We start from the raw sequence: 562,660 nt of genomic DNA on the forward strand, positions 1-562,660 counted from the left end.
TCCCCCCACATTGGCATTTCCTTAGGGATTAGCATCTTTCCTTAGGCTAGGAACTGATTTCTGTGCTTGCCTTTGACCACCCAGCTCACCTGTGACCACCCAGCTCGAGACAACAGACCTGCCTGTGTCCACCGAGACAGCAGACTTACCTGCTGTGTCCACCAATCGCTGTGCCCACAGAGCAGTCTCACGACTATTGTAAAAGGACATTTCAATCCTATGTGAAACATCCTCTTTGGGGGTATATAAACACTCTGTGCACCCCACTTCTTTGGTGCCCTGCCTTCCTTCGGGAAGAAAGGCCCCAGGCCATGGTCCTCACATTTTAGCTCAGAATAAACTCACCCAAATTCTCATTTATAAATTGGTTATGGATTATTTTCGTTGACAACATGCAGCCGAAACACAAGAAGGAATGAGAAATCAATATTCCTACACAAAGGAGGAATGAGTCCGATTGAGAAGAGCTTTGTGTAAAATGCATTTATTTTCAAAAGTTCCCTTGATAGAAACAGAATATGTTACAAACACAAAATGTAAGAGCAGAGGGCCTCACCTGCAACCACAGCCCGTAACACAGCCAGCTGGTACAGGGACGTGACCTGGGGGCCGGGGTCTCCTCCAGACCCACTCGAGGCAGGTCTGAGTGTTCACGGGCTAGTCTGTGTCTCACATTCCTCACGACGCGGCAGAGAGTGGGCCATCTGGAAATTCATGAGACCAGATGCATCCCGACAGTCGAGGGGGCATTGGGGTGTCCGTGGCTTCTGCAATTTCTATCTGCAAGTTAACGTTACACACAAACACACACAGGTGGGCAGGAGGAAATACACCTTTCTGTCCTCAGACTCTCCCTGGGGCTGCCTTCAGGCTAGTCCAGGCCCAAGGCCCAGGTGGCCTTTTTGGCGTTCAGAAAGTTCTTCTTCTTCTTCCTGGGAGCAAAGTGCAGTGAGATCTCCGGCTCCTTGGGGTTTCTGAATATAAAGATCTTTTCGCCTGTGTCCAGTAGGTCAATGGTGTCCGTGCCGACGATAGGCACTGGGGCCAGTTCACCGACAGACTCCAGTGACAGGTGTGGCCAGCTTCCTTTTCCAGAGAACGTCATCCTCTCCCTGAGAGGGGGACACGTCTTCTTTAATATGCTGAAGAGAGAACGGAAGATCAGATTCGACCTGTCTGAGAACTGACCCTCCTGAGCGTCCTGACAGAGTTCTCCGGAAGAACCCCCTTTGGGTCCCTAGGTCCCCGATCAGGTATCATTTTAGAAAACGGTTTTGTGCTTTGATCACCAGGCTGTCCCTGAAATTAGCTGAGGCCTGTGGCAGGGACATGCTGCAGACAACTCTCACTCACTTGTGACTATTAAGTTTTCAGGAGTTCTGTGAACCTGTTGTCAACACACTTTTGGCTTGAAATGAGCCACGCTGGAGCATTCACACCACGGAAACCGGCAAGGGCTACAAACCAATGCTCCCGTCCCTCTCCCCACCAGCCAATTGGGAAACAGTTACCAGGACACCATTGCCTGTGGGCCTCACACTAAAAGACGCTGATGGAACCTGATAACAAAGCAACTGCTAGAAGGTGGGCAAATTGTGTTTGAAATAGAACAGAGTGCCACACTTCGGGAATGTCCTATAAAGGGACTGCTGGAATCCCGTCCATGAGTGGTCCAGCCCCTGAATCTGGGTTGCTCTTGATAATGCTGTGACTCCCTTTGGGAGCCCTATACAACATGAGAGCCACAGGGTTCTCTCTGCCCAAGCAACACAGGACGAGGCCACATCATGGACCACAGGCCATGGTCCACCTACTGGAAGTCCCTGGCAGGCTCGTTGGCCCTTCCTGAACAGATGTGGCAGATGAGGTGCCACTGCCATCACCATAACTCCTGTCCTTGCGGCTAGTACGAATCTCAGCAAGGACTCAAAGGCAGCTTTTTCTGGTTCACGCACCTCTTCTCTTTGTACCATCCATCCACAGTGCCTCTAGGCAGAGCCAGGGCTAGTCCAGAAACCCAGGACGGCGGGACCAGAGCTCCTGATCTCTGCTCTCCCCGCGTCTATTAACGCAGCCTAGGACGCCTTCGCTCTCCCATCCTCATCTTGAGCAACTGGCTTCTGTTCCTTAGCGGAGCACTCTACGTTTATACAGCTTGGATTTCCTTTCCTTGGTTTGGGCTCAGTATCCTGACCTAAGTTCTCTGGGACTAAATTCTGACATCCAGCCTATTACCAGCGGCTCCCAGATGGTTATCATGGACAGTTCAACAAGGTTGGTCTCAGCACCTTCCCCTCGGCTCTGAGAAACCACGGACGGGGTGGGACTCGGGTTCGACTCTTCCCTTGGACGTGCACTGTGTCCAGAGCACACTTCGGATATCACATTTCAACCTGTTACCAATCTACCCACTGTTACTCTTTCTCCAAATCTTCTCCAGTGGGCAACACTGGAGACACTGGTCACTGTTTGTAGCAATCTGAAACCACTCTGCCCCTAACGTTCCTCTGTGCTGCAGGTGCGCAGTGACCACAGCTAAGGGACAAAGGATCTTGATAGAGTGAACAAGCCCTGGCCTGGAAGTCAAGGGAAATAAGGGGTGAGTTAGATGGTCCCAAATCCCATGGCTACCAGAGACCAGCTGCAGGCTGGGGGCTTCTTCCTTGGACCTCCCCAAGCTCCAATTTTATCGTTCCTACTTTCTGGAAGGCTGGAGGCTCAGGGCAACAGATGGGAAAGGGTTTGTAAACTAGAAAGTCCAAATGGCCATCAGGAATTATTCTCCTCCCAAGGACACCCCATTTAAAAACAGCCACTAGTTAAAATAAACACCGTAATTAAAATGCTGATAAATGATAGGAGAACATTCTCCCACTGATAGCTAGAGGCTTATCTTCAGCTCCGAACTAAGCCCCCATGGGATAAAGACTGTGGTCTCTGGGGAAGGAATGTTGGTACGTTTGCAGTAGCCCCGCCCTTCTGGGTCCCCTCCGCCTCCCCATCCCTCTCACAGGCGCTTGGCTGACCTCCTCCCCAGCCCACCTGAGTGAACGTCCATCGTTACCTCTCCTTCCTTGCGTGAGCCCACAGCATCTTCTCCAGTCCTCTGCTTGTCAGTTCTCCTTGCAGTTTGCTTTCTAAGGCTTGCCACCAGCCCTGGTGTTTCCTAAAAGCAAGAAGGGAGTGTCTTCTATTTTCAAAAAGAATAGAATCTTTAAGTGATCCATGCCTAACAAGCTCCACCCCCAATATGACCTTTGGCTGACACCAGAAACTCGGAGAGTTTTCACCATTCATTCATTCACTCATTCAACATACACTGATCAAGCACCTTCTCTGGCCTGCTTGAGACACACTTTCTGCCCTCAAGGGGTCCCCAATCCAGGGGTCACAGACAGGTAGCAGGTGACGTCAGGCAGACAGAGGAAGGCGGCCTGGGTGTGGGACACTTGAGCTGCATCTTGGCATGGAGCGCATGGGCATTTGTGAAGCAATGGGCTCCGTGCCTCCGCTTCTGTGTCGTCCATCCCCCTCTGGAGTGCACGCTCCATACGAGAGGACCCTGTCTCTGTTACTCTGCCACAGCCACTCGTGCCTGAGACAGCGGATGGACCAGGAGCTCAGTAAGTGTTTTATAAACATATGAATGAGAAAGTTGAAAAGGCACAGTGGAGGGTGGGCAAGGAGCCCCAACGCCATGTGCCATGTGCGGGAGCATGATTCTCCACTGGAGGAGAAGGGACATTGCAGAGTGCTGCACAGGAGAGCGAGAGGAGGGAGACGTTTGTAGGCCTTGGCCTCAAGCCAAGTCAGTAAAGGACAGTGTGGGATGCAGAATCCTGTCTGTGCCCGGCTCTGGCCAAACTCACACTCTGCCTCGGCTGGTTCACACTGCCCTCCTGGTGGTGGAGATGGACCCTCTTCCAGCTGGACCAGGCTTTCCCTCCCAGGAGTCTAACTCTGGGCAGAGAAGGTCATCTTCTGAGGGCAGCATCCTGGAGAGAAGCCCCTCATACTCTCCTGGTCCTGCCGGTCCCAGGACCAGGTGTTCAGCTCTTCCTGGATTCTAATAGGTCTCTCGTACACCCTTTCTTGCTTAGATTAGTCAGTCAGGTTCTGTTGCTTGAAACCCAAGACCCTGAACTGATGATGTGACCAGGCACCGAGCACTCAGGACACAAGAGTAGTGACTGCCCTGCCCTCGGAGACTATGGTGAGTGGCCCAGGACTCAAGAATCATCCAGTCCACTTGGCCATGAGGCCAGGCAAGGAAAAAGGCACGCTCACACTCCACACTCATGGTGACAGCCACCCTGGGTGCTCCTGGCTTGTCCCTCATCAGCCTGCCCATGCTCGCTCACCAGCCTCCCAAATTAAACTGGACAAAGGGGCAGCCCTGTACATGAGGTCCTTGTGGTGGCGCTCAGGCAGAGGTGGCTCCCCGGGACAATGCAGGTTCCTCCTCCAGGGTCACCTCCAATACCTACCAACTGCATATACTTCACTGCTCAGCCCCGCCTTGACCAAGCTCACACGCAGCCCTCTGATCATGCCCACAGCAGCCTTGACCACACCCAGCCCTCTGACCATGCCCACAGCAGCCCTGACCACACCCAGCCCTCTGACCATGCCCACAGCAGCCCTGACCACACCCAGCCCTCTGACCATGCCCACAGCAGCCCTGACCACACCCACACCCAACCCTCTGACCATGCCCACAGCAGCCCTGACCTCACCCACACCCAGCCCTCTGCCCATGCTCACAGTAGCCCCTGACCCCACCCACACTCAGGCTTTTGACCACGCCCATACCCCCTGTCCTCTGATCACATCTAGCCCTCTCACCACACCCAGTTCCCTGACCCCGCCCCACACCGAGCCCCCCTAGCCACACCCACACCCAGCCTCTGACCACGCCCACACCCGGCCCCTGACCACGTCCCCACACAGCCCAAGACTGTGCTGGGCCCCACTTCCTAGCCCCCATGGACTCCCACCCCACCCCGCAGCTGTGTTCCCACATTCCTGCCATTCCTCGCCCTGCAGCCTTTCTCTCAGCCCTCAGCAGTGCTTCTTACCTTTTTGAGTCAGGGACCCCGTCACGACTCTGATAAGATACTGCCCCTTTTCTCAGGAAAAATAAAGTACATGCACGCCTCTCGGGACATCGCGCCATTTTGGCAGGCTCCTGGGCTCCCGGATGCCCACCCCACCCTCGTGGTCCAGGTGGTGGACACTAGCTTCAACACGTCAGGTCTGCTCGTGGCTTTCCTTGTCACCTAGACCTCCACAAACGCTGTTTTCAGACGGCACCACTGGCTGCTCCCCAGACCCACCTCACTCCACCCCGCTTCCTGCCCCTCCTTATAAATGGCCGTTACTGAACACAGCCACACCTGGAGCTGGATCCTAAAGGAAAGCATCTACACAGCATTAGCCACAATAGAGCAAAAAAATGAACCCAAACTAAATGTCCAGCAGTAGGGTCACAGCTACATGCACTATGCTATACACCCCAGGGGAATATTAGGCAGCTGTTAAAAATAATATCTTTGGAGGTGTTTCAGTAACTGTGAAAAGTATGAAGTTTAAATTGTTAATAAAAATAGCAGAAATATAGTCTAAATAGTGTGAGAATTATTGTATACAAAGACATTTACACCTGGACAAGAGCTGAAAGGTCATCAGCAAGCTGGCTTCTGCTCTAAGGTTCTGAAAAACCCCAGGTTGTACACGCTGGGGTTACCACACACACACAGATACTCACGACTATCCATCACACACAAATGTTCACACATGCACAATACACGCACTCATAAAACCAGGCAGAGAAACACATTCCGGAGGAGGAATTGTAACAAGATGCTAACAGCCGTGTTCCCCAGCTGGTAGAGTCATAGATGTTTCCTTTTCTTCTTTTTCCTTTTATGTATTTTTTACACTTTCTTTAATGTGTGTATATGGTATATTTACAGCCCGGGGAAACTTACTCTCTTAAGATTCTACTTGAAAACTAAATTGGTGACAAAAGGAGAAAGCGTGAACAAAATACTTGGGCCCGCCATGACTGAAAAAGGGACTTTTGGCCACTCTCTGGCTGCTGTTCGCTCCCTGAGCAGTGACGTTCCCACTGGGGAAGGCATGTGCACATGCGCCTGGGGGGGGTCCTTCTTCCCTCCTCCCCCGTCCTCATGCTGGGCCCTCACTCCCTGTGTCCCAGGGCAGCCGGACACGACGCTCACCGCCTCCTGCCCAGGTCCGCCTGCTCCCCGCCACCATCACTCTCCGCCGCGTGGTCGTGATGCTTCTGGCTGACGGAATCCAGCATGGCCAGCAGCTCGGGCTGTGAGGCTGCGGGCAGAGCCACGCTCAGGAGCCGGCGCAGGGTGGCCCCGGGCACCATCGTCAGCTTTGCCAGGTAGGACGCCAGTCTCAGCTCCTGGAGGACGGAAGGCCGGGAGCTCAGACCCTCACGGCTCTAATCTTGACAACAGCAAGTTTTACCGGATGACAGTCTTAGGACTTTTTGTCTCAGAGAGATAAATATTTTAGTAGCTTGGGCTTGAAAACATGTTCTCAGATTCACAGAGCTGTCAAAAAAAATCTACCTGGTCAGCAGCCTCGGCTCCCTGTGACATTTCCAAAGCCTTCATGCATCCCTTCCAACCATCTCAACTCACACCGCTAAAGCCCGGCCTGCGCAGCGCCAATTAGTCATCTTTCTCCTCCTCGCGCTCCCTGAGGCGAGATGGCATGGGGGGAAGAGCACAGGCTCTGGAAACAGCTGAAATGTCCCTAAACCAGTGGGGGGAAGAGCACGGGCTCTGGAAACAGCTGAAATGTCCCTAAACCAGTGGGGGGAAGAGCACGGGCTCTGGAAACAGCTGAAATGTCCCTAAACCAGTGGATGGGTAAAGAAACTGTGCCATGGCCGCACCACAGATTACCACCCTGCAATAAAGAGAAAGCTCTGGATGGATCTCGAGGGCGTTACACTCCGTGAAAAAAGCCCGTCTCCACAGGTCTCATCCTGTGTGATTCCATGTGTAAACATTCCAGAAGTGATGCAATTGAGAGGTGGAGGACAGAGCGGTGGTTACCAGGGCCTCGGAAGCGGGGAGGAGTGGGTATAACTATACCCGGGGGCACCGGGCAGATCTCTGCCGTGACTGACTAGTTCTGTAACTTGATTGTGGTGTCGGTTACATGAAACTACGTGTGATAAAATGACACAGGACTACACACACTTTACATCAAGGACAATTTCCCGCTTGGATACTGGGCTAGAGTTTTGTAAGATGCCACCATGGGGGGAAAGTGAGTGAGACGTGGGGTGGGGCACTGGAATTCTCAGTACTAGCTTTGCAACTTCCTGTGAATCTAAAAGTATTTCAAGATAAAAGGTTAAAAAAAAGAGAGAGAGAGGATGGGCCCTGCTCCCAGCCCCACCGCCCAGAGCTGTGTGTCCCTGGGCGATGTCCTCACCTCTCTTTGCGCCTCAGCTTCCTTGTCTGTAAAATGGGGAAACGATAACACCTCTGTCAAAGGGTTTTGTGAGGACAGAATAAAAGTGTTCCGTGCTGGGAAGACACAAACAACAGCTACTTCTCTCAGCAACGGGGTGGGCGTGCTTGGACACTCGCACAGTCAGAGACCTTCCCTGATTTTACACAGCAAAGCTGAGAGAGAAAAGCATTTCATACGGCAAAGGCAGGACAGCTGGACGCTGAAAGGCCACCAGCTCAGGGCTGCCAGCTGCCACGTCCCTTCCTGTGGGGACAAAGCTCATTAAGCGGGCACAAAGAACCAGGGGAGAGGGATGGAGGAGCAGAGAGAGACCATCTGTGCCCCAGGAGCGCAGCCCTGACCTTCTGGGGACACTCAGGGTATCAGTCCATTTCCTTTATACTCAAATTAGTTAGAAATGAACTTCTGTTACTGTCACCTAAAAAGAATTCTGACTTTACAAAACGTCTCAGGGCAGTGCTGACACATGGTGGACACTCGACCAGCGCCAGCCACTGCGGTCGTTACAGTATTCGTACGAGTTTCCTAACGCAGCCATGACAAATCGCCCCAAGCTTAGTGGCTTCAAACAACACACATTTATTCTCCTGCATTCTGGAGGAGAGAAGTCTGAAGTCTGGAGGCAGTGTCACGGGCTACAGTCAAGGTCTCGCAGGGCTGGGTCCTTCTGGAGGCCCCAGGGGAGCTGTTTTCTTGCCTCTTCCAGCTTCTAGAGGCGCCTGTGTTCTTCAGCTTATGGTCCCTCCTCCATCTTCACAGCACATCCTCCAAACTCTGATTCTGTCTCACCAAATGGCCTTCTCTTCTGACTGTGTTTCTTCTGGCCTCTCTCATATAAGGACCAGTGTGAGGACATTTAGGAGCCACTGGGAGAATCCAGGATAATCTCCTCATCTCAGGATCCTTAACCACATCTGGAAAGTCCCTTTTGCCATATAAGGTCATATTCCTAGGTTCTGGGAATTATAAGGTAGACCTGTCTGGTGGCCATTATGGCATATTGCTAGTACATTTATTCATTCAACTAACACTACGATGGAGTCCTACGGTACTTGACCCTGTTCCAGGCACTGGAGACAGAGCAGTGAGTAACACAGACACAGGCTCCACCTTCAGGAGGTTCAGAGTCAGGGGAGAGAGATGAAGGTAAGCCTACAAACAGATAAACACTGTATAGGGGAGTGGTAAGTAAGTGCCAGGAGGGAAACTGAGGCAGGAGAGAAAGACAGAAGGTGACGAGTGGTCAGGGAAGACTCCTCTGAGGAGACCTGAATGAAGTGAAGAAATGAGCCATGGGCACATGGAAGGGAGGAGCATTCCAGAAGGCAAGGGGAAAGACCCTGAGTGGGGATGACCTCGGCATGAATGACAGAGACAAGGGAGGCCAGCATGGCTGGCAGGGAGCATGTGAGAGGAGAGTGGCGGGAGATGAGTGGGAAGGGCGGCAGGCGGTCAGCTCACATGGGGCCTTGTCACCGTGTGAGGACGCTGGCTTGTCTTCACAGTGAGACAGAACGACGTCACTGCAGGAATTTAAGCAGGGGAGTGGCATGAACTGATTTTCATTTTAAAAGATCACTTTGGGTGACACATGGAAGTTGGACCATCTGCAGTGAAAGAGGAAGCAGGGAGAGCATCTCAGGCGGGAGATGGTGGCCGTGTGATCCCGAGGTCGAGGGGCGTGAACCCAAGGTCGAGGGGAGGTGGGGAGGAGGGATCAGACCTGGGAGACACCGACGGTAGAGCCAACGCATTTCACTGGAAGAGAGGAACAAAGGATGACTCCACCATCTTTCACTTGAGCTGCTGGGTGGATGGAGGCGGAGCAAGTTTGGGAGAAGGGAACCTCAGTCACGTGCGGTTCTGTTTGGACAGGTTAAGGCACGTGTTTCATAGAGGCACTAATGGAGAGTCAAGTCTCACGTTCAGGGCAGAGGTCCAGAGGTAGGGTTAGGAGGTAGTCAGCATGTAGATGACATCAGTAAGGAAGTAAACGTAGAGAGAGAGCAGATAAGGTCCAAGGACCAAGCCCTCAGGCATCCAGCGTCTGAAGGGCACGATGCAGAGCAGCATCCAACAGGGGGGCTTGACCACAGGCAGCCAGGGGGGCAGGAGAGAACCTGGCGTCCGGGGTGTTGGAAGCCAAGGAAGGAAGGTATTCAAGAAGAGGGCTGTGGGCCAAGTGCCACAGAGAGGTCAAGAAAGACAAAGACAGGGACTTGACCACTGGATTTGGAAACAAGGGGTCACTTATGACCTTGGTCAACGCTTTTAGTGAAGTGATGGGAAAGGTGTTACTCTAAATACCAGACCTCCTTGCTTAGCACCCTTCCATGACCTGACACTCCTCTCCCAGCAGCCTCCCCCTGCGTCACCCTGAACGACCTGTTCTTCCCTGAAGGACCCGGCTGTCCTGGGCCACCGTGCCCTTCCACATGTGCTTCCTTCTGCCCGGAATACGCTTTTCCCCAAACCGCTCTCTGTCTGGCTCTCTTCCACTCATTCCTCTGGTCTCGACACAAGTGTTGGCTTTTCTGGAAGCCTTCCCTGACCCCACATTCTGGGACGGGTGCCTCTCCTCTGAGCTCTCACTGGTTTTAACATGACTGTCCAGTTTCTTGTGTGTCTCTCCAACTAGGTTTTAGGATAGGGTTTCATATCTGTTGAGTAAGCAAGGGCTAAACCTTGACTTCACAAGCACCCCGCAGATCACTTCTTCCTGAGGCAGGGGACTAACTCTCCATAGCCGGGATCCCCACTGGGGAATGCAAGGACAAACCAGCTCATTGCCATGGCCCTTCCGGCTCTGAGAAGTCCTGATCAATAACTCTCAAGATAAGTCAGTTAGCTGGGTCAAGACTTCTTGAAGGTGGTAACACAAAAAGCATCTGTGTGGATCACATTGCTTTGAAGATCTGGAGCCACTTCTAGAGACTGACGTGGACCACCAAGTGACACAGGGACCAACTGTCCACGCAGAGGAGGGCGGCAGAAAGACCACACTTGCCGGCAGGCGCTCCCTGTCCCTCTTTCCTGCTCTGCCTCACCACCATCGGACTTGGCATGGATTTCTGCTGTTTGTGAATCTCTTGGCATATTTCATCCTGGTCTTTATTTTTAAGAGATACTGCTTGTTTTAAGGAATTCAAGCAATGCAGTAAAGCACAAAGATTAATGTTAAAATAATTATTCCCAAGTGCCATCATCCAGAAATCATTATAGCAACGTTAGGCAAACTACATTCCAGGAATTTTTCTAGGCATATATGTAGATGGATGCTTAAATGGATGGATGGATGGATGGAAGGGTGGACAGACAGATGGGTGGGTGGACAGATGGACAGACAGGAGGATGGATGGATGGATGGGTACATGGATGGACAGATGGGTGGATGGATGGGTAGACGGATGGATAGGTGGATGGTCATAAGTATAAAAATGGGGTCATAATGCACATAAAATACTATCTGGCTCATGTATTTATCTTATTGCTCGCCTGCTCTCCCCACTAGACCATCAGCTCCTGAGGGCATGGACTTTATCTGTTTTGTTTACTGCTGAAATCCCAGTGCCTAGGACAGTGCCTGCCGCTCACTGGGAGCACAGTAAATATTTATTCATGAACGAAGCCTCTCCAGAGGGTGTCAGGGTCTTCGGAGTGAAGGTGACTCTAAGTCATACCTCATATGGTTGAGAAAGAAAGAATTCCACCTGTTGTCCCCAGGTGGCTGCAGTCATGCTGGAGCCTCGAGAGAGTAAAGGAGACGAGTTCAGTGAGGACGACAAAGGGGGTCCCAGCCTCTCCCCACAGCACAGGGCAAGTCCTTGCCTCGTGGAGTTAGTACCATTCATTTCTAAATGAGCACCCCCTCCCATTTTATCCATGAAGCAATGAGGAAATATCTTGCTTCGAAGGGAATCGTGCAGTAGCATGAAATGGAACGAGTAGAGCATTTAAAGGCAGTAAACCCTGATTTAAAGCCGAGCTCCACCACCACCTGGCTGTGGGACCTTGGCTAAGTCCTATCACCTCCCTGACCCTCAGTTTCTTCATCTGTCAGATGATAACTGTGTCCATGCCTGTCCCCCACCCTGGGCTGATTCAGCTGCCATTGGTACTGTCAGCATCACAGAAGGGCTGATGGATCTGGAGCAGCGCCTGAGGGAGGCTCTTCCCACATCGGGCCCCCAGAGCAGTGGTGAGCACTAACGGGGAGGGTGTGCGACGGGTGTCTGGGCACAGAGCAGGCATTTGGGGGTGTTATCTTGATATGGTTATAAACACCCAAAAAAGGAAGAGTTGGCAAAGTTGCATAAATATGAAGACATGGGTGCTGCCGTGGAAACTACCCTCGTGCAGATTTTACAAGTCAAACCATGTCCCTAAGGCAGTGTCATCAGCAGGAAATAAAACAGGGGAGAGAGGGAGGGAGAGGAGAAACAGCAGGAACAGGAGGAGGAAGAACCAGAAAGAAGAGGAGGAGGTGGAGCAGGGAGAGGGAGGGAGAGAGGACTGGGCTTCCTCAGTTCTTCTCTCGCCTGGTACAAAAAAGAAACAGGTAAAATACGGGACTCCTCTAGACAGGGGGTGATGGTTAATTTCATGTGTCAACTTCTCTGGGCCATGGCGCCAAGATATTTGGTCCAACATTATTCTGGATATTTCTGGGGAGGTGTTTTTGGATGAGATTAACTTTTAAACTGGTGGATTCCAAGGAAAGCAGATGGCCCTTCACAGTGTGGGTGGGCCTCATCCAATCAGGTGAAGACCCACTAGCACAGAAGACTGACCCCCTCTGAGCGAGAGGGAATTCTGCCAGCAGACAGCCTTCGGACTTGCGCCGCACCCTCATCTCCTCCCTGGGTCTCCAGGCTGCCGTCCTGCCAGCCTAAGTGGACTTGCCAGTCTCCATCATCGCATTTCCTTCAAGTAAATCTCTCTCTATATATACACAGGATTTTTGGTTCTGTTTCTCTGGAGAACCCTCACTAAGACACAGGGGCTGGAAAGAAAGGAGTGCAGTGGAGTAGATGCTGTTGGGGGGACTCCACAAGGCACGGGGTTGGGGGGAGCAGAGAAAAACAGCTGCCCTGACGGGTCCCTGTGCCCAGGGCTTCTAGTCTAGCAGGATTTTCCTCTTCACAGGGCCAGTTCTTTAGCAGAATTCACAATTTAAAAGAGCCAAGAAACTAGAAATGAACTGGATGAAGTTCCACACGTGACACCTCGGTCTTCTGTCAAGTCTCTTAGTAAAGAAGGAAAAAGGGCAAGCGTGGGAGATGCTCAGTTACCACAGAGACCCAGGCCAGAGGCATCACCTGCCTGCAGGGGACCGAGCAGAAAGAGGGTGACCTGTGAGGCCACCACCCCGGGCTGAACCTTGAGCACCGGAAGCAGTGGCGAGCGCTGACGCAGGCACGCCACAGCTCTGGGCCTTGGCTCCTCTGTTTGCAAAATGGAGAAGATATTCCCCGTTTCCCAGCTTTCTGCAAGGATTAAATGAATAACAGATATAAGCACCAAGGACAATATTCAGGGCGCAGCAGGTGTTCTGGCACCTTCAGCTCCCTCCTCCAACCCCAGTTTGGAGTTCAGGCGATTCTGCGAGAGGTGTGGGGCAGGAAGAAGGTGGGCTCTCCGTCCTAGCTCCGCCTAGCTCCTCCGTGTGACCTTGGGCAAGAATTTCACCTCTCCAGGACCCGTCTGTAAGGGAGAGGACGACAGAACCTGCCCGACAGGGAGGTGAGCGGCAAGTACTTGGCCTGGGTCCTGTCGCAGAGTAGGTGCTCTCTCGCTGTAAACATCTAGAAAGCCCAGGTCAGCTCTCATGTCAAAGAGGAAGGAACGTGTCAGATTCACCACGGATGCTGACACTGCCCGTGCTAACTTTGGCTTCTTGTTTGGTGTGGTTGGCAGAATAATGACCCTCCAAGATGTCTATGCCCAGTCCTGGAACCTGTGAACATGGTACCTTACACGGCAAAGGGACTTTGCAGATGTGATTAAGGTTAAGGGTCTTGAGCTGAGACTACCCTAGATTGTCCGGGAGGTCCAACCTCATCATCATATGGATCCTTGAAAGAGAACCTTTCCCGTGTGGGAGGTGAGAGAGACGTGAGACAATGGAAGAAGCATCTGAGAGATGCAATTTGCTGGCTTTGAAGATGAAGGAAATGAGTCACGAGCCAAGGAATGCAAGTGCCTCTGAAGCTGGGAACAACCCTCGGCTGACAGCCACCAAGGAAACGGGGACCCCCATCCTACAGCAGACGGCAATGACCCGAGTCCTGCCAGTCACTTGAATGAGAGGAAACAGATTCCCCCTGGAGCCTCCGGAAGGACGGTAAGCCAGCTGCCACTTGGATCCCCATCTGGTGGAACCGCGTAGCGCTCCTGGCCTGCAGAACTGTAAGATTATAAACCTGTGCTCTGTTAAGCCACGAAGTCTGGGGTAACTCGTTACAGCAGCCACAGGAAACTGGTTCACCTGGGAAGCTGCGTGTGCCTGTGGACAGCTACGGCCGATTCTGCTGGCTGGACACCCCAAAGTGTCCCGCCTTCTCCTTGCTGACTCTTCTTCGAGGCTGAGGGGGAAGGATTGGCCGCACAGCCTCCTTGACGCTGGGGGCACACAGGCCAGTTCTCAGGACTTGAGGGGACTCTGCTGCAGGGGTTGGGGGCATTTGCTTTCTCGGAAAGACAGGCAGTCGGGGCGATTGTGTTCTCCCACCTTTTCTTTCTTGGCCTTGAACACAGGCCAGAAGAAAGGGTGGAAGGAATCACAGAGTGTGACCCTGCCACCTCTGAACTCCTGAGCCAAGGTCAGCGACACCCACCTCCACATGGTGGTGACCGGCATCAGCCACTGTCACAAATCATGTTTCCTGGGACTTACAGCATCCAGGAGGCCCATCTCGGGATGCAAATAAAACACAACTAGTGGCAGGTGTAGGTGAGTGAGGCTGCGCACGGCTACATGTACACAGCCTCGGGGCTCTGTCTCGGGGAGGGAGGTGAGAGCGGCAACTCTGGCCAAGAACAAGAGAGACTGCCCAGTTCAACACAGCATGCTGACACAGGGGGTGCAATCTCATTGGCCTCCTAGTGTGGCCCAGATTTCAGGACCAACTTTGTTCCTGGTGGAACCTACTCTGTGTATATTAAACTGATTGAGAAGAGGAAGAATGGGTGCCTGTCGAATCACAGAAAAGAAACTGGCCAGGGCAATAATGATTATTGTCGCTCTGCTGCCGTCCTCTAATCAGATGTCCTCTATGTGCTGGCCCCATGCCCGGGGTTTTCACAAACTGACTCAGCAGGTCCCGAGGTTCACAGCATCATCCTCGTCCCACATGTGAAGAAACGTGGGCTCTGAGGAAAAGGTACCATGATGTGCTGGCAAGGGATGGACCCAGAACATGGCTGACGCATCCTCACCTGGCTGTACAGGGTCACAAAGGTGTCGGTCTCCATGTTCTCCAGCAAATCTTCAAGCACAACGCTGTTCTCTTGCTCTTCTCTCCAACTAGAGTGAAAATAAATCTACATGAATCCAGTTTTGTTATAAAGTGATCCCATGAGAAGATCATCTAGTTATTTAAATAACAAAGAATCACAAGTCTAATTTACATTATTATTATTTTTTAATCCATTGAAGAGATGGCCAGAAGAGGCTTACCTCTTCTTGCCTAGATTACTTTGCAATAATGTATTGGGGAGGACCTACCATTCACAATAATGTATCTGGGAGGTCCCACCATTTGCAATAATGTATCGGGGAGTGCCCACCATTTGCAATAATGTATCCGGGAGGGCCCACTCAGGACGAAGGGCTCTGCAAAGCGAGAAGTGTCACGGGAGCCGGATGCAGACTTTGCTGTGGTTTTGCAGGGCGATCTGTGATCCTACCTTGAAAACTGTATTAGTTGTCATGGCTCAAGAAGCCCAAGGTCTGGGGTCCTCATCTGCCATGTGTCCTTGTGTGGAAACAGACCCAGAATCACTTTCCAAGGATGGTCCTGGCTCTGACCACAGGGGCTGAGTGGCCTTTGTATGAGGGTCTCCATCAGGCTTCCTGACTTTCACAGGAGGCCGTCTGCCTAGCTGATTCCTTAGCTGGTTAAAGTTGGCATTATGGATTATCCACCCCGCATGCTTTCTGGGTAATACAGCCCAAACTCATATCAAAATCTTGCTCATCAGCGATTTCCTCCAGGAAGCATGGAGCACAGTAGAGTAACACATACCCTAAAATCCTGGTCTAAGTCAAGTTACCATCTCTGAGCATTTTCCTCTGATCACACAGATTCAGCTCCTCATACAGTTATTTCGATGAGACAGAATTGCACTTTGTCGTGCTTACGCAGGAAAGCATAATCAAATAATCAAAATCACCTGTAATCTCACCGCCCAGAAATCACGTCTATCGCAGTCTGGTCTATTTCCTTCCAATTAATCTGCGCGTGTGTGTTCTCAAAAATGGAGTCATACCCTGTATATAGTTTACACTCTCTCCTTTCCACATTAACATTATATTCATTGTGGGAAATTATGAAGTTGTTGTAAATTATGTTTTCCAAGAGTTCTGAATGTTCTTAATGAGTTCTGAATGCTACGGGCAAAGGCTAATTGCCTGATGTGAATTGAAGAAGAACGCAAAGAACAACAGAAAAAGCAGACTGGGGTTCGGTCTGTTTGATGACTTTACAAAAGCGGGATACAAAATACCGCGTGCACGGTGAGACCTGAGCACGCCCTGCATTCACCGAACGGTGCCAAAGGGATTCCTGGTTTGGATTCCCAGAATCCCACTGGGATTATGTGAGATGCTGCCACGGGGGAGAAGCTGGGTGAAGGGCACATGGAACCTCTGCACCATTTTTGCAACTTCTTGTGAGTCCATAACTATTTCAAAATAAAAAGTGTGAAAATGTTATGTTCAGTAAAACCTCAATGGTAAAGAACAAAATGAAGTATGGAAAGAAGTCAGGGAAGAAGAGCCAGGCTGCAAAGTTAGCAGCTGGGGCCTGAGGCTGGGAGGACACTGCAGACAGCAGCGTGGGAGCCCAGGTGGGTCGCGTGCGGCTGAGTTCGAGAGGCCAGCACCCCCGGACCTGCAGGGGACTGACCCAGACAGCACCATCGGGCCCTCGGCTCACCTCTGCTCGTGCTGCTCCAGCAGCTTCTGGCTCCTGCTCAGGGCTCGCCGCAGGACCGCCGAGACCTGCCTCTCGGAATCCGCCTCCTCGGGCTCGTGCAGGAGCCCAGGCCCAGCGCCTGCCTGCTGCTGCTGACTCGCCAGGGCCTGCTGCAGCTGGGCTGCCTCCTGGAGTGCCAGCTCATCTTCCAGCTTCCTCTCCAGCTCCTGGAGCTCCTGCACGCAGAGAGGGCAGGTGGTCTAGGCAGGCAGGGCCATGGGATGAAATCCGGCCTGCTCTTGCCTGCCTCCCCCATCAGCCGCGCCAAACTGTGATGAGACTGCACCTGGATTTCTCACACCCCAGTGCTTTTGCACACGCTGCTACCCTCCACCTCAACAGCCTTCCCGTTTGCCTGGCCAATTCTGAGTCTTCTTTCAAGCCCTGGCTTAAGAAGAATCTCCTTGGTGAAGAGCTCTCTGTGTCCCTGGGGAGACTAGACTCCCTCTCCCATTGAGCTCACAAAACACCCCTTGTATACACCTCTTATGGACTGAATTATGTCCCCCCAAAAGTCACGTGTGGAAGCCCTAACCCACCATGGGATGGTTTTTGGAGGTGGGGCCTTTGGGAGGTAATTAGGTTTAGATGAGGGCACGAGGGTGGGGCCACCAGGATAGGATTAGTGTCCTCATAAGAAGAGGGAGAGAGCTCGCTCTCTCTCTCTCTCTCTCTGCCATGTGAGGACACAGTGAGAAGGCGGCATCTGCAAGCCGGGAACAGGGTCCTCACCAGAAAGAGAATCTGCTGATGCCTTGATCTTGGACGTCCAGCCTCCAGAACTGTGAGAAATAAATGTCTGTTGTCTAAGCCCCTGGTCTATAGTATTTCGTTATAGGACCCAGAGCAGAGCGAGACAATGCCCCATTTTTGCAGTCGCCTGAAATCTCTGTTGTGTGCCTTTGTGGTAGGGTGTGAGCCCCTTGAGGGCAGGGCTAGGTCTCCACCTCCCTGTCCGTCTACAGCACTTAGCACTGTGCTCACGGCCGGCACCTGTCCCTGACGCAGGGGGGGCACCAGCATGCACCACGAGGACGAAGCCCACAGCCGGCACTGATGGTACTCACAGCAGCGCGTGCTTACAACACAGCGTGTTTAATCTCACTGAGTCCTTACAACAACCCTATGCAACACACACTCTTATTCTCCTGTTTGACAGATGAGGACACTGAGGCAGAGAGAGTTCAAGTAATTTGTCAGGTTATGCCACCCTTAAGTGACAGAGCCAGAATGTGAGGCCAGCCGGCTCCAGGATGTGTGTCCTTAACCACCAGGCAATACTGCCTCTTATTGGCCAAACAGAAGAAATCTGCATCCTTAGGCCACCAGAATCGGATAATCTAGAACAAGAGATTGTCTGCCATCTGCTTAGGAAGGTAAGGGGGGTTAGGCAGCAGGGTCCCCAGCCTTGAAGACTGCAGACATATTGAACCCGTTATTCACCACGATGGCCAGTGCTCTGGGTGGGGGTGGAGGGTGAGGGTGGGGCTTAAACCTAAAGGGCCTCAGATGGGCTTCATGACGGGATGGTGGTCCTTGATCCTCCTAAGATATGTACAAAATGGTCTGCCTTTCTGCAGAGGAGCCAAAGTTTTCACCAACTTCTCAAAAGGGTCTCAAAGCCCCTCAAAGGCTTGGAAACAGCACTCAGGAATCAAAACAGAAGAGAAAACGGCCAGAGAGGTAAACCGAGGTCACAGGGTGGACAGTGCTTGCGTTTTGCCCCCAGGGCCACGAAGGCCTTTGAAGGCTTCCGCCGAGCAGGCGCTTCTAACAGGCTGAGATGTGTAATTGTGACCTTCCCTCAGGCCACAGCATCCCAGTGGGCACACAACGGAACTCGGCGCTTCCAACAGCCCTAATGCATTTCCAACAGCGTGAACTGTCAGCACGCCAGGAGCCTGGTCACGGGCCACACTTCCACTGATGCCCGCCCCAGCCCACGCAGGGGAAGGACAGCCCGGACCCGCACCTGCCAGTGTTCCCCAGACGAGGCAGAGCACAGAGAGCTGGCGCGTCGCACTTTCATTTTCCAAGGAGCAGGTGAGCCCAGGGTAGGAATAGAAAATAAGGTAGAAATGCACCCTTCAGGCTGTGAGGGGCTGATGGGAAGTCCTCCCAGAGGTCAGTTCTGTCAGTCAGTCCTAACCCCTGCCTCACCCCTACATCCGCCTGCACTTAGCACTAGCAGCCAAGACTTGGTTCTAGAATTTTCTCCCTCAATGCCTGCTCTCTCACTAGAGTCTAAATGCTGAAGGCAGGGGCCTGGGGACTGTGGGTGGCTGTTCTCTGCTCTCCCCAGCAGGGAGCACAGCGCCTGGCACGTGGAAGAAGTTACAGTAAGCAGCAGCAGCATCTTATCCATAAGATGAGAAGGGCAGCTGACATTGACTGAATGCCCACACCGTGCCAATTGGATTCAGGGTATCTTTACATGAATTAATTGATTTAATCATCACAAAACAGCACAAGGTGGGAATTTGTTATTATCCCATTACATAGGTAAGGTAGCAGAGGCACAGAGAGTGTCTGTAAATCTCCTGAAGTCACAGAGCTGGGCAAGAGCCACAGCGAGGAGAGATGTCAGGTTTCTCTGACCCTGGGCCCCCTCTCTCGGCTCTGTTGTCTCTAGTGAGCACTCGTGTTGAATGAGTGGATACATGGATAGACGATGATGACAGATAGACAGATAGATAGATAGACAGACAGACAGGTAGTTCCAGGCCTTTTGCTGGGCACGAGGGATTCAGGGTTGAATGAGAATGACCCTTAGACTCTGGGAACTCACAGTCCAGTGTGGGAGACAGATGTGCAAACACAGTTAGAGGGAGAGGCAACAACCAACATTTGCTAATGCAGAGATTCGGGCTGGAGGGTTATTCGAGCACAAAGCTGGGAGAGACCAACTCGGCCTGAGGGAATCAGGGATGGCTTCACAGAAGAGGTGAGGTTTGCTTGTCTTAGAATCTGGATAGGAGTTTGCAGGGGGTGCGGCAGAAGCATTCTAGGCAGACACCCTGAAAGGAACGGAGGCCTGTAGATGCCTCAAGTGTTCACGGAGCAGCAAGAGGGACCAGGGGGCTAAAATGCAGCGTCCAAGGGAGGGAGTGGTAGAGGTGAGATTTTAAGATCTGGAGCTGGGGGATGGGGCTGTCAATGATCATTTTTACTTTTTGGAAAGATCCCTCTGGCTGCGGTGTGGAGGAGACCGGAGAAGGAAAAGGGAGAGGCAGGTGGGGACTGACGTGAGGGCAGAGCTGAGCTTGGCAGGCAGGGGGTGCGGGCTCTGCTGCCCGCCTGTGGGGCCTTGGGGAAACGACCTCACCTTCCGAAGCCTCAACTCCTCATCTGCAGAATGGGTAGAAAAATCTCCTGGGGTGGACGGAGGGTTAAACATTTAACACGATACCTTGGACTTACTGGGAGCTCAGTGAATGTAAGCGACTATTCGTGCCATTTTTATTTTTCAGGTCTAGATTCGTCAGAGCAGTGAAGATGGGCGGCAAAAGCCAGAAGTGAGAAAATTCAGGCAGAAGGGAAGACTGGGTGACTCGCTTCATGTGGGCAACAAGCCAGAGGGAAGAACAAAGATAGCCGGTTCAGGCTTGGGGAGCGGGGTGCACAGAAATGTAAACCGAAATGCCAGTACAGCGGGTACGGTGAGCTCAGGGTCACTGGTTGTAAGTCCATCCTACTCAAATTTGCCCCTCATTGCCGCCTCGCCCCTGATTCAGTCATGCACTGCATCCGTTCCACTTTCACGAAATGAGTCTGAATCTTTCATCAGATGAGCCGCGCTTGATATAGTTTTCTCAGGAGTCATTTCTTCCAAAGCATTTCATTTCATGCTTTTTTTAATTCTCCCGAAGGTTTACAACTTAAAAGCCCGTTCCCAATGGGAAAGTGGTTTTTACAGAACGATCAAACAGCAGAATGAAAGTCTAATATCTGGAGCAAAACCACAGGTATGTCTCCCTCCAAATGCAGATGGAGAAAAAAAGTGCATCTAGCCCTCGCCGTCGCACCAATCTGATCCCACGGCATCATCTGACTTCCTCTCAGTCGCTTCTGGTTCAGGACACACATTAACTTCTATTCTAAAGACACTAGAGAATAAGGAAGCTTTGACATTGCTCAAAAGGGCTTTCAGATAAAATGGAAAATGTAAGCGTTGTGCTAGCTGATTAGTAATAGAAATCAGGGTGGTCTTGAGTGAAAAGGGCCATCGGGTGTGTCAGCGCTGAGGTGAGGCTATTTCTCAGGGCGCTTACGACGGGCAGATGAATTGTGAACTGAAAGCCAGAGGCTCCAGTGTCTCACTTTGTCCCTAACTCGATACATGACCTTGGACCTGCCCTTCTCTGAAGGCCTCAGCAGCCCCCTCACCCGTAATCCAGGACAGTGCCCACCTCCATGCCAGTCACCTCGCGGAGCGATAGGTGCTGTGGGTTCTGGGCAAAGCCTTTGTAGAGGTTTCCTCCTATAGATTTGCTAAGAAGTTTTATCTTGAATGGGTGTTGAATTCAATAAAATCCTTGTTCTGTATATACTGAAATGATCATATGACTTTTTTCTTTTTTCCTTTAATCTGTTAAATTTTGTAAATGGAGGTTTTAATGTTAAATAAACCTTATATTCCTGAGAAAAACTCAACCTGGCCATGTTGTACTAAATTTATTTTATAGATGGCTGGGTTATGAATTGCACATCTACCGTTCACGGTAAGAACGAACTGTGATTGTCCTTTCTCATATGATTCATGCCCAGTTTTGGTGTCAAGGTTATCTGAGCTTCATAAAATGAGGAATATTGCCTGTTTTTCTAACATCAGGAACAATGTGTATATGAGACTGGAAAAATTTGTACGTTACAGTGTGGTGGAGCTCACCTATAAAACTATCGGCATTAGTTGTTTCTTCGCGTGTGGCAGATTTTGTAACTGCTGAATCAATTTCTTTCACGGTAATAGGACTAAACTAGACTTGTTTTCTACTTGAGCCAATTCTGGCCATCTATATTTTTTCTAAAAAACTCTCCATTTCATTTCAATTTTCAGATTCATCTACATAAAGTTATTTATTGAATTCTCTAATATTTAAAAACTCTCTTGCATCTACAGTTATCTTGCTTTTTATATTTTGGATATTACTTCTCCTTTATCTCTTTTTTTAATGGCCAGTCTTGCTAGAGATTTGTATATTTTATTAACTCTTTTCAAAAAATTCAACATTTCACTTTTGATTCTCTCTACGGTAGTTTTGTTTTTAACTTTATTTATGCTGTCTTCTTCCTTTGACTTTCTGCAGGTTCATTGGTTGTTGGTTCCCCTAATTTTTTATATGATTAATTGTGAGCCTTTCTTCTTTTCTAATATAAGTTGAGGGCATAAATTTCCCTCTAAAACCTGCTTTAGCTGAATCCTGCAAATTTTGATATGTCATATTTATTTTTCTGTTCTATGTACTTATAAATTTCCATTATGATTTCTTTGACCCATGAATTATTCAGAAGTATGTTTTTAAACTTCCAAAGTATGGACTTTTGGTAATAATCTTTTTAAAAACTGATTTGAATTTAATTGTCCCTTTTCAAACAGTCAGTCAAAATTAGTTTTTAACTGTTCCAATGTGTGCTGAAGAAGAATAAATATTTGTCCACACTTGGCTGTGAGATTCTGTAGATGTGTGTGAAAAACAGGTTGTTAAACGTGTTATTCAGTTCATCTATATCTTTCCTTGCGTTTCATTTGATCAACCACAGAAACAGATGTGCTGAAATTTCCCACTACAATGATAGATTTGTCAGTTTCTCCTTGTTGTTCTTTTTTCTTTTTGCTTTTTTTGAGTATTACAATATAGTCATGCACCGCATAATGAAGTTTCCACCAACGGTAGGCTGCCTAGATGACAGGGGTCCCATAAGATTAGTACCACACAGCCTAGGTGTGTAGTAGGCACTGCCATCTAGTTTTCGTGTAAGTACACGCTGTGATGTTTGTACAATGACAAAATCGCTTAAGGATGCCTTTTTCAGAACGTGTCCCTGTCACTAAGTGACATATGATTATATATGTCATAGAATCACTTTGCTCTCTGAGTGAATGAAATTTTTAAATCATTTTGTTATCTTTAACTTCTTTAACAATTTCCTAAGTCATTATTTTACATTCTATACTGATAATTCAGACTATCTAAAGTCTTTGGGGATTCTAATCCATCGTTTTTTGTTTCTCTTGTATATAGGTCATCTTGTCTTGCTTCTTTATGTGTTCAGTGACTTTTTAAACTTTGAGAACTCATCTTCGGCTGAACTTAATCTGCGGGAATCCTAAAGTGCCTGGATTGAGAATATGTTTCCCTGGAAAGGATTTGTCTTTGCTTCAGTCATACACCAGGGCAGTCAACCAACCTCAACCTTTTTTTTTTTTTTTTTTGAGGAAGATTAGCCCTAAGCTAACATCTGCCGCCAATCCTCCTCTTTTTGCTGAGGAAGACTGGCCCTGAGCTAACATCCATGCTCGTCTTCCTCTACTTTATATGTGGGATGCCTACCACAGCATGGCTTGCCAAGCGGTGCCATGTCTGCACCCAGGATCTGAACTGGTGATCCCCAAGCCCCTGAAGCAGAATGTGTGAACTTAACCGATGCGTCACCGGGCCAGCCCCCAACCTCAACCATTTTAATTTAACTTGTCACCTTGGAGGTTTCCTGATTCCTCCCTCACACCAGTGGAAGCCTTTGGTTACAGATTGGCAGGGGAGACTCCCCCACCCCCACCCCGCCTCGAGCAGGGCTGCAGCACAGCTTTCCCTGGTGGCTCCTGTGGGCAGCAGGTGGCTTTCTCCTCTGACCCCTCCCTGGGTGTTCTGCCTCCTCAGGACATCCCACAGCCCAATCTCCTATTTCCTCCAAATTTATCTCCAAATCCCCAGCCCCTGGGCCTGCTGTCCTCTCCTCTGTGAGCTCAGCTTCCTCTGCATCTCCTTGGCTCTTGGGGAGTTTCCATATTCTCTCCTGAGCTCACAAAGCATTAAAAAAATACTTATTTTTATTTACCCAGCATCGGGGTGTTTTGAGCTGGAATACCAACAACGCTTCCACTTCCTTTCTATCCCTAAAAACAGTTCTCACAGTGCAGGGCGCATAATGTTTGTGGAAAAATAGTTTCGGACTCTTCAGAGTCCAATGTTATTTATTACTTTCTAAAAGAAATGATGGCAACCCCCATTGGCAAGATCAACTGGGACAGTCATGGACATGACGGAGTGGATAAAAGTCTGAACAGACTGATTTCTGGCTCCTGTCATCTGTCAGCCACTGGACTTCACAAAGATACTGACCTGCCACCTGCCTGATTCTCAATGTCTTCACCTGAGAATCGAGCATGATAATAGGACCTACTCCACAGCATGGCTCAATAATTAATTGATATAATGTACAACAAAGAGCAAAACTGGAAAGCAGCATAAAATGGCGACTTATTAATCATGCTTAAACGATTAATAATAATCATGCTTAAACGATCATCTTAAGACACATGATTAAGTAAAGAATTATTAATGCCTAAATGAGTGTATGTCCAGGCAAAGCTTGCCAGTGCTTGCCTGCCACATACGTGGCACCCAAGAAATGTGAGTTTCCTTTCCTCACTATAAGTAATGTATGAAATACTAAAATCCACACATAAAGGACCTAAAAGCAGTCCTCAAAACGGTTACTTCCATAGCTTTTGTTTATGAATATGCCTCTTGAACTTAAAAAAAAATGCAGCATGGAGGAATAATGGTAAATACTAGAATTATAAAAATAAAAAATAATCTGTTATGTCATTGCATCCAAAGTACCATTAAGTGAAAGCTACACTGTTATCTTTCATAGCGCTATGAAAGAAACAACACTGCTGTCGACTATAAGAGGCATCCCGGTTGCAGAGATGTTAAAAATGTTAGAATTCACAAGGTTTGCTTCCTAGAGGCAACGAAATAGGGCAGCCTTGGGTTGGAGGGTGCAGTGTGCTCCCGTGTACGGTACCTCACTGAAGCCTACGGCACAGACAGGACAGTGAAATGGAGGCACGGAGGCGGCACCAGAAAGAACCAATGGCTGTCGATGCCTGCTCATCCTCCTCCCTTCCCCAGGCCTGCACTCACCGGGCTGTGCGACTCCAGGATCTGTGCACAGGCTGCCTTTGTCAGGGTCTCCGACGCACTCAGCTCCTCCAGAAGCAGGTCCTGGATGCTCAGGAGGGCGGTGTATGCCCACAGGGTCTTGGCCATCCTGGCCGCCTTCTGGAACTGCAGGGAGACGAGGGACTCTGCAAAGCGACCCTCCTGGGCCTCCAGCTGCTGCACTCTCTCCCGCAGCAATTCTCCTCGGACCTGGGGAGGGGCCGAGCCAGAGACCAGAGAGCTGTGAGTGGAGGGCGGGTCAGAGAGAGAGAGCAGGCAGCCTACACAAGGCAGCCAGTCATTAATTCGGGACTCTGGGGCGCATCTCAAATATTTACAAGGAAGCAGTGCTGGAACCTGCAGTGCACAATTTAAGACCACAAGGGCGTCTCTGCTTTTAAAGACTCTCCGGGGCTTTCGGAGTCCAGCTGCTCATTCCGCATGTACCCCTCCGGAAGGTAAATTGAACTGTGTTGCTGTCCAGCACAAAATCCTTGAAAGGCTCCCCAACCTAGAGGACGAGAGTTCCAACCTCCTCACAGGCCCTGAGGCCCTTCCCCACCTGCTCCCAGCTAAGGTCTGTTCTTCTTTCTGCAGCCCCCCACAGACCTGGACCTCCACCGTTCCTGATCGCTCACAGCCCCACACACCACGCCCTTTGTGTCTACCATCCGAGCTCCTCGCTGTGACTGGCATGCCCTGCAGCCTCGTCCTCCTGAAATCTCCCACTCGTCCGCTGGGTCTCTGGTTCCCAACTCCCCGCCTTGAAGCATCCTCGCTCTGCACCTGTTGTCACGCTCTTCTCTGTGTTTCTTTCATTCCATGCCCTTCTCCCATGCTGGCACTCACCACATCGTCCACCCCACAAGGACAGAGCTCGTCTGGGAGCGGGCCCAGCACCCAGGGGCTCAGCGGATTCTAGACAACTGAATCCACTCACTCCACTCATTCGCTCCACTAAGCAGTTCATTGTGGCATCTCTCTATATTTTTTCTCCACTACCACTACCTCTCATACTTGCTCTAGAAAAACTGCTACAGTGAACAACGCAGTCTAATGCTTCTCAGACCTCACCGCCTGAGCCCCTAAAGGCAGCTCCCTGTAAATGTGCACCCCTCTCCCCTGCACAGGGAGCCAAAGTACAAAGCAAAAAGTAGCCTGCACAAGCATAATACCCCCTTGAAGTACTTCATTTTACCTGTAAAAGCCCATGGAATTTGATTCACAATAGCCCAAAGGAAAAGCAACCCCAGTGTCCACCAACAGAGGAATGGATGTATCCACACAATGGGATATTATTCAGCTTTAAAAAGGAAAGAAATTCTGATGCACACTACCGCACGGATGACACTATGCTAAGTGAAATGAGCCAGTCACAAGAGGCCAAATCCTGGCTGATTCCACTTATATGAGGGACCTCGCATAATCAAATTCAGAGATGGAAAAACAGAAAGGTGGGGGCCAGGGGCTGGGAGGGGCAAAGGGGGAGTTTCTGTTTAATGGGCACAGAGTTTCAGTTTGGGGAGATGAAAAAGTTCTGGAGATGGATGGTGGGGATGGTTGCACAACTATGTGAATGTGCTTAATGCCACTGAACTGGACATGTAAAAATGGTTAAAATGGTAAATTCCATGCTACATACACTTTACCACAATATAAAAATTTGAAAAAGTTTGTGGAATTTTGTTTTCTGACATGTAACCTATTTTTTTTTTTTTTAGGAAGGTTAGCCCTTGAGCTAACATCCGCTGCCAATCCTCCTTTTTGCTGAGGAAGACCGGCCCTGAGCTAACATCCGTGCCCATCTTCATCTCCTTTATATGTAGGACGCCTGCCACAGCATGGCTTGACAAGAGGTGCCATGTCCGCACCCGGGATCCGAACCTGCGAAGCCCAGGCCACTGAAGCAGAACATGCAAACTTAACCGCTGCACCACCGGGCTGGCCCCTATGTAACCTATTTCTAATATTCATATGTTTATATTCAGAAGTGTTGAAGTAGTCGGCATAAGGAAAAGTCTTTACTTGAAGGTTGGCAGAGCTCATGGCCCGGGCTCCTCCCACGGCTGCACAACCTTCCTGTGCCTGTCCCCGTGTCCCTCAGGGAATGCAAGTCCTGGTTTGAAAAGCTCAGATTTCATCTCAATGATCTGTCCTTCAGGAAAACCTCTGATGTAGGGAAAAGGAAAAAGTGCCCCAAAGAAGCAAATAGCCCACTTGCGGTAGCTGTTGGCTGGGGAACAAAATTCTGGCTGGAGGACCTGCAAAAGCTTCTTGGGAAGGTGGTACCTAAAATAGGCCTCGCAGGGTGAGGAAGGACAATAAATGGAACGTGGTTCTGCAAAGACGTACGCTGCCGGGGCAGGCATCTGTGACTCACAGGGAAGCCCACAGACGTCAGGGGCCAGAGGCAACCATGCACAGCACCGTAGTAAAGAAACACAGTTCCTCTGGGAGAAGGCGGTTCATGTCCACGCTCGAAAGGGAACAAGACGTCCTGTTCTCAAAAGGCTGCTAGTGCACCCCAATCTTTCCCCAGGCACCCGCCCACGGACTGGTTTCCATGGAAACTGCAGATCCTGGGCCTGGGCCTCCCGGATGGGCCTTCTGTAAGGGCCAGCAGCTGGACTCAGCTTGCATAGACACGGCTCATACAGGCGGTCCAACGTCCTCGCAAGGCTGGACATGCCCTGTGAGAATGGGACCCCAAGAGCTGTGTCTGATTACTTCTACGTGGGAAGGCTCGGAAGCTGTCTCTACAGTTCTTTACAGATCTGTCTTCCCGCAAACTCCCTTTCCCAGGGTCACTTTTTCACAGTAAGTTCACAAATGGAAAATATATTTACACCTTTGTTTATTAAGACAAAAAAATTTAGTGAGCATCAAATATGTATAAGTATCAAATATAGTATGAAGGAATGTGTGATGCACCTAGAGGATGGGGAGGGGAGAGAAGAGGCAGAGATGACTCAGACACCGATGTAACCTGAACGGGCTCATAACCGAGGAGGGAGGAGGCGCAGGTGGAGGCCCGCGCTCCGGAGCCAGACGCCCCGGGGTGGGATCCACCCTGCAGCTTACTAGCTGCTGAGCTGGGGCAAGTCCACTAAGCCTTCGAGGCCCACATTTCCTCATCTGTAAAATGGCAAGAATAACACCTCCCAACACATAGGATAAAACAAAAAGCTTTACTGAGGTACAATTACTGTGCAATAACCTGCACATATTTAAAGTCTATAATTTGCTAAGTGTCTAAGTGTTGACATGTTTACACACCCATGCAACCAAAGACCGAAATTGGGATGGTGAATGCGATCAGGATAGCAAGCTCACCCATCACCCCTCAAAGTCTCTCACGTCCTGTGTATCCCACCCTCACACCCTCCAGCCACAGCTGACCTGCTGTCTGCCACTATAGATTAGTTTGCATTTTCTAGATTTTTATGTAAATGGAATCACACAGTAAGTACTGTTTCTGTCTGGCTGTTTTCACTCAGCATAACCATTTTAAGGCGCATCCTCTCCTACCATCGCCTTCTGAGGTGAGTATTTCTGATGTCTCCATTTCATCCCCTCTGCGGTCCATTAGCTAATACTCTGTGTTGTCATCTTAGAGGTGGTTTAGGGCGTACATTACACATCTTGCACTTCTCACAGTCTTCCTTCGAGTGATATTATCCTGCATCATGTGGAATATAAGAACCTTACAGCAGCCTTCCATTCGTCCCTTCCTGGTCTTTGGGCTATTTTTGTCATACATTTTAATTATACACGTATAAACCTCGCATTAGTTAATTATTTCTGTTGAAACAGTCATTTAAAAAAGATTTTGTATTGAGGTGAAATTCATACAACATAAAATTAATTATTTTAAAGTCAACAGCTAGGGCCGGCCCTGAGGCCAAGTGGTTAAGTTCACGCGCTCTGCTTCGGCAGCCCAGGGTTTCGCCGGTTTGGATCCTGGGTGCAGACATGGCACTGCTCGTCAGGCCATGTTGAGGCAGCATCCCACATGCCACAGCTAGAAGGACCCACAACTAAAAAACTATATACAACTATGTACTGGGGGGATTTTGGGAGAAAAAGCAATTAAAAACAAAAAAAGAAGATTGGCAACTGTTGTTAGCTGAGGTGCCAATCTTTATGAAGAAAAAAAAAAGTCAACAGCTGAGTGGCATTCAGTACATCCACGGTGTTGTGTAGCCATCACCTCTATCTAGTTCCAAAATATTTTCATCAGCCTAAAAGAAAACCCCATAAGCATTATGGGCTTACCCCCGTCTCCCCTCCCCCAGCCCCTGGCAACCACCGATCTTCTTTCTGTTTCTACTCTTTTAGCTGTTCTGGACATTTCACATAAACGGAATCATAGAATGTGTGAGCTGTTGTGTCTGGCTTCTCACAATGTTTTTGAGGTTTGTCCCCATTGTAACATGCATTAGAATATCATTCATTTTCACAGCTGAATAATATTCTATTGTCCGTACAATTACTTTCTAAAGAGATTTAAAAATAAGAGGAGAATCTTAGATATTTATCCATGTAGTTGCCATTTCCAGTGCTCATTTCTTTGTGGGGTTCCAGATTTCCATCTGGGATGGAATTCCTGCCCAAAGGACTTCTTAAACCTATCTTATAGTGTGAGTCTCCTGGTGGTGAAATCGTTCAGCCTCTGTATGTCTGAAAAAGTCTCTTTCATCTTCATGCTTGAAAGATATTTTGTCTAGTTGTAGAATTCTGCGTGACGGTTTTCCCCCCAACGCATTAAGGACGTTGCTCCATTGTCTTCTCGCTTACAGTGTTTGCAATAAGAAATCTTCTAGAAGCTGCTCCTTTGTAGGCAATAGATCTTTTTCCTCCGGTTGCTGTTAAGATTTTCTCTTTATCACTGGTTTGGACCAATGTGACTATGGTGCAGTTGTCTCCACATTTCCTACATCTGGGATTCGTTGAGCTTCTTGAATCTGTGGGTTGATAGCTTTCATCAAATCTGGGAAATTTTCAGCCATTATTTCTTCTCCCGTTTTTCCGTTCTCCTCTATATCTCTCCTCAACTTCAGCAGATCCAATCCCCCACATCCTAGGCGACCTGAAGCTGTCCCACACCTCACGGATGCTGTTCATTTCTTCCCTCTGTTTTCATGTTAGATCATTTATATTACTGTGTCTTCAAGTTACCTCATCTTTTTCCTGCAATCTTTATTCTGCTGTTAATCCTATGCAATATACATCATATATCATACATATGTGTGTGTGAAAACTACGGAGTTTTCTTCTCTAGAAATTTGATTTGGGTCTTTTGATATCTTCCATAGCTCTGTTTAACTTGTTTTCAACATATGACACACAGTTAGAATGACAGTTTGAATGCTATTCTCTGCTGGTCCCAATGTCTGTGTCAGTTCTGGGTTGGTTCCCAGTCCCGGCTTTTCTCTTCCTTAGGAGCCACATTTTCCTGCTTTGTTGCACGCTTGGTAACTTTTAATTAGATGAGGGACATCGTGAACTTTCCCTTGTTGGCCCTGGATATTTTCGTATTTCTATATGGAATACAAAATTCTTACGCTCTGTCCTGGGATGCAGGCAAGTTACTTGGAATCAGTTTGATCTTTCCTGGTCTGGTTTTTAAGGTTTTTTAGGTAGGACCAGAGCAGAGTTTAGCTAACGGCTAATAACTCTCACTAAGGAGGCAAGATCTTTGGGAGGAGTATATCCATCACCTCACGAGTGACGAGGTTTCCTAGCCCGGCTGGAGGGAACCCTCACTGTCCCCGCCCTGTGGGGGCACTGGGCTCTCTTCTCTCTGCACCTTTGGGGCCGTTCTTTTGCTGGCTTGGAGTACTTTCCTCAAACGTGTGGGCCGAGCAGTTCTCAGCTGAATACTCACGGGGTTCCAGTGGGTATCTCGGGAGTTCTCTCTCCTTCCTAGTCTAGCTGCCCTGCTTCCCTGAATCCTTAGCTTTGTCTCCTCCACTCGAGGAGTCTGCCAGGGTGGGCCTGGGCCTCCCCCCACGCACAGCCTGCGAACCCTTCAGGGTAGTAGCATTGTAGGGCTCAACTCTCTGGTTTCCCATGTCTCAGAGATCACTTTTGACTGTTGTCCAGTGTCTTGAAAACCATTATTTCATAAACTTTGTTCAATTTTTTCTTTCGTTTTAGGTGAGGGGTAATTCAACTCTTTTTTTTTTTAAAGAGCTGACGAGTTTTTTTTTTTTAAAGATTTTATTTTTTTCCTTTTTCTCCCCAAAGCCCCCCCAGTACATAGTTGTATATTCTTCGTTGTGGGTCCTTCTAGTTGTGGCATGTGGGATGCTGCCTCAGCGTGGTTTGATGTCCGTGCCCAGGATTCGAACCAACGAAACACTGGGCCACCTGCAGCAGAGTGCGCGAACTTAACCACTCGGCCACGGGGCCAGCCCCTAATTCAACCCTTTTTACTCTGTCTTGTCCAGAAGCAGAAATCTCTCATATTTTGATTATTAAATAATCTGCTGCTTTTAATTGCCTAGAACAGTGCCTGACACACTGGAGTGTTTAATAAACGTTAGCTGTTGTTGTCATGGTTGGTAGTAATCTTATTATTGCAGGTATAATATGGTTGGTGCCATAAGGAAGGTCCACATATAGTGCTACGGGGGAGCTTAGAGGATGGAGGAGGTAGAGGGGTCAGGGGAGGTGGTGAAGACATTGGCATTTGAACTGGATGTTGGAAGATCCAGGCATTCAGAAACAAAGAGCAGCACAATCAAAGGCACTGAGGCAGGAGTGTATGGGGTCCCCATGGGGTGAGGAAGAAGGTGAATTAGACCAAAGTTGAAAGGAAAAGTGGAAGATGAAGCCATAGAGGCTGGACAGAAACCACATTACAGAGGTCCTGACTGCCAGAGAGAAGAGGGAAGACCTTCTCCTGAGGCAAAGGAAGGGGAAAACAGGAGGCAATGAGGAAAAACACGAGGGCCGGGCAGGTGAGCAAGAAATGGATGAGAGGTCCCCTTATTGCACACCTGCCATGAGCTCAGATCTTCCTGTTCCCTCCACGTGCTCTCAATCTTCCCCACTGGTGGATGGGTGGTGGCCCAAGCATCCTGTAAGGCCTGGTCCCCTGCAGAGATGCAGGGCAGATGAGCTGTCCATGAGGATATCTCAAGTTTTACTGATGCAAATTCATAACTAAAATGTGGGGCAAACGTAAAGCCTTTTGTATGTGCTGTAAGAACAATGTGGACAGTGAGATCAAGAAAAGAAAGATTCTCCAAAATCCTTTTTTCTTCTTCGGAAAGCTTGTTAATTCCAGCACCATAAGAATGTGCCTCCAGAGAGGGTTTCATCCTGGTCTGAAAGCACTCCTGGGGAAAGGAGACAGATTTGCATTTCTATGAAGAATTAATGGCAGGCTTCATTAAATACTCAAGCTCTCTAAAGTAATAAAAATTCATTTGCAAAACAATATGCTGCTAACTACTCTTATTTTAAACGGGAAGTTCAAACATCTTCCTTCCTTCCTTCCCTGACAGCACACGGATTTCAAAGGAGCAGATTCTTCTATACTGTGATATCCTTTAAACACAAAATGAAATCACCCCTGTCAATCAGCAGGGAATTACTGGGATTCTAAGGAGTTGAAGGCGTCACACCCCTCCTCCTTATCCAGGTTTGGAAACAAATGCAACTAGATGCAGGGGTGAGCCACACAGACGCCAAACATCAGCTTTAATATTGATGGAAACCAGATGGGAGAATGTGGCTCAGACGTGTGTCCAAATGAACACACACGCCCCCAAACAGCAGGCCTGCCCCCCAAGCTCATCACATCGTGGAAAGAGAATGGGAACTTGCTACGGGAGGGAGCTGGGCTGAGCAAGCCCAGTCCCTTCTTTAATTCCACCAATCACAGAACAGCCTCCCTGGAGAAAAGTGGACAAGGATGGAGAGAGGCCAGGATGTCACTAGCAAAGTCCCCCTGCATGGAAGGAATGGGGTCAGAGAGGGGTCACAACAAGACTCTCTCATCCAAATGCTGGGAGAAGACCGATAACACACCATTTAAACATGAGTGTGCACTTGTATCCTAGTGGCTGGTCCTCGCACAAAGCAGGTCAGTCTAACACACGCTTTGCTGGGTACATTCAAAATGCCCAGAGGGACTAAGAAGATGGAAAGTGTTTAAGACTTTCTCCTCATCTCGCATCAGGAGGGGAGTGGACTCAGTAAAGATGTTTTGGGTTAATATTTGTTAAATGAAATACCACCTTGCTAAATAAACCTCATCAGTGCTTAGATTTAGAGATGGAAAAATTGATTCCTATGCCTGGAAAGACAAGGCCAGCCACCCCGTCATCTAGATAACCAAAGTGCAAAAATCTCAAACAAACTAAGGGGACTGCCTTACACCAGCCAGCATAGTTTTGTTTGTTTTGTTTATGGTTGATCTGTTATCGCTTACATACAAGCTTACCACTTAACTAGCTGTGTGACCTGGACAAGTTGCTTAACTTCTCTGAGTCTCAGTTTTGTCCGTGAAAATAACACAATAAAACAATAGGAGACAATGCCTAGTACCATCTCTGGTACCTAATGAGCACCTAATAAATGGTAGCTGCCATTATTATCACAACTATTATTACTTCTATTATCATCATTATAATTAGTTAAATAGAGTCTCCTTTAGGTTGCAGGAAGAAGATAAAAATAATAATTTGTAATATTGGGGATTTTCTTTCCTCCTTTAAAAAAGTTTCTTCATTTCTAATTATAAAATACATGCACGATGTGGAAAAATATTAACAATGGATATTCCTGGTGAAAGACAGTAGATTTATAACAAGCATCTATTGTTCTCTTTAAGGCAGAAGGGAAAGATGGGGAAAATAAGAGAGGAAATACTAGCCACAAATTTTAAAAGCTGGAGAGATGACTGCGTGGTAAAGGACTCCCCAGATCCCAAAAGATTAAGCCAGCAATGGTGTAGGCAAAGAAGCACACGATTTAAACCGTAAAGTCCCCCCAAATCTCAGAAAACGCCGGCCCCAGACAGACCTAGAAGTTGGAGGTCAAAGTTGAAGGTAAACAGGAGGAAAGGTTGAGCATCTCACTTAGAAACAAGTCCCCAGAACTCCCCCCACCCGGTTCTGCCCAGCAGACGCTGCTCCTCCCTCAGCCCAGCAGGTCCCTGGAGACGTGTTCTCCGGAAGAGTCCGTGAACTTGGACAAACTGAGCCCACCGAAGCTGGGGGCTCCACACACAAAACAGAGAGCTCAGGAGAAACTTTACACACTGACTACTGAAGTCTCACCACTCTTCCCACGTTCGGCTCCTGAAACGTCGGCAGCCAGGCCTTTCCCATGTGGCCAGGAGACTGGTCTTCTCTGGGGACTCTGATCAGCCTTCAGGGGAGACCTAAAGATACCGACATGGGGTTCCCCAAGGGAATGGTCCAGCTCAGTCACACTGGAGTGAAGGTCACAATCTACAGGCACCATCTTTGGCTCAGAGCCTCCAAGGAGCTTGCAGGTACTCCACTCTTAAATATGAGCAGTCCACCAACGGTGACCACACACCTGGGAAAGCCTCTCAAGAACAGAGGTAACTGTCAAGATGCAGGAATTTGTTTTTTTTTTTTTTTTTTAAAGATTTTATTTTATTTTTTTTTCCTTTTTCTCCCCAAAGCCCCCCGGTACATAGCTGTATATTCTTCGTTGTGGATCCTTCTAGTTGTGGCATGTGGGACGCTGCCTCAGCGTGGTTTGATGAGCAGTGCCATGTCCGCACCCAGGATTCGAACCAACGAAACACTGGGCCGCCTGCAGCGGAGCGCGCGAACTTAACCACTCGGCCACGGGGCCAGCCCCCCAGGAATTTGTTTTAAAAGAACTTTAAAAAATATAACTGTTCTCAGAGAGATACAAAAAGTTATAGAAGCCTTAAAACAACAAAAGAATGTTATTTCTCTAGAAGAGACCGTTCGGAGAGGAAAAACACCTCTTGAAGAATTAGAAATTAAAACCTTGAACAGAAGACTCAAGGAAAGGTTTGGAAGATAAAACTTAGGATATCCCCCAGCAAGTAAAGTAAAAGAACCAAGAAAAAGAAAATAGTGAAAGAGAAAAAGCAGAAGAGGTCCAACATCTGAATAATTAGAGATCTAGAAAGACAGACCAGAGAAAAGAAGGGGAGATAACCATCAAAATCATTCAAGAAAATTTCCCAGAATTCCAAGATTTGTCAAACAATGTGTCAAGCATGCGGGCAGAACAGAAATATTTTCCGTCTTGAAAAATTTCAAAATATTAAACTTTTCCCATGCTCTTTCCTAGGAAACAAACATGGGAAGAGTTTCATTAAAATAAGGGACACATGGGGCCAGCCCCATGGCTGAGTGGTTAAGTTCGCACGCTCTGCTTCAGGTGGCCCAGGGTTTCGTCAGTTCAAGTCCTGAGCGCGGACATGGCACCGCTCATCAAGGCACGCTGAGGCGGCGTCCCACATACCACAACCAGAAGGACCCACAACTAAGAATATACAACTATGTACCTGGGGGCTTTGGGGAGAAAAAGCAAAAAAATAAAATCTTAAAAAAATAAATAAATAAGGGACACATTAGGAAAGAGAGGAGAGAAGGAAATTCAGAGCATGACCCCAAGATGGCAGGTGTGCATAAGGAATAAAGGGCAGCGTCGAGACTGGAGAACACCAGAGTCACAGAGACAGACGTCCTCAAGAAGATGGAATTAATGAGACACGTCTTGTGTGATGGGCCCAATAGGCTATTTAGTCAACTGTCAAGAAGTGGACTGAATTAGTGATGAGCACATAGGAAAGCAACCAAAAAACAAAAACCAAAGGACAATATTAACTCCAGGAAAAACAAAAAGTGATACAGGAAAGAAAAATGAATCTCAGTTTTTATGTGGCTCAGACATGAATAACAGTTAAGTAACCACAGTAAAAGAAATCTTAAATATGGATCTAACTATACCGGGGGTGGGGGAGGACAGGACGGGCTCATGTGTGTTGCAGGTTGAAAGAAGAAAGATGGTTAAATCCTTTCTCCCATAAACAAAAGTGAACAGATAATGCCTATGAGCAGAGAAAATGAGAAATAGCAAGACAAGCATGTTACTTAGAGATATGGAGGTAAAAACCAAAAGATTAAGCTAAAAAATTAAAAGTCGTTACGCCTGAAGATTTGAAAATGTGTGGGGATGTGGTTGCAGGGGGCTGTTCTTTTCTGAGCGCAAACCTTGTAGAATTATCTGACTCTTTCAAAGAATATATACATAAATTCAATAAAAATGAAAAGCAGGGGCTGGCCCAGTGGCGCGGCAGCCCGGGGTTCGCTGGTTCAGATCCCAGGTGTGGACATGGCAGCGCTTGGCAAGCCATGCTGTGGTAGGTGTCCCACATATAAAGTAGAGGAAGATCAGCACGGATGTTAGCTCAGGGCCAGGCTTCCTCAGCAAAAAGCGGAGGATTGCAGTAGTTAGCTCAGTGCTAATCTTCCTCAAAAAAAAAAAAAAAAAGAAAGAAAAGTAAATTTTTAAATGGACATGTAGAAAAAATTTACTACATTCAAACCCTCCAAAGATAACCATGGTAACTCTTCCATATGAGACGGGGGAAGTAGAATAGATTAGAAAGGGAAGCTGCATTCTGATTGTGAGGTCTTGAAGGCCATGCCCAAGAGTCTGGGTTCTGTTTGGGGGCAGTGGGAAGCAATGAAAAGTCCCCCGGAGCGGTGCTTCAGGGAGATAAGTGTGACACAGTCTGCCTCAAGGGGTAACATGGCGGCAAGAGTTGACATGCAGAGGAAGATGTGGAGGCCTTCCCAGGCTTTGTGGATGGACGGATTTTCCCTCCCCTTCCTAAAATGCATTCCCTTTCAATGCGCCTTCTTTTCTAAGCTTTATAAGGACCTGTGCCATCAGTGTTCTCTCTTGTCAGGCCCTCTAAAAATGAGCATGTTATTCTCATGCTTAAACCCTAGTCCCTTCTGAAATGACAGGAGAGTGAGGAGCTGTTCCTGACAGAAGCGCCAGCCACCTCTGCATAATTGCCGAAGCAGCTGCAGAAACACAATACACGGTCGATGGCAGTGCAGGAGTTCCGCTCCTGAGTGAAAGGATGGCTAACGAAGTGTGCATGCATGGCACATTATGAAACCTGGCAACAGTGAACGAATAACAGATGGGTGAGAGGACAGGTAGGAGACAAGACACCGAAATGAAGGGCAACATCATTAAAATAATACCAGAAATAACGGGTGAGCAGGAAATATGGTCATGTCTTTTTCATTTATATTTAAATATTCCTAAAGAATATTTATGAGAAATTTATATATACTCTGTGCAAAAACAGCAGGAGAACACACCAAAGATTAGGTGAAATGTTCCCTTCATTTCTGGATCCATCAAACATCTGTGAATAGAACACAAGGAGGGGCATCGGGAGACCTGTGCTTTAGGCTCTGCTCTGCCACCTACCAGCTCTGTGACTTTGGACAAGCCGCTCAAGCTTTCTGAGTCTCAGCGTTCTCATCTGTGAACTGCACAGTAAGAGCTGTTCCACCTGCCTCCCTACAGAGGTGGGTAGGATACATGCAGAGGTTCCAAGAGTGCTTGAGACATCAAACACTGAAAAGAACCTAAATGTTCATTAATTGAGGGGTGGTTAAATCATGTAACGTTCACACACATCATGAAATACTACGCTGCCATAAAAAGCGATGAGGAAACTCTTACGTATCAATATGGAAAATCTTCAAGTTTCAGTATCAAGTAAAAGCAAAGATGATAGGTAGATAGATAGACAGATAGACAGAGGTAGGTAAACTGGTATAGATGATGGCACATGGAGGGATGGATGGATAGATTGATATGGGTAGGTAAATCATATTGATAGAAATAGGTAGACCACTGATAGCTAGATAGAGGTAGGTAAGATAGATGGATGGATAGATAGATAGATGATAGATGTAGACAGATAGATCTATTACTAATAGTTGGAGAGTAAAAATGAGCTACACAATTTGTGCTGTGTACCCACTCTGCTTTACGGATTGGCCTAGGCATCGAGGCAGGAGAAAAAAAGACACATTCTCTGTTCTGGTCAATCATTCAACAAGTAAGACCTTGGCCAGGGGCCATTTTAAGGGCAGCCTTCTCATCTTTCAGCTCCAATAAACTGCCCCAAGGTGGTGATAGCCTCCCGGAGGTCAAGGAAGGCACCCAAATGTCCCTTCACCAATGGGGCACTCACTTCCAAGAAGCCCTCTTTGGTTGCCCTCCTGGAGAGGGCAGAGGGACTGACATGACTGACCGTTGCATAGGGTGACTTTGACCATCTACCAAGCCCACACTGGAACCTTATTCTTGCTGAGGTGGCTGGCCCCAGGGCCCTTCAGTTCACAGCGATCAATCACTTCTCCACAGGGCCTGGGACTGCCACCTTAGCTCCCATCTCAAGCTTACAAGCAGAAGGAAAAGAACAGGTCAGACCAAGACCAGGCCTGCATCCTCTGGGGCCAACGAGCACAGAGGTCAGGAGAGAAGTTCTCAATACAGAACTAGAAATGAATGTACCCCCCCAAATATTCTCTACGAGGTGCCCAAATCTTGTCAATTCTGCCTCAGCAGGCCTGAGCTCCTCAGGGCAGCCCTCCAGGCCTCTCATGGCCTAGCTCCTCCCTGCCTCCTGGAGCTCCCTTCTCCATCCCTAACAACAGACTCAGCCTGTTAGAGGACAAACGAAATATCTTTCAAAATGGACCTAGCATAAAGCCACAGGGTAAGCCTCAATAAAATCCCAAAGAATCATCATCACATACACTTTGTTCTCTAACAAAAATATAATAAAACTAGACACCAATAACAAAACAATAGGGTTTTTTTTCCCCCCAAAGAAAAGGATAGGTTAGAATTAAAAATCAACAACAAAAGGGTAGGTTAAAAATTTCCACTTCTGGCCATGACGGAGTAACAAGGAGCAGATCTGCTCTCTCACCAGATTTACTCTCCCACAACTAGAAAACCAGGAAAGTATACGATGCAACAGTTTTCAGACACTGGACAAAAGGCAGCGCAGGACTGGGATTCCTGAGAGACAGGAGAGAGACAAGGTGGGCCCCACGGCTGCCCCAGCTTATGGCTGGGATGCAGTTCCCAGGATGCAATGTTGTGGGGTGGGGTGGGGGGCGCATGGGGAGCTGGCAGCCTCACTAGGTTAAGAAAACAAAATCAGAGTTTGGGAGGCCACCGTGTCTAGAATTTGTGGGGTAGAGTCCCAGAGAGATGGGAGCTGCACAAACAGAGAGAGAGAGAGCTCCTGAGATCTGCCTGGGTGTCCTCAAGTCTTTGGCTGAGTACTGTGCATGCTTGAAAAAAATAGCTATGTGAGGCCAGGGAAAGAACCACCAGAAAAGAACAGGCAGAGCCGTTGCTGGAGCTCACACGGAGCTGGGAAGAGTTAGCATTCCCACTAGCTAGAGTGGAAAGGCCCCATAGCACACGAGGCCCCAGGCCCCAGGCCCCAGAAGGGTAAGCCTCAGCCGTGGGGATGAATTAGCCCTCCACTAAAGGCAGCTCTTGATCTAACCTAACAAAGCTTAAAAGCAAGTCTTGAAAGGATAAAACTAATCCCAAATAACTTTACATGCTGGAACCCCAACACTATTAAAGAAAACACAACCAGTACCCAAGATGTAACATTCACAATGCCAAGCATCTGATAAAAAATTACAATACATGCAAAGAAGCAGGAAAATATGATCCACAACCCAGAGAAGAACCAATCAGTAACAAGGAGAGAGATGATGGAGCAAGCAGACAAGGACACTGAAACAGTGATGAGAAAAAGGAATGAGGAATAAGGATTCCTGGGGCACGGAGTGATTAAGTAACTTGCTCAAGGTCACGCAGCTAGAAAGTGGCTGAACTAGGACTTGGACCCAGCAGTCTGGCTCTAGAGACAGAACAAGGGAGTCTAGAAAGACTTATAAAAATTAGTAACATTTCTTTACACCAATATCAAATACGTAAAAAATAGAATTTAAGATAGGTTATCATTCACGACTGCAGTCAAATCTAACATGTATGTGGGAACCACCACAAAGAATACACAAGACCTTATGTGTAAGGTGACCATGTGACTTACCACCTGAGATGAGAGTGACAGGGAGAGCCAGTGGGAAGGGACATGGGGCCAAAGGGGAGACTGGGACTGTCCCAAGCAAATCAAGATATACGGTCACCCTACGTATGGAAACAACTGTAGATTCTATTACACATCCTAAAAGAAGATCCAAATAAAATAAGAAACAGTCCATCTTTTTGGAGGGGAAGACAATTCTCAAATTAACCTGTAAGTTTAATGCAATCACAACAGAAACTTACTTAGGGCCTTGATTCACTTATTCTAAAATGTATACGCTCTCCAAAGTCTTCCAGGGTTAAAACTGTGCATCTGTGAGTTTGCAATGAGCCCGTCAGAAGGACTGGGCGTCCCTGGCTGAGAATCCCATTTCTGGTCACAGGTGCACGCCAGCCTCTCAGGACAGCTGCCTGTGACCAGAGCTGACAGTTCACCCCATTAATCCATCAGCTGTGCAGAAACGTGGGCAGGCAGGAAGCTCACTTTTGTCTCTGTCTGTCTGGCTGTCTCTCTTTTCCTCCCTGAATCCCTCATACCACCCTTTCTGAATTAGTCACACAACCATTCACTCAGGTGGAGCGTGGATGACTCCGCTGGATTTTCCATCTGAAAGTGGGATGTGAGCTTCGAAAGGGCTGATGTGCACACTGGCTGCTCCTCCGAAGCTCAGACGATCTCAAGAGCAGACACCTAGAACAGTGCTGCACAAAACGCTCCCTCCAGGAGGAAGCGGAAGGAGAAGAGGGAAAGGAAGGGTGAGAGGCCAAGAAGAAGACAGAAGTGGAAGAAAGGGAGGGGACGTGGGGAAGAAGACCAGAGAGTCACCTTGGGAGGCCGGAGCCGTCTGATTGTCACAGCTGGCTGTCATCACAATGCTGTGACAGAAAGGGCACAGGGAAGGAGGCAGACACGCCTTGTTTGACCCCCAGCTCTACCGCTCACTGACAGCGTGACCTTGGGCAATTCTCCCAACGTCTCCGGATGGAAGAGTCCAGAAGAGTATCAGCCTGGAGGTGAGGGTTGGGGGGACACCTGACATGGGTCCTGGTAAAGAAAGGGGGCACTGAGCAGGTGCTTCCAGCAGGCTCTGCAGCCCCAGCTGTGCAGCCCAAGTCCCTGTGGGTCACCACACTGTCAACCAGGCTGGGGCTCTGCAGTGGGTCTCTGGGCAGTGGTCAGCAAAGCCCAGCCCACCTCGACAGCTGCAGGAGTTTTGAGGGACTTCCCCATCCTGACACAGGATCACACAGCTCTCAGCGGCTAGACGCACACTGAGGGCTGTCACTTCTCTCTGCAATTACCCTGTGAATGAAATATCGGAACAACCGCCGCTCCGACGCTGAGAGATGCGATCGATCAATTCCGGGAGGAACATCAAAGCCGTTAACTCGGGAGTGCCTATTCTATTGGCACTTGCCACCACGAAACAGCCAATTTTGAAGACGGCCTGTCATGAAAAGGTCACAGCTGACAAATGCCTCTCATCTGCCTTTCTCCAGGTTACAGCGCACAGGGAGCTGCTCCACTGTTGGAAAAAAGTAGCATTGTGGCCCGCTCTAAAGTTAAAAAGCGCCTTCCTGCCCATTTGCTCCTCACAAAGACCCTGTGACTAGTGGCTCATGATTGTCATAATCTTCATTTTACATATGTGGGAGCCAAGGCGTGTTTGTCCCACATGGCACACCTGTGGGAAATAAGCACGTTTCGTGGGAACACTCTCCCGTCAATTGCGCTCAGGGCATTCGGTCCAGAGGCAGCGCAGCGATGAAGAACAGACAGAGCTTTAGGTTCAAGTGCTGTGTCTGCCCCGCTGTGCTGCATGGACCTGGGTGAACTCGCTAACCTCTCTGAGACTCAGTTTTCCCACCTGCAAAGTAGGGATATTGATCGTTCCAACTTCTTAGAGAGGCTGGGAGGGTTAAAGCACATAATGGAGTGAATGAGAGACAGGCTAACGTGGTGGCAAAAAGATGGGGTCTGAAGCCAGAGGCTGGGATGCGGCCCAGGAGTTACGGCACCTCTCTGTGCCTCAGATTCCTCACTTCCAGTACAGGGATCATGGTGGCTCCTTTTATGGGATTCGTGATGTCATTAAAGGAATGAACACATGTGGAGAACTTAGCTCCCAAGTCACATCAGTTCTTATTAATATCTACACAGTACAGCTGATACATGTAATATACTGTATGTGCCTATTGTAAATGTGTGATATATATGGACATATAAAGCATTGAGCAGGGTCAGCCAGGTGGCACAGTGGTTAAGTTCGCACGTTCCACTTTGGCGGCCCAGGGTTCACTGGTTTGGATCCCGGGTGCGGACATGGCAATACTTGGCAAGCCATGCTGTGGTAGGTGTCCCATATATAAAGTAGAGGAAGATGGGCACGGATGCTAGCTCAGGGCCAGTCTTCCTCGGCAAAAAAAAGAGGAGGATTGGCAGCATATGTTAGCTCACAGCTAATCTTCCTCAAAAAAAAAGAAGGAAAGAAAGAAAGTGTCCAGCAAGGGGCCCAGAATGCCATACACACTCAAAGGCAAAAAATAAATAAATGCTATTATACTTTAAGAGGTGAGGTAAATTCTTAAATCAGTGTGTAAGACAAAAATGAAATATTAATCACCCTCGAAAAAACCAGTCTTCCCCCAGAGCTGGGGCAGATGGCTGTGTCTTCCGCCCATGTGAAGGGTCTGGCTTCTGCTGAGGACAAACGTATGCCTCAGATGGAAATGAGAGAGGTGAGCAAAGGGCAGGTGGGCTCAGAGTCTCACTCAGGGAACCATGGAGTCCTCTCACCCGGTCACTCACCCTGTCTCTCTCCTCCATCAGCGGGGCAGGTGAGACAGCCCGTCCTCTCACCCGGTCACTCACCCTGTCTCTCTCCTCCATCAGCGGGGCAGGTGAGACTCAGCCCACCTTCTCAGCCTGACCTCTGAGACCTTGCCCCCATGGTCTGCTCTCCCGTGCCCTCAGGAGGTCCCACACTCCAGCAGTGCAGCGCTTCACAGGGCGGCAGATTCTCTGGGCCTCCTCAGACCTGGCACTGTGTCCTCCAGCATGGCTCAGGCCAAAGCCAACCCCCACTTTTCCTTCTCGGACAGCCTCCACCTTCAGGCTGACAGAGGGTCGCAAACCAGCACGGATTGGAGGACACACCCCACCCGACCCTCCTGCTGTATTTCCTCCCCGTGGGGGAGCTCGGTTAGCACAGCTCCTGCTTTGCCACCCCTCTCCCCTTCTCCTCCCCGGGCCACTGGGAGCACACAGGGCAGGCTGGCCCAGCTCTGCTCGGGGAGCCCACTTTGCTCTGCTCCTCTGGGCAGGCTGCTCCGGGGCCCTTGGACGCCTGCAACTGGGTGACTGGGTCTATTTCTGGGGTCGTTTAGGGAGCCCATTTGGCTCTCACACTAATTTCTATCTTCTGAATTAGCCTTTAACAATAAGAAAGATGATATTTTCGCCTCTTCCCACCTTATTCCTTGTCTTATTTCTCAAGTTTATATGGAACATGAGTGGGACTAGGGGGGCCACTTCTCGGGTCCCTTAAGACACCAACAACCTGGACCCAGCTGGCAGGAGCCCGGCCCTCGCCCAGGCCAGATTCTATTGCTCTTTGCGAGAGTAAGCATTTGTGTTCTGAGAAATACACTTACGTTAAAAAAATAAAGTAAAATAAAAACCAGGCAAAAGACATGGACAGAAGGTAGAAACAAAACAGCCGCTCCGAAAGAGGGCTTGACACATCCATTCTCCAAACACACTCCTCCCGGGAACCTCTGCTGAGGGCTGGGGGACAGCAGGCACCGGGCAGGGATGACACGGTGTCAACTCTCCAATGTCACCTCCTCAAAGACCTGACCTGACTGTCCTCCTACAGGCAACCCCACCGCCCCCTCGTCCCCAGCCTGTCACTATCATGTTGTCTTATTCATTTCCTTAATGGCACTGATCATGGCCTATAATTTTAAGTGTTTTTATCCATCTCCAACTGGAATGTGGCCTGGTGAGAGCAGGGACCACGATGGCCTCAGTCACGGCTGCGGCCCCAGAGTGTGATACAATAAGAGGGGATACCTGAGGACAGAGGCAGCACGTTAGGACAGCTAAGAACAAAGCTCCTTCATCCAGATAAAGAAAGACGGAAAGTGGGGGCCGGCCCAGTGGCGCAGTGGTTAAGTTCACACTCTTCACTCTGGCAGCCTGGGGTTCGCAGGTTCAGATCCCAGGCGCAGACCTAGCACCGCCTGTCAGCCACGCTGTGGCGGCGTCCCACTTAAGGTAGAGGAAGACTGGCACAGACGTTAACTAAGGGCCAATCTTCCTCATCAAAAAAAAAAAGAGAAAGGTGGAAAGTAATTCCAGGAAGAGGGAAGAACACAGATGAACACCATGTGGTCATGCATGTGCATGTACGGGAAATGTAAACTACAACTAAAGAGTGATGAGAACGGGGCTGGAGAGGGAGGCCAGGCTGCTTGTGGGAGCCAGGAGGAGGGGGTGCAAGACAAAAAGGGAGACAGAAGTGAAGCAGCAGGTGCAAACGCCTCAGCCCAGAGCAGGCACCCACGGGCGGCGGGGGAGCAGCAGAGGTGAGGGCTGAAGGAGGAACCAGAGACCTCCAGGTGGAGAAGGGGAGGAGAGGGTTCAAGACAGAAGGAGCGGGTGGAAAGGCCTGGGGGACAGGAGTGAGTCCCACCCGTAGGACCACAGTCTAAACCCACAGCTTGGTGGAGATGGACAGCAACAGCCCCCAAGGGCTCCGTGCACCTTGCAAAGCGGGCGGCCGTCAGCCCAGCCGTGTGCAGTGAGATGCAGACGGGGCAGGAGCACTGACCTTCTCAGCCAGGTCTTCAGGGGCCTGCTCGTCAAACAGCTGGATTTTATCTTCAAGGCACTTCTTCAAAAGCTCTATCTTGCTCTTGCTTTTGGAGCGCGGCTTTCTCGCCTTGGACTGTTGCTGGATGGGGCGAGAGGAGACACCTGCAGGTAAGTGCCCAGCAGCAGGTTCCTGCAGCCCACGAGTCCCAGCGCGAGAGCAGCGTCTGCAGCCCACGGACAGCACAGCTGCCCTAGGCTGAGAGGGGAGGGAGACGGAGGCCTTTCTGGAAGGAGCTCAGTCCACGGGGTTCGGTCTTCACGTACTTGGGGGGCTCCTCCCCACAAAGGGAGCAGAGGGACTCTCATGGGCAGAGCCAGACAGACCGCAGAGCCACCCCGGGCGCACCCCTCTCCCGCCGTGGGACCTCAACGGGCCAGCCTCCGAGTAGGGAGCAGGACCAGAGAGGCACTCCCTCCCCCCCCCCCGCCCCACCTTGGGAAGCTCACCGAACAGTGGAGAAAATCACAGTAAACAGCAACTAACACAGACACCCTCAGAGGGCCAGCCAGCGCCATGAAAGGCAAGGGACCTAAGGAGAGCTCCAGGGATCATCTGACGCCGGGTGGATGGGAAACATGCAGAGGGGGCGGCCGCTGAGGCCGGTGGTCTGCGTCTGCTCAAGGGCGCACTGTGCCCACAGAGATTAACGTGGTCGGAGCCCCAGAATAACAGCGTCCACACTCCACAGATGGGAGGAAGCCATGCTGCGGCTGAGACCCACATGACAAGATGGGGTCAAGCCTGTGAAAATCTGAAGCAGTGGGTTCCACACCCCGAGGAGGAACAAGCTGGGGCTGGAATGGAAGCAGCAAGGGAGAGAGTGGTTGAAGATGAGGCCACGCGTGCTCAGTAAATTGTTACTCAATTGATGAATGAATGAGTGTAGCAGACGCCACAGTCTCTGAGCCTCTGTTCGTACATCTGTACATCTGGGGACAGTAATATCTACTTCATAGGATTATTGCAAGAACATAACATAAACATAACAATATAACCACAAAAACACAGCAACATAACACAATACAGCGCACCATAACACAACATGACGAAACACAACAGAATATAACAAGAATACAACAACATGACATGTCATAACATAGCAAACATAACACAACACAGCATAGCACAATGGAGCGCGACACAACACAGCACAGCACCCCTAAGAGGCTCGGTGCGATATGCAGCAGGTGGTCCCTCCCCGATCAGGGCCGGTCCCCTCGCTTCCCCAGCTCGCCTGCTCACCCTTTCTCCTCCCTCTCACTACACCCCTTGAGGCCCCACGGTCTCCCAGAGCCTGATCTGGACCTGGACTCGGGCCTGCCGACGAGACTCTGAGCTCCCACACAATCCCTTAGGCTGGCCATGATGACAGTACAGGAGAGGACCCCGTGTCCTCCGTGCCTGCCCCAGCCTGCCCAGAGGAAGCAAGCACATACACAGTGATTCACTGAGCCCAAACGCCCCCAGCTGACAGAGGCGGAGACCGAAGTCAGAAGAGCTGAATCAGGGGGCTAAAGCCACGTCATGGGAACCCTGAGAACCACCCCTCAAGTTTCCTGACTCCCGAGCCTAATCTCGGTGAACATCCAGGCTGGGCTCAGCTAATTTCACGAGCTAACTAGTTTTCATCTCCCGATCTAACAGGGATAACACCAAAATTAGGAAATTGTGGCTCAGCGTCCCTTAGGAACAGAGCCAGGCTGGCAGGCAAGACCCTGAAGCCCAGAGCACAGATGGGGGGCTGGGAGGGGATAGAGCTAAGAGGGGCAGGGCAGGGCTGGGGGTGGGGGCACAGGCCCATCTGGTGCATCTCTTCCCAGCCCTGCACACAGAGATGTCCAGGTGGTAGCTTGAAATTGGCCTTGGAAGGAGTATTTCCACCCGGGAAATGGGCAAATGCTACAAATCAGGGTTTCCCTACTCCCACCTCCCCTCCCCTACCTCCCCCAACCCCCACCGAGGGTCAGTCTACCAGCACACGTCTGGTCAGGAACCAGGCCACGTGGGGCCTTGAGACTATGGTAGGACGTGTATCCTGGCAGAGAGAGCCACAGAAAGGCTTGAAGAAGAGGGTGGCAAACAGACTTGCACATCTCTTAGACTTTACCAGGTCCTTTGAAGCTCATTTGTAAAAGGTCTGAGAGCCCCGGGATGTATACACGGCAGATACATCAGCCATTAGATACTGTCCCTGTTCAGGGTCCTGGATCAAACAGAGGTCAACGGGGGGAAAGTGAGGGGTTACCTAGTGGTGAGAAGACAGGGTGGGGGAGGCCCAAGGGAATGGTACCATCCAGAGCACCAGCTAATTCTTTTCTATATTATGACTACCTAATTCCCACAAGAATCTTTGTTATGCCCATTTTACAGATGGAAAAATAAAGAATTAAAAAACACAAAAATCTACTTAAAGTGAGAGCTCCCCAAGCTGCTCGCCTGCAGGACAACTGGCCCGCATTCCCACGCTGGCCAGAGAGGGCCTGGATCCCACCCCTCAGTCTGGTGATGGAGCTGCTCTCCCTGATGGCAGTGTAGCCACGGGGCAGGGGCTAGGCAGGCTGAATCAGTCTCTTTTCTCGGCCCCAGCTCTCAGGAAACAGCCAGCATCTGCATCGGCATCTGCATCTGCATCTGGGCACTTTCTCCAGATGGCGCTGGGGAGGGATCCAGGCTCCGCCCAGACAGACACCAGCCCCTCCCGACCTTGCTGTTCTCTGGGAGGCAGGAGCATGTTGAGCGAGCACCCTTCTCGCCCGGGGCAGAGGCATCTGTCCCTCTGAGGCAGCGTGGAGGGCCATTTCCATTTCAAAACCGGGTACCTGGGACAACTTTAAAGTCAGAAACTTACTTCCTCCAGCAGCAGCCCTCGGGTCAGCTCAGATGCAGGGGAAACACACCTCACTCCAGTTGTATGGAAATATTTTTATTCGTTGTTTCAAAGCCTTTAAAATTTTTTTTGATAATTTGTCCCTTACTCTCTAGCTATCACCATTTCATATATCCTGCATTCTTCTAACAGAAATAGAAAAAAATCTTCAATTTTTTTCAATGTAAAAGCTTCCAAATCGTTTCTGTCTGCTGTTTTTCACTCAGAAAAGATACGTCTGATTTTTTTTTCTCCTGAAGGAAAAGCAGTGGGTTTGAAGTTGGAAAACACCGGTTTCGAGCCCAGAGCCCCTACCCCCTGCCTGCCTCCGTCAATCTACTTTCCCTCTGCTGGTCGGTTTTCTCATCTGTAAAATGGGCACGTGACGCCCACCCCTTGGCACTGCTGTGAGCTCAGGTGAGACCATGTGCGTGTGAGTGATTTTAATGTGTTCTCAGTCTCAACAGATGATCCCCTCGAGGGAACGCCCAACATTCTGCACACATCTGGTGGGTGGGTGGTTCAGTCCACAAAATGTATTGCTTTCCTCCTGTGCACCAGACACTCTTGCGGTGCTGGGTACGGAGTGGGGAATGGGTCAGGGAGCTCGTGTGTAGTGGGGACACGGATGATGAACAAGTCAAGAAACAGGACGTTCCGGATAGGCATCAGTCCCATGAAGACATGAAGCACAGCCATGGGACGGAGAATGCCTGGGGAGAGGGGTCTCTGGATGGGCGCTCCAGGAGGCCCTCTGTGCAAGCGACATTTGAGTGGAGACAGGAACAGACCACAGCAGCTGGCCCTGTGGTGTTAGGGGGGAAGTGTGTTCTTGGCCTCAAAGGCCTTGGCTCAGGGCAGGCTCCCCAGAGGCAGAGCTGGAGACAGAGCTTGGGGTGCCCATGGTTTCCTGAGAGAGGGTTCTTCAGAAGCATCCCATAGTGGGGAGGGAACCAGGGCAGGGAGGGGAAAGAGGCCACATGAGGCGGGGGTCTCGGGTGAGGTCTGGCCCTGACTGGTCCATGGGGGCTCTGGAGCAAGCATTGCACCAAGAGCTGTGTACCCTTGAGCCACATCACAGGTGCTCACAAAGGCAGCTGTCAATCACCACCCCACGAGGCCCAGTGGGAGAGACCCCCTTTTCCTGACCCACGTGAGCTGAGGTGAGCATTCTCCTCATGCCACTTACAGAAGGGGCAGACCTTTTATGCCCTGAGAAGGTCATGGGCTGTGGCTGAGGGAGCAGGAGGGAGGGTAACAGGTGGTTCCCATTCACCAGGGGCAACGGCCGGGGGAGGGGTCCAGCTATGAACTGTGAGCGGCCAACACTCACGGCCACTGGTGAGCAGTGCAAGGCCCCAGACGCCAGTGGTGTCCACTACAGACCTTAAGGTGAGGACAAGCTTAGCGGTTCCAGGAATAGCCAGGTGGTTCCAACCTCCTGGCTGGAGAGGAGAGGACGGGGGAGAGTGAGATAGGATGAGCCCAGGCTGGGCGGTGGGGCCAGATCGCACAGGATCAGCATCTGGGAGACGCCCCACCCCTGCAACCAGGCCCCCGCGATGTCCATCCTACCTGCAGCTCGGGGGCAGCCAGGGCCTGGTCCAGTTTCAGGAACTCTGCCTCTCGCCAAGCAGTCTGGAGCCGCTGCAGCAGAACCCGGGCCCGGATTTTGGGGAGGGCCAAGCTCCTGTCCATCTGCGCGAAGCAGCCGTGCACCTCCTGCCTCATCCTCAGCAGCTCCTCCTCGGACAGCGAGAAGGCCGAGGAGCTGAGCTTCCTGGCCAAGCAATTACAAGGAGACGTCGTCATCGGGAGAAACCACTGGGGTTGTGCTGGGGAGGGAAAGCTGGAAACTCAAAGCTCAAAATCTACGAGTTCAATGAATGTCAGGGGAAAAAAAATCATCTCCTTAATCATGCACTCATTCCCCAAGTATTTCTTGAGCCCCTAAGGTGTGTTGTGTCGCATTTAACATCATACTGGAGCTGAGAATTAGGGTTGAACGAGATGAGATGTGAGGGTGTCTGTGAGGAGCATCTCCAGTGGTCATGACCTTGAAGATAACCTGGTCTCACTTTAGAAACAGACCTGAAAACAAAGACTGTCCATTGAGCCTGGTGAGCAGCACGCTGTGAGCAGGAACCCGTGGCCCAGAGGAGAGATGGCCAACTCAGCTCAAGAGGGTCAAAGAATGGGGGTCCCTTGTGCTGGGTCTTAAAGGATGATGATCACTTAGAGAAAACCTGTTCCATGCTGGAAACCATGCTGAGTGACCTACTGTTAAGGGTTGACTTGTGTCCCCGAGAAAAGACATGTTTAAGTCCTAACCCCCAGTGTCTGTGACTATGACCTTATTTGGAAATAGGGTCTTTGCAAATGGAATTAAGAAGCAAGCTGAGGTCATGTTGGAGTAGGGTAGGCCCTTAACCCAGTATGGCTGGTGTCCCCATAAGAGGAGAAGAAAGGCAGACACACAGGGAGAAGACGGCCATGTGACAAGAGGCAGAGAGGGAGAGATGCAGCTATGAGCCAACAAGTGCCACAGGCTGCTGGCAACACCGGCAGCTAAGAGAGAGCCGGGGAACAGACTCTCTCTTCGAAACTTCAGAGAGAGCAGGGCCCTGCCGACAGACACCTGATCTAGACTTCCGGCCTCCAGGACAGAGAGAGAGGACATTTCTGTTGTTTTAAGCCCCAGTTCGCGGTACTTTGTTACGGCAGCCCCAGGGAAACAAATACATTTACCTACGTCATCGCTAATCCTTCTGACAACTCCGTCCTCAATTTACAGATGAGGAAATTGAGGAACAGCCCCTCTTCCTCTCTGGCAAAGCCCACAGCCCACTCTGCAAAGGAGAGCGGCCAAAAGCTCACTTCCTGCCCCCGAGACCCAGTTCTGGTCCATGGGATGTAAGGGGAAGTCTGCTGGGGACTTCTGGACAGAATTTCCTCCCTGACCTGGGACAGAGCAACAGAAGGAGAAGTCTTTTCTCCTCCTTTCTGCTTTGGGAAATGCGTGGTGTTCATTTATTCATTCAACAAATATTCTCTCTGGTTATTCTGGCAATGTTTGATCAGCGCTGGTTGCACAAAATATACTTTGTGGATGCTTTACATTCAGAAATATCTGCAGGATACTACTGTGGGAGGCTGGGGCCAGGCCTACCACACCCAGATCTCAATGTGGGAGCGTGGGACTGCGGCTCAGCTGGAAAGTTGTCTCATGGAAATAGAATAGGATCCTCAGGGCTGGTGTGGGCCCCCAGCCAAAAAGAGTCTGAAGGCCCGAAACCCACATTGCTGACACTCCTGTCTTGGGTTCTGTGCTCCATGGGGCCCACGGGTTTTTTTAAAGGACCTCAGGAAACTTCAGCTGCTCCTCATGGAGAATCTTTGCCCCCTGTGTCTGCTGGTTATGCGGAATCCAAAGGGAAAGCAACTAAGATGAATCTGAGTCATTATTCCTACCCACCTTCAAACCAGATCGGCCCTGGGCGGTCTCGTCCTAATCCTCCTACTACACAGGCACCAAGACAATACAAAAATACAGGAGACAGGCTCACTGCCCTGCAGAAATTTAAAATCCAGGCAGGAGTTTAGGAAGTAAGTCTCAAAGACACGCTTTCCTTGGCAAAAATGTGCATCCTTATTAATTTCTACTTTATCTGACAAGGTTTACAGCCACTCCATCTTGCTGGAAATCAGGAAGCTTATAAAAATGTGTTTCAAAACTGTTGTGCACAGCCATTTCTACATAATGCCTCAGAAATAAAGCCGGCAAGCTCTTAGAAGCTTAAATAAGCGAACTATATAAGCAGACTCACATTGTGTGCATTTTGAGTTGACCCTCGTTAACCCTTAGAAAAATCATAGAGAGCTTTCTGATAGCAAAGTGAGAGTCCTCTTTGCCTGCTGAGTGACTGAATCGGCAGCAGCTTCAGTAACTCTCCCTGCAACACGGACCCAAATAACGCTGGAGAAAATGGCCATCCGGTGATCAGAAGGTCAAGTCTAATTCACATGCTTTGAATAGTCCAGAGCAGGCTGGAACGTGTAAAGGGACTGTGGTGGAAAGTAGATTGAGCTGAACAATTACCGCTGAGAGCGATTCCTGGGAATAAAGAGTGGCGGCTAAGGAACTGATTTTTATGGGCCTGGAGAAGACAGCACCTTGTTTGTTCAAGACAACAAACTCTAACAGAGACTCGGAAATAAACGAGGACAGAACCATAAAAAAAAGGGGAGAAAGAGCCGAGAGGTCACTTAATCTACACCAAGACAACATCATTCTCTGCAAACACCTGGGACCTCTTCTCCCTGGTAGGAAGGTTAGTCCCTGGGGACGAGCACTGTCTAGGAGGAGGCAGAAAATCACTGAGGCCAGGAAGATCCTGTCCTGTGGGAGCTAAGTGCTGCCAAGGATGGAGGGGCTTTGCAGAAAGACGCTCTGCCGTGCGATGTCCCTCGGAGGGGTCAGGAAGAGCGCAGGCCTCGGTGCAGACGGGGAGGACACGATGCTGAGCAAGCAGAGCAGACCGGATCAGCAGAGAGGGAGGGGGACAGACGGACTGAGCAGCTGTACGGACAAGGACTCATTCCCTTCCCTCTCCCCCAGCCCTGACCCACCACATCCCCGCCACAGTCCTGTCCGTGCAACCATTCTAATAACAGAGCCATGGAGTCAGAATTTAAATAGAGCCTAAGATTTAAACTGCGGAGTGTCTATTCCGAGAGAAGAATACTATGAGGGCTCTGGTTCTGTTTGTTTATTTGCTTGAATGGGGTTTTCAAGGTTGGTTGGTTTGTTTAAAGGAAAAGCAACTTTCAGGACTACTGATTGATGAGTCTGTTGGTTAAAGAGAAAAGAGGCTCCATGTTACTGCCAAATGGGCACAATTATGTCCTTACATGTCAACAGTTACTGAGTTTGTCTAAATAAGCAGACTGTGCAGATGGCGGTCATTGTTTATCTCCGTTGTGCTGTTATTGTTGGTTTTTTTCATTTTGTTCCTTCACCCCAGTCAGACCGGTCTCCCCACTTCACACCCAGATAAGGACCAGGACATCCTTAGTCTCAGCCCGACCCCGCCCCCCTCAGCAAACACCAGTGGCAGTGCCTGTTCATCTCTGGCTCCCAGTACCAGGTCCGTGGCTGGCACACAAAACGTACCTCCTTCAGAGCCTGGCAAAGCTGTGGATTCTCCCTGGTGTATCCCAATATGGTTAGCTGCTCATGCCTCGTTTACTACGATCATCTATTTATGTGTCTGCTTCCCCTGAGAATCCACATCCTTCCAGCACCGGAATGACGGTGGTAACGATAGCAGCGACCACTCGACAGCCACTTATTGTGGACCAAGGGTTGGCATAAAAGATTTAAATATACTAGCTCAGGCAATCCCTCACTGATGCCATGGAGCTGGTATTTTCTAGACATGGCTGATAACCTAAACTAGAGCCACTTCCTTAGCCCTTGTTGGCTCAGCGTCTGTTTAGAGGGGTTACTCTCCAACAGCGTTGGGCATAGGAACACTCCTCACAGCCCCAGGGAGGGAACTGCCATTGGTCTAAGGCAGGAACTGGCGAACGACAGCCCAAGGACCAAATCTGGCCCACTGCCTGCTTTTGTTAATAAAGTTTTATTGGAACACAGTCACATTCACTAGTTTATGGATTGCCTTTGGCTGTTTTCATTCTACAAAGGCAGAACTGAGTAGATACAACAGAAATCACGTAGCCTTCAGAGCCTAAAACATTTACTGTCTGGCACTTTATAGAAAAATTGTGCTGCCCTCTGGTCTAAGACGTTCATGGCCATTTCTGTCTCCTTGCTGGCGAACGGTCATGGATAGGCTTATGACGTAGTCCTGCCCAGCGGGATCGAAAGGGTCAATGCCTCAGATGTTAAAAAAAGATGGTGACTGCGACATCTAGAGCTGCAGCAGCTATCCTGAAACCATGAGGGGATGAGCCCAAAGACCAAGGCAGCACACCGAGGACAGTGGAGCAGAAAGATGATGAGAGCTGAGCCCTTGATGGTATCATTGAGCTGCTGAACCAAAACTGGAAACAGCGACCTCCTGAATCCTTCTTATAAAATATTTTCTTCACCTTTTAAACAGCCTGGTAGATCACGTGCTGCAGAAAGTACCCTAAATGATTCAGTGTTGTCATTCCCATTTTACAGGCAACAAAGATGAGGCTCACAGAGGTTAAGTAACTTGCCTCCACTCACACAGCTGGCGGCGGTGCTCGGATTTAAACCCAGGTTTTCAGGTCTACACTGCCTCCATCTCCTTCTTCTCTAGAGCTACAGATTGGCCATGTTTGGGGCTCCTCCAGTTCGCCATCTGGTGTGCCAGCCCCAAACAGCGGCCGAAAGCTTTGTTGGTTTCTACCATGCCACTAAAGGCCCCCTTTTGGGGCCAGGACAAACCTCAGTCCGCACCGAGATCTGGCCAGCGTTGCAGGGAAGTAAAGGGCTGTCGAACGTCGCCCCTCTGGAATTTCACTTCCACCCGTGCTCGTTGCCTCCACAGCTCTCCTTGTCTTTACAAACACTAGTTGTGCAATTTATTTATTATTTTCTAGTTATTGCAGCAGGAATGTTGGTTGGCTGTGACCTACACATCCTATTCAGAAGTCATTACATGGTTCTCAAACTCATAATCAAGATAAATAGCCCAAACAATGACTCAGTGAATGAAGGCGCCGTGTGAAGAGAAGGTGCACATGGTATACGGCCCAAACTGAGGCTCAGTATACGTGCTGCCTTGACATCTGGTGAAACTGGGAGGGGCTTGAATGGCCTCACTGCAAGCTGGCCTCCCCACTCTGCTCCTGGGGACAAGGCGCCCTCCTCAAACAACACTTCTTATCGCGAGGACAAGGCACAGGCCCTGTTTACCCCTGAGCGGTGGGCTGCAGTTCGCTGCCAGCCTGTGCGATGATTCAAACAAGCCAACCACACCCTCCCATGGGAACCAGGGGGCGCCTCACCCTCTTGGTACCACAAAGCCTGCCTCCCACAGCCCCTGGGTGTTCACTCTGCAACCCCCGAGAGGCCCTGGGAGGTATGCAGTCTCCCTCTCCCCACGGCTGTGAGTGCAGGTGACTCATAAACTGCTGTCGACCTCACTGTCCAGCGTTGGGCATCGTGGGTTCAGCCACCCCCCATACCCACAGGTGGCATCGCTCCCTCCAGGTGGGCGGAGAGGAGGTGATTAAACACACGCGCAGACTCACAGAAAGATGAAGCGCTCCCAGTGTCTCAGCTCCACCTGCTCGTCCGTCGAGGCCTCCGGAGCGTCGTCCTTCAGTCTCTGCCTCACGCTCTGGACGCCCTCCTGGCCCCTGTCCCGCTCCTCCGCCTCGAGCTGCTCGGCCCGGGCCGCCATGTCCTTGCCGTGCTCCTCCAGGATCTGCTGCAGGAAGAGCCAGGGCACGCTGCGCTTCAGCAGCTCCTGGGTCATCACCGAGTTCTGCAGGCGCCGCAGCTCCTCGGCGGCTCTCTCGGACAGGGAGAGGGTCAGGGCCCTGAGGTCGTCCAGGGCCGCCTGGTCCAGGTGCTCCTGCAGCTCCTCCAGGGCGGCACTGTGCTCCGCCATCAGGCTCCTCCACTGGCCCAGGTACTGGCCCAGGTCCTCGGCAGCTCGGAAGGCTTCCCCGACGGACAGCTGCTCCTTGCGCTGCTCCTTGTGCTGGCGGGAATTTCAGGAGGCAAATTAAATGGGGACAGGGCTCGGTGGGGACAGCCCTTTGGGAAAACATTTGGGAAATTTGTTGCAGGAGGCACAGAACGTCGACAGCCTTTCCCCAACAACCTCACATTTAGAAAACTGTCCTTAAGGAAATAACCCAAAATATAGTGAAAACTTCACTGGTTTGACATTTATGGAACACGTATTTATTGAGTAGCAAAGCCCAAGAGGCAGACCAACTGGGTTCAATCCTAGCTCCTCCACTGACAAGCTGAGTGACCTAAAGTGAGTGTCTTACCCTCTCTGTGCTCAATTTCCCAATCTGTAACATGGGGATAATAACAGAATCCACCTCTCAGAGGAGTTGTGAGGACTCGATGAGTTGCTTAATACACGTGCAGCTCTTAGACAAGTGCCTGGTGTAGAGTTTGCATCAGTAAATGTCTGCTATTATTATTATCATGTCCCAGGCACATAGTATGGCTAATTGTGATATTATAAGGAAAAAAACTCCCAAGATCCATGAGAGGCAATTTAAAGGAGGAGGTCAGGGAAGGCCCTTTAAGGAAGGAGATCCAAGTGGGACCTGAGAGATGAGGCCATATCTTAATCAGGTTAAGATATGGAGAAAGAAGATTCCTGGGGGAAAGAACAGCAGGCTCAAAGGCCCTGGGGTAGGAAAAAAGCTGACGTGCATAAAGAGGTCCATCAGGTTCATCATTTAGAATATACACCTGCAGACAGACAGTTCTATTTTGTGAGGACATGGGGTGTCTATTTTGTTCATGGGTCCCGGTGACCAGAGAATGCTAATTCCTTCATTCTACAAATACTCTGTGCCCTCAGCGCTGGGGATACGACACAAACCTTTGTGGAGCGACATCCTAACTCTGTGCCACTTACAAGATTTACCAAAAGCAGCTGCGAGAGATACTATGCACGGAAGTCTGCTGGCATCTCTGCAGTTCATCCATCCTTCTGGATCCTAACCTTGAATCGGGCCAGACCATCAGAGAGATGTGGTCTTGGGCCCCATTGTTTTGATCCTTTAGCCAATGGAGATGGAAGAGGTGAGGCTCAAGAATGGGCTGGAGTTCAGCGGTCAAGGTGAGAACCACGGCTTTATGTTGGGCCCAAAACTTGATGACAAGAAGCAGTTTCCATGGATCGGGTTACGGTTAGTAACCTGCCTCCTTTCCCCTCCCTGCCGAATGGTACCTGACAGCCACCTGGGTGTCATCCGGTACGTCCCATGCATCCTCTGAATCTGTCCTCACCCCCAGCCCAGGGCACTGGCTAGGCCTCGTCAGCTGTCACCTGGCCAAGCACTAGAACCTTCCATGGTCTGTACCCCAGGCTCCTCCAACTCTATCCGACAGGCTGCTCACGTGAGCTTCCTAAATCCCAATTGTGTCCTGATTGTGTCCTCTCCTCCTGAAAACACTTCAACAAAACCCCACTGTCCTGGGATGAAGATAAACCCCTCCGCCTGGTACACCATGCCCTCGTTCCCGGGCACGCCGCCTCCAGCCCTGGCCCTCACCCCACCGCACACTCCCCTCCTCACGTTCTCAGAGTTCCCAGCACAGCAGGGCACCGCTTCACCCTAGAACAAGACGCCTCCGCACCCCCTGCAGGGTCCTTCCCAGCCTTGGACGTATCAGAGGTGCATTTGTCACTCAGGGCTCAGTTTACGCCGGGCCTGGTTGCTAAAGCCCTCCCCGGCAGAAAGAGTAACTTCCTCTCTGCGCTACAAGAGCACATGGCATATGGGCCAAGTGAGCGCATTATGATGCATTTATGTGTTGACGTGTTGGTCTCTCCTCTCTCAAGGCGGACAAACAGCTGAGCAGCTGAGAGTCAAGGATAAGGCTTAGGCCCTAAGTCAGCCAGGCCTGGGGTCAATCCCACGCCTGCCACGTACCAGATATTTGACCTTGATCCCATTACTTACTGCTGAGATCTCAATGTTTGCATCCCCCCAACGTTCATGTGTTGAAATCTAAAGCTTGATGTGATGATATTCGGAGGGGGGGCCTTTGGGAGGTGCTTGGGTCATGAGGGTGGAGCTCCCATGAATGGGATTAGAGCCCTTGTAAAAGAGACCACACAGCTCCCTCGACCCTTCCACCATGTGACCACACTCAGGGAGTCGGCAGTCTGCAACCCAGAACAGGGCCCTCCTCACTGGAACCCCCCATGCTGGCACCCTGATCTCGCACTTCCAGCCTCCAGAGCTGTGAGAAATGAATTTTTGCTGTTTACAAGCCCCCCAGCCTGTGGTATTTTGTTGTAGTAGTAAACAGACTAAGACAGTTAAGCTCTCTATGCCTCAGTGTCTTCACTAAAAACAAAAAAGGAGAAGACAGTGGTACCTACCTCATAGGGTTAATATGAGGATTAAATAAGATGTCTTATGTAACACATTTAGCACAGTGCCAAGAGAACACTCAATAAATGTTACAGCACCTCTCACCATCATTCTGCACTCAAACCAGCACTCCTGTTTCCTTGCCAGGCAGACATTACTAATCTACCGTGACCCTCCACTTTGCTGAGGCTGGATAGGACCTGTAGAACATCCCAAAAATCACTACCAATCAAGTGCAGATGACACATCGTGACACCTGCCCAGTCGCTCTTTGGATCCCAGCTCTCGGACGGCGATGCCTGGCATGGTACCTGGCACTCAGTGGGTGTTCCCAAATGGTTATGTGAAGAATAAATAGCATAGTTCCTTAAATACCTTTTGCAGCATCTCTCGTCTTCTCTTAATTATTAATTTCTGGTGGAGCTTTCTCTTTTCCCGCTTTAAGTCATTGTCCAACTTCTGTTTTATGGAAAAGACTTCTGTCTGAGCCCGCTCCAACAGCACTTCCATCTGGTGTTCCTCCAGGTACCCTGCTCTGGGAGGAAAACCAGGGAGTTAGTACCGCCCTCTGCAAACTCGCCGCCAGCTGGATGGTGTTGCGGCTGAGCGGTTATCTTCAAAGTAGTTTGGTGGGAATAGAAGAAGCTTTGCCCTGAAGAGGGAGCAGGGGCTGGGAAGCTCAGCCGTCACTAAGGCACAGGAGGGGTCGGGACAGCGTCGTCAGAGATGGGCAGAGAACGGTCAACATTTGGAGAGAAGTCGCCCGTCAGGGAGGAGACTAGGCAGGAGTTCTGGGGGCAGGGAACGCACCCAGGGCCCAGGTGGGACAGACAGACTCCTCCAAGAGGAGATGGTGGTGCAGGAATTCCTGGTGACAGGGACGGCAAACGCAAAGCCCAAGAGGCAGAAGTAGGGAATCCTCCATGTGAGGGTTGATTCTATGCATCATTTTGACCGGCCACAGGGCAGGTGCCCAGATTAAACGTTGTCACTAGGTGTGTCTGCGAGGGTGTTTCTGGACGACAGTAGCTTTTGAATCGGTGGCCTCAGTAAAGCAGATGGCCCTCTCCAACGTCGGAGAGGCATTAAGGGCCCGAATAGAACAAAAGGCAAAGGATGGAGGACCTCCCTCCTTTGTTTCTGCCTCCTTGCTGAGCTGGGACACCTCCTCTCATCTTCTGCCCTCGGACTGGGAGTTACGGCATCGGCTCCCCTGGGTCTCAGGCCTTAGGACTCAGACAGAATTACACCACGGGCTTCCCTGGGTCTCCAGCCTGCAGACAGCAGATCGTGGGACTTCTCTGGCTCCATAATTACCTGACCTCCTTCCTCATCGCTATCCAATGGGCTCTGTTTTTCTGGAGATCCTGACTGACACATTCTGTTACCTCCACTACTACCGTTACCGAAACCGAAGTGGGTTCCCTCCTGGCGAGTTAAATCCAACTCTCCACCGGAAGTAGCTGTCTCACAGAGTAACGTGTATCTGCAGCAAACAGGAGGCCATGTGGAATCGTTTCCAAAGTCACAGGGTCCAGGAACAAAGGGACGCAGGGACCTTTTATGTCGGATGAGGAGTGAATATTCAAAAGGGAGAGGAGGGTATTTGCTTGCGCAGGCTCAGTGGGAAACCGTGCTTCCCTGTTCACTGCAGGTCACAGTAAGAAGGCCTAATAAGGCCCTCCTGGAGAGGTCTTAGCATTAAAAGTAAGGCAGGAGTGACAGGCGTGGCTCTCTCGTGGTGGGGCTTGGTCTGGTTCAGGGTGGTTGGTGACTGCACCTCCTTAACATGACAAAAGGAAAATACCAATTTGGAAAAACATTTAAATGCTTGCAAACCCACCCTTGAGTTCCTCGGGGCAACCAGTCCGTGAGGGTACCACAACTCTGCCCAGTCTGTCTGCATCCCGGGGCTGGGCCCCCTGCTTAGCACAGGGCAGATTCTCAAGGCAAGCTTCTTGAAGGAATGAATAGATGAATGAATGAATGGGAGATACACGTTTCAGAAATATAAGTCTGGGCCAGACTTTTAACATAGAATTTAAAAATCAGAGGTAAACCACACTTTCCCGGTCAGTGCCGCCGACAGTACAACCAGCCGTCAGGTACTTCAGTTCAAGGCAAGGAACTGCTTCTTCCACTTGGGTGAAAGTTAACTCGGATGCCAAGACAATTGTGGTGACAGATTCATTAGCATCTTTGGGTAGAAAGTGTTCACATAATTTGCACCTTACAGAATCCTCATTAAATAGAGCAAGATTGCTGCAAAGATCTAATAAAATTACCCGGGTAGTACAGCCAATTCATAAAACCAAGGATCAGGGTAAGAAAGTCAACTTTGTCATATCCCTATTCATTCCAGAGCTTTTCCAAACCTAAAAGGAATGGATTTCATTGTTTACAATTAAGTGCCTCAACGGCCGTAACCACAGGACCAGGAAGAGAATTTGCCACCCCAAAATACGTCTCTTTGGCATAAGGGTTATTTTGAGGTGATGATTATTAAGAAACAGCAGACACAGGAAAAGCTCTGAAAACCTAGTAAAGTTACCCATTTGTAAGGGAAATTTACATTTATAAGAGAAGTCTCCATTTGTGAGGGTGTCTCGCTCTCCGTGCCAGGACGGGGAGCATGACCCTCAATCTCCAGAAACTCTTATCAATGGAGAAGGCAATGACCTAAATGTGCGTGGCAACTTTACCCTTGTTTACTGTGCCTCTCCTGGTGAGCTCCCAGAACTGACGCCACTTAACAACAGAATGGTAGAGCTGTTTTTGAGCCAGCCAGGAGCATGAACAGAAGAGAAAACTTTGACCTGCCAATCCAAACTCATGCTGCCAGCACTCCCGCATACCAGCCGGCCCTCCCTCATTCCTTAAGCTTTACCCTCAACCTTGGACAGGGGTGACAGATTTGAGAGGCTGGCCTCTTGTCTCCTTGCTGGTCAACCTCCCAATAAAGCCTTTCTTTGCTCAAAAGCCAGTGTGCCGTGGTGCCTGCTTCCGTGCACAGCAGGTGGCGAGCCCTCTCTCCGTAACAAGGCTAGCTGAGGAGGGATGAGGTAGACGGGCGAGAGGCTGTGCTGATGAGAACCCGCCTCACCACCATTCACCTGACCGCATGGTACCCCTGGTGCTACTGTGAAAAACCATTCAGGGCAAGCATCAATGTATTTGTACTTCATTCCAAGGTGTATGGGAGAGCCAGCAGCGTGCTAGAGCTCAGAGAAGTGGGCTCTCCCATCACGCAGTTAACGAAAGCCTCCACCATCGATTTCTCAGTGGAATGTTGAGCATCTGCTTTAAAACAACCCAGGGTGGGGATGGATAGCGACATCAAGCCTGGCCATGAGTTGGTACCTAGTGAAGTTGGATGACGGGCACGTGGGGATGCATGGTATGACTGTCTCCACTATCGTGTATGTTTTTAAAAGTCTATAATGCAAAGGATTCTTACAACTAGAGAATTACAAGGAAGGAGCAGCCAGCCACACGGTGCATGAACAGGAGCTGACGGCCTTGCACGAAGGATGCGGGGCGAGGTGGGTCGTTCACGCCATTTGGGTTTTCGGGTCTCACCTCTCGTGCTTCTGGATGAGCAGGCTCAGCTGGGCGGCAGCGGCGCTCAAGAGCCCCTGCACACGCGTCTCTGACGACTGCATGTTCTGGACCAGGCACTCCCTGTGGCCGAATCTTTTACTCAGATGATACCTCTTACTAGCCTGGAAAAAGTCCATTAACTCTTCTACGTTCTCCTGTTTAAAAAACAAATTGAGAAAATATGCCCAATTAAAACTGAGAGAAGATGCCTAGACGTTTAAAATATTACTTTTCCTTTCCGAAGAAAATAAACAAGAATAGAAGGACTTGGATTAACACCTTAACCCTCCCTCCCTTTCACAGAGGCTTATAGGAAAATCACAGACTAACAAGACGTCAGGGCTGTGAAAAGTGCCTTCGAGACCCAGATGGTGAAGATTTAGAACAGCCTCCCCGCCCCGAGAAACGGAACGTGAATTTCCCCCCGTCGGTCCTGCGTCCTTCACCCATGCGCACAGTCACCCCCACGGAGTTCCCCAAACACGGCGCCACAACAGGTGCTAAGTTCTGGGGTAAACGACCCCCAGAGCTCGCACACTCACGGAGGAGACGAGACGAGCACGGTCACAAAGAGCGGCAAGAAGTTTGTCTCAATCTACAAAACGAACAAAACCCAAACAAACACAAGGGTAATAAGAACCTAGCTTAAAACTGAGGGTCTTCTCGGGACCTGGCACTGGGCCCAGAGCGTTTCTTGCTTTATCTAACTTAATCTAGGGAGAGAGTACTATTATCCCCATTGCACAGATGGGGAAACTGAGTCCACGTTGTACAGCTGGTAAACGGCTGACCAGGGACCTGACCTCAGCAGTGTAATTCCAGGGTCGGTGCTTTAGTTTCATAACAAGCTGCCTCCAAAATCCGGAGGTAACTGGTGGCATAGAAGTTAAATCAGCAGTAATCAGACCAGCAGTGATTAAAACATTAGCCTCAGTGGTATTATCCCACTGACCAGCTCTGCTGTCTGTCTTCCATCTTGGAAATATTGTCCACGCAATGGGTTACCAAAAAGATCAACAGTTTGTTCAACAAGCTACCTTTGACGCCATGGACAGTGTCCCCTCCACACAAAATCTATAACATCTCTGGCTCCGGATGCCTGAGAATTCGCACTGTCCAGACAGTGGAAGCTGAATGGCCCCTCAGATGTACCTAAATGCCAGTGCCCCCCCTACAAAGCGCTGGCAGCAGAATCAACATGACAGGGACGCTGCAGCCACGTTCCTCTTCTCCACGGAACTGGGTCCATGGGAGCCGCTGACCTGAGCCCACCATGTAAGGAACTCACAGGTGGCATTCTCAAATACCGTATTAGCCCGGGTCAGAGAAGCCGGGGCACTACAATCCCCCAAGACTTACTTCTTGGGTCCCAGTATGACTAACACTAACATTCTTTCTGACTTGAGTGTCCTTGTGTTGAGAGTCAGCCATACCCACCACGAGGAGTAAAACAACAAAGTCTGTTAATATCTGAGCGGCCATGGGGTCTGAACACCTTACTAAGAATACGATAGAATTCTTACTTTATTTACTCACTGGAGTTTTAGTGGGAAAAACCCAGATCCAGATGGCCAGGCTGGCTTGTTCTTTTCTCATCCGGGAGCTGTCTGAGAGCCGCCCCTCCTCCCTCCTATGAGCCAGCGGTGATCACTTGCTCTTCTCCCGGCCCAGCCCTGCTCTGCAGCCCTCACTCACCCGGCCTGTGCCAGGACCAGAGTCTGGGGCGTCACTGCACACCAGTGATGTCACTGTGTGTGTGTGTGTGCATGTGAAGTGCCTCAGGCTGGCCTCCTAAGGCCTTCCACAGCAACGCTGACAGTCTCAGATAAGCTAGTTTCACTCTCGTCTAGGAATTTATTCGGTCTGGATTAGCAACATTCACACTCAAGCTTATGTGCCAAAATACACACCAATTCACCCAGGCATATCTAGACAAAGATCATAAACCCTACACACACACACACACGTATATGCACAGATACATTTATAGTATTTTAAATGCCATACATAGTACACATATATTGTGCCAAGCACTGGCTTTCCATGAATCCGCTCTTTAAATCTTCATCATGCCCCCGTGAAGGTGGGCACTCTACTCCCCACTTTGCACAGGTGAGGAAACTGAGGCTCAGAGGAGATAGGCAATTTGCTTAAATTCACACAGCCGATGGGCTGTGGGACTGGAATTCACATTCAGGCCAGCCCAAGCCCAAGGCCTATGCTTGAAGCCACCACGGGCCCTGCTTCCTGGAAACTCACCCACATACTAAGAGGTAGAAGGAAAAGAAGGTTAGTTCATTGGTGCACAGCACAAAGAAGAGGCAGGACTTAACTGCTGGGGAGGAGAAATTTACTAAAGCAGTTCAGGAAAATGACTCTTCCCTCACCAAGCCGGATATGAGGCATTACCTGTATGTTAGAGTAATCCTGCAGCAGCATTTTAGCCGCCTCTGGCTTCAGTTCCCCTTTGAAAATAGCACTTTTTATCTGGGTAAAGAAGATACTGTGCAGTTCGTTTCTCTGAAAAATAGCCAGCTGCCTGTGCGCCTTTGCCACGTCCTCCTCCTGCTGCAGGGCGAGAGACCGCCGCAGCTGCTCCTGCTCCAGGCCGTGCAGGGCCCTCAGGAGGTCGCTGCACTCGACAGCCGACTGTGGGGACAAGAGGCAGCACGTGAGAGATGGACCCCTGAACACACGCATGCACAGGCACACGCATGCAATATGCAAGTGCACACACATGCACACAGCAACACACATTGCACACGTGCACATAAACACATATACACACACACGCTGCATACATATACACAGAGCAACACAGAGCATACACACATGTACACACACACACACACACACAATGTTCCAAGCTGACAATGATGGGGCTGCTAAACTCTGGGAAATGCTGTTGCAACCTACCCTCCCCTGTTATCTTAATGTTTTCCTGAACAATCCCAAAGCAGAAAATTCACAGGGGTAGAAATTTGCAAATCAAACTGCCTGAAACAGCCTGCAAAGTGGAAACGACAGCGGACTGTGCGGTTGGGTTCTCAAGCTTATCTCCACCATCTTTCATTCTTAACTTAGTTTGAGAGAAAAATACCAGCAATCAGGCCCAAGTTGAGATCATTTGGGTAAAAAAAAGGCAAAGAGGAGTTAAGAAACGGCTCCTTGAATGCCTTCCCTTTTTGTGGTCCAGCGGGAGGGAAGGAAGGGAGGACACTCATCCTGACACATTTGCACTCATCTCAAAGGACTCACGCCCCAAGAGAGGGGTGTTATTAATTCCACGTGGAGAGGCACAGTTCTAAGCCGGCCCCCAAAATTCCAAACCCCTGGTGGAGACGTCACGTAAATCCTCTCCCCTTGAGCATGGACATAAACTTTGAATATGATGGGACAGCCATCCTGTGATCAGGTTATTAGATGGCACAGGTGAAGGGGCCTCCAGGTAATTAAGGTCCCTAATCAGTTGACTCTGAGTTAATCAGAAGGGAGATTATCCTGGGTGCACCCAACCTAATGAGGTGAGAGTCAGGGACATGTGGATGGAAGAGTGGTGGGTGGATGGGTGGACGGATGGATGGATGGATGGGTGAATGGATGGTTGAATGGGTGGTGGGTGGATGGGTGAATGGTGGGTGGATAAACAGATGGATAAGTAGATTAAGGGATGTGTAGAGGGACAGATGTAAGGGTGGTGGGTGGGTAGACAGATGAATAGATGGATGAATGGCTGGGTAGATGGGTGGTTGGATGGATGGATAAATGATAAATCTTCAAGAGGAAGGAGAGAGGCGAGTGAAAGCCTTCCTTTCAAAGCTGCCTTACCCTCTCGCTAACACGTTTCAGCAACTCTTCTGCTTCCTCCATTGCCGCCATCTCCCTCTGGTACTGGTTTTCTGTCTTCTTTCTTGTTTCCAGGTCGCACTCAGCTGTCAACGCCACCATCTTCCGATCGTACTCCTCTTGTATTTCCTTTTCCAGCAACAGAAACTGCTTTTTGAAAACAGCGGCCATCCTCCTCTCTGCCTGAGGCGAGAGGTGGCCGCTGCTGGTCAGATTTTTCAGCAGAAGGGCAATGATATCTTTGCTGATCTGGGTTCGACAAGCCTCCAGGTCCGAGTCTGCCCGGTTCAGGGTCGCAATCTCCAACCTGGGGAACACGAAGGTCGAGAGAATTCCATTACACAAAATCGCAACAGAAACCAAAGGTCCCTCAAAGCTCGGAGGTCTTAAATTTTTTGTAGGTGAGGTCTTTCTTTTTTCCTTTTCCCTCCTTCTCTTCCTTTTCTCTCTCCCTTCTGCTCCATCCAGTATTGAAGGCCAGTGACTAAATTAGCATATTCTTATTTAGTAAATTTGCTGGGTGCCATGCTGGAAATTACAAGGAATATAACTAATATAAGACATGGTCTTTGTCAACAAGCAACAAGTCAACAGCAACAAGGAGACCACGGGAAAAATGATAAAATAGTTAAAATATTTGGAGAATTTTAAAATAAAGTTTATTTTACTTTTTTTTCCAATTAAAAATTAATGTATGGATATGAAAACTAAATGTAATATAGTACCCTGGATGGGATCCTGGAACAGAAAAACGACATTAGATAAAAACTACGGAAATCTGAATAAAGTATGGACTTTAGCTAACAATAATATATCAATACTGGTTCACTAATTGTAACAAATATACCATAGTAATATAAGATGTTAATAATAGGGGAAACTGGGTACCGGGTATGTGGGAACTCTCTGTACTATCTTCCCAATGTTTCTGTAAATCTAAAACTGCTCTAAAAATAAAGTCTACTTGAGAAATACATATGAGATGCTTCACAGGGTCACAGGTTCTGCAACTCAGTTGTGACAGTTGTGGCAGAAATACATACTTATGGTAGAATGTACTCTTACTATGAGTGAGCTTTATGGTATGTTAATTATATGTCTATAAAGCTATAAAAAGGTACATAGGAAAATATTAATTTATGTTCATGATAGAAAATCTGGAAAATAAAGACAGAAAAAGATTTCATTCACCGTGGGTCCATCACTCAAGTAGAACCACCGAAGGCATTTTGCTGTATTTGCTTCCAGTTTTTTTCCCTATGCATATTTTTTCCACACAAACGCAATTTTGTCGTTTTTTGTCAATTAACATTGTAATAGGCATCTTCCAGTCGTGTTTAAAAACTAAAAGTTTTCCTATAATGGTCGCAAAATATTTCATCCTGTGATGTATCAGGATTCAATTAACCATTTTTCTAGGGTTGCACATTTGGGTTACTTGAAAAATTCAAAATGGAAAAGAACCCCCAAGTAAATATCTTCATAAAGAGTTTCTGATATTCAAAATGTCGTCTCTAGTCCGATACCCACAAAGGGAATCACTGGGTCAAAAAGCAACACATTTAACCTCCTAGAACATCCTGCCGCACCGCTTCCCAGAAAAGTCCCCCAGCAATGCAGCAGGATCCTTATTTCATCCCTCCCCCTACAGAGCTTGAAAATCTTTATAGTTTGATAGGAGAAAAATGGCATCTGATTGCAAAAATATAAGGGTCTTAAGAAAACTTTATTATGGAAATTTTCAAGCATTCACAAGTAGATCAAATAGTATGACTCCCAATGTAATCATTACCCAACTTCAAAAATTGTCAATATTTACCAACCTTGTTGTATTTACTCTTTTCAATGTTTGAGCATTTTAAAGCAAATGCCAGATTTTTTTCATTTTACCTGTAAATTCCTCAGTATGCATTGTTAACTGTCATGAATATATATAAATATACATACACACACTCATGTGCATATATATATCTATATATGTGTATATGTGTGCATATCTACGTCAATTTTACCTAACCTTGATGTCATCATCGTATTGAATAACATATTATCCTATCATATTTAAAATGTTAACGATTCCAATAGTTAATATCAGTCATTATTCAAACTACCTCAAGCGTCCCAAAATGATTTTTACAGTTGAAAGTTTCATTCCAGAACAAAACAATATCCCATGATGTTGGTTAAGTCCACTTTATAATATTCTGCCCTCCCATTTTTCCTTCCATGCCATCGATTTGTTGGGGAAACGAGGCAATTCATCCTGCAGAACGTCTGGATTTGGCTGATTGCTTCCAAGGGGATCTTTGTTCCTCCATCCTCGTATTTTTTGTGAACTGCTAGTTAGATCTAAGGTCTTGATTAGATTCAATTTGCCTTCCAAAAGGCTCCATATGTGGTACCGTGTGCTTCCTATAGGATCACAGCGTGGGGAAACGCTAAGATGGATGGACAGGTTCAAGTGGTGCCAGCATGATCCCTGCATTATAAATTTCCTGTCGACCTAAGGGTTTTAGCATCCATTCCTAACTGTGCCCTAGATCCAAGATTTCATTAGGGGTTGAAAAAAATGCACATTTTCTATCACTTTTTCTCCATTTTTTAAGCTAGGACTCTTCACAAAGGAGAACTTTCTCTCCTCAATAATTCAGTTACTCTGCCCTAAGGCACACAGACAGGAAGGACGTTTGATTCTTTGCTAATTAAAGAGTTGGTGTCAGTAGCCACCTCCAATGGTGACAAATGAGTTTGGGTCTGTTTATTCGTTTGTTTGTTTTGTTTTAGGACGGGGGCAAAAGGTTATAAAACTCTTTCCCGACTCCCCGAGAATCTGAGCTTTGGCTAAGCTTTACCTGGAAACCTCAAAAGGGGAAGAACACCAACTATGTTACGAGGCCGCACGGCTCAGGGTAAAAATGCGCCTCACGGGTAAATTACATCTGGACAGAAGGACCTGTGAATGAACCACAAATACCCAACAGGGAAGCCATCCTTTGAACTTCCCTGAGTGAGTGATTCTTGGAACTGGGTGTGTCCCTGGGGGAACCCTGGAGGCTATGCCTGAGACTCGTTATAAGAGTCAGTGGCACCTGTGGAGTGTGACGCTTGTAAGCCAGGAAGGCTCCCACACCTGCCTGATGTGGACTGCATCTCCTTGCCCCAGTGCTGTGTCACCTGGGGAGAAAATACCTCTGGGACAGCTGTGTAAGTTGCAGTGTGACCTGATGCAAGGACACCCACAGAAGAATGCCTAGCGCTGTCCTCATGGGGAAGTGTGTTCTGACCCTCCAGCCTTTTGCGTAGACGGGGTCAAGTGTGGCCTAAGGGAGTCTTACAAGTCCAAGTGTTTAGCTGAACCTAGGATGACCCCCAGCCTCCGACAGCATCCCTGTGAAACTCCAGATCTTTATATATTGGGTAGGTTTCAATCAACTGCAGCCTTATTCTTTCTAAGGTTCAAATTTTACGATCTCAGATCAAAATACCTCCTCTGTCCTTTAGACACAATCAAATTAGTCTGGTTTTAAACAACAGCTCACTCATTGCATTCTTTCGTCATCTCGACAAGTACTTACTGAGCATGTGCAGAGAGTGCGGTGCAGGTTACAAGGCAAGAAAGAAGCAGAGGAGATGCCTCTAGGCAATGTGCACAGTTAAATACCCAATGAACCAAACAACTTCCACAGGCTCAGAAAAAAAATTCCTTCTCTACTGAGACAGACAAAACAGATTTCACACCTTTAATAAAGCTTTTTGTGGTAGGCAAAATAATGCCGTCCCCAATGATGTCTATGTGCTAATCCCCAAAGCCTGTGAATATGTTAGGTTACAGGCAAAGGAGAAATAAAGTCGCAGAGGGAATTAAGGCTGCTAATGAGCTGAGCTTACGTAGAGAGATTAGGAACAAGGGTCTTTAAAAGTGAAAGAGGGAGGCAGAAGAGGAGCGGGAATCAGAGGGAAATGAGATGAAGGAAGCAGGAGTGAGGGATCGTCAACTCTCAAGATGCAGGAAGGGCCACGAGCCAGGGACTGTTGGTAGCTGCAAGAAGCCTGAAAATGCCAGGATATGGATTTTCCCCTAGAGCTGACATCTTGACTTTTCCTAGGGAGGCCCATGTTGGGTGACCTCTAGGTCTGTAAGATAATACATTTCTGTTGTTTTAAGCCACGAAGTTTGTGGTAATTTGTTATAACTGGATAGGGAACTCATACACCCTACCTGACCACTTCACGCATCCATCATTCATTCGCTAATTCACTTATTAACTTACACAAGCAAATGCGGCTGCCTGTGTAGGTAAATTGTAGGTGCTTTCCTGGGTCTGAAATGAATAAGAGGACATCTCTGTAGGTCTTTGCTGTCAAGCCACTTACCAGCTGAGGGACCTCGGTAAAAGACTGGGCTTCCCCATGGCATAACGGGGATCACCCTCGTAGGCTGTTGGTCAGGGTTAAAGAGTAAGAAATATAAAATGCACGGCATAGAGTCTGGTATTTGGTTGGTTCTAAATAATCACAGTTTCTTATTTCTTTGCTTTTTTCTCCCCCAGGAGTCTGGCTGCAGGATAGAGTCAGCGCTCACAGCTCACCTTTTCTGACTGGGAACACAATCTCAAAGGCGCTTTCTGTCCTAACAGTGTCATGTTAATCACCACGGATGAACTGCCAGAAGTGGCAACAACAAAAACTGGCAGCGTGTTCCAAAGTCACAAAAGAAAGAAAAATGTCCCTTTGAACCAATTATGCAGTTAATGAAGCTGACGCTCATGTGTTAATGTCCCCAGTGGCCAGGCGAAGAACAAAATAAATATTAAGATTGCATCATTTACATAAGGATTGACCCACTGGTGAGATTCTCGTCACCTCCTATGGCATTTTTATTTACTTAGATAACAATGAAGTACACGTGTTTTTCCACTCCCCAGAAAACTCCCTGATGCATCCAGCAGACAGAGGCATTCTGAGTCCCACATGCTGGGCCGGGATTCCTAAACCTCCTTACTGCTTCAATGAATTGGCAAAGTCAGCAGGATTCGAACACTGCTTTCCTAGGCAACGTTCATTTTTTCAGGTCACAAAAACGTCATCTTGTCACTACACTTTGAAGATGAATGTGTTAGCTCAGGCCAGTTTTACAGTACACGCAAACTGTATGAGTAGTAACTTTCCCATAAATGAGTGACTTTGCTCAGAAGTTTAGAACGATGTCCAGCACACAGGAAGCACCTAGTGAACATAAGCCATTAAAATGACTAACAGGCTTGCCCACCGCAACATCTTTCTAAAAGCTGCACAGCTTAAATTATCTTAGAACTGATTACTACTTTGATTAGCTACTGATGACAAAAAAGAGAGAGAGGATGCCATCTGTGTCTTTTTCCTTATTTATTTCATATAAAAATTAATCAAATCCTCACCAAATGGCAAACAAGGTGTCAGAAGAAAATTAGGATAGAATTTGATACACGAGGCAGTCAATGTTCTCCCGAATGTGAAAGGACTCATTAATATGGAGGATAATAAATTCAGAAGGAAAACGAAATGGCCGTGGCCATTTTTTCCAATATCAATCTAGCGTCTTCAGAGTAGCCGGTGTAAGCATAACAGACCCACAGAAAGCGATTCAGTATTAGTGAAACTGAAATTTTCCTCGGAGGAGCCAATTTCCATGGACACATAATAGTGCAGCGAGATCCATGCCGGGGCCCTAAATCATATTTATATACTGTCAATTTGAGGGACCGGGGAACGGAAATTTAGAGGGAAATACCTCCTGAGTGTCCTCACTCTCCAGATTGTAACGGGAGTTTAAATCAGAGTGAATGTGAGTGAAATATCAATAGAAGTTGTGATAAACCATACGTTTTTAGTTTGCTATAAACTCAAACAGATTGTAAGCTACAAGGGGTCAGAAGTCTGCATCTTTCCTCTTGGATGTTTTTCCTCTTAAAGATCTCTTTGTTCACAAGTCGGATGGGGCCCCCTCCTGGCCCTGAACTACTGCTTGGCAGGAGTACAGATGCAGACAGAGGCTCCTTAACTCCTTCCCTCCTGAGGTTTCCATATCACTCCCCACTCCCCACCCCACCCACTGGCCAGAGCCCAGGACAACAGTCAGCTCTGGAACAGACCAAAAAGAGAAGTGAGGGCTCCTCTCCCCACTTCAAACCCTCCCTCAACTTTCTTCCCAGCTCCCTCTTAGGCACACGCTAATGACCTTTCCCAGAAGGTGGCATTTCCTTACGTTGGAGACCTTGGGCTTGCAGTCACACCTACTTAGTTGTTTCTCAATCTCAGCTTCACACCTTAAGAACTGGGTGACTCAGACAAGATATTTAACATCTCCCCTAGTTTCCCTGTTGGTTAATGAGATTATCATCACTCGCTATGTCAAATAAAGGTCATTGAGAGGATTAATAGCAGTGTCTCTTATGTCCAGGCTTTGCTTTAATACCTTTATGTATATCAAGACATTTAATCCTCATAACAATCTCATAAAGGTAGAGATTAACCCCTTTTGTACAGGAGGAGAAACTGAGGCACAGAAAAATTAAACTACCTTGTTGAAAGTCGCATAGCTAAAGGGGCAGAGCTGGGATTTAAAGTCATGACATGTGGCTCCAGAGTCCTTGCTCTACCCTCTGTTCTACTGCCTCGCAATGACAGGCACAAAGCACTTAGCCAGTGCCTGGCACAAAACAGGTGCCAGAAAATGTTACTGCACATTGTCGTTGCTGTGTTGTGTCTGCCATGGTCTTCCTTGATAGCATTCTTCATGGCAAAGAAAAGAAGATGCAAAGGAAACATAAACATATAGATAGATGGATATATAGGTAGATGGGTGGATGGATGGATGGGTGGATGGGTGGGTGGATGGATGGGTGGGTGGATGGATGGATGGGTGGGTGGGTGGGCGGGCGGATGGACGGATGGATGGGTGGACGGGTGGATGGATGGATGGATGTATGCGTGGGTGGATGGAGGGGTGGGGAGGTGGGTGGATGGATGGGTGGATGGATGGGTGGATGGGTGGGTGGATGGGTGGATGGATAGATAGACGGATGCATAGATAGATGGACGGACAGATGTATGGATGGATGGATGGGTGGACAAATGGATTATAGATAGACAGATAAATTATTTTTGAAATTCTTCTTGGGAAAGACAGACTTTGCTGTATGTGAAGATTAGATGAGTGTCATATGAAAGAGACTATACAATGGAGCATTTACACACAGGTTTAGAAATGACATAAACCTTAGATGTCAGCTAAGTTATCTTTCCAACTAATACTGAGATTTCCTCAATATTTCCCCTACCACAGAGTCCCCACGCTTTTGCTTTGCACATGCATGGTGATGGGGAGCTAAGTGCTTCTCCACGCAGGCTGTTCCACTATGGGGAGTGCAGAAGGTTAGAAAGGTCTTCTTCATAATTGGCTAAAATCCACCTCCCTAGAATTTACATCATTGCCCCGGATTCCACCATCTCCTTCACAGCACCTTAGAGATATCCGGCAACTGTGATCCTGTGCACACGACACATCTGCAGTCCAGGCTCCCTCCAGTCTTGGGCAGATGACAGGGAGCCTTGCAGGCCGTGGTGAGGATTGGGCTTTAGGGCATCCAGCAACAAGCGCCCCAGTGAGGATCACTGAAAAGACTCCCCGGCTGGTGTTTGGAGAATGGACGGAGGCTCAGGGATGGACGCGAGCTTAGCGCAGGAGGCTAGTGAAGACACGGCGATGGCTGGGAGCCCAGGGCTGGCCGTAAGATGGAAAGAACCGGGAGAGCTCTCGGAGGGCAAGGTGAGAGGCCCCGAGGAGACGATGTGTCAGGATGACACCACAGCTCACCGGGCGGTTTGCGCTGTTTTCTCACAGAGAACTATAAATGTGGATTTCTGGCTAAAAATAAAGGAGGGCCTTTTAAGGAATACAAGCTGCCCAACACCAAGATGGGCAACTGCATTTGTTTCCTGGAGCTGCTGTAACAACGTTTCTCAAACCGGGTGGTTCAAGACAACTATAGTGTATTGTGTCACAGATCTAGAAGCCAGAAATCCAAAAATCAAGGTGCTGATAGAGTTGGTTCCTTCTGAGGACCATGAGGGAGAATCCATTCCATGCCTCTCCCCCGGCTTCTGGGGTTGTGGGCAATCCTCGGCGTTCCTTGGCTGGTAGAAGCATCACCCTGATCTCCGCCTTTATCTTCACGTCACGTTCTCCCCTGTGTCTCTGTGTCCTAATTTCTCACTTCTCATAAGGACTCCAGTCGTATTGTTTAAGGCCCACTCAAACGACCTCATCTTAGCTTGATTACATATGCAAAGATGCTATTTCCAAATAGGGTCACATTCGCTGGTACTGGGGGTTGGGACGTCAACATATCTTTTGGGGGGACACAATTCAACCCAAAACAGCAACCTCCCATGGATGGAAGTCCCTCACTGTCAACGAGATACCCAAGTTGGGTTGGCCATCTTAGGCATACTAGAGAGAATATTTCTGCTCCGGCCAACAATTTAGACCATTTGACCTCTAAGATCCTTTGTAGGATCAATACTCTAAGATTCTGTTTTCCCAGGGAAGTGGAAGTCACTATACACTTAAGATCAGCTATCAACTGACCAGCAATTTGTGGAAATGGTTTTCATCCCGCATTTGTCCTTTCCCCGAGTTAACAAGGATGTACTATTACATAACCAAAAAAAGTTTATTTTTCCACTCATTGATGCATACAAATAAAATGTGCCCTTCATGGCTTGTTTACCCTTCACCACACATTCCGACATCTCATGACAGCCACCTCCAAGGTGTGTCATCCTGGAACCCTGAGGGAATGTCTGTCCCCTCATGGGGCCAGCACTACCCTTTCTGGGGGTGAAGACCTTCTTCTGGGCTTTTCACTGTCTCTCTCGCTCAGAGTTAAAGATTTCTCACTTTTGTCCTTCTCGCTTTATGTGCACTGGACACAACCACAGTAATAATCCCATTCTTGTTCACTCATTCGCCACATTTACCGAGCACTCAGGGTCACTTTTCTATTTGTCAGGACTGGTGCTGGTTACAGGGCAGACGCTGTGCTAAGGACGGGTGGTGGAGCTTCATGGTGCCCAGCACGGTGGGTAACCACATATTTGTCCATGTGGTTCTCTGAGGAATGCCTGTCTCTCCCTCTAGACTATGAGCTCCAGGAGGCCAAGACCCTGCCTCTTGGGCTCACAGTTGCATTTCCAGCCCCTTGGCCCCGACTGTGGACTGAACAAGTACATGACATGCTTGGGCAGAGCAAAGAACAAGGAGCCAGGAGTCACCGAGTAACTGCGTCCATTTCTGCAAAATCCATGAAGCTGCACCTGGAAAGAAACCATGAGGTTCAACGGGCAGAACAGAGCCACGAACTAAAATGACTGGAAACAGGTGAATCTCTTCCTATGAGCCAGGCACCCCGTGCTCAGTCCGGGCACATGTGAGCTCACGAAGCCCTCACCTCCCGTGCAGTGGGCGCCATCACCATCCCGGTGTTCACACGAGGACACTGAGGCCCAAGGAGGTTACAGACTGGGCTCAAGGTCATCAAATGATTGAGTGTTGGAGCCAGGAGTCAGGGACTCACACTGCAACCCACGCGCTTCAGCGCCAAGTCCAGGCCACGCCCTCCGCTTACCAGACGAGGAAACACAACGAGCTCTTCAACACGCAAGAAGACGCCCAACCTCACACATTAGCAGAAAAGAGCAGAATTAAAGCTCCAGGGAGGGGCCGTGGTTTCCTAGCAGACTGACCCAGATAGAAACATCAGCAGACCCTCCTATTAGGGTATGTGACAGAGAAACTCATATGCTGCGGGTGGGAAATCCGTCTGGCCTCCACGGTGGGAAATCCAACAACATCTATTTTTTTAAAAAATACATATTAACGCAGCCATTCCCTTTAAAGAATGCATGCTACTGATAACCTTGCACACGTGCATAAAGATGTCTGTGCCTGGCTGTGCACTGCAGCACTGACCGAGGGGGAACCGATCAGAAACAACTACATAGCCCTCACTGGGGGCTGGTTAACAACCCTCTGATCACTGGGGCCATGGAGCATGGTGCTTAAGGCGTGGGCTCCGGGCACTCATTCTCTCACGTGCCTTGTTACTTTGGGCAAGTGACCTAAATTCTCTGTTCTTTAGTTTCATCATCTGTGAACAGCACTTAGCTCAGAGGCTGCTTTGAGGAGTAAATAGGTTAATTAATGTACATAAAACAATCAGATCGGGGTCTCATTCATATGAAATTCTCAAAAAATTCAGTAATCATTACTGTTATTGGGATAGTATGCAACTACTTAAAAAACCAAAGTAGGGGCCAGCCCCGTGGCCGAGTGGTTAAAGTTCCACAGGCTCGGATCCTGGGCACAGACCTACTCCACTCACCAGCCATGCTGTGGAGGCACCCCACATACAAAATAGAGGAAGAATGGCACAGATGTTAGCTTAGGGCTAATCTTCCTCAAGTAAAAAAAAAAAAAAAAAAGAGGAAGATTGGCAATGGATGTTAACTCAGGGAAAATCTTCCCCACCAAAAAAAAAAAGCAAGGTAGTTCTGTAGGTATGGATACTGAACAATTTCCAAGATTGTTACAGAGTGGGTAAAAGGGGAGCAGAGCAGTGTGCAAAGCACGCTATTATTTTGCGTTTTAATAAAGGAGTACACGTGTGAATGTGCACAGAGCCACAGACAATCTCCGGAGGATACAGGACATGGGGCATGTGCCTTTGGGAATCGACTGGAGTGCAGGGATGAGAAACAGCTGATGATTCTCCCAGCTTGTGCTGTCTCATTGGGCTATATTTATTTGTGTGTGAGTTGTTTTCCCCTGTAGACGGTGGGCATCCTGGGGGTCCTTGCTTTTCTTGGCTCCCTCTCCAGCACCTCGCCTAGCAGACACTAGGGGCTCAGCAGGAGCTCAGTAAACACTTGCTGAAAGAAGGTGTCTGTTAAACACAGAACTCCTCCAAGAAACCCTCACCTTGCTGGGAAGATGACAGTGAGGGTTGCCATGGAAACAAGGCAGGCGTCACCGCTGCTCTGCTCTGCAGCAGTCCCCGTTACGTCCCCCATAAAAATCCTGCTCTGGCTTGTCAGGCACCAGCGGGAGCCCACCATCTTGCAGGAACCCCAGCAGCAAGGCACAGGTGTGAGGACAGACCTGCCTTCCACCTGAGCTGGATGCTGTACCCAGAATGCCTGTGTCCGCCGCCTGGTGCTCTAGGTGAACTCCGACTCCACCCTTCCAGACACCCAGGAACGGCCTAGACAGCAGTTATCTGTATGGGGTATTGGGGTGAGGGGGGAACTGAGGGTCTAGGAGCACCCTCTTTCAGAGACTAAGGCCTCTTCCCCACCCCCTCCCCTGGGTCCAGCCTCCTGAAGTCTCTTCGGCGGCCTCTGCACCTCCCTGCTGAGCACTGTGGGGGAGAGGCCTCACCCAGGCAGGCTGGGACCGCCAGCCTCAGATGCGCTCTCCACCTGCCTGGGAATTCTTTGGGCTTTCTCTAGGGAGCCACTTCCCCACTCTGGCAGGACGAGTCCATCCTTTCCTACAGCCCTACTCTCCTCTCCCCGATGTCCTCACCTTGTGCTTCATTGAGAAGCTGCAGACAGGTGTGTGCCATGTTCGCTCCTCCCCCGGCCACACCTGTGTGCACCTAAGTATATTCTGGGCCCTCCTTCCCAGTGTGACGGGTGACGGCCCCTCTCCAGTGCTTCCATCTCCTCCCACCTTCTCTTTTCTGCACTGTCCCTCTCCTCTGGCTCCATCAGTCTCCCCTTCTCTCAAGGGGACCGTCCCCCTCAGAACGCTAAGGTGCTCGGGCATCACTCACAAACATTCCCTCTCATGGCCCCATGTTCTCCGGAAGCTGCTGCTCCATTTCTCTGCTCCCCTTCACAGCAAAGCACCTTGAAAGGCTTGCCCATATGTATTGTCACCATTCAACAGTCACCCTGCTCTGGCTTTCTGCCCCTGCCTCTCCCCCAAACCTGCTCTGCTCATCAATGATATCCAGTAGCGAAAGACAAGACACCTCTTTGTCCTCACTCGATTGAACTGGAGGCAAGATTAGACACGGCTGGTCAGCCCCTTCCTGGGGGACACCCTTTCTCTTGGCTTTTCCGACCTCCTCATTCTCCTGAGTTCCTCTTACCTTTCTAACTTCTAAATGCTGGAATCCTTCGGGTGTTGTCCTGGTTCCCTTCCCTCTCTGTCCTCTCTCCATAGGTTCCTTCATCAATCCGCATCTTCATTTAACCATCTCCAGCCCAGAACCCTCATCTGAGAACAGACCTACACATTGACTGCCGACTCGACATCTCCATCCGGGTGTCTCCAGGGCATCTTTAAGCTGTCATGTCCAAAAATAACTCTCGATCTTTTCCTCCAAACTCAATCCTCCCGTCTTCCCTCATCTTAGGAAATAGCACTGCATCCACCCAGTGGCTCAGCCTGAAACTTAGGCATCGCCCTTGACGGCTCTTTGCCCTCAAACTCCACTCCCGATCCATCAGCTGGTCCTGATGATTATTCCCCATTCATTCCCGATTCCACTAGTACTTATGGAGCCTGTAGGATGGACGTCAGACAGACCTACATCCTGGAGGGTCCTCCTGGGAAACTGGCCTTTGCTCTGTCCTGAGTGAGGGGCAATTGCGCAGCCCTACTGGATGATGGGAGGCAGTGGAACGGCTCTGTGCCTACAGCTGAGAGGGCTTCTGGCTCCCGGCAGAATGCCACTCTGCAAAGTTGTCCCAGCTGCAGCTGGACGTCCCCAGGGGAACCCTGGGCAATCTGTGAGGCCACATCATATCTGGAACAGGCTGTGCTGTCTTCTGGTTTGAGTAAGGTCGCATCTTTCTGTAACCTTTGCTATCAGATTAACTGCATAGCCTCTAATTTTATCTGCTGGCCACTCTGCATCAAGAACATCACCCCATAGCACCTACTGTGTGCCAGGCACTGTTTGAGGCATGAGGGAGAGATCAGTGAACGGGACAGAAAGTCCCGGCCCTCGTGAACTTACTGCCTAGACGGGGAAGACAGAGGACAACATTACAAAACAGACAGACAGACAAATAAGGTGGCTCCCGACTCCCTGTGTGATATGAAACAAATCAGAGTTTTGGGGTAAAGAATGGCAGCGGTGGTGCTCCAGGTGAGGCCTCGCGCTGGCTGCGTGTGACCCTCCAGTCCACCTGCCCCGTGCTCCTGCCAGCCTGGCCTCGTCCTCTTTTTGACAGTCGATGCCTTGTCCCCTGAGTTCTGCACACGCTGCCCCCCATGGAGGGCTCGTCACTTAGGTCTGAGGTTAACAGGCCCTCCTTAGACGGCCCCCCCGAGCCCCTAAAGCGGGTGGGCCCCCCCACTATTCCTTCACAGAGCGCCTCATTCCTGCACAGCCACCGGGCGGAATTGTGCAGTTATCGGTGTCGGCATTTGCATGTTGCAGGTGGAAGTTCCACGACGACAAAAGCCTAGATGGAGAATTTGCCAGCATCCAGCCAGGGACTGGTGCGGACCGGACCCTCAGCAGGGGTCTGCCGAAATAACCAGTCAACTAATTAATTTTTAAAAATTATTGCACACATGCATGAACAAACAAGCCCATATGAGAATGAATAAACGAAGAACCTGGGCGAGTGGCTTAATGTCCCTGGGCTTCCGGGTTTCAGAGATGAGGCACAGAATCACTTCTCTCCAGAGCCTTTGTGAGGAATGAAAAGGACGGTGGTGGTAAAAATGTAACATACAGCTGGCACCTAAAACCAACTCAATACACGTATTTGAAAGCCTCAATTCAGCAAATACTCATTGAACACCCACTTCGAACGAAACGTAATTCTGAGACAGTTTAGAAGGCGATGTTGGCAGCACGAAAAGACAGCGATAAGCTTTCCTCGAATAACAGGAAGTAAACACAGGCCTGAGCTTTCTTTTCTTCCTTTTTCTTTGCCTCACTGGAAAAACCCAAGCTCAATCTTTTTAAAAGCTGTTCTGTCAAAAGAACAGTGGATTTGAAAGCATTCAGGCCTCGGCCCAAAGCCATTATCACTGTGTGACCTTAGGCAAAACCAATAAACCTTTCTGAAGTCAGCTTCCTTGTCCAAAAAGTGAGAGTTGCTGTGAGAAATAAACAAGGTCATGGTTGTGAGGCTCTCCACGGTGGTCAGGACCAGAGCAAAGCCGGAGCTAAAACACCATGGGCACTCCAGGCTTCTAGAAGCTTCTGGGACCAGCCTGTCCTGCCCAGTTCCTCCTTCCCCCCATCCCAGCATGCCTGCAGCTGACCCACCTTCATTATGAGAACAGGCAAGGAGCCTGATAGAAATCAAAGGAAATCTTCCTTCCTTGAATCCTCTCTGCAGCCTATGAATAAATCAGGTAAGAGATAAACAACCAAGCAAACCAAGAAATGCTCTTCGTCAAAAATAAATCAGCAAGATAGAGCAGAGTTATCACTCCGAGGGTTCTGAGAAATGAGGTGGCAATCAAGTCACCTAATGGCGTATTTAGAATCCCAGCTAAACCTCATGTAAGAATCACAAATGGGATAAATGATTTGCTAGAGAAAAAGGCTATTTTTAGTGTGGAGACTATCACAGATTGCCAAGCATACAGGTCCCTCACACTCTGACTGACATTTTCTTTCCGGGAGCGCCTAAGCCTGACTCTAAGTCAAGATGGAAAGATTAAAAGTAATTGACAATGCTATGATTAAAAAAAAGAAAATCCAGGTCCCTAAAATGAGCGTCCAACCACGGTGCCTGAAACAGAAATGGCATCCCATAAATATTGAATGTTGGGACGTGGAGGGAGGGTGGAAAGCTGGGAGAGGGGAGGGCAGGAATAAATTTACCTCTCAAGCCAAACCTCTCAGCTCATGCTTAATAATCAACGTTAAACACTCCTCAGGCAAAATAAGATCGGCTCCCAAGGAGAAATAGATATAAAATCCAGAGCCACCAGGTGATTTACAAGAATGAAAGCTTGGGAAATCTCAACATCCCTATTGCATTTAAGCACCAGGGCCAGCAAACTGCAACGGCTACTAACAATGCCATATGACGTAGGGATAAAGGGAGACTGGGTTTCTTATACTCCATCAGTTTTTGAAACAAAAACAAAAACAGGAGGATCGATCGATACTTTCCTATTTGAAAGTACTAATCACTCTGGTCAGCAGGTTACAGAGCGCTATCTACATACAAATTAAATACCTGGGTGCTGAGCATACAAACCAAATCATTGCACTCTACTTTTCATGTTCATGTTTTGGAAGAAAATGAACTTTTAGCTAGGAAACACTGCGATAATCACCCGCTCAGACCACTTCACATAAAAAGAGACATTTATGAATCTCTACCGGTAACTACCCCCTTCCTGCCCACTGCTCACCCACTCCTTCCTCTTGGACGGTGGCAAATTTTAATTTGTCATCCTTGGCATTCTGATCAGGGAATGAAGTTAAAATGAAGGATCACATCCGAAAGGCTGCACAAAGCCCAACCAGCCAAGCCGTGCAACCTGGCACCCAGAAATGGATTATAAGGCCGACTCCCAGCGGGTGAAAGGCCAGCCCTGCGCTCACGGAGCTGAAGGCCTCACGCTGCAGGCAGGCGCTCGGCTGGAAGGGGCACCCTTTCAAGCAGGACGAAGGCCTCTCTCCCCATAGAACACCCACTCAGCTCACAAAGAGCAACGAGCAGGCCACTGGAGGTCTTCTCTGAGGCCAGTGCGCAGTCACTGGAAGGAGGAAGAGGTCCTCTGTCCCTCGTTCCATCTTGGGTCCATCTCTATCCACCACCCGACCCCATTTCCAGCTTTCAGGGAGACGGGATCACACAGCCGCTCCATTGTGCTTTCAGGCTCTCCCATTTTCAGCTGCTGTCTGCAACGTTCCAGAGAAAGACTCAAGGAAGTGCCGATGATCTTGAACGCTTCTCGTAGTTATCTGCTAATCTCCCTTTAAATCAGACCCCGGTCCTGGAGCAACGCCGTAGGAGGACTCTTTACCACCACGTCTCCCTCACGTCATTAAACTTTACAGTATCCCAAGGTGGGAGCTTATGGTGTTCCCAGCCGAGAGATGAGGACACTGAGGCTCAGAGAATATGTGTAAAATGTGTCCAAGACTGAATTAAAAACTGAGAAAGCTCAAGTCTTGTCCTGTCACTTAGCAGATGTATGACTAGGGATAAACCTCTTTACCCAGCTGAGCACCAGATTCTTCAGCTATCAAGTGCTGAAGATAAGATGCCCCACCAAGGAGCATTGGCATGGGGACCAAACTAAACAGGGTGTGTGAAAGAGACTGCACACTTCTAAATGCTGCACAAATACGAGGTATTACACAAAATATATGGTATTATAGCTTATCAGCATCGTGATGACTCCAAATCCACAGAAATTACTCCCCAGTGGGCAGTGAGCAAATGAAGCTGTGCATCTCGAATCTAGAATCAGAAAAAGTGTGCTGAAAATGGAATCTAGTTTGAGGGGTTCTCACACGGCCTCCGTACTAACAATCATCAGTATATAAGAAAGCAAGGAAATTAAAAATAAAAATCTGATATAACCATGTAAGAACTCAATCTGCTTAGATGGTGTATTTGGCACAAATGGATCTTCCAAAGACCTTTGCCCCAGACCCAGCATCAAACTGCTCTTGTGAAGGTGGACCCCTCTCGTTTCTCCTCTCTCTGGACATTTCTGCAGCCTCTGGATCTACTGAGCAGCTGGAACAGTCGGATGCTCCCTCCTCTCCTACTTAAAAACACAAGCTAACAAAAAAACCCAGAACCCTGTGGAGTCATCCCAGATTTCTCCCGCCCCTTCAATGTCCAAACCACGCCCTGCTGCGCATACATACGCAGTCACCTAACGATCATTACCAAGTTCTGTAGGCTCTTCCTGAATAACCGCCCCCAGCCTGCTGGTCCTGCCTGGGTCTCACACCAACACCTCCTACAACAGTCTCCCACGCTTTCTCCTCTAAGTCGTTCTCCATTTGCCTCAAGTAGCCTTTTAAAACACAAATCTGCCCATATTAAAAACCATTCCCAGGGTCTCCAGTGCCCGCTGTGGAGCCTGACATCCAGAAGCCTCGGTGACTCAGCCCCTCCTCCCCAGCCTAGGCCTTTGCTTAAGTAACGTAACCAAGGCCACTTGGTGGCACAGCCCACATTTGAACTCGGATCTAAACCCAGGGACCACGGCCTTGACCGACGCTCTCAGCAGCCCTACTCTCCATGCTGTTGTGAGCCTTGTCTGTTTCCATGTCTCCCTCCCGCACGGCGGCCTCTGATGCCAGGGACTGTGTCTGATTCATCCCCTACAGTGTGGTTTACGCTGAGATTCCTTCAGGAGTCTGTTCCCACTGAGGATGCTCTAGGTGATTTGGACAAGTTGTCCCACTGAAAACAATTAGAAAATCGGGGCAGAAAGAAAATCAGTTTGAAGATTATCTGAGAGCTAACGAGGCAGTGAATAAATAAGAGGTCAAGATCCAGCAGAACAAGGAAGCTCCGAGAGGGCAATCCCACGTTGGAGGCCACCCTGTTCCTAAAGGCATCTGCTGATCCGAGAAGGGGGCCCAGACGCTGACAAGCTCTGCAGGATTTTCAACAGACCTGTAGAACCGGGGAGGTGGAAACTCGAGGCCAGAGACTCCGAGGAGGGGTTACCCTGGAAACATCCTGTGGCCTTTCCGTTCATACAAATGCCTTACGAGTAAAGGGACACAGGTTTCCCCCGCTATCTGAAAGTTCACTTTACACCACTTCACTTTTTCAGACCTACGTTAGTGCCTGCTTTCAGTAACCAAGAGAAATCCGAAGAGGATTTTTGCTTTTACAAAAAAAGGTGGAGAGTGAAAATAGTGCTTAGCGTGTGTTTTGCAGCCAGCCATTATAGAGACTATGCCCCAAGCACACTGTCCTATTTCAAGCCTTCCACAGCAGCCACGACAGATGACAGACCTTGACCTTCGACGTGGAGACAGGCAGACATGGAAGAAGGTGTAGACATCAGAGACCCGCCTGCCCGGATGGATTCAGACATGATGAGATGTTAACAGAGGACTCCTCCTCTCTCCTACAGCCCCGTCTCCTGTACCTCCCACCGCCCCAACCTCTGACGACTCAGCCTAACACATCACCACCACCACCACCTCTCAGCCTCCCAGGGAGCCCACCGCCTTCCCGACCCTGGGAAGTGAAACTACACCGTACAGACATCATTTCTACTTTACAGAGGCTGTGTATTTATCATTCATATCACATTATTTCTGGTTTTACTACATGTTAGTGTTATTTTAGGTTCTATGTGTTATTTGGTATGATTTGGTTATTTTCTGGGTCTGGGAAGGCTCAAAAAATTTTCCCATATAAATGAATGGCAATTGTTTCTTTGTCTTATGCCATTTCAGCTTACAAAAGGTTTCAAGGAAATGCCCTACTATCAGATAGTGAGGGAGATCCATACCAGGAGCAGACGAGCCCTTGAAGGAAACGAAGCCCCACTCTGAGTGATCTCAGTCTCTGAGTGAATGGAGGGCATCCATAATCACACCTCCAGCTGCCTGGAAGGAGACACCATCATCCTAGTCCTCAAACTGTCCTCCCAATTTTCTACACTATGTCTGGCACACAATCAAAACTACCTGGGCAGACGAGGAGCCAAGAAAATACGATCACAAACCAAGAGGAACAACACACAACAAGTACAAAATGGGGCAAAGATAACGGAGTTTTGAGAGAGAGACTTTAAAATAATTATGCTTAAGTTGTCTGAGGAAATAAGAGATAATTGAGAATTTTGGCAGACAAGTGGAAACTGAAAAAAGGAAACATACAAAGAAGTCAGCTGTAAATATTTGCTGAAAGGAAAGAGGGAAAGGCCAAGTTGATGAGCTTTCCAGAGTGATGGGCAACTAGCAGACAGTGGACCACATGCCCCACCAGGAGACACTGTGGGCCATGCAGCTTCCTGATTAAGAGCATGGACCCTGGAGCCAGACTGCCTGGCTTTGACACCTGGCCCACCTACTAGTGTGTGCCCCGGGGCCAGCTCCTCACCTCTCTCAGGTCCTCATCAGCGAGATGGTGAAAACAGCAATACCTGCCTCACAGGCTTGTTAAAGCTTTTTGAACCATCTGGCTCTATGTTCTATTATACATAGGAGGGACATTATCGGTATTTATTAAACAAATAAAAAGAACTGTATTCAGTTCAGCAAATGAACATGGCCTGGTCTGGCCTCTCTCTCCAGCTGCCGCGGCCTCTATTTCACTATACGCAATACCCCATCCACTCGTCAACCACACCGAGCTATTTACGCTTCACCAGACGTACTTCGCTCATTTCCTACCCTCACATCCACCCTTTCTTCTCTCTGCCTGAAAAGCCTTTCCTCCCTTAATCCACTTGGAAAGCTTCTACCCACACTTCAAGAATTAGCTAAAAGATCAGGTCCCCCGGAAAGCATCTCCATGACCCTCCGAGAGGTAATTACATCCCTTCTGGGCTCGGCGAGCCCTGATCCTCATTTCAGCATGGCACACATCAAACTCCTATGGTCACTTCTGGTTACGTGCTGGTCTTCCCCACTAGATCAGACTGCCTCACAGCACCAACTGTGTCTTATTCATCTCTTTTCCCAAATACCAAGCATAGTGTTCAGTGCACAGCAGTTGTTTGATTATGACAACTGACAAAGAAATGACTGACTGAATGAATAAGTGAATGAAATATACTCAATGTTTGTTCTCAGGCCGCTGCAGTTACAACATTCACTCCATCTGCGGAAGTATAAAGGAACTTAGAATTCTTACTCCTCTAAGGCTTGAAGCATGCTCCCGGGGTCCTCTGAAGACAGAATGTCTACCATTTGGTCATTTAGAGCAAGATCCTCATTCACGCCATCAGCTGAGATGAACTGGGAGTGTTCCAACCTGCTCTCGTGATGCTGAACCTTCAGGAGAATTTCAGAAACAACAATGAGTGGGCCTTCTTGTGAATGCCACGTGCTGGAAAAGTCACGAAGGAAGGCAGGGGTCTGTAGTCAGAAAACCTGGCTGGCTCCACTACCTATGAGCAGGGTAAACTCAGGTAAGACACTGCACTTCCCTGAGCCTCCATTTTCTTATCAAAGAAATGAGATCATAATTCTCACAGCCCTGCACAGGGCTGTTGTGTGGATAAAATGAAGCAATGGATGGAAAGGCCTTTATAACCTATAAAGACATAATAAAAATATTTCACCATCATTTCCACCATCATCATCATCACCATCACCACCATCATCACCATCACCATCATCATCATCATCACCACCAACATCACCATCATAACCATCATCATCATCACCATCACCACCATCATCATCATCACACCAACATCACCATCATAACCATTGTCATCACCATCATCACCATCACCATCATCATTATCCCATATCACCATCATCACCATATAGAGGAAAATCATAGTTGGCAGATGGACCTTAACATCATGGATCTGGCTGGTTTCTAATCAGAATATAGAATTATAAGATAGAAGTGACAGCAGACATAATTAAGTCCAAGCCTCTGACTGGATAGATGATATATCTGTTTTGTCCCTAATATCATTAATTCTGCAGAAATGGAAATGCGTGCTAACACCTAAGAACTCCTATAGCACTAAAGTTAAGAATTCCTGTCCTGTGCCTTGTGTGTGTTATATCAGGAAACCAGCACAATTATATGTGTTGTTGCCCCCACTTTACACATAAGGCATCTGCAGCTCAGAGAGGTGAAAGAACATCATTCAAGTTCACGCAGCTCATAAAGAGCCAGGTTGGCGTCTGATCCCCGGAAGATCTAACCCAAAGGCTGTCTTCCGTCTTAGCGTACAATATCTCATTAGTCACCACCACAGTGGAAAAATAAAGAAAAACGTGAAAAAAGTTCTTTCTGTGATGCAAGAAAAAAAAAATACTGCAAAGTGTCTTCAGATCTTAAATCAAATTCACAATTTGCTGTCCTCTCGCAGTTGTAACAATCAGCCTTTCATCTCCAGGACACGAATCCCGCTCCTTCATCACAGCAGCGGGGGCAGTTCTGCTCTGTGATTGATAACAGCCTTGGGAGAGGAAGCAGGATGTCTGATTAGATGGCCATCTTTCTTCTCCTCACTGCTGCCTGCCAAGGAGACTGTGGGCTGACCTCACTTTGAGATGATAATCCTCTGCTCTAGGGAGTAGACACAAAATGAACCAGGGGACAGCACTTCCAGTCTCCAGAGACAGGGGCCCCCAAGCTCGGCCGCTTGAAGCAAGTCGTTTAACAGACATATGCTCCTGGCAAGTAGTTGTGCGTCTCGGTGACACTGAGACACAGCGGTTCCAGGTTTCTACGGCCCTGCAGGAACAACCTGCCAAGGACGGTGACTCCCAGCTGCGCCTTCCAGTAGCGGTTTCACAGAGCTCATCCTGCCCTATGGACTGCCGCCCTGCTGTCCTTCCTCGGCCTGTCCATCCACTGACCGGCCGAAGGCTCGTTCACTCCTTCATGCATTTACTGAGTACCTTCTGGGCAATGAGGGGTGCAGCAGACACCACCCCTTCTCTGCCCATGTCCCCTCGCGTCGCCACCTCGGTCAGTCCCACTAGACCAAGATCCACCAGCTAACACCTACACTTCTTTCCCTGGAGCCCATGACAGGGAAATACCGTCACCCTTTGTCCTGGCCCCCTGGCCCCTTGCCCTGGATCAACGACCAATGGGATTTGGTGGGTAAATATCCCCAGGTGGGATGACTGAGGCTAGCTCTACACTCTCCCCAGAGTCCCTGAGCGGGAGGAAGCTCCAGGTGCCTCAGCGGTACCTTGACTGGCTGCCTTCCCTTCCTGCCTCACTTCTGCCCCCCTCATGCCCTGGGATCACTTCCCATATAAACTACTTGCATTTGGATCCTGGTCTCTGGATGTGCTTCTGTGGGAATCCAGACCAAGGGAGGAAAACAGAGATTGCGGAGTTCACAGACGGGCCTAACAGAGTAGGATAAGTGTTGGACGGGGTCTACAGAAGCCAGAGTGGGAACTGAGAGAGGGCCCCTATCCCAGCCAGCAAGTGGCCAGTGTGACTTCCAGGGAGAGACAAGGCCTGAGCCGAATCTTAAAGGACAGGTCAGAACTGTGCTCTTGGAGAGCAGAGAGAGGACTGAGGCAGCGTCCGGTGTGAGTGTGGACAGCTCAGCACTCTCAGGGAATGCCACATCCCTGGGAAGAGTGGGATGCTGAGGTGTGAAGAGGAAAGAGGCAGGAGAGGTGGGCACAGGCCGGACCAAAGGGCTTTACAAGCCATGCATAGGAGTCTGCACATCCCCCTGAGCATAAAGTGAGTCTCCAAAGACTTTTCAGCAGGAGTGTCGACAGGACCTGAATTAGGGTGTGACATGAATACAAAGCTGACCACACAGACGGGAGCCCAGTTATGCAGCCAGACTGCAGGGGTTCCCGACTCTGGCCATTTGTTAGAGGCATCCAGGGAGCTTTTAAAAAACGACTAATGATGGGGACATGTGTGGGACCACCCAGTGAGTCTCTGCAGGTGTGCCTGGACGCGAGCATCCCTCCATAGCTCCCCAGTGGATTCTGACACTGATCCAGGGTTGAGACCCATCAAACTGGAGGATAAACCTCAACCTCGCCACCCAAACTGCCCTCCGGGAAGAAGATGCGCAGAGACTCACCTGACGTCTGCTGAGCCTGCTTCCCCTCAAACACTCACACCGAACCAGGAAGAAAAGCGCCACCCAGGTCAGCACGAGGGAGCCAATGAAGGCGGTGAAGAACCCGGCCGCATGCAGACCGTGGTCTGGTAGAACCTACGTGGATAAGAGAGAGAGGGATTTGTCCACGGTCACACTTCCCATCTTTCAAGTCAACACAGAGTTGTAGCAGAACAAGCATGGAGTTAGGGAGACCACCTGGGTTTGGACCCAGCTCTGCCACCTACTGGCTGGTTGCCTGAGACCATCACTGGACCTCTCTGAGCCCAAGTTTCCCAAAGTGTGGCTTCTACACAGCGCATTCATAAGTGTTAAATGAGACAAGCACTTTAAGGAGCTGAGTGTGGTGGCCTGCACATAGTAGGACCATCCAGCCCCAAGCCTGGCAATCACAGGCACTCAAGAATGTTAAATTCCCCAAATCCAATACATAATGACCCTAAGACAGCACTAGGGATCACAAAAGATCCTAAGCAGGGGCAGCATTTCACAGAGGCCAGAGGAAGATCCCGGAGTGGCCACCCCTCGGCGCTGTCTGCTCTCCCTGCCTGGGAACTCACCCCACTGGAGGCACAGCTCCTCTGGACTTCAGGATCCCGCTGAAGGATGCACACGGTGCGGGGCATCACACAGCAGAGCAGGCCGGCTGCTAGGCAATCGAATGACCCGACTGGTGGGCCTTAGCACTCGTGTGGGCTTAACACGCCCAGTCTACTTCTCTCTCCCGCAAGCCCTCCTCCCAGCTCCAGCCAGTGACATCCCAGGACTAATGGGAATCCCCTGATAGGCCAGGAGCGGCTGGCACCCACTAACAACTGTGAGAAGCAGTAAGTTCTAGACATTCTGCATTCCGTCCTTCCCTCCACCATTTCTTCAGGATCTGAAGAGTGACGCCGACAGCAGCAGCACTGACATCTTACGAGCCCTGAGAATGGGCCAGGCTTCGGGCCAAGGCTGTGCTCTTGCACTCGCACGGGCATCCAAGCCACCCGGAGGGCTGTGGAAACGGGTCACTGGGCCCCACCCTCGGAGCTTCTGGTTCACAAGACCCGGGACGGGGCCTGAGAAGCGGCATTTCTAACAAGTCCCGGGGGCAAGGGGGACGCTGCTATGTTGCCTGTCCCACAGCCACAGTTTGAGAACCCCTGGGCTAAGGGTTTCACAAGGATTAACTCTTTGAATTCTGCCAAAGACTCTGAGCAAAATAAAGAGCTCTGGACGCGGAATCCTATAGGCCTGGACTGACATGCTGGCCCTGTGAAAACAGCCGTGCTTCCTTGGGCAAGCGACTGGACCTCTGGGAACCTCAGTTCTCTCATCTGTAAAGTGGGGATAAAATACCTCACAGCACGAAGACTAAATAACATACGGATACAGAGGAGCTTGGAGCAAAGCGTGGCCCATCTATTTAATCGGCCCACATTTACTGAGCAGCTACTATGTACCAGGCTAGAAGCTAGACCCTAAGCAGACAGGAATTCTTTCTCTCCTCATGTGGCTACACTCTTCGTGTGGGCGCTGACTGGGTCTGACCCAGAGGAGGGTCTGTCACAGCACAGTGGGTGAGGCCCATCTGGACTCAGAGCACCTGGGTGTGGCCCCCGTCTCTGCCACTTATTGGCCATGTGGCATTGGGCAAATCACGTCATGTCTCTTTGCCTCTGCTCCTTGCCTTGTAAAACAGAGACAGGAGCCCTCCAAGGGTGGTACCGAGGACTGAACAAGAAACACGAATGAAGTTGGTAAAGGAGCGCCCAGCCCCAACGCTCGCTCACTAAACACGAGAGGTTCCTGGCCCGCTTCCTCGGAGGGCCGCGTAAACCAGGGCGACCGCTTTGGTGCATAATGGAGATGCCATGTGGTGGTCGCTAACCGGTCATTTTATCAGAAGGTGACCTCAGAAACAAGCCTGGACCGCGAGAGCCCCAGATTTTGTTACTACTGCCATCCGTTGAAGTGCTTTCACCAAAATGTCTATACTCAAAGATGAAAGGAAAGAAACACTTGTGTCCAAAACAAGAGGCTTTGAAATATTCAATCCTTTAAGTCAGTGCTTTCACACCTACGATTCCCTCCTCAGGAAATAACTCAGAAATATGCATAAAGGTTTATATACAAGGTTGGTTTGATCCAGAAATACGTACAAAGATTTATTTATATATAACGCCGTTTTACAGAGCATTATATAAAATGACACAAATGTGTGTGTATCCTAAATGCTCCACGATATAGAAAATGTCAAATATTTTAAGCTTCTATAAATCATTCTCTCCATATAATGGTCAATCGTGCAGCCATTTTATTAGTTTTAAAAAGCAGAGTGATGCATGCATGCAAGGGAAAAAAAGTTCTTAACAGAAACCCAGGGTTTAAAAACAGGCAAATTTCCTGTTACCTTCCCCTACCCACTTGTAATCTCGTCTCCCAGAGGCAACGATCTCAGATACTGGTTTAGTTTGTATAATCTAATTAACTAGAATGGTTATTTAAATACTCTAAAAATTATGCATCTATCTTTATCCCCTGATTTGTCAATATTACACATTTTTTACTGAATTCCTGCTATGACAGATGTGGATTTAGGTCATAAATTTTTACCCTACAAATCTGAAGGATTTGTTACCTACCAATATCCCCCTACACACACTTCCTCCCAATTTTAATGGTTATATTTAGTTTTTCAATTAGCTATCTTTCTAACTTTAAACTAAAAAAATTAAACCTCATTTTTTGTGGCACTAAATTTAGAGAATATTTCATGTTTTCTTACCAAGAAAGATGGCAAAATTAGTGCCCATATTTACCTCTACCTTCTCTTCTCCACTTATGCCTTCCAGAACGTTCTACGTTTATAACATATACATTTTGTCCTGCAACCACAATTAAGTCTGAGGCTGTTCGTAGGTTAATTCTAAAAACTAAAACTAAAAGATTTTAAAAGCTAATATCATTATTATGATTAGGCAAATATTATTCACTGTCAAATAAAGTAAAGGAATATAACCTATGTTACTATTCCTGCTCCTCAAAGCAGTATATTTCTAATGCAGTCCCTTTCCTAATATTTTATCAATTATTCAAAATCACGCCTCAACTTTAGTTTGCTTCAATTTGGACCAACACTTGCCTGTGTAACTTTTTGTTTTTCCTGGGGTTTCTCATTGCCTTTCTTTTTTCTTCCTGGTATATACCCATTTCCTTAATAACAGCTGTGAGAAAGAGTCAATTTTTTTTTCCCTAAAGTCATCACTTCTGGAGTTCTTTGACACTCTCATCTCATCTCGAGAGGTTACTTTCTAGGCTTGATAGACTGCTGTCATTTGAAGTTCTCACTTTACTCCTTTCTGTATTGTTACAACATTATTGATTAAAGCAAAACTGTATTTCTTGGACCCCATTTCTTCCTTTTTTCTCGTATATTTTTTCAGTTTGATGGAGTATGCTCCATATTCATTTGTTCTCAAGTAAATTTGTTTAGAAAAGATTTTTATTTCTCACGTCTTCAAACGTTGTCACTTTGCCCTCACGTGATCGATAACTTGACCGGGTCTATCATTCAACGTCCAACATCATTCTCCCTCAGAACACTGGAGGTACCACTCCACTGTCGTCAGGCGTAGTGTGCCCGATGACCTCTTTGAAGGGTCTCTTTTTGCTTTCTAGGACCTTTACATTTTCCAGTGGAGTTTTGAATTTTAATCATTTAAAAGAAGATTTTGAGCGATTTTTTAAAAATTGTGGTAAAACATACAGAACATAAAATTTACCATTTTAAACATTTTTAAGTATACAGCTCAGTTGTGTTAAGCACAACCACAATGTTGTGCAAACATCGCCACCATCCATTTCCAGAACTTTTCCATCTTGCAAAACTGAAACTCTGTCCCCATTAAACATCAACTCCCCCTTCCATCCTCCCCCAGCCCCTGGCGCCCACCATTCCACTGTCCGTCTCTATGAATTTGATTACCCTTAGGGACGTCATATTAGTAGAATCATACAGTATTTGTCTTTTTGTGACTGGCTTAGTTCACCTAGCACAATACCCTCAAGGATCATCTATGTTGTAGCATGTGTCTGAATTTCCTTTCTTTTCAAGGCTGAATAATATTCCATTGTACGGATGGAGCACATTTTGTTTATCCACTTATCCATCAATGGACACTTGAGTTGCTCCCACCTTTTGGCCATTGTAAAAATGTTGCTATAAACATGGGTAGACTGATATTTTTTTGAGACCCTGATTTCAATTCTTTGGGGTCTATACCCCAAAAGGGGAACTACTGGATCATATGGTAATTTTATGTTTAATTTTTTGAGGAACAGCCATACCGTTTTCCATAATGGCTGCACCATTTCCATTCCCATCAACAGTGCACAAGGGTTCCAATTCTTCCACATCCTTGCCAACACCCATTATTACATTTTTTTGATAGTAGTCATCCTAATAGGTGTGAGGTGGTATCTCATTGTGGTTTTGATTTGCATTTCCCTAATGATAGTGACGTTGAGCATCTTTTCATGTGTTTACTGGCCATTTGTACATCTTATTTGGAGAAATGTCTGTTCAAGGCCTTTGCCGATTTTTAATTTGACTGTTTAGTTGTTTATTGTTGTTGAGCTGTAGGATGTTATGGACCAAATGTCTGTGTCCTTCCCTAAATCCATCTGTTGAAATCCTAACCCCTACTGCGATGGTATTGGGAGGTGAGGCCTGTGGGAGGTAATTGGTGCTCTTGCAAAGAGATGAAGGGATCAGAGCTCTTCCCGTTCTCCGCCATGAGGATACAATGAGAACACGGCCATCTACAAACCAGGAAGTGGGTCCTCATTGGACACCAGATCTGCTGGCACTTTGCTCTTGGAGTTCCCAGACTAAAGAACTGTGAAAAATATACGTTTGTTGTTTAAACCACCCAGTCCATGGTAATTTGTTACAGCAGCCCAAACTAAGACATAGGATTTCTTTATATGGCATAGATATTAACCTTTTATGAGATGAGCGACTTACAAATATTTCCTCCCATGCCACGTGTTGCCCTTTCACTCTGTTGATTGTGTCCTTTAATGCACAGAAATTTTTAATTTTGATGTAGTCCAATTTATCTATTTTTTTCTTTCATTGCCTGTGGTTTTGGTGTCATATCCAAGAAATCACTGCCAAATTCAATGCCATGAAGCTTTCTCCCAGGTTTTCTTGTAAGAGTTTTATAGTTTTAGGTCTTACATTTAAGTCTGATCTTTTATGAGTTAATTTTTGTATATGGCATAAGGTAAGAGTCTAATTTTATTCTTTTGCAAGTGGATTTCCAGTTTCTCCAACATCATTTGTTGAAATGACTGTCCTTTCCCCATTGAATGGTCTTGGCACTCTTATTGAAAATCATTTGACTATACAGCCACGCGCTGCATAAGGATGTTTCGGTCCATGACATACCACATGTACGGCAATGGTCCCATAAGACTAGTACCATACAGCCTAGGTGTGTAGTAGGCTACACCATCTAGGTTTGTGCAAGTACACTCTGTGATGTTTGCACAACGACAAAATCCCCTAATGACGCATTTATCAGAACATATCCCCGTCATTAAGCAACGCATGACTGTACATCTGAAGGTTTTATTTCCAGGCTCTCTGTTCTGTTCCGCTGGTCTATATGTCTGTCTTATGCCAGTACTACAGTTTTGATGACTGTAGCTTCATAGAAAGTTTGGAAATCAAGAAGTGTGGGGCTTCCAACTTTTTGTTCTTTTTCAAGGTTATTTTGGCTATTTGGGTTCCCTTGAGGTTCTGTATGAATGTTAAGATGTGCTTTTCTATTTTTACAAAAAATGCCATTGGGACTTTCACAGAGAACACACTGACTCTGCAGACCATAATAATATGAAGCCTTCCGGTCCGCGCACACGGCACGCCTTCCCAGGTACTTGTGTCTTTAATTTCTCTCAGCAGCACTTTGTAGTTCTCAGTCGACAAGGCTTTCGCCTTTTGGTTAAGTTTATTCCGAAGTATTTTATTCTCTTGGATACTGCAGTAAATGAAATTGTTTTCTTAATTTTCTTTTTTTTTCTTAATTTTATTTTTGGATTATTCCTTGTTAGTATACAGAAATGCAACTGACTTCTGTGTGTAGAAATTTTAATAATATAAAATAATGCTTATATCTTAAAGTAATGTTTTTAAAGAAGATCTAAAACTGTATACACAGTAAAATCTCATTTTGGTTAAAATGAAAATAATATATATGCACACATCTACATATGTAACCTATAAAGAAAATCCCCCGGGATTATGTTAAGTGTGATTACTTGATGAGGTTTTTTCTTTATGTGTCTGTGTTTTCTAAGATCTCTACAATGGACATGTATTATTTATAAAATCAGGAGACAAAAAAATGATAACACTAAACATTTTTTTAAAGGCAAGTTAAAGTTAAAGGAGATGCACCATTCCTGTCCGCCTTCAAGGAAGGACCTGGCACCCCACCTGCCATGGGCAGTGCGGTCAGCAGCAAGCCTCCAGCTTCAGTCTAGATCAGCTGCAGATGGCCACCTTGCCCGAGGTCACAGCCTTCCCAGGACAGCCTACACGTGGTGAGAGAGCATGGCAGGGGCATAACGGCCAGTTATTGCAACCGACAAGGGACCCGCAGACAAGCAACACTTGCTGCAGAGCTCCCTGCCAGGCGTGGCCTTCTCAGCCTGCATCACTGCTCAGCTTCTGCCTCTGCCCGATCCTGCTTCTGCCTCCTCCCCTTCACAGGTGATCGCGATCGTGGGGGAGAGGGACCCACAGCCACCCCCAGGTGTGATGATGCACTAGGAGGACCCACAAGGCTCAGCAAAGAGTCATCCTCACAGCTGTGGTTTCTTGCAGCAAAAGGACACAGGGCAGAATCAGCAGAGGGTCAGGCACGTGGGGCGAAGTCCAGAGGAACCAGGCGTGAGCTTCTAGAGTCTTCTCCCAGAGAAGCCGCATGGGACACGCTCCACTCCTCCAGCAAGCGTGACAACGCCTGTGAAATGCTGCCCACCAGCACAGTTCATTAGAGACTCGGGGCCCAGGGTTTCCATTCAGGGCTGGTCACTTAGTCACCCTGTGTACCAAAATTTCAAACTTCCAGAAGGAGGGCAGGCGTTCAACATAAAATATATATGAGTTCGGGGAACGGTGGGAATCCCCTTGAAATCCAAATTCCCAGACGCCAGCCAGGGGCTAACCTCGCCAGCCCGTCCTTCTGAGGACAGCTGTCTCAGGCCGGGTATGTGAACTCTCTTCTGGATGCTGGTAAACATCTTATACTCCAAACTGAGTCTCAGTGTCTGCTTCCAGAGCAGCCAACCCATGACAACAAGTTTAATTCACAATGGCTGCGGATCAGAGGACCATGGGATGGGGTATTCAGGAGCTGGAAAACAACCAACCTATTCCTCATTCCTGTGGTCACAATGCAGGTGTGGTCAGGGCTGAATTTTTCTGACAGGCCAACAAGCCCAACTTGACCTCTCGGACAGCCAAAGCCAAGTTAGGTGAGAGACAGGAGCTTTGGCCCAGGCGTTGACTGAAGCCTGAATCAAAACATGATGCCACATCTGACTCGCCTTTGATGAATCAGCCTCTATGAGGCTACTACGAGAGACGGTCAAAGAACCAATGCTGTTTCCAGACTCGAACTTCCTCCTGATACCAAATCTTACATTTTGATTAGCATCAAAATGAAATGCAAGCTCTCCACGTGTGCTGGAAACAGCTCTCTATGCCCTGATTTGTGTACCTACCGGATAAGAAAAAAAAAATCCATAAACTGAATAAATATGAATAGCATTGCACAGATGTTACATTAAAATATTGATGGAAAGGAGACAAAAAATCTGTGTCTAAAGGGAACAAAAGAGTGAGAAATCAGCGATCTGTTTTCTGGGTTGCTCTTTCACAGAAAGCAAACACTTTTCTCACAGCTTTAGGAAGAAGAACGGGGAGGTAAAGAGAATTAATGATATTTGATTATCGACAACATGCCAGCACCCAGGCTAGATGGCTGTAGTGGGCTGCTGACCTCCAAAACATATGCTGAAGTCCCAACCCTCAGTCCCTGTGAATGTGACCACATTTAGGAATAAGGTCTTTGCAGACGTAATCAAGTTAAGATGAGGTCATACTGGATTGCGGGGGGAGGGTGTCCTAAATCCAACGGCTGTGTCTTTATAAGGACAGGGAGATGTGGCGACAGACCCACACAGAGAAGGCCATGTGACCATGGAGGCAGAGTGCAGTGACACAGCTGCCACCGAGGAAGGACTTCCAGGAGCCACCAGAAGCTGGAATAGGCAAGGAGGATTCTTCCTCTTGCCTTCAAAGGGAGCACCGCCCTGCCGACACCTTGATTTCAGACTTGCAGCCTCCAGAACTGGGAGAGAATAAATTTCTGCTTTTCTAAGCTCCCCAATTTGTGATAATTTGTTCTGACAGCTCCTGGAACCTATAAAGTGTGTTGTACGCTTTATATCATTCAATCTTCAGCAATCCTGTGGGGGACGTATTATTCCTGCTCTACCGACAGATAAATGGAGACGCAAAGCTATTAGAAAATGAATCAAAGTCCATAGCTGAAAAATAACAGAGCGGGCTCTGCTTGACTCCAAAGTCTGCCTTCTCCCCACTAGGTCACACTACCTACTGTCCAGGCGGCTATGTGGTTTTCTCAAACCATTTTTAGTCCCAGCCCAGTAGAAGTTACTTGCCTGACTGATGAGAATCAGAAACACAGACTGGGACAGAATTACGCGCAGGCAGGGTCACTGTACCGTAAAGGACGGGAACAGAACTAACTCATTCTCTCAATCTTTCTCCATCTCTCTTTCCTATTTCATGAAGCAGAACTGGTCAGCTGGGTCAGACTACCTTGCATCTCTTCCTCTTCCCACCTCCGCCTTCTCTGAATCTCCACCTTGAGATTTTGCCCTCCTTTGGCCAGTCGCACGGCGAAGAGAATATGAAGAGTAGAGGCAGCGTGACAAGTCAGGGGAGCAGGCCTAGTCTAGCTTAATTTAGCAACACAGCTGCAGGAATTAAGGCCTGAATCTAGGAAGTAGGGCAAAGCCAGGGCCAGATCTGCAGATCTGATCATCTTTCTCCTCTTCTCTCTCACAATTCCTACTTTCTGATGCTTAGTGATAAACACATCTAGGTAAAGACTGCCTCCTGGGGACAGGCCCACTCATAATTCTCACTTTCTTCTTTTTAATCTTCTTCATTTATAGATGTTACTAAATTAAGCCAGGTCCTACCCCCCTGAGCAGCCCATAACACCTCATCTCTTCAACTCTCCTCCTTCATGAAGATGACTAAAGAAGAGTAAGATCTCAAGACGTAGCTTTATGGGAAGGAGGAGGCTCCACATAATCACCACCACCTTTATCACCATCACCACGATCGTCACCATCATCATCATCACCATCATCACCCTTACCACCATCATCATCACTGTCACCATCATCATCCTATCACATCACCTTCATCATCAACGTCATCATCATCCTTACCATCACATCACCATCATCATCATCACCATCATGAGCATCATCATCATCATCTTCTTCAACAACCTCACCATCACCAATGCCTCTATCATCACCAATGCCACCATTTCCATCATTGCCACCACCACCACCATCAACCATCATCATCACTATCCCCATCACTGTAGCTAACATGTATGGAGCAGACACTAAGTGCCAGAGATGGTTCCAAGGGCTTTACGTGCATTAATCCATTTACTTCCCACAATGTTATTATAAAGTGGGCACTATTTTAGTCTATATTTCATAAATCATAATGCCAAAGTACAAATAAGTTAAATAAATGGCTCAAAGTCATGGAGGTAGTCAAGAGTGGACCCGGGATCCAAACCCAGTGGTCTGGGCTAGTAGCCTTCACACCACAGCTGTGTCTCTAGGGCTCAGGCTGCAGCCTGGCCTTTCACCGGGAGCCCAGCACTGGGTCATCAGGGACTCATGCCACTGTGAACATTCTCTGAGTGTTCAGCTCACCTTTTGGGGTGAGTGACTAGCAGGGCAGGATTTTAGAATGCCTGAGTCTCTGACCAAAAGCCTTCACAATCCTTTCAAAATTATACTCAAGCACCAACATCTTAATTGAACTATTACCACAGGCCAGGCCATACTCTCTTTTTAGTCTTTCAAATAACCCTTTAAACTCAAGAATTTTTGCATCCAATTCAATGCACAGAAACCAAGCATTGTGATGATTCTGTTTGCCTGAAACTCTCAATTTCAGTGGCTACATCTCACTGGGCTGCCAGGTTTGACTTCGTTTGGATGCAGTGGTACACTTTCCTGGCATCTAGTTAATTTGCTGATTTGGCCAGCCCCAGTGCTGCATGCTGGAAGGACTCAGAGGTAACAGCCCCAGGCCCTGCTCCAAGGAGCTCACAATCCCACAGAGGAATGGCAAGGACAGGCAAGGAGGCCGGGTGACATCATGGGACTGAGGCCAAGCTGGAGACACCTGGAGGACTAGGGGTGGGAGGAGGGCAGCCCCTAACCTGGCTCAAAGGACAAGGAAGGCTTTCCATGAGGTGACCAGAGGAGAGGAGGAGGACCAGCCAGGCAGAGGGAGCAGCATGAGCAGGACCTGCAGGTGGCAAGAGATGCAGCCCAGGTCCCAAAGGGCCTTCAGGAGCAGGTCAGGGATTTGCAACATCATCCTAAGGGCTTAGGGGGGGATCACTGCAGGGTTTTCAGCCTGGAGTAACAAGGTCAGATCGGTATTTTAGAAAGATAAAACTGAATGCTGTGTAACTGCAGCTTGAAGGATAAACCTAGATGCCACGGCCAAAGGAGAAATGATAAGGATACGAAACAAGGCTGCAGGAAGCAGTAGAACATGCTAGAAAGACCATGGACTTTGGCCCTCACTGGGGCTTCAGCTCTCAGCTCTACCCCAACCACATGGTGGGACCCTGGGCCTCCCTCTCTCTGAGATGCAGTTTCCCCAACTGTAAAATGAGGATAAAAACAGTGCTTCTGGTTCCTTGATAAGTTAAACATAGAGTCACCATACAACCCAGCAATTCCACTTCTAGCTATTTACCAAAAAGATCTGAAAACAGGAGTCCAAATAAAAACCTGTGCCCAGACATTCACAGCAGCACTATTCACAACAGCCGAAAGATGGAAAAAGCCCAAATGTCCAGCAGCTACTGAACAGAGAAACAAAATGTGATGTGTTGATGTGATGGAATATTATTCAGCCATAAAAAAGAATGAAGTACTGACACACGCTACAAGATGGATGGACCTTGAAAACATTACACTAAATCAAAGAAGCCAGATGCTAAAGGCCACATAGGGTATGATTCCATTATATGAAATGTCCAGAAAAGGCAAATTTACAGAAATGGAAGGCAGATGAGTGGTTGCCAGGGGCTGGGGGCGAGGAGGAATGGAGAGTAACTGCTCAATGGATACAGCTTCCTTTTGGGGTGATGAAAATGTTCTAGAACTAGATAGTGGTGATGGTTGCACAACACTGTGAATATACTTAATGTCAATAACAGTAAATTTTATGTTATGTGTACTTTACCACCCGCAAAAAATAGGGCCTTGCACACAGGGTGATAGCATGTGGAAATCAGTCAGTAAATCTGAGCTGCTGTTCCTGCTTCTGTGGTCGGGCTGGAGCGAAGGACACAGATTAGACGGTATTGAGGAGACACAGTCAACAGCATGTAGGGACCGAGTCACAGAATGGATGTGTAGGATGCCAGAGACAAGAGAGCCAAGAATGTCCCTGAATACCTTGCTCGGGAGGCTGGGTGCTGGTGGAACCCATCACCCCACTGACAAGCACAGAAATAAAAGCTTAGAGCACCAGAGATCAGCCGCGAGTTAGCCATACTTTTGAGATTTCCCCCAAAAATCTAGCAGTGAAATTCCACTGATAAGCATTGCAAGTACAGATCTCAAAGAGCCTATTTACCTTAAACTTCATTAACCAAGAATAAAGAAAAAGAAGTGGCACAGTGATGCCAGCTTCCTCATCCCCAGAGCACCCTCACTAACTTTCCTTCTTGTCTCTGGAAAAGAATCATCTCTTATTACCACCCTTTAATCACATCGTAGCTGATAGCAGATTTCTTTGATGAGTTCTGTCACTGCATTTATGAAGAGCCGCGCTAGACAAAAAGGCCTTTCAAAGGGAAAGCTTGAAATGCTTAAAACCCAACAGCGAGTTACAGAGCACAAGGAAGAACTGTTTGTACAGTTTGACTTCAATTACGTGATAAATATATTCAGACTTGTGGAAGGCAAGAAGCTAACACATTAGCCATGGTTCTCTCTGGTGGGGGCATTAGGAGGTAACGTTATTTTATTCTTCTAACTTTCTGTGTGTGTGTGTGTGCGTGTAGCATAAAGGGGGTATTTTCCCAAAATGTCCACAATGGACACTTATTAATGGACATATATTAAATCCCACCCACTCATCCCCCCCAAAACAGAAAAATTTAAAAGAAAAGGGGAGATTATACAGGATGATTTTCCTGGAAGAGATTGTTAGGAGCAATTTACTTGAAATCCTTCACTTTGAGCTCAGATTCAAGGAGCAGAGGGGGTCAGTGACTTGCTGACTCTTGTCCCACAGCCCTTGAGGGGCAGCTCCAAGAGCGAAGATTCTTGTCTTCCAAGCTGACAATTCTGGCAAGAGCGAGAGCTTGCAGGCAATCACAGGTAGAGGTGATCACACTTACTATCAGAGCTTTGCTAATTTACCCATCTAGTGAATAAGGCTGGGTTAGAGAACCAACCGCTCAGCATGATTCCCTTCCTCAAAATTGCCATCAAACTTCAGGACCTTGGCCAGTTCCTGGAGCCCCGACCGGAGGTTGTTCTCAAAAGAGGAAATGAAACTAGATTATCTATAAAGTGTCTTCCAGGGCAAAAATTCTACTCTGATGTCAACAAAAACAGATAAAGTGCCAACCGGGGGAATAATCTCAATGTCATAGAGTGACTTGGTTTATCAGATGTCCCAGTGTCATGGGATCCCAGCAAAGAATGCCACCAGCATGCCTGGGGTAGGTGAGAAAATCAGAGAAGTGGAGAAGGTGGACAGGGTCCCGCAGGACGTTTATGAGCTGCCCCAAAGGACAGGTAGGAAAAGAAGACCATGAGCAAAACACACAGACCCAGTGGCCCCTGAAGACAGCAGAGGCCAACTCTCCCAACAGATCCTGAATATCAAACTGAGGGACTTTGGCTGAACTCAGCAGACAATGGGAGCCCCTCTAGAATAGAAAGTGAGCAGGTTTGTGTTTTCTGAAGATCAACTACAATAAGGACGGGGCTGGAGGGGAGCAAGATTTGGCAGGGAGGAGGCTGGGATCCAAACAAGGGGTGATCCAAATCAGATGAGGACAATGGCAGTGGGCTAGCACAAGACATGACACAGAGAAGGCAGACGTGATAATGTGAGTGCACAGCTCCAGTTCTCTGAGTTCAACTCAAAGCCACATGATTTGCCAACAGACTTACATGCTCCCTCCACTGTGCTCAAGGACTATCTAGTGAGGCATTCTTTTTTCTTATTAATTAATAAGTGCTCTTTACATATTGAAGACATTAATCCTTTTTTATGTCTGTTACAAATATTTTCCCAAGTTGACACTTACCTTCTCTAATGCTGTTTCTAAACGTCAAGTTTTCCACTATTTGTGTATCTAAATCCATGGTTTTCCTACATGGTTTTCTTCATATTACATAATGTTAAACTCTATTTACTTTCTACAAATTGTTTTATCCATTTAGATTTCAATCTGATGAGGGAATTCATCTTTATTTTTCTTCTAAAAGATCCAGCCAGTTGCCTCCAAATTTATGAATGATATATTGCCTTCCTCTTGACTTGAAATAGCATTTTATTATATATACATATGTGTAGATAGCCCAATTTGTTCCCTTGGTCTGACTTTTTTTGCAGGACCTGCATACTGCATTAATGTAGCTGTATAATTTTGTAATAGCTGCTAGACCAAATCTTCCAACATTACTCTTCATTTTTAAAACGTTCTCATGTAGTTTCACAAGTGCATATTTTCAGGTGAAATTCTGATTGGGTCACATCCTCCCCTCCAAATTCCACTAGATTTATTATTGGAACGGCACTCTAAATGAATCTGGGGCGCACAACAATTGGTTTAAACGTCTCTCTCCTGATTAGACCCGAGACCGTTGTTCTGCCAGTGCCCGGCACTGCGTCCGGCCCTTTCATGGGCACATGTGATCAACACAAGAAGCTGGAGTGAAGTCTGGCACGATCGGAACACCTGCACTCAATGTCCAGCATCGTGTGGTGTGATTTTCTTCCTCTGAAAGAGACTCTACTCGTCCAGGAGCCAGAACAGGTAAGAAGGCTTCTTGAGGCGAAACGGGAAGCAATTTCTCGTCCTGAGCTGACATGCCACTTTCACCCTCAGGAAAGGAACAGGAAATGAAGGAGACGATGGGGTCTCTTCCAAGTGTTGCCGAATCCCAGCTCTCACAATGCGTTACTTAACATCCTTACTGTGTATTTTTTAACCGCCTGATGAAAATGTCAGGGAGCCTCCATCCTCAGTGCCTGGCTCCTCCTGTCACGCTTCCTAGTGTACTGACGTTATCTTCGCAGGTGCCCAGGCCAGCCCCGCTAGAACACACACCGTAATAGGCAAGGGCCTAGCCCCATCCCTGTGTGTATCTCAATGGTGCCAGGCACCATGCTCGCACCCAGACCTGCATTCATGTCCAACCAACAGTCAAGCTGGCTTATCCTTGACGTGAGATCTTCAGCTGCATACTTTAGGTTACCTCTCTTCCATCTTTAACTAAATCCTTCCTTTAAGGTCCAACTGAATTCTTACCTCCTCCAAGAAACCTGCCCTCCCCCGAGCCCACCCAGCTCCCTCTCTCTTGTCAGTACCCACAGCACATACAATCTATATTTCCCATCACAACCTCACAAATTCAGTCATAGCTGTTGGGCATTGCTTGGTCTGTTTTTTTTTTCTCATTTAATGACTCAGTGTGGGTGAGGGACAGTGGGTGGCAGGCGATCTGAGTCTCCAGGCTGTCTCAGGCTCCAGTACCCCCTAGAATCTTACATGGGCCTGACTCACACCCTTATAGCCCCTGTGTGGCCTCCGTGGGCATTGGAGCTTGAGACCCTGATATGCAACATTCATTCGCGATTATCACAGAGCAGGTGGCAGAGCGGTATTGTTTGCGTGTGCACATAATGCTAACACTGATGCCAGCAGCTGAGACATTCACGGAGCACTCACAGAACGCCAGGCCCTGTGCCCAGGGCTTCAGACACACCGATCCATCAACTTTGACGACCACCCTATGCAGCGGGTACTATTATCATTCTCGCTTTACAGCCAGGAATCTTGGGCCCAGGGAGGTAAGTAACATGCCCAAGGTGACAATATAATCAGTGAAGGCACAGGGACTCAAAGCCCAGCCTTCAGGTCTGAGAGCCTGCTGTCCCCACAACACTGTGGGCCACCACACACATATATATGCCTTCACTCCCCACTAAAGGGTGACCTCCTTGCATGTGGTCCACAGTCCAGGGTCACCTGGCCCAGGGGCCGGAAGCGCTGAAATCCGGCCCACTGCTCTAGCGCCAAGCCTGCACCCACGGGTCTGCAGCCCAGAGGGGCCACCTACTCCTGCTTCTCCTGAAGGCAAAGCGTGGGCTGAAGGCAGCCCAAGGCCTGGGTGTGGCTCATCCCCATCCACAGGAGGGGGCCTGGGGCACAGAGCAAGGGCTCACAAATGTGGACTCCATGAACACTCTCTGACTTTTATGGCAATCACAGGCGACCAGACACCCCCTCCACTGAGGGGCAATCACCGCCACTGATGACAATCAGCTCAATCTCGGGACATTTACCCAAGTGCCCCCAACAGTGTAAGGCACAGTGGGGGACCAAGGATGAATCAGACAGGGCCCCACCTGCCAGGAGCTCACAGACCGGCCGGGAGAAGTTTGTGCCTGTGTGCCCCACTCTGCCACAAACGGTCAGCTGGCTATAGCCAGACTCAGGGTTTGTTTCCATCTCTCTGTGCGGGACTCTGGCTTGCGAGGGTGCACTGTGGCCCACCGCCCAACAGCAGGCTCCGGAGCCCCAGCGCCTGGGCTCAAATCCTGGTCCTCACACCTACCCGCTGTGCAGAGAAGCACTCACACGGCAGACCCGAGACTGCTGTCTCTGCGAGGCCTGCTCACACAGCTGGGCCTTGGCTGGTGTCTGGGAACGTGGGTTTGGGAGGGTCCCCGCCATTCCCTGACTGCTGTGCAAACGATGTGGTTTACGCTGAGCACCTACTCTCCCTCTGGGAGTCCGGAGTTTGGGACATGCCAGGCAGAGGGTGCCCAGGTGACTGACCTGATAAAAACCACGACACTGACTGGGTCTCTAACGAGCTTCCCTGGTGGACGACACTTCACATGCGTCATCGTAACTAGATGCCAGAGGAGCTAAGCATGTCCCAGGCGACTCCACTGGAGAGGACGCCGGAAGCTCGTGCCTGGCTCCTCTGGACTTCGCCCCACACGCCTTTCCCTTTTCAGATTCTGCTTTCTCTGTAGTACGTAAGCGGTGAGTATGACCACACGTGGAGTCCTAGGAGTCCTCCCAGTGAATCACCTAACCCGGGGTGGCCTTGGGAACCCTGACACACTGGCCACGTCACTTTGGGCAAATTACTTGACCTAGGTGTGCCTCGGTTTCCCCATCTATGAAATGGGGGTGATTTAAAAATAGAATCTATCTCCCAGGGCTGTGGCAAAGACCACACGATTCAGCATATGTAAATTGCTTAGAATGCCTGGCACTTAGTAGGTGCTTAAGAAATACGAAGCGTGGTTACCATGGTGGGTAAACACTTGACGAAGACATGAATGAGCGAATGCGCGAGCTGTGAGTAAACAAGCAATGAAGGACAATGGAAACGCCATTCATGGCGAGCAGCAGAGCAGGGAGACCCGCCCACGGACTGCAGTGCTCTGGGAGGATCTGGAAAGACAAAACAGGACCACCAGCTGACCCTAGTGGGTGGCGGGTACGAGTGCGGCTGAACAGAAGCACAGATGGATGGGTGGGGCCTCAGTCTGTCCAGGCAGTGACTGATCTGTCTTGCCCAGATGGAGGTATCACCCGGGAAACTAGCCAGCCAGCCTCGGGCCACCCTGGGGGGTCCCACACTGCACGGAGCCCCCAGCCTCAGCATGTGTTGGGCTGCCAAGGCCAGTGGTGGGCCTCTCTCTCTGGCTCTGAGGACAGCAAGAGACCACACGCCACAGGCATAAATGACACACTGGGGCCTAGGTGAGTGTTCAGGTCAAATGGTTTCTCTTACCTTTATCTTTTCTTCTGCTATTATGGTGAAAAGGGCTTTTAGCTGTGTTCTGTTCTAGAAAAAGAGAAGAAAAATGCTTTCGTCAATAGTCTGCAGGTTTTGGAGTCTGACACACGGGGTAACATCTGGGGTATTTCCCACCCGCCGTGTCTGGAGCTAAGGTGGCCCTTGACTGTTGGGGGTCAGGGCTTTGGGATCTTAAAGTCCCTCCAGGGGAAAGGTCTGGGGAACTGCGAGGCCTCCTTCTCTCCCGGAGGCTTGTGTGAAATCTAAACACCAGCTTCTCCAATTGCCGAGAAAGCACTGGCAGTGCGCCCTTGCGGTGAAACGCTTGAGGCTGGGGTCAGGCAGGGCTGGCATTGACGGCTGCCGGCCACAGGACCTAGAGCAGCCCGCTCGCCCTCCAGCATCCGGCTCCTTCAGGAAAGGTGGAGAGAACCTCGGGGCCCCGATGGGCCTGCTGAGCTCACCCCGCATTCTAACACACCGGACCCCACAGCCCCAGCCCCTGTGGGTCTACTCCTAATGCCTCTCAAACGCCTCCACTCAGAAGACGTAGGAAAGGGGAGAATGGAGGGGGGCAGTTCTGATGGCTATCCATCCTGCTATGCGGGATCTGAGAAGAGCACCATGAGAACACGCTTCTTCTGGGGTGGAGGCAGAATGTCTCACAGCGGAAGGGCAGGACAGGGTGGTGGTGGGAGCCTGCCCGGCCCACACCTGGCTCCATCACTCACCAGCAGTCTGACCTTGGGCAAGCTATGGACCCCTCTGTGCCTCAGTTTCCTCATCACACAATGGGAATTATATTCAACTCGGAGGGTTGCTGTGAGGGTTAAATTAGTATAGAATCCAGAGAGGGCCTGGCGCACAGGGAGCGCTACGGAAGTCCTCCTGCTGCTGGTTGCCGTGGTGATGGGAGCAGCAGCGGTGGTATCCTTGTATGTAACCTGGAGCCTGAAGTGCAGCGGGCCAGGCAGCCTGGTGTAATTCTACCACGGACACACCTGAGGCATCTTCCCTGACCTGAGCTATGGTCCCCCCAAGGCAGACACCCCTGAGCCTCGCTCCACAGCTGTTGCAGCAGCAGCACCGGACCATCCCAAACCCAAACCCACGGACGGCCAGCAGGGCAACCTAACGGAGGCTTTGAAAGGAAGCTAAAATGCTACAAGTCCTCTTTCTAGGAAGGACATGGAAACATGTTCAAATATGAGTCTTTAGAGAAGGGACAACTTTGAAGCAATCATTGGTGCTCTCAGTTCCTGCAGTGTCTCTGCTCTGGAAGATTCTTGGTGCTCTGTGAGTTTCAGGGTCCCCTGAACCGGACGCGCAGGGCTGCGTTCAGAGGCCCACCATCCATTACATTTTTCGCACTCTTCTCTCCCTCTGGGTCCCTCCTCCCGGTGTTTTCTGACACCCAAGGTGTAAGCAGAGAGGAGCTGAGCGTGCCCCAGAGCTTGTCCATCGCTTTGCAAAACAGAAATCCTCCCCCTGCCTTCACTACATAAACTTCAAGGCTTGAGAAACATGTGTTAGATCACAGCATGAAGCCGGAAAACATGGACCAACTGGGACATGGCGATGGTTCTATAAGGCGAGCGTGACGTTCATATAATATACTGTAAGGAAGTCGGGATGAATGTTCTAGTTTTCCCCTCTTGATGCCCCTTCATCTAACTCTATATGAATTTGGGGTGTCCGTACATTTGAGAAAGCAGTTTCCAGACCCAAACACAAGGCATTTCTGACAGTACCTACCTCTTGCTATGATGATGAATAAGTGGTAACTATTTTTCTTGCCTCCTCCTCTGCTTCCATACAATTCTAAAGTGTGGGAACTAGAAGAGACTTGAGAGGCATCTTCCCACTCCTCGCCTTTTTCAGGCAGGAAGCTGAAGCCCAGAGAAGCTGTGCTGCCTCTGAAACCACAGCCAGGGCAGGGGGCCCGGGCAGGGGGCCCGGGCAGGGGGCCCGGGCTGGGAAGTTCCCAACACCAACCCCACACTAACCTGAAGGATTTCATCCTGCTGAGTACCTGCAGTTTTAAAGAATTCCTTCCTTTACCCACTTGTGACGTAAGACTTCCCACGACTGACCAGCAGAGCAAACCAGGGCTCTCACATGGAGCTGACCTAAGTCCACTCGGGCTTCGGGTCTGAGCACTTCCAGCCTCCAATCCACCTGACCTTCTTCACATCATGTAAAGAAGCAGTCAACTGAAAGGACTGAGAAGTCCAACTGGGTGAAATGACACAGGAGCCCTCTGCCAACTTCCGGCACTTATTCACTTAACAAACGCTGGCCTTCTACGAATCGTTTCCGTGGCAGGGTCGAGGTAGGGGTGGCGCTGTGGTCTAACAGAGCAGGCAGGAGCCTAGAAGGCAGGCCAATGAAGCTTGGACTCCAGAATCTTCAGGTGGGCAGCTGGGCTGTCCACTCTCTGTCCACGGCAGCCCAGAGAGCCCTTGAAGGCTGGGAAGGCAAAGGAAACCGCAGGCCATTTGCATATGTACATCATCTCATGGATCCCCACAAGGGAAACACTGATAGAATGATCTCCTTTTTGTAGATGAGAAAACCTGAGGCTCTGAGAAGCTAAAAAAATCGAATAAAACTTGCCCAAGATTCATTGGTTTATTGATTTGTTCGTCCATTTATTCAAAAAATGTTTTCTGAGTCCCTAGTACGTGCAGGGCCTTGTTTCTGGCACTGGGAACACAGGTGGGAAAAGGACCCATGACAGACATCCCTGGTCTCACGGAGCTGGCATTCTAGTGGGCGGTGTGGAGGTTACTTGGGGGACGACATCAGTAGGACAACCAGACGAGGCACCACGCAGAGTAAGACAGGACCATCAGGATGTGACAGCTCAGGAGGCGGCCGTGCAGCGAGTGCGGGAGCCCCCACATCCCACGCCTCGCACTCCCCACCAGCCGCCCCAGGCACTTGGGGAGGCCTCGCAGATGCCCTGGCCCGAGGTCCTGACGCTCCTGCAGAAGCAGGCAGAGGCTTTGGTTTCACTGGGTTTCTGAGTTTCTCACTGTTGGTTTCTCACTATTGCCTTATCTAAAATAGGATTTTAACTTTCTAGTTTGCTGTCCCTTGACATTGGGATGGCATTTCTTCTGGGCTATTTTCTCTCTATTTTTCATCCTTTTTTTTTTTTCTGCTTTATCTCCCCAAATCCCCCCAGTACACAGCTGTATATCTTAGTTGCAGGCCCCTCTAGTTGTGGCATGTGGGACGCCGCCTCAACGTGGCCTGACGAGCAGTGTCAATGTCTGCACCCTGGATCTGAACGTGCAAAACCCTGGGCCACCGCAGCAGAGCAGGCAAACTTAACCACTCTGCAAAGGGGCTGGCCTCTATTTTCTATCCTTCTTTGTCCTCTGTTCTTGACTTTGTACTTAATTATTTTCTGAGACATTTGTCTTTTCCGACAGTTTTACACAGTTTTCTCGTATCTGGTCTTTACCTTTTGGGAATCTTTTTTTTTTTTTTAAGGATTGTCACCTGAGCTAACAACTGTTGCCAATCTTCTTTTTTTTTCCTTCTTCTTCTCCCCAAATCCCCCTGGTACATAGTTGTATATTTCAGTTGTGGGTCCTTCTAGTTGTGGCATGTGGCATGCGGCATGCTGCCTCAGCGTGGCCTGACGAGCGGTGCCACATCTGCACCCAGGATCCAAACCAGCGAAACCCTGGGCTGCCAAAGCAGAGCACGCAAACTTAACCACTCGGCCACGGGGCTGGCCCCAGGAATCTTTATTTTATCTAGGGTTTTTTTCTTATTGCAGCAGCAATGCCGCACACAGGCCCTTCAGTCTAGGGGTTCAAGGAGCCGGCAGCTGAGGGCCTTATTTTGATCCTGCCATTGACCTGGGCAGTCACGCTCCACATCTGTTAAAAGGAACTTTCTCCAGAGGCTGAAGTCAGAACAAAATGACCAAAGAACCAAGAGCGTGAGCTGCTTGAGGACAAGGATGGAAACTCCTCCTCCTGTTTCCCCAGGGTGTCCCCAGCACCTGGCGCATGCCATGCAACCCCCGCATTCACTGCACACGTGCATCAACAAAAAGGTGAAAGAAGAACAAAGATGCTGACAGTGACGATGTGATGCACTAAGTCACGTTCCCCCAAAACCCATGTCGCAGCCCTGACCCCAGCACCGCAGATGTGACTATATTTGGAGATGGGGTCTTGCCAGAGGTGATGAAGCTAAGATGAGGTCAGCAGGGTGGGCTCTAATCCACCCTGGCGGATGTCCTTATAGGAAGAGGAGATGAGGACACAGACAGGCACAGATGAAGACAAAGCGAGAAGATAGCTGTCCACAAGCCAAGGGGAGAGGCCTCAGAAGGCACCAACCCTGCCCACCCCTCGGTCTCGGACTTCCAGCCTCCAGAACTGTGAGAAAATAAATTTCTGTTGTTTTTAAGCCATCAGTCTCTGGTGCTCTGTCACGGCGGCTCTGGCAGCTGAACACAAATGGTGACCACTGGCTGAGTGCTTATTACACACAAAACACAGTGATGAGAGATTAATACCCACTGATCACTCACCTTTATAATAAGCCTGTGTCAGGCTCACAGGGGTCAAGTAATTACTCAAGGTCACAATGAACTGCTATGGGAGCCAGGTTCATGGCATAGAGTGTGAGTCCAGGGCCTGGGCACTTATCCAGAATTCGATATCATGGAAGGAAGGAAGGAGGAGGAAAGGCAGAAAGGAAGGAGGAAGGAAGACAGGAAGGAACCAATGGGTATTGTGTCTTAAGTTTCAGTGTTTCTAAAACAACAGTGACAAGACAGAAATCAGAGTAACAAGAAAATACCGGTGATGAACTCTGGAAGGTGAGCCGGGCAGGAAGCATCAGGATTTCTCCACTCCCAACGTCTCTGGCCTCGAGCGAGGCTTTGTAGTTGACCGAGAAGGAGTCTCCGACTGCTCAGAGAGAAGGCAAGTGTGAGTCAAAAGAGGGGCCCCTGGCACACCCCAGACACAGCCACACATTCGCTTTCAGGGTTCAAAAGGAGGCTGCCATCACAGCTGACACTGGCAGCAAGGGGACCTTTGGGCTTCCACGTACTTATTAGCAGGGAGCATAAGCCGGGCGTGCTTGTTCTTGGGCTCCCTCTCTTTTCACTTGGGAGGGGCTGTGAGTAGGTGCAAGGAGCTTATCTGGGCGCCCCTGCCCGCAGCCAGCACTGCCCGGGGCTGGGTGGGTCAGTCCTCCCAGTGCGGAACGTGTTCAGCTCACAAACTCAGGAAATCCAGAACCTGTTAGTTTCGTTTGAAATCCAGGAAGGGATCTATTTTTACCCCACAATCCTGTCCACACAGCTCAGGAGAAGAGTCTTCGTGGGACTTCTGGCCCTTGGCGGACAGAATGACCATGGCTGCTGCTTTGACACCTCTGACCCCTTTGCCACCCTTGACAGCAAGCAGTACGGGGAGGCAGTGCCAGACCAGGGCCCGGAAGGGGACCACAAAGGTCACTTCGGGCTCACGTAGGGTCCCCTCCAACCTCATGGTCTCTAGTTGGCTCTCTACTGCTTAATGACAAAAATTAACTCTTTGTATTTAAGGAGGAAGTTTCCCTGCAGACGGGGTTTCTGGCTCGAAGCTCTCCTTAGTACGGAGTCAGGAGTGAAAGCACCTGCTCTCAGGAGGAGGCAGCTCTCCTGCTGGGAGGGGCCATACTCAGCCGAACTCAAGGGGAACGGACAGGACCCCGAGACCCTGCCGGGAAAGGGGGGGAACCAAACAAGACAGCAGGGCTCCAGTTTTGCAGGAGGCGGCCAGTTCTCAGCCGCCATTCTCTGGAGGTGCTGAGTGCACGGGGGCTCCTCCATCTGATGTCGGGCGTGGACCGCGCCCACTTTAACTGCCCACAGTGGATTCCTCCCACCGGGCTGATGTTGTCAGGTGGCTCCAGGTACCTGGCAGAGACCGGAGACACTTTGTAAACTAAAACCAAAGGAACATCTCTGTCGCTCCTCTCGGTGGCAGACGCTCTGAGCCTCAGCCACGGCCTGGGGAAATGCTCCGAGCTGGGTTTGGGGACACGGTCCAGCCTGTTCAGGGGCTGAGACTGGCTTGTCTGAACTGGTTGCATTACTGAGATGGTGAAATTTTTCTTTTTTTAAATAGCTTGGAGATAAAATTTACATACCACTCAATTCACCTGTTTTAAGTGTGCAATTCAAGGAATTTTAGTACATTTACTGAGTTGTGCAACCATCACTAAAATCTGATTTTAAGAACATTTCCTTCACCTTGAAAAGAAGCCTCGTGCCCAATAACAGTCACTCCCCACTGCCACGCCCAGGCCCCTGGCAACCACTAATCTACTTTTTTTAGGATTCATTTGCCTTTTTTGGGCATCTCAAAGAAATGGAATCATACAATATGTGCTCTTGGTGTCTAGTTTCTTTCACTGAGCATACTTTTTTGAGGTTCATCTACGTTCGAGCATGCGTCAGCTTTTTCTGGCGAGTGATATTCCACGTGTGGATCTTTTGTTTATATGACATTCTCACGAGTCCCCTGAACTCTGTGGAGAAAGTCGGGCATGTGAGAAACTGGGCATTCAACTGACTCAGCTTCTGAGACAAAGGGGCTGCGTCCTGTCAGCTGCTGAAGGGACCCCAGCTCCTTCCAGACAACCAGCCACGACCCTCTGGGGCAGGTTGGGCAGAATGAAATATTGGAAAGATGTTTGGTGGTATTTCATTTAAGAATTTTAGATTTTGCACCTCAAACTTACAAGGGTAAATTTTTCATCTTAGATTGTAATTCGTTTTGGACTTGAATATATTTGGATTTCAATTTGTAGGGGGTTCCTTCCTGTGATTTTCGTTTCTCCCTGAGAATCCACAAAAGGAAGGTGTTGGCAGGTCACAGTTGGAGAATCTGTATGCGACTGAATTCAGGGTCAGCGCCCTGCAAACCCTGATTTGCCTCGTGAATAGCATGGCTGGACGTGACTTGAACGCGTGTCAGAATTAGAATTCCAGCCTTGGGTACAGAGCATCCTTTGGGTTTATTTCAATAATGTAAGATCCGAGTCATCCCCAAAGCCTTCACAGGGCAGAAAGAGAAATCTCTCCTACCCACCAGGAGTCACAGAAGGACACACGCAGGGGCAGTGGATGGGTGGTGTGGGGAGCAGGGCTGTCCCGAGTCCTGACCTTGGCTGATCTCCTTCCCCAGGGAGCCAGCCACCCCTCGGTGATTTCAGATTAATGAGAGGCCCACTGGGTTCAGAGAACAAGATGACAGAGACCGTCGGGGGGGAAGCACAAACTCCCACCCCTGATGCTCCGGTCCACGAGCACGGCACCCCACCTGACACAGGGCTGGCCTCTCCCCGCGCCTTTCTCACCCGGCGGCGCACCTCATCTGATTGGTAAGCTGGGTGTGCACCCCCTTCAGCCATTTTACTCCTGAGAGTGGGCTGCGGGCAGAAAGTAAGACTGCACAGCTCCTGTAGGACAGGGGTACCGGCTCTGCATGGCCAGTGGGTGACAAAGCCCACCCAACACTGCCAGTCAGCCAGCAGGCCCGTCTGATCTCACCTAAGCTCGTCCTCCAACTTTGCCTTCATCTGTAACACAGATTAGAGTTCAGCCCTAAGACGCTAGGATGTGCTTCATTTCTCAATTTGTATTGAGACATCAAAAAGAAATGTGAAGAAAACAGGAGAAAGGAGTGCTGAGCCTACAGAATCACTAAGATTTTTGTTTTAAAAATCCTCAACATTTTCATTTTACTTTTATATAATGATAAAAGCTAGGATCACAGAGATAAGGTGATAAAGATAATGATAATTAAACAATAACCCTGGTGAAGGTCGTTATAATCAGACCTTCCCGGGTACAGTGACGTCACCACCCTCCAGTGTCTGCCCATGCGTCAGCCCAGTGGATCCCAAATGGCACCCTGAGACAGATGGAGAATCCACTGTTTCTCAACAGATGGAAGAGGAAACTGAGACGGAGAAGTGGAGTGGCTTGCCCAGCCAGTTAATAATAGGAAACCACTTGACCCTCTCAGGCTTCTTATCTTTTCTCTAAATGAGTGTCTCTGATAAAAGAAAAGTACAAATAATAATGATGATAATGATGACGTTAGAGTGTCAATGGCCTGGGATCTGTTGGTCGTTGATTTTATGGTTATATACTTATTCTTTGGAAAAAGGTTTCCTGCCCCCTAAGTTGAAAATCTATGTTATATCCCTTAACATAGCGTGGTGTTCACAGAGAAACACAGTTTGGATGCTGCCCTCAGGGCATGTGGAGACTCCGAGGCAGAGGAAAGGCAGGGGCATATGCAACAACTGCTATATTATGGCAACAAGAACAAAATCAGTTGCCAGGGGCTGGGGAGAGGGGAAACGGAGAGTTGCTGCTTCATGGGCATAGAGTTCTAATGCTGCAAGATGAGAACGTTCTAGAGACCTGCTCACAAGAAGGTGCATACAGTTAACAATACTGTACTGTACACTGACAAGTTTAAGAGGGGAGATCTTATGTTTTTTATGATACACATGGAAAGAATAAAAATATCCCAACAAAATAGCAGCCAACATGCGGAGCACTTTTCGTGGCTGCCTTGTAACCCTTTTCGAGAACTCTTACAGCTTCTGAAGTAGGTGTTCCCATCGTCCTCAGCTCCCCGATGAAGAGCTGAGGCCCAGAGATATGCAGTGTGAGGTGCTGGAGCAGAATCCGATGAGTTCACGTGTGGAAGTGCTTAGAAAGGCAGGCAGCTCCTCCAAGCAGGCGAAGTGCTGGAGGGGCAGGTGAGTGAGGCGCAGAGAAGGAGAGGAGAGTCTTCCAGATGGACACAAGGGCGGGAGGAGTTGTTGAGGGGTGGGAGAAAAGTGCCAAGCCTGGTCTGGCAGGAGCACAGACTATGAAAGGCTGTTGGAGAAATGAGAGAGGCCAGCCGTGCTGGACCGAAGGCTGGGGAGGGTGATGGAAGGGAACCAGGCAGAGGCCCAGGTCAGGTGACCTCATTCAATCTCTGCAACAATTCTAGGAGGCTCTGTTAGACACACGGGACATCTGAAGCTCAGAGATTAGGAGTCCAACCTAGACCCATTTGAATGGAGTCTGGTCTCTGCTCACTGCCCCATGCTCTGCTATCTAAATACTAGCTCAAGAACTGGGGGACTTATTTTTACATCACTGAAGGAAGGCACTGAAGATCACTTAGCTGGGAGGTGTCCTAACAGTTTTTATGGCATTGCTTAACCCAGAGCCAGCAAAGAGGTCACCACTTACAGGCCAACTCCACTGACAGCTTCTGTCACTAGCATGGTGTTGAGGATTCTGAGGCCTCGTCTAGGCCCAGGGGAAAAGAGTGGCCTGACTGACGGGCCACATGGGTGTGGAAGTGGAGCGGCCAGCAAGTTCTAGGCATGTGAGACGCCTAACAGCATGAGGGTTAGGGGGTGGGTGGGATGGGGAAGCCACACTGCCTGAGTTTGAATCTGCGCCTCGACTGTGGCCCCACGGCCTCGGGAAGGTCCTCATCCTCTTAGTCTCTTCATCTGTAAGTGAGATGCCTACCACAAGAAAAGAAGTCCACCTCCTAGGAGAACAGACGGCTCAGAAACCCTGGTAACAACAGTCCCAGGATTGGTTCAAACCTGCTTAATTAGCCAGTGACCACTCGCCTCAGGAAACACACCTCCACAAGCCAACCAGCGATGGCAGCGCACTCTGAAACCCAGCCAGCCAGAAGCAGAGGCCCCCAGTGAACACGCCGGCACATCTCCTGAGCACGCGTCCAGGGCTGATGTCAAGCCACCCCACCTCCATCCAGCATGCCCAAGACCAGCTCTGCATCGGACTGAGTGATGGCAATTTTGGTCATCTGGCGACGGATATACTGGGATTCACTATCTTTGCATCAATTTAATAAAAATTGAACACAAATATTTTAAAAACTCTTTCCCCAAATCCTACCTCTCTCTAACTTAAGGACAAATCCAGCTTCTGGTTGCAGATATCGAGCGGTGGTCTCCTGCTCTGACACCCCGAGAGTAGCATCTGTTGTGAGGATTAACTGAGTGACCTGTTTAAGAACAAGCCTGCTGCACGTTACCCGCTCTAGAAGGATCTGTAGTGTTTTCATCGTTTTCCATCCATGGCTGAGCGCACTCTGCTATTACCTTGCAGAAACTTCCTTCTGAAAGCCTGGAATCCTTCCGAGGTCTTGTTTCCAGTCGACCCGCTAACGGTGAGGCCAGTGATGTTGTCCAGCAGGAGCAGATCGGAGAGGTTGGCCGCCCCGGGCGTCTTGGTGTTGTTCACGAGCAGACGCACCTGAGCCGTCTGCAGCGCGCTCTGCCCAGACACCTACAACAGGAGACGAGAGGAGGGTGGATTTGCTGACAAGTCTAACTTCCTAAAATGATGCCCCAGCTCGACTTGCACGTGTGCATGAGGTCTTCAGGCAGAGGGAAGCTATTACAGTCTCGCAAAGGTTCTGAGAACTTATCAGGTCTGATTTCAAAGGCCCCAGGAGAGTTTTGACTCATGCTTGCCAAGCTGCTGCCTGGTGACAGTATCAAAGTAACTGGGACTCTGAAATGCGGTGAAATCACTCCTGCAGAGAAACTTAGAAAAAAAAACCAGACAAGCACAGAACCACAGCCAGGTTGGGGAGACTGTGACAACTGGCGTCACCAAGAAAAGCAAACAACAGCTTTTTCTCCCTATATTATTTTGAAGATTGAGCCCAGCCCCAGAGGCCTGTGCAGGGCATCTGACTGCCATCTGATCTCCAGGCTGGACCTGAGCTGGTCTCCTGCCTCCTGCCTGTCTGCCCTTCCAGGTTCTGCCCGGCCACGTGTTGGAAGGGCGTGGCTGTTGGAAGCCATCCTGGGGCCCCAGAAGCTTGGCTCCCCCCATGGCCTCTGCAACCTTGCCCTGCCCCCTCTCTCTAAGCCTGTCTCCCAGCATGCCTGCCCCTTCCTCACCCCTGCTCTGCTGAGACTGACAGAGCAGCTGAGAAAAGAGATGGAAACGATGCACGTCCCGAGAGCTGTGAGCTCTGGAACATAAGGAGAGGAAAAAGCAAGGTGCAGAATTTGTGTACAGTATACGGCCCCCTATGTAAAAGGGGAGAGGGAGGTGTACATATGTATGCATGTACACACACACACACACGCAACTGTGCACACAGGGCAGAAGACATCTCTAGGAAGACATGACAAAATGGTATCACTGACTGCACCCAGGAAGGGGAACAAGACGGTGAGGGCCTGGGATCAATGAGGGGTGTGCAGCCAAGGGTTAACTCCGCAGGCTTAGGCTGCCCAAACCTGCGCGCTCCAAAGGAAGGACTGGCCCTTGACCAGCTCCTGGGGGATTAACCTCTAAAGCACTTGGCATATCGTGTCTGATCAGAGTGACTTTATATTCCTGCGGCCTTGGGCCACACCAGGTGGTCTGTGCTGCCAATGCGACTCATGGTGGGGGCCCTGGGCCACATTGTGCCAGTGTGACCTCTGTAGGGGCTGGAGTCTGAGTAACTGAGAGCACTCCAGGCCTACACGATCAACTGGAAATAAAATCCCTGGACCCAAGGCTCGGGGAGCATCCCTGTCTGACAGCACTCATCCGTGATCTCACATACCATTGGGGGGAAGTTAAACACCCTCCGCACTACTCCCCCAGGAGAGGAGAGGGCAGCGCAGCGGGAAGCTCGCGCCTGGTCTCTCTGGAGCTCCATCCTTAGCGCCTTTTGCTTTGTTGACTTTCATCTGTACCCTTTTGCTGTAATGAATTGTAACAGTTGAGTAGAACAGCTTTTCAGAGTTCTGTGAGCCCTTCTGGAGAATCATTGAGCTGGAGGGTGGTCGTGGAGACCCCCACACAAGGGTAACACCAAAAGCCATCTCTGGGATCGGTAAGGGTCGAAGACCTAAAAGACCTTCAATAACTTTTTAAACTGTCAAGCACCATATCCATGTTAAAATCGGAAAGAAAGCACGTCATACTTTCTTTCTCATTCTAAATGATCAAGGTGGATTTTCACTAACAATCACTTAATTTTTACCAAAACTTCTTAGTCCTGGTGCTGGCAATAAAGATCCCCTGTGGGTCACTTCATCACCCATGTGTCAAAAAATGGGTAGATAAAGCTGGTAGACTCGCCAGTTCTTAAATACATAGCTCTACTAACAAATGATCTGGGCAGAACCCAATTATCTTCTCCTCAAGCATAAGCCACGATAAGCACTCACCACCGCACATTTCTGAAAAACGACTCCATTCTCAAAAGTGCCTTGAATATCTCTTGAAATGTCTCCATACTACAACAAAATACAGAAATCATTAGAAAATGCAAAATATTTCATGCTGCACAGATTTAATAAAAGTACAGGATGAACTTTTAAAACAGGTTTAGAGAGATCACTTCCGTAGTATAGTAATGGCTTAGGTGACCTTGAAGGCTTTTTTGAAAAGAGTAGCAAAGGAGTGGAACTTGAAACCTATGAGGAAAGAGGAATGTGGACGTGGGGTGACGCTGGAGCTGTTTCCCCGTGTGGGGGTGCATGGGAATGACACCCATTGCCACAGGGACTCGGCAAACCAGGGCTGACACTTCAGCACAAGGAAGGCGAGTGGAGCTACAGGAAGATGCTTTAATGGCCGCTCCCCACCCCGTGCATCTCCCGATGTGGGCCGAGCGGTCCACAGCCACGCGCAGCCGGGACTGAGTGCACGTGGATCGCAGCGTGCTGAGGGCAGCCTCCCGGGAGCCGGATGCACATCGTCATGGGGAATCCACCCAGGTTGGCCTCCTCCAGCCCTGCAAAGCCTCCTCTGGAAAGATCCCAGCGGAAGCCAGCGCCACTGCCCTGGAAACCCCAGGCCTCGGTCCCTCTCATAATCACAACTGACACCAGTTCGTTTCTGTCCTTGCCACAGGCCCCCTGACCTCAGGGCCCGGCCCCCGCGGTACGGACACATCCTTTATGGCACTCCGAGTCACGGCCACAGCAGCTCTCGGTGATATCAATAACCATAACAATGGCTATTATTTCCCAAGTGCTGGCAGACCCATCACTTTCATACATGAATTCTATTTCTCCCACTTTACAGATGAGGAAACTGAGGCTCGTGAAGATGAACTCACTTGCCCAAGGTTGCACAGGCAGCAAGCCCGGACTCTCCCCTGCCTGGGTGACTCCATAGCCTACGATTCCTGCACAACACACATCCCTCTCCAGAGCGTGACCCTCTCATCATACAGACGGACAAAGGAGCAGAGAGGGCAAGCGATGTTCCTGAGAACAACACGCTGATAACAGGCAGCAGCGTTAGCCCCCCCCAGCCCTCGGACTCTGGTTGCGCTCTCTGTCAGCCACCCTGCCCTCACGGCTCTTTGACACTCCAGGATCCTAACGAGTCTTCAAGAGCCCTCTATCCTTCTGGTCCTTATACAGCATCCCAAAAACGACAATCGAATAAATACAGCTTGTTGAGCAAACACACACAGGAGGGGCGACTGAGGATGGATGCGTTGCCGTGGGAGGTGACAAGTCACCTGCTACTAGAGAGGATTGGAAAGAAGAATGAGGACCACTGTAGTGGGCTGAATTGCAGTTCCCAAAAAAGAGATGTCTACATCCTGACCTCTAGAACCAGGGAATGCGGCCTTATTTGGGAAAGGGGTCTTTGCAGATGTAATTAAGCTAATTACATCTTAGATGTAACCAAGCAGATGTAATTAGGCCATGATACCAGGTATTTAGTCAAACTCATCAGATGTCACTGCAAAGGTATTTTTTAGATGAGATTAACACTTAAATCAGTAGACTCTGAGTAAAACAGATGACCCTCCATAATGTGGGTGGGCCTTGTCCAATCAGGTGAGGCCTTAACAAAAAAGAGTGACTCCCGAGGAGGAGGGAGTTCTGTAGCCGATGCCTTTCCAACTGGAGCTGCAACATCAGCTCTTTGCTGGGTCTCCAGCGTGCCTTGCTGATTTTGGACTTGCCAGCTCCCACAATCACACAAGCCAATGCCATAAAATAAATCATGTGTGTCTGTCTCTATATATAACACACACATCTTATTGGTTCTGTCTCTCTGGAGAATCCTAATACAGAGATTGGAGTGATGCGGCCACAAGCCAAGGAATGTCACCAGAAGCTGGAAGAGAGAAGGCAGGATTCTCCCCCACAGCCTTCGGAGGGAGCATGGCTCTGCCAACACCTAGATTTTGGACTTCTAGCCTCCAGAACTGTGAGAGAATAAATTTCATTGTTTCGAGACACCAAGGTTGTGGTAATTTGTTACAGTAGCTCTAGGAATCTAACACAACCACTTAGCAGGAGGCCAAGAAGGGGCTCCTGGCTCACCGGCCGAGCTCAGTGGTTCTCACGCCATTTTAAGTCATGAAACCTCAGGTGAAAGACAGTCCCAGTGGAGGCAACACATAAAACAGAACATTAAACCACAGCAGGAGCACGAAGCAGCAGTTCAGAGAAGGTCTCCACAGCCTGGCTCTGCCACTCCCACCTTTCTTGACCTCTCTAATCCTCAATTTCCTGTAAAATGGGAATACAATGAGGACGTGTTTAAGAAACTCGTAATGAGGCTCCAGTGAGATTATGCACGGAAAGTGCGAAAGCCAGTGCCGGGCACGCGGTGAATATTTGTTAACCGCTCTCGGCAACGATCGGCAGCGGCATCTCTATAGCAGCCGGAAGTGAATGCGGATACTTAAAGCAGAAGGTGCAGCCCCGCTTTAGAACCCGCACACGAGGCAGCCGACGCGCACATTCACACACCACATCCGTCTAAACACGATACACGGTACAGAAGAAACAGCTCTTTGGGGAGATGAATGGATGTGCTCCCCACTGATAATAGTATGTAAAGAGAAGGAGCCTTTTTTGAAGAACAAAAACCTCTGATATGTCATACACAGTTGGCTCGAAATTGGGTTCTTTCCACCTTCTGATATTTCTGCAAGAGTGCTGAACGAGTTACTCACCAGGTGGTGTGTTAGAGGGGACTCTCTCTTAAACAAGGTCCTCTTGGGCCACGAGAGTAGAGAAGCAAATACGGACTGAGCCCACGGCCCACGAGAGGCTGCAGAAGTCGGGAGGGGGTTAAAGACTTCAACTGTCCTGTTGACGTTCATTCCAAACGGTGCTGCCACTGCAAAACAGCATCGCACGTGCATTCATTATACAACACAGAAAGGCAGCCAGGCGAGCGGGAAACGCTGCAGGCAGACCATGTGGTATGTGGAAGGCACCTGCTGGAAAGCATCTGCTGAATAAGTGAATGAACAAATGAATGACTTACCATCTCTTTGGCAGGAAAATGAGACATGCTCATTGAGGGGGCTATGGAGCTTAAGAAGAGTGTTTCTCACAGTGTGCACTCCTCGTCGTCTTCCGTGCTAAAATATACGTTCCTGGGCCCCAACTCAGACCAACCGACTCAGAACCACTAGACAAGGGAAGTGCACTGGGTGATTCTTACACTCGTGGCATCAGACAGCCCTGAGTTTGAATCCTGGCTCTGTCACTCACCAGCTGTGTCCTTGGGCAAGTCATCTAACCTCTCTGTGCCTCAGTTTCCCTAACTCTACAATGGAGAGAAGAGTACACCTTACCTCACCGGGTCCTTCTGATGACCTGTCTCCCGCAGAGTGAGCCATCAATGAGTGCCACTCTCACGACTACAAGGAGGACCAGCCCAGCGCCGGACACGGGGCCCACTGAGCCATCCACCAGGGAGCAACTCCCTCTAGAATTCGCTGCATGTCGAGGTATCCTGAAAATTCATGAGCACCGTGTGTAACACAGAAATGTCACTTAAAAGATACCGGCTGGGGTGTCAAGAGTCATCCTGAGTGGGTGCTGCTCTGCAGCTGATCGGCTGCGTGACCCGGGAAAGGTCAGCTGAGTTCTCTGAGCCTCAGTTTCCCTCACTTGGGAATGTGGTTGAAATATCAATCAGACAGGATTGCCTCAAGAGCAGATTAAATGGCCTGCTGCATGTGGAAGCGTTTACGAGTAATAAACGCTTAAAGCTGGAAATCTACATTTCTGAAATGACCTGGATTGCGGAGTTGTGCCTTTTTCGACATTTATCTTCTATCCAAGTATGAGGTGTATTTTGACTAAGAACGAATTTGTTTTCCAGTCTTTCTTACACAGTGGACATTAGGTGGACTAATGGCCCCCAGGTCCTCATTCCCGGAACCTGTGAATACGTGATCTTGTCTGGTACAGGAACTTTGCAGCTGTGATTAAACTAAGGGCCCTGCGATGGGGAAATAACCTGCATCATTCAAGTGGGCCCTAAATGTGATCCCAGGTGTCCTTATAAGAGGGGGGCAGAAGCATGTGAAGACAGAAGAGAAGAGAGCAATGCGACCACTGAGGCAAGATGCTACACTGCTGGCAAGGTCTTTAGAAGTGCTTTTGGAAACCTTTTACAGAATTTCTAAATATATGTAGGAAGAAATATAAATTTGAAAAAAAATGTGGACCTGGATCCTAGATAAAATCAGTATCTTTTTTCCTGGACCAGGATCTGTGGCGGATTCAGTCGGTGAAGTTGGAGTGGGGATGACGGTTAGCATCAGCATCGGAACCGACAGCCCTCGCCATGGAAACAAGCAGGCGCTCTCCCCGGCCAGCTGCCCACCCAGAATGGCTGAGGAAGGCACGGGTGTGCAGTGGGATGGGACGCCCATCTCTGGACCCTGCTAAGGGACCCAGCCTCAGCTAAGGGACAAATGCTTTCTCAGCAGACTTGCTGGACACAAAATCTTGCCCACACTGGGTGCTCTCTCTGATGCCCGTTTACGCCCCCAGCTCCTCTTGGCCCTCAGAAGGCCCGGTCTCAGGCTCTGATGAAGGCTTGACCAAGGGCAGGTGCTACTGGTGCTGACAGCACAGAAGTAATTCGAGCTACAAGGTGATGATCACCACCCACCATGTCATCGCTCAGTGGCCTCCCCACTGTCGCCACGAGCACCTGGGTCATCTGTACCGTCTGTGATGTTCTTTGGATGCACCCTCACTCTCCACCTCTGGGCTGCACATGCCTGGAGGCCTCTCCCTCCAACCCCTTTTCCTGCCACCTGCCACCCCTCAGGACTCTGCTGAGCAGCACCTCCTCCAGGAAGCCCATCCGGCAGCCGCTCCCAGTGGCCTTCCTCCTCCGTCGCCTCTCTTACTGCAATCACAGCAGCCCTCGTATACGGTGCTCCCTCTGACCCACAAGCTTGCTTAACCAGCAAAGGAAAGGGCTCTATGACCGGTGACATCACCTCCACCTACTTCACTCAAACGAAAACAGTGGATTTTGTAAAAGGTAAAGACTGCAGAGAGTAACAAAAGACTTAAGAAACACTTTTAACTCCCCAGGGAAACGAAATATGTTTGTTCCTGCTATAAAACAGGATCCTTGGGGGAGATGTACTCATGATCTGTGCTGAGAGGACTCTGGATGAAAAGATGTCCATCTGCCCAGAAGCCTTCCCTTCAGGGAGCCCCTCCTCCAGTCGGGAAGAATCCTGCTCAGTCTGTACAAAGAAGTGGGGCCCACCTGGGTCCCTGCCCATCCTGGTCCCCAGGAGCCAGAATCAGGCATGGAACCCAGAAGACTCCTTCCTCAGACCCCACAGACAGGGTCGGGGACAGGCATGGACGGGACCCAAGCTGAGCCCATCAGTCTTCCCAGGAACTCTGGCTGAGCGTCCAGAAAGTCTTTCCTGGCCTGCGAGTGCCAGCTGTCAGGCTCCTGAATGCCCGGACTGCCAGCGGCCGTCTTTCCCACCATGTGGAAAGGATGTGCCTGAGAACGACGCTCACCAGAGAGCAGGGGCCAGACGGAAAGAGAAAGTCGGAGCCCTGAGAACATGATGCTCCTGGATCCGGGAGTGCCCGGGGCCTGGGTGTCTCAGTCACAAGGGCCAACAAATTCCTTAGGTTAGTTCCAGTTCAATTTCTGTCACCCGGTGTGGTAGGTGGACTAATGGCCCCCAGGTCCTCATTCCCGGAACCTGTGAATACGTGATCTTGCCTGGTACAGGAACTTTGCAGCTGTGATTAAACTAAGGGCCCTGCGATGGGGAAATAACCTGCATCATTCAAGTGGGCCCTAAATGTGATCCCAGGTGTCCTTATAAGAGCGGGGCAGAAGCATGTGAAGACAGAAGAGAAGAGAGCAATGCGACCACTGAGGCAAGATGCTACACTGCTGGCTTTGACGATGGAGCAAGAGGCGATACCCTACGGGAAGCAGCTTTAGATCCTGGGAGAGAAGGAAACGCATTCTTCCCAGAGCCTCGCAGGGCACACGGCCTGCCGACACCTGGACTTCAGACCAGTTTAGCTGATTTTGGGCTTCTGCCCTCTAAAACTGTAAGAGAACAAATCTGTATTGTTTTAAACCACTAAATTTGTGATAATTTGTTAAAGCAGCCACAGGAAACTCATAGGCTTGGCTAATCTGCACATTCTGGGTTTCACCAATCAGAGCCCTTCAGGGGACAATCACAATAGTCCCACTTTCCCTGAAACTCTGATCTGTGCCCCAGAGCTCCAGGCAGCTGCCGCAGGAGGAGGCACACGGCCCTGGCGCGTCAGGTCAGGGCATCACCTATGTGCCCAAGGTGGGCAGATCAGCAGGGTGGGAGGGAGGTGGAGGCGGGAGGGCCACGGCTTTAGGGTCGCATTCTCTTTCATGGTCAAAACAATAAAAAAATCAACCAGAAGAAAAACTGACCTGAAGTGTGAAAGTGAGAGCTTTCCACCTCGGGCTGAATCACATGGGGCAAGTCCTGAAAAATTCAAAGGGCACAAAGTCATTAACAGCAGAACATAGTCACACCTGCCTTTCTGGGAGCTGTCTAGGGAGGCAGCCCTGTGTGGTCCAAAGTCCATACAGTCAGACAGACCTGGGTTCAAAGCCCAGCTCTGCTTTTCATTAATCCCGTGACGCCGAGTGAGCCTGGAGCCTCTGAATTCCCAAGATCCCGCGAGTTTTCACGGAGTGGCATACAAAACACCAGACTGGGAGCCTGGAGAACCGGATTCTGGCTGGAACCATTTACTTGCTGTGTGTCCTTAGCCAAATCTGTCAGCCTCTCTGAGCCTCAGATCCCTCCTCTGAAAAGTATGGACCTCACAGCATCTCCCCAGCTTGCTTCACCTCGTTCAGGGATGAAAACTTGTCCAAGCGGGGCCCAGCCAACCTTCTCCTTCACCTTTGTGACACACTGAGCCCTGGAAAGGCCCAGACCCCTCCACTATAAAATAATAATATAATAAGCCCTGGAAATGGGCCAGGCTCAGTGCTGCACACTCCAAGTGAATTATAATCAGTCCTCATAATTACCCAGTGAAGTGTCTTCCTTATTTAAAATCCCCAGACTCGGGGTAACACAATAGCTCACTCCAGGTCGCACAGGTGGTAAGGGGTGCAGACTAGCTTTGAACCCAGGTAGCCTGGCTCTGGACATGCCGGCATCTACACAATGGAAGGAGAAAGGATGTGCACAGGCAGCGAAGACCAGGAGAGCCGAGCGAGACACTCAGGCCCTGCTTCGGGTCCAGTTCTGACGGCAGGTTCCCGCCACTGGAGTGTAGACAGCTCCTGAGTTGGCGGGACACCATGGAAAGCATGAGATCCGGTGGGAGAGAAAGGGAACTGCTGTGGCTACTGTCTTTGTCCCTGTGGAAAGCTTTCCCCAGGTCAGAGTAAGCTTGTCCCCTTGCCACAGAGCAGCCGTGTCTTCAGGCCCAGCCACGTCCCCCGGGCCCCGAACACTCCCAGCCAAGGCAGCTCTATTGGGATGATGTAAGCCAGCTTTCCCAGCTGCATGCAGGAGGCCCAGCCACAATGCTGGAACATGAGGACCACTGGTGGAGGGATGCAGATGGGGCAACGGGCAACGCAGGGACTGCTGAGGACACAGGCGGCAGGTGAGAGAACAAGCCAGATCCAGCCAGCCTCGCACCAACCCACCCCAGAATTCTCAGCTCTTCTTGCCCTCCCCTGTCACCTAGCAACATTCAGATGCTCCGGTGAAATCCCCTTGTACTTTTTGTGTGTGTGCTCCCCGTGATTTCTGATAAAGGCGCCTGCCCAGGGGTCCTCGAGCTCTCCCACTCCCCACACGCCTGGTTGAGCCCGATCCCTGGGCCCTCGTCCCACGGCCCCTGTGTGGCGTGCCTCCTCTTGGGCCTGTGAGTATGATCAATCTCTCTCACTTTCACACATCTGTCCACAGTGTTATTCCGTGTTGACACCTGACCGATCATCAAAAAATCCCAATTTAAGCAACACAATTACTCCTTACAACACAGAGGGGCACAGGACGGGAAGCAGGGTCACAGGGAGATGTCCGTACACTCATGTGCAGGGCAGCACTATTCACAACCGCCAACAGGCAGAAGGAACCCTCGTGTCCAATGATGGACGAACACATGAACTAAATGTGGTCCATCCATGCAACGGAATAGTATTCAGCCTGAAAAAGGAAGGAAATCCTGTCACATGCTCCAACACGGATGAACCTGGAGGACACTGTGCTAAATGAGATAAGCCAGTCACAAAAGGACAAATGCCGCATGATCCCACTTACAGGAAATCCCTACAGGGGTCAAATTCATAGAGACAGAAAGCGGAATGGTGGTCCCAGAGGCTAGGGGAGGGGAGAATGGGGAGTTAGTGTTTCATGGGGACAGAGAATCAGTTCTGCAAGATTAAAAGTCCTGGAGACGGATGGTGGTGACGGTTGCTCATCAATGTGAATGTACCTAACGCCACTGACCTGGACACTTGAAAATGGTTAAGATGGTAAGTTTCATCATATGCATTTTATCACCATTACAAAATGAATACATAAATCAATAAATAAGGCAGGTTTATGTTCACCTGGAAAGAATGTTAAGATATATTAAGTGAAATCACTAGGTCACAAAATTATGAATATGGAAATTTTTATAATATTTAACATATTATTACATATTTAAGAATTATGTTCATATGTTTATTTTAAATATATTTATATTTATTTATATACAGTCACTTTTATTTGTACATATATTTATATATGTATGTTTACATATTTAATAATTTGAAAGTATATGTAGAATTTAGTAATATATTTAATACTATTTATATATTTAATATATAATCATATATTAACAATACAGTATATCATAGGCACATATTATCTTTAACAGCCTAGAAAGGGATGCGCTAAAGTGTCAGGCTCGGGGACCTGGGGAAGGAGGGGCGTGAGGGCGGGCAGCAGAGGAGGTCTCCTTTCCCACGCCATCTGTACTGTTTTATTTCTCATAACGAGCAGCTTATGACCAAGTGTCATCGCAACAACAGCAACATCAATGATAACACAGACTCAGCAACGGGAGCCATGCCACGACGCTGCTTTGCAGGCCTGCTCCTTCGGGGTCTTCCAGGCCCCTCACAGCAACAGGAACACTGTCCCGAGGCCTCCTCGGGTGTGTGTGTGTGTGGCCAGGACAACCACCTGTCCATAAAGTGCCTTCCAGAGGTGGGAAGAGGCACCCAGTCCTCAAGAGAGGACGTCCACATGTCAGATACCATTGAGACATTCCGATATGGCTGGAATAAGTCTTTACTGCCCCCTGGCAGAAGAAAACCCTCCTGACAAAAACAACTGTCCAGGCTGTGCCTAGTGACGTCCTTCTAACAGACGTGCAGAAAGGGAAAAGGGGTAATTTCACAGGGGAGAAACCCGGCCAACTCTACTCCAGCCCAGAGATCAAGCTCAATACCAATAGCAATAGATCGTGTTGGCAGTATGCACCCAGACAAATCCCAGTAGAGGGGACCCTACAGAATACCTGCCCAGTCCACCTCAAACTGGCAGGGTCATCAAAAACAAGGCTAGTCTGAGGAACTGGCCCAGCCCGGAGGAGCCTCAGGAGGCACAAAAACTACACATAAGATGGTGTCCTGCACAGGAACCTGGACAGAAAAGGGACATTAGGTGAAAAGACTAAGGAAGTCTAATAAACAATGGACTTTAATAATAATATATCAATATCAGTCCAATAACTATAATAAATGTACCATTCTAATGTAAGATGTTAATAATATGGGAAACTGTGTGTGTGGGGGGGGATATATATAAATTTTCTGTACTATGTGCTCAATTTTCTAAGATCTAAAACTGTCCTAAAAATAAAGGCTAACTAAAACAATATAAATTATATTTGTGAGGTCTCTGAGGTGCACATGGCACCACGGTGCACCCAACTCCCACACAACCCTGCCCCCTGGAACTTTCCACACATTCTTTCCACCAGCGTTTGCCACATGGCAGGTGCTGTGCTAAGCACTGGCCCCCGACCTCACCACGGGACAAAGCTCTCTTCACCAACAGGTGTTTCCAGTTGGGAGGAAGGGGCAAGCTCCCAGGGAGCCAAAAGACCAAGAAGCCCTCCCGCAGCCCCGGGGGCCAGGGAATCTTGGCCGTGGCTCCCAGAGGTCTTGCTGGATTCTGAGCATCAGCAGCCTGGGGGGTGCTTCTCTGCAGGCTCCATGGCCACTCTGGGCAGCCTGCTCTCACAGAGACCTAGCCCAGGCACCAGCCAATACCATCTTTCCATGCCCAGCCTTCCCCTCCCTGGTTATCCCTCTCTCCAAGATGACACAGCTCCTGACAAGGTCACCACAACCTCTACAAGGCCCGGTTAAATGACCAGTTCTCCATCCTCACTGCACACCACTTATCAGCACCATTCAATATGTGCATGTATCAGTAGCCTACGGCGGCTGGAACAAACAACCACAAACTTAGCGGTTTAAAACAACACACGTTTATTCCGGTACAGTTCCAGGGACCAGAAGCCTGACATGAGTCTCATGGGCTAAAATCAAGGTGTCGTCAGGGCTGTGTTCTTTTCTGGAGGCTCTAAAGGAGCCTCTTCCTGTGTCTAGAGGCAGCCCACATTCCTTAGCTCACGGTCCCTCCTCCACCTTCAAAGCCAGCAACAGCAGGTTGAGTCCTTTTCATACTGCATCACTCTCACCTATTTCCAATGTCACATCTCTTTCCGACTCTCTCTGCCTGCCTCCCTCTTCCATTTTTAAGGACCCTTGTGATTACGTTGGGACCACTGGATAACCCAGGATGACCTTCCTTTTTAAGGTCAGCTGATGAGCAACCTGAATTCCACCTGCAATGTTAATTCCCCTTTGCCAGGTAACCTAACACATTCACAGGATCCCAGCATAAGGACGTGGACATCTTTGGGTGGCCATTGTGCTGCCTTCTGCGAATACTCTCCCTGAAATGCTCTCCTCCCTTGACCTTGGGGTCACAGCCCTGCTTCCCTTCGAGTCACACCAGCCACACTTTCTCATCTCCTTTGCTGGATCCTCTCCTCTTCCTGGCCACTCCCGGCCTTGCTCCAGGGCTCTTGCTAAGGCCTCACTCTTCCCAATCCATATTTACTCCCCAGGGAGCTCAGCCAGGCCCTCTGGTCTTAAAAGCACTGACTACGCCCCAGTATAAATCTCCAGCTCAGATTTCTCCCCCCAGATCCAGACTCCCCATGCAACACTCTACTGGACATCTCTACCTGGATGCCTCACGGGCACGTCAAACTCAACAAGACCAAATCAGAAGTCTTCATTTCCGCCCCCCCCCCGCCCGGCTTCTGCGTATGAGCTAAGGATATCTGTATTCTCCTACTGGCTCAGCCCAAGGCCTGGCTTTCATCCTTGACTCCTCTCTCTCTCTCAACGCACATCCAATCCCAGTGAATCCCACTGGCTCCCACTGCTCTACTTTCGATGTACATCCCAAATCCCACAACTTCTCAGCAGCCCAGCACTAACCACTCCGGTCCAGTGCGCCTCCATCACCCGCCTGGTCTCCCACCTGCCTCGGCTCTTGGTCTTCTTGCTTCCACCTCTGTCTTCTGTCCTCTATTCTCACACCTGCCACAGGGATGCTTTAAAAGGATGAGTCACAGTGTGTCACCTTCCTGCTCGAGTCCTCACCACCGGCCTCGGGGTCTTTCCTGATCTGGCCCCTCCTCACCCTCTGGCCTCACCTCCTCCGTCTCCTCCGCTCCCTCCACCCTCTGCTCCAGCCACACCTGGCTTCCTTGCTGGTCCTGGACCACATCAGGCCCACGCCACCTCTGGCCTCTGGCCTCACTATTATCTCCCTCTGGGAAGCTCTTCTCCCCACCCCACGTGCCCCAGCCCCTCCCTCATTCCGTTCAGGGCTCTGCTCAACTGCCACCTCCTCAGAGCACCCTCCCTGCTGCCCTGTCTAGACGGCGCTCACCCCCATCTCTCTCAGTCCACGTTGCCCACCGTGTTTCTCTCCACAGCCTGAACACCAACCGAGACACTGCAGATTAACACAGTTCTTTAGTGTCTTTCTCGTGCCTTGAGAATGCAGGTTTCTTAAGAGCAGAGGCTGTCTTGTTCTCCTGTACCCCAAGCACCCAGAACAGAGCCTGGCACTGGAGGACCCTCCGTAAACACTGGTAATGAGAGGCCGGCTCAGAAGCCTCCTCTCCACACACCCCTTCACTGCTTCTCTGCTTCCAACAGAACGTCCTGTGATGACGGGAATCTTCTAGGGTCTGGGCTGTCACTCGCACATGGGGCCACTGAGCAGTTGAAAGGCTTAAGTTTAAACAGCCACAGGTAGCTAGGGCTGCTGTATTGGACAGAGCAGTGGAAGGGGGTGCAAGCAGGGGAGGGAAGTGGCCAAGGTACACCACACACAGATCACCTAGAGCCCTGGGGAAACTGAAGGGACAGAGCACAAATTAGCGGGGTGGGGAGACCCAGGGGAAACAGTTCAAAGGCCAGAGGCAAAGGGATGGGGCCTGAACCCAGGGGGTGCAGCGGGCATGCGGGAGAGGCAGACGGGAGCTGATTAGGAGGGAAAGGCAGTAGGACTGGAGACCAGCTTTCGGGGGAGGGGAGAGGGAAGTCTAGGGTGATGTGCCCGGCCCGGGCTCTGTGCCTTTCCTAGTTTGGGACCACAGAGGGACGGGCAGGGTGAAGTGGGAAAAGCCTAACTTTATCAGCCAGGAGAGTGCAGTCAGGTAAAACTCCCGGCCAGTGGTCCCCACTGTTCTTTTAACAACCGCTACACTCGCGGGGAGCGGGCGCCTAGGAAAGATGCTCTACGTGCATGAACTCGTCTGACTCTCACACCGATTCTGGGTGGACGGTGCACGCCCCCCGTTTTACAGACCAGTAAACGGAGGCACGCGAAGTGAAGCGCCTTACCCCAGGTCACGAGGCTCTTAGGCTGCAGACCAGGATTCGACCCGGGCCGCTGGCAAAGCCCAAGCCCGCAGCCACCACAAGGCTGTCTCCACCCCTCCTGGGAGTCGTCGGGCCATAAGCGGGATACACTAAGACATGATGCATCCTACTCAAATCCTGCCCTCCCTTGCTGAGAACTTCCCCAGCTCCAAGGGGCCTCCCCGCCGCCAGCGCAGCCCAAGCCAAGCCGCCAGAGACTGTGGGGCGGCCCTCCTCACCTGCGCTGTCCGCTCGTGGGGATCCGGGGGAGGCTGCGCGCCGAGGGGGCGCCGGAGGGGACTTGGGCCCGCAGGGAGCCGGCCTCGGCCCCCAGAACCAGTGAGCAGCGCCAGGGCAGCGGCCAGGAGGCCCCCGGCAAGCACCCACGTGGCGCGCCCCAGGGGGCCCGCCAGACCCATCGCCCGCTCGGGACTGGCGACCCCAAAGTCGCGAGCGCCGCGGAGTCGCCGGAGCTTCCGGACCCCAGACCCGCCCCACCGAGCATGCTCAGTGCGAGCCTCCGCGGAAAGTTTTCTGGAACCGACTCCGGCTTCTGGGGCTGGGCGGGCTGGAGGCGGCCTAGGACAGGCGTGGGAGGGAGGGAGGGAGCAAGGCTGGCGGGGCCGCGCCGGCGGCCGAACTTGGGTTTGCTCGCGCCCCGCCCGGGGTCTCGGCAGTACCCAAATCAGATCGGGTCATTCCCATACTCCCAAAGATGTCGGGGACTCCAAGTGCCCTCCATGAATGACCCTCCACGAGAGAGTCCGTCCGTTCTCTCTCAGCTCAGACCCCCTCCTCCAGGGAGCCTTCGTTGACACACACACGCGGCTGAATCCATATTCTGCCCCAGCCCCACCAGCCCCCTATTACAGAACTGAGAAGCGTTTGGAGAGGCGGGGCGTGTCCTGGAGAGCCCAGAAGGGACACAACAGCACAGAGAAGGGCTGGGAGGGAGACTGGCAGCTCAGGCCTGGAGGAAAAGGCCACTCTCATTTCCAGCTGGGTTCAGTTCAGCCCAGTTGGGCTCCCGCTGCCTGAGTCCTTGCTGTGGCTTGGCCTCTGGACCTACCCAGGTGTCCCCCACACTCCTGGGGGACAGGTAGGCAGGCCAGCCACGGTTCCACGTCTCTGGGAAACCAGCAAGAGGGGAGTTGGTGTCTGGAGCCAGGAGGCAGCCGCTGAGCAGACTCTCTGAGCTCTCCACGCAGGGCAGGGCTGTGCCTTGGCAGGGAGGCAGGAGAAGAAGGAGGCAGAGACAGGGAGAGGGCCTGGCGGGGCAGTTTCTCTGCTTCCTCACCACCATCCACCACTCAGTGACAGCTCGCACCTGTTCTCTGGGGAGAGGGGCCTCACCTGCCAGCCTTCCTGTGGGGCAGCCTGTCATGCTGTCTGCAGCCTCAGGGGAAGCCTGGCACTTGGCAGCCCCTTTTGCCCCCATCCCTCCAAGGACAGGCCTTCCCTGACTTGACGTGGACAAGGCAATGGGGTTTGAAAACCTGAGAGTTTATTAGCCAAGCGTCCTGTACAGGGTACCCAGCCCTTGAGGGTGCCCAGCAACAGGCAGGTGTGAGACAAGACCAAAGGTAAATGCTAGCATATTGCTGGAGCATCAATGCCATTCGAGGGTGAGTAATTTAAAGGATGATCTTAATATTCAAACAACTTTATAATAAAGTAAAATACAAACAACACTACATTTTTAAAACTAAAGCCTGAGAATCCAAAGGAATAGGCAGCATAAAGCAAGAACTTCAGGTCATGGCCCGTAGGGTTCCCGGGAGCCTTGGAGATGCTTCTGAGGAGCCACTTTTAGAAGCTCCGCATAGCAGAGAGTGCGAGCCCTGAAGCCAGGCAGACATAGGTGCTAATACATCTGTCCCATTTCCCAGTTGCAAGACTTGGATGAGCCAGTCCTCCTCTCTAGGTGTCACTTTCTCCATCCATAAAAAGTGAATCTGGATAATAGTTCCCGTCTTCCCACTGGGAAGGGTTGATGAGGAAATGAGGGAAGAAACTAGAAACTTGAGCTGTACGTCCAGGTTAAAAACATGAAAACCCTTCTTTTCTGAAGCAGATCCTCATGGTACTCCTGCCCCTGCCGTCATAGGGAATTAAGCTCCAAAGGGTAGGAGTATGTGTGTGTGCATGCGGGTGTGCGTGTGCCCCCAGCACCCAGGACAAGAGCTGGCGTCTAGTAGCTGTGCAGTAGACATTTGCTTAAGGAAAGAACAGATGCTGAACCCATCTGCTTGCTTATCTCCCACACGGCTGGGCCATCCTCAGTGCCTGGACCTTGTCTGCTTCCTTGCTGGCCTGGTGCTGGTGGAAATAGCAGGTCTCTGTAAATGCGGAGTGAATGAGTGACCATGCAGGGTCTCCTTCCTACCGGGGCCAGATGTAAAAATCTCTCTACACGTTGTCTCAGAGGAAAGCATTGACCATTCATAGAAGAAAGTAGGATTCAAACAGGAGTCTCGGGCGACTTGTTCGCAGCGGTGCAGGACTGTGCGGCCCAAGAGCGGCCAATAGGCAGAGGTTAGGAGCAAGCCTGGAGCTGGACCTGCACTGCGTCGCTTACCTGCCCTGACTGCTCTGGTCAGGAGGGTGGGCCCAAGATAGTACCCATCTCAGAGGGGTGTTGAGAAGGTTACTGAGATCATCAGGCTAAATGATTAGCACATCGTAAGCGCTCAATAAACTTATCGGAGCCACACCCTCCTCCGTGGCTGGGGTCCCCCTTTTTTCCCTGGAAGTCAAGAGGCTTGGCCTAAACCAAGACTCTGAAAGGTCCTGCTGGCTGAGCAAACTCCCGCTCGCCTCTCGCCGGGCATGCTCAGTGCAAAGGCAGGGCGGGGAGGGGGTGGCTCAAAGTTTTGGGCGGACGATCCAGGCTCCTCCCTCGGGCTGGGCCGCTCCGGGAACCGGGAGAGGAGCAGGAGGGAGGAGACTGTCCAGGCCCTAGGACTCGGCGGAGCGCGCCGCCTCCCTGGCCGGCCCGAGCTCTGAGTCGGGCGTTGCCGCCCTGGCGGGGTCGGGGCGGCGGGCGACGGGCCGGGGCCCAGCGCGGCGGCGGGCGGGATGCGGCCGGCCCGCCGCCTGAGCCCGCGATGGCCCGCGGCGCGGCGGCCTGCGGGAGCGACGCGCGGCTGCGGCTGGGCCGGGACGCGGTGCGGCCGGCGCCCGCGCTGCTGGCCCCCGCCGTGCTGCTGGGTGCCGCGCTCGGCCTCGGTCTCGGCCTCTGGCTCGGCCGCCGCGCCGCCCGCGCGCGCCCGCGGCACCAGGTGGGTCGGCCGGGCGCGCAGCCGGGCGGGGCGTGGGGCGCACGGCGCGGTCCTCCTCGGCCCCGGGTGCGGGCTTCGCGCCTGCGCTCGGCGGCCACTTGAGCGTGATCACGGGCTTTGCGCGCAAGCGGTCCTGCCCGGGGCGCCCCCTCTGCTCCGGGACGGGGCTGGAGTCAGACATTTCAGAGGGAGGCGGCAGAGTGACAGAAGGGCACTGGCCTGGAGTGCCCAGAAGTGCCCGCTCCATCCGACTCCTCGGTGTGACCGTGGGCAGCCGCTAAAGCCCTCTGGGCCTCAGTTTCCTCATCTGTAGCACCGAGGGTTTGGACCTGAGGCTGGCAGAGGGGCCCTGCTCAGCGTGGTGGACAGGAGGAGCGGGATTCTGGCCCCTGGGCGTCCATTCCTGCTTCCTTGCTGTGTGGGTCACCTAGCTCGGCTCTCTGGAGTCCCAGCTGCCCCCTGGTATGCGTTCATTCATTCATCCCTACACTGTTTGCTGAGCACCTTCTGCTGCCAGCCATGGGCCAAGGGGCTCTGACTCCACATCAATGAGCAGGATAGACCCTGCACTTGCCCCTGGGGGTTCGCAGCCTCCAGAAGGAGAGGGACAGATTACGGGTAAACATTGGATTGTAACACAGCCGCACGAGTTCTGTGATGGGGAAATGATAATGCCAGCCTTTAGTGAATGCTGACTGTGTGCCCGCAGTAACCTGAATTATCTTGTCAAATCCCCAAAACAGCTTTGTGAGTTTGTGCCTTTAATGTCCCCATTTTGCAGAAGGGGAAACTGGGGCACAGAGAGGTTAAGTAATTTCCCGAAATGACAGCCATGTGTCTAACCCCACGGCCACTGTATTGTACGTGGATGGAGGTGGTCCCCGATGGGGGTTAGTGGATGCGTCCTGTGGCAGGTGTTATGGGGTGGGATGTTGTGTGGGGATATGCAGCAGGCGTTTGATCGGTGGTGGTGTGGTCGCTGTTTTACATCTTGCAGCTTTGACCTCCTTGAGGGATAAAGTCTGGTAGGATCTGAGATTAGGCGACGTGGTCTTGTCCTCCCATTCCTGGCCCATTTGGAAAGTCCAGCAGGTGTGAGCACGGGCTTTTTCACACTGCAGGCGACTTCTGGGGAGTGTTGTGCTGCAAAGGGGTGAGAAAGGCTGAAACTAAAATAGTGCAAGATGCTTGTAGGTAAGTCTGAGGTTGTGACATCCCGCTGGTGATGGGGAGGCACCGAGGGACACTGGCGTTTCGTGTGAAGAGGGAAGTAGTCTGGCAGAGCCTTGGCTGGGTGCTGGGCCCCGTGCCAAGCGTTCGCCAGCGTTTGGTTCTCTGTCCTCACTCCAGGCCTCTGTGTGGAGAATTGTCCTTACCCCTACTTTCCAGGAGAGGAAATCGAGGCTCTGCCTGGTTGTTCTTTGTCCCAGGTCGCAGGATGAGTAAACGGTGGGGCTGGATTTCCACCCCCGGCTGTCTAAACCCCTAAGTCAGAGTTTTAATCATCTGCTACCTGGTGAGGTGGCAGTTTAGTATCTGTCATAGTCTGTTCGGGCTGCTGTAACAGAAAGACCATAAACTGAGTGGGTTATAAACAGCAAGCATTTATTCCTTACAATTCTGGAAGCTGGAAGTCCAAGATCAGGGTGCCAACATGGCTGGGTTCTGGGGAGGGCCCTCTTCCAGATTGCAGACTGCGGACTTCTCACTCTGTCCTCAGAGAGTGGAAGGGTTGAGGGGTCTTTCTGGGACCTGTTTTGTAAGAGCACTGACCCCATTCATGAGGGCTCCACCCTCATGATCTAATAGCCCCACCTCCAGATACCATCGCCTTGGAGGTTAGGATTTCAACGTATGAATTGCGGGTGAGGGGGACAGGGACATTCAGACCAGAGCAGTAGCCCATACTGCAGCGGACTGAGCTGAGACTCGCAGGGCTTAACCGAGCTGCCTGGGCTTGCACAGCCGGTCAGTAACGCTGCACTGTCAGTTGAGGGTGGTGGTGGCTCAGACCAGGGCTGTAGCCCTCAAGGGCTGACGGGACTGCCTGTCCGTTTGGAGTAAACCTTGGCAACAACCTCCTTTCTGAGTGGACTCGTTTCCTCCGTCTCCTCCCTCTTGTCTCTTCTTTCTAAAATGCACATCTGACAATGTGACTCTGCTTAAAAACCTCCGGTGACTCCTGGATGCCTACAAAAGCTGATGTCTAGTTTCCAGCATGGTGCATAGAGTGGCTTACCTTCCCCGGGTGGCCAGCCTAACACACAGGTGCCCGTGCACCCACTGCATCCTGCTCTCCACCCCCCAGAATCTCCTTGATCCCCAGATGCCTCTGCATTTCTGTACATCTCTTCTCTGCCAGCAGGGACCTTTCTCTGCCCCTTGTCCCGCTCATCCTTCTGGACCCAGAGAGAAGACCACATAGGGAAGCTAGACTAGGCACTTCCTCCCCGATGCGTCCTGGGCACTCTGTCCTCTGGTCCAAGAGGAGCTCATCATTTTATCATGTACCACCTTCCCTTTGTTGTTTGCATTTAAGTTTCATTTCATCATAAAACTTTTTATTTGCTTCCAAGTTATACATGCATACCATTTAAGGTGCTGGTTTACAAGCAGCAACACCCCACCCATTTCTCACTTCTCAGAAGCCACTTGCCCAAATCTTCCAGCCGGTTGTTTTGGTAATTTTCTCCCCATTTGTAAATAACTTGCTTTCGTGGCTGCTTCTGTGTTTTCAGCTTTAGGCAGCAGCCATTGACTTCCCATCTGGCGGGGAGAGTGAGTTAGTCTCTTCTCTCCCCTCCTTCAAATATACGCCCACCCCAGCCACCACCAGCACCACTCTTCCTGTGTGTTTACAGGGTGATTTTGGTTAAATCAATATTCACTCTTTCCTTTATTATGCTTCTGTAGACATTTTTCACTGTAAGTCAGGGGCCAGCTATGATTATGATGACTTTCCTTTTTTGCACGTTTTATTTTCCCTGAAATTAGTAGTCACCCAGTTTTTTCCATTTGCTTAGAGTCTGTGTACTTACCATTTCTCTAACACTATACTCTCCCTATTTATGTCCATTTCCTCTCAAGACATTTGAATACATTAGGTATTTGACCAATTTAATCTTCTAGAAAAACCTCCCTCCCAGAAAGCTTCTGTCTCACTCCAACCTGAGCTGATTGCTCTCTAGAGCACTGTGCTCTCAGTGTGGCCTGTGGACCCGCAGCATCAGCCTCCCCTGGGAGCTGTTAGAAATGCCTATTCTTGGGGCCAGCCAGGTGGCGCAGCGGTTAAGTTTGTATGTTCTGCTTCGGCGGCCTGGGGTTCGCCAGTTTGGATTCCTGGGTGAGGACCTACACACTACTCGTCAAGCCATCTGTGGCAGGCGTCCCACATATAAAGTAGGGGAAGATGGGCATGGATGTTAGCTAGGGCCAATCTTCCTCAGCAAAAAAGAGAAGAATTGACAGCAGACCTTAGCTCAATAGCTAATCTTTCTCAAAAAACAAACAAGTAAATAATAGAAATGCCAATTCTTGGGCCCCAGCCCCACTCTTTGATGAAAATCTCTGGGGGTTGAACCCAGCAAGCTGTGTTTAACAAGCCCTCCAGTGATTTATTCTTAAAGTTGGAAAAGCAGCTGCTCTAGTCTTTTGCTGTCACAGTGGGACCTCTCGGGCCCAGCACCTGGGCCTTCCTCACTTCTCTCCTGGGTTGGCCCCCGTTTCAGGAGTCCCCTGCATTGTCTTTCTTGGCTAAATTCCTCATTTGAGTGGAGCACATCCTCTAGTAGCTTTCTGAGAAAAGGATGGATGGAACTTTCTTTGAGAACTTCTATGTCTGAAAATATCCGTGTTCTTCTATCTTTATTCTTAATTTAGTTAGAGTAGTTAGGTTACAGAATTCCAAGTTGGAAATAATTTTCCCCCAGAATTTTGAAGGCATTTTTTTCTGTTGTCTTCCAGCTTCCATTGTTGCTGTTGAAAAATTGAATTCTATTGTGACCCTTGGTACTTCGCACGGAAGCTCCTCTTCTTTTGTTCCTCTCTAGAGTCCTAAGGATCTTTTCTTTGCTCCCGTGTGTGAAATGCACCAGGATAGGTCTTGGTGGTAGTCGACTGCCCTCCATCGTGCTGTGCATTTGGAAGGCCTTTTCAATCCAGAAACTCATTGTCTTGATTTCTTTTTGATTCTTTTCCTTTTATAGGTTCTGTTGCTTCTTTCAAGAAGACCCGTCATTTTGTGGTTGAATTGGGCTTCTAATGATCTTCCTTCTCTCCTGTTCTCCATCTTTGTCTTTTTACACTGTTTTCTGGGAGACTTTTCTCAACTTTATACTTGCATTGAGTTGTTCGCAGTTTTAATTGTCAAGAGTTGTTTTTTGTCTTCAGAATGTTCTATGTTGGGGCTGGCCCCGTGGCCGAGGGGTTAAGATCACACGCTCTGCTTTGGCGGCCCAGGGTTTCACCGGTTCGAATCCTGGGTGCGGACATGGCACCACTCCTCAGGCAGCGTCCCACATGGCACAACTAGAAGGACTCACAACTAAAAATATACAACTATGTACTGGGGGATTTGGGAAGAAAAAGCGAAAAAAAAAAAGGAAGAAGATTGGCAACAGTTGTTAGCTCAGGTGCCAATCTTTAAAAAAAGAATGTTCTATGTTTATCCGATGCTGTTCTTATTTTGTGAGTGCAATATCTCCTCCTATCTCTCTGAGGATGTTACAATTGTTTATTTATTTGTTTGTGTTTTCTCCCCCCCCCCCGCCCCCGCTCAGAGTCTGTTTCCTCCTTTTACTGGTTTTGGGGTTTTCTTTCCTATGAGAGTCTGTCCTCAAGTGGCTGCTGACCCTTGGCCTCCTGGTCATTTGTAACTGCAGAGCAAATTACCTGATGCTCCCTGATGAGGTTTTTGTCCTGGAGTTCTTCCTATAGGATGATCTGTCTGGGTCCTTCCCTGTGGAACCCTTGTACTGGTCACTATGACTGCTCAAGAGACAACCCCCAAATCTCTGGCTTCATCGTCTGCCCCCCTCTACCCCACCCCAGGCTGCTCCTGCCACGTAGGCTTCCCTGGATATGCTGAGCATGCTCCTGCCTCAGGGCCTTTGCACTTGCTGTGCCCTCTCCCTGGAATGCTCGTCCCTGAGATATCTGAATGGCTTGCTCTCTCAGGTCCTTCAAGTTTTTTCTCAAATGCCACCTTGCCCAGGAGGCCTTCCACTCCATCGCTCTCCATTCCCCATCCTCCGTTATTTCCTCTATAACACTCATCACCTCTGACATACTGCACGTTTGCTTCTTTGTTTGTTTACATCTCTCTCCTGTCACTGGAAGGTAAATTCTACGAAGGTGGGGGCTTTGTTAATTTTGTTCATTACTCTGGTCCCAGTGACAAGAATAAGGCCTGAAGCTTTGTAGATGCTCCGTAACAGTTGCAGACTGAGTGACAAACTGCGATCTTTCTTCGGTTCAAAGATTAGATCCAAGAGCAGCCGGTGATCAAAGAGGACTGGAGGGGGGTCTCTGGCATCGCAGGATTTTAAATACAGTCAGTCGTTATGTTCTGTAAAGTCACCTCAAACACACAATTAGCAAACACTGACTCGCTGCTCCTGGGGGAACGCTCGGCCGGGTTTCTGCAGGGCTCTGGTCACGGCGTGTTCATTAACTGATCGACACCTGACCTTGTGTTCTGTGTGTTTCTGCTTAAAGACACGGTAGTTAATATGTATTGTTAATTTGTTGGCGCCATAACTCAGGCCTGCAGGAAGCTTATCTGATGCACGTGTTTTCTCCGTGAGGCGCATCACTGCCTTCTTGTGCCTGGGGACACTAGAGAGCTCTCAGCCATTTCAAACAGTGAAATCACAAACAAAAAAGCACAAAAATGCAGGGTGGGAGCGGAAAAGGCGCTCAGTAGAATGGGAAAAGGCTGCTTGTTTGCAGTAGGAGAGCTGAAACAGAAGGCGGAGCCTCGCCCAGTTCTATCCCGGTGGGAAACTGCACGTCAGGCAGTTTGAGCGTTTCACCGTTCTGCCCACGTCCAGGAGTGACCACAAAAGCACCACGAGCATTGATTTCGGGGCTACAAATCAACTAATTCTGGGGCTTCTCAGGAGGGTGGCGCCTGCACAGTCTTGAAGGGTGTGTGGCCGACCCCAGGCGGGAGTGGGGGGCAGGGCACTGCACGCTCAGGGCCAGGCAGGGGCCCCGAGATTGCACACGGGACTGCTGGCAGGGAGGTGATGGCCAGAGTCACAGGGCACTAGGCTGCCGTCTCAGTGTGTTCCCTCCCTTCTTTGAACTTTAGAAAGACGACGCTCAAAGTCTGCTCAGGAACTTGGAGTCTAACGTCCAGACCCCCTTGGAAACCGGCTCCCCGCCCAGGAGGAGGAAGAGAGACGCACAGACCTCAAAGGACGAGGAGGCTGTGGACGTAAGCTGTGTGTTTGGGTGGGTTTGCTGAGGTGACGTTGGGTGTCGTCTGTCCCGCCTAGCAGCACAAATGTCAGACAGATCCCGTGTCCCAGTGGGCTTCTTTTTCTGAGGTATGATTTAGGCACAATAAAATGCACAGATTTTGAGTTTACAGTTTGGTGAGTTTTGACAAGTGTATACACCCCTGTAACAGAGACCCCACTCAAGAACGTTCTGTCACCCCAAAAGCTCTCTAGTGCCCCTTTCTAGTTAATCCCACCCCCCCACCCCTTCTAGAGGTCGCCTCTGTTGTGCTTTCCATCTCCATGATTGGTTTTGCTGTTCTAGAACTTTCTATCAGTGGAATCCCATGCTTTCTTGTGCCTGCATTCCCTCGGCGTAATGCATTTGAGATTTATCCTTGAGGTAGCACGTAGCAATGATCCATCCTTTTGACTTGCTCAGTCCCTCCTGCAAACTTGCCACCGTATGGGTTGTTTCCAGTGTCTGGCTTCTCTGAATAAAGCTTCTGTGAATGTTTGCATATAGGTTTGCTTGTTTATTTGTTTTCATTTCATTTTATTTTAAGTAAATATTAAGTAGATAGCTAGGAGCAGGAGTTCTGAGCCTGATGGAGATGTTAAAAGATGGAATCTCCCTCTTCCTCCCTGGCCCCCACTCCGTCCAGCCTGAGCTCCTGGATGGAGGGGCGTTTCTCCCACAGGTGGGATATTTCTAGTCAATTCCTGGTCCTCAGAAAGTACCGCAGACTCCAGTCATTCAGCCTCAATTGCCCAAAGGTAAATATAGGTATTTAGGTAGGTAAGCAGAAAGAGAGAGAGATCCTGGGAAAAGGGGAGAGACTGAAGGAAGTTTCTTTCTAGCCCCTGCTGAGGGCCAGACGTTTTCACACAGGTGGTTTTCAAGTGATGTGAACCCACAGCGGGGTTATCTCGTGCAATTCTCTCAGCAGCCCCTTGAGGTGGACCTTACTCAGATCCCATTTCCCCAGCGAGGAGTGTCCCATCCCACCTCTTCCAGATGTGTCTCCCGGAGGCTCAGGGAGATGGTTCCTCCCCCGAGTCCCAGAGGAGCTTTGGGTCTGTGTGGCCCCTGCCTGGGGAGGGCCGCTTCCCCCACACCCTGCTGCCCCGACACTCACGGTCATGGTCAGCCGCCTCCGCCCACCAGTGTTTTAAAACAAATTTCACCCAAAAGTTTGAAATCACTGGGGTGAAGCTTCTAGTTAAGCTGAAAAGTCAGTTTTCGAGGGTCCCCCCCTGTGGGCACTTCCTGAGGCTTCTGGAGACAGCTTCCCTCGCCCACCCCGGCAGGACCCTGTGGAAGGGTTCGCTGCCCTCCCAGGCTGACCCGGGCCTGGAGCTGGGGAGAGAGCTCCCGGATGATCCAGGAGCAGGGCTCGCTACAGTGAATCGGCATTTGCCGATGTGGCTGTGTGTCTCTAGCTTGTGCTCCCCGCCTCTCTGTTTCTAGGTGCTTGTGTCTCCGTGTGTGTGTGTATCAGTGCGTCTCCCTGTATGTCCGTCTCTCGTTTTTGTGTCTCTCCGCGTGCGTCTCTGTGGGCCTCTCTGTGAATCTGTGTGACAGTGTGGGTGTGCCTAGGGGTGTGTGGAGTCTCTCTGTCTGTTTCTCTCTCTTTTCCTCATCTCTCTCTCTCTATCCCTCTGTCCCCCTCCCTCCGTGTTATTAAAACCCTGCTCACAGAAATGAAAACATATGTCCGTGCAAAAACTTGTGCACAGATGTTCCTAGCAGCACTATTCACAATAGCCAAAAGGTGGAAACACCCCAAACATCCATCAGCTGACGGACAACTAGACAAAATGTGGTCCATCCATACAGTGAAGTACTATTCAGCCGTAAAAAGGAATGAAGCCCTGACACACGCAGCAACATGGATGAACCTGGAAAATATTGTGCCAGCTGAAAGGAGCCAGTCACAAAGGTCCAGAATCCCAGAACCCAGTCTCAGCTCTGCCACCTGTTTGCTGTGTGATGTTGGGCAAGAAGCATAACATGTCTGAACTTCGGGTCTCTCAGCTTTACAGTGACAGTAACGATGCTGGGCCCCCGGGGTCACCATGTGTTAACTCTGTGAACATTCCTGCTCAGCTGATGTGTGCAGCGGAGCCTAGCCCTTCGACCTCCCCAGAAGGCCAACTCGTTTTTTCTACCTAGTAATGTTTTACCTGTTAACTATTTGGCTATGCCTACCCAATGCCCATTTTCGAGCTAATAATTGCCAAGGGCTAAGTTAAAGATCTGCCCGTTCCGGTGAATGGGCGTGCCGCAACGCCCTGCCATCTGCAGCCTGAGCTGGTCAGGCAATGGGCAGGGCTGATTTCAACAGGGCAGGGTGAGCTGTAACTCCGACAACCTCGAAGGCACAGAAAACCAAGGCATTTGTCTCTTGTGCCACTCCTTGCGTGAACTCTGTTTTGATAAATAGCTCATGTCAGCCAAAAACAAACGGAAGATTCCAGCAGGCTTTGAGGTGTGCTGTTCCGCAGCCTTGGAGCTCTCCGTCCCATCCTTCTGCTTTGGAGGAGGGCGGGGCGGTGTCTCCTTTATGGACGCATTTGTGTGTTTGCTGAAAGAACACCTCTGTGTCGGTGAGTGAAATGGCTTTTCTTTTCCTACAATTACACTTTAACTAATTTTCTGAATCATTGCATTGCTTCAGCTGAAGAAGTTTTATATTGTAAATTTTCACTACAACCAATTTTCTGAATAATTGTATTGCTACGGTTGGGGAGATTATCAGAATTTGGAGGACGTATGAACTTAAGAAGAAGAGCTGTAGGGGCCGGCCCAGTGGCGCAGCAGTTAAGTTCACACTTCCCGCTTCGGCAGCCCGGGGTTCACTGGTTCGGATCCCGGGTGTGGACCTATGCACAGATTGTCAAGCCGTGCTGTGGCAGGCGGCCCACATATAAAGTAGAGGAAGATGGGCACCAATGTTAGCTCAGGACCAGTCTTCCTCAGCAAAAAGAGGAGGATTGGCAGCAGATGTTAGCTCAGGGCTAATCTTCCTCAAAAAAAAAAAAGAAGAATAGCTCTAAAAAACTAAAAACGATGGATCCTGTTCAGGTAGCAGAAGCCTGTTCAGGTAGCAGAAGCCTGTTCACTCCTTGATTCCCTTTGCCAAGTGCTTCTAGCTCGCTCCTCCCCCAACAAACGCCGTGACCGTCATCGGGTCTGCCCCTGTGGGGAGTGCAGTCTGCAGGTGGGTGGGATGGAAAAGCCACCGCGTCCAGAGGTTCCCCCGTGGCTGGAGGAAAGCTGTTGCTGGGATTGTGTTGTTAATGCACGTGCCCAGACTCTGCTGCCAAACATCTCAGGCGGACCACAGCACCTACGTCCTTCCTTCTTATAATTACGTTTTTCACATTAAGCACAATTTTGTTTTGTGTCTCCTCTTTTGAAGGTGAGCCCCTGGAAGGCAGCGGCTGTGCCTTCACGCCTTTCACTCTCTTCTTTCTTCTCACTCTGTAAGAGGTTTAAGGATGCACAGTGCCCTTTCTGCTTTAGCATCTCTCCTTGAGCAGGTATGCCTCCATCCGGACATCAGCCAAGGCCCGCTTCACAGGCACACGGCCAGTGCAGTCACACAGGCCCTGGGCGCAGTCGAGCCCCAACCCTGGTTTCTGGACTCTGCTGTCTTGAAATTCTTAACCATTTTTTAACAAGACCCCCCCCCCCACCCCCACCTTCATTCGGCACTGGGCCCACAAATTATATAACCAGTTCTGAAGTCAGCCGTCCTAGTCTGACTGCCACTCCTTGCTCTTGTACCAACACAGCTTCCAGCAGAGAGTGGGACAGGATGCTGGGGGCTGGGGGCTGGGGGCAGGCCGTGCTCTGCTCCCTCGGATCAAAGGACAGCCAGGAAGGGTTTAAGCCAGGCAGTGATAGGGGCTGCATGTTTAGAAGCTCACTTCGTTACCCTGTGGAGAATGGCTTGGAAGGTGTGGACCTCTGAGCCTCGCTCTGCTTCTCCATAAAATGGGGTGATCATAGTAGCACCAGCCTCCCCACACTGACGGTCATGTGATAATTAAATGAGCCAATGTGCATTAAGTGCCTGGCACACAGGTGGGGAGCCCGCTAGGAGGCTGGCACACCCTTTAGGGTCACTGTGGTGGCGGCTTGGGCCTGGGCTGTGGATGTGAGAGACATTTAGGAGGTGAAGTTGATGAGATTTTGGTTGATTGGACGTGGTGGGTTGGGGTGTGGGAGTGACAAAGCGCCTCAGGGTCTGACTTGTGTCCCCGGGGCTTAGTGAAGCCATGCCCAGGGCTGTCTCCTGAACCCCTACTTCCCTTTAATTTCGTGGCTCACACTCTTGTTCTTATTGGTATCATGTTGAAGGAGACTGAAGGGTGTCAGCTAAAGAGGAGGGACTCTGGAGCCAGGGAATCTGAATTCAAATCCCAGTTCTGGCGTTTATTAGCAGCTTAACCTCTCTGTGTCATCTTTCCCATCTAGGGCATTGAGACAGCAACCTCTGTGGCAGGGTCCTTGGAAACTTCAGGAGGTAGCATGTGTTGGGAGTCTTCCCCCAGTCTTGTCATCTGTTTTTTCAAATCATAAGCCATAGATAGAAATGATAAGAACCCGGGCCCTCGCCCTCCCTCCCTGCTCAGAAGGGCATCACGGTGAAACCTCCTTGGAGACCTATGTGGGCCACCTTGCCAGCTTAGTCAGGTGCTGTCTCAACAGCCCACATTATAAAGAAGTGCTCAGTCCTTCTGTATTCCCCGTGACAAGATGTCCTATGCTCGTTCTTCAAGATTTGGCTGAAAAGCGTTGAAATAGATGCGGATGCAGTTTTTGCCTGTCCGCCCGTTCCTGACTGTTGAGCAGAGATTGCACATGGTCCGGAGTGCCAGCGCCTGACTTGTCTGCAGGCCGGCCTTCATCCACCGGCTGGTTGTTTCCAAAGCGTCTATTCAGCACTGACTTCACCACGTGCCGAAGGGCGACCCTACCAGGAAAGAGACACAGGGAGGATGTGGGGGTGGAGAGCAGGGATGAATAAGTCTGTCCAGCTACGGTCATGGCGGGCTTCCCGGAGGAGGTGGCTCCTGAGCAGGGTTTGCAGCAGCTCCTTACACCACTGCTTACAGCTGCCCACTGCTTTGCTCCTTTCTGTTCCAGCTGCTCTGCTGGGTGCTTCATCTGTGCCGTCCTGGGGGCGGATGTGCGTCTGTGACTGTCTGGGAAGACTGAGGCTCAGAGAGGTTACAAACTGGCCCAACCACTTCTTTTTGTTTAAGGGTCTGACCCAAAGTCCTGTGTGACTGTTGCCACGTGTAAGTGTTTATACCCCTGAGGATGCTAAAATTATTCTGTGTTTTCTTTTTCCACTAAGAGGTGTTCATGATTTTTAGGAAAACTCTTGTTAATTACTGTTATGTTATTTAAATCCTTATTTCTTCCAAAGCTAAAGACTTGGAATTAGTGAAGAATGTGCTGTTCTCTTCTGATACATCTATCCATCCATCTCTCCACCCATCTGTACCTCCATCCATCCCCATCCGTCCATCCATCTATCCATTATCCATCCATCCATCCATCAGCCATCTGTCCATCCATCCATCCATCCATCCACCTATCCTCCTACTTATGCATCTATCTGTCCATTCATCTGTCTATGCATTCATCCACCCATGTGTCCATCTGTCCATCAATCTGTTCATTCATCTGTCTGTCCACTCACCAACCATCTACCCATTCATCCATCCATCCACCCATCCCTCTAGCAAGTGAACACTTACTTGGATCTAAATGTGTCCGTTATGGTCCCTTCCCGAGGCCACTGTCAGAAATGCGGTGTGGCATTTTAGAAACTCTTGGTGGTTTATCCTTCATTTTATGGAACGTGCCATTTGTTCTCTTTCCTTCCCAGGAATGTGGGCCGTCTTTCAACAGCAACATCACGGCATTTGCACTGAAGGCGAAAGTCGTCTACCCCATCAATCAGAAGTTCCGGGTGAGGGTCCTGAGCTCCGTCTTAGAAATGCGGTTGTGCAGTAATGGACTAGAGATGAGGGCAGAAATAGCGGGATTCAGTGTGGGGGTTTGGTCCTAGCTGAGGGTTTTATGGCAGCTCATTGTAGTAGGGGTAACTTCGAGGCTTTGTAACTGAGCAGAACTTTAGGGTTAATCCGTGTTGTGACAGCTGTGCCGGGGATGGGGTATGTGCGAGCTGCAACAGCGTGAGGAATTCCTGTGGTCTGTGGTGTCCCATGGTGTCCCAGAGACACCAGGTGATGGCACCTTGGGGCAGCTTCCGCCCTGCTCTTTTAACACTAATGCAAATACTGACACCGGCACAGTTACTAACGCTGATCCTCACTCTCAGGCCCCAGGACCAATGCCAGCAGCTGACACTTTCTCAACACTTACGTGGGGCTGGCGTTAGGCTAAGCATTTCTGGTGCATTAGGTGTTGCAGCCTGCAGTATTCCTGTAAGATAAATCACACAGTCGTGCGTCACTTACAGACCAGGGATGGGCTCTGAGAGATGCAGCATTAGGTGATTTTGTCCTTGTGTGAACATCAGAGTGCACTTACGCAGACCTAGATGGCACAGCCCACTGCACACTGAGGCTGCAGTGCTAATCTATGGACCACCATTGGCTGTGCCGTCCGTCGCTGGCCGAAATGTCGTTATACGGCACGTGACTGTATTGTTATCTCCACTGTACACGTGAGGAAACTGAGGCCTGGAGAGGCTAAGGACCTGTCCCCGGTCACACTGCAGGAAGTGGCAGGGCCAGAGTCAGACCCGCTCACCTGGCTGCAGGCCTCCCACCGGAAGCCAGGTGTTCACACCTGTGGCCAAGAGTTTTGCAGAGAGCAGCATATTCATGTGCTTCCCAGAGCCCTCGGCCTGTGAGATGCTCTGTGAGGAAAAGAGTTCCCTGGGCAAGTCAGTCAGGGAGCACGCTCCTGCTCTCCTGGCAGCAGAGAGGCTGGGCCCCGGGGGTCACACAGACTCGGTCCTAACTCCCGTCTCTGCCCTGTACTCTTGGCCCTGTCCTGGTTTCCCAGGGCCTCAGTTTCTTCATCCATGAAATGGGGGTCACAGGCCCTCCTGCCTCACCCAGTTGTTTTGAGGGATCCATGGGGTAACAATACATGTTCGACTTATTAAATTATTACTTGCTTTTGAAGACAGCCAGAGCATATTGAAGGCTCTGAGAATTCCTGCACCAAAGAAACGATTCCGCCCTATTTAACACAGACTTTCCCAAATTAGTTTTTCTGTGGAATCCTTATGGTGCGCAGTAACTGGTGATAGTTCGTGGAGCTGTTCCCCAGAACACACATGGGGAACCCCTCCTCCACTTAGCTGCCCGGTGGGTGGATGAAGGGGCAAAACTCCCAGACCAGGGGCATTTATTCATCATTTACCGCCACTGCTGGGCAAGCTCTGTGGCGGGCACTGCAGATTATCTGCACCCTGGAGGCCCTCCCAGTGTAGGCGGAGATTGCAGGACAGTGCGTGGTAACAGGCAAGACAGAAATGACCAAGGGCCCCTGGAACCCGGCGTGGGCTGAGCCCGGGTGCCGAGGAAGGAAGACTCCAGGGTCTGTGTCTGGAGGGAGGGCTGCTCCAGCCAGCAGATGGTGAGTCAGAGGTGTTTCAGGCAGCGGGACCAGAGTCCAGAAAGGCCCAGGAGTGTGGAGGACCAGGCGGGTTTGGCACTGGCAGCCGGCTCAGTGCTGCTTGGCCACACACATCCCGGGGCAGGGGGAGATGAGGCTGGACAGAGGTGGTGGCTGACCTTTGCTGAGCCCTCCAGCTGTGCCAGGCACTAGGCTGTGACCTCGTGTGGTCATGGCAGTGCATGGGGCTTGAGTTCCTTGATAAGGAGCTGTGAGCCTGTCCTAGGGCAGTGAGGAGCCACCTCGAAGGCCTTGGGGCAGGAGGGTTGAGAAGAGCTATGTGGTCAGCAGGTTAGTGGATGGAGCAGGCCGGGGGTCTAGACAGCAACGAGAGGTGGGGCAGGGCAGGCAGGCTGCCGTGGAGGAGGCCAGAGCTGGCAGCCGAGTGCGGGGTGCAGGTAGGCCAGTGGGGAACAGATCCAGGCTGATAGCTGAGGCGTAGGAGCCTGTGCGGAGCAGCTGGCCTCCTGGGGACAAGGGAGGGGACAAGAGCTGTGACGCGGGTCCCTGGGCATAGGTGTCACCATGACCATGTCCGCTCACAGCCCTCCCCACTCTGCCGCGGCCAGACCTTCCTGGAGCTGCCGTCGCGTATCGCTGGTGGAATGGCTGAAATAAAGTCGTGACACGTGGACTAAGTGTGCTTTCTCTCCCGCCGCCCCAGCCTCTGGCCGACGGCTCCTCCAACCCGTCTCTGCACGAAAACTTAAAGCAGGCTGTTTTGCCAAACCAGCCGGTGGAGGCCGCCCCTTCCAGCAGCCTGGGGAGCCTGAGCCAGGCCGAGAAGGATGACTGCAGCTCCTCATCCAGCATCCACTCGGCCACCAGCGACGACAGGTTCCTCAGCCGCACCTTCCTCCGGACAAACAGCTTCCCCGAGGCGCTGACCTGTGAGAGGTGAGGAGGGGGCTGGATGGCGGATGCAGACCAATGGGCCGTTCATTATCAGAAGAGAAAACAGAGGCCCAGAGAGGTTAAGTGACTCAGCCACAGACACACAGCATCCCAGTGTCACGGCTGGAGCCCCATATCCCTCTGTCACGTACTGTGTGATTAGGGCCAGAGTGGGCTTACGGAGTCAGGCTTGAGCCCTGGGGAGAGACCTCAGGGGTGCCCTGTTTAATCATCGACGTGCCCTGTGCATTGCACAGCAGGAGCTCACACTGATTGAGTGCCTTCTGTGTACTGGGCAGAGGGCTAAGCCCTTTGCAGGGATTAATTATCACATGAGCACGAGGACCAGGTCTGTCTTGTTCAGTACGGTGTCCATGCCTATTGCTCTGTGGAAGCCTGGGACAGGCTCAGTGATGAGTCGATATTAATCAATCAATGAATTAATTCCTCCTAACAACACTATGTGGTAGGGGCTGTTATTATTCCCATTTTACGAAGGATATTGAGACACAGAGAGGCTGATGACTTGCCCAAAGTCACACAGCAGGTGAGTGACGGAGCTGGGTTTGACCTCACCACCTTATCTCCAAAGCCCTCACTCTAAATCACCCAACTGTGCAGCCCAGAGCAGGGCCTGGCACACAGTGGGTGCTCAAGAGACTCGGGCAGCAGGTTCCTGCATTGGTCCTCAGGCCTCTCTCTGCTCTGCAGGTCGGTGAGTCCGAGGGCCCCTGGGTGAGATGACCCAGGCACGGGCTTGGCTCAGGGCTGTAGGAGGAGTGGCCCAGAACCCTGAGCTTGGTGTGGACCCTGGGGGTGGCCTAGGAAAGGGGGACGTGGTTGGACAGGAGCCTTCTTGGCTCGGCCCGGCTGCCTCGGAAGGGCTGTGTGTGAGCTTCCGGACTGGTGGCCTCGTGACAGTGTGGGTGGGACTATAGTCCTTTAAAATGCATCTTCCTTGGTGGGAGAAAAGGTCATAGGCCTTTATTTACACCCTGCCACCTATCTGCCCTGTGACCATGTGGCTGTCGAGTTCCTGACTCAGTTTCCTCATCTGTAAAATGGGCGGGAGAATGTCTCCGTGGTGGCACTGAGGAAAGGTGACAGTCACACTAGAAATGAAAATGTCTGGGGAGGAAGTGTCATTTTCCTCTCACCTTTTGTCTGCTCCTGTGTTTTGTCCTTGATGTCCCAGCAACCGTTCCCTTCCGGTCACGAGTGGGTTTCAAATAGCTCCTTTGAGTCCTCTTCTAAATCTTAGGGGGTCGTTAGGAATCTCTGCGGGTGCAGAATCTAGAATCCGGAGCCAGGACGCACGGCAGCTTGTACTGAGCAGGGGTGTGGCTATACGCTGTCACTCTCCCCACTTCGAGTCCTCTAAAAATCCCTGCTGTTTCTCCCTCGATTTTCAGTGTAGACCTCGACTTGTGCGTCTACAGCCTGCACTTGAGAGAGCTGCTGCGCGTGGACGCGGCGCTGAGGCAGGAGAAGCACATGGTAGGTGGCGAGGCGAGCTTTCCTCTCGTTCCTGGGAGGGGACTGGGAGACGAGGCTCCCTGTGCACTGAGTCCTGGAGACCCTCAGGGACCGGGTCTCGGCCACCTTGGAGCCGCCACAAATGGAAGGGAGGGCGGCATTGGGCATCCGACCACAAAATGGAGAAGCAATTCGTGGCTGCTGACGGGGCACGGGCTTCACTGTAACCAGAGCTGTGGGGTTGAGCAGAAAAAGGAGGGCCTGCTGGCAAGGCATGCCTCCTGAGGGAGAAGATGCAGAGGTTTCAAAGAGAGCAGTGTTCTTAAAGGAAGATGATAGGGAGAGTGATACAGTCATGCCTCACTTGACGACGGGGACACTGTCTGAGAAACGCGTCATTAGGCAATTTTGTCGTTGTGCGAACATCATAGAGTGTGACTTAGACAAACCTAGACGGTGTAGCCCACTACACACCTGGGCTATGTGGTACTAATCTTATGGGACCACGGTCATATGTGCGGTCCGTCGTTGACTGAAATGTTATGTGGCACATGGCTGTATTTATGAGCACTAACTTTCTGGAGCGCTGACTGTGTGCTAGGCCCTGGGGGTGTTACACAGTGGTTCCCTTTAAACCTCACAGCCTGGAGAGGTGGGCGCCATTATTATCTCCACCTTACAGGTGAGGAAACTGAGGCAGAGAGAGGAGGACTCACCCAAAGTCATAAGGATCTAAGTTGGAGCCGAGATGGGACATAGTAGCTTTTTGTTTTGTTTCGTTTTGCTGAGGAAGATTTGCCCTGAGCTAACTTCCTTTATTTTGTATTGGGTTGCCGCCACAGCATGGCCACCAATAAGTGGTGTAGGTCTGTGCCTGGGAACTGAACCCAGGCCACTGAAGTGGAGCACGCCAAACTTAACCACTAGGCCACGAGGCTGGCCCCCATTTTGTACCTTTTTCTAGGCATGTGTTCTCTGAGTCATGAAGGAGAAGTCAGAGCCTTCGGTGTCAGGCAAACAGAACTAGTCTCCCCCAGATGCATGTGGTCTCTGAGTGAGCAATCTGCACTGGACGGGAGCTACAGGAAGTCACAGAGATGAGGCCCACTGTAGCCACGGAGCCCCTCTGGGGTTAGCCTGGCGTCAAGGGCACAGGGTTAAAGAGAGGAGCTGTTTCTCCCTGATGCACGTTCTCTGAATTATTGAAGGAGGCGTAAGAGCTGCAGTGAGGAGGGAGGAGAGAGGCTGTTGGAAAGAGAAAGGGAGAGTAGAGATGGAGAGAGTGACAGAGAGGTGGAAGCAGGGACACAGACAGATGCGCCCATGAGGCGCTTCCTTATAAACTCGAGAAAGACAAGAATGTTGTTGAGGATACAGCAAAAAGAAATGTGGGCCCTGAGTGAGCAGGGTGGGCCTTGTCGCCAGGAGCTGATGTTTGCAGCCATAAGTCATACTAGGATTCCAGAAATAGAGCCTGTTCTGCAGCCTCCCACCCCCACCACCCCTGCAAAGGCCCATGGACGTGAGTCACTGCCCACCTGCCACTGCAGCCTGCTTTCATGTGGCCACACCTGGGCCGCTTAGGGGCAGGTAGCCCTGGTGGTTTCCACAAAGGCTCTGTGCTGGCTGGAGGGTCGATTGTTTCTGTGCTCGGAGCCCCATCCTGCTTACGAGTGACATGGTCCTGGCTGGCCTCGTCCCTGGAGCGGCCAGTGAATGCCCACAGGGGAGCAGCCCACTGTCTGGAGAGAGCATTGGCCGTCGCCATCTGCCCGTCTGCTCTGTGGGCAGCCTCCCCTCCCTGCCGGGGGCAGCCCTGGAACTAGGGGATTCCTCCTGGTGCTGGAACAGTCTCTGTCTCAATGTGGCAGTGGATACATGAGTCTATAGATGGGGTAAGATTGCACAGAACCCCACACATACGCACAAGTGAGTGCGTGTAAACATGGGCGAAAACCAAGTTACATCTGTAGTTAACTGTAGTGGACCGCGTACTTAAAGGAAAATACAAAACTATGTCTTTTAGGAAAAAAAAACATAGGAGAAAATCTTTGGGTTCTCGACCCAGCCAAAGAGTTCTTAGAATTAACACCAAAAGTGTGACTCATGAAAGGGAAAACTAATAACTTGAACCTCATCAAAATTAAAAACTTGTGCTCTGCAAAAGACCCTGTTAAGAGGATGAAAAGAATGAGAGAAAACATTTGCAAGCCGCATGTCAAGAGAGGACTTGTACGTAGAATATACAGGTACCTCTGAAACCTCCGTAGACGTAAGCGAACAATCCAATGAGAAAATGGGAAAAAGACACGAACAGATATTTCACCAAAAAGGATATACAGTTGGCAAGTAAACACACACAAAGCACATGAGAAGCCCTTCACTGTCATTGAGCCATTAGGGGAATGCAAATTAAATCCACAATGAGATATGACCGCACATCTATCAGAATGGCTAAAATAAAAAATAGTGACAACACCAAATGGCTGATGAGGAGGTGAAGAAACTGGATCACTCAGACGTTGCTGGTGGGAATGTAAAATGCCGCACTGGAGAACAGTTTCTCATGAAACTAAACGTGCAATTACCAGGAGACCAGCAATTGCAACGTCCAATTACCAGGAGACCAGCAATTGCACTCTTGTGTCTTTATCCCAGAGAAACACCTTCACAAAAAACACTGTACGTGATGTTCCTAGCAGCTTTGTCATAGCCCCAAACTGGGAATACCCAGGTGTCCTACACTCAGTGATTGCTTAAACTTATTGTGGACACAGCGCCCTTGGACTTCACTGGGTGTCCCCACGGATGAGAGGACCCTTCTTGGGTTAGGGGACGTCTCCATCCTTCGAGACAGGAGGTGGAGTGGATGACTTTACACATCCCGGTTCCAGACAACTGTCCCTCTGGTTCTTTCCACAACAGAGCAGCCCGCTTTGCCTTTTGTATTTTCTTGACTCAAATGGAAATGGGGACATGGGGGGCTGGTAAGGAGTAGGCATCTAATGAATATTTGTTGAATAAATGAAGGCAGAAGAAATGAAGCATTTTTCTTTAAAAGCTTCATGAAAATGTAATCTGTTGTAGGCCCTTGTCATGATTTATAATCTGAGTTCTTTTCCTATGGCAAAAAGTATGTGTGTGTGTGTGTGTGTGTGTGTGTGAAAAGAGAGGAGAGGAAGAGGAGGAAGAGAGGGAGAATGGAGGGAGATGCTATCATTTAAACCTTTCTCTTCATTATATTTCCTTTTCTGGCAATAGATGTTTATTCAGATTTTTAAAATGTGCCTCCTTGACCTTTTTCCTAAAAAGAAGTCTGATGATGAGTTATACCAGAAGATTCTTTCAAAACAAGAAAACGTAAGTCTTCAACCTATATTTCAAGATAATTTAAAAATAGTTCATGACGATATATAAATCGTAATATGAAACTCTTTTCGCTTTCATGTATAAAAATAGTTTATTACAATATGCACTTTTTAACACAATATAATTATGTATAAAAGTATGTGAACAAATATAAAAATGGGAATGTATATTATTAAAATTTGATAAAGTATTGGGAGCAGAAAAAAAGAGAAGAATGTTGGTCATATCCGCTACTCAAAGAATTTTGGCTCATACCCTTTAATGTCATCTTCTGCACAAGTTTGGGGTATTTTTAAAAATGTAATTTGTTTATTGGTTGTAACTGTTTCTGCTAGTTTACATTCTTCTCTTCTCAGCCTTTTATGCAGAGTTTATATTGTTACTGTGCAGCAAAACAAGTCAGGGCTTGGCATCAGACTGGTGGAGGTTGATATCCCAGTTCTATCTTTCACAAACTCTCAGAATCCTAGATTCTTCCTTTGTGCAATAGGATAGTAATTCCTGTCCTGTGGAATTTCAGAAGGGATAAGAGAAATGTGTATGAAGCACCTAGCAAAGGAACAGTTAGACCCTGTGTACATGACAGCTGTCAACATCCTTGTTACCATGGCTGCCACAACAACCATCTTCATCTTCATCATCATCAGTATCATTGCCATCATTATCATTTTATTATCACAGCCATCACCACCACTACTGCCATCATCATCTTCTTCATTGTCATTGTTGTTGCCATCATCTTTATCATCATCATCAGTCATAATCATTCTTATTACTGCCCTCACCACCATTATCATTATGTTCATCATCATCCTCATTATCACCACCATCACCATCATCTTCCTCCATCATCGTCATTGTTGTCATCATTCTCAGGACCACCATCACCACTGTTATCTTCATGATAGTCATCATCGTCATCGTTATTACCACCACCATGACTTCTGGGGGATTGGGAGGGAAGGTTTCTTCCCTGCTCCTCTGGATTCTGTGGAGGAGGATTAATCAGTACACCCCAGAGAGGAGGCGGTACGTCATCATCTTCATCATTGTCATCATCCTCAGTGCCACCACCGCCATGTTTGTCATCATTAGGAAGTGCACATGGTGCTTTTCACGTATTATTTTGTTTAGTCTTCACCACAGCCCTGTGAGTAGCCATTATTATTTTTGTTTGCAGCTGAGGACACAGGTCGCTGAGTTTCAATGACTCTCCAACAATGAAAACAATGATAATGGTGGTGATACTAATAATATACTAGTAACAATGAAACAGCATCCTATGGGAAAAATAAGAGCTCTGCAGTCTGCAGACCCGGGATCAACTCCCACCTCCGCCACCTACTGAGCGTCTTAATTATAATAGTGGCTCCTGTTTACTGAGAGGTAGTCTGGCCAAGTGCTTTAAATGGGTACTTTCATTTAATGCTCAAAACTTCTAGAAGAGGACGAGAAGTGCTCTGAAATGGCAGCTGCTCTTTGGGGAGACGCAGCCTGATGCCTGCAGTTGGAAGAGTGGGTACCTGGAGTCAGTGGGGCTGAGGGACCAGGCTAAGCTGCAGTGCTCACTTCCTGCTTTTGAATCCGCCAATCAAATGCATATCACTTCCTCCCTGGGGCGCAGTAAGGAATCCTTCCCCCGGAAACCAGAAGAGTGGGGAAGAAACGTTCCCTCCCAACGTCCCAGATGTCATGACATTTTCCAGGACTTCATGAGGATTGAAAGATACTATGTCATTGTTTTTTAATTATGGTCTATTTGAGGAGGCAGGGAGGGATATAGAAAATAATCCAATATTCTTGGGGATCTATGTTTCATGAGAAAAATAGTTTTTTATCATCAAATTTTAAGTAGGATAATGTCCAGAGAATTTAATTACAGCTAAGAAATATTTCATGATAATGTCATAAAAAATAAAAGCATTTCTTTTTCTAGAATTTGAGATACATTCCAGTTTTTTTCTTTGCCTCTTTTCTTTCTTTTGTTTTTTTCAGGACTTGGAGGAATTAGAAAAGGGACTTCAGGTCAAACTGTCAAACACAGAAATGTTGGGTGCTGCTGATTCTGAATACACCACCCTGGCAGACGTGGAGAAGAAGGAGAGAGAGTACTCTGAGCAGCTGATAGATAATGTACGTGCTGGGTTTTCTTCCCTCTATAAAAACCTTGGTTTCGGGCACAGTTGAGTTGGTGAGATTAAAGAGATGGCACCTAGAAGCATGTTTAATACTCGAATTCCCTGTCGTGTCCTGCCCCGGAGCCAGGGATCCAGTTTCTGAAGTTAAGCCATAGAGAAGATATAATTAAGGGGCCAAGATTTACAGAGGGAGTCTTTTTAAATTTTTTTAATGAATTCCTCTTGTTTAAATTTTAGATTAGATCTTTTATCATTCAAAGCAAAGATTGCTCTAAGCCTCTGTCATTATCGCTCTGTGGGTTGGAGCAGATGCTTGCTGCTAACTTCTCAAACTCGAAACATCACTCATAAAAGCATGTTTTAAATTCCAGAGAGGAAGGCTTCCTTCAAACAGGTCTTTTTCACTTTGGGGTTCCACTACCCCCTGTTCATATGTTATGTATTACACAAACATTTCCTGGGCACCCAGGCATTGTACTGGAACACTGGGGATTCAGAATGAACTTAGACCCGCCCTGCTGGAGAGATGCTCAGTCCAACCTCGTTAGGGGACCGACAGGTGAGCAGGTGAGGACTTGCTGAGTTATAAGTGTTGTGACAGATGAAAACATGGGGAGGCTGGGGCACAGTGGAGAGAGAAAGTCATTTTCCCACAGGGTTAGGAAAGTCTTCGTAGAAGAAAGGACCATCAAGAGACTTTGGAAGAAGTGTGGATGGATGCTGGCCGGTGGGCAGGAGAAGCAGGCAGAGCAAGACAAAGCCAGAGATCTGGTCTGAGGGCTTGCATCTCATGCCAAGGAGGTGGGGGTCCCTGAAAGTCTGCAGCAGAGGGTGGCCTGGTCCCATTTTTGTTTTAGAAGGATGCTCTCAGCCACTGTGTGGAGGATAGCTAAGAGCTTTTGAGTTAGTTCAGTAGGAATTTCGTGAAGGCAGTTGCAGTAGAGATGGAGAAGTAAGAAAAAGTGGGAGAGCTGAGAGGGTGGTTTGTAATGAGGTGGGGTGGGGAACGGGTGTAGAGGCTCAGTTCGACAGAAATAAGGACCCCAGAATGAGAAGCAGGTTGGGAGGGGAGATGGTGAGTTCTGGCTTGACATCTTGAGGAGATGCCTGAGGATGGAGAGTCTCCACTAAGCTGAGGTAGGAGGACATGGAGAGCGAGGGTGCCCGTGGAACATCTTGTCCATGTCTGCATGTTTCAGGCAGAGGATTCATAATTCTCATAAGATTCTCTAAAGTCTTGGCAAACTCCCCAAATGGAGAAGCACTGGTGTGGGAGTGTGTGTGGAAGGGGTAAAGAAAGGAGCCTTGATGGCATGAACTGCCAACTAGAGGCAGATGAAGGGTTTGCTGAGCTGCAGTGAGGCCCCAGAGATGAGAGACCCAACTCTGGAAGAGGTTCTGGTTCACAGAGGTGTGCGCTTTCTGCTGGCTGTGCTCGGCCCCTGGGAGGTGGCTGGTTGGATTGACTGAGGGTTTCAGGTTGACATTTCTCGCCACCTTTCATCTAGGAGTGGGCTAACAAGATCATCGTGGGCTTCTGGTGCTGCTGACCCTGACCCCTCCCTTGCCCTGTCCAGCAAGAAGTGTTCATTTCAGCATCTGAGAGGCAGAGCCAGGATGGAAAAAATCAGCCAGGATCGTTAAATGGACCAAATTTGGACCAAATCTGCCTCCGCCTCTCCTTAGCTCTGTGACCATTGACAAGCAACCTGACTTTCTGAGCCTATTCCTTGTCCTCCCAATATATATTTTATCTAGAAATAAAATTTGTGAAGCACAGAGCCTGGCGTATAACTTGCATACCACAAAGGAAAGATGCTAGGACTCCTGGTGTCGTTGTTCTCGCAGTGACGCAAATTAAGCCTCTGACTTTCTAAGCTGCTTGGTGATTCCCAGCTCTGCTTCTGAGGAGGTGGGGGAAAAGGGAAAAAGATTTTAAAGCAAAATGTTTTTATGGTCAGCATCATCTCTGCCACATCGCTCCTTTGTGCTTTTAGGATAATAACTCGTATGTAAATGGCTATTCATGCTTTTATTTTCAGGACATGTTTAATCTCTTTTAAACATCTGGAAACTTCCAGGAGCACACTGTTGAATTTCACGCACCTGCCCAGGCAGCAATTGTAGCCTGTTTAAGAGTCTTTAAGCTGTTTAAGCTGGGCGATCTCACTGTGCGGTCACTCCTTATCAGCAGCGCTAGTGTTTGCTGAAAAGCCGCCTTGAAACTGACTGGCACCTGCAAAGGAGCAAGGAGGAACCTCTGCAGAGCGCGATTGTTGCCGAGATAAACTTGCCCCGGATTATAGACTTGTTTAGACTCTCAGTCTGTGACAGGAATGAATTGTAATTCCCATGCACAAAGCATCCAGCTTTATTGCTTTCTTAAATAAGTTTTCTCCCCCCGTCTCTTGCTTCTCATTGTCATTTCACAGATGGAAGCTTTCTGGAAACAGATGGAAAAGATCCAGCCCTTTCTTGTGGACCAATTTAAGTGTTCCAGCTCCAAAGCCCAACAGCTCGTGATGACTCTGACGGAAAGAATGACAGCCACCGAAGGGCGGCTGCGCGAGTCCCAGGATTTGCAGGCTCTGGTAAGGCTGGGGGCGGGGGAACGTGAAGATGTTCAAACTAGGGATGTGGAATCCAGGAGATGGAGTCCAACACCTTCCTGTTGTAGATGGGGGCAAAGACCGCAGAGAAAAGCAGTGAATCCGTCCATCTGTCCATCCGTCCATGGCTTCCATGAGTGGAGGTGCTGGCCAGCTCCGTGTCACTGCAGCATAGAGCGCTGGTTCTCAATCCTGGCTGCACCTTGCAATTTTCTGGGGAGACTTAAGAAGTGCTGATGCTTGGTCCCTCATGGGTCCCCACCCCAGAGATTCTGCCTTACTCAATTTGGGGTTTTTAGAGCTCCGGGTGACCAGTCATAGTTGACGCCCACTGCTGTGGACAGAGCGTCAGTGTGCTCTCCTCATTGCTCCATGAATCACCTGGGGAGCTTTCAAAAATGTCCTTTGCTGGGCTCCACGCCCAGAGATCCGATCTGATTGATCCGAGGTGGAGGCCCTGGCGTCGCTGGTTTTAAAACTCCCCAATGATTCTGATGTATAGCTGGAGCTGCAAACCACTGGTATAGAGGAATCTGCAAGTCTCACTTTGGATCTCTGCTCAGCCCCTTGAAGCTGTGTGATCTTGAACTGGTTATGTAACCTCTCTGAGCTTCAATTACTCTGTTTATAAAAGAGTGGTCATAGGAGTTGCTGCAGATGGGGCCCAGGGAAATGCTTGGTGACTCATAATGCCCTAGTCACCATGGGGTTCTCTGTAGCCTTGTCCATGGCGTTTTGTTCTCATCCTGCTGTGTGCAAGGCCCAGGGCGCTACGCACCCATTTCCCCTTCCTCCGAACTTGGGGACCCATGAGTTACGTTTCAGACCCGTGCACCCACCCAGGTTACACCTGGTTGGAAACCTCCAGCAGCCACCGTGCCCTCAGCTCAGAGACTCAGCTTCTCGGACCCCCAGAGCAGGCCCGACAGGCCCGGAACGGGTTCCCGCCACTTGTCCACAAACCAGTCTGCTCCAAAATGTGGTCCTCTCACCAGCAGCATCAGCTTCACCCGAGACCTGGTTAGATACATGCCCCCTTCCGAATCAGGGTCTGCATCTTAACAGATACCCCAGGTGCCCGCAGCTGTCCGAGAACTTCAGGTGCTTTTCTCATCATGTGCGCCTCTACTCTGCTTTTCCTCCCGGGCAACTGCTGGAAGACAGACACAGCAGAGATTTTATTCACGAGGAGCAGAGGAGCCGGCTAAGCGACTTGCCTAGGATCCTGGGTCCCTCTTGTCTATTGGCATCGCTGAGCCTGGGCCCCAAGCTTCCTGGTTTGCCATCCAAGCCCCTTTGAATTAGATTTTAATTTGATAAGGCTGCTGACATTAATGCTCATCAAAGGAGGAATTTTTTCCTTTTATTCCTTTTTTTCCCTTTTGATTTAATTATTTTCTGTAAGCAGGATATTGATGCAGAAAAAAAAAAATGTATCCTTAGCTGACTCTGGCTGCAGTATTAACCAGTAACTTCCAAATAGGGAGAGGGAGAGAATTATCCAGGTTATCAGTATGCCCTTTCTTTAGCCTTTTGCAGGCTCCAGTAATGCTAGAGGGGAGCATTTAATGAGCGCCTACTGTGTGCCCCATTCTGTTATAGAAGCGGTATTGCAGACTTGAGCTAGAAACCTGAGCTCCTACCACAGTCCTGCCTCTTGTTAGCTGTGTGACCTTGGGCAGGTTACCCAACCTCTCTGGGACTTGGTTTCATCATCTGTAAAATGGGGATCAGAATTGCACCTGCTCTGAGAGCATGAGAGAGTGGACAGTACATCAGGCCGTTAGGACAGAGCCTGGCACTCGGAAAGTGCTCAGTATGTGTTAGTGCTGGACTCCTGCAGGCCACATGTCAGCAGGCAAAGTGGACATAAGCCGATCATGGGACTGATGCGTGGGAAGGGCTATAGTCTATGTACAGAAGAGGACAGGTGAGCTCTGCCTGCATCCTGTGTACCAAAAAAACTCCAGAAGAATTTCAGTTCTCAGGCCGGCATCTGACCCTCTTGGCCGGGGCAGTTGGACCTGGGACACTCACATGGCATCGCTGAATATCAGAGCTGGAAAAGCCTAGAAAGGGCCCTAGAGGTCCTCAGAATCAGCCTCTTGGGACATTGGAGAAAAAGCGGATGCGAAGAGCCATGCAGGGACTTGCTGTGGACGGTGGTGAGAACAGCTCGCATCCGTGACCGCTTGCTGTTTTCTGGCCACTATTTTAAATGCTTTACGTCTTTTAACTTACAGAATCCTCACGGCAGCTCTGTAAGGTGGGGGTCAGGTAAGGACGCCGTGCCGAGGTCGTGCAGCTCTAAGCAGGAGTGGAGTTTGAGCCCGTTGCTTTTGAGGGCCTGCCTCACTCTCAGAGCAGCCGTGGCCCCTTGCCTCCCATCTGACGCCCCTCTGCTCGTGCTCACCTCTCTCCACTCCTGTCCTTCCTGGAAGATAAATCCAGAGGCTGTGCTGTCACTCCCGAGCCGGGAGGGCCTCACCATGCTACATCCGAGGTGGCAGCGGGGGGGCAGTGGGCGCCCTTCTCCCCCGCCGCCCTGCTCAGCCCCTCCTGGGCAGAGCCTTCCAGGCCCACACGCGGCCCCAGCGCCTATCCTCCTGCGCCCTCCAGTGGTCATGGGCCCGACTGCTGTCAGGTTTGCTTCACTGAAAGAGAGGAAGCTTCAAGGCCACTGGCCCTCGGGCTAGTTATGTGTCCTTCTGGAACACACCTCAGTGTCCATAATTGGGGGGTCATTATCCTTCCTCATTCACACTATCTTAGGACACAGAGCAGTACAGCTCAGCAGACCGTGAGGCCCAGGGCTGGGCAGTGGGCGCCTCAGGCTCGGCCCCTGTCTTCAAGGGCTCTCTGTCCAGCCTGGAACTGTCCCTTGGGATTAGCTCCTTGAAGACAAGCACAGGGGCGTGGAGCGTAGAGGAGAGCTGGTGGGGTTGGGGAAGATCAGGGAAGGCGCCACACAGCCCGTAAGGATGAGTAGGACCTGGCCAGGCAGGGCGGTGAGAGGATGAGTTAGAGACAGTATTCCAGGTGGGGGGTCCCATGTGTGCAAAGGCCCGGAGAAGCTGAGAGCCAGGCGTGCTAGGCAGCCAGGAGCAGGGAGGTGTGTGGGACAAGGCTGGAGACTAAGCCAGGCCTGGTCCTGCAGGGCCTTGCGCATCAAGCCTAGGAGTTTGGTTTGAGGGCAGTGACTGGCAGGTTTGGGCCAGGGGACAACAGAGCCACGTCTGCAGCTCAGAAAGGCCCCATCTGCCGTGGGAGGGCAGAGCACAGGTGGACAGGTGGGAGGCTGGGAGAGCAGATGGGGAGCTGACCAAGGCAGGACTGCAGGCCTGAGGGCTGAGACGGCGGCTGAGGCCAGCTCAGGCCTCTGCTGTGGCAGGTGGCTGGTGGAGTCGTCCCTGGGTGGGAGAGGCATCCTTCCTCTGGGACTCAGGGTTGCAGCTTTAACATGACCAGTGTGGACGCAGCAGCGCCCTGCTCTGTCCGTCGTCCTCGCTGTCCTTCAGCAGTGTTCCTTGATGAGCATCTGCTCCCTGAGACGGGAGGACGAGCGATGCAGACACCCAGGATCCGCCTCTGCCTCTGGTCGACGTTTGCTGTGTCTTTCCCCACAGTCTGTCCTAAGTAATGATAGCATGATAGCCTGGCGCAGTGGGGCGGGGCCTGTCCTAAAGTCTGACCCTGGTGGTCACTGTTAAAGTCACTCCTACCTTAAAATCTCTTAAATCCCCAGCAAGCAGGTCTCGGAGGCTCAAAAGCCGAGAGCTCCTGGAACCTTTCCTGTTTCTCCTTGGTTTCTCTTCCAGGGCTGTGGAGGCCAGAGGCCCGGTTAGACTGGGGAAGGATGACTACAGGAAAGGAGGGTTTTCCTCTTGGATCCTATGCACATGTTGCATTCCTCCCAGAAAAGCAACCCTCTGTGGAGCACTCAGTATACACTAAGCGCTTTACGTACATTGTCCAGTGTCAGCCTCACCACTTTCCCGTGAGGGACGATGTTGTCCCCATCTGAGGAGCAGACACAGGAGGCTCAGAAGGGGAGCGGCTTCGTCCGTGCCCTGCTCACAGGGAGGGGGTGATGCCAGGACGGAGCCCTGTGCTCTAACAGAGCCTTGTGGCCGAGCGCTGACCCAGGATGCCCCAGCCTATTGTCCGGCGTTTTTTGTCTTCTTAGGACGCCCTGGAGAGAACAATGGAGCGGGCACACATGGCAAAAACGATTGAGTTCCTGAAGCTGCAAATCCAGGAGGAGACCAAATGCCGACTGGCCGCCATCTCACGTGGCCTGGAGCTGCTGACCGTCGAGGGGAAGCTGTCCGGGCGGCAGAAGGAGGAGCTGCTGACCCAGCAGCACAAGGCCTTCTGGGGGGAGGCGGAGCGCTTCGGCAGGGGTGAGCCGAGAAGGGCCACGGTGCCCTGGGTCCTTCTGGGGTCCCCTGTTCTGCAGGGCAGGGGGCTGGGATCGGGGTCAGCGCTTGCACGTCAGGAGACATGGAGCAGTGCCTGTGTGACTAGCACAGGTGGCTGTCCCAGTTCTGCCCTTGGGGACCCGGTCACTTCTCTGAGCCTCCTTGTCTTTTCATCCGGCAGAGCTAGTAAGGGCTATCTCCGAGGGTTGGGGATGGCCTGCTCCGTTTAGTCATCAGGGATTCAGGCTAGGGAGACCCCAGTGTCCTGTAGCAGAACCACCTAGAACAGGCAGAAGGCAAAGGGGGGTGGAAGTGATGCAGGCCACTCACTTGCAGCCCTGTGTGAGTCACGGCCCTGCTCAGCTGCAGCATGGCCTTGGATGGGCAGAGGGAACCCGACGTGGCAGTTTCTCACACATTCTCCTGCTTCTGGGGCCCACCCTGGGAGATGGGCAAGTCAGGGCTCAAGACACCAAGGGCATCTGATTCTTAGTCCGGGTCATACCGTTAGTGGGACCCGCAAGAAGGAACCCAGGTCTTGTCCCTGTGGCGTGGGTTCCACCACCACCATCCGCTCCCACCCCACGGGAGAACTCATCAGTGTGCTCCAGAGCTGCGTGTGCGCCTGGGGCCTGCGTGGAAGCAGAGCTGGGGCCTCGCTGGGTCTCAGTCAGGACGTCTGAAGGGCATGGAATCGGGGTGCCTAACAAGTTCCCTGGCAGGTTCTGACGCCCAGACAGGTCTGGACACTGTAGGACCAGGACTCTGCAGGTGTCCCTAGCCGCCATGACAAGATAGCACAGACCGGGGGCTTAGACAACAGACAGTTATTTTTCACAGTTCTGGTGGCTTCGTGTCCAAGACCACGGTGCCAGCCGACTGGGTTCCTGGTGAGGGCCCCCTTCCTGGCTCGCCGATAGCCGCCTTCTCACCGAGTCCTCACAGGGCAGATAGCCAGCCTTCTGGCATCTCTTCCTCTTATCAGGCAGCAGCCCTATGGGATTAGGGCCCCACCCTTATGACCTCATTTAACCTTAATGACCTCCTGCTAGGCCCCATCTCCAAAGGCTGTTGCATGGGGTCAGCGCTTCAGTATATGAATCTGGGGAGATGCAATTCAGTCCACAGCACCAGGTTTCCACTGAGGCCAATACCCTGGTCCTCCGCAGACACTCACCCTCTGCCGTGTCTGCCCCACTGCCCTTTGGAGATGGGGTCAGTGGGCAGGCCCTCAGTACTGGGACCTCAGGACTCCAACCATGCCCTTCCACTCAGCGTCATGGTGTCTGTGGCCACGTGGAAGGCTGCTGTTGGCTGGACCTCTGGACACATAGAATCTGAGCCTCTGGCCTTGGGGGTCATCGCCCACAGTGGCCTGGGCTTTACCTGCCGCAAGAGGCCCTGACAGCAGAGAGTGGCAGCCCTTCTGCCCCCAGCTCACCATCACCAGCACAGGGGCCCTTGCCCTTGGGCCCTTCCTCCTTCCTGCAGCTCGGGGCCCCTCCTCCTGGCCTGCTGATGTGAGAACTCGTCCTCGAGGTTTCCTCGTCTCCACACCGTCTCCCAGCAGACTCAGGCTCTTCTGTCCTTGTGTCCCGCCCGGCCGTCCCTGCGCCACCTGCACCTCCCTCACACCCTGTTCCCCAGGAAAGCGCTGCTTGTGTTTCTCCTGGTCAGGCTGGCAAGCACTCTGCACAGCAGCTAAATAAAACCACTTGTGGTGTCCTGAGCCCAGGGCCTGAGGGGGTCCCTCCGAGTAACGGGGGCCTTGGGCTTTGAGGGGCCAGAGGCCCTTAACGCTGGCCTTTTAGAAGCACATATGCCTGAATGATGAAACTAAAGAAACCGGAATTTGCCGGAGTTTCTAACCCTCTTGGTGCTGGTGGAAGAAGCCAGGGAAGGTTTAGGCAGGAGCGTAACCTGCGGTGTCCTGCGGCTTCTGTCAATCTCAGAGTTTGTCCAGCGAGGCAAAGACCGGGTCAAGGCGTCGCTGGATCACCAGGCAGAGGAGTCGGCAAAGCTCGCACTGGCCCAAGAGGAGGAACGGAGGAGCTTCCTGGCCGAGGCACAGCCGACCGCCGACCCGGAGGAGTTCCTCCAGGTGACCCTGCTCCCGGCTCCCCCCACATCAGTGGGCACAGCCGTCCGGGAGGTTGGGTGGGATGTGGCTCTGCCCCCGTTAGCCGGAGGCTTTGATGCTGTCAGACACGAGGTCAGCTCCCTGCCTTCCAGGTCAGCCCAGTGACCTTACTCCAGTCCCTTCAGCCCTGGGTCTCTAGCTTCCTTGTCTGTAAGGGAGTGACGAGAGCAGCACCACCATCCCTGAGCTGCTGGAAAGACGAGTGGGAGAGGTTGTGGGGAGCTTTGCACAGCACCGCAGGGGCTCTACAGATGGCAGCCAGCATGCAACGGCACCAAGGGGGTGTGGTGTGGACCAGAGGGGACAGGCGTCCCAGGGTGTAAGGCAGGCTCACACACACAAACATGGGGCCCCTCGCTGGGTCCAGTGGCAAGTCCCGGGGAAGGGACGACCCTGCAGGTGGGCTGAGTGGGCAGGACCAGGGAGGTGGCCAAGCTAGAAAAAGCCCTGGCTTGACTGGGAAGGGGACAAGGAAACCCACAAGAGGACAGGAAGCAGGATGTCACCCTCCCTGACGGAGAAGAAGTGAGCTGGTGCCAGCACAGGCTGGAACGCCCAGGGCCTGTGGCTCTCAGGGAGAACAGGACTCTGCCTTTGTCCTCAGTGTTTCCCGGCTAACGGGTGGCGGGACTGGGGCAGGGCTGCTTGTCCGTGGCCATCCTGCATGGGGGTCAAGCACTCGGGCCCTGGGGTCAGCCGGACCTGGGTTTGAATGCTGACTCTGCTGCTAACTAGCTGAGTGACCTTGGGCGCATTGCTAACCCCCCCCCCCCCGCCCTCAGCTTCCTCATCTGCACAATGGGAATAATAGCACCTGCCTCACGGGGTTGTTGGGACTCACGAGACCGAGTAAGCGGCAGCCACAGCCTGACTGTTTCCGTGGGTCCTTCTGCCCTGTGTTAGCATCTGGTGCAGCTCGGCTCGGCTCTGCTGAGGGGATAGAGGGACAGTATCTGGGTCCAGGCCCAGCCTAGAGCACAGGCAGGGGGCCTTCCCTTGGAGGCCAGTGTGGTGGCAGCAGCAGCACCCCAGTGAGAAGCCAGGGAAGGGGACCCCTGAAAACAGAGGAGAGGCGTTTAGGTCCCTGGCCCAGCTGACCCTCCCCACTCGGGGAGCCTCCTTCCTGGGCCCATGCGGGGGCTTCTGGGGTGCGTCGTAAAGGGAGGGGGCTGTTTCTGTCTTTGAGAAGATCCATGTGAAATCAGAGGAAGATGGGATTATCCAGCTCTTTGTCACTCGGAGAGTTCTGGGCCCTTCTCCCTGCCATCTCCTCGCTCAGTGCGAGTCCTGTGTGTGGAGAAGGCAACCCGGTCGGTTCTGCTTCCCAGGACCTCCGCACAGGTCAGGCATGTGCTGGTGTTCAGGAGACATGGCATGAAGGAAGGAAGGGCTGAACACATGCATGCGTGAATGAATGAATGAACAAATAGATGAGTGAATGAATGAATGAATGAACAAATGGAAGAACACAGACTTCCACACCACACGCAGCCCTGCCTTCTTCCCTCTCAGCTCACCTCCCGCCCCAGGCCCCCCGCCAAGGCCAGCGGATTCCTACTGCCCTGTCACTCCTGCTGCTCTCCTTGAGCCTGGGCTGTGCGGGCTTTCCGTCTTCCCCCCAGGGAACCCCTGCTTGTCATTGAAGCTCAGCTTATATGGGGAGTTTTCCCCTGCACCGCTCCCTAAGTGGAGTCCGTCCCTCTGTGGTTGGACCCCGCTGTGACTGTGTCTGCGGCATCTGATGCACACCTGTGTCTCCCCACCACTCAGCTGGGCTCCTCAGGACAGGGCCAGCCACGTGGTCAGCAGGGCCAGGCTGCTCACTGACCACTCTGATCTCTTATCTCCTGTGTGCCTCAGCCCTGCTGGGTGTGTCTCCCCGGCCTGGGTGTTGGTCCCCAGCAGCTGAAAGCAGAGAATGATGTCTGGGTGGCTTGTGTCCAGGAGAAAGCAGTGACAAGGTGACCTGGTGGCACCTCCTTATACTGGGTTGGACAAAAGCACAGACTGTGGTTTTCCTGGAGATCAGGAAAACAGGATCCTGGCCTCAGCTGCTATTTGCAAGCCACAAAAGCCATATGACATCCCCATGCCCCACTTTCCTGTGTATAATCAGGGGTAAGCATCCTCTGAATCTGAGAGGCAGGGGTCAGTTGGGGAGGTTTTTATGCAAAAGAAAAAAATCTGCATTTTTCTACTGGATTCAGCTCCTGTTTTGCTCACAGGCTTTCCACACCCTCCTAGAGAGGCAGAGGCTGACACAGAGTGACCTGGAGGAAGAGGAGAACGTCAGAGCCACTGACACCGTGGCTGCGCTCTGTGAGGTATGTGGTCTCAAGGGGGGAATGGCAAACAACTCTCAGGATCTGTGTGCGTGTGAGAACTTCACATCCTCCTGGGCTGGGGACCCCAAAGAGCCAGGTTCGTGTCCAACCCTGGCACTCTTTGGCTGGGTGACCCAGGCAAGCCATGTGCCCTTAAGGGTCCCTGCCAGTGTCGGATGCCAGGGTCAATCTGAGGCACCTTCCATTTCTGAGGTGCTTGGGACTCTCACCTCGAAGTGTTTCTAGAGGCAAAGGTTGTTGGAAGTCAGTCCACCCAGAATGGAAAGTAGCCTGGCGTTTACAGATGTCATCAGTGTAGAGCAGCGACGAGGCAGGAGTGATGGACTTGAAGCGGGAGCCCTGGGTTCGAGCACCGGCACCGCCTCTGTCTCCCTGGGCAACTTATGGCACTCTGGAAGGGGGTGAAGCCTGGAGGGCTGGCTTTCAGGGAACAGGAGGGAGCATCTGAGCCCCCACAGTGACGGGGCTCTGGGTCTGATGATAGCCTGGACAGACAGAGCCCTCAGGCAGCACCCAGAGCTGTTGGAAAGGCAGAAAGGCAGACATCTGGTTATGAAGGAACGTGACGAGTGCCACCAGCGGGGCACTTGGTGGTGGCACCAGTGGAGAGCATCTCCTCTGCACTTAGATGCCTCCGTCTGCATGCTGGCTCTTCCCGCCCCCCTCCCCCCCCAACTCTGTGGCCTCCAGAACTTACTGGGCCTCTCTGGTTGTCGGTGTCCCCATCTGTGCAGTGGGAACAGTGGTCCCTCTTTCATGCTGTTGTGAGCACTGAGTGCACATGAGGCCCTTAGACAGCACCTGGCACCGCGACATCCCAGTCCGCGTTGGCTCCCGTTGTAACATCCCTGCTTACGGGTGCAGAGAGGAGGGATGAGGGACGCTCAGGGGTGAAGGTTGGGTCAGGGGTGGCTGTCTGCAGGATGTGCTGCCTGGCCAAGCTTTGAAGGAGGAGACGGGCCCCGTGGACAGGGAGTCAGGGGACATCCCAGGCAGAGAGAAACACGTGCGAAGGCAGGAAGGGCTGATCCTCCTCCTGATGCGGCTGTCCTGGGTGAGTAGTGTCTGCATTGGTCAGCCCAGGCTGCGTGACAAAGTGCCCCAGGCTCGGGGCTTAGACAGCGGGATGTTACTCTCTCACAGGCCTGGAGGCTGGAGGTCCGAGATCAAGGTGTTGGCAGGAGTGGGTTCCGGTGAAGCCCCTCTTCCTGGCTTGTAGACGGCCGCTTTCTCACTGCATCCTCAAGTGGCCTCTCTTCTTTGTGCACGCAGAGAGAGGGAGCGAGAGAGTGAGAGAGCGAGAGGGAGACTGAGCACACGTGAGCAAGAGCCACGGTGCCTCTTCCTCTTGTTAGAAGGTCACCAGTCCTGTGGGGTTAGGACCTCACCCTGTGACCTCACTTACCCTTGATTATCTCCTTAAAGGCTCTGTCTCCAAATACCGTCACACTAGGGATTAGGACCAGCGTGTGAACTTGGGGCAGGCACAATTCAGTGCATAACAGTGTTCCCCACAATTTCATGTCCACCTGGAACCTCCGAATGGGACCTTATTTGGAAGTATGTCTTGCAGATGTAATTAGCTGAGATGAGGTCATACTGGGTTAGGTGGGCCCTGAATCTAGTGACTGGTGTCCTTATGTGAAGGCCACGTGAAGACACCCACAGGGAAGGAGGCCATGAGACAGTGGAGGCTGAGGTTGGAGTGACACAGCCATAAACCAAGGAACACCTGGGGCCACGAGGAGCTGGAGGAGGCGGAGCCCCAGAGCCCTCAGGGGGAGTGTGGCTGAGCCCTGGATTCTGACTTCTGGCCTGCACGACTGTGAGAGAATAAGCCCCCAGTTTGTGGTGCTGGGTTATGCAGCCCCAGGACACCAACATGGGAGGCAGGCTTTGTTCAGCCAGGCGCTGTCTTAAGCACTTTCTGAGTATTCGATCATTTCATCCTCACGAGAATCCTTGAGGCAGAAACTGCATTTTCCTTCCTTCACAGATGAGAAGCTAGGAAGGGTTTTCTTGAGAAATGTGCAGGGTGGGATTGAACTTGTCAAAGCTCGGGACCCCACAGGGAGGAAATGAATACCCTTGTGCCCTGAGGAGTCAGGACTCAATCCCTGGGCCGGGAGTGAGGAAGCCAGTTCCAGCCCCACTCTGGGTGCTGACATGCTGTGTGACCTCAAGTTGGTTACATAATCTCTCTGTGCTGCCCAACCATCCTGCTCAAGTTCTGCAGCCAACAAGCGGTGAAGACAGGATTTAAAATAAATCTTTCTAACCTCATTGCTGGTGCTCTCACCATGGACCATGCCGCTCGACGTGGGCTGGGTGGGACAGCAGTGAAGACAGCTCTGGGGCCAGACAGGCGGGGTGCCAATCCCAGCCACGCCCTGTTCCAGTTGTGTTTCCATCAGGCTGACACTCCTCCCTTGAGCTGGGATTGAAATGTAAGATCTTGTTCAATTAAGCCCCACTTTCATCCTCCAAAACCAAAGCTAGAACACGCGTCAATTATGGCTGCAGGAGTGGACGAGCCATAGCCATATGTGTGTAAGAGCCTGGCCAGTCTCAGCGGAGGCGGGAAATGCATCAGTTTCCATAAGGTTTGTGGATGGGCTGCAGTGGCACAGCCTCGCCCCTCCAGCAGTGTCCTCAGGATGTTATGCAGTTGGTTTTACCGTGCCTGCGGCTGGTTGCTGGGCCCTTTAACGGTTGGACCAAGAGAGTGAAGACACCCTTTCTTCTAACGTCGGGAGAGGCCGTCAGGAGTGGGTGAGGCGCGGTGCCTGCTGGGGTCTCCATCTTGGGAGGAGGTGCCTGGAAATGTTTGTTAGACGGTGTCGGGGCAAGAGGAGGCTGTGCGCATGATTCCGTCGTCCGCAAGGTGTCTTGGAAGGAAGGAGCCGGAGGCCTGTGCCAGCCTGTCTCCCAGAATCATTCAGAGATGTTTCCTTAGATTCGTGTCAAACCCTCGGGTTCCAGATAACTTTGGTTCATTTTACATTCCTTGATTGTGGAAATCATTGCCTTTGATTATTGGAAGCTGCTTTGACCTGATGTTTCTAGAAGGAGAGGTTGCAACCCTCTGGCACAGCAGAAGAAAGCTGGTTGGGATGTTGGTGGTGGCATCCCGGCTGGGTGACCTCAGGCAAGAGCCTGGACTTCTCTGAGCTCCTCTCCTTGTCCATGAAATGGAGACAGAGCCCTGTTGACCATCAAGGCAGTGCCGCGTGCAGGGCAGTGTGTCCGGGCCTGGGCCCAGCACGTGGTAGGCGCTCGGTGACTGCCTCCCCGCCTGCCCCACCCATGGGCATGCTGAGCAGGTGGCCTTGAGCCGGGGCTGAGGGTCTGGCTCTGGATCCCGGGCCCAGGGGGCATCTGGCTTCCTCACTGACCAGCTGTACGCTTGGGAGGGTCAGTTCGTTCATTCTTTCATTCAACAAATATTACTGAGCTTCATGCAACCACAGTCTCAGCACGGGGGCCTCGGCAGTAAACAAACAGATGAAGGGCTTGTTTCTGTGAAGCTCGAGAGGCGGCAGCGTGCTTGTGTTCCACCAGCATAAGGAGGCCGGTGTGGCAGCAGTGAGGGAGCAGGATATGGGCCAGGCTCAGAGAGGCTCCTCTTGCGAGGCCTCACGGACCGTCTGACAATGTTGCATTGACTTCACAGTGAGACGGGAAGTCACTGGTGCGCTTGGAGGGGAAGTGACTTGCTGTAAGTTTTCCAAGGATCCTTCTGGTTTCTGTGCAGAGAATAGACTGTAGGGGGCAAGGCTGGAAGGAAGCAGGGAGACCTGGGGGAGGCATTGCCATGGTCCAGGCCAGAGAGGGTGGGGGTCTGGGCTGGGATGGTGCCAATGGTTGTGGTGAGAAAGCGTGGGATTCGGGTCTATTTTGATGGAGAACGTCTCAGTCTTCTCTGTAAAAGTGGGGGTAATAAGCTTTCTTCATGTGGCTATTATTGTGGTTGAATAAGTTCGCACGTCCAAAGCATATAGGAGTACGTCAGGCACACAGTGAGCACTCAGAGTATGTCACCCAGGTCATCGTTACCATCTCTCACTGTCTGAGAGGGTTTATACACAGAACGTGCTCAGGAGACAACTCGCCTTGCAGTCTGGCTGGCTCTTTCCCAGACCTCGCTGCACCGAGGCATGATTTCCTGCTTTCTCTGGGCGTGACACTGATCATGATATTGTAGGCACCGCGGCTGTGAGATAAATTTGATGACCACCTAAGGGTTCTCAGGCCATGGAGAAAACTGCATTTTTCTGAATTCCTGCCGTCTCTTGGCCTTTAAACAAACAGTAAATCCTCAGTTTGATGGATGCAGATGCCACTAAATTACACGTCTTGGCTCCTCATGAAGAGATTCGTGAAACGAGCCCGGAGTCATCATGATGGGGACAGGCTCCGAGCAGGGTTTGCCACCATCCTAGTCCAGGTGTCGTGCCGACCGGCTTGCTTATTAGGATTTCGTCTCTGACTGTCCGAGCCGTGCTGCCCCTCTTGAAAGGCTCCCGGGAGAGTTTGGTGAAATACAGCCTGCCAAGCTTGAGCCTCGCGGCTTCAGGGTCTCACAGGAAGTTACGGCTGAGGAAAAGAAGGAGAAAAAATGAATCTCTGTCCTCGAAGGACACAGAAATAATAATAGGCACTGGGGCCGGCCCGGTGGCACAGCAGTTAAGTTTGCATGTTCCACTTCAGAGGCCTAGGCTTCGCCAGTTTGGATCTCAGGCGTGGACCTACACACCACTTATTGAGCCATGCTGTGGCAGGCGTCCCACGTATAAAGTAGAGGAAGGTGGACGTGGATGTTAGCTCAGGACCAATCTTCCTCAGCAAAAAAAGAGGAGGATTGGCAGCAGATGTTAGCTCAGGGCTAATCCTCCTCAAAATAATAATAATAATAATAATAGGCACTTATGAAGTGTTTGGGAGTAGTCCCCAAGACCCACTCACTTCTGGTACCAGCCATAAGTTCAGGTCCCCAGGACCACCCTCAGTTTCTTTAATTCTCCAGAAGGACTCACACTGAAGGCTGTGGTACTCATGGCTATGGTTTATTACAGCGAAGGGTACGGATTAAGGCCCCAAGGGAAGAGGCACATGGCACAGAGTCTAGAGTCCAAACACAAAGCTTCCAGTCGTCCTCTCCCGGTGGAGTCGTGGACGGCGAGGACTTCTGGTCACAGTGTGACATTACACACCGAGTCTTGCCAACCAGGGAAGCTCCCCCGAGCCCTGGTGTCCACAGTTTTATCCGGGCTCAGTCATGTAGACGTGGTTGAGACCAGCGTGGCTGACCTTAACCCCCGGGCTCTCTGGAGGTGGAGTTGATGCCACGCAGCCCGAGGCCCATTCATTCTCCTTGACTGTCCCATATGGCCCAAGGCTCCTGGTAAACAAAGACCCTTTTATCAGGCAGGACATTCCAAGAGCGTGAAGGTCACTTCCCCGGAACCAAGGGCAAAGGCCAGGCCTCTCTCTCTGCCGGGTCCATTCTTTACTGCACAGCCCTGAAATGTTAAGTGTTTAGGTCAAGGTCACGCCACTGTGGCGCCCAGGATTCTGGCCTAGGGCTCCTGACATTCTAGTAGGGAGTAGGGCTTTGGTGAACAAGAGAGGGGAGGAGGAGCGTGCGCTCCTGTCGGGTTGTGGCTGTGTTCCGCAGGAGCCAGCCCAGGGGATGATGCGTTACAGGCCGTCAGTCAAGATCGATGGAGAAATGGATGAGTGATTCAGTGACTCAGTGAATGTATCAATTAATCAGATGGAATATCAGTGTTTTGAAGATGGTGTGTTAGTGTCCTGTGGCTGCTGTAGCAAATTACCACACACTTAGTGGCTTAAACAACACAAGATTGTTACCTTACAGCTCTGGAGTCAGAGGGCCAGAAAGGGCGTCCCTGGCTACAATCAAGATGCCTGCAGGGCCGCGTTCCTTCTGGAGTCCTGGGGGAGAGTCGGTTTCCGTGACTTCTCCAGCCTCCAGAGGTGCCACGTTCCCCGGCTCGTGTCCCTTCCTCCATCTTCACAGTCAGTAGTTGCCCCGTTCCTGCCTCTGCCTCCGTCGTCCGTGTCCCCTCGCTCTGACCTCCTGCCTCCCTCTCTCCTTTATGAGGACCCCGTGGTTACACGGGGCTCATCCAGAGAGCCCAGGATCACCTCCCGCTCAGAAGCCTCAGCTTCCTCGCATCTCTGAGATCTCTTTGACCACGTGAGGTGGCATCTTCAGAGGTCCCAGGGGTTAGGACGTGGACTTCTCCGAAAGTCGTTACTTAGCCTGCCGCAGATGGGAAACAGTAAATTTCCAAAGAGTGGAAGAAATTAGTTTTTGGAGAAATACCAAAACAATGATTTTCTGAGCAGGAATCTATTTGAAGTAGATCTTGAAGAGGAAATAATAGAAGTGTAGACACCATGTGGCTGCATGTCTCTGGAAAGCAGATTTCCATGGGTGCTGTCGAGGGTGAGTCAGTTCCCCTGGTCCTTTATCAAGGTTAAAGGGTGAGAAAGCATCACTCAGGATGCAGAGCCTGAGAAAATAGATGGGCACACTCGTGTCTCCCTTCTCATAAGGGAGCTAAGGGAACATGGCTTTTCGTTTTGACGTAACAAAGTTCCTGGAGTAATTAACTTATGTTTTCTTTATCTGCAGAAGTAAAACTTGCAGTGCCCTCATGGTACCACATGCTAGCTCGTTACACTCCTCCCTCGTGTTAGTAATTTTCCCAACCAGCTCGCCTCCCTGCAAGGAGGTACAAAGGAGAGAAGAATCACTCAGGAATCAGACCAGGTTCTCAGCCCTTTGCAGCTGTGTACCAGCTGTGTGGCCTGGTCCATATCACTTAACCTCTCTGATCTAGGGATTCTTAGCTGCCTTCTTAGTGGGTTAACCATATGAAAGAACCCACTTAACACCCAAAAATGCTACCCGTAGCTCTCAAAATGAAGTCCAACATCCTTAACCTGGCCCACAATGACCACGCAGCCTGGTCCATGAAGCTCCCACATGTCCTGACCCACAAGACCCATCTGACTTGTCTGAAAGGTCCACCCAGTCTGGCCCATGAAATCAACCCAACCTCCCCCATGAGACACGCCCCCCCCCGGCCTAGCCCACAAGGCCCACAGGACCTGGTTCCTTACCACCTGTCTGGAGCCATGTCCCTTTCCCTCTGCCTTCTGGATAACCACAGCCATGCCTCAGTTCCCCACATGTGCCCTGCTCTCTTCCACCACAGTTCCTTTGCATTTGCTCTTCTGCTGCCTGGAACACTGGTCCCTCCATTCCCTCAGATTTGCTCGCTCTCCTTCTTATCCCAGCTTACATGTCACTTCTTCAGGGAGCCCTTCTCTACCTCCTCTCCAGACCAATCAGATGCCCTGCTGTGCCCCTGGGGCCTCCCCCCCCCCCACCATCACACTTGTCATGGCATATTGTGAAGGCCTGTGCAATACCCCTCTCCCCTGCTGGGCTGTGCACTCCCTGAGGCCAGGGCCCATGTCCACCTCATCCACTGCAGTATCCCTGGTGCAGAGGCCTGCCCACAGCAGGTGCCGAAGAGGCATTTGCAGAATGAACCTATGGATGCGGTGAGGATGAAACACACTCACAGCAGAGCTTTCGCCTTTAGGACCCCCTCTGTCTAGTGTTGTGCCCCAAATGGTGGCCACAGTAATGCTGTGCCACAAGACACCTCAAAGCCCAATGGCTGAAATGACAGGGTTATTCTCCTGGTCTGGGCATCGGCCCGTGGACGGCTGATCTCGGCTGGGCTTGGTTAACACACCTTGGTCATGCGCCGCCTGTCTCTCATTTCCTCCTGAGACCAGTGGGCTAGCCTGGGAATGTCCTTCCCATAGCAGTGGCAGAGGTCTAGCTCCACACCAGCACACTTCACTTCCACTTCATTCCATTGGCCAACACAAGTCACAGGACTGAGCCCAAAGTGAAGGGGCAGGGAGGTACTCCCCACCCCCTGGAGGAAGGCATTGCAAAGTTACGTGCATACGGGGAGAAAGGATTGGAGCCACCGTGTCGATCTGCACACGTCTCCTGTGTCCTGTCTTCACGGCAGAGGTGTCATTTTCCTCCTCTGCTGGGTGAAGGCCCTGAGAGTAAGTGAGTTGCTCTGTGGTCACGCTGCTGGTGGATGGCCCAGTGCTCCAAGGACCCAGACTCCTGACCCTTGGTCCAACCTACTTTCTGTTTTTTAGAGACCAGACCTCACATGTGCTCTCCAGATCATTCTGTCACAGGATCCTGTGCACAGCTTACTCTAAAGTAGTTAAATGTGTGTCTTTGAAATGATCAGGGTGTGGTCCTTATGGGGAAACATTTCTGGTTCCTGTGATGAACAAAAAAATGCAAAGGGAGCCAGGCTGTGTCCAGGGGATCCTGCAAGGACCCATTTTATCAACTCAGTCACTACCCAGTTTCATTAGTGCATCTTCGGACCTAGTCACGTCCTTGCCTTGTTTGAGCCCCTTGGCTGATCCACACTGCTGGGCCTCAACTCCTCATGTGTCATTTGAGCTCCCCCACACTGTGTGGGGCTGACCCCCTACTAGTCCTCTGCTTCCCCTGCATCCTATGCTCAGCCCACTGCTCCACCTGGCTTTCTCCAAAGGACACCTGCTCCGGGGAACCAAGCCCTCCCTCCCTCCCACTCGCTCTATAAGCAAACCAAAACGCAAACAGCTTCTCCCCAAAATGCTGTGTTCCTAGAATGGAAATAGGTATGTATTGAGAGACTTTTCTCAACGATAACAGCTGGTGTTTATGACGTGCTCGCTGTGTGCTGTGTCTGGTCGTGAGAATCCACCCTCACGGCAGGTGTTGTCTTTACAGTACACGTTCCTCTCTCCCTGAGGACAGATAGGAAAGCCGAGACACCCTTGTAAAGGTTCCAGAATGTGTGCACTTTCCCTGCCGCAAGTCACTTCTCTGCAAGAAATCTGGGAGGCCGCCGGTCATTCGATCAGGCTGCGGGGGGGGGTGGGGGGGGAACTGAGTGTAGGAGCACAGTCAGTGGAATGTTGCCTCAACATGGGCTCTGGTGCTTCTGCTTGAGGGGCATACAGGGCTGAGGCCTGGGGCCGGCCTCGCCCACCACCAGGGTCCCCCTGCTGTCCCGACCCTTCACTCACATTGAGAGAGCAATAACACAGATTAATTCTGGTTCTATTTCAGGCACAGGATAAATCAATATCTCCAAAATGGGATGTGTCAGCACTGAGTGGAAAGCGATGTGTTCTGTGGCCTGTCAGAGCACGTGACAAAGAGTGCAGAAGTGACCCTTTCGAGGGAGCAGACAGGGTCCAGCACATTTTTATTAGAAAGAGCCTAGGCTAATGGACCGTGCAGCTATTACAAAGTTAACCTTTCTTGGATTTGCAAACAGTGTGTTTTTGTGGTTGGACAATCGCGAATGAAAAAGAAACGCTGTCTTTCCGTGTCCCCAGCCACTCTGTGGAATGACAGATTCCAACGGAGGAGAATCAATTTTAAAAACCTGTCTCCTGGCAGAAAATTGAGATTTCCAGAGGCTGGAAGGAAAAGTAAATCACTCCCGTATTATTAAACCATTTTTTATTGTGAAATGTAACACACATGGATAAATGGATAACATAAAACTTTCAGATTAATAACTGATTCTTCAAAATGTGTCTCTGTAATCCTCAGCAGGATCAGGACAGAGCATGCCCAGATCCCAGAAGCCCCCTCACACCTTCTCCCACTTCCACCACCCTCCTCCCTCACAGGAGGCATCTCCTGGCTTATCTGGAAATGAGGTCCTTGCGTTTACGTACGTGGGATCATGTCGCGTGTGCTCTTGCATCAGCTTTCTTTTGGTCAACTTGTGAGACTCATCTGTGTCGCTGTGTGTGGCAGTGGCTCGTTCTCCCTCATTGGTCTGTAGCTTTCCATTGTATAAAGACACCACATTTATCCGTTCTCCTGTTGACGGACATTTGTGTGGCTTCTTGTTTTAGACTATTACACATTCTGCTGACATGAACTTTCCTGTAGATGCTGTTTGATACGCGTGTGCACACGTTTCTCTTGGTTGTACACCAAGGAGTGGAATCGTTGGGTTAAGAGTGTGTGTAGTTTCAGTCCCTATCTCTATAGTTATTGATATAGCCACCAAATTGGTTAGCATTTCAAATTTATGGATCAATTTGGTGAGGATTAACTAACGTCTTTACAGTATCAGATCTTCCAATACAGAAACAGGATACGTCTCTACGTTTATTGAGGTCTTATTTAATTTTTCGTAGTATTGTTTTATAGTTTCTACCCTCGGGTATAATGTTTGCTATATTTTTTTTTCAGATTAAGGAAGTTTCCTTCCATTTCTATTTTGCTAAGAGTGTTTCTTATACATGGAAATTAAATTTTGTAAAATGCTTTTTTCTTCATCTATCCAGGTAATCATCATGATGTTTTTCTGCGCTGTTCTGTTAATGTGGCAAATTGCCTTGACTTGGGTAATCCCCTTAAGTGAATACAAATTTAGAACCTTGACTTCTTTCTGGTGAGTTAAACCTTTTAGCATTATGAAGGGAAGCCCTTTATCTCTAGTCATGTTTTCTTTCTTAAAGAGTCTCTTATCTGCTATTATTGTAGCCAAAGGTGACCCTGTGTTTACTAGGTGCTGGTTACATCCTCATTCATTCATTCATTCATTCATTCGTTGTTTGAAAACACATTTACCTGAGGGCATGCTGGCTGAGATCATGGGTGCTGGAGCCTGACTGGCCAGGGCCCCATATGTAAACTCATGCAGTTTATTTAACCTCTCTTTTACGTGCACAGATGAAGCCTCAGTTTCCTCATCAGTAAATTTCTTTCATCAGTTTTAGGAAATTTCTCAGCCACTGTTGTATCAAATATTGCTTCTGCCTAGACTCTCCCTTCTCTCTTTCAGGGACTCCAATTAAACAGATTGGATCTCCTCATTGTATTTTTTATGCCTTTATCCTCTCCTCCATGTTGTCCATCCGTCAGTCCCTCCTAACTTTGTTCTGGATTTTCTTCTGATCCATCTTCCAGCACACTAATTCTCTCTTCAGCTGCCTCTAAACTGCACTTAAACCTGTTCATTGAGTTCATAATATTGGGCAGTATTTTTCAATTCCAGAAGTTCTAGTTGATTCTTTTTGAACTAAGTGGTGTTACTTTTTATAGTTTCCAGCTCTTTGCTTTAAGGTTTCAGAGGGGCTTTTAATTTCATGGCTAGAGTAAACATCAGTACTTTAAAGTCCGTGTCGTGTGATTTCATGCTATGGACTACCTGTGGGTTTGTTTTTGATGTCTGTGGTTTGTGTAGATCTTAGGTCATGTTATCTTGTCTCTTCATGTGACTGTTGAGTTTTTACTGTATGCGTTCTTCCAAATTTGTACATTTATTTGTAGAAATACTTTCAGGCATGCAGTAATGTTCTCCTCCAAAGAGGATTTTCCTTTGCTTCTGCCATCGACTGGGCCTCTAATGATGCAGGATCACCTTAATCCAAGGTCAGGACTTGACATGTCCTGGGCCACCCACATGTGTCAACTCCAGGTTGCATTCTGTTTAAACCAATCTGAGCTGGTTTCCTTCGGTTTCACTCATGTTTTGCTAGTGCAGCTTTTCGGGTTCCAACCTAAGCATGGAGTGATTTATCAGGCCCCACCCCATGGTGGGCCATGAATTCCACGTTCTGTCGCTTTGACTGCTGGAGGCTGTCAGAAGTCCATCCAGCTGTGCAGCCATCTCTGGATTGACCTACACCCTCTGGGCAAACACAGCCCCAAAGCTAGGACACCTCTCTGATTGTCTTCTCCCAGACCTTGGCCCATACACTCTTCACCACCTTGTTAGCTCTTTAGGATTTTTATGATGATTTAATAAGCATTTTGTCCAACTTTTTTTTCATTCTTCCTCAGTGGGAGGATTGGTCCAAATTACGTGATCAGCCATTACCAATTGGATCTCTAAATCTTTTAAAAGGATGTGGGTCCTTTATGCACCTGTCATGACCACTTAATTCTGAACAAAGTCCAGCTTGGCTGTGAGCTTCTTAACGTGTGACGTTCACTGGGTTTAGTTAACACTGATTTGAGTTAAATTTAACTTACATTCATTGAGCACGCCAAGTGTGACCTAGGTACACCATACTAGGTGCTGAGAATATGTGCATTTTTCTTTCAAAGCACCAATTACCCTTGCAGCGTACTGGTTAAAAGCATGAGTCCATTAGTCCAACGGTCAGGACTCACCCTCTGCAAACCATGTCCAGTCACTTACCTTCTCTGGGTGTCAGTTTCCTCATCTGTAAAATGATGGTGATTATAATAGAACGTTTCCTTGGACTGTTACAAAGGTTGAGTGAGATTATATAAGAAAAGTGTTTATGATACTTTCTGGCACATGGTAAGAATTCATAATTATTAACAATCATAATACTATTACCGAATATGATTTGCCGGGTACCCTGCTAGGCCCTGAAGATGCTAAGGTAGTAGGATAAGACCTTGTTCTTAAGAAACCTCACGGTGTAGTCCATGAGGACAGTCAAACAGCCAGTGACCACAAAGGGTGGCAAGTGCTGGGAGGGGCGCAGCAAAGGAGGGCCCCCAAGACCACCCCCAGGTGAGATGACTCCCTAGGAGCACTCGCTGGACTCAGTGGGCCGTCCTCCCCGTGGCTAAGGTTCATCACAGAGAAAGGATGCGAAGCAGAATCCGCAAAGGGACAAGGCACAGGGGGTGAAATCTGGAGGAAACCAGGCTTCCAGAGTCCTCTCCCAGGGGAGTCGCCCAGGACATGCTTAATTCCTCCCCTGCAAAGAGTTGTGACAACTCGTGTGAAGTGCTGTCCATCAGGGAAGCTCTCCCAGGGTTAAGAGTCCAGGGTTTTTATTGGGGGTCAGTCACACGGGCACCCTCTGCCTGGCATGTACCAAGATCCCAGACTGGCAGCAGGAAAGCAGGTGTTCAGTGTAAACTGCATTGCACCTAATTGGACCCTGTGGCCAGGTGGCCTTCCTGGAAGAGGAGACCTTGAATTGAGTGTTGGAGTTTGTGTGGGGGCTCCTGGGTAGAGAAGGGGGCCTGGGCATTCTGCATCACATCAGTGCACGTTGCATTCAGGGACTGCAGTCTGGTGCCTGGTCTGGGAAGATGGGAGACGCGGGTGCAGATCTGAGGATGACGCAGCCTCTGCTCTTGGAGAGCTGTGGTCCAGGAGGGATGACAGATAAACTGTAGTTTCGATGCCCTGATGGGGCCGACCAGAGAGCTGTGGGAGCCCAGGGTGGAAATGCCCGTGTGAGTGTGAGCAGCCCAGGGAAGGCTTCCCAGAGAAGGGATTGTTTGGCAGGAGTTTTGCAGGGTGAAGAGGAGTCCGTTTCAGGTGTGAACGTGCCTGGAGGTGGAACGAAGGGGAGTGGCTTGAAAAGGCATCTGCATAATGAAGTGTGCAACCAGATGCCATTTATGTGAATTGACACACACACCAAAGGCCACGTTTATGGACATAGTGAGTAGTGAAAGTATAGAAATCTAAACTCGAGAAAGAGATGCTGAATTCATGGGGATGGCTGTCTCTGAGGAGGCTGGAGGGAAGGGAAAAGATTTGCAGGGAGAACATAAAGGATTCCAAGTTAACCTGTAAGGTTTACTTTTTTTAATCTGAAAAAAAAAATGATCTGAGCGGTGGATTCACAGGTGCTTAATATACTATCATCTATGGTTTTTCATTTTTCACAATTCAAAGAAATACATCTTTAGAAGAAGACTGGAGTTGGGGAGGTGGAAGGAAGGAAAGAGAATGGTGAGAAACGAGGCAGGACCTCCGGGAAGCCCTGCTTGTAGCTGATTGTGACGGGAAGAGAGACCTTCCAAGTGATGTGAGCCCGAATTGTGATAAGATCTGTGGTTTATGCAGATAACTCGCCTAAGTGTGGAGGGTAGAGGGAAGCAGAGACCACCGATGGGTTGTGAAAATAATCTAGATGATGATTTAGAGGTGCCAGAAATTGGGTCAGGAGGGCGGGTCCGGGTGAGAGGGCTAGAGGGCATCGGGTATTTCCCAGGACTCCGTGTGTGTGTGTGATTTGAGAGTTCCCTGGATCTCCTCTGTCTTGCGGGAAGCCCAGGCCTGGCCAGGGTGAGAACATGACTTGTGACTCTGTCGTGTGGCTCTTGGCCTCAGGAGCTGTACCGCAGCACCATGGAAACGTTCCAGAAGTTCATGGACGTCCTGTTCCTTCAGACGCTCCCAGCCACGACCGGCCTCTCCCGGGTGGAGTGTGACTACTTGAGGCAGGAGGTCCAGGAAAATGCCGCCCAGCAGCTGGGCAAGTCGGATCGCTTCCGGAAACAGCAGTGGAAACTCTTCCAAGATCTCCTGGAGCAAGAAAAGCAGGTGCGGGGGTTTCATAAGATGGGGTCTCGAGTCTGCCTTTTTGAAACTTGTGAAGAAGAATGAGCGATTTTGTTCCTTGAGCCTCCCCGAGTGCCTATGCTAGGCGCTCTTCCAGGATTCCCGTTGCTGAACTTCCGCACCAGTGCTCCAGGGCGGGTGGGAGGAGAGAGCAGAGTCCTCCTCTCCCAGGGCGGGAAGGCAGGAGGTAGTGCCTTCAGCCGATAGTCAAGACCAGCGAAGCCTGTCCTTTAGAAGGATGGAAATAAACCACGGAAGGCGATTCTCGGGGAATAGAGTCAGTTGGGAGGGGTGGCGCACACAGACTCCTGCTTTTCAGTGAAAGTCTATTTCATTATTAAAACCATGTGTATACACGGTAGATAGAACAATGGCCCCCAGAGATGTCCACATCCTAATGCCCAGCACCTGTGAAGATGCCGCCTAACGTGGCACGAGGGTCTTTGCAGGTGTGGTTAGATTAAGGCTCTCGAGAGGTGGAGATGACTCTGGATTATCCGGCTGGGTCCAACGTAATCACAAATGTCCTTAGAAGAAGGCAGGAGGAGGGTCAGGGTCAGAAAAGGAGATCTGATGACATAGCAGAAGCCGGAGTGATGTGTCCATGAGCCCAGGGATGCAGGAAGCCTCTAGAAGCTGGGAAAGGCGAGGAACAGACTCCCCCCAGAACCTCTAGAAAGGAGCCTGGCCCCCTGACAGCTCGACTATAGCCTGGTGAGACCATGTGGGACTTCTGCCTCCAGGAGTGTGGGAGAACAGGTTTGTGTTGTTTAAACAGCAGCCCTAGGGAACTATTATACATTAATTTTGTTTTTTAAGAAATAGAAGCTGTTAAATGAAGGAGGGATTTCCGAATGTGACAGACACTAAAATGCCGCATTTCCTTTCTCTCTTGCTTTCCTGCACGCTGGAGGCTGTAAAACTAACGTGTTGAGTATCCCGGGATCTGGCAGAGGTCAGTGGCACAGCTCTGGCCCATGAGAGAGGGGATGGGTCCTGCAAAGAGCTTCCCTCTCCTGAAGCAAAGGCCACGCGTTGCTGGGAGAAATCCCCTCCAGTGTTCCATTATTCCTGCCCAGAACACACACAGGAGGCCTTGGAGGCGCCGCAGCCTCAGAGGCAGAGTAACTTAGAGGCAGGATGCAGGAGAACGGAGGCTGATGTGCTCAGGATGGGGGCGCAGAGAGGTGGACTGCTCCCATCGCTGGTGGCACTGTTGAGCCACTGTCCTAGTCCTGGTGTGCCCACCACCAGGTGCTTGTTATCAGAAGCACTCCTTTTTCTTTATGTTGCGCGTTCAATTAGGTACAAAAGAGCACCCGACTGATGCATCAAAGGGAAGTGTTCCAAAGGAACTAGTAATCATAGCTGTGCAAAGCGCCAAGTAAATAAAGGAAAGCATTGTGCAAACACACGGCCATTCACAGCTGTGGGCGGACACAGGCCTAGCTTCCTGCCCGTCCTGAGTTATTAGATGTCCTTCTAATTAGTTTCTGTCAGCTGCATCGCGTTGTCCTTGAAGCTTGTCATCGGTAACGTGTCTGGCTCCTTTACTTGGCTGTAAGTTCCTGGGGGACAGCAGCCCTGCTTTCCATGTTTACATTCCCTTCCTCAAAGCCCAGTGGCTGCGATATGGCAAATGCTTGGGAAAACTTCGCTGCGTTTCCTGCCACAATAATGCAGCTTTGGAAATTATCACAGGATCACCTCGATCCCTATTCTTCCAAGGGATCTAACAGAAGCTGAATTCAAATCCTAGGCCCCAGACCACTTACTCGGCCGTCTCTGGGGAGGAAGTGGGACCCTGGGCCTCAGTGGTTTGGAAAGCTCCCCTGGGTGAGTCTAATGCGCCTCTGGTGTCGGCTCCCGAAATGAGGGTGGGGCCTTTCAGAGACAGCTGTGGTTTGCAGACAGGCCGCTAACCTTGGAAGCGGAACGCCTGCGTTTGAGCCAGAGCAAGCCCTCAGACGGCGTGACTTTAGCCAGTTAGTGACCTTCCACAGCTCCGATTTTACACAACTTGCTAAATGTCTCAAAACCCCAGCTTCTGTGTGAAGAAATAGGGATCAAAATACCCAACAGAGTTGCTGTGAGATCATACAAGTTAAGACCTTTGCACAGTGTCCAATCGTTGGATAATACTGACCTTGGAAAAGTCCAGAATTTCATTTCTGATAAATTATTAGATAAATACCCACGATTCATCTAAAGCTCTCTGGTTATGAGTCTTAAGTTATTTTAGGCAAATATCAGACTGTGCATAGCTGGCTTTTATCTTTGATTTATTTATTTTGTGAGTCTGTGCACGCATGTGAATTTTCCTTGGCAGAATAGTTAATGACCTCATCAACTGATTAAATAATTATGACCCAAGACCGTTTTCTCAAGGTGTATATGTCATAATTAATTTACTGGTTGATTGTTTAATTGCCTTGAGTTACTCCAAGATATTTAGAGATCCATGTGCCCTCCTACTTTCCATATTTCCCCGTTGGTGATAAAAATGGGACATGAACTTTCTGTGGTTCAGGTGAATATTTGTCACGAGAAGAGAAACCCTAAGAAAACTATTCATGGACAATCAGACACGCACCCAGGCTAAGAAGTGCATTTCCATGTTTTCTACGCAAAGGGCCTTGTTACTTTCATCTCCTGTTACTCAGGGAAGTTGTGAAAGATTATGGGATCTGTCACTCGCACAGTTGGGACAGGTGGCAGCGTGGGGCTTCTGAGAGTGTGATCCATTCTAATGCAGGTCTGGGCTTCTCCCCAGTGCACTTGTGTTAGACACAAAGATACCTAACGTCTCCCCAAAGATGTCCCCGTCCTGATCCCCTAAGCCTGTGACTATGTTACCTTGCATGGCAAAAGGGACTTTGCAAATGTGACTCAGTTAAGGATCTAGAGATGGGGAGATTATTCTGTTTTATCCAGGTGGGCCAATGTAATTAGAGGGTCCTCCTAAGTGAAAGAGATTCAGGAGTCAGTGTCAGAGTGATACAGTGTGAGAAAGACTCAGCCGGCCGTTGCTGGCTTTGAAGCTGGAGGAGGAGCCATGAGCCAAGGAATGCAGGTGACCTCTAGAAGCTGGACAAGGCCAGGAAAGGGATTTTGCCTTAGAGCTTCCAGAAGGAGTGCAGGCTTGCTGGCACCTTGATTTTAGCCCTTTGACTTCCGTTTTGGACTTCTGACCCGCAGAACTGTAAGCTTCTAAGTTTGTGTTGTTTCAAGCCACCTCTACTCCTAGCACCTTGGTCAAAGCCACCACACCTGTTGTCTGGACCACGGCGGCAGCCGGCCCCCTGGCCTCCCGGAGCCGCCCTGGCCCCTTGTGGTCTCTTCTCAACCCCAGCCAGACATACTTTTAAAACACACTATATGCCACTCATTTTTAAGATGCAAATTTTAAAAACATTTTAACATCCCTGAAATTGAGATGCATTTTAATTTAGTTGGCAGTGGTTTTCCCTCATAGCGATGCCTAAAATAATTGTGCATCTTATGATCACTAGCGCATTAGACGTGATAAAAGACACTGCGTCACATCGTGTCACGTCTCTGCTCAAAACCCCCAGTGACTCCTCATTTCACACGGCGTGGAAGCCAGAGTCCTCCCCATGCCCTACAAGGCCCTGCGTGTCAGGACCTGTCCACTCTCTGACCTCTCCCCCAGCTGGCTCCGCTCCAGCCTCCGTGGGCTCCTTGCCTTGCTCTCGCTCACTGGGCACGCTCCAGCCTCACTCGTCCTGCTCAGGTCTTCGCTCCCACGTCACCTTCACAAGGAGGCCTGACCTACGCTTCTCACAAGAGGGGTCAGAGACTGACTTTAACGAGAAGTTCTGGGTAACACAATGTAGTTTAGTGAGATTGAGTGTAAGTGTTAGGAGTCACAAGGCCGGGGAAACTGAGCTCTGGGCTGCCCACTTACACCCGGGCCTCGGCGTTTCATCCAGATTCCGCATGCAGTGTGCGCCGTCGCCAGACTGCTGGGGACAGATGAGGAAAAGTGAAGGACTCCCCCAAACCATCAAGTCCTCGGTTGTCACGCGGGCTGGCTGAGCCAGGTGCGTGTTCTCCTGGTGAGACGAGACAGTCAGGGAGGAGCCAGAAAAGGTGTGAGCTGTGGAGACAGACCTAGATTTGGGTCCCTGCTCAGCTTTATTTGTTATTTATTAGTTGTGTGGCCTTGGACCTCACAGCATTCTCACAGATAAAGCCACATTGAAGGTAAGCTAAATTCGAAATTATGAAACATAAGGAACAAGCCACTGTGAGTGAGAGCAAGCACATCCAGCAAGTACTGAGTTTAGACCACAGCAAGCACCAGAAATCTAGATGGACTGTTAGAAAGCACTTATAAAGGAAGTATGTTTAAAACAACGAAAAGCGTAACAGAAGGAATTAATAGCCATAAAAACAAGACACGATGAAAAACAATGACAGATGAAAAACCGTATACTTTTATGATTGAAAATTATAGTCATGGAAACAGAAATTTAATGGACGAGTTAAACAGCAGATTAAATATGGCTGAAGAAACAGTGTGAACTAGAAGATAAATGTGAGAAAGTGGTCCAGGATCCAGCGCGAGAGCTAAAGAGAGGAAAAAATGAAGAGGTTAAGAGACATGCAGAACAGAATGAGAAGTCCCATGGGAACTTTCTTACAGTCTTATAGGAGTTCTAGAAGAAAGCAATGGAGAGAGTGAAGGAGAGGCAATGCACAAAGCGACTGTGGGTACAAGATCTTCAGAATTGGTGACAGACATGAGTCCTAAGGTAAAGGAAATGTTGATTCTCTTTAGGTTCCAGGGGGTCAGGAATGTGTGTTAAAAATTTAAAACCACGGAAAGAATAGAAATAGAATATGTACCTCTCAAAGCTGTAGAGGAGAAGAAAGGGAAAAAAAGAAATAAAAAAACAATATTGACCACAGGAGCATTGATGGTTCACACAATGAGGAGTTTGGAAAACAGGCTAGAACCACAGTGGTAGAGGGCGCTATCAGGCAGGTGGGGAGAAGGTCGGAATCGTGTTTCTCCTTCTGTCCCGGAGGGAAGAAGAATTAAGTTTATACTTACGAGGTAAGTATGCAACTTAGAAATGAAGAGCTACCACTTGAAAAAGAAAAGAATCGTCCCTCACACCCAGGAGCCAGCCTGGGCGTTCTCCTGTTGAGCCAGGACACAGAGCGTCAACATCGGCAAGGCCACTCTGTGACCACGAAGGACAGACACAAAAGTGAGGCCACCGTGCCTGAACACGGATAACACACGGACACTGTCTCGTGAATCTGATCAACGTGTATACGAGCCAAATGGAGACGTTTATAAAATGTTATTATTGAAGACATAGAGTAAGACTTGAGAGAAATGCCGTGTTCTTGCATGGGAAATCCAAATTTGGAAAAAAGGTTATTCTCTCCAAATTAATCAGTTTGATTCAATCAAATTACAAGAAAATCCAAAAAAGCTATTTTCCCAAACTTGATAAACCGATCCTGAAATGCATAGGAAAGGAAGAGCAACCAGGAATAGCTGAGCCGGTTTCCGACCAGCGGATGTGGGAGGGCCAGCCTGGCCCTTGTGGAGTCAACAAATGACAGCCGTCAAAGCGGACTGGGGTTGGTGAGACATGAACACAGACCCTCAGCACGGAAGAGGGAGCCTGGAGAGACGTGCGTTTATATGGGGACAGGGTGGCATGGCAGGCCAGTCAGAAAAGCATCAACTATCTAATAAAAGCGTGCTCGGGCAATTAGTACTTATTTGTCCAGAGAAAATTAGGCCCCTTCCTCATGCCACAGAAAATGAAAGTGAAATGCTTTAAGATGGAAATGTAAGTGGAAAAACTTTTAAATCTTTAGAAGGAAATGTAAGAGAAAATTTAATGAAATTAGGGGAGAAAAGGATTTTTTTAAACGAGAAACGAGGCACGTTCCAATCGAGTGGTAATGGATCAAATGAACCTGAGCTGACCCTCGTCCCTCTGTCCTGGGTTTTAGGTGTGGATGGAGGAGCACGCTCTGTCCGCTGTGCTGCAGACACACCTGCGGGACGACCACCAGACCATCCTCCACCAAGTCCTGGGCCGACTTGGTGGCCTCAGTGAAGAGTGAGTACAGTTTTCCGAAGGGTCGGGGCCTTGTGTCCTGTGTGATGCTCCACACCAACCTCAGTGTCCTCATCTGTAAATTGGACACATTAACTGCCCCCTGCCTCTTACAGTATGGTGTTGTTTTTTTTTAAGGTATGCTTTTTTCTTTCTTTTTTTTTTGGTGAGGAAGATTGGCTCTGAGCTAACCTCTGTTGCCAATCTTCCTCTTTTTGTTTTTTCCTCCACAAAGCCCCAGTACGTAGTTGTACACCCCTCTAGTTCTGTGTGGGATGCTGCCTCAGCATGGCTTGGTGAGCAGTGCGTAGGTCCTCACCCACAATCTGAACTGGCGAACCCTGGGCCACCGAAGCAGAGTGCATGAACTTAATCACTACACCACTGGGCCGGCCCCTACAGTGTGGTTTTGAGACCAACCAAATTGTCAATATAAACGTGGAGTAGGGTGATAGCAGAGTGCATGGATAAAGGCTTGGAGTCAGAATTGATCTGGGCAAATGACTTAACGTTTCTTAGCCTCCATTTCCTCATCCATAAAATGCGGCCAGTTCTACATCATAGCGTTGGCTGTCATAGGAACTTTTTTAACGCCTTTTTTGAGGTATAATTTACATACATTATTTTAAGTGTACAACTCAATGATTTTTAGCAGATTTACAGAGTTCTGCCCTTGTCACCACGATCCAAATTTAGAACATTTCCATCACGCCCCAAACACCCCTTGTGCCCATTTTCCGTCCCTCCTCATTTATTAATAAATTTTTATGTTCTTTTTTAATATTTTTGCTATAAGTATCGTATGGTTTTTTTCCAACTTGCTGAAAAATATTTCCTTTTGCTTATTTCATATGAGAAAAGTTGTTTCGATAGAACTATGTTTGTGGTTGCTCAGCCGTTTCCAGGAAACTAATTTGCATATACGTCAAGAAGCAGGTGGTGCAGGGGGAGCCCCGGGAGAAGGAGATGGGAGCGTAAGCAGGCCAGAGCAGGGCAGACCTGTGAGCTGTGCTGAGGACAATAGTGAGCCATTGCAGGGTTTGTTAGCCTGAAAACCTGCTTCATTTAATTGCACTAATATTTAGTCCATTTATGTTTAACGTAAACCCTAATGCTGATATATTCTGGTTTTAAATCTGTCATCTCACTATTTGTTTTGTGTTTACCCCACCTGCTCTACGTTCCTCTTTTCTCTCCTGTCTTGCCTTCTTTTGGATTAAGTGTCTTTTTCTTATTCCATTTTCTCTCTCTTTTGGCTTGTTAGTTATATATTCTGTTGCTATACTTTTACTGGTTCATAGGTTTTGAATTACATCCTTGACTTGTCAAAATCTAATATACGGTAGTATATTTCCTCTTCCTGGACAGTGCGAACACCTTGCATGCCTCAGCTCCGTTTATTCCTCCCTCAGATTGTGCTTTTCTCATTGTATAGCTTACTTCTCTCTCTATTTTCAACCCTGTGAGACAGTACTGTTTTATGTAGTCAGTATTCATGAAGATTTACTCACACGTGTACCCTTTCTGTGGCTCTTGAGTCCTTCCTGCACCTTTAGGCTTCCATCTGGGATGATTTTCCATCGCCTGAGGTTTTCTTCATTTCAGATCAGGTTGGGACAAATTCTCTTAGGTTTTGTCTGTCTGAAAATGTCTGTCTCATCTTCATTTTTAGGGAATATTTTCATTGGCTGTGGAATCCTAGTTTGGTCGTTACTTTTAAAGATAGTCTGTCATCTTCTGATTTCAGTTGTTTCTGCCCTCTTTTGTTCTTTGGGTTGTATCCGTTTATTACAAGATTCCTCATCACATGTGTGGTTTTTGTGTGTATATTTTGTCTGTTTGTTTTATAAATCTGTTGTTCTTGAATCTGTGATTTGCTATCTTCCATCAGTTTTTAGAAATTCTCAGCCATTATTTTTTTAAAGATTCCTCCTGCCTGTTCTTTCCCTATTCTTTCTGGGGCCCCATTACACATTTATTAGGACTCTTTGCCTAATCCCATGTGTCTCTTACATGCTGTTTTGTATTTTTCATTCTTTTGTTCTCTGTGGTTTGGTCTAGATACTTATTTGGAGCTATCTTCAGTTCACGCCCTCCTCAGCTGTGTCTTGTCAGCTGTACCTGCATCTACTTGGTTCTTCATGTCAGCTACTGTCTTCAGTTCTAGAATTTCCATTTGATTCTTTTCATGGTTTTCAGTTACCTGCTGAAATTCTTCATCTTATCATTTATTTTCTTAAAGCTATTCATAACTATTTTAGAGTTCATGCCTGGTTATTCTACTGTCTTGTGGGTATGTTTCTATTGTCTGTTTTTTCTCTTTATTTTTTGTCAATTCCTGTCTGTTTGCAAGTCTGGTTATTGTTATTGAATGCTGGACTCTGTGATTGCAGGTCATAGAGATGATTTAAGACCTTGAATGATGTGATCTTCCCCAGAGAGGAGTTATCTTACTTCTGGCAGGCACTTCACATGGAGGCAGCCCAGCTGCTCCGTGTGTGAATTTAGCTAATCAAAAATGAGGCCTTTGTGAAGGAGGGTTGCTTACTCAGGACGAGGGCCCCCAGCTGACAGCCTGGGTGCTTCCCAGGCCTCTCCTCCCTGTGGGCTGACTGCCAACACTCTGCTCAGCTTTTCAGCCTGCAGCAAATCCCTCAACTTATATGAGCAAATGCTGGGCCTCTCTCGTAGACAGACGGTTTTTCACTCGAGTCACTGAGATAAGAACTCAAAAATAGCTCCCAATGTCAGTTTTGGATGTGTTAAGTTTGAGAGTTATGTAAGAAATTCAAGTGGCTATGTACCAAAGGCAGCTGCATGTGTGCATCTGAAACTCGAGGCAGGATATGATGAAGCTAAAAAAGATTAATAAAGAACAGATGGCTGGGGCCAGCCCGGTGGCCTAGTGGTTAAGTTCAGTGCGCTCCACTTCAGCAGCCTGGATTTGGTTCCCGGGCACGGACCTACACCACTCGTCTGTCAGTGGCCATGCTGTGGTGGTGCCCCACGTACAAAAAGAGGAAGATTGGCAGCAGACGTTAGCTTGGGGCAAATTTTCCTCAGCAAAATAAAAGAACACATGGCTGAATACAACCGTGGTGAGCACCCATGTCTAAGAGGACAGGTAGCAGAGGATGGGAAAATTTCAGCCTACCTCCTCTGGAAAGGTTCCCTGTGGGGTGTGACTGTCTGGAGTGTTTCTTGGTAGCTCAGAGTATTAGTCAGGGTTCTCCAGAGAAACAGAACCAACAGGATGTGTGTGTGTCTCTATATAAATAGAGAGAGAGACTGAGAGGTCCCGAGATCTGTAGCTGGCAGGCTGGAGACCCAGGAGAGGCCTTGTGTAGTTCCAGCCCGAAGTCTGAAGGCCTGAGAACCAAGAGCCAGTGGTGTAAGCTCCAGGCCAAAAGCCAGCAGGCTTGAGACCCAGGAAGAACCAGTGTTTCAGTCTGAGTCTAAAGGCAGGAAAAGAAGTGATGTCCCAGCTCAAGGCAGTCAGGCAGAAGGAGTTCTCTCTTACTCGCGGGAAGGCCTTACTCTCATCTCTTGAGGCCGTCAACTGATTGGATGAGGCCCACCCACATTAGGAAGGATGCTCTGCTTTACTCAGCCCACAGATTTAAATGTTGATCTCATCCGGAAACACCAGGAAGAATGTTTGTCAGATGTTCAGGTGCCCCGTGGTCCCATCAAGGTAACACAGAAAATTAACCGTCACACTCAGTGAAGCCCAAAGCGTTGACTCCCAGCCTCCCCCCCTCTCTCCCCAAAGGTCCACGCGGTGCATCCTGCAGGGGCACGAGCTGCTCCTGCGCTCGGCCCTCCGGAGGCTGGCTCTCCGTGGCAGTGCGGTCGCCGCCCTGACGCGGATGAGGCTGGCCGGGAAGAAGAGCCTTCTGCAGGAGCTGCATGAGCAGCACGCCCTGGAGCGGGGCTCCTCCCAGTGTCTGGACGAGCACCAGTGGCAGCTGCTCCGGGCCCTGGTGAGATCCGCACGTCGGCCCCGGCCCGGCCCAGATGGGCAGTGCCGCCTTCCCGGGTTCCAGGCTCGGCCCTGTTTGCCAAAACCCAAATCCCGCCACCCCTGGGTTGGGGTTGGGTGGGGACCACGGCGGGCACCACTGTGCCAGAAGTTCTCGTGTGCACTGTCCTGAGAATGACACTAGAAATGCGTATGAAATCAGCGTTCAGAGAGGGACAGCCGGCGTGTGGGGTGAGGAGGAAGGGGCTCCGAAGTCGGTTTTAAGGTATTGACAGTTGAAAGACAGAATTTGTAAATGGCAGACCTGGGGTTGAAATGCAAGCAGGCTGACTCCGGGTCTCCCCTGGCCGCTGAGCGACAGGGGCAGCTGATGTGTTTTGACCCATTAGTGAGGGACGAGCTCACAGTCTCTTTCGCTCTGCCCAGGAGAGCTCGGCGGGAAGCAGGCAGGACTTCCTGCCCCATCTCTGACCCCCTCACCTCCTCCCCCCACTCTTACTCCTACAAGGAAAGCCAAACCCCAGGGCCCCAAATGCCCTGCCTTGGCTTCATGATGTCCCAGACTACTGTCAGACTCAGATCTGGCTTTGAAACCCAGCTCTGCTGTGTGACTTTTACAAAGTTACTTAACATCTCTGAGCCTGTGTGTCCTCATCATTCCTAGTGTTCAGGCATCATGTTGTCCTGGCAGAATGAGGAAGTCCTTGTGTATGTGAGAGGCCACAGATGGCACTGGGCACACAGTCAGTGCTCAATAAGTGCTTGGGGGAGTCTGCAGCACATGCACAGGCTCATCCATCGTGTGTTGGTTTTTGCAAGCCCAGAGGCCACCACTTTCTGCCCCTTCTGCATCCCTTCCCCAGCCTTCCTGGGGCCCTGGGCAGGGCTGACCACATCCTGGGCCTGGGCCTGGGCCTGGGCCTGGGCAGAGCTTCTGTGCATGGCAGCAGCGTGTGCTCTGTCCTCTCCAGGAGGCGCGCGTCCAGGAGGAGGCCGGCAGGCTGGAGGAGGAGGCACAGCTCACGCGGCTGCAGCTCCAGCAGCAGCTCCTGGCCGAGGCCCGGGAGGCCGGGCAGCTCCTGCAGCAGCACACGGAGCGGGCCCTTGGGCAGGCGCTGCTGGGGTATGCACGGAACGCGGCCACCAGGAGCCGGGCCAGGGCCAGGGACGACTTCAAGGTGCGTGCCACCCCGTCCCGGGGACCCGAGGGCAGGGGGGATGGGGTAGGGGGGTGGGCAGGGGCGGAGGGCGGGGTTGCATAGAGCAGCAGCCTGGGGCACCTTTTCTGGGAGTTTCTCTCCCTGCACAGATTCCCGGGCCTCTCCAAGCCTCCTGGGCAGCGGCAGGTGCAGGATTCGAACCCACAGCCCTCGCCCAGAGAGGAGGGGCCCTTCCCTGCACCTGGCCACTCTGCAGGGACGCGAGGCTCTGTGGAGTTGACCCTGTTGGCTGAGCCGAGCAGCTGGACTCAGTCTGACCTGAGCAGGTGGCGGTTTCCTCCTGCTGTTCACAGCGGGGATGAACCAAGGGCATAAAGATCACGACCATTAGCTGCCATCCAAGTCTGCGTGAGCACTTTGGCCACCTCACCCCGCCTGGTTCTCCCATGGTCCTGGCACCGTGGGGATAATCTTCCTTCTCATCATTCAGGCGGGAAACCAAGGCTCACGGCCTGTCTGACGCCCCAGCTTCGGCAAGCAGCAGAGCTGGGACTGGAGCCCATCTTGCCCACGTGGTTGGTGCTCGCTCTGTGGCCTCAGCTGCCCTCCTCGAACCAAAAGGGAAGACGAGACCCCTGCCTGTTGCAGACCACTGCAGAGGGGGTATCTGGGGCACCACACGGCAGAGGGGCTGCCGACCAAGAGCAGACGCCGGCTGCACGGAGGTGCCGGGCACCGACGCCTTCCATGGTTAATTCCGCTTAGAGAAAGCCATTCTATGCTCCGCGGAGCAGAGGGACGGCACCCACGCGTCTGCGACAGCCCGCCTCGCTTCAGATGTCTCACGTCTGCAGCACGGCATCTAGACGTCATGGCCGCGCCCGGCCTGTGATTCAGGGAAGGTCGCCTCTTTCCCTTTAAATTCTGACTCTTATCTGAACACTGCTTGTTGCATGAAAATGGAGTGATGTATACACACGGAGTGTTGTGTCCCCAGCTTCCCCGGGGACTCCGAGTCAGGAGTAGACAGTGTGTGCGCCCACATGCCTCCAGGAGAGAAGATGCGCTCAGTTTCTGGAACAATGTTCTTTTCTTTGACCTCGGTTCACAGGGCTGCCTGGCCGCAGGCCCTGTGGCAGGTCGGGGTAGAGCGGGAACCGGGGCAGCGTTTCTGCCTTCCTGGGACTCACGATCTGACGGAGCAGAGGGCATGCGGAGAGGGGGCCGCACCGATCCCTGGGCGGTTCTGCTGACAGAGCAGAGACAGGCAGAGCCTGGAGGGGCCTCGGGAGAGGGTTGAGAAGTTGGAGACCCTCCAGCAAGGGTTTGCTGCTGGGACTGGGACACCAGCTGGAGAAACTGAGGCGGAGGAGAGAAGAGGGGCCAGCATGGAGGCCCTGGAGAGGGAGGGTGGGCGGGACGCGAGGGGAGTGGACACCGCTGCCCTGGGGCCGGAGGACAGGAGGTGCAGGTGGGTTTGCTGACTTGAGGGGGACAAGGGGGACTTCCTGTCTCCTGGCTCCATGTTCTAAATGAAATTCAAAGCAGGCCGCCGGCCGTCAGTGGCAGCTCCTGACAGGAAGCACACAGCCAGAGCCCGGAGTCCTCGGAAGGGTGGTGTCGAGCCCCTGTGTGGATGCAGAAGTCGGGCAGAGGGAGAGAGAAGCGGCCGCAGCATGGGCGGCCCGGGGGCTTGGGCGTTCCAAGAGTGCTCTGCCCGCCCCGGGCTGCACACCTTCCTCCCCTCCACAGCCTCTGTCCACACCTGCAAAATCGGGGACGTTTCTCCGACGGTGCCGTGGGGATAAGTGACTAGCACAGCCCTCAGAACATAGCCAACCGCTCAACAGTTGTCTCTCAGTAATAAACGGGTGTTTCTTCCTCCCCAAAGCCTTGAGTCTGACTTCTGCCCATCATCATATGAAGTAAAGGATGGTGACTTTGCCAGTACACAACCAACACGTCCCTGAGGATGGGGCGCCTCAGCATTTCCTCTCTCTTCTGCTTTGGGGCTGAAGGTGTATCCTTGAAGAACGCATAACTGCACTTAACAGAAAGCCATACTAAAATGACTCAAATAAATAGAAGTTACCGATCCCACGTGACAAGAAATGTGAAGATAGGTGGTTCCAGGCTGGCACAGAGGCTCTGCGATGTCACCAAGGGCTAGGCCCTTTCTTTTTGAGCCACCATTCTTGGTGTTAGTTTGTTGCCTCATAGTCTCAAAGTGGCCACCACCTCTCCAGACATCAGGTCTGCATTCCAGGCAGGAAGAAGGAAACAGCAAAGTCTTTCACCAGCACCAAAGTTTTGCCATAATGTTCGAAAAGGGAAGCGTCCCCCTCCCAGCAGACTTTCCCTAATATTGCATCTCACTGGCCAGAGCTGGGTCACACAGCCAGCCCTAGGCCATCCCTGACCAAGGAAAATGAGGCGATCGAGACGGGTTTAAACCAACCACACGCTCTCTGCTTGCTCCTTGCCCAGTCGAGGTTGGGAGTGGGTGGACGATGAGAACCAGAGCAGGAGCGGGTGGGGACCGCAGGGGCCTCTCCTCTGAGTCTTCTCCCCGCCCACAGAGAACGCTGATGGAGGCGGCCGAGGAGAGCGTCTACGTGACCAGCGCTGGCGTCGGCCGGCTCGTGCGGGCATATGACCAGCATATCGGGAGGGTCGTGCAGGACCACGAGGAGAGAAGACTGCAGCAGCTGAAGACCCTGCAGGGTACGGCCCCTCCCCAGGAGCCCTGGGCCACACGCCCAAGGTGCTCCTGATTTGGGCCAGAAGGGGATGTCAGGTTGTTCAAACTTTATTTTTGGGAATTTAATGTTCTTAATGTTGTATGTGTTTATTTATCCCCTGCTTTGTCCCGAAAAGACTTTCTACGGGGCCCTTGGAGAACCATGTGCACGCAGTACGATGGGCCTTTTTGAGTAGAGGGCTCAGCATAGGACGAGGACCCTGAAGGCGTGAGGGTGCCGTCAGCATCTGGGACACAGGCCCTCAGATCCCCACTTAGTGCAACACGGTGTTGCCTCTCGGCTTCCTGGTGGCCAAAGAGATGGAAACTTCCCCAATTAAAGCTGCTATAGTGACCAGGGCCCAGAACAGGCCAGAGGCCCACACACATTGCTGGACCCGGAGAATTTCCCCCCGGGCTCTCGTAAGAGGCTGCCCAGGTGATGGGAGGGACGGTGTCCCAAGGCCAGCGATAACATTGCGTCACAGCAGACGAAAGCCAGGGTCTTGAAGGCCTCTGCTGGTCGCGGCCTCCCTCGGTCGGGGCGTCAGGACAGGGTGGGATCCACGTTCTCTGACAGACACTGCCTGGATTGTCCGGGATGGGAGTTGGGATCGATCCCTGGACGAGCGGATGGTCAGCAGGGCTGGGCGCGGTCCTCCGGGAATGTCCGTGCCCTCAGTGAGCTTGGGGCTGCCTCTCTGCCCCTCGTCCTGGGGACTGAGGCCCAGGGCTGGGCTCACCCTCACACCCGCTCAGCTCTGATTACCTGCTTCCCCGACACCTCACCTCTGACGTGAAGATTTCCCAGTAAATGCGTTGAAACGACGTGACTTGATCGACCGCGTGGACTCCTTTTACTGCAGTAGGTCAACTCTGGTTTATTGAGGAGTCACAGCAGGCAAGTCCCGCCCCTGGGGCTCAGCCACGTCACGTCTCTCTGTCAGTGCTAGGAAGCGAGGTCCAGCAAGGTCAGTGGCCTGTCGGATATCTCACAGCTAGTTAAGTGTAGCAGCTAGTGAGTATAGCAGCTAGATAAGTGTAACCAGGTAAGCCTGCGTGTGTTCTGATCTGCAGTCCAGTGCCCCTCAGAGTTCAGAGGCCCATCTTCCTCGCTCCTTGGAAGCACCCATTTCTGCACCCACATCTGGCTGACTGCACACCCACAGCTCTGCATGTCCGATCGGTTTTCCTTTCTGGTGTGGACCTTTAGCTACTTGTGGTGACCTCTTCGTGTCACATCTTTCTCAGGCACCTCCCCTCTCTCCCGATATTCGGGGGCTGAGCAGTTGGAGGGAGAGCCCGGGCTGTGATGGAATTTGTGGCTTTCGCACGCACACGAGCCCTTCCCAGGGTGGACGGCGGGGTCTGTGTAAGTGGGGCACTCTGAGAGCAGTGTGTCCTGCCGACCTTCGTGCCCCGGCACCCGCTGCACACCTGGCACCCAGTCGGTCCTTCAGACATGCACCCTGATCTTGTGTGTTACCTGGTCTAGGTGACAGGATGGAAAACTACAGGCTGCGCAAAAAGCAAGAACTCGGAGACCCTTCGTCGGGGGGCGAGATGGCAGGTGGAGCCCCTGAAACGTGCCAGGCTGTCCACCAGAGGTGAGGTCCCTGCTCCTGTCTGTGGTCCCCACATCGCGGCCCTGCACGGCTCTGTTGCTCTCTCAGCTCCTGACACTGCGTGCATTGGCTGCCTCCCCACCGGCCTGGATGCCCACGCGCCTCTGTCGGGCTCACTGCTCCCCCCGGGGCCTGAGAATAGTGCCTGACACAGGGAACGGGCAGTCGTGGTGTGGCAGTGGCTTCGTCTCCGGTTCTGAGTAGTGTTCACAGCCTCGCACGGCCCCTTCCCTCCCATCTGTCCTTTGGGTGCCCCCAGAAGCAGACGGGGAGGGGACCCCAGGAGGCACAGTGAGGGAATGGAGAAGAGAGGCACCGTGACGATGACCGGCCATGTGGTGGCCCTCAGCTCTGCAGGCCAGAGGGCCGGGCAGGCGCCGCAGGTTTCTCTGGGTCTCACATGGCGGAAATTGAGGTGTCAGTGGCCGGGCTCTTATTGGAGGCTCTGCGAAGCGTCTTTCCAGGCTTGCACAGGCTGTCGGCAGAATCCAGTTCCCTGTAGAACTGAGGTCCCGTTTGGGTTTCCTCGTGACTGTCAGCCGGGGACGGTCCCGACGCCCACGTGGCCCCTGCATCTCAGAACCAGCAAGGGAGCCTCAAGTCCCCCTCATCTTGGAATCTCTCCTGCCTTCCTCTTGGGCCGCATCTCTCTGACTCCAGCTGGAGGAACTTCTCTGCTTTAAGGGCTCTGGTGACTGAGACCCACTCAGATAACCCAGGAAAATCTCGGAATCTTAAAGTTGATAACGCCAGTCAGGCCTGCAGAGTCCCGACTGCCATGTAACATACGTCTTCACTGGGTCCAGGGATGAGGGCCTATGCAGGGCCCTGTGTGGCCACCACAATGGGAGAAAAGCCAGTCAGGCCTGTGATAATAAGGGGTTTCCACAGCAACACAGGCCCTGTCCCACTCTGGACCTTCTGAGTGACTGTGTCAAACTCAACTTCCAGTTATGCCAGCAAGGGGCACGGATGATAGGCGACTTGTCCACCAACCCCTGCGCCACGTTGGTTAAGAGTCTGTCCTGGAGGCATTAACTGGCCGGCCGGCCGCTGAGCTGGTGGAACACGCCCGTGACCAGAGGCAGCCCTGAGACAAGACAGTGCTTGTAACACCAGTGGCGTGTGTGGACCCTGTGCAGACAGCCTCCAGACAGGCTGAGGAGATGGGGGCGCAGCACCCACACGCCCCTGTGAGTGCCTACTGTTTGCCAGACCTGGGGCTGGTCATTGGGGACAGTCCCTGCCACCCAGGAGCTCACAGCCTGGAGGGAGAGACAGGCAGACGAGTGAAGAGACAGCAATAAATGGGCACAGCTGCTATGATCTGGGGCGGGGCTCTGCAGGATCCCAGGGAGGGCCCCTTGTCTCGGCAGAGGCAGCCCCCAGCTGGAAGCCCCTGCGGGACAAGCAGGGCCTGCAGGACAGGGAGAGCGGGCTCTGCGCTCTGCTGCAGCACAGATTCCAGCCCCTTACCTCGCTGCTCGTTTAGGACCCGGAAGCACAGTGTCCCCGACAGCCCCACCCTGCAAATCCTCCAACGGGCCGTTAACAGCAGTAGCAAATGCCCTGCCGTTGAGACGCAAGGCCCGGACTTGCCCTGCCTGTCACACATCCGTCCAGCTGCGGTCCTGCAGTGCTCAGCCTCGGGGAGTGTCCGTCTCACCTGGCTTTCCTGCCGAACCTGCAGATCCTGGCCCCACAGAGGAGACTCAGACTCAGGAGCTCTGAGCAGGGGGCCCAGGAATCTGAATCTTTGACACACTCCGCCCCTCCAGGAACTCTGATGGGTGTGGTCCAGTGGCTTCACTTTGACCCCAGTGACCCGAGAGGAGGGGCCTCGGCCGCCACCTGGTCCGCCCCTGCCAGGTTACTGGAAGAGGAAAGCAAAGCCTGGGGATGCAGGGCATCACCTCTCCTGGCTGCCACTCAGAGGCTCATACATGGCCGTCGACGCCCTTCCCTCCCTGCCCGTCTCTTTGAATTCATAGGTGCGGTTTTTGTTGAAAGTCAGCCAGAACTCCTGGGGACACAGCAGTGTAGTGACAACAGATATTGATTTTAAAAGCGATCCGTGAAGAAGCCCATGAAGCAACTCAGTCAGATGGCAGATTTCAAATTGCGTCTCTGTCGAGGGGTGAGAGGGCGAGAGAGCCGACCTCAGGGATCCTGGGCCGTGCCGTGGGGAGCGGCCCCTTCCGTCAGCCACACACGGGCTGGGTCCCTTCACCCGCGGATCTTCAGGCTCCCCGTCTGTAAGATGGGGCTGTAGGAGCACTTGCCTCACAGGTGGGTTATCGTGCAGCATGCGCACTCCGAGGCCGGTGTGTGGCCAGGGCGCCGACGCCCATCATTACCGTCCGTGTTGTCACTCCCGAGCCCTCTGCACTGTGCACAGGGCAGTTCGAAATTGAAACGGTTCTGGAATCAGAACTCTCATAATGGACATTTTAAATACCTGTTTCTGTAGTCACATTTGAGTCCAACTGTAAGGCTTCTGTGAGCTTATGCACCCGTCTGGGTGACTCAGGCCTCCAGCCAAGCCACTCCCTCCTTCCAGAAAGGGCAGAGGATCAGCGGTCCTGAAGGGGCCCCTGCTCTGGAGCCGGGGTACCAGGCGGCTGTCCCAGCAAAGCCTCTGTCCTCTGCGGGCAGGACTGTGCAGAGCGTGGCTCCTCTCTCGGCTGCTCCCTTGTCTCGGGTCCTCGTCGCTCCCCTCCTGTCTTCCAGCTGCGACCTCTGACCCTCCCATCTTGTTCTGCTCTCTGCGCTGCAGCCAGGGCATCACGTCATACGCAGAGCAGCCTGTGTCTCAGTCCCACATGGACCCTTTCGGGGCCCTCCCAGGCCTTGCAGGATGAAACCCCACCCCTGACCCCAGGATACAGGCCCTTCCCTTACAGTCCGGTCACTTCTCAAGTCTCACCTCCCAGCATTCCCCAGAGCTGGGCCCACGGGGGAGCCAGACTAGCTGACCTGATGGCAGTCGAGAGTGAGCAGACTGCTGATAGAGCGGGGCTGAGGCTCAGGCTGCTCACGGCGGGGGGCGACGTTGATTCTGTCGTGGGCTGAATAGGGGCCCCCAAAAAATGCATCCACATCCCCATCCCTGGAACCTTTGCATGTGGCCTCACGTGGGAAAAGGGTCTTTGCAGGTGTCATCAAGGTCAAGATCTTGAGGTGAGGAGGGCGTCCTGGATGGTCCTAGTGGCCCTAAATCCAGTGGCAGGTGAGGCACGGGGAGACTTGACCCCGCACAGAGAAGGTGGTGACCACAGAGGCAGAGATGGGAGTGAGGCGGCCACAAGCCAGGGAACGCCGGCAGCCGCCGGAAGCTGGAAGAGAGGGATGGGTTTGCCTCTTGAACCTCTGGAGGGAGCCCGGCCCCGCTGACACCTTGACTGAAGGCTTCTGGCCTCCAGAACAGCGAGAGAATAGATTTCTGCTGCTTTAAGCTCCCCAGTTTGTGGTCATTGTTAGAGCAGCCCCAGGACGCTGACACGGCCTCCTCGAGGGTGTGGGAGAGCAAACACCGCAGAGCGCTGACCTCAGCCGATCAGTCATTTGTTTGACATCTGTCCCTCCAGCTCAGACTGGATCTCCACGAGGCAGGGATTGCGAGTCTGTTGTTCACCTTGTATCTTCAAAACCCAACACAGCACGTGGCAGGCGAGGGGAACTTGAATGAATGAGTAGATGGGTGGGTGGATGGATGATGGATGATGGGGTCTTGTAGGATGAATAGGAGTTTTCCAAGTAAAGACAAAGAAGAGAGGAAAGGTATTACTGGCAGAAGAAAGAGCATGAATCAAGAGCAAGGTAGAATTTTGTGCCTTCAGGTGCACTCCATGGACAGGTACCTGTTGATGGTAAAAGTGGCTTCTGCCTTCAGGTCTAGAAAATCTGCCCCTTTCAGAAAATCAGTCATAAAAGATTGAAAAGTAGAAGGCAGAGAGCAATTATGGCAACAGGGCGGCTGGGACTGAAGGTGCCTGTTTGCTGAGGGCCGGAGGAAGCTCAGCCGAGGCAGGGAGGGCATTCAAAGCAGGAGGGGGGGTCTCTGCTCCTGAAAGGGAGGGGGCACTCTCTCCCAGTCAGGGACCCCAATCTGCCCCGGTCTGTCCTCTGCCTCTCGGAGTCCCGGGGCTGCTGTGTTCAGATTCCTCAGACGCAGCATCCTGGGAAGGAGCTTTCTCTCCTACGAGGAGGGGCTCGGGCCGTTCTGAGAGTTTAAGTCAGGAGGGACCTTCCAGAGACTGTCCCCTAACCCGGGTTAAGATTGTTTTCTCATATGAAGATGCCACTTGCTGCCCAACTGCTTTGCCGCTATGGGTCCTCAGGGACGCCCCCACCTCTCTGAGCCTCTCCTGCCCTGACTTTTCTGCTCTCTGTCCTGCTCATGTCACCAAGGCACTCTAGGGATCAAGTGAAAAATGTGCGTTCGGGATTCCGGAAACCTCCAAGTGTCAATCAAATGGTGTCCATTTTATGATGTCAGCCTGCCGGGGGCGGGGGACCGAGGTCGTCCGCAGCCTGTGTGTGGCCACAGGACATCGTGCCCAGGATGGCATCCTTCTCCATGGCTCGAGGGGTTACAGGATGGACCCCCGGCTGTCGGTGACCAGTTCCCAGGACTCAGCAGGCCCTTGGGAAGGGTCTGTGCTCGGTCTCTGATTAACCTGCCGGCTAGGGCAGTGTCAACGGCCTTCATTCTTTCTGCCAGGATATTGGTGCAGCAGAAAAAGTTCCTGGCCCAGTTCACCGTGCACCAGCGGATCCGCCTGGATGCTCAGAAGCAGAAAGCGAGAGTCATGGACCATCTGGAAGCCCAGCTGGAGTCCCAGCTACAGGTACGAGTTTCGGAAATGGGTCTTCGCAAAGCGGGCAGTGGCTTCAGGAGGAGTGGAAATAACCAAAGATCACAGGTCAGCAGTGGGCCTGCTCGGGCCTCTCGGCCCCCGCTGGCCTCGCTGGCTGATGACATGACACATCAGCCTGGCCGCTGGGCTGTGGGCCCTGAGGCCGGCGGGGCTGGGTGGATCCCCCGGTGTCCGCAGTGCCCTGCTCCAGGCCGGTCCCTGAGCTGTGATCAGCTCGTGTCCATGGAGCCACAGGAGAAACCAGCATCTCCTGTGCGTGATCCGCCACCATGTGGGCTCCTCAGTGTCCCTTCCCCGTGTCAGGGCGAACGTCAGTGTCATTTAAGCAGCATTGCAGTGACTGAGGTTGGCGCTTTATATAGAACGTACTGGAAGCTCAGCTCTCACGCTATAACGTGGGTATTTCATCACAGAACAATTCATCCGTGTGAGATTATAAGGTGTGGCTGTAAAGCGAAGCGGCTGCCTTAAAAAATATCAGATGACGGACGGGGAAACGGAGGCTCATGAGGTCGAGTCACTGCCCAGGGCGCTCAGGCAGTCAGTCGTGGACTCCAGGTCTGTCTGGTTCAGCTGTCGTGTGGACAGTTGAGCACGCAGACCCTGGAGTCGGGCAGACGCGGGTCAAGTCCTGCTCCCGCCGTGGCCGCCTCTGTTGCCCCACTGAGCGCCGCTCACCGCGTGTTCTCACTGTAACGTGGGATCCACTTGGGCCAGGGTGAGTGAGCCGGGACACTTGCCCATCCGGCAGGAGCCGGTGACGGGCTCCCTCCCTCGGCGTGCCTCTGCCCTGCTCCTGGCTGCACTGGGACGCCTCCTGGGGGCTTCTCCTCTGCCACGGGGCCGCAGCTGTCAGCTGCCCTCGCCCTCGAGTCGAGCGTATCGGCCCACCTGCTGGAGGGGACGTCCAGCTGATCATCTCTCCATGTTCAGGAGGCCGAGCAGAGCTTCATCTCTGAGCTGGCGGCCTTGGCCCGGGTGCCCCTCGCTGAAAGCAGACCGTTCGTCAATAAGCGTGGGCTGGCAGGTGAGTTGGAGGCTGATGCGCTGGGCTGGGAACCTGGGCTCTAGTCCACAGGCACCACTAAGCTGCTGTGCAGCCTGAGGTACCCTCCTCAGCTTCTCTGGGCTTCTGTGTCCTTGTGTGGAAGTGAGCAGGCTCGGTTAGGATGGGCCTGGGCCCCCTTGCTCTCCAGCATTCAGTGATTCCCATTCCTGGGTCTGCTGATCACCAGCTGTGTTTCGTCTCTGACTCTATTTCGCCGTCAGTAAAGTGGGGGATAATTAACAGCTGCGCACTGCCCCCAGCCCCGCGCCAGCGGCAACTTCGGTGACGTCACAGGGGTAGCACCTGCTCACAGGACTGTGCCGAGAGGTGTGTAAGGACACGCAGGGCTGTTGAGATAAAGCTGCGGTGGGTGCCGCCTTCTCTCTGTTCAGAGTCTTGCCTTCAGCTGGGCGCCCTGGAAGCGCCGCAGCCACCAGACAGCCCTGAGTTCAAGTCCCACCTCTGCCGCTTTCCAGCCATGGGGGCTTGGGGAGGCCCTCCCCCTAGGCCTGTTTCCTTCCACGTTGAATGGGTGTCATAGCCCCGAGGTCCCGAGTGCCCACGGAGGCACCAAACAACGTCAGGCTGGGTTTGGGGGAGGCCGAGGGAAGCTTCACCTCCCTGACATCACAGAGCCCGTGTCTGGCTGTCTTCTGCAGAGAAGCCTGTAAGGACCAAAAGGAAGAAGCCACCGCCCCGGGACAGAGGGGACCCTGGGGGACCCACTGATGACGACCCTGCCTCCGGGGGCCACCCCTCAGGCTCGCTCAGGTACCGCGGGTCCCGGCTCATTGCCTGTGGACACGTATTGACCCCCAACGTCTGGGCGGGAGGAGCAGGACCTTTCTCGGGGGTCCCCTGAGGGCCCGAGAAATGATGGACGACAGGGGAAGTGTTGGTGTTACTGTTACTGCTGTTATCAGGGACCAGTTGGGCCAGATCGGCCCTGACCTCCCTCCATGTCCCATCAGCCTCACCCGGGCCCCCCGCTGGCCACAGACACTTTGGGGTTTGCCTCAGGGTGGATCTGCACTGGGCCCGCAATCCTCTGAGCACCCGGGACACTCAGATGGCCTCCCACCAAACAGAGGAATACAGGAGTTTTGCTTGTTTCTTAATGACCCAGGTCAAAATGAGAATTGTCTCACTTGCCTGTCGCTGCCCTGCCTCTGATCAGATTGGGTGAGATACTGCATCCCGACATGTGGACTCCAGGTTCTGACCGGCTGCCTTTCTTCCATGTTTTACGCAGCAAAAGGCTGAGCCAGCAAGAAAGCGAAGTCGGTGACGGTGACAACTCCAAGAAGATGCTCAAGAAAAGGAGCCATCTGTAGCTGAAGGGCCTTGGGCCAGAGGTGGGGGAGCCGGTCTGAACGCCCCCTCCCCGCAGAGTAAGAGATGGAGGAGGCACCAGCCACCTGGGGGATGGGGGGGGGGTCCCCTCTGCCTCACAGGCTTGGGGTCAGGGGGATGCAGGATGGATGGAGAAGTGCCAGGAGTGCCAAGCATGGCACACCCCGCCACCCGAGAAAATCGGAAACCCCAGTGGGTTTCATCTTTGTGAGTTGTAGCTCCTTTGGCTTTGAGACGTGGCTCCATTCCTCCAGGACTCTTCCTTCCTGGCTCTTGATACCCCCACTTCCTCAGCGGGAGGTGGTCTCCTGGCAGCCTTGGGGCTCCTCTGCTCTCCAGCCTCTCAGAAAAGATCTGCTTGGTAGTGAAGGGTCTCCAGACACTGCTGGTGTTTTCTGGGCCCAAGACCTTTTTTCTGCCATTTGTGTCACCCCGCCCTCTCTCTCTCTCCCATGCACCGTGGCCTTTGGCTGCCATAGTATTCTCGTCAGGACCCTTCCCTGCCTTTGGCTTGGCCAGCGGCTAAGGCCTGGTCACTATGGGCGGTCTGAGTCTCCCGGCCCCGTGATCCTGACACAGGCCACCCTGGGGCCTGAGGACCCACAGCTGCACCATGAGACCTACAGTGGTGTCTTCTGTTCGAGTCACTTATAGTGCTTGGAAGGAGGCCCCGCGCAGGCCTCGGAGTCCACCAGGAGGGGATGAGCTCTTCTGCCAGGCAGCAGCCCAGCCCCAAGGAGAAATGTCCCTGGGGTCACTGCTTCTCCCAATGGATGTTGAGAACGTCCAGAAGCTTCCAGACCAGCGGCACATAAACGACTGCCAGGAGAGGCCTTTCCCACTGGGAAAGAATTGCCCTTTTCATCTAAATAAGGGGTTCTCAACCTCGGCACTATGGACACTGGGTGAGATCATCCTTTTCGGGGGGGGGCACCGTCCTGTGCACTGAAGGCTGTTTAGCAGCATCCCTGGCCTCCACCCACCAGATGCTGGAGTGCTCCCTGGTTGTGACACCAAAAATGTCCCCTGGGGCCATCACCCACTGACCCAAGTCAAAGTGTGCTGGCCTCCAGCAAGTCCAGGACAGAGAACTCAGTGTTTCCATGAATTCCCACAACACAGTGGGCTCTAGGCTCTGGGAGCCACGTCTTGGGGACTTTCTGGACCATTTGTGCCCTGAATTTTTACTTCATAAAACCTAAATTAGCCTCTCTTAGGAAAGAGTGGCTCCTTAACAGAAGTAATCTGTAATAGTTACATCTTTTGATAAAGATGCTTAACTCTCAGAGCATCTTCAATTCCTGACTGGCCAACAGCAGGATTTCCAGCGTTGGCCAACGGCTCCCTCTGGTGGCGAAATGAAACATTTCCTTCATCCTTGTAACAAGGCCGTGGCTTCCTGTGGCTTCCTGCCCGCACTGTGTTCAGAGCCTGGTTTGCATAGAAATCGCTTTGTCACGTGGCCCTCTGCACAGAAGGGTGCTGGAGACAGATGTGGGGAATTCTACGTTGGGAATGTCTGATCTGTGACGTGAGTATGGTTAACGCAGATGCCTGGGCGGCACCAGGATGTCTGGAAGGTGGCAGGTGTCCAGCCTCGGTCTCACTGGCTGCGTCAGCCTTCGCCAGTCTTGCGTGGATAATCGCTTTGCTCCTTAAAGGTAACTTCCTTAGCCCACGGGACCATGTCCCATGTTACAGGCCGCGGGACCCCTTCCCACACTCGCCGCCCAATGACTGTGCTTGGCAGTTTGGGGTATGTGATTCTCAACAAAGACAGCTGTCTGTTTCTGTTTTCATCACATCACAATTTGACTCTTCTGACTACAAGTGGGAGTTGAGAGGTGACTTTCCTAATGGAACTGCCTCCCTGATCAAGATAAATCGTGGACAGCTGGAAGCCGTGGGACGCAGTGGCCGGCGCGGGCTCCGGACGCCTGGACGCGGATGAGGGCGTTCAGGCCTGGTGCTGAGCCGCATGAACACAGCCCACCCAGAGCCGGGGAGAGGAGGACCAGGGAGACGCACCTCCACCGCCCTCCCTCCACTTGGGTTACGGTCCCCAGCTCTTGTTATGGGCTGTGGTTGTTATGGTGATGCAGGAGGTGGAACTGTAAGGATCCTGAGTGATGCTGTAACACGGAGTTTAGTGAATTAGTTCTTTTACTCAAACTTACCCTCTGATCTGAGCTTGAGCTGCTAGGATGTAGCCATTAGGGTTAATCAGGTCCACAGACTCTCCCAGGAGTCCTTCAGCCAGCCTGAGTCTCTCGTCCTTAGTACTTCTGGTGCCGATCTTGCTGCTGCTGCCCCCCCTCTTGCCTCCTGCCCTGCCTCATCCTCCTCTAATCTGTCCACACTTTCTAAGACACAAACCTGACTGATACTCTTCAGTGGTATTCCCTTGCTCTTAGGAGAAAAAGCAAAATCTTTAACACGGACCACGGGGTCCTCTGAGGTCTGGTATCAGCCACCCCCCTTCAGCCCAGCGGCTGCCCTCACCCTTACCCAGCACCCAGCTTCTCTGTCTCCTGCCATGGCTTCCTACGTGCCACACCCCTGCCTACCCCGGGGCCTTCGCACATGACATTCATTCTGCCTGCAACACCCCTGCCTCCTCCCATCTTCTTTGCCTCCTTAGCTCCCAGCTGTTGTTCACATCTCAACAGCAGGGCTCACGTCTTCGAGAGCCTTCCCTGTTCCCCTTCCCCAGACAAGACCAGACTCTCCTCTTATGCTCTTAGCACCTTATATTTTGCTGCTGGGGTGGGGAGAGGGTTAAATAACATTCCTTTATTCCCCGTTTGGAACCAGTTGAGATACAGGCAAAGCCGTCAGCCAGCCAGAGACCTGCATATCAGCTTTGTGACTGATGAAGCCACAGAGAAGGGCTCTGTGGCCACAAGGGCTTGCTCGGGTCTTCCCCCTAAAGTAAACTCACCCACCCCGCCACACGGAGTGTTCCAAGCCTCCACTGTGGGCGCGCCCCTGAGACGCTGCACGGGAGGAGGGGCGGGAGGCCCAGATGGGGGTGGGGGCTTGTACACTGGGGAGGGGAGCCTCACAAAAAGCAAATAAAATTACAAAAGGTATTTAGAGTCAGAGAGGAGATCAGAACAAATGATATATTTTAAAAACCAGATGAATTCCACAAAATCACAAATCCAAAAATAAAATAATTGTTTAAGTCAATGAATTGCCTAACCCACCCCTGTAATACTTTGTTCAAATGTTATTGCACACGTCTGACGGCTGGGAGAGTCTGCTCGGACTAGCTTCTGGCTCTGCACGCTTACTTCAGCACTCGCTCTCCCCGACGCCGTGCACTTCTGGTGCTGGGCGCCATGGGACACGTCTGTGTCGTCACCTCCGGCCAGCGCACTGTGTCACGATGCAGGTGTGTTAGCGCAGTGTGGCCATTTGTGCCCGGGCTGGCTACACACACGAACATCCCCACTGAACCCAGCTCAGCCTGCCCTAATCCAGATCCAGAAATGCCCTCGGCCCCCCAGGGTCACCTGATATGCGGGGACATGAGAGTGAGCGGAAAGAGTGAGCTTAACCGATGCAGTTAAATACCAGACTGCAGTAAACTGTTCAGAAAAGCACGGCCGTGGACACGTTGCTAAGAGCCCCCCACCGGCCTGGGGCCTGGGGACGAGTCTGTGCACATGAGGGGCCCGAAGCTTGCACGTCATTAACTTCACGGTAAATCCTTGTTCAGGGACGTGTTCCTGAGGCCAGTCGTCTCCGTGGAGAGAAGAAAGGACACCCCGTAGCTGCTCAGCTCCTCCCCGGACTGAGCAGTTGGGTGCCTCTCCTCCCCTGGGGAAGAGTGAGTTATAGTCACCGTCATCACTACTGACAGCTGATCGAGACAAGCGGCTGGCCCTGAGGTTTCCTCCTCCTTAGAAGGTACATCTGCTGATGGCACCGGAGGGAAGGAATGTGAAGCTGAGGAGTTCGGCGCTTCCAGCCCAAGGCGGTCTGACCTACATAACCCACAAGAGGAGGGAGGGGGCGCGCCCAGGAGGTGCCGGGCAGGCGGGAGTGGACCTGCGATTTCAACCTATTTCACAGGAGCCCGTGGCCGGCTGAGGTCCTCTCATCCATGTCTCGGGCTGGGGACCTTACACTGGCTCCCTGCTCCGGCCTTGGCCTCCCCAGCTGTCTACGGGGAGTGAGCGCCTCCATCCTTATTATGAGGAGCGCCAACCACCTGCACCCACCCAACCGGCCACCGCTTAAATAGAAACTCCTCAGTCAAGCCAGTGGGCCATTTATGTTCTTTATTTTCTCACAAGCTTTGAATTCAGAAATAAGAGCCACAATAAGTCAGTTGTTAAGTAAAAATGGGGGTGATTACAAAGAAAAACTTTGTACAAAACTTTAAAAATCTGACTGCCCCATCAGCCACCTCGGAGGGACCAGGACTCGGGCAGCCCGGGGGCGACCGTCGCCCCACCATCATCAGCCTTGAATGGGGCTGGGAGACCCCTTTCTGAGTGTGAACCTGGCTCGGCCAGAAGCCCGGAGTGGCCGGAAGGACGCACACAGACCAGAAAGATGGCATGGCAAGTTACAAGTGCCACAGAGACCAGGGTTTCTGACACAGGACGTGGATCATGTCTCTGCGAGCAGTGGAAGGGCCCCCCGCCTCTGAGAATTCACAGAAGGTCTCAGTGGGGTGGGATGGGGCAGGCTTCTTTCTAGCGTAGACTTGGGATGGAGGCAACGAGTAAACATCTTTGTGGTAAGAGTTCTGGAATTGCCCCTGAGGGCTTGAGGTCTTGGCATCATGTCTACGTCGGTCCTCGGCGATGTTCCGTCAGACGCACTCACAGACTTGCATACAGAATTTAGTAACATGCATCGCCTATCCTAGAACAGCTACAAGGGTGCAAAGGAGCCACTCGGAGAGCCATGGGGCCGCGAGTCGGCAGTGGAAGGGACAGCACAAGACGACGCTAGAACCTGTGCTCACTAAGTAGGGAGTGAAGACACCATGCTGTGAGATGCAATCAGCATGAACACACAACTGTGGGGCAAGGAGCGCCAAGCAAACACACCACACTAGTACCACTTCTTCCTAAACAAAAAAGGAAAGAACATCATTCAGTTTTCCCCCCATCAGTACCAAATAAAACTGCGGGTTTCAACAACACTGACAGGGAAAGGAATGGACAGTATTCCCAGAATCCTTCACTCTAGCTCATCCACGCGGCCGCCTTCAGCCGAGGCTGGTGATGTTGGAGCGGCCGCCAGGGGGTGCCACGATGCGGTGGCCGGTGCGCCTGGGATTGTTGTCATCTATCTGGGCACCTGGAAGAGACAGAGACAGTCACTTCCGACGCCAGCTCCACACGCTGCTCCTGAGGGCGGGGTGCTCCCCCGGGATCCCCCGCTGGGCGCTCGTCCTGACATGCCCTCCGTCCTCTCCAGCCTGGGCACTCAGGCCAGGCTCACCTCTGGGAGGCTCCCCATCCTCCGTGGGCTTCACCGCTCTCTCCTCCTTGCCCCCTCAGGCCCTGGGGTCACCCTCTTACGGTCCTGACCACCCGGCCCTCTTTCTCCTCTGGCTTCCCCAGTAGAAGTTCACGTTCTTGAGACAGGTGGGCAAGCACTTATTGAGTGTCTACTGTGTGCAGCCACAGACTTGGTGCTTTAACACATGTTGTTGTGTTTAGAGCACACGATACTGCGACAGAGGCGGTTTTACTCCCAGTTTACAGATGAGGAATCTGAGGCTCAGGTTACGCTCCTCGGGGGTCACACCTGGAGGGCCGGGAAGCCAGGATTCCAGCACCAAGAGGTTTGTCTCCAGAGCCCACACTCCTGCCGCACAGTCGGAACAAGACTCAGCACGGTGCCCGGTGCTCCAGAGTCCTTTCTGTATGCTGTGCATGGAGCGCATGCATGTGCACCCGTGTGTGTGCATGCGCGTGTTCCTGTGTGTGAACCACTCAGAGCTGAAGTCACTCACCTCATTTGCAATGAACAGATCTGCATGGGGGAGGGGGAGCACTTTTTGCTGTAAGTCTGCATTTTGTTTCAATCTGTAAAGCCATCCATTCTAATCTCATGCATTCTCTTGCAGTTAAATAAAGACTTAAAATACCAGGCCCAGTGCCCGGCGCTCAGTAAACGTGTATTGAACGCCTCAATAGTGAATGATGGATAATGCGGAAAGGAGGGCTGAGTGGGGCAGGAGCTAGAATCCAATCGGGAGACCTGGGTTCCAGTACAGATGGGGCCTGGGCTTTGGATAATGTCCTTCCTCAGCCTCACTTCCTTTTCCATAAACTAAGAGGGGACTCGAGGAGGCCCTGCCACCTCTGACATCATAGGATCTGCGGAACCACGACAAGTGTGGTTTAGACGCCGACCCTGACTGCCTCTCGTTTCATTAGTAGACAATGTGTCTTCCTGGTAATTCAGGGATCTCCTAAAGACCCAGACATCAGAAACCAGGCCAAGCGCTTAACACCTTCTCCTCTCATAATCGCCTGCACCCTGCTGGTCACAAGTCAGGGACTTTGAAGATACCGCTGGACAGGTGGCCCTCGTTCAGTAAGTCATGCCGCGTGTCTCTGATACAACATCACGCAGATATAAACGGACATCTGACCATGGAAAGTATCCAGGGTGTCGGGAGCACATGGAGTCACCCGTCACCTGCTGTGAGGCTGGCCCGGGGCAGCGCTGTGGGCCTCCGAGTGAGCCGTGGACCGAACTGGGAGAGCAGGGGTGGTTGTGGGCCCTGCCAGCAGACTTTCTGTTTCATCGTTTTTCTTGTCCTAAAGGGAGGGACTTCTCTCCACGTTTAATTGCATTGCATAACTTGAGAACAGAGATCCAGTTGCAAACTCCCTGAGCAGTGGGGCCCACCCCCCCGACAGCTTTTCCTGCATCGCCCCGACTCCCTGTCCTGCTGACTGAGCACCAGACATGACCCCCAAGTTGTGTGTAGGGTCCATTTTGTGCAAAAATATGAATTATCTTGAAACTCTGGAATCACACTCGGTGTGCAAGGAGCTCCTGCATGAAAGGCTCATGGCGCGCGAGATGGACTGTATGGGGGACCCCAATTCAGGTCACTGAGACAAACAGTCTCGGGATGGATGGTAGTTTCTGTCACCCCCACAATTTAACGGGCACTTCATCTTCTCTCCCGCTCGGCCCCTCCCATTCTCTCCTGCTAACCACATCACCTCTTCTGTTTAAATGTCCTTCACTCCTGCTAGAACAGGAGTCAGCAAACTGGGGCTCTTTGAGAAAACTTGGCCCACCAACTGTCTTTGTATAGTCCAAGAGCTAAGAATAATCTTCACACTTAAATGGCTGCATTTTAAATAGGTATTCATTATAATATCCTAGATTTTGCCTCTTGGCTCACTAAGCCTAGAATATTTACTATCTGCCCCTTTAAGAAAAAGTCTGCTGGACTCCAGGAGAGCCTGAGGGTGCCAGCGTGCTATCCATCACCGTGTTCCTAGACCTGGCACAGCATGGGACACATGCTGAAGCCGCAAGTCCAAATTCCACTTCCATGTTGCCAACGCGTGCACATCTGCCCTCGTGTGGTGATTGGATGAAATTGCAGACACGTGGCCCTGGGGCCTTCGGAAAGGCTGGGGGACCGCGTCAACTTTCGATTTTGTGCACACACATTTCTTGAGCACCAAACCCTGCTATTCTGACAGTGAATTTCTTGGGGCTTAATTCCCTCTTTAAAGAAATAGGAATGATACAACTCTATCATTGTGGGTTGTTGTGAAGGGGAAATAGTGTCATGGCTTATGACAGTATGTGACAAACTGCAACAGAGGCTGAAGACGGGCCCAGAGCTGGTGCCCAGCCAACAGTGGCTATGCCAGTCACCTCCACAGCTGGCCTCATGGGTGAGAGTATAGAAATGTCCCCACATGTGCTTAAGGACGAGCACAGGGCCAGTTTGCATGCAGCCTCTTCATAACCACAGACCTCCTTTGCTTTCTGACTCCCCCAGCCCACTCTGCCCTGCCAGGGAGAAGTGACGGGGCCCATACCCCCCTTGCTTCCTTATCACATGCCTGAGGCTGTGGGTCCGTGTCCGCAGGAGTTCTGGCCTCTGGGAACCGCTGTGGGTGTGGGAAGCCTGGGCCTTGGTGGTTCCTTACCTGATAAACTGAAGTTGGACTGGTGGAGGTTCCTGATGGGTGGAGGCTGGTGTTTGTTAGGCGAGGACTTGGCGGAAGGAGCAGGAGTTGCATATTTGGGTGTAGCTGGCACCTCGTACACAGGGCCGTCATACATGCCCCTGGGAACTCCTTGCAACCCAGAAACCTAAACAGGGGGGTGGGGTGGGAGAGAGAGATTGATCAACAAAAAGCAGGTGTGTCTTTCCGTACAGACGGGCCAGAGCCCTGCAGAGGGACAGTGACCTGAGGGCCTCAGGGATAAAGACACACACATGCACACACGTGGATGCATACACACCGCATACATACAACAAATCACCCACATATGTGCGTATGCATGGGCACATAGAATTCACAATGCATGTACTCATACACTCACGTGCACACAGGCACACACAGGCACACCACAATGCACTCACCCCACATGCATGCGTGCACACATACACATATCACACATCCATATACAATCCAGCACACGTGTGCACACACATATAAAGACACACTCAGAGCTTCATGCAGGACTCCAAAGCAATTTCCAAGAGGAAAACACTGTCCCTGAGACTCCCCACAGTCCCCCTCAAAGGCCACTGAATCAGAGACCCACTGCATCAAAAGGTCCGTCCTCATCTACGTTCTTGCAGAAGTTGACCCGAGACAAGGATTTGAGAGTAGGTAGTTTGTTTGGGAGGTGATTCCAGAAAGGGGGAGGGAGAGAGAAAAGGAGAAAACCCACCACAGAAGGGGATGTGGGCCACCTCTGAGGGCAGCTGGCTCAGGGAAACAGTGAGCAGGGAGCGAACCTCGGCACCGACCCTCGAGAGGGCAGGGCTGTGGATCCAGCCTTGGTCCCCACAGGTTGAGGGCTGCCCTAGGGACAGAGAGAGCCCTGAGGCAGAGAAGCTGAAAGCCAGGGGCTTGAGGTGGGAGGCTGTGAGCCTGCTGGAAACTGCCTGCTGCAGAACAGGTGAGCTCAGAGATGGACAGGTGAGCCCGGAGATGGACAGGTGAGCCCAGAGATGGACAGATGAGCTTGGAGATGGACAGGTGAGCTCGGAGATGGACAGGTGAGCCCGGAGATGGACAGGTGAGCCCGGAGATGGACAGGTGAGCTCGGAGATGGACAGGTGAGCTCGGAGATGGACAGGCGAGCCCGGAGATGGACAGGTGAGCTCGGAGATGGACAGGTGAGCTTGGAGATGGACAGGTGAGCCCGGAGATGGACAGGCGAGCCCGGAGATGGACAGGTGAGCTCGGAGATGGACAGGTGAGCTCGGAGATGGACAGGTGAGCCCGGAGATGGACAGGTGAGCTCAGAGACGGACAGGTGAGCTCAGAGATGGCCAAGGAGTGTGGGCGTCTGCCCCAGGCCCTGGGAGGACAGCATGTGTCCAGGGACGTGTGCAGTTTCCACTGTGAGTCAGTGACAGTGCCCTAACCACAGCCTTGGGCTCCCTCCTCTGCAGCAGGGGGTCCCATTTTTAGCACCAAATCAAGGTCCCCACACATCATGGTGACAGCCCTCCCTCAGTCCCCAGGGGCCCTGCTCCCCTGACTGCCTGGGTCTGGCTGGCTTTTTGTCCCACTCCTCTCAGTACCTGCTTCCTGCACCTCTGGGGTTCCCCTTGGAGCACCTCAGTTCTAACCCCATCCTGTCTCCCCACCTCCTAGTGCCCTTCCATGACCTCCTCTGAGCTCAGCTCAGGCAGAGACAGGTTCTCTCCCTCACTTGGCCTGGCTCCTGGCCTCTGCCCCGAGGGATGCGGGGAGGGAGCACCTTGTGCTGGGGGATCCAGGCTTCTCACTGCTGCAAATGATGGCCTGGCACTGGGGTCAGGCCCCGCTGCTTACAGACCCGACTGTTAACCACAGGGCTCAGGGTCAAACCGCCCTGGAGGGAATGAAGCCAGCCAAGGAGCGTTTCTGTCCCCTCGGTGGGTGTCCCAGCCAGGAATTTACGAGTCCATTTTCTCTCAGCAGCCTGCTGTGGTCACTCAGCCACCTTGGCTATCCCTAGCCATGTCTTGCCTCTGCCTTGCCTATTCTGCATGTCTGTCCTGTCCCCATCTGACGCATAACATCTGTGCAACTTGGTATCTTTGACCTGGGGTGCTACATCTTATGGGAGATGGAAAGGGACCACAGACAGACACAGAGCATCGTAATGTGGGCCTGGGAGTCTGGGAATGCCAGGAGGTCTCTGGACTTTTCCATCGGAATTGGTGGGACCATACACAGGTGGGCACGTGTGCATGCACACACGTTCATATATACATATATGCATGCACACACACACGCATGCACACACACGCAAGCCGGCCTTTCTGGCAAACATCAGCCATTTAGTGTGGAAAGTAGGTTGTCGTGGTGACGGGAGGGACTCGCTTAGGGAAGACGATGGACCACAGTGGGAGTTTATCGAGAGCGTGAGGAAGCCTCCTCCTCTGAGCTGGACTGGAGACGGGACTGAGCCTGCTCCACGCCCTCTGATCGGACCTCGAGTCCGTGCTAAGACTCTTCAAGGTGAAGAGGAAGGAAAGGCATGGCACGGAAAGGGAGGGCGGGGAAGGAGAAAAGGGGGCAGATCTGAAGGGCGTCTACATGCAGTTCTGCCATCCTCGAGCTTGTTTATCTTTACCCAAAGGGCAATGCCTAAGGGTTCCAGAGCTTTCCCAGCCTTGTGATGCTGGCCAGTCCACTGCTTCGAGCACCAGGGATCCGATCTGCAGGAGGGTCACGACACCTCAAAGAGGAGGTGATGAAGAACCCAGATGATGCAGGACGCACACCCCGAAGCAGCTCGGTCAGCGTTACTCTCGCCACCCCTCCCATCCTCACGTGTGCACACCTCTCTACAGTTTACAAAGCCCAGGACCTCCATGGTCCAGCCTGGATCTCACTCCAGCCTGAGACGCAGGCAGGGCCGCGTCCCTCCTCCTTGGACACATGAGGACCGGGAGGGTCACGTGCCTATGACATCTGTTAACTGCCCACAACAACCCCTGGCCCACGCACCTTGCTCCTGATCCTGACGCGCTGGTAGAGGTACTCCGGGAAGGGCTTCCGCGGGATGAAGCGGCCCATGCCCTTGTTGACGTTGATGTTGCCATCCTCAAAGACGATCTTGCCCTGGCTGATGACCACCAGCGGGGAGCCGTGGCACTCCATGCCTTCGAAGATGTTGTACTCCACAGCCTGCATGGCAGGACCACAGCTGTACCTTGCTAGGCTTTCTGCACGAGCCACATCATTCCTAACCGCGACCCTGCTTACCGTCATTTCACAGGCCTTTTCCAAGGTGTTTCTCTCTGAAGGCACCTTGTTCAGGACTGTGTGATATTCCATTTTATGCTCTTTCATTTGCAGGTCCAACCCCCTGCTGTCAGGCATTTAGGTCAAGGGGGTTTTATGTCATCAAACCAATATTGTCTGAGGTGTCATGAATGTGAAGGGGGCCCTGGAGTCAGGCAACATGGCTGCTCAGACTATAATGGACATTTTTGTGTTTTAAAAAAAATATTTTTAGTCTAGTTTTCTGAAATTTAGTTACTGGGTCAGAGGTTATGAGCTTTTTAAGGCACTCATGCAGACTAACAAATTATCTCCAAAGGCATCAGACCAACAGACACTCCACGGGCAACAGGAAGAGAAACCCTTCCTGACTTTGTGTCTATGACGTCCCCTCCAGTGCCGGCTAAGGCCATTTTTATTGTTCATTCCCTTTTTTTGCTAATTTGAAAGACAAAACATGTCCTTAAAAATAAGCATTCCTTTTGTTTCTCCTAAAGTAAATATAACCAACACTAGCCAACTGCTTTTTACTTTTTATTTTTAAGCTAGGTCTTGTATATGGTAAAAAAAAAAAATAAACAGAACAAAAGATGTTTGATTTTTTAAAAAGTAGGTCTCTCGTCTGCCTCAGAGAGAAAACTGCCTGGAGCAGATTCTTCTGTGGCCCAGAGACTTCCTGTGCGTGAATAATCATCACACACACTACGAGCCCCGACACGGGCAGTTTGCACCGTAACGTCTCTCCTTACCGTGGCGGTGGCTCCAGCTCAGCACACGCACGTGGTTCAAAGCGCTTTTAACATTCTTTAAACCGCCGTCGTGATTCCGTTACAGGGTCTACTGCCACTCATTTATCCAGTTCCCAGGGACAAACAATTGGTCATTTCCCTGCTTTCGCTAAAAATCATCCTGAAACACACTTGTGTATGTCCACGCCGTGATGTGTGGACGTCTTTCTGGATGTGGAGTTTGGGGCCAAAGAGTAAATGGATTTTAACTTTGAGAGATGTGGCCCCCCCAAAAGGAGGCACCAGTCTCCAGTCCCAAGAAAACCCTAGGAGCTCGCCTGCTGCCCACAGTCTGACACACCAGCGTCCTGTTAAAGCCCCGCGCTCCGTCACTGGCACAGGTGAAAAATGGCATCTTACCGCTGTGATTTATATTTGGTTCGTATAAGTGAGATTGGGTCTGTTTTTGTTTTGTTTTTTGTTTTTGAGGAAGATTAGCCCTGAGCTAACATCTGCCAATCCTCCTCTTTTTGCTGAGGAAGACTGGCCCTGAGCTAACATCCATCCCCATCTTCCTCTACTTCATATGTGGGACGCCTGCCACAGCATAGCTTGCCAAGTGGTGCCATGTCCACACCCGGGATCTGAACCAGTGAACCCCGGGCTGCCGAAGTGGAGCTTCCAAACTTAACCACTGCTCCACAGGGACGGCCCCTGGGTTTGTTTTTAAATGAATATAAACCATCTGTATATTTCTTCTTGGTAACTGTTTGCATTTTTGCACACTGTTCTATTTATTTAGTTCTTGGTATCTTTCTTAGCGTTCTCCAAGGATACAGTCAACGTTAAGGAATTTATCCCTGCGTTTGCCCTATGTGTTGTAAACACTTGCTCTGTCTGTCCTGTGCCTTTTGATCTCATCTAAGGTAATAATTAGTATTAATTTTTGCCATCCAGAGGAGTTTTTTTGTTTAATTCGTATGTAGTCAATGGTCAAACAGACTAATTTTCTAAGTTTTGTGTCTAGCTTAGAAATGTCTTCTGCTCTTCAAAATTATCATTTTTAAAAGTGAGTTTTACTCTAGTCCTTTCATAACTTCATTTTATTTCAATTTCCAATTCCTTTTGAATTTGGTTTGTGGTAAAGAGTGTGGCAGAGGTCTCGCCCCACGAGCGGGTGTCCTCGCACAGTTGCTTGGGTGGCTCTCTTTGTCCACCTGATTGTAACCGTCTCCTTTATCATAAACCAAACCCTCTGACGTGGGCGTCTCTTCCCTGCTCTCCACTCCCCGCACCCAGGCCAGACTGTCTCACCCCCTGCAGCTTCACAGTATGTCTAATAACCGGGATGGTTAGCGCTCCCTCCCTAGTTTTCTCTTTTTTCCCAAATATTCTCACACTTACCACATGGGAACTCTGCTTTTCTAGTTAAAGAAAACAATTCCGTTGAATTTTATGATGAAATTACGTCAACTTTATAGATTCAATTAGGAAGAATTGATAGGCTCACCCTATTGAATCTTTTTAGTGTAAAACACTTTGCATTTGTTTTTGCATTTGTTTTTGTTGCTGTTAGAAACAGGATTTTGATTCCCATTGTTTTTCAAAGTGCTTTTTATTATTTCGTATAAAAGTTATGCCTCTTTATATTGGTTTGTAGTCAGTCAATGGATTCTCTTGTTGATTTTGATGGTTTAGGAGTGTCGTCGGGGGTCAGGGGAACCATCAGACCTTCCACCAACAGCTGCTAACACGGCACTGGGCTCTGAGTCTGCAGCGGCCTCCCAGGACCAGGCAGACAGGCTGCTCTCAGCTTTAACGTGTCCTAAACTAATTCCTTGAGTCACCCTGAAGTGACCCTGCCAGGTAGTAATTTATAATTCTGCTGGAGCCCAAAGGGGTGAATGCTGAAACACGGAGCAAGAAGCCAGTCACTTCCCTACAGTCGGAACTGGCCAGCCCCACACAGACAGCCCAGGGGGTGTGTCTCTCTTCTTGGTGGAAGGACACGACGCGCGGTATTCCTCAAGTGGGGAATTCTTACGAGGCTCGGGTTGTATTACCCACAGATGTCACATTCTGTGTTTCACAACTACACAGAGTTTTAAAAGTTAATTGTTTCATTTCTTAAAGGTAATAGATGAACAAGGTAAAAATTCAAACAGTGCAAAAGACCGTGATAAAACAACCATTGTCATATCATCTCTCCCATCCGTGAGCCTGGTTCCCTAGTCTCCCTCCCCGGAAGCAACGAGTGCTCCTTGTCTCTTTCACATCCTATAAAGGATGGCCTGACAGCGATGGGTGGATAAACACAGTGTATGTTTCCATCAGGAATGGACAGATGTGGTCGTCCGTGCAATGGAATATGGTCCAGCCACGACAAGCGCTGAACTGCTGACACACCCCAGAGCGTGGATGAGCCTCAAAATCATGATGCTCGGTGAAAGAAGCCAGACACAGAGGGCCACGTGCTGGGTGATCCCGTGTGTGTGCTGTGTCCAGGATAAACAAATCCGGAGAGAAAGAAAGGAGGTTTGGGATGGACGGGGCTGGGGAAGGAGGGGTGCGGCTGACTGCTAGCGGGTTTTGGGCTTCTTTCTGGGGAACGAAGATGTTCTGAAACTAGTAGTGGTGATTGTACACCCTTCTGAATATACTAAAAACCACCGCACTGGACATTTTAAAATGGTGAACTGTATGGTATGTGAATTATATGTCAATATAAGGAGTTAAACCAGGTATGCTATAGATACACAAACACGTATGTATATGTTTAGCACTTAGCGGCAAGTATGTTCCCACTAAGACAGGAAAGGAAAAAAGTTGTGCTCTTTCCCCAGAAAAAGAGATTTAAAGTTTTGATCACTGATCAATATATAAGAAATGATCTCTTTTTAAGTGTTAAAGAAAAGTAATTTTTTTTTGAGGAAGATTAACCCTGAGCTAACATCTGCCACCAATCCTCCTCTTTTTGCTGAGGAAGACTGGCCCTGAGCTAACATTCATGCCCATCTTCCTCCATTTTATATGTGAGATGCCTGCCACAGCATGGCTTGCCAAGCAGTGCCATGTCCAGACCCGGGATCTGAGCTGGAGAACCCCGGGCCGCCGAAGCGGAACGTGCGCACTTAACCACTGCGCCACCAGGCCAGCCTGAAAAGTAATGTCTTTAAAACTTAAATAAAACCACCCTTAATACGGCATTTTTTCAATCCCTGCTCTGAGAAATGTTAGTCTCCTGCACTGTGTGAATGGCATCACTTGGACAGGGGAAATGGAACAGATGAAAATCCTTTGGCCAGACTGTCTCGCGGCGTCCTGAATTGTCCTCTTGTGGCTATGAAAAGAACTCAATTCTGGCTCAGCGGGAGGATGCTGCTTCAAGTTTAAGCAACCTGAAACAATCACCTCCCACATGGGTCACCTCAGGCACAGGACTTATTATTATGGGTTGAATTATGTCCCCAAAAAAGACATGTTAATGTCTTAACCCCCAGCACTCCAGAATGTGACCTTATTTGGAGTTAGGGTCATTGCAGATGTAACTAGTCAAGATGAGGTCACACTGGAGTAGGGTGAACCCTGAATCTGATGACTGGTGCCCTTGTAAGAAGAGGAGAGGACACAGGGAGAAGGCCAGACGTTGGGCGACGCATCGACAAGCCCAGGAACATCAAGGAGGGCCGGTGACGCCAGAAGCTCGGAGAGAGGCAAGGAACGATTCTCCTCGAGGCTTCGGGGGAGTGTGGCCCTGCCAACACCTTGATCTCAGACTGCCGGCCTCCAGAACCGTGAGAAAATAAATTTCGGTTGTTCTAAGCCCCCAGTTTGTGGTCCTTTGTTATGCAGCCGCAGGGCACTAACACACTTCTCTCTCTGTTCTTATTTATTAATAACAATATACCTAATGTAGAAGGTTACTGTGAGCATTAAGTGAGATGACACATGGAAAATGCTAAGCATAAAGTATACAAAACGCTATTTAGCTGGACTATGAAAATAATTGGACTCCCCACTCCTGAGCACAGAACCCGCACATGACCTGATCGTGCACTGAAATCATAAGAGACGGCCATCTGCGCGTGCCCGCTCAGCCTCCTTGCCCTGCCCCTCTCCCTTTCGGGTCCTCGGCCTGAGGCCCTTTAATAGCTGGTCCAGGCTGCACCCTCCTCTCTGGACTGTGCTCACCTTGTGAGCCAAGGGCCAGCCCGAAGCCGCACGGCGGTGGTGGCGCCCTCCCTCCCACCTGCAAGACCTTCTCAAACGTTCTCTCACCAGGACACCTTCCCCGACACCACAAGGGAGCGAGTGCCTCTCCTGCGTTCCCAGACTCGACACTGTGTGCACACACATGACCGCATTCGTGGTAGTTAAGATGGAATCGTGTGCCTGCTGGGCGGTCAGTGTGGAGAATGGCACGCACCTTTCTCCAGAGGGGTCAACCTCAGGCCTGTTTCCTCCTGACCCTGTTCCCAGGGATGGGGGCAAGGGAAGCCAACGTGTCACTAGGGACTGGTTATTGTAAGCATGACCCCTGGGTGGTGAGCAGGACAAGACCCCTGCGTGCGCATGCCATGCCTCTTGTTGCCAAGCAGGGACCTGCGGGCCACACTCATGAGCTGCTACGAGGGGTTCTTATTACTTTCTTATGAGACTTCCTTGTGCTCGGGGTCCTGTCCCCACACGTGTGGTCTCGCCCCTAGTGACCCCTGGGCAGGCTGGGAAATGGCACCCGTGGGGCTGGGAGGACTCCCACCACAGGGCGATGCTGTGTGCACACGCTCTGCCTTCCAGCCCATCTCCTGTAACAGCCTTTAGTGAGCCAGGGACCAGGCTGTGGCCTCTTGTGTCTGTGAGCGTGGACGTTAACCTGGGCCCAAGATCACTGCTGGTCATGTGGAGCGGGTTTGAAGCCAGCCCTTAAGGAGGGAGAGATGGCTTATGTTTCTGCTTCCTTAGGTTTCCTGGATGAGTGAAGAAGTCCAGGGCATGTGAAACACAGAGCGTGGAGATAACCCAACCACAGGCCTGGGGCTGCAGCATGGGAGGGCGGGCACCCGGGGGTGTGCTAAACACAGCGAACTCAAGGTCCAACCCTTTCCTCTGCCGGCTGCAAGCAGTGGACCACAACACGGTAGGAGGTTCCTGACATGTCAGATCAAACCCCTTGCTGCCTCATAACTAAATGGGAGAGAGAGTCTTGGACCTAATACCTGCCGTCTCTGAGCCAGAGAATGCAAGCATCTGTGGGCAGGCGCTACTGAGAGGAGAGAGACACTCACTCAAGAGCATAATGGCAGCTTAGCTGAGGCGGCCCAAACCCCATCTCTCCAACCAGAGGAGAAATCTGAACGACTGAGTCATCCAGGTATCAGATCACATCCTGGCTGGAAATGTCCTAAATCATTTTTAACCAGAGGCTTCTAAAATTATTGCAAAGCAAGAATCGCTCCCCTAAACCAGGAGTGTCACAGATAAACCAGGACTCACCGACTTGTGACTCTTCGCTGTTATGGTTTTCACCTTGTCGGGGTCCCAGATGACCACGTCGGCGTCCGAGCCCACGGCAATCCGCCCTTTTCTGGGGTAGAGGTTGAAGATCTTGGCTGCGTTGGTGCTGGTGACAGCGACAAACTGGTTCTCATCCATTTTGCCGGTAGCCTGAAGGCAAGATCCGCTGATGAGAAGAGCATCCCAGAATAGGGCCAGAGGGCTGACGGGCACCAATCTAAACTGCCACTGGAGTCCTTGCAAGGAGTCTGGAATTTTCTCCTCTCCCAGCTGAAGACAGGCCGTCCTGAAAGAGCACCGGGAGCCTGGCCTCGTCGGAACAGAAACTGAATTAACTGCTCAGAGGTGTGCTGAGCTTTCCACAGCCGCCACTGTGGCCTCTCGTCGGTTTCACTGGGCCCACGTTTAATAGGAAATAAAAACCTTTGGTTTCAAGTCAGTGATCAGAGTGGGACCTGGGGCTTCCCTATGCAACAGGATCCTCTGTACCCCCTTCAACCCCCAACCCAAAACACACACACACCACACACACATGCTCACACTCACACAGACACACACACGTATACACACACACACATGCTCACACACACACGGTTTACAAAGTCATCTTTATAGGAACTGCAATGCAGTTAAAAACAAGACATTTTTTTCATCCTTAAAGAGTAAAGGACAGCTGTCACATTTGCAAACGCGGAGGCCGCCACAGAACTTGTGCGACTCTCTTAAGAGTCACACCTGTCCTCGTGTGCCCCCCTGGTGCGTTCTGCTCCTGTCTTGAAGTAAGAAATGAAGGAGGTTTAATTACCAGCAGTGCATAATACACTGGCTTTTGATAGGCCAGGTGGGGTGCTTCTAGAATGTTCTTGTGGGGAGAGACGGGGTGCCCCTTACCACTGCCTTGTCCCAGACGACGGTCATCCGCTCCTCGATCCCGTTCACGCCCTCAGGGATCAGGGTGAAGTTATCCTTGCCGACTGCCTTCTGGGCAGTGCTGTAGGGACAGTGGCCACTGCCCGTGACCTGCAGGTCTCCACTGGCAGGACGAAAACAAGGTGGGGTACAGACCTGAGCTCATATTGAACGGCAAACCCCAACTTCAGACACCCAATGCAGACTGTGAACCCAAATCCCTGGAGAGATTCCGGGGAGAGGATTTGGGGGCACATCATGGGCGTCAGTGAGTGACGTCAGAAGGCCCTTTGGCCTTTGGTGTCTTGTTAAAAACTAGAAAGAGCCCTGGGCATCAGAGAAGGTTCTGTGTCAGTGCGAGCTCAGCGTGGTCTGGGTGAGGCTCCCCAGATGGACTCCTCTTCCTCACCTGGAAGCCCGGGGACCGACCGGAAGAGGGGCCAGGCTCCCCTGCCCTCAGATGCTCAGATCCCTGGATAGCGAGCTCTGCTCTTTACCTCCTGGAACACCCACGTGCCCCAGGATGCTGTGGGCAGGGCCTCTCTGTGCTGAGAAACGAGCTGGGAGAGCAGAAGCTGCTGGAGGCCAACGGGGTGACTCTACTCCGTGCATCTCCTGGAATATCCCTGAGCAGCCTCACTCTGATGAGATCTGGCTTTGCAAATGTAACTGCCTGCTGTTAAAGCCTGGCTCTGCCACCTCCTGTCTGGGCAAGTCGATCCTCTTTCCTTCATGTGTAAAACGGAGGAGAATGGACCCTTCCATCCAGGATCATCAGGAGGACCAAATGAGCTACTTCCGGGACTCACCCAGCACAGCAGGCAGCAAAAATGCTAACTCCCTTCCTCTCTCTCCTCCATCCTCTGCCTCTTCTCTTTACAATTGAGTGCATTGTGAATTTTACCTCAACGTTTGAAAAAAGAAGAAAAAGAATTGAGTGCAGCCCATAAATGAATGGATGGATGGATGGCTAAATGAATGAATGAATGAATATATAAATAAGTGAGTAAAATGCACAGCTCCAGCGCATGCCCACGTGTCTCACAATCAGGCGTTCATGCTGGAAGGGCGCTCACATCCCCGGCCTCGTGCTTCTGCAAGTTCACCGAGTTCACCAAGGCTGTTGGTGTGAGACTTGGCTGGTGTCTGTGTGCTGTGCTTACATGACAAAATGCTATTCATTTGTTGTAGCAAAGTGACACAACTTCCCTGGGTTTGCTTTTTCGTCCCTCTGGCTTTGGAGAGAAGACACCCCATGGCTCTATGACAAGCCCTGGACTGGGCGTCTGAGCCCGTGAATGAGGGGAGTGCTCTGCTGTGCTCATCCGTGCAGGAGAGCCAGCCTCCAATCGGAGCCCCAGGGCACATTAGCAATCATCCAGTTGTACGGAAATGTATTTAGCTGGGATATTCACTCATCTAGCCAACAAGGGTGTGCTGCAGACTTCCTGCCTGGCATGATTTTAGGCCATGGGGATGCATCTATGAACGGAAAGAGACAACATTCCTGCGTTCATGAGCTGACATTTGAGTGAGGGATGGGGAGTCAGGGACACACAGCATGTCATGGGAAGGAGTGTGGGGACTGAAATCCAGCGAGGGGGGGCGAGGAGCGCTGGGGAAGACTGCGGCCGCCATTTCAAAGAGAGTGTGCAGGAATCTCTCATTGAGAAGGAATCTCCCAGCAAAGGTCTGGAGGCGGCAAAGGAGCAAACACATGATGTCCAAGAAAAGAGAGTGTGAGGCAGGGGCATGCAGCAGAGCAGAGCCCAGGGCCCCTTAGCGAACCCCAAATTCCAGGCCTTTCACCTACGCCGTCCCATAACCGGCTCTGTGGTAGGTACTATATTCTCCACATTGTGCCAATGAGTAAACTGAGGCAGAGACATTACAGGTTATGTGACACAGCCAATTCGTGGTTGAGGCGGGATTTGAATCCTGGTCTCTTATTCCTGATCCTGGGCGATTCCCAACACACCACATGGCACGGCACACGGGAGGTGGTCCAGAAATGTGAATGGAACAGTGACTGAACAGACAGACCCTCAGGTCCCCGAAGGCCTGTTGTAAACGGTCTGCAGCTTTGTCCTCCCAGAGCCCCCAGCCCACGGCCTCGTCCACAAGTGCGTCTACACCAGCCCGGTTTCCTGCCCTCAGCCCTCAGCCCCAAAGGCCCCGCCCTCCGGCTCTCACCAGGCCAGCAGGGAGGTCAAGTGGTCCGGCGTGGTGGGGTCTGGGCTCAGCGGAGGGGAGGTCACGAAGGCCGCAGCCTTGGCCCAGTTCTTGCTCCAGTAGTGGGTGCCGTCGGTCCCCAGGCTGGCAGCGATGGGCTCACCAAAAACAAGCGGCCCTTGGGGGCAGACACAAACATGCATGGTTAAGAGCAAATGGTCTCCCGTGAGAGATGCTGACACACAAAAGTACAGGATCTCAGAGGCTGGAGAATGGGACTGGCCAAAGGCGACAAGTCATCTATCCTTCTCCCAGGCTTCACCACACATACCCCGGAGACCCCTGGCCACGGGGTACAGTTAGGCGTCGATTAATGATGGGGACACATCCTGAGAAATGTGTCATTAAGCAATTTCATCGTTGTTGAGCATCATAGTGTACTTACACAAACTTGCACAAACCTAGATGGCATAGCCTACTGCACACGTGGGCTCAGTGGCACTGATCTCATGGGACCACTGTTGTCTACACGGCCTGTCATTGACCCAAATGTCGTTATGAGGCATGCAACCGCACTCAGCCCCCAGCTGACCTGCTCGCCAGGCTTTGGATTCTTACTGCTTTTAGTATTTGGATATAAACATTATGCCCTTTTATGTGTAAACTGAGGCACAGAGACATGATCTGTGTCTTAGTTTGGGTTCTACCAGAAGCAGAACTTCAAATAAGGAATCGAGTTCAAGTGTTACACGTGGGAGGTGATTCCAGGACACACTGGCTGGGGTTTGAGGAAGTGACACAAGGGAGAGAAAGAAGCCAAGAAAAGGTGAGTTGTCACCGAGTCTCAGCCATGGGCACCTGCAGGTCAGTGCCGCTGGGACCTCTGGGAGACTGTGGGGCCGCAGAGCTGTCCCACCCCTTGGCGAGGGAGCCGCTGATCTGTGCATCCACCGACCCACTGCTTCCCGAGCCATCACTTTCCAGAAATCCCAGCTTGCTCTCCAGGGAGGGGGCCAGACATGCTGCTGCCAGAAGGAAAGCCCACGGGCAGAGTCTCCAGGAAGACTCTTCCCAGGCAGGGACACATGCCAGGGGGATATGGGCTGACAGCACTGCAGCCTTTCCCTGAGGCCGCCCTGCTGGGCAGCCCCAGAAAGAGGGCGGGCGGGACCCCAGAGCTGACACAGCCCCGCCTCCGTCGCTAACTTGATGTGAAAACCCCAGGAGAGAACTTGAAAATGCATGTTCTCATCTGACCCCACAAGGTGAGGTCTTACCCTAACTACAAATGAGGAAACTGAGGCTCAGACACAACTTACCCAAGGTCGCACAGCGGGCACATGGCACCCCAGGAGTCAAACCTAAAACCACCCGGACATTTTGTGTTCTGCCCGCCATCCCATCTCCCTTCTCAAAATGTGCTGGGGGTCCCTGGGGCTCAGGCTGCCAGCAACTGGCCGATGTCTCTGTGCTGGGCGGGGGCCCCATCAGTGAACTTGAACCTGGTAGACACCTTCTTCCTCAGGACCCAGCTGCCCTGCAGGAGACTGGGCACTGGGCTGCGTACCTTTCTTCCTGGCCAGGGTGATGATGTCAGCTGCACTCTTGCTCATCACCTTGGTGATGTACACGGGGCAGTTGATCCGGCCCGCGATGGTGATGGCCCGGAACACGGCCTCGGCCTCCAGCTGGGGACACGGCAAATATACAGGTCACAGGAGGGAGGGGCGGGGGCACCACCCACCCTGAGTTCCCCGGGCTCTCCCTGAATCAGCGTCCTTTAATTTTCCTTAATTAAATGTGGTCAGAGGGAAATCTACTGCATCAAAAGAGGAAAACATGGTAGATTTAAAAAACGAAGAAAAAGTTAAGTCAAAGTGTCTTTGGCTAGAGGGTTGGAAGGCAGAATTATGTTGTTATGCTCTCCTGGAAGCATTCTGCACAGCCTGGTGGAAGATCCCTTCCCTCGAGGAGACAGACTAGGCAGAACTAGGCATCAACAGGCACCAGCACTGTCCCAATATTTATAAAACGCCTGACGTCCGTGAACGCCCGTGTCCCACAGGTATCCTCCATTCGTTCATTCCATAACCACGTGAAAATGCCTGCTGTCTGGTTTGCTCTCTGCCCCTCCAACCAGTGCTTCTTGAACAAAAGGACCGGCTATGTTTTGTATTGTTTTCTTTTTCATTTCCAGGCTAGCGATGCCCCAAAGGTGGTCCTCCTGCTGGTGACTGGCACACAGCCCGAGCTGCAGGCCACACGCTCCGCGAGTCCCACTCTGCTCTCCAGGTGAACCCCCTGCTCACACGCCTGGGCGCAGCAGCAATGTCCACGTGCTACAGAGGTTTGGGAACATGGTCTCCAGGTCTGTCCCGGCCTCAGCAGGGAGCAGGGACGCAGCTTGTGGGCCGTGGAGCTCACATGTGGAGCACTGGGCTAAGTCAAGGGCCCCCCGGGGTAAGGAGCTTAGCTACTCATGTGCTGTGTCCTGAGTCCAGCACAGGGCCAGGCCCAGAGCGGAGGTCTGGGGAGACTGTTGGTTTGATGAAGACATCAGAAAAGAGCCTCAACTCAGAGAATGGCTTCTAGGGCACCCATCTCTTTCAAGCCCAGTCTGCTTGCCTTCCTCTGCACCCCTCTCACACACTCACACACACACACTCAAACCCTACCACTCCGGGGGTAATTTGTCCACTCTCAAGTCTTAGAACACAGTGGGCAGCATGCAGGGAACAGCTGTTCTGACGGCATGAGGCCTGGGACATGTGCCTCCACTTTCCTATCATCCAACAGGAAAGTCCTGGGTAAGGATCCTCATCCAGAGTGGACACTGAGGTGTCTGCGGGGCCTTGGTGTGAAGGTCCTGGGCCCTGGCAGAAGCAGAGTCTCTGCTCGGCTCCTCCGATTGACCTGTAGCCCCCAGGGCTCCCGAGTCAGAGGGCAGACCCCAGGGAGAGCCACATGTGCTGGGATGCTGGTGTAGGGGCTGGGATGGAGACAGGGGAACAGCTGGGCCGTCCAGCTGGAACAGCGTCGGGTGAGCTCTCGGCGACATCCACCTCACTCTGGGGAAGGTCCTTTACCTCCTCAGGTCTGCTCAGAGCGTGGCCCTCGGGACCCGTGATGCCCATCTCTAAGATCCGCTTTTGTTCCTACGAGACAAGAACAATGACTGCAGAATGTCAGAGCTGGAGGAGGCCCATCTTCCCACGCCCTGGTTAGCCAGAGGGAGCAGCTGGGGCCGGGAGGGGGAGTGGTTTGCACGGGGTCTGCCTCGGGCTGGGGGTGACCCGGTGCTTCTCTGCTCCCTCCGCTCCGCCTGTCCGCCTCCCCCTTTGCAACCCGGATATCTACATCCACAGCTGCTCTCTATTCAATCCCCGGGACCAGAGAGAGGAAGCAGGGTGATGAGAAATGAGCCTCAAAGACCAGCCACCGCCCTCCAGCCTCCAGGTCTCTGCTGTAGGGCTCTCCTTCGGGGAGAAAAGGGGAGTTTGGGTATTGCATGGATGTGGAAATCAAAGAGCCCCAAACTGGGAGTCCAGCTCCAGAACTGACCATCTTGTGACTCTGGCCAAGCTGGCCAAGCTCTTGGAGCCTCAGTCTTCTCTTCTCTACAATGGGAACAACAGCGCCTGCATCCCAGAGTTACTATCCTGAATCAACGGGGTAGCGTATGTAAAACACTTGCACAATACCTGGTGGATAGTAAAAGTCATTCACTGGCAGCCAGCTCTCATGACCTCTCCTGGGGTTCCCTCTTGCTGGTGCCTGTCTTTCTAGCAGGAAACCTCCACCGCAAGCTCACCACGTAACCTGGAAATGGTCCCCTGAGCTAACGGCCCAGATTCAAATCCATTTGCTCTGAGGTTTTCTCTCCCTAAGAACACTTTAATATCCCAAAAATATTTTTTTGCGTGGCCCAGATGTCAGCTGTGCTGCTGCTAATTTTAACTTCTGCAGTTTCTATATCATTGTTCTCGGACACGTCCCTACCGTGCACCCCGGGCCCTACCAACGAAAAACCTCACCATCTCCACTGTGCATCTCTGGTTATTAAGCCTGAGTTTATTATAGGAACATAAACTGGAAACAGTTTCAAAGTCTAACAGCTGGGGCGGATTTATGTAAACAATGGAATAATTCCAGCTATTAAAGACAGTGTTTACAAGGCACTTTTCTAAACTGTTTATAAGAAGATTTTATGATATGGAGAGATCCCTATGCAAGATTGTTTAAATGTCAGAGGCTATTTCTGTTGGAAGGAAGGCAGGAAGGGAGGATGGAAGATGACACAATGGGAGGAAAACACAGATCACAAAAAGAATAGAGTGGAGTTTCTAGTTAAAGATCATGGGCTGAGCGCACACATTATTTTCGCTCTGTTCTGAAATTCCACTAAAGTGACAGAAAAGATACACAAGAACCAAGAGAATACAGAGAAGACAACAGGTGAAAAATTCTGGAAGCTGGAAAGCAGCTGTACAACAGGTAACAGATTTACTGGAGTGAGAAAGCCAAATCTTGAGTTGGCAGTGAAGAAAGCTAAGAAGACCCCGATGAAAGCTTAAGAACTGAGGGCTCCAAACTTCTCTCTCCCGCACGGGTGGTGGGAATAGGAGGTGGTACATTCTGGAAGACCGTTCAGCAGCAGCTGCTAAAGCTGAACGCACACATGCCCACCACCAGTAATTCCACTGTTCAGCACAGGCTGACAGAAATGCAAACATACGGTTAACGAAAGACTGAACAAGAATGTTCACAGAAGCTTTATACATAACAGCCCCAAATTTGAAACAATCCAAAATACCCATCAATTGGAGAATAAACTGTGACATACTCGGCAGTGGAATTCTATACTGCAATGAAAAAGAAAAAACTATCGCTTCACGTAACAATAGGGACGAACCTCACAGACCTAGTACTGAACAAAACAAGACAGACACATACATACTGTATGGTTTATGAAGTTCAAAACCAGGAAAAATTAAGATATGTGCAGTAGACAACTTCTAAGAGGCCCCAATGAGCCCTCCTCCTGGTTTTCCTGTCCTTGTGTCATCCCCACCCCTTGCACGTGGGCTGGACCTAGCACCCTGCTCCTAATGAGCAGAACACGACAAAAGAGATGGGGTGTCACTTCTGAGATTAGGTCACAAAAAGACTCTGGCTTCCATCTTGCTCACCCTCTCACTCTTTCATCTGTTCTCTTGGAAGGAAGTCAGCTGCCCTCTTGGAGCTGCCCACATGGCAAGGAAGCAATGGGGCCTCTGGCCAACAGCCAGCAAAGAACAGAGGCCATTAGTCTGATAGCTTGCAAGAAACTGAATTCTGAAAACAACCACCTGGGTGAGGCTGGCAGTGAGTCCTGCCCCCACCCAGCCTTGAGATGCATCCTGCCTGACACCTTCACTGCAGCCTGTGAGAGACCGTGGGCCAGGGGACCCAGCTAAGCCACACCTGGACTCCTGACCCATGGGACCACGAGACAGTAAACATTTATTGTTTTAAGATGCTAAGTTGTGCGGTAATTTGTTATGCAGCCACAGATAACCAATACAGATTATGGTACCCAGAAGTCGGGTGTTACCATACCAATTATTGAAAACATGGGGCTGGTTTTGGAACCAGGCAGTGAGGAGAGGCTGGAAGAATTTCACGGAGCATGTTGGAGGAAGCCTAAACTAGCCTTGGATGGACAGTTAGCAGAAATACGGATTTTGAAGGCTCAAAAAGAAATGGGGGGCATGCCATTGGAAGCTGGAGCCTGCTATGTAGTAGCAGGAAGCTCGGCAACACTGCCACCTATGGTTATGTGGCCAGCAGGATGCAGCCCCAGTGAACTGGGGGATGCAGCTGAGGAGACTTTCCAGCAAACTCTTGAAGGTTCTGCCTCGTTTCTTCTTACTGCTTATAGTAAAATGTGAGAGGGGAGGGATAATTGAGGGAAGGAACGTGAAACAAAAAGGAACCAGGACGTGACAGTTTTGAAAATTCTCAGCCTCTCCAAAGAGTAAAACATAGTAAAAAGTAAGAAGTGGCTCTGAGCAAACCTCAAATCCAGGCCATTGCCAGAGGAACTGTAGTCTAGTGATAAAATGAAGGGTGTGACACCCAACCTTTCGTCAAGAACTCGGAAAGACAGAGTGGTGCCTCCAAGCATCATTCAGTCCCCCCAAAAAAGGCCCTTAAAGAGACTGAAGGTGTCCCCATAGATGCTCTCAAGCAAGGGCTCAAGGGCTCGTCCCTCAGCTCTCGGGCAGGGTGCAGGAGGGCTTACCTGGAAGAAATCTGTGAGGGTCTTTCATCTAATGGAGTGAACCCCAATGAGAGTCACAGGAGGCCCCCAAAGGTTTTGGGAGAATTACCTTAGCAAAACACTGGACTGAATGGGACAAAGACATACAAAACGGAAGGAGGCATTTGGGCCCCCCAAATTCTACTGGGCAGGCTGAGAAAACTACTCAGCTGCAAGCACGTGCTACCTTTCATGAAAGAGGATGGATGACTCGGAGGATGGAACCAAGAGCCCAGAAAGTGGAGCCAAGAGCCATGGAGAATTATTCTTAGGCATCAAGACCTAATCACAGAACTGTCAACATTTGTCCGAATGGGATTCAGAACTGCTGTGGACGAATGGATCCGGTGCCTGCCATTCTCCCTTTCTGAATAGGAACGCCCACACCACCACTGTGCTGTCTGTTGAGTGTGCAGAGGGCAGATGACTTGCCTCATTAACTTCACAGGCATACAGACTGTAGGGACCACATGCGAGGAGCCTCGCCCACGCCTAGACCTGACTGAGGTGATTCCAGACTTTCCCGCTGCAATGAGATGAGAACTTGGAGGACCCTGGAAGGGGACGAATGTGTTCTGCATATGAGAGGGACGCCAATCATTGGGGCCCAGAGGACAGACTGGCAGACAACCTCTGACATGGCTCCCAGGGATCCTCACTTCCTGGCAGGCACACCCTTGTCCAACCCCTTCTTTCCAGCAGTGGGCTGGACGTAGGGACTTGCTCCCAGTGAACCGAAGCTTGCTGCGTGATGGAACTGAAGCACTGTCGGTTTGGTTTTTTCTCTGAATTTGAAAGACTATCAATTTTACAAAAGAACTGTTAAGGACACAAATAATAGGAAGTAAAGCCAATAGCTGAACCTTAGCAGTGAAGCTTCAGATCTCATGCACTTAACCATCATGCACTTAACCATCACGTGCAATTCCACTGGGATGTGGAACTAGATGGAACTGCATTAACATCCCAGCTCTGCTGCCCCATGTAACATGAGCAAGTTACTAACAGCTGAGCCTCAGTTTCCCGATCTATAAAATGGGGATAATTAATCCCCATCGTGGAGTAGTCATGAACATCAACAAACAAAGTCCTTAGCGTCATGCCTGGTGTCAGATCTTTCATTGGACGCATCCAGATCTTCTCCCACATGCCCGATCTTGGTTTGTAGCATCATGATCAACCCGTGCCTCCACACCAGAGATGCGGCAGCCGTTCTTGACTTTCTCCTCTTCTTCCCCGCCCCGATCCATCGCTGAGTCCTGTGGACTGTGGTCCTTCCTATCATACTCTCGCCTCTTCCACCTCCTCTTTCTAGCTCCTCTCTTCATTTCCTATGAGAATCGCTGGAGTGATACCTAGCAGGTCACCCTGACTATTCTTTTCCTATAAAATTCTCCACCCTACAGCCAGAACGATCAAAATGGGTTCATGTCTCACTCCATCCAAAACTTTTGCGTGGCTACAACCTATTATGTGTCAGACATTGAACCTCACAGACATGCTATCGTTTAATCCTCACAACAACACAGCAGGGTAGGTGTTTCTGGAAGAAGAACGATGGCCTTCGCAGGATCGAGTTCCTTGCCCAAGGTCACAGGGCTGGGAGATGGAGGAGGCTGGGCTGGAGGAGGCTGAGATGGAGGAGGCTGGGCTGGAGGAGGCTGAGATGGAGGAGGCTGAGATGGAGGAGGCTGGGCTGGAGCGCCTGCCCCGAGCTGTGCTCTGTCCATTATCCCCACTCCCTAGTCCCGTAAGACGATGAGCGGCACCAGCTTCCATGTGCATGGCCTCTGGTATCCCCCAGTTTGCAAAGCATTTTCATTCAGACCCTTATTTATCCCTCAGGCAAACCCTTTGAGGTTCACAGGTGGTTATGTTATCCTCATCATTCAGGTGAAAAAACAGATTCAAGAGGCAATGTGGCCCGCCAAAGGCCACACTCCAGATGGTGTGGGCACAACTCACACCTAGGGTGTCCGATATGCCATCCAGTTCTTGGCTTGACCCTTCGTTGCCTGGTCCCCTCACTAATCAACACCTCCTTTTCTTATCCCTCACAAGGAGAAGCAGACTGAGCTGGAAGGGTGGACAGTCGCACCACTCACCTGAGCGATCAAATCTCCATTTTCTGCATGGACCAAGATCACCGCTCCCAGCCCCTTAAGGAAGGTGAAGGCTTCATATAGCTAAGGAGAGACCAGCGGGGATTGGGAGAGAGGCAAACATCAGAGCGCGAGCGTCTGCGAAGACTGCTCTTCTGCTCACACACAGTCACCCACCCGCCGGCTGCTGCACATGCAGCACAACCGCCCGGTCCACACCAACGGAACGCACTGCTCAGCGAGTGAGCCTGGAGAAGGACCTTGCCTTGACCAGGACACCCTTCGGAGCGAAACCAGGAGGCTGGGGCCGGGGCAGAAGGATCCAAGTCCCGCCCCGGCACGATTATACCCTCCATCCCAGCACCTGCTCGCGCCTTCTGCTCTCTTCTTGGCCTTGCTCCAGCGGAGCACCTGTAGGTGTTGACGGTGACAACTGGTGCGGAGAAGCCATTTTAAGTTTTACTGAAATTGTGTAACTAAACCTGCGAAGCCTGTATGCGCCACCCACACATCTCGGGAGATGTGTACATCTTTACAAAAATTTTAACCAGCGTCCTGTTATAGATCCCGCTATATAACTCTAACGCTCAGATAATATACACCCTGCCAACCGTCACCTTACCGAGCCACCTTGCCCGCTGCCCAAAGTCCTCTTCCCACCAGGGAGGGATCTGCAATCAGACATTTGCTCCTGGTAAGGACCCAAGCCACTGTGTCCCTTCTCCAGGGGCTCCCGAGTCTTAACAATGTGCTTCATGTGTGCAAGATGACAGCCTGTGATGTGTGCTTTCAGATGCAGACGGCAGGTGGGGAGCCACCTGGAGGCGTGAAGCACTGTTGAGGACCGACCCCTGAAGTGGGCTCAAGTCCACCCAGAGCCCGGGCTTCGGAGGAGCAGAGGTTGAGATGAAATCGACAAGCGTCTCCATTGTGCTAGAAACCCAGGCTACCTTCCCCATGAAACTGAACCACCGTTCAGCTCTCTGAAAGCCTTTCGAGGACTGCACCAAAGGCTGCCAGGGCATCTTGGGGTGAGTCATTTTCTGGAACCCCAAGTGTTTATTTTGAAAGACAAGACATGGAATACTCCTCCTGGTGCACATCAAACCCATGGGAACAGGAGCAACAGCACAGCAACACCCACACGGCACCCACTGCGTGCCCGGCCCTGTCCGAGAGCTTGACTTGTGTTAAGTCATTTAATCCACCAACCACCTCTATAAGGCAGGTGCTATGATGAAGCTCAAGCACAGAGAGGTTGGGAAAGCTGCCCCAGGCTGCAGAGCAAGGCCAGGGCCTGCAGGCCAAGCAGTCTGGCTCTAGCATCCAGGCCCTTCGTCACCATGCTGTGCCACCTTCACAACAAGAGGGGGCAGGGCAATGATAACAAAACAAACCCAGGACTCCCAGTGGGGTAAGAAAGCCAGGTGCCCGGTAAGGAGTAACCCCTACACCTGCACCGCCCAGAGAGCAGCATCTTCCCTGGCTCATTTCATCCACATAACAACTGTTTGAGGTTGGCAGGCCAGAGACGATTACATCCTCTAGACGAGAAATCTGAGAAAAAAGGTGACCTAGGAGTGGCTTGAGGGACAGCCAGGGCTCTCCTCCAGGGTCAGAGCTAATGAAACCATCCCCGACCTTGCTTGAGCCCCAGGACCACCTGCGGAGCTCCAGGAAGTCCAGATTCCTGAGCCCCGCCCCCGAGTTTCTGTGAGGGGATCTGAGAGGCCGTATTTTTAGTGAGTTCTTTAGGGGATGCTAAGGATGCATCGGGTTTGGGAATCACCATGCAAGGAATCACCAGCTCCATCCCACTCTAGAAGCCAGAAAGGCAGGCAGGCCCAGAGAGCGGCGATGGCCAACACAGGTCACCCTGCAATTTAGTGTCAGAACCAGGAGTCGAATCCAGAGCTTTCCACTGCCCGTTCTGACATCTCCCTGGCCCTGGGCCGCCTGGCCTGGCAAGGCTGGCTGATTCCTCCCCGGAGAGGAGAGGAGGTATGCTGGAGAACCTACCTGGCTGTCCGACATTTGGTAGAGGTCCTTATAGGCCATGTAGACTTGGAAGGAGTTGACGCCTGATCAAGATAGGAAAGAACAGAAAAGTGTGTTTAAGAAAAAAGGAACGTGTCTTTCCAGTCAATAGATGATCACAGTACAGAGCAGTAACCATGAGGATGGAAGGGCGCCCTTGGAATTCACAGCAGGAACCTCACCCAGCCTGGGGGCCTGGAGGAGGGGCAGAGGAGGCTTCCAGGGAAGGTCACAGTAAGCTGAATCTGAAGGAGGGGGAGGAGGAGGCGGGGCAGGGGGAGGGGACTACCCGGGCTGAGGGAGGGGTGTGCAGGAGCATGGACAGTAAGGAGGATGAAAGGACATCAGCTGTGCAGGAACTGGAAAGTGTCCTGGCGCTGAAGCAAAGGGCTCATGTGCTTTTTATTAATCCTCTGTAGTTTTTTTTTATTAATGGTAAAGCACACGCAACAAACTTCACCATCATGACCATTTTACAGCATACAATCCAGCGGCATTTAGTGCATTCACAATGTTGTGCAGTCATCACCATGATCGAGTAGAGCATGTACTTTGAAAGCAAGGGAGTGACGTGATCAGACTTTTTTGTCTGAGAGAGACTATTCCGGAAGCAGTGTGGAGGATGGGTGTGCAGAAGAGCGCGGAGAAATGGCAACAGGTAGGAGGATGCTGGAGGCAAAAGGGACAGGTGTGCTGAGGCTCTGAGCCAGGGCGGGGGCTGCAGGGATGGAGGGGGGGCGGGGATTCCAAAAGGCTGAAAGGACAGGACTTCAGGTACTTAACGTGCAGGGGTGGCAGGCCAGCAGGGAGCGGGCAGGTGCGGGGGTGGGGGCTGCTCCCAGTTCACCTTCAAACAGCTAGAGGACGGGCACCACACAGGGCACGTTATTCCGTCCCGCATACCTGGAGCATGTGTTACGCAATCAACGTTTGTTGACGGAATCAGGAAACGTTTGGGTAAGAAAAAGAATTTAAGGCAAAAGTATTCAGTGGGGTTGAGACTTCTTTTATACGAAGCAATAGTGAAAACAAACCAAAAGCCTTTTCTTGTGCAGCAAACTTTGGCAACAAAGAGCTGTCCTCTTAAAAGATCAAGGAAAATTAAAAAATATTCAGAGATTAATGTAAAGCTATCAGTCTCTCACTAATCACGTGTACTTATATAAAAATAACAGGACAATTAATTGACATTGTATTCCTTATAAAGGTAAACCTTTTTTTAAAATATAAAAACAAAAACTCAGTATGCAGGTGGAAGAAGTATCAATGGGTGAGGATAAGAGCACAGTGAGAGGTGAGGGCACAGCCTTCAATGCCTCATTACTTTTGAAAGGTGAGAACAGACAACCAAGAAGGCTTCCGTGATGAGAAATTTTAAAAGAGGTAAGTGGAACTTCACCAGAAATGCGAAGGAAACAGTACAGATAAAAGCAGAAATAATGGTTTAGGAAACAGATGGTAGAAATTAATAACCCCTAGAACTGGTTCTGGGGGGGGATAGATAGGGGTTAAAGTTATCTCAGATTAGAAGCTATCACAAAAAAATCGTGAGTGATTTGACTTGCAAATGGAAACCTTCTGTAAGTCAATTCTTAAAAACTCAAAATAAATAGCAAACAATCAACATGGTAAACATATCTGCAACAAATTTAGCAGAAGTTTAAAAAAAACTCTTATTTAAAAAACCCGACAGTGGTTCCTTTTCGGGGAGGAGGGGCTGTGGCTGCTCGGGGCCCGGGTAATGTCTGGTGGGCAGCTGGCAAAGTCCTATTTCATGCCTGAGTGGAGTAAGCTCATAAATAATTCATAAAGCCACATTTTTGATTTGTGTGGTTTTTCTGTATCTGTTTTATTTTATGTCTAAAAAGATTAAAATAAAAGCGAAGAAGAAAAAAAACCAAAGGCAAACAGTATTTGGAGACAATTTAAGAAAAACAAATGGCTAACTAAAATATGTTGCCCACTGCTAGTGAATGCGCATCAAAATGAGTCTCTTTTACATAGCAAGTGACAGTGAAAATTGGCACAACCAATTTGCACCTGCTTAGAAAAACACTTAAGCAACACATATCAAGAGCTATAAATGTTCCCGTATCTTTGGGCTGATAATGCTACTTCTAGCAGCAGAGCCTTGGGAAATACAGTAGGCCCTCATACTCACAAAACCTCCCAAATCCACATATGCATCACCACGGTTTTTCTCCAAGGAGGTTTCATGGAACACCCGTTCCGGAGGAGCGCATGGAACACCCGTTCTGGAGGAGCGCATGGAACACCTGTTCTGAAGGAGCGCATGGAACACCCGTTCTGGAGGAGCGCATGGAACACCTGTTCTGAAGGAGCGCATGGAACACCTGTTCTGAAGGAGCGCATGGAACACCTGTTCTGAAGGAGCGCATGGAACACCCGTTCTGGAGGAGCGCATGGAACACCTGTTCTGAAGGAGCGCATGGAACACCCGTTCTGGAGGAGCGCATGGAACACCCGTTCTGGAGGAGCGCATGGAACACCTGTTCTGAAGGAGCGCATGGAACACCTGTTCTGAAGGAGCGCATGGAACACCCGTTCTGAAGGAGCGCATGGAACACCTGTTCTGAAGGAGCGCATGGAACACCCGTTCTGGAGGAGCGCATGGAACACCTGTTCTGAAGGAGCGCATGGAACACCCGTTCTGGAGGAGCGCATGGAACACCTGTTCTGAAGGAGCGCATGGAACACCTGTTCTGAAGGAGCGCATGGAACACCTGTTCTGAAGGAGCGCATGGAACACCTGCTCTGAAGGAGCGCATGGAACACCTGTTCTGAAGGAGCGCATGGAACACCTGTTCTGAAGGATCGCATGGAACACCTACTGGGTTGTCAACTCCTTCCTAATAGCCTCCAGCTCTCAGAACTTTCTCACATTCTCTAGCAACTACCCTCTTCCCTATGTACCAGGTAACCTTGGAAGCAGCCATGTTCACACCTGGGGCCCCAGATCATAGATGGCCAGTCCAGGGCTGGGCACCTGGCTGACGCCAGGCAGAGCCAGGAGGAGGGAGTGAGTCCAACTGACACCAAAGGACAACTGGCTGGTCTCTGAAACAGATGTCCACCAGACAAAGCGTGGGCTGTTGCATCCCACCGTAGGGACTATGGCAGTCGAGAATGCGGGTCAGGGTGAGAGGGGAGAAGCGGGCTGGCTCAAAGAGAAAACTTAGGTGAACATGAGGAAGATGCCTGGCATGGGATCCTTGGCCTCATCTCTGAGGCAAATCTGCTTCTTTTAGCTTCAGCCGAGCCCTGGAGGGATTCTGTTTTTCGCAATCAAACCCAAGGATGTTGATCTCTATATCAACAGGAGTGCTGAGAGGATGAAGAGAAACTGGATTCATCAACAATAAACAGGTTTCTTTACTGCACGGGCTTCTCACAGGCTTTCACATGATAATGTGCATTAAGGATATTCACGAAGAGAATAAACAGGGAGCATTTCCCAAACTTACTAGACCCCAGAAACCCTTTTTCATGGAATATTTATTTTCTCACGCATCATATATTTACTGAGTACTTACTATGTGCAAGGATCATTCTAGAAGCTAGAGATACAGCTGTGAACAAGGTAGGAAGGAGCCCTGTCTACATCCTGGTGGGAATATTCAATAAGCAAACAAGTAAGATCATTTCACGTACAGATAGGAGCCAGGAAGACATTAAACAGGCTGCTAAGTTTTTTTTTTTTTTTTTTTTTTTTAAAGATTTTATTTTTCCTTTTTCTCCCCAAAGCCCCCCGGTACATAGTTATATATTCTTCGTTGTGGGTCCTTCTAGTTGTGGCATGTGGGGTGCTGCCTCAGCGTGGTTTGATGAGCAGTGCCATGTCCGCGCCCAGGATTCGAACCAACGAAACACTGGGCCGCCTGCAGCGGAGCGCGCGAACTTAACCACTTGGCCACGGGGCCAGCCCCAGGCTGCTAAGTTTTTTAAAGTTTCACAAAATTTCTGCAGCAACTCCCATCAAGAGATAGCCTCTTTCCCCACTCGTTGAAGGGGGGCTGGTCTTGAGACTTGCTCTGACTGACAGAACGACGCAGAAGTGACATGTACAAGCTCCACGCCTCGGCCTATAGTGCTGGCAGGTTCTCTCTCACCCTCTCGGAACCACCATGGGGAGAAGCTCACCACAGCCTGCTGGAGAACAGATCATGGAAAGAGCCATCCTGGCTGTCCCAGCCATTCCAGCTGAGGCCCAAGGCACGAACGAGCCAGGGCGTGAGCAGCAGAAGCGCCCAGCTGAGCCCACACCCAAGTGCCTCTCCCCAGAGCTGTGAGCAAATAAACAACTGCTGGTTTTTCTCAGTGGTGGTCAAATACACATCACGTAAAATCTACCATCTTAACCATTTTTAAGTGTACAGGTCAGTGGCGTTAAGTACTTTCACATTGCTGTGCAACCGTCACCACCATCCGTCTCCGGAAGTTCATCATCTTGCAAAACCGAAACTCTGTCCCCATTAAACACTAATTCATTCCCCACTCCTGAGCCCCTGGCAGCTACCGTTCTACTGTCTCTACAGGAATCTAACTACTCCAGGACCTCACATGAGCGGTGGCATACAGTATTTGTCCTGTGTGACCGGCTTATTTCCCTCAGCATGATGTCCTCAAGGTTCACCCGTGTTGTAGCACGTGTCACAGTCTCCTTCCTTTTTAAAGCCGAATACTCTTCCCTTGTACAGATATACCACATTTTGTATGTCCACTCACCCGTCAGTGAACATTTGGGCTGTTTCCACCTTGTGGCTGTTGTGACTAATGCTGCTGTGAACGTGGTCCACACATATCTCTTCAAGTCCACACCCAGAAGAGGAACTGCTGGGTCATATGGTAGCTCTATTCTTAATTGTTTGAGGACCTCTATTCTGTTTTCCTTAGCAGCTGCACCATTTTACATTCCCACCAGCAATGCACAAGGGTTCTGATTTCTCCACATCCCAGCCAACACATTATTTTCTGGGTTTTTGATAGCAGCCATCATAATGGGTGTGAGGTTATATCTCATTGTAGTTTTAACAGTTGCTGTTTTAAGCCACTAGGTTTTGGAATGGTCTGTTATAAAGCAAAGACTCAATGATGCAGAAATTAGTGCCTGCAGGTCTGGCGCTGCAGTAGCCCAACCCTAAAACCTGTGGCACTGGCTTTGGGACAGGGTGTTACAGGCTCTTAACAGTCCTGATATCAGTTCCCCCACATTGAACCCAGCGTATATGGGGTTAAAACTAAAACCCACCACCCCCTTTCCTGCTTCTCTAGCTCCACTCATATGTAAATACCTGTTTCTTTAAACTTGGACTCCTTGAGCTTTACAACTAAATGGGAGTTACAAATTGTTAAAAGCCCAAGTGGCCTGGTGTTGGAGGCACACTAAAGGTTAGCTAATCACGTGTCCTTGAAGTTTGCCAGGAAAGCCGCTGTCTCAAGAATATCAAGGAGCGGAGGCTTCCCAGACCTCAACTCCTCGACTCCCGGTGCTCGAACCCGCCTCAAACAAGACGAGAAGACAACGGCGAAAGACGCCCACCGGCCATCCTCCTATCTCACCCTCCCCTTGCAGCGGAGACCTTGCTGCAAGCAGCCTCTCAACGCCAAACGCAGGCTGGTGGGAAAGCACAGAGCTGCACAAGCTGCATGTTCCCGCCTCCCCTACCCAAACCCCAAACAAAAATCCCCACCCATTCCTCATCGAGGAGCTGGCAATTTTTGAGGCATGAGCCCTTGCTTTGCTCCCTGTGCCTGGCATAGTTAAAACCTTTCCTCTTCCACTCAAGACTCTGTTCTCATTATTTGGATTGGCATTGGGTTCAGAGACCGAACTTTCGGTTACAAGGGTAGGGGGTGGAGGCGGGAAGATCTGGGGAAAAGTGTCAGCAAAGGCTGGGAAAACACCCCATGAACCGCTAGTGGAGAGCAGAAAACGGGTGCCTCACATGAGGTAGCAGAAAACAACGGGAAAAACTGCCACCTGTGCTAACTTGGAGGAGAATGCACCTAGAGAATTTGTGGATCCAGTGAGGGTGATTTTCACGAAGAATGTTGCATGTCCATGGGCATCTTCAAGTGACAGATGAAATGAAAGAGGAACTGAGAGGGAGATGAAGGAAGTATTCCGTTTGCAAGCAGAGTATAGTGGGCACATAGGGACTGCTTCTCAGCTCTACTCCTGCCAGTTCACAAACAATTCTCAAGGTGAAAAATGGCCTTGGGGTGAAGATTAAGTCCACGGTATATATGGGAGTCTTTGATAAGACCTCAGGAAAAGGTGGTGCCCAGTAAACTTCCTAAGCTAGACAAAAGGGCTTCTAAGGATCTTAAAGGCACTGTCATGCAGCAAACTGAAAATCACCTAAAGTAGAGAGAAGTTTGTCTCAAAAAAGATTTGCCCAGTGGAGGGAACTGTAATCTGACACATTGGAAACCCATAATATTTTTCAGAAAATTGTACCATCTTTGACTAAAAGAGACTGAGATGGTTCAAAATGAAATGGGGCCTCTGGACCACCAACTTTCTATGGGTAGGAAAAAGGCTGAGAAAGCTACTCAGCTGCCACATGGTCCATTTTCATGGAAAAGGAACTACGTCTCTGAGGGTCAGGCTAAGAGTCCAGAGGGTGAAGCTTCAGCTATGCAAAACAATGGCCTACGGCGGGGGACAGCAAACTTTTCTGTAAAGGGCTAGACAATAAATGTTTTAGGCTTTGTGGGCCGCATACAGTCTCTGCCACATATTCTTTGTTTTTGTTGTTGTTGTTGTTGTTTGTTTGTTTTGTTTTGTTTTTAAAAACCTTTAAGAATGTAAAAGGGGGCCCAGCCTTGTGGCAGAGTGGTTAAGTTCATGTGCTCCACTTTGGCAGCCCGGGGTTTCATGGGTTCAAATCCTGGCTCTGGACATGGCACTGCTCATCGGGCCATGCAGAGGTGGCATCCCACAGAGCACAACCAGAAGTACCTACAACTAGAATATACAACTATCTACTGGGGGGCTTTGGGGAGAAGAAGAAGAAAAGATAAATAAAAAAGAAGATTGGCAACAGATGTTAGCTCAGGTGCCAATCTTTAAAAAAAAAAAAGAATGTAAAAGATATTATTCTTTTTTTCTTTTTCTTTTTTTTGGGGGGGCGGGGGTGAGGAAGATTGGCCCTGAGCCAACATCTCTGTCAATCTTCCTCTGTTTTGTATGTGGGGCGCCGCCACAACATGGCTTGATAAACAGTGTGTAGGTCCATGCCTGGGATCCGAACCCATGAACCCTGGGCTGCCAAAGCAGAGTGTGCGAACCTAACCACAAACCACCAGGCCAGCCCCTAAAAGACATTCTTAGTTCATGGGCCAGACATGGGCCGCAGGCCAGATCTGGGCCACACATTGAGCCTACCAGCACCTGAACTCAGGCACTACTCTCAAGGAGAACTGGGCCCTGATGAAGGAACTTTCCATATCGCTGGAGTCACTGGGCCTGGCAACGTGTCCAGCTGGGTTCCAGAATTTCTATGGATTTGTGACTATGTGCCACTCATTTTTCTCTTCTCAACTAGGAGTATTTATTGTGGTTACCCCGTCCCTATCCCGCCTTTGTATGTTGGGTGCATGGGGTGGGGAGGCACAAAATTTACCTCTTGAGTTCACAAGTCTTTGGATCAAGAGCAGCCACACCCAAGGAGCCTCAGCTGCATCCTACGTAGATGCTCATAATGACATACTGGGCTTTGAGCCTGATGCCATCACTGGACGGAAATTTTGCAACTGCTGGGTGGAAGTAAGAATGTTTTGTATGTAGAAGGACTATAAATAATTGTGGCCAGAAGGAGATACTATGGTAGATTAAAACGGCCACACATCCTTCGAGGTTCCTCCTGTCGGAGGTGGAGTCTTTTTGTCATCCCTTAAATCTGGGCTGGTCTTGTGACGCGATTTGACCAATAGGATGCAAGTGAAATGATTCTGTGTGAGTTCTAAGCTTGATCCTCAATAGGACTTTCAGCTTCTGTGCTCACCTGTTGGAACCCTACACCGCGTGAAGAGGCCCCAGAGAGCCCATCGGAGGATGAGAGACCACACGTGGATGCACCTCAGCTGAGGCCCGAACGACTGGGTGAGCCCAGGAAGGATCAGCAGAGGAGCTTCTCGGCTGAGCCCAGCTACAACTGCCACCAACAGAATCACAAGCTACTAAGTGATTGCTGCCCCGAGTTTGGAGGGGTCTGTAACACAGCAAAGGCTAGCTGGTCACAGGGTAATGTGATAGAAGACAAAGGAGGGTCCTGAAGAAGGATCCAGAAGCTTCACTCCAAAAAGAGGAATAATGCCATTGCCTGTGCATCGCTGGTCTGAGAAAACAACCAAGTAACACAGGCCAGCGCGTGGCCCACGGTGAGCACACGGCTGATGCGCGTTCCTCTCCTCTTCACTCAGCTTGTTTTTCCCCTCTTTTCAATGCTTTCTAAATTAAAGTCTCTATTTTGAGACTGAAATGCTGCTGACATCCAACAAACCAATCATTACCGTTAATAGTGTTTGGGGCCTCTGGCTTAGCAATCACAGGCAGGACGCCCCTCTCAGTGGTTTATGATAAATTCCATCCAGGGGAAGACTTTCTCCCCGCTCCAAGTCTGCACAGAACCCTGACACCATCCTACTCTAGAATAACTTCCTCGTGTATTTTGAGGTTTCTGAAATAAGCCAGGATTGCTTGGCTTAAGGATGGAGTCAAGGGCTGAATGCTGGCTCTCGTAAGGTGCAGCCCGAGCTGGTCCCTGAGAGAGTCCAGTGCACCTGCTCCTCAGGCGGCCAGGACGCAGTGCAAAGGGCACCCGACAAGGAGGCCAGGGGCTGGGCGGCAGCTTCGAGGAGTTGCCAGCTGTGCCCTCACCATGGCTCCCAGCAAAGGGAGCACCCAAGGAGATAAATCCCACCCGAGGCCCAGCCGTCGTCCCGCCTGCGCCCTGATAGAGGACGTGTTCTCCCCATTGTCCGCCCTGAGAGGGCGCCTCTGTGCAGTTCCCACGAAGACACTGACAGCGCTGGCAGCAGCTGTGTCCAGCTGACTCCAGGTCCCAGTCGCTGTGACAGTGGGAAGTTATTACATCTCTCTGGATTTCAGTTTCCCCATTTCTAAAAAAAATGGGATTAAACTGAAGGGGCTCTAAATTTACTTCCCATCCTAAAAATTTCCTGCACTTGATTTTACCGTATAATCAAGATGACCATCGAGATTCCTGAGCAGGACCTTCTGACTTAGAGAGAGCCGGGCTAAAATGCTCCAGGAAAAGAAGCCAGGCATGCTCCGCCCTTTCCCCTCCCTTCCTCTGTCCCTCTCTCTCCCTTCCTTCCCTAACTTATTCATTCACTCAATAAACATTTACTGAGTGCTTATTCTATGCCAGGGATGTGCTGAGTTCTTGGGATACAGAAGTTATAAGAGCATCTTTCAGGACACAGCCACCTCACCAGTATCTGCTGCATCTCTCCTGTGTGCAGGCACCGGTCACATGATAGTAAGACAGGTCCCTGCCCTCCAGGAGCTCACATCTGGGCTGGGTGAGGGGACATCAACAAATAGGCAGGCAAAGACAACCTATTATTGTCAACCCTATGGTGGGGATGTCTGGGAGCCATTGCGTGGGCACTGAATCTGGACACAGGAGATCAGGGCAGGCTTCAGAGAGGAAGGTGTAGCTCAGCCATGAATGGAAGAATAAGAAAAGGCAGGAAGAATGTTCCAGAAGGGAAACAGCATTCACACAGTCCTGAGAAGAAGAGTCAGCCTGAAGCATGTGGCTGAAGCTGGGTGCCAGGGCCTGGGGCACCAGGTGGGTCTGGAGAGGTGGGCAGGGGTCCTGGGGAAAAGGCCCTTGAAAGCCACAGGGGCACCTTGGAACTCGTCCTGGGGATAATGTGGAGCTGCTGCAGCCCTCACACAGGCTGCTTTCTTAAAATCCCACACCTGTGGCTGTGGGGAGAAGGTACCGGAGGGGGGTCAGAGACAAGTGACGAGGCTGAGGAGGGATCATGATGGGACATAATGAGCCTCACATCAGAGAAGGGACTGTGGCAGAGACCCCTGGATAGATCTGGGCTATTGCAGAGGCAAAGCTGGGGATCCAGGTGATGGACGGGGAGGGCAGAGTAAGGGAAGGAGGCATCAAGAATGATCCTTAATACGGTTCCCCAGATTTCTGCTTGAACGAATGGCTGGACAAGGGTGCCCGTCACTGAGACGGGGGCACTGGAGTGAGGGCAGAGTTCACAGGGAAAGGTGAGTTCTGGGGGGACCCGGAAGGTTGAGCCACCTGTGGGCATCTAGGAAGCCATGTCCTACCTGGGCCTGGGCTGGGGTCACAGGCAGATGGAAGCCGGGGGAGGGGAGCTGGGATGGAGCCTGAGGTCTCCACCGTCCTCAGGGAGGAAGAGGGAAACCAGGAGGCGCTGGCGGGGCTTGTAAGCTAGGATCCCACGGTGTTTTGACGGGGGCCTGCGGGTGCACAGAGGAGGGGCGGGGGCTTCAGCCAATGCTTCCCTGAGACAGCGACGCCTGACTTGAGGAGAAGAAGGACTTACTGAGCTCGGGAGCCCCGATAACAATATGCTCTAGAACCCGTCCACCCAATATGAGACACAGGACTGGCCAACAGGAAGGAAAGGGCAGGAACAATGGCCTGGATGGGGCTGCCTCTGCGGAGGACTCAGCATCTCTTACCTTGTTTCCCCTCCAGACCCTGCAGGCTGCCTGTACTTAACCCTCCCAGACCCAGAAGAGAGCCCCCTCGCCGGCCCAGCCATCCAAGAGCAGGGGGTTCAGAGCCTGGGGCCTCCTGCTGGGAACGTGAGGTGGAACCTGTGACCTGTCCTTGCAGAACATCATGCATACTATAGTTCTCTTAATGAGAACATTGTGCATAAGTGAGCGCATACACACATACACAAACAGGATAGGTATATACACATATGTACACACACATTCAAAGTTTTTGCATATTCATATACAAAGAGAAAAATGCCTGGAAAGACAACCACCAAATTATCACTTTTTAATTTATATATTTGCATATTGTTTTAATAAACACGTACTAATTCTGAACTTAAGTCAATAAAAAGCATTTTATAATGCTGGTCAGACACTTAAAACCCATGAGTGTCCCTAAAAATGTCACCACATCTTTTCCTTGAAGGTTCTAGTCAAAGGAAAAAAGCAGCTCTGCCCTCTTCCAGGACAATGCAATGAAAACGACCCACAAAGCCCCCTCCCTACAGAGCTGTGGCACTCTCTCAGGACTCTGTAATCCTGGTATTGTGCCTGGACCCCTCTCCAGTCCCCACGCACCGTTCCACTGTTAACACTGATGTGGGGAAGCCCCTGGAGAAGGAGGAAAATTGCTCAGGGTCTAACACTGGTGAGGAAGGCAAGACGCAAAACTGTAAATTCCCGTGGATCGTGATTCTGCACAAAAGAAGAGCGTGGTCACAAGAACTGCAATGGAGGGATCGTGCCTTCCTGACACAGAGAGCTCAGATACACAAACACCAAAATGGTAAGTGGGCAAAGAATACAATCGGGCACTCACATAAGGAAAAACCCGCAAAATGTTTAATGTAATTAGTGATTAAAGAACTGGACAGCACAATGGCAGACTGACTTTCACCGATCAAGTCAGCAAGGGTTTCACAGAAGCAACAGCACCCAGCGGTGCAAAATGCAGGGACCGAGAGACACGGGGCTGTGGGCGTGCAAGTGGCGCATCTTCTGGGAAAGCAATTTGGGGGTAAGTGTCCTGATTTTGGAAAATGTTAAAACCTTGACCTCGTAATTCCACCTCTGGAAACCTAAAGAAATAATTAAAAATGCAAACAAATGTTTATTTATGGAGATGTTCACCATAACAAATGTATAGTAAGGCACACCCAAGTGCCCAATAAAAAGAAAAGAGTGAACCATCCCCTCGTGTACGAGGGGCCATCAAAAAGTTACCAATGAGGAGTAATGGTTATTCATAAAATGTTAAGTGAAAAAAAGAAGGATTCCCAATAACAGCTGGCGAATAACTATATAAGGAGAAAATCGTCTAAACAGACAGGGAACGGAAAGCAATAACCCTTAACATTAATGGTAAGTGGCAATTGGGGGTAGGACCAGAAGAAAAACATTTTTTTTCTTCTCTCAATTTTCTGACTTTTTGTATTGTGGCGATGACATTTTTATAATGAGAAGACACAGCGTATATATTCTAAAAATGGGAAGCACCCCCCTGCTCCCCTTGAAGCACCCCGTTCACTTGAGGCTGCCTCCTCAGACAGCCTCCAGAAGCGGTCCGTTCTGGCCTGACCGCCCACTGCCTGGGGCACTCTGTTCTCTTGTGCTTTGTTTCCGTGTGTCTTCAGCTCAGTTCAGCTCCCTTGGATGTAATGCACACTGTGACGTGTCTACACTGTGCAGGGATGCCTGGTGTCACCCAGAGGGGAGCCAGGGTGGGATATAGAGAGGTATAGACACAATCCCCTCCCTCCTAGAGCTCAGGGTTTAAGAGAAGAGCCGGACAGACACCCAGTGTCCCATAATCCAAGAACAACGGAAAAAGTGCCAGCAACAGCCCCGAGGAACCTGCTGTGGATATTTGAGGAAAGAAGCAATTCTGATGGGGGAAACTGCAGAAGGCGACAGCTGAGCTGGGTAGCATGGGGACAGGCAGAGCAGAAAGAAGGGCATTCCTGGTGAGGGGAAGAGCAGGAGCAAAGGCCCAGCAGTGTAGCCGGCTTTAGGGGATGGCGTCGGGGAGAACAAGTACCCAGATGAGTTTATGGTAGAGAAAGAAAAGTGAGGCTAGAGCAGCGAAGGCCTTTGTGCCAGGCTAGGCAAATCGGGCTTTCTTCTGTGAAGAGGGGGCCTGCAGGAGAAGAGGACAGACTCCTTAAAGAGGGCGGCCTGTTTTCCCACGGTTCAACCAGGAGTGCACAGCTCATGGTTTGGCGCACAGCAGATGCAGATAAAGGGATTTTTAATCCCACACAACGGGATCCATCAAAGAACCAGGGATTCCAGAAGTGTGCCCCATTCCAGGGCTTCGACTGACCTTTGTCCTGCACCAGCACCTCCAGCTCCTCCCGAACGCCATCGTACCAGCTTGTGATGTCCACATGGAGGGAGTAGTCACAGCAGGATTTGGTGTCAGCTGCTTCATGCCATTTCTCGAAGGAGGTCAGCAGGCTGGACCCAGGTTCAGGGACAACATGGTCAACTGGGACAGAAGAATATGCATCATGTTCCAACATGCTTACGAAACGAGCTCTTCCAATGGCAGCCTCTTCACCGCCATCATCATCATCACCACCAACATCATCATCATCACCATCATCACTACCATCATCGCCATCACTACCAGCCCATCACCATTATCACCATCATCAGCAGCAGCAGCACCACTTCCATCACCCAGATCCTCATCCTCATCATCACCAGCCTTTTCATCATCACTTCCACGATCATCATTGTCAATATTGCCATCATTGTCACCAAGACTACCGTAACCATCAGCAGTGACATCGTCACCACCATCATCACCACCATTGTTATTACCTTCATCTTCGTCATCATCACCATCATCACAACTGTTTATCAATGCTTACTATGCATCAGACACTGCCTCAAAGGCTTTATGTAAATTATTTCATTAGAGCCTGACAACTGTCCTGTGAGGCGAATATTAATATCCCCACTTTACAGATGAAGAAACTGAGGCTTAAAGAGGGTAAGGAACTTGTCCAAAGTCACACACCTAGTGAGCGGTAGGGAGAAGGTTCCAGAATCCTCTTGGCGGCAGCCTGAACTCCTTCCTACCACTCCACACTGCTCCTGACGGCACAGAATGCCAAGGTGCAAAGGACCTTAGAGACTCACAGAACGTTAACTTCATCATCCCTTTTGCAAATAAAATCTAAATGTAAAGCAGATGGAAGGGGAGACGCCTCTCTTTGAAGCCTCACCTGGTCTTGAGTGTCCCTCTAGCTACTGTGCTGACTCTCTAACATCCGCCCTTCCCAGCCAGGCGTCTGTAGAGAGTCTGCTCCCCTCCTCCCACTCACTCCTCCTCCCATCTAAACCATCAGCCTTTGCTAATTCGATCTTCACATCTCAGGGTCTAATGGAAACACTCAGTCCTCACTGCATGGGACCTCTCCGGCCACGCTGAACCCCTCCCTCCATCTTTAAACTTGCTCCTCCCTGGTGTCCATGACAACACAGCTTTCTGGCTTGTTGTCCTACTTCTGTGGCCATTTTTCTCAGTCTCCTTGAAGACTCTTCCTCCTCTGTTTGGCCATTAAGTGATCAAGCTCCTTATGGCTTGGTCCTGGAAATTTTCTTTCCTTGCAGCTGCTCATTAAAACGGCCCACCCGCTCTTAGCTGTCTGACCTCAGCTGCTTCCCTGACCCTGCCACCAGGAAGACTCAACAGCTCCTCAAAACCAAAAGGTCCCAAACTTCATGCAGCATCGCCCCCTCCACCGCCCACCTGCACACCTGGTCCCTCCCGCCCAGGCCCCAGCCACGAAGGCTGTCACCTTACAGTTCCACAAGCCAGAGGCCAAGGGTCACTCTCGGTACTTCCTTTCCATCATGGACCATCACCAACACTGTTGATTTCCCTCCTACATGTGTCTGGAGCTGTCCCCTTCTGTCCACCTCCAGGGCCACACCCCTGGTCCAAGCCACGCTCATCTCTCAGCCAAACTACTGCAATCACCTCCCACCGGCCCAGCCACATCCAAGCTAGACCACTCTATTCTGGCCACTTTAAAACTCAAAACAGATCACATTGTTCCTTGCTTAAAATCCCTCAGTGACTGCCCATCACCCATACGAAAAAGACCAACGTTCTTACCCTGGCCGTCAAAGCCCACTGCCATCCTCTCTTTCCAGTCTTATCTCACACAATTCTGTCCCTCCACCTCTGCACCCCCGCCTCATGCGCCTTCTTTCAGTCTCTTAAATGTGAGATGTGGCCTCCCACCACAGGGCCTTTGCATATGCCATTCCCATTTTCTGGAGCTCTGCTCCCCTCCACCCTCTTCATCCAATTAACTGCTCCCCATCCTTTGAATCCCCGCACAAATGCTGCTTCTTCAGGGAAGCTTCCCTGAGCCCCTTGTCCCGCAGCCCAAAGCACCGTGCACCTCTCTTCTGTAGCACTAGTCACAGCTTACAGCCATATGTGTGGGTGATCACCGACTCCCCACGAGACTGCGAGCCCCTGGAGAAAAAGCACCATGTCCACCTTGCTCATTCTCTCCCCGACCACCTAGCCCCATGCCTGGAGCAGAGTGACCCTCGTTCAATGTCTCTTGAAGGAAGACACGGGGTGGGGACTCAGAAATCCCTGCTCCCCACCCCCTTACTCTGGTCCTCCTGTGCTTTCATGGGTTCCTGGTGTTCCATGCAACACACTTTGGGAACGACCCTTTTAGAGATGGGGAGGATGAGGCCCACAGCAGGAGGTGGCTTCCCCAGGGGTCTCCAGCTGGTGATGGGGAAAGACAAAGGGGGGCCCAGGGTTCCCGGCTGCTGGTCCAGGGCTCTGTCCTCTCCTCCACACAGGCCACCTGTGCCTGGAACTGCCATCCCCTCTCAGAACCGTCCAAGCTCATGTTTCTGAAGCACTCACCACACACCATGCACTGCCCTGAGGAGCCTCACGCACGTCTCCTGACAGTCCTCAGGGGTGACATGAAGCCGAGGCTCAGAGAGGCTAAACACTGCCCGCAGGTGCACAGCTGCTGAATGGCAGCACCCAGGTTCAATCCCTGGCAGCTGGGATCCAAGTCTAAGTCGATCCTGGCCCAAAGCTGGGCCCCTCCCCTTCCCAACCAGGAGACACAGGGCTGCTTCTTGGAAAAGGGGCCAGGATGGTGCTTGCCTCACGGCCCGGGCCAGACCCTCCCGGCTCAAGGGGGTGGGGCAGCTCTGACACACCAGCTCCACCCAGGGTGGCCGGCTCCAGCCACAGTGTACTTCCACAGGGCCTTCTACGAAGCGGGGAGAGGGGCAGGGCTGGGGCCAGCTCAGGGACGAGCCCCCGGGAGGCAGAGAATCTGACAGCTGAAAGAACATTTAAAATTAACTGTTGCCTACTTAATTAAAAATCACTTCTTAAAATGGGATCCAAGCAAAAGCAGCTATTAAGAAAAACACAACCACCAGGCTGCCCAGGGCAGTGGAGGAAGAGCCCAAGGTCCCAGATAGACCCCTGTGGTAGACAGCATCATCTGTCCAGAGTTCTTCCTTCCCTCCCTGCCTTCACCATGGTTCACAGCAGGCAGAGTGCAATCCCAGGGACTTTGGGCTTGGCCACGTGACTTGCTTTGGCCAACAGAACGAGGGTGGAAGTCAGTGTGTCAGTGAAGCCACGAGGAATGGTGAGCTCCTGCCAGACCCCCCTTGCCCTTCACCATCCAGCAGAAGACAAGTGTGGTTGAGTTGGTCATTGGACCCACAATGGGAGATCCATGGTGCTCCCTCTGAACCACCCCCCAACAGCTGAAGCAGAGCCACCCCAGTCCCGCCCCTACCCCTGCAGACCCCTGAATAAGAAAAACACGTGTTTTTGAAGTCTGGGGATTGTTTGTTACACAGTGTTATGGCAGCAACATCGACTCATACAATTTCCCAGCTGTGTAGCCTTGAGGAGGTTGCTTCACCTCTCTGAGCCTCTACTTCCTCATCTGTCATAATAACACCTGTGTCACTGGTTCCAAAACTTTAGCCATCTGCACACCGTGTTCAGGAATTTTTGTTTTATTTCCCTATAATCCATAGCATTCTTTACTGAATACTTTTCTAAAATCAATTCACAGTTTCTAAAACTCTGAATGCTGACTTCAATATCACCCTAAGCAGTACTGTCCATGATGTGCTAGTTATCTTATTTCAATATGCAGTAAAGTAATTTTAAAAGTTTAATGTCTACATTGCCCATGAAATCATCTTGGGGACCAGCAGTGGCACCCAGAACATGCTCTGTGAGACGCTCAGCTTTAGGGGAGGGTTGTAGTGAGAATTACGTTAGACAGTACCCTGAGCAAAGTGCCTGGAGTACACTGAGCACTTGGGTGTTGCTGCTGATGCTGGTGATGAAGAAGAGAAGTCCCAGGCCACGTCCCTAAGGCAGGGGTCCAACTCACTGATCATTGTGGTCCCGCCGGCCAGCGCCGCCCTGGTCCCCTGGAAGAAGTCATCAGCGGCGGTCATGCCCTGGGAGGGCTTCTGCAGGTACGTGTTGACATCAATGCCTCCAGGAAGAACCATCCGCCCATTGGCCTCGATGGTCTTCACTCCCCCGGGAACGATTAAGTTCTCTCCTATTTGTCTGGAGACAAACGACAGAGACGGCCTTTGGTTCTTAAAAGAGAAACAAAATGGCAGTCAACTGTGCAGCTTCAGTTCCACTAGATAAACGTTTCTGAGCCAGGACCTATGCAGGGCACTGGTGGACAGAGGTCATTCAGGCAGGTTGCCTGCCCTCGGGCTCACGGCCTAACGAGGAGGAGGGCATATAGGCAGACGGTTACTGTCCAGCACAGCAGAGGGGTGGGGAGTTGGGGGGGGGGGGCGCTTCACCAGCCTGCTTATCTGGGAAGGCTTCCAGGGGGAGGCAGCACAGCTCAATCCAACAGAGGTGAGAGCAGCATCTCCATCAAGGGTCCTCTGAACAGCCTGTCACTCCAGAGCACTTCACACACTTCAGGCAGCACTTCTGCCTCAGGGATGCGGAGGAGAGCGGCCGCAGCAAGACGGCGAAAGCCCCCTGAGCTCGGCAAGCTCTCAGAGACAGTGCTGGGGGCTGACTGGTGACCCTCCCAACATCCACATGCAGAGGCCCTAGCCCTCAGCACCTCAGAATGTGACAGTACTTTATAGAGCAATTAAGTTAAAATAGGCTGTTAGTGTGGGCCCTAATTCAGTCTGACTGGTGTCCTTATAAGAGGAGAGGAGGACCCACAGAGAGACACCAGGGATGTGCACACAGAGGGAGGATCACATGAGGACACAGGGAGAGGACCGCCGTCTACACACAGAGAGAGGCCTCGGGAGAAACCAACCCTGCCGACACCCTGATCTTGGTCGTCCAGCCTCCCGCACCGAGAGAAATGAATTTCTGTTGTGTAAGGCTCCCGGCCTGTGGACTCGGCTGTGGCGGCCCGAGCAGCGCTGATCAGCCCGGCACCCTGGATGCTCATTTCGGCCACTCGTGGGCACTGGCCTCAGAAAGCTGCTTCACTCTCAGCGTCCACATGACAAAGCTGCTAACCCCGTAAGACCTGCTGCAAGGGACACACTGGAGACAGCAGAGCTTGTCTGAATGTGCTGATCCTTGCTTCTGTTCCCCAACACGAAGGTGCCTGCAAACTTCCTCCAGAAAGAGGGGAAATTCCACCAGTGGGGAAGAGGGAGAAGAGCCTAAGAAGCTCAAAGCCTTGCCCCCTGTGGTGACGGCCGTGTGTCATCTGCTGGAACCGAGTCAGCAGACACAACGAGGCATGGGTTGAGGCTCAGCCAGAACCAGGACACACTCAACAGGCGCCAAGGCCAAGCCCTGCTGAGACCACTGGATCCGACCACGAGCGGATTTTTATACATTAAAAATCCAGTTGTTCTGAACTCCTAGAATTAGGCAGCAAAATTAGTTTTCTTAAGTCACATAAAAACACCAATTACGATGACATAGGAAAACGTTGCTTCAGCGACCACACGGTCAGGCCCCAAACAGAATGCGCACCTGGTGGCAGAGCAGAAGCTCCCTGCGCTGCGGCACTCGCAGGCCGGGCTGGTCCAGGCAAGTCACACGGGGGCACAGAGGCCATGGGGCTCTCTCTGGGGCTCTTGCACAGAACTGGGGTGTGCTACACTGTCCGTCCTAAAACCGGAAGCAAGTCTAGCAGACACACACAGTGCCAGGGACAAGGCGAGGGGCCAGGAAATGTCAGCACTGTGGCCACTTCCACTCCACCCACAGCTGTGGCCTCTGCTTCCAACGCCAGTCCCCCCCTCCACAATGTCCGCCTTCCTTTACAGAATCTGGCCTTGCCCAGGCCTCCACCATTCTCCAGACACCCGGCCGTGGGCCGGGAGCTGGAGCGAAGGGCAGGGGACACCCACAAGCCTCGTAACGGTTGACCGCTGGGCTCCGACTCTTCTAAGCCCTTCACAGAGGATCACACTTAATGCTCACAGCTAGCTTTTCAAGAAGCCGGGGAAACATTCAACATGTTTACCGCTGGCAAAGGCACAGGCCATAGACACTGGGCACAGCCCCCACGTGGGTATCGGGGTTCACGGCCCAGTCTGATTCGAGTCTGTGACTCAGTCACTGTGCCTGGGTGCCAACAAGCACTATGGTTCAGGGCCCCTTCTCAGCAGGCATGACGGTCGCCTCTCTTTACAAACCTTCCCTAATCTCCTGCCAACAACCATGGGAGGGAGGAAGTTTTCACATTTTGCAAAGGAGGAAGACGGAACTCAGAGAGGTGCAGTGACCTGTCCAAGGCCACCTAGCGAGTCAGTGGTGGGTCTGGATTCAATCCCAGTTTACCCAAGTCTAACGTTAGGGCTCTGCCCATCAGGCTCTCCTGCCTACCTGCTTGCCCCGTGGACGGCAGCAGATTATCCCCAAACTGGGCTTAAACTAAATGGAACCCCCAGTGACTTAGGAGGAAGACCCCCTGAATGGCTCTCAATGGCCGTGTGCACGGAAGGGCAGGAGAGAGGAAGGAAGTGAGGTGAATTAGACAGATCCTCCTATCCCCCCGACCCCCCACCCTCGCCACGACTCAGAAAGTCCTATAGACCAGCATTAATTCACCAACACTTAAAGGGAACCCTCGCTTGGACTGGATGGGACACTCAATGAGTAGTAATAGATTCCACACAAACACAGCCGAACAGCTTTCAGGGAAGCTTGGCGAATGGCCACACGATGGAAGGATTCTGGGGTTCAGTCAGAGTGAAGGGAGACCACCGAGCCCCTCCTGCAGGTGGTGCTGGGGTCCCCACAGGCCGTCCCCCTGACCCTCAGCCCTCCCACACCGACTTCTCAGCCAGCGGGGACTCGAGCTCCAGACGACCATCCGAGGACCCGGTCACTCGCTCTGCCTAACAAGGCGGGCAAAGGAACGCCCATGCTGGGAAAGCTTTTAGCGCCAAGGTTAAAACGGGGCTTCCCACTAAGAGGAGCTGGTGATTATTGAATTTATGGAAACTGCGTGTTTCCTGAACAACCTGGTTTGCCAAAGTCCCAAGACTCGAGGCATTCATGTATACAGCAAGCACGTAATAAATGCAGCTCAAATGGTGAGCACTGACTTCATCTGTATACATCCTGGATTGCAAAGCTTCTAAGGGGCTAAGCTCAGACCACATGTGGCCGGCGGGAATGGCGGTCCCGTGACAGACTTCTCAGTGTCACTTCCCCCTTCAGGCCGCAGGACCCCAGAGCACCCCCCCCCACAAACGGCGAGCTCACCGTTTGAGCTGTCTGTTCATCGAAGCAGGGGTGGACTCCGAAACCTCACTTTCTGACACTTCTCACCACGCTCCCCCACCACCTCAGCTACCTTCATCCCCTTTCTGGTTCCAGGTAACGGTGGCCGACACCAAGGTCCCACCATCTGATGTGACAGGGCTCATTTGTTAACCTTTGGCTTAATCAGTGCTCCCGGGACCTACGTTTTACCCAGCTCTGTGCTGGGCCCCAGGCGGGGTGGGGGGAAGGCAATTAGGTGAGGGCCCCGCCAGGGGCGAGTTCAGCATGTGGAGAGCGGGCTGGAGCGCACAGAGGGCTGCGGCCGGCTCTGGGACCAGGGAGGCTGCCCGCAGGAGGAGGCACAGGAGCTGGCTCCCAGGACAAACCGGAGGTGGGGGTGGTGGGGGCACGATGAGAATGGGGGCAGGCGCATGCCAGGCAGAGGATTGTGGGTGCAGGGCTCCCAGGAGAGAGTGGCCTGGCAAGTTCTGCGAGTGTCAAGTTTGAACGCCAAGCTCTCAGTGTGGCTGGGAAAAGGGAGCGAGGGGAGGGGAGGGAATGACTGGGGGAGAGGAGGCCTGCGCTGGGCTTGAAATGGTCCGAGCCTGGGACCAGAGCTGGGAGGTGGGCAGAGGGAAGCTGGACGGCTCGATGCCGCCCTGAGCACCGGCTCTTCACAGGGCACTTTGCACATCTTTGAATGCTCATGACCACCCACAGCCTCCTCCTCCTCCCTTTCTCCTCCCCCTCCTCCCCCGCCCTCCTCCCCCTCCTCCCCCTCCTCATCATCCTCAAGGCACACACAGGCCCCGCAAAGGTCCCGACAACAGGCCCCATTCCTGTTGGACCTGCACCTTGCTCACACTTCCCCGCTTCCCTTCGGGTGCCAGCCGCCCGGGCTGCATCCTGAGACAGTCCCCGAGAGTCTCGTCTTCCAGACTCCAGGGGAAGAGGCTGAGCAGCGAGCGAAGCCAGGGCACCCATCACATGGAAGAAAGAGAACTGAACCCCCCATTACTAGCCGGGAAACGTGGAGGCCGCAGGAAAGCCGCAGTCTGGTGTCACAGACTGAATTGTGTCCTCCCAAATTCATGCTGAAGCCCTAAGCCCCCACGTGGCTGCATTTGGAGACGGGGCCTTTAAGGAGGTGACTGAGGTTCAGTGAGGTCATAAGGGTGGGGCTCTGATCCTTAATCCTTATAAGTGAAGGCAGAGGCACCAGGAGTGCCCGTGCAGAGGGCAGGCCACGGGAAGGCGCAGCGAGAAGAGGGCCTCGCGAGCCGAGAGAGGCCTCAGGAGAAGCCGAGGCAGCCAGCACCTCGGTCCAGGACTCGCAGCCTCCAGGACCGTGAGAAATCCATTTCTGCTGTTTCACTGGCCCAGTGTGGGGTACTCCATTATGGCGGCCGGAGCAGGCTAGTACCCCCGGGATGTCACAGCTGGACTGAAGAGGGAGCCGATAGGGAGAAAGAACGAGCAAACTTCCATCCCAGCACACATCTTCTCTTTAAGGGAAAGGCTCTGTTTGGAGACCAAACATTTCTCCTTTCTCTCCGGGCTCCCTCAACCCAATTCCAGAAATCCTGGGCAAATAGAAGAGCGAGCTGTGAATTCAGCGGGATGTACTAGGTTGGAATCTGGGCCTTGCCCCTAATGCATTCTGTAATGGGGGCCAGCCACTTACGCTCACTGGCCCGCCACTCCCCCAAGCACAGAGCAGGGGCCAGGGTGTGTTCCACAGCCTCTGTTTGTGCCTGAACGGAGATGCCTGCGTGAGCTGCAGCAGAGAGCCAGGCACGGGGTGGGGGCTCTCAGGAAACGCGAGTCCCTTCTCCCCCCGTAGTTTGCCCACCGCCCCCATCTCTCCATCCCTGACATTGACAGGGACACAGCACATTCACTCTGGGGCAGAAAGCCAGCCTCCATCCCCGCTGAGGGCCAGGCGGCGGCCCAGAGAGACCGGCTTCTTAAACGGCATGTTTGGTGAACGCACTTTATGAGTCCGTCTTCCAGGTAGACATCGGCATAGAAGGACTGGTCATCGTTGATGATTCGCCCACCTTTGATGAGGAGTCGATCACTCTGAAAAGCCAAGCAAAGTAGTAACCGTCACTGGGGAAAAGCCAGGGAATGCTTCTCTTTTTAATTTTTAACCCAAAATTTCCCAAATACTTTCAAAAGTAAAGAAATGACGTTAAAAACTGCCTCGTATCCATCACCCAGATTCAAAAGCATCAACACATTGCCACTCGTGTTTCACCCATTTCCTCCTCCTCAAACATTTTTGCTTTGTTTTTTGCTGAGGTATTTTAAAACGAATCCCAAATATTGTATTATTTCACCTATAAATACTTCAGTACATATCTCTGTTGAGGAGTTTTTAAATAAACATAACTAATAATCCATTATACCAACAAACCCAGCTAACATTAATTCTTTCACATCAGCTAACAATCAGACCACGTTCAATTTTACTTGATTGTCTCAAAAGTGTCCTTTTATAGGAGCTGGTTTGAATCAGGACCCACCCCCCCCCCCAAGTCCCCTCACGGCCTCTGGCTCACAGCCATCCACAGTCTGTTCAAATCTGTACCAGCCCCTCCCCCTTTCCAATACCATTCATTTGTTAAAGAAACTGGGTCATTTGAAGAACAGGAATTTCTTAAGGCGTTGTTATTAAATGTAATAAAACTCAATTTAGAGACATTTTAAAAGATAGTGAAAAGACTAAAAAAAAGCTACACCCCCAGAACAACTTCCAGTTGACACTTTGATATTTTTTCTCTATCTTCTTCTCTATAGTTGTGACCCTCGTGCCCACGTCCATTCACCCATCTGCGCACCCATCAGACACTGGGTGATTGCCTTGGCTCCGAGCCCAGGGCCGGGCCCAGAGCAGCCAGGAGGAACCAGGGATGGAGCTGGAAGGTGCTCTCATGGAGCTGAGGTGGGGAGAGACAGGGTTAACAAACGTGGAGTGTGTGGGATTACAGGGGGAGAAGCGCAGGGCGCCCAGCAAGGGAGCAAAGTAAAGGGGCTTCCAGCCTTACTGGGGGTCAGGCAAGGCGAGCTCAGACCTAGAAAACAAGTCAAGATAAGCTGGACTAAACAAACAGTGGAGAAGAAGTCCAGGTAGGGGGAATGTTCCATCTCTGGGCAGAGAGAACTGGTGGCACAAGGCCCAGAGGCAGCAAAGAATCTGGCAAATTACAGGAGCCCAAAGGAACACACACTCGTGCCCTTTACGCACGTACCAGAAGCGCGTCCCAAGTTATCACATGTTCTACATAACCATAATTTTTAAATGGCTACAAAATGTTCCATCTTATGGATACATTGAACAAATTGTTTAATCATTCCCCCACTGTTGGACATCTAAGTTATTTCCACTGTTTCACAATGACACATACTGTTGCAATAAGCATCTTTGTGCACAAAGCTTCTCCCTTCCCTTGGATTATTTGTTAGGCTAAATTCTCAGAAGCTCAACAACTGGGTCCAACAGCATAAACCTTGTTTGTGGCCCTTGATTAATATGACCAGATTGCTTTCCAGAGGTGTTGCCCCAGTTTGCCATGCGTGATCACCAAGCACCTTTGGTCATCATTAATAGTTGTTAACTTGCATTTCTTGGAGCCTGAGAATGTTTTTTCATGTGCTTATCTGCTACTTGTATTATCTCCCAGCTGGAGGTGTGCTGATGGATACAACACAGCCTCTGCCCTTACGCCCCACCCCTTGAGGAGAGGGAAAGACAGTAAACAGGCAATAACAAGTCAGGGTGGCCACTTCTGAGGGACTGTCATGCATGGGTTCCCCTGAAAGCAGGGCCTGAGACAAGGATGTGGAGGCAGGCAGTGTATCGGGAGGTGACTCCAGGAACTGGGGAGAGGAGAGAGGAAGGGAGGCGGCATAGAAATCCAATCCAGGGTGCACCCTGATCTGCCTAACACTGTGGGCAGGTGGGGCCTGATCCCACCAGGACCCTCTGAGGAGCTGCACACAAAGTCCCCTGGAGTGGTCCCAATGGTCCCACGTATCGACCATGAGAAGAAGGGTTTACCCCAAACCAAGGAACCAGGGAAGGCTTGTGGAGCAGACGCAGAGCATGCAGCCTGCTCCTCAGAACCCTCTGTGGGTTCGTGCATCAGTATCGTATTCCCTCAGAGCAAAAACCAAGGTCAGCGAAACCCCCTCAATCAGGAATCTCACTCTCCAGGCAAAGCTCAGGCTCGCGCTTGCTCCAGGTCTCTGCTCGATGTCCCTGAGAGCCCTGCCCTTGGCTGCCCTGTTTGGAACACCACACACCGTTGCCCCGCCAGCAGACCCCACACTCCTTTCCCACTTTATGTTTACATAGTACTTATCATAGTGCATATGACAGACTATGTATTCATACGTTTGTCTACAATGTAACTCATCCCACTGACAGCTGTGATGTGTTAATCCGCTGGCTGCGTCAGGCACAACTCGCAGGGGACCAATCGCACCCACGTTGACATGGATGGGTGGTGCCACCTAGAGTTGTGCCCTGCAGTTGTCCTTAGAGACTCTTAGCTCCACGGGGGCAGAGATTTCATCTGTTTTCTTCACTGCTGCATCTCTGATACCCAGGACACGACCTGGCTGGCAGGCTGGATAGACAGATAGATGAATGGATGGATGAATGGATGTCTGAACTGATTCTTGAAGGATGAATGGGTGAAGATGGAAGGAAAAGGCATCACAGCCATGAGCCAAGGAGCTATGAGCCACGAGCCAAGGAAGAGAAAGATGAGCCAGCACGTCCTGTTCCCGAGCAGGAGGGTCTCTGGAGCTTCAAGCTTAGTCACTCCCAGGCCCAACAACCTGCCTCTCATCCCTAAGATAGAAGCCAGCCACAATTGGAGCATCCCCATGGAGGGGACTCACCAGGCCCTCAGGAGGATATTCCAGAACCAAGGGAAAGAGGAAGCGTGGGCTCTGCACGTCCAGAAGCAGAGACAAGCTGGTGCGCAGGTTTCTCCCTGGCACCAGAAAGCAGGGAAACGTGAGTCCTCAGCAGCTGGTGTGTGGCTTCCGGAACACGGCCTCCGCGAGGCAGCCGTCTGCCTTGTCACATTTAATGGTGGGCTTTTCAGGCTCAGCCTGAAAGGTGGTGTTTAACATGCTGTGCGCCAGGAGAGCAGCCACGCCCTGCTCTGCTCTTCCTAGAATCAGAGGGCGGAGCTTGTATTCAAATCCACGTGCTCCCCGACCACCAGCAGGTACTGTGTGCAGCTGCTGCAAGGAAGCCAGGCTTGCTGTGCTCCGGGGTCAGTACTGTCCTTAAAAAATGGGCCTACAATGAGGCAAGAGCTGATGCGACTTCCTCATTTCCTTCTTTAAAATTAGTGGTGCTTTTGCCTTTTAACTGGGATTTTCAAAACCACGTTTTTGGAACTCTAGCTCAGACGGGCTTTCGCAGACTTTGTCCCAAAAGGGGACACCCAGGTGTAGTCTCGAAAATTTAGGTTAAACAGAAGCAAAGATTGTCTTTGTGACAGGCACTCCCAGATCCTTCGCTCTGCTGTGTAATGTGAATATTCAAAAGGGGAATCTGAGTTCATATCTTTCCGAAAGTTAGGTCCTTTCGTTTTGTGGGAAATCTGACAAGGACACTTTTCCTCAGCAGACAGCTTAGCAAACGTGCTTTACGAGAGTGATGCTCTCCGTGCCTGCTCGCGCTGAATGGTTCTTACGGAAGGCTGGGTCTAATCGGACCTCAAGGGGACACGGGGCTTGGAGACGGGGTGATCTCTCTGATCACACAAGTAACAAGGGCAGAGGTTAGACCCAAGGTTTCCTAACTTCCTGCCCAGCATTTGCTCCATCAAACACACTTCTGTCACGTTTTTAAACATTTTCACACTCTGGAATCCATGACACCCTGTAATCAGATGAATTTACAAAGAGCCTCAGGTCTGAGATCCAAGGACCTCGCTCTCCAGGGCTCCCTTGTTTCGTGCAGGAAACATGACTGTGAAATTCCACAGATGCATACGCCAAAAAGAGTGAATTTTATTGTACATAATTTTTTCGAATTTATAAAGTCACAGATTTAAAAGAAAAATAATACCATCCCTGTCCACTGTCTCGCACAGGATTACTGTGAGAAGCAAACAGATGGCAGATATGAACAATGACAGAGTCTGGATAAAAATCACCATTTAAATATGTTGAAGAAAATAAAATATCCAACTAAAAATTTAACAGCCAGCGACTGCCAGTTCATTCCGCGGTGACAACAGTGACCTAAACAGACCTATGCTCAGTGTGGCTCGTATCCCTGGGTCCAGATTGTGTAAGAACAGAATGTCCAGAGTTGGAGAGATGCAGCTCCCAATCCTGCCCACTTATTAGCCACGTGACTTACCCGCTCCTAGCCTCAGTTTCCTCATCCAGAGAATGGGGATAATTGTCCCCGCCTCACAGGGCTGTTGGGAGAACCCCATGGGGTGTGTGCAGAGTGCTTAGCACAGGCCTGGCATGTGTAAATACTCAGGATAGTTACCCATTGTTCACTCTTTGCCATTTTCTGTAGCAGGAACTACACTCAATAAATATTTGTTTAAGGAAGGAGTGTGTGCAGCCAAAAGAAGTAGTTATTGCCCTGAAGGAGTTCTCATCACCAGGCCTTGCACCCCAGGTAGGAAGGGCTGGGACAGACGGAAGTGCAGAGGGCGGCAGAAATACACAGGAGGCCTCCACTCTAGCCCGTCCAGGGGAATGATGGTTATTCTGAGCTTGAAGAATGAGTAGGAATTAGCCACCCGGCAAAGGAGAAAAGAGATTGCAGAGAAGGGAGTGGTGGACGGAGAAAGGCTCAGAGGTCAGAAGGAGCCTGGCATGCCTGGGACCTGCGAGGGGTTTCCTCCGGCTGAAGTATGACCTTAGAGTGGGAACCCGGAGAGCGTGCAGGTGCCAGCTCACGGGGACTCCGCCGCCATGCGTAGATGGAAGTCTCAGCTCCATCATGATGGTGACGGAAGGATTTCCATCAGGGAAGAATCAAATACACAAAAGTTTCTGAAGTAAGACAGCACGCACACACTGGGCAGAAGCGGAAGAAGGGCAACGATCATCTTTCTATTGTCCTCAAAGCTGGGATTTCTCAATAAGAACAAGTGAGATGCAAGTTTGCAAAATGGGTCAAGGACCTTGAAACTCTTCATGACTTTTGACCTAGAAATTTAGTGCTGGGAATTTGTCCTCAGGAAAATATCCCAATTAGGTCAGAGAATTATATGCAAAGATGTGATCCAGAATTAATTACGGTTATATAACCACTCCACTAATGGGGTATTATTCACAGACTAAAATATTTCCCAGGAATTTTGAAGGATAAACAAAAACGCTAGACAATAAAACATTAGGTAAAAAAAGCAAAATACCAAACTCTCTATATGGTAGCAATCCGGGGGGGAGTAGATCTTTCTGGGACTAACTGACTCCCCTCAGCGGAGACTTTGGGGTGCCTCCTCCCATCCCCACGGCCCCTTGCACACCCCTCTCCCACAACACTCATCACGTGTCATGGTCATTGTTCATGTGTCCATCTCCTGCTCGGCTGGACACTCCTTCAGGGCCAAGAGAGCCCAGCGAGATGCTGCGATTCATCTTGATACCCCGGGACCAGCCAGGGGCCTCACACAGCATTTAGCAAATGTTTGTCGAGCAGGAGGACAGGGGGTGACAGACAGAAGGCAAGGAGAGAGGGAAGAAGAAGAAAGAAGGTCTGAAATGAGAGAAGGGGTGAGAGGGAGAGAAAAGAAGAGTGAGATGAAAGAATGATAAAGAGAGAGGGAAAAGTAGAAGAAAGAGGAATAAAGAAAAGGAGGAAGGAAGGGAGGGGAGAAACAAAGAGAAAGAAGAGTAGACTGACAGATCAGAAACCCCTCCTTCCTGCTTTTAAAATCCCCTGAAAGCCTAAGGCTGCTGCCTGGGAATAGAAGCTTGCTCAGTGCAAAGCCTGAACAATACAGAGGATGCTGAAAGGCCAGCCTCTTCGTGAGGGTCCCACCTAAATCTTTGTGTTGGCAGTAATCCTGTCTCTGCGACAAACAATCCTGTGAGTCCGAGGCAAAGCCCAGGGAAAGGCAGGGCTTCTTCTCCAGACCTGCTCTTATCTTTATGTCCCATCCAGGCCCCCCTAGGGAGAGAGGTCTGGTGTTGGCAGGATGCCTTTGTTCTCTGTACAAGCGTTAAGTACCTCGCTGAGTGGCGCTTACAAAAATTAGCCTTTAAAGCTTCAGGCGTTCTGACCCATACACAGCAAAATAAACAACAGTCAGCCTCAACCAGGAGAGGAGGTCTAGATCACAGCGGATTTTTTTGCAGGATTGTCTATCCCTGAGTGAAGCATCAGCACCCCTGGTTCTGTTCGCCCTCCTGCAGGGTGGGAATGAAATCTGTCAGCTCCACCCTAAAGTCAGAGGGACAGACGATGCACTAAGGTCTGGGGAGCCTCGGGAGAAAAGAGAGGTGCTGTTCTCATCAAACCTACACCTACCCCCAAATCACTAGGTTAGCCATCTGGAAAACGGCAGAGAACCAAAGCTGTGATTACAGAGACAGGGAAAGACAGTGGCTGTGTCATCAGGAGGGGACATTTGAACTGGGCTCTGAAATCTGAGAAGTTCATGAAGCCGAACATGGAGGAGAAGGGGAACATTCCAGCAAAACAAACAGTATGTACACAGACACAGTGTTCTGAAAGTTCCAGGTTCCACAGAGCAGAAGGTGTGTGCTATCCGTGGTCCTGAAATGCCATGGGGCACTGGGACGGCGAGGTTTCTTCAAATCCTGGGACGCTGAAGACCTCTCCCTCCTACCTCACACAGCACTGTGGTTCCTCACGGCTTCCCTTTCTCAGGTCGCCAGCGTATTTGTAATCGTTGCATTCCCGCAGAACAAAAACAATCATGGCTTGTGTTTCACGATGTATGTAGTTGCTTTCAAGTACTCTTAACTTTTAGGACCACCCATTCAATACTTTAATTCTCCCACCCCCAGGAAGTTAGGGGGAGGGCACCCGACCCCCACGTCCCCTCTCCTATAATGCTTCACTAATGCAGAGACTGGAATCTGGGGTTTATGAATAGGTGAGTATAAAAAAGGGTCTCAGAGGTATGGCCTTCGCTGAGAAGCCACACCCAGCTCCACTCAGTAGGGCTGCTGGGTGCACGCAGATTCTGATGAGGCTGCCTGATTCCTCAGTGGGAAGGAGCTCAGAGTAACTAAATTACCAGTCACTCCTGGAAAGAGGAAGACTCTATTCCTCTCCAAAGGGCAAGCATGGAAATGAGTCTCAACAATATCAGGGCAGCCCCATTTTGGTAGAAATGTGCCCGCCCAAGAACTCAAGGCAGGCGGAACTTCTTTCTCTTAAGACAAAAGAAATGTCAAGATGAGTTTTGAAAGTTATTAGTCCTTCAAACTCTACAAGCCACTAATGTTGAGGTTCACACTTGCAACTCAAACCTTCCATAGGACAGGTAGGCACACCTCACTCATAACATGGCACCAGAGCCTAGATGATCCTCAAAATCCACTGGGATTGCCTGAAAAAAATTCCAACCCAGGTTCTTTTGTCAAGATTTTCATTTACCAGATGTAGCTCACAGGCCTGGGATTTATGTTATTAACAAACGCCCCAGATAATCTTGCCATAGACCCTCTGTGGTGGATTGTGTTGTTTGTTTCAGAATTCTTCCGGCGCTCCCACCCTCGTCATGCTCCATGGTGGGTGCAGTGCTCTCTCTGCCCCACGGGCTGTGGGAATGCCCACATGACTTGCTTTGACCAACAGAATGAGACTGGATGTGAGTGCACCAGTCTGAGCACAAGCTTCAAGAGGCAGGTGGGTTCCAGCTCAATCTCTTGAGGGTCCACCCTCCGCCATGAAAACCAATGACCCAAGGGATGGCACCTTCTTCAGTCTGAGTCCCAGAATGAGATGACAGGAGGGGCATACCTGGCCCAAAGAGAAGCTTCAAGATGAATCTAGCTGCGCTCTGCTATGCCTACTCAGCACCCACAGACCTGGAAGCAATAAATACTTGTTGTTGTAAGCCACAGCATCACGGTGCTGTTTGTTATGCGGTTTTATTGCATCAAAGCAAATTGATACACAATTGAGGTGGGAGCCACAGCCACAGGGACTGCTGGCAGAGAGATCTTCTAGCTCAAATACTTCATAACGACTCAGCTCCTACCTTTAATAACCCGGGCTCCCTGCCTCCCCGGCTCTCCTCACAGATCTCCCACCCAGCCTCCTTGCAGCAGCAAGGGCTGCCATACAGCGCAGCCGCACACTCAAATTTATTCACTGAAGACCAGCCCATCTGCCTTTGATTTTGCCTTGGGGGACAGCCTGTCAGCCGGTGGCCCTTTGCCACACTTTCCAGGAAAGCTGCCCCACAAGTGGCAACAGGCCTGAGACCGAATCTAATTAACATACATTTGTTCTCCACTCGCACAGGTAGGGGACACAGTGGCATTTTCCTCCTTCAAGAATCAGAAAGACAGGCAGTCCCCAAGGACTGCAGGCCTCTTCTACAAGCTCAGACTCGTTTCCATGACAACTGCAGCTTTAACAGCGAGACCTCGGGCCACAATGGTACCAGGTAGACATTCAGGAAGTACTCCCTGATGGAGTGAATAGCTGGTTTTAAAATAGCATACCTCTATCCTGACCCCAGGAGTGGGCGGGGCCTTCAGGCTGCCTGGAGGAGGAGCGATATTTGCATCTACATCTCCACCCATTCAGTGTTTCCTTGTCTGCGATTTTTACCTTATATAAAGCACTCTCAACAGAAATCCTTTTCCTCTAGGAAAGTCACATTCCTGAGCACATACTAAGTGTCAGTTCTGCATTACGTGGATTTTCATTTTTAACTCTTAAGCCACTTTAAGAATGGGTATGATTTCTACAAATGAGGAAACTCAGAGAAGTGAAATAATTTACTCAAGGTCACACAGCCAGGAGATGGCGGCACCAGATTTGAAGCTAGTCCCACAGGTACCTACAAAGTGACAGCGCACTGCCTCTCGGTGGTTATCCCAGTGTTCTCGGCACTGTACCTGCTTAACATGTCTGAGCCTCATGCCCTTCCTCTGCAAAATGGGGAGAAGCAAGAATAGACCGTATATATCCATTCAGCCATTTGTCAGGCACCTTCCCAATGCCATCACCTCACCCGCCCTCCTGCTAGGACTCTTGTGACTGTGCTCAAAAGGGAGGAGGGAATGTTAATGGGCTCTGAAATTTGCAAAGGCTCTCCCATGGTAAGATATTAAATACAGAGACCTATTCACCTAATGAACGTTGGCAACACCCCCTGCAGGCCAGGTGTTTTCACAGTGACTTGACAGTGTGACCTGCTGGTTAAGGACATGGGTGCAGAGGCAGACGGCCTGAGTTCTAACCTGGCCTCAGGCTCACTAACCGGGTGCCTCAGGCAAGTTCCGCTCTCTGTGCTTCAGTTTCCCATCTGTAATGCAGTGGGCTGCAGTGAAAGTTAAATGAATTAAACACGCGGACAGCATCACGACAGTGCCTGATTTTGGAAAGTCCTTGCAACCTGGAGAGCTAGATCTCATTCAGCTCCACCTTCAGCTTCCCTCTAACCTCTCACACCGGACACCCAACTCTTCCCTAGATCCTGCAGCGTCTGCTCCAGAAACCTTCGCCTACCCTGCTCACTTCCACCTCCCACTGCACCTGCCCTAGCCTCTCCTTAAAACCCGTCACCAGCTTGTCCTCATGCGTAGGACAAAGTATGCCCTCTAGGCTCTTCCAGGCCTGACCCCTCCCCTCTCCCAGCCTTGTGCCACCATATTTGTCTACTCACACCACGCTCTGGCTCCCTAAACTGCATTGCACACTGCTGCGCCTTCCTGCTGCCTGGATTTCCTGCCACACCTGCTCTGCCCACTGATTTCCAAGGCACCCCGTCAGGCACAGTGTCCTGGCTCCAGAAACATGCGGTCACCCCTGTACCCACAGCATGAGGCTCGCACCTCTGATTAGCATTGTCTCACGACTTCATGACGCTTCATCTTCCACCTCATTTTAATATATCTATTTCTCCCAGGAGACTATTAGATCTTCACACCAGAAACCACAGCTTATTCCCACACAGTGTCTTGGCTGGGTGACCTGTGGCAAGATACTTAACCTCTGTGTGCCTCAGTTTCCTCATCTGTCAGTGGAACTAATCGAAGTACCTACTTCACAGGATTACTTAGGATAATACGTAAAAGCACTCCATACACTGAACACTGGCCTACAAATTCCAATGTTTGATGCCAAATGTTCAGTGTTCATGCATTTGAGGAAGCAGGAAAAAGTGCCCATTGCTTTTATCAGCTTCTCAAAGGAGGCTAGGACCCCAGAAAGTTTTTAAACCAGTTTAAAAGATGCCCAATAACTAAAGTTTTATTTTGGATCCATTTTGCTCTGAACATCCAGAAATAAAGCATACCAAAAAAGAAAAATGAAGGAAAGGAAAGGAAAGACAAATCCAAACATTGTACCTAGAAATTGTGCTAGATGAGGAATAAAGAACTGGGGCTGTTTGGGAAAAGGAGTGTTAGGCAACTGAGAACTACCTTCCAGAGCCTCTGGGACTATCCACGTGGAAGAAGAAAGAACCTGTGAAAGTTCTGAGTGCAAAAGTAGAGCAAGAGGCAGAATCTGACCCACAGACAGAAGGGCTTTCCAACAACGGAGCTGTCCGAGAGTAAAGCAGGCTGCTGTGTAAAGTGGTGATCTCTCTGTCACTGGAGGTATCCAAGGAGAGGGTTTGGAATTCTTACACTAGAGGGGAGATGGGGGGGGTGGGGAAGAAGCAATGGACACTATTTCCCGCCTCCATGTGGAAAATTGTACATAACTTAAAAGGTTCCTTTTGACTTTGAGGTTGTATAAATCAAATATTTGCTGAGACTTTATCAGGGCTCAGGCCCTCAGGGTCTCTGAATAGGGTGGATATAAAGTACCTGGCAGTATCTCTGGGGACGGGTTCAAAATCTCAACCAGACACCTGTTTGCTCAATGCAAATCTGCGTCAAATCCATGAGTCTTCCTGTGGAATTGACCCCAAGTCATTAGTCAGTCAAGGCCTTGGGGAGATGTGTAATTTTATGATCTGATGTAAATATGGAGGATTCCTCTTGTAAAACCTTGCTTTTCACTGCGAAATGCAGTGGCCCACTAATAAACCAGATCTGCCCTCTCCCCACTGCCGTAGTACCATTTTGGAGGTCCTTTTTTTTTTTAGCTCCAAAAACCCTTCATGCCACCCTCACCTTCTAGATGGTAACTACCTATATGCTAAATCCATGGATAGGACATTTGCTAAGGAACGTCAAGCGTAGGAGTGGCCAAACCCTCACTCAACAATGAAGCACAGTCTGCAATCTGGGCTTCCTTCATCCACTCCTACAGCATGGAGTCCCCACTATGAGTCATCAGTGCACAAGAGTGCTCCTGAGGAGATGCCAAGGAGAATCAAACATGGCCCCAGTGCTCCAAGGGTTCACAGTCAAGTGGACAAACAATGTTACCGAGGCAGCAGTGCTCACAATTCCCAGCCGCAGGGGAGGGATTCTCCATGAGGAGTGGGCATAGCTTATACAAGTGCAAAGGGCCAGAGAGGGTGAGCCTGGTCAGGGAGAATGTCCCAGGTGCCTGGGGCACAGGCCCAAGGAAGGAGGGGGGAGCTGCAACCTCATATGTCCACAGCCTCACTTCCCCCCTTTTACCTGCTTGCTCTTGTTTTCTAGACCAGCCTCTCTATGAAGCGTCCTAGATCCCACTCCATTTCACAAACCACCAACACCAATTCAGAGCTGTCTTTTCTTACTCAAAGTTATGATTTGGTCTGTGCATCTCTAAGACAATAAATCTCAACCTTTCTGTGTTCAGAACATGCTGGCAAATAGTATAAAAATTTGCAGCATTCTTGAAGGGATTAAAAAACCTAAAACAACACAAAATAAGTCAGCAATCATGACCGTGCCATCCCTACTAGAGTGTGACTATGTCTGTATCACGGGGCCTTTAACCGGCTCCTTAATTGCACTTGCTTAGTTTTCAGCACCATGGCGCTGTCCACTGCCCTGACTTGTTCTCTTATATGCTCAAGAGGCAAAGGCTTTTGATGTTACTTTCCATGGCAGGAGCTTCCTTTTACTCACAAAAAATGAGATTCTATTTAACACTGCTCTGTTGGTGAGTGCTCAGAGCTCCACCTGAGAGATGTTATTAGAACAGTTTGTAGATTTGGTTGTAGCAACCATAAACGTTAAATACCAATCAAAATTTAGCAGCACACCTGCACAGGATTTTTTTCAGTACACCGCTGTGCTCACAGCACATGGGCTGAGAACCACTGGGTGCTGGAACATCTTGCATTTTCTATCTTCTACCAGTGCCTCTTGTACATGGGTTCCTAATCTTTATTTCTGGCCCTTGCCTCTCATCCTCATTCCAATCTGTGCTTCTAATTGCTCAGTGAGACACTCCAACTTGGTGCTCATTCCCAACTCCAATTCAACCTAAGAACCAATGCAGGCATTTTCTTTCAAACTCACCCCCTATACTTCCTGACCACCTCATTATCAGCTCCAACAGGTGTTTCTTAGTATTTCTCACGTGCCAGAACTTGCACATTTAATCCTCCTCTCCCAGGAAGACTAACATTTGGCTTCTGCCCACTGATTTAGGCCTTGATCATGTGACTTGCCTTGGCCAATGGACTATGAGCAGACATGAAATGTGCCATAGCTAAGCAGAAGTTCTTAAAGGCATCTCAGTTGCTACCAGTCTCTTGTGCTTCCATCCTCTGCTCCTCCAGCCTAGGTGTCAAGGTGAGGAGATACAAGGAGCAGAACCACTGTTCACCAGCAGCCAGGAGCAAAGCTACAGCCAATCCAAGGCCCTCATGTAGCATAAGCAAGAACAAAATGTATGTCATTGACAACTATTAAGACTTTGGGATTGTTTGTTTGCTATGGAACAAAGATGACCAACACGCCATCCCACAGGAAGGATAATAGCAGCTAACCCTGGAGCATATACTCTGTGCAGGCGCTATTCTAAGCATGTTACACACATTCAGTCACTTAATTCTTGGTAAAAAACCTTATAGAGTATTATTATTGTTACACCATTTTACAAATGACAAAACTGCTACATAGAAAGAATAAGTGACTTGCCCAAATTACACAGCTAGTAAGTGGAACAGCTAGGATTCAAACCCAGAGTCTGGCTTCAGGATCCACATTCTTACACGCTGCCTTTATCATCCCATCCTCCCAGCTCAAGAACTTCCAATGAGTTCCTACTATGCACAGAATAAAGTCAGAGTGTCCAATAACTTGGTTCTGAATTACCTCATCCAACTCTGTAAAGAAAAGGAAACTGAGGCCCAGGGAGAGGAACTGACTTGCCCAAGATCAAATATCCCATTTGCATTTGAGTCAGGTTTAGAGCCCATGTGTTATTTCCATCACCTTGGATGCACTCTGCCCGACTTCCAAAGCCTGGTAGAATGCCCCCTACCATGCCCCACCCCACCCCCTCCAATTTATTTCAAGTTCCTCACCCTCTGATTTTAAACTCCTCACTCTCTTCTGACCATATTCATGCCCAGTCCAGGTCCTGTCCATGCTATTCCACTTGCCTGGCATGCTCTTCCCTTGTCCCCACCTATCAAATCCTTCATCATCTAGCTCGTGCCATCCCCCAAGCCCCAAGAGGCCACCCCCTATTGCTTCTGCCAATGCTGAGTCCTCCCTTCTCTGAGCTCCTCCAACACCTGTGCCCTATCCCACAGTTCACCCTTTCATCACTTTTAAGTTGCTCCATGTGTGTGCACTTTGCCACTTAGATGGTAAGCCTGTTAAGGTCAGGATCATGAAATATGTATTTTTAACTGCCCATCACACCTTGCACAGTTCAAGGAACGGAACAGATATGCGATTAACACTCACTGATTACCTGCCATTCTGAATTTTCATCTCCTCAGAGAGCCTGAACCGTGGAGATGGGAACCATCGTCTGTTAGCCACTCCCTATGTGCCAGGCACGTTCACCTATGTCACGTCACATGTTTCCATGTGTGCAGTCTTGGCCAAGGTCATTACAAGAAACAGCCATTCAGGGCTAAGCTGGCAGAGTTATGTTATGGAAGATGTCACAAGCAAGTATCACTTTTATCCCCTCTTAAACACTTTGTAGGAATTTAGTTTAACCAAAATAATTTTCCCCCTAAGAATATGCTCCACTTCTCCCTCTCTGATCATGAACTAGACCTAACTGAGGGTGTCTGCTTCTTCGCCCTGGATGACAGGAGCTCCGGATCAGCATCAGAGGTCCAGTCACCTGCCTCCAGGGGTCCGGATCCTGCAGGTTTGTTCCCTGCTCTTCCCGGATCCTCAGTCCTGGTACTCTCCTCCCATCTGATTTCACTATGTGCCTGACAAATCACTGTAGACATCTCAAATCCTTTGTGTAAAAAGGCAGGGAAGTAAACTGAATGTCTATAGATGGGCAAATGTCCCCCTCGGGATGAAGCTTACCAGGCCTCACACGCTTTTTGCATATTCGTACCTTAGAGAAACTAATTCAGTCTGATGTGATTTTTTATTTAATGACCTCTTTCTTCCCTGCTCACCTTTACTGTTTGATCTAATACAGACACTCTTGTGTCCCCCACAATTGAATAGGAGCCCCCTTCGGTGGTTCTGCTGGGAGCCAAGAGCTTCCCAGGGCCATGAAGCCACATGCCTTGGTTTGCTCAGAGCCACCCCCGGGATGTTCAACTCAACCGCCATAGCCCGCACCATAACAGCTTTGGCTAAGTTAATCCCCAGCTGTGCCATTAAGTTTTTAAAAAGCCACGCATGAAAGACAGCTTTATAAATATTTTAAACAATCCTTAGGGCTGAAGCCAAGTGTTTCTCCTTTTTCCCTCTTCTCTACCAGGCTACTCTATTATTTCAGAAGAAGGGTGAGGTGGAGAAAAGAGGAAAAGACACAGGTTCATCATCAACCTGAGTAGAATGTTCTCAGAATTCAGCTGTCCCCTGTCTTTGTCCACACTGCGCCTGCCTGGGACACCCTTTCTCCTCTGCTGGGGTAGTACTCTCTCACACTCTGATCTCTGAATTCACTGGCAAAGCTGGGACCCTATCCTCACCATTCAGATGAGGAAGCCGAGGCTCACAGGGGCACAGAGTGACCCAACATCAAGCAGGTGGGGCCCCGGGGATGCAGCTGAGAGCTGTATTTTGGTCCTTTGTCAAGCCCCCAGTTCCCTCCAGAGGCCACACACACCGTGGCCGCCAAAAACGTCCTAATCGTCTTCAGCATTTGCTCTAACTGCAGGGAGAAACCGCCCTTGGAAGCAGAGGTTGGGTTCCCACAATGCTTCCTTCCGTTTCTCCAGCACGGCATACTCTGTTGCGTCTGGAGCCCCCTCCATCCCCTCCCAGGACAAGGTGGGTGTCCCTGCTCTGCTCTCCTCTAGCCTTCTGTGCTTCCTCTTATCACACCCCCCAGGCTTCGTTGCAATTTCAGGCCAAAATGTCAGTCCTTGCTAAACTCTGGGAGGGCGAGGGTCAGCCCATCTCCTTCCCACTTTCCCTAGCACCCAGCGCCTGCCCGGCACAGACCAGGTGCTTATTATTATTACTAACTTACCAGATGAGTGCTATGGAACAGTTAAGGGTGCAGCGTTTGGAAAGCCACAATGCCCTCCCATTCATGTAAAGGCATTCTGCTTCCCGTCACAACATCTACGTGATCAGCAAGAGGCCCTCAGGAAGCTGAGGGTCCTACAAGGAGCTCCATCCAAGTCCGTCCTCTCTGGTTCGTTGTTTCTCCTCTAAACCACAAATCTTGCTGGCCAGCATGGGCTACGTGGACCAAATGAAACACAAGTGCTTCATCCAGGGCCTCTTTCCCAGGAGCTAAGCATGATTGTCGGTGTCCCTCCCGCCCCCCCCCCCCCATGCAGTTGATGCTGTTGGAACCACTCCATCTGATTCTCTTTTACACACGGATTGACTTGGTGCTTCGCACAAAGGACTAAAGCAGCAGGATCAGATAGCAGTTCTGAAGCCCTCACTAGGCATCTAACACACAGTGAGTGCTTTACCAGGGTCCTCTTGGACGCTCGAGGGTCCTCTGAAGCAGCCAATGTTAGGCCCACATTGCATATCAGCACGGAGGCTCAGAGAAGAGGCAGAGCAGAGACATACACCCAGATCCGTCTGGTGCAAAAGCCTGGGCAGTGCATTCCCACTCCAGAGGGCCACAGCCAGGGGGCAGGGCGTCTGCTGCGGCTGTGCAGACGAGAACCGTACAACTCGGGGGCACCATTCCCACAGACCTGCCTCAAAGACCATCTTGCTAAACCTCCTTCTGGAAACTAGAGTTCTGAGAGGGGCACAGACCCGCCGGGCGCCACAGTCACAAAGGGCCCAAGGCTCCCGAATCATCAGTCACTGCATCACCCCACCCCATCACCTGCCTCAGTTCCCCTGGGGAGCAGGGTTAGAGTCCCAGTGCAGGGACCTGCTCATACAAATATCCTGGTACTTTCCTCCCACACTGCCTAACTTGGGACAACCACATTCCTTCCATTGATTCCTAGCCAACTGCAGACTGGCCACTTACCCCTGCGGCTCAGAGGGCAGGGATTAGAGATGGGTAGAGGGTGGGCCCGACCTTTGGGAGTCACTCCTCTGGATGGCAACTCAGCCAAGGTCTGTGCACAAGACCTCAAGCTGGGCCCAGGAGGGGTTTTCTAGGGAAGGGAAGACTCAGCCCAGAGTTGGGCAGGATGCAGGGCTGTTCTGGGGAGGCAGGGGGCCCCGTTCCCTCCCAATCTTCCTCTCACCTGCACCCCCAGCCAGTGCTCCAGCCTCTGGGAGCTTTATGTGGACACTGCCTCCCTCAAAGGATTTATTGAGCAGATTCAATAAAACACCGTGTGCATTACCTGGGCAGGTGAGAGGGAAGTGTTGGCTCCCTCTGCCTACCCAAGGCTGCCCTCCTGCAGGTGCCCTGAGGCGGTCCCTGAGCCTGGATTCTGGGTAAATGAGGATGCTGGGTCTCCTGTCCTCAGACCTCAGGCAACACCCTGGAGGATTCCATCAAGTCCAGAATCTCGCCCCCTAGCACCTGGCTGCTCCATCGCCATCTTCCACCACCCAAGAACCAAGGGCTTCCCGAGCACCTGTGGTCCACATCCCTCAAGAATGATTTGGGTGCACTCTGGCGCCAGGCAAGGAATGAGGTGGAGGCCAGGTCTCCGAAAGGATAGACCCCCAGCTCCCACCGCAAGACAAAGCGTAAAGACCTGGGATCCTTTGTTTCCGGCCACACCCAGGGACACAGCGGAATGCTCAGCCCCCACTACCGTCCCCACCCCCCGGTGTTAACCCTTCCCGGGCCACAGCCGCCAGCGCTGCCCCATCAGGTTATTTTTAGCTGCGGTGAGGAATGGGAGGGGCGCCTCCATCATGGCGCTGTCTCTAGGTCCAGACTTCCACCCCATCAGTACGGGCGGGGAGTTGGGGCAGTGGTCGATCTTTCTCCTTCCTCTGGCCAGGAAGGAACTCGACCGCGAGGTGCAAGAGCTGGACAGTGCGGAGGCCGCGCGCGGGAGGCTCCGCTCCAGGGCCGGAGGGAGGGAGTTCGGACCCCGCGCCCCTCCCTCTTTTGTTCAGCTCCGCATCCTGCCTGTCCACGCCATCCTCTGGCACATCCCGCGGCGGGGAGGGGGCTGCAAGCCCGAGGGGAGAGGGACCCGAGGCTCCAGCCCCGCCCAGCCGAGCGGGGCTCTCCCTCCCCCTCCGCATTGTCCCCAGAGGCTGGGGGGAGGGGGCTGCAAAGCCGAGACCGGCCCCGCCCCACCCGCCGCGACGCAGGAAGCCTCGGGGGACGCCCCTGCCGTCCCCCCCACGGATCCCGACCCTGGTGGCGACTCCCCTCCGCCCCCTCCGCAAAGAGCAGAGGGGCTGGGGCCCGGCCTACCGTGATGTGCGGAATGCTTTTCTTGCCCTGGTAGGACATGGCCCCTCTGGCGCCCTCCGCCCGGCCGGTGGACCTGTGGGGCTGTCTTTCGCTCTGTCCGGCGCTCGCTCGGTCCCGCTCTCCGCGGGCGCGGCGACAAAGGCCCGGGAGGGTGAAGAGAGGGACGGAGGCTCGCCGCCCGCGCTGCCCACACGCTCGCTGCCCCGGCTGCTCGGCCCGCCCGCCGCCGCCGCTCCGGCTGCCAGCACCGCCCGGCTCGGAGGAGGGCGGGAGGAGGAGGGAGAGGCGAGGGCGGGAGGAGGGGGCTGCAGACAGACAGCTCCTCCCGGCGGCGCGGAGCAGAGCCGGATTCGCCCCTCTCGGCTCGAACCAGGAAGCGCTTCCCTTCCGATCCCCCCACTCCGCCCCCCGCCCCCCCAGCCGCCCAGCCCCGCCGACCCCCGCCCTGCGCACACGCCCTCAGCTGGGCCCCGGCCTCGCTCTCGCGCTTGGGAGGGGCTGGTCCTCAGGGTTCTTTTAGAAGCCAGAGACGGTGTTCGGATGCGCAGGCAGAGCCCGCGGGCAGCGCCACAGGTGTGCGGCCCCGCGTCTGCGGGCCTCCCCCAACATCTGCCTGGGGAGGGGGGATGTGGGCCGGGTGCCGGGGATCCGCCCAAGCTGCTGAGTGTTCAAGGCCCTCCAAGATCAGGCTCAGCGATCGCCCCCCTCCGGCCTCTCGTTCCACAGCCTCCGTTTGTCCATCTGCCGCGCCATTTCCTGAATAGACCAACCCCCGTTCCATCTCCAGCTCCAAGCTTTTATTCAAGCTATACCCTCTCCCTGAATATCCTACCCCAGACAAAAGTTTACCCATTCTCCCAGGCTCATCTCCAATGGGTTCTCGATAAAGCCTTTCCCTGCCACCCTCCCCACCTCCATCATTCAGCCAGCCTCCCTGAGGGCTCAGCAGGACCTTCCCTGCCAGGCCGAGCAGCTGCAGTAGGGCCTGGAGAGGCAAAGCCCTAATGAATGGCTGCCCCGCTCTACCCCCTGAGCAGCTCTCTCATCACACAGCGGTCTAGCATTGGGCCACCAGGTCACCACCAGAGTCTTGCCTAACAGACAGTGATTGCTTGGAGGGTCAGACCATTGGCACCAAGGTTGCCGTAGCCCCCGGGACAGAGGGGGACTGGAGGACAGGGGGAGGAATAGGACATCCTGACTCCCAGTGGAGAGCGCACACCAGCTGGGGCACCCATGACCCAGATGTTGCCCTGTGGAGAAGAGGGCAGCAGGCCAGGACACAGCCTTTTTTCCTCATGATAGGAGAGGAAAGAGGGAAGAGGGAGAAAGGGGGGGGGGAGCCCCAGCAAGCCCCCACGACACTGGACAGGTGCCCCAAATCTCCAGGCAGAATAAGATGCCAACCTTTCCTGCCCCTCACTTTCTGCCTGCAAAATCCAAACCCACAGCCTCTGTAAAAAGACCTATTTTTTTTACTTTCAAGATGCCCCCCCGGGGGAGGGTATGCTAGGTGTGGTAAAGCCCTCCCATCATGCAGGTTGGGGCCTGAAGCCCTTACCTCCACCTCCACCTGGAGCCAGTCCCCCAGTCCAGGACAGGAGACCAGAGATGCCTGAGCCTTAAAATGTAAGCGAAGTTGTAGGTCCACAAAGAAGCAGCTTAGTATTCCAGGAACACTAGGCCATAATCTTCCCATTTTACAAGTGGGAAATTGAGGCTTACAGAGGGAAACCATATCCAGGTGCAAAGCATATTAGCTGCAGCAGGGCACTATCTGGAAGCCAGGTTCCTACAGCCTTGTCTAGAGCTCATTCCCCTACACTCATTCGGCCTCGGCTCTGAGCGGGGGTCCTAAATCTTTGTTGATGACTGGAAATTGCTGGTGGGGACACTCTCCTCCCCATGACTCCTACATTTCCTTCCTCAGCGTTGTGAAATCGTATGTTCTACGCACCAGGGCGTCCCCAGGGGTCAGTCTGGACAGGGAAGCTCCCGGACTGGGGACAAGACCACGTGCTACCGGGGGAGGGGCACCAGTCCGCGACTGGCCAAACAGACCGCTGCTCCCAAGCAGACCTCCCGGGTACAAAGCGCCGCAGTCGCTCAGCCCTGGGCCGTGGCAAATGCTGCGCCTGCGCCGCAGAAACCCCTCCTCCCTCCCCAGGAAAGAGCTTTATGGGCGGGGGAAGGGCCCCGGCCCCGGCTGCAGAGCGCAGCAGCAGCGAGGCCCGCCCCAGAACTCGAGCCCCGTGGCCGCTCGGTCTGCAGACACTAAAACGCTTCCCACCCCCCCCCCCCGCCCCCCAAGGGAGACCGCGAGCCCTTCGGGGCGCCGAAGCGCCGCCTTTTGTCCAGTCCCCGAGATGCGATGGAGAAAGGGGCGAGAGGGCCAGAGGGGGAGAAGAAGGAGGGGTGGGCGAGGTGAGGCGACTAGCATCCCCAGTGCCAAGGCGCGGCTGCGGAGCCGGCCCAGGCAGAGCCCGGGACTAACACTGGCGATGGTGACATTGACCGCAGCGCCATTGGGGACACGCTTCCAGACAGCTCCCGGCCTTGCACAAAGCGCTTTCGCCTCCCTGCTACTCCAGCACGCCTTGAGGGAGGCTGGGAGAAGAATGCCCACCATTTCACAGATGGAGAAGCTGAGGCTCAAGACGGCCAAGTGCCTTGGCTGAAAACCAGGGTTCCCCGCTACTGACCCCGGCTTTTCTGTCCGCAGCCCTGAAGTCTCCCGCTCGGGCTCGGAAGCCTGGATCCCAAGCGAGGTCGGCCATCAGGGAAGGAGGTGGGCAGAGGGAGACAAGGAAGGGGTAGGAAAAGGAGACGGGACGCTCTCGGTATCTCCTTCGCCCCCGCCCCCACCGCACACACCCTCCTCGCGGGGCGCCGGATTCAGGACCATGGAGAGTTCCTGAGTTATGGGGACAGAAAGCCTCTGGCGAGGGGATGGGGACAGGAAGAGACCCACTGCTGCGTTAGCAGCCACAGGCCGACCCAGCCCCCACTCCTCCAGGAAGCCCTTTTGGGTCTCTGTCGGGATCAAGCTCTGCCTCCTCGCGGCTCACTTTATGCGTCTCATATCACTTAAGGGGAAAAGGATTAATAAAAATGATGATAATAAAACTCAACAACGAACATTTATTGAATGCTCACTACCTACCGGCATGAACGGATTTAATTCTCACAAGGAATCGGTCGCCCACTTTGGCCCGGGGTGGGGACACGGGGTGCTGAGCCGGGATCCCAGTGCCTACCGGGGATCTGGGACCGCAGCAGCGCTCAGACACCAAGGTCTGGGCTAAGCAGACAGCCAGCAGGCCCTAGGGGGATCCCGCTTCTGTTTTCCAGGCACCTGGCCCTGACCCGCCCACACATTCCAAAGCTGTGCCTTCTATCCATCCGTCCTCCCCCACTGCCTTGGTGACTTCCAGTTCAAGGGAGAAGAGCCGTAGGGCCCAAGGCCTGTCGTTCCCTCTCCCTGATGCTCCCCGACTTTTAGGGGGAAAAAAATCTCCAAGTCTTGGAAGCTGGAGACCCTGGTTCAAATCCCCACTCTACCTCCAACTTGCTCTGTGAAGTGAGCACGCTGGCGTCGTGCCGTGGACTCAGGAGCGTCCCCCAAAGAGGTCGGTGGTGGGGGGAGCGGTTTCCTGTTCTAACTGCCCAAGGATCTAAATAAATCTTCAACCAAATCCTTCCCCGGAAAGCATAGAGGGAGCACTCAGGGAAAGCTCCTCTCAGCTCTAAGCTGTGTGACCACAGGCGTTTCACTGAACCTCTCCAAGCTCCCGGTACACAGTGGGTGCTCTATAATTGCTAATTCGTGAGTGAATAGATGAATGGACGAATGCAGAATGGAGCTCCCCTCCTTTTCATAAAGCAGAGAATGGGGATCCCTGGATTCAATTCACCCCAGAGATCCCTTCACGTTTTAAGGGGCCATGTGGCGGCTTTAGCCAACTTACTTCCCTTCTCAGAACCTCGCTCTCCCTTACTGCAGAAAAGCAGCGAGGACCCATAGGAGTCTCAAAGACTATGCTGGCCGACCCTGACCGAGTCGCACAACCTCTCCGAACCTCTTGTATGATGGGATGGGGGAGGGGCCTTTCGTAGCTCTCCCAAGTCTGGTGGCAGCGGCCTCAGCACTCAGGCCAGGATACTGCCCTCGGGCTGCCCCATGCCCAGCGGCCCCGAGTGCCCCGCCCCCCGTCCGGTCCGCGCGCGTACCTGGCCATTGTCCCGGCCGAGTGGCAGGTCGCGGGGCGCGGGGCAGCGGATGCGCAGTGCGGGCGGCCGCTCATCGCGCTCCCCTGGAGAGCTGACAGCGGAGCCCGAGGGCTCGCTCACGTCGCTGGCAGTGTCCTCGCTGCCGCCGGGCCCCGGCAGGCCGACCGCGTCGAGCCGGCCAGCACTGCGCGGCGTGCGCGCCGAGCCGCGGCGGCCCACGCTGTACGCGTCGAAGTCGATGGTCTTGTTCTCGTAGGCGCCCTCCACCGCGGCGAACATGCCGCCGTACTTCTGGCGCGGGGTCTGCGCCGCGCTGCCCGGCCGCGCCAGGTACACGGGCAGGTCGTCCTCCGTGTTCCACGCGCGCCGCCGGTCCGCCATCCCGGTCCAAGGCCGGCCGCCCGCACGCGCTCCCGCCCGCCCGTGGCCCTAGCCACCGCCGTGCGCCGCGCTCCGCGCTCGGTGCGGGCCCGCGGCGGCCCAGGCGCTACTGCGGCCCGGGGAGGGGCGGGGCGGGGCGCGAGGCGGGGCCGGGGCGGGCCGGGGCGGGGCCTCCGGGCGGCCGTCGGCCGAGCGCAGCGGCCAGCTACAAAGGACCGGGAGGCGGGGACCTCCGCGGGGGCGGGGAGGGACGATGACGTGTCGGAGCCGCAGCGCCGAGGGCGGGCAGCTGAACCGCAGTGCCCTCGCCGCACCCCCGCTCCCCGCCCCCAGGCCCCGCGCAGGGCGCGAGGAGAGGAGGGGTGGGAGCCTAGTGCATGCACACACTTGCTCACACACACACGCTCCAGAGGCACACACAGGTTGGTATTAGCACACCAGACAATTACGCCGTACAAACACGTGAGAGACGCACAAACATGCTGGCACACACACGAGAGTCGATTACACACACGCTTCCGAGACACACAGGCTCATTTATGCATACCATAGATAATTTTGCGCACACAACACACTGCTCGTACATACTATAAATCAACTACACACACATACACCAGAAATTCTCGTAGTCACTCAACACCGCGCGTACACAGCATCACGCCGAGATTAACTGCACAAGCGGAGAGACACTCGTACATTGGACGCAGCTTTCATTCACTCCACGCTATTACATCGGGTGCCCGCTGGTGCCCAGCACGTCGTCGGTGCTGGGGACAGCGCCGTGAACAAAATGAAGCAAGTCCTGCCCTCGGGGCGCCGACATTCTGAGAAGGGAGGAGACAAACCGCATAATGTACCAGGCGGTGCTAAGCGCCAGGAAGAACATACAGCGCGGCAAGAGGGACACGCTGGGACCACGTTCACGCGGACAGACATGCACGCGAATCAGTGACTCACACAAGTACAGGATGCTCATTCCTGCGACACCCACACAACAAAGAGATTTTCACACGCTCAAACCAAGGGCGAACTCACGAGGCGACTCCACACAGGTGCGCTCATAAACCCCGACAGGACGCCCACACGAGAATTCACACTAGACGCACGGAAAGTCGGAGTCTTAAATAGAAAACCTCCAGAGTAAGACACACAAAGAGACAGGTCAGCACACACACACACATGCACACACGCTCCTGTCAGTAACCCAAAGAGACAAACGTTCCCCATTCAGGGATCACCTCCTACGACCCCGGGTACAGCCTACCCTGGCTGACCCAGGAGCTCGCAGCCTGGCAGTCCCTGCTTCCTCTGACTAGGGCCAGGTGGAGGGTGTGGGATCGTGGGGGAGTGGGGGTCGCTCTGCTGGGGCTCCTCTCTATTCCTCTTCAAGGCCAGGCTCCATACCCTCCCTGAGACACCGTCCCTCATTTCTCCAAGATTGTTGTCAGGCAGAGGGTCCTAAGAGCCTCCGGGGACCTGGCGGTCCCATCTGCTCTTTCTGGACGGGCAGAATCGCCAGCTGCGGACTCGCTCGGCGGGCGAGTCCCGACAGGCAGCATCGGGCTGGGTGGGGTCCTCAGTGAGGAGCCTCGGCGCCTGGCGCCGCGCCCCCCGCCCCTCCCTGTTCTGGGAGCTGTCCCTTCAGCACCCGGCATGGTCGGTCTGGGGAATCCCGGACAGACAGCTGGATTCACATTCTGGTTCGTGTGACTGCTGGGACCCATGGATTGAGGACTCCGGGGACATCGGCTCCATGGCCTCAGCTGACACCTCCCCGCATTTGCTATCTTTCAACCCTGGAACAAGCTGGTGTGTGTAGTAACTCGGTATCATTACCTCCCCACAGGGCGGATGAGGAAACAGGAGGGGAGAAGAAAGCAGCTGCCTGGTACCTCAGATTTCAGGGCTGCTCAGCCAGGCCTGGAGCTCAGTGGGCACTTAGCAAGTCCCCTTTCTGTGCTGGAGAGAGAAAACAGTGCTGGGAACACAGAGATGAATATTTATAAAGTCCCTGCCTTCAAGAAGCATATATTATAGTAGGGGAGAGAGAGCTGGCCATAAATAAGAACAGAGACTATCATCCCCATCCTCCAACCACTCTCTTCTACCCACTCCATCCCCCATCCTGGCCTCCTCCCTCTTTTTGTCCCTGGGCACCCTGCACAGATTTCTGTCACAGACACTCCTCTTGAAGGCTGCAGGACTCTAGGCTGCATTGCAAGTATTTTAAGTGAAAACTTCTATCTGTCCTTTGAAATACTATTCCAAGCACATTCCAGGCAAGGAAATTTCATGTTGAATGCCACATAGAAACTGCTTCTAAAGCTCCACAAATATTCGTAGTGACTAAACCCAGAGAAATATCAGAGAACCCAAGAATTTGAGTTAGACCAATTTGAGGTCTATCCTCACACTCTATGCCTGAATCTGCTCGCAACACCTTGAAGCGACAGTCTTTTGAGCTTTGCTTGAATTCTACTGGGGATGGAGATCTCACTATTCTCCAAGAAAACCCTTTCCCTTGTAAGAGAGGGCTGGGCAGTTGGCAAGCTTAGCAGGGAGTGACACAGGAAGGAGGAGGGAAAGGGTTGTCTTTATGAAGATGCAAGAAAGGATAATAACAGTCCCCACTTTTAGAGAGTTTCCTACATGACAAGGACCATTGCAGGCACCTTACACACTGTAAGTCTTTTAAGCCTCACAGCAACCTTTGAAGTAGGTACCATTTGAGCCTCATTGTACAGATAAGCAAACCAAGGCTCAGAGAGAGAAGTAACTTGCCTAGGGTCACAGCTGGTAAATGATACCACTTAGGATTTAAACACAGTAGCCTGATCCCAGAGTCTGCATCTTAACCAGTACCCTTTACCCTCTCCCAAGAAGCCTGGCAGAAGAGGTCCCTTTGGGAGAGGGGAGATAAAGGAGTGGACCTCGTGTAGTCAGAAGAGCCTAAATTTTGAGTCAGAATTCTCTCCTCCCTGCTACCTTGGGCAACTAATCATTCAACACGCATCCAACACACATCTTGGGCACCCACTATGCCACAGATTTTATATTACTCCTCATTGCTCCTCTCTTCTCCAAGAGAGCAGGGGGATCTGAGTTTTATCAAGCATGTACCATATGTAAGGGTCTTTGCACACATTGTTCATTTCCACACGTAACGTTCTGTTTTTAGCAGCCCGATGTGGCAGACAGTGCCACCTACATTTTCAGGCTGGAGTGCTGAGGATGACAAACCTCAAACTCACTGCTCAAGCCAACCACCAGGAAGTGACCACACGGGGATCCGGTTCAGGTTTGTGTGAGCCCTTTCTACCATCTCCTTGTCTCAAGGCCAGTAACCCAAGTGTGGCAGAGAAAGGGACAGGGAATGAACCAGGGGTACACGCTGGGAAATGCCTGCAGGGAGCCAAGGGGAGCAGCCTCTGGCAGAGGCCCACGGAGGGCAGCCCAGAAAACCTGAGCAAACCACACTGGGTCATGATGATGTCTGTGACCTTCCGCAGCCTGTCCTCCGTCTGCTCTCGGTCCTCCGGGGAAGGAGTGCTCATAAGTGAATTAAACCATGACATTTGGTGAAGGACAAGCCAGGAGCTCATCCTGTCAGACTGTGAGGGCTTCCTGGGTGCTGGCAGAGGACAGAGAGGGCCATGCTGGATGGCAGCAGCGAGCGGACAAGAGGCCCACTTAGCTCGCTGTACACTCTCCATCGGGGCCTTCTTTTGGGAAAACAACAACCACAAAAAGATTTTTTAAAAAATCACTTGTAAAAAGAATGTGTTCCAAAAATGAGGGACAGGGAATTGTGGTTTATTGTTGGGTGTATAATACTCTTAGCAAATCTGCGAGGCAAGTAATGGATTACTGCACTCATTTTAGATTTAAGAAAAGAGGTTCAGAGAAGTTAAGCGAGTTGCCTAAAGTTATGCAGCCAGTAAATGGCAGAGATACAGTTCAAATTCAGGCCTGTGTGATTCTAAAATGCCTGCTTTTATCTGCTGCCTCCAAATCAGTCCATAGGGGACTGCAGCAGGCAGAATAATGCCCCTTTCCCAAAGGTGTCCACCCGCTACTCCCCAGGCCCTGTGTGTATGTCGCCTTACATGGCAAAAGGGAACTTGCAGCCGTGATCAAGTTAAGGATCTTGAGAATGGGAGATGAGCCTGGATTCTCCAGGTGGGCCCAACGGAATCATAAGGACTCTTATGAGTGAAAGGGGGATGAGGAAGGTCAGCGTCAGCGAAGGAGATGTGGCCACAGAAGGTGGAGTCAGAGTCAGAGCGAGATTTGAAAATGCTGCGCTGCTGGCTCTGAAGATGAAGGAAGAGAGCATGAGCCAAAGAGTGCAGGCAGCTTCTAGAAGATGAAAAAAGCAAGGCAGCCGGTTCTCCCCTGGAGCATCCAGAAGGAATGCAGCTCTGCCAATACCTCCATTTTAGCTCAGCGAGACCCGTTTCAGCCTTCTAATCTCCAGAACTGTAAGATAATAAATATGTGCTGTTTTAAACCCCTAGGTTCATGGTAATTTGTTCCAGCAACAAGAGCAAACTAATACAGGTATATAATGGGTGATGACGGAAATCACTTCGGTATGTATGCAAAGTGGATTTGACTTCTGAGAAGATCATTTATTCTCCACTGAAAATCAGGAGTCTTGGCTTCATTGCCTTTTTGTGTCGTGTCAGGGTCTACAACACTTTGTAGCCATCAATACGTTAAACATTCAAAAGGGAAAAAAACTTTAATTGTGTAAAAGCATACATTTTAATGTACAAAATTACACAAATTATACATTTAACTAACATAGAAAAATACATCTTGGTAACAAGAGAAAATGCCAGCCTATTTTACACAAGATTGAGCAATCATCACTAATCTTGAAAACCCAGAAGGGAGTGTCAGCCCGATTCATGACTGGCCAGGAATCCCACGAGCATCTCCAAGGACTGATGGCTCTGTTCATTTCTCGGCTTCAGGAGCTGGGGACAGCCCCTGCTCCATGACACAAGGGAGGGTCCTGCTGAAGAGCATCCAAAAGGAAGGGGGGTCTGCTCGTGTTGCCAGACCACTCCCACGCGAACCAATGCTTCTGCCTGGGGGGGAGGGGCAGAAGACTTGGACTGCCAGAATTCGGACCCTGGTGTTTATTAGTAGAGACATATAATACAAGAGTCCTTTTAGATTCATGCAAGGTGCGGAGCTTTGTGCATTCGGGAACCAGTGGGAAAGTACACAGTTTCCAAACTGAGGTTTGTGCTTCACAGCTTTTGTGTGATGTCTGCCCAGGTTTCAACCGGGAAGAGTAAGGAGAACAGGGAGATTCTGCCCAGATGAAGTCACAAGCCTTGTCCATTGCCTCTACCGTGACACCCAAGTCCCTTCCCAGTGTCGCCATCAAAAGCTGGTTGTGCAAACGTGAACTTTGGGAGATCATCTTTGTCACCCAACTCAGCTTGGTGGTACATGCCCCACCATTGCATTGAAATGCATCTCGGCATTTTTAAAGGGGTGAGGGAAGGCTCCCAACATCCACAGAGCCCTACTATGTGCTGGGTACTTTAGAAAACATGTGCTATCTCATTAACGCTCACACCTTCCCTGACGTTCCCATGGAGGACATTGAGACTGAGAGAGGTAAGTGTGTTTTCCAAGTTTGCACAGCCAGGCGGTGGCAGAGTCATAGTTTGGACCCAGTGCATCTGGCCCATAAGTCATTCTCCAATCTCTGTTAGGGGTGGAACTCGTCCTTGTCCCAGTGAAAAGTCTAATAGTGAATAGTTATAACATGGCTGCATAGATATTCATTGTCTCCATCACTTTCAATGTCACATTTACAAACATCATAATATATTACTTCACTTGAAAACGAAAATATTGATACAGAGTTGATATCAAGTTTCCAGCCATTTTTAACAGTTCCGTTCATTTTTCTTTCTCTTCCCTTGTTCTACCATCATATAAAGTTACCATCAGCCCACCTTTTGGCATAGCCTGATGAATTTTTTCAAAGACAGAAAAAAAACCCGGTTTTGGAGCAAACCTTATTTTGATGGTATCAGTTCTTCCATTAGTCTTTCCGTGACTCCAACACATTTATGCCAAGGATGCAGAAGTCTGATTTGGGTGGAAGCTGTGCTGCTGAAACCAGAGTGGGACTTAGGGAGGATCAAACGGGATAAAGAAAACCCAATCCTTTCTTCCTAAGCCTATTGACTTCTTAAAAGCAATTTTAGGTTCAAGGCATGCACTTTTTCAAGAAATTCTCACAAAACAGGAAAGAGGACTAAGTATGTTAACAAACCCCAGGGGTTTCTCGTTCTCTGCCTCTTTAAGGCACCAGAGAGTTTCCACAGAATTTCTTTCAAAGCAGGCAGGAACACAGTTGGCCATTGGTGCAAATGCCGAATAGAATCTGCTTCCATTTGTTTACACCACTGGTAAGTTTATGTACCATAGTGGACTCAGAATATCTATTTCTGAAAGACTTTAGGATGCAAACAACTGAACCCATGAGACCCCTTTGTGCGCCTGGGGCATCATGCAATTGTGTGGTCTGAACTTTCACGTCATTGTGCCTTGGTCAGCCACCAAGAGCTCAGGGTTCAGGGTCTGCCACGGTGGAACTGAGTGCACAGCATGTCATGTGTTTTGTTGTCACACAGACCCTTAGCTGCTTAAAAGGACCTCGAAAGGGGACATTACAAAGCTGACTCATGGTCAAAAATTTTCCAAAGATGAGAAGTTTCCTCCTGTCAACTCTGAGTAAGCATTTCTTTCTCAGCAAGGAGCAAAAATAAATATGAGTCTAACATGGAAGAAACCCACAGAGGCACCTTGGAATGTAGTGGACACTGGGGATGGGAGAGCTGAAAGAGTCTGTGAGATGACAGTCTGAGGGGTGTCCCCCTCGCTGCGCAGAGAATCACCGCGGAGCTTTTTAAAGATCTGTGCCTGGGCCCCCCCGCCGAAGATAACCTGATTTAAGTGGCCTAGAGAGGGGCTGGGCGTCAGATTTCTAAGAGCTCTGCAGGGGAGACCAGCATGCAAGCAGAATGAAGAATCCTCACTCTGGACCGCAGCCTTCATCTCCAGCGAATGCCCAGAGAGGGGACACAGCAGAGCTCACGCTGCCCCCTCCTCCCCGGCTCCCAGCCAGGAGCCCTTTCTGCTACAAGGCACTGTCTGAATAGAGGAAAGAAGGTTGAATACCTAAAACATGTCAGAAACGTCTAGCACCCTATTCTCAAAAGTTGACTGAGTTCTCAAAAAGTTCCACTTTCCAGTCCTAGAGTCTCATCCCGGAATTAAACAAGAGCTGTGACTCTCGTCAAAGCAGCTCACCAGCCTGGAGGTAAAAAGCCCCCTCGAGTTTCTAAAGTTTATTCGACAACTTGCTGAGTAACACAAGCAGAAGGGGAGGAACTCATCTTGAGAGGATTTGGGCTCCCAGTCCTCTGCAGTGATGGGCAACGAAGCTCACACGGTAATCTCTCATCGCAAAGCGGTTCATGAACTTCTGATGGGATTTGTGGCTTGATTTTCACACTGGGAAGCTGGGGTGGGGAAGGCGTGGAGGGGTGGGTTTAAGCCACAGATACCTCAGCCTAGAGAGAAGTAGGTGAGTCTCCATGATATCTTGGGATTCAGGGCTTCTCCAGGGAGAAACGGGGATGGACTCTACACAAAAGGAAAGAATTCCTTCATCTAGTACACGTTGCTAAGTGATGCCATATGGATTGTAACCCATTAGAAAATTAATTGCATCAGGCACGGATCTAGAATTCCAAATCAGAACAGCCCGCATCACGGCATGGCTGGAGAACCTTCCGTGAAAGGCTTCAGAGCCAGATTCAGTTCCATCTGCAATCAAGGGGCTGTGTGACTGTGGGTGTGTCACTTAACCTCTCTGGGCTTCAGTTTCCTCACCTGTGATGGGGAAAGGCAGGGGTGTTTCTACCAGATAAAGTTTCCAGCTCTAACAATGGATGCTTCCGGATCTGTTATCTTAGTTGCTGCACCGTTGGTCTGCTTGGAAGAAGGACAGGCATGACCACTCTGAGCACATGGGTGGTGGTGCTGCCCACCTTGGTGAGCGCAGCCATCGCCCCACGCTGTCGCTGTGTGTCTCCACTGCCACCACACCTCTGGTGAACCTATTTTAAGAAGACTGCCGACAGTTCATGGAGAAACGTTGCCATGCCAACTCGCGGGCTGTTGCTAATCATAATCTATGAATGCGCAGTATAGCCATCTGACAAGCAGTCCTTTTCTTCTTTAGCTTGGGGACCTTCTCTGAATTGTCCTTAGGAAGGCCACCTTGTTCATCATGGCACACAGTAGGCGCATGATAGATATGCACTGAATTAATGATATGAGTAAAACGTATGCACAACACTGAATTCTGCAAAGCGTTTTCCCATCTGGTTCATCCATTAATGTACACAGTATGTGCCGAGGCAGGTATTTTTATTGCCCCACTTGCCAGGTGAGTAAACCGAGGAGGAGAAGTGACTCTCCCATGATCTTGGAGCTAAGAAGTTGCAGAGCCCGGACTCCACCCCAGCGACTCTGCTTTAAGCCCTAGTCTCTTTCTCCCATGCCAGGGGGTCTCCCTCTCTCTTGCACATGAAGTCAAATCCTGTATATTTATGCAGAACTTACGAGTTTTCAAAGTGCTTTCTCCATTCACCTTCCCGTTTTATTCAAAGCCTAAAGGGAAGGAGGCAGGGCTCTGCCAGGGGTACATAGCTGGCCTCCCAGGTCTCCTGGGTGCAGTGGAAGGACTGCTCACCCGGGGATGCCCTGCTGGCTCTGAAGTGGCTCAGAGGCCTCCCTCGGGGACTCTGGAAAGGACAGAGGGAACGGAAGTACACAAACAGGCAGAAAGACCAGTGATGGGTGATGCTCGGGGCCCCAAGAATGTGGGATCCCTGGACATTCCAGTGGGAAGCTGGAAAACACCTTTCCCTCTTCTTCTGCTTTTTTGGAAACATTTGGAGAATAAGCCATCATTTTAAGCTCGGAGGCAGACTTCTGCTTGGGAAGGGAGGGACGGGAGCTAAACTCTACTGAGATCTACTGCACGCCAGGCGCCTTAGGTCTCTCGTCCCCTGTGTGCTGGGAGGACAGTGATAATGCCCCATCCAACAGTGGGGGGTCTGCAGAGCAGAGAGAGGCAGCTGACCTGCCCAGGGGCCCATCAGGAAATAGGTGGAGGGTGGACTTTGTAATCAGGCTGATGGACTCTGCCTGGCTGTCCCTGTGACATCACGTCTTGCTGGGTTGTGCTCTGCTGCCAATGGGATCAGGAGCCCTGAGGACACTCTCACTTGCAACAAAGTAACATGTGGAAGTACCCACTGTGCGCCAAGCCCTTGGCTGGATGCTTTGCCTTCCTTGTCTCCGTTAATCCTCAGAGGCGTCCCGTAGAGGGGGCACAGCCCCTTTTCCCATTTTGCAGACAAGGAAACCATCTCCACACTCTAAGTTGCCTAACTTAGCCCGCGCTGTTAACAACGCCCCCCTGAATCCCAACTCTGTGTTCCAGTTGCCGTGCATCCTCTTCCGTCATCACAATAATTGTGTGAAGCTCCGGAGCAGGTACCGTCTCTCCCATTTTCCTCCGAGAGAGGAAGCTTAGGCTCAGGAAGGTTAAGGTCTTTGGGGCAGGCAAGCAGCAGAGCTGGAACCAGAAGCCAGTCCTTCCCACGTGACACAGGTCCCATCGCGGTCCGCCCGTGAGACCTCGGGCCCAGGTCGCTGCATGTCTCTGGGCCTCTGTGCTTTCACTCATACCTGAGGGTGTTGGGCATACCGGGAAGGGTAGGTGGTGAGCAGAGGAGGAGACCTGAGGAGGGAGTAGGGGCCTGAGGCCCAGCAGGCTGGGGGTGCCTGTCGGTCAAGGAGTGGGTTGGCCTCATTCAGTCTGACTGTGGCCATGAAGACAGGCTTCGTGTTGTCAGATCCACTGCTTTTCCAAGAAAAGCCAGAAATCCAGATTCTTATGAGAAATCTCTTGGCTTTTAAATGTCATTTGCTAACTCCAATATTAACAAATACAATGTAGGTATTTGTAGCTTTATGTTGATAGCAGCCTTATCCACAACAGCCAAAGAGGGAGCAACCCAGATGTCCATCAACAGGAGGATGGATAAACAAAATGTGGTCCATCCACACAGTGGAATATTATCCAGCCTTAGAAAGGAAGGACATTCTGACACAGGCTACCACACGGATGGAACCTGGGGACATTACACTCAGTGAAATAAGTCAATCACGACAGGACAAATACTGGATGATTCCACTTACATAAGAAGCTTAGAGTTGCCAAATTCAAAGAGAAAGAAAGTAGAATGGTGGGTGCCAGGAGCTGGGTGGAGGGGGGATGGGCAGTGTCTAATGGGGACAGAGTTTCAGTGTGGCATGATGGAAAAGTTCTGGAGATGGATGGTGGTGATGGTTGCACAAAAATGTGAGTGTATTTAAAGCCACTGAATTGGGCATTTAAAAATGGTTAACAGGGTAAATTTTGCTATGTGTATTCTACAACAATTTTTTTAAAAAATTAGGCCAAACCAGTCATGTTTGTGGGCCAGATCTGGCCCAGGGGTTGTCCATATGCCCACTGTAGACTAGGAACTCTCTGAGGTCAGGCCCATGGGTTGGAGACATGCTGGCCTCTCACCCCTCCCTGAGCCCAGCCAGGGTCCGCTGAGGTCCGAGACACCAGGGCAGACCCCACCCGCCAAGGTGCCCGCCTGCCATGACCTCTGCCTCCCAGCAGCAAGGGCAGGAAAGAACTCGGCTCTCTGGGTCACACTACGCCGTAGCCTGCTCTTCGTTCTGCCCCTCCGGGACACGCTTAGATTTCAAATGTCCCTGTTAGCCCCCTGGCCGCCCAACCAAGATGGCCTCATGGTCCTCCAACTTACAGGGAAGTGTCTTCAGAGGGAACGAACTGCCTTTGTCTGAGCACAGCGGCTGGGCTACCGTCCTCTTTAACTGCCGGGCAAAACAAGCCGAAATGGAGCTGCAGCACTTTGGGCACTTTGGGGTGCTGTGATTGGTTATTTGGGGGGCAATTCGTCATCACTGTTGCCTGAAGTGATGTATGTTTAGAAAAGAAGAGCTCTCCACTTACTCCAGAAGCAAGGAAGCTGGGTTTGAGGCCTTCCCAGCTGGCCAGAGCCTGGAACCCAGCAGGAACCCAGTGGGAACCCAGCAAATGCTTGCTGCCAGCAGGAAAGTCTCCTCTCTGATGGAGGACACAAGGCAGGGAAGGACACATTCATCAGGTGTCAGAGCTGGGAAGGATACCGGAGGGCATGTGGTTGTACCCATTTTACAGGTGAGTGACTGAAGACCAGAGAGGCCAAGGGACATCCTCAAAGTCACCAGCAAGTTATAGGCAGAGCTGGGTCTCCAGGTTCCCTAATGGAGTCCTTTCCGCCTAGACTATGTCTGCTTGACTCCTAGGGGTCCCAGTCTCATTTGAGAATCTGATGAAATCCGTGACCTCTCTCCCTAGGAAAGTGCTCATATGCATACAATTTTTCACACAGATTAGCTCTGCAGGAGCTGTAATATCAAGATGGCTAATAAGATATTTTTTAAACCATTATCCTGCCATGCTTCCCACATACTCCATCTTGGTGGCAGCTAAGTAGAACTGCGAGTGTAATGAGTACCTATGGCAGAGTGTGCTCCTGAGCAGCCATCAGTAACGGGAACGAGAAGATGGAATCACATTTTACAGACAACAATGATCCCTGACTTGTGGCAGGCATCTCACAGCGTGCAGGGCACTTTTACAGCCATTAGCTTATTTGGCTGTCGGAACAAAACCGTCAGCTAGGCGTTTGGACCCTCAAACAGATGAAGAAGTGGAAGTTCGAAGACGGTAAGTAATTTGTGGAAGGTGACACGGCTTAGGAATGGCAGAGCCAGCCAGGACTTTGGGACTCCAGATCTCAGGCTCCTTCCACCACCTCGTGCCAATACATACCAGCTTCTGACAGTTCAACAGCCATCTCTGTGGTCCCAGGTTGACATTATACAGAGTAGTGACATTCCCATGAATGCCGTGAAATAGGAAGATAGTCGTTTGCCTTGTAACTCAGCTCCCTGGGAGGGATCGCAAATCAGGAGGACGCCTCTGCTCTGCTGGTCTGTTGGGAGGGATGTAAATATTTTCCAGCTTGATGTGCTTGCCTCTGTGTTGTCTTCTCTCCTGCAACAACAAAATCAGGGAGATGAGGTCTTAAAGGGAACATCCCAACCAGCGAGGCATCTACACAAAGCCACCAGAATGCACAAGTCTTTAGGATGCTGAGAGGTCCACTTTCACCTGTAAATGTGGTGGGCTTAAGTCATGATATCTGTATACAATTCGTCAGCTGCTCTCTCTAGAAAAGAATCTTAGCTTGGAATTAATAGGCAATGCCCTCTTTTTTGGGGGTGTTTTTGAACCTTGAAATAAATGAAAATTTCATGTGAAGAAGCATTGGTGTATATTTGAGCAGAGAGGGTTTCTAACTTTCATGGGGCTCTTAAAGGGGTCAGTGGCCGAAAGAACAACTGATCCAAAGGGAGAGAGGCATTGAGATTCTCAGGGCTGTCTTTATTCATCCAGTCAACAAAAAGTTATTGGGCACCTGCTATATGTCAGGCTCGGCGCTGGGCACTGAGGTTACAGTGCTTGCCGTCAAGAGGTTACGGTGTGATTGAGGAGATGGAGAGTAGTCTGGGAATCACAAAATAAATGCTATGTCTCAGATATAACTGTGAAGAGGGAAGGCAGAGTGAGACATGTGCAGAGAGCGAGGAAGTAACAGCCAAGGTGGGGGATGGCAGGAGTGAGTGAGGGGAGGGGCTTACCACGCAGAAGACTGAGGCAGCATGTGCAAAGGTCCTGCAGAGAGAGGGAGGGAGCACAAGCAGCCAGTGTGGAGAGAGCAGGGAAGTGAGGGGCAGCGGGGGGGAGATGAGGCTGGGAGGGTTGGCAGTGTGGCAGATGCTGGGACGGAGGGAAGTTGGGAGGTTCCAGTGCAGTGCTGGGACATGAAAAGGACTCAATTAATGAACGACAAAAGAAAGGAAGGAAAGGAAGGAGGTGGAGGAGGAAGGCTGCCTGCACATGGTGATAGCTGAGTGGAGTCTTGGGGATGAACAGGAGTCTTCTGGGCAGAGGAAATGGCTTGAACAGAAGCCAAGAAGTGTGAGAGAACAGGGCTGGGGGCGCTTAGCAAGGTGGATCAATTTGCCAAGAGCAGCCTTCACGGGTGCTTCCAGATCAGTAAGTGTATTTGGGCAATCTGACAGTTTACAGAAGGGGACCCCAGAAACGTTAAAACCCTATCAGAGAGCAGCATCCTCTGCAGTTCCACTGTTGCCCCCACAACCGATTTCACTGAGCTAGGTTTTGGAGTAATGCTGAGAGTCTCCAGACATGGATAACAATGGCTCACACCCAGCTCACAGCCACGTCCATGATAAGGATGTTGGTGAGGACACCATTGCACCACCCTGTGCATCTCCAGTCTTGGATTAAATAAAGTCAGATCTTACTTGCTTGGGTTATTTGTTTGTGTAGGTGTTTTTTAAGTCTTCTTTTCAAGATGTGTTTATACATATCTTGTAAATTGCTTTCAATCCTTTTATTTGAAGGAAATAAGACAAAAATAAGTCTAATTCTAATCCTCAAAGATATAGGACGGCTAGTACCCAAACTTCAATATACATAAAAATCATGAGGAGAGCTGAATAAGAATTCAGATTCCTAGGCTCAGTCTCAGATTTATGGAATCGGAATCCAGGAGGTGAATCTCAGAAATCTTTGTTTTCAATGAGTTCCATGCTCATGTGTCAAGCTGGGAGATTCTTATGCATTAAGCTCATGTGTTAAGCACTGGCATCTGGGTACCACTGTGTTGGATGACACTCCAGTCTGAGGACAAAGCAGGCAAATAAAGCCACTGTCATTGTAAGCAGGAGAGTGACACCAAACACAAGAAATCATCATCTCTTGCCTACATCATGCATGACGTTGGCGCCCAAATCCTTGCATTGATCTTGCATCCATCAAGAAATTAATGTAACAACTCTTTCAGGAATAATGAACTCCATAGGGTCACCTCCCTAGCCCATATGGGTTACTCATAGATGATAATTCCTAATAAAGTTACATTTTTAAAAATTATAACAACACAAAGGTACTTGACTCCTGAGAGATGGTCAGCAGATACAATAAATAGGAGAAATCACTATGAGGGGATTACACGTAACAGGGATTCTAAAAAGGACTTTAAGTATGCTTACAACATTCACATATATACTCTATAGATGAAAAATAGAGTAACTGATACGAGACCTCATTGGGCAGGTTAAACAGTAGACTAGACACAGATGAAGAAAGACTTAGTGAACTGGAAGACAGATCTGAAGAAGTCATCCAGGATTCAGCACAGAGAGATTAAAGAGGTGAAGGGTCAGGGGGAGGTTACTCCAGATTGAGTGGTTAGAAATGGCCTTTCTGAGGAGGTATATTTGAGCTAAGACCCAAATGACAAGGAAGGTCCAGCTGTGGAAAGAAATGGGAGTCAAGTGTCCTAGGCAGAAGCGGCAGACATGCAAGAGGCTTGAGGTGGGAACAAGGTTGGCAGGAGCAGGTTGGCATGTCTGAAGAACAGAATGCAGACCACTGTGGATCTGCCATGTGAGAAGCCCCCATGGGGACGAGGAGAGTGTGATCCTCTGTGGAGTCGATGAGTGGACCTCAGTTGAGAAAGTGGTGGTCAGCAGGAGGCATGCGTCAGCTGAGGGTAAAGAAGAACTTCCCAACAATGAGAGCTAGCCATTCACTCATTTACTCACTCACTCATTCATTCATCTGTTCCTTCATTCAACTCATTTGCTTGTTATCAGGTACCTGCTATATGCAGGCACTGTGTTCGAGGTGATGGGGAATGCTGAGATGAAGAAAGCAGGGGCATTCTGTCCTCAAGGGCCTCACAGCTGCATGAGCGAAACTGACAGGGAAACTGTAATGCCAGGCGGAATGAAATGCCAACTTCAAAGATATAACAGTGGCTGTGGAGAGGTAGAGAAAGGAGCTGTGCAGGGGACCCAACTGAGGCATCACCATGACTTCCTGCAGGAAGCAGGGAGCTGACTGCTCTGCAGGTGTGGGGATATCAGGGGGATCCTGCACTTGGAGGAACTTTTAACCAGTGGACCCTGAGGTCCCTTCCGACTCTGTGACTCGAGATTCTGTAAAAGCATGGCAGGCATGCACATGGCCCGCAGGGCTGGAAAAGACTGGGCTGCAGCTTCACTTCAGAGTCCATGGGGGAAACAAATGCATGAGCAGATAACAATGACGGAGATCCCAGGCAGGGAGAAAACCGCATGATGGGGAGGGGGAAACCCTTGGGTATCAGAAAACGAGGGCAAAAATGGGGACACTAGTCCCTGCCCTACTTACTTCCAGACCTTTGTGAAGACAAGAGCTTCTCAATGAGAAAATATGCTCTGAGAGGAAGGCCCAGCACAGACGTGACTGTCCTTGACACCGATCACTTAACTCCCAAGGTCATGCAGCCTTCTGTGGGGATGTACTGAGGAGAAGGGAAGGTCATACTTGGGGACCTCTTTGTCACTGCCCTTTCTCTCACTCTCATCTGTAAACCAAAGCGGTGTTGACGTGAGCTACTTCACAGATTAAAAACTCCTGGAAAGTAGAGAACTGGTCTTCTCTGTTCCTCTTCCTCCTCTCTGCTCTGCACTGCCATTCTCCCAGCCCAGACAACCACCATCTCTGATCAGCTCCCTAACCAGGCTCCCTGATCCAGGGCGGCCCCACGCCAATCCACTCTCCACACAGCAGCCAGAATTACTAAGAAGCAGATTACATCACCCTCTCGCTTCCACTCCCTGTCTTTCTCTGCTCTTAGGACAAAGCCAAGCTCCTTAGCGAGACTTCTAGAACCTGTAAAGTCCAGCCCTGCCCACCTCTCCTATCTCATCTCTTGAGATTCAAACCCTTCCACTTCACGCAGCAGCCACGTGACCTCCTGGCACACTGAGCACAACTGCCTCGGGCACCGGGGGCAGTGTTAGGTGTTTGGGGCTGGAAAGAACGAGCGAGCGCTTGATGGCAGTGCTCCTGGCGCGGAGGGGCATGGCCAGTGGTTCTCTTCAGCTTCATTCTCTTCTTGGTGTTTGGGGAATAGGAGCTTCCAGTCCACCAGCACTTCGTCAGGAGCAGTTCCTGGGCCAGAATTAGTTTCCCTTTTCATGTGTCTCACATCTGAATGTGAAGTCCAGCTTGGTCCATTAGGCAGGTGCTCGGCTCCCCGTGGCACGCTGGACACGGGGCTGAGTGCTCTGGATTTGCACAAATGCAACGTTCGTGTTCGCAGGAGCTTGCAGGACAGGCCAGAAGGACCAGCAACCTCCACGGGGCAATTAGGACCATGAAGAGGGAAGTCTGGGGAGATGGGGTGAGGGGGGTTATGTGGGAGCACCTGCCCAGGGGACCCAGTGCTCCAGGTGGGAGGACCAGCAGGGGGAAAGCCTGATAATCCAAGAGTTACAAGGACAGTAACCCTGGACCACACCTACTGTGTGTCAGCCTCTGCCCGGAGTCCTTGACAGGTATTGCCACTCTGAATTTTCACAACTCTTCATGATCCATGTTTCTCGTTTTCCCCATTTAGGGAGGAGGACATTGAGGCTTAGAAATTTCCCCAAGTTCTCACAGCCGGTAAGTGGTGGAGCCGGGATTTTAAACAACATGTGTGAGACGCCAGGGCCCACAGAGAACGCGTGTGAAACAGCCCAAGCAGACGAGAAACTGCTGCTGAGCAGGGTGGACGCTGACCAGGACAGAAAACCTGGATCAACTTAATGCGATCCCCGTCGAAGGCAACCCAGTTCCAACAAGTTTCCTCGGGGAACAGTCAGCACTTCCTTGTAGGTAAATGGAATCAAACTCAAAATTATGATTTTTTTTCCAAACAAGAGCCTTTAAAATTTAAGAATCTACTCAATCTGCTCCATCTGGCCACTGATTTTTGTATTTTAAAGGATGTCTGTTTGTGATCCACGTTATGCTATAAACAGGTTTGGTGTGAATCACGGTGTTTTAATTAGAATGCTAGTTATTCCCGAGAAGTCATCTAAAATAAGTCCTTGCATAATTAGTTGAGGAGAAGGAGACAGACCTCCAGAGAAAACTGACCCCACAGAAATCACCCAGCTTGATGATGGTTGAGCTTGGACTAGCTTCCCAGTTCTCCAACCAAAGCCTTCTCTACTTCACCCGCTTCCAGCACTCATCCAGAACTTTCTACATGCCCAGTGCTGGTCAAGAAGCTGTTTTGGTCTCGGGGGAAAGAAGACGAGGTCCCTGCCTTCAAGCTGCTCACATTTTGTTTTTTGGTGCCTCCCTATGGAACTTGAAGGTGGTACCTTGTCGCCATTTCTCTAACACGTTTCATCAGAGCTGATGTTTCTTTCCCCTCTACGCCTTCTGAATTTGTGAGGCTTCCTGGCCCTTCTTGAAGCCACAACGATGCCCCTGCTCAAGCACCTGGGATGGGTTTTGCTCAAACTCTTCTTGGATATGTCTTCTCACGGGGAGCTTACCATCTGTGCCAGGGACGCCTCTTCCATGCGACAGCTCTGACTGCTGGGAAATTCCAATGTGTGTGTTTTTCCAACACCACCAAGCAGTTCTCTGATTCTCAGCAGACACTGACTGGGTGTCCTACGATTCAACTCAATTCTGACACCGTCTACCTGGAGACAGCATCAGATCCCACAGGTTAAGAGCTCAGTCCCACAAGACGCTGCCCTCCACATCAGATGCCAACTGCAAGTCCAGGTTGTTACCTGTGCTTCTGACCAACAGGCTGTAAATTGGAGGTTCCCATGATCTCTTCCTCAGGTGCAATTAATTTGCTAGAGCGACTCACAGAACCCAGAGAAGTATTTATTTGCATTTACCAGTTTATTATAAAGGGCATCAAAGGATACAGGTGAAGAGGTACATAGAGCGAGGTCCAGAAGGGTCCCAAGTGCAGGAGCTTCTGTCCCCAAGGAGTTGGGGGACCACCACCATCCAGGCATGCGGATGAGTTCTGGTTCACCAACCTGGAAGCTCTCTGAACCCCGTCTTTTGGGTTCTTATAGAGCCTTCATTTAACAGGCATGATTGATTAAATCATTGGCCATTGGCCATTGAACTGAATCTCCAGCCCCTCTCCCCTCCCCGGACCTCTGGGGCAGGACTCAAAGCTCTGACTCTCCCATCGCATGCTGGTTCCTCTGGGGACCAGCTCTCACCTGTGGGCAGCTTACCTTTGGGCTTTCCAAGTCATCTCATTAACATAACAAAAGACATCTTTATAATCTCAACAGTTAGGAAATTCCAAGGGTTTTATTTTAGGAGCTCTGTGCCAGGAACAGTGGAAGAAGATCAAATATACATTTCCTATTATAAACCATGATATCAGAGAAATTCATCCATGAATGGAGTTAAAATGAGACCCGCTAGAAGTGTGTGTGAATCCACTGAAGGGATATTCCACAGGGCATTGAAAGCCCGGGTGCAGGGTCCACTCACAGTGGGGGGACTCTCTTCAGACATGTCGCGTCTGGCTCCTGTGAGCCCTGGCTGCCTGGTGGTGTCCTCGGAATGGTGGGAGAACCTGAAGGAAGGCCCAGCCTCGCCCGTTGCACCTGCCCGGAGCGGCCTGATCCAGGTGGTCTGCCCCGAGATGAAAAGACACAGGGGCAGCTTGCTGCTCTCAGGCCTGGGGGGCTCAGGAAAGGAGAACCACAGGGTGAGCTGATCACTGATAACATCTGGCTCTCAGAGAAAACCGGACTTGATTTGTAGCGTTTGCCACTTTCTGTGGTACAAATACTCGCACTATGGCTGATTTCAAGCCACCAAGGGGATGTCACTGAGGAGTTGGCAAGAGATGCTCACAATCAAGTCGTGCAGGCCAGGAGGAGGCAGCACCAGGGTACCACTGTGTGTGTGTGTATTTGGTGAGAGTGGCTGCATAATAGAAGGAACGAATGAGTGAGAGAGGGAATACCCATTGTGCAAACGTGATAGGAGAGAACCAGGAGGAGCAGAATGCTTTTATCCCTGCAATAGCTAAGACTTTATAAATAAAACAAGCTGGGATCAGTGTAGACAGCATTCTGAGCAGCTTCTCCACACCGCTTTCAGAGAATCATGCCTGCCTTTTTATAATGAGCCATGACGGTGAAGTGCACCCTTTGTGACTTACCACCTCTGTGACCTTGGGCGAATTACTAATCTCTCCCTCAGCTTCCCCGTCTGTAACATGAGGGTGACAATACCCATCTCATAGGCCTAGTGGGAAGAAGGCAGCTCTCCGAGGTCTTAGCCAATGGAGAGCCAGCATCTGAGCCTTGGCAAGGGATGGGGACACCGGACTACAGCTCCTGGAGGAGGAGCCATTCCCCCAGAGCCTCGCAGGACTCTTGGAGCATGGCAGACATGCAATGATGGTTCTCGAAATGAATTCTGAGTAAAGGCCGTGGGGGTCAGCGTGCTGGTGTGTAATATGGAAAGAGCATATGCTATGAAACAGATGAACTTCTATTTAATTTCCATGAGCTTCCTAACTGTATGGGATACAGAAAATAGAAAGATAAAATGCTTTTTCCCCCCAAATGCCCTAATCTGTGTTTCAATATCAAGATTCATTGGGGCCATTTTCACTTTCACTATTCTTAACATCCTGATTTAATTGATGGATTCGCTCATGAGTCGAGGCCCCTCTGAATCTCATTACACTGGGGCTCCTGGGCGTATTGATCCTATTTAGAAATAAGGCAATAAATTGTCCACAGATGTAATGGCCAAGCCCACAGGCCGCCAAGGGAGAGAATAAGAAAGCAGGGCTTTCTCACTGTATTATCTGTCTTTAACGTAATTTTTATCATGAGTTTGAATTTCTGAATCAGCAAAGGTATCAATGGCTTTAAAAATGTTTGTTCCCTTGGAGATAGTAATGCTATTTCTGAGAATCAATCTCCAGGAAATAGTCTTCTATGAAGAGAAAAGTTTATATACAATGATAATCACCACATTATTTATTGTAGAAGGAAAGGAAGGCCTCGAGTGTTCAACCCGGGTCAAGATAGTTTGTGTTATGTGACCACGAAAAGTGAAGTTTCTGAAAACTATGTTTCATGGGTAAAATGCCTACAAGATGAGATTAGGGGAAAAAGCAGTATATAAAATCGCACATTGATTATGATTATGAATATTGTAAGGAAACTTATCCACAGGGATAAAAAAAAGAACTTGGGCAGAAAGAGCAACAGTGATTTTGTTTGTATGCTTTTCAACGTTTTCTTCTTAATGACTTTTCTCTATTTTCTGGGGTTTTTTCTGCAATAAGCACATATGACTTGAAATTAATTTTCATAATTTGAATTTTTCTGTAGGTATAGAAGTATACTGTGGCCTCTCTTACAAAGCCGGCAGATCTGAATGAAGGAAAATGTGTGACAGTACTTGTCACTTCACTCGTTAGAAGCACCTGGTCTAATGTCCTGCTCTACAACATTAAGGGAGCTCGTCCTCGCTCTCCCTTGCACGTAACCTTGAGCTTGTTGTACACAGCTGAGTCCGTAACATGGCCTGGAATTTGCTTACACACACACAAATGCAAAGAAAAGCCACTTCCATCAACGAAGAACTCGGATGTAGGTGCCATATAACGGTCTATTTCTCCACTAGGATAAATTCCCCTGCCTTTCACATGGGTTTCAGTTTAGTCTCATTTATCTGTCCAGTCACTTCCTTGATCCACTAAGCGGCTTAGAAAGGAGTTACTCTGAATCCTATGCCTGCGAACATTATCTTCAATTCACAGGATGAGCACCGCAAACACCTCTCACTTTCTTCCAGTCCAATTTCCCTCCAAGCCGCCCTCCAGGTAATGGCCATGTGATCCTTCTAGAATGTAAATCTAGTCCTGACACCCCTCCACCTGGTTTAAGTGCCTTCAGGGGCTCCCGTCGACATCATTTCTTCCCACCCTGCCCATCCCCCCTAAGGTCCACTCACATCCAGCCCCTACCGTCCCCAGACACAGCACGTTCTTTATACCATTACGCACACTCACACCACTAGGGAAAGACACAGGCTGTTGGCCAATCCACAGCTACTCCCCATCCCTTTCTCCCTTGTCACCTCCCGGCCTAGAGATTGGAAATGTGGACCTGGTTCTCACATAGGAATGGCCGTGGGACACATTTATGAGCATATCTGGCCAATGAGATGCAAGGCAAAGTCTGCTGGAGGCATCTGGGAAAGGTTTGCCTTTCCCTTTCCTCTTGGGATACAGATGTAAAGCCTAAAGCTGCAGCAGCCCCCTTGTGACCATGAGGCAATAATCACTAGGAAGAAATGACAACAAGCCAAAGACAGTGGATCTGAAGGATGGAAAGCAAACTGAGCGGTTGATGGTATCATTGAGGTGCCAGACCAGCCTTGAGGCCGTGCATCTCTGTCTCCTTGATAAGAGCAGTGAAGTGTTGTATTGCTGGCAGCTGCGTGGCTCCTGCAGGACTCAATCCTCTTCACATTAGGAAATGTACGTAAAGTGGTGAGTTCAGTACCTGGAACGTTCTAGAAGCTCAATCCATATTAATTTCTTATCCTCTTCTTCCTGAGCATTCCTTTTGGGCCATACTTACTCACTTGTTGAGAATACACTCTACCTAGAATTGTATATTTTACTGAGATAGACCAGGTTGTGTATCTGTACACATGATTTGACTGCCTGTGACAGAAGTCAAATTGAAGTGGCTTAGGCAAAAATGGGGCTTCATGGCAAGGATGTCTCCAATGACTGAAGAGAAGGACGAGCTGCCATCCCCGGGCGGAACAGGCTCGCACACAGCTGGACCAGCCAGGCACGCACTGCCAGGCAGCCCTCACCACATTTCTATTTCTTCTTGCCTGAGATGTTTTTCTTTCATACTCTGCACTGGCCTCCTTCCCTGGGACAGGGGACAGACACACTGACAGCTCCTGAAGTTACTGTGGGGCTGGTACCCAGAGAGAATCTTGCACTGTTTCAGAGTGAAAAATCCTAGAATTCTGATTGGCCTGCTTGGGTCAGGTGTCTGCTGTGGGCCAATCAACAATGAGGGGATGGGGCTAGCCAGTCGGGGCCTGCCCCGTGCAGAGCAGGTGGGAGAGGGATCTGTGCCCAGCTGGACCGCGAGTGCTGGGTTGGTCTCCCTCACACCCGGTCCCCTTCCTCTCTAGGACACAGAACCAGGTCGCCCTTAGGGCAGGGTGACTCTCCCAAGGGCAAAAACCACCACTCTGCATGTCAATAAAAACTGACTGTCCTGGTTTGGGGGCCCCCAAAATCAGAGCCTGAGACTTCTGAGAAGTGCCCTGGAGGCCCTTTACATCCTTATGCTATAGATAAGAAAAATGAGGCTCAGAGATGTCGAGTAACTCGCCCGAAGTCACCAAGCTGGGAAGTGGGCAAAACCGGCATTCGAATCTGGATCAGCCTTGCTTCGAGGCCCAGACTCCCTCAGAGCACCTCACTGTCTCAGAAAGATTCAGCCCAGAGGGGGAGCTGGATGAGATCCAGTCCCAGAGAGCCCCCGAGAGGGTGGCCTCGTTCACACAGCCCCACTCAGCCAGCCTGGGGCTGCAAAGGCTAGACATTTTTAATGTTTACCTAAAATAAAATAAAATAAAATATGCAAAGTATAACAAAAAATATCAGTGATCTTTCATGAAAAATAACCACCTTGGGCCTGTAATGCAGGCAGTGTGATGATTCTGTTCCTCTGCTTCTGCTGAAGGCTACAGTGTGTCTCCCCCTTGACTCTTGAAAGCAAGGCCCAGCCCCAGAAGGCATTTAACTGTCGAGCACCCAGGTCTCCATCTGCACAGGTCGCCCGGACACATCCAGCCTGTGAGGTCCGTAAATCATCGCCAGCCACGCAGAGGCCCAGGGCAGGCGGCGCAATCAGCTCAGAGTACAATGAGATGCAGCTGGTCATTCATCAGAGGGCCTGGGGACAGGACCGACACAAACGGTGACAAAGAGGGATGATTCCAGGGCCCCGAGGGTGAGGCACGGAATGTAATGGCAACATTTGGAAAAGAAACCACACTGTCACTTCTGTCATCGTGAAGCTCCAAGAAGAAGGCCCCGGAGACAGGAGACCCCAAAATTCTACCGCAAGAAACAAAAGAGGAGAGGGTCCCTGGCACCATCCCGACCCTACCACCCCCCCACCTCCCCCACGCAGCGGGGCATCGAGCATCGGTTCCCGTGTAGCAGAAAGGGTGGCCGGCCCTGGGGTAGACCTCCCTTCCCATGTCTTGTGTGAAAACAGATGAAGCAATGCAGATCAACCCTGACGCACGGCACGTGTCCAGTCAAGGGCGACTCCTTCTCCGTCCCCTCTCCCCCACCATCCCCCAGCCCCAATTCTACCGAAGGTGGACATTTTGTCATTTGGCCTCTCTAGCTCCTGGTGACACTCCCAGCATCCTACCTGGCCCTCCCCCTGTTCACGCCCACTTGTGGCCCGAGATCCACTCTCCACACCCTGCCATGCAGCTCTCCAGTGCCTTCCTACTGCCCTGGGAAAGAAATGCACTCCCGACCCCTGCCGCCGGCCCCAACGCCCAGCCCGTGTCCGCCTCCCTGACCGCATCGCCCAACTCTCCCTGCCCTGCTCACCTCCCTCTGGGGACTCTGGCCTCCTCACCATCCCTTGAGTAGCCAGGCTCCCTTCTGCCTCAGGGACTTGCACGTGCTCTTCCCTGTGCTGCAGTGCTCTTCCCCACAACGCCCTGAGGGCTTCTACTAGACCTGCAGATCTGAGCTCAGCTGTCCCTTCCTCTGGCAGTTTCCCCATCCAGAGTCCCCCTGTTATGGACTGTCAAGCCCCTCTTGGTAGCAATTACAGTAATTGAAGTTGATTTATTTCTCATGTGCGCATTTATATATCATCGAAGTCTGCTGCAGGCTCTGTGCGGATGGGGTGCTTGTGTCTGTCTCCCTCATTGCTGGGGCCCCTGCACAGAGCCCAGCGCCTGGCACAAGGAGGTAGTCAATAAATATTTGACAAACAACATATTTGGTAAATAAATGAATGCCACTTATCCTGGGTTAAAGATAAGATATCCTGGGTTAAAAGCCCTTCAGACAAATTCTCTATTCTTCATTCATATCTGGGTTTGAATGTTTAGCCATCTTTCTTTTCAGAGAAATAAACAAACAGAAACAAAAGAAAACAAAGAATTGTGCACCTTTCACTGACAATAAGCACCAATGTTCCTCTCCTTTAAGAAATGGTCTCCGGCTAACAATAATCATAATCACATAATGATCGCTGGTGTTTCCAGTGAGCTTTGCTGGGTGCTGTACTCAGTGAATCCGCACAGCCACCCCGGGGTAGTGCTTCCCTCCCATTTCACAGATGAGGAAGTGGAGTCACGCGGTGCGAGCACCTTGCCCAAGGTTAAACATGTAGCAAGGGGGTTGCTGGAGTTCACATCCGGGTAGCTTTGCTCCTGAGCCACACTCCTAACCGGCTCAAGCCGCCACTTTTGGAAAGAAAGATAAAACAAGCCAGTGTCTTCCCACAGCTACATCATTGCCCATGGTTCCCACGGGCTTCAGGTCCTCGGCCATGAATCAGGCTCCTGCTCCGTGCTCGTTCCCCATGGGCTGGTGCCCAGGGAGGAGAGGAGCTCAGGGCTGTGCCAGGTCTCCACTCCACTCATAGTGTGACTTCAGAAGGAAGCTTTAAGGGGAAGGTGAGCAAATCACGTCTTAGCAGACGCTGGTAAATCAACTTTCCGTGGCTCCACATCGCAAAGGCGCACTAAGGAGCCTGACAGCCCCTGCGGTCCTTCTGCATCTCATTACGCCTCCCACGCAAGCAGCTCCTGGAGCTCCCAACCAGCTGAGTGGTCCCCACCCGGGAAGTCACCTGGGCCTGGGCTTCATGTCGAAGCCACCTGGGGATTTTTCAAGCGTGTCAATCGCTGGACACCCCCCCCCCCCCCCCGCCAAATGGATGGAGTCTCCGGGCCTGGGGCCCAGCGTCACAGTCTTTGAAACCTTCCCCAGGGGCTCTGCTGCGCAGCCACGCCTGAGAATCACTGGTCCAGACCACACTCCTCTCTACACAGATGGGGAAACTGAGACTGGAGATGCCGAGGGCTCGCTGGAGCTCCCACGAGGCTTGGCAGTTTCAAGGAGGACTTCCCACCTTGGCTCCCGGAAGGACAGTGCGGAGTCTCTCTCTGTTGGGTGAGGACACTGCAGGGAGTGGCAGGTGGGGCTGACCTCAGGTCTGAGGACTCCTCCCCCATTCAGGGTCCCACAGCTGTGCCATTTCCGGAGTTGGACGTGCTGACACTGACTCAGGGGCCTGTTTTCAGGTCAGAGGAAGCCCCAGGTCTGCGAGCTGGCAGATCCAGTATCAGTGTGCATGGATACCACAGTGCAGGAAGGTTCTGGAAGTCTGTGTGCTAAGTTGGGGTGATACAAGTCTGCTTTGCTCACTCCTCATAAGCAATGGACCGAGGCAGGTGCTGGGTGGGTGTGGGTGGGGGACACCCCCTCTTAACGGGGACTCTTCTGCCTTGGAGCCTCAACCAGCCCTACTGAGTGCCTGCAGGAGGCTGGGTCAAGGTCGCCTCCAGAAGGCTCCCTGAGCAACCAGCGACAGAAGCACGGATGGCAAGGACCACGTCTCCATCTCCAAGGCCTGCCCACCACCCTTCATGAAACCCAGGTCAGTGGACACCACGCTGAGCAGGAGTGCCTTGCAGGATTTGCCACTGCGAGCAAGAGCAGGACACAGGTTGGTGCCCAGAAGGTTCTGGAAGGACCACACCAGCTGAAATTGCTGCTGGAATGGAGGCGGATAAAGAAGGAAATGCTCACTTGCTGAGCTTCAACAAAGTGCCTGAGGTAAGATGCTCCACCTGAATCGACTCTGAATTGGGGATTCCTTAAGGTATAGTCATTATAATTTGTTGCATAGCATTTAGGAGCTCAGGCTCTGCAGCCAGACTGCCAGGTTCAAATCCCACCTCTGCCACTCACTAGCTGTGTGATCTTGGGCAAGTTGACTAACTTCTCTGTTTCCACATCAATAAAGAGGTATGATAATAATATCTACTTCACACAGTTGGTTGTGATGATTAAGTGAGTTGATGATTATGTGTGAAAGTGCTTATAACAGGGCCTACGCCATTATAAGAATCAATACACACTAATCATCCTCTTAGTCCATTTGGGCTGCTACAGCAAAGTCCCACAGGCCAGGTGGCTTACAAACAACAGAAATGTATTGCCCAGAGCTCTGGAAGCTGGAAGTCTGAGATCAGGGTGCCAGCGTGGTGGGTTCTGGGGAGGGCCCTCTTGCATGTTGCAGACTGCCGTCTTCTCGCTGTGTCCTCACATGGCAGAATGAGGGCGGAGAGCTCTCTGGGGCCTCTGTTACAAGGGCACTAATCCCATTCGGGGGGGCCCCACCCTCATGACCTGTCACCGCCCAAAGGCCCCACCTCCTAATACGGTCACACCGGGGGTTAGGGCCTCAGCACGTGAGTTTGGGGGTCTGCAAACATTCAGTCCATAACAGCTGTGAACGTTGTTTCAGCTTGCATGATGAGGGGAGGAGAACAAATATTGAATTTAGGTTTCAACTGCAAGGACTGTGAAAGCACAGCCAAAGCAAGCGGCTTTGTGCTGACCAGCACTGCTGCCTGCAAAGATGTGGGGGTGCTCTGCGTGTGACTAACTATTGGTCCCCCCAGGCAGGGCAGAGCCGCTGAACCCCTAGGAAGCCTTGGCTGGTGAGGCGCTGCCCACGACAGGCAGGGGCCATGGCAGTCACCCTGGACCCGGGAGCTCCGGCCACAAGTCAGGGTGACTGTGGGCTGTGGCCTGCTATTTCAGATGATACCTCTAGACCTGGGCAAGAAGCTGGGGCAGAGGTCCAGAAAGGGACCCCTGCCGTCCATTTCTGGGCTCTTTCATCTCAAGAGAAGATTCCAGAAGAACAGAAGTGTGCCAGTGGGGTGTTGGCTTGCTTGCTGCAGCGCTGGTGGTGGACTCTCCCTCCTGGTCCCCCCCACACGCTCCTCAGTCAATGCTGCGTTGCTCAGGACTGTCTGGGTGAGCGAATTCTTTTGGGGGCTTGATGAAGAGCCAAAGGAGGCCTCCCAGTTGTGCGGTGGGTCAGGGAAAATAGATACGACTCCCACGGACACAGGAGCCTGAGGCCCTGGGACAAATGACATCTGGGATGCACAGGTGCACGTGCATCTGTGTATTTTATCATGGCTGTGTCTTTATGTGCGCACACGGGGGAAAGGACGGATGCCAGAGGACAGTGCAAGAGTGTGCTTCCAGCGATGGTAACCGCCAAGGCCTGCGAGGAACAGGTCACTTTTGAGGCAGGATCCAAGGGCAGGAGGGTTTAGATGTGGGGGAAGCTGTGGGAAGGGCGTGGGGTGGGGAAATGCAGAGTGTGTCTCAGGAGGAGCCGCAGGGTTGGGTACGTTGGCGCGTAGGGCTGGAGAGGAGAACGAGGGGAAAGTGGAGAGAAGCTTCAAATGCTGAGCTAAGGAATTTGGACTTTTCCCTGCAGCCGACAGTGAGACAGATACAAGAAGTATTTTTGCACACGGGAATGATATAAAAAGTGCTGCTCTTCTAGAGAAGGACCAGTCTGATGGCCGGTGTGGGGAGGTGAGAAAATGGGGACGGGGTGCGCTGGTCTGAGGGTGTAGGCAGAGGGGTGGCGGTGGAAAGCAGAGAAGGGCCCAGCTCCTCCATCAGACTCAAGAGGAACTGAACAGCTCTGTGATGCCGCTTGGAAAGTCCCTGCGGGAACCAAGAACTGGAAGCCACACAGCGCTCTGCCCCAAGCCTGCTGGGTTCGAGCCAAAGCAGGGAAGTGACAGGAACCCAGAGAAAATGCAGACTGACTGATCTCAGGGTGCTGCCCGGCTCAGATCCCAGCACGATCAGAAGACAAATGAGCGACCTTGTGGGTCTGGGTAATGCACACCTGGGGCCCAACTGCTCAGCTCTCACTAACTCAGCTCAACTCGACCTTCATCCAGTCACACCTCGAGGGGCCAGGCCCTGTGCTGGGTGTCGGGACACTCAGGGAACGAGACAGAGTCTGTGGCCTCAAGGAGCCTGTGGTCTGGGAGCCGCGATTAGGGGTGTTGAACCACAGAAAGGTCTGGCCCTGTACGCAATGGATGCCTCCATGGCGGAGGTCCTGGGGAGGGTTCTTATGTATGAGTGGCTTTTCTAATGGTCTCACGCATGGACTGTTGGCGCTCTGAGGATGGAGCAGGACTGTCCTCCGGCGCCAGCTCCCACGGCCGTGCCGGGCACAGAGAGGACACGCGTCGCGTGTTTGTTGAATGGATGGATGGATGCACAAGGAGTTGAAGGTGCGGAAGGACCCAGGGAGTTTGCTGGACTGCAGCCCCCGCACTCCAAGAAACACGCCACTCACGGTCTCTTAATTGTTATGTTTTCTCCCTCTGGGTCTAAAGGACCCTCCGAAGGCAGAGGAGAGAGCTTCATCTCACACCACGCTCCTCTCCTGGCTGCCCTAAATTTGAATTAGTCATAATTGTTAGAAACACGTTTATAGCACTTCAGCATTTACAAACCACTTCCCACACATTACCTCCCCGGGATCTCAGCAACCCCATAAAGAGGGACAGCAATGGGGTTTCCTGCGGTTGATTTTCCCCATTACAGGAGGGAAAGGGGACTGACGTCTTACGTGTGCTCTCGTGCGCTGGTTCTCTTATACCTGCTGTTATTCTTTTTACTTTTACACATGCAATTTATTTAATTATCTCAGCAACAGTGCCAGGTAATTATGATGAGTCCTGTTTTACAGATGAGAAACAGATATTCAGAGAGGTCAGGCATCTTGCCCAAGGATACACAGCTTGTGAGTTGGGATGTGAACCTGGTTCTGTCTGACTCGAAGTCTAGTAATAATGACAACAGAGATGACAATGACCATGACGATGACGATGACAATGATGATGGTGGTGGTGGGCAGTTACTGAGTGCTAACTCCCAGCCAAGCACTGAGCCTGGCACTTTACATGTTTTATTAATTTAATACTCACCTAATACTAATTTAATCCTCCGGACAATCCTGTAGCATAGCTACTATTACTATCCAGCACACCCCTTTCACTGGGCCGCATGCGATCGGGGGGCTGTGTGTTTGGGGGACGGAGGTAGGGGGCTGTCACCTGGAGCTCCACATGCATTAGGGGGCTCCAGGTTTTATGCTTTGTGCTCCTGGTTTGGGGCTCAGCACGCAGCGTGGTGGCAAGAACGTGTGGAAAACAGAAAAGAAGCTGACACGTGGAGCCACCTCCCGAGATGAACAAATGAGCTGTATCTCCAGACTTGACGCTATTGGAGGTTTGTTTTCCAGATGCTTCTTCTCATAGACTCTGAGAAGGATGACCTCAGCTCTGAAGAACGAAGATTTTTCTAAGAATGAAAGCTCTTTGAGATGGTCTAGGCTGCTGGGGCAGTAGTGAGCTTCCTGTTGCCAGAGATGTCCAGGTAAAACCACAAAAATCTAAATTCCCAGGACGCAACAACTCTGTGCTTGGGGATTGGTCCCTCCAGAGAAAGAAGACCACCAAGGCAAGAACACAGGTAGATAAATATTTACAAGGCAGGGAGCAAGAGAGCAGCGGCCCTGACAGCTGGAGCTGGCCTGGTGCCGTCAGCAGCTGGTGCAGAAGCCGGCCCGCCTCGCAGCCAAGGTGCTCTCCCGGTGAACACCGCCAATCTTGCAGAACGTCAGTATTGCACCAGGCTCCTTTGGGCCTGAGATGAAGTGAGACCAAAGCCAAGAACATTCTGTCATCTTTAAGCTTGGGCTAAACAGGATCGGTGCAAACCACCGCAATCCCCCATCTGGCTGCACTCATTCATTTCCTGCGGCTGTTCTAACAGCCACCGCAGACACAGTGGCTCACCGCAGCACAGATGTCTTCTCCCACAGTGCTGGAGGTCAGAAGCCTGCAATGGGCCTCACTGACTAAAGTCAAGGGTGGGCAGGGCTGGCTCCTTCTGGAGACCTAGGGGAGAGTCAATTCCTGGCCTTTTCCAGCTTCCAGAGGTGCCCGCGTTCCTCGGCTTGTGGCCCTTCCTCCATCTTCACAGCCAGCAATGGCGGGTGGAGTCCTTCTCATTCTGCCTCCCTCTTCCATGTTTAAGGATCTCGTGATGACAATGGGCCGCCTGGATGATCGAGGAGGACCTCCCTCTCTGAAGGTCAGCTAATCAGCAGCCTTAGCTCCCCCTAGGCAGGGAACAGAGCACATTCACAGGCCCTGGGACGTCTTTGGGAGGACGTTATTCCGCCTGCCACACTGGCTAGTGTGAGGGAGGGCTGCTCCTTCACCAGCCGCGTCTTAGCCTTGCTCAGTCAAGTCTTCCCTCCTTTGAGACAAGACTTATTGAGATGCCCAGTCATAGGATGACCCCCGTTTCCTGACAGCATCCAGAACAAAGCCCTTCTTCCTTGAAACCTCCCCAAAGTGACCTCCCACAGCCCAGATCCCACTGCCAGGCCTTCCTAGCACCCCCTAACTGAGGCGCCCCATGTTTCCCGTGGTGAGTGTTCTCTTGTCTCACCAAGCAATGAACCCAACGTGTTCAGTGGCCAGCACGTTCCTGTGGTCTTTGGTGGGGGCACCAATGGCAGCTGGGGTGAGAGGTGGGGTGTGCACCACGGCCGTGGAAGCAGCGGCTGGACAGGCTACTTGGCAAGTAGGAGGAGATCAAAGAAAGTTCCAGAGAGGCCATGACTTTCGAGTTGTGTCTAACGGACAAGCAGGAGCTCCTGGATGAGAAGCCCAAGGCAGAGAAACAGCAGTGTGTGGCCGGGAGGTGCCAGCAGATGGGTGCTCTCAGGGCCTAGGGGCCTGGGGTTTCAGGTGCCCTGCCAGGAGCCAGGGGCTGCGCGGCATCACAACAACCTGTGGGGTGAAGACTAATTGTCACCCCCTTAGACAGATGGTGAAACAGCCTCTGAGGGTTACAGGACCCCTGGCCAGTAAGAGGCGGGGCTGGGAAGGGCGAGCCAGAGCCCACCGCAAAGCCAAAAGGGGCAGCCATCAGGGCGAAGGAGTGGGGGCCTGGCCCCCAACAATGGCTGGTGCCTCTTCCACCAGAGTGGCCGGGCATTCTCTCTGAGGGAGGAGAAGCCAAGGCTGCCCCAGGGCCCTGGGACCAGAGGCTCTGTGGAAATGCAGGGGGGGTGGTGCCCACTTGCCCGGTTCAAGCCACGTCAGAGGGCCGTGTTAGAGACGAAGATAACAGTTCCCATTTAGATCTGGCTGAGTTCCAGCTGCCCAGTGGGCATCGGAGCAAGACCAGGAAGGAGGCCGAGGAAGGAACAGGAAGGTCCTGTGGTCTGGAGAGAGGTCTGGGCTGGAGCCGGGTGCCAGGCCAAGGACGAAACCCCAGGGAAAGAGCATGTAGGAGAAGGAAGAGAGGGGCAGTGAAGAGGCCTGTGCGTCCCCCAGGCGGGAAGGAGAGAGGGCGGCATCCCGGGGGCCCAGGGGAGAGAGAGTTCTCTGTGAATGAGAGCGGAGGTTCTAGAACAGGTGGGGCGGCAGGCAGCACCTAAGGACCAGGAAGCGGTCTTTGGGTTTGCCCAGATGGAGACAGGTGGGAGGTGTCTGAGGAGTGGGGCAGGGGGTGGGGGAAGCCAGGCCCAGGGAGTGGAGGGAAGCAGGGTGCTGTGAACAGACTCTGCAAGCGCGGGGGGAGGAAAGGGGGGAAGTAGGGACTCACCTGTTTTGGGTTGTGTCTGGGCTGAGGGAAAGGAACCCGTGGTTTGGGAATGCTGGAAGGAGCGGTAGAACAGCTCATGCGGGGAGTTCTAAGAGAAGGCACGGGGCCGGAGCAGAAGGCGTGGAGAGGGAACCCCGTTCCTCTGTAATTGGGGCGGGGCTGTCGATGGGCCTCCAAGACCCAGGGTCCCCGTTTTCTTTGTGAACTATTCCAGGCATGGGGGCACGGGGAGAGCAAGAGCTCATGTGGGAAATGGTGACCGTTCCTTCTGCGGCCTGAGAACTAGAATATGAACTTGACCCAAGGCCACAGGGCAGGCGGGCCAATGGTCACCTGCGGGGAGGGCTGTACCTAGTCTGTCACTGGAAACGTTGGGAGAAGGGCAGCTGCATGAAACAGGGAGGTTTCTAATTGGGTTTCCAAGGCAACCCACCTTGACCTGCACACCCCACATATGTTTAGCTTCAGCAAAGCACCTTCTGAGCACGGGGCCATGAAGCCACACGATGAGGTGTGGTCCTGGCCCGGGGGAGCTCTCAGTCTTGTAGGACAGACTGAAGAGAGACAGACACACTGGGGTTTAGGGGTGAGGCCAGGGGCTGCCAGCTCGGGACTCCTCCTCGAGAACCAGGGATGGCTTCCAGAGGTGGCAACACCCCAGCTGAGAGCTGCAGGTGAGCTGGAGTGAGGGAGGCGAAGGAGGCTGAGATGGAAGTCTCAGGGCCTGGGCAGCTGACAAGAGCTGCAGCCTCAGGGAGCATTCTGAGCACTCCAGAGGCACACTGGAGGAGCAGGCAGGGAAGGCTGTAAGGCAGAGCCACTGGCCAGTCGATGGCGAGGACTGTTGAGAGGTGGGGCTCCAGGAATTTCCCCTTTGCTGCATATGTGTCTTTCTGTAAGGTTTACGCTTTTATAATGAACATATACTAATTTGGTAACTTAAATATTCAAGGTAGCTAAAAAACGGAAACAACCCAAATGTCCATCAACTGAAGAATGGATAAACGGAATGTGGCACGGCCATACAATGGATCGTTACTCAGCCATAAAAAGAATGAGGTCCCCATGCGTGCTACAATGTGGATGAACCTCGAAACCTCATGCTCAGGGAGAGAGGCCAGACACAAAAGGCCGCATACGATATGATTCCATCACGTGAAACGTCCAGGAGAGACAAATGCGCAGAGACCGAAAGAAGAGGAGTGGTTCCCGGAGCTGCAGGGAGGAGGGGACGGGGATGGAGTTCTTTTAGGACGATGAAAATGGTCTGAAATTAGGCGGTGGTGATGGTTGCACAACACTGTGAATGTACTAAAAGCCACTGAATTGTAAACTTTAAAATGGTTAGAAAGATGAATTTTGTGTTATGTGAGTTTTACCCCAATTTTTTTTTAAATAAATGGATGACCCAGCACAGCACCTGTACCCTCTGGCTGGCAGACCACGTTTCTGAGCTGAAGGAAGAGCTCAATAAGCTGATTGAAATAAACCAGTTTATAAGTAGGATAAGCACTCCCCGCCCCGCCCCGCCATGACCACTCACTCTTCCAGCTCTCGGTCCCACAAACCAGGACATCTGCTCCCTGGCCTGAGGGAGAACCACAGTGCCTCTACCACCCATTCATATCCATTCCTTCATTCACTCCCTCATTCAGTCAATAAATATTTTATGGGTGCTTTCTGTGTGCCAACGTCTCTGGTCAAATGCACAGAGGCACCGCTCTCACGCATCTCCACCGTGGAGGGGGAAGGCAGACAAGGAGCAGACGATCATTTGTCAGGTGGCCACGAGCACTATGGAAAACCAACTGGTAGGATAAGGAGCCAGCAGAGAAGGACTGGCTGTGCAGTGCCCCCTGTAGCCAGCTGTGCCTGGGAGCCAAAGGTCGGGGCATCCGGAGGGGACGGTAATCAGGGACTCAAAAGCAGGTCTCATGACAACAGATGTGATGGCCGCATGTGTCTAGGACCACCATTGGGACCCCTCCAGACCCTGCCTCTTCTCCAGCCCATCACTGACCACTGACCACCCACCTCTGACCACACTCAACTCCTCCCGGTCTTTCTAGCCTCTGGCCCTTGTCTGTTTTGTTCCCTCCGCCTGGAACTTTCCTCTTTTGTCTGATCACTCCTACCCAGTCTTCACGTGTAAACTTAGAAATGGCTTCCTCTAGGAACCCTTCCCCAATGACACTGCTGATCCCCGCCCAGCCTCTGCCGGGGCCCGGTGCCTCCTCTGGGCTCCCAGCACGGATCACACAGCGTCACCATGGTCTGATTTCAGCCATGTGTCCCTGAGTGGACCCTGAGCTCCGCCAGAACAAGAGACTGCCTCACGCATCTCTCAGTCCCAGTAACACGCCGTTGGAGGCACCTGCAAATACGGAGCTGAAATGAACACGTGGAACTCGCAATATTAAGGAACATAAAGTTTATAGTCTTCTATAAACGTTAAATGTTCATAGTACATCTGATCATTTAATTGAGGCAGAGCTCATTAAGTCAAAAATAGAAATAAAAATCCTTCACAAAATTTCCCTGAACAAGGTGTCTTAATTCATTTTATATTTAGCAAGTGTCTACTGTATGCAGGGTCTTGGAATACGAACTGCAAGGTGTTTAATCTTACAAGGTCAGAGGTGAAATCAGTAAACAAAGAACTTTAGCGGGCTGGCTCTCTCTCCCTCTCATAAACACACACACACGCACACACACACACACGGACAGCTACCTCAGACAGCAGAGCCGAGTTCTCGGTCAGCAAGGAGGGCGTGGAGCAGACGATGGAGCATGTGCGTGTGCTCTGACCACGTGCTGCAGGGCAGCCAGCCTACAGGTCCGCGTGCAATGAGAAGGCGAGATTCTCCGTGAGCTTCTGGAGCAAGAGGGAGGTGCACAAGCATGCGCTGGAGACACAAGCGCCTGGCACACTTCCCAGTGATCAAACATTTCCCCGGAGCCAGGAGCCATGTTTACCCAGAGGACACCTTCTAGTGTCACTTCCAAAGGGGCGGTGACTTCCGACATACAGACACAATTCCAAATAATGTCACCTCCAAATTAAGACATCAGAATGCTTTTTAATATCTTTGTTTTTTCCCTATCATAGAAGTCTTACGTGCACCTTAAGCCTATTTGGGGAATTAGATAAGAACAAAAAATAAGTCAGCTTCCCAGAAACCACGTTTGTGGGAGTGTTTTCAACAGAATCGAGATCACAGAATTTCACGGGGTGGCAGGGGGTGGATTGACTTCACGTCATAAGATTTCCTCAAAGCGTCCTGCTAGCGGCAGCCATTGTTAACGGCTGCTTAATCTGCCAGCTCATCATTGTATACCCACCTCCTAACACTGTCCTTGGTATACAGTAGGCACTCAATAAATGTCCGTTGCATGAATGTTAAGTGGCCAATATTTCACTGAGGGGCTAGATCCTCATTCACATAACCATTTCCTGCACTTGGACCTGTAGGTTATTCCTAATAACTTGCTATAATAAATCATACGGTGATAAATTGTGCAATTAGTTATATCTGCACCTCAATGATCAACCAAGAACAGAATCCCCCCAGGAGGTATTACCCAGTCACATGGTGTGAATGTTTTTTAGGCTCCTGGCTCATCTGCCAGCAGACATTCTTTTCAAGCCAATATCTGCATTATTTTAAAGGCTGGAAGTTACGGAAATATTCTTTTATCCCAAACCCAACAGTCAAGGTAGCTAGAATTTACATTTTGTTTTGCAAAAGCAAGCACATTCTCCTTTCGGAATAACATTAAATTTTCTTGACTTTTATGCCCAATATGAATATACTTTGGAGAAGCCCAAGAGAACTGACTCTGAAGTGAATTGTATTTTAATAGCAGTGACTTGTCTTGGAAGCAAAAGGACAAAAGGTAAGGGGGGAGGAAATTCACAATTCACTTCTTCTAAACAGAAAAATGAAAGTGAGAAACGCCGGGAAATGCAGCTTCCGTAATTAAGCACATTTTGAGTAAATGCAGTGGCAGCAAGCTATGGCTACGCAGAGCTCTGCTTGAGACAAACCCGAAAGGTGTTTATAAAATTCTCCATCTGTATACACCTCTCATATAAATGGGAGAGAGTTAAAAGTTCAAGTGCCTGATCCAATTACCTAATGCTGCTGTAATCTAATAAAGGTAATTAAGTGCTGCCGATGCTGATCATTAAGGGCTGTCGTGACAATAAGCAGCTTTAAATATTAGCTACCCCACAGTGAGCAAACTTTACTGGGTGCCACCAGAGAAGTGGAGTTTCAGATGGCGTTTACATGATAGGTTTATAGCCTCATGAATGTCTACGGCCTTTAAATTTTGCTCCTGTGTTTATGGGACTCAGACGACACGTCCAGGCATGATGACAACCAGGTGCTGAGATGGAAATTGCTGGGTCCTCCACAGAGGCTGCCCCATATTGGGGGGTTGGGGGGGCAAGACAGAGAATCAGGGACCTGGGCTCTGTCCCCTGTCCCAGCTCCACCACTGATGTGTTTCGGGACCTCGGGTCTCTCATTGCTAGGAGAGTCAAAACGCTGAGGTTTTGTTAACTTTGAAATACTAGACAATTTTAACAAATCAAGGTATATCTGAGCAGCCTCTCTAGGGGTCACACTGTGGGGACAGGAGCAGCAGCTTCGTATATGGGGTGCAGTGAGCAAGAGACCCCCCAGGCCCACCCCACCTGGGGAGGGCTGATTGCTCCCTCCAAATCCTGAGTCACCCCTCCCTTAGGGTCCTCAAATGCGTCCCCAGCTCTCGGTGCTGCCATCAAGGCCAGCGTCTGTCTCCCCTGGGAGCACGTGACCCCTTGAGGGCGGCGACCATGTTTAGATTCAACTCTGCCCGTCCGTGGTGCCTGGCCCGGGCCTCGTGGGTGCTCAAAAACACGTTGCAGGGCTTCAATGGGAGGAGGGAGGTGGGGAGGAGACAAAGGCAGGAAGGGAGGAGAGACAGCCCTGGACCAGGAAGCGTCAGGACCTCTGGCACAGTGAGCAGACAATTCAGGCCCCACTGGCGCTCGCACTGAAGCGGAAGTGCCGCGACCTCTGCCAACCGGACTAGAGTCAAAGCGCCATCCCAGATTCCACCGGTCACCGGGACCTGCCTCCATCAGGCCCAGTGGAAAAGACCCTCTGGAGCCCGGGACTGAGCGAGAAACAGGCCTGCGAGGAGCCCCTGGGCCTCGCCGGCCGGCCGGGCTGCGTGGCTGGTGCGTTCCCACGACCCCGCGGTTTGCATCCAGGGCGGAGGGAAGAGGAAGCAGGCAGCCTCCCGCGCCAGGCACGGCGTCTCTCTTAGGGGGTCTCACGGTGGGGGAGGGGCGGGGTTCAGTCTCCTGTGCGGAGGACCACGGCCTCGCATTGGCCAAGACCTTCGCATCAGTCTCCCATGGCGGAAGATGGAATGCTGCATCATTATTCTCACTTCACAGACGAGAAAAAAGGCTTAGAAACAGAGAGCCATTTCCCCGAGGTTAACAGACCCGGCAGAACTAAGACCCCGCCCCTTTTCACTCTGAGTCCAACACAGTTCCACTCCGCAAACACCACCCTCTGCCTTTGCTCTCATGGGCTCCATCCTTCTAACACAAAAGCCTTCGCCCGCTTCCGTGAGGGCCCTGCTCCACTCTCTCTGCAGCAGGGTGCCTCGAGTCCACTTCCTCCGAGAAGTCTTCTCAGATTACTCACGCCGGCCCCCTCCATCCACCCTCTCATCCCCTGGCTGGATCCAGGCCTCTTCCTATGGGCTTTGACACAGAATTCACCATGCTCTGCTGTCGTTGTCTCCTTAGATGTCATTTCCTCCCTCAGTTCATGTATTCAAGAAACTTTACAGAGCACCTCGAGAAGGGGAGACTGAAGCTGGGAAGTGAGTCAAACTGCGCAAGGCCACACAGCTGGATTAGAAGCCTTGCGACTATATATTCACTCAGTGAATATTTAGAGAGAGCTGCCGCGTGGCCCCCAAATGCTAAGCTCTTTCTGACACCTTCCTCTCCGCGGGGGCTCATTTCTGCACGGTATTTGGACCTCTCCCCATCCCCCAGGGGTCAAGATGGCAGGTGTAACTTAGGAACCTGCCAGGTGTTAGCCAGTGGCCACCTGTCTTCACAGGCAGATGCGCCGTGCCCACAGTCCTTGGCTGAATGCCCCAAACAGCGGAAGAGTGTATCATGTCCACACTAGCACCTTCCTTCCTTGGCCCTGGTTCGTGGAGCACCGACATGAGCAGTCAGGCTGGGCTCCTTTAAAAGACCCAAGCATCAAAGACAGGCATTTAATGCAAAGATCTGCCGTCAAATAGAAAGTAGCTTAAATCTTCTGAGGCTGTTTTCCTTTGCTGCAAGATGAAAATATTACTCGTTCATCAATTGTTATAGATGATGCATTTGCAACATGTAGCACAGCACCTGGCATACAGCAGGCACTCAATAAATGGTGGAAATATCCCTATCGTTACTGTTAAATGTTATCATTTCAATCTCGGCTCCGTAGCTTTTGTAGATCAGTCTCCTTTTAGAGGTGCTACCCCAAACCCAGCGATCAGGACCCCGAGGTGAGACGTCGGCACGGAGCCTGTGCTGCTGCCTGGATTCTGAGCGACCAGGCAAGTCCTTGAGTCCTTCTCGTGTGTAGGCTCGGTTTTCTCATCTGTAAAATGGGGACTATCCTGCCTGCCCTCCTCTCTCGCAGAGGGTGGAGGATCCATCAGAGGCAGCGATGCATGCGAAAACACTTTTTAAAAGTGCTTTTTAAAATTCGCTTCACAGAACACAAATATACCCTGTTATTGCCGAGCTGAAAGACTCCGGATGGCTCCCCCCTGATTCTGGGAGCTGATCCAAATTCCCAAGGCCACCATTCACAGAACTCTGTGCTGGGGGCTTTTTCCACTGCTCCGGGCTCTTTGATTGAAGCTCCTGCCTGCCACCTCCCATCCCCACCCCCTATTCTCCATCTGCCGCCAGGAAAACTTTCCCTGACCCCTGCTCTCTCACCGGCATCCGTCGCATCAGGCTACACTCCAGTTGCTTGCTTATGTGACGGCAGTCCCTGAGGGCTGTGCTGTCTCACTCGACCCCGTGCCCCAGCACCAGCACTCGGCCGCCCAGACTTGCTTGATGTCTGGTGCGGGAATGAGCTGGGGGCCACTCAGGCAGGAGATGCCTTGGTCCTGTAGTGGCTCCTCTCTGCAGGACTCAGGGGCTTGTGGGAAACGGGCCAGGGCAGCAGCGATGCTCTCTCTGGCCTGGACCCACACTGAGGACGCCATTCTCAAGGCTGGCTCTCTGGCAGCCCTGGGAAGCATGGAGGTAAGCCTGAGCTGGGTGAAAGCTCCCTTTAGAACAGAAAAAGCCAAAACGCTGGGATCCCAGCAACAAGCCTGCAGTAGGGAGTGGGGGGAGGGGTTCGGGGTGAGGAGAAGGGGATAGAGGGCCAGGAGGAGAGGAGAGAAAGGGGGAACAGAGGAGGGAAGAGAGCAAAGGCCACTTCTCCATCTTTCCCCCTAAAACTGGAGAGGCAACATGGTGTCAGAGTTGAGAGTGGGCTCCAGAATGGACCGCTTCTCCACCTGAGCCCCTGGACAATTGATTTAACCTCTCTGTGCCTCAGTTTCCTCATCTGTAAGCAGGGATATCACAGTGAAGGGGCCATTGGATAGCTGTGAAGATCAAATGTCTAATAGCACTGAGCACTGGAAGAGGGCCTGGCACCCAGCGAGCACACAGAAGATTCAGCTCCTGTTTTAATTTTTTTTTCCTGAGGAAGATTCACCCTGAGCTAACGTCTGTGCCAGTCTTTCTCTGCTTTATATGTGGCTCACCACCACAGCCTGGCTTAATGAGCGGTGTGTAGGTCTGCGCCCGGGATTGGAACCTGTGAACCTGGGCCACCAAAATGGAGCACGCCAAACTCAACCACTATGCCATGGGGCCCTGACAGCTGCTATTTTTAAAATTCATGAACCATTCAAACATATTGATCCTTTCCATGTTGCCACTGTCTTTATTATCTTTCTGCTCAAATAGCGCCAATACAATTTTTTCTACAAGTTTTCTTTTATGGGAAAACTCAATGCAGAATTGAGCTTTTGTAAAAAGTTAATTGCCACTCCATACACAACAACTTTCACAGCCTTGGTTCCCACAGGAGAAGCTCCTCGCTGCTTGGTCTGCCCTCCGATGTCCTCCAGGATCTGGCCCATTCAGCCTTTTCTCTGTGTCCTGCTGACCCACCGTGAACCCTCCTCCAGCCACACTGGCCCCTGGCACATTCTCAGTCCACATCTGAGCTTAAAGACACTGCCTCCGTCTCAGCCAGCCCACCTCCCAAATTCCTCCTCGTCCTCTAAGGCAGATCTCATCTGTCACCTGCACTGTCAGGCCAGGCAAGGTGAGCCTTCCTTCCATATGCGTGTCTGGGGGTCCTGGGCCATGAGCTCCCAAGGCCCGGGAACAGGATTTACTTCTAAATAACAACCACGATAATAATGGTAATAATAGTAATAATAACAATAATGATATTTAAAATAATGGTGCTGCCCAAGCAGAATGACCTACAACTAGAATACACAACTAGAATACACAACTAGAATACACAACTAGGTACTGGCGGGCTTTGGGGCAAAGAAGAAGGAAAAAAACAATTGGCAACAGATGTTAGCTCGGGCATCAATCTTTAAAAAAATAAAAATAAAATATAAAATAAAATAAAATAAAATAAAATAATAGCGCTAATGGCCAGTACTGTGTGCTCACTTTTATGGGCCAGAGACCATGCACAGTGTCTTCCCGCAGCCTGGGAGGCAGCGCGGTGTTGGCCTAATGGCGTGCTTTTTGGACCTGAACTGCCTGGGCTCAAATCCAGCCCCCACTTTCTGGTGCGGGGATCCCAAGCCAGTTACGTGCCAGCTCTGTGCCTGTTCTCCCAGCTGTCCCCTGGGTTCATAACTGTGCACACAGGGGAGTCATGAGGCTGAATGCGTCAATATATGGAGACGCTGAGGACAGCGCTCAGCACACGGGAAGCTCCAGATTCATGGCTGCTGTTGGTAAAGTTTGCCTCACTTTCTGCCTCACAGCAGCTGCATGAGGAAAGTGTTTTACAGATGGGGAAACTGAGGCTCAGGGAGGTGAGAGACTTGATGGAGGCCCCATGGGGAGAAGGGCACCAATGTTAGAACTAGAAGCGTGTTCACCTCTTCTCTGCACTGTCAGCACTGACTGGATTCTTGTGCTGGCGTTTCCCCAGAATTCCTCTGTGATCACGGGAACTTGCTGGAAACACAGAATCACAGACCCCGGCCTCTGCCCTACCTGCCTGCGGACAAGATCCCCAGGTGACCGTATGCATGTTGACCTTTGAGAGGCTCTGCCCCAGGGGACAGGTGTCCACTACCCCAGAAGCTCCAGGAGGGCTGGGGCCATGGCTGCCTTGTTTATGGCCGTGCTCGGGGTCTGGACAGCACCAGGCTGGACAAGGAACTTTCGTTAACTGACCTTGGGCGGAATATCATGCCCTCCAATCAAATTCCTGTTGTCCTCCTTCCACGCATAGTGTCCTGTGCTTAGGACCAGACACCTGAGCGGATGGAGATGTGGCCCCAAGTGATGGATAAGGCTCTGAACTGGAGGCCTGGGCTCGTACTTGTCCAGTCACCCAGTCTGTCCATTCAACAAATATTTCCCGAGTCCAGCCTTGAGCTGGGCTCCGTGCAAGGTTTGGGGCTGTGAAGAAGACAGGAAGACTTCAGTCTCCTGCGATATGGCAGACAGAATAACTCCCACATTGCTGGATAACCCACTTACAGCATCTTCCCCCTGAGGGGTTGAACTCACGAGCCGGGAAGGGAAATCTGCAGGAGAGATGATGCCCGGCTGCCCCGGCAAGGCTGTGCTGCTCTCTGTGAATTAGGGCAATGGGATTTAACACACAGGCGGACAGGGTCAGGGACCTGGAACTGAGGCCACCACATAAAGCCAGCCCCCTTGAAGGGCAATTCCCCAGAAAAAGAGTAGATTGACTGGGAAAATTCCACCTTAGCACAACAGATCACAAGGAAGCTCGTCTGTCTTAGCCTGAGCTCCAGGTGGGAAAAAAACTCCCTTGAGAATATGTGACCACAGGCTTGTATCCTATGGGAATTTGGGGTTGAACTCGTACCATCCAAATGGCTCATAAATCTCCAGTCAGTAAAAAGGTGACTGGTGGTGAACATAAAAGGTGCCCTGAGCCAGTGAAAACCTGGCCAGTGATACTCCTGGGCCAGTGATACTTCTGATACCCCTGGGCCAGTGATACTCCTGATACTCCTGGGCCAGTGATACTTCTGATACTCCTGGGCCAGTGATACTTCTGATACTCCTGGGCCAGTGATACTCCTGATACTCCTGGGCCAGTGATACTTCTAATACTCCTGGGCCAGTGATACTCCTGATACTCCTGGGCGAGTGATACTCCTGATACTCCTGGGCCAGTGATACTCCTGATACTCCTGGGCCAGTGATACTCCTGATACTCCTGGGCCAGTGATACTTCTGATACTCCTGGGCCAGTGATACTCCTGATACTCCTGGGCCAGTGATACTTCTGATACCCCTGGCCAGTGATACTCCTGGGCCAGTGATACTTCTGATAGCCCTGGCCAGTGATACTCCTGGGCCAGTGATATTTCTAATACTCCTGGACCGGTTGTACTCCTGAGATCCCTGAGCCTATGGCACCCTTGGGGCTGAAGCTGAGACCCACAGGATGCCCACAGATAAAGCTCACAATATTTCATGAGTGGAGACACAAGACACAATCAGCAGGGTTGAATTTCCCAAGAACATCAAATAATAGAACTGTTGGATAGAGACCACAGAGTAGATTGCTAAATTGATGTCTAACTTTTTATCCATCATTCACTATAGGCCAGGTCCTGCTCTAAGAGTTTTACATCTACTGATTCATTTAACCTCAAAATAATATTAGGTGGGTAGGTATTATTGTAATTCACACTTAAAAACGATAAAACTGAGGCACAGGAAGATCACATGGCCTCACCTTGAACCACATTAGTCTGACTAGAGAGTTTCATGCTGCAGAAAAAAATTATCAAACTTGAAGATTCTCCGAGGAAATTGCCTAGAATGTTACTTGGATGGATAGGGTTAGAAAACATGAATAGAGGATATGAGCTGCCCAGGGAAAAATGAGGCAGTCCAATAAGATTAATATGAGTTCCAGAAGAAAAGACAGGAGCAAGAAGGGAGGCTAATATTCAAATATATAATGACAAAATTTTCCAGAAATGCTAAAAAATATAAGGCCTCAGATTCAGGAATCACAAGTTCTGATTAGGATAAATAAAAATAAATATGTCTTTTAGCAGAACTTTAGAATCCCAGAGACAGAGAGAAGATCCTAAAAGCAACCAGATAGAGAGAAAGAAACAGATTCCCTGAAAATATATGCAATTACAGTGAGAGCAGGGGTCATGAAAGAAGCTAGAAGACATGGAACAACATTGTCACACTACCAAGGAGAAATAAATGAGGATCTAGAATTCTACATTCAGCTAAATGATCACTCAATAGTGAAAACAAAATAAAGACATTTTCAGGCAAATATTGAGAAGGTTAACTGCCAAAATGCCTTGCTGATAAAATACTAGTAAAGAATGTACTCCAGGAGGAACTAAATTGAACCCAAAAGGAAAAAATAAAGAGCAAAAGGAATGGTGACCAAAGAAATTGGTAACTCTCAACAAGTATTGACTATATAAAATAATAATGACTAATTTGAGAAGTATAAAAATACAGAGTAGAAATATATTACTGGACAATATCAAAGATACCAAAGGAAGAATCAGAATTATTCTAGCATCCTGTAGACAGGAGGAAGGTAGAGATATTAAGCCAAGGATGCACATTAAAACTTCAAAGAGTACTCACTGAAAGAACAGAAATGTAATGTATATTTGGGGTGAAAGGTAAAATAAAGAAACAATCAGTTTTATAGAAAACAAAAGGGAAAAATAAGAAGGATAGCAAAAGCAAGGTAAATAACAGGCACAAAATAAGATGGAAATATATATATCAGTTATCATAATAATTGTAAATGGACTAAATTCTCCATTAAAAAGACAGGGATTGTCCTATTGGATTTCTAAAACATAGCCTCAGGATGTTACCAGAACTATACCTGTAATGTAAGGACAGAGAAAGGTTGACTGCAAAAGAATGGGAAAAGCTGTACCAAGCAAATACTAACCAAAATACACTCAATATGGCTATATTAACACTAAACAAAATAGACTGGGAAACATGAAGCATTAACAAAGATAAAGAGGGCCACAATCTAATTATAAAACAAAGCTTCACGGCATGACGGGAAAGTATTAGACTTGTATGTGCTCAATAATACAGCCTCAAAATATACAGAGAAAACATTAGAGAAACTGCTAAATGTACCCCCATAGTTGGATGTTTAAACACATCTTCCTCAGAATCTGACAGATAAAGCATATGAAAACACCAGCAAGGACAAATGAAATTTGAAGGACACACTTAACAAGCTAGATGCAATGATATATACATCTGGAAGTCCAAAATCAATGATAACCAAATACATATTATTTTCAAACACACATGGGACGTTTGCAAAAAGTGACCATAATCTTGAAAATAGAGCAAGTCTCCACAAGTAAAAAGACTGAAATCATATAAATCATATTCTCTGATTACAATGCAATTAAATATAAGTGATAATAAAATAAGGAGAAACCCATGAATTAAGAATTTGAAAATCAGCTTCTAAATAGCTCGTGGGTCACAGAGGTACCACACAGAAATTAGAAGAATAATACAATCTTTGCCACCAAGGAGCTCTATGTCTGGTGACCCTCCTACAAATAAATAGTTACAATGTGCTAGGTGCCCATGGGTGACCAAGGGAGGGGCCATCAGAACTGGGGAGGGGCCCTATGCTAGGTGGCCCAGCGATAGGTAACGACATAGCTTCCCAGCACTGAATAAGAAAAGATATTAGGGAGAAATTAGGCAAGAAAAGGAAATAAAAGGAATCCAAATTGGAAAGGAACATGTGAAATTGTTCCTATTTACAGATGACATGATGCTATAGATAGAAAACCCTAAAGAATCCACCAGAAAGCTATTAGAAATAATCAACAACTACAGCACAGTTTCAGGGCAAAAAAAAAATCAATTTCAACAAATCAGTTGCACTCCTATACACTAACAATGAACTAGCAGAAAGAGAAATCGACAATACAATCTCATTTACAACCACAACAAAAAGCATAAAATACCCAGGAATAAACTTAACCAAAGAGGTGAAAGACCTGTGCACTGGAAACTATGACATCACTGAAAGAAACTGAAGAAGACACAAAGAAACGGAAAGAGATTCCATGCTCATGGGTGGAGGAATCAACATAGTTAAAATGTCCATACTACCCAAAGCAATCTACAGAGTCAATGCAATCCCAACAACAGTCTTCAGAGAAATAGAACAAAGAATCCAAAAATGTATATGGAACAACAAAAGACCCCAAATAGCCAAAACAATCCTGAGAAAAAAGAACAAAGCTGGAGGCATCACAATCCCTGACTTCAAAACATCCTACAAAGCTATAGTAACCAAGACAACATGGTACTGGCACAAAAACAGAAACGTGGATCAGAATTGAAAGCCCAGAAATAAAACCACATGTCTATGGACAGCTAATTTTCAACAAAGGAGACAAGAACACACAATGGAGAAAGGAAAGTCTCTTCAATAAATGGTGTTGGAAAATTGGACAGCCACATGCGAAAGAATGAAAGTAGACCATTATGTTGCACCATACACAAAGATTAACTCTAAGTGAATTGAAGATTTGAATGTAAGACCTGAAGCCATAAAACTGCTAGAAGAAAATATAGGCAGTACACTCTTTGACATTGGTCTTAGCAACATCTTTTCGAATACCATGTCTACCTGGGCAAGGAAAACAAAGGAAAAAGTTAACAAATGGGACTACATCAGACTAAAAAGCTTCGCAAAGCAAAGGAAACCATGAACAAAATAGAAAGACAATCCTCCAACAGGGAGAAAATATTTGCAAATCATTTATCAGACCAGGGGTTGATCTCCAAAATATATGAAGAACTCATACAACTCAACAAAAAATAACACAAACAACCCGACCAAAAAATGGACAAAGGACATGAACACACATTTTTCCAAGGAAGATATACAAATAGCCAACAGACACATGAAACAATGTTCAACATCACTAATTATTAGAGAAATTCAAATCAAAACTACAATGAGATACCACCTTCACTGTCAGAGTGGCTATAATCACCAAGACAAAAAACAACAAATGTTGGAGAGGATGCGGAGAAAAAGCAACCTTCATACACTGATGGTGGGAATGCAAACTGGTGCAGCCACTATGGAAAACAGTAGGGAAATTTCTCAAAAAATTTAAAATGGAAATACCATATGATCAGCTATCCCACTACTGGGTATTTAACCAAAGAACTTGAAATCAATGATCCAAGGACACTTATGCACCCCTATATTCATTGCAGCATTATTCACAATAGCCAGGATGTGGAAACAATTCGAGTGCCCTTCTACAGATGAATGGATAAAGAAGGTGTGGTGTATATATACAATGGAATACTACTCAGCCATTAAAAAAACCCAAAATTGTCCCATTTGCCACAACGTGGATGGACCTTGAGGGTATGATGTTAAGTGAAATAAGCCAGACAGAGAAAGACAAATACTGCATGATTTCACTCATAAGTGGAAGATAAAAAAATACATAGATGAAGAGAATAGATTAGTGGTTACCAGAGGGGAAGGGGGTGGAGGTGGGCAAAAGGGACAAAGAGGCACACATGTATGGTGATGGATAAAAATTAGACTACTGGGAGTGAGCACGATGGAGTGCATTCAGAAATTGATGACCAATAATGTACACCCGAAATTACACAATGTTATAAACCATTATAATCCCAATGAAATTACTTGGGAAAAAAAAAGAAAGAAAAGATATGAGGGGGTCTCATAATCAGTTTACTGGGTCCCTTGACAAAGCCATTTTTCTCCCTGCGCCTCAGTTTCCTCAAATAAGATAGCCAAGCTGATTCATCCCCAAATCTCAGATAAGTGCTTTTTCCCAACTTAGTTTGGATCCATCCCCAGTTTCAATTCCATTTAATATCACATGGATCAAGACAAAGTCTTCTCTCTCACTGTAAAAACCTGTCAAAGCCCTTTCATAATATAATGTCAGTTTTCTTTTCTCTTTCATCATTTAAGACAAATGACGCCTCTTTTCCGCCTTGGCTTCACCCTGATCTTCCTAAGTTTGCTGCTGAGACAGATGGCCCCTTCCTCCATAGCGGGGCTTCCTCTGTCTGCTCATGTTTATCTCCTGCTTTGATTTATGAAAGAAATGGAACAAATCAATCACCACGCGGCCGCTCAGTCCCTATCCACACCAGGCAGCACCCTCTCACACCAGCCCCTCTCCATGTTCTTCTGTCCCCTCCAATCCTTCCTCCACCCGGGGTCCAAAACAGTCTTCCTAAAACACACAGCCTTTCCCCTGCTGGAAGCTCCCGCTTGGCTGCCAGGGGCCCGCAGACTCAAACGCCTGCCTACCGGATCGCAGCGAGGGCCCAGCGAGCTCACAGAGGCCTTTCCCGGGCAAAGCCTGAACGCCCATCCCTGGCTCCTCAGCATCCAGGCTAGGGGAAACTCTGCCCTGCTGTTCAGAGGCTCTCTTCCTGGTTTATCCGCTCCAGATCCTGCACAGCTTTAGAATCTGGCAAATGCCTGGAGGAGAAAGTCAACCAGGTGTTTGAAGCCCACAGTCCCTAATTTTGTCTCTTTGGCCCCCTGAGAGGGCATGTCTCTGTCCCCAGCAGCATCACCAACTGGACCAGGCCTGGACTCACAGCCTTGCCCCCAGATCGCAAAAAAAAAAAAAAAAAACAGAGAAAAAGCAGCAGCTGGTTCTCCAGGGTTCTCCCCTCTCCAGAACCTGGCTCCCCCAGACCTCGCTGCTTCAGCTGCTCCCTGAGGACGTAGAGGGATCCTTTTTATATTTTATATAACACAGCCTTTCTCGTTGTTCTTGCTAGGAGTGGTAGTCTGCTGCTAACAATTCCGTCCTACCTAGGACTGCATCTCACTTTTTAACCAAAAATTCACTGGCTTCAAAAGTCCAGAGGCAGAGGCAAGAAGCGTGTCCAAACCCACCCTGCATTATGTGGATGGGACGTTAAAAAGTGACCTCAGCAAGAGCTCCTGCAGGACAGACTGTGGCTAGACCATTCTATTCCCCCATCAATTAAAGTCCCTCAAAAATTATGCAACTCTTCTTCCGTAGTGCCCGGGGAGAACCACACATTCCTGCCGATATCCACATGCTTCTCATCAGAAAAATCAACGTGACTTTGCAATCCTACTTCTCAATACAAATCCCACCTCTCATCCGTAATTCAGTTTGCTGTTACTCATTTTCTTAGACTCCTGCACTTCTCACTGACAGAAAGACCCCTGGTGCCCCTCTCTCAGCCCCTAGCCAGCAGCGTGGATCCCACCGTCTCAGTCATTTTAATGGCTCTGCAGACTTGGCTGGAATGTTCCTAGTGATGGTGAAGTCCTCGCCTCACCAGGAAGCTAATTTTGCAGTGTGGATAATGGCTATGGAAGTCAGCATGCCTCACAAGTCATCGGGACCTCAAAAATGTCAGCTCCCTCCTGGGGTGGGCTGTTTGCAAAGCTGGTCTCAAGAACCACCCCCCAGCTCTGTGTGCACTGCATTTGCAACATGACTCCTGATCCTCCCAGCCAGGGTGGAGTATGGCTCCCCACTCCTCAGGCTGGCCTTGTCACGGGCTTGGACCAATAGAGAGGGACAGAAGTGACTGTGGGTGTTCTGAGCCTGGGCCTCAGGGGGCCTTGAAGCGCCTCTCTCTCTTTTGGGATGCTACCTTTAAATTGCCGGGTGTGGAAGTCTGAGCTAACCTCCTGGAGGATGAGAGGCCACGTGGAGCAGAGATGAGCATCCTAGATGAGCAGACCCATCAACTGCCGTCTTAGACTACCCCGCCCCAGTGGAATTGTCTGCTGAGCGCAGCCACATGAATGACCCAGGTGAGACCAGCAGACACCTACCGTGCAGAGCCAATCCAAACCCTTGACCCCTACAAGCGGATAAATAAAGCAGTGGTGGTTTTAAGCCAGTACGCTTTGGGGTGGTTTATTACACAATGATCTCTAACGAAAACACCTTCCTTCTGCCAGTTACAAAATGTTCTGATGATGATGATGATGACGATGATGGTGAACTGGGTGCCTTCTTTGTGCCAGGCTCTAGGCTAAGCGTTTTAGAAGTTTCAAGCTCTTATAGATCTTACCAAGACCCTGTGAGTTAAGGGCTGTTATTGTCCCTGTTTGCTGATGAGCAGGTGGCAGAGCTGGGACTGGAACTCCGGTGAGCTGGCCCCAGTTCCTGCACCCGTTGCCACTGTTCACACGCTTCTCTCTCCTTCTGATCTCCTCGCCTCCCCGGCCCCGAATCCTCCCCCCACCTCCCTGGGACTTCCCTCGGGGACCTGTACAGACTGGCGTGGAGGGGAGAGCGCACCTTTATGTGTTGAGTAGTCATTAGCGCAGGAACATTTCCTCACACCTGCTGTGTGCCAGTCCCCTTCTAGAAACGAAGGATACCACTTTCCAGAACACAGTGGACAAGACCTCTGCTCTTAAGGTTCTAAAAGCATGCCCAGCACATACAACCTCTCTGGGCACGTTCTCTCATGTGGCCCTCACTGCAGCCTTGGGCAGTATGCAGCTTCATCCCCACCTTACAGATGAGGCTGAGGGAAATAAGGACACTCGCTCAAGGTCATGCAGGGATTGGAACCCGGGTTGGCCTGACCCCAGACCTAGGCTTTCCCCAATTTACCATGGGGCCCCCTTCCACCCACAGCTCCTTGGGATGTCTGTCCCCAGTCTTCTCCAAACTAGACTCCATTTCCCTCCTTCGTCCTTCTTAGGTCTTGGTTTCCATCCTGAGAACCTCCTGTTTGTTGATGTTTCTTTTTAAGCGTGGCTTTCAGCTCAGTTGCATGCATATTTACGGAGCGCTGGGCAGCTGCCAGGCACTGGGAAAAGGGCTGGCTCCGAGGGGAATCTCATTCGCAGCTGCCTCAGGAAGCTGCAGGGAGAGGTGGCAGCTGGTTTGAAATAATAGGGGGCAGGGAGTGGGTTACAAACGGACTCCTTGTCTGCACACACCACCCTGGGAAGCAGTGACGATCAATGCCAGACAAATCAATAGTAGCATCTATGGCACCAATCTGGTTTGCTCAGAGCTAAGAGCAGGAGCAGGATGGTCCAAGAGCAGGCAGGGGCGTGGGGGTCAGACTGGACCTGAAGGGGTTGGAATCTTGCCTACGCCGATCACTAGGTGACTCGGCGAGTGACTCGTCTGCTCCAAGCCTCAGTTTCAACATCTGTGAAATGGGAGACAGGACCAATTTCTTGGCATCATTATAAAAATTAAATGTGACAACATGTGTGGAAAGGCCTTGGAAAATGCCCAGTATAAAGTAAATAGCTGGTGGGGCTTCAATAATTTCACCAAAAATAATAACACTATCGAATATTTAGGGGGAATTTGCTATATGCTAGGCCCCGTTCTGAGCATTTCACACATTTAATTCACTTACTCCCACAAGGATATAAGGGAGGTACTGCATTGATCCTGTTTGATGTGAGGAAACGGAGATGCAGAGTGGTAAGTGAAGCAGCCAGTAAGTGGCCTGAGAGGCCAGCTCCAGAATTTGTCATCATTATCCTGCCCTATAAAATAATCCGACGAGGGGGCTGGCCCCGTGGCTGAGTGGTTAAGTTCACACGCTCCGCCGCGGCAGCCCAGGGTTTCACTGGTTCGGATCCTAGGCATGGACATGGCACCACTCGTCAGGCCATGTTGAGGTGGCGTCCCACATACCACAACTAGAGGGACCCACAACTAAGATATACAACTACTGTATACTGGGGGGATTTGGGGAGAAAAAGCAGAAAGAAAAAAAAAAGGAAGAAGAAGATTGGCAACAGTTGTTAGCTCAGGTGCCAATCTTTAAAAAAAAAAAATCCGACGATCACACAGTGAGGAGCGGAAACACTATTAAATATCATTCTACACAGTACGATCTCCCGTTGTAAAAAGTCTGGCTGCAGAAGGATAAATGTCAAAATGTTGAAAGTGATCATCTCTTAATGGTGGGATTCCATGTGCTTTTCTTTTTCTATTCTTTGTATTTTCCAAGTTTACTCAAATAAACATAAATTGATTTTTATAAGCAGGAAAAATTGTTACTGAAGATGTTGTGTTTCTTAGAATCTGCGGTGCCAGGCGTGGCCAGGTCTGGGCATATTTTTAAGGATATTATGTGACCTGGGCTTCCCGGGCACTCTCTGGAGAGCTTCTAGCCTGACACAGAACAGACGCTCAATAAACGGTCAGCCAGCTTCCTCACAGCAGCAACAGCTCTTTCTGTGACATCCGCATCCCAGGAGGCACCACAGTAGGCTTCTTCCTAAGGGGTCACCTCTTCTCTAAAAGTGTTCTCACCACAGCAGAAACGAACAATATCTTCACTATTTTGTTTCTTTACATTCTGAAGACAAGGCCCCAAGCTGTCCCCGGGTTCACATTTGGAGGCCCACATTTAGTGTTCGGATTTTATTGGAGGGTACCGCTGTGGGGCGATGGCCCAGCACCAGCAGGCAAGAGCTGGGACAGCCTGGAGGTCTGGGGTGCCCTTTCCTGGGGAGTTGGGGGGTCAGAGTAAAGCCGACCCCTGCCTTTCGCCTCCTCTGTGTGATCTTGGGCAGACTCACAAGCCCCATCGAGCCTCAGTTTCCTGATCTGTAAAATGGGTATCCTCTTCCTTATCCCTCACGTGGTTGTTGGGAAACTCAAACACGAGCACACACAAGGAAGCACTTTACAAACTGTAAAGTCCCTTCTAGAAATGAGAGGTGGGAAATACTTTTGAGCATGTCAGCCACCCAGCCTCTGCGACTCCAGCTGGGGTCTGAATGTTTTTGGGCCCCCAAAATTCACATGTTGAAATTCTAACCCCCAAAAACGATGGTGTTAGGAGGCGGGGCCTTTGGCAGGTGCTTAGGTCATGAGGGTGGAGCCCCATGATGGCATCAGTGCCCTTACAAAAGGACCCCACCGAGCCCCCTGACCCCTTGCACCACGTGAGGACACAGAGAGGAGTCGGCTCCCCAGCAGCCCCCAGGCACGCCGGCACCCTGACCTCGGGCTTCCAGAACTGTGAGAAATGCATTCCCGCTGTTTACAAGCCCCCCAGTGTGCGGGATTTCGTCCTAGCAACCCGGACGGAATGATACGGCCCCCAAGGCACAGCGGCTAGAAAATGGACAGGACAGGGAGGACCCGACAACAATCCCTTTTCAACCCCGGAAATCACATCCCGTTAGGAATCACTGCCCTGCATGAGATTATATTTATCTGAAGTTCACTTAATTTCTCAAACTGCGAGCTCCTTTTGAGGATGGAGATCACCCCCTGTAGCTGCTTGGACATGAACTGGATTCTCAGGAGGGCATGGTCACAGAGGGGTCACCCCCCACCCAGCAGCCCTGAGAAAAACACAGAACAGCTCTCTCTTCTGGAAGCCTCTACAAGCAACCCTTAACTCCCATATCTTTCCTGCCAAACATCACTGACACACTATGTCCTAGCCGATGGGACACAGTCCTGGACAGGACGTCACAAGACACCCTCCAGTGACCAGATGAGGGACCACTGTCCCCGAGCTGGTCACAGTGCACAGCCTTCACCGTCAAGGTCCCTTCAGCTCTCCAAGGCTGGGTTCTCCTGGGCTTTCCCTGGGGAGCTCCTCCCCCAGCCCACCGTGGGGTCGGAGGCCCCCTTGTGCCCCCACAGCCCACTGCAAGGGGGTGGCCTGTTTATATGGCCGTCTCTGCTCTCTGTGTGCCCACCAGGAGTTTTCTTCCTCTTCTCTGCTCTCTGGCACCTCGGAGATGCTAGGTGGACGATTGTGGGATGAATGGGTGACTGGACACACAGAAGGAGTGAAGGAGGGAGTAAACACCCAGATAGAGACCATAATCCAGAGCAGCTCGGGACATCCTCCCACTCTGACAGGGGAGTGAAAGCCACATCCAGGTGAGCATCCTGGAGAACCTCCTGGAAGCTCCCAGTGCAGGAAGTACTCTGCCTTCCCAGGCTGTGCTGGCGTGAAAGATAAAGAAATGAGCGAAATGGGTGCACGCCCTTGAGGAGCACAGAGCTCGGTAGGGAGGCAGGCGGATGACAAGGAAGCGGAGAACGAGGTGTCAGGGACAGGGCTCACAGGTGCAGCATAAAATGGAAGCTGGGAGCCCAGTGGCTTGGGGTGGAGGGGTCTGGGGAGACTTCCGGGGACCAGGAGATAAGAAGGGAGAGGACCAATGCTTTCCAAGCACTGAACATAGGCCAGGCACCCCGCCCTAATTCACTTACTCATTACAAAACCTTTTTTACAGCGAGGGAAACTGAGGCATGGGCCCCCGAGACACCTGCCGAAGGCCCCATAGCTGGTAAGTGGTGTGGCTGGAATTCACAGAGGTGTGGGGCACCTCTGGCCCCACAGCCTGTCCTCGGATCTAGAAAATAAACCTTGAACACAGATGAGGGCCCCATCACTCGATTTGCATGGGGAGGTGCTCTGGGCTGAGAATTTTAATGCATTTCCAGTGAAGCAGAGGACCCTCCTGGGTGCTCAGAGCCCCAGCCGCCACGGCATTAGGGGGGCCGGTGCAGAGAGAGGAGGTTTCCCTTGGCAAGCAGCGTTCTCATTAGACAGCCTGGCAACCGCGTGACATCTTAATCAATCTTCCTTCAGGGGCTATTCGCGATTCAGCTTGGCACACAGAGTCCCCAGGGGCCCAGCGGGCTGCTGATCCCCGGGTCCAGGCTAAGGCCGAACCTCGGGAATCACTTCATTTTCCTCCATGTCACCTTCCCCAGCATTCAATTAGCCTGGCTTGAGCCCCAGGGGAGGGAGAACCCGACATTGGAGTCACAGAAGTGCTTCATGACTGGGGGCGCTGAGCATCTGTACATTCAGGGACTCTCAGAATGTGTCCCAATGAGCAAAAACAGCCTCAGAGCACAGCAGAGCTGCCCACCCAGGAAGGCATGGCTGGGACCTGCCCGGGCCTCCTGACTCCTTGCAGAGCCTCTCTCTCCAGCTCAGCAGCTTCTATTAACCATTTGATGGAGACTTGAATTTTTCTTGAGGATGTACTATGGGCTGGGCCCTGTGCTGGGCTCCGGCTGGCCCTGGCCAGCGGAATCTCCAGTATGTGTTCATATACCCTGCTGGTCATTCTGCCCTCCCGGCCCTCAGCCCCACCTATTTTCTGGGCCCCAGGAAGCCAACCCCTAAAGATGACCCCAGGAGGCTGACCCCTAAGGATGACCCCAGGAGGCTGATCCCTAAGGATGATGCCTCCCTTGGTCTCTGGCTTCCAGTTTGGTTCAGCCAATGAGAGGCACGAGGAGGCTCTGGAGAGAGGGAGGGAGGAGGTTTCAGAAGTTATTCTCAGCCCCATCAGAAGGTGCAGCAGAGGCCCGGCTCCTCGACCACAGCCCACTCTCACGGGCCGCAGGGGTGGCAGCGCCCTCTCCTGGCTCTGAGCCCTCGGGGGGTAATGGCTCTTATCATTCTCTGTTCCCTCTCCCTGCCCCCAACAGCAAGTACACCCTCTTCAATCCTCCCCTTGGGGATGTCGCCTCTTTCCTGCCGGGACCAGTTTGTAAGATGAAGCAGTCAAGCTGTACCACCTCCGAGACTTGACCTTCCTTTTCCTATTGACCCAGTTCTACCAGCGGGAGAGTTTCGTGGTCCAGCCCCTCCGGGGGTGCAGGTAGATGGAGAAGCACTCCATGACCATCGCCTCTCGCCCCCTGGAGTGGGGGAATGCAGCCAGGTGGGATACACGGATGGAATAGGAAGCTCCTGCAGGATAAGGCCTAAGTAATTGTGATGTGTGGGGCAGCTTGGAGCAAAAGAATGAGGCATCCAGAAGTAACCAAGTGAACCAAGCCACCTGTTGAAACAGCTCTCGGCGGAACGCAAGCTGCCAGCAGTGACAGCCAGGCACTTTGTGCCCAAGTGACAGATGGGAAAACAGAGCGCCCGAGAGGCTCAGGAGCGTCCTGGTGACTGTGAGAGGCGGGGCAGCTGGTCTGTCTGAGGCCAGGCCTTGCCCGCACTGCAGCCCTGGGACCTCCCACATCTGACAACTGCTGGACCTTCCCTCATGTGTCCTCTGAGGTCCTGGTTGCTCCAGTTGAAGCCCCACATCCAGGCTCTAACTTAACACTCCCCTGTGTACGGGGAGGGGAACCACCCCAGGCACACCGGCTGCATCTGTCCCTCTGGGGCCGGACAAACTCAGGACTGCTTTACCGCTTCCAGCTTTAAAAAACTCGACCTAGAAAGTCTAAGAGTGTGAGCTCTCAGCCTGGCCAGCAGGGACCCATGACAGCCACTGACCTTCACCACCAGCTACCACCGCATGAGAGAAGGTGAAGCCTGATGTCCCCATCAAAGCACCTCCTCCAGGATCCCCACCTCTGTGTGCCACGGGACCTGTTCATACCCCTGTGACTCCAGTCACTTTGTCTCTCTCCCCTTCCAGTCTATGATCACTCAGGGGCAATGCTTCATCTTTGTAACCCCAGCAAGCACCCAGAGCATGCGGTCAGCAAACATCAGGGAGGGTGTGAGTGAATGAATGAATAAATGAGTGAGTGAATGAATGAGTGAGTGAGTGAGTAAATGAATGGGTAAATGAACAAGGGAATGAGTGAATGAATGAGTGAATGAATAAGTAAGTTGAGTAAGTGAGCAAATGAGTGAGTGAATGAATGAGTGGATGAGTGAGTGAATGAATGGGTGAATGAGTGAGTGAATGAATGACAGTGAGTGAGTGAAGGAGTGAGTGAGTGAATGAATGAGTGAGCAAGCAAGTGAGTGAGTGAGAATAAATGAGTGAGTGAAGGAGTGAGTGAGCACTCATGCAGCATGTCAGCTTTGGAGGTGACAAAAACTAAATAAACAGAATAACTGGATAGTCGGCGAGGGGAAGGTCTCTTGGAAGGAGTATTCCAGCTAATAAATGAAGACGGAATGACGGGATATCTTCCGTTTGTAACGGCTAATGAATTCAGGAATATGAGCATTAGCGGATGCCAACATCACCAAAGAAGAGACAGCCAGACACGTGCCCCCGGATGGAAGAACATAACACCACTTTAAAAGAGTCTAGAAAAAAGGCCAACTGAGCCCGGGTCATATCAAACCTCTAGGTCCAAGGGCCAATTCAAGGACGCACAGAGGACAGAGCAAGATGGAAAACACCAGCAGGGGATACAACCAGCAAGTGTCTGCATGGGAAACTGTGGGACAAGCATCCTGCTACCTTCAACAGAATATGCCAAGAAAGCAAAGAGTAGGAGGGGAACCTACAGATGAGAGTTAACAGACACACGGCAAGTGTCCGTCAACGGAGGAACGATGAACAAAACGTGGTCTCTGCAGTCCTGCGCCGCATGCTGATGCTTAAGTCAACAACAGGTCGCGTAGACGATGGTGTTCCCGTAAGATCAGTGCCACACAGCCTAGTGTGCAGTAGGCTGTACCACCCACGTTTGTGTAAGTGTGCTCTGTGATGTTCCCACAATGACAAAATCACCTAACGAGGCATTTCTCAGAAGGTATCCCCATCGTTAAATGACACGTGACTGTACGTACAGTGGGATACGATTCAGCCTTAAAAACGAAGGACGTTCTAGACAGGTTACAACACGGATGAACCTTGAGGACATCATGCTAAGAGAAATAAGCCAGTCACAAAAGCACAAGCATTGTACGATTCCACTTAATATGAGGTACTTAGGAGTTGTTAAATTCACAGACAGAGAGCAGAATGGGGGTACCATGGGCTGGTGGGGGCAGGGAAGGAGAAGTTCCTGTTTAATGGGAATGGAGTCTCTGTTTGGGAAGATGAAAAACTTCTAGAGATGGACGGTGATCGTGGTTGCACAGCAACGTGAACGTGCTTAATGCTTAAAATGGTAAATTTTACGTTATGTATATTTTATCACAAAAAAGACGGACCAGTCAATCACAGTGTGAAGACTTTATTTAGATCCTGATTCCAACAAACTGCCAAGAAAAGATTTAACTATAAACTTATAAGATAATTAGAAACTCGAACACTGGGTATTTGATGAAATTAGGGAACCATTTGAGGTGTGATAATGGTATGGTGGCTTTTTAAAGTATTTATGAATTAAGTGATAAGTTGTCTCATTTTACTTCAAAATAGTATGTGTGGGGGGAGGTGGGTGGCGTACAGATGAAACAAGATTGTTCTTGAATCGATACGAAGCTGTTGACACTGAGTGACTGCCACACGAGAGCTCCTTTTATTATTCTGTCTGCTTTTGCAATTGTGGAATTTTTCCATAATAAAGTGTTTTCCGAGATGAGGTTTAATCTCAGTTCTGCCTTTTCCTAGCTGGCTTTCTTGGGCAAGCTACTTCACCTCTCTCCTGCATCAAGTAGTTTTTCACCTGCTCCGAGAAGCCTTGGGTGATGGCCTCCTGTCTACAGCCCTTCTCTTCCTCCACAGCATTCATCACGACTCGAAATCGCACCATATGTGAATCTGGGTGTAGCCTTCCTCGCCCCTCTGGCTTCTTCAGAGCTGCATCTCCTACAGCAGGATGACGTCTGGCACGTACGAGATGATCAATAAGGATTGCCCAAATGAGTGAATGCCTCAGTCATCTATAAAATTAAGGAAGGAACAACCATCCCTCTGGGTCCACGTGAGCATGAGTGAGAGGAAGCACGGCCCCAGGGCCAGCACAGAAGAGATGCTAATTTAGCATGAGTCCCCTTTTCTTCTCTCCATCTTAAAAGCAACACATGCTTTTCTTGCACTTTATCTTCCTGAACCCACAACTTCTGGCTGAATGACTGTCTTGGTGTGTGTGTGTGTGATGGTAAAAAACACATAACACAAAACTTACCTTTCTTTTTGAGGAAGATTAGCCCTGAGCTTATTACTGCCACCAATCCTCCTCTTTTTGCTGAGAAAGACTGGCCCTGAGCTAACATCCGTGCCCATCTTCCTCTACTTTATATGTGGGATGCCTACCACAGCATGGCTGCTCAAGTGGTGCCATGTCCGCACCCGGGATCCGAACCGGCGAACCCCAGGCCGCCGGAGTGGAATGTGCGCACTTAACCACTGCACCACCGGGCCAGCCTCAAAACTTACCATTTTTCAGTGCACAGTTCTGTAGTGTTAGCTAGACATATTATTGTGCTCTGTACCCAGTGAACAGCAATTCCCCCATCCCGCCCCCGGAAGCCACCATTGCACTTCCTGTCTCTATGAGTCTGATGACTCCAAGGGCCTCATATAAGTAGAATCATACAGTATTTGTCTTTTTGCGACTGGCTTATTTCACTCCACACAACGTCCTCAAGATTCAACCATGTTGTAGCCTGTGTCAGAATGTCCTTCCTTCTTCAGGCTGAATAATATTTCATTGTGTGGACCAGTCCCATTTTCCTTGCCCATTCATCCAGAGATGGACACCGGGATCGCTTCCACGCCTTGGCTACTGTGCATAGTGAACATGGGAGAGAAGATATCTCTTTGAGGTCCTGATTTGAATTCTTCTGGATAAATGCCCAGAAGCGGGGTTTCTGGATCATCTGGTAGTTCTATTTGTAACTTGTTGAGGAAACTGTCTGTCTTTGGACTAGAACGAGAGAGTCCCTCCAGAGTGCTGGGTCCCTGAGGCTGCGACATGGGCAAAGCCCTCACCCCTAAGGTACAACAGTGCGTGTGGGAATGTGATTACTTAAAGCGGCTCAGAAACAAAGGGAGGAGGTTGAATCGGCAAGAAATGGAATTACCCAGCTGAACGACTCGGTGAAAGCCCCTGGGGTTTCAGCGAGCGCGGGCTGCGCCTGCGATGCGGGCAGGTGCAGAAGGCCCTTGTCTCCCAGAAGGGCCAGGCTCCTAAAAATGACCCAGGTGAGAAGGAGGGCGGTGGAAGACTTTGAGGCCTTTTAAGGGAAAAAAGGTTGGGAGAAAAGAGGTTGTGAGTAAACCTATGAAAACCCATACACAGATTTCTACGAGTAACGAAGAGAATGGCAAGGAAAGCAGACGATGTAAAGAAAACACCGCCGGCACGTCGGGTGGACGGGTGGAGGCTACACCCTTGTTCCACAGAAGCTTTCAGGTTCTTTCTGCCTTACGTTGTCATCAAGCTGCCCACGACTTTGCTCTGTTGTGTTGCTAACAGCACGAACGGGGAGGCCATGCTGGGCGTGTCTGTCCCTGAATCCAAATGCTCCATGCCTTCCTGATTTATAACCCAAGAGTTGGTGCTACTGAAGCAGAGACCACAGATGCCAATCCCATGGTCACTTCCCACTTGCTTTTTAGTAACAGGACACTAATTTGGTTTGGAGTTCCACATGTCCAACTAAAAGACTATGTTCCTGGTTTCCCTTGCAGCTAAGTGTGAATGTATGACCAAGTTTTGCACTTGGGAAAATATCAGTGGAAGGTGCCTTAAAGGGTTCCTTAAAGAGAGTCACTTCTCCCACCACCTACCACCAACAAAATCCTATTTTCCGCTTCCTGGAACTTGCACTTGATGGCTGACACTCCAGCAGCCATTTTGTATCATGTGGGGACTTTGAGAATGGCAGTCTTGAGTTGAGATGTTGGAGGACACAGAAGAAGCTTGATGTCCCTGGAACCCCTGTGAGACCCCAGAAGCCCGTCCCTGAGGCAGACAGAGAAGCTTCTGTTTAATTTAAGTCATCACTATTTTGGATTTCATAATGCGCAGCCAAATCCATTTTTAATGGAAATGCCCTCCCCTGCACGTTAGGTCCATCCTAGTCACAGGGTCACAGGGGGACTTGGAAGCTTAAGACTAAAAACCTTGAGTCACCATTATGTCAACGACCCTGGTTTTTTCTAACCATCCTCCCAGTAGTCAGGGCTTACAGCCCAGGCTCTGTCCCTGATAACTTCCTGCCAAACTAAGCCATCGGCCTTCCTTACACTCTTCCAGTCCCTCCCTCCCCGCAGGAGCAGGAAGGAGCGCTGTTCTCTGGCCTCCGGAAGCTTCCATGCAATGAATGATGTCATTCTTTCCTTTCCCCATTCCTGCTGCCATGCTCTGGGGCTCCCTCTTCCTGAAAACCCCAGCTCACCCTTTTCTCATTATTCCCACAGGAGCGACTCGGCTGTGTGGACTAAGGCTCATTGCTGTGGCTGATGACAAGCAAGGCTGCGCGCACTGAGGGGCAATTACTGGGGGAGGGGTTGTCGTGCGTCCTCTCCACGTTGTGTTTACTGCACGCATACAAATTGCACTTACACGACACACGCCCGTACCCCATGGAAAACCTTCCCCCGAATCGCAAACCACAGAAAGAGCACCACACAGCGTGGGAATCAGGAGTCGCAGGCCAGCTCCACCCCTGACTTCCTGCGTGACTAAGGGAGCCGCTCTCCCCATCTGTGAGCCTTGGTACCCTCAACTATAAAGCGAGGGCACACCAAAGCATCACCTCATTTTATCTCACTGCCTCCAAAACTGCCAACTGAAGTTTTCTCTGTGCTAGTGAGCATCTTCTTCACAAAATACAAATGTCCCTAGAAACTATAAGTCATTCACCACGTAGTATGAAATAGTCAAAACAGTAAAACTATACAGTAAAGCCACCTGCACTGGGGCAATGACCATTCCAGTGGAGAGGGGAGGGTTATGGTTATGAAGTAAGGGAAACCATGGTGTGACAAACTGAGGCTCAGATAGGTTATGTCACCTTAGATCCCATGGCTAGTTAGTGACAGATCTAGTAGTCAGGTGCCAAATAACAGCATTTCAGTCAACAGACTGCATATACGACAGTGGTCCCATAAGATTAGTACCACACAGCCTAGGTGTGTAGTGGGCTGTACCATCTAGGTATGTGTAAGCCCACTCTGTGATGTTTGCACAACGATGAGATCGCCTAACAACACATTTCTCAGAAGGTGTCCCCGTCGTTAAGGCACATGCGGCTGCTTTGGTTTTCCAGTCTGTCTCGTTCCAAGTCGCGGTCCGTTACTCCGCAAACCAACACTCGGAGAATGACCTTCACGATATAAGAAATACAAACACGATGCTGAGAAAAGACGTCACTTTATCTAGAAGGTGAAATTTACGGTCCTAATGATCACGGCTCAGATAAAGCGTCGGTATCAAGTGAGCTGAGACAGACGGTGTGTCAGAAATACAGCCCCACCACTGGAACAGCTTCACAGATGAAGAGCGAGTCCGACGTCCCCCTGCCCTGCCGCCCTCCCCACCCCTGCCTCCGTCTCCATCCCTTCCAGTAACGTCTTCACTCTCTGACCCTCCCTCCTTCTCCTCCAGGCCCCCTGCAGTCCGTGGGCCCTTTCCTCCCACAGCAGCTGATGGCAACGTATCCGGTAGGAGGAGCGGGGGAGGGGAGGGGTGCTGGGTTAGAATCCAGCCCCTGCTCCGCTCGCCTCTGAATCGTTTCCTTCTATCCCTCCACCCACAAAGCAAAGATGAGAAGGACGGCAATATTTTCTCATCCGACAGAGTCTGCACTAGAGACCAGAGACAATACAATACGTGCTGGGAAGCACCGCTGAAAGGAAACTGAGCAACTAATTCATGCATTCATTCAACAAACACTTATGGAGCCCCTAGCAGGTACCAGGCGCTGTTCTAGGTACTGGGGATGCAGCCGAGAAAAAACCAGTGTTGGGGGTGGTAGGACGCGGTCGGATCCTGGATACATTGCGAAGGCAGAGCTGACGGGGTGTGCTGATGTGGAGATGCGCGCACACACACACACACACACACACACACAGGAGAGGGGAGAAGGAGGAGGAGGGGGAAAGAGAGAGAACAGGAGTTCAGCTCAGCCTTTGCTCTCCTGTACTCCAGCGGAAAGCCGCAGGAAGCCAGCGCCATCACACCTCGGGTTCCTGGAAAGGCTGGCGGAGCGCCCGGAGCCTCTGACGGCGGGAGGCAGAGCGGGACCAAGCACGGGAGGGCAGGCAGAAATCCGTGCATGAAGTGGCCGGACCTGGGGTCCCTGACCCCGCTGCTCAGCCGGGCCACCGCCTCCCTGCCCTGGCTGCCCGTGGGAGGTCCCAGAACTGGACATCGGGACACCCATCCCTCCCATGCCACTTCCCTCCCCCAAGGAAACGTTGGGGAAAATATTCCAAACTTCCTAAAAGATCAAGTGCTGAAGGAAAAAGCCACTTGGGGTTAAGAGGCATCGTAAGCTCTGTTCACCGCAGAGGACCAGGTCCAGGTGGCCGGAGAATGAATTCCAAGGAGGACGTGGTAGCAGTCGAGCTGGGCCTGCTCAGCGGAACCCTAGTCCACCTGCAGACCTGAGAGTGTGCGAATAGATTCTGAGGTCGCTGAGTGTGGGTTGCTTCATTGTGCAACAGCCGATTGCTGTTAATCAGCTGAAGCCACAGCCGATTAACACAGAGAAGTTAAGTGACTCACGGAGGGACACACAGCTGTTAAGCAGCAGCCCTGCGACTTCCTTGTCCAGAGCTCCTTCTCTCCCTCGGGCTGGGGCTGGGGAGGAGTAGCAGTAAGCCCCCAGGATGCAGGGCTCAGACTATTTTGGGGTAAAAGGAAGGAACTGTGGCCTTGTGGGCAGCAGTATCCTCATCACACCAGGGAGCAGGGAGCACCAGCCCACGCGGGACTGCTCCTGGCCTGGTCCTGGGAGAGTGCGGGGCTCTGAGGTAGACCCCAAGGTGCATGGGCAAGCTGGAGGGCTGCCCTGGGGAGCTCTTGGGGGCACCCTGCCTCCCCCAAGACCCGCCGGCCTCAGCTTGCTGACGTGACAGCTCTGAGTCTGAGACAGCAAAAACCAGGCACTGGGGCTACACGGAGTCTTTGTGCAGAATCGCAAAAAGATATGCTCCAGGTCATCACAGCCTGCTGGCCTCTGTGTGAACTAAAAGGTGCCACTTCCTCCAGGTAGGAGGCACAGCCTTTTGGCAAAAAGAGCAGGGCTGGATTTCACCCAGCTTTGTCCCTGGGCCAGATGCTTTGTCCAGTACACAATCTGAACAACCAGACACAGCAGACCCTGGAAGAGTGGGGAGGGTGCCTGTTTGGCTCCTGCTGCCTGACAGTGAGCTCCACCGCTCCCATCCCCCAGCAGGCATGCATTGATCCTACTCTGCCCACCTCGCACCAGGACAACAGCATCAGCACACAGTAGGCCCGCAGCAGTTGGTGTGTCCAACGAATAAACCAGCAGTAACGACAGGGAGTTGTCTACTTGAGGCCTCTGGGACTCACCCCATCGGCTTCTGTCTGCAGCCTTCCCCTCATGTGTGTGTGGTGGAGGACGTTGATTCTGGGGTCTGGGCCAGCGTGAGGCAAACACCAGGGCGCCCCAGTCCTCGGAGGGGGATGCAAGAAGCGGCAGCAGCCGCTGCAGGCAGTGAGCACCCAGCTCCCCCAACTGTCCCTCCTCCAGCCTGCACCTGCTTCCTGCCGCCAAAAGGCTCTCAGCCGCCAGCAGACAGAGCTGCTCGTCCTGGAGCTGGGCCCTGGAGGGCTCGGGGGCCCCAGGGAGCGCTTGGCTGAAACTCACAGCGAGGGGAGAACTGATGTGCAGGTGTTGGGGAGGAATGTGGAGGAGGGGGTTGGGAGGAGGAGTGGAGGGCAGTGAGCTCCAGGCAGTAAATGGGGAGATGGGGCCTCCCTGAGCTGCGCAGCGTGGCAGACGGGAGGGCTCTGAAGCATGGCAGAGACGCGCTGGTTCCGAGAGCGTGGCCCCCATGAGCCGAGGAAGCTTCTGCTGGAGCTGAGGCCTCTCCCTGTTCTCATCTGGAAAGGGCGAGTGATGCTGTTCAGCCCAAGGGGCCCCGAGGGGCTCCATGAAGCCAGGCATGGACCCCTGCACAGGGACAGGCAGAGGCCAGCTTTGGACAGATGTTCCTTCCCCTTCCTGAGGTTGTGGAGGTGTGCTGTCAGGGACACGAGTCACCACTTGTCCCCTGATCACGATTTCCCTCAGAGCTGGAAGGAAAGTTCTTCAGATCTGTTTCTTTTTATTGAAAAGTCAGTGCCCTGAAACCCACGTTATTCCCCTTTCACCTTGGCTACCAGGAAGCTCAGACCTCATTTTTCCATTTGATTGTCACAGCTGCCCATAGCCTCAGTGTCCAGCATAATTATTCTCACCTTTCCCCTCTTCAACTACTACTTGACCTTATGTTTTCACTCTTCTGCAATACAGATCTTTTTATTGTGTCTGTGTATTTTATTTTAAGTCTCTTTAACTCCTTCTTGGAAGTAGAGAGGGACCTACATAGGATGCTTGGGGGGATGGATTAAAGGGGTACAGGCGTGAGGCCCTGTGTGCCAGGCACTGGGATTTGAGCTCCAACAGAAAGAAAATTGATTTCAGAGGCAGAGCCAGACAGACTGGGGCCTGACTCCCGGCTCCACAGTCTGGGCATCCGTGAGCCTCAGCTTCCTCAGGTGCAAAACGGGGACAAAGCCCCAGCCCTTGCAGGCTGCTTGGCAAGGAAGCTCAGAGACACAGTACGGTAAAGCCACGCGCGTGCCCAATGCCGGGGGGGCGGGGGGCACTGTGTCCTGGCCTGGGAAGACGGATGCCACCTGTATCAGATTCGTTCACTTAAAAAAGGAGCAAACGAAGTCAAAAGGACTGGCTCGCACAGCAGAAACGAGCTTTCTTCCAGATAAACACACAGGGACTTTAGGAAATGGAAGACCCCCAGCCCAGCGCGCCTCCACGTGGAAGAAGAAACCCTCAAAGGCATGGACAGCTTTTCAGAAGGAGGCAATGAGAGGACCAGGGAGCTTCAGGTACAGAGAAAAGCTCTCACCAGGTTCCTTACAGCCCCTGGAAAGACGGCCTTCGGAGCCTGCGTGCAGTGCCATCGCTTTACCTTAGTCTGTCACCCCACCCTCCTCATGAGTGGCGTCCGCCTGAGCGGGGTCCCCCTCCGCGGCCCCAGGCCGCCCGCGTTGCTGCTACGGCTCCTTGTCACCTCGCCTTAAGGGACTCTTTTTCATTCTGCTTTTCAGAAAGCACCTGCACGGAGATCCGCAGCGGTAGCCTGTCCCAGGGCCTCTCTGGGGCGCTGCGCGAGTACTAACCTGCTTACTCCTCACAGCCACGCTAGGAGGTCGGTATCCCCACTCTGCAGACTAGGAAACCGAGGCACAGATTAGGACCGACGTGAGGGAAGGGCTGAAACCCAGTGCCACGCAGCGTGTGTGTGCTCAGCCCCGCCCAGACCGTGACTGTCCCTCGTTGGGTCAGGAAGCAAATGCCTGTATTTAACTCTGGCCCCCCACTCAGACACCCCCTGGTGAGGGCAGGGCCCCCGTCCAGCTATTTCACTGCTTAAAACCACACCGGTCCCACTGTACGGGCTCAAAAAGTAAGAGCTGAATTGAGTCAACACGTCAGAGGGTAGGTGTTGGGGGGACCGTGGGCAACAGGGACCCCCAAGCATTGCAAGTGGGAGCAAAAACTGTACAACCTGGAAATGGGGCGGGGAGTGGGGGTGGCCAGGTCCTCTGCTTTGACCCGGCACTTCTCCTTCCAGGAACCCACCGTCAGATGTGTGCACACACGTGTGAAGAGCTGTGTGTACGAGCATCTCCAGGGCAATACCAGTTTCAACAGCAAAAGCCCAGAAGCAACACAAACATCCGTTGAAAAGGGACTGGAAAATCCACACAACGGAACACAACGCCACCGTCCAAAAGATGAAGGAGAAGCTACGCTCTGAGGCTGAAGGATCAGCAAGATAAACTAGATGAGAAGCGGAGCGGGGGCAGAGCGTGGGTGCCCGTGTGTGCCTGTGCGTGACTGCAGAGGACACAGGACGTCCCTGGGAGGATTCGTAAGAAGCTGGGCCTTTGCCTCTGGGAAGGGAACCGGGAACAGAGTGGGAAGGACTCTGTGCTCCTGGATTCGGAAGAATGAATGTTTGACCGACACTAAAACCACACGAGGAAGTCACAGCGGGATCACGGAAAGAGAGCGCCTTCTGCTCAGGGATTACAGAAAGTCATGGACTTGCACCGCCATTTCCTACCCGTGACCGCACCCCAGGCCTTTGTCCATGTGGTTGCCCCTTCCTGGCTGACCCCTGCTGGTCTCCAGGGCCCATCTTAGTTGGCACTTCCTCCAGGAAGCCCTCCCAGACCCCTCACTGGTCAGCGTCCACTCTGTGCCCCTGGACCCTGTGCTCTCCCTGCCAACCCCTGCTCACACCATGTGCTCTTGGTCTATCTGCCTCTCTAGGAGCCTGGAGGATGGGGACCTGGAGGGAGACCCCTGTGACCCAGCCTGCAGCCCCACCCCTGCCCCGGCAGGACTAGGAGAAGTATCTGCTGAGCAGGCACTCTGCCACACGAGGAACATCCCAGAAGGGCAGGAGCGTGAACCAGGCAGCAGGGAGAGAAACTGCACTGAGCACGCCTACCGCCTGGCCACGGGCCAGGCCAACGCTCTCACGTGATCTGCCAGAAAGCCCAGGGGGCCTTTGCGCGGTCATGGGGGTGCATTTACCTTGCTGGGCTCAGGGCTCCCGCTCGCTCCTCAGCGCCTGGTCAGGCGCGCCCCCAGGGAAGGCCACCATCGTTGCTCGCTGACAGCCCTCTGACAGATTGGTTTCCGCTGCAGGCCGCTGGGCTGGCCCATCTGGCTGGTCTCCAGGGGCCTGGGGTCACTCGGTGGCATTCCTGGCATGTGGGGCGGCTGCACCCAGCGCCTGCGTGCCGAGTTCTCACCTGCCCCCTCTTGGTCACCCGAGCACGTCCTGTCCTCCACTTGGGAGCATCAGACCAGGCTGGGCCTCGGCTGCACCAGGCCCACGGCGGGGGGTGGCAGGGGAACCCAGTGGCCCCTTCCGAGAGCTGGGGTCTACAGTCAAGGCAAGGAAAACGCCAGAGTCTGCCATGCACCGTCGCAGAAGCGCCCCTGGGGAATCAATGCACAAAGCAACAACCAGCTGAGGCGACCGCTGTGCCGCCCCAGGCGGGGTTCACAGCTTGGGCGAGTAAGTGGTTTCTGGTTTTCGAACCTGATTTATTGTGGAAGCGTCGGGTTACGCTGCAGAGATTGCCTTGGCTGCCTTGCATGGATTTTCCCAGGCCGCCTCTGCGCCAAGGACCAGAAAGTGAGCAGACGCAGGAGGGAGCGCTTAAGTGACAAGATGCCCAGCGTTCTAGCCTGGCGGGAGTGTCCTGAGACCAGAAATGGCCCCGGCTGCACCCAGCGGCTCAGCGCTGAGGCCCCGCTGGCTCTTCACCCCAACATCACCCGGCTCCCGTCCTCTCTTCAGCGTATTCCCAATGCTCAAAGCTAATGGCATTGTCCCCAGATAAAGGAAGAGAAGGGCCAGAGGAGGAGATCACAAACCAATGGTACTGGCCAGCTCTGCAGGATGCCGCACAATTGGCAATTTCGGGGGTGGCTATGGTGGTCGAAATTGCAAAAGCGATGACAGCAGTGGTTTCCAATCTGGGGGGTCCTTGAGCAGTGATGACGGGGCCACAGGGTTTCCAGAAGGTCCTGGATGATGGAGACGGACAGCATCTTCTTTATTCCCGTTTCCCACACTGATCCGAGGACCCGGCACTCACCCGGCCCTTAGTGCTAGATGCTTATTGAACAAATGACTGGATGGGTCCATTGGCAAAGTGTTCCAAAGATACGTGGATGGACACGGTGATGTGGATGGTCACACAGCCCCAGGGGCTCAGGAAGATGGGAGCAGCTCAGCGTGCTGCCACTGGCTCCATCACACGGCTGTTCTTATGAGTCAATGGCCCCGCAGTTTTCCTCAGAATAAATCCACTCATTTCTACCACTGGACTATGGTTAGTGACAGAAGGTGTCAACAGTAGGGGAAGCTGGGTGAAGGGTCTGCGAGGACTCTCTGCACTTTTCATTTCAACATACGCATTAAAACACATTAAAATACAACCTACATGCTCTGCCTATCACCCCAGGAGCCCTTGGCTCCTGTCCTGGCCCCTTCTTATCCTTACATGACAACCCTTCCAGGAGGGAGCAGCATTGGGAAGGAGACTGTGACCTTTCACCCCAGCCCCTCACCAGACCCTACCAAGGGGAGAGATGGTGTCTCTAACTGATGAGCCTGCACAAAGGTCTGGGCACGGGTGGCCCAAGCCCCCAAGACTCTCCTTCTGGGCAGCCTGCCCTCAGGATGGACACATTCTTCTTTCACCCCAGGTGCCCCCCCACTGGTCAGGGCACAGTCTTGCCCTCAGGGGAAGGAAGGGCGCTGGAGGGGGATGAGGCAGGGACCCTGCGGCTGGCTTAGAAGGGGCTGCTTGGCACACTCCTCCTCCAGTGGCACACCCGAAGTTCAGTTTCATGCCTCAGAGCCTTTGCACATGCTGTTCCCTCTGACTTTAACACCCTTCCCCACCTCACTCATGTGTTGAACATCTCTTTGGGCCTGGGGGCCCTGCTCAGCCCTTCCTTCCTGAATGCCTTGCATTCCTGGAAGCCAGGCAGAACCGGCCCTTCCCTTGGTCTCACGTACACGGCACGCGGTTATTGTTTACCTGTCTCTCTCCTGTTGCCCTGCAAGCTCCCGGGGCAGGAACCAACGTCGACCCACCTCTTTCGCCTTCACATCTTATTGCCTGGCGTATATTGGATGTCACAAATGTTTGTTGAATGAATGGACTTATTAGAAAGCTCGGATAGGTTTTAATGTTTTAAAATGTAAAACATATAATTACTTCAATCAAGCGTTTCATTTGGTAGGCAAAAATCTCTTAAAACATGGGGAGGGGCTCTGGGAGCAGGAAAATAACAAAACGGTCCTCCGTGGCTGACGACACCGGGAGCTGTGAGACGGGCCCAGGGCCTCCAAACCCCGGGCTGCTGCCGTGTGGGCTGGGTCATTCTTTGTGGCGGGGGCCATCTCGTGCACTGTAGGATCTTCAACAGCATCCCTGGCCTCTGCCCACTAGATGCCAGGAGCGGCTTCCCAGTTGTGACAACAGAAAATGTCTCCAAGCATTGCCAGTGCTGCCCTGGGAGGGCAAAACCACGCCCCTGGAGACGCGCTGGCCTGGTCGTTCAGTAGGTTTTGGGACAGCAAACATTCCCTCCGCTGCCTCGACACTCACCAGGCCCAGCCCCTCAGAACTCACCCGGGGCGCCTGGGACGTCTCGGAGCTCTGACAACGCGCAGGAAGCCCTGAGCCAAAGGCAAAACCACTTGCCACTGAATGAGGGCTTTGATTGCTACCAATTTCTTAAAGCGCTCTCTGAAGGTTCTGCTTCAAATATTTATGGAGTCTACGAAAGGCCCCGGAGAGGGAGTGATCCTATTAAATTTATAACTCCAGGGGTGATTTATGGACCTGGGAATTGCTGCAAATGCTTTGTCTAAGCTCTTTGTGGAAAGCCAGGATCCTCGCGGGGCTCAGGAGCTCAGAGCACAGTGGGCGGCCGTCGGCCGGGAGGGCGGGACAGGACATTCCATCTTTTTCTTGCAGACCTTGTGCAGGGAGTCCTGGTCGCACAGAGATGGGGCGTGGTCCAGCATCTGGCGTGGGCCCGGAGGGCAGGGGGAGCTGGGGGCAAGAGCATAATGAAATGGTCTCTGCTTCTGCATGTCTATATAGCCCCTCCGATCCCACACTCTGTCCAGGGGAGAGACAACAACGAAAGCCGACATTTACTGAGCACCTTCTGTGCGGGGCACCCAACGCCCCCCCATGCCCTGGCTCACTGCCTCCCCTGGCAGCCCAGTGAGTCACACGCCAGCATCCTCGGGTTAGGGATGAGGAACTGGAGACTGGGTGGGGGGAGGCCCTCGGCCCATGTCATCCAGCAGGTGCCTGACAGCCGCTGATGGGCATCCCCACAGAGTGGATGCCCTCTGTGAATGTCCTTGTTCCCAGTGACAAGAGATGGAGACCTTCCCATTGAAAGGAAATCAGTGTTTACTGGATGCCCACCTCATGCCCAGCACTGCTCAGGGCTCTCAGACGTGCTGTCTCACTCGCTTTCACTCCATGCTCCCAACAGGCCATTATCAGGCCCACATTACAGATAAGGAAACATTCACCTGTTTCAACGACCTTAAACAGCTTGCCTAAATCTATGAGGCTCTGAAATGGCTGGCGCAGTCTTCAAACCCGAGCCCAGCTGCATTCAAAGCCCCGCTCTGCCTGCATCTCCACCAGCGGCTCTTATACGTGTGTCAGCCCTTCACCAACAGAGTTTATCAAGCCGCTTCCCTGAAGATGACGCTCAGTGACAGGAGTCCCACGGACGCCTGTGCTCGGTCCCCTGGAAGGGTGTGACCAGAGTGTCTGTGCCTCACCAGTCAGAAAAGCGGAACGGACCACACTCCTCCAGTGGTCCCAGAAGGCAGTGACGGCGGGCAGTCCTCAGGTGCAGTGCCCTTGGCCTCGCTGGTGGAAGATGGCTGAGAAAGAGGCTGGCAGTGGAGGAGAGGAGCGGATGACCAGGGAGCACCTCCCTGTGAGCCACGCTGGACCAGCGCCTGCCCCCGGCTGCTCCCCATCCAGTGGGAGAGGCGGGCAGACAGACGTGCAATTGCGCTGCAGAGATCAGGCCAGAAGAGGGGCCCACGCAGGTGCCAGTGCAGCCCCCGGGAGGGGAGCACCAGCTGCACACTGAGGAGCCAGGCTCTCTGCACACGTCACTGCATAGAGTCTTGCGTGCACAGAATGCCACACCAACTTAAGGAGTCTGTGCTTCACCTTCAGCCAGATGCAACCACTGGCTTTGCAGGGAAGGGAGCACAATATCGGCAGTGTCATGTGGTTCAGCCTGTGACAGTGGACACTGAGCTCTGACGACGGGCCAGGCATCGTTCTAAGCAATTTACACACACTGATTCATTCAGTCTTTAACCCAAAGAGGTACGTCATGTTATTATCCGATGACACAGATGAAGAAACAGAGGCCCAGAGAGGTTAAGTGACTTGCCCAAGCCACAAAGCTAATTGGAGGCAGAAACAGGATTCAAACCCAGGCCGCATGGCTCCCAAGCCTGCACTGCTCAGCACTACGGTCTGCAGGTGAACACGGGGACAGGTGACGGGTCTCCAGGGGAAGGGTGCTATGCTCAGGCTTATGTGATAGAGGTTGAACACTTCTGCGATTGCTAAGGGCCTACCAGCTTTTTCAGGATATTTTTGTGTATTTTTAGGCTCCCCTCCCCTGTTTTGTCTTCTCTAAGCTCAACTGTAAAATACTATAATTGTAACGTGACAAATTTAGTTACCGTCCTTCAAAAATGACCTCATTTCGCTTCTAGGTCACCAATCCCGCAGTGCCTTTATTTAACAAGCTCGTTTTCACCAGAGGAAGCTCTTACCCAGAGCCAGCCCAGGCATCCGGCTCACAACCTGGTGCTCCGCTGGGCAGAGGGCGCGGCTCCCCAGCGCCCGTTACCACGGAACCACGGCGGCCAGTGAAAATGCACCGTGCAGACGAGGACCAGGTGCCCACACGACCTTCTAGAAAAACAGCTCAACAGCCCCGCTCTCTCATTCTTCATCCAACAAGGCCTTTCTGAAGGCCTCCGTGGGCCGTGTAAAATGTGGGAACAAAAATGTCTAAACTGACGTTCTGCCATCACGCCACAAAGAAACAAAGTCTGCTCTAGACCTGAAATTGTGTTCAATAAAGGGAGCGCTTTCGTCCAGTGGCGTTTGACGTCTGTGGTGGTAACTGAAGGAGGGTGAAGAACAATTGAGAAACTTGGAAGCATAAGAGTATTAGAAGGTGCTCTGGTTCACCGTGCGTTCAGGGCGGGCCCTAACTATTGCCTCAAAGCCTTGCCCTGGGTTTCTGGCCAGTCTCGCCTAGAGCAGACATGCAAGGGTTTTTTTCTTGCTCCAGATTGGAACATCCAGGGAGGCAGGAGGGCCCGCCCTCACCCCCTCAATGAGGGCCCAGCACGATCTGGCCGCGTAATGCCCAGGGTGCCAGCTCCAGGGCCAGGCTGCCCGGGTTGGAAGCCCCGCTCCACCCCTTACAAGCCGTGAGAGCTGGAGTCAGCTAAACTGCATCCATGGGGCTCCTCTGGACCTCTGCTCTTCTCACAGGTGAAGTGGGGCTGATGCTGAGCTCCGTGCCGGGGGCTAGGCGTGAGTACTAGAAAAGCTGGTAAAAGCCCGGCACACAGTAAGCCGTCAAGAACGGGAGAGGGCGTTTTCTTTCTCACTGTTGCCCTAACCCACATCATCATTACGAGCTCCTGCGTCACAGAGGGTGCAGCCGCGGTTAATCGCTGCAGTCCCCCCTACTTCAGGAGCACTCACCCCTCTGTCTTCCTGGGTCTTGTTCCCCTCGTCTAGAACGCCTTCTACCTGCTGATGCTAAGGTAGGGCAAAGATCCAACGTTGGGGGTGACATTCCCAGAAAAAGATCACAGCCGGAAAGAAGTTCTTATTACTAGGCAATAACACTGTAGACAAGTCATTTAAAATGAAAGTCATCAATCAGAAAAAAACTTTACGAAGGTCAGTAACAGTAGCTGTCATTTATCGAATGCCTCCCTGTGCCAGGCAGTAAGATAAGTCCTTCACGTGCATAATGCCACTGAATTGTCCCAGCAACCCTGAGAGGTAAATATTGTCTCCACTTTTTAGATAAAAAAAATGAATGGAAGCATGGAGACAGGAGAGAAACCACCGGGATAAAAGGTGAAAGAAAAATAATAATAGGTTGAGATAAAGTGCCAAGAATAAGCTCGGTCTCTTCCTGAGTCACGGCTGGGTTTCTCTTGAGCACCTCTTACGGCCCAGGCACACCCTCAGCCCCGCTGCCCTGATTTCGCCCAGGAGGCAGGACCAGCCCCATTCTGAGATGCAGAGTCAGGCACAGACGCACTAACGACTTGCCTGACATCAACTGAATTAGGGCTACGACTTGAATTCAGGTCCGTCAGACTCCAAATCTCAGAAGCCAAGTAAGTTTTCTCTGGGAAAACAGAGTGCGGCTCTGGCTCTGACTGATTAGGACATTTTGGACCAAACTTCCAGTGGGCATGACTAGAAAAGCTGGACAAAATGTGACAAAACATCTGAGAGCTGCCGAGATGGTGAGGATTTGTGGGACTAAAACTGAAAAGCGGAGAGAAGCCAGGAGGAGGGGACACAGCCTCTGAGGCCACATTTCCCCTCAAGGCGATGGCAGAGCCTGTGCGTGACAGTGGCAGCTGAGACGTGGAAAGCTGAGCCGAGCTTGGACAGCCTCAAGGGGCTGACCGAGACCAAGGGGGAGGGCCTCTGTGGGTACAATGGGCTTTGGGTCTGGACCCTGGAAGGTGACGCCCTAGGAGTAAGAGTGACCAAGATAAAGCAGACCTCGTATGTCCTGAACTCATCTCCCAGTCAGTTCCACGGTGAGGAACGGTCTGCCCTGGGCTAGCTGCCTGCCAGAAGCTGAAGGACATCCGCTCTGCATGGAGACACGGTCAAGCAGAACCTCCAATTACGTCTTCAGGTTTCCACACAATGTCTAGCCCTCAATGAAAAATAACCAGACACGGACCACATGGATAGACCCAAACCACAAATTCAAACACAGACAATAGAAAGAAACCAGGGTGGGGGGAAGCCGGGGGGCCTTCTGGTGTTGGTGATGTTCATTTACTGGTGGTGGATGTGTGTCACCGTGATAATTCATTGAGTCATAAACATAGGAGTTGTACCCTTTTCTGTATGTGTATTACACTTTCATTTAAAAAGTTTATTTAAGAAATTAGGTGACTGACATCCTCTCACCTTCAAAGAATTCGGTCCAGCTGCCTGTGTTGGCTCCTCAGCCGCAGGAATCGGCCAGGACTCTGAACACAATGGTCTTTGGAGGACGCCGTCCATTTCGGGATCCAGGACGCATTTTTGAGCTGGAAGAGAAGATTCCCAGTCAAGCCTCAGCGGAGAAATCTATTCTGAAAATCTACAAGTCTCTGAGCCTTGTAATAACCTTCTACATCCTCTTGCTGTTGCCCAGGTCACTCCCAGATCCCCACAGCCCAAGACAGGGGTCCACTCGGATGCCGTGGACTCTCCCAGTGCCTCCTCCATGGCCTCTGACGGAACTGTCATGGTCTGGGTGTCTTAGAAGACTGCCTGCCCGCCTCACTTTTCCCTCCCCGGCTGCCAGATCCATTGCACAGGGGCCACCCCCGTGCAAGCTGACTCATCCTGTAAGCCCCACAAGCCAGCCGGGGTCTAGCACCCGGCAGCCTTCCAGAAATGTCGAATGAATAAGTAACTCAATCAGTCTAGTGTGTTTCCTTCTTTTAAAGGGAGCGAGCTGAGCCCAGAGAAGGGAGGAGACCTGCACAAATTAGAGGCCGAAGTGGGACCAGCTAGAATATATGCCCCTCCAACTGTGAAAACAGAGGCCAACACAGGCTGCAGGGGTGGAAGATAAAGTTACAGGGGGAAGGCCCATCCTGACCAGCGAGAGACTGAGGACACATCTCTCTTGTCTATTGACGCCCTATATGTGCCAGGCACTAGACACTCCTGAGAAAGGCAATGTTACTCTCCTTTTAAAGAGTTTTGGGCTCAGAGAGGTTACTTAACTCATCCAAGATCACACAGCTGGTAAGAACAGAATCTAGTAATAAGAGTTGCTAGATGAGCAGATCTCAAGAGCAGCTCACGGGGCTGGCCCAGTGGCCGAGTGGTTAAGTTTGCACACTCCACTTCAGTGGCCCAGGGTTCATCAGTTTGGACCCTGGGCATGGACCTACACACCGCTCATCAAGCCATGCTGAGGCAGCATCCCACACAGGAGAACTAGAATGACCTACAACTAGGATATACAACTATGTACAGGGGCTTTGAGGAGGACAAAATAAAGAGGAAGATTGGCAACAGACGTTAGCTCAGGGCCAATCTTCCTCACCAAAAAGAAAAGAAACAAGAACAGCTCAGTCACCTGAAGGTAACACCACCCATACTTTCTCTTTGTTTTTACTGAGCACCTGAAATGAACACAACCCTAAACAAATCCTTAGGAACCTCACCCCATCCCTGTGCTGATAGTATATTGCACTTGAACAGGGGAATTCCGTCTGGCCAGGTAGCATCTTAATTTTCTTTCTAATAATAATAATAACAGAGCAGGGACCGGCCCCTGGCATAGTGGTTAAGTCTGGTGCACTCTGCTTTGGTGTTCTGGGTTCGTGGGTTCAGATTCTGGGCACGGACCGACCCCACTCATCAGCCATGCTGTGGTGGCGTCCCACATATAAATTGGAGGAAGATTGGCACAGATGTTAGCTCAGGGCCAATCCTCCTCAGCAAAAAAAAATATATAAATATGTATATAATGGAACAAAAAGAGGAAAAAATATCACCCATGTTACTGTCTTTCTAAGGAACCACTGTTAGTATTTTAGTATCTCTCTAGCCTAAGTTACCAGTCAGACACAGACGTGCATGGACAGTTACATTATTGTGGTCAAACATTTCCTATTTTTTAAATTTAGTAGAATATCATAATTTCCATGCTAGCATATGGTGCTTATCAGCCTCACTTTAAGTAAGTATATAATATTTCATTGAGTATATGGGTTAATTATCAACACTGGAGATTTTCCCCCAAATTTTTCCCTATTATCAGTGCCCTGGCATGAATACCTGGCCACAGAGCTTTTCCACACATAGAATGGTTTACTTAGGACAAATCTCCAGGAGTGAAACCACAGGGCTGAGGAATTTGGCCATTTCTGTCATGCAGCATTTTTCCAATGAGTCCTCCCTAAGCTGTGAAGTGAGGAGGCAGCACCCAGTGGGCGGGAGTGGGAGAACGCGGGGTCCCAGTTCCCGATTGTCTGCACCCCGGTCAGGTCGTCCTGCCGGCTTGGCCCGTGTGCGAGCTCACAGGCTCTTCCTGAACGAAACTCACACTGACCTCTTACAGCTGCTGTCTTCTCAGACTCGGCATCCAGGTGGTGGCCTGTCTGGAAGAAAGGACATGTCAGCAGTTATTCTGCACGACACAGTGGGAGAAAGCCTTACGCAGACGACTAGCTCAGGAAGGAAGCAGGCCCACCCCGCTCCCTGCAGAAAGCGCACTCCAGGGTCAGACCCTTTCCTCCCCACGAGCGGGAAAACGCGGACAGGACCGCCCTCTGCCCACGAGCCTCAGGGGAGTCAGGATTCGCTCTTAGGGATTAAGGTGCAAGGACACATTTCTGTTTCCTTTACTCAAATTACGCGTCCAAACGGGGGACTGTGATCAATGTGTTTTAGCAACTTCTGTTAAAAGGGGGGAAGGGAGGGCAGCTGGACGGCGAAGGCCCAGGAGAAATTCTCTCCATGAGGTCCCGCCCACGCCGTGCCAGAGCTGGTCACGGAGCTGCACCTGGGCCCTGACTCAGTCACCCAGGAATTCAGGTCGGGCTGGAACCTGACTCCCCTGCACCACCGGGCAGACGAGCCGTCCTCCTGGGTCCTACAGTCTCACCCAGCTTGTAAGAGGGGATGCGGCCAGGGCAACCGAGCGGGGCGGCCCGGTGGCCCCCGATCAGTTGAACAAGTGCAACTGCTGGGGCTTCAAGGACGGTTAGAGTTGACTCCAGCCAGCAGCCCGGATCTTGCTTCCTCTCAGTCACTTCTGGTGGGGAAGGGGCCCTGAGTGCAGCGTCGCTGTGATCTCCCCCTTCCCCATCTCCAGGGCGTCCTCCACGGATTTGCACCGGCCACCCCCCTGCCTGGAAGACCCCTGCTCTCTGTTTCTCTCTCCGGTGAACTTCTATGTACACGTCAAGACCTAATTCAACTGCCCCTCCTCTGGGAAGTCTTCCCTGACTCCACCTGGCAGAGTTCAGCCACCTCCTGCTCACATAGCCACTCCGCGCTGCACTGTGACAGCTGGGCTCTGTGACTGTCCCTCTAGAAGGGGTTGATGGCTCCACTGACTAACACACAAAGGCATGGATTATGGCTCAACCCTCTTCTGACACTCGTGCAAGCACACCACCACATCGGGGAGCCTTCCGTACGAGGTGCAGCCCTGCTGTCTTAGAGCACTCTGCATAGATCCCCAGAATACTGTGTCTTCAAGTACCAGGACCGCTCATACCCCCGTGCCTTTGCACATGCTGGTCTCCCAGCCCCGAGGGCCTTCACTCCATCCTTCCAGCTATTAAAACACTTTTCTTTATCCTTCAAGGCCTAGTTTGGCCCCTTCCTACAGGAAGTCTCCTTCCCACCCACCCCCTCCTCTCTGCTCACCCTGGTGCTTCAGAGCAATACTTTTCCTTGCACCTGGGTTTAGAGTTCGTCTCATTAGCTGCAGACTCCTTCATCCTAAGGATGGGGCGTCACTGACCTCTGTATCCACAGGCAGCCTCATATGCACTAAACTGGCTCCCGGGGGGCACCCCGCATTTAGTGTGTGACGCTGGACCTCATTTACCCCCGGGGAGGCTCAGAGCCGGGATTTCTCAGGGGGAAGCCTGGCTCTGCCGCTTGCTGGTTCCCAGGTCTCGGCCAAGCCCGCTGAGCTCTCTGAGCCTCGCCTCTCCGTCTGCCGAGCGGAGACACTCACACACTCCCTGCGGGGTTGTGTCAGGAGGAGACAAGAACGAATGTCCACTAGATGCTGGCCACGGAGCGGCGGACAGAAAAAGCCTCGCCCAGCACACTCTGCTCCCCCGCCTCTCTCCCCACGTAAACTTTTGGGGGAATACTCTAAACTTCACGAAAGGCAGGAGCTAAAGAGAAAATAATTGCCTGGCTCCTTGGGGGCCCGGGCTTGGGGTCGTAATTTAATGAATTAGGGGAGTTCAGGGCTCTGAGCCTCGCTGCTGCTTTTTAAGATGAGATTCCATCTCTGAAGGGCCATCTATAGGCCGGGTTCACTGACACCCGGAGGAGGCAGCATGTTCCAGGAGGTGGAGGGAACAGGAAGGAGCAGGGCGACAGGAGGTGAAACGGGGGCTTCCTTCTGGCTCTCCCGAATCTTCCCGAGGCTGGGGTGCAGACAACTCTGCTGCTGGTACCCCAAGCTCCTGAGGAACAAAAGTTTGGTTTTGCTTAAAGGGCCCCCAAATCGTCTTTGAGCACCTGCACGTGACGGTGCTGTGCTGGGCGTTTGACACGGGGTGTGGTTCAAACCTCGCGGAGCCCTACAGGAGGAAGCACGCCACCCCCCACTCCGGGCCTAGGAGGGCGGGGGCCTACGGAGGTGAAGGCCGAGCTCCAGGCCCAGGCTGGCGATTCTTCCAGACCTGGGGTGTCTTTGTCTGCCGGGTGCAACTCCGAGCCTGGAGAACAGACAGTGACCCTCATGTCCCAGGGGCTCAGCCAGGGCCACCCATCAAGATCTCTGATGGGACCTTCCCTTTGCTGAGCAGACCCCAGGCTGGACCTGGGGGAGGTCGTCCAGTTACGGGCAGGAGGGCGTGCTGCCACGGTAACCAGTGCCGTCTCCAGGTGGGCCCTGGCACCCCCTCCTCCTCCCCGTTGGCACCCCGGCTTCTGCCTCTGCGGAGGGGACGAGATAGCCAAATAGGAGTAACAAAGGAAGGGGCGTCTCTTTCTCAGCTTGTGACTGTCAGCAGCCTCGGTCCAGAAAAAATAGGCCCCCTGGGGCTGGGGTGGGGGAGGCAGCGGACGGGGCCCTGAGCCCTGCCTACTCAAGGCATGTTTGGCGGAAGGAGTGGATGGAGAACCCCCAGAGAGGGTTTAGGAGCCTAAGAACCGAAACAACCCGTCCTCTCCTTGCTCCCACCTCCAGCTAAAGCAAGGAGGGGGCAAGAGCCCCGTGTTTCCAGCTGAGCACAGTGGGGGAGCAGGCCAAGCGGGCCTCGTGGCATTCCCCCCACCCCTAGAACAGATGCCTGAGCTGGAGAGGACGGGCAGAGCTGGAGGAAGGACACCTGGGCGGATGCAAGGACACTGTGGGACGCTGGGGGCCAGAGACGCCGAGGGAAGGGCAACAGGTCAGTGGACGCCAGCAAGGTAGATGGCAGCCCTGAGGACTGGGCAGCCCCTACGTGTCCATCCTGTCCTGCCCAGTGCTAAGCTCCGAAGATCCGTGTCCTTCCGAAATTCACATGCTGAGATCCTAGCCCCCATGCTATGGTGAGGCCTTGCGAGGTGACTAGGTCATGAGGACGGAGCCCCCCGATGGGATCAGTGCCTTTATAAGAAGAGACACAAGAGCTTGCTTCCCTCTCGGCCATGTGAGGACACAGCGAGAAGGTAGCCGTCTACACGCCAGGAAGAGGGCCCTCACCAGAACCCAACCACGTGGGCATCCTGATCTCAGACCTCTGGCCTCCAGAACTGGGAGAAACGAATGTTTGTTGTTTAGGGCCCCAGTCTGTGGCATGCTTGTTCCAGCAGCCTGAACGGACTAAGACACTCAGACACAACCTTGAGGAAGGGGCACAGGAACCCAGCTGACAGGCGCTCCATTCCCATCATCCATCCCCCCACCCAGGGCGAGAAGAAGAAGAAATCAGTGGGAGGTGGTTACTGACCCTGAGTGACCAGCTGTGGGTGCAAGCAAGCACCCTGCTCCTCATAGGACAGGAGCTCAGATGGACCCGGCTCCAAACCCCAGCCTGCCGCCCCCATGTGTGACCTCGACCAGCTCTGACCACTCGGATCCTCAGTCTCCTCCTTGATAAAGTGGGCTGTTGGGAGGATGAAGTGAGTTAACTTGTGGAAAGTGCTGGCCAGGGAAGGGCTCTGTGAGTCTGGCCACCATCATCCCTTCCAGTAAATAAACGAATGGCAGCCGACCCCCGACCCCAGCCCACAGCCTGTCCACGCTCCCTCAGATGTCCTTGGCTAGCGTGAGCCCCTCCCAACAGCAGGGGCCAGAGAACATGAGCCCCCCGGGGTCTCCAGAGATGTTTCTGGGAGGCCTCACCTCGCAGGAATGCCAGCCTCTCTGCCGGCCTCGGTGCCCCCAGGACCCGTCCCTCTCTGCTCTGGCACAGCCCATCTAGGCCCATTAGTGTCCTCCCCAGCCGGCGAGCAGCCCTCCTGGGCTCCACGCCAGAGCCCAGAGCCTCCCTCGGGAGTTCCATCTGCGTCCTCTGAAAGGACAGTCAGCGCCCGTACAACCCACTTCCTGCCAGCTGCCAGCGGGTGCAGCTGCCACCAGCGCCATGAGGGTCTCAGTGCCCCCCCAGGGCTTTTCCCCAAGGCCCGGGCCTCAGGTCTTCATGGCCAAGTCACTGGGCTGTTGAAACAAAGGGGCTGCGACGGGCACGGCTGCCTGGGGCTCTGCTGCTCAGTCTAGTCCACACACAGCTGCAGGTCCGTCTTCCTGAAGCACGTGGATCCTGCTCTGACCCCTCCAGCTCCCCATCGGCTACAGAACCAAGTGCGAATGACGTCCCGTCCAGTACCCCGCCGCTGCTCCCCTCGGGACGCCCACTCCAGCCAGCCCGGAGCCCTCTTGGTTTCTTAAAGACATCACAGGTTTTCTCACTGCCTTCTATCTGCACACTGAAGATCGGCCTTCCAGGCACAAGAGGGACTGACTCATCGGGGGCCTGGTACGTGCCCGACCGTGGGCTGCTGCCCACATGCCCGCCAGCGCCGCACAGCACACATTCCTCCCCGCTTCTCACGGGGGTCGTGGTCGCTGTGGCTGTCTGTGTGCAGAATCCGCTGCCAGCTTTAGATCCCAGCTCTGCTGAGCTAAGTCACTTACATAAAAGTCTGAGCTAGAACGAGCGTCCTTGGGCAAGACTTGCCAGCTCTTTGAGGCTCGGTTTTCTCGTCTGGAAAAGGGGATGATGACAGTGCCTTCCCCATGGGAGGACCACCTGAGTCAGTTACAACAAGCACACAGAATGCCTGCCCTCGGTGGGGCAGGAAGGGGTCCCTGTCAGTGTCCCCTCCAAGGCCGTAGGGCTGGACAGTGGCAGAGGTAAGGTTAGAAACCAGGGCTCCCTGACATCAGGGCCCACCCTCTCGACAGCTGCCCACACGAGGACCAGGCTCCTATCATGGGGGGACTCCCTGGCTGCTCTCACGTCTTGAGCGGCCTGGTCCTCCATTTCTCCCCAGGACTCCAGCCTCACCTGGGTCACGGCAGGAGGTGCTCAATAAATATCTGTGGGATGAAATGGCAGAGCCGGGTTTTTGTTGTTTGTGGCAGGAATGGTGAGGGGTCCCCCAGATCATAAAAACAGGGGTGTTCTTGGAAAGCTGAACTGTAAAATCATGCGAAATGAGTCAGAGCAGATGCAAAGTCACCTTAAAAGGAGAGAATGGAAGCTCATAAATGCCCATGGCCTTTCAAAAGGTCTCGGGGAGACAAGACACCGTGGCCCAGGGGGAGGTATGTCCAGGCCTAGGAGCACATCCTTAGAGGGACGGAACGAATCAGGCCAATGGCACCATTAACTCTCCCCAGTCTCATTCCAGGCTCCCAAATGACCTTCGGATTATAAATGTTTATTGACGAACAAATGAACAAATGAATGAATGAACGAGTGAACTTGACTCTCCAGACAACTCCACTAAAGGGGGAGGATATGACATTTTTTCATCCATTCCTCCAATCCTTCAGCCTGCACATAGTTCTATTTCTCATAGGAAATTAATAAATGAGCGTTCAGGTTTATACATCAGTCCTGTGAATTTGGTCATTGTAAGTCAGCCTGTCCAATCCCAGTGAACATTTCTGTCCCAGTTTCAGAGCCTGTAAGACTGGTGAGCAGCCCATGGAGGCTGGGCTCTCATTGCTGTGATGTCCTCTCCGCAGACAGCCGGCCAGCCCACCTGGGTGACACCTTCTGCCTCCAACACCCTGGAACTTTGTTTTCAGTCCTGACTCACTCAACACACAGGGACTGTGCCAGGCTCCTGAACAAGGCGCTGACCTCTTTCCTCATCCCTGCTCCTGCTCTGAAGAGGCCTGAACCCCTCAGGCAGAGACGAGCACTGGACTGGGAGTCTGGGACTCCGGATTCCAATTCCAGCTCTGAATCAAGTCACCGTGTGGCCCTGAGCAGACCCCTTGGCCTCCAGGTCTCCATCTCCTTGGCTGTGTGGTGCTCTGGGCCAGGGGACATCTAGGACTCTCTGAAGGCTGAGGAGGAAAAGACGGGACAGAGCAGGTCCCCTGGCAGAGGCCTGGCTCAGGGGCCGAGAAGGGAGGAGCAGAGTTGGTGCGGAGCCCAGACAGCAGAAGCCTGGAGAAGGCCGGCTGCATCTCCAGCACGAGCGGCATCTGCCCTCACACAGCAGGAGCCCAGCTAGTCTGGGGGGCGTTGCTGGCTGGTCCCCAGGAACGGGGCTGCGAGCTCAAGTGTGAGTGTGCATGTGCATGCACGTGCACATGTGAGTATGCGTGTGGGCATGCGTGTGGGCAGGCTCGGCTGAGCACCCATGGGTGCTGCGCACACAGACTCCAGGCACTGCTGTTCAGAGCCAGGCAGAGACCTTGACCAGACCTGGCTCAGAACTGGCATCCATCACCCCAAACTACCTGGGGGCTGTGTGACCTTGAGTGAGCCTCCCAACCTCTCTGAGCCTGTTTCCTCTTTTGTTGACCGTTAGGAGAGGAGATCCTTATTCATTCAGTTCATTATTTCATTCAATCAACAGTATTCTGAGCAGCTTCTCCATACCAGGCACCAGGGAGACAGAGATGGTTATGGAGCAGCTCCAGCCCCAACAGAGAGGCTGACAAACTCCCCCAACAGTAGGAGGAAAATGCCCCCTGTGTGCCACGTCGCGCATGCCCATGTGGCCGGGAGGACAGAGCGGGTGTAGCCAGCTCTGAGGTCCGTGGGACTCAGGGCAGACCCCCTGGGCAAAGTCACACTTGCACTGTGCCCTGAGGATGGACAGGAGGCCGTGGGGCAGACGAGAACGCTGCCAGAGGCAGCAGCACGTGCTGAGGCCCGAGGCGAGCAGGAGGGAGTCGTCTGGTGAAACGACACTGCCGGGCTTTCGGACACTCAGTGAAGGTCGTTGTCAGTGCGTCTGTCTCCAGTATTATGCTGTGAACTCTTTAAGAGTGAGGACGGCAGGGTCGCCTCCCCACACCAGCCCCGAGCACAGACCCTGGCACACAGGAGTCCAGGGTGTGCCCGGGTGAGGTCAGTGGACAGAGGGAGCCAGGGACGGTTCAGGTCAGGCAGGTGGACGGGCGGGTCAGGTGCCCATAGACCCTGCAGGAAGAGGGTCAGGGCTGTCTGGGGAATCTACCTGTGGGACCCCGGGAGCCAGGAAGGTGGCCGCATACTCGGCCAGCGCCACGTCGTTCACCATGCTCTGCGCCGTCTCGGAGAGCAGGCGATCCAGCGCCCCGTGTCTGTGCAGCTCCCGCAGCAGGCGCGTGATCACGTGGTTTCTCTCCCGGCACTTCTGGACCAGAGAAGCCAGCTTGGCCTGAAAGGTGGGAGCGAAGACATAGCCAGGTGGGTGCATGGATGCAGGGCTCCCCCAGGGGCCGAGGGCTGAGCTGGGGGCTGGGGCGACGGCTCCCTGCTCTGCCTCTCCCAGCACCTCCTCAGCTCGGCCGCCTCCCTGTGACCCCTCCCTCCACTCGGCATCCGGAGGCAGCTCTGAAAACAAGGGGCCGCACTGCTGCTCGCCCCAGTGGCTCCCCACCGCCCTCAGATGGGGCCCAGCTTCGGGCAGCAGAAGGTCAAGAGCGTGGACTTGGCCTCCACCGCTGACCAGCTCTGCGACCAAGCTCCTCTCTGCACCTCAACTTGCTCATCTGTGCAGTGGGCGTTGTTAAGGGCCCAAGACAAGAGGAGACGGTGCCGGCACAGCCCTCACACCGGCCAGCCCACGCAGGCCCTCGGACGATGCCGGCCATGACTGCCAGCTGGGTACAGCAGACTCTCAGGCTCGTCCCTGCACCTCTCCTGCACCGTCCCAAGGACCCTCCTTCTCACTCCTCTTGTTTCAGCCACACGGGCCCATTCCCCACCTCCAACACCCTGGATCTTCCTCATCACTCCTTCGTGTCTCCTACACGTCCAAGTCCAGAAAAGGCTTGGTTAGATCTGTGTAGAAGCCACCCCGGCATCACCTCCCTGGGCAGGCCTCCCTGATGCTCAGGGCTGATGTCCCTCTGTGCCCAGACTTCTGGCTTCCCTCTATTCCAGCATGTGATTTTTATATTTGTGGGTCTGTCTCCCACATCAGCTGGGAGCGTCTCAAGGTCAAGGCTGACCCTCCCCTGGATCCCTGGCACTGTCACTGTGCCATCGCTGGGCACAGCATGGCCCTTGGGAGGTGTAGTTATATGAATGACGCGAGTGAGTGACGCACTTGCCATGAAATGACCTCCCATGTGTGCGCATGTCTGGAGGGGGTGACAGACTCTTGTCATCCTGCAGGTGGCCCTGGGCTGGTTGCTTCCCCCCGTGTGCCCTCCTGCTCTGTCGGAGGAGGGGGTGATGGTCCCTTCCTGCCGGGACTACCTTCCCAGCCCGTCCCAGAGGCTTAGCAATGCTCACATGTCGGTTTCCAGTGGTGCCTGGTGCCCAGGAACGGCAGGTGGGCAGGACGGGAGGGGGTCTGACTGGGAGGCTGGGGCACCCAGCACATCTGGGTGGGGCTCCCCAGACCCCCTGGATCACACTGCCCCAAAACGTCGGGGCCTCATTCCCCCAGCCAGCATTAGATGAACACGTCCTACGTGTGGCTCCCCCCTGAGGAGAAGGCCATTGTTAATGGTGACAATGACTCTACTGGGCTCTTTATAAATCTTACGTCACGAGAGACAGTGTGGCTGAGGCGAAGGTCACAGCCTTGGGCATCAGACAGAGCTGGGCTCAATTCTTGGCCCTGCGACTGAGTAGCTCTGTGGGACTATGGTCAAGTCACTGCATTTTTCTGAGCCTCAGTTTCCCCATCTGTGAAGTGGGGCTCCTGTTCCCCTTGCTGACATGTTGTTGTGGAACTTAAAACAAAATACGTGTGGAGTGCCTGGCCCGTGGCAGGCATTCAGTAGACAGCGGCCATCATGTCACGAGTCCTCACAAAGCCTCCCCTGCCAGGCTAGGAATCCCATTTGTTGATGAGGAAATTGAGGCCTAAGAGGTGAAAGGTCACCCCGAGGAGCGGCTGGACACACCCAGGTCACCGTGGCCGCTCCCCATCCAGTCCCACCTCGTCTGGGCCAGGCCTCGCCTCATGTGAACGACGTGGTGCCGGTGCTGTGTTTTCATTTTTATCTCGCATTTGTAACGCACTTTACAGTTTACAAGGGACTATGGTCCTCTTTTAAGCAAATGGTATGCAGCAAATGCTGCAATCGAGGGAGGAGCACGAAAGGCTTGTGTGCGCCAGAGCATCCCAGTTCCCTCACTGTCCACCGACAGCGTCTGGGGCGCCGCGGAACAGGCTGGGGGAGCAGCCCAGCGGAATCACCACGACTTCATCTCACAGACGCAAACCTGAGGCTCAGGCAGCCGCGGGATTCGGGGCTTAGCGATGGTGTGGCTCACGGCCCCGATTTCACAAGTGAGGAAACTGAGGCTGCGGAGGGGGCGGGACTCGGTGGGCCTGGGATCCTGAGGCTTGACCGTGTCCGTCTAACTCCCAGCCCAGGGCCCTCCCTCTCCACCCGGCCGGGGGATAGAAAGAAAGGGCAGGCCCTGCAGGCCCACATCCCAAATCCAGGCGCCATATGTGGGAGTGAACATGTCATCTCAATCAAACTACGCGTCCAACTAGCGACGAACATATCAGCCCCGCGGGCCAGTCACGCCAGGCCTGGGAACTGGTCCCAAAGAAACGTCTAGATATGCAGGGAGAACTTTCTAATAAAAAATTTGCATTGTGGTGTTTTTATACCATAATGTAAAAGAGAGAGAGAGAGAGAGAGGGAGGGAGGGTGGACAGAGACTGGAGCACCAGCAAGTGGGTGGTGGAATGGCATGCTTTATACCCCAGCATGAACAGCAGCTTCAAAGGTTGGTAGAGATGGGACAGCCCTTCCAGGTGACACTCTCAAGAGGAAAGCAGGACACCGACATGTGGAGACACATGTGAGAACATACTGGGAGAAAATACATAGATTCAAATGGGGATCTGGGGTGGTTTTTTGTCTCTTTCATTCTTCTTTTCAGTATTTTTATACAATAGAGATGGATTACACCTGTAATGGGAAAAACACGGAGGTTTTTTTTGAAAGAGACATTTCATATTGATTTCACAAATATATTACCTTCAGAGGAGTCACAGCCAAATTTGCTTCGTGTTGCTTTTTCTGAAGTTCTTCAAGCTGAAAGAGAACCACATTTTTGATAACCCTGGGCCATCGTTTGCACAGCTCGGTGCTTCCCCAGAGAGGCTGGCCCTTGTCTCCTCTCTCCTCCCACAGGGAGTTCTCAGCGCCGGGAACAGGGGCCTTCCCCATCACATGCTTGGCAGGGTCAGGGCAGGAAGGATGCTGTGAGCACCGGAGGATGAGCTCTGCCGGACTGCCCTTGCCAGGCTGGCTCGGTCAACTCTGCCTTCAGGAAGGAAGCCTTCCGGGATTGCCCACACATGTGTGGTGGAGTTTTTTGGTGTGGTGTCAAACCTATGGGTCCCCAGGCCAGACACCCTGGGTCCTAATCCAGCCCAGACACTCACTGGATCTGTGACCTGTGCAAGTCGCTTCTCTCTCTGCCTCAGGTTTCCCTTCTGGAAAGTGGGGTAATATTCCTGCCCACCCGATGCTGAGGATTGTAATGAGGATTCAGTGAAATGATTCCTGTAAAGTGCTTAGAACAAGGCCTGGCATCCAGTCAACACTCAACGGACGTAAACTATCATTACCGTCGGGGTCGGAGGCGCCAGGCGCATGAGCGAAGCCACCGTGGACCTTCCAGCCTGGCCCAGTGCCCAGCTGAGTACCACGGAGCGGTCCCCACTGATGTTCCGCGGAGCAGAACTGCCCAGCCGAGTCCTGCCTGAATCCTGAGCCACCAAATCCTGAGATATAATCCGGTGGGTGTCCTCTGAGTTCCTCCCACTCTCCTGCTCCCTCTGCAGGCAGCACACGAAAGCTACACAGATAAAGGCGTTCTTCCTCTCCCCCAACCTCTTCTGATCTCTAACACCTCTTTCAGCCCTACATACCCGTGATCAGAATGCATATGTGTGTATATCTACATAGGAAACTATGCATACCAAATGTTTTGTCATTTAATTTAAAATCGTGATGTTATTTCCTTATCAACTCATACAAACTGATTGCATTCATTTAAAATCTTGCATATTATTTCATTATGTGGCTGAAAGATGATTTATTTAACCAATCTTTGTTTATGAAAATTTACAGTTCCTGTTCCTTTGCTTTAGAAACAAGGCTTCAATGAACATTTCTATATATCTATTTTGGCATACCTTTCTGAATATATTCAAAGAGTAAGATGCCAGCTCCAAGCAGACTGTCTTATATTTGAAGCCACGCCATAATATCTGCAGGCTTGGAGTAAATCCTCTCTCTGCTTCCATTTAGGAAAGATCGTGAATATATTGCTGTGAACTGTGTCCTGGGGCATTTGCAATTAAAAAACAAATAAGAAGAAAGTGAAAAGAACAGAATGGGAGAAAGTATTCGCGAGTCGTATATCTAATAAGGGATTTGTATCTAGAATGTATAGCAAACTCTGACAACACGACAACAAAAAACAAGCAACCCAACTACAGAATGGATTAAGAATCTGAATAGACATTTCTCCAAAGAAGATATATGAATTGCCAACAAGCAAACGAAAAGATGCTCGACGTCATTAGCCACTAGAGAAATGCAAATCAAAGCCACAGCGAGATTCCACTTCATCCTCGCTGGGGTGGGTATCGTCAAAAAGACAGAGAACAGCGAGCGCTGGCGAGGACGCGGAGAAGCTGCACCTTCATCCTCTGCTGGTGCGAAGGTGAAAGGGAGCCATGGAGACAGACCCTAAAGTAACTGATTAAAATGCTCAATAATTACATTCTAAGAATTTCATCCTAGAACTAGAAACTATAAAAAAAATCAAATGGAAATTCTAGGACTGCAAAAGACAGTAACTGCAGTTAAGAACTGAAATAATGGGTTTAAGATCAAATTAGACTCAGCTGAAGAGCATCATGTAACTGAAAGACAGAAATAGCCAAGCAGAAGCACAGAGAGAAAAAAAGAATAAAAATGATAAAAAGCAGACTTAAAATATATTGGATATGGTAGAAAAAAAAAAAGGCCCCACATGTGTAATTGGAGCTATATTTTTCGCAGATCAGTGACAGATGGGAGGAAAAGTCATAACACCTCCATGCTGGCTGAGGACACAGTGAGAAATACTCCCTCATTCACTGCAGTGGCTTCAGAAGTGGGTGCCAACACTTTGGAAAGCAAATTTGCAATATGTATGAAGAATCAACCATATCCTCACCCTTCGAATCAGTAATCCCAGTTCTCTGAACTATTATATATAAACAGGAATATATCAATTAATTGAAATAACTACAGATCCAAGAATAAGGGAATGGGGATCACACCCACCCAACACATGACTTCACAGCCAAAAGCAGAATGGACACAAAGGCCAGGAAGCAACAAGGACAAAAGATACAAATCTCTATGTATCTCATCCTCGATCACACGGAAAATGCACGGGGAAGGAGTCAGAAATCACATGAAAATGGGGATGGTGTATTTTTCATCCATCAGCTTGTCAAAAAAATGTAAAGTGTGGCATCACTCAGGGCAACAAGTGGGCAAACAAGCACATCCCTTTCTCTCTGGTGAGTGTATAAATGATGCAACCATTTTGGAGGGCAATTTGCCATTATCTATCAGAGTTAATTACGTATGTATCTTTTGACCCAGTAATTCTGGTTTTTTTGTGTGTGTGTGAGGAAAATCAGCCCTGAGATAACATCTGTGCCAATCTTCCTCTATTTTACGTAGGATACGGCCACAGCATGGCTTGATAAACAGTTCTAGGTCCACGCCTGGGATCCTAACCTGTGAACCTCAGGCCGCTGAAGCAGGGTGCACGAACTTAACCACTATGCTACCGGGCCGGCTCCGATCTAGTAATTCTTTTGCTAGGATTTTTCCCTTTGCATATGCGGCAGAAACATATCCCAAGACAGAGGTGTAGAAAGGTCCACTGAAGCCTTGTTTGTAAAGCAAAGAAACAGAAACAATTTCGATTTCCATAAATGAACCATTGGTTAAGTCAGTTACGATTCGGCCTCATGAAGAAATAATATGCAAGATTTTAAAAGAATGAGGTCAGCTTGCATGTGTTGATATGGAAATATCACGAAGATTTTTTATTAGATGGTAAAACCAGGATGCAGGATATTTTTATTTGGTATAATTTCACATACGTACACACACGCGTACACTGACTGTGGGTAGATTGGGTTGAAAAAAATACTGGGGTCAGAAGGGCTGGGGTTGAGGAGGAGGAATGACTATTTTTAAAAAATTGAGATAATTATAGATTTACAGACAGTCATAAGAAACAATACAGAGAGATCACGCGTATACCTTGCCCGGCTTCCCCCAGTGGGAACTTTTTGTGAAACTACAGTATATTACAACCACAGAATGTCGATTATATTGACCTTGATACGATCTACCAATTTTATTCAGATTTCTCCAGTTTCACTTGTTCTTATTTATGTGTGTGCGTGTGTGCATGTGCGTGTGCATGCCCTAAGCTCCACGCGAATTTATCATCTAGGTAGGTTCGCGTCTCCATCACCTCTGACAAGATGCTCAACAGTTTCGGCTCCACGAAGACCTCTCCTGTTGCCCCTTTATCATCACACCCACTTCACTCCTCCAGAGGAAGGACTTTCATCTATGTAACATTTGAAAAACCGTTTGACTTTCTAAACAACCGTATACCTGTATTAATACGTTCTGACTTAACCGAGGTCAGCTGGATGGAGGAATTAAAGGCTTGTTTTTCTTCCCTGCACTGTTCTGTGCTTTAGAAATCTAGTAAATCCTAGCAGACTGCTGGAAACGGTCAGCGGGGTCTTGCCTGATTCTTTTTCTGCTCTCAGGACTTCCTGGAGCGGGGGGAGCATCCGTTTACAGGCGGGAAAGGCAGTGCGGCCCACCTACCTGGCCCGTGAGCTCGGCCCGAAGGTGGACGGCCTCATGCAGAGACGCCTGGAGCCCGCGATGTGAGGAGCCCTGGTCCCTGAGCTGGCACCGCAGCGTCCGCACCTGGTGATGGAGCTGTCTGACCTGCAGCCTGAGGGCCTCCTCGGAAGTCTCAGCCTCCAGGTCCTGGAGCTGTGGACATAACAGATTTGAACAAAATTCCTGGGTTATCTTGCAAGTAATTTGCCTTAGCAAACAAACAATACCCGTTTGCCTTCTTAATCTTTTTTCCTGCTTACATTTTTCGCACGGTAAAAAAATTTTAGAAAATAAAGTAAGAGAAATCACCCCAAATTTATTAGCCAGCATAATCATTGTTATTATTCATAGATTTTCTCCCGGCCTTTCTACCGTGCCCTTAGGCATGTGCACACGTGAGCGTGTGGCCTGTGCTGGGTTTCTTGTGGGTGAGAGGAAGTCTAGGAAATCACTGAATAATATTCTAGAATATTATTTTAAAAATATGCAAATGGCATGGCATTCCAGAGTCTGTTCTAATAGACGTCAGTCACCATTATACTGAAACACAGCATGATGAATGAAATGTAATGTTCAAATCCAGTTATGAGGGTATTATTCCATTAAAGCTTCACATAAAACAGAAGATACTGTATTTTCCCAAACAGCTTTCTTAAATCAGTACAGAAGAGCCGGTGGGATATGAGTGGGCTTCATGTCGACGCCCACAGGGAATTCCTGGGAGGCGGAAGGTGAGGGGAAGAGGCTGACGCAGCCGATTTAGCAGGAAGTGTGGTTGACTGACAGCAATGCTGCTGCCCCCAATGGTGCTGGAGTCTATAAATTTTTATTTTTTAATAACTTAAATACATATGCAGAGGCATGTGTGTATATATATATATATACATATACACACACACATATATACCTTTTCTCTATGATATTTAATATACCATACCCATCTTGTGTCTCCTGCTTTGCCCCCTTGACACCACATCAGGGGCATTCTTCCATATCATTAAACAATGTTGAAAGCACCGTCGTTAGGACACACGTAGCATTCCATGGCATGCGGAACGCTCAGATTATTCCAACATTTGGCTGCGATAATTGAGGCTGGATAAAGACTCTTGATAAAGACACATAACGCACCTGATTCTTTCCCTGAGATCATCAGAGGGGGACTCTCTGGGTCAAGGGCCTGAGCACCTATCAGCTCTGGACCCGGCCGGTTCAAGGGGCCTACCAAGGAGCGGCATTGCCAACAGGAAGAGTTCCACGGTGACGAGTCAAAGCCCAGAAACTCAGAGACTTCCTCCCTGTGGGGCAGTCTACCTGTCACTCACGGCAGCCCCCCTGGGAGTTTAAGGCCAGCAGAGATCATGGCTTCCACGTGCTTCTGACCCGGTGTGAGCAGGTGGGAGGAGGAGGCTGAGCTATCCCGTTGGAGAGGAGAGAGAGGATGGAGGGGGTGGGAGGGCAGAGCCAACGTGACTCTGTGGCTGATGAGGCATCCTCCTCGTTAGAAAGAATATGAGAGCAGAATAGGATTTTTTTAATGAACAGAAATGCACAGAGCGTGGGCCCGCAATTGACAGGCTGGGCCCTGTCAAGAACAGATGGGTGCTCCGAATGGTTCCGTAAAACCCAGCTCCGAGACTTGCAAAACAACTTGGCCTTTCAGGGAAGTGTGGCGCCTGTGCTGCCTCCCTCCTCTGCAAAGGTGGGGACAAGGGCTTCGTCCCAAGGGTCCTAAGACAGCGCCCACAGTGGGTTCTGAAGAGAATGAAAGTGTGGGTGGGGACCGGCCCCATCTGCTACATGGGACTGCACCGCACAGCAGCCCCTGTGAATGGCCCCAAGACTCACTTGCTCCCTAACAGACATTAGGAGCATGTGCTCCAGCCACACTGTCCTTCGGCTGGGAGCCATGGTGCACACGGCCCTGGGGAGGTCTGTCCGGTGGGGGAGATTGACAAGAAACAAGTCATTCAACACAGGGTGGTGAGGGGAAGCCAGGAGGCTGCAGGAGACTCAAGGAGGCACTAACCCAGAGACACCATCGCCACCCGGCGGTGTGCTGGAGGATGGGTAAAAATGGCTCTCCAGGCTGAGCGCGGGGCACAGGAATTCGTAGCATTTGCCGATTTCCATGGTGTAAGTGCTCCCACCACGGTCAACTGCAAGCCACCAAAATGGCACGACTGAGTCAGACTTGGGGAGAGACGTGCATAAGCCACCTCTACACTGAACCAGTGGGGGGGATTGGGAGGAGGGCCCCCAAAATGAGACCTCGAGGATGAGAGGCCGTTCCCAGGAGAGAGCTGGGGTGGAGGGAGGGGTGAATCAAGGATGCAGGAGTATTGGGGGAAATGTAACAGCAGCAGCTGAAGCTCCTGAGGGCCGGATTATAACCCACCAAGAAGAATTCGGATTCCACAACAAGTGCAAGAGGAAGATACAGAAGACTTACAAGCCAAATAAAAACACGATCAGGTTTGTGACTTAGGATGTCGGCAAGGGGAAGCTTTCTCTGCCTCCTGTCCATCAAAAAATCCCTCTTATTCCAACTCTAGCTTTTGTCTGGAATCTTCTCTTCTTTCAATTCCAAATTTCTCCACTCCACTCTATGTATCGTCTCTTGGTGGTATGACTACAAAATCCTCTCAACTCCTTTTCCAGTATCCACCTGCCCCTTTTCCTCCCAGCAGACAGTGATCTTTTTACAATGGAAATTTAACCACATTGTTCTCCCACTTAAAACCCTCCAACACCTTCCCACTGCTTTCCCACATGCCTTCTGAGAGCTGCCCCATGACGACTTTTCCAACCTCATCTCACACCGCGCCCCTTCTTTGCCCACCACGACCCAGCCACTCTGGCTCCTTTCTGGTTTTTCAACAAGGCAGGCTCATTCCCACCTCGGGGCCTATCACTTGCTTCCCCCTCTGCCTGTATTTCTTTTCATCCATTGCTCCTTTTGACCCTTGAAAATCTCAGCTCAATATTCACCTCCTCAGAGTTTCAGTTCCTATGAGGTCTGACTAGCTTGGATCAGACAAATATAAGATCTGGGGGAAGATAAGTACATCAAAGCAATTCTTTGCAGACATTGAATGGCAGGCAATGCAGGGCTACAATCCTTGAGAAAAAGGATACACGACAAGGTGAGCTCCACATTCTCCCTGGATTTCTCTCTGGAACATTTTCCAAACCATGGTTCAGAAGTAGAGCTCCCATTGAATGTGGTGGTCCTGCTGGTGAAGGAATCAGAGGCTGGAATTCAGAGATGCTATGACAGCTGGGGTTTGTGGGACGAAGTAACAGAGAGGAGAGAGCTGCAGAGAAGAAATTCAGACAGCTTCCTAATAATACTCCTTGGGTCCTTGGCTGAATCACAAGCTAGGCAGCACAGTGCAAGACTCAGACCTACCAGAGGACAGCAGCTGGGAAGTCAGATGCTAAAGAGATTTCAGAGGTCCAGCACTGCTACGAAGATGGCAGAGTTCTGACTGAGCCAAAGCACAGAGTCCGTGGTGAAGGCTCCGGGAACTCAGCTGATGCCACTGAAAGGCTGTGCCCCGGGAGCAAGGACCACACTTCAGCAGCAAGATCAAGACCTAGGATCAAAACTGAGTTCACCTGCACGGGAACAGCAAGATCTGCTGGTCATTCCACAACCCTCCAGATGAAAACTCACCCGAGATTCTTTAGAGGACACCAATATCAGGAACCTCTACCACAGATCCTACGTAACATCCAACACAAACATTCTTAAAAATTACTAGACACACAAAGAAGCAGGAAAATGGGACTTAACCAAGAAATAAACTAGGCAATAGAAACAGACTGAGAGATGATCCAGATATTGCAGTAAGCAGATAAGACCTTAAAATAACTCTGATTATATATATATATTTAAAAATATAGGCAATATAGACAAAATGGAGGAAAAGATGGAATATTTCAACAGAGAATCAGAATCTCTTTCAAAAGATAAAATGGGCATTCTAGAACTGGAAAATACAATAATTCTGAAATTAAGAACTCATTGGATGGATTTATCAGAAGATAGGCACAGCAGAACACAGAATCAGTGAACGAAAGACAGGTCAGTAGAAGATCCAAACTGATGCACAAAGAGGAAAAAAAGGAGAAACTAGAACAGTTTCCAAAGATGTGGAATGTCGTCAAAAAATCTGAATTTCTAGGCGAGGAGAGAAAAATAGAACAAAATATTGAAGGAAATAATGACCAAGAATTTTCCAAATCTCATAAAAGATATGAATCTAGAATTTCAAGAAGCACAGAGGAAACAAAGAGGATAAACACAAATAAAACCCCACAAGGTGCATCACACTCAAACTGCCCAAACCCAAAGATAAAAAGGAGATCTTAAAAGTAATCAGAGATAAAATGACACCTCTTTCAGGAAAAAAAAAGACAGAAACAACCAATTTCTGAACAGAAACAATATCAGAAAGTAGAAAATGGAATGAGAGCTTTAAAGTGCCAAAAGAGGAGGAATATCTGCCTACCTAAATTTCTGAATCCAGAGGGAAAAAAAATCTTTTAAAAGTGGAGGTAACTGTTTTCATGAAAAGAAATATGAGAGAACTCATCACCAGCAGGCTCTCACTACAAGAAATAACAAAGGTCTTCAGGCAGAAGTCAAACTTCCTAGAAATGGAAGAAAAAGCGAACAGCACAAGAACACGTAGAGATACGGGTAAATATAAAAGATCCCTGATCGTTTAAAACAATGAGAACAGCAGCGCCTTGTAAGGTACATTACACATAGAAGCAACATACATGACAAAAATAAACAATAAAGAGAAGAAAGGAAATAAACAGAATTAAACTTTGAAAAGATGTTTGCATTATTTGGGACAGGGCAAAGTGCTAAGTAAGGTAAATTTTAATAATTAATAGATACATTTTGAAATTTCTAGGGTAACCACTAAAAGAATGATACTAAAATATATAACAAAATAAGCTGATAGAAAAGAAAACGACTAATAGAAAATAGTTTATTAGTACCCAAAAAAGGGCAGGAAAGGAGAAATAAAGAAATAGCAAGAAGGTAGACATCAAGCCAAGTATATCATTACATGTATGAAACGTAAATGGACCAGACATGCCACCTACAAAGCAGAGGTCGTCAAATATAGAGATATGGGTACGGTGCAAGCAGAAAGAAGGACGGTATAAAAAGTTGTACACATGAAAATACTAATGAAGGGAAACTGACGTGGCTCCTTTAAGACATGCACTCCTTGTTTCATTGCACTTTGCTCTACTATGTTTCACAGATACTGAGTTTTTTACAAGACCCTCCACCAGCAAAAAGATTATGACTTGCTGGAGCCTCAGGTGACGGTCAGCATTTTTTAGCAGCAAAGCATTTTTTAACTGAGGTACATCCATTGTCTTTTAAGACATATGCTATTGCACACTGAGTAGACTACACCGCAGTGTAAACATAACTTTCACATGCACTGGGAAACCAAAAAATTCATGTGACTCATTTTACGTGATGTTCATGTTATTTTGGTGGTCTGGAACCGAACCCACAACATCTCCAAGGTACGCCTGCATCAGACAAAGCAGACTTTAGGGCAAGAAGTGTGAGCGATAATGGGAGATATTTCATCACGATAAAGGAGTCAATCCAGCAGGAATACATAATAATGCTAAATCTGCATGTATTCACGTATAATTTCAAAGTATATGAATCAAAACTGACACAGCAAAAAGAAGAAATAAACATACTCAGAGTTGGAGATTTCAAAAGACATTTTGAAAATGACCTAATTAACACTCAACAATCACAGAGTATTCATTCTTTACAATGGCACATAGGATATTTACCAAAAGTGACCATAACATGGTCAATAAAACATATCTCAACAAATCTCCAAAGATTAAAATAGTATGGTATATGTTTTCTGGCAACAATGAAATAAAACTAGAAATCAATAGCAAAAATTCCACAGATGCTTGGAAATTCAGTGACACCCTTCTAAATAACCCATGGGTCAAGGAGGAAATCACAATGGCAATTAGAAACGACTCTGAACGGAAGAGACACAAAAAGAAGAACATATCAAACTGTGGGATGCAGCCGAAACAGCGCTGAGAGAGAAACGCACGGATTTAAACGCACAGATCACAAAAGAAGAACAGCTGAAAGTCAATGATCCAAGCTTTCCACACAAGAAGCAAGAAAAAGAACAGCCAATTCAACCAAAAGGAAGTAGGAGAAACGAAACAATGAAGATATAAACGGAAACCAATGGAATAAAATACAGACCTACAATAAAGAAAATCAACAAAAGCAAAACAAGATCCTGTGAAATGACTGATAAAATTGTCGAGAGAGGGAGGGAGAGAAGGAGAGACAGAGACAGAAGGGTATGGATGAGCACGAAGGCCTCAGCAATACACATCCCACAGACATTCACACCAGCGTAAGAATATCACCAGCATCTCGTCCTAGGAGCCCTGAAAGTCGAGTGCTGTCCACAGATGAGGAAATGACTCAGAGAGGTCCGTGTCTCGGCCCAAAGTCACATTTGTAGTGAGAGCAGAGCTGGATTTCAACCCTGTTTGACGGAGTTCTGAAGCCTGCTGCTCTTTCCGTTGCACCTTTCAGGACCCAAGGTGCAGAACAGCAATGTGGGCTGCTTGAAAAACTCCTCGATCTGAAAATACAAGCTCTGCCCTTAAAGGGTGAACCCCCGCTCCAGGTTCCACCAGACACCAGTTGGAACAGCCTAAGTAGAGGGGCAGGCTCCTGTCTTACATCACAGGTAAGAATGGAGACTCTGGAGCCACCCAGGTAGGAGTCCCAGCGCCAGCCCTCCCAGCTGCTGGACTGTGGGTAAGTCACTGGACTTCTCTGCGCCTGTGTTTTATCATCTGGTGAATGGGGATGGAGATGGTACCTCCCTGCTAGGGCTGCTGGAGGATTACATGAGTAAAGGGAGCGGTCGGCCCTGTAAAAAGTTAGCAGGGGGATGATGAAGCAGCTATGCAATCAACCTACCTGGGGGCCGTTGCTCGGGGACCTCAGAGCTGGCCCTTGGTCTGCAGAACACCACGGTCTTTTCTCCTCCTGTTCCGGAAGTGCTTCTCTCACCCCGGCTCCATCAGTGTTTCCTTGCAGGCCGCTGGATCCCTCGGCGTTTCCCCAGACCAGCGGTGGAGCAGTAGGATCAGCACGGCACCTGGAATTCTCCATGCCCGAGGACGGTCCCGTCCGCTCTCCAGCCAGACCCACTTCCTCCTCCAAGGGCAGCCCGTGCAGTCCTGTGATCAGTGGCCCTGGAAGCTGAGTTACCTGCACTCCCCTTTCTACAGCATTCTCCTTGTCCACCGCCATCTTGCATTTTCCTTGGAGGGGCTCCTGGGCCCTCACCAAGCGCCCCACATCCGTGCTCCTCCCCTTTGTGACTTCCCTCTCCAGGACTTGGATCCTGTGTAGAAGGTGGTCATTCTCCCTCCTTAAGGCCCGGATCATGTCTTCTATCCCCAACACTACGTCCTTTATCAGCTCTTTGTAACTGACCCCAAGCTGGGAAATCAGCGCCTTGAGCTCCCGGTTTTCCCGTGTGACGTGCTCCGTCACGCCTTTGGATGCTCTAAAGCTCTCAGACAGGGCTTTCCCGAGCTGTTCCACACGCACTTTCAGTTTCTCGTTTTCTTCCTCGAGCTCGGAAATTTTGCCGTAACTTTTCCCGTTGCAGTCTTCAAGGTCAGAAATGACCTGCAAACACTGGTCCAGCTCCCTCTTTAAGTGAGCGATGTCTCCCAACAGTGCGCTGTTATCCCGCTCGAGCGCAGATATGTTTTTCACAGTTCGCTCCCTGTCTTTTTCAAGGGCACGCAGCTTTTTACGGCCCCTCTCTTGGTCTCTCTGAAGTGCGATGTCACGTAAAACTCTGCTTCTCTCTTTCTTCAGCCCAGCAATGAGCTGATGAAACCTTCTCCTCACTCTCTCGAGGGCTGTCGGGCGCTCAGAGAGCCAGGTGTGACCCAGCTCAGAGGGCCCCCCTGGGCGCGGACCCACGTCGTCCGAATCAGGCACCGTGCCCGGAAGAACTTGGCCGGCTCCCAGGGCCTCGGTCTCTCCCAGCTCAACATCCTCACTGGTCTCAGTGGCATGTGCTTCCATGGCAGAACAAAGATCCAAACTCTGGTTTGCCAAAGCCTGCCGAGCACAGGCGTTCTCCTGGCAGCTGGGCCACCTGCGAGCAAAGCTCCAGTTTTCTCCTGCCAACGTGGGAACTTTCTGCCGACGACCCTCGCTCCCAAGCTTCAGGATGGAGAGCTGCTGGAAACAAGCTTCCACCTCCTTTTCGAATTCCTCTATGGTGAGCGCAGACCTGTCCTGCCCTGTGCTCGGAGCCTGTGAGTGGCTGGTGGGTTTGGCCCCCTCGGGCAATAAGGCCAATCTCAGAGACAGTGGCAAACCTCCCTCTTTCACAAAGAGAAGCACTTCGTTGGCCTCACATTCCTCAGAACTAGGCTCCTCCAGGAAACCCCTGCAGCCTGGGCTGGACCCTTCCTGATGGAACGCCTTCTGCTCCTCCTCCTCTTGCCCTTGGTCCCCGGGGCTCTCCTCCTGGAGCAGCCAAGCACTTCCAGACCACACGTGCTTTTCCTCCGTGCCCTGAACTCTCCCGACGGCTCGGCCCTGCTCTGCAAGATGCTGAGCGCCTGCTGGAGACGGGCCTTTGGTGTCGTGAGCCCTGAAGCAGGTGGCTGGGGAGGCCTCTTCCTCCTCCTCTAAGGAAAACCCCCCTGGGAGGCCCCAGACACGCCCTGCCCCCGTGCCCCTCCTGCTCAGGGACTCGGGACCCTCTGTTGACCCTGCGGCCTCCTCCTGCAGAGGAGGCAGTGCAAGCTGCTGCCCGGGCCGGGGGCGGGAGGCAGCGACCCGGGCTTCTGCAGCCCTGTGCCCGCCCTGCACGCCCTCCAGGGCTCCCACCCTGTCCTCCAGGCTCAGGTTCTCACGGCCTTCCTGACTTGGCTGGCGCTTGTCACCGAGGTCTTCCTCCTTCCTGTCCCAAGTCCTCCTCACCTCCTGCTCCTCGGTTCCCCACTCTGGGGCTCCTCCTTCCTCCTTCTGAGAGCCTTTTAGATCCCTGGGGCCTCTCCTGGGTAATGGGGGATTTGAAACGTGGGGGGACTCCCGGCAGAGGGGGGCATCGCGGCCCCTTGCCTGGCGATGGTCCTGGCAGGACTGTCCTCCGGCTCTGGGGGCAGGTGGGGGCCTCACGTCCAGCACCTGCTGGCCTTGGAGTTCTCCCGGGGCGGCCTCCCAGGGCAGCGGTGGTGGTGGCAGGGGAGCTGGGTCCCCGGCCAGTCCCCAGGGAGGGAGTGTGGATGTCTGCACCAGGAGAAAGGACTCCTGGGCCGGCACGGCTGCTGGCTTCTGCTCTGAAACCCAGGCCAGCTCCACGGAGAGGAGTGAGCCATCCACGTTCTGCCCTGGGGGGCAGCCACAGATGAGGAGAAGAGGCTGTGCATCCACTCTGGGCTCAGCCGGAGTAAGCTGGGGAAGAGAAGAGAAGAGAAGCTGTGAAGCAGCCCCTTCCTCCACTCTGACCTCATCTCCTGATATTCTCGGTGCCTCCTCACCCAGCCATACAGGCCTTCATAACATGCCAAGCCTAGTACCACCCCAGGACCTTTGCACCTGCTCTTCCCTCTGCCCAGAATATCTCAGCCCTAGATGCCCTCATGGCTCACTCTCTTGCTTCATCCACATCCCAATTCAAACGTTACTTCCTCAAGATTACCCTCCCTGACACCTACCACTGCTCTCTGTCTATTGGCCCCACTTTATTTCCCTCCACAGCGCCCACCACTCTCTCACATCACATATTTAGGTGTGTATTGTCCAAGTGCGCCTACGGCCCCACGCTGTCCTATGCCGTACCCACAGGCCACATGGGGCTTTCCAAACTTAAAGCAACTACATAAAAGTTAGAATTCAGTTCTGCAGCCACCCAGCCAATTTCAAGCGCTCAGAAGCCACCTGTGGTTCACGGCTGCTATATCAGACAGCACAGTAGAACGTGTCCAACATTGCGGAAGGTTCTAGCGGACAGCACTGGGGTGGACTCCTCCCCGAGGGCAGGGACACTGGGCCTAGAATGATGCCAGGCACACGGGAGGTGTGTCATAGATATTTTTATATTCACTTACTGGAGGCGTTTATCCAGAGAGGGGGACTAGCCCAGCTCACAGGACAGGCCCCTGCTGGGCTGGGGTCCGGGCCTGCTGAAGGGAGGGGCGCCTGGGAGACGAAGTTGGCTTCACCCCCAGGCTTGCTGTGGGCCCTCACACGACCCTGGTCCCACCCCAGCCCCACACCGTGCCCAGCGTCACGGCCTGGTCTTCACCTGGCGGGTCAACCCACCCAGCCCGCCCTTTCACTGCCCGTCCCTGTCGTCCTGTCTGTCTAACTCCATCCCTCTGTGGGGTCCAGGTTCTCCAGCTCTCTCCTCCCTCTGGTGTGAGCGGCACACCACGCAGGGGCTCTGAGCAGGACGCGAATGAACACAGAAGCGAAGAAGGCCCCTCTAGGGCTAGAACCACAGACCCACACCAGGGCTGGTGGCTTAGCTCTGGTCCGCGCGCATCTCTGTTCTTTAGTGACAGGAGAACGGAAGCTGAGAAAGGCTGTGCCTTGCTGCGGCCTCAGGGGGAGCCACCGCAGGGCCGGTTGGAACCCAGCTCCTGTCCACAGGGGATAGCGTGGCGCAGAGTGTGGACCATGGACACGGGAGCTCCGGGTCCTGCTCCCGGGCTGTGTGGCCTTGGAAGTCACAGCAGCTCTTGGAGTCCCGTCTTCCCCTCTCTAGAACAGGGTCACGGCTCCCGCCTCACAGGCGGTGGGGAGGTGTCAACGGGATAAAGTGTGCTACGTGGCAGCCGGGCCAGGCACACAGCGGGGCCTCTTCCCGCCCACTCCCCACCATGTCTCAGGGCATTCTATTCCGTCTCCTCAAATCTCCCTCTCAGCCATTTCCAGAAAGTTCTTCCAAACCCAGAGCTTCTTTACCCCTTTCTCCCACCTACTGTGTGGTAACCACACTGTGCAACACACACAGCAGGGCTGATCAGACTCAGATGGTGCCCTGGGCGCGCAGAAAGCCTCTGGCCTCACCTGTGCACGGTCACGTCCTGCAAGCACCCCCAGGAGCTCGGCCGTGGTCTCCAGGCCTGACACCGAATCAGAGGGGCCCCGTCCAGCCCCGATGCAGACCCAGGCGCAGGGACCCTCGGGGGGCTGGCCTGGGAAGGGACAGAACCCCAACAGTTAAAAGACCTTCCTAGAACTTTCCCACAATCACCACCAGCGGGTGTACCACCTGCTGTTAGGATGAGAGAGGACTTCCCGCTGACTCAAGGCCTTTGAGCCCCTGCAGGCAGCCGGGTGCTCACGTCACCCGCCAGGGGAGGAAACTGAGGCTCAGAGATGGGAAATGACCATCCACTGACGGGCAGTGGAACCGGGTCTGGAAGCCACCTCTGCTGACCAATGGACTCACACAGGTGACTAAATCCAGGACACTTCCCTCAGCCTGGCACCGTCATGGTCACACAGGGTCACAATCCCCGCCCCACAGTCGGCATGTGGCCAAGGGAGCTGGCACCCAGGCTTCACCCCCGGGCAAGCGCCGATTCCCTTCTCCAGGACAAGTTTGACCTTGTTTGGCTGGTCAGCTCTGCTCCTCAGAAATGGGACAGAGGGGGACGTCAGCCTTGCTGGTCAGCAGCACCGCTGGGTATAATGACCCCTCATCCGCAAACCGCATTTGACCTTGGAGGACTAAACAGACCACAGACACCCAGGTGGACACTGCAGCCTGGGGCTCCTGAGTGCAGTGAGCTGTGTGCAGGGACCCTGGAAGCCGTGCTGAGACTGTTCAGAGACACTGGTTCCCACTAGGGACGAGTTAGGGACGAAGGGTTCTAGGCCCAGCAGCTCCTGGAGCCACCCCTTCTCACCCCTGGGCTGTCACCGGGGTGGGTGGGGATAGACGAACACCTGGACATCACACGGTCTTCTGCGGAGACGGCTCCCCCGGAGGACACCTGCGGGCACCCTTCTGAGGGCTGAAGGAGGGAACTGAAACGTCCAGCTGAGCCCCAGTCGAGGACATTGTCACGGGCATTGTGGACTCGGATCCCACTTTTTGTGTGACTCTGAGTAAGCGACACTCTCTCTCTGAGCCTCAGCTTCCTGTCTGCAGAGTGGGGCAACCACCCCCTGCGTCATCAGAATGGCATCAGCGAGGTAGCCCGACAGTGGGCATCCACGCAGTGTCCACCTCGTGCCCCATGCACCACGGCCCCACACACCTGCTGAGGCCCTGGGTCCAGGGGCCCCGTGGGAGCGGAGGGTGGTGTGCCGGCCATGGCTTCTGCAGGCATCTGGTGCCTTCTCCCCCGGCAGGGGCTGAGGTCCGTCCTGAACACGGCCTGGGGCCTCCTTGAGGACGACACAAGACGTGGAGAGAGCATGAGTGTCCTTGGCTGAGTTGTTCACTCGGAGACCGTCCCCGCCCCCCGGGCCCTCCCAACAACCCCAGCAGCAAGTCGGATGCCCTCCCCAGGCGAGGAGAGCAGAGGGCACACGGCCTGGCAGCACAGTTCTGGTCCTGCAGGACAAATGGTCTCCTATTAGCACTGAGGCCACACTCAAAGGACAACAAAGAGCTTGTCTGTGCAGCCAGGGTGCCTCTGGGCTCCCCAAGGCGGCACGAAAGGCTCCCAGTCTCCTTTCCTCCCTACCCAGAAGTTCCCTCTGTGTCCCACCAAGGGAGGTGGGTGCCTGCCCAGGGGCTCTGGGCAGTCCTCCCTCACCTGTCAGCAAGCCCCAAATGCTACAGCCTGGTGTCCTTGGTCGCCTCCCCCCATCGGCCTCTCCCCAAAAGGCAAGCTGGGTGTGCAGCAATGAGCTCCTCCAGGCGGGCCCTTCCCTGCAGAGCATCAGTCAGAGGCCACCTTCACGGCTGCTGCTGCAGTGGAGCTGCGGGGCTGGCCCAGCAGCTCGGCTCTCACCACCATCCACACGGGGCTGGGGACGGGCCCGAGCAGCTCGGCTCTCACCCCTGTCCACGCAGGGCTGGGGACGGGCCCTCCAGGTTCCCACTGCCCCGGCTACTTCTAACTGGGTGCTGTTTGCTTCCCACCTGCTCCCCCACCAGACCGTGAGGTCCTTCAGGAGGGGACTAGGCGTTGTTCAGTCTGCACTCTCACAGTGGCCTGGCACACAGTGGGTGCTTAATAAATGCTTGATAGCTGGATGGACAGACAGAACCTGCAGAAAGGCAGATGTTCCAGAATGACTACTGCACTTATGCAAACATTTATCAGGATCCTACTACGTGTGAGGTGCCCTTCCAGGTGAGGGGGAAGGGACGTGGACAGGTGATGCCCCGTCTACCCCTACCTGTCCCCAGTTCCTCACCTGCTCTCAGCAGACCCGGCCCTGACTCCTAGTTGGGCCTCCCGTTTCCCCTCCCATCCTGCTTACAGCCTCCAGGGAGACCCCTCTAACAGCACACTCTGAATTGCAAGCCTGCCCTCGGCTCCGCTCAGGCCACAGATCGGTTCCAATATTGGAATCAGGCACTGGGGGCTGTCCACAGGCTGCCACGGCCACCCAACACTCCCCACCCCGGCTTCCGCCACGGCGGCCACCTTCCCTCCCCGAGGCCCCCATCAGTCCTGGCTCTGGCCTGCCTCAGCACCTCTGCATACGCTGTTCCTTCTGCCTGTCCAGCACGTCCTCCTGGGAAGGGTATTCGTCACCTGCTGCTCACTGGGCAGAGCCCCCACTGCGTCTTACCCTCGGCCCCTCCCTTCCGCAGCCCCTCGGCATCTAGTGATGGCACGGCAGGAAAACGGATCAGGGGTTCTCCTGTCCGCAGCCCTCCCAGGCTCCCCACTGCCCCGAAAGATAACCCCCCGCCCACCCAGCCGCACTGCCCCCACCCCATCTCCGCTCCCTGAACGGACCCTTCCCTCTCCTGCCTCAGCGCCGTCCCCCCCCAGTGCCTCTGCCTGCACCTCTCTTCCCGCCCCCACTGCCCCAATAACCTGCTCCCCTCTGGGCTCAGCTTAAAGGCCAAATCCCTAATGAGGCCTTCGGGGGCCCCTCCCTAGATCCAGTCCCCATCCCTGCTCACAGCATCTCCTGCTCACAGCCCAGGCCTGTGACGGTCTCGTCATCTGGGTGATGGTTGTGTCATGTCAATTCCCCACACAGACCAGGGATCTCAAGCCTGGCCACAGCTGAGAATCACCCAGAAGCTTTCAACAAGTGCCAAGGCGGGGCCAGCCCAGATCAATGAGCACCCAAGGGCCTGGCCCATCGTTGTGCTCTGCAGTCAGCGGGCCGGGCCCCGCCGCGGCTGCCAGCTGCTCACAGCCCCCCTGAGCTGCCTCCTGTGTTTGCCCATTCGCTTCCCACCTGACCAGAATTAGACATTTTTGTCAACAGTTGAAAATCACCACTGGAACCAGGGGGAGAAAAGGCACTGAAGGAGAGAGAAAAGACAGAAGAGAAAGGAAGAGAGAGAAAGAAAAGAGCGGGAATAGGATGTAGAGAGAGACAGAAACTCAAAGACGTGAGAGGACACGAGAGAGGGTGGAAGGGAAGAGAAGGGAGCAGACAGACAGAGGAGGCGGGAAGGTGGGGAAGGCCGCCGTTGTTGGCAGTTTATTTCTATTTGGATTTTGTTCCAATACCCAAGTTGACTTCCATTCAGCTCAACAAATACCTGCTGGGTGCCTTCTATGTGGCAGCCCCAATGTGGAGCTGGGGACACAGCCATGGACAAAACACACAGGGACCCCTGCCTCTAGGAGGCTCCAGCCAGCGGGACAGTTCCCAGGAGACGATGCTACACCCCCTTCATTTCACAAGTGATGAACTCAACACTCAGAGAGGGAGAGTGACTTGTCCAAGGTCACACAGCACACACCATGGGAGAAGAGGACCAGAGCTCACGTCTCCGAACATGATCCAAGTTTTCTCTCCCCGTTCCCACACCCGTCTGCTCAGCCGTGTCCATCCTTCCTGCTTTTCAACACTCAAGGCAGCATTTGCCCCAAACTGCATGTGGCTTGAGCTTTAATTTGTAACTATTTTGAAAGGTAATCCAAAAGAAGAAACAGAATTCAGTGACATCCAGACACAAACATTATTAATGTGTTAGAATATATCTTTCTGGGCTTTTTTTTTCCCCTAAGCTTAGACATTCAAATTCTTCCAAAAGTCTGTTCCTGCAAAAAGCCCATTTTGCTCTGGGTGTTCTGACTTGGCACCATCAGAGGACAGTTTCCACACAGCTTCTCCTGTGGCGCGGGGTTCGTGGCCGCCTGACAGCATCTGACGCACGGAATGCCTCAGCTGACTGAGCCAGCTCCCTCTTCTCCGACATTAGGCTGCTTCCACTCTCACCGACTATAAACAGCGCTGAGGTGCTTTTCATCCTTGACAAATATTCGGGATAAAATGGAATCTTGAGGTTTTGCTGACTTGTATTTACAATTAACGGAACTGACCTTTTTGGGTAAGATTACTGGCCGTCTGTATTTCCTTTCATATTATTTGTGTGTTCATGGCTTTCGTCTATTTTTTTTACGTTATTGACACTTTGTTTTAAAGCCTGGCTTGCTGCCGGAGTGAGTTAACAAATGCTTAATATGCTTCTTCTGCACAAACACAAGCGTGGAGCAGGGAGGGGCTGCCGGAACTGCCTGAACAAGGAGAAGATTCTCGTCACTGCCACCAGGGGTCGCTCTACTCACACTGCCGGGGCCGGGAGGCTGGCCGGAGCACCCAGCACTCCTGATGCCACTGTCACCTGGACTGTGATCTCAGCTGTGGGACGACAGCCTGCCCTGACACTTTTAAGAGCATAACTTTTAATCTCTCTGTATGCGCCTCCCTGCTCCCCTCCAGGCCAGGCCGCAGCCCCTGGGCTGTCCCTGCCGTGGCCATCAACGGCCCGCGTCGCCACTGTCTGTACCTGTGTCTGCTCCCCTGTAAGCTTTGAAGAGCAGGGTGCCTGCTCCAGCCCCAGTGCCCGGCACGGTGCCTGGGACCCAGCAGGTGCCCAGCACACACTCGCCAACAAGCATTCAGATACCTCAGCAGACAGGCCTCGCTTCCCTTGCAAACCACAGTCCTTTTAAATTTCCTTTTATCAGGTACCCTGAGCAGAAGACCCCTCCCCAAACTCTTCCCCCCGCTCCAGGTCAGGGTTTGTCCTTGCAGTGGCCTGTTCCTTCGTTCCTTTGGGGACCTGGGCTCCAAGCGACTGGCTCTAGAAACCGTGAACTGTGTGTTCCCAGACAAAGCACGTGCCTTCTCTGGACTGTGGGGCTGCGGACAGGGACACCCATCCCCGTGCCTCGTTTGGGAAAGTACCTCGTCAATATGAAGTAAGTACAAGAAGGCCTGCTCTGGCCATCATTCACACGCGATGCCGCAGGCACATCAGATACCAAGAGGCCATTCAGGGCGCTGGCCCCTAACAATTTGTGATGATTTTCTATGTGATGGTCACAGCCCCGGGGCCACACCCTCCCGCTAGTTTCCAATCTCTAGACCTCACCGCCCAGCATTCCCATCTTGAAGTGGTCCCTTCAGCTGGGAGTTTCCATGTCCCACGGGCAGTGGAAAGAAAATCTTACAATCGTTCATTCACTGAGTCACTGACTCACCAAGCGTCTCCCAGCCCACAGCCAGGGGCCGAGATTCAGGGCTGAGTTGGACCCAGGTGGTGATGACGAGGAAGGCACAGAAGCGGGGGGCGGGCAGCCAGGCCTGGCACAGGGAGAATTAGGCCCCCAGAGAGGGGTCCTGTCGCTACGGGGCCACCGAGGACGGAATGAGCTGACTCCAGGTCAGGGAAGTCTTCTTGGAGGAAGTGACATTCCCACCAAATGGAGAGAAAGTAACAGGAGTTTATTGAGTGGCAGTAGAAGCCTCTAGAAGCAGGGAAGGTGCACAGGCTGGAAGATCCATATTCAGGGACCTGCAGGAGCTCAGGGTGGCCGGGGCAGAGTCGGGGAGGCAGGCACACTGAGCCTGGAGCACCAGGCTGGGCAGCAGGGGCCTCGAATGCCATTGTTACGAGGTGGAGTTTGATCCACAGGTGTTGGGAACCAGGGGGTTTATAAAGGGAGATCCTTTGGGGGTTACCAGTTATCCAGAAAAGGCCAGTGAAGACCTGCCTGGGGGTCTTAGCCCGTCTGGGTCCCGGCCCCCTTGGAAATGCACCGTCGACTCTGGGAAATCACACAGGCGTGCAGCGCTCTCTGAACTCTGAGTATGACCTCATCTGTGCGCAGCCACCGCCACGGGCCAGTGAGGTGGGTGCAGTTGCAGACCAAGACCCCAGAGGGCAACATCTGGCTTTGTGGTTTCCTTATCAATAGGTTCCAGCATTTTAACTTTAAAATCTCAGGCCGCACTCTCCTCAGAGCTGTGACTGGCTGGCACCTGTTGTCCCCAGGGCCCTCGCCGGGGACTTCTTCCTCTCAAGGCAGCCCTTCCCAACTCCAAGATGCCCCAGGTCTGGGCCATCCCATGCCCTCTGAGAGTAGGACCGAGCCTGGCAGACTCTGTCACGCCCCGTGGCCTGGGTCCTGCCCCCATTCTGAATAGCAGGGTCCCCACAGTGACCCACAGACCATCAGGCCCCTTCCTCTGCCTCCACCCCTTCACAGGCGGTCCTGTCATCCTGTGCAGGCAGGGGTCTTCTCTTATGTCCTTCCCAGCCCCCGCACCAAGCTCAGGCCCCAGCCGAGCGTAGGCACCAAGTGGACACCCATTAAATACTGATTACTGAGCCACTGACCACTGTTTCCGGCAGGAGCAGATACGGGTCCACACGCATAGCTCGTGGTCAGCACGCTGGGGTGCCAACCCTTAATATCTGTGAGACCCTGGGCCGCTCGATGCCTCCACTTCCTCGTCTGTAGAAGGGGGATAACAGGGCCCCCTCTGCAGGCTGTTGAGGGACTAAATGAGTCGACAACAGACAAAGAGCCTGGAAACAGTGCCTGGTGCAAAGATGCCCTAATAAATGTCAGGGGTCGTTTATATCCACCCACGCAAAGCCGGCGAGGAAGCACATGCGGGAACCGGATCCGGCAGTTTTACCATCTCGGGGGCCTCACAACAGTTCACCCAGAGGCGTGCTTGTTATGGGTTGAACTGTGTCCCCTCGAGATTCCTCTGTTGAAGGCCTAGCTCCCCAGTTCCTCACAATGTGCCCTTATTGGGAGAGAGGGTCATCGCAGATGGAATCAGTTAAGATGAGGTCATTAGCGTGAGCACTAGTCCAATATGACTGAGGTCCTTATAAAAAGGGGACGTTAGGACACAGAGACAGACACGCAGAGGGAAGATCACGCGCAGAGACACAGGGAGAAGACAGCCGTTCACGAGCAAAGAGAGGCCTGGGACGGACCCTTCCCCCGGCCTGGGAGGGAACCAACCCTGCTGACACCTTGATTCTGGACTCCAAGCCTCCAGAGTTGTTGTTTAACCCCGGTTGCCCGTCCTTTGTCACAACAGCCCCAGGAAACCAATATGGTACTTATGTCCCTATTTGATCCACAAGGAAATCGAGGCTAAGAAGTGAAATGCCTTCAGAGCTCACAGGAATCCCAGGGGCAGGGCCAGGCTCCTGGCCCACCTGCCTCCATCCGGGGGACTTGGTAACGTCTGCCCGTAGCAAGAAGCTGGTCCCCCTGGTGCCCAGTCCCCCTGAAAGGATCATCAGCAAAGGGGATGAGAGTCCATCTCCCTGTTAGAGCAAGCAACGCAAGAAATACACAAACGACCACAAAATGGACATAGACAGATGGCCAGAGCAAGCCCCTTGCTGATAAAATTCTCCCAACCTGGTTTTTCACAGGCTATGGTCGGTTTTAGGTTGCCGAAAGCCGGAACTGGCGATGGCCTGATGATATTCTATGCTGAAAATGTTCCCGACATTCGCTCCGCCTTTAAAGGCTCTTGCTTCCACACTCCCATGGGCGGTTCACTCCAACGCCACTCAGTAGATAGTGCGACTACCCGATCGTCCAGCAGAAATCCACAGGGGCTGCAGGACATCCCGAGTTCACGGGGTCATAAACGGGCCAGGAACCCAAATCGTCTGATCCTCAGCCTCACGGCGCTGACGGGGGCCTGAACCCGCCCAGGGGCTCCAGTCGTCGAAAACTGGTCGTGTCCCCCTCCCTCCTTGCACTTGAAGAATATTTCCCGAGCTCCTTCCCTGCCAAGTGCTGTGCTAGGGCTGGGACGCGACAGAAAATAAAGAGGACCATGCCTGGCCTCAAAGACTCTGCATCTTGGCGGAAGGAAGCAGGGAATAAACGAATAAATGAGTATGCGGCATGTCAGGTGAAACATGAGGCGGGAGAGGGACGGACAGCGTTTTACACAGGGCGGGGTCGATGCATTTGCACAACCACAAGAGGGAGACACCGGTCCAGAGATGCTTTCCTGGGCTCGTCACCATGACGACCCCCTGTGCACATGGGCCTTTGGGGGATGACGACGGAGGCGGCCCGAGGCAGCCTCGCCCTCGCCAGCCTTCACTGGATGGTTCACCCGCACTTGCCCCCCGGAGGCTCCCTCTGGTGCTGATGACAGTGCCCCCGTCGGGGCCTGAGAAGGGCAGCCCAGGGGCCCTGGGAGGCCGGAAGTGGGAGGACTACCTGGAGGAGGCGAGCAGGAGGAGGAGGTGAGACCACAGCCATCACCCGCCACATAACCGTGTGTTGAGGGCTGAATCGTGTCTCCCTAAAAGACACGTTCAGTCCTAACGGCCCCCCTCCAGTACCCGTGATGCGACCTTATTTGGAAGTAGGGCCTTTGCAGATGCAAATTAAGATGAGGTCATTCTGGGGCAGGCTGGGGCGCGCCCACCTCACCTGCCCCTGCAGACCAACCAACCTCTACCTCCACAGCCAGGCAGAGGGTCTCAGCCCCCGGGCCAGGAGGGCCACACCTGGGGACAGCCCGCCCCAGAGAGCCACTGCCGTGCTCTCCATCCCCCTTGGCTCATCACAGGCCACCGTGATGGGGAGCTGGTGACCTCAGGCCCCGTTCACTTCAGGGCCCTGGCAGCCTGTGCTTCCCCCAGCCATCCCCACAGATCAGTGGAGACAAATCAGCCACATTTGACCTGCTCCAGCAAGGACGAGCCCTCTGCACGAACAAATAAAAAGAGAAGAGAGAGGAAACTGTCGTGGAAGTAGTGTGCCTGCATCTGCCCGACAGTCACCCGGGCAACACAGACCAGGAAGAGATGATGGGAAAGATGACAATGTGATGGTGACAGTGATGGTGACAGAAGCCAATGTGAGTGGCCACTCACACTGTCCCAGGCACGGCGCTGACAGCCTTCCCTGTACGCCCTCATTTCATCCCCACGATCAGACCTGGCAGCAGGTCTCAGTACCACCCCTAGTTCCCCCGCAGGACATCGAGGCACAGAAACCCACCCAAAGGTCTCCCAGCTGGTAAGAGACAGAGCTGCGCTGGACTCGCTGGTGCCTCTGTCCACCCGGGTCCAGCTTGCTCTAGCAGTGTGAGCACCTTGCCCACTGCGTGTGGCTCCAGCATCTAAGGATAAGCAGCTTCTTTTCCCGGGTCCCTAACCAGCAGCCCCGCCCGCTCTGCCACCAAGCTGGCGAGGGGCTGGCTTCTCCCAGGGCCAGAGGCAGAACTGGCTGGGGACCACGCTTTAGGGCCACTTAGGGAACTTTCAAGAGAATTTTGACTGTGCAACATCCAGCAAAGTCTTGAGAGCATGTGCCCCGTGGGAGATGCATCTCCCCTGCGGTGCTGGAACTTTTAAATGACACGGCCTGAAACCTCCAAGAGGTCACAGACACATGTTGACAAGGGGCTTGTGAACGGATGGCACACAAGCCACTGACTCCAGCCAGCGACACTGCCCCAAACTCCTCAAGAACAGACTCCGGCCTGGGCATCTCGAGGGCAGCAGCTTGGAGTCACGGCTCTGATCTGGCCTGCGTCCCCTTGCTGGCCCTGCCACTTTGTAGCTGGGTGCCCACGGTCAAGTCACTTAATCTCCTGGGTCTCATTTTCCCTATCTATTCAGCGGGATAACAGCACCTGGCTTTCGAGGCTGTCCTGAGGATTAAATGAGACAAGAACACCAAGCGTACAAGATGTTAGTGGGAGTCTCTTAAGTATTTCGGTCTTTACTCTCCTTCCGAGAATAAAGAAAGAGCGAGTGGCAGTGTACGGGAAGATAGAGAGGGTGGGAGAATGGGACTTGAGCCGACAGCCTAAACGGAAGTCTTATGTTTAGGACAATTACAGAAAGGATTCTAAATGACGATTTCCATCTAGACATGATTTATTTTCCAAAGTTACAGTGAGGTGACAATATTAAATGTACAGTTTTCCTTTCATCTGACGAACACACGGGAGGAAAAACCAACAGGACGTGTGGAAGAGCGACAACAGGCGGATAAAGTAGTAAAAAGATAATCTACGACCACAGGCAAACTCTGTTAAAACGATCTAGGCAGGATACATGTCATCATCCTGAGAAAAGGCAGCGCGTTTAAAGTTCCAGTTAATTTGAAATAGACGGTCTGGGTCAGAAGATAAACTTGATTTTTTTAACAAGCAATCTTCTGGCGAAGGCTGCTCACTGACTTTTCCTGAAATGCGGATTCACCCAATGGCCAGAAGCAGAGATCCGGATCTCTCGAGAGAGCTGGGTGAACGCTCTCTTTTCAGAGAGGCAGCCAGGTGCAGGAGAAACAACACACTTTGGACTCACGTCAAATTTGGCTCCAAATCCAGTTCTGCCTCTTACCAGCTGTGTGACAACAGGTCAACGAACTCCCTCTCTGAGCCTTAGCCTCCTCGTATGTGGAGTGGGAATGGTAATAGTACCCGCCTCACAGTCTTCACGAGAATTAAAGGAAATAATGCCTTTGAAAACACCCAGTAGGGTGCCCAGCACATGGCAGGAGCGCATCAGACCTAAGTTTTTACTCTGCCATCAGGCAAATGAATTAATTTGGCCTCCAGAGCTTAAGAAACTTGCCCGAGGTCACACAGCCAGTCAACAGGAGAACCAGAAAGGGACCCAGGCCTGTGTGCTTTCTACTGCACAGTCCCGGGGACCTCCCGGTGCTGCTGGGTGGGGGCTGCAAAGACGCAGCAGAGCTGGACCCTGCCCGCGAGGAGCTCACAGTCTGAGGAGGAGAAAGGCAGATGCGCACAGCACTGCGTGCAGGGAGCGGGCGTCACCGCTGGAGCCGTGAGGGAGGTTGGAAAGGGCCACTGCCCTCAGGGAGGGGGTGCAGCAGGGGAGACTTCCCGGGCACGTGACAGTTACGTAATACCGCACGGGGCAGTTCACCTGGGATAGGGCCAGAAACGCAGGGCCCATTCAGTGTTGGCTGGAAGGACGGACAGGCGGGAACAGACGATGGGGGATAAAGGCAGCTGGTTGGCTCCCTGGAGAGTGGTTGAGCGGAGAGATGGACAAGTAGGTGGTGGGGCAAAGGATGATGGAGCGTGGGTAGGCAAGTGGGTGGGTGAGTAAACAAGCAGCGGCTAAGCGGGGGGACAGGCGGATGGGTGGACGAAGGGGTGGAGGGCGGGGTAGTGAGGCGGCTGCATTGCTGAGCGGGTGGGTGAAGCTGGACAGGTGGATGGGTAGGACTGGCTGAGCAGACGGGTGGGCAGATGACTGCAGGAATGAAGGACGGACAGAAGGTTGGGGCTGGCTGGCTCGGATGAGCGGATGAAGAGGAAGACTGGGGAACGAAGGAGTTGACTTCACCAAGTGGCTGTACAAGACAGAGAAAATCGAAAACTCACTCTTGCCCTGGGGTGCGGCCACTTACCAGGCTGCCGTGACCATCAGGGGCCGTGCTGCGCGCGCTGTCCCGGGGGGCCTGGCCTCCCAGCTTCTCTCGCAGGCTCCTGTTTTGCTCGGCCAGGTCCTCCACCTGGCCCTGCAGGCCGATCTCCGACAGCTGCAGCTCGTAGACGCGGCAGCGCAGCTCCTCCAGCTGCGCGCGGAGCCGGCGCTCAGTGGCGCGCTGGTCCCGCAGCCGGCGCGCCGCCTCCTCCCGCTCGCGCTCGCCGCGCTCGGCCCTCGCCTGCAGGGCGGGCAGCTCCGCGGCCTCCTGGGGGGCGCTCCGGGGGTCGGCCGGGCCCGGGGATCGGGGGCTGCGTGGGGCCGGGATGTCCAGCTCGGCCAGCAGGAGGCCGGCGGCGCGGCAGAGGCGCCGCACGTCCGCCTCCAGACGCTGCACCTGCGCCCGCAGGACGCGCTCCTGCTCGCGCACCAGGCCGAGCTGGCGCCGCTGGGTCCGCCGGGCGCGCTCCAGGGCCGCCGCCTGCCGCGCCAGCGCCTCGTCCTTGCGCCGCAGCCGCTCCCGCAGCCGCCGCAGCCGCCACCGCTGCCGCCGGGCCGCGCGCTCCTTCTCCAGGACCTACAGGTTGGCGGTGGATGAGGGCGTGAGGAGGCAAGCCCGGGGCCGCAGGGCCGCTCGCGCTGATCCTGCCTGTATCTTAGATTTCGATATTTTGTTCATCCTGGATTTTTTGCATTTAATTAGTGCATCAAAATATTATTTATCTTGACTATTGAGTTTTTTGGCCCTCCCTAAAATTTTACGCGGAAGCGGAGTGTCTCACTCAGTCACCCTGGGAGGAGCCCTGCACCCAGTGAGCTCCCTGAGTCCTTGGAAGGAAGCTGTGCAGAGGGCGGGATGGGCCACTCCAGTGGTTCCAGGATTGATACCTCCACTCCAGTCTGTAAGGAGCCGCCACGGGAGCCCGTGATGTCCCCGCTTCCCCCCAGCACCTGCCAGACCTCTCCGTTTCCCAAGGCCTAAAGAGTTAGTTAATGCCTGGCCCAGCAAGGGTCAGGTGACCGTGGCCTCTGGCTGGTGAGATAGGACCCCCAGTGTCACGGCAGCTGTTCATTACTGCAAATACACCCCCGCCCCCCAGTGGAGCTAGGGACTGTTACTATCCCCCTGGGACACTCAGAAGTGACTTGCATAATATTACACAACTAACAGTCACTGCGGCCGGGGATTTCAACGTCTGCGTAGCTGACCTTTTCTCCCTCCACTTGCCGCCTGCCTGTCTGGAGTGCACATCTCCCTGTTCCGAAACCCTGCCCTCCCCCCACCCATGAGCTGTGAGCTGGACTGCGAGGACCCAGCCACTGCCAAAATGGGAGTCCTTGCCTCATTTTCAGAAGTGATTTAAGCCAACGGGTGAAACCACCCAGGGGTATAGGCCCTCTTTCACGGCTGGTGCCCACCTGCCGCCACCCGGCCAGGAGAGCTCGCAGGAGACAAAACAAAGGAGCGAGCACAAACGCGGGAGGGAGCCTGGGGGCAGCTCCAGGCTTCAGGGGATGTTGGGGGGACATGGGGCGCGTAAAACCAGAGTCCCTGGGAGGCAAACCCGCTCCCGAGTGCCGGATGGTGTGAGGTCGGTGCTCCATTTCCCGAGAGTCTGCCTTTATCAGCTTTCAGAACGACCACAGGCCACTAGAGAAGGGAGGCGAGTGTGTACACAAATGCTTGCTGGGACTATGGACGGCAACAGGGCGAGACTGACACCCGGCAGATCCCAGGTGCAAAGGGCAGAGAGGACTCGTCCACACACTCGACACAACGTACTCGGAAATGCAGGCACTTCGGAGACAGACTGAGGGTCAGAGGGTCCCCTCTGGGTTGCCCCTCACCACTCTGAACTTCCGCTCCTCATCCAGAAATGAGGTTTCGTGACAGGACTTTCCCAGGAGCATACAGACCACACGAGACCATAATAAAGAGACGTGTGTAGAAACGGGCGTGGTGTCCTACAGAGCCACGGTGGCAGTGCCTCTGGGCCCCGACAGCACTGCCCCTGCTGGTCACCCTCATGGCTGTGACATCTGGCGAATGCAGGGCAGGGGCTGGTTCACCTTGGAACTCCCATGTGTATACAGGGCATGGCTCAAAAATATTTATTACAGTGCCTTCCACGGAGAGATTATGTTCTCGATGGTGAAATCCCACACACCATCACTAGATCTCGTGTGAAAAACTCCCCCTGGGATGCTGAGGACGGTGTGCTAGGAACCAAGGAGAATTACCCCCACTTTCTGCACCTGAAGTTCAACGTAAAGGGGAAAAATGCCACTCGCCTGTCTCCCTGGCGTCTCAAAGACTAATTCAATGTCACTGAGCCCCCGATCTTCCCACGCTTCCCTTCTGTCTCAGCTCACGGCTGAGCCAGTGGTTTTCAAACTTTTGGGGCTGCTTCCCACTGTAAGAAACACGTTGTAAGAACGTGCCCCGTTATACACATGCGCACATGTGCAACCGACAAAGAAGTTTCAAGAAACAGCACTCCCGTTCGAACATCAGATGGCCCCTTCGTATCTCCCAGCTGATCCCACAGCCCACTGACAAGTGTCAGCCTTCAGTTTGCCAGGCTCTGGGCCTCACTGTAAGTAGCCGTCGGCGGAGAAGGATGCCTCTGGGGGTCTGTGGGACCCCCCGCAGCTGCCCTTCCAGGCTTGTCATTTCTGCCCCTGCAGCATCTCCTAAATGTGTCCTACCCCCCAGCCTTCACCATCTCCCCCCAGAATATTTCAATAAAAGCTAGTAATTATGAAAACAGCTGGCGTTATTTAAATGCCTGCCGTGGTAAGCATTTTACACATATTAACTCACGCAACAGTCCAAGGGGGTTGGTACATCATTCCCCTCTCACAGATGAGGAAACGGAGGCCCAGAGAGGTTAGGCCACCTGCCCTAGGTCACACAACTAGTGAGTGGCAGAGCTGGGATTTGCAGAGGCGTCTGCCTCCAGGGTCCGCCCCTTAACCGCCCACTCCTTCTCCAACAGTACTCTAACTTGTCCCCCGGCCCCCACCATCTCTCTCTCTACCGTGCAATTAGACTCATATCCCCCAAACCCTGACCCCTGCTTGAGTCCTCGAAAGCTGCTCTCGTTGCCTTCAGCATTCCGTTCACCCCGTGGCCCTGGCGATCTCTGGAACTCTCCTGTCTCACCACTCCCTCTCCCTGCCCACACCCTCTGCTCTGGTCTCAGAGTGTTCTTCCACACCTCCATGTCTTTGCTCATGCTGTTCCCCATGCCTCGCATGCCCTTCCCGCAGGGCCCGACTACACGGCCCAGTCCTCTGTAGCTTCTCCCCCACCACACACACTGTGCCCGCACCTCCCTCACGGCACCCAGCGTCCAGCTTCCGAGTTGCTTGTCTCTCATCTGTGTCTCCACCTGCAAACAGCTCCTGAGGGTAGAGACCCCGCACAGTCATCCTGTCCGCATCCCACAGCTGGCTGCCCTGAGGTCAGGCACAAAGGCCGCAGAAAGGCCCCTCTCACCAGAGCCCCGGCGAGCACACAGCCCGAAGGGCACCCAGCACTCTCACACCCCCGGGGGACCCCAGCGGGAGGAGCCTTGGGAGGGAGCAGGCCAGGATGGGGATCCCACTTTACAGACGGGGCAGCTGGGGCCCAGAGAGGCTGGTGACCTTGCCCAGGGCCCCAGCCCCTGGCCACACCCTTGGAATCAGGGTCCCTCCAACCCCTCCGGCCTGGGCTTTCCCAGGCTGCCCCCCCTGTCTGCTCAACTGCAGCGGCCGCGGCACCCAGACAGGTGGAGTCCCCCTGCTGGGACGTGGAACCAGTGCTGGAAAGAGGGCGGGATGGTACCTGGTGGGCCAGCTCCCCCCGCAGTGCCTGCAGCTCCTCGTGGGCCCGCAGAGAGGCGCGGCGCTCCTGGAGCACGCGGGCACCCAGCTCGTCCACCCTCCGCAAGAGGCTCCTCTCCGACAGCTCCAGCTCCCGGATTCTGCGCAGTGAAGCGAGGCACTTAGGAGGCCTAAATGGCCCAAGGTTGTCCCAGACCTTTTCTTTTTGTCATTTGGTCAATTTACTACTCTGACAAAATTACATCTTGTAAAACATTCATACATGTCTTTTAAAAGATGATCTAAAATGCTTCAAAGACCACTTTTGGACAATAAGGCACCATGAATCAGGAATTGGAACAGTGTTCTCATCCCTGAACCGGTAATCCGGAAACCAGCAAAGACTGAGCCAGAACCAGACGTCTGCATTGTCTCAATTAATCCTCACATTACCAGCCCTTGGGGGGGTTCTGTTCTGCCTACTTCACGCACAAGGAAACTGAGGATCAGAGAGGCAGGGCCACTTGCCCAAGGTCACACAGCATTTTAGAGTCTAGACTGTCTGACTTCCAAACTCATGCTTTTTACCCTGTGCTCTGTTGCCTCCCGTTCGAGCTACATCCCTGCAAATCTCTTCTAAAGAAATGATTGAAATGAAGAAAAAGGTGTCTACAATTAAAAACATTCATGTCTGTATTACTCACAGAAGTGAGAAGCTGGAAATGGCCTAACTGTGACGTTTGGGGGCGGCTCAGCCACAGGACGGCTTTTTCATCATCCCGGGAAGTGTTGAGGTTGTGTCACATGCAAACTAATCCCCAGACTGGAGGTGAACTCCGACCCCGCAGCTCTAGAAAGCAGAAGTGTGAACGGAGGGGAGCCCAGGGGGAGAGCAGGAAGCGCAAGGACCTGCTGGTCCCCTGTGCGCAGTATCCGAGGCCCGGGAAGGCGCTGATCTTACAGCAGACACCAGGAAACACGCGAAAAGTGCCCCCCATCCCACGGGGCCAAGCTCTGCGCAGCCTCGCTCCCTCACCCAAGTCCACGCAGGTGACCTGCTCCCCAGGGACAGACTGCTTCCCTGGGTGATGGACCACATAGCTCTGCCTCCCTGCTCTGCCACTTACCAGTCATGGGGCTTAGACTGGGCTCATTCACCACTATGACCCTCAGTATCTTTATCTGTGAAACAGAGGTCATCGCACCTTGCTCAGAAGGTCGATGTGAAGATTAAGTTAAACGGTGCCTTATTATTAACAATAAGGTAAGCGTGCCCTGCTCTACTCTAGTTCTGAGGCCCTGGACGAGGGTCTGGAAAGTGACAGAAGGGAGTGTGCCCTCTTGTGTGGATTACAGTCAAGTTTCTTCCAGACTGAACCAGAGGAGTAACCTCAGTTCATCAGTCAGAGAGTCAGGCTGAGTACCTCTGAGTGCTTATAACACGTGGCGATATCTGACAGGGACGAGAAATGCCTTTCTTTGTAGTTTTTGACCAACCCGACACGTTAAACATGAGACAATATTTAATTCTGATGTTGTCCTTACACTTAAAGTAAGCAGAAAATGACTAACGTCACCATGGCAGGCTGAATAACAGCCCCAAACATATCCAACCGAGAATCCCAGGTGACCAATGTCACCCTACAATGCAAAAGAGACCAGAGCTGAGATGACGTTAAGATCTCGAGATGGGAGATCATCCCGGGTTATCTGGGTGGGCCCTGACTGCCAGCGCAAGGGAGGCAGAGGGATACTGACACAGAGGGCAAAGGCCGTGCCACCGCTGCAGCAACGGGCCCACAGCAAGGCGCTCGGTGGCTGGCTCTGCAGTTGCAGGAAGGGGGAAGGGGCCTGGAGCCACGGAATGCAGCTCTAGAGGGCGGAGAAAGGACAGGAAAGAGATGGCCCTACAGCCTCTGGAGGGCGCAGCGCCCTGCCCGCACCGGACTTTGGCCCGGGGAGACTGATGCCAGACTCGTGCCTGCAGAGCTGTCGACACCGAACGTGTGCTATTTGAAGCCGCTGAGTTTGTGCTAAGCTGTTACAGCAGCCACAGGAAGTGCAGACACTCACAAACAAGAAATAGACAATGAAGCACCATTGTTCACAAATTAACGACAAGTTAGAAATACTAACATGCAGGGCTGCAAAGAGTGCCCTGAAACTAGGAGACTCCATCAGGGAGCGGGATGAATTCTGGGAGGCGGCCTGGGTTCAAGTCCCAGTTCCAGCACGTGGCTGGAGGTGTGACCTTGGAGAAATCACAACATACACTTAGTGACCCTGGATGATGTCTTTCATCCTCCAGCCTCTGTTTCCTCATCTGGAAAGGGGGATCACATCACTCTGTGTGTCACAGGGTTCAGGGAGCAATGATGGGGGCATGTGTGGGAGGCCAGCACGGAGTGCACACCACCAGCGCATCGCTGCGTAAACGGTAACTCCCTTTCCTCCTCCACCCCGGCCACGGATCCGGCCTCCCCTCCCGCCCCGCTCCTGCAGGACGGTGCATCTGGCCTCCAGAGAACAGAGGACAGAGCCCACCGTTCCCCGTGGGCAGGTCCAGGATGCCCTGCTGTCCCAGCTCTCAGCCCCCAGGACTCACGTCACGTGCTGAATGTGTCTCCCCAAATTCCTGTGCTGAAGCCCTAACCCCAGTGCCTCAGAATGTGACCATATATGGAGACAGGGTCTTCACAAAGGTGATTAAAGTAAAATGAGGTCACTGGGTGGGTTCTAATGCAATCTGACTGGTGTCCTTATAGACATACACAGAGGGACAACCATGTGAGGACGCAGGGAGAAGACGGCCCCAAGGAGAGAGGCCTCAGAGGAAACCCACCTGCCCACACCTGGATCTCAGACGTCAGCCTTCAGGACTGGGAGAGAACACATCTTTGCTGTTTAAGCCCCCGGTCCACAGCACGTTGTGGTGGCAGCCTGAGCAGACTGATACAACTTAGTATGTGGTTCTTCGGGGGTAAGTGTGGGTTGCAGAATGAGTAAATGAATGAATGAATGGAGGGATGGATGGATGAATGAATGGATAGACACAGAGAGTGATACATAGAGTAACAAAATAATTTTTCTGATATGTGAATTTCTTCATGTGAAAAGTTTTACAAAGAGAGAGAAAAAAAGTAAAGCACATGTAAATACACATTTAATGACTTGCCTTTATTAAAACAAAGGAGAATACAAGAAAATGGTGACATGTCAGACAAATCTAAAACTCTTGGCTGCTGGGATGTTGGGAAACCCATCAGAATTGACCCCAGCCATAACGGCACTGCATGTCCACACTGGGTTTCTCCTCTGCTATATGTGCATGGCCCCTCCTCATTCTGCTGGCCTAGGGATCAAAGAATGATCCAGAAAGAGCATGGGCTCTGGAGAAAGACCTGGATTCCCAGCCTCTGGACCATGTCGGTTCCATCAGGAAAACAGAGCCCACGCCCAGAACTCCAGAAGTGAGAAACAAACACAGAGAATCTGTTATAAAGAAGTTGGATGAGCTAAAAGGCCGCACAGAGATAACAGGCATCCCAGACATTAGCACCTGCCAGGGGCCCCCTCCTGCCCCTTGGGCTGGATGGATGCATGAGAAGGAGGTGGTGACACCGGGGCCCAGGAGCCAGGCCACCGGGCATGAGCAGGACCACAGAGAAAGCCGAAAGCATGACTGAGTTGCAGCCGCTGTCGGAGATCCACCCTGAGCAGAAGAGAGGGGAGAAATGCCCTGCTTCTCCCCTCCTCTCCCTTCAGTGCCTCCCAGTGGCTGGGCGCAGGCGGAAGCCAGTGAGCGAGGGAGCAGGCAGCCTTGTGCAGCCCCAGCCCCAGTGATGGGGAGCAGAGGACGGAAAGACAGGACTGAGAGCCAGGGATGGCCGCGGGCAGGTTATATGACATGGGTGAGCCTGCTTCCTCGGCCATATAAACAATTCAACACACCATTCTAACATGACTGTGATGCCCCAGGGTTCTTTAAATACACAAAGAAAAGGTCCGAATGGCATATTTACCTGCTCCTCAGCCTGGACTCCGACATCATGTGCTTGTCCACGGCTGCCAACAGCTTCTGCTCTGAGCATTCCAGCTGCTTCCCGAGCGTCCCTGTGTCCACGTCTGGGCTGCTGGCTGCTCCGTCCGGAAGATAGCCGTGCTCCTCACCACCGTCCTCTGCGTCCTGGAATATCCAGGACGTGTCGATCTTCACATCGACGTTCATCACATCAAACCCATCACTGCTGGGGGCTCTGACAACGTAGCTGAAACTTTTTTCAGTCCGTGCTTTAGCTGTCGGCTCCATCCCGTGTGTCGTTGACGGGTCAAGACTTCATAAAATTAAGTGAATTTGCAACACTGACTTTCTGGAGATTTCGAGGTGGCTGCAGCGCCTTCAGATGGGGCAGGAAAACATCCTTTGAGGAGGACAAGAAAAGGTGGATTATTTATGAGCGGGGACTTGGGTTTCATCGGCACGAATGTCATACGAGATGAATGAAAGCCTCTCGCTTTACAGGCCGGCGTGCCAGAACTCACCCAAAGCAAGAAAAAGGCACAGGACAACCACTGGGGATTAAAAGCTTAATAATGTGGTCAAAGAGGTAAAACAGGATTTCCAGGCAGGACCTGGAACGTTATAAATTCTCAGTATTTCACCCCGTAATGAATGAAGCTCTACACTTCCTCTCTGAGTACCATCAAGGACCTAGAATCTGCTCGGCGAGGGGATGGGGAACCCGTGCTGCACTGGCCCTCTCACCTTACCTGGTCCAGATCTCCCGGCAACCCTACAAGGCGAGCGTGATCATGACCATTTTACAGATGATGGAACAGGGGCTCTGGAAGGTGGAGGAGCTTGTCCAGGCCCACAGACGGGAAGTGGCAGAGTCAGGACTCAAAGCTGGGTCTGACTCCAAAACCTGAGAGGTAAGGAATGCACCAAGACCCCAGATGGGAGAAAACGCGTCCTGGGGGAGGGAGGCAGAGGCTGGAGAGATGGCGGAGGAAGGATGGGTGCCCTACAGCAGAGTTGGGCAGGTGAAGGCAATGGGAGTGGTCTGGGTTTGGCCGGCCTCGTGGACACACAGAATGGGGAATGAGGCCCGAGGACAGAAGGTGGCCTGGGGCCATATCCGTGTGGGCCTTAAGCTCCAGGACGAGGACTTTGGCACTCTCTGTGGGCAGTGGGGGGTCCCTGGAGGATGCAGAGCCAGGCAGGAGCCTGGTCAGATGTAACTCTGAGGATGGAGCACCCTGGGGCTTGCAGGCGGCGAGAACGGAGGCCGCCAGCATGGTGGAGGAGCTGGTGCAGCAGGCCTGGAATGGCGTGGTGCAAGGACAAATAGAAATTAAAACTCAGAGGCTTCATTCTCCCCATTAAAAATAATGGAAGAGATTTCCCCTCTCTTTTCTTAGAGCATGTACTTTGGAAAACTTGCAAGTTGTTTCTTCATCTCTTTGAAATATATGTAAATCCTTTTAAAAGCTAAATGAGCCTTTGCCAGCTTTCTGACCAGAAATATCTTTCTGAAGGACCTGGGAACCATCTCTCTGGAATGTAGACATACAAGGAAAATAACACCCCTCTCTCCCAGTTCCTGCAGGGGGACGGGAGCCGGACTTCAATGCGTGCCATCTCCTGCCATAGAGATGGGAGAAGTTTAGTTTTCCTTTGCATAAGACAAATTAACAAACACAGAGGGCCACCCCAGTGGCCAGGTGGGTTAGGGTGACCCACGTGTAATAAACAGTGCTGTCGAGTCCTCTTATTTGAAGACGAGTTACTGTTTATCCTGAGGATGCGTGCGGAATGGGCTCTATCTACTCGCTAATAAGGGGGTGAGATTTCTCTCTGTCTTTGCAGATCTCTTAGGGGATTGCCTGCGACGCGCATCCCATTCTGGAGTGATGTTCATTCGATAATGAAATCATGTTCTTTCTCTTCTACCTTTGTGGGGAGAGTTTCTGGGCTGGGAGGAGATTTTTGGCTTTACTCCTATTTCCCCAACAGTGGCCAGTGTGCTGGGGTGGCCAGAGGGCTTGCAGTGGACACGGAGCGGTCAGAGCAGCTGGGCCGGGTCAGCCGAGAGGAGGGAAGCGGTAGTGGAGCAACTCAGACCTCAGGCGCCGGGCCAGGCGGCCTGGGTTCGTACCCTGACTCTATCGCTGCTCAGATGGGATCCTGGACAAATTCCCTAACTGCTCACGAGGGGAGCCATCGAGGAATAAACGCGTTGATCTACACAGAGCACTCCGCCCGCCACGTGGCAAACGCAGCGTGCTGGCTCTTTGCCGGTGGGCAGAGGCAATGTCATGAGGTTCCCAGACCTGCCGCACGGGCTGTGTCCAACTTTGCCGCTTACTTGCCGCAGCGTCAGGCAGTTAACTCAGCCCCTTGCAAAATGAGACTGACAGCAGCCCCTCCCTGCTGTGTGGGGTCACTGAGCTCACAAACTCCTGCACAGTGAGCCTCGGGGGACGTTAGCCGTGAGGAGCATCCTGGAGCAGGAGTGACTGACAGCTGCATGCGGCAGAGCGACCAACTGGAAAATCACTGTGCAGCCTGCGAGGAGGAAACAGATGCTGTAGCCCCTTCTTAGGGGAGCACCCCCGAGGGAAGGTGCATCCTTCCTCCTCCCCCAGGACAGGAAAGTCCCAGGACCTCTGCCTGGGGAAGTGTCTTCAGGCTCTTTTTGGACAAGTAATAAGACTTTGAGCTTCATTGGGAACGAACCCTCTGGGTCTGGGGAGATGGAAAGAAGCGTGGCCTGCCCGTGGATTATCAACCAACACCTGTGGGCTTCTCAGACCTGGGTGGTGGGGACAGATTACCAAGGGGCAGCCGTAAGGATGGGGCCCTGCACCCCTGGGAGACTCAGTGAGGCTGGTCACAGGAAGGACTCAGGCCCTGGCTAAGATCAGGGAGTGGAGTCCGCATTTCAGAGGGAACAGCAGCCCCAGAGAGATGGTGGAGGGAGGCGGGAGGGGGGCCCAGCCATCTGAAGACCACAGCTCCCATCAGGACCAAAGAGCTGGAATCTGGGGGGCATAGTTAGGGGTCTGCAGAAGCCCCCAAGAGTTCTTAGACAACCTCGAGGAGAGGAGCACCCCAAATTGGCTGGTTGGGATCTCACGCCCAATTTGGCTTCTAGCAGGTTCTGGTTAAGTGTGAGAAAATAAACAAAAACAAACACGCCACTGTTTGTCCTTGGAGCATGAGGCAGGATTCCTGCTGCCCACAGACTGGTTACTGAAGGTGAGAGAAAAGAGCCTGAGACGTCTCAGCCTGCGGGAGGGAGGGTGGAGAAGACAGGAGGCGGGAGTGGCCGATGGAAGGAAAGATAACGAATTCGCTTAGAAAGGTATTGAGCTCAGGTTAAAGGACAGTGTTCAGCTCTCCCAGGTGACCCTGGTCCCCGGAGGAGAGGCAAGGCATGCGTGCCCAGGGCACCCGTGGCTCCCCCAGCCAGGGCCTGGCACAGTGCTGGGCGCGGTCAGTAAATCCCGGGCCTTTGGGCGAGCTGCCTCTGGAAGCATCAGCTCAGCGCACACACCCCACCATCTGCATTTCACAAAAGTCAAACTCAGCATGTGCCTCGGAGGGAAACCATCCACGGCCAGCGGAGGACCAAAAGTGAAGCGGGGCCAGCGAGAAAGGCCTTGTGGCCGTAGGGGACCACACGTCCTGGTTTGCTGGGGACTTTCCTCATTTTAAAACTGGAAGTCCCACGTCCCAGGCAAACCAGGATGGCTCACAAAGCTGCCAGAATGGCAGTGACAGGACAGTCTGAACCCTGGACTTCTCTGCCCAGCTCCTGGCTGGTTGCTGCTGGCGCACAGAGGACGGGGGCATCAGGATGAGGAGAAGGAAGCCACACATTTAAGCTGCACCGTGTGGCCCACCCTGCGCCAGGAACTTGACGCGGGCTCTCCCTTCATGCTCCCAGGAGATCTGTGAGGAGCGTGGTGCTGAAGGGCAGACCCAGCCCTTCTCCTCTCTGCATGAGAAGTTGACCTTGGCCTCAGCTGACCTTGGAGCTCTGCTCCCCTGAAACCACACACATGGAATGTGGGCTGCGTCACTAAGCAACAACCACAACCACCACCCTGAGGGGTGCACCTCACCTGGGGGCAGAGGGATGTGGGTGAAATCTAGGTATGCACCTGGTGGGCCTCCAGGGCTCAGGCCCCCTGAGTCCAGTGGCTCTTGGCACCAGGCCTGTCCCTGGCAGGGACCTTGGGAGCAATGCCTGGGAGTGTCACAAGAAATACTGGCTCATACAGGGGACTTTGGGCTTCTAAGCCAGAGCAGCTCCCATACCAGCCCGTGTCAGCCTCGTTCCCTCGCACCTGAGCTCTTTCAGAGAATTGCTCCTGGTCCGCCGTAGGCTATATGGTCTCCTTTGAGGACGATTCCCACGGAGGCGGCAGCGGATGCTGCCTGCTGTGTCTCTTGCCAGGATCCTGGAGCCCTGTGTCTAGTTTTGCTCGAAGAAGATCTCCTGTGAGGAGCTGTGTGGGAACTATCACCCCCATCCCACAGACGGAGAAATTAAGACTCAGAGCAGCAAGTCCTTTGCCAGTATCTGCCGCAGGAAAGTGGTCAGGGATGGGTCTGACTTCAAAGCCAACACCATTCCTGCCCCGTTGTCTGATTGGGAGAGCCGAGCAGAGATAAGGAAGAGGACAGGAGGCCATGAGGACCACGCTCCTGCAGGCTCCTGCAGTGGAGAGAAGACAGACACTCAGGGCCGTAGGAATGTCTTCCCAGGGACCCACGCGTGTCTCCCGAACTTCTGCCCACAGATGTTAGCAGAGCAGTGCTTCTCTGCTTCCTCGGCCCAGAGAACCCAGATGTGCTTTTCATTCCCCCTCACTGCGTGGTTCCACAATCCCATTGCCACCTGGAGTGCTCAGAGGCCTGGCTTTTCAAGCAAAGACATCAGCTTGTTCCCATTTGGTCACCAAATATTGGCAAGTCATGGGGGCTGGTGTAGCAGGTGCTTTGGGTTAAGATTTCAAAAGAGAAGGGTCACTTCTCAGCTGTCCTGGTGTGTGATTGCTTAGAGTCCCCAGTCCTTTGATTTGGTTTGAACATCCCTCCCCATCTGGCTGGGGAGCCCCTTCTGTCCCAATCACAATGTCCTTCTCTTGGATTTGCCTTCTGAGAAATTTTAGCTCCCTGTCAGGTTTCCTCCCCCACTGACTCCCTCAGTGGCCTGAACATCAGTCATTTTTGTTTTCTCCAAAGGTTCTTCTCACTAGAAATCGCAGGATTGCTCTTGCAGTCCAACACAGACCAGTGGATCTTCTCATCCTTAGGGTCAACCCATCCTTGCCTTCCGCCAGTTCTTCCAACACTGACGTACTTGTCCTTTGCTTTGCATTCATCACCTATTTCCCTTGATTTATTCTGATTCCAAATGTCTTCCTTCCAAAGGGAGGACAGTCCTGCGAGCAGATGCTTCTGGAGATGCTCCCCCACCCCAACCCTAAAATAACAGCATCAGAAAGTAACTTCCCTTCTCTGGGATTCCCTCCTGGGCTTGACACTCACCAACCGGTGTCCCGCCCTCCTCAGCTGCCCCACTCCATCCATCTCCTGGGAGGCTTGATTCAGGGGCCGGTCTCCTGCAATCAGGAAGGGCTGCCTCCTTCTCTATGGTTGTAAGAGAGTGGACCTGGGCTCAGACCACAGTGAAGGAGCCCAGTTCGCCAAGGATGCTCCAGCTCGCAGCATTCCTTCCTCGGCAGCCCCTTGTAAATGACGACCAAGACGCAAGACAGCCCGAGCATGGGTTGTGTCTACCCTCTCGGTCCTCCTTCCACATGGCCTCAGGCCTAGTCATGTTTTGAGACTTTCACCGTGTTACACCCAGGAGAATGATGGAGCCAGTGCCTTCGCCCTTTGAGAATCTGAGGTCCCTGGGGTCCGCCCTCTGCAGCGGGCGAGGCTCCAGCCTCCCCAGCCTCTGGCTGCTGGCTGCTGAGTCCAGCTGCACACGGATCTGGAGGGTTTTGCTGACTGGGACTTGACTTTGGGTTCAGATCATGGGGACATTTACAAGTCACTCTGGCTGAGAGATTGTGGACGCGCAGGGCACAGTTCACGGAGACATATGTACACAGGTCTGCGCTCAGCCGGGCCCTCACTCTGCAGCCAGGGGAGGCACGCGGTGCAAGGACAGGACTCGGCCCGTCCGCAGACAACGCGGCGGCTCCCGTCACTCGGCTTCCGGTAATTGCACTTAGTTTCCCGGTATTCGGGTCTCTGCCCCTCGGGCTCTTGAAGGTGCTACAGTAGGGACTCAGACGTGGCCCCAAGCTTGACAAGATCCCCATCGTCCCTGCAGAACTCCTACAGCTCGGCCCAGCCAGGACCCAGCCAGGGACCCGAGCTGCCGCCAAGTGTATGTGAATTCCGGTTTCAGTCTCTGGGCTTGAATAGCTTGTTTTGCTGTTGAATTTTGGTTTGAGTGGGGTTGGGGTTGCCATGGGGACTCAGTTTATTCCATAAGCTCTTTTTCTATCCTGTAGAATTGAAAATAAGTTGAAATGACACAAGAACCAAAGGTTAAAATGGTTGGAGAAGCCCCTGGCTTATCTGCCCCCACTGTGTCCTGAACTGCCGGCTGAGCTCACTGAGGGATCCTCCCCGATAGTCCGGGGGAGGAGGAAACAGCACTTGGATCGCCTGTCCTCCGGCCCCCACCCTCACCCCCACCCCCACTCCCAATCTGATGAGACCTGGGGTCCTTCCTTTCTTGCTGCACAAACTCTGAGTGAACTTCGCCCATGTGCCAAGTGCTGGCCTAGGCCCCAGGACACAGAAGATGCAAGACCAAGCCCTGTGTGCAAGGGTCAGGCTCAGGGCATCCCTGAGGACATGGGGAAGGACCAGAGCTCTGCCTGGGGGTCCATGCAGCTAGTGGGCTGCAGGCATCCCCAGAGGTCACAGGATTCCCGGCCCAGGTTGGATTCAGGCACAGATCTCTAGGCTCACGGGGCCCTAGGAGACCCCCTAGTCCCAAGGAAGACCCTCAGAACAAGGAGCGTGGGGAAGGACCTGGATGCCAAAGCAGGAACTCAGGGTAAGAGCTGGGTCCTGGGGACACCCGGGGCCCGGTGATCAGAGTGGGACGAGCTGCCAGGATGACTTCCGTCTGGAGGGCCCTGAGCACAGCACAGGCATCAAAGCCAGGCTTGGGGGTCAAGGTTGGGGGTGGGGCAGGAGCTGGAGGGTCTTCGAATAGGCTTGCTGGGCACTTTGTACACAGTCACAGCCTTGCCCATCAGCTTCCTGCTCCCGCAGGGCCCTGATGCAGGACGCCACTGTGGTCTGGCCCCTGTGGTGAATTTACTGGTCCACAGGCAATAGAGAGCACCAGAAATGGAAAGAACCATTGGAAATAAACCACAAAGCCCCTTTTTAAGGTGAAATGCAACAGGGGGCAACCAGGTCCCCGTCATCCATCCTCGTTTACAGTGAGCTCTCCAATCTTACCCCCAGGGTGGGACTCGTCAGTGACCCTGACCCAGTGAGCCTGAGCGCCGAGGGAGGGATCTACCACAAGGCCACGGTCCCCGGTGCCTCGCCTCTCAGGAATGGGCATCGTCAGAGTCGGGAGGCATTCTCACGGTTAGAAAATCAATTTTGTCAGTGAAAATGAAGGGATACCCACCCGAGTTCTTGGCTCACGGAAGTCATCAAGGCCACAGAATGAATGCTAGTGAGAAAAACAAAAAAAGGAACAAAAACTATAACATAAGACCAAAAGAAAATGAGGAAAAAAAAAAAAGAAAAGAAAAAAAGATGTAAGATATGTAGTATGGAATTCCATGGCAGCATTTCACAAGAACGGCGCAGTGGCATTAGGCTTGGAGAGAGCGACGGGACGAGGCAGGCTCCAGGGTCGAGTCCACCTGGGAAGCCAAGCCCTGCAACTCCACACTGGGGCGGGTTACCCCAACCTCCTCCCCAGACCTCAGGCTAATTCAGATGGGGGAGCCTGACACCGTGGACCAGGGCTTTCTGACTTTCTGGTGCTGAGATGTGGCTTTCTTGCAGGACTTTGGCAGGATACTTTATATATATATATTTTTTCACTTGAGGAAGATTAGCCCTCAGCTAACATCGGTGCCAATCCTCCTCTACTTTGTTTGTGGGACACCGCCACAGCATGGCTGATGAGTGGTGTAGGTCTGCGCCCGGGATCCAAACCCATGAACCTGGGCCACCAAAGTGGAGTGCGCGAACTTAACCACTATGTCATGGGGCCAGCCCCAGGACACTTTATAAACAGAAGAAGGACCCTCCGATGGTCACAGCTGGTGGCTCCCACCAAAGGGCCGGGCGTGACGCTGAGCACAAGGATCCAGCGAGTTTCCACCACAGGACACAGGCCACCCAGTCCCGCCTGCGGGACAGAGCCCGCCCCACACCATCCCTGCCAGGGCCCACTCTTCCGAGAGAGTTACTGTTTTCAACCTTGTGTGCCCTGTGATTTGTCTACTTTCAAAAGAAAAACTAGCAGGAAAAACAAATGGCCTTAAAGAAAGGAAAAATTATACAGGTCAGTTTGAAAGTAGACTTTTTCAAATTAACTTATGCACGACTTGCTTGGTTCAGAAAGATGGCTGGTCATTAGGGGAAACATATCTGAATATCATCTGGGGCTTTTGAAGATAATTCCTTCCCCCCTCCCAAAATAATCCCCGCCCCCCCCCAAAAAATAATAGCTCCCCTAAATTATTTGTTGAAAACATTAAAATCCAAACAGACAGCCACAACTTTTTAAACAAGGTTTGGAATCATGAAAAGTTAGAGATAGAAGGGGCCTTTGGAATCACCTAGCTGTTCATTTTTTACTTGGGGAAATTGAGGCCCGGGGAGGGGGAAGGACTTGCCAGGACCACCCAGTGGGGTGTGGCAGGCAAAGGGCTCCTGACAGTGAGCCCCTGAGGGTGGCGGGAGTTGCTTTTCCACCAGCCCAGGCCACAGTGCCCTGGGGAAAGGACGCTGACACGCACGCATCTTGGAGCGCTTCTGGTCTTACAGCCCTAACCAAGACGCCAGCCTTGGCAAGCCCTTTCTGTGACAAAAGGAGACAGATCAACCCACGAACATTTGTTCTCAAAAAAGGGTAAAAAAGAGCCAGAAAGAGGACTCAAACATTTCCCGGTCATTCCCCCTCCTCCATGTTACTTTATGTGCGTGCCCATCCCACCTGCTCTTTAATTCTAATCACGATGATGAGCATGGCCTGGTTTCAGTTTGGCAGCCCACCGGCCTTGTCTGGGCCTTGAGCTCAGAACTTGACATCCTCAACCTCGCTTAATCCTCACAACCTCCCAGGAGATGGGGGTACCATTCCAGAGGCAGAGAACGCCCAGGTATGGAGCGGGGGTAAACCCCCAGGCTCTCGGGACCCCCCAGGGGCACAGCCAGGAGTGGGGCCCAGACACACCTGCCTGCAGAGCCAGCTTATCCCCGATAAACTCTTGAACTGAATTATACTCGAGATCCCCTCAGGTCCTCAGAATAACCCCAGAAGGTTGAGAGGGTGTGGACATCTGGCAGATGGGGAACCCTGGGAATCTGCCTAAACCCGAATTCCCACAGGGGCTGGCAGGTTGCCGGCAGCCTCGGCCGACCCCTGAGCTCGGACCCTCCAGCCGCAGCCCTCTGCTGCCGCCCTGTGGATGCCGCCGGTTGTGCAGGCCAGGAGGCCCCGAGGCTGCAGGTGGAGATGGAGGGTGCCAGGAAGGTGATGGAACCTGCACAAAAGCTGACTTTCACCTGAGAAAGGAGAGGAAACTTTGAAAATTGGCGCAGGCTCTGAAGAGCTGTCCATCTCTTTGGGCACACTGTGTTTGACAGCCTCCAGGACAGAGGGGGCCGTCACCCCCTTTCAGATAGCGCTGAAATCTGCCTTCTAGTCGCCCTGACTTTGGCCCTATTTTGTCCAAGGAGCAGTCAGCTTCCTCTCTCAAGGCCTGCCTCAGACAGCTGAAGCCCAGACACGCCCTTTCTCGCTCTTCTTCCCCTGGGTGACTGCACGTCGTCCTTCACGTTCAGCCTGGCTCCCCTCCTCGGGCATGTTGTCCCCGACAGGCCCCCCAGACAGGGTTAGAGTGCTGCACCATGCTCCCACACGTGAGCCTACCTCCGCGATCTAGAATGTGCAGTTACGGGTTTTCTATCTACTCATCTATTACGCACCCTGCAAAGATCTTGTGGTGCCCTGTTCTGTGGCTAGAACCGTCTTGGATGAAGATGTGAATAAAAGCTGGTCCCTGAGCTCAAGGAATTCGGGCCACCAGGTGCACGTACAGGAGGCGGTCAGGGCCATGCCAAAGATGCTGCACACACATGGTTCTGAACAGGACTCACTTGTCTGCCCGGACCAACAGTGAGCGTGAGGTGGAGGGGCGGGTGGGTGGCTGCGACACCCCTGGGGACCCCAGCTATCCCTTCCCAGCTGTGGGATCAGGGACAAGGTCTGACTCTTCCCCAGGTTCAGTTTCCTCCCCCATGAAATGATAAAAATTGTAGGGAGACAAATGTGGCTAGGTGTCCACCTGTGATGGGCCAGCCTCGCTTCCTTCCAGGAGGGACGGGACTCCAAGAACACACGACTGGTTTCTGGCATATAGAAGTCATTTAAGGTGAATGAGTCCATGAGCAACAACCAAAACAGAGGGTCACCTCGTCCCTCCTCGTGAGGTAGTTTCAGAGGGGTGCAGCAAAGGCCTTTGTGAGAAAAAAGACATCTCCCCACTCCCCCTACACACAAAGTCAATCCCAGAATGCACTTTTCTTCCCTAGAGAAGTGCTTGAAGGAGCCCCCTATGTCTCGGACGTGCTGACTTGGGGGGAATGGGGCAGAGAAGGGAGGGCCAGAGCAGGGCCCGTTCCCTGGGCATCGTGAAACTGACAGAACAGGAAAGACCCCACACCGACGTCCGTGGAAAGAAACCAGCAGGTGCTGGCGCTCAGCCCCGTACCTTTTCCTCCAGCTCCTTCAGGTGCCGTCTCTGGACCTCCAGCTTATCCTCCAGTTCTCGGATTCTCTGAAACACATTACATTACGGATCAGAAGAAGTAGAATTTCCAGGTCAAAGCCTTATTCCTCATCGTTTGTCGTGGTGTGGCTCTAGGCAGCAGAGCATCCAGATGCTAAGTGAGTGGCTCGACTGACTTCGTGCACAGGCCTGAGTCCCGACCCCCAAGTCCAGCCCCAGGAGGCTGCCTCGGGCCCCGAAGTAACTGTTCTGACCTCCATCACTAAAGACTGCTTTTGCCTGTTCTTGGAGTGTGAGGAAATAGAATCACACAGCGTGGACTCTTAAGACAGGATCTCTTTAAAGCATGGACCTCGAGACTGGACCAGGACACGGAGGCGCCCTGGGCAGGATCATGGCATCAAATTACAGTCATGAATCGCTTAACGAAGGGGATGCCTTCTGAGAAATGCATCGTTAGGCGATTTCCTTGTTGCATAGATATCACAGCGAGTACTTACACAGACCCAGATGGTGTAGCCTGCTACACACCAAGGCTCTGTGGTGCTATTATGGGACCCCTGTTGTATATGCGGTCTGCTGTTGACTGAAACGCCCATACACAGCACGTGACTGTTCCTACTTTAAGATTTGTTTAGCTGGAGCCTGGTTGCTGGGGCAGAGGAAGCGAATGGGGTAGGCGTCGCTGCAGCGTCCACCCCAGCCTCTCCCACTTAGCACTAGATGCCGGGATGACCAACTGTCCCGGTCTGCCTGGGGATGCTCCTGGTTTTAGCACTGGAAGTCTGGAGTCCCAGGAAACCCTTCCGTCCAGGGCAAACCGGGCCAGTTGGTCACCCTCCCGGGCACTGGACATGCCGCATGCCCCTTGGGGGGCTCGCCCTCCATCAGCAGCTTGTCAATCCATTCCTTCCAGTTCCACATGGCCTCCCGCCCAGAGGGTCTGGGAGGTACAACCTTCTCCAGTTTGTCACATGCCCAAGAGCACTTCGTCACCCCTTAAGTGCTGGTACCCCCGATGACTGCCCAGCTGGCTGCAGCCTTTCCAGGCCGGAATGTAGCTGAGAGAATGCTGTCAGGCTGAGGGCCGGGCGATTCAAATCATCTCAAATAAGCACGTGGCTCCCACGGACCCTTCCGCAGGCCCAGAGAAGCCTTTCACGCATTCTGTAGGGCAGTAACTCTCGGTCTGCCATGAGTGTCACCTGGAGGCTTGCTATAACGCAGATTGCTGGGGCCCCCGACGTTTCTGACTCAGCACTTCTGGGGGTGGAGCCTGAGCAGCTGCATTTCCCACAAGTTCCCGGGTGATGCAGATGGTGCTCGTCTGGGGACCCCACTTTGAGAACCACCGCTGCACACGTTCACGCGCTCAGCAAATACGGCTCAATATGTCAGGGGCCTGTTTCAGGCCTGGGAGAGAGACAGGATCGCCACCCCTAGGAGTCGTGGTCCAGTCAGGCTCAGACAATGGCACATACACACAGATGTGCACCGGGTGAATAAACTGTCGGAGACAATCGAGCCGGGTGGGGAGGGGATGACGCTGCTTTATCAGGCGCGCAGGAAGGTGGCGCTGGAGGTGCAGTGGTCAGGAGGGTGGGCCACTGAGCCGTGGGCTGGGGGCCCCAGAGGAGGCAGCGAACCCAGCGGGGCCTACAGGGAGGGGGCGAGCAGAGGCCAGAGCTCAGGGGTTCTGGAAGGTCCCGGTGAGGAGCTCGCAGATTTGGGGGTGTCGTGGGGAGCAGGGAAGAGTTCCAGTGGGCAAAGATCACACTGGCAGCAAAACAGAGAATGATTGGCATGGAAGAGACGAACACAGGTGTTCACCTCTCCAGCCCCTGCTCCTTGTCTGTAAAGTGGGGGTAATCCTGTCGCCTAGGTCTGAGGACGTAACGAGAGAACCTGTGTAAGGTCCTAAGCGCAGAGGTGGCCCTGCCTACATGCTCCGGAAGGGATTAGGAAGTCGGCAGCTTTCTGTGGGAAACTGGCCGTGACCGTCCCCAAGGACCCCTGGCGAGGCGGGGGTGGTGGGGCGGGCAGAGAGCATCTAGAAGGAGCACAGGACTCAGCTGGTTCCGGCTTCATCCTGGGCCCCAAACTCACCAGCCGGTGGACTTTGGGGAGTTACGTAGTCTCTCTCTGCCTGAGCCCCTCTTCTGTAACATCTGCACAGGGACCCCATGACCCTCAGGATGAAAGGGGGACCCGGGGAAAGGGTCTTGTAAACTACAGCACCGTGTGGAGGGAGGGCAACACTTCACAGCTGTCAGAGGATTTGCAAAAATCCCCCAGGAACGACTCCTGGGTTTGAAAAAGCAGCCTCAGAAGCTGGCTCTCCTTCCAGAATTTCTTGACATTCACTCTCGGATAATAACGAGGTCAGTCTCTCATCACAGTATGGGAGGCTGAAGGCACAGTGGCCAAGAGTTTGGTGACCTGATTCACGTTCTCGCTCAGCCACTTCCTGGCTGTGTGAACTTGGGCAAGTTGCTTACCCTCCCTGGGTCTCACTTGCCTCACCTAGGAAACTGCACCAATGGTTCCCACTCACAGGGTTGGCATGAGCTGCATTGAACCAACATCTATGGAGCCGTTTCTATGTGCCAGCACTCGTGTGTCTCCCCACACTGGGATATAAGCTTTATGAGGGCAAGTGCAGGGTCCCCAGCACCTGGAACAGTGCTCAGTACATAGACATGAGAAAAATTACAAAGAAATGTAACATGACATCAAGCAGGAGAAGCTGGAGAGAGAGGCAGAGGACACAGTTGTAGAGGTCAGCAGAGGGCCGGGAGAGCTCAGAATGTCAGGCTAAGCAACCCAGACTTTATCCTCTGGGCAATGGGGAGCCAGGGACAGTCTTTGGGGAGGGGTGGTGCTGTGCTGTGTGTTAGGAAGGCTTCTGCGGGGCCGTGGATGGATGGGTGGGGAGGGTACTGGGACTGCCTGTGGTCCCAGCAGATGTCTCTGCAGGCCGGCAGGTGCTAGGAAATGAGGGCACCTTGACTGAAAACCTCCGGGAGGGACAGGGCCCGGCAGCATGATATTGATCTGTGTGTGTTGTCTCCTCTCGCTGGAATGTAAGAGCAGACTCTCCGTGAAAGCAGGGCCTTATTCACTGCTCCATCCCCAGTGGCCGGAACTGTGCCTGGCACGTGATAGCTGTTGTCACTGGGCTGCCATAAGGAAAGTCTCCCCTCTGCCCAGCCATCACCTGGGTGACCCGGTTCCAGGAAATTCTGCTAGAGGAAGCACCCAGTAAAACAGATGCACTCCGAATTCCAAGCATCTTTTACAAAGGCACTGAGATGCTGGCTGAGGCCCTGCTTCCTGCTGCCATTACATGTATGATACTCGGCAGGGAGCAGGGAACAAGATTGGGAGTGTCGTGGCATCGTCGGTTACATCTGTGCCACCCCGGGAGAGCTGGCCAGGCATTTCCACCTGCAGGGTGACCTCGGACCCTCAAGGCCGAGCCTGGAGGTGGAGCTGCTCCAAACAACCCAGAGAACAGACGGAGAACGTGAGGCCAGGAGGGAGAGCCTTGCCGACTGCTCCAGAGCTGAGCCCAGAGCGGGGAGCAGGAGGAACCTTGTCCCTGAAGCCTACAGCATGATGGTGGAGGATGGGCTCCCCCCAGAGCTGGCTCAGCGGAAACGGTGCAGTGAGAAGGGGCAGAAGGAATGAGAACTCATTTCCTACAAAACCAGAAACGTAAGGAGACCCTCCTATGGACTGAACTGTGACCCCCGCCCCAGTTTGTATGCTGAAGCCCCAGCCCCCAGAGTGACTGTGTTAGGAGACAGGGTCTTAGGACGTAATTCAGGTGAAATGGGGTCACAGGGTGGGGTCCTAATCCAATAGGATTGGCGGTCTCATAAGACGGAGGATCTCTCTCTTTCTCTCCCTCTCCCCCCGTGTCTTTCTCTCCTTCCTTCACTGGCCTCTGACCCCCTCCATCCCCCTGGCCATGTGAGGACACAGAGAGAAGGTGGCCGTTTGCAAGCCAGGAGGAGAGCCCTCGCCGGCAACCGAATCAGCCAGCTCTGGATCTTGGACGTCCAACCTCCAGAACCGTGAGAAATAAACGTCTGTGGTTTAAGCCACGCCGTCTGGTGTTTTTTGTTATGGCAGCCCCGAGAGACTAAGACTCATGCCCTCTGTAACTCACGGCCACGTGTCTCTAGGACTAACTAAGATCTAAGAACTTTCAGGTGCACAGAAAGCACCTGGGAGTCTTGTTAAATGCAGAATCATTCTGGAGGTCTGGGGCGGGCCTGATGCCTGCATTTCCAACAGCTCCCGGGAGATGTCAATGCTGCTGGTCCACAGACCACACTCTGAGTAGCACACCCTGTCCAGGGCGGACAGAAGGCTGCCTGGGTGTGGACATCCACATGCATTATCATCCAGAGAGGGTCTTCTTTTTACTGAATACCTACCACATGCTGGGCACCTGCTAATATGCTTGCACGTTTTGTCATTAGATCCTCAGAGCGATTTACTAACCAATGTTATATACACACACTAACGGATGTCGCACATGCTCACACACGCAGGTGAGTGTTTTAATAAACAGGAAGGCAGTTTTCATATTCAATGAGAGAAGGGCGTCTCCTATTTACCTACAGCAGAATTCTCAACTAATGTGAAAATGATCCAGGGATAAAGGAGAAAAGGAGAAGCGTTCCCAGCCCTGGTTCAATGAATTAACCAGCTTTCTTCGTGCTAAGGGATGTGCAATTTACTAGACTGGCTGAGAGAAACAGAGAAGGAAGTGATTTGTCCCACGTTATCTCACGCCAACACCCCGAGACGCTTGTATTTTAAGGGATTTTCTCTGAGGGATCCCAGTCCTCAATCCGCCCGTACGAGCGGCACAGCCTGCTTTCTGCTTCTTTTTCTCTTAATCACCGGGGCGCCCTTCTTCATTTAGCAGGTGGGACACAGTGCTTTCCGGGGAGTCACGGCCAAACGCCGTGCGTCTTCAGAATGGCGCGTCGCAGATCGCAGACTGAAACCACAAGCCACTGCTTGCTGAGATTGGAACCCTTGGGTGGGGTAATGACTTTTTGGTTCAAACACACAAATGTTCTGCTTTGGGCTGGATTTCCTGAACCCCTTCAGCCCCTTCACTCACTGCACACTCAGTTGGCAAGTCCCATAACCGAGGCGCGGGGCTTGGCCTTAGCTACACTCCGGCACCCAGCTCCCAGCCCCCATCAGGCCCTGCTCCTGCTACGCCTACTCCCAATCTACACTCGGCAATAACGGTAGCCGTCTACACCTACTGAGGGCACTTGACATGTACTAGTTCATTTAACCTTACAGCGTCCCAATGACTAGGTGTTATTACCATCCCCATGAAGACACTGAGGCCCAGAGAGGTTAAGTCATTTGTCCAAGGCCACACAGCCAATGAATGGGAGAATAGGGTTCAAAGCCAGGCCATCTGGTCCCAGTGTCTGTGTTTTCGACCACTCCACTGCCCCACACTGCCACACCATGCCGTGCTGCTGTCTGAAATGTTATCCCTCCTTGATGGCCACCTGGCCTCTTCCTATTTATCTTCAAAAGCTGGACAGCTGGCCCCTCTGTCCAGAGGCTGCCCAGCCTCCCCTGCACCCCCTCAGCACTTGGTGGACACCGACAGAACAGCCACAGCCGTACGAGATGGTCAGGATCTGTCCCAAGTTTGGGCTCCCCACTGGGCCGGGGGCACCTCAGGTGACTTTCCACTAGCGATGTGACCATAACAGAGATGGTTCAGTGACAGCGTCGGTGAACGCAAATGCCCCCAGCCCTACGCCGAGATCTCTGATGGTCACTGGCCCTTTGTGCCTCCCCTTCCCTCCCCGACTGACCCCTGCCCTGCAACGCCCTGTCCCGGATCTCGCTGACCGTCACTCTGGCCATCATTGCTGCAAATTCTTGGTCTCCGTCCTGAGTGGCCCATCCTGCACCAGCAACTGGTCCACACACCTGGGCCACAGGGGTCCCAAGCCCTCCCTTCCCCTCCACTCGCTCCTCCTGATGTGGGGGACGTGGCCTCCCCTTCTTTTTCCTTCAGGACATGGGGCCAGGTGAGTATCCTCAGCCCCTGGCCCTGTATGCGGGCTACATACCTATGGCTTCCCACTGTCGCCTCCTTCTCCATCCTGGCTCGGCTCATCCCCTGCCGGTCTGAACGCTGGGTCTCACCCGTCCCTCCGTCCAGCAGACCCTCTGGACGCTTTCTCTCCCCTCAGTCTCCAGTCTCTCCCTCCCTGTTGTCCCTCAGCACGTCCCTCAGCATGCCAGCGTGATCAGGAATCTCCCAAGTAACAAAACCTCTCCCTCCATCTGACACGAGGTGTGGGTGTCCCTGCAGCTTGAGGTTCTCAGAACACCTAACACGTGCCAGACATTCACGAGGCTCTGGAGACACCCTGGGCCAGAGGCAGGTTGTCAGGCCAGCAGGTGAGCATCGCACCAGCAGGCAGCGGGCAGGGCGGGGGGAAGGGAGAGCCCAGGCAGAGGCTCGCTGAGGCTCCCAGGTGTCCTTCCACCCAAAGCAGGTCTTCAGCGAAGCTTATCCTTCACGTCCTCACAGCCAGCCCTTTTCCCTTCATCGTCTCCTTTTGCTCGTCAACCGAATGCAGCCCGGCTGTGCCCCGACCCTTCCTCAAATTCACCAGGGACCCCTGCTTTTCAGTCCTGATGGGACTCCCACTGCTTCGGACACAGGTCCCATCTGCTCCTTCTCGACAGTGCCCTCGCTCTCCCCCCAACTTCTCTCGCTCTCGCTCTCTCTGCCTTCTGTGACATCGCTTCCCACTGGTCATCCAGACCCTTCCTCACTGGTTGGATTCCTTCCAGCTGTGTGACCTTTACGCACATGAGTTCACCTTCCTGAGCCTCAGTTTCCCCATCAGGTAAATGGACAGAACAATCCCCACCCCGCAGATGTGCCATGAGAGAAAGGAGCTAAAACGGTGAGCGCTCCACAAACGCCAGAGCCAGCTGCTGCGTTCCTGCCTCGACACCAGCGGGAGTCCTTGGAACCCGGTGGCACACGACACTCACACAGGACTCCAAACCCTGGAATACACGTAGGCTTTCAGAGTTAACCAATGCAGCTCCCAGGGCCAGGCCTCAAATTAGCTGACATCACAAACTGCAGCCAAAAGGCAAACCGTTCAGCCAGCGCCTTCCCCATTATAAGAACCCAACTCTGAAAGAGAACACGGATGCTGGAGGAAGGCGGCTGAGGGACACCTAGCTTTGGTTCACCATTTCGCAGGGGGTGGGGACCCTATTGTTTAAACGTATGGTTAGAGAAACAGTTTGCTGTACATTACACCCAAGGGTCCCAAGTCCTCTCGGTCAATGGGGAATACACCTGCCCTGGTATGAGGGTGTCTGTGACAAGACATGTCTTCCTTCACTGAAACTGTCTGTACCCCCAGCTCTCCATTGAACACGCCTGGGCTGCCCAGATGCCCCTCAGAGGTGTCAGTGCACCAACAGGGGGCCAGGGGTGGAGCTGCTGGGAGGCGGTGAGCGGCGCCCGAGCCAGGCCCCGCCCCTCACCTGCTGGGCCTGCTGCAGCAGCTCCATGCGCTCCCGCAGGATCTGGCTGTCGAACTCCCGGCTCTGCCTCAGGATCTGCCTGCGCACCTTCTCCACGGCGGCCTGCAGGTCCTCCCGCTGGCCCTCGCTCAGCGCCTCGCTGGCCCTCCGCCCCGGCTCCTGCTGCAGCGCGTTGTACAGCGTGGCCTCCAGCTCCTGGATTCTCTGAGTGGCCCAAATCACACAGACAGTGGAAGGTCACATGTGGGTGGACAGTGACCGCCAGGACACGGCAGTAGAGGGTGGCGGAGCTCCAGGATCTGGGGCAGGAAGGGGACGCATGCAGGGCCCAGCACAGGAGCCAGCAGCCCCTTCCAGTGGGGGAGCCCCTTCCAGCCCCATGCACATGGTTTTAGGAACATGTCACATGTCTTACTCTATTCTATCAAGACACCCTACTCTGTCCAAGCTAGGACAGGATGATAAGAACAAGCATAACCACCTCTTAGAACGTGTGACCTGAAGAGAGGCTGGACTGGAATGGTTTTCATTTTACCCTAGGCTTCCAATTTACTTCCCCACCCCGGGAACAAACCTCCCCTTGTACAGTGAGTGCCGATGGGAAAATACGGCTTAATTTGCACACCTTTGCTTTTCAGCCAGCTTTAGGAAGGCAATTTCACCCCAAGCAAATAGTGACAATGTTCTAGTGGCTCCCTCCCCTGAAAAAGCAAGGTACCCTTAGTAAAGCAAAGCAAAGGAGAGATTAGTGGCCAACTGGAGGATCCTCGTGAAAGAGTTTTAGTCATTAGAGGAAGTTACTTCTTCTCAACTTCACAGCAAGACACTTAACTACAGGCACCTTATAGGAACATCTAGGGACAAAAGAGACAAATGTCTCCTTTCTGCCTCCCTGAGCCCCACCCACACGCCTTGGTTAGGAGCAGTGCCTTCTCCTTAGACAGTGTAGAAAGATCACCAGTGGGAACTGCCAAGAAGGGGCGAGGGGTAGATTGAGGCAGGGGGCCAGTGGGTGACCCTCTGCAGCCACAAGGCCACCTGCCCCTCCAGCCTCCCCTAGCGTCAACAGGCTGTGCTCAGGCCCTGGAGGAATTCCAGGCCCATCAGGCCAGGACTAATTTTAACCAACTGACATTATCACCTTCCTGTCACCCTGCCCTGTTACCCCTGGGAAATTAGAAGGTGGGAGTGTGTCCGCCGGCACAGTGGAGGGGTCCCCATCTGGGCTCCACGTGGAGCCGGAGCTTGCCTGTGCCTGCTGGCTCATTCCCTCTCCTTTCAGCAGCCAAGCTCCTAGGACCCCCCATGGCACTAGCTTCTAGTCAGGACCTACCACCCCACTTGAAGTTCTGGAAGCCCCATTGTGGGCCTGCCCCATCTCACTCAGCTTGATGACCAAGGAGCGCAAGGGTGCATCTGACACTTGCCTTCCTTGCCCCTGCCCAGGCATGCGGCACTGCCACCCTCTTGGGACATTTTACGTCCCCGACTGTTCAGGTCAATCTAGCACTGCATCAGGACTGCCATCTCGCCACGCGCCTGAAATCCCACTCGAGGCTCTGGGACGTTCGACTATGAATGCCGCTTCTCCACGGCGGCAGGATGGGCACGCCCAGGGCCTCCTCTGCGGAGCCAGAACTCTGAGGGGCCCCAGGGCCTTTCTGCACATGGCACTTTGACAACAGAGATGGAGACCAAGGTTTTCCAAAGAGTGTTGGGAAACACCAGTTTCAAGGGAAGATGTCCCTTGAAAAGAGGGCCCCACAATCCAGTGAACGTGGCCAACTGCTGGCTTCTGTTCCTCTCAGAGCCTCAGCCTACCCTGTAGCATATGGAGGACCCCAGGAGTCCTCAGAGTTTTCTTATTCTGTTGCAGCCCTCCCCTCTTCTTTTCTGGCCTTAAGTTCCTGTGATCTCTCCTGAAACTGTATTCCTCAGAGCTTTCTGGGAAATGCTCAGGGAGGGCGGTGCTGTGAGACAGACATGGTGGATAGAGCAGGGGAAAGGGGGTTTGCAAAGGGACCGAGACCGGACAGAATCGAGGGAAAACCAAAAACGGGAACGGGGCAAGCAAAGGAGGAGCATGCTCTCATTTTTAAGTTGCCTCTAACACTGTTACCCCATTGAGCGCCCAGAAATAAGAACTGAGGAGGAGATGCCAGGTCTTGAGGAGGCCCAGTCCCTCCTGACCTACGTCTCCTGCGGCCTGCCCATGGCATTCAAGCCCAGGGCCTGGACGCGGAGGGTCAAGGGTCACGGTGAGGCGCACCAGCCTTCACGCCCAGAATCCCGCGGGTGCCCAGCTACCTGCTCTCTGTCTTGCTGGAGACACTGCTGGAAACAAGGGTTGGAAGCTGATTTTCAGTCACTGACTCTGCATTTCTTGGGTACAAAGCCAGTTTGTAAAACGATTTGAACTACAAGTGATCCAGACTTTGTCCACTACGCTGCTTCTTCCAGCAAGAGCTGCCCTGAACTCGACATTCTCTGCCGTGGGGACGTCCTGGAAACACCCACCATCTCATCATCTCACTCCCCAGCCCCAGGGAGCACTTCCCACAGCACCAGGAGACTTGGCCTTGAGTGTCCTCAAAGCCATGTGACATTCGGCCCTGAATGTGGTCCCATTTTACATTAACCACCAGGAAGCCCAGGACCAGTTTTATGACCCAAACACGACATTGCACAGGACCTGACAACAAGTCACTTTTGTTCTGATGCTCATGTGGCCTCTACTCCTCGCTCCACTGCCTCTTTCTCATATTTATCGGAAAACTTGCTTTGGGATTTCAAGCATAAATAAATATTTAAGTATAAACAAACACATAAGAAAGACAGTTTCCTTTCATCCATCTCAAATGATCACTAGAATTGAATAAACAGGTCTAAAGAAACCATCAAGGTAACTAAATATTTTTGAAAAATCATGATTGATTTGGAAAAAGGGACAATTTCTCTGTATGGTCGTTCCAGGTGCTCTGTGGAGACAGCGTTTTGATGGCCCCCAAACCACACCAGTGGTGACCCTAAACACGGTGTCAGCCCTGAAGGAAAAAGCAGCCTCTAACGTTGAGTCTGGAGAGCAGCGTCCCCCCACTTCTGGTCCTACCAGGTAGGCCTGGTCGAGGGCCTGCTTCCTGTAATCCAGCTCCTCCTCCAGGTAGCCCTTCTGCCTGCTGAACAGGTCCTGGAAAAGAGGAGGCGCGCGAGGTCAAGGTCAGCACCAGAATCCATCACAGCGAGGCTCTCCAGAGCCCACCCACTCACCTTCGCTAGAGGGCGACAGTCTCACCAAGGTGGGTAACCCCTAGGTGCTGGGGGAGAAGGGAAGTGATGGTCCGCCCTGCTTGCTCCCCACGTGCAGCCCCTGTGGGGGGCCTCACAGGCCCAGGGACCTTGATCATGCCTGTCCCAACTCGTCTGGGCTTCCCTTCTCTTGGGCGTCTGACTGCAATGAAAGGACTCTCCTCTCTCCAATCTCGTTCCCAAGCCCAGGTCACGGGAACCCTTGATTCTTCTTGTCACATCCTGGTGGTCCCTGAAGACAGTCTCAATAGTTCTCAGATGCAGCCCCTCCTCCCACACAAACAGCGTCACCCACCTCCTGATTAGTCTCACGGCTGGATGCTCCCTCCCCAACCCTCCACGTCACTCTTTCAGTCCCCACAAGCACCATCCCTCCAGAAGGCAGATCTCTATTACTGCCTTGAGAGTTTCAGGATTAGAGCTCATCTATTGCAGCCACCTGATTTCATAGACGAGGAAATAGAGGTCCTGGGAGGACCAATGCTTTGTCTTAGATGCCACAGTTCACAGGTGGCAGAGGTGGGACGAGAAACCCAGGCCTGTGATTCCAGTCCAGGGTTCTTTCCACACCACACGCTGCTTCCAGGCCTTGTGCTGTTCCTTCTTCACTTCTCATTTCTACTTAGAAAGCTTGAACTCGTCTTTGAAGGCTCCAGAACCACCTCTTCTGGGAAGCCTTCTCTGACATCCCCCATGCTGGGAAAAATGGGTCCCCCTAAAAGCTCATAGTCCCCTAGTGAATAAGCGCCACCACCATTTATGGAGCCCGTGTGTGCCAAGCACTGTGCAAAAACAGGCTGTGTCTCCAGCATCTCTCAACCCTACAGCCCAGGGAGGCGGGGACTGGAACCCCCATTTATCAATGAGGAAACTAAGGTCCAATGTATCTTTGCAAAACTCTCATGGCCGGTGAGGAGGACAAGTGAACTGGAGCTCTGTCTGTGTGTCTCCAGAGCCACGGGGCAAGCGTCACCATGTCACGTCCTCACGCTGCCCTGGGCCTGGCAGTTCACAAGCACATGTCCCCACAGGCATGTGAGCCAGCTCCTCAAGGCGGGGACCCCCCCATCCCTTATTGAACCTCTAATCCTAGCACAGTGCCTAGGAGAGCAGAGGCGCCGAAACTATGTCTTGAGAGAATAACTGAGTGAATGAAGGGGTATGTGAATGGATGCTGATTACCCAAAATAGCCACGAGGACAAAAGCAAAATTTAGAAATGTGTGCAAGTAAATTCACATGAAAACACATGCAAAGCCTTCCTGGGGAGTGAATTCTCTAAACTCTGTCAACCCTCCTCCCTCCCAGGGGCTCGAGTTTGTACCTTTTCCATCTCTAGGTCCAGCATCTTCTGGGTCAGGGCTGCCTCGGTTCCCTCTATCTGCTTCAGCCACTGGAAAACAGCAGGGACAGGGGCACAGCAAGTGAGAACCAGTGCCTGTCGGGGCCTCTGCCAAAGCCAAGCGTGCAGGGGACCTCCTCCTAGATGAGGCTGCTGGCCCCAGAGGTCCCCTCTCACTTCCCAGGGTGGTCCTCAAAATGGGATTTCATCGTCTGTACAGAGGTTTCAGCTTTGACAGACGTTTGCTTAGGGATCGATCTGGTCTTGGATATACACACATGAGTGTGTGCCAGGATGTGGGTGTGCGTGCCCAGGCGAGCCTGTACGCACTGGACGTGGTTGGTATGCGTGCACGGGAGGCTGATTCAGTGCCCAGTGGACATGAGCACGGAAGGCTGTGTGTGTGTGCAGCTGTGAGCGTGTGCCTCTGGGAGCTCTGCAGCTGGGCACATGTGTGTCACTGAGGCCCACTCTGCTGTGCGCTGTGCCTGTGGTCACATCCCCGGGACCTCCCCCAGCTCCCTTGCAACCACCCCATGGAGTAGGCAGCATCACCCCGTTGCGCAGGTGAAGACACAGACACCGAGCTAAGTCACTGTCCAAGGTCACACGGGTGGGGAGTGGGGATTTCAAACCCAGCCCGCAGCATTGCAGCCCTGCAGCCACCCGGGCGTGTCTGAGTAGCCAGGCACACCGAGGAGTGTGGGCACAAACTCGGTCCAGCCATGCGGGGTTGAGGGTCTGGGAGCCCCACGCGGGCTGAGCGCCAGGCGTGAGGGCGCTGAGAGCGTGCGGGCAGCTGTTGCAGGTACGCAGGCGTGACTTCACGAGGAGCCCCCCTAGAGATGGGGCGAGGCCCATGTCACTGGGGACCGGCCTGCGGGGGATGCGGTGGGGTCTTTGGGTCTGACGACACGTGCGAATGTGTATGCTAAAGCCAGCACCTGGCTTCCCTGTGTGGGACCCCTTGCCACTGGCCCATACACTGCCCCTTTCCTGACCCCCAGACCCCCTCACTGCCACCTGCTCCTCATCCTCGCCCACCACCTGGGACTCTGGGTGCCCTCAGAGCCCTGCCCTTGGGCTCCCCCACTCGCTCTGCCCTCCCCCAGGCTCTCTCTGAAACGTCTCCCTCCAGCCCAGATCCGTTCCCCCACTCCCCTTGTACGTCTCCCCTCTGGCGCCCCAAGGCACCTCCAAAAGGGCTCACCAGCCACTCCTCTGCTGGGAAAGAGCCCCCATTCTACCCAAACCAGGAAGCCGGGAGTAGCCTGGCTCCTCCTTTCCCTTCACCTGCCAAGTGTTGGTTCCCCCACCCCGCTGCCCTGTTTCTTAAACCCACCCACTACATTCCATTCCCAAATCCCTCTCTGCCCTCCAGCCAGCATGTTCTCTCTGCTCCTGCTCAAAAGCCTCGAGGCTATACCATTGCTCCTGACAATGGCTGGCCTTCCTTCCTCTCAGGGCCTTTGCACATGCTGCTGTCTCTGCCTAGGACATCACCACCTCTCCCAACCCCAGCGTCAGCCCCAGGCCTTTACTGAGCTAACACCTACTCAGACTTCAGGCCTGACTTCGCTGTTCTCCTCCAGGAAGCCTGCCCTGCTTCCTGAGCCCACGGGGCCAGGTGCCATCTTGTGAATGCCTGTCATAGAACTCACCTGACAGCTTGCTGTTGTCTGCTTCCCTCCCCCACCAGCCCCTGAAGGTGGAGAGCACATTGGACTGGTTCTGTTAAATTTCCTTGCCCAGCACAGGCCTGGCACAAAGCAGGGGCCTAACAACAATTTGCGGAAGAAAGAAGAATGTAGGGGTGTGGAGGTCTGGTGGGGTGTGTGCTGGCTCCACAGAGGGAACAAGACTGGGTAAAGCCATGGTCACAGAGGCTCCTCGTTAACGTCAAAGTTAGCTTGACCCCCAAGACGGGGCCCGGAGGTGGCGGCAGACACAGGCGCTCAACGGAGCATTTCTTTAGACGTTGCCAAGAGAGGATGTGAGGTTTCTTAGAAATTGGTGAGCATCTTTTTGAGAGGGAATAAAAATATTTCATTTTTAATACCCTAATGCCAGCAGTTATAAAATGAATACAATTAAAATGGGAAAAAAATCCAGTTTTGAATCATTTGGACAAGCTGCTTTCAGAACAGGTTTTGTAAAACATGGTGTCCAGTTTCTCCTTATTGCCAAAAAAAAAGATTTGATATGCAAATAAGGAAAAAGCTTGACAGATCCTTTTCAGAAACTGGGAGTAAACTGAAGACAGAAAATGCTGGCCATGAGCATCCTGGGTGTGTGGGGTCACGAATTTCATACCAAGAGTCCCGCCAGGTACCTACCGGGTCTTAGTCCCAGAGTGAGAACCTGAATGCTCACGGCTCTGCGCCCTCCTCCAGGAGGGAGGGGGTGGGGACAAGGACACCTGCCTTCCCGTCAACCCTCAGGAGAGAGGTGAGCCGACCCACAGAGGGTGGGAGATGGAGGAAGCATCTCTGGGAAGTGTGGCCAGGGCACCCATGCCCAGCCAGCTCTCTGCACCCGCACGTGCAGGGCCGCGATCCCCAGAGCTGGGGGTCTCTCTCCTCTACACCCAACTCTCCCTTCAGAAGAAGGTCCCCAGGCCCTGACTCCAGGCCAAAGCTTAGAAAGCTCGACTGTGGCTGCATCCTCCAACCTGTTGTTACCAATGAGAACAATGGTTTTAAAAATTTCCATCTTTCTGACCGGTTTTGAACCTGAGGGAGAAGCGGTGTGACTCACGACCCCCCATAGACCCTCCGATGTCCTGTGTTCAAGCTCCTCTGTCCGGCTGTGCGGTGTGTGGGGAGCAAGATGTGGTCCCTGAGCTTGGACTTGGCTAACGGGGGGCGGGGGGGCTGACACGGTTCGGCTGTTTGAACCTTCCAGTCAGAACAGGGCGTCCCCAGGTGGTGATGCAGGACGGCTGTAGCCAGGGCGAGACGCCGTGTACTGCAGGACCTTCCAGGACCATCCTGTGCCATTCCTAATTAGAGCTGCACTTTGCTTGCATGCTACGAGGCGGCTCTGTGCCTCTAGACAGGACATTGTGGTTGACCTCAGTCTGGTCTGATACCAGTACTGAAGGCAGTTTTAAAAGGAGCTGTGCCTCGTCAAGGGGGGCTGACTGCCGATGTCACAGGCGGGGCCTGGGACCCCCGCTGCAAAGGCTTCCATGCTTGTTGTCTCCAGGACGAACAACTCGTCCCCGTTTGCCCGGGACTCTCCCCATTCCAGCACTGAACTCCCACATCACAGGAGACCCATCAGTGCCTGCAAACCGGACAGTGACCCCAGCCTCCCCATCAGGACTCAGAGCCGTCCCTTGACCCATGTCGTCCTGGGGCGCACTCAGCACCATGCTCTCTCCGAGGGGAGAGACGCATCACGTCTGACCTTTATGCACAGACACATGGCAGGGCTAGTGCCTCCTGGGACAAGGAGAAAACACTAAGCCAGTCGCCAGCTGGGCCCCCCTCACGTGGCACAGAATTGGGCACCACCCCAGCTCCCACCACCCCTGAGGGACTTTAGGAGGAGCTGGAGGGCAGGCAGCCGGCGTCGCTCTCGGCACATAGGGCACACAGCACGGCGCCAGGCCCAGCAGCCCAGCAGGGCTCTGGTAGTCAGTGGCAGGCAGCAGCAGCTGGCAGGGGCTGGCGAAGGCGGGTGGGGGGCGACAGGGGCAAAGCAGACAGGAGCCACGTGCCAGGCAAGCCCCACCTCCTCCGCTGTACAAGGGAGATGCTCATCTCAGAGGGCTGCTTAGAGGAGGAGGAGCCGGAGGATCTAGGGCGGGGCCCAAGGCTGAGGGTCTGGAAGGCCCACCATCCACCGGGGCAGCGGGAGGAGGGTCTCAGAAAGGGCTCGAGTGGGAGAAGGTGGCCTCGTGGAGGGCTGTTCCCAGCAAGGCTGGGGCCTCCCACAGTGTGCCGCCCTCCAGGGACCCTGGGGGCTGGAGAGAAGACCCCCCATGCCCGCTGCCCCACCCCCACCCCCACCCGCCACCCCAGGTCACTGGCGGTTCCTGCTCTTTGCTCACCATCTGCAAGCACTGATCAAAGACTTTGAGGAACCAAGCTTTGCCCCAGGCTTCCACTTAAACACGCCCTGTCCTGGAGGCTCAACACTGACCCTGCAAGGCATACCACTCTCCATTTCGTGGCTCTGGGAGATGCACAGACCCACCGACCGACCGCAGTTGGCGAGCGGAGGTCCAGCAGTGAGCCTCATATAGGGGCCGCTCCGAGGGCGGGGAGGGAACTGTGGCTCTGACACCTCCACGTCCTCCCGGGCGTGCTGGGTGCTCCGCACCCGGAGGCTCATTCTTAGTGAATGTTGAATAAACGGAGTCACGAGTCTTCACTCGGCTCTTTACATGACGCTCCCCAGAGCACTGTTACAGGAGGCAGGACAACCACATTTGGCTTTGCTGGTGAGAGGGATGTCTACCGAATGCACACCATGCGCCTAACAGCGGACAGTTACCTGCGTCTGATGGGCCCACCAGCCCGCCAGGTGTGGGTCATCATCATCCCCTTGGTCACCTGAGGACGCAGCTCAGCCAGGTGACGTGACTTGGGAGTCACCACTTAGCACCTGTGTGACCTTGAGCAAGGCTTTGTCATAGTCTGTCACCAACATTTAGTGCCATTTACATGACTGGAAGGAGGGGTGGACAGGTACCCAGAGAAGAAACTACTTATATTTTAAATGTCCTCCCAGATTCTGGAGGGAATCCTGATTAAGATCATTAAGACCTCATCATTACAGAAATAGTATTTTAAAGTTTAACTCATGTGCTTTGAAACGAAAAGATCTATAGATGGGACTACATAAAAAGTTGTGTACACCTAAAATGTTCTAAACTAATGTAAAAGGTAAACCAGGAATGTGTTTTTAATAAGTATGGCAAAAAGTTATTATCTGTAATATGTAAAGCATGCAGAGAAGTCAGTAAGGAAAACCATAATTATGGCAAATACATAGTGAATGAATGAATGTATGATTGAATTAATGTATGAACGAACAAATAGCAAACAAACCCAATGGAAAATTGTCAAAGGAAGTGTCATTACAATTCACAAGGAAGAAGAAAATAAATAATATACAATAAAAACTCAGTGCCACTAGACTCACATAAATGAAAAGCAAAACCACGACGTCCTATAATTTTGGCCTATCAAGTCGGCAGAGTTCTTCGCAGTGACATGCCACGTGGAACAAGAAACCAGCCCTGTGGTGATCCTCAGGTAGAAGGAGAATTGGTACCACTTTTCTGGAAACCATTTTGACAATATCAAAGCTCTTAAAAACTGCCTTACCACACGGCCCAGTGATTCCACTTCTACGATCTATCCTGTGGAAGTGTTTGAAAATGTAGGTAGAAACCCACGGGTAAAGATGTTCACTGCTGCGTGATGGTAAACAGAAATAAAAAGTGGAGATGCCCTTGGTCTGTAGCAGCGGGGGAGAGATTAAGCAATTTAGGGCGTAGCTGTGCAGTGGGATAAGGCGGGGCCGCTGAATCGCGTCGGGGAAGCTTCTGAAGCAGGATGAACACTGGAAGTCAAGTATGATTTCAACTAAGTTTAAAAAACGGGCATGGGAAAAAAACCAGGAAGGAAATATCCCAAACGTGGCAGATGGTTTCCTGGATGGGGGTTTTATTTCCTCCTGCAGTCTCTACGTTTTCTACAGTAAATGTGAGTGATTTTCAATCAGAAAAGGAACGGGCATGCGCGTGCACATGCAGACGCAGACGGATTGAAATGCATGCTTCCAACACAGAGCGTGACGCCAATGTACAGTTTCTTGTATGGTGCTAGGAAGCTCGGACAGGCGTGTGGACAGAAATGCCGCCGGGCACTACCTTTTCACACAGGGCAAGTACAGTTCCGGCTTGGATTATTGCAACCTGTTCTTCATTTCTCAAATTCTAAAACACAAAAATGGGCAAGGGCGTTTTTCACTGGATCCCACATCCACGTGCAGACAGTCAGTGCTAAACGACTCTGATGGCCCTTCTCTGCGCAGCCTCCCCAGGACCAGCCCCTGCTCTCTAACGGGGCCAGCATCTAAAGGCAGATGGGACGTATCTCAGGACTGGCCCTCCGATTCAGACGGTCTCACGTAGGGGTACCAAGCCCTTTAGAAATAGGGCCTCGTTCAAGCCAATCTTTTAGGAAGACAAAAATATAACTTTCTGATTTCAGAAATCTTGAAGGATTCCACTGTCTTTCCGGGTATTCATTTTTATGCTTTTCCCCCTCATCACTCAGGCTGTCGGGATGACCTAGAACCCCACCTCTGACAAAGGCCAACCCACCCACCCGCACAGGAGCACGGCCATACAAAAGCCTTACATTGTACTTATCAGGTCTCTTAAATTAGGAGAAAATTAAAACAAAACGAAACAAAAGCCACACAATACACCCGAACCAAAACAAGAACACGAAACCAGAAACCGATCGCTCATAGTTACCCCGTTATCGCCAAGGATATCTAATTTCTTCATAAGTTCAGAAATATTCACATCCTGGAAAAGATTTCCAACGTTCATTTTGTGTGAGCTGCAAAGACATCCACACCATCTCGAGGGCCACAGCCTCCACGCCTTGGTACAGCTGCACACCCCTTCTTCTCTCTCAGTACACACGGCAGGCCCAGCAGCTGCTTCGGGGTGCGAGGGACAGAAGGCCACAACTGCTGCCTACTGGCGGGGTTTTACGCCAGCACAACACTGCTTTCTAGAAAGGCCCATGGAATCGTGTGGGTCAGAAGGACCATCTGAGCCCACAGGGCTAGGGCTCCTGGCACACGGCTAACACTCAGCGGTTAGAACCACCACAGCTACGTCCCCCAAACACTTACTGTGTGTGTCGGGCACTGGGCTAGGCACGTGTCAGTTTAATTGTCACACCCACTTCCCGGGGTAGGAATTGCCACTCAGACCTCATAGACAAGAGTCCAAGGCTCAGAGAGGTTACCACCAGAGCCGAGAAGCGGTCAACCTGGGGTTTGCACTCAAGGCTCCATGTCAAGTCTGCTCTTTAGCCTGAGTACAAATACAGTGACATTTGGTGACCCTCAAAAAATGAGCTATGACTTTCAAAATCTGGTGGGGGGCATGGGGCATCACGTGAAAACCAGTTCTCTTGTGGCTCAAGGACACGGTCCCCCTTCACAGCTGGGCCTGGCGTTGGAGTGGGCCCCAGCCGCCGGCTCAGCGCAGGCCCCCCAAGCACGCTACCTTCACTCCTTCCTGGTGACAGAACAGCTGGAGAGCGCTGCTGTTGTTCTCGGGGAAGGTGGTGATTTGGAGGTTAAATGCTGGCGACCTCCGCTCTCTCTCCTGGGGAAAAGATTCGCTTTAAAAACAGAACTTTATTGGATTATTTACCACTTGCCATCTTCCCACGTTACTCAGCACAAACCACCGGATTCCAGTGGGCAAAGGCATTAGCAGAAAATGCATTCAGAATGCGGCCTCCTTGTGGCAGAGCAGCACGTGGGCTCATACCCCTGCCCCGCAGCGCAGCTCCTTCCGACACTCGGTACTTCTGAACCTACCCAGCTAAGAACAAACGGTTAACAGAGCACCAGGAGATGACCCGCTGCGAGGTCGAGGCCTGGGAAGTCACACACCATCATTGAATACTCCATGAGAACCAGGGCAGGAGAGATTGACAGACAGCAAAGCCACCAACTACAGGCACTACCCTGTGCCCTGCGGCACATCCTCATCTCATGTAATCCTCACGTGACCCCACAGGCAGGCATTAACGCTCTCACTGTGTAGACAGAGGTGGAGGCTCGGCAAGGCTGAGGCCCCAAGCTAGCAAGCAGCAGGGCAAGAACCCAAACTCTGGCTTCATATTTTTTCAGTATCATCTGCTGACTTCATCCATGATATTTTTTTTGAAGCACACAAACAACACCAATGATCATCCTACCCCTGCCTTAAGTTGATAGTCAAATCTCAATTACCAGGGAGGGAAAAGCAAGCATTTTTTCTCAGAAGACGTACTCATTAATCATACATAAAGTAACCAGGACGAGAGAAGCGCAATTACTTACAAGGATAAAGTAGAGGAGAGAACAGTATTCTCGTCTCAATTGTGTTTCCTACATAGATTTGCCTTTAAAGCTTGAGCAACGGACAGGTTAACACGACGGGAAAGCCAGCAGACAAGACCTTCTCAAATCAGACCTTTGAATCGAACTGCTTTTGTTTTCTGAAAATTACAGTGAGGGAGGTGAGCATGCTTTGGATTACCCCTGCAGAAGCCAGCTACAGCATCGACGGGCTTCCTCAGTCACTCAACTACGAAATGTAACCAGGACGAGCACGAGTTTACATGGCAGGTCTTAAGCAGATGCTCTTGGATAAGGCTAAAGGAGAGAGGAAGGGCGAACCCGTTAATTCAATTAATTTCCACAAAGCCTCAACCTGGCTAGTCTGGGTTTAAAACAGTTTAGAGAGAAAATCTTATTTTCCTCATTAGCCAAGAAGAACAGAGTCATTATGGTTTGGGTCCACGGATATACTGCTACCTGCCAGGCTTGCTCAAATGGAGGAGCCTCCATAGAAGAGGTAACAAGAGAAAGCTCACATTTTACATGAACAAAAGTCAGAAAATTGGTTTCTAATGACTCTGAAGGATGGTGGAGACACTTAAAGGAAATTCTAGTAAACTGAGCAATGCTGTGGCCTTTTCATGAGAAGGATGCCTAACAAGGACCTGAGCAGGTTTTCTAACAGCAGCAGAAGCATTCACCACCACCTTGCATAACTTCCGCCGTCTGCCGCCTGAGTGAAACATCAGTTCACTCTCAAGCCAGAGCTGAGGACGCCTGGTTCCGAGACACTCAGGCCATGTCCATGCCAACACGACAAGACACAAGACGGCAAGCTCGAGTGCCAACAACTTTAACTGGAGCCGGGAGGAGAAAACGAGATCAGAGACACACCAACACTGCGAGGGCGCTTAGGGGGCCCGTTCACGCACATGGTCCAGCTGAGGGAGCAGAGCCGTTGCCATAGGAGCATAGAGAAATGAGTCACAAACTCGGGCGAGGTTTAAAATGTCGATGATTTTTAAACGGAAACCAACAAAAAGGATTATGAACAACATGGTAGCCAAGCAGTGCAGTAACACACCCGAGGCAAGATTTCATTTGGAAGCAATAAAACCATCGATATTCTTACACTGGAACCAACTCCGCGTATCGGGGAAGTTACTGAAGGGTCGGAACACGACTTCTATCCATGAGCAACAGTCAATCTCCCTCCACGCTAAACGGTAGTTCTGCATTGCAGTTTGAGTTACAAATAATCATTTTTTTCAGTCCAATACCGCTGTGACGCCAAGGTCCGCCTGCACTGGACAAGAGAGCTGGAGCAACGTAACTAGTTTTCTGACCCGCCCCTGCAAACACCTGCTTTCCCCCTGGTTACTCACCTCGTGTTTACCTCGGCAAATGGCAAATGGGCCAAACTAGCAGTAAACACATGACAGTCAGCTGCGGGCCAGGGCAGACCCTGCTCTTTCCAAGAGTGAGATTCACTACATGCAAGGTCACTTAAAAAGGTGTGTTATTAATCGCAACAGTGCTTCTGTCTGGGTTTGCAGAATGCATACCAGGTGACTATGCATGCAGGAAAGAAGTAGTTATGGAAATGAAACACAAATAAAAAAGGCAAAATATTGCAAAAACAAATTATTTTATTAAGTGCAAAACAAGCCGTAGGCAATAAATATATTAGCTCTGGTACATGTCCAAGGACTTCCGTGAGCATTCTCTCCAGAACATATTAAGGCAGTGAAATTATTCTGAACATACAGATTAAAAAAAAAAAAAAGAAAACTACTACCACACGTCCCTTTACACATGCTTGGAAACATCTGGGAGCGTCACATGAATTTCAGTTTGGGCTCAAAGAGAATGTCTGCTCCGTTTGAGAGTTTACAACAGATAGAGTCTCTTACTTCGAGTTCTAGCACTCTGAATTCTAACAGCTCGTTCTGATCCTTTGCGTCTTGCATGTCGTTCTTCAGCTGGTTCTCTTCCATTTCCAGCCTGTAAATCTAGAGCGGAAACACTGTGGGTTAGTGGAGGGGGGACCACTGTCTCTTACCAGGAGTGGAGAGATGCGTCCCCAGACGACGGAGCACCTCAGTGTGGCCTGAGGAAACGGGCCCCGCCGCCGGGGAAGGGGAGGACTTGCGGCAGTGTGCGAGGCGGGCACCACAGGCCCTTTCTGCCGAGGAGCAGGGTGGCACAGCGGAGGCCGTGCCTGGTTCCTCCCTGCAGCCCTGCGCCTGGCCCCGCAGGGGCTCCTCATACATTTGTGGAATAAATGAATGATGGGGAAACTGAGGCAGGGGGCTACTAAGTCTCTTCCCTCAGGTCAAACGTGGGGAAGCAAGAATGCAACACGGGCGCTTCTGATCCCAAAGCCGTCTGAGTTCTGTCCATGTTGTATATGTTCTGTCCACATTCCGCCCGGCCCTCCCGGGGGGAGCCCCCAGGGACAGCACCCCACAAACAGCCGCAGGAAGGTGCCCAGTCCTCTACTTTCCCAGAGGGCTCTTACAGGAAGGCTGGGTGCACAGCCCTCCTGAAAGCACAAGTCAGTCTGCAGAGGGGGACTGCCTGGGTCCGAAGCCCACGGGGGCTCCGTGCCTCCGTTTCGGTCCACGGAGGAAGCAGCAGCAGCCCCTCCCTCCCGGCTGCAGCGAGGACTAACTGAGACGACGCACGCGCACGAGGGCCTCTGTGAGTTCCCGTCACCAGTCTCCTCCTGCCCGACACGAGGACGGCCAGACAGGGCTTCTCCACTGAGGTGGCCGCCCCCAGGGGACAGTTGGAAACAGTGTGTTCTCCATGGCTCCCAGAATTTAGCCAGCAGGACCAAGCACACAAAATCTCTCCCAACACACAGGGCCGACTCGCAGGGCAGTGGCCGGTCCTGTCCCAGTGCCCCAAATGCTGTGGAGAAACACAGGGTGCTGAACAGCCTCACAGCAGGTCAGTGACAAAGCTGGGACTGGGCTGAGGCCCCTCCTAAGGGGTGAGGCCAGGCTCGTTCAGTTCTGACATACTAGGATGCTTCAAAGCTAAGGCCTAACTTGGGTCTGATTCCACTAGGACGGAAGGCCCAGAGAAAGCAAATCCACAGGGACAGAAAGTAGATGGTGGTCGTCAGGGGCGGAGGGCTGAGAGGCAGGGAGTGACCACAAGTGGGCAGGAGGGATCTTTATGGGAAGCTGAAAGTGTCCTAAAATTGCATTGTGGTGCTGGCCGCACAACTCAGTAAATTCATTAAAAAAAAAAATCACTGAATTGTACACAGATAAAAAAAATAAAGCTAATATCTTGTCCCAAAGCATTCGATCTACTCCCCAAACCAACTCCTTGAGAGAGCCTGGAAAGTTCCACGACCAGAGAGGGAAAGACAGGCTTGACTCAGCCAGCACCATGGCCTCCTGTCTATGAAGTGGACCACAGTGGCCAGAGGGTCTGCCCACTGACCAGCACCTTAGGTCCCTCCACACGGGAGGGGGAGGGACTTGGAAGCCCAAAGCAATGGCAGAGGCGGCTGAGAAGCCTGCGTCAGGAGGACAGGCAGCCCTTTACAGGTGCCCCTTACCATATCCGCAGGCACCCCTGGGGGACAGGTGGGCCTCACCATGTGTGCAGGTGCCCCGGGAGGACAGGTGGCCCTTTCCATGTCTGCAGCATGGTGTAAAGCAGCTCTGCGGACCCCACCCCAGAGGACAGAACCAGGGCCAGCGGCTGGGAGCCCCCAGGAAGTGGGCTTGAACTCAACTTGAGGAAGATGTCTCTCCTCTGAGAGTCAACCCACAGGGGCTGCGAGGAGAGGCTGGGTGAGACTCTGGTGGTCAGAGCGGGCCTCTGAGGTCCCTGCAGACCCCAGGTTCTGGGATTCCCTGAGGTGGGGTCTGGGTGTCCATGGCCACGTACCTTTTCCAGCAAGTCTTGGTTTGTTCTGATGAGCAGCTGCTTCTCCTCCACCCACTTGGAATCCTAGGGAGAAGCACTAAATATGTTCACACTCATTGAAGCAAAGAGACAGTTAAACAACATGTCAGTGAGAAAGGTCACTTAGTCTGAAGCTTTCCATGAAAAGGTCAGAGAAAAGGACAGCAGCTAGAATGACTTCATTGTCCCTATGAACCTTTAAACCCAAAACAGAGAAACAGCAGGTTTGTGGCGTGTCCCTCCTCCCCTGTTCAAGTATCCTGGGAGCACAGGGAGTGCACTCAGTGTCACTGACAGAAGGACAGCGGCAGTGCGGCCAAGTTGGCCCAGGCAGGCCCTCTCCTGGCCTGTTCCCTGCAGCCCGTGGGCTGGCATCCAGGCCACACCTGAAGGTTTGCCCAGCCCACCGACCTGCATCGTCACAGTCACTACTTTGCTCCATTCTAGTCCCTCTGTGGTGACGCCCTACCCACGTTTGTCTGGCCAGGTCCTATCCAGGTAAGTTCCATGAGCACGTGGCACTAAGTCTATCTGCTCCCGGGGCATCCCCAGCGCCTAGCTGGTGCCTGGCACACAGCCGGGGCCCATAAATACCGGAGGACGGGTGAATCGACAAATGAAAGAACTCCCTTCCTCCCTTTTCTCAGTTCCGGTGCCTCCTGGGCCTCCCTCCACCTAACAGCGGTCGCCCTGTGTCGTCACAGGTTGACGCGTGTGCAGGCACACGAGGATGTGAGTCCCCGGGAGGACAGAGCCATGCTCCATCCATCTTTTTATCTGTGGAAGACTGTTCACAACCTTCCCTCCCATCTCCGTGCACTTTGCAACGTCACTTTGCATTCTCCTCCCAAGAGAGACGGGGTCTATTTCTCTAACCCTGATGCGAGGCCTGGCTGTGGCATGCTCCGGCTCCGGCGATATGAGCACAAGCGACGCGAGCAGAGTGTGGAATGTACGTGTGCACTGCAGCTGCCCTTTCTTCCTGCCCCTGGACCACCAGGAAGGAAGCTAGGTTAGCCTCCACGAGGATGACACACCTTGAGGAGGGATCTGGCCAACAGCTGGCCCAGTGCCCAGACAGGACAGCGAGGCCACCTTGGGCCACCCAGCCCTGTCATTCTACCAAAAATGCAGTGAGAACAACTGTGAGTGAGACCAGCAGAAGGACCGCCCAGCTGAGCCCAGCCAAACTGCTGACCCACAGGATGGTAAGCAAATAAGAATGCTTGTTTTAACCAACTAAGTTTTGGTGTAGTGTGTGATGCAGTGATGGCGACCTGATATACCCCCATAACAGGTCAGAGCCTTGTGCAGGTTAGGGTTAGGGTTAGGGTTAGGGTTAGGGCTCTGGTAAGCGTTCACTGAAGGAATGGCCGTTTGTTTTGCCCCAAACTGGGCCCTCCATTTAGCACTGAGGCCAGCACCGCGGGCAGGAGGTTCCTTTGTCTTAGACCGCGGTCAGGAAACAGGGGAGTCTGGCCTGGAATGGGAAGCTGAGGGCAGTGGCAAGTTAGGACCGGAGTTTGAAAACAGCCCTCTCTCACCTGGGCTCTGCCCTGGCTACTGCTGAGTCTCCCTAAGCCCTCTCCCCACTGTGGTAAGTCCTATTATTAGCCCCATTTTATAAAGATGAGGAAACCGAGGCACAAAGAGATTACGTAACTTGCCCAAGGTTGTGCAAAAAGTCCGCGGCAGGGCAGCACTTGAACCCAGGTAGGCTGGTTCCAGAATGTGCTCGTCACCACTCTCCTGACTCTGTGGAGAACTCAGGACCATGGTTACACACGCAGCTCCTGAGGGCTGGCCACTCGCCTGTCCCCTATTCGGTCCCTGTACAAACGCTGCTGCAGTGCCCTGCTTTGCATGCCTGCTTGAGTCCTGGGTACTGGCGGTCTTCCATAATTTGAATCTCAGTCACGACCTGAGCCCTCGTCCCACTAACGGGACACTAGCCAGAGTTAGTTCTAAGCCACCCCCTCTGTAGCCCTTCCTGAGTCCCCTTGTTAGCCCACCTGGAACCTCTTACAATTCCTTCCCTTAACACCCGCCTCCCCCAGTCCGTGTCCGGCCTATGACCTCTGGCAGCCCTTGCCAGGCCTCCTCAGTGCCCACTGCCTGCCTGTCTGCTGGGCAGGGGAGCCACGGACACTCCACTGCCCACACTCCTCAGCACCCTCACAGTTAGAAGGGACCATGTGACCGTTGCGGCCAAGAAAATGTGCAGAGGCAGCCAGCGGCTTCTCCTGGATGCTGCCGAGGGGGACGTGTTGTGGACAGGGCAGTGACAATATGGCGGTGCCTCCAGCACTGGATCCCTGAGTCACTGCACGGAGCAATGACCTCTGCCTACAGATCAGACAGGTAGCACATTGAGCTGGAAATAAACCCACACTGTCACTGTGGCAAGCCACTGAGAAGTCCTGGTTATCTCCCACCACAGAGAGCACTCTGACAGGGAGAACACGGCCAGCCTGGACTGACCCCAGGGTTGGAGCTGCCTTCAGACATTACCCTCCGAGAGGCTGGACCTCCACCCAGAGCCCCCTCCAAGGTCTCCCCACCCCAGGGGACGGGCCTGGGCCCGGGCTTTGCCTCTCTACTGTGTCCTGCTGCCAACCAGGCCTAGTCAAATTCAGAGAATGTGCACGCGGAGGTGACTCTAATTTGAGAAGCTCAAGGGCCCGGATCTTCCTGTGACATGGTCACAGAAGGACAGTGACACGGTCACAGCAGGATCCTGAGGCATGGCCTGTGTAATAATTCGGAACTAGCTGCAGGTGCCAGTTCATTTTCACCTTTAAATCGTGATAAGCGATGGCAGCTTTTCTTCAGAGTCAAGTCAAAAAATATTTTGGTCACCACTTTGCTTTTGGAATCATCTCCTATTTTTGCACATTTGGCAAATAAACAAAGAAAAAGCCAAGTTAGAATTTCATAACACGTCTTGCTTTGATAAAACTCTGCAAACAGACACATCAGCCAGGATGTTCCCGTGGGGCTCTGCTAGTGTTTTTCTCTCTCATGTCTCTGGAGGAAGGGATCCAGATTCCACAGAACATCCCCCGCGGCACCAAGGTTCCAGGGACACCACCAAGGGGACAGACATGCAAAGAATCACAGAGCACGTGGTCATTCCTGCTCACCTGTCCCTTCTCAACCAGTAACTTCTCCAAATCTTCAATTTTGGCCTGACACCTCAGCAGATCAGCTTGTAGCTGTTCCCGAGTCTGGAACAAAAAAGATGAGAAAGTGAGCACGTCACCTCAAATGGGGACAGAGAAGTGGAAGGGATCATGTTGCAACCCCTACCTTAGAAACGGGCCCCTTCTGAGGAGCACGTGTTCAAACTTGGCCAACCTGGCTGCACGTAGGTTCTGTCACTTACAGATGTACAATCTTTAAGAACTGAAGGCCTTGAGAGGTTTTCAGTTCTAACCTCCCCGATTTTACAGACAAGGACATGGAAGCCCAGAGAACGAGCCAGCTGCTTCAAGGGGGTGAGTGAGCCAGAAGCCAGACACATCAGGGTCCCGATCTCGGCTTTCTGACCAAGTTCAATGGTTGCGATCCCCAACACTACCAAGCATTTTCATACTTGCTTAGCCCACTTTCTGGGCCCTTTATCACCTACAACAAGGGCTGAAAACCAGAATGCCTCAAGGACCAGGTAGGTAATATAAACAAGGAAAGCCGACTGAGCATGGGGTAATAGAGAGCAGTGGGAACTGTAGCACGCTCGAGGCACATGTCTCATCTCAGGGGAACTGCCACCCAGCTGCAGCCAAATGCTACCAAGTAGAACAGGAAGTCTGGTGTTGCTAGATGTTTGGAGCTTTTCAGAGAAACCAATAATCTGGATTTCTATGTGAAATCTCTTGACTTTTAAATGTTGGCAACTACATGAAATTTTTAATAAAAACCACATGATTCAGCTCAAACCAAGCCCAGCAGTTTATCTCCTCTAACCTATAGGTTACAGGCTGAACTCCTTATTGTAGCACAGAAGCTTCCCTCCCTGCCAGCCTCATTCGCCACACCCTACCCCATGGGGCTGTTGTGGGAATGAAACGAGGGACGCATGGGGGTAAGGCTGGCATGGGTGGGTGAGCTCTGTGGGGTCCCCCTCGCTTTCAGAAAGAAGAGCAAGCAGTCCCTGGTCTATGTGACTCCCAAAGGCTGGGTAACGGCCAGTGAGTGGAAGTTACTGGAAGGCAGAGCCTCAGCCCAGCATGAGGGCTGTCACGGCCCAGACCTGGGTGGCCAGCAGGGACCAGAGAGCCTTCTGGGCTGGGAGCACTCTGACAGTCCCTGCAAGGGTTCCTCTGGGATGTTCCTGGGGGATTCTCAGCCTAGAGGGAGAGGAAGGTAAAGTCTGCAAGGCCTCTGAGTCTGCGACCTCATCACTGAGCCTTAGATTCTGAAACCACTCTTGCAAAGGGAAGGCACGCATGCTGTCAGACAGTAGCATCATTCTATCTGGCAACTTCTGCCATCACACTCAGGATGGATAGTTTCCATCAGGTCTGCTAAGTGCTAGAACATCGCCACTACACAGATGCGATCCCCATCACCTCTCAGAGTCCCCTCGAAGTGTCAAGGGGGGATGATGTGCCAGAATCATGTTCCTGGAAGGCCTCCCGCCCAGCCCCTGGCCAGCCCCCCAGGCCCACTGCACTCACCCGGGCCTCCCTCTCAGCATCCAGCGTGCCCCCGACCTGCTCCTGCAGCAGGGCATAGGCTCGCTGCAGGGCCTGGTACTCCCTGGTCAGCTGGCAGAACCGCAGGTCGGCCTCTTCTCTGGTTGTGGTCTTAGCATCACGGAGAAGGAAACATAATGAAGCACGTGACTTGTTGTGGCTCGAGTGCCAGGGTCCCCTCAGACAAAAGCAACATCCAGACCACACAACTATGCCAACAATTACTTAATGAACTGGGCACTGCCAGGAAGTAACTGGGACACTGGAGGGAAGGGCTGCTGGACAGGACGCTGTCTCTGTTGTCAGCGCCCTTCCCAGGAGTTTGAGGAACCCTCCAGGGGTCGCCTGAGTCACGTGCAAGGGAGAAAGGGTGAGGGCGCCCTGAGCCCATGCCGCCACAGGTGGATGGTCACCTTGTAAAGGTGCCCCCTCCCATAGCACTTCTCGCTCTGGGAACTCCTCCTGAGGAGATAACCACCTAAGCGTGCGAGGATGCAAACACTGGACGAGCACAGCGCACTGCTCACAGGCGTGAGAACCCGGAACAATATCAGGCCCATCCTCAGAGAGATGGGCCATGCGTGTCTATGTGAAAAAGTCCTGCGTGCTCAGGAGAGGGCACCTGGGACATGGTGCTTTGGGGCTGAAAGGTGCCTGTTCCAGACTGTTGGTGAATAAAGCAAATCAAAAAGCGTATGTCTGGATGATCGCAATTTACTCAGATTTCCTGGGAGAATTCAGCTGGGGAGGGGCGGGTGGGAGACAACTAAGCCGCGCCTTCACCTTTGGGAATCCAGCTCACCCAGAGTCGTGGCACGAACCTGGACGTGTGCAGACGGTCAGGGAAGCGCGGGGTGGTGGCCCCGTGTGAGAGGGCTCCAGGTGGCTTTTACTTTCCTTGTTACACTTTTCAGAGCTGTGTGGATCCTCTGCTACATGACGTGTCAGCTTTACAATGAAAAAGCTGTTTCCGTGACATGGTGTGTGTGTGAGTGTGTGTGTGTGTGTATGTAGGGGGACAAGGGACAGACCACCACGCAGCAATTTTAATGGCAAAGGGTAAGGAACACCAAGGCGACCAGAGACTTCCTCTGTGATATCAGCACTGGTGCAAGGAAAGGGGCCCAACATGCTGGCAGCACCCCCACTGCCACTCACGGCACCCATGAAAGTGGGGTCCACCTTCCCTTGACACTATGGGCTGTGAGGACACAGCTCGTCTGGGGTTAAATCTTTTAAGTGGGGGAGCAGCACCTTCCACTGCCAGAGGCCGGAAGAGCCACCACAGGCATCTCTGGGGTGAGGTTCGCTTACGTCATCCAAGTCTTCCTCAGGCGTGACTGGGGCCCTGTCCGTCCTGTCTGTGTTGCAAGACGTCTCTGACAATGTTTCCGAATCCACAGACTCCTCGTCAAATCCAAAAAATGTCTCCACAACATGCTTCTGTAAAAGACAACACGCAGGACGTTAGGAACGGACTCAGAACCACTGAGTCCCCCAGCCCCTCGTGCCAGGGCAGAGGGAGGTGCATCGGCCCACAAGGGCATCCTGAGCGTGGCTGCTGGGCTTCGTAACTGGCTGGGTGGAAAAGGAGGCAGCTGAAGGTGGTGGAAGGGTGGAGGGCTGGCAGCAGAGGGTGCTGGCCTGACCCTGGCTGCAGGCTCGGGGGCTGCTGGCCTTATGCAGTCTCTTGGCCCCTCTGAGCACCAGCTTCCTTCTCCACCAAACAGACACGAAAGCCCACCTCACCCGTGAGCACAGAGTGAGGTCAGGAACGCGCGGTACCTGGCAAGGTGCCCGGTGTGGCGACACTCAGCGAGCAGCACCATTGTTGTACTAAGGAGGGGGCAGGGCCACAGGAGATGTCTAGTTCTGGACTCCAGACACGGGAAAGGAGAAAGGTGGAGTGGCCACAGATGGACCCGCGCCTCTGACCGGCTGGGTGAGCATGTGGACCAGGTCCTCACCAGATCTGAGCTCAGAGGCAATTTTTGTTTATTAGAGAACACTTGGAACATCCTAGAGGGAACGGAACTAGATGGAATACTATAATGGACCCTTATGCACCCACCACTCAGAGTCAGGGGCAATTTTAATGCTCACGTGCCGGCCTCCCAGTTACCCGACCAGGCACTTCTCCCTGCAAACATCACAGGCTATGGGCTTCGTGCATTCCTTCGGCAAACACCTGACTGAGCACCTTCTGTGTGCAGACTCTGGATGGGCCGGGGGTACATCAGGAGGAAACCTGGCATCTTCCCAGCCACAAGGAGCTTCGCTCCCCTGAGGGCTGCAGACATCAATGGACAATCACCAGATCAACTTCCCTTGTTTTAGGAACCTTGGCTTTCTTTTTTCCAAAATAGCCCCTGAGAAGGATTTTTATTTGTTTTTACAATCAAGTAATGTTTTTTACAACCATGAAGAAAGAGCCATAACCAACTCCAGAGCGGAGCCCCAGGCTCCCACTGGTTATCAGAAACCTGGCTCTCTCTGAGCCCCTCCCCACTCCTCAATCCAGAGGGGCCGGGGCGCACCCCACATACTGAGGGTTCCTCCACTCTGTCATTTAAGCCAGTAGGCGTCTGCAATCTCATGCACCCAAATGTAAGGACAATGTGGCTGGTACCAAAATTAACAGCGTGATTAAGAAATAATTCAGACATCAGGAAAAGAGTGGGGGAGGGAGGGACTCTGCCATCTTGCACAAAGTTTCTAAAGAGGCTCTGTTGGAGGCACTTGACCACCCTACGGCGCCCAGAACTTTCCCGCATTTGGCATTTGTTTTTCTGCACACTGCTTCCACCTTGCACGCCATGTTCCTTTCTTTTATACACATGGGGATGTACTGCTCCCCCAAACTCCCAATTCACACGTCAGCCATCTCCTCGACAGCTCCAGGGGGGTCTAGTGGATGGCGGCTTACCCGCTAACCTGCCGCTCCCACAATCTAACACGTGCTCATCATCGGCAGCTCCATCCTTTTAGTTGCTCAGGCCAAAAACCTAGAAGCTCCCTGAGGAGCCCCCCAGTGATGCTCCTCGCTCTCTCACCCCTCTCTGGGAGAAATCCTGTTGGCTCCACCTTCAACCCAGATCCCAGCCTCTCACCCTCCGTATGAACCAGCACCTCCATCCTGGTCCAAGCACCATCATCTCTCACTGAAATTATTAAAACCGCCTCCTACTGGCCTTCCAGCTCCTGCCCTTATCCTTCAACCTGGCAGCCAGAGCAACTATTCTGAAATGAAAGTCATGTCGTGTTCGTCCTTCATTCAAAACACAGAGGTTGGGCCAGCCCCGGGGCCAGGTGGCTAAGTTCACACACTCCACTTCAGCGGCCCAGAGTTTTGCTGGTTCAGATCCTGGGTGCAGACAGGGCACCGCGCATCAGGCCATGCAGAGGCGGCATCCCACAGAGCACAACCAGAAGTACCTACAACTAGAATATACAACTATCTACTGGGGGGCTTTGGAGAGAAGGAGAAAAGAAAAAAAAAAAGATTGGCAACAGATGTTAGCTCAGGTGCCAATCTTTAAAAACAAAAAACCCAAAGGCTCTCGTCGTAGCTGTAGAAGCCAACACCCACCCTGTGGTCCACAGGCCCACATGGCCTGTCCCCTCCCTCCTCCACCGGCACACTCCAGCCACACTGCTGAGCGCACTCCTGCCCGCTTCATGTGCCTGCCACGAGGCCTGTGCACTGCCTAGCTGCTCGTCTGCAGAGCGCACACAGCTCTCCCTAACTTCTCTGAGTCTCTGCACAGATGCCACCTTATCAGAAAAGGTACCCCTGACCTCCACGACAAGGCCGGACACCAAGCACAGCCAGCCTCCCTGTTGCCCTCCCTCCCCTCCCTCCAGAGCACTCAGCGCCACCCGACAGGAGATCCATCCTGCTTCCATGTGTATTGCCCATCTCCCGCTCTGGATGTAAGCCCACGAGGACAGGGATTTGCTCCAGGAGGGCCAGAATTTGGGCTCTTTGATTCCTCACTGTGGCCCAGGGCCTGGCCCACTCAAGAAATACTGGCTGTTGAATGGGTACTCATAAACACGTCTCTGTTAATGGACTTAAGGCCACACTCACTTGTTTGCCACAAAGAGTCCGGGTATGCACACAACATCCCTCCCCCTCCTTCATGCAGCCAGCATCATCTGGGCAGCCACCTGGCTGCGCCCCCCAGGGAAGTCCACAAGGTAGGAATGTGAGGCCCTGTCCGGCTCCATCCATTTCAAATGACTCTTCCCTCCAAGTGGAGGTTGGAAACAATCAAATACTCAAATCTCCCCTCCAGGTGAGAACCCTACCTGAGTTCAGGTGTCAGAAACTCTCCAGACAGTCTCTAGGGAGCAGTGGCCACGACAACCCGATAGTGACACCGGCACCTTCAGCAGGGACACATCTGCAGCACTGGAAGCTCCCCTGCACACATGTGGTTCACCTCCCTTGGCTCCAGGCTCCTCGTTTTTCTGGGCAGCCACTCAGTCGACCCTGTTTCTTGTAAACACTGCTAATTGCAAGGCCTCTGGGGACAGGTCTGTGTTTGCTGCTGTGCCGAGTGGCAATGAGTACCGACGCAGGGAGGGCCCTGCCTGGCACACTGATGGAGCCCCAGGAACCATCGAGCCACACCCTCTCCGAACGATCAAGACCAATGCCGAGCTGCAATCAATATCTGGGGCTAAGGCCTCAGTGCACCACCACACAGGACGCTTGGCTCCTGAGCCCTGCGGGCCTGCCAGCTAGGCGCTCAGTTACTGAGCTCCACCACAGGGCGCTAATGACAGACACTACACACGTGTGTTTAACAGCGAGCTGCCTTTGTGAAGAGCCTCTCCCCAGATTCAAGTGGAGCCCCTGAAGTACGATGTGGCTCCAGAGACCAAGACGCCAGGAAGCAGGCTGCAGGGAGGGAAGCAGGAGGCAGCTCGAAGGGCGGCAAGCAGACATAAAAGGGCATTCACACTATAATCCTGTAACAACAGAAGAGAAAACCCACAAACACAGAGCACACACACACACTGGCACAGCAGCAGCCAGATGACCAGGACCTGCCCCAGCCGGGGGACCGCACAGGTTGGGTCAGTTTGTTTCCTCTCAGGCTTAGTTTTTCTAAGTGATCGTTATATGGCAAGCTAAAATGTATTACATATATTTATGTCTTTATTAATAAAAAACAAAATAGAGAAAGACATTTTGATGCTCAAGGTGAAAATCCGGAGGCTGTCTTCTTCGACGACAATGCAATTACAGCCTTATACTGTGTTTTCAAAATATATAGACATAATACCTGCCTCCAAGGAACGAGAGGAGAACTACCTAGAAAACCTGGTTTCTTCTACTACTCAGCTCACCATGGGCTTTAAAAAAAGTCAAGCACGAAAGAAACTGCTGAGTTCTCGGAGTCTCCATCATTCTCAAATTCCCTGGGCATTTCCTAAGGAAAGATACTCTAAGGGCGCACAGTTCCATCTTTGCTCATTCCAAGCGCATCTTCTCTTTAGAATGGGCTTACTCCTCCAGACTTCCATTTACTTTCCCACCAAAGTCTTGACTTGTTGACACCTTTTACAAACTAATCCACATTCTTAAAATGTAGTTCTTGCAAAAACAATCAAAAAATAAACACTTCTCCTCCACTTACACTTTGACTATACACAGGAGCTCATTCTTAGCAGATCAATGGGATGGAGAGCAAAAGACGGGCGCCTCCCACATAGCTGAGCCCTCAGCTGCCCAGCCTCATCAGCCTCCCTCGCCTCGTCTCCGCACCATTCCCAAGAACTGCTGCCACAGGCAGGCACCTTCGTCACAGCCACTAACTTTCACAGAACCACAGACAATGCCCCAAAGCCAGCGGCTCACCTTCATGCTTATAGGTCATCTCCTGGCAGCCAGAAAAGTACAGACAGACCAGGGCACAGAGACAGAGAAAGAAGGAAAAGTAGAGCACGAAGAGGACATACTCCATCGCCAGGAGGGGCCGCCGTATCCGTTAGCCTGTGTGCACCGGGTGCGCCAAAAGCCACATCACTGGCATCAATTTCCAGGCCTCTCTCGAGTCCTAGGAGGAAGCGCCAATTCTTTCCCAAGGCATTCTCCTCTCCTCCCCCCCGCCTGGCTTCAGTCTCTGAGGCTTCCTGTGAGTCATCCGCAGTGGAGTTCAGAGAGCAGGGCACTCGGAGGGCACACCGTTGTGAACAGGGACACCGGCTCTAGGGCAGGCCCACGGCCGGTTTCCAGGGGCCAGGCCAGGCGCATCAGTCACGCAGGACACTTCTGCGCTGGCTGATTCTCTGGTGGCTTTCCTCCCAGGCCCCGGGCTCCCTGATGAGCCCTGTTGCCAAGGCCATTCCACAGGCCCCGGGTCCTTGGACGATCGCAAGGCCCCAGGGGGCAGCACTAGCAACAGTGATGCGGCGAGAGCCTCCTCCAGGACCAGAGCCGAAAGCGTGGAGGCGCCTCCCACCTTGCGTGCCTGGGAAATTTCTCTGCTGACCCCCCACCATCCCCCACGCTCTGTCGGGACTACTACACTCGTCGGCTTCTCCGCAACCCCTCCTGCAGCGTTGACCATTTGTACAGACTGAAGCAAACCATCATCCAGCAGAAAAACTGCAACTCGAGCGACTTCAGCCCCCCCCAAGAGTCTTATGTTCCCTGGAGAAGCTTCTCTAGGCTTAACGTCAGAAGTAAATACCCTCATAGCAGAAACATGGATAGATTTTACCATAAAAAAATAAAACTTCTGTACTTTGAAGGATAGTAAAGCATCATTGAAAGGCAAAGGACAATTCACAAAAGAAAAAATATATACAGCCAAGTTCATGTATACATTTCAACCTCAACAACGCTTGATCCTCTGTTCCTTTTAAAGTATCCACAAGACAAGCTGTGTAACTGTATCACGCTGTGTGATTTAGTGCTGACTAAGCCTTCAAGTCATGCTTCCAAACTAGCTGCCACCAGCCAAAGTGGGCAATAGTGCAGGGATGGGCCTGCGACCAAGCTGAGCCAAGGAGCAGCAGCCCTGGGACTTTGGCTGGTACCATTGAAGAGAGACACCCTCCTACCACAGAGGTTGCCAGGCAGGTATAATGCCAGCCTGAAGCTGCTAAAGCCATTTGGGCCACCACATGGGGAGAGCCAGCTTGAGAAAGAGGCCAGTCCAGAGGAAAGCAGAATTGTAAGACAGAGAGCCAGGTTCCTGGCAATATCATGTGAGCATCTGGATTCAGCCACACCTGAACGCAGCCACCTCTAGGTTTCTGAGTTATGTAAACTACTTTCTTTGTTTAAATGACTTTGAGTTTTTGCCACTAGCAAAAGAAAGAATCTTGACTAATGGGGGAGGGGAAGGTAATTCTAGAAATCAAGCCATCTGCAAACTGGTGAGTTCTGGGACAAGTCTAAAGCTGATTTCTTTGTGAGCTGCTCTGCACCCGCACCCTCAAGAAAAACCAAGGACAGTCTCTCCCTGGCATGTGTTACCAGCTGCAACAGCTGCCTGTGCTTCGAGGATTCCTGGCTCTGCAGAAACCCTGAGATGCGTCCAGTTGGGCTGGCTCCTGGATCTACTTGGACCCCCGCCTCTGCCAGAAGCTGCTCAAGAGTGGAGACACCTCCCTGTGCCCTGTGCCTGAATTCTGCCATGCCCGAGGCCAACGTTCTACAGATGACGGCTGGAAGTATGGGGGGACAGGCAGGGCAGAAAAACACACTGCCTTGGCCTTCATGGCTGAACCCACTGTGAGCACAAGTGGCCACAGGCCCTGAGCCACTTCAGATGTGGACAGATGTTTCATAACAATGACCTTGGTTTTTCTCAGCACCTGACCTAGGAAGCCAGACTGGTGACCCCGGGCATAAGCCAGAAGCACCAGCTCCAATCCTGCTCCCTGAGCAGCCCCACGGCCCCCATTGCAGTTCTCCCAGGCCCCATCACACCTCATCCAACCACGGGCATCCTCTGAGCTCCTTCCCACACCGAGCACCAAAGGGAGCAGACACAGAGACCGACATTAACATGCTGCAACACACACCAGGAGAGAAGGAGCAGAGGGCTGAGGAAGCCCAGGAAAGGGGTGTCTAACCCCGTGGGAGGGGCAAAGGCTTGAAGGAAATGGGGACAGCTAAGCCGAATCTCGACGGAGCAGGAGGTGGTGAGCTGAGAAGGTGGAGGGCATTCACTTGAGCAGGGGTCTGGGGATGAGACGGCACGGCAAGCCCAAGGGACTGGAGTCAGGGTGTGCAGGAGGGAAACAAAGCAGGAGGCGAGTGGGCTGGATCCCGGAAGGCCCTCAGGGCCTGGCCAAGGAGCCCCAACTTCATCCCCCAGAGGAATGGGGAGCCAGCAGAGGGCTTTTAGGAAGCAGGTGGCAGGGTCAGACTTGTGCCTCAAAAAGATCCTTCTGGGAAAGTACCTCAACATAATAAAGGCCATATATGACAGACCCACAGCCAACATCATACTCAATGGACAAAAACTGAAAGCCATCCCTCTGAGGACAGGAACAAGACAAGGGTGCCCACTTTCACCACTCCTATTCAACATAGTACTGGAGGTGCTGGCCAGAGCAATTCGGCAGGAAAAAGAAATAAAAGGAATCCAAATAGGTAACGAAGAAGTAAAACTCTCGCTGTTTGCAGACAACATGATCTTATATATAGAAAACCCCAAAGAATCCATAGAAAAACTATTAGAAATAATCAACAACTACAGCAAAGTAGCAGGGTATAAAATTAACGTGCATAAATCAGTAGCATTTCTATACACTAACAATGAACTAACAGAAAAAGAACTCAAGAACTCAATCCCATTCACAATCGCAACGAAAAGAATAAAATACCTTGGGATAAACTTAACCAAGGAAGTGAAGGATGTATACAACGAAAACTACAAGACTTTCTTGAAAGAAATTGACGATGACATAAAGAGATGGAAAGACATTCCTTGCACATGGATTGGAAGAATAAACATAGTTAAAATGTCCATACTACCTAAAGCAATCTACAGATTCAATGCTATCCCAATCAGAATCCCAAGAACATTCTTCACAGAAATTGAACAAACAATCCTAAAATTCATATGGGGCAACAAAAGACCACGAATTGCTAAAGCAATTCTGAGCAAGAAAAACAAAGCCGGCAGAATCACAATCCCTGATTTCAAAACATACTACAAAGCTACAGTGATCAAAACAGCATGGTACTGGTACAAAAACAGGTCCACAGATCAGTGGAACAGAATTGAAAGCCCAGAGATAAAACCACACATCTATGGACAGCTAATCTTCGACAAAGGAGCTAAGGGCCTACAATGGAGAAAAGAAAGTCTCTTCAACAAATGGTGCTGGGAAAACTGGACAGCCACATGCAAAAGACTGAAAATTGACCATTCTTTTTCACCACACACCAAAATAAACTCAAAATGGATCAAAGACCTAAAGATTAGGCCTGAGACAATAAGTCTTTTGGAAGAGAATATAGGCAGTACACTCTTTGACATCAGTTTCAAAAGAATCTTTTCGGACACTACAACTCCTCAGTTGAGGGAAACAATAGAAAGAATAAACAAATGGGACTTCATCAGACTAAAGAGCTTCTTCAAGGCAAGGGAAAACAGGATTGAAACAAAAAAACAGCTCACTAATTGGGAAAAAATATTTACAAGCCACTTACCCGACAAAGGGTTAATCTCCATAATATACAAAGAACTCACACTGCTTAACAACAAAAAAACAAACAACCCGATCAAAAAATGGGCAGAGGACATGAACAGACATTTCTCAAAAGAAGATATGAATATGGCCAATAGACACATGAAAAGATGTTCATCATCGCTAATCATCAGGGAAATGCAAATCAAAACTACACTAAGATATCACCTTACACCCGTTAGATTGGCAAAAACATCCAAAACCAAGAGCGACAAATGTTGGAGAGGTTGTGGAGAAAAAGGAACCCTCATACACTGTTGGTGGGAATGCAAACTGGTACAGCCACTATGGAAAACAGTATGGAGATTTCTCAAACAGTTAAAAATAGAAATACCCTATGACCCAGCCATCCCATTACTGGGTATCTATCCTAAGAACCTGAAATCAGAAATCTCAAGAGTCCGTTGCACCCCTATGTTCATCGCAGCATTATTTACAATAGCCAAGACGTGGAACCAACCTACATGCCCAGAAACTGATGATTGGATAAAGAAGATGTGGTATATATACACAATGGAATACTACTCAGCCATAAAATAAGACAAAATTGGCCCATTCACAGCAACATGGATGGACCTCGAGGGTATTATGTTAAGCGAAATAAGCCAGTCAGAGAAAGACGAACTCTATATGACTCCACTCATAGGTGGAAGTTAGTATATTGATAAGGAGATCTGACCGGTGGTTACCAGGGAAAGGGGGGGGGGTGGGGGGAGGGCACAAAGGGGGAAGTGGTGTACCCACAACATGACTAACAAAAATGTACAACTGAAATCTCACAAGGTTGTAATCTATCATAACATTAATAAAAAAAAAAAAAAGATCCTTCTGGCAGCTTTGGAGGGGAGGGAAGACACTGGGAAGCAGCAGAAGCAGCCAGGATGGATCAGATGAGGGCCTGAAAGAAGGCGGGGGACAGATGAGAAAGCAGGGCCTAGAGGGGTGGGGCTGGAAGCACGGAGCCTATGCCCCACCCCCTTCCCACTCTGGAGTCCCCTCCTAACATCAGGCAGGAGGCCCAGGAGCCTGCAGCCCAGCCTCCCAGCTCCTCTCCTGAGCCCGAGGCTCACCCCATGCTCATTCCTAGCAGCATGGCAGTTTCCTGCCCCGCTTGAATACATTGCCTGGAACCACTATAACTTCCTCTCTATTTCAAAGTCTTCAGGCACGGCCTGGACATCCCATGGTCATTGCTATCCAGGATGAGGTGCCCTGGGCAGGCTCTGTGGGAAGGTCAGGCCCCCAGCTCTGCTACTCCTCCTTGTCCAGCAGCCTGCAATGCTACCCCAGGTTGGGACAGTGCAGATTGTGTGCACGGCTGTGCTGCCTAGCTGCCCGGGCACGGCCCAGGTCACAGGCTCTGTGTCTTCATAATTGTCCCTGTGTTCTATCTCCAGGACCCAAATCTTCCCCTGAGTCCTTTACCAAAGAGTCCCACAAACCCAGCAGGTGAGACACAGAGTTGCTCCCAGAGGGGCCTCCTGTGCTTCTGACGTGGGGCTAGGCCACCCACCTGGCCAGGCGAGTGCGGGGTCCTACCACCAGCTTCCTCTCTCTCTTTGATCAAGCTGCAAGAAATGAATCGTGAAGGCTGTAGTGGAGGAGGAAGCAGGTGACAGGGTCACTGCCAGCCTGGAGAGAACAAGCCCTTGTGTCCTCCAGGGAATGAAATGCCCAGAAAAAGCCCCCAGCTGCATGCCCTGCAGACAGCCCAGCAGGGAGGCCCGCAGCCAGGCAGGCAGGGAGCCCTGCAGATAGGCAAGCAGGGAGGCGGAAAGGGAGCCCTGCAGACAGGCAAGCAGGGAGGCCCGCAGCCAGGCGGGCAGGGAGCCCTGCAGATAGGGAAGCAGGGAGGCGGAAAGGGAGCCCTGCAGACAGGTGGGCAGGGAGGCAGAAAGGGAGCCCTGCAGATAGGGAAGCAGGGAGGCGGAAAGGGAGCCCTGCAGACAGGTGGGCAGGGAGGCAGAAAGGGAGCCCTGCAGACAGGCGGGCAAGGAGCCCTGCAGACAGGCGGGCAGGGAGCCCTGCAGACAGGCGAGCAGGGAGGTGAGCAGGGAGCCCTGCAGACAGGTGGGCAGGGAGGCTCGCAGACAGGTGAGACATGAAACGACTGAGAGTTCACTCTGTTGACGTCATTGAGCCCCACAGGGTGGGGGTGCTATGCTGGGGGCTGCGTGTAGCAGGACAAATAAGGCATGACTCAGCCCTCACCACGCTCATGGGCTGATGACACAGCCGTGGGCAAGGACTGTCCAGGAACAGAGTCAAGTGGAGACATCCACAAAAGGAAAAAAAGATTCCTTTTGGCTACTTAAAAATGGAAAATGTGTGCACATGATGACAAATGCTTGGGCATCCCCGCCAAGCAAAGGTATTGATTGCACACTGGTGCCCAGGCCTGCCCTCCACAGGCAGCAGGCTTGGCCTGAGGGGCACAGGGTCAAGTCTGGAGAGGCCCTGATGACCAACAGAGTGGACCTGGAGCCACCAACCAGGAGTGACCTGCCAGAAGTGCCTGAGGCATCAGCCACTTCCTTGTGACAGCAGACCGTCGGGGAAGAGGGACTGCAGCTGGCCTGAGGAAGGGCCTGTGCTTCTGGTGGCGCTTCAACATTTCCCAGGATCCCTCCTCACAGGATGGTACTCTCTGAAGGGCACCGAGATCGCATCTCACTGTCATCTAAGGCTGTCTCTCTCTAAAAACATGTGACATGAATTAGAATGGCAGGAGGGCAGGGCCTGGGAATCTGCATTTCCCAGGCCTTCCAACAGAAAGCTATTGCTTTAAATGAATGGAGAAAGAGAAACCATAATTTATTGATCCCTGACCACACGCCAGGCATAGAGCCAGAAGCTTCATTTAATCTCCTGGATGCGATGCTACTGTAAGAACCAGGAAACTGAGGTTCCCGGAGCCCAGCGCAGCACAGCTCGTGCTGGATCTGACTCCCACGCTGCCTCACCCAAGAGGCCCAGCCCAGCTTTCAACCAAGGCATGTGAGCAAACTACTAATTTCAGCCACTGTGCATTTGCCCAGCTCTCTACTGAGACAACTCTGTGCTGCTAGGTAGCATTTTTCAACGGCCGCAACGTAACTTACCGCCTGCGCCCTGGCGAGGAGTCTTTACAGTTAGGCCCTGATGCCAGACCTGCTGCAGAACAAGCCCGCCTCCCAACACAGGGCCCAAGGAACTGCTCAGGCTCCTTCTCCAGCAACCCCTCAGTGGGGACTGAACTAGCAGGTTCTCCGGGCAGAGACAGCTAACACCAATCTTGTCCCCAGAAGCCCAGTGAGACAGAGTCAGCAGCCCTCAGGGATGTGAAGGACAAGGGTTGACATCACTGCCCTGCCCTAGCCAGGTCTTCAGCAAACCGGGGGGAGGGGGTGGAATCGGAGGAGCCCCTTCAGGGGAAACTGCACAGTCCAGGGGGGCTTGCAACAGCCCTTCCAAAAGGGAGTCAGGGCCAGAGAGCAGGGACGGGCTGACAGACTTCTGGAAAATTCTGGAACCTACAACGCATCCACCACTATACTCTGTTGAGTAAAGACCCAAGCACAGTGGTAAAGCACACGGATGCATAAGGGACAGAGAGCACAGAGGCATTTGGGGGGAGAAAGAAACTACTGAATCCCTGCAGCCTGTGGGGGAGAAGAAAGGCAAGCCACCCAGGCCAGAGAGGCAGCCCTGAGGATTGAGCACAGCTCCCTGAGGGATCCAAACACCCACTCCCGCCTGCCTGGGACAGTGCTGGGGTTAGGCAGGAGCATGGGGGGAACTATCTACATGGAGCCTCGAGAAAAAGAAAAGATACTGGTGGGTCACAGAAACAGTAAGTTGGAAAGACCCAGAACCAGCTCAGAAAAATTCCCACAGAGATTCCCAAACTTGGCCTTCGAGTGACACTGAACCACTTTAATTAAAGTGACCAAACAGGACAATCCAGTGTCGTGCAAATGCATTTTTCCAATAGAAGTTGTTCGCTATTCAGTCAACAGCTATTCAGGGACACCTGCTCTGTGCCAGGGAGTGCACAGGGCATGGTGAGCAGGACGCAGCCCCGGCCCCCTCGCCTGCTGGACCTGCAAACCTAACAAGTCGTAAGTCAATTCTAGTCCTTTGTAAAGTTCTCTTCCCAAAAACACATTCAGAAATGGGAAAAGGGAAAACGTAATCTTTTCTTATTCCAAGCATTCTGATACAGGTTTGAAAAATATAGTCATGGCTCCACAATGGGTTTCCCAAAGACTCTACTTAGAAGCTTTATGGGGTGTATAATGCCACAGCACATTCTGTTAATGGGACACACTGAATACCTGTAGGTTGTTGCTTTTTAAACGTCTGTCCCATGCTGAAAATGGCGTTCACATACACTACTGGCAGCTGTGCAAAGTGACGCAACCCTTCTGTAAGGGCGGGGCAGGGGGCGACGCATATGTTCTTAATCAAAGCCTTCACACTCTCTGAGCCACATTTCGACTTCTGGGAATCCATCTGTGGAACAATCCAGATAGTGGATGCAGCTTTCTGGACAAAAGGAGTTCGTTGTGGGGACATTTACAGAAGCAGAAAGTCCAAAATAGGGAAAGGCGAGTCACTTAATGAAACGCTCGACACTCAGGGAAAAAAGTAGACCTGGCCAGGAGAGAGCTGTCTGTGAAACATAAACACATTTACCATGGCCTTATCACAACCGCAAGGGGCTGGAGGAAACCTGCCCGACAGACGCAGGCTGGGCAAGAAATTGATGGCCCATCTACTCAACGGATTATGCAGCCATAAAAATGTATATTCATGATGACATGGATAAGTGCTTTACAGTATAATGTTAAGTAAAAACAGGGTGCAAAACTGCATTCTGTAGCTACAGTTACACTATAAAAAAAAGACGGAGCGGGGCGAGGAGTGGGGGGTTGCATCAAAATGCCAACACGGATTGCACTGGGAGGCGCTGCGGGAGACGCGTCATTTCTTACTTCCCTGGTAGTCCAGGGTGCGGCTATGCTACTTCCATAGCAAAAATATGCGTGTGAAAATAAACAAGTTCCCACTTCTGAGTTTCTAACGTCACACAGATCTGCACCTCGTTCACCTTAACTTGATGCTACAAGCTCGGGCCTCAGAGCTCCAGACTTGAGTTTGAATCTCAGCCTTGTCAATTTACTTTGTCTCTTTAAATTATTTCTATATTTTATATCTTTAGGCTTCCTGAAACTGTAACATGGAAAAGGTAACACCAACCTCACAGGGCTGCTGTGGGATTAAATGAGATGGTGTGAATAACCACTCAGCCAGTGTCCAGGACACAGCAAGCCATCGACGAGCACAGACCGGATGACATTACCCTGGCTGCTGCACCAGATAGACTTTATTTGGTCTACAGTGTGTATTATAAACCTTTGCACCAATATGTAAAATCATGAAATTTTACATAGAATAAGGTCTTAGGCGTTGTCTTGGGTCTCCCAAGAAAGAGGTGTTGCAGCCCTAACCCCAGTATCTCAGAACGTGACCTCATTTGGAAGTACGGTTATTGCAGATATAATTAGTTCACATGAGGTCATACTAGAGTGGGTAGACCCCTGATCCAGTACGATAGGTGGCCTCATAAGAAGACGGCCATGTGAAAGCACAGAGACACACAGGGAGAGGGGCGTAAGACATAAAAGTAGAGGGTGGAGTTAGGCAGCTATAAAACAAGGAAAGCCAAAGAGTGTCAGTAAATCACCAGAAGCTGGAAGAGGCAAGGAAGGGTTTCCCTACAGGTTTCAGAGGGAGTGCGGCCCTGCCAACACCTCGATTTTAGATTTCTAGACTCCAAAACTGTGAGATAATAAATTTCTGCTGTTCTAAGCCGCCCAGTTTGTGGTACTTTGTCAAGCCCTAGGAAACTAATGCATAAGGATTTCCACTTCTCTTCAAAGACTAGAATATCTGACATCGCCTGGCTCCCTTCCTTACAGCAACTGTACTGGGGCCCAGTTTGCCACAGTCCCCACCACTCCCTACTGCTGCTCTGATACTAAAGTCATATATCTGAGGCCATTCAGCATCACATCTACATTGCTGTTTTCTTTAGAGAAGAGAAATATTTCTCTATGACCATATCTCTATCAAAAGATAAACCAGGAGGGACATCTGGCTCCGTAAAAAGGAGAGCAGGCTCATGTCTTCACGGAAGTGAAAAATATGTCTAAATGGATTTTAATGCAAACGAAGTCTTTTTTATATCTGCCCATTTGCTCTTTTACATTCCAGCTCGGTCCCTGGGGGCGTCTGTGTTTTCCATGCCCACCTCGCCTCTGTCCACCAGGACGTTTGGACACTATCTCTGTAAAACTACATCTTCCAAAAAGAACACAGTTCTGCATTATTCCAAATAAGTGCAAAGCTCCTGATTTTTCAGAATAGGATATAAGATGTTATAAACCAAGCCTGAGTGTCCTTTAAATCCTTCAAAAGGTCTAGGTATTTATGTCTTTAATTTTGGGTGAGCAGACCCTGAGACCTAATACAGAATTCAGCCATAAGTCTTCCACGAATAAATTATAATACCTGGGTCCACGGCTATAATTTACGTTGCTTTGAGAGACAGCAGTGACAGGCTTTCCACCATCAAACGCACAGAGGTGTGAGTGTCTCTGCCTTTACGACCCCTCCATGGATTGCTTGTGCCTCCCTTCTCCCTGGACCATCTGCCCGGCAGGTCCTGGCACAGTGACAAAGCAGAGCAGCCGTGCCATTGCAGGCTCACCTTAGGCGGCTTCAGGCTTTTCCCACGATGTCTCTTGGAGCGCAAGAGCCGTTCTCTCTCCTAGAAGGAAACACAACTATTGGCATTTCAGCCAGCCTCACATCACACCAACCAAGCTGGAGCTTAAAGGATGTGACTTACGAAGCTGCCATGTCTACCTGTCTGCACTGGGCTTGGGTTAAACCAGGTTCTCAGCACCCAAGTGATGGCTGCTTCTCAGAACTGAGAGCTACAGAGCAACAACATTTCCTCAAGTCCTTAACCGGACTTAGACCATCCCAGAAAAAGATGCCAAAATTTGCCAGCGCCATAAAACTCCAGCTTGTCTACTGTGGGGGCCGGAAGCTGTAAAGCATGAGGCAGTGTTGACGAGATGGTCACCCTGTCAGGGACGGCAGCAGAGAGGGAGGAAGCTTGCAGCTCTGAGCTCAGGCAGAGCTGGGGCCAAATCCCTGTGGGCCTCCTCCTGGCCAGGGCACAGCCTTTATGTCTGTCTTGTTCTCAGGTTCTTGCTCCGCTATATGAGGCTAGAACCCAACATGCAGTGTTGCCTGAAGAAAGAAACAAGAGACGGTGGGGGCCTAGAGGCTTCTGTCGGTAGAAATGGCCCCTGTGAACAGTAGCAGCGTTCAGCCCCAGACAGAACCAGTCGATTTGCTCCTTCCTAATCAAATCTTCCTTTTCCCTTTGGCTGCCAGGAAACGCAGGGACAAATCTGGTGCTTAGCCCTTACAGTCCGCCCATGTGTCCCTCCTGATTTTGACTGATGCTACTATCTTTATTTTCTCTAGTCGTATCTGTTTATTATTCCTCTTTCAACTTTATCATTTTATTGAATGCATTTTTTCATCCTATGTTGCATCAAGTTTTTTGTGTAATGAAGCAAAGATGAATGGATGGATGGATAGAAGGGAGGAAGGAGGGGAGGATGGGAAGAGGAATGGAGGGAGGGAGAGAGGGATGGAGGGATGGATGGAAAGAGGATGGAAGGAAGGAGAGGAGGATGGGAAGGAGGAACGGAGGGAGGGAGAGACGGAGAAATGGAGGGATGGATGGAAAGAGGGATGGAAGGACGGAGGGGAGGATGGGAAGATGGGGGCATGGATGGATGGGAAGATGCATGGAGGGATGGGAGGGAGAATGGAGGGAAGTCTGGGTGGCTGGGTTGAAGGAAGGAAAGAAGGAAGGAGGGAATTAAAGAGAGAGAGCTAGGCAAGTAGAGTAAATTTGACAATTATCGTCAAAGACGTTTTTAGAATTTTGACCACTGGCTTTTCTACGCTGTGAGGACCCATAAATTAAACCAGCACCTTCCCTCCTGAGCAAGCAGAACAGCAGAACACATTTTGCTTCTAAGATCCAGCTAAAGGTCGCTGCAGATGGTCCCTTACTGGTACCTACGCTCCTTTCACAGGGAGCTGCAGAATTCTCTGGTTATAACACTTCACCTACTTAAGACATACTCACCCACCCTTAATCTTATACACAGACATAAACAGTCCTTCAAACTCCGGTCTGATTACAAGGTTCAGGTTTTCAAGCTCACGGTCTGTAACCACTAAGCTAAAAACAATCAGACTTCTCAGGGAGAGATCATGACCACTCTGTAAAAGCCAGAAGATTCATTCTTAAAACTGATGCTGCTTCCTAGTGGCAGCAAACTGGGGAGAAGATTTGAGAAAAAGAGTAGCCATGGAAACTGCTCCCAGGTACCAGTAATGCCATTTAAATGCAGTCAAGGCTGCTTCCTGGCAGAATAAGGCAGGAAGGTGCTCACCACAGGATGAGCTCTGTGAGACCCCATCTGCTTCAGCAGCATCGCCCTGAAGCCCCACTGCCATTCCTGACACACGTCACTTGGCATCACACTGAGGGCTGTCATGGAGCATAGACATACCAGTGAGAGATCGTCGATGACATGCTGCTGCTCCAGCACTTGCAGCCGCAGGAACTCGATCTCCTGCTCGTCCCTTGTCAGGCTGAGGTCGTTCAAGGAAGTGTGCCGCTTCAGAGACGCCTGGGCCGAGAGCTTCTCTTTCTGCAGCCAGAGGGGGAGAGAGCACTGCAGGGCCGCTCATCCACAGCATTTGTCAGGGCACAGACTGTGGGCTCAGGGATACGGATAGAGGGATGGATGGAGGGATGACAGCCATCTAGGCCCCAAGCTGGAGGAGTGGACAGCTTCAGACCAGAACCAAGCCAGAGGCACGGCTGACAGTGCCCCCTGTGGAGAGAAAGGGCTGGGTGGGCATTAGGGGTGGGAGGCAGACTTGGAACCAAGCCTTGAAAGCTGGAGGAGGAAGCTGGGGGAGGAGAGCGCACCACGCCTGCTGATGACACTCATACCCGGACCTGTGAGGCTACGGGGAGAAGCGGTTCCACCTCTCAGAGCCTAGGTCTTCTCAGCTGTCAAATGGCGGTGACTGACACTGGTTTGGACAATGAATCTCAGGGTATTCTCTCAACCATGAACTACAAGACACCACCTGACCACAAAGACCAATCATGCTTTTTGCAGCAAATAAAAGGCCCTTATGCAAAGAGCTTAGAGCAAAAATGGTAACCGCTTTCACACACTGAGCTTCCACAACGAGCAGTGTGTTCTGCAAGGCCTTTCTATGCCATGGTTCCATCTTCTCGATAACCCTGCAACGTTGATATTTTCATTCCCATTTTATAGATGAAGAAAGTGATGCACAGAGAGAATGAGAGAGGTGTCTAAGGACCCAGGGTGGTAGAGACAGAGCTGGGGCGTCTCCCTCCAGGCCCGGGGGCCCATGGCACTGTGAATTTTGGAGAAGTGGAGAGTGGGAGAGGTGGGTGCGGCCTGAGTCTGCTCACGAGGCTTCCTCGGAGAGGCGGGTGGGAGGTGCGCCCTGGGGAATGTGCACTGTGAGGGTCAGTGACTGGAGAATCTCAGATGCGGACGAGAATTCAGGAGCTAGTCCCAAGGGGATGATGACCTACCATTTCCACATTCTCCCTCGTTAGATTCTTGATTTTCTCCTCCATCCTCTGGATGCTCTGCAGCAAATCTTCATTCTTCTTGTTCATACGCTTGTTCTTCTCCACAAGGGGCTTCAGCTGGACCTCTGTCTCACGGGAGCGTTTCAGCTACAGGTGGAAAGACAGAAGGCCAGGTGGCTTTAAGACCCACTGGATGGCTGACATCACACCACGGAGGCCAGGAGAGATCCAACCCGGGCGTTCCTCAGGACTGAAGCTGCCACCATTAGGACCATATTTCCTGGGCAGTGCAAACACCAGAAAGAACCCACAGACACCCAGCTTCCAAAAGCAGGATCCCCCCCGAGCCTCAGAGGGCCTTGAGTAAGGCAACAGGAGGAGGCTGCAGCCCAGTGCGGGAGGCCTGTACATCTGCCTCAGGTCACCCTGCTGGCAAGTGGCCTGCGCTGTGTCCACTAGTCCACACCTCCTTTACCTCTGGGCATAACCCCCAGAGGTCATGGGTCACATGCATTAAGGTCAATCCAGCTACTTAGCTCCTCCTGGCCACCATTCCTACCCAAGTACAGACAAGCAGAAAGCGCGACACTCTTCAGATGACAGATAACCCCTGAGCTCGCTCCATGCCAGGCGTAGTGCTGGGGGTACAGAGATAAATATGTCGGCATCCACACCAGGAGGAGCTCTCTGAGTCCTCTGAGCTCAGTCCCTACTGTGCAGGGTGTCCTCCAGTCTCTCTCACATGATCAGCATCTGGGGAGCCCGTCTTGTGCCCGGGACCTTTGCTGGGGACTGGGTCTAAGGGATGACATCACAGGGGTACCCATCCAACAGACAAGGGAAGAGGGCAAAGACAGTGGTAAGAACACAGTGAGACAAGTGCAGGTGGACATTCTAGGCAGGGGAACCACACATCCAGAGGCTCAGAACACACGAGAACACGGCTTGTTCGTGCAGCTTCACTCAGTCCAGCGGGAACACAGAATGTAGGGTGACGGGCAGAGAAGGTGCAGGCGTGGGGAAGCCTGATTTAGGGAGATCGAGAGCTCTGTCATTTCATTTCCACCCCTGGCCCCTGAGGGATTTGAAACAGGAGCACTCTGTGGTCAGGTCTGCCTTCTAGAACAAACTATCACTCTGACTGTTGTGTGGAGGCTAGTCCAGTGTGAAATGACAATGGTAGGGGGACAGAGTGCAGGGACTGGGGGTGTTGTACAACTAGAGGCACCCACTTTTTCCTTCTGAGTACAGTGTCCTGGGTGACACATTCATTTTCTAGCTGCATGACCATGGCCAAGTTCTTAGTTTTGGCTTCCTCATCTATAAAATGGGAATAATGATAGTACCTGCCTCATGGACTTGTTGTGAGAATTAAACACGTAGTGATAGTCTTCTCAGGGTTAATTTAATGGATGAAAATTAGAAACAATTAAATATCCATCACTGTCACGATGACCACAGGAACAGCCGCTGCATGTGTCAAGGACTCACCATGTGTCCAAAGCCGTGTTAAGCCCATCCAGACATTCTCTCTCATTCAGCCCACACCACAACCCTGGGAGGGGGCCCCATCCCCATCTCATCTCATGGACAAGGAACCCGACCACAAAGAGTTGGGGTAATATGCTCATGGCCACACAGAAAGTGCTAGAACCAAGGATCAAAGACAGGGGACTGACCTAGACCCCTGCTTTAAGTCACCAGGCTCAGAAAGTTAAGACAAAACACTGACAGTAGCCATTACAATATAAAATATACCTTTGACCCAAACATTCTGCTTCTGGAAATCCACCCCAAAGAAATAAATGAGTAAAGACAGAAATATTTCTTGTATATGGCATTGTTTATAAGCAAAGAAACCTGAAACGGCCTAAATATCCCCTAGTAGAGGATGATGGAATAGACCACGGCACGTGCACACAGCGGAGCACGATGCAGTCGTGGAAAAGACACGGGGAGATCTCTGTGCACTGATGGGGAGCGCTGGACCCCATTAGTCAAGTGGCTGAACACAACACGGGGGCCCGTGTTGTAAGCACAAAACAAAAAGGCCTCTCGGTGGGAGTATGTTTACAGAAGCCTCAGAAACCTGTTAACAAGCACCTCAAGCTGCTGGCAGACGTCCCGTCATGATTTGAAGACAGAAGTGCTGGCGAGCTTCTCCATTTTTACTTTAAACACTTCAGTGTAGACTGTATTTTTTTTCTAATCCACTTAGTAAACTATTATGCAGCTCAGGAGGGATTTTTTTAGCTCATGAATACTTAAAGTGAAAAGTGGAGACATGATGTTAGATGTGCAGTCTGATGGAAGCTATATAAAAAGACACCTTTAAAAATACTGGAAGGAAGGGCTGGCCTGGTGGCGTAGCCATTAAGTGTGCGTGCTCCACTTCGGTGGCCTGGGGTTCACCTGTTGGGATCCCGGGTACAGACCTAGGCACCGCCTGTCAGGCCATGCTGTGGCAGGCATCCCACATACAAAATGGAGGAAGATGGGCACAGATGTTAGCTCAGGGCCAGTCTTCCTCAGCAAAAAGAGGAGGATTGGCAGCAGAGGTTAGCTCAGGGCTAATCTTCCTCAAAAAAAAACCCAAAAAACAAAGAGAAGGATTGGTGGTGGATGTTAGTTCGGGGCTAACCTTTCTCAAAAAGAAAAAAAAAATACTGGAAGGAAATGAATTTATTTTGATCCTATCAAAATTGTGAAGAGATGGCACTTATTAACACTTTTCATCTCCCACGTTTTTCAAATATTATATAGATATGCTTACTTTCATAATGAAATTTAGAACAAATATTATGAGGCATTTATCAAGAATTTTATGTGTTTACTACCACTACATAAAAATTAGTTTAGCTGTTTATCCAGCAAATCTAAACATATTCAAGGAATTTCTATTTTTACTAGATTTATTTTTTAACCTGAAGTCTACGTTCATTATTTTTTAAATTAGAAATACGTAAACCTTTAAGCAAAAGAAAGTAAACAGATAAGCAAAAAATAAAAATTATCCAGTCACACTACCTATAACAACTTCCAATATCCAGGGTGACAGTGTGTTTTTGTTCTGTAAACTATTTTTATCTTTTAATTTACTGTGAACAAATGTCCATGGTAATTAAATATGATCTATATCATCATTCTTAAGGACTGCCTGCAGCTCATTGTAGAATGTTCCATACTGCTTTGCCCACTACTTGAGTGTTGAACAGCTGGGTTTTCGCTTTGTTGGGCTTTGTTTTCAGCTTCTATCATTAACAACACTGCAAGGACATCCTCTCCATGCTTCTCACTGACCTTCTCCACTTGTTTGCTCAGGATAAACTCCTGCAGAAACAAAGGGCAGTGCCAGGTTTCTTCAATGAGTGTACGTTAGGTTTTTAATCAGAAAGAAATTAGAAAGAGAGTAAAGAAAACCAGAAGGCCTCTGCATGAACTTTATGTTTAAGGCGTGTTTTGTGGCCCCAGGGCCGCTTCCTTGCATCCTACAAGGCACCATCTGTCTCTCGGGGGCTGACTACCAACCAGTTCATTCCTCTCATCTGCCAAGAGGGTATTTCTGTCTTCCAGCTTCCGTATCACCGAATTCAGTTCAGCAATTTTTAGTTGAAATCGCCGCACATCTCGCTCGTCCATATGTTGATCCTAAAAAAGAGTCAAGACACAAATGTACCTTGAAGAAGCTTAAATGATTCAAAGCACTCCATGGACCCTTCTTAGAAAATTCATAGGACATAACAGGTGACCTCCTCATTAGGAGGACTGTACGCCATGCTGGGACTCCCCGAGGTCAAGCAACATGGACAACACCCCAAGCCCGGCCAGCGACCGGCAGAAAGACTTCATCTCAAAGGTGACGAGACTTCGAACCCTCCAAAGGCTCCCAAACATCTGAACGTGGCCTCTGGGGAGCTTCACTTTTAGGCCCCCGCCCTCTGTGCCTCTCTTGCAAAGGCCCATCACAGACGTTCTAAGACATTCCTCAAGGGCAAGCACTGGGTCCATCTTGCTCACCACTGAAATGCCAGCACCTCATATGGTATGTGTGTACAGCACACATGACAGATACTCGAATACTTAGTGAATGAATGAATGAATGAATAAATGCTGCTTCAGCCTCTTCTGTGCTCTTAAGTACCAAGCTATTGCCTCAAATGCCCCTGTCTGCTGGCTAAGCTCCTACTCATCTTGCAGGACTCTGACTATAAGTCAGGTCCTGTCTTGACCAGGTCCTTTTCTGTGCTCTTACTGTACACTCTGCATCGATGTCTTTGTTTCTTTCTTTTCAACTGAGCTCCAAGCCCACTGGAGGCAAAGGCAGCCAGTCGTTCACTTCTATATTCTCAGTGCCTAGACATAGTGAATGCCGGCAAACTGGGGGAGGAATGGGGGAGGGAGGGAAGGGAGGAGGGACAGATAAATGGAAGGGAAGGACGGAAGGAGGGAGCGGGAAGGCAGGCAAGTTGTCTGGAAGACTGCCCAGTAGGAGGAAGGACAGGTGCGTGGTCAGCTCTGAGGCCCCGAAGCTTGCATGAGCGGCTGTCCCCCTCACCTGGACACCCATGAGCTCTGCCATGTCCCCTATGCCAGGTGGGAGCTCTCTCTTTGGACTACTGTGGTACCGCTCAGCCTCTTTGACCTGAACCAGCTGCTCATCCAAGGCCTCTTTCTGAAGAAGCAGCTTCTGGGTCTGACCAGTCTGCACGCCAAGTTCCTTCTCCAAGGCCAGAATCACACGATCTTTCCCTTTGATCTCATCCATCTGAAAAAGAGAAAGAATAAGCAATTAACCGTAGGGGCTCATGACCAGGGAAATCTCTCCCTTGCTGGCCTTAGGCCCAGAGAAAGGTTATGCAGTCCCACGGTCCAGGGTCAGCTGAACTTGGCGAACTCAGGACAGAGAAAGAACGCAGTCCACAGGCCAGGCCCTGCTCCCCCACCACTGCCCCCGAGCATGGAGGAACAGACTATGGGTTCAAGGATCTATATAGTCAACCAGACACTTACCATTGAAATTTATCTATGCTCACGTTTCTCTTCCCAAAATAAAATAAAATAAAATCCTGACCCTACCGGCCCGTCCAGCCACCCCCAACCCCTGCAGCTAAGCTTCTTCAAAGAGTTGGCTGATCTCTTCGTCTCCCAGTCACTCCTCAAGCCTCTCCTGCTGGTCATAGCCCCGACTCCTCCACCAAAGCTTTTCTTGCTAAGGCCCCCAGTGCTCTCCTGGCCCCCAAACCCACCATCCCTCTCACCAGCATCTGACACTGTCACCCACTCCCTGCGTCATGAACCTCTCCCGCCCCTCCCGCCCTCCACAATGATGTCTCAGTTTCTATCTTCCTTACAGACTTGCCTTGCCCTGGCTGCCATTAAAGTCTGGAGCTCCCAAAGTTTGGCCCTCTTCCTGGTCTGTACCTTTCCCCCGGCAGCTGCGTCACCTACAACATTAACACCCTGAGAAACAAACGGCAAGCAATAGGATATAGGGGAGCATATGAGGAAGCTTTTTGGTGCAAAACTAATTCGGCCCGACCTTGTTTTTCCAAAAGGGCCTGACATGGCCATTGAGCATGTATTATATTATCTGCTTTAAGCATTTGCTATGTCCCAAAGACAAGAACAAATGCCCTTAAAACGCAGCTTCCCACACTGGCATTTCCTTAAGGACAGGCATCTCTCCCTACGCTGGGGGTCGATCACTGTGCCCACCCTGTGACCACCCAACTCAAGACAACAGACCGGCTACCTGCTGTGTGCCAACTAGGCAATCTCACGGCTGTTGTAAAACGGACATGCCTATCATATGTGACACATGCTCTTTGGCGGTATATAACCACTCTGTACACCCCACTTCTTTCATGCCCTTCCTTCCTTGGGGAAGGAAGGCCCCAGGCTAGTCCTCAGATCTGGCTCATAATAAACTCACCCCAATTTTGATTTATAGATTGGTTATGGATTATTTGTGTCGACAACCCCCATACGCAGCTGACACTTCAACATACTTCCCAGCCCTGACCTCCCTCGGAGCCCCACAATCACAGCACTAACTGGTTGCTTGACTTCTTTGCTGAGATTGCCAAAAGACCTCGGCCTCTCCATATGTGAACCTCAACGTAAGCCCCAGCTCACCCCAACCCCGGCTCGCCCAGTATTCTGGGGAGGAAACCAAGCAGAAAGAAGCTTACAGAAGAGGAAACTTTGGCCCCAGGCCATACACTTCATCTTTTTCTGGACACAAAGCCAACAGCTGGGAAACTGCCCCACCAGGGCACTATAACGGTTGAATAGTGTCACCTTCCCCCCGATCCATGTCCTTCCTAAAACCTGAGAATGTGACCTCATTTGGAAATAGGGTTGTTGTCATAGGTATAATTAATTAAGATGAGGTCACACTGGTGTAGGGTGGGCCCTTATGACTGGTGACCTTATAAGAGGAGAAGAGACACACAGACACACACGGAGAAGGCCATGTGAAGATGGAGGCGGGAGTGATGCAGCCACAAGCCCAGGAACATTAAGGACTGCCAGCAACCACCAGAAGCTGGAAGAAGCCAGGAAGGATCCTCCCCTGGAGCCTTCAGAGAAAGCCTGGTCCTGCCTCCCTTTGATTTCAGACTTCCCTCCACAACTGCGAGGGACTAAATTCCTGTGGTTCAAGCTGTCCAGTCGGCAGCACTTTGTTACAGCAGCCCTAGCAACTAACACAGCCCTTCAAAGAGAAAACTTCCCAAGCACTAGAGTTTCATTAATTGACAAAAATCACAATAGTTTCAGCTACAGTGATTACTGTATCATCATGGGATTTAGAATAAATTCTATTTGAGAAAAGGTACACAAAAGGTTCTGAGAAGAACACTAATGCTTTAGTAAGGATGGTTTCAACAAAATCCCCAATGGACAGCCTTTAAGATATAACATCTGTGACACTATTTGGTTAACACATATCTGTAAGCACCCACTATCGGTGGGCCAGGACGTAAGGCAATGTAACACGCACGCTACCCTGGTTACCCAATGGAACAGTTAGAGCCATCTGATACAAAACAGCCTGGCACAGAGGAAAAAGCACCATGCGAGGAGTAAGAAGTTATGGACCCGAGACTAAGCTCCCACCAGGAGGCCATGTGACCTCTGGCAAGTCACAAAACCTCTCTACGTCTCAGGTTCCTCATGTATACAATGAGGGTGTGGGAATATCTGCCCGAAAGGGGAGCCGTGAGGACTGAATAGGACAGCAGAGACAAGCAGGCTGAGGAGCAGGGCCACCAGGCCCTCAGTGCTGGGCCCTATCCCTGACCCCGCCACGTATTGGCTCCATCACCGTGGTCAAGTTTCCTGATTTCTTCCCATGCCTCCGTGTTCTCATCTGTGAAATGGGGAGAATAATAGTACATAATTAACAGGGATGCTGTGAGGATTAAATACATTAACACAGAGAAAGTGCCTGGCACACAGTAGGCATCCATTAAACATTAGTTCTAATTATAATTGTTGCATGGTACATAGTAGGTCTCAATAAATAGTAGTTGCTGTCTTTCTTAGACTTTTGTCTCCTTTAGGTATTCAAATACTGAGGAAACGAATGAACAAATACTGTAGTGGTTTGAATTGTGGTTGTTAGAAAGATACGTCCACACCCTAATTCCAGAGATGTGTGAATGTGACCTCATTTGGGAAAAAGGTCTTTGCAGATGTAATTAAGCTAAGGATGGTAACATGAGGAGATCCATCATCCTGGTTTAACCAGGGAGGTCCTAAATCCAATGACAAGTATCCTTATAGGAAGAGAAGGACAGACAGAAGAGGGGAAACAGAAGAGGAGGCCATGTGAAGAGGGAGAAAGAGATTGGAGTGATGGAACACAAGCCAAGGAACGCCTCAGGCCACCAGAAGCTGGAAGAGCAAGGAAGATCCTCCTCAAGAGGCTTCGGAGGGGACAGCTCTGGGGACACCTTGATCTCGGACTTCTAGCTTCCGGAGCTGTACGAGAATCAAATTCTGTTGTTTTAGGCCACAAGTTTGCGGTCATTTGTTAAGGCAGCCCCAGGAGACCGATACAAATGCCCCTCTCCCTCCGCACACTCACACAGTGTGATAAAGTAAAGCTGACTGTACTCTGAAACTTACTTCTGAGTCAGACACCTCGAATTCAGAGAGACTGCCACAGCAGAGAACACTGGTGAAGAGCCCAGCTCTGGAGCAGACCGCCCCCACCTGCCACGTAACCGTGGGCAGTCACCCCTGTGACCTAGCCTCAGCCTCTGTAAAGTGGGGACACTGTGAGCACTCTAGAACCTAATGTGTCTGTCCAATTGTGGAGAGATTTAGATCAACCATGGAAAGAAGTTAGCACAGAAGCTGGCATATTATAAGCATGTGGTCAATGTTAATTGCCACCATTCATCTACTTTAGCTCCTGGTTAACAGAAGGCTACATTATTTAAACAGCAGAGCATTCAAAACTGATAAGGTACAATTGAGCTTATAGAAGGAGGAAGAGAGTACCCCCAAAATCCAGACTAGGAGCTTTCCAAACCAAGTCCTACAGTTTTGACAAGCTCTTTGAGTTGCCTTTCTTTGGAAGAAAAAAGGATGCTGTTCTTCCCTCTGCACCCCAGCCTCCCCGCAGGACCCTCCCCTCAGTCTCCAGCCAAGGGTGTGCCTGGTGCCGTCTCTCCTTACGCAGCTGCAGAATGCGCCCACTGCTCCCCCTGGTGACGAGCCACCTGCAGCTCCCAGCCACGGCCAAATCCCTGAAAGGCAGAGCACCACCACCTCCCCACAGGGAAGGGTCCTTAAGGATGCAGAAAACGTGGTGGCCGCTGCAGACGCCAACCCAAAAGCAGTAAAAATTACGTGAAAAGAGTTCACTAATTCAAACCACTCAGATGTGCTTTCATTAATTCAACACATTCTGAGCCGAGCCCCACCAACGGGTGCTGGGAACATCAGTGCGCAAAACAGATCAGAGTCCCTGCCCTCAGAGTTTCCATTCCAGTGGGGGAGGTAGCCAAAACACAGTAAATGAGTCAACACTACAGCAGATCAGAGAAGGATTCATGCTAGGGGAGAAAAATCAACTGAGGGAAGTCAGCAGTGCCAGTTAGGGGCTGTTGCAAGTTAACAGGTAGGGTTCCAGCCTGCTGCCCTCAGCATCCCAGCCACACACTGCTTGCTTTGCACTGGAGTCCAGAAGTGGGGCCTCCACCACCACATGACACTAGCTTCCCCCACAAAAAGCAGTAGTATTTCAAACAAGACATCTCCAGAACCCTGAATTCTCAACTTAGAAAAGCACCAATGCCCCACTTATCCCAGTACATGGGCAGAGGGCTTCTACCCCACCACATGGAGAATGTTCCTAAGAAACTGTCTCCACTAGCACAGACAACATCCCAGAACAGATGGACAATGGGGAATATATTCTGGGGCCAATTTTCTAGATTGCTGTATTTCCCCAGCCAGAGTCCTGAGGTCCAAGGTCAGGAGCCTTGCTGAGCTCACAGAGCTAACGGCAGGCACTCTCACTATTTGTTGTGTTTCTCTCTGGCTCCCAGCCTGAGCTCTTAGCCATCCTGAGCCGCCACTCTCAGGCCCCTGATGAAGCTGTCGACCTCTGACATTGAGGTTCCAGAGTTTCCCTGAACCACACCACCTGAGTCTGCAGGACATTCCTCAGTTTCCTCCCTGCACCCATTTCCCCTTCGCCCACACTCCCAGTCCCAGCATGCGGTTTAGGAGAGGGGTGGGGCTGAAACCATTCCGCGTTCCCAGGGCTGGCCCCGCTTGGCTCACATGCGCCACATGCCCCCACCCTGACAGGACTTGGTTCAGGCATGGATACATGACCCATCAGAGCCAACGGCCCGAAGAGGGCATCACTGGGACCCTCCTGTTTTTCCTTAAAAGCTAAGAAGGAGAGTCTCTCACTGTCTGTGGACTGTGTCGGGTGAGGATGCGGGATCTGGCACAGTGGTGGCATCTCACCAGCACAACTCGAGAGGCCAGAGCCTGAGCATGACACAGCATGAGGCAGAGTGAGCCTGAGAACCTGGCCCCTGGGTGACATCATCAGTGCCACAGGACCTGTGCCTGAAGCTAACACTACTACTTCAGTTACGAGAGCCGAGACTCTCACTTCCTAAATGTCACAGAGGAAAGGAAAGAATGTGAACTGGACGACGGTGATCACGTCTTTGTTACATGCTCGCGTGAGCTCAGCACCACGTTTGTACTGAAGAGACATGCTCCCTCTCAGTCTTCAAAAGACCCTCAAAGCAGATACTACTGACTCCACTTTACTGATAAGCTTGAGGTCCAGGAAGCGAACGTGCCCATTCTCCAGGGAGCGGCAGCACCGCGATTCACACCCACCAGCCCTCCAAAGGCCTCATTCTCCCCTCTCTCTGCCTGGCAGCAACAGATCTCCTCACTTGTCAGCAGTCACATCCCCCCGGACGTCGTCTCAGTGAAAGCTTACTTTAGCCAGCTCCCAACAAGCCCACCGATTTGTGAATAATTTTGTTAGCTCCACCTCACTGCAAAGTTTGGGAAATCAAAGATGAAGCCCAGGCTGCCACCCCGACAGCCATTCTCACTCTCCTCCTTGGTACCGGTAGTCAGTGAATAGCGTACCCCAAAGTCTCATATCTATCCAGAAAGTCAGAACGTGACCTGGTTTGGAAATAGAGTCTTTGCTGATGTAATTAAGATGTAAGTTATGACAAGGTCACACCAGATTAGGGTGGGCCCTAGACCCAGTGTCAACAAGAGGACCAGACACAGACACACGGGGGAGGAAAAGGCTGTACGAAGAAAGGCAGAGACTGGAGTGATGCAGCTACCAGCCGAGGAGCACCGAGGCTTCCCAGCAACCACCAGAAACCGGGAGAGGCAAGAACAAGTTCCCCACTGGGGCCCTCAGCGGAGTGTGGTCCTGCCGAGGCCCTGATCTCAGACTTTCAGCCTCCTAAACTGTGAGAGAAGAAACTGCTGTTGTTTTAAGCCCCTGAGTTCGTGGGCACGTGTTACGGCAGCCCTGGGAAAGAGACAGGACCACCCTGGGTTCACTAGGAGCTGCCCCGCACTCAGTAGGACTACATTTCCCAGCCGCCCTTGCAGCTAGGTGAGGCTAGTCAGTCTGTTCTAGCCAAAGAGGAGGAAGTGGAAGCACAGGGAACCTCCGAAAAGAAAAGTGCTCTTAACTGAAGACCCCACGCCCTTCTTCATCTGCCCTCCCACTGCCAACCTGAGACGAAGATGGGATGGCTAGTGCTCCATGGGACTGAGGGACCATGAGGGTCAGGGCCACACCCCAGAGCCCCTTCAGAGGGGAAAGCTGGGAGGTGCCTGTGTCCCTCTCTCCTCCGTGGAGCCCTGCAGTGGCCCTTTCCAGACTTTGTACCTGAGACAGAAATAACTTCCAGATTTTAAGCCCCCGTGTGTGTGGGGAGTCTTCGTTACATGCAGCCAGATCTAACCCGAACTGGTCTAAGGAGCGAGTCAGGAACCTGGAGGGCTCCTGCCCCAGGCTGACGTAACTGCCCTTCCTCACTGACTTTCACTTAAGAGGCGTCTTAGAGGCACCAGCGGAAGTCTGGAAGCCTTCTTGCATTTCTAATCTGATCCAGCTGACAGGGAAATGGAAGGCAGCCCTCCTTCCGAACAGGTTGCCACGAGCAACAGGCTTGCCTGGAGAGTGACGTTTGTCAGACAGGGGCAGAAAGGGAGAAATGGGCATTTGTTCCTTCACTCTCTTCTCCTAAGTGGGACATTTTCAGTGAAAACCACACACACACTGAGAATACCTGTACTGGGGATATTTCCATTTGCTGCTGAAATGGAAACAGACACCAGATCTTTGGTACATTTTAAATAAAGCTGAGCCTCTTGTGCAAATACTTAGGGTTTTTTTTCACATTTTATTTACCTTAAATATAATTTTTTCTGTACCAGGGGAACATATTTTACAGGTCTCCTGTTACAGAAACAACAAGCTGCTGCTAGCTGCTTTTAGTTCACTTAATTCTCACAACCCTGGGGCAGATATGTAATTATCCCCATTTTGTAGATGAGGCCCCAGAGGCTCAGAGATGGTAAGCAACTGGATTGGGGTCACACAGCAAAAAAGTGGGGGAATCAGGATTCTCCCAGAGCAGACTTCCTCCAAAGGCTTCTCTTCTCACTATGGGACAATGTCTCCCCTAAACACACACACACACAGAGGAGGGGAAAAGAGGCTGGAGAATGCTTCTGAGAACTCAGTATTGCTATGCGCTTAGATTTTCCATAAATTAGAAATTTAAAATCGGCACATCTCTTCTGCCATTCCTGGTACAGGATTGTTAAGATGTGAACTGATGCTCTGCCACTGATGGGGTGACCAGTCTAGAGACGGACAGCTGGATGGGGACTTCAAAAGGACACCTGGTCACTCTGCCTCCAGTACTTAAATCTCTTACCTCAGTGTCTCCCACAGAGGGCCCCCAGCCTCTGCTTACACACTTCCCATGCTGGGCACTCACTACCTCCCCAGGAAGCTCATAGCTCTACCTTCTGGAGCCTTTAGAATCTCAAAGTCTTTCAGATATTGCAGGTGGAGAATGAATGAATGTGACCTCTAATGAAAAGGAAAAGATAAAGAAAAAAGAGGCTCCTACCCCAGGACACACTCTCAGTGCCTGCCCTCCTAGCACCCTGCCCCTTGCCCTCCTAGCGCCCCGCCCCTTGCCCCCCTAGCCACCCTCACCTGAAAAGCATGTTCCAGGCATTGTGGGGTCTCAGCCAGCCTAGCACCTGACACGCAGAGGAGCCTGGTACTGTCAGTGAGTGGCCAGACTGGGACACAGGGCCTCTCTGCTCTTTGAAGTCACTCACTTCCCTAGACCTGCCTCCTGTTCCACACAACAAGACAGTGGGCAAAGAAGCACTTTCTGCAGGTGAAAATGTGTATGGAAACCCAACAGAACCGGAGAAGTCCCTCTGCAGTGGCAGGGCTGACACCTGGGCTCCCTGCTCTGCCGTGTGTCCTCCCCTCCCCACGGCCACAGCCCTGCCGTACTCCTCTGGGGCTCCACGGAGCTCTGCAGAGGGCAGTTTGAGGACCATTGAGAGGAGATTTCGTACTGTGCCAGCTCTGAGAGTCGACAGGAAGAAAAGACAAAATATAAGCAAAATGCCTTCCATCATTATTCTGTCACCTAAGGCCTCTGTGCACGCTATGAGGAGGTCTGCGGGGGACACGACCCCCTTTGAAATGCATCCTTGACCACAATCATGGGAAGGCAGGACACTGCTCACAGCTGCATGCACAAGAAGTGGGAAGATCCACTCCCAATTCTGGTGGCGGGGGGCTGGGAACAGGCGGAATTTGTGCCTTTTGATGAACAAAATTTTTTTTTTAAAGGTTGGATGTACAACCTTTTCTGCAGAGTGTATTTATACGAACAATATATTTGTGTCTTGTTTGAGGAATATTTACCTACCCTACGATCATGAAAATATTACTGTTTTCTTCTAATAGCTTTACTGTCCTCCCTTTTACATGTAGTCTACGGCCCAGTTTGAATTAATCTTTGTGGACGGTATGATATGGGGCCAATATTCCTGTTTTGTTTTTCTCTTATAAATATCCAACTACTTCAACACTGTTTATTGAAAGACCGTCCTTTCCCTCCTGAACCGCAGTGCAGTCTTTTTGCTAAACCAAGTGACCACAAACGTATAGGTTACTTCTGGACTCTTCTGTTCCACTGACCTAGCCACCCATCCTTGGGCCTGTCTTGACCACTGCAGCTCTGTAGTAAGCTCTGCCACCCGGCAGCGGGAGACCTCCAGTTCTTTTCTTCTTCAAGGTTGTCATTCCACGTCCTTTAAATTTTTATATGAAATTTAGAATGTTTGCCAATGTCTGTAAAAACAGTTTGCTGGGATTTTGACAGGGATTACACTGAATCTATAGATCAGTTATGGAAGAACCGAGATCTACACCAAGTATTCCACTTCATGAAAATGCTACCTCTCTCCTTTATTTTTGTCTCCTTTATTTTTTCTCAGCAGTGTTTTGCGATTTTCAGGGTAGAAATTTGCTATAACATTCATTAGATTTATTCCTGGGTATTTGAAAATTTTGGTGCTCTATTGTAAATGGTATTTTTTTAAAGTTTCATTTTCCAATTGTTCATTGCCACTGTATAGAAACACAGTTTATTTTTGCGTATTTGCCTTCTGCACTTAGAGACTTTTTACCTGGTGTATTTAGAGACTTTGATAAATTCACTAATTCTAACAGTGTAGAGTGTCTTCGATTTTCCACATCATGATTATAGCATCTGAAAATAAAGACAGTCTTCCTTCCTTTGTTTCTAATCTTTAAAATCTTTCTTTCTTTTTATTGTCTTTTGTATTTGGGGTCTGGCCAGTGCCATGCTGAACAGAAGTGGTGGTGGGGGACATCTTGTTTTGTCCTTGGACTCAGTGGGAAATGTCCAACGTTCCATCATTCCTTAGGTTGTTAGTAGACTGCTGACAGAACCCTTTATCAGATTAGGGGAAATTCCATTCTATTCCTAGTTTGCTGAGAGTCCGTATCAGGAAGTTGAATTTTATCAAGTGCTTCTTCTGCATGTATTAAGATGACCACATGGGTTTTTCCCCTTTATTCCATTACTAGTTGAATTATATTTACTGATTTTAGAATAATAAACCAATCTTTGCATTCCTAGAATACACCCAACTTGGTCGGGGCCTATGAACCTTCCTACATATTGCTGGACTTGATTTGTTAACATCTTATTTAGTATGTACTCTCTATCCACAAGAGATAATCTAAAAATTGTCTTTTCTTATAATAATGGCTTTGGGAGCAAAGTTACATTGGCTTCATAATATGAGTTTGAATATGTTCCTTATTTCTCAATTTTCTGGAAGAGTTTGTGTAGAATTAGTTTTATTTCTTCCTTAAACACTTGGAAGAATTTACCTGTGAAGTCATCTGGGTGTGGGCTTTTCTTTGTGGGAAAATTATTAACTAAAGTCTTAATTTCTTTAGTAGCTACAGGACTATTCAGGTTTTCTATTTCTTGAAGCGTCAATTTTGGTAAGTTGTACTTGTTCAAGGAACATGCCCCTTTCATCTAAGTTCCACGTTTTCTGGCTATGCAGTCCATAATGTACTCTCATGGCCATGTGAATGCCAGTAGGAGCTGCAGCATTTCTCCTTTCACATTTTTTATATTGGGGACTTAGTCTCTTTTTCCCTTCATCAGCATTCCTAGGGGTTATCAATTTATCAACCGTGACTTTTGAGTGTGTTGATTTTCTTTATTGATCTTCCTCCAGAGATTCCTACTCTATGATCTCCTTCATTCTACATCCCCAGAGTTTAATTTGCTCTTCTCTTCTTTCGTCTTGAGATGGAAGCTTAGATGTTTGATTTTCAGTGTTTCTTCTTGTTGTCTAAAATTTGTTTTGCTCTAAGGACTGATCTAATTACCACCCACAAATTCTGAAATGTGGTCTATTGTGAGAAAAGTATGTCACATCTCCCTGAAAAGAACAGTATTCTGTAGCTGCTGAAATGCTGTATTCTGTCAGTCTAGTCCAGCTGGCTAACTGTGATGTCTCAATCTCGTCTCTTTATCCACTTAGTGTCCACAAGTTCTACCACTTGCTGAGACAGCTGTGCTATCCTGACTATAATTGTGCACTTATATATTTCTCCTTTTAGTTTTGACAGTTTTCCTTTTATACATTCTGAAGTTTCATTAAGTGCATTCCTATTGAATTGAGCCCTTTATTATTGAGAATTGCCCCCACTTGTGTTTAGTATTCCTTCTTGCCTTAAGTCTTTGACGTAAATACTGCCAGGCCAGCTTTCTTCAGGTTAGTGTCTGGATTGGATCTTTCCATCCTTTTACATTCAATCTAACTGTATCCTCATAATTAAGATGTATCTCTGGTAAATACCACTGCTGCGGTGGTTGACTCTAGTCTGATATCTTAGCCGACCTGGGTTTTTAGTCTCCTGCACCACACGGGTTCACAGGCTGACAAACGTCTTGAGGGGCAGACTGGTTGTGTGTTGCAGGCCCCCTCCCTGTAGCGCATTTTATCTCCTAAGTACAGTATCACTCTGCCTTTCCATCCTGACTCGCCAGCCTCCCACATCACCCCAGAACTCAATGAATAGTCTATGCTGCAAACGGGCCTAGTATTGGGGGCTCCTCTAGTTTCCCATCTTTCATGCCAGTCCTGAGAGATGCCAAGATGTCCTACTCCCCTCTCTAACCCCCAGTGGAGTCTCTTTGCTCAGGGAAGCCCAATCCCCAGCCCACACGCAGGATCAGCAAATGCCCCCCAGGGAAGAAAGTGGCTGGCAACTGTCAGCTCACCTGGGAAGGGCTTTTTCCCTGTTCCTTTGAAATTTTAGTTATTCCATACCTCACAGCTGCCACAGCTCTCCAGTCTTTAAGACTGTGACTCCTTGCAATTTATGTTTTCCCTAGCTGTAGCAGCAGGACAGCTGGCCTGTCCAGACCTACCACACCTTAATGGAGGGGGCAGTCTGCTCCTGGTTTATTAATTCAATGGATAAACAAATGCCCAGCACTCTGATATGCTGTCACAGTCCTTTCTTACAACGATCCTGCCCATTATCTCTTAACCTCATTTTACAGATGAGAAACTTGTGCTTCTGAGGGTTCTGTGATCTACCAGGTCTCACACACCTGGCGAGGAGAGACCTAGCCTGCAGAGCCTTGCACACCTAGGCCACAGGACTCGGTAGGAAAGGGTGCGTGCACATAGGCTGGGCAGGGCATGGGTGGCACGTACCAGCCTGCGGATGTCGCGCTCACACTCGCGCTTGATGCGGTGCACCTCGTCCTGGTGTGCCTGGTAGGCGGCGCGCAGGTCGGCCGCCTTAGTCTTGTCGGCCTGCATGCAGTTGCTGAGCGCCTCCTCAGCCTGCTTGCGCGCTGCCTTGAGCTCCAGGATCTCCTGCTGCAGCCGCAGGCGCTCGCCATCAAAGGCCCTGCGCGCCTCGTCGCGCGCCTCGGCCAGCAGTGCCGTCTTGACCTTGTCAGCTGCGCCATCCCGCAGCACATTCAGCGTGGCCTGCAGGCGCTGCAGCTCGCCCTCCTTGATCTTGGCCGTGCGCGCAGCCTCCTGCTCATGCTGCCGGATGAGCACCTCGCGCAGCGCCTGCAGCTCCTTGGTCTTCTCCTCGTGCAGCTTGGCCCGCAGCTCCGAGATATAGGCCGTGTGCCGCCGCTGCTCCTGCTCGCGCTCCAGCTTGGCCTCCTGTAGCCGCTCTCGCAGTTTGCCCACCTGCAGCCAAGAGAGTCGCTCAGTATCAGGGTCAGGGCTGGGGGAGCTGGCCATCCCTGACATCACCTCCCCATGCCCCTTCGTGTGTGACAGGCCCTGAGGCCCTCCCCAGGTCCCCACACTCCAATTTCCCCTCCCACCACCCCCACAGTCCTGACCCTCATTACCCCACCCATCCTACTATTTTCTTGAGATTTTCTCTAGAGGTGAAAAAACACCTGAAGATGCTAGAGAGAGTCAAGTCTTTGACATTCCCTCCAATTTGGAGATTTACAAGGAAGGACAATTTATTAGTCACAAAACACAAGACACAAGGGCAGAAATCATCTCTCTCACCAAAGCTGAACAACTTTTCAACCAGGAATGCATCTCCAGTGCCCGTGCGCTGGACTCTGGAGTAGGAAGAGATGGAGCAGGTGGAAGGAGAGAGGGGCGGGGAAGGGGGCAGTCCCTGTTGAGCTGCTGCCCCGCCTGGGCTGGGGGCTCCAGGGCATCCCCCGCATTAACCTCTCAGAGCCCCTGGAGGGATAAGTGTGTGTTTTACCACAAGGCAGGCACGACTCAGAGATGCTTCTGTGACCATGAGGGATGAGGGGCTTCACCCCAGGCCCCTGCCCCAGAGCTGGTGCTCTGCAGATGCCAGACTGCCAACAGCCTGAGTGTATTCGTCTAATGGGCAAAAATTTAAAACATTATTTGTAAAACGTGCCAAGGGAATATTTTCTTAAAACACTCCAAAATGCTTTATTCAACCTTTTCATGTCAACTATTGCACAATACACACATTCTACAGGAACCCTTTACACTCCATTTGTTTTCTCAATACCAGTCTCTGAAGAACTGGAACAAACCGTCTCTCAGGGACAAGCTGCTCCCGCGGACGATGGCAGCGTACTCCCCAGACCACACTGGTTACGGCACACCAACGTGCCGAAATTAATTTAGGTGACAAGTTTACACTGTCACCTGGGTGTTGATAAATCCTTACTTACATCAGCAGGGAAAGAAGCAATCAAACCAAGCCGGCAAAGGCACAAGACCGACATCTCCTTACAGCAAACGCTCGCAGCACAGACTGAAACAAGGACCGGCCGGCCTCAGGCCCACCTCGCCCAAGGGCTGCAGTCAGAGTCTCTTCCTAAAGGACCGAGTGCAGGAAGCCAGACATTACATATTTGACATGATGTCCCCTGCAAGGGACTGAATGCTTCTGGCACTGTCCTGTCTGGGAGGCAACGCTGTCCTGACTCTGCGTTAACGGCAACAGTGACCGGGAGTCAGGAGGACGGGATCCAGCCACACCTGGAGCTCCACTCAGTGCATTTCTCTTGGCAAATTACTGAACCTCAAGATGGTTAATGCTACATGTCAACTTGGCAGGGTCATGGGACCAGGTCACTGGACCAAACACCAGTCTAGATGTTGCTGTTAAGGTATTTTTTTAAAGATGTGATTAACATTTAAATCAGTAGACCTTGCGTAAAGCAGATGACCCTCCATAATGTGGGTGGGCCTCATCCAATCAGTTTGAGGGCCTTAAGAGAAAAGACTGAGGTCCTCCGATGAGGAAGGAATTCAGCCTCCAGACTGCCTTCCGACTCAAGACTGCAAGACCAACTCTTGGTAGAATTTCCAGCCTGCCACCTTGAAAATCTCAGATTTGTCAGCCCCCATAATCATTTGAGCCAACTTCTTAAAAAGAAAAATATATATATATATCTCTCAATCTCTCCCTCTCTCTTTATATATGTTGGTCCTGTTCCTCTCTGAAGAACACTGACTATACCACCTGCCAGAGCTTCCTGTTCCTCTCCTAGGAAACAGGGATGTCAGCAGCCGCCCCTAGAAGGACTTTTGGGAGGAAGAGAGCTGAAAGTCGATGACGGATAAAGGGGAGTCTGTGGTTAGAGTGCTGAGGTTGCACGTCGACGTGAGCAAGCCCCAGTGTGACTGGTCACAGGCAGTGAAGGAGGAAGGGCTGACGACAGGGGGAGCAGAGGCGTGTGCAGGGCAGCCTGGAGAGGTCTCCCTGAGAGGGGCAGAGAGGCCAGCTGAGATGGGCCAGGTGACACCAGTGTGTACGGCAGGGATGCTAACAGAGGATGGGGCCAGGGGAGAAGGCCCTGCTGCATCCCACTGGCACTGCCCAGAGGCGTGAGGGCTGCGCCCGGGTACCATGACCCATGTGTAGCAGAGCGAGGCTGGGACGGCCCCCCTGGGTGCACAGGGTACCCATCCTTACTCCATCGAGCCGAGCAGGTCCACAGAAGCCGCCCAGCACTCCACCTGCCAGATGCCTCCAAGCTACTCCCTAAGGCCAGAGGCACAGCAGGAGAGAGGGGCCCCTACCAGCGGCTCCTCAGTGTTTGGGCTCTAAACGCAGCAAGAGCAAAATGACTGAGAGCAGGAATGCGCCCAAGGTGGGAGGGGCTGGCGTGGAGAACTCGCCTGAGCCAGCACCACCTGCCGCTCCGACTGTGAGGGTAAAGGCAGCCTCCGCGTGTCTCTTCCCATCACACTCCTCATCGGTTCCAGCGGCACTGGGTCTCTGTTTCCAGGCCTCGACCACTTCTCCCCACTCCCTGCTACCAGCCTGGTCCAAGCCGCCGGTAGCAGCCCTCCACCAGGCTATAGCAATCACCTCCAAACCAACCATCGCTCTGCTTCTGCCCCCGTGCCCTCGGCCCTTCAGCCCTCCTCGGCGGCCAGCACAGGCCTCTACGCACACATCACATCATTTCCCCATGGCTCAAGCCCTCCGAGCCAGGGGGTACAGGGTAACTGTTCTGAAACCACTATTCATGTAAGCCAGCAAGTGGGGGATGGTGGGAGCCAGGTTCTCACTGCCGGAGCAGGAGGGCATGGAGCAGCGAGGGCAGGGGGCCAGAGGCTCCCAGTGCTACTGGATCAGTGTTGGGGACATCAGCAAGAACTCATGTTTAACTTCCCAGAGATGTTACATTTGGAATTATTTACAGATCTGTGTACATACATGGGCCATTATACACACATATATTTCCCTGCTCTGTCACCTGAGGCCTAGAAGCAATGACACCCCAGCAGGAGTGAGCACACCAGCTCCCAGATCTCGGTTTCCAATGCCATTCTCCAAGGAAAGGAACTGGGGCTCCTTGGAGAAACGGCTGGTTCTAGGAGCAGGGCAGGGGAATACACAAGATGAGGCTGGAGCATTTTAGAGTGCCAGGAAGTAAGCACCTGCTCAAGAATAAACATATAAATAAATACCACAGTGATGGGGCCTGTCGAAGGGACACGGGAGCCAACTGACAGAGGAGTGACCCTTGCTGGTGGCAGTCCTGCCTCATCGCTGACTGCTCGGCTCAGGCCACACGAGGCCTGCTGCACCTCTGACACACAGATGCCTTGCTGCCTGCCCGCCTTCGCCCGAGTTGACCCCTGCCTGGAATGCTCCGGCCAGCTCTCTGCAGGGTCTGCCTTCCCTGCTCGCACTCAGCACCTCTTTGCTGCTGACCACCTCCCAAAAGAGCCACCCCACTCCAACCACAGCTACTTTCTACCTCCTTTTCCTGCCTTACCCTCTTCTTGGGACTTTTCACTCCTAAATAAATATTATATGTCACTTTTCTGACATTCATTTCCTACCTCCCCAGTTACGTACAAGCTCCAGGAGAGGGACTGAATCTCCAGGGCATTGCAGCTTCTGCGACACAGCACGACACACAGCAGGCGCTCAATAACTAGCTGTGGACTGCGCAAAGGAAAGAACAGAAGGATGACTGGCCTGGCCAGGTTGCAAATAATAAATGATAGTATCCAGCGCATCAGCAGCAAGGGCAGCCATGGGACCGGGGAGCAGTGGCCCTTCCCCGGGCAGGTCCCAGCTAGAACACTGCCTGGGACCCTGTGCCTTCACCCTCCCTCCATTCTCTCATAGGGCTAGGAACCTGCCCCGACTGGGTCAGGGCCTGCCCTGGGCTCCCAGGGCCCTGCAAGATTCTCTCCTTTGCCACACAGCTCACACCCAAATTCCAACACTCCCGCCCCTCCCACTGAGGCCAGCAGGCCCTGGAGGGCAGGATGACACCTGACTCACTTTTGTGGCCAGGTGAGTCCCTGGCCAGGCCTAGATCCAGAGCAGTGCGGCTGGCTGCTGCAAGAATGGATTCATCACCAGCTCTGGCCCATGTGCTGACCACTGCCCTCTCTGTCCCCAAGCACCCCAGACTGTGGGCCTCAACAAGTCGGGAACTCTGGCCCAGTGGCCTTGGCACCCCCGACTGGTGCTCAGGATGCTCACGTGTGTTACTGGACACTTGGGACTGTGTGAACACTGTTCCCATTCTCACCAGCTGGCAAAATCCTCAGGAGCCGGCTCCACATGACCTCTGTGAAGCCTTCTTAGGCCTTTTCACAAAGCCTCTCGCCACTGCACCATCTCCTGACACCTCCGATGCAACATGCCAGTACGCCGTACCGCTGTCCATGCCCTGCCTGAGGGCGGGCTGCTTCCGAGTCACTTCCAAACACCCGTTCCCCAGCCCAGGCCTGGAGCACAGGGGCCGGGGGCTGACTGAACGAGCAATGAACCAACAGATAGATTCACCACATTCCCTGGTCATACAGCGTTCAACAGGGAGCCTTTGCTAAAATAATGACACTTTAAATGTGACATCAAAAGTTCTCATGAGATGATATAAAAATAACACTTAAATGCAGCTATAAAGTTTATATTTATGTTTTTCATGCTAGCCAGTAAGCACATTACTGAATTCTCCAAGAACAGAAATTCTCGCAGCAGTGACATGGGAAAAGCTTTCTAGAAGGGCCACAAGGGTGGCTGGATTGAGAAATGGGCCGCCAGGGCTCACCCACATGGAGGCAGGGAGGCAGCCTGGTGCCGGGGAAGTGTAGGCTGGGGTTCCCATAGGCCTGGCTTCCAACCCAGTGCTGCCACCTACAACCGTGCTGACCTGCCATTATGGGCTGGATTTTGTCCCCCAAAATTCCTGTGTGGAAGTCCTAACCCCCAGGATACAAGAATGTGACTGTAATTGAAGACACAGTCTTTAAAGAGGTCATTTAGTTAAAATGAGGTCGTATGAGTGGGCCCTGATCCAATCTGACTGGTATCCTCATGGGAAGAGGGGATGAGGACCCAGACATGCACAGAAGGATGACCAGGTGAGGACGGAGGGAAAAGATGGCCCCAAGGAGACAGGCCTCAGAGGTAACCAACCAGCCCACACCTTGATCTCGGACTTCCGGCCTTCAGGGCCAAGAGAATACGTTTCTGCTGCTTAAGACCCCCAGTCTGTGCGATGGCAGCCCCACCAAGCTACTACACCTGGGCAAGTCACCTCTCCTCCTCGACCCTTGGTTTGCTCACCCATAAAGTGAGGAAAGCCACACCTGACCTCACAGGTCACTGCCAGGGTCAGGAGGCCCTCTCAGGCACCTGGTATGGCCTGCATAGTAGACACATAAATGTCAGCCAACCACCAAGTGACTGCATGTGACAGGAGGCACCCAAGTCCTGCATGCGACTGTCTCCTTCATTCCTCAAACAACCCAGAGAGGCAGACACATCAGAGGTCCCCATTTAATAGATGGGGAAACTGAGGCATGGGGCTGTTACGTGGCTTGCTCCAAGACCTCAAGGCGAGTTAGGTGGTGGAAGGGGATGGAGCCCTGGCAGAATGACCTTGGCTGTGTGGCTTCCCCTGTAACCACAGCTGCTGCTGGTACTTGCTCAGCAGCCCCTGCAGGCCTAGCGGCATAGCTGCCAGCCCGAGATTTCCTAGCAGGTAAATCCCTTCTGAGCTGGGCAGGGTATAGACAGGCTGGCACCACTAGCCACCGTGCTGGAAGAGGTTGGCTGCACTAGCCCTGGAATCCTGAGTGTCCAGGGTGGGGACAGGAGGGGATATGTCTGTCCCCAAGCTCCTGGAGCCTGGCCTTCATTGCCCTATGTCAGGGACTCTGTCCTGAGCTGGTGTCAGTCAGGGCCCAAGCCCCAGGCCCTCCCCACCCAGAAGCTGGAACCCACCCAGCACTCCAGCTACTGCTGAGTCCTGGCTCTCAACAAGACACCCGCTGCGACTCCCGAGCAGGCCCTCCCATCCCTCCAGGTGCTACAGGCTGCTGGGCCGGACGATGCCTTCAGGGCTCGGGTACAACCTCCCCAGAACCAGGCCAGACCCTCAGCACAGGCCAGGTGTGAGCAAGCCCAAATCCCCAGCCCCCTGCTCTCCTCACACGGATGGCGGCTCCTCTTTGGGCTTGCAGAACCCCCCCCCCACCGCCCCCCAGACTGTTCTGCCCCCAAACTACCCAAGTCAGAACCACGCCAACAAATAGGACTGTGGCAGTGCCCAGGCACCAGATGCCGACAGGCTTCTCCCTGTTTCCATTATGTTGGACCTTTCCGACAATCTTAAACGGGGCAGTTATCATGATGCCATGTTAGAGACGAGAAAACAGAGGTTCGGGGACTTTATGTCACTTGTTCGAGGCCATGAAGCCAGTCAGGGGTCAAGGTGAGGTTTGAAGCCAGGTCTTCTCCCACTGGGATGAGCTCATGGCTGCATTTTTTTTTTTTTTGAGGAAGATTAGCCCTGAGCTAACATCTGCCACCAGTCCTCCTCTTCCTGCTGGGGAAGACTGGCCCTGAGCTAACATCTGTGCCCATCCTCCTCTACCTTACATGTGGGACGCCTGCCACAGCATGGCTTCCAAGTGGCAGCATGTCCGCACCCAGGATCCGAACCGGTGAACCCCAGGCCACTGAAACGGAACACGCACAGTTAACCGCTGTGCCACCAGGCCAGCCCATCATAGCTGCACTTTAACTGGATGCCGACTGTACACCTGGCACCAACCAGGCTTTGTACTGACTGGCTCTAAAGCTCATGCTTGCCCTGCGAGAGCACAACAGCTCCTGCCACAGAGCCAGGCTCCCTTCCAAGTCCTTGATGTACATTTCCGTCCTGGGTCCTGCCGCAGGCCCATCACGTGGCACTATTATGAGCCCCTCTTGCAGGTGAGGGGGGTTACAGCTCAGAGAGTTAAGGAGCTACTCCAAGGTCACAGTGAGATGTGGTAGGACCAGGATTCACACCTAGGTGGTCTCTTATACCACTGAGGTTATACCAATTTTAATGAGGGGCAAGCTGAGGCTCAGAGAGGTGGAGGGCCCAGCCCTAGCCCAGCCCAGGAGCACGCCCTCCATACGTACCCAGGGGCAATACTGTCCAGCAGGGAATGCACAGCCCACCCCTCTGTGCAGCCAAGAGGCCCCCGCCCCGCCCACCTTGCTCTTTTCCTGCTGGAACTCGATCTGAATGCTGGTCAACTTGGCCCGCAGCTCCTCATTGGCCATTTGCACTGCGTCCGTCTCCATCTCGGGCTTCTCGCCCTTGCTCCGGCCTTTCTTAGACATGCTTCCTCTCGGGTTGAGACGGAGATCCCACGTTCACGCCCGCCAGCCAGCAGGTGCCGCTGCCAACTCCGCCGTGCTAACCAGTAGCGCAGGGCTCAGCTCGTCGTCCTCCGCGTAAATCACCATCACTTGGGATCCTGGAGGAGGAGGGAAGCCGGTTAGCAGAGAGAGACGGAGAGAGGCTGGCTCCCCCAGGCCTGGAGCACTCAAACGCAATGGCAGCCAGCTCTGCTGAGGCCTCCCTCCCCAGGCCAGGACCCGCCTCATCCCGAGGAGGTCCCACCAGTCACAACACTGACCTAGCGCTTCTCAAACTGGGGCCACATCAGAATCACTTGGAAGCTTTTTAAAGCCAGAGTCCTGGGCCCACCCCCAGAGTGTCTGATTTGCATTTCTCACAAGCTCCCAGGCGACCACACCTGGAGCAGCTCCACGCGGCTCCGTCCTCCCTCAGCAAGATGAGACTACCCCACCTAAGCAACCCTAGACCGCGGTCTGTGAACATCAGGGAGCCTCAGTCACCAGGGCTGCTTCTTCCAAAAGGCAGGTCCTGGGGGAGCACAGAGCCCGAAACTCGAGGCACGGAGGGGCTAGGGGATTTGGATGTTCCATCCGCACATCCAGGTGATTCTGGAGCAGCGTCTGAGGACTGCACTCTGAGAAACAGGCTTTCAGACTTCATAAAGGTTAGTGGTTCCCTTCCCCGACACCCCCAGACTGGCCCAGCACTGGCCACCCCAGGCTGCTGGCTTTGGGCCCAGCAGAGGCCCCTAAGCCAGCGCAGGAGAGCAGCAAAGGCCCCTGGAGGAGGCGACAGCCAGGCACAGCACCCTGCCGCACTCATGCCCCTGGGGGACCCCCAGACCTTCAGCTTGGTAAGGCTGCCCGACTGGCCACAAGGTAGCAGAGCCTAAGGCCTTATAATAGGCCTGGAGTAATAACTATGCCACCGCTAGCTGGACGCTTCCCTGTGTCCCCTCTCATTAATTAGTACAACCGGCCTACAGGGCAGGGGATGGGGCCCAGTGTCACAGAGGAGCAAACCGAGGCACACACAGGTTGAGTGTCGGCCACGGCCTCACAGTCAGGGAGCAAACAGTATGAACCTGGTCAAGGCCCACAGCTGGACGTGGTAAGCCAGGCCCGAACCCAGACTCCCAGCTCTGAGCACCACGCTGACCTAACCCCATGCTGCACTGCCTCTCTAAGCCTGACTCTGAGCCCCTGGCCCCCTGGCTCTGCCTTATTGTTTTCCACTTGACAAAACATACATTTACTTCTTGTCTGCTTCCCCTATGCTAGAATGTGAGTTCCAAGCAAGCAGAGCCTGTGTCTGTTTTGTTCCTCGCCGTGCTCCCTGTGCCTAGAACAGAGCCCAGCATGCAGGAGGCACTCCATAAACATTTGGTGAATAAGTGAATGAGTAGGTGACAACAGAAAATAATAATGAAGCACTTTATGTGCCAAGTCTTGTGATGGGACCTGGGGAGCATATAATCCTTGCAGCACCTGGAGAGAGAGGTATAATTATTAGGCTCATCTTTGAGATGAGGAAATCAAGGCACAGAGAGGTTAAGTAAGCTGCCTAAGGCCACACAGCTAGTAAACGGTGGCTCTGGGATTAGATCGCCTTGGGAGAGAAAGCAGAGAAAAAGAAAACATTCCATCATGGAGGAATGCTGGCCTTTAGAGGTGGAGCAGAAAAGATTAAATCAGCAAGACCATAAGCAAGAAGCATGTAGACAGCAGAAGAAAGAAGAGAACCAGGGAAGCACAGAGAAGAAAGTGCTTCTAGAAGGAAGAGGAGTCAACAGGGGGCAGCTCCTGAGAGCTGATGAGGATGGGAAACTGGCCAGCAAGTTCAGCAACATGGGGTCAGTGGCCTCTGCAGGAGCTGCTTTGTGGGGTGGGAGTTGGGAGCCAGATAGGGCTGACTCGGGAAGTGGGGACAGGGAGCCGGGGCGGGGAAGGGGGCAGACTCATCAATGCCAGCCTGTCCAGCAAGCTGCAGGCACTCGATGGCCATGAGCTGAAGTCCAGCTCAGCTGGCCCTGGGGGCACTGGGATGTCCGTCGGAACTAGAACTCTGGGACGGCAGTGATGGAGGCCAGTTACACCCTTCCTGGACAGGAGAACTGTGTTTCTCAGTGCGCCATTAAGGATTATTCAGGGGTGATCCATCCCTGTGGGTCGATTCCAGAAAGGTACACTCTGTCTTCAGATACGTACGAGCTCCATTCGCTTTGATCTGACTTAGAGTGTAATCCATAATTCATTCCTTGCTCCCCGGACCTGCCTGCTTTTACCACCACAGCAGTTCTCGGAAATCGGCCGGGCTTCTGCAGGGCCTCTCCCCACACCCCAGAGAGCAGGAAGCACTCCTCAGATACAGCGCCCAGAAAGGGGCCGTGTTCTCCTTTGTACTCCACCCTGTGGCCCAACACCACTTCTAGGAATGCGCTGTAAGGAGCCAACCAGAGATCCAGGCTCTGTATGAACACTAGGGTGTTCTTCCCAAAAACAGGACGCTCAGCCATAGGGACGGTTAAGTAAACGGCATCAAAGCCATGACAGCGAACTCCTCGCAGAGAAGGGTGAACATCATAGAGTGAAAGGGCGGAGTCAAGGAGCAAATATAATTTGTGATCTCAGTTTTCTGAAATATATATACTTGTTCACTTTTTCACTTGGTCACAACGATTTTTTGAGCACCTGCTAGGCGCCAGGCCCTGCACCCTGGCGACACGTGGTGAGGACAGAGAGCCAGGCCTCCCAACCGTGAGCAGCGACTGCTGGAGTGGTGCGAAGATAGGCAAGAGTTCTTTTCTTCTTTAAACTCTTCCAAAGAAGTCGAATTTTCTATTTCTACTACTGCTTTACAGAAAAAACAATGCCATTTTTCTTAAAGGCAGGTGAGCACGTTTCAGAAAAACATCTGGATCTAGCTGGGAAGGGTATGAGAAAGACACTGAAGAGAAGGCAAACGGGCTGTCCCAGGACGGCGCTGGCAGCCTACACGGCTGACCGACTCTCCAGGCACAGTCGGACACGGCGCCGGCTCCATCTGGCTCTCAAAGGGCTGCCTGGATGGAAACGCTCCCCAGGACACAGCTGACCATTCTGCAAGCCGGCCTTGTCACCCCAGCAAAGGGCTGTCCTTCAGAGCAAGGCTGACCTGGGGTTGAATCTCAGCCACACTTCCCTGGCTGCGTGGTTCTGGGCAAGTCACTGAGCTCTACGGCTCAGTGTTCTCATCCGCTCAATGGGACCCGCGGCCCTACTTCACAGGACCTGCATCCAAAGCGCTTGGCAAGGTGCCTGGCCCAGTGAAGCTCACCAAACACAACAAAGCTGAATTTATCAGGAGGAGTCACCCCAGCCTCCCACTGAGCCCCGGGAAGGTCAAAGTGACACCTGCTGGGACTAGCCACCGCTGGAAGCCGTGGTGTGAAGGCTCAACCAACCTGGTGTCACGCTGTCGCAGCTTCTCAGTGCCCGAACACCCTGAAGGCCCGTTTCCTTCCCAGCAGCGCCCCTCACGGCCACTGAAGATGCTAGGGAGGAGGGAGGTAGCAGATGTGGAAGCCTGGGCCTCAGAGAGGCAAAGCGCCTGCCCGAGGCAGCTCAGCAGGCTGGACGCAGGCAGTGTGACCGGACTGCTCCTCAGCGAGGCCCCGGGCCAGCAGCCCAGCTGCAGCTGGGAGGGGAGGGTGGGAGAGGAAACCAGTCCGTGGGGAGGCGGCACCCCAGGAGCATCTGCAGGGCCATGAGAACAGAGGCCGGCGAAGCCTTCGGGACCAGTGCCAGACTCTGCATTTTTACCAGACCCCCTGGCCCAGCTGGACCCGAAGGCCTGGCCAGCCTCTCGAGACCCCAAGAGAAGGAGGGCTAAAGGGCAGCGGCAGACGGGAGCGGGACAGGCCAGACACCCAGAAGGGAGGCCATGCCTGGGGATAGTCCAGTTTCTTACCCTGGCCATAGCACCCCTGGAAAAGTACGTTCACGCCCTCATCTCATTAGAACCTCAGCACACACATTCTCCAGTTTACAGATGAGAAAACCAGGCCCCAAGAGGGGAAGTCACAGGGCTGTGAGTCTGCTGCTTAGAAGCCATTGAAGGCTCAGGCTGCCTCTGAAGAAAGCCCCAACCCCTGAAGGGGTGCAGGCCCCACAGGGTCTGACTCACATCCATGCCCGGCCCCACCACTTCTCCCCCACCTCAGACTCCATCCCGGCACACTCCCCAGCAGGTCATGGTGAATGCAGTTCCCCGACGGAGAAAGCCAATCTCCCACCCCCTTTCATGGCCAACTCCCATTTTGCCTCCTCCAGGAAGCCTCCCCTGATGCCCTCCATGTTGGTCAGGCACCTCCTCGGAGCTTACAACCACAGGCTGAGGGTTGCCCTGTATGTTTGCTCATCCAGCCGCCCCCACCTGACTGTCAGCCCCTCAGGGGCAGGCCCCTGACCTCCCTCTTTGCCTGCCTCACCCCATGCTCAGCCCAAAGTCCAAGCTCAGTCTATCCAGGGTGAACAAATTCCAAGGAGCTAACGCCAAGCCTACTGCTCCCGACACCCACCCTCAACATGTGCCGGGCCGAGGCCTCAATAAATGATGAACAGGACGCAGGAGGGGAAGGTACCCAAAGTGCTGGGCCAAGTCAAACTCGGAGGTGACAGCTGGCCTCCTGCCAGGGACACACCTATGGTGGGTCCAGCCCGAGGCTCAGAGTGCCATGCGGCATCCCTACCATCAGGCCCCACAGCCACTGACCTCCACAAAGGCCTGGCCCACAGCAGCAACAGCCTGCCACCGTCTTTATGTTGTTTACAGAGCATTCAGGCTGCTGAAGCAGAGAGGCAAATGAGGAGACGGCGGCTGGGACGTGGCCAAAAGCCAGTGGATGAGAGAGACATGTTGGCAGTTGAGCCACTAGGACTTGCTCACGAGGGGTGGGTATTTGCTGAGCTTGAACTATATGCCAGACTCTGCTTGGGCCCAGTTCACTCTCAACCTGACACAGTGCCCACCAATATCAGCCAAGGCGCCGGGCACCAAGGCCTTGTCTGGTCACCACAAAAGTCCCTCTGTCGTTAAGGCGAAGCTGCTCGGTGACAAGGTTCTAGAAGCAAGCAGAAGGGTTAGGACGCTAGACCTAGGCTAAGGGAGGCCAGGGCCAGAGCTGTGGTTGGGCAGCAGGTTCCAGTAACATGAGACGGCTTTCGGCTCATGAGGACTGCAGCAGGATGAATGGTGGCCCCCAAGAGATAGTTCACATCCTATTCCCTGGACCCTGTGAACGTGCCCTTGTTTGGAAAAAGGGTCTTTGCAGATGTAATCAAGTTAAAGATCTCGAGATGAGATCATCCTGGATTAGGGTGGGCCTTAAATCCAATAACAAGTGTCCTTTTAAGAGACACACAGAGGAGACACAGGGAGGGAAGGGAAGTCCATGTGAGGAGAGAAGAGGGATTGGAGCGATGCAGCCACAGCCAAAGAAGCCAAGAACACCGACATCCACGAGAGCTTGAGGAGGCAGGAAGGACCCTCCCCTAGGGACTTCAGAGCGAGCATGGCCCTGCCCACACCTTGATTTTAGACTTCTGGCCCCCAAAACTGTGAGAGAGTACATCTCTGTGGTTTTAAGCCCCTCAGTTTGTGGGATTCTTTATGGCAGCCACAGGAAACAGATACACTGGGCACGCAGGAAAAAACGCTCATGGGAGGGCTGGCCCCGTGGCCGAGTGGTTAAGTGTTTCATTAGTTCGAACCCTGGGCGCGAACATGGCACTGCTCATCAGACCACGCTGAGGCAGCGTCCCACATGCCACAACTAGAAGAACCCACAACGAAGAATACACAACTATGTACCGGGGGGCTTTGGGGAGAAAAAGGAAAAAATAAAATCTTAAAAGAAAAAAAAAAACGCTCATGGGACACACTCAGCATTTTGTGTAATGACTTAAGACGATCAGCTTCTCGGCGCTGGAGTCTGAACAAGCCTGCCTCTGTCCACGCTGCACTTAATATCAGGAATACGCCAGTGCCCAGCACACAGCAGGCCAGTCTCCAGGCTCAGAGCCTACTATCTCACAATTCACATACAACGCCAGCAAGCCGAGCTGCCTGCTCTCCCAGCCCAGAGCAGAAGGGAAACAGGAAACTGGAAGGTGGTGTTTTACTAAAAGCAAACCGATGGGAAAATTAAAAACTAGAGAGTAAAATAATAATTCCTCTAAGACTTAAAAGAAAAAGCCTGCGAGGCCTAGAATATTAACTTTCCTAGGAGACCTCATTCTCCAATTACAGAAAATTAATAAGCTGTCCAGACTCCTATATTGGTGCAAAACAGTTAGTGGAAGTTAAAAAAGAAACAAACTTCCATGAGATGTAATAAATGAAGTCAACCAGGTTAGGTTTTCCTAACACATACTCTGGGCTCAAGAGTGCAGTGCTGTAGAGAGGACCCAGAACGAGGAGCAGGAAGCTCAGTCACTCGTCCCAGCCCTGCCACCAACCTCTGCATGGCTGGGCCCCAGCTGTGCTCTCTTCACCCAGGGTTTTTCATCCTAAAGTGGAGGGGCCGTGCACATGGCACTGGGCGGGAGCAGCACCAGTGCCTTTGCTAATCCTGGAGAACCCCGCCTGACAGGCTCCCTGCCTCGGGCCACCTTCTAAATGTCCCCAGGACTCGGCTGGGGCCACACCTCCTCCAGCAGCCCTCTTTGGCCCCAAGGCAAGGTTAGGGCGACCTTGCAGCCCATGCCTCACCACGATGCCTCTCGGCCACCATCGCTGCCCAACTCTGGGACTATGAGGCCAGAGGATTGGGATGGTCACAGGGGACAGATTCATTTTACAGGTGGGGCAACTGAGGCCCAGACAGGTCAGAGGTCTGCCTGGGGTCACAGAGGGAGTGGCAGCCCAGCAGGGAGAGAGCTCACCACCACCCCCTCTACCCTACCAGGCCACCAGCAGAGCTCACCCGGCACTTGAGAGGCTATGGGGCGGACACCATGGGCCCTGCCCCAGCTCCCTGAGGTGCCCTGGGCTCCCACCTGCTCCCACTGTCCGGGCTGACAATGTCATTCATCACCATGACAGCAGCTGGGGCGCCCTCACCTGGGCTGTCTGACCCCTCACCTAGGACCCTCCCATTCCAGGGGCCACGAACCCCAGGCCCCTCCTTGCAGACAGAGCCACACGTTTCCACTAAGCTGGAACTCAGGCCACTTGTTGCCAGCTCTCCCACCTGTTGACTCTACCGCCACAAGGGGCCCATGTGGTGCTGACTTCCTTTTCCAGTTCAGGTTATTCGTTCTGCACCCAAAAAACATCCGAGAGCCCCTCTAGTGACAGGGAGGGGGGTTCTGTTTATGTTCTACACACCACACACACACACACACCTCACAAATACCACACACGCCACATACACACATTAGACAAAAGCACACACACAGACCGCATACACAAACATACACACACACAACAAACACCACACACACATACCGCTATGGACTGAATGTCTGTGTGCCCCCAAAATTCATATGTTGACATCCTACTGTCCAATGTTTGGGGGCGATTAGGTCATGAGGGTGGAGCTGTCGTGATGGGACTGGAGGCTTTACAGGAAGAGCCCTGGGAGAGATGATAGCTCTCCAACCTGCAGGGCTCAGCAAGGAGGCAGGCATCTACAGCCGGAAGAGGGCTCTCACCACGCTGGGACCACGCAGCATCCTGGCCCTGGACTTGCAGCATCCCCAACTGTGGGAAGAATATGTGTTGTTTAGGCCACGCAGTCTATGCAATTCTGTTTTGGCAACCCAAGCTGACTAAAACACATACACATCACATCACACACACCCACACCAGGCACCAATACACACACACACACACACACACCACATGCACACACACCACACACTACACACATGTGCACACACACACGCCCAGCAGTTCCAGTCAGGATGAGAAAACCCCAAATGTCCAGAGAAGCATCTCTGAGATGCGCAGACCTGCCTCTCCTGCCTGCATATCAGATCCCCCAGAGGGGTCCTGGGCATCTCGGGCAGCTCCTCGGAGTCTCCAGTGCTTCTGGAAGGCCTGGTGCTTCAGGATTACTGTCATCAACAGTGAAGGGAAGCAGCGAATCAGCAGGCTCTGAGTGGGTGGATTTCACAACAGGCCCCCAGGCTGACAGGATCATCGTTGCTCTTCGCAGGAGGAGCCTGGGAAGGCTCAGAGGGGTTTCAAGCTCACCCAAGTTACAGGCGGGCCAGCCCATCCAACTGTCACCCACTAGGGCTGGCCTTGGCCCACCCCACAGCAGCCAAGCCACCCCAGGGGTAAGCAGGGCCCAAGTTGCTCTCCCAATTTAGAGATGAGGAAACTGAGGCTCAGAGACACACGTCACACACACTAAAAAGCCACACAACTGGGTTTGCTGAAAAGCTGGTTGTTCTGGAAAGAAACGGGGTAAGTGGGGGAGAAAAGAGGGTACAGGCTGTGCCCTTGGGGTGGCTCCAGAGGGCAGCAGGGCAGAGACAGCAGGCCCTGGCAGGGGAAGTTTGGCGGCCAGCCTCAGCCTCCACCGGCCAAGTGAGCACAGGACGCTTGCTGGCACACTGGCCAGGCCCAAATGGAACAATGGATGTGACAGTACTTGGAAGGCCGTTAAGTGACCCAGAAACAGGGCTCTTCACCGTATGACGAACAACACAAACAAAGACAAGGCCAGCTGCAGGGCACAGCTCCACAGCACCTGGGAGCCTAGGACTCAGCCGCCCTGCAGGGAGACTCCTCCTCGTCGTCTCCGTCATCTGCGCAGGAAGCTCCTCCTCAGTCCCCACACGTGACGTTCCAGCCTCTCTTGAAAGTCCTTCCAGTGACAGGAAGCCCCTACAGGGACACCTGCTCCCGGGGGGCAGCCCCTGCTTTAGAAAGCACTTCCTTATTTCAAGCCAAAAACGAACAAAAAAGGGCCTCCTTACAACGCCCCCCATCAGCTCCTCCCAGCACTTGGAGGCAACCCAACGTGTCTACTCTCCCTGCCACACAGAGGAGCCCTTCAGAGATGGAAGATTCCAGCCTTCCTCCCCAACCTTCTCTGCCCCAGGTCACCTGGCGTGATGAGAGCGAGTGTTCACCGAGCATGTGCCATTGATCAGGCGCCGCGCTCAGCTTCCACAGGACCATCTCATTCACGCCTCCCAGCGACGCTACGATGCAGGCACTGTGGCCACTCCATCTTGTGGATGGAGAAACTGAGGCCCAAACACAGTAAGTAACTTTCCCACGGTCACGTGGTTAGAAAAAAGCCAGACAGACATGGATTCCAATCCCCAGTCGATCCCTCTGTGATCTGGGGTGGGTTATCTCAGTTCTCTGGGCCTCAGTTTCCCCAGCTGTGAAATGGAGCTCTTTCACTGTGGCAAAGCTCCTAGACAGTAGGTGCTCAACAAGTGGCAGCTCTCCGTGGAGACAGGGCAAGTGACAGTCTCCCGTGGGTGTATTTTTCCAAATGTGTGGACATAAGACACCCTGTTTTCCAGAGCAGGGGCACCGAGGCCGCATGCCATGGAACGAAATCAGAAGGGATGAGAAGGGAGGAGGGGAGAGCAGGGGAACCCTTACTGACGCCAGGCCCAAGCCCACGGCCTGGGAGTTTGTCCCCACAGCGAGAGCCCCAGCAGCTGGTGAATGGGCTTCTTCAAGTGGAGAGAAAACAATGGACGCAGCATCTGGGGACAAAACCCCAGCTTGGTGAGCGCACATGGGCCATGGGCCTCCCCTCCTGCCGTTCACCTTGCCACCGCCACCCAGACACCGCCCAAGCCCCACAGTGCTGCCCGCCAACTGTCCTCTGGAGTCCTTCCCATTCCTGTCACCTGCAGCCTGGTGGGCTTAAAACAGTCTCCGTGCCCCTCCCACCCCCGGCCACCCATCACGGCCACAGGAGGGCGCCTCCTGAAGCGAAAGTCAGCCCACATCCTAGCCCTGCACAGAAAATAATCAAAACAGCGACAACAGTAACAACATGAGTAATAACAAATCAACCTCCTCTGGCCTGACCGCCTTGGGGGAGGATCGGAACAGCACAGTGGATGCCCCGCAGGCCCCTGCAAGCACACCCCATTGCCTGTCTACTTGTTCGCTTCCCTTGCTGGATTCTCAGCTCCTGCTAAACCACCTTCTTGACTGGAGTCTCCAGTACTGAGCAAGGTGCCCACCCAGAGCAGGCACCCCAGACATCAGGACCCCTCCTTAGACATACCCCCTCTTTACATTTATAACGTTCAGGCAGAAGGACACAAAAGATCCTTGAAGGGAGACAGGTTTCCTGAGTCCTTGGTAAAAATAATCCCCATTCCACGAAGCCAAGCATAACTACACAAGAACTGATGTGTGTGGACAGATATGTGACGCCCAGCTCACTTACTAGCTGGTTCCCTCCCCGTGCCAGCCAGGCACCCTGGATATTTACATATGGCCCCCCGCAAAATGACAAGATGCTGACCGAGCATCAAGGACCTTGGGCCTTGCTCTTGAGTAGATAAAGCCGTGCAGAGAGAGGAACTGGACCGGTTGAACACGTCATTCCATCATTTGTTCAGCACAAGTTTACGCATGCCTCCTACATGCAGGCACCGTGCTGGGCACAGGACCATGATACTGAACAAGCCACATCCCACCCTGCCCTCAATGCGGACGGCCTCTCCTGCCCAAAGCTCCTTCCTCTCAGTCCCCCGCTCATTTGCTCTTTCCAATAGCTCCATCCATGGATCAGGAGGAAACCTGTCCTTTGCATCCTAAACACAGCCATAGAGGGGCATGATGAGACTTCTCCATGGGCCATCACTCTTCAATCTCTAGAAAAGTATTACAAGGTCACAATACCCCCTTCCTTTTGCTGGCAGCATCACCTGCCATTGTCATTTATCATCATCACTCCAGTCACAGAATCAGCATGGTCATCTCTGAAGCTCAGGATCATGTGGAGGGCTGCAGCTGACATAGCAACAGCTGGATGCTGTGAGGACACTGCTTTCAACAGGGGCAGGAGGGCCCAGGAATCTTTGGACAGCCTCTGTCACCTGGTCCTAACATGTCCATCTTGATATATCCCAAAGAAGCAAAGGGAACCAAGTTCAGGCAGCAGAGGCCTCTCTACGTTCGGCAGACTCTAGAGCACTAGGCCTCACGGCCAGGGACCCACACAGCCAAGGTGTGAACTCATGATGCCACCCCCCCCCCCAAAAAAAAGAGAAACCTCCAATTAGGGCAGTACTGTGCTGTCACCTGCCCCACAGTCACTTTGGAAAAGTCCTGCTCAATGAAAAGGGGAGCCTACATAGGAGAAAGGGAAGGGAGGAAAGAAGGAAGAAAGGAACAGGGGGAGGAGGGGAGGGGAAGGGGGCAAGGGAGGGAGGAAGAGAACACAGGAAGAATGGATTCGAGCTCCCAGCCTCTGATCTGGCATGTTAGGAGCTTGGAAGTCATCAATCCCATCCACACAACAGGAAAAAAGCCAAACAAACTGAAAATCAGTAACTTTTCTCAGACTCATCAGAGAACTGAGGTCACAGAGCAAACCACTGCCCCCAAATTTGGAGAGGCAAACAGGCAGACACAGAGAATAACAACTTATCAGAGCAGAAACACACGAACAGAAACCTCCATGGGAACCAGTTCAGGTAACTATTACCAAATACTTCATGTCCAGCTTTCAACAAAAAACAAAATTACAAGGCATACTAAAAGGCAAAAACAAAAAACAAAACAAAAAAAACCCAGCTTGAAGAGACAGAACAAGCATCAAAACCAGACTAAGATACAGCAGTGATATTGGAAATTATCAGACTGGGCTTTAAAATAACTACGATTACCAGACTTAAGGGCATTAATAGAAAAACTAGACAACATGCAGGACAGATGGGTAATGCCAGCAGAGAGAGGAATTCTAAGAAAGGACCAAAAAGAAGTGCTAGAGATCAAAAACACTGTGACAGAAACAAAGAATGCCTCTGATGGGCTCATGAGCAGACTGCTCAGGGCTGAGGAACTGGCATGTTTGAGACATGTCAACAGAAACTTTCTAAACTGAACAGTAAAGAAAAAAAATGAGATAAACAGAAGGGAACATCCCACAACTGTGGGATAACTCCAAAAGGTGTAACACATGCATAATGGGAAGAGAGACAAAGGAACAGAAGAAATATTTGAAGCAATGTCTCAGGATTTCCCAAAATTAATGTCAGACACCAAACCACAGATCCAGGAAGCTTGGAGGATACCAAATATGATAAATACAAAAAAATCTACACTTAGGTATATCATATTCAAACTGCAGGAAAAAAAAAGATAAAGAAAAATCTTGAAAGAAGCCAGGGGAAGAAAACAGTCTACCTATAGAGAAGCAAGGAAAGAATTACATTAGGCTTCTCTTCAGAAACCACACAAGCAAGAAGAGGCAGGAGCGAACAAAGTATTGAGAGAAAAAAATCAACAACCTAAAATTCTGTACATTGGGAAATTATCCTTCAAAAGTGAAGGAAAAATAAAGATTTTCTCAAACAAAAGTTGAATAAATATGTCACCAGTAGACCTGACTTGCAAAAACCTGTTAAAAGAAGTTCTTCTGAGAGAAGGAAAATGACAGTTCAGAAATGTAGATCTCCATAAAGGAAGGAAAAGCATTGGATAGAGAATAAATGAAGGTAAGATAAAGACTTTTATTTTTCCTGTTCTTAATTGATCTAACAGATAACGGTGTTCAAAATACTAACAGCAACAATGTATTCTGCGATTATAGGTTTGGAGAAGTGAAATGAATGACAGCAGAGCAATAAAGGCTGGGAGGCAGGAAGTAGGCATCCTTCGCTATCAGGTCCTTGCACTACAAGGAAGCCAGGTGGTGTTATTTGAAAGTGGACTTGGATTAGTTGTAAATGTGTATTGCAAACTCTAGGGTGACCACTAAAAAATGTTCTTAAAAAAGCACAATTGATATGCTAAGAAACAAGAGAAAAATGGAAACATAAAATGCTCAATTAAAACCACAGAAGGCAGAAAAAGAGTGGAAGACAAAAATAGAAATAAAGACCAAGGGCAACAAATAGAAAACAGTAAGAAATATGGTCCACATTAATCCAACTATACCAATAATCACTTTAAACGCCAATGGTCTAAATGTAACAATTAAAAAACAGAGACTGTCAGTGTGGATCCAAAAACAAGATCAACTATACGGTATCTAAAAGACAGCACTGAACTTCAAGACTCGCTGGCACCAAGCCAAACAACTTCTGCCCACTTACAGTCAACTAAAGGCAGTGAAAGCTCGAATTCATTCCCAGCCACTGTTAATCTCTCAATGGTGACATAATCTCTAACCTACAACCAAAGAACAAACACATCCCCTCTGAATTAAAGAAAGATCTCTGCAATAAATTCAATGAGATAAAAATTGCCCTGTAAAAAAAATACCCAAGAAACACATTAGGAAATCATGTGGCCCAAAAGATCATAATGACGAGCAACAAAAAATTATGATGATGAATCTAAATTAAAATCACAAGCAAAGACACGCCCACGCCAATAAGAACTGGGAAGTCAGCTAAGCCGGAATCTTCTCGGCGCATGCGCCTGAATGTCTTATGAGCAGGCCTCAGCCCTCTTCACCACCACTGCCAGCATCTCCCGAGACAACAGGGACAGGGACTCTGCTCACAGGTCTCTGTAAGGCTTAGAACACATACACGTAATGTTTCATTTCCATATGAAAAAGCCTGCAACATGTACTCCACGTTATTTATACCTGAGAGGAAGGGAGGGAGGGCAAGAGAGAGATACGGCCAATGCTACACCCAATTCCTTAAAAAAAATAAAAGTCCTCAAAGAAAGTAATCCTTCTCTGTAGGATTCCCTGCACCCTCAGAACTCTGTTCTTTCCACCAGTCTTTTCCAGCCATGACACAACGCCCAAGAGTGGGGAGGCCGGGGGGGGGGGGGGGTGGGGGGAGGGTCAGTGTACTATCGAGTTTTTTGCAGAGCTACAAGTTCTGGGACTGTCTTGTCCATCAATGCCACGTTCTCCTGGGCCCCTGCACCTCTGGAAATGAGTTCCCTGTATGTTCAGCAAATCCCCCACATGCTCCCTCCATTTCCCAGATTCCCTTGCAGTAGGTGGGGGTCATGTGACTAGCCCTGGCCATGATGTGCAAGCAGCAGTGACCTGTGTCATTTCTGGCTGAGGCACTGAGGAGCCCATTTGACTCCTCTTCTGCCTGGCTGCACAGATCTTAGAAGCCATGTGTTGAACTGGTGGCATGACCAGATGGGGACTGCTAGATCCCTGAATCCTTCACTAGAGGAGAGCCCCCGTGGACCTGTACCAGAGCATGTGTGATCCAGAACTGACCTTTTGGGGTTCTTTTGTTCCTGCAGCACAGGCTCACCAAACCCAGCTGATACTTTCTTCCCATAATGCCCTTCTCCCTCTTTCCCACTAGTCCATCTTCAAAATTCAGCTTGGGCATCACCTCCTCCAGGAGGCCTTCACTGATACCACATCCCACCCCCTGGCCAGGTGGGAAGCTTCCTCTGGATGCCTGTAGTCCCGAGTTTCCATTCCGCACAGCCCTCACGGCACCATGTTGGCACCACCTGTCGCCCCCACCAGATGGGGTGCTCCATGGTGGCGAGGCCATGGGGTTTGCCTCAACCACCCGAGAGCCTGGCTTGGTGCCTGCCCCCAGGTAAAGGCATCTAGCAAGTGCCTGTGAGACAGATGTTCATATGTGCACACAGTGACACTGCAATGCCCTCCTTCACACATCAAACAACGCTAGACACTGCACAAGGCCTGGGGGCAGAGAGATGACCCACATCCAGATCATGCCCTCTCTCTCCCAGTAGACCATCAAGTCCAGCAGGGGAGGGGTACCATGGCTGTAAATGACCACAGCCCAAAACAGAAAATGGGGGATAACATGCCAGGGATGCCCAGAGGCAGGAGAGGTGCCTCCCAGCTGGGGGCTCCATGGAGGAAGCAATGTCTGCGGGGGCCCCAGCAGGAGCAGCAAGACCCAGGCAAGGACAGATGGAGATGTGGGGCCCCTCTGTTTGGAATTTGGGGGGACTGGGACAGGGCTGCTCTGTCTTCTCAGGGACCACTCCTCCCCCATTCTCAAGCTATGGGATTATGGGATGCCACTAGAGTTGACCCACCCACTCCAGGGATGGGCACTTCCCAGGCCCAGCCCCGCCCACCCTTAATAAACATGCCACCACGTACACAGCACTTCACAGATTAAAATAAACTAGTCCCCTATCACCACACCAACCATCACAAGCCCCCCGAGAAGGCATTTCTGGCCACATTTTACATAGGAGAAAACAGGCTCTGAGAGCCACAGCCAGCCTGGACCTGGCTGTGAAAGCCCACTCCACTGGTTCCTCCCCAAACACTGCCCAACAGAACCTCCAGCTCTCACCGAAGTTCTCATGAAACTGTCACCTGACACCTTAGTAGGGATGGTGTCATGGGAATTAAGAAGTGGTGGGAGTGGGAAAAATCACACAGTGAATGAACCATTCCTTTAACATTTACAAGAGAGCTCTGACTTCCAGCAGGCATCTATGAATCCATATTTTGGTCCATTTAAACCCAAATAACCATGAGACTATTTAAGCACTTTTGAAAATCCCATTTCAGCAGCTCGGTGATAGTATCTCCCTCTGGGAGCAGGAATGAGGGAAGCACCAATTAGGGACCTATTAGGAAGTGCTAAGTGTCCACAAAAGGTCATCTATTTAACCCTCTCAAGGTCCTGAGAGGGAGGCCTCGTTTTCCACACTTTGTACATGAGACAACTGAGGCACAGAGAGGCAGAGCCACTGCCCACACTCACACAGCCAAAAATGGCCCCTGCTCAGTTATCCTTTCCTGCTTTTCTTATTTTTGGTGGTGATTAGTACAAGCCAAGAGCCAAATGAAGGTAAAGAATCCACATTTCCAAGAAACAACTTGCCCAGGAAACAACAAACAAATAAGGACCCCCTCCCCTCCACTCCGGCCAGCTCACCAAGGCCCACGTGCAGCGGGTCCCGGGCGCTCAGACGGCTCAGGCGAACCCCGTGCAGAAATCAAACAGTGACTGGTGATGTAGCCACTCTTCGTGTACCAGGCATCTGAACAGAGCGCTGAGTCTCGACGACAAGCTCTTGGACTTCAGTCAACTACCCTGTTTTACAGGTGAGGAAACTGAGGCTCAAGGAGGTGAAGCGGGGAGCCAGGATCCCTCGCTGGCCTGTGTGACTCTGCAGCCTGCTCCCTCCAGCCCCTCCTCTGCTCCTCGATCAAACCCCCCTTGGTGGCCCCTCCAACTCTCCCCTGGGGGGAGAACCATGTCTCCGCCCACGTTTTCAGAGTGAGGAGTTGCCTGTCACTTCCTTGGTGGCAGTTCCTGCCTTGTGCCCTGGAATACAGCCGAGCAGCTGGCCTCCGCCGCCTGACAGGACCTGCGAGGCCGTCTGTTCAGGGCCCGTCCCGCCGGCACTCACCCAGGTCTGCCGAGCCGCAGACGCTCCGAGCTGGCACGTTGTCGCTGTTTTCCCCACAGGGGCCACATCAGGTTTTGGCTGCACTTCTTGTGTCTTCACCCAGATTCGGGAAACTCACGTGGCTCTGCCCCGTGCAGCCTTAACTGCATCACACCTGCTCCAGTTCCTGAAAAGCCGTCTCACACCCTGGAGACAGCACACGCGGCGTGTCAAGTAGGAACCCCTTCAAGTCCTTTGCTCCCAGGAAATCAGGGAACTGTGGGTAGCTCAAAGATTTAAGACGGTAGCACTTCAGAGAAATGCTCTTTCTCCACCTCTCCATACTCTCATCACCCTAAGGAACTGACCCAAAGGGAGACCAAATGTGCACCCTGAACTGCAGAGCCTAGAAAGCTAAAAAATACATTTCCCAGACTCCCTTGGAGCTGGGGCTTTGTAAATGACTTAAATTCCATCATTCATTCAATTCATTCAATCATTCATTCACACAGGATTTGACCCCAGGATAAATGGGGAGCCAGGTGATGGTGCAAGGCGCCCATTCACTGGTGTAGGCCTGGCAGACGTGGGGTGTTCTGGTGCTCATGGGGTTTGGCCATCATCCCTACTTGTAGCTGTGGCTGGAGCCAGCCCTGGGACAGTGGCTTCTGACCCCCAGCTTCCCAGACAGCAGCTCTGGGGTGTCACTCAACCCTGGGCCCAGCAGAAACCCTGCCCCTACACTGTTAGCACCACTTCCCTGTGTTACCCTCCTGTTGAGAGCAGCCCAACAGGGTGGCTTCCCTGACGGAACTGGGGTGCCCCCTGGACCCGGGTTAAAATTACCAAGGGACACACGAAATAACTGTAATGACATAGCAGAAAACCTAATACCTACTCGTTCTCACTACAAACAGAACCTACCCCTTACACTCTACTGACGGAACTTCACATTCTAGAACCTCAGAATGGCAGTGGAAAGGAGCGTTCCCAAGGGCTGGCTCTGGCAACAGACTGAGTTAGGATCTTGACCCCACCCCTTGTTAGCTGGGTCCCCCTGGACAGGTTACTTGTCCTCTCTGAGCTTTAGTCCCTCCACCTGGAAAATTGAGGAAAATAATAATACCTACCTCACAGGGTTGGCTTGTTGTGAGTACAGCATGAGTTGCATTAACTCAATAATTAATAATTTAATTATTAATTTGTGTTATTATTAATGAGTATTAATGATTAATTAATAAGTATTACATGTTCATTGTGGAAAATTAAGGGAAGACAGATAAAGACGAACTTAAAAATCACTTATTTTCCCATCTTTTCAGGAACAGTGGGGACCATTGTATTAACCATTTCATTAGTCAATACTAATTAATGCTCATTAACACACACTTGCATGCACATGCACACGCATGCACACACACAACAGCAAAGGCCAGCCCTGCTCTCCTCTAAATGCCTCTGCAGCCTGGGCACCATCCCCCTGCCCAACTTTAACCTGCTTCTGGGGGTTTCACATGGGCTTCAAAACAAGATCTCATTTGTTAAATGGGTTCCACTCCAGCTAAAAAAACATCTGAAAACCACAGCGTCAGAAGGACATTTCAATGACAATGAAAAACATTCTTGATCTATGTTATGGGTTAAACTCCAGTCTCTCCTGAAAAAAACTCATATGTTCAAGATTCAACCCCCAGGACCTCAGAATGTGAAGTTATTTGGAGATAAGGTCTTTACCAAGGTCATCAGGTTACAGTCAGGTCATCTGCGTGGGCCCTAAGCCACTATGACTATATCCTCATAAAAAGGAGAAATTTGGGGATAGACGGACAGACAGATAGGGAGAATGCCATGTGAAGATGGAGGCAGAGATCGGGGTGATGCTTTCACAAGCCAAGGACCGCCAAGGACGGCCCACGAACCCCCAGAAGCCGGGAGAGAGGCGGGGAGCAGATTCTCCCTCAGAGCTGCGGACGGTTCCCCAGCTGGACGTCCAGGTTGCTCCCTGTCGTGCTTCCCTTTCTTTGTTGGGGCGGGGCTATCATCCACACGGGCAGACAGACGGCCTTCCAGGGAACTGTGGTGGGCATTTGGTGACGTCCAGACCGCAGGGCTCCAAGAAGAGAGGCCGGCTCAGCTGTTGGGATGCATACACCAAAAGCCCCTAAAAGGCTGTACCAAGGGACCCCACGAGAGTGTGTGCCAAGCGCCTGCTTTGTCTACACCAGGTGTCAGAGATTTTCTCTCTCCCTGGATCATTTTGCCATGGGTGTAGATTGGTCTTTCTACTGAGTCAGAAACAAGCCCACCTGCTGGGACAATAGCACAAACAGCGTGAAGACCCCTTTGAGGGCTTCTGTCCCCATTGTTCCTGGAGAGGTGGGGAAATAAGCGATTTTTAATCTCTCCTTTATGTGTCTTCTCCAAATTTCCCACAATGGACATGTAATGAACGTGTAAAAAGGAGTAAAACGCACCCCAGACCGCTTGGTAGAACAGTATTTCTCTCATCTGGTGGGACCCTCTGGGGTCAAGGAAGAGGTAGTTACACAAGCAATGGCAATAAAGATCGTTATGTCCCAAAGTGAAGCACAGGCACCTAGGGGAGCACATGTGTTAAGCACTTCAGTGCAGGACCCGGCGTACAGCAGGCACTCAAATAGTGTCCTTCTCCAGCTTCTACAGAAGCAGAAGCTGAGGTTTCAAGAGGGAAAAGCACTTTCCCCAGACCCCAGGGCTCAGCAATGGTTGAGCCAGGTCTGTGGGACTGGGGGTGTGGGACCCACAACCCCAGCACCCAGCACGGCCCCAGTGCCCGGCACTCCCAGCAAGCGGGGTGCACAGAATGAAGGGTGCTTCACCCCCGCTCTGTCATGCCCACGCTGATCATATCACGCGGAATGAGAAACAGCTACCGGCGTCAAAAGTGGTACCCTCAACCCTTCCCGAGGCGCTCCTTCCCACAACCAGTACTGACTACCTTTCTCACGGCCCCCACACAAAATCAGGCAGCAGCGCCTCCTCCCCAGCGCCTGGCCTAGCGAATCCCTCCCTGCCCCACTCCCGCATCCATGAGGTTCTCCTTCCTCTTAACTTGCCGGGAGCTTCCACAACCCTCACCCACAGAAGGCGGCAGAGAAACAAGGGAGCTATTTCTGCCCCAAGTGGAAAGTCCCCCCAGGACACTGATGCTGACGACGGCTCTATTGACCGTTCCACCTCAGTGACCTTGCCGACCACCAAGCATCCCTGTGGGGCACGTTGTTGCAGAAACGGCTCCAGGCTCTGGCAAGGGCATGTGACGTACCCAAGGCCGTCTAGAGAAGCACACGCTTCGCCACAGTGCTGACTGTGACTTTGGGTGAGTCACAATCTCTCTGAGCTTCAGTTTCCCATCTGTAAAACAGAGACGATCACAGCTCTCGCCTGTGAGGATTAGATGAATTAACCCGTGTGAAGCACTTTGCATGGCACCTAATGGCTGGGAGATCTGCAGAAAATGTTCAGCCTTTATTGTTCTGTTTTTATTTTCCTCTGGATGTGTTCTGACAGCTCCCTGAACAGACTTAGGGGCTTGTGGCTTCCTGTCTGAATCCTGGGCAGATCCAGAGGCAGGAGACCTCCTTTTGCCATCACCAAGGCCTCGAGGCTCAGCTGCCATAGACTCCTTCTGAGGTCATCTCTGAACTCAGGCTGATAAGAGCGACCGGGTCCCCTCTGTGGCCAGCACGTGCCACCTCACAACCAAAACAAAGACAAGTGGCAGGCCTGCTACATCCAGCCCAGGTCCCACTCATCCTCTTAGAGTCTTGCCTATGGCCCCTGGCTAATTTTTTTTAAGTTAATTTGAACACCTCCCCTAGAAGTGTGGTCCCTGGGTCAGTAGCATCACCCTCAACTGGGAGCTTGTTAGGAATTAAAATTCTTTGGCCCCAACCCAGACCTACTGAGTCAGAATCTGGGGGTGGACCCAGAAATGTGAGTTTTAACAAGCCCTCTAGATGATTCTGGAACAGTTTTTTATTTAAATGGAGAAGAAAAGACAGTCTCACAGTCTCTCTCTCTCTGGTCAGCAGGGGATAACAAAAAGCCTGTGGGGCCTGGAGCCAGGCAGCCCGCTCCCAGCCAGTTACTCCTGACGGCTCTGGCTGAGCACCTTCCCTTCTCCTCAGACTCCTCATCTGGAACATGGGCCCACAGACCCACCTCAGAACACACCGTGAGAGGAAAGGGGACATGCTGATCCAGGCCCAGCGCAGAGCCTGGCCTGGGGGCAAGGGCCCGGGAAGAGGGAGCTGCGTCAGGATGCTGACCAAGGTCTGACTTGGACAAAACACTCACCTTTCCTGCCTACGCAGCATCCTTTTATTAAAGAGTTGCACATTCAATGTAAATTAGTCTTTTAAAAGTCCCGACCTTGTCAGCCATTCTTCCAATTCAGGTAAAAATGTAACGGCACAACACAGAGTTGAAAGCTATAATATACTAAACATGCTTCACACCCAGATACGAAGCAAGCCCAGGCCTAGAAGCCCTCATGAGTGAATTCTACCAAACGTTTAAAGAAGAAGCGACACCGAACTCTTCCAAAAAGCAGAAGAGGAGGGAACACGTCCCAACTCATCCTATGAGAACAGCATTACCCTGATACCAAAGCCAGGCAGAGATACCCCAAGAAAAGAAAACTACACACTGATAGCCCTCATGCACACAGACGCAAAAATCCTCAACAAAACACTAGAAAAACAAATCCAAAAACACATAAAAAGAACTATACACCATGACCAAGTGCGAGTCATCCCAGGATGCAAAGCTGGTTTAACACGCAAAACGAATCATGTGATGTACCGTACGAATCAAGGAGCAAAATCTCACCATCATCTCAACAGATGCAGAAAAGGCACGCGACAAAATCTAACACCTTGTCATGATCAAAACACTCAACAAACTAGGACTAGAAAGGAACTTCCTCAACCCAATAAGAGGCATCTGCAGAAAACCCACGGCTGACAGCACGCTCCACAGTGAAGACCGAAAGCTTTCCCTCCAAGGCCGGGAACGAGGCAAGGACGTTCCCGCTGCACCACAGTTCAACGCGGGACTACGGCTTATCCTGGGAATGAAGCAAGAAAGAGGAATGAAAGGTATCCAGATCCAAAGGGAAGAAGTCAAACTCCATCTCTTTGCAGAGGAAATGGTTCGTCTATAAAACACTATTAAGAAATCAACCAAAAATTAAAAAAACCAGACACTATTAGATAAATGAGTTCAGCACGGCGGCAGAATACAAGACTAGTGTACAAAAATTAGTTGTATTTCTTTACACTAGCAATGAGCAAGGAGAGAACAAAGTGGAGAAAACACCCAGACATAGTCCAGAGGATCAGGTCGGGGGCGGGGGGCAGGCACGGTCTATCTCCACAGGAGCCCAGGTGACCGCAGCCTGGGGGCAGGGTGGACAACAACACCTGCCCTGAACAGTCAGCAGACACGGAAGTCTCTCCAGGGTCTGCTCCCACCTCAGCCCTCCTGACAGACAGCCATCCCGGGAGAGTCCCCCACCTCACCCGTCCTCACAGACAGGCCATCCTGGAGAGTCCTCACAGACAGGCCATCCCGGAGAGTCCCCACCTCACCCGTCCTCACAGACAGCCCATCCCGGAGAGGCCCCACCTCAGCCCTCCTGACAGACAGCCATCCCGGGAGAGTCCCCCACCTCACCCGTCCTCACAGACAGGCCATCCAGGGAGAGTAGCCTGTGCTTCCTTCCAGATCCAACACCTGGAACTGAGTCAGGGAACATGGTCAAGCTGAACTCAACCTCCAACATGGTACAAACTAACTTTCAAAAACGTATGGAACAAATAATTTGCATTAACTGTTATTCAAGCAGCCATCATCTGTTTTTAAGCATCACCCTAAGTGGAATGCCTCAAAGGACACACAAGGTGTTATCTTGAAAACAGCTCCAGACAAATTAGGTCGAGTTCGCAAGACCAGGACTGAGAAGACCAGTTCCATACTTAGCTTTGGACTTCTCATATTTATACCGACACCCAATGAGATAGGAATTATTACCATCCCCAGTTCATGGGCTAAGAAACTAGAAACTGAGGCTCAGAGTGGTTAAACGTCTTGCCCAAGGTCACACAGCTCACAGGTGGAAGAACTGGGATTCGAACACAGGAGTGATTAATGCCAAAGCCCTCATCCTGTCCACCAGACCCAGCTGCCCCTGTGCACATCAAAGCCCAATAAGCATGAAGGGAATGAACTTCAATTACTAGGTAACCCTCTCCCTGGGGCCAACTTTAATTAGAAAAGTTTAATCAATACAGACACCACTGGGTGCTGATGCCATCAAGTCAGACATCATCATCTTTGCTGGGTGAAGAATTACATCATGCTGGATGGCTCCATGATTCTCCCCTTTAACTGTCACCTCTCTGTGAAGCAGCCTCCCCTGTTTAGCAGCTGAGGACACTGACCCTCAGAGAAGGTAACCAAATGCCCCCAGGCCACACAGCCAGTACATAGTGGAGCAAGATTTGACCCTGGGCCTGGGTTCTTCCCACCATACGCTTGAGGTGATGTGAGAAAATGACATAAGGACCAACTCCTAAAACTCAGTCACTTCAGGGGCCTAACTCACAGTCTGCCTGTTTTTTAAAAAGTCCCCATCAGTTAGTAACAGGAAACATCGACTGCCTGGCCACAGAGAACATACCTGGGCCAGCACAGAAACACGGAGAACGTTTGGACAATGCTCTGGCGAATTAACAGCTAGGCAGGGCTCTGAACGATGGCCCCATCTGTTTCCCCTGTGGTCTCTGAGAGCACCCCATCATGTCACTCCTCTGACCAGACAGCTTCAGAGGGTCCCCGAGCCTCAGAGTCCAACCCAAGCTGAGTGGCCAGGCAGACAAACCTCTAACCATGGCCTCTGCTTCCTCGGAAGCCTCACTGGCAGCTCTGGAACACTCACGCCCTCCACTGGGCCCCACCGACTCCCAGTCCCACGGTGGGTGGCGGGGTTCTGCCCCAGTGCCTCCCTCGGCCCAGAGGGCCCAAGTCTGCATACTATTTTCTCCTCAGCTCACAAGTCTCCCCCCCCAGGAAGCTTCCAGAATCTGCTTCAGGGAATCCATAGCTCCTATGCTTTCCTCTGGCCTGGGCACCCTGGCCACACTGGGCTGGCACCACCAACCGATTTGTTCTCATCCAATCATTCATTCCACCCACTCATGCATTCAACAAGGCTTACTGAGCCTCTACTCTGCTGGATGCTGTTCTCAGCACTGGGAAGACAAACCAGACAGATGTGCCTGCCCGCCCAGAGCTCACCTTCTCTGAACATTCATTTCTTAGGAGCAAGGACCTGGTCTAGCCAAGTGTGTGCTCCTGGACCTGGCACAGAGCCTGGTACTGAGTAGGTGCTCAGAGAACTGTGAGTGACAGAATGGAACTCAGGCAGGATTTCCATTGCAGGACAGCTTTCTGCAACAGGCTGGGTGACATGCACACTGCTAAGTGAACTCTAGCAAATTCCAAGTTGAATGCCAGCTAGAGTGCGAGGATTTGATGGCTCTGGTGCATCTATTTCGTACCAAGGGCAGGGCAACTGCGTTTCCTGGGGAGACGTTCCATGCAGCCGATTTACCTATAGAGCGGAGTGCTGGCTCACGTCCCACAGATCTTCCCAGAGCACACGAGTGGTGCCATTTTGCATTTGTGTCTTCCTAAGCAAATGAGGACTTCAAGCCGGAGCTTCTGGACTCCAGAAACGCCTGTGAACATTACTTTTCTCCACAGCCCCTCGCAGTAAGCGGGACACCCCTGGAATCCCAACGCTTTCTGTGGGCACAGACTCCGTGAAGGGTACGTCCACCTTTTCAAGATGGCAGGAGCTAATGTCTGTCTTTCACCCAGTTCAATTCAGCAGCAGCTCCTGGATGCCAACCATGTGCTGGGAAACAGGAGCGAGAATGAGATTACAATCTGTCTTCCAGGCGTTGCAGCAAATGGCAGACTCGGTTTCTTGTTTATTTTTTCATTTGTTTACTGCTGTTCCCCACTCCTACCCACACGCAGCCATCACACACACGAGAATGTAAAGTCCAGAAGGCCTGGCCTTCATCTGTAGATTTCCCACAGCCCTCAGGCCTGGCTCACAGCAAGCTCTTTTATTTACTGAGTGCATTTCCACATACAGACATGTAAAAGGAGATGGAGGTGTTTACGGACAGGGCCTGGGGACTGCGGCAGTTGAGAGGCGGAGACATCAGAATGACACCCAGGTTTCTAGGGTGGGTAACGGGGAGACGCAGGGCGCTCTCAGATTTGCAGCGGGGTAGGGGGCATTCTGAGAGGCCACAGAGCTGGCCCAAGAACACACACCCGGAATGCAGTAGGCCCAGGGTTTGCACCCTGGCCTGATGTCACCCTGGGTCCCAAGGGTGGAGGGCTGATCAGGACTGACAGCCCGAGGCTCATGTTACGGAGCAAAAGGCTTTGCAAAGGCAGCAGGATCCAGTATCTCCCTCCTTCCTGCCTGCCCAGGAAGCTTCAAGGCTCTGGAGAGCACGTGGCATCCATCCACCATGGGCATGGGTCTCATGAGTCCCACACTTGCCCACTGGGCACAGGGCCAGTCCGCAGAGGCAAAGGCCCAACAGAACAGATTGCTTTGTCGGGTCTCTTCTTTATAAGTTATATTTTTAATGATAAAAGTAATATGCGAATCAAAAAAAATTTTGAGGGGTTCAGAAAAGAAGACAAAATTAATTTACAAGCCTACCTTCCCCACACACGGTGTCTTCGCAGCCTTTCTTCCCAGAAGGAAATGACCAGCAGTGAGTGGGCACTTCATCTAGGCCCAGCTCTCTGCAGACCACTGTGCTTGACCCTCAAGTCTTACTTTTGAAGAGTGACTCCCACACTTTACAAATGGGAAGAGAGAGCTTCAGTGACTCAAGTGACGTGGCCCAAGGCCACCCAGATAAGCAATACGAACGCGGTCTGAATGGATCACAGACTGTTGCTCAAGATGGAAGGAATGTCTGTTTCATCTCTCTCCCAAGGATTAAAAAAATAGGGCGAAAAACTGCCTAACTTAAAATTCAATATTTGCATCTGTTCACAAAGTCCAAATTATAACCAGACCCCTTCTACCTCTGGGGTCTTTTTCTCCCAACCAGGTGTGAGCTCCATGAGATCAGGACCGGGACAACACCTCGCCTCCCAAGCAGCACGGAGCAGGCCCTCGTGTGCCACCAGGCTGGTGAGGACGAGGCCAAATACTGCTGATCCAGGTTCAAAAACCCATCTCAGAGCCTCGGCAACAGTGTCCGGCTGGAGTGGAGATCCGCAGCGCAGCCCCGGCTGGCCCCTCCCAGCCAACTCCCACGTCTCCTCACAGACGCCCACTCCTCCCGCCAGGCCGCCCTCCTCACTGCCCGCCAGGGCCTCCAGCCTCCCCTCTGCACCTCTGCTCCTTCCTTCCTTTCCCCCTGCTTGCCGGGACACTGCCCGCCCTTCCCAAGTCTCTACTCGCCTGAACCCCAAATCCTCCAAGACCAATGTCAGATTCACTCATTCAACAAACATGCCAAAAAGTTTGCGGAGCGCCTGCCACATTCAAGCTCTGCGCATGGAAGGTGAATGAGACAGGCAGTGTCGCCCACCCCACTTCCCTACAGCACAGAGCACTCTACCGCATCAGAGAGAGGGGAGCAACTCCCCAGTGCGGCCCGCAGCTCGCGCCCGCTGTAGATCAGCCCAGGGGATGTCATAACTCTGTAAAGCGATGCTGTTCTTCTCCCCACCCCACCCCCGTTTAGAGAAAGGGAAACTGTGACCCAGAGGAATTAAGTGACCTGCCCAAGATCGGGGACTGAGAAGCAGCCCCACCCCTCAGAGTTCCAGCTATCCTAAACCTTTACTGCTGTGCCGTGAAGTTCAAGGGCAGTGTCTGCGGCTCTCCCACCTCTGCGTGCCCGGGGCCGCCCAGGGCCTGACACAGCAGGGACACAGCCCTGCTTGCTGAACCGAGCGGCTTCTACTCCGCTTCTGCGGCAGCGCTCCCCAAAGTGGCCTCCCAATCTTGATGAAGAGCCTGCGGAGCCGGCTGTGCCTGCAGCAGCGTCTGTCTGCCTTCCTCCCCAAAAGCCGACAGACTCCATCTGGGCCCAGAAAACTGCCCTGGTGCTGCCGGTGGGAAGCCTTTAAAACACACCTTTGAAAACACAGGTCTCTAAAATCAGCTGCCTAGACCACAGCAGGAAGAAGAGAACATGCCGACAGATCGACACCCAGGCTTCAGTTCCCATGTTTCAGCAAGACAGTCGCAACGTCTCCATACGAAGACACTCAGTTCTACAGCTGAGGCAGGGGGGCCTTCAGCGAGCTCAGGGGACACACATCTGCAAAATGGGATTCCCAGCTAACCACACCGAACTCAGTGCCATTGTGAGAAGTAAATGAGACAGTGTAAGTAAACGCAGGTAACACGTGCCAGGCACCTGGTCTATTCCCACTAAACGTCGGTTGAAGTTAGGATGATGATGGTGCTTGGTAACCACTGCAGTCCCCACCACTGTGCCAGGCACACTGCCATCCACTTCAGGGAGGGGGGGTTGGAGGGAGAGAGTGGGGGAGGGAGGGAGGCCGAGCCAATGAAGCAACCTAGAATAAACTGCCCACCCAAGAGACAGTGCCCTAAATGAGAGCAAAAAAGCCAAATTCCTTCGGATTCTGGCCATGACACGGCACTGTTGCTTTGATGGACTGTCCGAACTCACCAAGCCTTACTCCTCCTCTCTGGAGAAGGGGGCACCACCTCAGCCTGGGGGCCCTGCTCCTCGTGCCCCCAACCTGCTGAGGAGCCGCGGCTGCTCTGTGCACTACGAACCTGAGGACAGCTCCTGGCATCAGAAGCGTTTGTGTCAGCCCTCAACACCAGGCGGCGTCTAAAAGAGGAAATGTTGCATCTGATACTGATACCTGCGAGTGTCTGCTTGACTCTAACTCCTAAATTCAAACTCCAGTCCTTTGATCTGGAAACTTATGAACCTTCACTCTTGCAGTGGGAGGTCTGCAGAACCTTCTCACAGAAGTGGGCGTTCCTTAGCAATTCTAATACACCCACTCCACCCACCTGTTGTGTGAGGACAGTCTGCTCCTCTGCGACAAGCCACACTCATGCACATCCACCACTCCCATCTGCCCTGACAACCAAGCAGGCAATGCAACCACTGCCTCAAAATCGAGCCCCCAGACCTCCCCGCACCTGGCCCCAACACCTGCTCAACTCACCTCTCTGAGGGCCCCAATCTCCCCCTTTGAAAAATGACAGTCTGGGGGCTGGTCCAGTGGCATAGTGGTTAAGTTCACGCACTCCGCTTCAGCGGCCCAGGGTTGGTGGGTTCAGATCCCATTCACAGACCTAGCAGCGCTCATCAAGCCATGCTGTGGCAGCATCCCACATAAAGTAGAGGAAGACTGGCACAGATGTGAGCTCAGGAACAATCTTCCTCAGCAAAAAGAAGAAGACTGGCAACAGATGTTAGCTCAAGGCCAATCTTCCTCACAAAAAGAAAAGAAAAATGACAATTTGGACTGGACAGTGTATCCGAACCTCAGTCGTCCAGTTGCTGCTGCTGTGATTTCTGCATAAAATACATACAACATGTACTTACTCTTTTAAATCAACTTTACTGAGGTACAGTTCACTTTAAGTGTACATCTCAAAGAATTTTGGCAATTGAGATAGAGAACATTTTTGGAAACCCCAAAAAGTTCCCTCGTGTCCCTTTGCAACATACTTTAATCTGCTTAATATTTTACTCCAAAATTACTGACGTTTTAAAAACTTACATACTAACTCAGCCTTAGTCTGAGCAATAATATCCACAAAACCACAGGCTTAATGTGTTAGCTATATTTTCTCTAATACACACTAAAATAAATACTATTAAAATAAAATATGTTGGTCCACGTGCCACCTAAAATCTTGTCACGTACCAACGGGGCCGTGAATTCCCACAGGGAAATACTGAATGAAATAACCACCATATGAGGCTGTCCCAGCTCAGATAGTCTGGATTCCACGTGTTCCTCGTCACAGCGTCTAGCCTGGTGCCCTGTATGCAGCAGGTGCTTACTGAATGCTGGTTGCTGAACCAGAGTGACAATTCAAGGCCCATCTCCCCTCCATCTCCGACCACCCGAGTCCCACGGCCCTGGAGGAGGCAGCCAGCTCCTGTTCTGCAGATCTGGGAAATACTGCGTTTAGAGAGACACCCACTCTAGAGGGAGAGCAGAGAGGATGCAGAGTGAAACAGGATGTCAGGTAGACGCGGGAGAGAGGCAGCGAGTCGATGAAAGCGCAGAGAGGCTGAACGGGGAGAGCGGCGCCCAATTCTGCCTTCGTTTTAGCCCGCTCAGTTATTTTAATTACTTGGTCACTTTCACATCAAAACCTTTTGCAAGAAAAGCCCTCTAGGATGTCGCGTCTGCATTCCCAGAAGGGATTTACCACAAAGAGTGTAAAGAAAGACTGGTCGTGGGCCAAGTCTCAGTTTCCCAGCAAGTTAAATAATCGAAGGGAAGCCTTCTGTGCCCTTAGCAATTAGGCGAGGAGTCTGTCAGATGTCTATAGTCCTTTAAAAAAGAGAGAAAGAGAAAACGAACGGGGGGTGGGGCACTTCAGCCTGGAAAGAGGCTCTACTGAAAAGACAGACACCAGGAAACCCAGCAGCCTTTCAGGAGCCCTCCACTTTCAAGTGCTGGGTCCACTGCATGCAGGAAGCCTGGCCCAACTCTGCAGCCCTGGCGAGGGGAGCCCCTGTCAACACAGCCACAGCCACCTTCTCATCAAGTGACTCACTGTCCAGCCCCACCCAGCACCCCACACCCAGCTGTAATTACCGACATCACCCAACATGTGCTACCCCTTTGTCTGTGCTGGTTCATCAGCCAGGACAGCCCTTCCTCTCTCTCCACCTGGAAAACTGCTATGTGTTCCTCAAAGGCTGAGGAACCATGGCTAAACTCAACCATCACCTCCCACAAGAAGTCTCCCCTCAGAGACCCTCTCCCTCCACAGAGCAGCACACACAGCACTGGGGCGGGGGCAGGGTGTCCAATGGGGCTGCAGGCGAGTTCTAAAGGGCCTTCCTGCCAGGTCCAGCATGCAGAGGGGTTTGCAGTTCATCCTCAGGCAGTGATAAGTCAGGGAGGAGATGTGAGCGGAGAGACACATCCAGACACCGTGGTAGGAAGATATTTCTGGTGACAACGTGGGAGACAGGCTGAAACTGGATCTGTGACAACAAAGTCAATTCTCCAGCATCAAATTGTGTATGTTTGGCTGCTCGTACCCAGAGCTTCCTTCCACAGTCACTGCCATGCCCAGGCACCCTCCTCCACTTGCAATGCAATACCAGCGACCACCACGCCCCCAGCTAATACATGCACAGCCTCACCATTTATCAGCTCTGCTCTAGGCACTTCATTTAATCCTTACAATAGCCCTACAAAGCAGGTACTAGGGATGAGAAGACTCTAGCAAGGTTCAGGAACTTGCTCAAAAGTGCCCAGCTACTAAGTGGGAAAGGAATCCAGGCGGCCAGGCTCGAGGGCCGGATGTGGTGGTTGGGAGACCTACAGCAGACTCAGGTCTCACCCGTAAACCGTCAGCCCAAGTCCCACTGCCCAGTTTCCCCTGAAGAAACCACAGCAGAGTAATGCAAGTATTCAGCTATAGGGACATCCAGGGATGTGTTGCTTACAACAGGGAAAACAAGAAAGCAACCAGATATTCACTAAATAGCCAACAACCGAAGGTACTGTGAGCATTAACACTGAAGTTCTATTTCTCACAATTCCGTTTGAAGTCCTCCTGCTCAGATCTCCCAGGGTGCTCGTGAAAATGCAGATTCCTGATTCCCACCCAGACCCAATGAAAGGCAGTGTCTGGAAGTGGGGCCTGGCAATCAGAATTTCTGCACATAAATTTTCCTGCACAGGAAAGTCTGAGAACTGCTGCTAGGGATGAATTTTTACTGCCACGGAAAGAGTCAGCTCCAGGAGTAGTTTCGTTCACTGCAGGGTAGCCAATGCCTAGAACAGGGCCTGGCACATAGCGGATGCTCAAGAAATATTTGGTGACTGAGTGAACCCATCAATCAACAAAATATTCTGAATGATCTGTTCGCATGTCTGACAATCTGAGCAGTCCGTTGCTTTTGGGGAGCAGGAACTGTGAACATCTCTTCACCCCGCAGTCCCCAGCACCAAGCCAGCCCCTGCCAACAAATGAACAAGTGAACACTACCGTATTACATCAATTCTAAGACGCACATTTTTTCACTTTTTAACATTTCTGAGCTTAGAATGTGTCTTACAACCTAACCCTGTCATCTTTTAGCTGGCAGCATTATTTTTCCCTTTCTTTAGTGGTATAAAAATAATAACACATCTCTCAATCGATGACATCTTAGATTTAATAAAATACAGTAACTGAGTACATAATTCTGATTAAAAAATTAAGGTCAGATGCCGACACAGCTAACAGATTGTTGTGCATTCCCTCTCTCATCATGTGCAAAAATGAATCCAGAGCCATCTGCTCTAAGCTTTTAGCTTTGGGCCCCAGCAGGCCTGGTCACCCACACTTTGCTGCTGAGATGCAAATCCAAGATCTGAGGCAAATGACAGGCTTTCACCTGTCTTCGCCCGGGAAACTTCTGACATATCAGCTGGAGAGTTTCTCTACAGCATCTTCCTTGGAGGCCGCAGGATGCGCTGGAGGTCAGATGTAGGCCAGACCCGGTGACGTCCCAGCTCCGCCGCCCCTGGATGTTCGGCCTGGTACGTGGTGTGTCCATGACAGCTGTTGGTCCTGTTGTGACTTCTCTGCTCTCAGAGGACCAGCACCCCCTCGGCTGACACTCGACAGCCGTGCACTTTCTATAACTAGTCCCACAGCTAGTAACAGAGTCGAATGTCCTGGGCAAGTTATTCCTATCTGCAAAGGGGGTGGGGATGGGAATCTGGCCCACTACACAGGGTTGTTCTGAAAACCAAATGAGATTCTTTTGAAAATTCTCTGGAAAGCAGCAATTTCTATACAAGGTAACTAGGACATTTAGGAAGCTACAAATGTGTCGATATAGAAATCCTCACACTTTCAGATAAAACTTCAGCACATACTTTCCACCATGACACTTGCCTTTTTTGACTAAAATCCACCATAGTCCAAACCTTTTCCTAAGCCAGGGGCGTGGGCTGTCACAGCAGGTAAGGGCTGGGATCTCGGCCACCACTCAGCCACCGGCCCCCTGTGCCGCCTTGGACATACACCCAAGCTCTCGGAGCCTCCGCCTCCTCGTGTGTAAACTGGGGCTAATTGTCCGTGTTCTCACCTATGCTGTGCAGTTAGGTCCGCCTCTCTGGAAGGCACTAGGCGTGGAGCCTCGCTCGTGCTGCGCGAGCGAGTATCCCCAGTGCTGTCTTCATCTATAGCAACAGCACTGGGTTAGCTCAGCTCTCCTTCTAGGGATCATTTTATTCCCCAAAAGAACAAAAACCAGCTAAGTTCCTACAACTGCAGAGGAGTCACTTGGGCTGCATTTCCACGGCTACAGCAACAGAGAACAGTGGTACGAGGCGGGTCCCAGCTGGAGGCTGGCTCTGGCCCACTTCCCAGGTGGGACCCTGGCCAGGTTACTCCACTCCCTCTGTCTCCATCCTGACCTGGAAAGCGGGATGACAAGAACAGGCCACCTCACAGAGATGCAGTCAGGACTGTGGGCAGATAACGCTCAGAACAGAGTGCGTGCTCCACATATCCCAGCTCTAACCCATGCACGCTCCAGCTCCCCACTGTAGATCACAACCTCAAGCATGAAGCACTTGAAGGCTAAGAACCTTCCAGCATAGGGACAGCAGTGGGGTGCTGGTGTCAGCCTGCCCACCTGCCTCCATGTAGGAATCTCGGAGATGCCACAGATGAACACAGGTTCACGAAGGCTCCATCGTGGGTGAAGAAAGGTACCGGGGATTGTGGCTTCTGAAGCCCGTGCTGGATTTCCCCGGCTGTGCCCTGGCACAGGGCCTGGCTGGAGACGGTGGCCACAAATGTCTGTGGGTTAAATAAAGGTTTGGGTTTGGAGCCACAGGTGGGATACAATTAGGTGGAACAAAGAGGGAGGACACCCCAGAGGGGCTGGGGTGGAGGAGCGATCACCCTACAGGGTCTGGTGGCTCCTCTAGACAGTAGGTGTCATTCTCAGACAGGAAATCCATCTTTTGTTTGTTCGTTTGGGGTTTTTTTGTTTTTGGGGGTTTTTTTGGTGAGCAAGATTGGCCCTGAGCTAACATCTGTTGCCAATCTTCCTCTTTTTTTTCCCTTCCCTAAAGCCCCAGTACCTATCAGTATATCCTAGCTGTAAGTCCTTCTGGTTCTTCTATGTGAGATGCAGCCACAGCATGGCTTGATGAGTCGTGCTAGGTCCGCACCCAGGATCAGAACCAGGGAGACCCTGGGCCACCGAAGCGGAGTGCTCGAACTTGACCACTCAGCCACAGGGCCAGCCTCCAGAAGTCCATCTTTTAGCCTAGAAAAGACGATCTGGCTTGAAAACTTCCAGCTGGAAGTTTGTGTCTCTCTCCTTAGGGACAAAAATTGGGCTGCTCAACAGACCAATGAGACAGAAGAGAAAGTCCAAAAACAGATCCAAGGATGGACAGAGGACTTCAACACACAGAAAGCGGGAGAGGTCACAGCCGACCCACTGCCACTGTACTGGGCCAAATAAAACTAGACAGCACCTAGATCCTAACAGCAAAACAACTCCCGGGTGGATCACAAATTGACATAAAAACAAAGAATCCACAAAACAAAGAAATCTAAAGATAAATATTAAAGGAGGCTGATGTCTCAGCATCACAGAAGGCACACAAGTTAAACCTCTGCAGAGGAAACCCTCACAGGGCAAAACCCTCAGCCACAAGTGGGAAAAATATCTGTAACGTATCGCAGACCACAGGGTAATATCCTTAATGGATTAAGAGGTTTCACAAATCAAAACTGTTTTAAGTAACATGCCAAGAGAAAAATTAGTATAAATAATGAAGAAACAATTCCCCAAAGAAGAAAAGCAAATGGCCAGACACAGGCGACAAGGTGTTCGGCCTCCTGGTACCCGAGGGAACAAGGACTCTAACTCGTCACGCCAGCAAAGATTTGCAGTGTTCGCTGTGGTTGGCAAGGTTCTGGGAAATTGCTACTCACATCCACTCTCGGTAGGTACCAATTGGCACAACTTCTCTGGAGTGCCGTTTGGCAATTTCTGTGAAAATTTTAAATATGGATTGCTTTTATTCAGTAGCTTCGCTTCCGTAATCTATCCTAAGGGAACAATCAGACACGGGAAGAATACACACACGCGGGAGTGGTGAGAGCCTGGTTAAATATTTCACAGCACATCCAAACGAGGAGGCCGCGAGAAGATTTCTGTCACACGTGCTGTGTGTGAAAAGCGGGTCACAAACAGCGTGATCCCATTTCTCTGGGGAAAAACCCCACCCCGAGACACTCGCTGACATCACAGCCCTGAGGGGATAAACGAAGGAAGTATCTCCATTTAGGGGCAGGGAGGGGAAGGACACTGTGTGGACACAGGGAATTCTTAGAAAGAAAACACTCCTCCTGAGGGCAGGGGAAGGAGAAAAGACCCGAGGACACAGGGAGAGAGAAGAAATTAGGGCGGAGACAAACAGCAAGGGCACTGAGAAGGCGAAAGTCAGAATGTCTAGTCTGAAACGCTAATGGGATGTTTAGGGTCCCCAAAGTGGTTGGATAGGGCTAAATGCTAAAAAACAACTGCTTTCTTTCATATACACCAGCAATAACCAACCCTGGATAAAACTGGAAGGTGACTCCATTTATAACTGAATCAAAAGGAGCTGAGAAGGAAGAGGACAGACCATTCAGGACAGAGAAGAAAATGATATTTCTTTACCAAGGACACAGAAGAAAGCTGAACTGAGAACCAGAGAGGATCACCCTCAAGCCCACACTCCCAGATCAATACCCCCATCTTCTCCCTGGCTCTGGACCCCTTCTCACGCCCACCTTTTCCCAAAACTCCCTCCTTTGCACCGGCTGCTGAAGTGTCATCTCCCTCCGGGGGCGCCTCACCATCAGCTTTCAGACTCGGGTCATTCCCATTAAAACAAAACAGACCTCCCTCTGTCCCTGACACCTCCCGGCCGCTGCCTCACCCTGCCTCTCCACAGTCACTTGAGGCTGTCTCCACCTGTCGTCTGGACCGCCTCCTCACTTGCCTGCGATGTGGCTTCAGTCCCTGCACCTCCACGGGTCTCCACCAGCCTCCACTCACCTCCCTTGACCTCCCCTGGCCTCCCCCAGCCTCCCCTCAACTTCCCAGACCCCCACTCACCTCCCCTGGCCTGCATGTTGCCCGATTGAGCCTGCATTTTACAGAGTGACTTATTTGACCACTAAGCAGACTTGGACACCACCGACCCCAGCCTTCCTGCGCTGCTGATTATTGCCATATTTAGTCCATGACAAACAATCCTAGTTGCTCAGAGGCACTGAGTCCTTGCCATCTGCAGGCACCATGCTAGAGCATTACAGATCCATCATCTTGTTCAATCCACCCCCAAGGGGGACACCGATACCATCGTCATTTTACAAACACGGAGACCAAGGTACTAAGAGGTAAGGAACAGAAATTCTCCAGGCTGGTCCGACCCCAGCCCACGCTCATCTCACAACGTGATGCCGCTGCATGGGGCGTGGGAGGGCTTTAAGGAAACAGAAGTCATCACAGACGAGCGAAGCCGCCACCAGAGGCCGACGCAAACTTGCCAAGGTTGGGACTCCTCTGGGGCTGCTCTGTACTCTCTACAGCACCGTACACGGCTCCACTACCACTGAACGCCCTGACAAGGTCCACTTCCCTTTAAAGAGCTCCCTCTGGCTCCCTGGTAGACTGGACTTGAGGGGAGAAGTGAGCAAGCAAGGAGGCTGGTGAGGGGACTGTCATGCTGTCCAGGTCAGAGGACCCAGCCCCAGACAGTCCAGCTGGTGGTGCTCAGTCCTGGGAAGGAGACAGCGTGGGCTCCAATGAACCAGCATCACTGCCATCAAACACTGGCGAGGTCCTCCTGGTGTGCACTCCCCATCATCTCAGACCTCATGCCCTCCCACCTCGGTCACTGGTCCCAGCCACTCCTGCGGTCCCTCAGCCCACCAAGCATGCTCCCACCACAGGGCCATTGCACTTGCTACTTCCTCTCCCTGGACCATTCTTCCCCCACATGCCTGCATGGCTTCCTCCCTCACTTCTTCAGGCCTCTCCTCACCTCGCTTCACGTGGTTCTTCTAGAATTCAGCACTACCTCATATGTCACACGTTTGTGTGTGTGTGTGCTGTCTCCCCCACTGGCATATGAGCTCCACAAGGGCCGGGAGGAGGTCCATCACATTCACCATTGTACCCCCAGGCCCAGCACAGTGCCTGGCACACAGCAGGTGCTCAGAGTCATGATTAGCACCAATTGGGTCCAACTGGTTCACGTCCCATACCCCAGCAAGTGTCTGCTCTGAGCCAGGCCCTGGAGGAGCACTACAGATGTGGGTGGGTCCCTCCCCACCTCTGCGAAGATGTTAGTCCAACAGGGAATACCACCAGGGACAGAGAGGATGTCAGAGCCCTGAGAGGGGATCCCACACTCCTGTGGGGGCCCAGGGTTCAGGGAAGGTCCTGGAAAAAGTGGCCCTGAGCTGCCGAGAATCAGCGCCAGCAGGAGCCAGCCAGGTCTGGGCACAGGGGCACACGAGAGGAGGGCCTTGAATCAGCACATAGGTTTACAGCCCGGAGGAGCAGGAAAGGCCGCTCTTCAGAAGCAGCACGTGGATTCCTCCAGATTTTTCCAGCTGTTCAGTGGAAGAACCCTCATTGGCCACGGCCTACGTGCCAGGTCCCGCGGGTGCTAGGCATCCAGCATCCAGCAAGAACATGCACACGCTGAAGCCCCAGATGGCTGCTCTGAAAGAAAGGAACCTGGCTCATGGGAGGGCCAACTGTCCTGGACGCAGAGGTCCCCAAAGACTTCGACCAAGAAGCGATGCTGAGCTGAGTTCTGAAGGAGGAGAAAGGGCTGACTCGGTGAAAAGGAATGGAACATTCCAGACAGAGGAAGCTGGTGCAGGGAGGGAAAGCAAGAAGCCTGGGTGGTGGGGAGGTGGTCAAGAGGGCCTGGGTCACTGGGAGGACTTGGTGACGTCCTGGGCACAGGGAGCCAGGGAACAGACAGGGTGGAAGCGCCTCTTGGCATCTAGTTGGGACAATGGGATACATGGTGCCACATGGATGGAGCAGAGCAGTGCAGAAGAGAACGGTTTGCACGGGCAGACCATGCCTTCAGGCTCAGCCATGTCCAGGATGGCACCCACTGGGGACCAAATGGGAGGCTGAGAGGTCGGCGGGATCGGGGGAAGGTCACCAGGGGCTCGTGAGGGACACTAACGAACGCGGACCCTCTCTCACTGAAGAGCAGTAGGAACTGGTACAGGCTGCCAGTCTGACAAGCAACGGGACTTCTCAGCTGCTGGACATCCGCCAAGGTGGTGGCAGGGCTGGCAGAGGATGCGGACTCACCAGGAAGCCAGGACACAGCACCCACCGGGAGCCAAGCTTGTTTCCCTACAGTCAAAGCGGTAGGGGCCCCAGCATCCACGTTAGCCCAACCCTGGCCTTTCCTGTGAGGTCCCTGGAAAAGTCACCTCCGAAAGGCCACACGAGCCGAGTGGCAGGGGTGGGTGGAACCAGAACTCTTGGCTCTTCTACACAAGCCAGGTGAGGTTTTACCTTTTGTAATTCCCAAAACAAGAATGTGATCGTTTGTATTTTAGTTAACAGGTTGACTCGCACGAGGTAGTCACGTCAACAGGGCAAAGCTCCCATCTCAACCAACCTTAGCTCTTTAACCATCACAACGACCTCTAAGGAAGTAGCATTACCATTATCATCACCATCCCCATTTTACAGGTGAGGAAACTTTGGCTCAGGGAGGTTGAGTGACTTGCCCAAGGTCACCCAACTAGGAGGTGGGTCTAGGACCCAAGTGACCACTGGTCCCCAGTGGGTGCCATCCTGGACGTGGCTGAGCCTGAAGGTGTGGTCTGCCCGTGCAAAGCCTGGGTCCCTAACCATCAGCAACCATCACAACCCAAGAGGCCAGCAGCAGGCCGGCAGACCCAGCCCGGGTAGAGTTTAACGAGGGCATCCAGGACTGCAGACGAGCTGTGGGACAGCAGGAGAGAATTCCCAGTGGATAGCGAAGCAGAAGCAATCCCATGCCTTTCACGCCTGCACAGCCACTCAGCACCACTCCCTCCCACCCCCAGCAGAGCAGGCTCCTCCGAGCTGGCCTGGGGCAGGAAGACTTCCAGGCAGAGCCCCACTCTGACCGTGTGAAGCCACAGCCTCGGACATGGCGGATACTCGGAACATGCCACTCTGTCGTCTCCTAACCAAATCCAGCTTCAGGTCCCAGCATTACTCTCAACAGAAGGAAAGGCGCATGTTCCTGAGAGCAGAAGCCTGGGCTCTGCGGAGGTCAGACGCGGGGTTCCCAGGAAGGAGACTGCCTCAGTGTCCCGTGGCTACTGGAGCGAACCACAGAGACTGGGTGGCTTCAAACAACAGGATGGAATCTCTCACGGTTCTGGAGGCCAGAAGTCCAAACTCAGACGGCTGGGCTGAAATCAAGGTGTTGGCCGGGCCGCGCTCCCTCCCGGGGCTCTGGGGAAGGAGCCTTCCCTGCCTTCTGGAGGCTGCCGTGTTCCCTGGCTCACGGACTCTACTCCATGGTCACATTGCCTTCTCCTCCGTGTGTCTACATCCTGCCTCACTCTTATAAGGACAATTGTCACCGGACTTAGGACCCATCCAGATAATCCAGGATAAACTCCTCCCCTCAAAATTCTTAATTTAATCCTATCTTTTGCCATCTAAGGTAACATTCACGCTTTTGGCATATATGGTAATACTCACAGGTTCCACGAATTAGGACATGGACATATCTTTCAGGGGGGCCACCATTCAGCCCACGCCAGATACCACACGTGGAAACCAATCAACAGGTAAGGTCCCTCCACGGCAGGTGCCAGGGGTGCTGCAAGCTTACACCAGAAAGGCAGTGGAGCCTATAGGCTAACAGCACAGGCTCCAGGCTCACCACACTAGCTGTGTGGCCTTGGGCAAGTCCCTTAACCTCTCGGTGTCTCAGTTTCCTTGTCTGTAATAATGGCCCCTGCTTCCTAGGGTCTGGCAAGCACTCCATAAGTATCCCATGTCCAGCACTCAGAACAGTGCCTGGCACATGGGAGGCACTCAGTGTTGGCTGTGGTTATCATCAGTGTCAGAATCCATCATCTTCTCCCAAAGCTGCTCTTCCTCCCTGGGGCCCCGTCTCTGCAAAGACATGACCTTCTAGTCAGTCATCCAGGCCCCAAAACTGAGTCCACCTAGATGACCCCTTCCCCCTCCTTCTTGCATCCAACAGTCCCCACATCCTGCCAGGGTTAGTTTCTTCCTCTCGTGCAACCCTCCATCTCCCTGGCGGTGGCCACTGTGTCACTCTGGCAGGGACGAGGCCAGCCACCTCCTCACTCACCTCTTCCCCCCACCTCCTCCTCCTCCTCCATCCTGGTTCAGTTGCCTTTCTTCCAAGCAAAGAGGACTCTGACGGTGGTTTAGAACAATAGCCAGGGCCAGCCTCATGGGTGAGGGTCCTGTGCAACTGCAAAGGGCCCTGACCTTTGAAGGGCCCATGCTCAGTTTAATCCTCATCTCTTGCCATCCTGAAATTGTGAATCATTTTTTAACACGAGACCCCACAAGCCACGCAGCCAGTCCTGACAACCGCTGGCCTTCACTGCAGGCTCCCACGGCCAGGCACACAGCTGAGCACGTCACAGGGATCAGCTCACTCAACCCTCACGGCCCCAGCGAGGCAGGTGTCACTACCCTCATTTTACAGACGTGACTCGCCCAAGGGCACACGGCTCCTCCGTGGCTCTACAGACGTCTTAAATTTTTTATGTGAGGATCTCAACTTGAGAATTAGAAGATAACTGAATGCCCTGAACGTTTTGACCCGGAACATGCCAGAAATGAGAGGTGGGTTGGACTGGTGGTGAGCCTGGCCTAGCCAGAGCCCTAAGCCCATTTAAACCTGGTCTCCCAGAGAGAACATATCCAGTCAATCTGAAATGAGCCCAGACTCCACCCACCTACTCCCATCCTCTTTCGTAGGGCTAATCTCAGGGGTGAAAGCACAAATCAGATCACTTCGCACTGCACTCCGAGCCACGACCAGAGTCCTCCCGAAGGCCCACGGCCCTATGGGCCTGGCTCTGCTGGCTGTGGCTCTGCAGCTGCCCTCCAGCCGTGCCCCTCTGCTCTCCTCCCAGCTCTGCGTCACCTACACTCTGCTCACTCCTCAGGTCTCGGTCTGACTGCTCCTAGTGGCGGGGAGCCGATTCACTTCCAGAAACCCTGCCAGCCCAAAGAGCGCACCTGGGCACAGAAAGGCTGACAAGGAGGGACCTGGAAGTGCGACTGGGCCTGGCTCTGCGATCTGTCATGCTTTCCCCAGCAGGCTATCACAGATGTCCCTGAGTCAGGCTGACCGAGGCCCTGAGGATATGTAGCCTGGGGGAGGGACCTCCCAGCTGGCCTCTCTGACCCCATCACTGCATCACCCACAGCAAATGTCCCACACTGCATGGAACGGGCGAGGCTCTCTTCTCTCCTGTCCTGCATGGGCCCTATACCCACGTTGTTCAGCCTAGAATGCTCTGCCCAACTTGTTCTGCTAACACGTGTCATTCAAGAATCCAGGTGAAACAAGACCTCTTACGGGGTGACTTCCCTGACTCCCAGGCAGGTCAGGAGTCCCCTCTGGGCTCCTAAAGCCCCCAAGGTTTCCTTCCATCCTAGCACTGTGTTGTCTTGGCTAACCCAAACTTTTGCACACCAGATTGTGAGCTCCTTAAGGGCAGGCACCGTTCTAAGCCATCTTAGTCTCCCCGCCCCTCAGCACAGGGCACCAGGTGGGGTACATGGCAGGCGAGTGGGAGAGTGGGTGGGTGGGTGGTTGGGTGGATGAGTGGTCAGAAGGATAAGGAAAAGCTACTCAGTCCAACTCAGCCCTTCAGTATGGGATTTATAGCCCCAGCAGGGCTTGATCCAGGAGGTCCCTAAGACTCCGTCCAATCTGACCTTCTAGGAGTTGATGGAACAGTCCCCTGCAGACGCCAGCTGGACCTCAATTCACGGGCTTGGCTTAGAAGGGAAATCCTCAGAGCACCACTCAAAGGAGGGAAAGAGAACCATTTCTCAAACTGGAAGAGTCTGTTCCAACGGGGAATTTACTTTTAGGACAACTTGTAAAAATATCCAAGATTTAGGGGCCAGCCTTGTGGCCAAGTGGTTAACTCCACGCACTGCGCTTCAGCGGCCTGAGGTTTTGCCAGTTTTGGATCCTGGGTGTGGACATGGCACCGCTCATCAAGTCATTCTGAGGTGGCGTCCCACACAGCACAACCAGAGGCACCCACAACTAGAATATACAATTATGTCCCGGGCGGAGGGGAGGGGGGTGGGCTTCGGGGAGAAGGAGGAAAAAAAAACAAGATTGGCAACAGATGTTAGCCCAGGTGCCAATCTTTAAAAATATATATATATGTATATATATATATATATATATACACACACACAAGATTTAAATGAATAAAATACTGAGGAATATATTTAGCAAAAGAAGTACAAGACTGAAAACTACAAAACATTGTTGAAAGAAATTAAAGATGACTGGAACGGAGAGGCACCCTATGTCCGTGGACCAGAAGACTTCACATGGCTGGGACCAAACTGATCTACAGACTCAACAGTTCCTATCAAAATCCAAGCTGACTTCTCTGCAGAAATTAAGAAGCTCATCCTAAAATTCATATTGACATTCACTTTTCAATACGAATAACCTTGAAAATAAAAAGAACAAAGTTGGAGAACACAGACTTCCCGATTTCAAAACTTACCACAAAGCTACAGTAATCAAGATAATGTGATACTAGCATGAGAATTCAGAAATAAACCTTTACATTTATGGTGATTTGATTTTTGACAAGGGTACCAAGACCATGCAGCAGGGAAAGAACAGTCTTTTCAACTAATGGTGCTGGGACAACCGGACGTCCACACGCACACCACATACAAAAATTAACTCAAAATGCATCAAAAACCTAAACGTGATAGCTAAAACTCTAAAACTCTTAGAAGAATAAATCTTCAGGACCTTGGATTAGGCAATGGTTTCTTAGATAAGACAAAACAAAAGCACAAACAACAACAACAAAAAATAGAGAAATTGCACTTGATCAAAATTTAAAAATTTCAAGGACACTGTAGTGGTTTGAATAGTGTTCCTCAAAAATTCATGTCCACCTGGAACCTCAGAAAGGAACTTATTTGGAAATAAGGTATTTGCAAATATAATTAAGGATCTTGAGATGAAGTCATTCTGGACTTAGGGTGTATCCTAAACTCAATGACTGGTGTCCTTATGAGAAGAGAAGAGGACACAGAAAGACACACAGAGAAGAAGGCGACATAAGGACAGTAGTAGAGACTGGAGTGATGCAGCCAGAAGCCAAGGAATACCTGGGGCCACCAGAAGCTGGGAGAGGCAGGAAGGACTCTTCCCTGGACCCTTCAGAGGGAGCATGACCCTGCTGACCCCTTGATTTCAGACTTCTGGCTCTGGCCTTCAAAAATGTGAGAGAATAAATTTGTTGTTTTAAGCCCCCCCCAGTTTGTAGTTTTTGTTACGGCAGCCCTAGGAAACTAACACAGACAGCATAAAGAAAAGAAAATACAACCCACGGAATGTAAGAAAATATTTGTAAATCATATATCCAATAAGGGGCCTATAGCCAGAATATATAAAGAACCCTTATGATTCAACAATAAAAAGGCAAACAACCTCATTTAAAATAGGCAAAGGATTTGAATAGACATTTCTCCAAAGAAGATATATACAAATGGCCAATAGGCACATGAAAAGATGCTTGACATCACTAATCATTAAGGAATTGCAAATCAAAACCACGATGAGACAGCACTTCATACACACTAGAGAATAAACTTCTGTTTTAAGCCAGCCAGCTTGTGAGACTTTGTTACAGCAGCCCTGGGAAACTCCTGTGTGTGTGTGTGCGTGTGCATGAGTGTACTTACTTTTACATTGACTTTTAACCCTTAGGCAAGTGAACCAAACCAAACCCTCAAGGCTGAGAAGAGCCACGTCCTTGCCCAGATCCTGCCAAGAGCAGCTGTGACCAGGCCTGACCGGAGACATAAACCACTAAACCGAGGCCTCAGAGAGGCAGCCTCAGGGGGATATCAAGGGAGAGAAGGACAAAAAAAGTGAGGTCAGGGGTTGACCCTGCACAGGGGAGGCAACAGACTGTGGAAAGCCACAGACAAAGGGACAGAGCAGACCACTAGCGAGACCCAGAGCCAGTTCACAGCACACAACGTCCAGTCAGATCTTACAAACAGATCTCTCCCGTATGACCGACTGTAAACGACAGAACGCAATACCAGAAGCTGTACGTCCTGAAGAACCAGAGCCTTTCCTTAGAGACACAAGGAACACAGCCCAGCCCCGTCCCAGGAGTTTCAGACCCATGTCCTCTGTACCTCCCCTGGCTGACCCACAGATACCTCATACTAACCAGCCAAGAACTGGGCTCCCCACCTCCCTCCTTCACATCTGTGCTTCTACCATGCTCCTCGCCGCTGGGGAAGACCCCACCAGCCCCCCAGGCCAGAAATTGGGGTGTCCTTCTTAGCTCCCAGCTCATAATAGCCACCACATCATTGGGATAACATTAGTGGTTCTCAAACTGCTGTGCCTCAGAATCGGTGGAGGACTAAGGCTCCCAGAAGCCAGCTCTTAAAGCCCCCAGGTGATTCTCCTGCCACCAACATGTGAGAGCCGCTGCACATGACAATCCGTATCACCCAGACACACGTAGCTACTGATCTGGAGGGGACTCCTGGGTGCCGGGCGCTGTGCAAGGCGGCTATAGACATTATTTCTCAAGCAACCCTTTGGAGCAAACAGTTTGTTTCCCCCATTTTACAGATGAAGAAAGAGTTCGAGAGGTTAACTAAGTCACTGGAGGTCACACAGCCCAGCAGGGGAGCAGCAGGAGCAGAGTCTCCGTGTAGGTCTCTTTGCTCGCAAGGCGCTCCCGCTCAGCAGGAAGGGGGCTGGAACCAGAGGTGGCCCCAGGCCTCTGGCCAGCAGCACAGGGAGCCTCGAGGGCCAGGCAGGAGCACTCAGTTCTGGGGAGCTGTTCTCAGACCCGTTGCCCACCTGAAAAACCTGGAGAATTTTATTCTTCACGCCACTGCCTGGCTCCACCTGGCCACTGAATCACAACTCTCCAGGGGTGGGCCCGAGAATGGGATTAGATTTTCATCCCCCCAGGCACCTGCAGCAGTGGTTTTCAACATCGGCTGCACAGGAGAATCATCTGGAAACACAGAACTCCCGATACCCAGGGTCCGCTCAGTCCCACTGACCCAGAATCTTGGAGCAGAGTCCAGGCTTAGGGGTTTTCAAGGTCCTCAGGTGATTGGGACCTGCAGCCAAAGCTGAAACCTCTGGCTTCAGGCCTGCCTGTGCCAGGTGTGGTCTCAGGCCAGGAGTGCAGGCACACCAGGAAGCTCGTGAGCGATGCAAGATTTCAGGCCCCCAGACCTGCTGAATCCAAACCCCGAGTGGAGCTCAGCAGCCTGTTTGGCCAGCCCTCCAGGTGACCCTGATGCTCCTGCAGGTGCGAGAGCCTCTTGTCTAGAGCCTCATTACTCCAAGTGGGTCGGCAGGCCCAAGCGTCAGCATCACTGGGATCTTGGGAGAGATACAGAGTCTCAGGCCCCACCTTGGACCCACTGAATCAGAGCCTGCGTCTTAGCAAGAGACCCCGGTGATTCAAGCACACAGTAAAGAGAGAAGTTTCATCCTTCCTCCCCTCTCCCACTGCTCCTCCCGCCTTGGATTAGAACCCCTCACCGGGACAGAGGTGAGGCCCAGGTCCTGTTTAAATGTGATGCTGTGCTGCCTGCAGGCCACTCTAAGTAACAAGGCAAGAGTCACGTGAGCCTGGGTCCAAGCTGACTCAGCCACTGAGAGCAGCACCGAGTGGCAGTTTAGGGCAGTGCTTCTCAAATTTAACGTGCATGGAAACGACCCTCGAGGCGCCCTCAACTTCCCTTAGCTGGCCCCTCCCCAGGGAGGCTGATCTCAGGGCTGGGGCCCACGAATTTGCATTTCCACTGAGCTCCCAGGTGATGCGACGCTGCCGGGCCAAGGATCACACTTGGGTAAGCCTGGTTTAGTGTGGGCTGTGAAACCAGTCTATCAGGGTTTGACCGCAACCCTGCATTAACTGTGTAGCCCTGTGCCTCAGGCGTCTCACCTGGAAAATGGAGCCAGTAGTGGTTACAACCTCATAGGTCATTATGAGAAGGCAACAGAGTCAGACAGTAAAGTGCTTCAAGAGTGCCTACTCTGCACCTATCATTTTAAGTTTTACTACACCACCACCAGTACCACAACCACCACCATCCTACCACCGAATCCTCCACCACCATCACCACCACCACCTCCACCACCACCCTTACCACCGCCACCAGCACCATCACCGAGTGTTCACACAGTTCCAGCCATCAAAGATGCCAGCTTAGGTGGACAAGCAGACAAGAAACGGAGAGAGAAGGATACAGAGCCTGCTGTCATATAAACCATCTCAATTTGCTTCAACATGTGTTCAGAACTGCATGCGAAAGGCATGAGTGCAAACAGTGACTGGTGTGGGAAGACGGAAGAGGAATCCTACGTGTCCTGGATGTTGGTGATTCAACCTCAAACCCACCTAGACCGGGTGCGCCTTGAGGGCAGGCCTGTGCTTCTCGCATCACACTCCAACTCCCCGCGAGGGGCCAGCACAGGACCAGGAAGGAGTCAGCAAGCCCTGACTTTCCACAGTCACCTTCCCACTCAGTTTCTGCCTCCAGAAATGGGGAAATGCTTGCTTCGAAGCTGGTGAAGGGGATATTCTTGCAAAGCCATGTAGACATTTAATAGCCAAGCATGATTGATATTTCTCATTAATAATCAATAACTAACAGAAGAGCAGAATTTCTCACATCTTCTCCAGAAGTTCCCCGGGTGACACTGAGCATTCTCCCAGGACACATCCCACACCATGCCATGCAAGAATTCCCGGTCCACTCCCTCCCTGTAACGTAAGTAAATCCTTCTGAAACATTAGTCCAAGCTCTAATGTCTACAATTTCGCCATCACACCAGCCGGGACCCTCCACCTGAACGGGCGGGTGAGCTCAGGAAAGCTACTCAGAGCAAGGGACGCTTTTCTCTCTGCTGCCCGAGCACACTGTCTGAGAATCCAGCCCCTCAGCTTTACATCCTGCTGAACTTTCAACTTCCTCAAGCTGGCAGCAACCTGGTCCCTTGGCACCAATGAGACGATCTGCAGAGAACATTAATAAATCCCAGCTGCAGAGCACAGTGCCTCTAATGAGGAAGGAGGCAGAACCATGGAGAGAGAGAGACCCAGGCCAGGCCCGCATCTACATCCCACGCTGCGCCAGCCCTGGCCTGTGCTTCTTCCTGTCACCCCTAAGATCCTGGCAGGCTAGGCCTTACTGGGCCTTTGGGAGAAGAGAAGATCCGGCCCTGGCCCAGCCCTTGGGTAGCTCATGGCCACCCATCAGCCCAGCCCACAAAGGGCATTAGTGCCAGGACAGAATCAACCAGGGCACGGAAGTCCCGGGGTGGCAGTGGTCATGTTCCCCAGAGTGACCTTCTGTCCCCAGATGCCCAGGGCCCTGGGACTCTCTTCCTAAGGGCTAGAGGGAATGTTTGAACAAGAAAGCTTCTCTTACCTGCAAGGCTCTGCTCACGTGGCCCCCTTGCCCAGGACGCCTCCCTGCCCATCCACTCACTCCACAAGCGCTGACTCTGCATCTCCTGGGCTCCCAGCGCAAGTGCAGATGGTGAAATGGAAACAGCAGCTGCCCTCGCGTTACTCAAGATCTGGCAGGGGAGGTGGTTCGTAAGCAGATGACTGCAATGGAGGGAGGTCAGCGCTCGGAGCCTGGGGGGCTTCCTGGAGAAGGTGACCCCCAAGCTGCATCTTCAAGGAGATGTAAAAGGCTAACTAGATTGACAAAGGATAAAAACACTAAGACACCAAGCCCGAGTAGACGTCTGTGAATGTTTGTGTGTGCAGAGAAAAGTTCAGGAGGTTCCACCCACGACTGGTTACCCCACAGGGGACAGAGAAAAAGAGGGTTGATTAATTTCTTTATTCTTTTCTCTGTTGGAATAATTACAATAACAAATACTACTTCAGCAATTTTAGAAGGCCTATAACTTTAAGAAAAATGTAAGGGAAAGAGAGGAAAGAAAATTTGAAGGAAATTTGGTCCAAAAGCAAAGATTTTTAAAATGTAATGATCTCTCTCTAGAGGGAGGAATGAATTTTGTCAAAAGCCTCTGCCTCTATTTCCAAACTAGCCCCCAAGAGGCCACTCAGAATGAAACTGTGGGACGAGCAGTTCCCCCACCTCGAGGCAACTGCGACACAGAGGGGACACAGCTGATCCTCAAGACGCCTCTCCCCATAGGAGCACTTTTTACAAACTCTGTATTTTGCAAAGTTTCAAAACTACAGAAAAGTTCCAAGAATAGTACAATGAACTCCTTATACCTCCATGTAAACTCACCAATTGTTGACATTTTTCCACATCTGCTTCATCTATTTATACAAATGTTTCTATATGCATATGTCTATTTTTAGGAATGATGTGAAAGCAAATTGTAGACGTCATGACACCTCCCCCTAAATGCTGGGGCTTTTATCTCTTAAGACTAAGGACGTTAGGAAATCAACACAATTATCAAAACCAGGGAATTTGATCATCGAAACATTTCCTATTCAAATATCACCAATTGTCGCAATAATGTCCTATGTAGCAAAATGATCATTTCTCCCGACCCAGGCGTCAGAGCACTAGTTAAAGAGCAGTCGGATGCAGGATGCAGCCATGTCTCTGTCAGAGGTACTCTGAACCGCAAACTCCCCCAAAATAATCAAGTGGAAAAGTGCCACACAACGATAACCAAGAATAAGAGCATCACCAGATAACCAACAATCTTTGACCAGCAGTCGGCAGGGTAGCTGGAAGGGATTCTGGGCACAGCCACAGAGGCTCAGGCAGCCCCAGCTGATACCAGCCCTGGTCTTTGGCCCTGTGCCTAAGAAAACACAAGCCACACGCCCTCAGGCCTGGCGGTGGGGTCCCCTCTGTCCTCGGGAGCTGGCAGCATGGACCGGGTGGGCCACGGTGCAGCAAAGCAGGAGACCTGGGCCCGCACCTCCCAACCTGCTGAGTCACTCTGAAGTCACACAGCTACTGTGGGCCTCAGTTTCCCCATCTGTAGAGCCCCAGCTCTTCCGTGAGGCTCCTTGGAGCAGTTACAACATGCTCCCTGAAAGGTTCCCCTGAAAGGGCCCCCCCAGCTGGCCCAGCTCCTCATCTCCTGTTCTGGTCCCTACCACGACACCCAACTCCCAGGGGCCCCCAGTCCTGCCATTTGTCCCCACTGGCCACTTCCTCACCCCAGGGTGCCACACGCCCCCTCATCCACGGCCACCCTGAGCCCTGCAGAGTTCTGATCCAGAGTCCCTTGATCCTGGTGACTACCACTACTTTTCTGAGAATCAGAAATAAAATATATTCACAGAACCTTGGCTCCCACTGCCCTCAGGGTGAAAAACCAAACTCCTCGGCCTAGACAATCCCCTTACCACAGATTCCCTCAGAGTCTCCTCATCCGCTAAAACAACCAGCGGCCGAGAGCAGCAACCCTGACGGGTGGGCAGCATTCTCCAGGGCACTGCGGAGGCCACAGAGGCTCAGAGAGGTTGAGGAACTCGCCCAAGGTCACACGGCTCAAAAGTGATAGAACCAGGGCACACGTAAGTGAGCTCCAGAACAGACCCCCTTCCTTCCACATAGAAAGAAAAAGATTTTGTCGACACACATCTCTCTATATGCACACTGCCTCTGGACAAAGCTGGAAAGAACTCTAAAATAGTGGTTCAAAGAGTGGTGGGAATACAAATAAATGCCGTTTTTTCCCTTGGTAATACTTTCATTAATTTTGTATCATTTTATCTTTACAGGGGAAAAACGATGACTAGAAATCAGCAGATGCTACATGATACAGTCCCAAAGCATCTCACTGTCACTTCTTCATGGAGTCACTACCTACAGGTGTTAAAACCGGTGGCCTGATTTCAGCTGAGGACTCACCCCCGCGTGGCTGGCACCAGGCCGGATTTCCCACCAGCCCCACCCAGGCAGACGGACGCTGCCCCAGACCAGCACCCTAGGCCATCGCCCTGCCCACACCCGAGGCACGCCTGCCGGTCCCTGGCTCTCCCTGCACCTGGGAAAGACTTCGGATTCAGGCCTCAGCCTTTCTTTTCCAATTAAAGTAACAGATGCCTCACGAGTTCCTTTAAAGAGGCTGAGTATTATTTAATCAATGGTCATTTTGAATCCCAAGACCCTTGTCCTCTCTGGGTCTTGAACCTCAGTTTCCTCCTCTGTATAAGATAATAATCCTGACATTATCCACAGGTCCGCACCAGAATTCCTACTAGGGGCTGAGGTACCCTGCTCAGCAGACCCACAACAGCAGGCAGAATTATTACCATTTTTTTTTTTAAAGATTGGCACCTAGGCTAACAACTGTTGCCAATCTTCTTCTTTTTTCTTTTTTTAAGGATTGACACCTGGGCTAACAACTGTTGCCAATCTTTTTTTTCTCTGCTTTATCTCCCCAAACCCCCCCGGTACACAGTTGTATATCTTAGTTGCAGGTCCTTCTAGTTGTGGGATATGGGACGCTGCCTCAACGTGGCCTGACAAGTGGTGCCATGTCCGCGCCCAGGATCTAAACCTGGGCCGCCGCAGCAGAGTGCGCGAACTTAACCACTCGGCCACAGAGCCGGCCCCCATTACCATTTATTGAGAAGATATTAAGTGCCGGATACTCTCCCAGGCACTAAAGAGACAGATGAACAAGGCACAGTGCTGCCCGGAGTGACTGGAGGTCTAGACGGAGGGAAGAAGGGCTACAAATCCCTAAAGGGCTTGAACTTGACCTCGAGCACAGCATAGAGCCATGGAGAGGTTTACACCTGGGAGCAAAGAGTCAGACACCCAAGCTTTTCAGACCAGTTGCTCAGGGTCAAAACGGAGGGCTGCCTGGAGGGGGCCCTTTGGGGGCAGGGAGAGTACCAAGCTGTGTCCCCAGCTGGTGGGTTGAAAAGGTGTGAGGTGAGCCAAAGATCTGAACATTTTAGGAGGCGAAACCAGGCAGGACCTACAGCCCAAGAGGACGGGCACAGGGAAGCAGTCCGGAAGGTCGAGTTAAGATGTATTGTATCTTTTACTCCACTTCTGAATCTCTCCAAGCATTTACCGAGCTCCTACCCACTCAGACCACAGGGCTGCTTTTCTGCAGAGACAGGAAGCAGCCCTGTGCCTCGTCACCCGGACCCGCTCAGAAGGGGGCAGTGAGGTCAGAGAGATCAAGGGCTGGGAGACAACACGTCCCTCCACATTCACAAATGGGGAAACCGAGGCTCTGAGAGGCAGACAACGAGCCCAGGTTGCACCGAACACACAGGAAGCCAGGGACTGGAACAGAGCTGCCAGTGCCCAGCGAGGGCCTGCTTCATGGCATCCCCCCTCGGGTAAGCTCCTGGCAGCAGTGACAGCCCCGCTGGCCAGAAAGTGTCGGAGTCCTTCCAACTGCAGGCAGGCAGAGCCCTTGTGTTCAGGAACAGTGCCCCCCGACCCCCGCACCTGGACGCCCCCTGGCATCCTGAAACCACGAAGGGGGCTTGGGAGGGAGAGGGTGTTGGTGGTCAGACGTCAGACTTCCAAAGGGAAAATATTTAGCAAACACCGCTGTGGAGAAGGAGTGAGCTCCAGACTTGGGAGGGATGTTAGGAAAGGCCATCTGGTCCCACGTGCCCACTGTACAGATGGGGCATGGAGCCCAGCGAGGGTGTGTCTAACCCAAACGTACACAGGGAGGCAGGATCTGAACCCGGCCTCTCCACTCCCAACCCTGCACTCTTCCTACCTCGGCCTCACACTTAGCCTATTCTAGGTTTACAAGCCACATCACCACCTGCTCCAGGCAGCCCTCCATGACTGCCAAGGCTCCTGCCCCTGAAGGCCTACACCTCTTTAGAAAGCCTGGCCTTCACTGTCAGTCAGACGCAGAGTCACATCCTGGCTCCATCCCTCCCTGCCTGTAGGACCTACATCGAGTCATGTCACCTGAGCCGGAGACGCTCCTGCCTCCTGAGACTGAGGCACGGATTCAGTGAAGGAGGGCCACCCCTGTAGGGTCTGATGCGAAGCAGCCTCCTCGACGGGCTGACCCAGAGAACAGCCTGACAGCAATGGCCGCGTTCCCCGACATCAGTGCGACCCCCTCCACTCCCCTCCAACGCCACCGCCCGCGGCAGAGCCACCCTTCTCGGAGGCCTGGGAAGCACCTGGCTCAGTCCTGCCTCCGGGCCTCACACGCTGCGACCGGCCCTCTGCCCGTCCTCTCCTCCCCGCCCCGTCAAGTCTCCTCAACTCTGAAGGCAAGTTGGTGCAGAACAGCCCTAACCCCTCCACTCTGACCCCAGCCGCTTCCGCTTCCGAGGCGTCCTGTCGGCACTTCCTGCCACTGACTTTTAAAGGCAAGCCTGACTCCTCCCCTTCCGCTTCCTGTCCCCGCCCAACCTTGCCTCTGTGGCCACGCCCACTCCCTGCTTCCTGTCCCCGCCCCTCCTCCCTGGGGATGCAGAAACTGCTGCAAAGGAATCGAGTAGCGGGGAACCGTCAGAATGGGTTGCAACGACTAAAGAGAAGGCCAGGTTACAAAGTGGGCACAGTGTGACCCCAGGAAAATATGAACTAGCACATACGTTCGGAGGAGAACAAAATGAAGACCAGAAGATGCTTGTCAAACATGTTGTGCTTCTTTCTTGAAATGAAATCAGGTTCAGCGGTCCACATGAAGCTGCTCTGGGTCCAGACCTCAGCCTCCCAGGCTACCTTGGCTGAACCCACCTGGAAAGCCCAGATGTGGGTGGATGGGGGCAAGGATCTCATCCTGAGGCCCCGAGACTCACTAACTCTGACTGTTAAGTGACTACTTAACCTCCTAGGGCCTGGGTTTCCTCCTGCCTGCTTGCACAGTGGTTGAGAGGCTTAGAGAGGAACATAAAGCACCCGCCCAGGGGGCACTCAGCAAACGCACAGCTGAGCCAGACTGGATGGAACAGAGAGGAAAGCTTAGCCCAAGGCAGGGGGCACGGCTGTGCTCACCCAGGAGACCCTGCCTCACCCATCACCATTCCCATCCACCACCACCACCATGCTCCTCGGCCTTCCAGAAACCCTCACAGGTGCCCTCAATGGGACAACACTGCAAAGCCACAAACCCACAGGAAACCAGGCCTCTCGCCCCATGACTCAAACACCTCTTCTCCATTCTGCTAGGCAGAGAACAAAGTAAAGGAAGTGGCCCAGAGGTGGCCCGAGTCAGGCTGCATGGGTCTGTCAGGGCATCACTCCTGCCCCCAAGGCCAAAAGCAGCAGCTAAACCAAGAGCTGTCACTCATAAGAGCCTGCTCTATGCCAGACAATGTGCTGGGCATACCCATCTCAATCCATCCTCAAAACCTGCTTGTAAAACAGGCAACAGTATTATCTCCATTTGACAGATGAGGAAACTGAGGCTCAAAGAGGTGAAGTCACTTGCCCAACATTCACAGCTTGTAAGTGGCAGAGTCAGGACTTGAACCCAGGTGTGTCTGACTCTAAGACCACATCCCAGCTGTGCAAATAACTGTGTCAGTCTTGTTTTCTATCCTCAGGACCCAGCACCATACCAGGCATGCTCTTAGAAGGCACCCAAGGACATTTTTAGGGAGGAACAGCCAGGCTCTGGGAGACCATCATCCTCCAAGACAAAGCATATTGACAGCAAATTAAACACCACTGAGTTAGCCCCAACACGTCCATAAAACAGTACTTTCCAAATATTCCAGTTCATGAAAAGCTTCCAATATCATCAGAAAACCACCCACTTCGATTCCCCACCAAACACCCACAAACACAAACACCCCCACCCACAAACACAAAAAAATTATGATAAAATTGCTACTCATATTCAGAACCCACATAACAAAACTCTAATCAAATAGAGGGAATGAGAGTTGTTTATCAACATTTGTGACAAGATGAAGCTTCCTTTAGAACATTCTGTGCATGTGGTGTTTTCCTTTTTCTTTAGCTTTTCACTGTAAAATCTTAGCAGGTGCAGAACAGGAGAGAAAATGTGAGATGGGGACGAGCAATGGGGACTGATACCTGTGCTGCAAGAAAAACAAAGGCAGCCCCCACACTCCTCTCCCATCAGACAGAGTTCAACACAATTCAACAAACATGCACCAAGTAATAATAACAACAGTCCCCGCTTATGTAGCTCTCACTCTGTGCCAGGAACTGTTCCACACTTTCCAAATTACCTATTACTCCTCAGCTCATTGACATGGGTATTATTAGTGCCCCACTTTAGTGTCCCAGCAGGAAGGGGTAAAGTACCTTGATCAAGGTGACCCAGCTAGCAAGTAGGGGTGGGAGGTTGTACCCAGGTCATCTGGCTCCAGTGTCCATATTCTTACCTGTTCTGCTATATAGCTTCCAGGTTCCAGGTATAACACTAGGACATGAAGATTGAGCCACAAAGGTAGCCCAGACACTGCCTCATCTGAGGGAAAGCCAAAGCAACTACATTTATTGGGCAACTAGCTAAGCCCCAGGCATTCTGCATACCTGGGGGTAGACAGCTGCCACCCTTCAGGCAGCCACAAGGCAACAGGCGCTTCGCACACATAATCTCAGCACTCCTGAGGTCCTGGAGAAGCACATATTATTTTCCTCATTTTACAGGGAAGAAATTTCAGCTTAAAGCAGGTAAAGGATTTGCTCAAGTCCCCACCTCAGTACAAAGCCTTTGCTCCTTCAGCTGCAACTTGCTAGCTCTTGGCAAATTCCTTGCATCATTTTGGAATCGCTCCTTTATTGATGTACAGGGGCACCTTAAGAAGCCCCAGAAAAGGCCCCAGACATCAGGTCATTTCTGCCCCACCCCTGCTCGGAATGAGTCACAAGGATGGCAAGTAATCACATCACGAAGAACAAGGAGGGGTGGCTGGTGACTTTCAAGCAAAGAGCAACTTCTTTTGTGGTTTCCACATCCTTGCTACACCAGCCTCTCAATGTGGCTTGATATGCCGAGGGCACCCCTCACCAGACACCTGCTGAGTGCCTGCTGTGTGCACAAAGCTGGACACAGAGCTCATATATGTCCTAGCTTCTCCCAAGAAAGTGACTCTAGAACTGGGGGGGTGGGGGGTGATGCTGAGACAAGTAGGGAGAAACCAGGGGCTCAAACGGGGACACTCATTACAGGGCTGGGGTGCTGGGAACAGGATGAGCTTACTGCCTGGTTACTCACTACCAGGTTACTACCACCTTGGTGGGGAAGGAAGATGGTCAAGGATGACCATCAGGTGCAGACATCTGCCAAGTCCCTCAAACGTGCTGGCCCAGGGCTGGGTGTCCCGATGGTTCCCCCACACCCCTGAGAAGTTCTGGTCAAGTAAGGAGATAGGCCAAGAACAGGCTGTAGCAAGCCCAGGTGATCACTGGGAGACCAGGGGTGCTGGGTCCCAGGTGGGGTGAAGGAAAGAACATCTGAAGTGGGCCCTGGCAGCGGTGAAACATGGACATGCAGACAAGGGAGCAGGGCTCAGAGGAAGGCGGAACGGCATTTAGGCAGGAAAAGCAACAGGAGCACAAGCTCCATTCATTCGTTCGTTCATTCATTCACTCAAAACATCCCAGTGTGTGCCCATGCCAGGCCTTGAACTGGACACACAGGCCCTGAGCTCCGGCCGGTGGAGAAGACAGTGGCCTCACAGCGTGGCCAGGCTGTGACAGGGCGATGTGCAGGGTCTGGGAGGTCAGGGAAGTGCCCGAGGAGATGAGCCTGAGCCAGCTCTAGAGGCAGCAGAAAGGGCGTGAGATGTGCAAAGGCAGGAGGAACGGAAGGGTCCTGGCAAGTTCAAGGAAGGCAGATGGCTCCATAAGGTAGGGGTCAGTGTTATGGATGGAATGTTTATGTCCCCCGCAATTCATATGTTGAAACCCTAACCCCCAGTGTGATGGTTTGCGAAGATAAGGCTTTGAGAAAGTGATGAGGGTGGCGCCCTCATGATGGGATTAGTGCCCTTATAAGAAGGAACACAAGAGAGCTTGCCTTCTCTCTCTCTCCACCTTGTGAGCACACAGCAAGAAGTCAGCTATCTGCAAGCTAGGAAGAGAGCTCTCACTGGCACTTTGATCTTGCACTTGCCAGCCTCTAGAACTGTGAGAAATAAATTTCTGTCAGTGAAGTCTACGATATTTTTCTTATAGCAGCCAAGCAGACTAAAATAGTCAGTAAAAACAAGAACATCAAGAGATGAGATCAGAGACATGGCGACAAGGACCATGTGCTTCATCCTGGGCCACGGGGAGCCCCTTGAGCCCAGGAGTGATAGAGCCAGGTGTAGTTTCACAAAGGCATCACTCCTTCTTGGCATGACTGCTCTTCTTCCCAACTCTCCCAGTAACTCAAGGGCCATTCCAAGGAAGGACTGTGTGGCCAGGACCTTCAGACTGTCCTGGAAGGGCGCTGGACCTCGTGATCTGTTCACAGAGACTGGGGTGAGGCAAGCGCCGGCTCTAATGCCACTCTGCCTCCAGCTCAGTCAATGACAGCCCTGGAGGCTCCGCCCTCCCGGGTCCCAGTCTTAGGAATGTGAGGACACTTGGAGGTCGAGACAGAACAAAGACTGAAACATGACTCTGATGGGCAGATGACAGCATGCAGACACGGGCCTGTGAAGGGATGGTGGCCCATGTCTAAAATGGAGCAGAACCATCAGCACTTTGGGGTGCTGGGAGTAGATGATGGAGCCTGGATTCCAAACCACGTTCCACGGAGCCTTGGTGCTCCCTGAAGATGCTGGGGGCCGGGGGCGGGGGGGGGGGGGGGGGGTGCTCAGGGATCAGGGGTCTGGAGCAGCAAATGGTTGATACTATTGTTTTTCAGGTGTACTAATTTTAACCGCTCACCTGGGCTGCCAGGAGAACGCTCAGCTTTGTGTAGCTCTTGGGGTAGAGCCTCTCCCGTCATCTCCAGTAAAAGGTATCCTGAGACGACAAGGTAAGTTGTTGACAAAGACCTTACCGAAGGCAAATGTGGTATGCAAAGATTCTCAAGACAGAGTACTCTCACAACCACAACAAAGCCCAAGTACTATACTGATCAACTGAGCACTCAGGAGGGCACAGCTGTTGAGATTACGACTGTCACCCCAAACCTTTCATTTTGAAAGTTCAACATTCATCAAAGCAACCCCACTGTTCTCAGGGCCTGACCTTGTAACTAGTAAGCAGTATAAGTTTAAAGTCAGAAAATAAATGTGCTAACAAACCAATGCCTCCCTGTTTTGTATATTGGGGTAGTTTGGTTTAGCTGCTAAAACAATTTTTTTGAAAACACTTCATTTTACAGACGGGAAAACAGACACAGAGGGAGGTAGGGGCACTGAGTTGTCTATGATAATCTGTGACTATCATCCCTGCTCACTGGGCTTCAAGAAGGCAGAAACCAAGTGCCCGGTGCACAGCAGGCACCCCACAAACACCCACGGGAGGAAGGACTGCAGGGAGGCAGGGCAGGCAGTAGCTGGGGAGGACTCAAACCTGCGACTCCTGGCTCAGGGCTGGTTTTCACACTCTGCCACCCTCCCTCTTTTCCTAGAAATGACGATACAGCGCACACCCACCATCACAAGGAGGGAAAGTGCTGTAGAACAGGGCCAGAATGTCTTCCTTCTTCCACAGGAAACCACTAAAAGCCAAGCATGCCCTTCGCTCTAAGCACCAATCTGGAATGTGTGCTTATTTGGATGGAGAACTGCCCTTTACACTCCACAAACAAGGTCCCCTGGTCTCACCTGTAGACTCGGCAAGATGGTAGGAGTGATTCGTACTTACTGGAGGGAGCCAACCAGTTCTTAACTATTTTAGAAACAACCAGACTGTGTAAATACAGGATAACTGGGGACCAGCCTTGCCTGCCCTGGTTCTCAAGCTGGAGTGGGTATCAGAATTTTCCCAGAAGGCTTGTTAAAAGCCAGACTTCTGGGCCCCACCCCCAGTGCTTCTGATCCAGTAGCTCAGGGTGGGACCCAAGAATGTGCATTTCTAAAATGCTACCAGTTGATGCTGCTGCTGCTGCTCCAGGACACCACTTCAAGAACCACTGTTCTGATCTGTTCATTACAAACTCACCTTATTGTGGGTCAGTAAGGCAGGTGTTCATGTAAGGCAGGATGGGTAGGATGCAGACTTAGGAGATGGGGTGGGGGCAGAGGAATGGGCATTCCAGGAAGTGGGGCAGCAGGAGCAAGGGCATGGAAGCTGGAAACAGCGGGTAAGGAAGTCAGCAGTTCAGTTTGGCCAGGAAATAGGGGTGCCTGGGAGTGATGAAGGATGAGGTGGGAAGGAAAAGCAGGGCCCTGGATGTCAGGCTGACAAGAGTGGAACTGAGCATCAGCTATGAGCCAGGCACTGTGTTTGCTGCCACTAGTTTCTAATTTCATTGCACTGTGGTCAGAGAATGTACTTTGTACTATTTCTATCCTTTTAAATTTATTGAGGTTGTTTTATGGCCAAGCATATGGTCTGTCCTGGAGAAGGACTCACGTGCACTTGAGAAGGATGGATATTCTGATGTTGGTGGAATATTACACAGATATCTGCGAGGTCTAGCTGTTACATTGCTGTTCAAGTTTTCTATTTCCTTGTTGATCTTCCGTCTAGTTGTTCTATCAATTATTGAAAGTGGGATATTGCAGTCTCCAATTATTGATGGTGAATTATCTATTTCTCACTTCATTTTGCTCAGTTTTTGCTTCACGTATTTTGGCGCTGTTGTTAGGTGCATATATGTTTAGTTGTTATATCTTCCTGATGGATCGACCCTTTCATCATTATAAAATGTTATTATAAAATATCCCTCTTTATCTCTAGTTTTTACTTTAAATCTTATTATCAGTATAATCAGTCTAGCTTTCTTGTGGTTGCTCTTTGCATGATGTGTCTTTTTATTTTCAATCTATTCGCATCTTTGAATCTAAAGACAGCATACAGTTGGAATGTTTTTATATATTCTGACAATCTCTGACTTTTGATTTAATTGTTTAAGCTACCCACATTTAACCTTATTATTGATAGAGTTGGGTTTACTCTGCCGTTTTACTCTTTGTTTTCCATATGTCTCACGTCTTTTTGGTTCCTCTATTCCTCCTTTACTGCATTCTTTTGCATTAAGTGAGTCAGGCAGTGTTTGGCATACAAGTCACGATGAGAACTTCAAAGGGCTATTTATTTTTAATTCAGACAGCAAAATTTCCTCTCTGACAATTTTCAGTTTCTTAAACAGCTCATTTTTTAATCAATCATGATTTTTTTCTCTCTGGTGCCAGCAAACAGGAGCAAATCAATTACTCATCCAATAGTCACCGAACACCATCAACAAAAATGTCCATTAGCAGTTTCCTTGGTTGGAGGAGTTGAGGCTACAGCTTGACCTGCCCACAAGGAGGAGGGATGGGGCCATTGATAATGTTTTGGGAATCACCTTCATGGCATGTGGCAACTGGAAGTGTGGTGACAGGTCAGTGCTTCAGACTGAGGTGAGAAGGGTTGGTCAGAATCCACAACAAAGTCCACAGCATGGGGATCTTCAAATGCCATGGCTTTGCTCTTGCAGCCACCTGGCACAGATGCTAATGAAACTCTCTCTGGTAAGCAAAGGTCCTTTCTGCACCTGCTACATTGAACAGATAAGACACCATCCCAAACTGATCAGCCCACATCCCTGCCTGAAAGTGACTTGACACACACCCAAACCTCCTTGTCACTTGACCTCTTAGTCTACCTACAAAGCCCTCTGTTCATCAATAAACATGAAGGGAAGCTACAACCCAGGAGCTTGTGAATTATGAAATCCCAAATTCACAATGTATGTTGTGAACACCTGAGGTCTGCGGCACCCAATACCTCTCCCCCATCTTCTGGCTGGAGCACTCCCAATTTCTGATATCCTATCCAGCATCAGGACTTGTTTGTGACTTTGGTCTGAAGTGCCTTGCATTCATTTTTAACCATCCCTATGGAAAACTCAGGGGATCTGGTCCTTACCCAGGTCCTCATAAACTGGGCTTATCCTGGATGACTGTCATACTCCAGGGAGAGATAGATCATGTCAGTAAAGCACCCATTTGACTGACACTCTAAACAGATTAGGCACAATTTAGGGATATCCAGGCCCGTGTTCAAAATATGGCGTCTGGTTGGCAAAAAGAATCTCATCCAGCCCTCATCACGGAAGGCTCAGAAACCCAATTACCGCTGGGCTTACTGAGGTCACTCGCCCAGCTGCCCCGGCCCAAGGAAGCAGCCCTGCCAACTCCCAGAAAGCAGGTGTGTCTTCCAAAGTGCATTCTGAGGTGCAGCCTGGGAGAAAGGGAAAAGTCATGCCAATGTGACCTTCTGTAAACACAAGAACACGGTTTGGACGCTGAAGAACAGCTTTCTAACAATTTCTAACAATTTTTCTGCCCTAACCTAAGAGCAGTCTGTAAGGTAGTGAAATCCCTGTGTGCAGGGGAAGGGAACCTTTATGAAGTTCCACAGATGCTTCACACGCGTCATCTCTGGGCTGACACAACCACCTGGGTATTGTGATACCCTGAGTATCGTGGTATCGGAGGCTTATGGAGTTAGCTGTCATTAGAGGTGGCTGCTGCAGAGAACAGAGTGAAGCTTATTAAGGGTGGAGTGGATCTGATGCGCGCAACAGACACTAGGACCTACTGTTTCCCTGCTAGGTCCCTCCCAATACTGACATTATAAGAATCTGTGAGACCAAAGGCCAAAATTCTACTGACCACCTACTGTGTGCCCCACCCTGTGCCAGGCTCTGGGAATCCCACAGTGAATCAGATGGCATCTCAACCCTCCTGAAACCTTCTGGAAACTTCTGTGTAGTGGAAGAGTCCGACAAGTCACTAGCAGCTTCAATACAGTGTCCAGTGCAGTGACAGAAGGACGTGCAGAGCAGTAGGAGCTCTGGGGACATGCCTGACCCGGCCTGGGGATGGGGAGAGGGTACAGTCAGGAAAGGGCTTCTGGAGGAAATAAGGCTAATGGTGGATCCTAAGCACAAGTGGAGGCTGCTCCCCCGGGGGATGAGGGTGGGGAAGGCTAATAGGCAGATCTGTCAGAGGGAACAGCACGTGCAAAGGCCTGGCTCAGTCAGGAACAGCGGGTGGATGATGTAGCTGGACACATGCTCCACTGAAGGTGTGAGAAGGGAGGAGGCAGGAGTGGGCCACGCCAGGCCAGCAAAATCAGGTGACGGAGGAAGCCATTAGTCCATTCCTCTGCCTCCGGGCTGTTCATCCTAATCCAGCTCCAGCGACTTCATTCACTCCACCTGCACTCATAGAGTAACAAACGGGCCTCTCCTGGGGGCCCAGGAAGGATGGAGGAAGTGACATCCAAGCCGGGCCACGGAGCCTTAGGATTTCACAGGTGGGTGCTAGCAGGGTGAGGCATTCCAGGCAGAGGGTGCTGGCAACCAAGGGTCTGGGGGAAGGAGCAGGGCTTGGGAGGGAGGTATAGTTCATTGGGGAAATAATGTGAAGTGAGTTGGGAGCAGGCCATGGGGGACTTGAATGCCAGGCTAAGGTGGCTGAACTCTCCAGAAGTAATCAGCAACTGCAGGAGTAGCCAGAGCAGGTCTGAACCCCACCACTGCCATTTCTACCTGTGCGACCGCAGGTAAGTCACTCATTCTCCAGCAGTGAAGTGGGGCAGGCCCGATGATGGCCGGAGGGGAAGGCTTATTTCTGCCTTCATCACTCCTGCCTTCAATAACCTGCCCCAGGGGCTCGTTTCCGCTCATTTGTGAGCACAGCCCACCCCTAACCCCCCACCCCAGCAGGCTGCCCGACACCAGGCACCTGCAGACAGGTGTGCCTGTAGAAAACGAGGACAACATTAGGTGACCCCTGCAGGCATCTCTCCACGTGGAGCAGACGAGCCCCGAGATGGGGATGGGGTGTGACCCCCAGGACACCCGAGCTCCTAGAGGTGAAGTGACTTGGCCTCCTCGTAGCTCCTGGCTGTATGGGAGACAACCCAATTTCTCCCTCAGCTTGGAGGAAAGCAGCGGAGATGGGGTCGGGAGCAAAGGACACGCGCAAAACAAGAAGGGGGCTACGCCTCACCCCGAGAAGCAGCTGCCCTTGTCCAATCAGAGCTGGGCCACCAGTGGCTCTCGCCCAATCAGAACTGGCCGTGGAACAGCCCCGCCCACTGCGGGGAGATGCTCAGAGACCTCTCCTCACGGAGGGGCCGTGGAAAAGGCACGTGAGACTGCAAACTCTTCCCGGAACAGCAGAGTCCTATTGTGACTGTTACATGCAGAAGGATTAAAAAAGGCTAGAGCCACTGAGTGGAGGCGACTCTGAGCAGAGCCGCCCAATGCTCTGGGGCCACACAGAAGTAATCGCCTTGGCTGCCGCTTAGGGAGAGCCTGCTATGCACCAGGCTGGATGCAGATCCATCTGGTTCTCCTCCGCAGGCCGGCCCTGATAGAGACCCAGCTCTGGGCGCCCCACGACCGTTTACCATGCCTCCTTACCAGCATCCTTGAGGGAATCACCTCGGTCTCAGTGAGCACGTTTGTGTTTTATTTAGATTGCGTAGACTGTGGGTCTCCCCTCTCAGAATGAAAGCTGCCATGGGCGGGTACCGTGCCACATCTCCTCCTCAGAGGGCCCTGGTTCCTTCCAGGGACACACAGGAGGCCCTCAAACATGCACTGTCAGTGTCTGTCATCAGACAGAGCTTCTCGTTTACAGAGAAGGCCGCTGAAGCACTGAACACACTTAACGACCTTGCCCAGGGCCACCACTTCACAGGAGGCAGGCGACCATCCTCGGAGCCGGGCCCTGCCCTCAAGGAGCTGGGAGTCTGGAGCAGGGCTGCTCAAAAGGATGACATTGTGAGCCCATGTGCAATTCTAAATTCTGCTAGTAGCCACATCAAAAAAAGTAAAAAGAAACAAGTAAACTAATTTTAATAATAGTTTCATTTAGCCCAACTTATCCAAAATAGTATCATTTCAACATGCGATCAATGTTAAAGTTACTACTGAGCTCTTTTTCATTCTCTTTCTCGTACAAATTCTTTGGAATCCAGTGTGTATCGTCCACTCGCCAGCCCATGTGGATTCAGAGGAGTCGCACTGCAGTGCTCAGGGCCCCGAGAGGCTACCTGACTGCACAGCTCGGCTCCGGGAGGTCCCCTGGCCACCTCGGGTCAAGCAAGCTCGCAAGTCCCTGGAGCAAGCAAGCGTATGGGTTAGGGGACTCAGTCACAAGCGTTATGACCACGCTTCTGCAGCTACCACAAGGGGCAGCAGCGTTGACAATCACCTACTGCACCCGGGCACGGTTCTGGGCAGTCTACACCGGTTATTTCTGACCTTCATGCCGACTACAAAAGGTAGGGGCACTGGACTGTCTCTGTATTGAACGAAAGAGGAAAGTGAAGCTCAGAAAGATTAAGTAACAAGCTCTAGATCACAGAGCCAGCAAGACAGAGGGAGGAAGTTAACTCATATCCGACTCCACACAACGGTCATTTAATGAGCACCTATTGTGTGCCAATACCCTGTGCTGGGAGATGAGAGAAAACATGCCAGGCCAGGTTCCTGTCCTCAGTTGCTTGCGTTCTAGCTTAGGGGACGGGAGGAAGGATAATAAACGAGGAAATGAAGCCATTTCAGATGGTGATGAATTCAGAAGCAAACACGGTGCCGATGGGGAGAATAACAGTGGAGGGGAGGTGGCATCTACCTGGAGTAGGCAGGGAAGACCTCTCCAAGGAGGGGAAATTTGAGCTGAGACATGAAGGAGGAGAAGCCAGTTCTGGCGAGGGCAGGAGAAGAGGATGCCAGACGGCAAGCAGCAGACACAAATGCTCTCAGCAGGAAGAGTCCAGCATGTTCCAGGAACCACAGAAAGGCGGCCGGGCTCCCCGTGCTGTGCCAGCTGCCTCTCTGGGCCACTCAGTTGGCCTCAGGCTGTCCCTCGTGCCTTGGGGCAGTCCCACGCTCTAGCTTGGAAAATGGGAAGCCGAGAAACCATTCTCCAGATGTCAAGAACAAGTCAAGGCTGGAGGCTCCCAGTGCAGCGCCGGCCACCAAGGGCACATCCACAACTGTCTGACGGGCAACTGAACTGATGAATGAGCGAGCAGTGGGAGGAGGGAATGGAAGCACCAGGAGAACAGAACCTGGGCAGCCAAGGCTCAGGAGAGGGAGTTTTAACACTTTAAGCCTTGCTTCAAACGCTATTCATACTAGCCAACAGGTGGACACTAGCCAAAAGGTGGACACCACCCAAGTGTCCACCAACAAATGAAGAGAGAAACAAATGTGGCAGATCCATACAACGGAATATCATTCAGCCATAAAAAAAAAGACTGAAGTACTGGGGCCAGCCCGGTGGCACAGTGATTAAGTGCACACGTTCCGTTTCGGCGGCCTGGGGTTCGCAGGTTCAGATCTTGGGTGCGGACATGGCACCGCTTGGCAAGCCATGCTGTGGCAGGCGTCCCACATATAAAGTAGAGGAAGACGGGCACGGATGTGAGCTCAGGGCCAGTCTTCCTCAGCAATAAGGGGAAGATTGGCGGCAGATGTTAGCTCGGGGCTAATCTTCCTCAAAAAGAACAACAACAAAAAAAAGACAAATACTGACACAGGCTACAACATGGAGGAAGCTTGAGGTCATCATGCTCAGTGAAAGAAGCCAGTCGCAAAAGGCCACATATTATCTGACTCCATTTATATGAAAGGTCCAGAAGAGGAAATCCATAGAGACAGAAGGCAGATCTGTGGTTGTCAGGGGCCAGGGAGGGGGAATGGGGAGTGACTGCTTAATGGGATGGGGTTTCCTCTGGGATGATGAAAATGTTGTGGAACAGATAAAGGTGATGGTTGCATAACACGGTGAATGTACTCGATGCCACTGAACTGTATACTTCAAAATGGTTAATCTTAGGTTGTGTTAATTTCATCTCAATAAAGAGGGGAGGGAGAGGAAACAAAGAATTGTTTCAACAGAAGAATCAGGTCGTGATCCTGTTACATAAAACCCTGGGTCTCGGCAAGCAGGTCACAGTGACCAGTCTCCAGAAGCAACAGGATAAAGTCGGAAAAGAGGGAGGACAGAGGTTCCGAGGTTAAAGGAAGCGGAAAGCCACCTTACCAGAGCACTCTGCGTGCCCACTGTGATGCCCGTAATCCTCACCGTGTGCCCGGCCTCCAGAAGAAGCGGGACACCATCGGTGTGGCCCACCCTCCAGCCCTGAGGAAGGCCCAGGGGCCAGTCCGGGGCTCCAGAATCAAAATGCAACCAAGGTAGAGGCATGGGGGCCAGCGGGCCAAGCCAGCACGTCCCCTGACCTGGCACACACAAGGGCATTACTGCCACAATGTGCAGCCCTTGGCAGTCCTGGGAGGGCTCCGCACAGAGCCTTCTTTCATTCCCTAAAGTGGCCCGTCAGCCAAGTCTGGGACACGAGGGGGAGAGGACAGCAGGAGGCCTGCATCCACACAGCATCTGGGTCCTCCAAGGTCCACTCTGGAGCTTTAGGACATGTGATGGCCTGGGGCGGCTTCCCAGAGCTGGAAAGGGTAAAGTGGACACCACAGGCCGGGCCGCTGGAGAGGACAGACTGACCTAACACCCGATGAAGGTGCAGCTGCTCCAGGGAACAGCCTCGGAGCTCCTGTGCCTGCAGGAGGCTGGGCTCGCCCCTCTGTTCTCTATCCCGTCCTCGCACCTCTGAGATCTGCAGGGAGGGGCCTGGGGTTATCCCCATCCGCAAATGAGGACACTGATCGCCGAGGGGTTCGGAGGGGGCATTTGCTCGTCCTTGACCAGCTGGTAAACGGCAGAGCTGGCATTCAAACCCAAGGCTGCCATCAAACCTTCCTCTGCTAAATTTGACACCGCTGATGTTTGCTTTTTGCTACAAAGCTCCTGCAAGGCAGCATGGGTCGCGGTTAAGAATGTGGGCTGCCAGTCTGGGAGGAGGGAAAAGTTCTGGAGATGGATGACGGCAATGGTTGCACACCAATGTGAACGTGCTTAATGCCACTGAACAGTACACTTAAAAATGCTTAATATGTTAACCATATTTAAGTATTAAATATATATATTTAAGACAAAGATATTGTAAGAATTGATCAGGTACTAGGCCATTAAGAAACTGTCGACAAATTTTTAAAAATAGACATCATACAGGCCACATTCTCTGAACACGGTAATATTCAATTAGAAGCTAATAAAAAACACCCTACCCCCCCTAAAAAAAATAATAACATGGACTGCTTGCGTGTTGCTGCTCCCCCAGTTACCAGCTGTGTGACCCCAGGCAGGCTTCAGAGCCTCCCTGCGCCCATCTGTAAAATGGGGCACGCAGGGCACCTCCCTTTGGACTTGCATCCGGGACTGAATGAACTCAAACCATGGGTGGCCCAGACCAGGGGCAGCCAACGGTAAAGGGCCCAGCAGCAAACGTTTCCGGCTTTACAGTGTTTGTCACAACTGCCCAACTCTGCCGACACAGTGCAAAAGCCGCCATGGACAACAGCCCATGAATGGGCGTGGCCACATGTGATAAAACTTTATTTACGATCAGGCAGCGGGCTGCAGGGTCGTGCACACACCCTGGCACTTGGGAGGTGCTTAGCAAATGCTAACTGTTATATTTAAGGAAACAGCATTTATCTCGATTCATTTCTGTAGCCCAGTGAGAGCTCCAACACTCCCTGCTGCAGTTCCGAAAACAAATACTAACACCAAAGACGAGAGGGGGCCCCTGCCCGCCTCACGCCAGCACCCAGCACCAGTGCCCGCCCGCCACCCTCTCTCTGCTTTCAGGGTGACTCTGACCCAGCCGGCTAGTGGCCTCCTGGGCAACTGCCTGCCAGCACCCTGCCCTCCCTACCTCCTACCCAGGGGCTCCCAAACCCCGCCCTTCACAGCACGAGGGCCCCGGGCCCCTCCCATCCCCGGCCTTACCTGCTGGCCCATGGCCCCTGGGCTGTCCACCTGGCCTGGGAAAGGCATGAGCAAAGAAAGCCTTTTCTGAAGGCATCCAGGGCCAGAGTGACAATGCCGAGGTCCCACCGCCGGCCAGCCCTGGGGCCTTTTCCCAGCCTTGGATTACAGCATCCCCAACGGCAGCTGCCGGCTTCAGGGAACGTGTTTCTGTGAAAAGCACCAAGACAGCTCCTCTGATTGGTTTCTCACACCAGCCCTGGAGGACCGTTGTCTTTCCATCGTGGGAGCCAGCGTGCTTCATGGAGCAATACCTAAGCTCCAGATCGAGGGACCCCTGCCAGTGAGTTCCGCCCCCGCCTCTGCCTCCAGCTCCAGACCTGCTTGTCAGGTGCTCACATAATTCTTACCCGACTGGTGCCGTGCAGCTTAAATGAGATCATTCATGGCAACAGTGGGAGTTTAAGCAACGACAGCTATTTTCCTTCTGTGAACATCAAAGGAACTGGGCACAGAGAGGTTAAGTGACTTCCCCAAGGTCACACAGCCGGTAGGGTCCGAGCTGGTCCTCAGTGCAGCTCCTCTGACCCAGCCATGTTCCTTCACAGCTCAGCTCACCTAGCTGGTGGCCGCTGCTCACGCTCATTAGTTCCATTAAGAGTTTTCCTACAACCTGGGTGGAAAGTACTGTAATGCCACACCCCAACCACTGAGCAGGAAAAAAGATCAGAGGAAAGAGGCCTCAAAGGAGCTCCTTTCGGACCGAGGAGGGAGGTGGCCCTCACTCTGAGGACCTCGAGTTCAGGACTCCTGAACACAGCTCTCAGCACCTACTCACACAAGTCTGCGCATGTTGCAGTAGCCAACATGGCACCCGCTCCCCTCCCCTTTCATCCCCGCTTACTGAGTTGTTAGCTTATTAGCCTGACGTTGTTAGCTAGAGAAGGACAAAGAGGGCCTCGCACTGGGGCGTTCCCTCCATGACAAAACCAAAGGACTCATTTTTTAAATCACTTATCACACACTCCCTCGCCATCAGGACCACTTATGAAGTGCCTCCTGCACGTAGAGACCACATTCTTGATCCCTACACCAACCCAGCCAGAGAGAGACCACTGCCCCTATTCATATAGGAAATGGAGGCTCAGAGAGGTTAATCCTCTTGCCCAAGATCACACAGCCATAAGGAACTGAACACAACTTCAGAAGCCCCGCAGGTTGACCCAACCACCTCGGCAGAGGAGGAGACCAAGGAGAAGCAGGACTCACTGCGGCCACTGCCAATCCTCCCGAGGGAGGCGGCCCATTTAGTCAGACAGCCCCGGCAGGAGGCACCTGCCCAGTCACGGCTGAGGGAGGGGCAGACCCAAATGGGAAGCCAGGCTCCCAGTGGAACCCAGACCCAGTGGAACCCTGGCTCCAGAGCCTGCAGAGAGGCAGGCTGCCATCCCCAGGGAGTGAAACCAACAGCCAGAGCGCGCAGTGGCGCTGGCTGCTGGCTCATGCCTTCCTCAGGAACTCCTTCTGCCGCCCCTCTCCCAGCCCCATGCCCCATACACAAGAGAGCGGGGCCTGCATCCTGACTCCTCCTCACGAAGCCTTCTGGTCAGGCGGAGCCGTCAGGCGCTCTCCTCTCACAGCGCAGCCCGTATCGGTGCCGGCGGACTGCCTCCCTGGGAAAACGGAGCCCCGGTCAAAGCAGGGCTGCTTCTCAGACCTCACTGCGTCCCCAGTCCCTAGTGAGTAGGGTCAGCTTAAGGAGCATCTACACAAATACGGACACTATATATGGACATAAAGTTCTAGGAGACCACAGATGAGAGAACCATACAACCTGTGTGGCAGAGTCAGGGAGCATCGCAAAGAAGTAACATGAGAGCTGGGCCTTATCGTATGAATAGGAGTTCTCCAGACAAGAAGAGAGGTGAACATTTCTGGGAGAGAAAACAGCACATAGGGAAAAACCTAAGTATGAAGACGTGTCTGGGGAACACAGAGGTGGCACAGCGTGGTGGGGAGCGGGAGAGGTGGCCAGGGAAGCCAGGTGGTGAGGAACTTCTGAGGTCATGGGAGCAGTGGGAGCCACGGATGGCTTGCGGAGGAGGAAAATGGCAATGCTCTCATTTGTTGGGACCACACTCTGACCCTTTGAGGGGCTTCTCGCTGTGAAAAGACTCGAAGTGAGAGTTCCCCGCAGGCCCTGGAGTGGAGATGTTCAGCATGACAGACCACGTGTGAGAGTCTCAACAACAATGGAAACTTTGCAACCATCTGTAAGCCTCAAAGAGTGTTCTCAGAGCAGTGGGTGTCCTGGGAGCAGACGATGCCTGGCCGAGCAAGCATCCTGAGGAGTGGTCCTGACCACCCCACCTCATCCCCAAACCTGCCCCTCCGCCTCACCCATCGGGGGCATGGAAACGTAACCCACCTGCCCAAGGTCCTGGTGGAGAAGCCAGCTCCTCCCCCAGCCTCGCCCCACACCAGTGGGTCACCCTGAGTTAGGGGGGAAGGCCCCCCTTGAGCCCCCATATTTACTGTGGGTGGAGCCCTGTGTGAGGGGCTGAGGCCGCCCCTGCCCTCCCAGACCTCCCAGTCTGGTCTGGGAGGGCAGGGGCCATCAGACGGGACAGTAGTGTGTCCAGCTGTGCCATACAGGGAAGCTCAGGCAAGGGGCTCTCCCCGCCCTTGGTCTAGAAGGAGCTGGCCAGCTGAAGGAAGGGCGTTACTGGAGAGGGAACAGCACGAGCAAAGGCCAAGGACAGGGTGCCTGTGAGTGTGCGTGGAAGGGGTGGGGATGGCGGAGGAGGGCCAGCGGCGAGATACAGTATCTCTGGAGCTTAAAGCGGCGGGCAGAGGCTGGCTGAGAGCCCAGGCCGCCAAGCCATCAGGAGACGGGCAGACCAGGGTGTGTGGCGAGGGGAGGCGTGCTGGGGTGGGGGGGCTGCTTCTAAGGCGAAAGATTCCAGCCTAGCAAGCGGCCTCTAACAGAAATGACGAAGAGCCCAGCAGCAAGGAGGGTGGAGCGACGGGGCCGGGGGCGAGGGCGCGGCAGACAAACGCAGGCCCTAGAGGCCGCTGGCTTGAACGCAGGGCGCCCTGCAAGGTGCCCGGCCCCGCAGGAGCCAATCCTGTGCGCCATCTCCGGAGGCCGAGTGCGCCCAGGGCGCGCCGGCCAGTCAGGAGGGTGGGTACCAGCCTTTCTTCCATCTCTCCAGCCTCCTCCCCAGAGCCCACGTGGGCACAGCAGCGCGGGGGTGTGCGTGGCAGGGGCCGCGGCAGCGTGTGCCGTGCGTGGGGTGGGGATGCCGGCAGGGCGGCCTCGCCCTCTCGGCCCCCCGTCGCCGCGGCGCGGCCCGGGGCTCCATCCTCTGTGCCACCTCGGCCCCGGGATGGGGGACCCTGACCTACTGAGTGGATAGGACACGGAGGGAACCGACCGGCCACGCCCCCCGCGCCACTCCCGGGAGGCACCCGGTGGGTCCCCTCCCCCTCCTTGGCTCAGGGGCGGAATGAGGAGAGGAGTGGAAATGGGGGTGGCGTGAGGGAGAGAGGGAGACTGTGGGCGGGACGGGAAGGGGGCGTATGGAGCGAGGCGACGCAGAGTCCTCCTGCTGGGAGACGCTGCGGGGGGAATTTGGAAGGGGTGGGGGATGGGAACGGAAAGGTGGGGGACCTCGGAGGTGAGATGCGAGAGCGGCAGGGGACTCAGGACGGGGTGCGAAGGCTGGAAGTGGGGAAGGTGAGCGATGGGGCGGGGCGGCACCGGTCACCGCGTCCCTTGCCGCCGGGTCCGCCCATCGGTCGCGGGGTCCGCGGATCCCCTTTGGCCAGCGCGCGCCTCCCACCCCCCGGCGCACCTGTACCCACCTGCTCGGCGCGCAGGCCCGAGCCGGGCAGCAGCAGCAGGCGTAGCGAGCGCAGCCCCGCGCCGCATCCTCCGGCCGCCCCCTCCCCGCCCCGAGCTGCCGCTGCCGCCGCCCCCGCCTTAAAAAGGACAAACGGAACAGAAAAAGGATGCGTGCAAAAATTTGAAAAATCGTAAAAAGCAAATGAAGAAGACGGGCAGGGGTGCAGGCGGCTCGGCAGGGCGGGGGTACAGATGCAGCGGGGCCGGTGACCGTGCTCTGGGCAGCCGGCCGGCGCGTGCCGCACGCTCCCGGCTGCAGCTCCCGGGCTGCCGGCGCCCGGCTCGCGGCGCGGCCCCGCCCCTCCCCTGGGGCGCCCCTCCGATTGGTCCGCCCTCCTGCCAGTCAGAGGGAGGGCGCGGCGCTCGCCCCGCCCCGCCCCGCCCCGCCCCCGCCCGAGGCCGAGGCCGGGAGCGGTTCCGCGGCCGCGAGAAGAGGCGCGGGGAGCCTGAGCCTGCGCACTGGGCCCCGGGTCCGAGCTGCTGCCCCGGGAGGGGCTTCGGGCTCCAGACAGGGCTGACGGCCCCGGGAAGCTCGTCCCTGCCCTTAGGGGGCTCATATCCAGTCGGGGAGGATGGCGTATATAACCTGGGACCCTGGCCATTCTAGGCCATCCGTGGTCCAGGAAGACACGACCCCCGCGGGCGCTGTACCCTTTGCACAGGTGGGAGTCTGAGAGCTAGAGGTTAAAGGAGAAGGTTGAAGGTGACACAGCCAGCAAGTGGCAGAGCTGGGTGTCTTACTGCTGAGCCCACAGTCTTCACCACTGGGCAGAGCCACGTCACCGAACAATAGTAGACTGAACCATGTGATGTCCAGCCGGGGCTTGAAGGAAGGGTGGGATGTGGCTAGGCGAAGATTCGTTCATTCACTTTCGTTCAACCGATATTTATTAAGATCTAGAGATACCACAGTGAACAACAGAGAGAAGGCCGCTGCCCTCCTGGGGCTTACGTTCTAGCAAAGAGAAGGGAGGGAAGAGCATCCACATAAGGGAACAGCATGAGTAAACACCTAGTTGGAGGAAAATGTGGCACATTTGAGAATCTAGAAAAGAGCCGTGTTTCTGGGCCACAGAGAGGCAAGTGGGGGAAGATGAGGATGGGAAGGGAGGCAGAGGCCAGCACATGTAAGATCTTGTAGGCTGTGGGAAAGAATGTGGAGTTTATCCTGAGACTGTCTGACCAGGGAAGGTGGTCAGATTTACATATTTAAAATATATTGGTCCAGATAAGCTATGTTAAGCCCCAGTAACAAACCAACCCAAATCTCACTGTCTTATTTCTTGCTCACACTGCTTTTCCCGCCTGGGCCAGCAGGGGGCTCTGCTTGCTCTAGTGACTCAGGAGCCCATGCTGATGGGGGCTCTGTCTTCGCTGGGTACCCACAATCGTTTTGACAGTATGAATGAAAGGTGGCAGTTCGTACTGGCTTTTAAAGCTTCCACTTGGAAGAGACACGTCACTTCCCCTCTTGGTTCCCTGGCCAAAGGGAACAGGGCCGCCCCTGACCTGAAATAGGGAAGGAAAGTGCAGACCTCCCAGGTTTCAAGTAGGAGCGGAGACCTGGGGTATCTGTGGACTGATCTGAGACTCTCATTGACAGAAGCACTAGCTGCCTGGGGAGCGTGGTCCGAAGGAGGCAGGTGTCGATCAAGGAAGCGAGGGGGTGTGGCTTTGGTGACAAGTGAAGCGGAGCATCGAGAGGGTCAGGGGGTGGAATTGGCAAGACCTGCTCAAGGCTTGGACACGGGTGGGGCCGGGTGTTATGGGTTGGATCATGTCCCCAAAAACTCATACGCTGAGGTCCTAACTCCCAGTACCTCAGAATATGACCTTATTTGGAAATAGGGTCCTTGCAGATGTAATTAGTTAAGATGAGGTTGTACTGGAGTGGTGGGGGGCCTTAATCCGAGATGACTGGTGTCCTTATAGAAAGGGGAGATTGAGGCACAAAGACACGCACACGGGGAGAACTCCATGTGAACCTGAGGCAGAGATCAGGAGGATGCACGGAAAGGACAAGGGATGCTGAGAATGCTGGGAAAGTCCCGGCAGCTGGGAGAGAGGCCTTCAGAGGGCACCTGGCCCTGCCAACACCTTGATCTCAGACTTCTGGCTTCCAGAACTGTGAAACAATAAATTTCTCTTGTTTAAACCACTCGGCTTGGAGCTCTTTGATACATTTATATATATATATATATATATATATATATATATATATATATATATCAGTTAGGGATTACATTTGGCTGTGAGTAATCAAGATGCCAATACAACTATACAATGGCTTACACAAATGAAGTATTTTTTTCTCACTCAGCAAGAAACCCAAAGGTTAGTAATCCCTTATTTTATCTCCTTTTGCTCCTTCCTCCTCAGCGTGTAATTTTCTTCCTCATAGTATCCTCACAGTGGCAAGATGGCTGCCCTTCCCCCAGCATCCCATCACCATCCCAGTTGAGAAGAAGGGAAAAGGCAAAAGGCACACCCCAACCAAGCTGTCTCCCTGCTCCCTTTAACTCCTTCCCTGGAAACTCTTCCCAGAGACCTCTGTTTTGTCTTTGATCAGAACGATGTCACATGGCCACCCTTCACTTAAGGGAAATAAAAAAAATTTAAGGAGGGCACATTGCTGCCTGAAACAAAGTCAGGGTTCTGTGAGTGAGGTGGAGGGGAGAATGGATTTTGTGCAGGCAACCAGCAGTGGTGGGTCCAGGTTTGCTGGACCTGGAGCTCCTACAATTTGGGGGGCCCTCTTTAAGAGAAAGAATAAAAAATTACAACTACAAAATTAGGTACCAAAGTAAATATTTAGAATAATAAAAAAAAAACCCCAAAATATTAAATGTTTCAAGCTGACAGATATCACAAACATTACAAAACCCAGAAAACTAATATAATAATTATTTAAATTAACTACCTGATATCCACCTTTATAATTTCTTTTTCTACATTTCTTTGGCTTCTTCATCCCTTTGGATTATCTCTTCCTAGGACAATGACTTTGTAATATTTTTTCTAGAGAAAAAACAGATAATTCAGCGTACTCCTCCAATGAGGGAATTTTTTTCGGTGTTGGTTAGAACACTTTCCTTCAGCCTCATAATGCATTATTGGTAGTCACGTGTGGTTTTAGGATTGTTGTCAGATTTGGGAAAACCTCTATCATTCTTTCATCAATGAACACTAAGCTTTGGAAGGATTACTCTTTATTTCAGTTTCCTTATTGTGATTGTGTTAATTTTCATGGTAAAAGGCAACTGTACAAATTCAAACCAGGAGACGACTGGACCAGCGCTTCCTCAGCCTCGGGTGTGTGGGGAAGCACGGGACAATGCAGATGCCCAGGCTCCCCACACCCCGCGGAAGCAGGGCCTCTGAGGACCGGGGCCTGGGAAGCGGTGTTTTTCTGAGTGCCCCAGGTGATTCGGCTGTCTGCTGAAACCTGAGAGGTTCCCATTCCGGTGATTCCAAGCTCGCCTTGCTCCACGCCCTCAGGACAGCCCTCCGAGGCCAGTACCCTCTCTTTCTCCTGATTAGGGATGAGGAGGCCCTGGGGCCCAGGACACGCCGCAAGCAGCAATGTGGGAGTCTAGAGCCCGTCCCTCTCTGGAGCAGCCTTCCCTGGCACCGTGTGACTTGTGGTGTGTGAGCCCAGGCCTGGAAGTCACAGAAAGACAGGTTTCAGCTCAACAGGAGGACCAACATTCTCATCAGAGATGCCGCTCTCTGAGAAGTTGTGAACGCCCATCCTCGTGATGGGTGGTTCACTCCTGAGGGTGTCAGACAGCGGATGCCGCCAGGGTAGAACTTGGGTCCTTCCCCGCCTCTGCAGGAGCCTGGCTGCCTGGGAAGGATCCCGGTCTGCCACTTAGTAGCTGGTGACCTTAGGCAAGTTACTGACATTTTACCTCCGTTTCCTCATCTGTAAGATGGGGCTTATAATGGCAATGGTGAGTTTGGATGGGGATTAAATGGGTAAATATGTATATGAATCTGTATTAGTTTTCTAGAGCTCCATAATAAATTACTGCAAAGGAGGAGGCTTCAAACAACAGGAATTCGTTCTCTCACAGTACTGTAGGACAGAAGTCCCCAATCAAGGGGTTGGCTGGGGCGTGCTCCCACTAGAGGCTCAAGGGGAAAATTCTTTCTTGCCTCTTCCAGCTTCTAGCGGCTCCAGGCGTTCCTTGGCTGTGGTGGCATCACCCCCATCTCTGTGTCCGTCTTCACGTGGCTTCTCCTCTGTGTCTGTCTTCTCCTCTTTTCTAAGGACGCGGGTTGTTGGATTTGGGGCCCACCTAGATAATCCAGCATGGTCTCATGTCAAGATCCTTAACTTAGGGGCCGGCCCAGTGGCGCAGCGGTTAAGTTTTCACCCTCTGCTTCAGCGGCCCAGGGTTCGCCGGTTCAGATCCCGGGTGCGGACATGGCACCACTTGGCAAGCCATGCTGTGACAGGTGTCCCACATAGAAAGTAGAGGAAGATGGGCACGGATGTCAGCTCGGGGCCAGTCTCCCTCAGCAAAAAGAGGAGGGTTGGCGGCAGATGTTAGCTCAGGGCTAATCTTCCTCAAAAGAAAAGATCCTTAACTTAATAACATGTGCAAAGACCCTTTTTCCAGATAGGGTCACATTTCCAGCTTCCGGGAAGGCATTGTAAATCACGATCATTTAACTACAATTGTGCTCATTCCTAAGGAGGAGGAAAAGGTGCTAGGAGATGACAGAACTCGGAGCTTGGCTTGGTCTGAGGTCAGGAAGTTTGCCTTGAGGAAGTTAGCTCTGAGGATTAGCTAGCTAGATGAAGAGGAAGAGGAAGAGGAAGAACGTTCCAGGGAGAGTGAAGAGCGGTATGAAGGCCCCAAGTTTGGACTTGACCTTCCAATTGAAAGGGAGCCATGGAGAATTCTTGAGGAAGGGTAAGCGACGGGATTAAAGGAGGCCTGGTGAGTGTATGCGGAAAGCCAGGCCGGCCCCGCCAGCCCCACCGATGCTTCTGCAGACGCCTGCCTAGGCACCAGGGACGTGGCTGGAAACAGCTGGTCTCCGCCCTCAAGGCCTCGTGGGCCCGTGGAAGAGACGGAAGATAGATCATTATGATGGGCTAGCCCAGCAATAGGAGTGCAGGGGAAGGGACTCCTGAGGCCACTTTGGGAGTCAGGAGGGGCTTCCTGGAGGAGGAAACACTTGTGCTGCGGTTAGACGAGGAGGGAGGAAGCAGGCCTTAGAAACTGAGGAATGTAAAGTTCAACAATTTGCCTAAGGTCAACAGCTGGTAAGTGGCGGAGCAGGGATTCAAACCAGTCAGTCTGGCTCCCGTGGTGGCAAACACCGCCACAGCCCCCTGCACCTTGTAAGCACAGGAAACTACTTCTGTGCTGCGGGGCAGATGCAAAGAGCAAGCTCCAGGCAACCCCCTGAGGCCGAGGGGCACCAAAAAGCCAGTGCCAGGCAAGGAATGAGGAGTACCAGGCTTTGTCACTGGCCAGCCGTGAGTTAGCTGTGCCCCTGGGAAAAGCCCCAGCACCTCTCTGAGCCTCAGTCTCCTGCTTGTCAAGTAGAAATGATGCCACACCCCACACCTGCCAGACAGTCTGAGATGTGGATCCTGGTTCCACCATTTGCTCCCCGTGTCACCTGGAACCTCAGTTCCCTCATCAGAGTCATGGGAAGAACAGAAGCTACTTTACAGGCTGGTTAGGCTGTTTAAACAGATTCTGATCGCGGCGCACCTAAGACAGAGTTGGGGCCATGCCGTGTGCTCAGGTGGTGAAGCTGCTGGTATTGGTGGCAGAAAAGCCCACCTCCTTCCATTCCTGCAGCGGAGGCACGGCTGTTCCCATTTTCTAGATAAGACAGCGGAGACCCAGAGAGGCCAAAAAGGATCTGGAACCTACAGCCGGGTCTCTGTGACCCTCCGTGCTCTGAGACCTCCATGCTCTCCATCAATTCACTTTCAAATCC

At 51.8% G+C, this 562,660-nt stretch overlaps 6 protein-coding genes across 17 annotated transcripts; 1 reads left to right on the top strand and 5 right to left on the bottom strand.

Moving 5' to 3' along the window:
• Window positions 1-459: 459 nt before the first annotated feature.
• Window positions 460-131,442, bottom strand: EVC2 (EvC ciliary complex subunit 2). Of its 2 annotated transcripts, XM_014843272.3 has the most exons (22): window positions 131,118-131,442; window positions 124,330-124,384; window positions 120,572-120,738; window positions 117,810-117,878; window positions 115,731-115,917; window positions 110,382-110,491; window positions 105,546-105,599; window positions 88,083-88,217; window positions 85,181-85,320; window positions 65,285-65,609; window positions 63,866-64,105; window positions 61,436-61,611; window positions 58,232-58,391; window positions 55,031-55,485; window positions 49,358-49,562; window positions 44,872-44,994; window positions 24,875-25,102; window positions 16,686-16,900; window positions 14,965-15,052; window positions 6,243-6,439; window positions 3,065-3,166; window positions 460-1,142 (listed from the first exon to the last, which is right to left on the bottom strand). In XM_014843272.3, the coding sequence occupies exons 1-22, from the start codon at window positions 131,295-131,297 to the stop codon at window positions 872-874; spliced, it is 3,882 nt and encodes a 1,293-aa protein (XP_014698758.3). In that variant the 5' UTR covers window positions 131,298-131,442; the 3' UTR covers window positions 460-871. The 2 variants fall into 2 exon arrangements, with proteins under 2 accessions (XP_014698758.3, XP_070362356.1); XM_070506255.1 differs by lacking the exon at window positions 124,330-124,384 and having other exon boundaries at window positions 131,118-131,400.
• Window positions 131,443-133,801: 2,359 nt separating this feature from the next.
• EVC (EvC ciliary complex subunit 1) lies at window positions 133,802-208,203 on the top strand. 4 transcript variants are annotated; one of them, XR_011502363.1, is made up of 23 exons: window positions 133,856-134,159; window positions 140,473-140,598; window positions 146,512-146,595; window positions 148,942-149,174; window positions 150,584-150,668; window positions 153,909-154,007; window positions 156,012-156,149; window positions 158,587-158,745; window positions 162,950-163,166; window positions 165,137-165,285; window positions 167,550-167,648; window positions 181,883-182,095; window positions 188,117-188,226; window positions 191,996-192,206; window positions 193,177-193,383; window positions 195,945-196,089; window positions 197,601-197,712; window positions 202,454-202,580; window positions 203,544-203,637; window positions 204,318-204,429; window positions 204,911-205,049; window positions 206,562-206,672; window positions 206,843-208,203. XR_011502363.1 is itself a non-coding variant. In XM_044767852.2 (21 exons), exons 1-21 carry the CDS (start codon window positions 133,986-133,988, stop codon window positions 204,990-204,992), a joined length of 2,976 nt encoding a protein of 991 aa, XP_044623787.2. In that variant the 5' UTR covers window positions 133,802-133,985; the 3' UTR covers window positions 204,993-208,203. The 4 variants fall into 4 exon arrangements, 2 of the variants coding, with proteins under 2 accessions (XP_044623787.2, XP_070362357.1); XR_011502364.1 differs by having other exon boundaries at window positions 204,911-205,013; window positions 206,843-208,076; XM_044767852.2 differs by having other exon boundaries at window positions 133,802-134,159; window positions 204,911-208,203.
• A 1,070-nt stretch (window positions 208,204-209,273) lies between these two features.
• On the bottom strand, window positions 209,274-281,579 carry CRMP1 (collapsin response mediator protein 1). Of its 2 annotated transcripts, none has more exons than XM_014843265.3 (14): window positions 281,084-281,579; window positions 258,776-258,864; window positions 253,445-253,629; window positions 249,343-249,507; window positions 236,225-236,286; window positions 234,209-234,289; window positions 228,889-228,957; window positions 227,370-227,490; window positions 225,824-225,980; window positions 223,613-223,754; window positions 222,701-222,871; window positions 216,204-216,383; window positions 213,171-213,336; window positions 209,274-210,333 (listed from the first exon to the last, which is right to left on the bottom strand). In XM_014843265.3, the coding sequence occupies exons 1-14, from the start codon at window positions 281,462-281,464 to the stop codon at window positions 210,242-210,244; spliced, it is 2,061 nt and encodes a 686-aa protein (XP_014698751.2). In that variant the 5' UTR covers window positions 281,465-281,579; the 3' UTR covers window positions 209,274-210,241. The 2 variants fall into 2 exon arrangements, with proteins under 2 accessions (XP_014698751.2, XP_044623789.1); XM_044767854.2 differs by lacking the exon at window positions 281,084-281,579 and adding an exon at window positions 276,854-277,105.
• Window positions 281,580-286,098: 4,519 nt separating this feature from the next.
• On the bottom strand, window positions 286,099-407,011 carry C3H4orf50 (chromosome 3 C4orf50 homolog). 4 transcript variants are annotated; one of them, XM_070506258.1, is made up of 14 exons: window positions 406,879-407,011; window positions 402,546-402,944; window positions 398,546-398,684; window positions 394,697-395,290; window positions 384,125-384,254; window positions 382,926-383,053; window positions 378,795-381,305; window positions 371,747-371,920; window positions 367,856-367,912; window positions 364,876-365,058; window positions 357,599-357,647; window positions 355,453-355,574; window positions 348,209-351,258; window positions 293,561-293,696 (listed from the first exon to the last, which is right to left on the bottom strand). In XM_070506258.1, the coding sequence occupies exons 2-13, from the start codon at window positions 402,830-402,832 to the stop codon at window positions 351,019-351,021; spliced, it is 4,614 nt and encodes a 1,537-aa protein (XP_070362359.1). In that variant the 5' UTR covers window positions 402,833-402,944; window positions 406,879-407,011; the 3' UTR covers window positions 293,561-293,696; window positions 348,209-351,018. The 4 variants fall into 4 exon arrangements, with proteins under 4 accessions (XP_070362360.1, XP_070362359.1, XP_070362358.1 ...); XM_070506257.1 differs by having other exon boundaries at window positions 406,850-407,005; XM_070506259.1 differs by lacking the exon at window positions 348,209-351,258 and having other exon boundaries at window positions 286,099-293,696; window positions 406,850-407,005.
• Window positions 407,012-407,654: 643 nt separating this feature from the next.
• Window positions 407,655-556,991, bottom strand: JAKMIP1 (janus kinase and microtubule interacting protein 1). 4 transcript variants are annotated; one of them, XM_070506264.1, is made up of 22 exons: window positions 556,654-556,991; window positions 486,566-486,831; window positions 478,780-479,274; window positions 466,496-466,705; window positions 465,469-465,588; window positions 461,941-462,087; window positions 460,871-461,011; window positions 458,974-459,033; window positions 443,811-443,939; window positions 442,479-442,607; window positions 440,943-441,026; window positions 437,782-437,844; window positions 435,783-435,881; window positions 433,043-433,144; window positions 432,275-432,328; window positions 431,663-431,728; window positions 425,758-425,826; window positions 424,238-424,315; window positions 421,129-421,332; window positions 413,536-413,601; window positions 410,211-410,286; window positions 407,655-409,059 (listed from the first exon to the last, which is right to left on the bottom strand). In XM_070506264.1, exons 2-21 carry the CDS (start codon window positions 486,692-486,694, stop codon window positions 410,236-410,238), a joined length of 2,496 nt encoding a protein of 831 aa, XP_070362365.1. In that variant the 5' UTR covers window positions 486,695-486,831; window positions 556,654-556,991; the 3' UTR covers window positions 407,655-409,059; window positions 410,211-410,235. The 4 variants fall into 4 exon arrangements, with proteins under 4 accessions (XP_070362365.1, XP_070362362.1, XP_070362363.1 ...); XM_070506261.1 differs by lacking the exons at window positions 407,655-409,059; window positions 410,211-410,286; window positions 413,536-413,601; ... (5 more) ...; window positions 433,043-433,144; window positions 556,654-556,991 and adding exons at window positions 502,781-502,939; window positions 503,259-503,439 and having other exon boundaries at window positions 435,498-435,881; XM_070506262.1 differs by lacking the exons at window positions 407,655-409,059; window positions 410,211-410,286; window positions 413,536-413,601; ... (5 more) ...; window positions 433,043-433,144; window positions 556,654-556,991 and adding an exon at window positions 540,522-540,649 and having other exon boundaries at window positions 435,498-435,881.
• On the bottom strand, window positions 443,948-452,870 carry LOC139044898 (uncharacterized). The gene has a single exon (XM_070506265.1). The coding sequence runs from the start codon at window positions 448,469-448,471 to the stop codon at window positions 448,319-448,321; it is 153 nt and encodes a 50-aa protein (XP_070362366.1). The 5' UTR covers window positions 448,472-452,870; the 3' UTR covers window positions 443,948-448,318.
• Window positions 556,992-562,660: the final 5,669 nt, after the last annotated feature.

This window comes from Equus asinus, chromosome 3, assembly GCF_041296235.1.
Source record: "Equus asinus isolate D_3611 breed Donkey chromosome 3, EquAss-T2T_v2, whole genome shotgun sequence".
In the NCBI taxonomy this organism is placed as follows: Eukaryota; Metazoa; Chordata; class Mammalia; order Perissodactyla; family Equidae; genus Equus; species Equus asinus.

Bases quoted from the DNA above. Each gene is read 5' to 3' on its own strand.
- EVC2 (XM_014843272.3), bottom strand. From the start codon at position 131,297: ATGGGTCTGGCGGGCCCCCTGGGGCGCGCCACGTGGGTGCTTGCCGGG. The intron at 6,440-14,964 runs GTGAGGATGCGT...TCCGTCCTCCAG, and splicing joins TTGTGACCCTGTACAGCCAG to GAGCTGAGACTGGCGTCCTA. The intron at 3,167-6,242 runs GTGAGCGTCGTG...TCTTGCTTTTAG, and splicing joins GCGGACCTGGGCAGGAGGCG to GAAACACCAGGGCTGGTGGC.
- EVC (XM_044767852.2), top strand. From the start codon at position 133,986: ATGGCCCGCGGCGCGGCGGCCTGCGGGAGCGACGCGCGGCTGCGGCTG. The intron at 154,008-156,011 runs GTAAGTCTTCAA...TGTTTTTTTCAG, and splicing joins TTCTTTCAAAACAAGAAAAC to GACTTGGAGGAATTAGAAAA. The intron at 163,167-165,136 runs GTGAGCCGAGAA...TGTCAATCTCAG, and splicing joins GGCGGAGCGCTTCGGCAGGG to AGTTTGTCCAGCGAGGCAAA.
- CRMP1 (XM_014843265.3), bottom strand. From the start codon at position 281,464: ATGGCGGACCGGCGGCGCGCGTGGAACACGGAGGACGACCTGCCCGTG. The intron at 236,287-249,342 runs GTCAGTCGAAGC...TATCTTGATCAG, and splicing joins GGTGCTGGTGCAGGACAAAG to GCGTCAACTCCTTCCAAGTC. The intron at 228,958-234,208 runs GTGAGTGGTGCG...CTTGTCTCGTAG, and splicing joins ATGGAGATTTGATCGCTCAG to GAACAAAAGCGGATCTTAGA.
- C3H4orf50 (XM_070506258.1), bottom strand. From the start codon at position 402,832: ATGGAGCCGACAGCTAAAGCACGGACTGAAAAAAGTTTCAGCTACGTT. The intron at 381,306-382,925 runs GTGAGGCCAGAG...TCTCTTCCCCAG, and splicing joins CAGGACGTGACCGTGCACAG to CTTACTCCGGCTGAGCCCAG. The intron at 367,913-371,746 runs GTAGGTGGGCCG...GTTCTCTTTCAG, and splicing joins GGGCCGAGCTCACGGGCCAG to CTTGAAGAACTTCAGAAAAA.
- LOC139044898 (XM_070506265.1), bottom strand. From the start codon at position 448,471: ATGGAGTATGTCCTCTTCGTGCTCTACTTTTCCTTCTTTCTCTGTCTC.
- JAKMIP1 (XM_070506264.1), bottom strand. From the start codon at position 486,694: ATGTCTAAGAAAGGCCGGAGCAAGGGCGAGAAGCCCGAGATGGAGACG. The intron at 462,088-465,468 runs GTTGGTAGTCAG...TTCCACCTGTAG, and splicing joins CAGATGAGAGGAATGAACTG to CTGAAACGCTCCCGTGAGAC. The intron at 432,329-433,042 runs GTAGCGTGCTTG...AATCTTTTCCAG, and splicing joins GTCACCAGGAAGGAGTGAAG to GATGTGAATATTTCTGAACT.